The 512,745-nt window shown below is 38.6% G+C and overlaps 2 protein-coding genes and 2 pseudogenes across 6 annotated transcripts; 1 reads left to right on the top strand and 3 right to left on the bottom strand.

Moving 5' to 3' along the window:
- Positions 1–34,550: 34,550 nt before the first annotated feature.
- On the bottom strand, positions 34,551–61,952 carry STK17B (serine/threonine kinase 17b). Its single transcript, XM_057746710.1, has 8 exons — positions 61,701–61,952; positions 52,223–52,388; positions 46,500–46,712; positions 43,569–43,713; positions 42,324–42,450; positions 40,758–40,806; positions 39,396–39,575; positions 34,551–37,940 (listed from the first exon to the last, which is right to left on the bottom strand). The coding sequence occupies exons 2-8, from the start codon at positions 52,342–52,344 to the stop codon at positions 37,658–37,660; spliced, it is 1,119 nt and encodes a 372-aa protein (XP_057602693.1). The 5' UTR covers positions 52,345–52,388; positions 61,701–61,952; the 3' UTR covers positions 34,551–37,657.
- A 19,366-nt stretch (positions 61,953–81,318) lies between these two features.
- Positions 81,319–468,971, bottom strand: HECW2 (HECT, C2 and WW domain containing E3 ubiquitin protein ligase 2). 5 transcript variants are annotated; one of them, XM_057746089.1, is made up of 29 exons: positions 468,721–468,971; positions 319,017–319,343; positions 229,304–229,411; positions 220,861–220,955; positions 215,938–216,013; positions 211,631–211,800; positions 209,172–209,314; positions 204,201–204,301; positions 202,260–203,621; positions 200,965–201,060; positions 192,432–192,582; positions 191,657–191,760; positions 191,015–191,139; positions 178,959–179,144; positions 163,106–163,240; positions 159,708–159,810; positions 157,655–157,751; positions 144,609–144,692; positions 138,990–139,099; positions 129,484–129,604; positions 127,863–127,976; positions 116,120–116,272; positions 114,242–114,340; positions 110,752–110,881; positions 109,571–109,717; positions 108,758–108,872; positions 105,872–105,957; positions 104,736–104,848; positions 81,319–87,887 (listed from the first exon to the last, which is right to left on the bottom strand). In XM_057746089.1, the coding sequence occupies exons 2-29, from the start codon at positions 319,306–319,308 to the stop codon at positions 87,776–87,778; spliced, it is 4,728 nt and encodes a 1,575-aa protein (XP_057602072.1). In that variant the 5' UTR covers positions 319,309–319,343; positions 468,721–468,971; the 3' UTR covers positions 81,319–87,775. The 5 variants fall into 5 exon arrangements, with proteins under 5 accessions (XP_057602072.1, XP_057602073.1, XP_057602074.1 ...); XM_057746090.1 differs by lacking the exon at positions 468,721–468,971 and adding an exon at positions 468,567–468,629; XM_057746091.1 differs by lacking the exon at positions 127,863–127,976.
- On the top strand, positions 129,996–130,151 carry LOC130859762 (U2 spliceosomal RNA; annotated as a pseudogene).
- LOC130858928 (10 kDa heat shock protein, mitochondrial-like) lies at positions 142,846–143,154 on the bottom strand (annotated as a pseudogene).
- Positions 468,972–512,745: the final 43,774 nt, after the last annotated feature.

Raw genomic sequence — 512,745 nt, 5'->3', positions numbered from 1 at the left:
GCCTTGAGGAGTAAGTACCCTTTGATTACTGACCGTCACTTCTGCACCCTCCTAACTTAGCTGGGTGCTAAGGGTTCCTGCCCTAACTCCTATTCTCCTATTTAACTTTATCTGTGTCTAGAAGGTCTCAGAGGACTAGTGAAATGAAATGATTGCAGATTTCAATGCTGATGTGGGCAAGTTGAATTAGGAGAACAAAGCATGAGAAACCTGGAACCAGTAAACACCTTTCTTCTAATTTTCCATGGGTTTCCAACTCCTGTTCTTTTCTTGATTTTTCCCACACACTAGGAAACTATCCTTTGGAAGAATACCAGAAAAAGAAGCTTCAAGAATTCATTTAAATCAGCATTCCTGGAAGGTTTACTGCATGAAATGTGCTGTGCTACGTGCTAGGTCTACACGTGCCCAAGGGGCCATCCCTTCAGCACAGGCTAAGGGAGTATTTAAATAAGCAGTTAAAATGTGGTGCAGACGACATGATAATGCGACCCCTCAGGCAGAACACAAATCAGGAACTTTTTAATTTCTCCTGGAAGATGAGTAAGGGATGTGAGAGCTGAAGGAAGAAGACATGGCCAGACAAACAGTTGAAAGATAGAAAGCAGATTATGTTATATACATAATGGATGGCTGTTGGGAGAATTAAAAGTAGTTCCGAAAGTTTTAAGAGTAGATTTGGGCAAAGAGAGTTAAAGAAAATCTAGAGATGAAGCTGAGGGGACATGCATGCACTATATCTTAAAGGACAATTGAAAACATGGTGTAGTAGGGAAGAACAAATCTGATTCTGTATTGGATCTGTTTCATTTACTTTAACCTTTGTATTCTGTTGTTTTCAGTACAAGTTAAGGATGTTGCCTATTGCCTGAAATATATAGGATACCCCATCCTCAAGGCTCTGACCTTTAAAGGTATAACACTTTTCCATTCATACAGAGATTAAAAAGTTGCAGAACAGAGAATAACATTTTTCAGAGGTTTATGGGGAACGTCATGTCCTGACCTACCTGGACAGCTGCAAGAACAAAGGATTATGACACCAAAAGTTTGTAATAACCAGCAACACCCCCTCCCCTTTTAGTAGAAAGAAGCCTGAATTCTAACTTGGGTAAGGTGGTTCTTTGGAACACTAGCGCACCATCTTCTCGTCTGTTGGCTTTCCAAATAAACTCGCTATTCCTTGCCCCAACAACTCGTCTGTTGTTGGCTTGTTGTGTGGCGAGCAGTATAAGCTAGGACTCAGTGACAGTGGTATGGAGTTTAGACTCCAAGGCAAAATGATCTCCACTGAAAAGTGTTTTGTTCAGAAATAAGATCATATGGAATTTCAAGAACCTGAAAGAGGCAAAACACTCTTGAAAAAGAACAAAGTTGAAGGACTCACAATTCCTGATTTCAAAACTTAATACAAAGCTACAGAATTATAAACAGTGTCTTTTCAACAAACGGAGCTGGGAAAACTGGATATCCACATGTAAAAGAATGAAACTGGCCTAACACCATACACAAAAATTAACTAAAAATGGATCAAAGCCCTAAATGTAAGAGCTAAAGCTATGAAACTTTTAGAAGAAAACATAGGGGGAAAGCTTCATGACATTGCATTTGGCAATTATTTCTTGGCTATGACACCAGTTACATAAGCAACAAAAGAAAAAATAGACAAATTGGACTTCATCAAAATGTAAAACCTTTGTTGATCATGTTAGGCAGGAAGTTAGCCATGAGCAGCAGAGGCTAATCCCACCAAGCTATTTTTGCCAACCCTGCCCCAAACACACCCCCAGTGTTCCAAAATGGTCAGGGAACTGGAAAAATCCCGCACTGGCCAACTGGAGGGACTTTCCCCTCTATGACACAGGCACACACCTCACACGAGCATGTCCAAAGGTAACCTTTGGCAACCATTAGTCACATTAAATGTTCATATATATTCTATGACTACATACAGCTGATTATAACAGACTGAATTATGGGAAAGACATGCGCAGTAAAGCCTCTTGTTATATAACATGCAGCTGTCAATCAAGACTGTCAATCAATGACCTTGCCTTAAAAACTCTGCACCCCAGCTCTGCCGGGCCATTGCCTCCCTTGGCCTGGCCGACCTCTCTCTTGAGGTATTTTCTCTGTTTTCTCTTTATCTTCAATAAACTCTTTTGCAACAGGTAAGACCTCAGATTCTTCTTTGCGTCCTTACCAAAAACCGAGGCCCGTGGGAGGAGGGATCTCTGTGCTCTCCTCCACTAACAATCAAAGGACAATATCAATAGAGTGAAAAGGTAGCCCACAGAATGGGAGCAAATATTTGCAAATCACATATCTGATAGGGATTAATATCCAGAATATATAGAGAATTCCTGAAACTCAACAAAAACAACAATCTGATTTTTAAAAATGACAAAGAACTCAATAAGACACTTTCCCAAAAAGGACATACAAATGGCCTATAAGCATATGAAAAGGTGCTCTACATCACTGATCATCGGGGAAATGCAAATCAAAACCACAATGAGATACCACTTCACATCCATAAGGGTGGTTATTATTAAAAGGAGAGGCAATAAAAAGTGAGGATGAGGATATGGAAAAATTGGAACCCTCATACACTACTGATAGGAATGCAAAGTGGTGCAGCCCTTATGGAAAACAGTATTGCAGTTCCTTAAAAAATTAAAAACAGAGTTACCATATGATCCAGCAATTCTGCTGTTGGTATTTGCCCAAAAGAACTAAAAGTAGGAACATAAACATTTGTGTATCCATGTTTATAGCAGCTTTATGCACAACAACCAAAAGGTGGAAAACCAAGTGTCCATCTAAGGATGAATGGATAGATAAAATGCAGTACTGCAATGGAAATTGTTTTCATAGTGTGCCTACTGGTATTTATTTTTAGAAGTTATACAGGCATATGAAAAATGCTCAAAATAGAACAAAATTTTACAAGAAATAAGTCTCCCACACCTGACCCATTTTTCACCTCCCCAGAGACTACCAGTGTTACTAGTTTCTTTGGCAGACTTTAGAAATTTCTATACATAAATAGACATATATAGCTCTTTTGCTTATACAAGTGTTTGCATACGTCACAATCTATTCAGTAATTTGCTTTTCCTATTCCCAGGATATCTCAGAGATGGATCCATATCATGCACTCATTCTTTTCGACACTGCACAGTGTTCCCCTGCAGACTCTCCACAATTTCTTAACCAGTCCGTTATTGATGGATACAATGGGAATATTATTCAGCCTTAAAAAGAAAGGGAATTCTGACACGTGCTACACTATGGATGAACCGTAAAAGTATTATGCTAACTAAAATTAGTCACAAAAGACATACACTGTATGATTCTACTCACATAAAGTATGTAGAGTGGTGGTTGTCTGGGGGTATGGGTAGTGGGGAATGAGATATTACTTTTCAAAGGGTACAGAGTTTCAGTTTTGCAAGATGAAAAAAGTTCCAAAGATGAATGGCAGAGAAAGGTGCACAACAGTGTTAACATACTTAATGCCACTGAACTGTACACTTAAAGTGGTTACAATTGTAAATTTTATGTTATGTATATTTTATAGTTAAAATTTTTTTAATTCTTTTTTAAAAAAGGAAAACTGAAGCCAAATAAGGAAGAGGAAGAGGAGGAATGACAGGATTATATTTCCTTTTTTTAATGATGCTTTATTAAACAATTAGTTTGACAGAAATATTTGTTATATTAACTTAAATACTGAGAGGTTTCTTTTCTTTTTTTCTTTTTTCTTTTTTTTTTTTTTCTGTCTATGCCGCATGGCATGTGGGAATAATATTCAACTAGGGATCAAACCCATGCTCCCTGCAGTGGAAGCACAGAGTCCTAACCACGGGACCATCAGGGAACTCCCCATATTTCCTTTTTTGAAAGAGAAGCCTAGCTTTATTATAGTGGAGAAAGAAAGGTAAGACAAAGGCAAGAGAGTCCTGCTAAGAAGACTAATGTGAGAATTCCGCAAGAGATGATGGTGGCTGAAACTGGGCTAATGAGGAAGGTAATAGAGAGAATAGGACAGATTCAAGAGATATTTGGGAGGTGGTTTCATTAGAATGTAGATGTTTAAAATGGATAAATAAGGTTGAGGGTCATTATACTGCTTTGGATACCTGTATGGATGTTGAGGTAGAGAAAAGAGGAAGAGGAGAGAGAGGGCTTTAAAGAGAAAGCAATGAGTCCGGTGTGGGGCATGGCGACTGTGAGATACCTGCAAAACATGTACGTGCATATATGGCCAGTAGGTATTATACATAGTAGTCAAAGCTCAGAAGATAATTTCTGAGCTAAGGACATGGATTTGAGACTCTAAAATATACGTGACATTCAATCCATAAGCTTAGATGAGATGGCTCAGGGAGTATGTAGAACAAGAACAGAAGAGAATCTAGCATAAAAAACAAACAATATGTAAAAGCTAGACAGAAGGAAACCCTGGAAGGAGAACTGAGAAGTGGCCAGAGATGATTGGGAACTGCACGTATAGACCCATGGAAACCAAAGAAAACAATATTTCAAGAAGGAGAATTTGGTCAACACTGTCAAATGCCCTGGAACAGAGATTCAAAAGTATCCACGGGATAGAGCCATAAGGAAGTCATTGGTGAATGTGGAAAGGGGATTTCAGTACAATGAGGTAGGAGGATGTGGGCCCAGATACCAGAAGTTGGAGAATGAGGGGAAGGAGACTTCCTCTCCTGAACTTGGAATGTGGAAGAATTGAAAATCCCACATAGAAACAGACCCTTCAGGGAGAGAAAAACTGCAGTCAAAACCTGGAGGTAGGGGTAAGGTTCAGAATCTGGGGGGTGGGATGTAGAGTGCTTTCAGAGCCCCAAGGCACAGTGAAAAGATCTGAAAGCCAGTAGAGTACTGGAAGGTTAAGTCAACCAAGGAGAAGCGAAAAAGCACTTAGAAAGTAAGAATACGAGAAGCAAAAAATAACCTTTAAGGGCTCACACCACTGGCAATAACCAAGAGATATAAAGATGTGATTAGTTTAGTGACTGTCCTACATGTGGCCAAAAGAACTAGTCCCAACAACCCCCAGGTGTTCAGAAAGAATTAGGGTTCTTAGTAGAAACCCAGCACCAACAGGATTGCTCCATGGAAGGCACTTGTCCACATGAGCAAGCCAGTGAGAGACAGAAGGAGTCACAGCAATGCTCTAGACAGAGATGAGCCTGAAAAAGTCAGCACGTTCCCCTTTTCCCATCTGCAAACTTGCCTTCTTCAATCCTCTGCTGTGTCACTGTCGGTTCACCTCAACCTCATAAGCCATAATTGAAATAAACAAGCATTAGGGTATTCTGACTTTCTACCTTGCCTCTATTTCTAGCTCCCCTAGAGGTCAATTTCCCATTCGCAGAATCCTGTTTCTAAATTTGTCTTCTGTAGTGCTCCTTGCCAGAATTATGGAAGGAAAAATAATTTTATAAAAAATTGGCAAAGACAGTTCTTTTGTATCTGTCAGTTATTGTGATCCCTGCCAAGCAAGAGGAATGTAGCTCCTGGGACTGAATTCCCATTGTAATTCTCCCAGCCGTCAGTAATGTCACCAACTAGACTGCAGTTGAGATATAATCCTTTTCCTCACCTCTCAGGTGAAGTCAGGCTCAAAAAGTTGACAAGGATCAATATACATCAAAAAATATTAGGAATGAATTTTTGATTAGACATATCGGACCATTGGATCCCTCAAGTTACAGAAAGGCATTTTATCACTCCTGCTATTTGTCCCCTTGAAAGACTGCATCATGAAATTACTTAGCATAATTTGGGTAGTGTTATCTATATGCTTTGGATTTACTAATCTACAAATATGGAAGTCCATTTTAAGAAAAGGCATCAGGGAACAGAAACTGGTTACCTCAGTTAACCAAATATGAAAGACCACATGGAGACCAGAAATTGACTTGCTGACATTTTGGTTCCCTGAGTGTCAAGGTCAGTTGCACTCATGATCTTGTGTTTTCTTTGATGGTGCTGGTGTTTTTTGCTAAAATTTATTTTATCAGACATGAACCAAATGCTTGCTTAAGGATTTTATGCCCAAATTTGTGCTGATTCTAAGGGAATCTTCTATGAGAATATATTTTATTTTCCTTTAAAATATATAGAAGCTTATGCTGCTGAGTTTGTTGTTATTTGTACTACTTATTTTTTTTACCTTTGGCTTTTGAAACTGCAACATGTGTGAAAGGAGGGAGTGTGAATTACACATGCTCCTTTCGAGGTGGTGTGGCAGCTTTTTATGATTGTGGGGCATGGTATGAGGCTGAGAAAATCAAGTGTACAACTTAAAGAGTCCAGGATACCGTGTTCTTTTCTCTGCCCGTGCCTTTCTCTCTTCGTGAACCTTACTCATCCTCATCTCCCTCATCTTGCTCAGTCAACAAGTATTTCTTGAACACCAGCTGTGGGCCAGGCACTGTTCTAGGCATGGGAGAGAGGAAGCAGCCAAGACCTCAGCTCTTGTTCTAGTGAAGAAAAATAGAAAACTAGCAAGAAAAAAATAAGTATATCAATTACTGAAGTTCAGATGGTAAAAGTGCAAGAAGAAAATGAAACAGGGTAACAGGAGAGACAGCAGTCAAGGAAATTCTCTCTGAAGAGGGGACATTTGAGCTGAGACTTGAATGACAAAAAGGATCCAGCCTTTCAAAGATGTCAGGAACGAGTTTCCCAGGAAATGGGTGAGGCTGAATGTGAGAATGAACTCGACACATTCAAGGGCCTGAAGAAGGCCAGGAACACAGTGAGGAAGGATCTTATTTTAACCAGGTGGAGAAACTATGAATTGAAATGGGCAGGAAGGCCAATTAGGAGCCTCTTGGAGTAGGTCAGGGAAGTAACAATGGTGGCTTGAACTTGGGGAAAGTAATGGAGATGGAGAGAAGGGGACAAATCAGGGATACATTTTGGAGAAAAACCTGATAGGACTTGCTGATGGACTAAATGTAAGGAATGAGAATAGGGTAAAATGACTGTTAGGGGTTTTTGTCTAAGCTACTTGGTAGATGGTAGTACCTTTAACTGAAACAGGGAAAGCAGGAGTTGGGGGAACATGCTGGAAGATGCAAGAAAATAAAAAAATTTGTCTTTCAAACACGTTAAGTTTGAGATGCCTATTAGATGTCCAAGTGTGATGCTGAAGAGACTGAAAGCTTTACAACCCTGGGTATAGCTCTGGTCAAGGAACAGATTTAGAAGTTCAGCCATAGATGCTAACTGAAGCCATGAGATTAGACAAAATCAAGTAAGAGACAGTAAGTAGAAACAAAAAGAAAGGTGGTCCAAGGATCAAGCCCCAAGGTTCTCATATTCTCTTTCTGGAAACTAGAAATTTTTAAAAATTACATACCTTGTCAACCCTTTAACAGAGAGTTATGCAGTGCAGAGTTAACAATAGATATCTTAGATACAAAAGAATCCTATGACATTTGGTTGACAATTCATGCATGTGGTATTTGTTTGTCAAAATAGTGAGCTATATATGAACCAATTCCCATAAACACAAATAATAATGCTGCTTTATTACCACACATTGACTTCGTTCAACTAATCACAACCAGATCTGGAAAAACACAAGATAGCACTTTGTTTCTTTGAACACTAGAGGGAGATATATACACCTGTAAATCAGAGAGAGAAGAAAAAACTCCTTTTCCTATACAATTACTCTTTTACCATAGAATCATAGAATATTTAAATTTTTGATATTCTTGCAATCATCAAGAAATTAGTCATGTGCTAATGCTAAAATAAATTACACATGTTTGGAAAGTAACCTAATTTCTTTGTTAAATCAGGTTTTACTAAAAGGCTATTTCGTATATGCTTATGATCTGCTATATTTTCAAGTGACATCTCAGTCACTTTTCTCTTGGGCAATGTGAAGCAATAACATAAAAGTCAGTCAGTTTTTATTTGGAGAAACTTCAGTTCTTCCTCCCCAGGAATTCTGGTAATATGCTCATTGTAAGCCAAAGTGTCAAAAGTTTTGACTCTTGACCTTATGTCTGTGGATGCTGGGAATGTGCTGTAATTCATCACGTTCAGTGTTTTTCAGGTGGCTTAAAGGTCATTGGCACTGACTTAATTCTAGGCTTTTTATTTGCTCAATAAAATGCTCTTCGACTTTGCTAGGTAATCGCATAGATATGTAGTGTTTTCATGATTGCTTGGGGCAGCTAGAAAACTTTCTCTTTATTTACTTTGGTAATCTTTCCAAGGAACATACTGTAAAGGGTCCTCTTTTCCTGATCAAAGGTTGAACATGAGCCTGATCCAACAACTCTTAGCCTACCAAATACTTTCTTTGACCTTGTAACTAATTTGAGTCCTCTTTTCTGTAACTTCAACACTGAAATGCTTCTGGTAATTGAAGGGGGAAAAATGTCTTTTCTAATCATAGGGAAGGAGTATATGTAGAAAAAGAAGCTATTTTCTGGAATCAAAACTGGTATGAATCCTGACTTTGGATGGATGTTAGCTAAACATATTACGGTGATCATTTCACAATGTATACATATAGCAAATCATTATGTTGTACAACTTAAACTCATACAATGTTATGTGACAATTATATCTCAATAAAACAATCCTAGGTTTGTCTCTACTGGTTGGTGAAGGCAAACAAGTTACTTTGCATTTCGGAACTATTATTTTCTTTTCTCTAAATTGGAATCACCATCTTTTAGAATTGTTGTGGGGACTGATTCAGATACTGTAGGAAAAGCATCTAGCTGAGCTCCTAGTAAAAAGTAGGCATTCCACGTTCCCTGGGCCTTCCTCTTTTCCTTCCATGTGAAATGCTTTGGAAAATAACTCTACAAATCATATGTTCATAGATTATGTGCTGTGAACTGTTTGTCAAGTGCTGATGTTATGTACAGAATGTGACCTGGGCCAGATCACAGCTGCATTGCCCTGTGCTCTACAGGACAAGGACAGATAAAGGATCTTTCCAAGTGATCAACCACTTGTAAATATGGGCTTGTGAGTGGGGAGAGGGGAGGCGTGGCACTGAAGTCAGGTGAGCACTGTTATCACTGAAAAGAATGACTTCCCCTTTCCTTCCACAAATGTAATTTCCACCTCCCCACCTCCAGAAAGTTCCAATTAGAATCCTCCTTTTTCTGAGATGTTCTCAGCCTAAATGAACTCACCTCTCAAAACACCTGTAACATTTATCCAGTTAAATAATTTGCCAATTCACATCTGGCATTCCTACATAACCATGTCATTTACATGTGTCTCCCCAACCAAGTAGGTTCTTATAAGGCACGGTTGCTACTATGTCACATTTTGTAGTGCTTCACTTCAACACATATCACAGTGCTCTACATGAGGCAGGCTGTATTTGGATGTATTTCCGTGTCAGGTTTCCTTCAACTCACTTTGTGGCGGGCAGTTTGACAATGGAACTCATCCAGAGTAACTGCGTAGGTACAGTTTAGATCATTCTGCTGACAGCATCTGAAAGTTCTCTTTTCTTTAAACTACAGGTTCTTAAAAAGAAAGAACCAAAAAGTATAACCTATTAGGCTTACATTTGTGCCATTTACTCTGTTATCTCTGCCATGATTTTTGATGAGTATTCGCTTTCAGTTGGAACAGCTCAGTTTCCATGATGTAATGATCACCACTCACAGATAAAACCGCAGAGAGTGTGTGATAAACGTTTTCATCACCAGCAAGCCATTTCTTTTCTTTTTAAACCTCTTGGTCAGATCTTATTATTGGTCATAAAATGTATGAATGGTCATGTGACACCTGTAAAACTCTGAGCGTTTGCATTCATGACTCCAGTTTTATATATAAAGAATGGAAACAGACAATGAAATTTTATCATTGTTTATTATGCAAACTGCAGAATAAAAGGGTGCTAAAGCTGGAATTGGGATGTTCTTCAAGGTCATGATGGATCAAGACTCACCCATGAAGCGAATCACCTCTTTCCCAAGTGTCAAACCCTAACACAGGAAAGTCATAATCCTAAGTCTTTACTTAGCAGCTCTGTGATGTGACCCTCTCGCAGTACGACTCTGCTTTAGGCTGGCCCCACTTTCCTCTAGAGCACACCTAGACATATTTCCATGTTCTTCAAGAAAACCATACAGGAACATACCTGCAAATACTAATAATTATAACTGAAGCCATACTATTTTCAAAACAGTTGTATGAAAATGTATTTTTTTAAAGACTATTCAGGTAACGGCAACAGTTTTTTAAAAATAGATGCAGAAAAAAATATGGAAATGGACTCCTTCCCTTCTACTTTTAATCATTCACAAATCTCTCAGCTGCTAAATTAAATATTTAATTGACATTATCTTCTAAATTTTATACCATTTCTCCTTCCTTTCATATCCTAAATCCTTAAATTGGTTGTCTTTACCCACTTAATCCATTTTCCAATTCTTGCCACTTGATCTCTTTGAAAATTAGCCTCTATACTCTGGCTTCTATTTCCTCAGTCCATTGAACTAGCCTAATATCACTAATGACCTTGACCCACGTCTCATTTTTCTTAACTACTATTCAGCATTTAATGTTGCTATTACTTCCTGCTTAAAATGATCTCCTTTCTGGTCTTGTGTGACTGCCCATCCTCATTCTAGTTCTCTCACACATTTTTGGCTCTTCCTTGCCTCTCCATCCATTTGTATATATTCCTTAAAGCTCAGCAGGTGCCCTCTCCCCTCAGTTCTCATGCCAATGGCTCACCTACTTTTAAAGCTTCTTTTATCACCTTGGTGCTTATGGCTCCCGAGTCTGTGTCCCCTGCTATGTTCTCTCACTTGAATACCTATCTCCTTGTCCAATGACCCGCATGAAGTTTCCCTTTAATTCCCTTTCAGTGTAATTTTGTCCAGAAAGACAGAGCCAAAACTGATGGTCTCTTCCCAAATTTTTCATTTTACCTGCAGTCTGAGCTCAATGTCTTGAGTTCATCTTGGGTTTCTCCTTGTCCTCCAAATCCACATCCAGTCAGCTTCTGTTATTACTTTTTCATAGAAAGTCTTACAGATCATCTCTTCCTTCTAATCTACTGCCGCTTTTAAAATCTAGGTTCTGAACACCTAGATGACTGTATGGGTCTTTAAATTGGGTCCTCTTTTTTTGTTTGGTTGGTTGGTTTTCTTATGTTTTGTTGGTTTGGGTTTTGGTCCCCAGTCTATCAAATATACACACTTAAAGGCAAAAAACATTAAAATAATGCAGAATGACTCCATCTTGGGCTTGGTGTCATCAAATTCTTTTTCAGAGGACTATCACTCAATTCCTTTCCCCTTAGCAACCTAGCCTTATCTCCCACCACTGTCTTCCCCATGCAGTCTCTATATCGTGCAATGCAGAACTTCTACTCAGATTGTGGTCCTCCACATTTTGATTGAGTTTTCTTCTGTATCTTTCTTTATCTAACTTTATTCCAACCAAACTCAAGGCACTCTATCAATTAAGCTTTTGCTGAAATATCCAAAATGGTCTATTCTTTTTTAAAACAAGAATTCACATTGTATCGTCTTTCAATTTATTAACCATTATTGTTTGCATGAATGCTATTCTCTCTTCTTTACCATGTTTAAGTCCCAGTTCAAAGATCACTTCCTCTACAGTCTTCCCTGACCCTCCCAGGCCTGGTGTCCCCCAAATATAACTGGCATAGTTTTAGACATGTAATTGAACAGATGCAAAAATTTTCCAGTTGTTCTATATTTTGGAGAAGAATGACCTCAATGAAATTAATTGCCTTCTGAGACCCAAAGGATGCATTTATAAATTAACAGGGAAAGAGGATATTTTTCTAGGTTAAGACTGGTATTATTAGTAGAAGTAATACAAAGAAATGAACTCTCAGAGTTACTCTACTTTCAGTGAAATTAAGCAACAGTTTTTCACTACAGTCTATGAAATACTTATCACTGTAGTGTATATAATAATCATTATTTTATAACCTTTTCTCTAATTACAAAAATAGCAAATTGATACCATAATGGTGAATATATGTAAGTATGCATTTGTCATAGAATGCACAACACAAAGAGTAAACCCTATGTGTGTTCACTGACTGTTTGATCTGTTCCACAGGCCCCTGAGGCTCCATCCACTTCCCCCTCCCCAGTTTTTGCTCTCTGTGTTTCACTTTTGGTAGTTCCTATGCCCTGCCTTCAAATCTTTTTTTCTTTTCTCCTGCTCTTATTCTTTCTAACTTATCCCTGAAAAACTTCCTTGAAGACGCTTTCATTGACCACCCTCCTATACTTCTGCCAAATAACACACCGTGACCAGCCTCTGAGGGCCTCTTAGAGCAAAGCTTTTTGCTCTTCTCTCTCCCCCTCCACTTCCTTCCTTTAGGGTCAGTGGGGAATTGTCCCTTCTTAAAGGATTTCAACAATAACTCTGCCCCATGAACTGAAGTCATACTTGGTGAGTCTCTAGCCTCATTTTTTTTTCCTATTTTTCAATCCTCATTGGCCAGGAGCCCTTCTAGAAATCAACACATCATGACTCTGTTCTGTAACATGTACCTTCCAGGTGACCTTCATGTGGAACAAACTCGGGGAATTGCAGGCTCATGTCAGTAATGTGGCATTGACCAAGCTATCCATTTCTGTCCCCTTGGAGGGTTTATTTAGTGACTCTCCTCTGTCACGGAAATCTTCCATCTGTAATCTGAAAAAGAGAGTTTCCACTAGTCATATACGTGCCAAGACTTTGTCCCATCATGCCTTTCCACTGCTCCAGCGCGACACACACACACACACAAACACGCACACGCACACACAGTATATACTAATTCTAGCACCCACTGTAGTCACTGCTTCCACACTCTCAGCTACAAAATCCTTTTCTGTTACAGGATGGTGATCATTTTGACACAAAATCATTATCTCCATAGTTTGGTTTTTTTGATTTTTAGCAATAATCTTACATGGAGATGTACTTAAATAGGATACAGTACCTAGCCAAAGATATCCAGAAGATTTGCTCAAAAACATTTCTTGTTGGGTCAGCCTTTATTAAATCCTCCCCAGGAGCTGATATTTTGGGAACAAAATATTACTGGTAAAGAGAAGCATGTGAAGTTTCCAAAAGCAAAAGAGTATGTAACCAATAAAAGGATAAAATTTCAAGGCCTGTACAGTAAAGCAGCTGTTAGATGATTTACTGGAAAATTCCTCCAAAACATAACAGAGGCTTCCTACTACAAAGGAAATATTTTCCTTCAAGTCCATAATATTAAAGTTCAATATGTTATGTACTCAAAAGACTTCTCTAATAGTATCTGGGATTTTCACGATAACCTCCACCTTAGGGACTTGACTCTCATTCCATCCTGCTGAACAGCCAGGGCGCCACTCTTGTGAGGTTCACGATGTGTGTTCTGAACTTCAGAGATTCATTCCTTTTGTGCAGTTTTCAGTGTCAATAACAGGCTAGGACTTCACTTCTCGGGCACGCCAGTGACTCATGCTCAACTAAGCAAAGCAGATAACCTCTCACTTTCAATTAGAGAAATTATCTTAGACCTGCCTGCAGGGCACTGTATGAATTTACAAGGCAGCCAGGACAAGTGCAAAGCAATACTTGTAGGGTGAGGGGAAGGGTTTGGGAGAGAAAAATAGACTGTCTTGGTACCTCCCTTTGCATTCTACATGGGTGACCAACACTCAGGAAAACTTTCTCAGATGCTCCAGCACCTCAGCGTTTCGGCCAAGTCCTGGTGGAAGCCTGTGAAAGTAACCAGAGAGTGAAGGCGGCTCCACCAAGCGGTGATTATGTGGGCACCCCTGCAACCAAATGGGCCAAAAAGCTCTTCATAATTCCCCAAACCCAAACTTCTCCATCAAACCTCATCCTTGACTCTGCTGACCTACAAGACCATTTATTAGGAGGTATCAGAAACCTCTTGGACTCCTAAGGCCATATTTACACATAAAACACCCTCTGACTCAAACTTCAAGGAGGACCCCACCTGTACAAAGGGCACTATTGAGCTTGCTGAGGGGTAATCACTCCCGGGACTTTGATCCACAGGAGAAAAGCTGAAATGGCAGTGGAGTAAGAGACACAGTGATGTGAGCTGATGTCAGAATCAGAGGTGGGCCCTACCACTTGCCTCCTTTCATATTTTGAGTGTGCCAACCAGCTCCAGCCTGCTTGTCCCTGGATGTGCCAGAGGTATGGGCTAGGCCATTGCAGCAGGATAAGTCCTCTCCAGCAGATAACCCTTTACCTGGTCACTGATTAACGGCAAGGTGGCTGCTCTTAGCCTTGTTTGGATGTTCAGACAGTCAGAAAGGACACGGCTTCAATATGTGTATCTAGTTGATTGAACCTCCAGGCTAAACAATTGTACTTTTCTTAAGAAATGAACATGGAAGGGGTCCAATGGCAACAGGAACACTGATGCAGGAATGATTTGTTCAATAACTATGACACCCATCTGTGACACATGAGTCAAACATCCGGAGTTGGATTCTGACTGGAGCCGAAGCTGTGGGAGCAGGAGGACTGAGCTATCTGAGTACAGGCTCTGGCTCAGCCTCCTGAAGCCACAGGCAGTGAAGCTTTGAGTCCCTGTGTCGGTGACTCAGCTCTGCCTCTGCTCTCAGAGATAAATTAGGTGCCACGTGCTTTACTCTTGGTGAAATAGGTTATTTGGGGGAAAATGTAGAAAGACTTCAAAAAAATTCCAGTCGATATGAAAGGTCCCCTCTCAGAAAAGGTGCATATTTGGGCCATGACAAGAACTGCTTCCTTCCTTGTGAAAAAATATTCTCTTCAAAGTTGTTGAGAACTGTTTACCGCACGGACCCTTTGAGTTGTGCTGATAAGGAGGGAGGCAAACACCACCTCCAACGATACTCTGAGGGCTGTGGAGACTGCATGCCCCCTGCGCCGTGTGCTGCCTCCCCGGTGCCAGCCAAGCAGCAGCTATGGCATCTGTTCTCATCGCAGCAGTGGACAGTCCCAAGGCCTATTACTTCCACGTGGCAGGAGACACCCTGGGATCAGTTGCAGAGTTGTCATATGTGTGTTGGACAGCTTCCCTTCTGCACACTCTAGGGGTGCGTGTCCCAGGAGGCAGGCCTCCCTGGCTCCCTCTCAGCCACCTGTGCGGACAGAGCTGTGGCCTCATGCAGGGCTCAGGCAGCAATGTGCTCAGGGCAGCTAGGCTCAGGCCCAGGGATGACTCAGGACTGGCCATTCCCCTTGGCCAGTGACGGGTATAGGGATCAAGTCAAAGAAAAGAAACATGGTTTAGAGGCTTTGGGAAAGGCTTTCCTCCTAATAAAAGGAAACTTGACATGGCTGAGCAGCTGAATTAACCCCTCCTGCAACCCTACCTCTGAACTTCTTGTTTAAGGAGAGGATATACTTCATATTGTTTAAACCCTATTGGAGATGGTGAAAATTGCAATGAAAAAGTATCCTTACTGGCCTTACTGCTTCTCAGTGGTAGGAACCTGAATTTATTTCCATCTCTGGAAGAGTGCTACAAACCATAGGCTATCAGCTCCTACATAAGCAGAGAAAATGGGCACTCACACATGTAAGCTGCATGAATCCAGGCAATTGCAGCTGAATTTACTCATCTGTAAAATGGGTTTAGCAGTAGTAACAGCTTCAGAGGTCTGTGATGATTAATTTAGTTAGTACAGATCAAGTTCTTAAAATAGAGGCTCAATTTAAATGTCAAATGTTATTATTATGGAGATGAGGCAAGAAGGATTGATCATCCTGGGCTAAATTAGGGCTACCAACTAGAAACCAAGAAAAGGTTACGGCGGAGACTGGTAGTATAAAGGAGACAATAATTGCAGTTTAACAATGTCTTCATCAGGCTCGTTCTCTCCATAAGAGTACATGGGTGACAGGGCTGTGACAGCAGCTCTCATCCCTTTCATCTCCAGGGTTGGTTCAGTTTCCCTGAAGTGGTAGGTTGAAAGATGTCCCCAAAGATGCCCATGCCCTGATCCCTGGAACCTGTGACTGTGTTACCTTACATGACAAAAAGGACTTTGCAGCTATGATTAAGAAAGGCGTGTGGAGATGGGGAGGTTACCCTGGACTAGCCAGGGAGGCCCAATGCCCTTATAAGAGGGCAGAGGAGACCAGAGTCAGCAGTGGGAGGGTGCTGATGGAAGCTAGAGCCTGCAGTGATGGGAGGAAGGGGCCACAGCCAAGGAATACAGGCAGTCTTTAGAAGCTGGAAAAGGCAAGGAATCTGATTCTCTCCTAAACTTCCAGAAGGAACTCAGCCCTGCCAGCAGCTTGGGTTTAGACTTCTGAACTCCAGAATTGTAAGAGAAAAATTTGCGTTGTTTTAAAGCCAGAGTTCATGGAAATTTGTTACATCCGCAATAAGAAACTAATATTTCTGGCTAACCAGGTGAGACATGCCCCCTATTTTCCTGTCTTCGTTTGAATGTTTCTGCTGAAAGTAACAGAAGCCTCAACTCAAAATGGCTTAAGGGATCCATTATCTTACATGTTAAAAACAGAGTAACAGAGCCAAGGTGTTATAGGTTGGCTACTTCAGCAGCTCAATGACATCATTAGAGATCAAGTGTTTTGTTTTGTTTTGTTTTTCCCAATTCCTGCTCTGTCATCTTCAGTGTGAAGGTTTATCTCTTCAGGTTGGTCCACTCATAGTCAGAAAATGTTGTTTGTGGTTCAAATCACTATATCCTTACACATTAATGTCCAAAAGTTGGAAGGTAAAAATCACTCCTTTCATGTGTCCCCATTTAGATACCAGGAATAATTTTCCAGAAGTTCCCAAGTAAACATTGCCTCATGAGGCATTAGCAAGAATTCAATGATTCATCTATTTCTAAATCAGTCACTAAGGAGAATGGAGTTAACATTCAGCTCTAGGACAGCAAAGAGGCCAGCCCCTCCTGAAGAACTTGGCAGGCTGCTTTCTAGGTTGTATTAGTAAGGAGAAGAGGGATGGTAGGTGGTGTGTGTAGCAAACACACACATCCTACATTCCCTCCTCGGGGAAGCCTTGAGCAAACAACGGCATCAGAGAGAGAACCCTTCCAAAAGAGAGGAGGGCTGTCCTTTCGGTGAAGTACAAATGTCTGTAACCCTCACTCCTTTTGCTCAAAATCTTCTGACCTGGAAGTACATTCATTTATTTAATATTTTTCTTTGCTTAGACTAACTCCTAAATAAATGTCTACTGAATCAAGGGTCAGTAATTGTTATTTTGTGCCTCCAATGGTATTATTTTCTGATTGTTTCTCAACAGTCAGGTAGGTGTTCAGAATCTATTGGAGATTTCATTGGCATAGATATTTGTATCAGGTTGAATAAAAATAAAAATACTAACTCCCATGTAACATTTTCTCTGAGCCTGTCATTACACTAGGGACTTTATGGAACTCATTTAACCTTAGCTATATGAAGTGGTACTGTTTTTAATATCTCCATTTTATAGATGAAGATATTCAGGCACAGAGAGGAAAACCATTGCTAATCCATACATTCCTCCTTGGAAAAGTTTAAGCGATGGCAAAGACTGGTGGTCTAATGATATTTTAAAAGGAAATAAAAATAATTTAGGAAAAATGACCTGATCCATGATACAAACTACAGGGGAATTTTACATTATACTTCAAAAACATTCTTTTGTTTGTTTGTTTATATCAGCTTTATTTATAATAGCCAAAAATTGGAAGCAACAAGATGTCCTTCAATGGGTGACTACATAAACAAACTGTGGTACATTCAGACAGTGGAATACTATTCAGTGTTAAAATGAAATGAGCTATCAAGCCATGAAAAGACATGGAGGAACTGGGACTTCCCTAGTGGTCCAGTGTTTGACTCCATGCTTCCACTGCAGGGGGTGCGGATTCAATCCCTGGTCAGGTTCTGTCCCACATACCATGCAGTGAGGCCAAAACAAAACAAAACATGGAGGAAACTTAAATTCACATTCCTAACTGAAAGAAGACGGTTTGAATAGGCTACATACTGTATGATTGCAACTTTATAACATTCGGGAAAAGGCAAAACTACTGAGACAATAAAAGATCAGTGGTTGCTGGGAGGACAGGGAGAGGGGCAGGGAGAGGGGAAGGGAGAAAAGTGACTCGGTGGAGCACAGGGCAATTTCAGGGCCACTCTTCTGTATGGTACTGTCATGGTGGATGCAGGACATTATGCATTGGCAAAAACATTCTTTTTCGATATAAAATTAAACAACACAAGCAGCATTCAAACCTGAACCAAGGGGTGGGATGAGAACACAGGACAAAATGAAAAGGGTGTCTGTGGATAAGATACCAAGAGAAAAAATAAAAACTTTATAAATCCAACAGTCATGAATAGTGCAAAAGAAACTTGGGATTTCAAAGAGTTGATTGGAAGCAAGATCATTTGGCTTTCCCTAGCTGGAGACCAATATTCTGAATGGCTGTCATCTGTTTATGGAATTATTTTGACTTTTCTCTGAACTAACATCTTATAAAAACATGTACGGGACACTGTGCTACAATCATTCTAGACAAAAAGGGCCTAATATTATGTTTTGGCTATTGGGCTTTTCTAATCACTATTTACCCACTTGGTTGTTATTGATTTGGGATATAATGAAACAAAATGATTTCATCAGTTCTTGCATACAGATAGAGACAGTAATAAATTTCATGTGAAATCTGTTATGATTCCTTTCAGGAGAACGATGCCTGCAAATTCTGGCACCTCCACTATGCTTTGTTGGTTGCCAGTGCAATGGAGATTGAGATCTTTTTCAATAATCTATAGAACAGTAGCAATTTCTACACCAAGGAAACAAAAATTTCCTCATCTGAATCCTTTTAAAGGTGACAAGGGTTTCAGTGAAGTTAGGTAGTTATTTAGATTTCATGATGCAGAGTAAACCAAAGAATGCCATCAAGAACACAAAATCCTGAAATACATAAAGGGAAGTAAGTAGGAGGCTAATTTATGGTAAATGCAAAGCGTGAAACTCAAAAATTCCCAAAACAAAACAGTTTGGATTGTGGTAGTGTGTTGATTTAATTCTGGCTCTACTTAAACAGATCAAGTGTCCAGAAAGAAGAATAGAAAATGCTGTTCCTTTATCTGGTTGATTCTAAATAGTTATATATTTGACATAATGGAGCTAAAAAAGTAATGATCTAGGTTTTCTTGTTTTAATACTTGATATCTAAAATTGTTATTTCAACATTTCCAAAAAGGAGTCAATGAAAAGACTTCATTGATGATTGTAAGTGTATTTCTTTTTTGTGTTTAGTTTTCCCAGACCAATTTATTGTTGCCAAGCATGTCTTGATAGGCTATTACCTCTGAATACCTGGATTTTAATTTGTTATTTCTGTGGCACTCTGAATCATTGCTGGTAGAGTTTTAATTAGTCCAATGCATTGGAAACTAATTTGGTAGTATATACAACGGTCCTACAGTGTTTGGGTATTTTGACTCAGTGGTTCTGCTTCTGGAAATCATTTCAGGAAATAACATATTTATATCCAGTAATATTTGTTCATATGGTAATAACGTTAGCCAAGATGAGATACAACCTAAATGCCTGATAATAGCAAGATGGGTAAGTAAATTATGATCTATCCACTGAAGGAGATGTTATTGTCTCTAAAATTTATAATAAAATGGGAAAGTTGTTAAATGTAATGACAAGTGCAGAGGTGGGCAGAAGGCGGAAGCAAAATTGTGTTCGGCATTTGATCATAACAATATTAAAAAACATATATATTTTTTAAAGACTGAAAGAAATATATCTCCTAACGTTTATTAACAAAAGAAAGGATAAATGAATTGTGGTATAGGCACATGACAAAATATTATAAGATTTTTAAATGAGTGGACTTTAGTCATCTTAGCCAGCATGGATGAATCTTAATAAATATATCAAAACAAGCTAAACAAAACATTACATTGTTTAGGCACAGGTATGTATACCTGTGCGTGTGTGTGTATATGTGTGTGGATGACGAAACTAAGAAAAGGAGTGGTGATAAATGCAAAAATGTGGGACAGTAGTTCTCTCTGGCAGGGAGGCACAGGGTTAGGAGGAACAGGGGAAAAACAAGTAGATAGAGGTCAGTTACTGGTAGCATTCTACTTCCTGACAGAGCCCAGGTCTTTCGCTCCTCATTACATTATATAGTGATGAACAAAGAAAATAGAAGAGGTCCATGCCTGACAGCTTTTGTCGACAGTGTGCCACAACCGAGAATTATGATTTATTCAATTCTCATCTTTGTTAGAAGATGAGATTATAAATGACTTTTTCCCCTTTATACATTTCTATAATTTCTAACTTCCATAATTAACATTATACCTTAAAATTTTAAACACAATAAACAAATCTAGAAAGCTTGTAGACATAAAATTTCAAAAGGCAAATTATACCTGAATCTGGATGAGCTAGAATTACCAAATTTGTCAGACAATTGAATCAAAAGCTTGGGTGTAATTAACACTAGGCTGCAAACAGTTAGTGGTTAAATTACCTAGGCCTGATTTTTATTTTCTTAATCCTAATGATTCTGATTCTTCTCTGAGAAAATGACCATTCTGGGGCCTAACTGTAAATAACTAAAAGTGTTATATTTTCTTATAATTAATTATAATAGCTAATATCAATTATTACTATGTGCCAAGTACTGTGTTAAGTGCTTTTAATCCACAGTCAGATTTAATGCTCACACTAAACTTATGATAAACATATGATACTTACTAACATTGTCAAAATTCAACAGATGAGGAAACTGAGGCACAAAGAAGGTAGGTGCCTTGCCCAAGATCACACAACCAGTAAATAAGTGAGCTCAAAATTTGAGCATAGACTTGCTACAGATCAAGCCTCCTCCTGAGAACTAAAAAAAAAAAAAGTCATATCAATTGCTGATCTCAATAAATATGTATATATCAAAGTGGAAGTGTAATAAGTCTGAGAGAGGGGCCTAGAGTTTGGTTCTCAGAACCACATGTGAGGGTAGATGTAGGGGCCTGGCTTCCCAGGGCAAGGATCTGGAGATAGAAGTCAAAGTACAGACCCCAAGGATACTTAGAAGATGGGCTAGCACGATGCCTTGAGCAGGGCTCTGAAGGCCACAACTACTTGGGTTTATAGCCAGGCTTCACCACCTATTAGCTTTGTGAAATGACAAAGTTACTGGAATTCTCTGTGCTTCATTTCCTACGATTGTCAAATTGTAAAACAGGCGTAACTACCTCACAGAGTCATTGTTTGTATTAAATGAATTTATCTATGTAAAGCACTTAGGACAACGCATGGCACATAGTACTCACGCAATGTTAGCTATTGTAATGCTGGTGTATATTTTCCCAGTACATAATCTTTTCTCTCTCTCTCATTGTACATTCATCGGTTGCTCTGAATTATCTGGGAAATGAGAGAAGGTATAAATACAGAATGGAAAAATAACCTTTATAATATTAATAAATCCACTTTTATGATACTGAATAGAGGCTTAAAAGTGCATAAGCTGGTTTTCTTTTGCAGTTGAAAGAATATAATTCTAGGACAAGGAGATGTGAGTTCAGGCCTGGGCTCTGTCAGCAACTGCACAACCTTGGATACGTCTCCACTCTATCAGCCTCCATCTTCTCATCTGACAGTGGAGGTGATGATGCCAGGATCGCCTCCCTGAATGCTTTATTCTGGCGTGATTTGGCAGGTGAGTGCTTCCATTCCATGATCCACATTTGGTGAGCAGCTGCTCTGTACCAGACTCAGTGTTGGAAGTGAGACATGCAAAGTTTGGTACCTTGAGGAATTCAAGGCAGAGGAACAGCAGTCCTGACCAAAGAGTGTGCGTCTGCATGAGCCTGCAGGGCTGGGGAAGGACTGAAGCAGATATTCCAATTCAAATGATGATATTCAAATTCTAGAAAGTACACCAACCACACAAAGGGGAATAATAGCCGGCATTATCTTGGCCATTCAGAAAAAGGTCCTTTTTTTTTCTTTTTTAACCTGAAACATATGCACGTTTCCATGGGACTTTCTACCTATAATTGCCACCATCTGAAATACTTTGTTTCGCTTTGTTTTTGGATCCTTTAAGATTCCACAAAACTAACTCACTTTCTCAGGACAGAACATTTGTATTTCTCTGGCAGAAATTTTCCCACTGTTCATTTCCAATTATTAAGTTGGTTAGATAGAAAATAATGATATTCTACTCTTTCATGCTTATCACCCTCGACATTTTCCAAATGGAAACTTTGTTCATTGGCTGAAATCCTGTTTAATACTATCCAACGTCAAAGACAGATTTGGTACACCAATCTCCTTGGAGAGAAGGATGTGGGTCTCTAATTCAGTTACAGATGGAACTGAATTTGATAGCCCCAGACTATTTGCCAATAATATTTTTGTAGCCACAGATAACCTGGCAACTCAGCATTTTAGTTTTAAGTCAGGTCAGGAAACGTCTACTTTGGGTCTGATTAGTCATTCGTTAGCACATTTTTTCCGATATTCATGTAGTGCCCATGTACACGTCCATCCAGAGCAGAAAAGCCTACCAAGCCGACCAAAGCCACAGCTAGGTGTCAAATTTTAAGGTTTGACCCCCTCCACCCCCAAATTCTATGCCTGTGGCATCTACATAAAGGAAGTAGACTCCAAAAAAAATAATAATCTAAAGCTTTTTTGTTAACCTATCATCACAATATTTGATGTTGCTCAGACTGAATGAAATTTATTTTTAATCTTGCTTCTCAAAATGTAATAAAAAGAGAAGTACAAATGGCTGATAAACCATGCAAAGATGCCTGGCTTCATAATGACAAAAGAAATGAAAAATAAAATATAATATTTCTCCTATAAAATTGGTAATCTCTTGAGAATTGATAATACCCAATGTTGGCAAAGATGGAGTAACAGGCACTCTCACTTAGATATTGGGCCTTAAAATATTAGTACAATTTTTCTAGAAGGAAAAAACCCTAATATTTTATGTATCCTTTAACCTTGAAATTCTACTTTTAAGAAATTATCTTCAAAGTAAATAATTATGAATGTACACAAAGATTTGCCTTGAAGGATAATTGCTATATTGTTTTCAATAATGAACAGTTAAAAACATTAAATGTCCAAAAATAGGGGATTGGTGAAATAAAAGATGCTATATCCATACAATGATATAGTATGCAATCATTAAATATATTGTAGTATTTTGTGGCAAGAATATATTTACAATATAGTAAGTAAAACAATCATTATCACATAGCAGTGGTTATCCCTAAAAAAGAGATCTAAGCTGATCTGTAAATTTTTTTTTCATTTTTTGTTTTCCTGTATTTTCTATAGTGAATGCATCTACCACTTTAATAAAAATTATAAACTATAATTTTAATTAAAAATGTATAAACTATAATGTAATGCTTCTTAAGCTTGTATAAAATTCTAAATGCTATTAAAGCAAAGAGATATTAGCACTCACCTTATAATCTCTGTGAGAGTAACTTTATTAAAATTTATAGTTTACTAGTTTTTATCCATTTAATTTCAAGTAATATAGAATGTAATATCTGTTGAAGACACTGTAAACACACAGATATTTTGTATAATATAGTGGTTGTGCACTATTTCAGTGGCGAGCTGAGATTTGCAAACTTGCACTCCTGTCTGTGGAAATAATAGGAAGAGCTGACAGATGTAGGTACTTTTGTAGTCGAGTCCAAAATAATAGGAGTAGAAAGCCAACACTCATTGGTATCCAGGGTGGCCTGCACTAAATTCCTGCCGCTGCCCCTCATAGGCTGTGTAACCTTGGCCAACTCACTTAACTCCAGCAAAACAAGGATAACAATAATATGCAATATCTACCGCTTCCAGGGGTTGTGAGGTTAAAATAAGAAAAGAAGTGCTAAAAGTAGAATTTGCATCACACATGGCAAATAAGTACTGAATAAACGTTAGCTATGATTCCCACCCATAGGTTCATCATGTGATTGGTACATCTGAAGCCATCTGCTCAGTCCCTTGTGGCCGAACCAGAGGAGGGATGCCACACAGCCAAATCAGTCAACCACCATCCATGTTCCTCCACGCTGCTCATGTTCCCCAGGGAATAAAAAGTGCAGTCCTTGGAAAGGAATTGAGCTTGGAAATGTCCTTGCATTCCTACTTTCTCTGTGTGTGTGTATGTGTGTGTGTGTGTGTGTGTGTGTGTGTGTGTGTGTGTGTTTGCCTTCATGGAATCCTTTTGTTAAAAATAATAATAATAAAGTAAAATAAAAAGCAGTGGAAGAAGAGGCCCAGTTCACCGTGGTTAATATTGCCAAGCCTTGGGGAGTAATACACTCACTGCTTTGTGACCCAGAGCCCAGCAGGAGTTAGGCTTGAAGGGGTCCTCTTTGAATTTCATGATTCTTTTCTCTTCTTTAAGGTTGTTTAAATGTTACCAAACTCTTAAGTCCCCGGATGGATGAAAGCCACTGAGTAAATTGGTCACTGTTGCTGAAGGCAGGAGATGAGTGTCCCAACACAAGGAAGGGCCTGTTTTATTCAGAGTCTGAGCGTGAGGAACAGTGACTGCTTTATGTGGTAAAATAATTAACCCGCTAAAACAATGATCACTTATAGCAAAAATGTGAGAAAAGTTGACTTAAACCAGGAAAACGTTGGTAAACTCCCTGTTGCGTTCATGCCGAATCAGTCATGGAAAACTCCAGCTCCAGTTCCTAAAGTAAAACCCCTCAGTCCTGAGCAGGGCAGGGAAAAAAAAAAAAGTTTGCTTCCTGAAAAACACAAAAGCTTATTTTTTCAGATCTTAAAAAGAGATATAATTTAGAGAAGGGATAATCACAAGCAACACTTTCTGCTGAGAACAAAAACCAAAGCAAAAAAATATTTATGGACATTCCCAAGAAACCGCTATGGCAAATCTCACTGGAACTTTAATTCATGCGGAGGCTTTGAAACATCAGCACACAGCAGGAAATGAAAGGGCATTTGAAAAATAGAGGACGACTCCAGCTTCTGCTCTATCCATACCTCTATAAATTGCAAAGAAAGTCCTTATTTTTAGCAAAATTGCTATCACATTGACAAACAGCAGTTCTGGACATGTGTCCACAGCTTGGTGCCAACATGGCTCTATCGCTGCAGATCCAAACCGACCAGAACATTTTGTTTTTCAAAAGTAGTTTTGCCTTAAAATACATTCACGTGGAGAGCAGGGAATAAGAACTGTCGTGGATAATGAGAAGTGGGGGCCCGAGAACAAGAGAAATCTGCTGGAGAGCTCAAGGAATATACAGTGAAGAAAAGTTCTTTTTTAGTTCCCAGTGAATTCCTCAGCAATTAGTGGTTTGTCTTGAAATGACAGCAGTTGCAAGAACTGTGGCCAGAGATCCAAGGACTGCCTACATCATGGGAACATCCCTGGCCTCTGAGACAAAAGAAGCTGCATGGAGTTATGGTGGCACAAATTATGTTTTTCAAAGCTTCATGGGCCTGTCTTTCAACAATATACGAAGCAAACAAAAAATAAGCAAAGAACAGTTGTCCTTGATCAGGATTTAACAGACATTTCAAAATGGAGGAATATGTTAGTACTGTATTGTTTATGAACAAGGAAATATGTTACAGCATGCCAAGCTACCCTCCAAGAAGTATCTCAAACTCTTGGAGGAACAAAGTCCAAGATAAATGGTTGTGGGATTTTGTAGGTAAGATGACTCTAACTTCCTGGCATTACTCAGAAAGATATATAGTAAAGTGCCATAAAAAAGTGCCATGAAGAACTTCCAAAATCATCAGAATTTGTTAAAGACAGTATATTATTTTAGTTTTCCATTTTGTGCATTACTGCTAAAGCAGCTTTGCCCCCTCCCCCACCAATTGCCTGACTGTAAAAGAAAGGAGTGCTTGTTGTAGATAACTGGAAAGCATGAGGAAATATCACCTATCATTCCCCTGCCCACATGCTGATATGATTAGTATACTGGCATATTTTTTCTTGACTTTTTCCTACATATATTTTTTTAAACTAGTTGAGATTACACTGTCTGTGTGCGTATGCGTGAGCAGGTGTTTTCACATAGTGTATCATGAAATTACCCAAGGTCACGGAGAACACAATTGTCATTTTGCTTAACTGTTTCCTGTTATTGTACATTTTACACATTCTTTTGTACATTTGTACACTCTTTGAGTGTTTTGTTATTTCAAGTAATGAAGAGCTTTTCTTGCTAAAACATGAAAGAATTGTACCTTATATATATTTGTATATATATATGTGTATCTCAGCTTTGGGTGCTGCCACAAAATATTTTGATTTATCTTATATTTATTTTCTTTGATGCAGTTCCTCAAAACATAAAGAGATCCATTTGTATCTAGATTATGTAAAGGACTCCTAAAAATCCATAATAAAAGATAAATAACCCAATTTTTAAATGGGCAAAAGATTTGAATAGACATTTCATCAAAGAAAATATACCAATGGCCAGTAAGCACGTGACAAGATGCTCAACATCATTAGTCATCAGGGAAGTGCAAATCAAAACCAAAAAGAGGTTTAACTTTATACCCACTAGAATGGCAATGATCAAAAAGACAATAACAAGTATAGGGGAGGATGTGGAAAAACTGGGACCCACATACCATCAGTGGGAATGTAAATTGATGTAGTCACTTTGGAAAACATGGTGGTTCCTCAATGGTTAAACACAGACTTACCATATGACCCAGCAATTCTACTCCTAGTTATATACTCAAGAGAAATGAAAACGTATATCAACACAAAAACTTGTACAATATTCTTAACAGCCAAAAAGTAAAAACAACCTAAATGTTCTATAACTGATGAATGGGTAAACAGAATGTGGTATATCTACACAGCAGAATATTATTCAGGAATAAAAAGGAATGCAGTGTTGATATATACAACTATATAGATGAACCTTGAAAACATGATGCTAAATGAGAGAAGCTGCCCACAAAAGATTGTCTACTTTATGATTCCCTTTATATGAAATGTATAGACTAGGCAAAGCCATAGCGACACAAGTAGTTTAGTGATTGCCTGGAGCTGAGAAGTCTGGGTTTTCTTTGTGGGGAGATGAAAATGTTCTGGAATTAGACAGTGGTGATGGTTGTACAATTCTGTAAATATATTAAAAACCATTGAATTGTACACTTTAAATAGGTGAACCATTTGGTATGAAAATTATGTTTCAATAAAGCTGTTATTTAAAAAGAGTACTCAGCACATTGCGGGAAATAGTCAGACCTTGGCTCATTGTTCATAGTTTAAATGTACCAATAAGGACCCACCATATTCTTGGCAAGAGAGTTTTCCTGGCTGCAAAGCAGTTTGGTATCAAATTTCTTTAAATGTGTTTGAGAGGTTCTTATAGTGACGGGAGACAATTACTAAAGTTTCTAGTCAGGTTTCAGATGGTTGACTCCTAAATGCTTGCCTTTTTAAGAACAGGGTCCAGACTATGCATCCCGAGTGCAAGCGAAGAATTATTTTTGAGAGAAATTAATCTAATTCACACAGGTTTTACTCTAAGTATAAAGTAAATGTGAATTTTCTGTATCCAGAAACTAGAATGAGATTTATTGACATTTGCTATCATTTTGACAGAAACTCTCTATACATCTCACATACAATGAGGTTACTTCCATTTCTAACCGTTCTAAGAATAAATGCAGTCTGGCTAGTTTCATTTCGATGGCGTGTGTGTGTTTGATTTTCACAGGCTTTTTGGACAGCCCACAAATGATACCGAGCTGTGCAGTCACACAGTGGGGATGCCGTAGAGGAGGGGCCCGCTTGTGGAGGAACAGGAAGGATCATAAATATTTCTGTGGTTATTTTCCAGAAAATATATTCTGCTACTAGGGATGACTTTTAAAGCTCATATTAGTCATTCTCACTTTTGCATGAATATATTTCAAATCCTTTCTGAAATGAGGTTTTCAGAAGAGGGAGAGAACCAGAGGACAGAGCCTTAAAGGAACTGGGAAGGGGGCATAGAGGAAAGAAGGAAATGCGGTGCTTACAGAAGTAGAGACAGGTTTTACCTACCACGACTCTGGCAGGACAGCCCGTAAATATGTAAGTGCTCTACCCTCCACACCATTTTAACTAATTGTTCCTCTCTGTGGATGGGAATGGTGGGTATGCTATAAAAAACATTCTGAATGCCTTGCATTCTTCATCCAATCACTTCTCTCCATCCTATTTTACCTCTCTCCTTCTCCCAAACCAAGTCCTACTGAAGACTTGGCTTCAGAGCAGGTTAACATGACTCTAACGTGGAGATGTGCACTGTGGAAGGCACTAAAGGGCATTGCTCAGTTTCACTGGCCCCCTCCAAGTTAGCTTCCTCATTCAATCAGCTATGCAATGACAGCATCGCAAATGTAGCTTTGTGGCCAGCCACACCATTGAGCCAAATCCACCTAGCCAAAAATCAGCATCACAGGCAACACATTCCAAAGCCGAACTCATCTTCCTCTCAAACGTGCTCCTCCTCCGCTGTTCCCTATATGACTAAATTGACAACCATTGAAATGGTTACGCAAAAGAAAACCTTGAGAATCATCCTTTATATGCTCCATCATCTTACACACCCAAGTAAGTAGGGAACTCCATCAGTTCTAACTCGCAAGTCTCACTTGAATCTGTTCATTTCTCTCAGCTCCCTCAGCCACCACAATCTCTTGCTAGGACAACTGAAATAATCTTCCTAAGTGGGTCTCTGCCTTCAGATTTACCCCCTTTCAATAGTCTCCACACAGTGCCCAAACAACGAAAAACACAAATTAAGATTATGTGAAACTCTCATTTAAGGTTCTTCACTGGCATCCCATGGCCTTAAAGTAAAAGCCAAACTGTTTGACACGGCCACTGCCCACCTTTCCAGCCCCTTGTCTCACTTCTCTCCGGAGATCTTTTGTTTCCTTCAATGAGTCAGACATTTTCTGCCTCAGAGCCCATTCTGCCTGAAGAAGGTCTTCTTATGAAGGCTATTTAACAAGAGGTTTCTCAGATGTTACAGATAAAGAATTATGAAATTTTATACCAATTTCTGTTCCACATATAACAAATTGTGAAAACAGGTATTCTCTGTACAATACCTATTTGTATGGTACAAATGGTTAAGTAGGAAACTAGTGAATTATTCATATCTGTTTCCTATTTAGCAAACACTACATTCTGTAATGCCATAAATATTGCGATTTAGATGATTCAATCCTAACTTTAATTGACTTTATGATACATTTTTAGTTTTTAATCAAGCATGTATAAATTTAAAATGTAACCCAAATGTTTTCTTAAATGATACAGATGCTAATCACTTTTTCCTATTTTTTAAAATTTAATCCTGGAAATTTTAATTCAAATCTGGTGTGATAGAAAGGGCAAAGAAGGCATTTGAAACCAGGTGAACTTGAGCTCAAATCCCCACACATGGTAATTAGGTAACTGAAAAATTGCTTAACCTTTTTTTTTTCTTTTGGCCCTGCTTGCAGCATGTGGGAACTTAGTTTCCCACCAGGGATTGAACCCGCGCCCCCTGCACTGGAAGTGCAGAGTCTTAACCACTGGACCGCCAGGGAAGGCCCTGCTTAGCATTTTGAGACTCAGTTTCCTCACCTACGAAATGAAGATGTTACAGTCATTCCTCAGTATCCATGAAGAATTGGTTCCAGGACCCCTGAGGATAGCAAAACCTGCAGATGGCTGAATCCCTAAGAAAAAAGTTTACATTTGCATATAACCTATGCACAGCCTCCAGTGTACTTTAAATCATCTCTAGATTACTTGTAGTACCTAATACAATTGTCACAACACAAATTCCAATTCTGCTTTATGGAAATTTCTGGAATTTTTTTTTAATATTTTCCACCTGTTATTGGTTGAACCCATGGATGCAGAACTGGTGGATACAGAGGGTTGACTGTATTCAATTTGCAGAGTTGTTGTGAAGATTCAATGAAACAGCATGAATAAAAGAGTCAAACATAATTCCTGATTCATTGTGGGCCCTTAATAAACTGTATTCTTCCTCTTTTAATTTATATCTTATATATCTCTGAATAGACATACCCACAGGCGATATTTTTTATATAGACACACAAACACCCATTTTATAAACACATACCATAAAGACTTTTCAAAATTAAACAGGTACTTAGATACAATGTTGTGGGACTACATGTGCATGTTGTTTAGGACACGGGAGCAAAGCCAAAGTAATTAAATCTCTTACAAATTTAATGATATGAATGGTCCCAGCTATTGGCCATTGAAATCATTCTATTTCTGGGAAGAAAGGAGACAGGTTTATTTGCAGTATCCCATGCTTAATCATTAGTATTAAATGCATTAGGACCAGAACTAATCAAAGAAGCAAACAGCTGATTACTACTGTTTTGTGAAAGAAAGAAGTAATTGATGTTCACGCCTAGGTTAAAGCGGCCAAAAAGGCCTCTAAATAAATGGCACAGCTCTTTTTCTCTCTTTATAACTTGTTTTCAATGGTCCTTAGTCTGTGATTACTTAAATATTCATTTATTTCAGAAGCCTTTTTGTGCAAATCCCAATTAAAAAACCAATCACGTTCTTAATAAATTGGGCTAACAACATCTTTCAAAGGAAGAAACAAATAAATCTCAATGTTTCATCCTAAAACTTAATTTCATATGACTCCATAGGCCGTTAATTCAGTTGTAATCAGGAAAGTCTCATGAATTTATTCTTGATAATTAATCTATAGGGGAAGACAGGTCTGTGATATGCCTTCCGTGACATGGAGAATTTATTGTTTTCTTTGTTCATATTACTATCTTAGAATTTTCTCCACATATATTTTGCACTCATTTGTTTACTATTCAGTATAACTAGAGTGACTCTACAACTCACAATTGTATCTGTAATTGGTGACCCACTTGCATTTTACCATCTGGCTAGAAATATTGGTGTAATTAGCACATATCTTTTTTTTGGCCTTTCAAAGGGGTATTACAATCACTAAATTTAAATTCCAGTGGTGAACCACAGAGGGCGGAATCCTTCCGACTAATTATAAAACAATCCCTTTTTTTGCTTATTCTGAAAGTTGACCACAGCATAGAGTTGGGATCGGATCTAAATGTGAGAGATTATTCATTTGATGCTGACTACACTTTCACCCACCCTTGTACATTAGAGAGATTGTTGAACAGTTTCCTTAGTAATATATTTAATATATTTAATCTATTTCAATCTATTTCAATAAGCTAGAAGAACTATTTGCTTTCTACAAGTAAAACATTTACTTTTCTACATAAGAAGATATAAAGTGTGTGTGTGTGTGTGTGTGTGTGTGTATAGTGAGGAAACCACATATATGGGAAAATGTTGGAACTTTTCTATTCTTGTAGGAAGACTGATGTATAAGGAAGAAGTCAGAAGAAAGACCCATGGTGGTTAATTTCATGTGTCAACTTGATACGGCTAAAGGTATGACCAGATAGCTGGTAAAATACTATTTCTGGGTGTGTCTATGAGGATGTTTCTGCAAGAGATTTGCATTTGAATTGGTAGATTGAGTAAAAATCACCCTTACCAGTGTGGGTGAGCATCATCTAATCAGTCGAGGGCTTGAATAAAACAAAAAAGCAAAGGAAGGGATAGTTTGCTCTCTCTGCTTGAGCTGGGACATCCATCTTCTCCTGCTCCCAACATTGACCCTCCTGGTTTTCCAGGCTTCAGACTTGGACTGGAATTTATACTATCAGCTCCCCTGGTTTGCAGGCCTTTAGATGTGGACTGGAATTACACCATGATCTTTCCTAGTTCTTCAGCTTGCAAAAGCAGATGGCGGAGTTTCTCAGTATCCAAAATCACATGAGCCATTTTCTGTAATAAATCTCCATATATATACATATATATATACACATATATGTATAGGTACATATATATGTGTGTGTATATATATATATATATATCCTACTGATTCTGTTTCTGGGGAGATAGCTAATAAAGGTCTTTGCTTTAGGTGTGGAATATGTTACAAATGAGTTAAATTAGTAGAGATGAAGGAGCAGTGATCATTCAGCCTGCTGTTTCTGGAAGCCAAGCAAGACATGGCCAGGCTGAGAGTCCCCAGCAGAAAGCCATACTAATGACTTCCAATCAAGAAAACATCTTCAAGGTGTTGCCAAATCAAACTTGGGTCCACTGGCCCAATGCACAGCAATACCAATCTACTGACACCAGGTTGTGGTGAAGGAATGTACAGTGTTTATTGCAAGATACTAAGCAAGGAGTACAGGTGGCTAACACTCAAAAGATCCAAACTCTTCAATGGCTTTTGAGGAAGCGTTTTTAAAGACAAAGTGAGGGAGAGGGTTGTGGGGAATGTGATCAGCTCCTGTACAATTTTCTGATTGGTGCATGGTAAGATAACCAGGTGATGTCACAGGAGTTAACGTTATCAATCTTCAGGCTCAAGCCAATCAGGGGGCTACATGCTTATCACCAATCTCTGTTGGTTCAGGTATGGTTTCAGCAGAAAAACTGACTGCATTAGACTTTATTTTTGCCTTTGAGAGAGAATTGGGAGTTCTCGGGGCTCATTTATTAAGTTATGGTTATTTCTCTGCCTAACTGCCCTATCTTTGTTTCTACACTCCTTAACTTTTCCAATCATCAACTGCTAGGGCTTGTTTCTTTCTCTACTCATGGATGGCCTAGGAGGCCACAGTGTATTGCCACAGTTTTGTTTTTTGTTTTCTCTAATCACCAGTAAACAAGGACCACACTGGGGGTTCTGCCACCAGGAAGCCCTCTACATAGGTCTACCTGGTTTCAAAGATACTGAGAATCAGAGTGCGTTCTATCAGAACCTAATCATAATTTCTAATAAAGGTATGAAGCTTACAGTGCTAAAAAGAGGGCTACTGAAAATGGTCTTACTTGGATCAAGAATTAGGAGGCTGCCCTTTCAAATTCCTTCTCCAATATAAGAGCTGGTTCTCATAAAATAACTTGAATTCTATTCCTTGATAAGCCAGATCTTTAAAGATCTTTGGACTATATTGCTTTGGCATCTAGTACAGTGTTGTCCAAGAAAGTGTCCATGGATACTATCCAGAGAGATGTTAGCTTGGTCAAAGTAGTTATAAAACATGATACGCATTAGGTCCCTTTCTTGGAGGTTTCCAGTCTAAATTAAAGCCTCCAAGGAATCCTGCCATAAAAATGTATGTCTAATACTGTTGAACACAGTGTTTCTAAGACATAAATAGGTATACATGCTTTCTTTCTTTGCCACACACTTCGTAACACTATGAGAAACGTGAGTTTGGAAAACATTGATGATTGTGTCAATTAAGATGCTTTTAGCTGCCAATAACAGAAAACCCAAAAGAGAGTGGATTAAACAAATACGACATTTTAAAAAATCACATACTGAAAAGTCAAGGAGATGACTGCTGCCATTGCTTCAGTGGCTTCAGTGGGACGCTAATGTCAGGGCCAGCACTTCCAGGATTCCCTTGTCCGTTCCTTCATAGTTATAAGATGGTGGAAACAGCACCCATTCCTTTGCATATTTCATACTCCAAGAGCAGAATTAAGTAGTTGACAAGGCATTGTCTGGCCTGCAAAGCTTAAAATATTTAATGACTGGCCCTTTATAGAAATAGTTTGCTGACACTTTTCTGGATGATCTAGACAATCTAGATCTAAATGAAAGAATGTGTACCAATAAGAATTGAGAGGAAATGACTGTAAAATATGTAAAAAATATCACTGATAGAAATTAATAATTAATAGAAAGAGGTACAGTAAGGAAACAAACTTTTTAGGATGACACTCAAGAGATTTCCAGTTTGATGTATGGGTAAATAGTGCTGTGTTAACTAAGGGAGATAACATGAATTGAGGAAGTTTGGGTGGTGAGGTAATACAGAAAGGGAGAATATGATCATCATTCTACTTAGAGCTGTTTTACATTTGCGAATACATATATGCAAATAAATACACATAATTTCCCTGTCTAGGAGGAAAACAGGCTAAAGAGAAAAGTTAGGGAGTGCCTATGTGCCAGAAAAATACGATATGAACCTGAAAGAAAAGTGCTCACAATTGAAAAAGTTCTCACTTTTTATCAACATCTTCTTCCTGCAAATTCAATTATCAAGTCTGCACACCATTTCTCTCTCATCACATTTCATACTTCTTACATGGTGATTTGATTCATCTTTATGCAACACACAGTGCACTGCCATGCACTGACATTTTCTAAAAGTATCCATTATTGCTTATAAGAAATGAACAGACCTTCTTGTCAAATTTATGTTTTTTCCACCAGATAGGATCTAATAAATATACTGTATTGGAAAGGGAGTTCAAAGATGATGTGGGTCAAAGGTTAGAGAGCCTCCAGGCAAGGAGGTTTGCTTTTAAAAATAACAAATTTAGAAATACTTTAAAGCAAAAGACAACCACAAATGTAAAAAAGTGCTTTTTAATTTTTAACCAAAAAGATCATTAAGTTGATGTAATTTTTTTTTTACTGGAGTATTCATAACAGTGTACGTCAGTATGACTTAGGCAACATGATTATTGAATAAAAGTTAAGATGGACGGCAGTTGTAATTTGTGTGAAATTTATAATTGAGTTTAAAGTTCTTTAAACTTTTATAAAATTATAAACTGATAATAATTCCCCAAATGGAAGTCAGATAATTTTAATACAATTTGAAATTAAAGTACAATTGTTTACACAACAGTGAATAAGGACAAGTTTCCAAGTCAGATATCAAACTGAAAATTCAAAAATAAACAGGAAATGTAAACAGTTATAAACTATCAACAGTTATAAACCTTGCTTATAGTAAGGGTATTCAAAGTATGGTCTATGAATGATTTGTGACTCATCCAAAATAAAAGAAAGAACTTGTGCCAGAATGAAAATCTATTATGTCACTAATCAGCTCACTTTTTTTTTTTTTTATAACAAGACTTTCTTGATAAAGGAAGCAAAGTGTTGATTTATATTCTGGCACAGGTGCCTTATCTCATTACAGACTGGAAGACAGGCACTGCTTACTTCTTTAAAGTGCCATTATAATTTTACTGCTCAGTTAGGTTAACTTTACCAGGAGGAGAAAAAGTTAAAATGACACTTATGATTGTCATCTATACCTCATCTATTTTTAATCCTATTTATCCAGGGATTCTATCCAAAAAGAAAATTAAACTTTATAAACTCATCACAATTTATCATTCATCTTCAGATATGTTACTGACATCTATTCACCTCTGAGCAGCTCTCTATATTTCCACTTTAGTGACATACATAATTGCTTTTGATAGACACTCGTTTTCAATCTTGGGAGGAAAAAAATAAGAATTATTTGTTAATAAGCTCTAAAAATTGGTTTAATTTATTTCCATATTTTAGTCAGAGAAAATATTTAAATTCACCTTTATGAAAAAACTGAATTTTTATACTGTTTGTGTAACTACTAGTTGTTTTCTTACAATAAAAATTGGTAGGAAAAAAGATATGGAAATTTACAACCCTGTGTATTCTATTAACTAAGGGGAAGCAGATAAACTATTTTAAGATTCCTCAGAATAAAAGAAAACTGGTATAAAATATTTTTTTAAGAAACAGTTTATAATTCAAAATTCAAACATTTCTTGATTTTTGTTTTGTAGTATGGCATAATTCCTCCGGAAACTTAAAAGTATAACATGGTCTTTTGTAAAAATAATAATTTCCTCTTTCTCCAATGACTAAGTTTTACCTGCATTAGCTTAATACTGAAGGCAAATAAATGGGCAACAACAATTTAGAAAAAACTCATCAATTTAGATATACAAAAGCTCAATTTAGCTTCTGCAATGACTAGTTTATTGAACCGGTAAACTACTTCTTAAAGAAGTTAAATGTATATTTACATGTCTTAAGATGACAGCTCCTTTGGCACCTGAGTTGAATACAATATACTAGAGGGAAGAATCTCTAAGAGAAAGTTGTCTAAGGGCTGTATTTCATCTATCTATACATATATACATACTCCTATACAAATACATATACACATATGCACACATACACACACAAGCAGAAATAATTTTTCCTTTAAGAAATGCTGAGGATGTAAAAGGAATTCATTTATCCAAATAAAGTGATTATTAAATAAAGTGGTTATTAAAAACAGTTTTGAGTTATTTGGAGTCTTACCAAATTTCAAGATGTTTTAGAGTAATATATAATTCAAAGAGGAAAAACTCAAGGATTTCTTCTGACAAAACAATTTCTTTTGATATGGTAACATGGTCATGAAGTTACAATGATCTTAACATAAAAACAGTTTTTAATAGTCTCCAGGTGGAAAGTCATCAAAGATCACCCAAAAAGGAGTCAATGCCCCTGCCAGTTAGGATTGAACATAGTCACCAGCCACATATCACACATTCTGCTGTCCCTAGACTATTACTTGAGCTGGCCCCAGCACAAGATCATTAAGTGCCTGCTGAGCCTTGTCACTCACCAGGAATTGCACACAAGAGCTTTAGAAGAGCTTGATGCCATCCTGCTTTATGATCATACCCACCTTGCTACTGCTGACTCTGGCATTGTGTTAATAGTCCTACTGGTGCCACGATATTTTTCATGCATACTTTTAGAACTCTGAATGACTGGCTTGTATCCTAAGACTTAGAAGATACCTAAAATTCTGTAAGTTGTGTAAGTCTGTCAGCACTTTCTTCTACATCCAATTAATAAATATGCTTGGTTGACTGAAAACAGAGCATATTCAGTCTTACCTAAGTATCTTCTACTCTAGAGATTCTGGAGGATGAAAATCCTCTACACTTGTATACCCTCTATTCTCCATCTTTTAGACCTTGTTAAACCTGAAGTACGTTGAGAGTGGGCAAAAGACATCTGAGTTAAAAATGATGCCATGCTGCTCTTTTCTCTACTTCAACTTGTATAGAATATCCCTAATCCAGTTTCTAGCCCCCTCTCTGCTCTGGTTAAAGGACCTGTCTCATATAGCAGACTATATGTAATGGAAATCTTACGTAGTTTCAAAATATCCATGATTGAAAAACATTTTCAAGTGTAAAACCTCTCTTGATCATCTATAAAACAAGATACATTCTTATTTAAACTTGACACTGTTATCCTAAACAAAATTTTGTCAATAGAGGCATGGTGTAGGACTTACCTTGGAGGATCTATTAAATTCAAATGCCTTCATTCTGTTCAGTTTACATCAACCATAACATAACCCAAATCACCTTTCCTGATATGTAAAACGTTTTAATACATCCATTTGAACTTGAATTCTTTCATTAACATGTGAACTCACATGTATAATTTTTTTGTCATATAATTAAATATATTCTTTGAGAGTTGATATCCCAGTATAGAAAATGAAATTATGCTAGGAACTAGTAATTTAGCATCAAAACACTTCCCTAAATTCTTCTATGCAAAAGTGCATTTACAATATAAACATGCCATATATGAAGCTACAAATCATAATCTCACACTGAAGTGGATTTCGAATTTCAAATTCAGTTCAAATGAGTCAAAGAGAAAAGTGCTAACAGAGCAAATCTGAAACAAGTTCATGGGGACTGGGCAATGAGTCATCAAAGCGGAATCTTTTGGACACCATGCTGCTATCCTCCGGGATATTCTCTTTGTCTTCTCGGTCACTGCAGGTTCCATTACAAGAGGGTTTAGAAGTCTTGTCTTCAGAGGACCTGATCATATGATCCTGACTTTGAGAGGAACTGGAAGTTTCTTCAGGGTGAAACAAATTTCCAAAGTCCCACTGCTGTAGCCAAGAATGAGAAAGGCAGATTTCGGCTGTTGGTCTTTTCCTTTGAACGAAAGCACCAAGGGAAAATTGAGAACTAAAAATCAGGTTGGAAATGTCAGCATTTTGATATATTATAGACTTATTTTTTATTTATTATGAAAATAACACATACTCATAGTACAGTAGGGAATAATAATAGGAAAAGTGGAGTACCTAGCGTTTCTTTAATTTTGACATGTGCTGAAAATTCAATTTATCATGGAGCTTACAGATGAGACTATCTAGTCAAAAAACTGGGAACATATTTTAGCCTCACAAATAAAAATCAATAAAATTATAAAGATTCTGGGTTTACAAACCCTCTGAAGGAAAATATATGTAATTTATAATCTCTATTTTTTGTTCTTAAAAAGCAGTAACTGTTAAATCTTGAAAACAAAGACTACTCTTCAATGATGTTTATCCAACATTTTCAGCTTTTAAATTTTGTTTTGCTTGTGAAAGCAATATGGTCAAATATCGCAATATTTCAAAAGGAAGGAAAACACCTAACTATACTCAACTCCAACCTTAACACAACCACCGTTACCATTAGAATGTAGGTTTCCTTTGTTTTTATGTTGATATTTTCCTGATAATAAAAATTAAGGTGCTCATTATAGAAATTTTAGAATCTATGTGAAAAAATATTTAAGAAAATAAAAACTGTTTATAACCAGAAACAAATAGTATTATTACTATTTCTAATAAATAACCATTCATGTTCAAAATAGAGCCAGTGAGAGTTTGTTCAGACTTGCATTAAGCCAACAAAATAATTAACAAACTTCTGTGGGTTTTTTTCTTAAACAGATAAGGAAACTGAGTCCTCTAGGAGGTTAAGTAATTGTCGGGGATAAAAGACCCGACAAACAACAAAACCAGGATTCCAGCCCAAGGCCCTATATCACAGCTTCTGCATTGTGTACAGTCAGGCCCCATAAAGTACATAGGGCTGATCCAGGTAAAGAAAAGGGACATCAGCTTTTTCTTTTCCTGCTTTGAAGTTGCCAGTGAATGATGTAAGAGTCTTAAGACACAGTTTCAAGTCTCTTCTTTAGCAGGCAGTCAGAGAGCATCTGCTCCTTAAAAATTTGACAATCAGAAATTTGGACTTGTTACATAACTATAGTTATTTAACTACAATCATTCATAACAAAGTCTTATCATGACCAGCCATATGTATTGTAAACTTTATACTTCTAATTATTTTAGGGAATTTCAGGGATTAGTAGCAGGTTGCAAGAGAAATAACCCAAATCTCTTCAGTTCAAGATTTCCTGCTACATCTTTTGTATTTTCTATGTTTGATCTTATGATTGTTATTTAATGTTCCCTCACACCACCTCTCTCCCATTTTACCTGAAACTTGAGCACATTCACCTAATAATTTCATACTGTTAGAACGTATCTTTCTTAACAGTCACATATAATTTACTTTATAACAGTATTTAAACAAATTAATGTTATTACTTACTCTGGATTTTTTACTAAAAGACACTGGATGAAGTCTGTGGCCAGCTGTGAAACTGATGAAAAAGTTTCTTCTGAATAATCTACATTAACTTGAGAAATATTGAGGTATGTTTCTTGATTATCTTCTCCCACAAATGGGGATGTATGAGTTAACAACATATATGCTATTATACCAACGTTCCTAAAAAACAAATAAGGGAGAAGGTGGGAACTTAAAATGTATGCTAATCTTAAAACATTTATATAAAGTAAAATTGATTCTCAACATATCCCTGTCCTCAAAACTTGTACAGTTAAACTACAGATTTTAAATTGCTTTTCAAAGTTCTTACAGTATACTACTAAAACTGAAATAATTATGTTATCTCAAAGTTTACCTCACAGAAAAAGAATACAAAGAAATGCACGTGTTATATAACTACAAACATAGTGTATTAAATATATATCATTATAACTCTAGTCTGCCCTTCACACAGATATCTGCTATTGAATACACAAAGCTGCCCTGAGCAGCATTTCCCAAACGGTGTCCAACGACACAGTAATGATCTGTGAGACCTAAACAGGATACCATGCAAACAGAGTCTGCAGGTTTGGTAAAGCACAATATTGAGCAGGCAGATTTTTTTTTAATTGCAAAACTTGTAGAACCATAAATATGTTAATGACAACTCCTGTGTTCACGAAGCAGAAAAAGACAATACAGATAGTACCTATTTCACCCACTTATTTAGCCACAGGACCCTTTTTTCTTGGCAAATCCACTTCCGTCCCATCCATGGAACACAGGGAATAGGTGTAAAATCTTCCACTTGGCCTTATGGAGTCACTCCTCCACTGCGGTCCCAACAAAAGTTCCAGTATCAATGCCAGTTCTATTCTATGATAGTCTCTCTGTGTTAGCCACACTAACTCACCATACCCTAGAAATAAACTCTCACAAAACTAAACTTTTGCATGGATCTGACCTCATTTTTCTGCTGAGCAAATACCTTCATAGTTCTCCTAGACCTAGATCAGATGTCTCCCATCTGGTACTTGTCTGCTGCTTCCTCCATGCTTATTAAATAGCATTTTATCTTTATTACAGAACACGTTAACACACTACTGTGACTATTTTGTTCTTTTACCAGAAGGAGTCTTCCCCGAGGAAAGGGATTTTCCTATTTATTCCTGTACCTTTGGCTCACAGCCAAAGTGTTGTTAAGAATGAACAGGTAAATCTTTTCCTGTGGCATAATAATGATAGTTGAATAAAATCTTTTAAAGAAAGCCTTGTTATTTATATTTGTAACCAAAGAACCCTAGAATACATACCAAATAGCTTTTAATAAAGGCATTCAAGTAATTAACAAAATCTTACCACATATCTGTTGCTGTGGTAATAGGATCATAGTTCAGGATTTCTGGAGCTGAAAGAGAAAATAGAATTCAAATTCAATATTGACAAATTTAAAACCATGAAAATTACTTTATATTAGACTTGATTTAATTTTAAAGAACTACCAATATGATCAACAGAAATTTAGCATAGTATTAATTATCCTGTGATTAGACATTTAAACATATCTAATGTTCAGATAATTATATAACCAGACGGTTCAAAAGCATAAATTACATTCTTGGAGTAACCAGTAGCTATGTAGTATTTTTTTTAACCATTAAGATTAATCTCAGAAAAAACAATTATGAAGAAGTAAAATGTTAGAAGCTGGACTCTTTTTACAATTTTAGTTTTATTACTCTGTTAGAATTAGTTTGAGTTATTTTATTAGACTGAATTAAGTTTTTCTTCTCAGGGTAAATAGAATCATATGCTTTTACAATGACACTATGAGCAAATTAAGCTTCCTGGAAGTGCTTTAGATTTTCAAGTAGATTAAATATCTCCCTTAAACAATTGAAAGCCTAGTTTCCTAAGAATTAATTTTCCACTGTCTCCTCCCCTGCCAAAAAAAAATTTTTAAAGCTGCAACATAAATTCTCTATACTTTCTAAACATTACCATAAATTTCGAATTAGTAGAGTCCAAATAGGATCTATGCTTGAATAATAATTTTTTTGTTTCACAGTATGGTTTTGTAATTTCTCCAAAGAGAGACTGTTTCCTAAAGCTTAACAGTTTTGTTAAAGCCTTTGAGTCATATACTGTCAGCCTCCACTGTACCACCTACCACCTTTTCACATACGTCTGTGAGTTGTATTATCTACAATTGCAATCATTATTCTAAGACACTGTAGCCTCTATTAGCATTAAACGTTAGTAATTTGCTTTGTTTTTCATTTTGGGAAAGTCAGCTGCCTAGCTGAGTAGCACTTGTTCTGTTCCTTGTGTCTTTGCAGTGCCTACAGGGGGATAGCAATATGAGCACCAACAAAAAAGTGTATGAAGACTGTTACTATCAATTAAAATACTTTAAATTTATGTACTGCTTCATACAACTTAAAAAACCTTTCATCTGCATGATCTAATTTGTTGAGTTAGTACAATATTCCTAAATTATCTAATTATATGTTCTTTTTGACACCCTTCTTTCTCAAAATTCTTTTACAACCCTAGGCAAAACCTCACCAGGACAGAAGTAAAAGTAACATCTATCAAACAGGCTTCAAATGGAGTAACATTTGATCCTGTTTTCTTCTTTCTCCATTTTTTTCCTGCTCCCTAACTTCCTTTTTACCTACTTTATGTACAAAGCTTTTACATACAAACATTAAATTTTAACTTGTGTGTCCAATGTCCTGTAAATCGTTCTGAATGTCTCAACTCACTACAGTTCATTTAAATGTGTCATAATCAAATTTCAATATGCTAAAATACCTGAACCAAATATATGCTGGAATTACATGCCCTAAAATATAGTTCTATAGAGATATCATTTAGTTAATAAATTTCAAAATGGTATAGAAAGCAAAAGGAAATTCTTACCCAAGTATTCTGGTGTTCCCATGATTTCCCGAAGTTCACATGCATTCCCTATTTTTCGAGACATTCCAAAATCTACAATTTTTATGTCCCCAAGAGGGTATATGCTGCTGAGTAATATATTCTGTGGCTAATAAAGCATAACAAAAATGATAAGTAATACAATGAAAGAACACTAGTCTCAGATCAGAAGTAAATAAGTGGAACTTATTGTTTAGCTATTAAACATTTTAATGAGTCATCTATAGAACATTTACCAAACTACTATTTAGGAGGAGCTATATATGCAACAATAAACAAAGTAAAAATATACTCCAAGAGGCTTCTTGGTTTGAATAAAAAAGATGGATACATAGATAAATTGATTATGAGATATAAAATACTCAGTAGTAAAGACTACTTAATTCTGCCCATTAAAAAGTCCAAGAAGCCTTTGCAGTAGAGCTGATGCTTAAGTTGAACCTTAAAGGATAAACAGAAGTATGCCAGTTAGAAAAGTGCTCTGGGGAATAGCATGAAAGAAGGCATGAAGGAATAAAACTGCATATATTTCCAGAAACATACGGTTCAGTACACTGTGATGATTCTGGGTCTGACCATTCCCAGGTTTGTACCTGAGATAGAAAGAGGCATGGTGGGGTATATGAAAGGGAGATGGTCCAGGAAGAGAGGAATCCAATGTTCAAACAATAAGAGACAGTTTGATTCAGATTTTAAGATCCTTGTATGCCTGCAGAGGAAGGATAAGGAGAAAGGATAGTAACATGAGAGGCTGAAGTGGTATCTCAGGGATTGGGAAGGGGCCTGAATGGTCTTGGCGGGAGGCAGGGAAGAAGCCAAAAGACTGAAAGCCTCAAGATAAAGATGAATGAATATAACGGGAGCAAAGGAATGAGGACTAGTACGTTATCTTCGAGATGGAGACCAGAATTAAGTATTTTAGAGATAGACAGTTTTATAAGACAGAAGATCCAGGATGTGGCAGTAAGATTAGGATGAAGTGACATGATGGTAGGATTAGAACATATACTAATGATGGTTTCTAAGAGCCCAGTGATTAATTTGGGCTGCTCACACATGCAGTCTTCTCTCTGCCAATACAGAATTAAGTTCAGGTAGCACATGTGCAGTCTAGACAAGCATGACCTGACTATTGTTTCCTCTCAATACCAGCTTGCAGTTAATCGTGCAAAGCAAGAATAGAGAAGGAACAGAGCTGTAGTGTTACTTAAAATCACATTACATTACCTTTAAATCAAGGTGTACAATGTTATTCTGATGTAGATAAGAAACTCCTTCAAGTATTTGTTTAATGAGTCTGATAATGTCATTTTCAGAGACCATTTCAGCCAACTCAGGTAAACACAGATTGAAAATTTCTCCACCTGCAGCACTGAAATAAAATTCAAATAATAGTAACTTGAAAAATCATTGACCTAAAAATGACAACTTTAAATACCATATACCTTTAAGTAAAAGACTCAGCCATCTAAACTTTATTCTCTCTATATATACACACATTTAATGAGGGGGTAGTCCTTGGAGGGGGGGGGATCTTTAAGGAATTAAATGACAAGAACACTTCAAATTCTGGGCTAGTACTTATTTATGAGCTCAGCTCTACTCTATGTTACTCATTTTTTTCATTACATATAAATATACTTATCTATATATAGATATAGATATTTTGATCCTTATGACAATCAAGTAAGGTAGATGATTATCATTTCCACTTTACTGATAAAGAAATAAGTACAGGGGCTTCCTAGGTGGCGCAGCAGTTAAGCATCTGCCTGCCAATACAGGGGACACGGGTTCGATCCCTGCTCCAGGAAGATCCCACATGCCGCGGAGCCACTAAGCCTGTGCATCACAACTATTGAGCCTGCGCTCTAGAGCCTGTGAGCCACAACTATTGAGCCCATGTGCTGCAACTACGGAAGCCCACGCACCTAGAGCCCCATGCTCCGCAACAAGAGACGTCACAATAATGAGGAGCCCACACACCACAACGAAGAGTAGCCCCCACTCACTGCAACTAAAGAAAGCCCATGCACAGCAAAAAAGACCCAACACAACCAATAAAATAAATAAATTAATTAATTAATTTTTAAAAAATGGCCACAAGACCCTTTATGGAAGAGCGTATTTAAATGCCCAATAAAAAAAAATAAGCACAAAGAGGTTAAGCTACTTGTACAAGATCACATAGTAAATGGGGGGGTGGGGAGCAGAATCTGAATAATATGGATGAGAATCTGCATTCTTAACCAATATCCTATAATGCAGCTTCACAGAGAATACTTGGGGCCAGAACGCATATCTCTTTTTATTTTTTTTTTAAGAACTGAAAATCTAAAGACTGTTGACAAAAGCATAATGAAAAATTCCTAGGTTTGGAATCAAGCGATTTAAACTTAAATCCTAAACCTTCTATTTATCAGCAATAAAATTTGGGGTCAATCACTTATGCAAGCTTCCCCATCTGTAAAACAGAGATATTACTGAACTCAACAGATATTTTTTGAGGACTAAACCTAAATAAATGTGATAAAACTCGTCAGAATAATTTGCAAAAAAATCTAGATGGTTATTAATCAAATTTATAAAGTATGTTAGGGAATATCTCAAATAAAGTCTATTCTATGTGATAAAACAGAAATTCATTTATTTCACAAAACACTATTTTCCCCCCTTTGGTTCACTGCTGTATCCACAGCAACAAGAACAGGTCTGACATGTAGAAGGTACTCAATAAGTGTTTGCTGGATGAATGAATAATGGAACAGGCGGTCATTCTTCAGAGCAGCTGAAACTGAAATTCAGAAGTCTTGGTGATCATCAAGAGGAAGAAGCATGTCATATGTACCAGGACTCACGAGAAGGAAAAATAATCAATAGTGGTCACAAACTTGAGTCTCACATTGAAAGTCATAGGACTGGCCCTTCACATTTGCAAATGTAACCTGCCATCAAGTCATCTGTACAGGGCATAGGGATTTGCTGCTTTACACTTTATGATATTCCACAGAAAGCTGTGGGAGAGCTGGTAAGGCACACATGTGAAAGCTCCAGTCATGTATACTTCACACTTCAACTACCTCCAGCCCCCAAACTCCCAGAAAATTCACGAGAAATTAACTTTAACACATTTGACTCAAGGTATCATAGTAAAGACCATCTAAGTATGAAATATTTACTTTGTCATAAAATTTGTAGTAGTGAACTCCAAAGTAAGGTATCAGAAGACAATATTAGAAATTCACATTCATCTGAAAAAGAAACTAACCTTTAGGAATAGTTCATATTCAGACTACCCCCGTTTACACATCAGATGTTTACTTGTCATAACCCTGCTCAAGGTCTCCTGAGGGAAGAGGGACTCTACAGGCCAAGCTACCAATGACACCACATTTCTTCCCTCTCTGGTTACGTTATTTAGCTTTAATGAAGTGAAGTCTCTCAAAATAGAAAGTGTTCAAAATATATTCCCGCAAAGACACTGAAGATAATGTTACCAATACAATTGTTAGCAAACAAGAAAATGAAGAGAAGATATTTTAGATTCTCTTAGAATGAGTTCTTTGCTAGGCCCTTTGTAAGATATATCTGGTAAGGAATCAGACCAATTAATTTGAAATTATTAAAAAACTGTATAAAATATGGGCTTATATCCACTATTAAGATATGGAAAGCATTAAAAAAAATATGGAAAATACCAGAAAGATCTGAATTCTTCAGTATCTGGCAGTATATGGCAGCATAAATTGCTTAGGTGAGAAATTCATTCTTGAACACTTTATAATTATTTATATACCAACAATTACATTACACTTATTAAAGTTAATTCAGTAGACAGAACACTCCATTAATTCTAAAATTCAAAATAAAATACAAGAAAACCACCTGAGAAAACATATCTAAAGCACTCCCCAGTGCCTACACATAAGAAGACAGCAGGTTGCTTACAGAAGAGCCTGCTGAAATCAAGACTGCCTGGCTTCCACTCTGACTCTGCCACTAATTAGCTACCTGAACTGACTAATGTTCCTCTAATATTTTATCAACAGGAATCTTTACAAGTTCTTGTCATACTCGTTCTTGACATTTCAAGCAACATTATCCAACAATTAAAATAGGTATATAAATTTACTTCAATTTTTAAAAGTGTATGCTTACTATTCCAGTATCAAAATGATTTCACTTGTATTTTCATAGACTTCATGAAGATTAATCACATGGGGACAGGACTTTGCCAGTTCAAGTACTGCAATCTCATGTAGAATCTCTCCTCGACAATCCTGTCCTCTTCTTCTCTTTTTCAGAAATTTTGCAGCATATTCTTGACCAGTAGATTTTGATATACATTGTCTAACCACAGCAAATTTTCCTCTGGGGGAAAAAATGAGGACAATCAATTTTAACTTTTCTATAGAGAACAATATTAGTATAACACAGATAATGTTATACCTCCAACTCTGTCAATCCTTTTTTTTTTTTTAAGCTCTTTATTGGAGTATAATTGCTTTACACTGTTGTGCCAGTTTCTGCTGTACAACACAGTGAATCAGCTGTATTTATACATATATCCCCATATCCCCTCCGTCCCATGACTCCTTCCCACCCTCCCTATCCCAGCCCTCTAAGTCATCACCCATCATCGAGTTGATCTCCCTGTGTTATGCAGCAGCTTCCCAGTAGTTATCTATTTTACATTTGGTAGTGTATATATGTCAGTGCTACCCTCTTACTTCATTCCAGCTTCCCCTTTGCACCCCACCCCATGTCCACAAGTCCGTTCTCTACATCTGCATCAATCCTTTCAAAGATTCATGCCATCAGGAATTTATCTTTGTTCTCTTAACCTAACCAAATACTGCATGAACTTTTATAAAATTTATAGTACTATCACATGAAAATATAAATGGCAAATGTAATAACAAGATGAGACAATTATATTTATTCTTCACTATCATATCATTAATATGATACATTACCATTGTAGGGGGAGATCTCATTTGCCTACCAACTCTGTGCCATACTCTTGATATATACTACTGTGTTTAAGTATCACAACAATCCTATATAGTAAATATTATTCTGTTTGGCAGACTCCAAAGATATATATCTTGGTCTATTTCCAAAGGTTGTACCCTTAATAGAGTTTCACATTAAGCCTCTAAGAAAAATTTTAGCTTTCCTTCAAAGGAAAAAAATTAAATGCAAAAATGGATATTTGACTTATTAACTTTTATTAGTGTAATCATGTTGCCTTTCAACATCGCTTTTAACAAGCTTTGAAGCTTTCTATTACAATTTGTCAGTCGTTCTGCCAGAGTATCTCTTAGTATTGCTCAGTAATCCACGAAGCTTGCAACAAATACCAAAGGTATATATGTCTTATGGACAGTATCCAAAGACACTTCATGATCAACTATGAAAATTCACGGTTATCAACACCTATGTACAAACACACCATTAAGGCCATGTTTATCATTTTAGGAAGAAACATGTTTTAGCGCTCTCCAATAACAGTGCTCAACATTTCAGCCAAAATTTTAAAAGACTCTGGCAAATGTATGTATTCTAAACCTACAGTCAACCAAAATCTACTTTCCAAAGACCTAAGCTATTTTAAGAAGCTAATAAAAGCTATTGACCACCTACCCAGAAAAATGTAAACATGACCTTAAATAGAAACTTTTACATATAATTCCAGAGGGTTTTCAGATTTCGAAGACCATCATAAACTTCCTAAGCCTGGTACAGGGGATCCAAAATTAAGAACTTCTATCCCAAGGCTCAAATGACTCACTGGATACTAATGAACCGGGTATAAATAAAAACCTATTTTTAATACACTTGGGATTTGAGGTGGGATTCGGGGACAGAATAAATTGCTTGATTGTATTTTTATTTGCTGTTCTCAAGGGGCAAGATGATAAAGATCCCTACTCTTTATATCCCAAATTTCCTCAAAATCAGTGCCAATGAAAAGTGCTGGAAACCTAGCTAAAAAGGTATAGTTACTAATGCAAAAAATGACTTTTTAAAAAAGTGGCCAAGTTATAATTTGATTCTCTTACATTTATCCAAATAAATATCAACTCAGAAAATTTGCATGCACAAACGATTTTTTGATAGAACTTTTAAGATTTGAGACCGTTTAAACTATATTTTCTTACTGTATGCAAAAGGAATATAAATCAAAACATTTCGATGAGCACACACAAAAAAGTCAATTAGTCCCTTTGTTTTATATTCAAACTGCCCATGTTTTATAGATTTTATACTGGATAAACTGATTCAGACTAAGATTAAATGACATATGGAAATGGAACGCAACGACTTAAATTGTGGAATGTGAAATGCTAGCTTTCTGTTCTGACCACAACAAAACAATTCCTCCCTTTAAGATCATTGTTTTTAAAGAAGTAAACTCACTTCTGCCAACTCTTATTCAGATTTAGAAGTGAAAATTTGTCTAAAACAAAAAGGAAATGTTGAGTTTATGAGGGTCACCTTTTAAAACTTAGAAAACAGAAACTAGTTAGCCAAGAAATCTGTCCATCTGAAAAGTTTATAGTACCAATTGTGACAATTAAGTTCTGCTGTAATTTTACAGTTATTTCTACAAGCCAGAATTTTCTCAGGAACAAAGAGCAAAATTAAATAACAACACTTTAATTTTTTCAGGTATTCTCATGAGGCTTACAAGTATAGTACTCATTAATACAGAGCAAAGATGACCAAATGATATTGGTAATTATTTATCTGCCAGTGTTCAACACTAAGCAAAAGCCCCTTGAGGGCAGAAACCCTATCTGTCCTAATTACTTTAGTAATTACAAAATCTACACTAACTAACACATAATAGGAACTGAAATATCGGTTGAATAAATGCAAGAGTCATGCACCTACTACAGTACCATACATTGTGCTATTTTGTATATTGTACTTAAAACATTTACATTTTTAAAGCTTATGAGAATCAAATATAATTTTACATACATATTAATTTATATACTGTTAAATAATGTACACATTTTTACCATAATTATCAGATGACTTAGGGAAAAAAGCAAGTATTCGTTTTCCATTCTAAAATGCTAATTGTCATTTAGAAGAATCAAAAATAAAATTAAATCATAATGTTCCTGTATCCAATTTAACAGAAACATTTAAGAAAATTTAAAACCCTTAACAATAGTACTTAATTCATACCCTAAAACGGCAAGGCCGACTAGATTTCCCAGAAGCTAAAAGGTTTGCTAGTTACCCTTCTACATTCTAGAATAGACAATAAAATGTGAAAGGAGGGGGGAGGGTAAGCCACAAAGGAAGCTGACGTTTATTTCTGCATCTGCCTCACCCTTCTAACCACAAGAAGTCCTATGAAACCTTGATTCAGTTGGGGGAGGGGTGGAAAAAACTTACCCAACATGTTAAAAAACAGGAACAATGCAAAGTTTTTTGAGAACAGTCAAAAATGAACTGTTAACTTTTATACATTTTCTTCTAATTTGCTAAAGAAAATAAATTCTAAAACACTAATATCTTAAAATCATTTAAAAAACTGATTTATAAAGATACTTTTGGAATTGCCACATGCTAGAATTGTATGTTTGTATGCTTCAACATGTACAAGTTTCAGAAGAAACAAGATTACCATCCTGATTTTCACTTTGCGAAAGTATGGGATAATATCAAAATTGGTAAAATATTGAAAGAATTTAAAGCAAGTTCATGGTAGATGAAAGGTCATGACTTCCAATTTATCAAGGTTTACTAATTAGACATATCAATATTTACCATGTGACTCATTAGCCCATGTCAATTAAATGAAAAAAGTTAGAACTCTTTCATGAAGATATTAAAAGATGAAACATTAGCCATCTGAATTTGTTTTTATCAGATTCTATGATGAGCTTTTGCTCTAACAGGTTGTACACCGAGTCAAGTTTACGACTGTGATTTATGATGGCACTCCACTTACAAAACAATTTAGAATTATTAATATTGTTCTCAAAGTTTAAGTTCTCCAAAACCCTCAAAGAAAAACGAATTTATCTTTCTAGCTTCCACACAGGTTATGTCCATAAAGTTTTGTTGTAATCTAGATGATAAGATACTAACATTACTGTGTCCACTCTACACTTTCTCGTATTAGGACTGAAGATGAAAAAAATACAGAGTGGTCCAGAAGAGGATAACTGGGTCAAGGAAGGCTGCCTGGGAACCAGGTCATAAGATGAGCATTTAAGGCAACTGGCAACATTAAGCTATACTCAAATCTGTGAGGATTTCTATAGGGACATTACATGCAGCTACAAAAGGAGAACTATGTATATTGGGTAGAGGTTAGCAGAATAGAAAACAGAATTCTGTGCCTAAGAGGTGCCCACAAAATGGAACAGATGCATTCTGAGGTAGCCAGTTCCCCATCATTGCAGCATTCAAAATTGAGGCTGGGTAAAAAACCTGCCAAGAAAATTATAGGAAAGATTGCTGCACTGCATAAACAAATTATATTAGAAGGCCACTGACCACTGAAGTCCTTCCAATGCAAAGATTCTATGACTATTTAATGAATAGTGAGATATAGGCAACTAAAAGAACACTAACTCTTTCCTGTATGATGCAAAGAGAAATAATTATAGATTTAGAACTAAACTACTTCTTGAAAACATTCTGAAAGGTTTTTAAAACTATATCTCATAAAAAATAAACCATTAAAAGATCTGAATATTTTACACACAAAATTAAATAAGTAAATATTCCAGGAATTATGAAATATGCTTTCACATTTAGTTCTTAGTCTGATTAGGTTGATATTATCACCCTTACTTTGCAAAAAAAAGATTGCATCCAATATCTCACAAGTAAAAAAGCCAGGACTTGCCTTCATCCTTGACATAAAAGACCACCAAGAACAGAATTACTTCCCATGGTTCAATTTTTGTTTTCACATTGAGATTTTCAAAGATAAAAAATCATTCATGCTATTTTACTCTGCATCTATCGATACAAACACGGACTTTTACCATTTTAATGTAAAAATCAAACTGAAGACAGAAAATGATCACCATCCTCCATCCCTTTAAGTGTTTTTAATTTAAAGCGCAAGATGCTAAATATATAACAAATTATTTGGTTTATCTTTTGTAATTTTCATATATATTAAAATGGCAGCACTAAATGGTCTCATATCTCAGGTCACTCCTTTTGGTCTTAAGGAATTTACACCTTAGTTAAACCAAAACAGATTAGTATCAGTGTAAACACAGGTTTTTCTTACAGAACATGCATTGTTTGAATTATACTATCAAATTAAGTTAATTCATTTTTGTTCAGAAAAGAGAAGGAGGAGAATCTCCATATTTACTTTTTTTAGCGCAGAACAATATCCTAAGAATTAAATTTTTTTTATTTAACAAAAACTTATACAGCATTCTACTAAATACAAATATTAACTAGTTTAATCCTTACAACAACCATATAGAACAGACACAATTATCTTCATCCCCACCTCTCAGATGAGGAAACTACAGAACTAAGAGGTATAGTAATTTAACTGAGGTCAAACAGTAAATGGTGGAGCCCAAATTTGGATGTGGCAGTCCACTGTGCTAAGCTGCCTCTTCCCATGCACAGCCTCAAATGAGAACCCTGACTTCCTACTACGGGCTCTGAAGCGAAGTGGGATGTATCATACATGCTCACTAACCCTCCACAGATTTGATTTCCAAGTCACTTAAGACTAGACCCTGTATGATATCAGCAGAGATGAGGACTTTTCTTTCTAATCATTGCTAAATAATGATCAAGTGAGTTTTATAAAAGTATAGACACAGAAATCCTAAATGTGAATTTAAACACATACACATCAAAGGTTTCCTTACCTTCCTAGCTCTTTAGATGTAAGTGTATAAAAATTATTAAAGTTTTCTATTTTAATTGGAGTTTGAGGAGCTGTAGTTAGCAAGCCTGAAATACTTCGGCAATCAAATCTTCTTCTCGACATGTTAGATGACTCCCAGGTAAACTTCTTCAGTCACTTATTTTTACCTATTTTAAAAAAGAGAAGACACAGGATATAACTTAAATGCCATTAAGAAAAAAAAAAGATGTTATCTCAGACAGGATGTAGGTTGCACTGCAGAACTCCAAATATAGCTATAAGATACAACCAAAAAAAAAAAAAAAAAAAAAAGACAGGAGAAGATTTAAGAGCATATTCTACCCAGAAGGAAGAAAAACGAAAAGCATACACATATATTGGTACCACCTCTATGGTACCTGAACTAAGTTATGGACCTCATTTCAGAATAAAACTACTGAAGAATCCTGCATGACCTCCCAAACTCTTAAAAAATAGTTAAAATTGTAATACAATCATTCAATTTCATTTTTAAACTCTTATTCTTTAAAGTTATATCTTCACATAAGATAATTTAACATAGCAAAGTAATGATTATTCATTTTAAATTTAATTTCATATGGCCAAAGAAATCTGGTGGTAAAGTCACATGTTGTGAATTATATTACTGACATCTGAATGACTACAAGAAACAGACTTGTTTCATAGGTCTGAGAGGCAGAACCTACCACAGAGCCTGCTAGGTATAAAGAGCTCTATAATTTTGTTGGATGAGTGAGTGACCACACATAAAGCCTTACTCTGGAGTTATAATCTGTACCTGAAGACCATATTTATGGAATTTTATGATATTTAAGAGCATTCAGTTTTAACTTTAAAACCACTATTTCATATTAATTGAATTCACATATCAATAATAACAGCAGACTATTTTAAGATACTTCTGATTTTCTGCTATGCCTATCTAATAAAAGACCCAGAATTATACTTCTAGCACCCTCTTATAAGAACTCCCTGAGCTTTTGTTCCTTCTCTGCCACATTTTTCCTCCCTTTATTTCCTACTTGATATATTCTGTTCTTTATCTCCCTAAATTCAATTGCCACTTATATTCAACTTAGCAAGTAAGCAATGTGATTAGAAGGGAGTGTTTTCAGTTTCTAAATTTTCTTGGTTTTATTCTTAAGTTGGCAAATTTTTTTTCTCTAAATCCCTTGGCCTTTGGAAAAACAAAGCCCTAACTAATTTCGAGGTACATCTCTAGTATTCCAAAAGTAGTAGTGTAGAATTCTGAAAATAACATTTGGACTGAATCACATCTGGGTCTGAATTCCATTTATCCATCATACCAGCTCTGAGACATTTAACTTTGCTACTGTTATGGGGTGAATTATGTCCCTCCCCTCAAAATTCATATCTTGAAGTCCTAACCCCCACTACCTCAGAAAGTAACTGTATTTGGAGAAAGAGCCTTCAAATGGGTAATTAAATTAAAATCAGATCATTAGGGTGGGCCCTAATCCAATAGGACAGATATCCTTACAAAAAAAATGAGATTAGGATACAGAAACACATAGAGGGAAGATCATGTGAAGACACAGGGAGAAGGCCATCCACATGCCAAAGAGAAAGGCCTCAGAAGCAGCCAACCCTGCTGACACCTTGATCTCAAAATTCTACTCTCCAGAACTGTAAGAAAATGAATTTCTGTTGCTTAAGTCACCCAATCTACAGTACTTTGTTGTGGCAGCCTAGCAAAGTAATACAGCTGCTTTAAAAGAGAAAAAAAGAAATATTTCAAATTTATAGGAAGGGATACAAATATAACAAACATTTGGGGTTTTCAATCTTATTACTTTGCCATATTTTGTTTAAATTAAAAATAAGACATCACAGACACAGAGTTGGTCCCTTCTTTCCATTCCAATAGCACTGGGTAGGAGAGCTTATCATTTCCTTGCCAACATTTGCCCCATTCAGACAATTTTGTCATTTACTCTGCATTTCTCTGATTACTAGTGAGGACAGCTTCAATTCTGCTGCCCCTAAACTATGGATGAATTATAGAATCTATCTTGCGATGCTCTAAATATTAAAAATTAAAATATGATCAGCTTATGTAGAGTGACACTGGTACAGTGCTAGTCATGAAAGTACATCATGATTGCCCAGTAAATAGATACTGCTAATATTCTACTAAAAGATACTCTCCACACAGTCCTCTGCCATTATTGAATAGCTGTGCCCTATTTCTATACACAAAACTCTCACCTCAACTTAGCTTAAATTCGATTCTTAAGTTCTATCTTTTTTATTCTGTTTTGATGAACTATTTGTATATTTTTGTTCTGATGTCACTCAGTTTCACTGGTCACATATTCCTCTGAAAAATCAATACAGTTACCAATTTCTATGCTCAACCTTTTTTTCTCCCGGTCATCTTTGGGCTTTTAGATTTTTTTCCCCAAATTTAAAAGTCTATGAATTTGCATGCTTATGATCACATCTATATTATTAGCATATATACAGAAAGAAGGGATAAACCTGTATCATAGATACAAATTGGGCTACATTCCCAACACTGTTCCAAATCGGGGCCTTAGTAAACATGAGCACAAGAACATGTCAAATTCACTCATAAAAAGTATAGATTCTTGATTCTACAATGTTCACCTCATCTAGATTCTAGAATCTAAGATTTTTATCTCATGCTGTAATATAGCAGCTAAAAAGTGATCTATTCATAAGAATCTAGTAGAACGGAGATACATATATTAAATAATTACTTTCTGCTCTCAAGTTTCAAAAGAATCAATATGGATCTTAGATATAATCAAAAGACTTATGTCTAATGAAGCATGATTTATAATAGTGAAAAAAATAATAAGCTTGTAGAATGAATGACTCCCAAAGTCCAACAATAGGGAAATGGTTAAATATACCTAAATAATAGGATATTATATACCTAATAATAATTGTGCTTTCTAAGAATATTTTAACTCATATATTAAATGAAAAACGGAAGACAAAACTTTACATACAGTATAATTTTGTTATATAAAGTATATGTATTTGCTATATATAATTTTCGATATGCTACATAATTTTGTTAAATCTAAAAGCAAATAGAGGAAAATACTGGAAAACTATGGCAACATATTAACAGTGGTTATCTTTGGGTGGTGAGATTATGGCAGTATTTATACTTTCCTGAGTTTAAGTTATCTACACCAAAGCAGGTATAGACAAAAACTAATAAATGTTTTCGGGTAAAAAAGATGGCTGTGAATATATATGACTAGACTCCAGAAACTTACCCATTTGTAACAACAAAACATATCTCTTTACACCTTAAGAGTTTACTTGGCTGGAAGTTTATGAGCCATTATTGCTCAGGTTTTTTAAGGTCTCAACGCTTTCTCTGCATTTATTTAGAGCAGATGGTGTTCATTATCCAAGTAACAGGTCTGTTCTTATGTGAGGGCCATATAAGCATTTAGGGTAAATACTAAGCCAGAATTAATAGCTCGTTTAATACTGCATAGAAAAAACAATTTTATAAATTTTGAATTAATATTATAGTTATAATTCTATATAATGAATAATAATTTATAACCTTAAGACATATACCTTTATTATGATATCACTTGTGAAAATCCAGATTCATTTTGGGATCCCTCCAAAAGAGAAAAATCCAAACTGTGATATCCAAAATATAATACTAACAGGTATTAAGGTTTGTAATACCTATTCATTTATATTAGAAGGAAAGAAACATCTTTTTTTTTAAAAAAGGACTGAAATAGTGACAATATCAACAGGGCCTATTAATCGAGCTACTTAATAGCATTTCCTAATACTAGACATTGGCATGTGTTTAAATTTTTACGCTAACAAATTTTCCTCCCCTCACATGTACTGTTGGTCATCATAATGAATGAAGGTACCATAGGTATTTATATGTGTATGACTAAATGCAGATGAAAACAGCATTGGGCAATTAGCAGTTTTTAAAATACATGTTAGTACAAAAATCATTTTTTGAATTGTGATATATTTCACTCTGGCTCTGAATATGCTGGAAACACAAGCCATGTCTCAGAAAAAAAAGGAAAAGCACATTTCTGAAGACTGAACTTGAAACTTATCTACTTTTTGCTAATATACCTATATTACACACTGCTTTTGGGATGCATATAGCATCCCTCAAGCGTATCTTCCTTCTATTTATTGCACTTGCATCAGTTGCCACAGCCTAGATATTTTTTCCATTTCCTCTCCTTTGGCCAATTTTGCATACAGCGGAGCAAAAATGTCACCTTTGTCCACCAATCCCTCCACAAACACCTTGCTGTCTTTCACGTAAGATTTAATCACTGGGTACATGAAGGTTATCAGTCAAGTATCTGTCTTTCCTTGCATCTTCCTAAATTTCCCACCAAATTCTCAGACCTTTTCTTGTTTCTACCATAATTCATAGACCTATAACTGATTCTAAATTATCAATATGTCTCACTCTATTTGAAATTCATCTCATAACACTTTATTAGGCTATACTAATGAGAAATCTCAAGGGACTTAGGTAAATTTGTGTGTATATGTGTGTATGCGAGCAGGTACACAATTATAGACACAATCAGGCACTGAAAACAGTAAGAGGATAATAGAAGAAGGCAAAATACAACTAAGCTTCCAATTACACAGTACTACTAGGAATAATGGCACCTTAAGTTTATTTGCAAAGTTTTTTTTTTCTTTAACTCCCATTACAATAATTACAATAAGAATTCAGATATAGATCTGTGAAGGAAGGAAGAAAGGAAATGTTAGGCTTGATCTGGGCCTTAATTCACTCAAAGAGAGAAAGTAAATGTGATGTGATCAAAAGTAAGACAAACGAATAATCCCTATAAACCTCTAAATAGCTCTATTTAAAAATATTCATCATGACATTCATTTCAAAGTTATCATATAAAAATGTTTTATAAAATAGAATACATCACATAACAATAAATAAGAACATCTAGAAATTTAAATTATCTGCTTTGATCCCTGCATTAGCTCCCCAGTACCTACAAGTTCAAGTCCTTATACCAGGACACACCAAAGCCTTTGAGGCCAGGTACACATCAGCTTCATTTCCTGCCACACTCATATTTTGCCCCCACATCTCTGTTGTACTCTTCTGTTTGAACATCCTTACTACCTTTCCTTAAATGCAAAAACTCTTCTTATGTATCCTTCCTACCTCAACAAAGAATGTCATCTCCTCCAGGAAGCTTTGCCTAAAACCCACAGGTTGCCTTTAATGTCTGTCCTTTATGCTTCAAATAGGAGGACCCTTGACACACTTCTTTACCTCAATATGTAACATGTTAGACTGCAATTATATTTAGTGTCTGAAGGGTAGCAACCACTTGCTTTTGTGCCTAAACTCCCAGCATGGTGTCTGGCACCTGGCAGGAATTTTTTTTTTTTAATGTCTGATGAACTGAATTGTTAAGAATTATGAAATATAGCAAGAAGAATTTTTATCTACATCTCATAACGGTTTAGCAGAACTTGAGATCCACCGTGAAATTATAATATTGGAGCTTCAAATGCAGCTAATCTCTGCTTAATTCAGTATTTGGCTAAATAAAATAAAAATATTTTAAATTGCTATCAGAGAACTTCAATTCCAAACAGGATAGCCACAAAGTTTGGAAACATGGATAAAATTATTATATCACATATTGTAGTATAATACCAACAGACCATTTATTTTGTATTTACCTATCTTTCCAGACTAGGTGGCCACATGTTATTATACCTACTTCAGCTAAGAACATCAATCTTTGAAGAGCTACCTCAATCAGGAAAGCCAGATATGTGTCCTGCCAAGGACTGCTAAATCAAGATCTTCATGAAGTAAATTTGAAAGGCAATGGAAAGCAAAGTGAGGCACAAGATTACAGGGAAAACACTTTTTCTTTCTACATTAGCATTTATAGCTACCAAGTTTTCCCTAGGAAACAGAGGAACTGGAGATTTATTTATCCAGAATCCATTAATATAAGGGAAGAACATTCTGCGAGTGTGGCAGAAGGATCCATTTTTAATTAGTCATTGAGTAGAAGCAAAATTGGTGTAGGGAAAGGGATGATGATAATTTTCAATTTCAAGGAAGTGACTGTTCCTTATACGTATTTTACTAACAGGTTTGTTGGTTTGTTTGTTTGTTTATGATTGAATAGAAAGTATAATTCAAGAATTTAATCCTTTGAAAACCACAATAGGAAGCCAGCTAACTGACTCTAGTCTAACCAGTCTAGTATATACTATCCAAGGGCTAAAGTTCCAGGTAATGACCCAAGGCCTGATTCTGTGCCACAACAGTAAGGCCAGGTGCTGTCTCTTCTACCTTCAGAAGGAGAATTAAACGCTGTTATTGTGGACCAGGATGGAAAGATGTTGAAAATGGAAGTATAGTGGGCCAACAAACATACAGCGCTTGTCATTCATCAGATGGAAAATTAAGTTTCTGTTGTAAAATAAAGTACTGTTTACTTATAGCATCTCTGAAGTGCTGTTTATTCAGTATTACAATGCAAAATGGAATATGATCCTCGGATTAAAGATGAAACTATCATCTCACTGTTAACATTGGAATTTTCAAATGCTTAAAGTATAACTATTCCCACTTTTGAAGTAGTTGCAAAGGGTCCAGGGTGCAGCAACATGTTGCGTATAAATAATAAAAGAAACTGACTAGTTTAGATATTTAAAGTGGCACTGAAGTTCAAGGTTAAATGTATTGGGTGGAAAAAGGATAAATAAGTGAAAGAAAAAAACATGTCTTGAAAATTACAATTGTCATGACATCTTTATATAAAAATATGTAACAATTTATAAGTACATTTGTTAATCGAAATATTCAAAGAAATATCCTTTGATAATAGGCTATCATAGAATATAAAATATTTGAAAATAAAATCATTGAGGGACCTCCCTGGTGGTCCAGTGGTTAAGACTTCACCTTTCAATGCAGGGGGTGCGGGTTCCATTCCTGGACTGGGAGCTAAGTTCCCACATGCCTCACGGCCAAAAAAAAAACCCCCAAAAACATAAAACAGAAGCAATATTGTAACAAATTCAATAAAGACTTTAAAAATGGTCCACATAAAAAGAAGTCTTTAAAAAAACACTGAATTTTGTCATCAATATTGTGGAAAACTAAACTAAAACATTTAAAGTTTTCACAAGTGGAAAGTAAGTACATAAATGACTGCTGTTTTTGACCACAATCAATACCCACAGAACACAAAGAATTCTTCAAAAAAAGGAATCAATCAAAATCCTTTAAAAGCAGTACCTCTAGAAGCACTGTCCTACTTAGCTGCCAAAATTTTTTTTACAGGAAATATGCACTGCAATATAATATACATGCAACTGTAAGAAAATTTTAGGATTAAGTGAAAGTGTCAGCAATCGATTTCCTTGATTCCTGGGTTTTAAATTGGGTCTCCAAGAAAAAACAGGGAAATTCTGATAAGGAAATTCTCTTATAATTATCAGCTCCAAAAACAAAGTTTTAAAAACATATTTAAATGTTTACTTAACACCAGTAAAATATTGTTAGTGCATGCTGAAAGATAAAATTGTTTGATTGGAAACATGCCATAAAATGCGCGTACCTTCTTCAGCTTTACTATTAACATGCTGACAGTGATCAATTAGTTAAGTCTCAACATTTCTAAAAACTGATTCTATCTTAACCAAATTGTAATTCCCTATTTAATGAGCCCAAGAGAAACTACAATCAATTTGCCCACACACAAAAAATGAAAGGCCATCAGTAACACAATTTTAACTTTTAAAACTTGAATATATTGCCATGTAAATGTATTCCACTTCAATTTCAGATCCATAATTTAGAAAAATAATGTAAAATGTATGATATGTACCTCAAAAATAAAGCAGCTATTAATAACTTCAGCTATTAAAATATTAGAAAATTTTTTAAAAACGTAACATCTGCTCAGAGGAGGATGAAGGGGAAAGAGGAGAGTTCTTAAACTAGGACACTGCTTCTGTGGACTAGCTTTTCCAAAAACACACAATTTTATGGGTATGTGGTTTAATATTTATAAAACAAACATTTTGGAAGTTGTTGAAAACTACTTCTGGGCAATTTACTGTAAAACTATAAAATGGTGAATCAATGACAAAGTAAGTTTATCATCTTTTCCTTTAATAAAATTGTGCTCCGGGGCTCAAAATGCCCGGTTACATATGTTGCCACTTGCCCAGTCATCTCAGTAGACAATGCCGTCTCAGGGCACACATTCTCAAAGACTTGAGAACCTCAAGGGGCAATACCATATCAAACATCACTGCATATCATCGGTACCAGGAATGTAAACATTACGTTGGCAAAACAATCAGTGAGTGTGACACACAGACCTAATATAATCGAAATCTGATCAGTACGTGGCTTTAAAATGTTTCTTTTCCTTAATTTCAATTTGCAAATTGATTTTGGAGGGCCTCTAGTTCCATCACAGACAGAGGAAGAATTAACATTAGCCACCAGCTGCCCATAAGGTCTCTTTCAACTGCGTCTCTACTTATCCCTCTAAGGGAATTCAAATGAAGCGCTTTTCCCTACCCTAAAACAAAGAGCTGGGTAAATGTCAGAACCGTAGCCGTCACGCAGCTGTGTAGTTTGAGGATGGGTCGTGTACACTTTGCGGTTTACATGGCGTCAAAATAGAACCAGATCGCTGGAAATCACGGAAACAAATGCAAGTCAGCTTCTCTGTTCACTGACTTTGAAAAACTGTTCACAAGTAGTAACTGAAAATGCCCCACAAGATGAGCCCAAACTTTCTCCGGACGAAAGGCAGCTGTGAGCAGGACGTGGCCATGAGCCCAGATGTGAACACCTCCTGTGCCCACACTACAGCTGTGACCTCGGGAGGGACCCGAAGGGACCACGTCGACGCGACGTGGAAGGGACGCGATCTAACCGGTCGCGAAAGGGGCCCCTGAGGGACGCGACTCGGGGAGAGACCGGGCCGGCCAGGCGACGGCGCACACACGCACAGAGACAGACAGACAGACAGACAGACAGAAACACACACACTCCGCCCGCCCCCCCCCCCCACCCCCACACACACACTCCCCGGGCTGAGAAGGGTACTGGGAGCACCAGCCACCGCCCCCAGCGCCGAACCTGAAGGGAACCAGGGAAGCAGGATCCCAGCCGAATGCGGCGAGGGGTCCGCGGCGGCCGGGCCCCCTGGGGGCGGCGATGTCTGAGCCCGTCTTACCCAGGCCGGGGGTCCGAGGGGACCCCGGATTCGCCCACCCCGCCTGGTCCCTCCTCGGGACCCTTCTCACGTTCTGGGTCTCGGTTCCGCGGGTAAAGGCGGCTGGTTCAGGGGTCTGGAGTCGCAACCCCGAGCCCACCCGCCAGCCCGGCAGGACCGCGGACGCGCGAGGCGGAGGACACTGACCGCTCAGGCAGCAGCGGCTTCTCTCGGGGCTGCCCCCTCCAAGGGGGCTCCAGTCCCGCCCCACGCAGGTGGCCACGACAGGACGCGATCTCCAGCTCTAGCCCCGTAAGGTGCCGGGTAGCTCCTAGCGTGGCAGGACCCACTTTTCCTCTTCCGGACAACGGCCAACAGTTGTGACCTGACCTCCCGGTGAGGTGGCTCCCGGCTACGGCAGCGAAGACGGTGACGGGAGCTTACAGTTGAGGTTTGAAAACTGCAGCCCGGTTGCGGGGCAGGGCTGTAGGTTAGGACCCACCCCCTCGGTCGCGAGAGCCAATCCGATTGCACGTGGAGGGCTGGGTTGTCACGTGACTGGAGGGCGGGGCGCCGGTCAGAGGCGCGTGCTGCGGGGCGGGGCTCAGCGGTGAGGGGGTGTGGCCGGCCCCCGGAGGTCAGAGGCTGGGCGGAGCTGCAGAGCAGGTGGGGTGCCCTTGTAATTGCTGCGAGTGAGCAGTGAGGAGGGCGCTAGCCTGACCGTGCGCAGGGCTGTAACTCCAACCAAGTGCATCCGGCCTTCAGAGTGGTCAGTCCACGAGGTGTGACTATCTGCAGACTGGGGAAAGGGAAAAAGCAAAGTTAGTCGCTGCTTCTGACTCATTCCCAAACTTCTGTGCCTGTTTTCTGACTCTTCTGGGTCATCTTCCTTATCATCGGAACACACTGGGCCAGTGGAAAGTCCGGTTTGCTATAACTTCGCAAAAAGCATCAACATCGCTTGGGGATTTATGGGCCCCATTGCTAAAGACCGCTCCAGCGAATTGAATCCTTCTTAGTCATGGCTGAAGGCAGTGTAAGGGGAGTCCAAATAAGATGAATTGCTGTTTTTGCATATAGGGTGCTAAGGGGAAAGATGAAAGCCCCTCCAGCAAGCTACTCAGGATGTTATCTCTTCAAGAGAATAAAAAATTTGAAAGACACAATTAAGGGTTTTGTTGTTGTTTTTTGTTTGTTTTATGTAATCTAGGGTTGGTTGCAAAGTATATTTACAGTAATTTTAGAAGACTATTGGGAAAATATATTGGGAGAGGAATCGTTCTCTTTCACCAAACTTCAACACTCAGTCAGCATTTAGAGGAGATTTTCTTGTTCTGTCTCAGTAAGCTGGGCAAATTCCCATCAAGCCATCCATGTCCATTTGCTCTTCTATACTGTATGTTTCCCAAGATAAGTGCACAAAAATGCCTCATAGTCATTTACTCAAGCCTCCTTGTTGTTACTTAATTGACTCATCCCAGTTTAACGTGTCTATTCCCTAAACCTTGTCACTTGGAGAATATTGCTTCCATCTATCTAGTTTCTTGTTGTTAACAACTGGACTGACAAGAGAAGCCTAAAGTTAAGATAGAGAAAAAAGAAATAAAGAAGGCTGCATGCTGAAATAGACTTTTCAGCTATCATTATCTAAGAATCAAGAAACAGTGAGACTGTCCCCATCTTTTCTTTTATGAACACAGGGGTGGTTCCTAGAAGTCTCAGCATCAGCACTGGAACCAGTAATCTCCAGAAATCTCATGACTGCAGCATGGCAGTCATTTCTGTTTTGCCTGTGCATGTGTGTGTGTGTGTTTAAATCTGGACCTCCTCAGTGTCAACATTTGATCAACAGCCAGCTCTTAGCAATCTCTTCACACTCAGCCTATCTTCCCTTCTGTCAATAATCCCATCTAATCACATCACTTCGCACCTAAATGCAGACCTTTCTCTTTGCCATCCCTGCTTTAAACCAACCCTCCTTGTGGTCACAGGCCCTCTATTCTAACCAATCAGCCTGCTAGGCTGATTGGTCTTTTCATGTCTTGTTTTTCCCGCCTCTGCCTAGGCTCCAGCTTTTCACCCTCCTCATCAGCACCTGTTCATCAATTTCCAATCTGAAGAAGTTACCCTGTCCAGAAATCACAAATCTTTGCTGATTTCTACTTTCCACTCCCAGCCTGATCATCTCTTTCCCCTCTGTCCTTAGATGCAGGGCTTGTACTTGTTCCTTGTGTTTCTTTTATGCCTCTAAATAGATTGTTAACCCTTGTGCCTGATGTCAGATTTGCCTGCTAGGATTAAGCACACTATACCAGGGACATTCAGCTACACTTACTTGGTTTCAGGCACTGTGGTTCAAGTAACAAGAAATTCCTGGTGCTGAGAAACAGACTGCACCATCTGTGACCTTGCAGTAAAATTCAGGAGTCAACACATCCCTCCATCCTACCTCATTTACCTAAAGTCATTCATAACCATGTCAAAGGTGCATGTTCTTGCTCTCATTCCCTTGAGTGGGGAAACCCCATGGGACCTAATGGTCATTCTGTGGTCATTGCCTCTGACCACACAGTACATTAAGGTGATCCTTGAATGCCACATACTAACCAGAGATGGTGGTTGTTATGGGATGAATGTGTTTTCATCAAACTGATACATTGAGGTCCTAATCGCCAGTACCTCAGAATGTGACTGTATTTCGAGACAGGGCCTTTAAAGAGATAATTCAGGTAAAATAAGATTATATAGGTGGGCCCTAATCAGAGATGAAAAGATTACACTATCAGCAAAATTAAAAGGCAATCTACTGGCTAGGGGAAAATGTTTTCAAATCACATAATTGATAAGGGGTTAACATCCAAAATATATAAAGAACTCATACAACTCAATAAAAAAAACTCAATCTGATTTTAAAAATGGGCAGAAGATCTGAAAAGACATTTTTCCAAAGAAGATATACAGAGGGCCAACAGGTACTTGAAAAGATACTCAACATCACTCATCATCAGGGAAATGCAGATCAAAACCGTAATGAGATATCACCTCACACTTGTCAGAATGCCTATCATCAAAAAGGTAAGAAATTACAAGTGTCCACAAGAATGTGGAGAAAAGGGAACACTTGTGCACTGTTGGTGGAAATGTAAATTGGTGTAGCGACTGTGGAAAACAGTATAGAGGCGCCTCAAAAAACTAAAAATAGAACTACCATGTGGTCCAGCAATTCCACTCCTGGGTATATATATGAAGAAAACAAAAACATTAACTCGAAAATATATATGCGCCCTCATGTTCATCGCAGCATTATTTTCAATAGCCAGGGTATGGAAACAAATTAAATGTCCATCGATGCATGAATAGATAAAGAAAATGTTGTATATATATGCAATGGAATATGATTCAGCCATAAAAAGGAATGAAATCTTGCCATTTACACAACCTGGGTGGTCCTCAAGGTCATTATGCTAAGTGAAATGTCAGACAGATAAAGACAAATACTGTATCATCTCACATGTACATGGAATTAAATACAAAGCAAAACACACACACAGGCGGGTGCACACAAACCAAGCTCATAGATACAGTGAACGGATTGATCGTTGCCAGAGGCAGGGGGTGGAGAATGGGAGAAATGGGTGAAGGGGGTCAAAAGGTACAAACTTCTAGTTATAAAATAAGTCACGGGGATGTAATGTATGGCAAGGTGACTATAGTTAATAATACTGTATTGCACATAGTAGATCTTAAAAGTTCCCATCACTAGGAAAAAATATTTTTTCTAATTATATAAAAGTGATAGATGTTAACTACACTTATTGTGGTGATCACTTTGTAATATATACAAATATCAAATCTCATGTTGTACACCTGAAACTAATATAATGTTATATGTCTATTATACCTCAATTTTAAGAATCACTTTAAAAAAGGGATTATGACACAAACAACACAGACTAAAGGATGACCATGTGAGGACACAGTGAGAAACTGGTCATCTGCAAGACAAGGGGAGAAGCCGCAGAAGAAACTAAAACTGCTGACACCTTGATCTTGGACTTCTAGCCTCCAGAACTGTGAGAAATTAAATTTTTGTTGTTTAAGCCGCCCAGTCTGTGGTATTTGTTCTGGCAGCCCTAGCAAACCAATACAGTGGTGCTCCTCAGTCACTCCAAGTGAATCCCCATATGTGACAGGGATTCTGGGCTTTTCTGATCATGCCACCATACTCACCACATTCTTTCCAGGGAAAGTGAACCTCCCAATCACGCAGGTCAGTCACCACATGCTGACCATGACCACGCACTGACCAGAGAAGGTGACCCTCCCTGATTGTATATTTACTCCCTACAGATGCAGAGAAGGAGGTTAGAATTTTAAAGAGAGGAGAAGATCCCAAATTCAAAAATCCTGCTATTGACGCATGTGCCTTCTGAAAAAAGCCTTACCAGTTATTTTGTGTTAAGATCCTACAATTCAGTCCATGTGGAAAGAGCAAAACAAGCACTGCTATCTCCAGGTAGCACTATCTCCGACTGAATAAACCAGAAATTTGTGGCAGCTAGACTTGGGATGGCCAGGGTCGGGGGGCAGTGCCAGCAGGAATAGCCTCTGAAGGCACTTGTTTCAAACCTCCACCCAACAGGGGTACTCATGTTGAATGGAGACAGGCTAGTCCTCAAAGATCCCCTTTCTGGAGGTAGGAGTGCCGGGTATACTCAGACAGATAAGTCATGATACATTTATCCATGATGCCCACAGCATCCCAGTGTTGGAAGCATTGGGGACCACAGAGACCTCACATCCCCTGGCTCTCTTCAAACACACCCTATCAGCAAAGGTAATTAGGGCAAGTCTTTCATGACAAGAGTAATGATTCAGACTGTTACAAATGTCTTCCTCAAAAGGTCACACTGTTTTCTCCAAAGCACCCATGATTGACTAGGATCTAGATTGCCAATCAAGTCACCCACCATGATTTATAAACTTTGAAAACCCTCCAAAAGAAATATCATGTGGACTTCCCTGGCAGTCTAGTGGTTAAGACTCTGCGCTCCCAATGCGGGGGTCACAGGTTCCCTCCCTGGTCCAGGAACTAAGATCCCACACGCAACACAGCGCTGCCAGAAAAAAAAAGAAAGAAATATCATGCAAGCTACATATGTCATTTTATTTTTTATATTGGCCATGCCACATGGCATTTGGGATCTTAGTTCCTTGACCATGATCTGACCCATGCCCCCTGCAGTAGAAGCACGGAGTCAACCACTGGACTGCCTGGGAAGTCCACCACATATGTCCTTTTTTAAAAAAATAAATTTATTTATTGGCTGCGTTGGGTCTTCATTGCTGCACACAGGCGTTCTCTAGTTGTGGTGAGTGGGGGCTACGTGTCACTGTGGTGTGCAGGCTTCTCATTGTGGTGGCTTTTCCTGTTGCGGAGCACAGGCTCTAAGCCCACGGGCTTCAGTAGTTGCGGCACATGGGCTCAATAGTTGTGGCTCATGGGCTCTAGAGCACAGGCTCAGTAGTTGTGGCACGCGGGCTTAGTTGCTCCACAGCATGTGAGATCTTCCTGGAGCAGGGATCAAACCAGTGTCCCCTGCATTGGCAGGTGGATTCTTAACCACTGCGCCACCTAGGAAGTCCCCACATATGTCATTTTAAATGTTCTCATAATCACATTAAAAAAGTAAAAACAGGTGAAATTAATTTTAATAATATTTTACTTAACCCTATATATCTAAAACATTGTCATTTCAACATGTAATCAATAAGAAATTATTAATGAGATATTTTACATCCTGTTTTTTATATTGTCGTCAATCTGGTATATTTTACATGTACAACACATCCCAATTCAGATGCTAAGTCTTCATTGGAAACACTTGATCTGTATTTAGATTGTACAAAATTTGTTGAAAAAAGATTCATATCCCTACATTGTTTCAAACATAAAGGTTTTCAATAACTGAATACAGTATTAGTTTCTGAATTCAAATTTAATTAAAATGACATAAAATTATAGGTCAGTCACACTACATTTCAAGTGCTCCACAGCCACATGTGGCTGGTGGCTACTGTACTGAACAGCACAGGTCCAAAGGGCTAGAAATATGCCTTCTAATCACCTCTAAACCTTAAATCGTTTAATGCACTACTAGACACGGTGTAGGTTCTTGGTAAATCATGGCATCAGAGCAGTTTGGAACTTCAAAAATAGCTAAGGTTTAGTAGCCCAACTCCCTTATATTAGAAGCAGGAAAGCCTAGAATGGGAGAAGTTAAGGGACTTGTAGAAAATCACACAAATGAACTACTGGTGTACATCTGGACAAGAATTTAGGTCTCCTGATTTTTAACCCTGAGGTCTTTCCACCTCATTATGTCAGACACACAAGAAAAAAAATGATTTTTAAATTTATTTGAATAATCACTTGAATGATACAGGCAAAGAAAAACATACTTATATCCTAGTTGCATTTGCATTACCTGATAAAGACAATGTGTTCTGGAATATTTAAGGCCTCCTTCCACTGTGGTCTGGGGTCCAGGTGGTCTAATCTGTCAGTCCCTCATACCTCCGCCTGTTACTGCTTCCTCTCCTTGAAGCTGCCTCACTGCACATCCATCCCGCCCGCCCCCAGAGCATCCGGCCACATTTTTCTGTCTGCAGCTGTCCTCTCCCAGCTGTCTACCACAATTTGGTTAAAGTTGTGCTTCACAGAATCCTTTATATTTGCAAATCAAAGTATTCAGTAGAAACTGCAGCAAAGTTGAAGAGCTACTCTCCTCCAGCCACAAATATACCAAGTTCTGAGGTCCTGCTTCCTGAGCGGGGTGTGGGGGGCGGGGAGAAGGTGAGGGGAAGGATAGATGTGTGGTTAAGTGTATAACATCAGACAGACCTGCACTCGAGTCCCAGTTCCACCCATTCCTGGTTGTGTGGCTTTGGGCAATCCTCAGTTTCCTCCTCTGTAGAATGGGGATAATAATAATACCTACCTCTGTGAGATTTCAGTGTGATAGTGCATACAGAGCCCAGTGTCTGACAAGAGTGAGCTCTCGGTTCCTATGAGCTGATGTTATTTTCCAGTGGTCTGCAGGCTCCCTGAGGAGGAGGACTATGTATATCAGGCTTAACACTGTACCTCGTGACTAGCAAAATCCCTGAGACATAGAGGTCCTAAATGAATATTTCTCAAAGGACTTTATAAGATGCTTATGATTTCCCTCAAATCTTATAATTGATGCTAAGAGAGAAAACTGGGAGGGGGGAAGGGTGATAAGAAAAGGGGACAGGGAGGTGGCTGCTTCCCCCTTCAGAATCTACCTGGCAGTGTTACCCAGGCTCTAAATGAAACTGTAAGTTCAACAAATAGTGATGCCCAGGGCTATGTATGATAAAAGAATTAGAGTCATAGTGTTTAAAGGGGAGTAGATAGAGAGTGGAGCAAATAAATAAATACAGGGTGTAAAACTGTCATTTATTTTATTTGAGTAGGTAAATGTCTACTAGTTCTCCCCATCAAATCTCCTCCCTTTTCATTTCTAAGACACTTCCTCTACCAACTGCAAATTCCATGAATCATGACCTGGTGTCACATTCCCCAGGGCACATGGCAGGTAAGAAATAGTAACGCTTCCAGGAACCTTTCACTAAGTGAGTCTTCTTACAACAAGCAGTCACAGGTATAGATAAGGCAGAGATAACTTTTAACTCCCTTCTTGGGTGACCTTTGCCTCAAGTGGCTTAAGGTGACAGCATGCGCATTGAGAAGGCCAGTCTAGCGCACTAGCTGCGTCCTTTCATGGCATGAAAATCTTGGTAATGTGGGAAATGAGGATGAGGACCACTGCATGTGTAACAAGTTTATAACAAATGCGAGAGGAAGGAGCTAGAATCATCCATGTAGCAGTGGATTCAAGTTAGAGACACTGAGACTATTCAAAGCATCCTCGAGTCTTTCCAGTAGTTAGCCTTCCCTTTAGATTTATAGAGTAGCAATTTACAGCTTCATTTAACAAAAAGAGATACAAGTATAGAGCTGTTCAAAAACCCTGTAAAGGGCATCGTGTATGAGAGAGTGGGTCTGTAATTTACTAGCTGTGAGACTTTGAGCAGGTTATAGTATCTCTTTGCCTCTGTTTTTTCATCTGTAAAATATAAATCACATCCTTACTCCGTAGGGTACATAGGAACAATAGGTCATAAGTACTGATTCTGGGCCTGTTCTAAATTTGTTGTTTGTGTTAACATTTAATCCTCACACTCCTGTGAGTAAAGTGCTGTATTTGCCTGCTTCGAAGATAAGAAAACTAAGAGACAGGGAGGTTATATACTTCCCCACTGTAATGTGAGTGACTAGTGTACTAGTAACAAGGTTCAAGCTTACTCACGGTAATGTCTTTTACTGTGGATGTTGAATATCTGTAGCTATGAACAATAGAGTTCAGGCTCTTGGCTATTTAATTCACCTTAGTCGCTGAAGTTCCTGCGCTTTTCATCCTTTTGTTTCCTCTCATACCTAGCATCCCAAAATTTCTTCACTGTTAAAATAACTTTACAAATATATAACAAACGCAAGAGGAGGAGAGTAGAATGATCCATGTGGCAACCAGAGTTGAGACGTTGGTGTGAACTAATGTTTAGCTGAATATAGATGCAGATGTTTACATATAGATTTATTTATAGATATCTGTGTGTACGTGGCTTAATATACACACATATCTCCTTGTTCTGTCAGCTGACAGCACGTAAAAACAATGACATCCCAAGAGCTATAAGCACACCTATCACTCAGGTCTTGTTTCTAATATTCTCCAACGAAAGGAAACAAAGCTCCTTAGAGAAACTGATGTTTCTAGGACTGGAGCAGGAAACAGGCAGATGAGCCTGGAACATTATGTAGTAGCAGAAAGAAGGAAGTGCAAACAAACAAAACCACCATATGATGACGGGGGCATGTCAAAGGGATTTAGGAGCCAACTGAAAAAGCCCTCAATGGCCAAAGCTGGGACAATTTGAGCTACATAATATATAAAGTACTATTGCATTATATCACAAAGTATAAAATAAATATCCATGAGTACATGCAGAGAAGTATAAATCATTGAATAAATCAATGGGGAAGAATAGACAATTCTCCCATGCAGAAGAAAACTAGGCATAATTCATGCAGCCACTCCACCCTCAAGTTCGTGGAGCCTAACTCCCCACTTCTTAAGTGTGGGCTGTGCATAGTGACTTTCTTCCAAAGAGTACACTATGGAAACGGAGAAAAAAAGGGTAACTTTACAGTGAAGACTCTGACATATAGTACGCCAAGCCAGGTGATCAAAGTGAACAGCAAGAGTCATAAGTCATTTCGATCATATGTACCCATAATATGATGTAATGAGAATGACACTTTGCCTCTATGGTCTTTCTCCCAAAAACGATAACCCCAGTTCAACCTTGAGAAAAACATCAGACAGATCCCAGCTGAGAGATATCCTACGAAATACCTGACCTGTACTTATCAAAACTGTCAAGATCATCAAAAATGAGGGAAGTCTGAGAAACTGTCACAACCGAATGGAACCTAAGATGACAGGGTGACTAAACATAATGTGGTGTCCTGGATGGGATCCTGGAACAGAAAAATGACATTAAACAAGAGCTAAGGGTAAAATATGAATAAACAATGAACTTTAGTTAACAATAATGAATTAATATCAATTACTAATTATGACAAAGTTACCCTACTAGTATAAGACACTAATAGGGAAGACTGGTTGTGGGGTACTCTATGAACTATTATTGCAATGATTCTGTAAATCTAAACCGGTTCTAAAATAACAAGGTTGTTTAAAAAAAGTAAGAGTCTGTCATTGATTACAATATCCAAATTTAGGGAGGTACAGAATCAGATGTTAGAGCCGGAAATAACCTTTGAGATCAAAGGAGAGGACAAAACTCCATAAAATAACCAAAATACAATCCTGCTATTATTTTTGCAGTCTATTCAAAATATCATTATAATAGTAATTTGATATAGGTTCAATCCTGTCAATCTCCAAGCAAACTTTCCAAGTCTTGGATAAAAATATATGTGACTAGATATAGAAGGCGATCCAGAGAGTTGTGTGTTTCAATATAATATATATCATCTAATTACAACCGTAAAGTAAATCTTTCCTCTAGCAATTCTCAATCTGTGGTAGGGAGACCCCAATACCTTTTTAGGAAGGCTCCAAAGTCGAAAGTATTTTCATAGTAATACTAAGATGACATTTACCCTTTCACTCCTATTCTCTCACGAGTGTATGATTCAGTTTTCCAGAGATTACAGAATGTGTGATATTACAAAAGATTAATGTAGAAGCAGATGTGAGAATCCAACTGCTTTCTATTAGGCCAGAAATTAGACAGATTGCAAACATGTGAAAAATACCACCCTTATTATTTTCTTTTGTTTTGGATAGTATAGCTATTTTTCATAAAACATGTCATTTATGTTAACATGTAACTTGTTAACATGTAATTATTATTTTAAACAAACCAATAAATATTTTTTAAATTCCTCTTTTAATATCTAATATGGTAAATATTGAGATATAACCTATACAAGCAAAAACTCTTTGAGGTCCTACTTAGTAATTTTTGAGTGTAGAAAGTTTGAGAACTGGGAAGATTGAGTACTGCTGTACTAACCATAGCGACCCCTTTGCTCTTTCAGCTTTGAGACAATTGTCACACTATGGTTACCTTGTATCTTAACCCCTCCAGTGTTTTGAGAATTCCTCACCTTTTGAGTCTATGGATGTGAATGTGCCAAATACTCATGTTCCCAGCCTCCCTTGCGGCTAGGGCAGGAGCAGTTACCTTAGGTCCTATCAACCACCTGAACGCACTTGAGTCTTACAACCTGGAGGAAGTGAGACTGGGGCCAGGAAGAGCTTTATGATGGAAGCAGAAGTGACAAGGAGATCGGGTCCTATAAGCAGTAGCTCTAATGGCACCTTGTTTGTCCACTGTTAGTTGTGTCGACAGCACAAATTGCAGTGTAGAGTCCTGTGTTTTGGCAGCGGTGGTGTCATCACCTGAACAATCCACACGTGTGAATCTGGCTGTTATTCCTGGTTATTTTGTCCTGACCCTGGATCTCCAGCCCAGATCTCTGTTCTATGAGCTGCACAATATCCTTTAAATAATGTTCCTTTTCAGCTTCCATCCTGGATGCTTAATTGCTTGCAATTAATAACTCTGACTATCCTACCAAAAATTGACCTCTTAGTTAACTTCTGTAGTTATATATCTTGACCTCTTTTAACATCAGCCTTTCTGAAACTCCGCAAATCAACCAAGGTTAATTAAAGGAAAGAAAAAGCAAAATAAACTTACCCTTTCCTTTATCTACTATAGAAAACAAGTAACTATATAAATAAATTAAAATGTTTAACATTTCGAAAGATGAAAAAAATGGGGGCCTTCTACTCTAGTTTAAACGTTTACCTACGTTTTGGAATTGCGATCCAACTTTCAACCAGCAGAGTGTAAGATTTTCATGTGTTACTTCCCAGTTATGCAACTTCTATAAAACAGGCAAGAGGCTCTGAAGAGAATGACTTATGACGCCATGCCATGTGCTTAGTTCATTATAAGTCACTTCAAGGATCTCCAGCCATTCTGAGCCAATCAAAATAGAAATGTTCTAACACATTTGAGAGTATCTTGTTTTATAGAGCGCTTAAGAAAGGCAAGAAAAGCACACTAGATTTCAAGTGTACCAAATGATCCAGAAAGGATTTTTGGAACTGGTTCCTATTAGGTTACTTTTCATTGTTGTTTAATGTGATATATAAAATATAATGCCTTTCTATTTGAGGTCCTAGGGCCTGGAATGGTTCTGCCTTTTACAATTTTGCAAGCGAATTTTAAAATGTTTTTATGCTGCTCACTTTCTTGCTAGATTTCAAAAGTGAAAAGTGTAGGGACACGTTAGGCCCTACAGATCTTCCCAATTTCATGCTAACTCAGATTATGAGGGGCTTAAATTAATTTTGACTAGAAAAAGCATCTTCTTCTACAATTGAAATACCACCTCAGATTAAGGATCCTTTGAAGTAGTGTCTCAAAATAATTTAGGGAAAACATGCTAGGGGAGTAACCCATTGCTTTTTCCCTCTCATGCCCTTTGATTGTTTAGGTTTGAGTTTAGGGGTTCTTAGATCTGGATATTTTCACATTAAGCTTCTCAGAGGAAAGGTCTGTTTACAGGAGAAGTCAACAGAAAAGCATAGCTCAGCACACCCCACCCTGAGAACAGGTTGAGAAATTGAAACACAGCCTCATGTTATGGCCAATGATAACCTACTTGTTGCACGCCTCATTTGGGGGTGCAGCTTTTAAAATAGGAGGTTTCTGAGCACTTTGCAGATGATTATCTTGGTGTATTTGAGAGAAGCTGCATAGACATAAACTCAAAATGTCTTTCTTTCTTCCTGTCTCTCACCCCGGGTGTCTTTTTCTCCACTTGCTAAGAACAGGAAATTGCAGAAAATAAAGATTTGATCAGTTCCCATTACTTCAATGAGACTTGCTCACTTTAACTTAGACCAACAGCACCTTTATATTTGCCCAAATAAATTACACAATGTATCAGAATAGACTGGTTTTGTATAGTTTTTAATTATCTTTTAATCTTCCAAGCCTTGAGTTCCTCTCACTATTAAAAGCCTATCTCAAGAAGATTGCTCTTTTAAAGTAAAAATAAGCAGTACCTTTGAGACACTTTCCATTACTTGTTGACCTAAAAAAATCCCCTTCTAGCGGCTCAGTCCTGAGCAGGTGTAAGAAACTTCTTGGCCAGTCATGCATGTGAATGGGGCACAGGATAGACTAATATTAATAGCACCTGAAGTCTGGACAGCATTTTAGCGTGAATATAGGGCCTTCATATGCAATATTTTGTCTGAGCTTCAACAATCCTGCATTTACTGTAAGCAAGGCTAGAATTGTCCCATGTTACAAATGAGAAAAGACTCAGAGTGACTTTCTTAATGGAGGTGAGGGCTCAGTCTAGAACTGCAGACTATAGACACTTCTGGGCCACCCCTAAGAGACAGGACTATTCAGAGAGCAAAATCATCTGACTATTTTCCTCTCCCCTCACACCCCCACCCTTTTCTGAAACATTATAGGAAGCCCTACGATGAAGCAACCATGGACGATGGGGAAGAAAGCAGGACCCAAAGGCCAGATGGCAAGGCAGGCAGAGGCCCTCGAGGAGCTTACCTGTGGCCACGCGAAGCACCAGGAGCCCTAACATCACTCCAAAACTTAGTGCTCACTTCTCCCCAGCTGGCCAGGCCATGCTCCTTCCCTGGATTGCCTGGGGCCATTTTGGGTGAGAACTAAGAAAGTCAGGAATGATTTTACCACCTGAAGTAATAAGATTTAGCACAGAACTAAGAATTCCAAATCAATAGCCAAGGTTTGACAAAGAAATTTAAGAGAAAGGAATGTACCTGCTTTTAGAGGTTGACATTTCTGTAGTGAGACTACATAAGTAGAAATGATTTAAGTTTATTAGCGAAATGACAGAAATGTTCTTAATAAAGCATAGCAATACACTTTCGTGCATGATGCTCAGTGTATGTCAATTCATTTAATTCTTGCAACCTGCTTTGAGGTCGCCATTATTATTCTTGTTTCTCACATGAGGAAACTCAGGCTCAGAGAAGGTGAATGATCGGCTTGAAGTCTTATAGCTAGAATTGGAGAGAAAATTTGAACTCAGATGACAAATCCCATGTCCTTCTCAGTATACTGCACTACATCCTAAATAGTAGGTTACTTGTTTTCATGTTTTAATTTCCCTTTGTGTTCCATCTCCATAACTCCTTATACAAATGAGTTTTTTTAATATTTTAATTTTATTTTTCCTCATTTGTTTATTAGCTGGAATAACTTTTATAAAGAGACATTCACAATCATCTATTCTTTGGTTTCCTGGAAGTACAAAAGAGTTCATTAGGAAAAGTCAGAATAAATAATTCTATGGTATAACAGCTTACAAAACAATGTTTGTATTACTATAGCAAAAAGCTACTTACCTCGCAAGTCTAACTTCTAAGGAACAGGAAGTATGCAAAAAACTCTCCTGAGAAGCAGAATAGGTGTTACAACAAGCGTTCATATATGAGAATATTCTCTCTGGTGGTGATTATGTCTTTTATGTATACTCTGTAATTATTTGGGATGTTATAAGACTTCAATGATAGGACGCTGCCAGAGCTTTCCCTCTGATCTTCCAGTGACTGGCTGCTCTTCCACCTCCAGTTCTCACCTGTCCATCGCTCTGCCCTGTTCTTTATAGCACTTTTTATCATAATTAATAACTATGGATTTATTATTTGCTTACTACCTTTTTTCCCCATTAGACTGTAAACCCTCCACAGACAGGAATCATGCCTGCTTTATCCAGCAGTGTTTCCCCAGCACCTATCATGGTGCCTGGCACATAGTAGCAATTCAATAAAAGTTGATTGGAAGGATGGATGATGGATGGATGAATGGATGGACAGACAAGTGAATCATTCTCAGAAGAGCTTCCAAAGATCTGAGGAATAGGGGAGTTGGTAATCTGATCCAGAGAAGACTGGATAACTTTCGGGTCTGGAGTTGGTCATTCTTTCCCTTCAAATAGGCCTGAGAACTGGTGGCTTCCCAAGGACAATATATAGGAACTGTAAGGCCAGTCCACCAGGACACAGAGGAAAGGGAAATCAACATACTAAGCACTTACCAAGTGCAAAGCAATGTGCTAGATACACATTATCTCATCTAACATAAAAGCACTGCACGAAAAAGGAATTGTTTCTATTTTACAAATGAAAGAGTGAGCCTCAGATTGGTGAGGTTGCCTAAGGCCATGGAACAAATAAATGGCAGAGCCAGAATACGGAGGTAGATTTGTCATATGTCAAAGACCATACTTTTTTTAAGCAAATTCACGTTCTTTAAAACATTTATTTTTTTATTGGCCTATACAATACAAGAATTTTATTGGCCTTACATACAAGAATTGATGCTATTTTTAGGGTACCGTTTGATAAAATCTAACTATGTATACATCCTGAAACCACCATCCAGATAAAGAAATAGGACATTTTTAGCCCACCAGAGGGTCCCCTGCACTTCATCTCTGTCAATATTCCCAATGCTACCATTATTTTGACTTCAGTCACAACAGGCTCCTGTTGCCTGTTTTTAAACTTTATATTGATGGAATCTTACGCTATGTCCTCTTACATGTCAGCCTTCTGTCTACAAGATTCATCCATGTTGTTGCTTGCAGCAATAATTATTTTTCATCAGTGAGTTATATTCCAATGACTTGATATAATCACAATTTATTTATCCTACTGTTGATGCCCAATTGCATTATTTCCAGTGTTATTAATAAAGTGCTATGAACATTCTTGATTGGTGGGATGTACATACTCATTTCTGTTGGCTATCCACTCTGAAGTGAATCACATAGCTATTACACATGCTTCTGCTTCTTGGATGAAGCTGACGTGATTCTATTGCTAAGTCTTTAGTATCTCAGGAAGATGGGGCTCTCATGTCTGGACAGATAGTGGGTGAAGTAGAATCTCCTCAAAGGATAAAAGAGATTCTAACAACTGGCTCATGAATGTGATTGAGACAAATGGACCCACTGAGAGAGAAGTGGGTCACAGCAAAGAGGAAAACGTTTCCCCTTTGGTCAGAGCCACAGACACCTCCAGCAAAGGGGCTACTAACGTCTCATCAAAGCCAGTCCATGTTTTGAATACCAGTGCAGGACTCTTTCATGTAAGGAAGTGCCCACCTCATGTAGCAGGTCAAACACCAGACAGTCACCACCACAGTTCGCAAATTCTGAGCACTTTCTATATGCCAGATATAGTACTTCATACTTTGTAGAATGCAGCAGTTAGGACTGTTGAGTTGTTAATAACAGAATCCAACCTGATTATTAATAAAGATTGATTAAATATTTGTTCTTCATTCTGAGACTGCCCTTCTCTTCACATGGGTGTTAAAATTTATTACATTCTATATAATAATGATAAGAGTGGATGATAATTACTAATTCTTATTAGTAGATGTTCCTTTCAACCACATGTAAACTTCATAACACTAAACTATTCCCCTGCTCCCACCAACCAAGGTTTTTTCTTTGGGGTTGTATATGGGGCTGAATTTTATTGCCACATGACACCCAGGTGGAAAAGCCACTGCTTCATACCATTCTCTAAAACCTGGGCATTTTCACTCTTTTACCCAAGAATAACCCTAAGGTTCTCATCAACATCCTACTTATTAATGTAGCAAGAATGTTAGGTGAGTTTATATGATAATGTACATTATTATTAACTAAAGTCCATGCTTTATTCAGATTTCCTTAGTATTTACAGAATGTCCTTTTTCCATTCCAGGATCCTATCCAGGATGCCATCGTGTCTCATTAAGCTCCTCTTGGCTGTGACTGTTTCTCTGTTCCTCAGGGTTTTCTTGGTTTTGATAACCTCGATAGTTTTGAGAAGTACAGGTCGGCTGTTTTTTAGAATGCTCCCATATTGGAATTTGTCTGATGTTTTCCTCATGGTAGAACAGGGGTTATGGGTTTGGGGAAGACCACAGAGGAAGTGTCATTTTTATCACATCATAGCAAGGCAACATACGATCCACATGATGTATGACTGTTGATATTGGCCTTGATCACCTGGCTGAGGTAGTGTTTGCCCGTGTCTTCACTGTAAAGTTTCTCTTTTCCCCTCCCTCATTCTGTGCTGTGCTCTGTGGAAGGAAGTCATAATGCACATCTGACATTTAAGGGTGGGGTGTCTACCTACATTACTTGGAATTCTTCTGCATGGAAGACTGGTATCTTCTTCATTTATTAATTATTCAAGTATTTATTTCTCAATATCGATTTATGGATATTTATTTTATATGGATATTTATATCAGCATGGATATTTATTTTATATTTTATATGGATTTTATTTTATATGTATTAGAATTCAATATGACTTTATTTATTTTTGCTCAAATTTTTCCAGCTTTGGCCATTTGTAGCCATTTTAGTTGGCTCCTTTACCCCTTTGACATACTCCCATTGTTGGTGCTTTTTTTAAAAAGTATTTCTTTATTTTGCAGCACTACAAGATGCTCTAGGTTCATCCTGTATGTTTCCCAGAACCAGTCATTTCTCCAAGGAGCAGGGCTAATTTTTGAAATGTGATTTTATATATGTTTTATATCTTAACTAAGGACCTTAGCTCAGGACAGGTCAAAGTCAGCTAGGAAACATTAGTTTACTAGTGTGTACGTGAACAACCATCACCACACCCAAATGTGTGCCTGGTTAGAAAAGATCTATACATACACTTCCACCACAAAACTATTGGCATTCCTGCTTGGTTCCAAGATTCAGACAGCCTGTTATCTTCATTCCTCCTTAAACATCGTTATGAGTGTTATAACAGACAGGTTAATTGCAGAGGAGAGAAAACCAACCCAAACATTTTAGCTCCAAATCATCAGCAGTACTATATGAGGAAGAGATTCTGATGATATAGACATTTCTTTTCAAACCAATGACTGCACACCCCAAGGTACCCAGTGTCTGGCCAAGGAACAGACAAAATCAAAGTGGTATCTTACTGGGTCATCACATTTCTTTTATATCGGGGGCAGCAGGCAGGCAGTTGTTACTAAAGCTATGGGAAAAAATGGCTATTTTCAAATTAAAACCAAGTTTGATGATATATGAAAGTTTTACTTGAAGGAAATGAAGCATACATATGATTTTTGTATTGGTAGGGCTAACTTCAAGCTACATTTCCATATTTGGAGGGTCCTTTATCACTACTCGTGATTTGATGCAACATTTAAGAAATGTTGACATGGTTTCCTGATTGAAACTGGAACGACAGTAAATCTTCACCAGTTGGTGAACAGCTCTTTAGCCGACAGTTAAAAATGGTTTGTTTTGTTGTTTTCTTCTGGGAGAGACAAGGAAAGGGATATGTTGGCAATGTCATGACAAGTTTCAAGAATTTGGATTTGGGTTCCATATTCTAATGCTAACTAAATACCAACTAGACATGAATTATTATACTATCCAAGTATTTCGTGTTGCAAGAGGTAGTGTTTTATAAAGATATTATTAACTGTCAAAGAAATATACATTTGACAATGATTTATGGCTTGGAAACTGCTGGTTTTTCCTTTCTAAAGGAACAATCAGTTCATTAAACTAGATATCAACTAAACATCTTTTGAGATGACCTATAATGATGGGACAAATAAAGTATGTGAAATTCTTTTCTATCAATATATACATTATATCTTTATCAGATATTCTCATTTCAATTTATTATTGTTACTCCAAAGTTTACCTTGGTTGACAAATGGAATACTAGTCAACCTAGTATCAATTTAGAAGAAAGCATCTATTTAGAAGGAAAAAAAGTCATTAATAAAGTTTTTTGATCAAGAAAAAGAGAAAAGTGTGAAGAAAAGCTCTTTTCCATTCCTTGATAAAGGGGTTAAATGCTTTCAGGATGGTGAGAATTATGCATTGCTAAAATATTCACTAAGTAGGTTTCAGGTTTATTAAAACACTATAATGAAGGTAGATAAATTTATCATAATGAAAGCACTTGAGGCCAAAGGTTATAGAGGGAACACTATGACACAATAACCAGGAAGTCAGTGTCATAGATTAACCTCTTGCTCTTCTCTTTCAACAACAATGTCAAACCTTTATCAGTTACAGAGGATGAGTCTTTGTTTTAACTGTTCTCACGAGATACAGGAAATTCATTTCTAGTTTAAAATACAGAATACAGTTTAATGGCACATCTGTTTCATGAAATCTTGACATGGATCTTAAATTTACATGAATTAACACAAAATGGTTTTTTAAAAGATACTGGTAAGCACGGATCATTTTCAAGTACATCAAGTGATTATCTGTCCTTACAGTGTATATTTAACTTTTTCCTTTCCCCATCTCTCCCTATTAACTGCCATGTCTCAGTAATATTTTATCTATTTGGTTAGTTCATTTACATTACCAATCAAGTGTAAAGTAACATTACTGAGTAAATCAAGGGTTTCAAACTGGGGGACCTGCAAGGCAAATTCAACCTATAGACACATTGGCTTTGACCCACCCAGTATTAAAGCGATCTAGAAATGCCACATAGAAATTTAGATTTCTGGGTTTCTCTTGATAAATCAACACTGACCTGAACCTTTCAACACTGACCCAGTCTTTCAATTCTGACCTGAACTTCATGTGAGTAGACTCTGCTGGAGCAAAATACTAGACTATCCCCTTTAGGTAAACCCCACCACACTCTGGTGCTTATACCCAGCCAGTTTCATTCATTAAATACCTACTTGGCCCCTGTGGGCCTGTGAGTATGTGACACCTTATGAGACTGATGTGGGTGGTAGTGGTGGTGGTGGTGTGCATATGTGGTTGTGAAATAAGCATTCAACCAAGATGGTTTAACAAATAGTCTCAACCCATGTGAGTTAAAAGATTATGATTTGTGTTAATTCATTTCTTTAAGATTAATTTATGGACTATCAAACAATAAAGTAATCCTTTAGGGATAAACAAAATAGATTCCTAATTATAAATATTATGAAAAGAGAACTTCTTATATCCACCATGCTGCATACTAATCCCATGAGACCTTTATCCCTACTTTGTTCTCTTCCCTCTTGAGTTTTTTCCCTCCCCAAATGTACCACAGAAAAATCTAATCTATTTTTTTAAAGAAGATTTATTTTGGATTAAGTGATTTCATGATGCAACATGGTTTTAAACAAAAATAGAGATCAGTATGAAAATAAAACAAATTGTACACATTAAAATATCTTTCCCTCAAAGCATTTCAGAATCATAAAAAAATACAACACAAAAGTCAGGGGTTCAGGTGAGGATAAGAATACAGACTTTCCAGAAAACAAACAAGTCTACATTTCAGTGTCCCAGGCTCCACTTGATACCACCCACAATTCATTTCTAGGATGTCAACACTCTGCATTATTCGCTTGGAAAAAAAAAGATGAAATTTAAATATAAGGTGAAATGAGAGCTGTATAATCTCAATGTCAGTAGCAAATACTTCCCATTATTATTCTCTATTAAGTCACACTGAATAAATATGAAGCTTAAATCAACTCAACAAAAATAGAAACATAGCTATTAACTGTGGCATAGTATAACAGACACAATGGGTGGAGCTGGTGAAAAGAAATTGGAAGGCTTAAAAAAATACACAACCTGTGCTGTACTGAAATCTTAGAAATAAATGTGTTTTTTTTTTTACAGAACCTTAATATTAAAAAGTAAGCATTATTATAAAATTAGATTAATACTTTCAGTAAGAGGCAAGAGAGATGCATGTATTTTTATTTATTTATTTTGGAATGCCTGCATCCCTATTATAAAAACATGTAATCTTATGCACTTTCCAACATATTAACAGCCTCAAATTTTACTTATGATATCGTATAAAGAAAAATAGCTTGTAAGAACATCTTTTAGAGCATTAGGGTCCTAAAAGAACATTCAGTTTTGTGTGTGTCCTGGTTAGTCCTTCCAAGGTATTTCTTGAACATTATCCATCCTCTTTTATAGAAGGTGATAGTAACCAGAAGTTTACCAATGGTTCCTTACCTGCATCAATAACAGCTGAATCAGTTTGAATCATACACCACACCTATCAACATTCCTCAGGGCTGTAATATCTTAAAACAAAATTGGATAGAAAGATATCACCTGCCCAAGGGCACTAGATGTAAAAATCACACATAGAAATTTAATTTTCCTGTGTTCCCCAGAAACCATACAGCTAGGCCCTTCCAATTCTGCTGAACTGTTCGATCATGAAAGCCAAGTAAACTACCTTACTGATTAAATCTAAACAAATGTATTTCAGTCTTGATTAATTTCTTGAAAAACTGGAAACACTGATTAGGTCTCCATTTGCGATTCAGTAACCTCATGCTTAGGTTTTTGCTTTCTAGATAAACAGGGAACCTTTAAGTTGCCATACAGAAACCATGAAAAATGTCTCAAAAGCGATTGTAATGTCAAAGAATGTCTGCTAAAAAACAAATTAAGCAAAATAAATGTATCAAGCAACACCCTCTCTTTTTCCAAAATTCAATGATAGTAACAATAATTAAGTTAAAAATAATCCACAACATAATTTAATGCTAAATTGTTGAATCTTCTGAGTAACCTATGGTTAGCTTTAATACTTTGGGGCTAAATTCTGTTTTGCAATACAGAAAATGTTATCAACTTACTGTAGTTACAGAATAAGGGTATTTCCCACCAGGTAGATTATCAGCATGGCATTCTTTTTCTCAGTCAGAAACCAAAGTATATGTTCCCACTCCCACCAGCAAGCTCTAAGATGATCCTTCCATCCTTGTTCTCACTTTCCCTCTGCTACAGTCCTGTTGACTGCTCTGAAATGGGTAGCACACACACACATTCTGTATATCCTATGTGCCAGCTCCTTGGAATGCAGTGACCACTCCTGAATCTTGACAGTTGGTCAATAATCAGCATTACATTCTCGGCAGGGGTGAGGGAGGGAGGGAGGGGAGGCACCGCTGCTGGGCTCCTATTTTCTAATTTTTGTTTCTATCATCCTTCTTGTGGGCAGTAAGTGGTTGGCCTTTAGCCACAATTTAGAAAGCCTGACGTCTGACATTTCTTTGCTTCCATATTAGAAAAGCAAATCTATCTAGAAAACACAATTGAACTAGAAAGGTAATAGGTTTTGCAAAATTAGAATCTAACTGAAAGTGATATTATCATTAATTTAAGCTCAAATTTTATAGAAGGCGTCTAAGATTTAGAGTGTTTTCACTCATCAATTAAATCAGAAAGCAGGTAAGAGAGCACAAAAGGGCCTGAAAGTCAGATTCAGTTTAAGGATGAGGCCACGTTCTTTATTTGTGTTTTTACTATGCAGGGTGACAGGTATCATGTAATGATGGTAGAGCATCATTTCATCCTCAGTGTGAATTTCCTGAATTGGACTGGATTGGAAAAAAGACTTTTAGACTCTTCATTACTATATGTTTGCCTTAGAAGTAGTCAAGTCATAAACACAATTTGTGCAGAAAAAAAAAAAAAGTTAGATGAATGTGAGGAGGACAGAGAGGAAAAGAGAATCTGTAGTGGTTCCTTCATCACATCACTGGAACTCAGCCACTGGGGTTTTCTAGGTCCATTCTTGTTCAAAGTTAAAAAATAAAATCAGGCTTCTAGTGAGAGTGTTTTTTCATTATCTTGCTTCCAAATAACATTTGAGAAAACTAAACTTACTATACTATATAAATCCACCAAAAGCAATCAAATTTTGCAGTTTGTTTTTAATTTCTTGTAACATGTAGTAAAATGGAACATTAAGAATATGGGGAGTTTTTCCATGAATATGCTAATTTCTTCATGGACTTTTCCGAAGGTGTCACATTTTAAGAGTATTTGAAAAAAATGAAAGTTTCTGTAGACAAGCAGCTTGTAAACTTCACTGAAATTGGAATAGGCTGGTAGAAGCATTAGTCTCCACATTTCTCAAGATGAAACCTAGAACTGTAGCTGTAAAGTACTGAAATTGATCTCACAAACCACACGTGAAAATCAGCCTCAACCCAAATGGGGGGACACACCTTCTACCCCCCAGAGTATGTGAGGATCAAGAGATACTAAGTACCTGAAAGCACTAAGAAACTCTAAAGCGCTCTTCAAACATATTCTACTATTACTGTTAATCATCTGAAAGCAGTGTTTTTAAACTTCTGATTGTTATGCAAGTACAACAAATTTCCCTTCATTTATTACAGAATTTCTACTTAATTATAAACACAACATATACTAGAAAATTGTGACCACACTTCTCTGACCAAGATCCATTCAATTTTGTGCACAAGAAAAATGTTTTGACCCCAGAGGTGGATGGGCTCAAGGATTGGAATTTTTCACACTGAAAACCAAAGGTACATTGTAATGCAGATGAAAAGAAAGAGAGGGAAACTACTGAACTCAATTCTGGCATTTTTTGGATAATTTGGAGATCCTTGAATTGGTCCTTCACAGTTCAGCTCCCCAACTGCACACTTTGAACCCTGTGTGTAAACGCACTCTCGGTTTCCACACTTGACCAGGATCATTACACTTTTATAGGCCATTAGTTACCAACAGAAAGAGCATTTATATGATTTCTTTAAAGCCACAGTATCTCCCATGTATGAAGCCTTCACTGGAACTCTCGGATGGAGAAAGCTGTTCTCTCCTCAATCCCTGACTGTAAAACATACCAAATTTTATTTAAAATACTTTTTTGGAACCTTGGTGTCTACTCCACTAGACTGTGAGCTTCTCGAGGACAGATTTTTGAATCTTGTATCTCCATCATAAAACACAGTGGCTGGCACAGAGTGAATGCCAACACTGGGTCTCTTTTCTCATGTAAGAGAAGTTCTGTGTATGTATTTGATGTATTGTGACTGTCTTTTATAGTATAAGACGGTATAGTATAAGCATCACTTATGAGTTTCTTAAAGAAAACAAGATCAGACAGTCAAATTGTCTAGGTTCACAGTCCAGAAGAAAGTATTTACGGATATTTCTATTCGTAGATATATTAAAGTCTAATTTATTCTGTGGAAATGTTATTTAATATTTTAAATAGTTATTATTGGACTCTTTTGTTTTACTAATGAAGAATAACAGATCAGTTATCATGGTGTTCTGAGGTGATAGGTACATCTTGGGTAATTCCCAATTCTGAGAACAGTAGCAACTAGAGGATTATACTGGTATTTGGAAAGAAGCTGGATGCCTTAACAAAGAAATATATTTGTTAAAAATGATTAAAGAGAGATACTTTATTTCAAATCTCTTTTACCTAATAATGTGGAATACGGAAACAAAGTGTCACAAACCAAAATGCAAGTTAACATGGTCTATGAAAGTATTTTTGAAAGAAATGCAACCTTCTATATCAGCTGCTTAGAGAATGCCAGCTCTGAAACATCTTCTATACCATCAAAAATGTGGTTTTTTCTTTTAAAAAAAGTATGTGATACTATTTTTCCTTATAATGAAAAAAATACAAACAAGTAAAAATTGTTTGCAAAATTAAATATATACTTATATTCATGATAATTAAGTACAAACTAACATTTCCAGTTAAAATATTTTTCTTTCCTTTCTTTCTGATACAATTACAGTACACAGATAAATCCTTCCTTCTTATTTCTGGATTTCTGTAACCTTTTCCCCAGAACGCTTCTCCACACTGCAGTACTTGCCTTTAGTGCAGGAATGCAGTGTGAGTGGTATTCCTCCTGAGGGTCCCAATAGTAAACGTAGCTTAACCAACAAAGCAATCAGTTCTTATAAACCACCTATGAAAACCATGCATTTGACCTCCATAAAACCTAAGATTGCCAACACCCCATAACAGGAATTCCATGGCTACTTATAAATATAGTTCTCAAAGAAGTGTTTGGGCAATGCCTGTAATACCACAGGCTGGCAAACCAAATGTTTAATCCAATGGTTTTATTACCCTCAATTTAACTTCACTCTATTGAACACCTGATTAGTTATGGCCATAAATCAAGAAATAAACAATGATGTGGAGTAACCCCAAAGCAATAAAAATGAAGAACACCCTCTGATAAACTAAGCAGAAATAACATTAGTGATGTCATGCAGTCTCTGAGATATCATAGAAAAATTGTTTCTTAATATTGATAAGAAAATTATGCATCAGTGAAAATGCAGGCTTAGAAATATAGTACTGAGAGTTTCCATTTGTGATGTCTTCACTGATGAGGGAAAATGGAATTCTTATTACTAAAGAGAGCTGATCTCTTGGGTGTTGCTGATGGCCCCTTAACTGAGCTTAGTGTTCAGTGATGCTGTACAAATAAAAAGCAGTGGGGGAAATACGAAATATCTGTATTAAATGCCATCCTGTAAAGTATCTGATGGATGGAAAAGAGTCTAATGCATTTTAAATAAATGCATATCATACTATCACATATAGTGAGTCTTAAAAAATTATTACTTAGATGCACAGTCCTTGTAGTGGTAGACATGGCACTGTGAAGAAAGTCTGATTTAGAAGCTATTTTCTATTATACTTGTCAAGTGATGGAGTTGCTGTTAGTCATATTGTAATGTCCCTTCAACTTTGGTACATTCAGTGCAAAATATTTCGGGGAATTTTTTTGTACCTTTATAAAAATAAAAGGCCCTTTTGTTCCCTTGAGAGTGCTTAAAAGGATACATACTAGCATGATGCCCGAGTAAGCATGGAACATGGAAATGGAACAGATGATACGTACGCTAGTATGATAGGTAGGTTCTTATATACATCTTAGAGAACATAAATATAATGAACCTATAAAAAATAAACAGAACTCACTGTGTACTTTTTCCTGATATGCTGTGATTAATTGCTAGTTATTTTAAAATTGTTTTCATGCATTATAAAGCATAAAATCTGTCATTAGTAATTCATTGTTTAACAGTTTGTCTTCAGCCATAATTACACACATACCACTTTGCATATACATTGCCACAGACCACCTTATTGCAAATCTTGAAGGTTATCTCCTATTGACTTGGTTTCATTTTCACTTGTGTCCCATGAAAGATGAAACCTATGGTGCACACCATGCAGGCACTCATAAGCAAGAAAAGGAATATTCTGTTACAACTTAGGGCTTAAATGAATATATTCTCAGGAAATATATTTGTTTTTATTGTATTATTTAACTTGCACTAATTTGGAGATTGGGCCAAGTGCTGCCAGTTTGGCTTGAACCACGTTCAAAGGTAAGTTTCAAGATTCTCCTGAGTCTCTAAAAGTTACCATGGAGCTGATCATGTACAGGTTCATCTTTGTCTTGGAACATAACAAATGGAAAAAAGTTTGGCAGTCAAGAACTGTTGATTGAAAGACTGTTGGGTGGTTCCCTGGGCATCAAGCTCACCCAAATCCTTCCAAGAGGACTCATCACCACTATCCAGTCCCCAAATGTGACACAGCATGTGTTCTTGGAAAATAACAGCATTCGGCTTTACTCTAATGGAAGTGTACTCTTGAAACTTCCAATGTTCAGCCATTCTTCTAGAGGGCAGCTTCTGGAATTGCCTGTCCACATGGAGCGGGGCATTGTGCCTCCAGGTCACTCAAGTCCAAAGGTACTGGTCTCTTCAACTGCTGTCAAGAGTTTTTCATAAAGCATGGAGAAGGATGGGTACGGAGGGAGATCCAGTCGGTTAAAACAAGTGTGAGCTCTGCAAACAGAAGAAGCAGTAGAGTTCAGAACGCTTTGAGTGAAACGAGATTGTTTCCCTGTGTGTCTGCATGTGCTTGTCTTTACATTCAAACTGGTGTGTTGCCAATTTTCACACTCCTTTTGGAAACACTCTGAAAACATTTTGACTTGAAAAATTCAGAACTGAATTTCTTTAAGGGAAACAGGATCTTTAAAAACTATTTTCTTTACATTTTCACAACCATCTAAAATCTATATTACTACATATTACTATTTGTTTAGTTGTCTAAGAGTTACAAAGACAAGTTTGAATTTTTGTTTCTCTTTTGATGTTAGCTTCTTTTTTCCCTAAAAGACACGAATATAAGCTCTTGCAAAGCAATTCATTTTCAGAGTTGGCATATTTGCCTGAATGTCTCTCAAAAAACCTACAGTTTTGCATTTTTTTTTTTTTTTTTTCATTTTGTTGGTCAGGGAAGAGCACTAAATGTCTCTGAAGATCTGCAGACCCGCCTCATGGCTTAGAGTCTTGGGAAATTCCCGGGCTGGACTTTCCTGTCAAAGTCAGTAGACCATTGTTACTTCTTTGACTCCAGTGCTATAATCTGTTTTCACCTAATTCACAATGCAAAATAATGGCCATTTAAATCATTACATTACATTCTTTTTTAGAAATACCTCCCCTTTTGCCAAGATAGAAAAAAATATGCTTTCCTGTTATTTGCACCTGAATCACAATAAAAAATAGACAGTCTCCAAATAGTACGTCTTATCAGGAAGCAAATCTGCACTTTTGACATGAAATAGGAAGCATTTTATTTGGAATGTGCAACAGTTTGTTTGTGGGAGCTAAACAACTTTGACTTAAAAAAAATGCTTCTGAATTAACATGGAATTTTAGGAGCTATGATTATTGACAAGCTATTTTTACAAAGTTTAAGTTTTTATTCTTATAAATCATTTTAATAGTTATAAAATAAATATAGTTATACTCCTAGATGCAATGTAGTGTCATGGGAAGATCAGAGGTTTGCAGTTGGATAGACCTGGGTTTGAATTTCAGCTCTACCAACCAGTTGTGTGATTTGCAGTGAATTATTAAAAATCTACCACTCAATTTTCTCATCTATAGGACTGATATCATTTGTTTCAAAAGGATATGAGGATTAAATGAAATCATAGAAACATGCTTAATACAACGCCTGGCTCACAGTGTTTGACCAATTAATAAGAGGCATATTGTTAGCTACATTTCATTACCATCAGAAAGATTTATTCTAATTGCCTTCATTAAACTGCCAAAAGATAACCATAACTTGTGGAAACTATGAGATAACAAACAGATGATAAAGCAGGTGTGTGGCCACATGGCTTATTAGAAATAGTAATGTGAAGGGGCTCTGTTATATTAGAAAAATACAGATCTTCTTCAATTTACAATGGGGTTACATCCTGATAAACCCCTCAGAAATTGAAAATATCATTAAGTCAAAAATGCATTTAATGAAGCAACTGACAAAGGATTAATCTCCAAAATACACAAGCAGTTCATGCAGCTCAGTATCAAAAAAACAAACAACCCAATCCAAAAATGGGCGGAAGACCAAAAGAGACATTTCTCCAAGGAAGAGGTACAGATGGCCAACAGACACATGGAAAGATGCTCAACATCACTAATTATTAAAGAAATGCAAATCAAAGCCACAATGAGGTATCACCTCACACCAGTCAGAATGGCCATCATCAAAACATCTAGAAACAATAAATGCTGGAGAGGGTGTGGAGAAAAGGGAACCCTCCTGTACTGCTGGTGGGAATGTAAATTGATACAGCCACTATGGAAAACAGTATGGAGGTTCTTTAAAAAACTAAAAATGGAACTACCATATGACCCAGCAATCTCACTACTGGGCATATACCTAGAGAGAACCATGGTGCAAAAGGATACATGTACCACAATGTTCATTGCAGCATTATTTACAATAGCCAGGGCATGGAAGCAACCTAAATGTCCATCAACAGATGAATGGATAAAGAAGATGTGGCACATATATACAATGGAATATTACTCAGCCATAAAAAGGGATGAAATTGAGCTGTTCATAGTGAGGTGGATGGACCTAGAGTCTGTCATATAGAGTGAAGTAAGCCAGAAAGAGAAAAACAAATACTGTATGCTAACACATATTTATGGAATCTAGAAAAATGGTACTGATGAACCTAGTGGCACGGTAGGAATAGAGATGCAGGTGTAGAGAATGGACTTGAGGACACCGTGGGAAGGAGAAGCTGGGACGCAGTGAGAGAGTAGCATCGACATATGCACACTGTTAAGTGTAAAACAGATAGCTAGTGGGAGGCTAATACACAGCACAGGGAGACCAGCTTGACGCTCTGTGAAGACTTGAAGGGGTAGGATGGGGAGGTTGGGAGGGGGGCTCGGGAGGGAGGGAATATGGGGATATATGTATATATGTGGCCCTTTTGCTTTGTTGTAAGGTGGAGACTGACATAATAGTGTAAAGCAATTATACTCCAATAAAGATTAAAAAAAAAAAAGCTACACACAAAAACAAAAACAAAAAAAACTACAATAAGGTATCACCTCACACTGGTTAGATTGGGCATCATCAGAAAATCTACAAATAATAAATGCTGGAGAGGGTGTGGAGAAAAGGGAATACTCTTGCACCATTGGTGGGAATGTAAACTGGTACAGCCACTATGGAGAACAGTATGGAGGTTCCTTGAAAAACTAAAAGTAGAGTTACCATATGACCCAGCAATCCCACTACTGGGCATACACCCAGAGAACACCATAATTCAAAAAGACACATGCACGCCAATGTTCATTGCAGCACTGTTTACAATAGCCAGGTCATGGAAGCAACCTAAATGTCCATCAACAGATGAATGGATAAAGAAGATGTGGTACATATATACAATGGAATATTACTCAGCCATAAAAAGGAATGAAGTTGGGACATTTGTAGAGACATGGATGGACCTAGAGACTGTCATACAGAGTGAAGCAAGTCAGAAATTGAAAAACAAATATCGTGTATTAACACACACATGCAGAATCTAGAAAAATGGTACAGATCAACCAGTTTGCAAGGCAGAAAGAGACACATATGTAGAGAACAAACATATGGACACCAAGGGGGGAAAGCGGGAGGGATTGGGGTGGGATGAATTGGGAGATTGGGATTGCCATATATACATTACTGATAAGAAAAAAAAATCAAATTGTACACTTTAAATATATGCAGTTTATTGTATGTCAATTGTATCTCAATAAAAGTTCTTAACGAAAAAAAATAAAACTGGTTTGAACAACAACAAAAAATGCACTTAATACACCTACCCTACCTAACATCATAGCTTAGCCCAGACTACCTTACACATGCTCAGAACACTTACATTAGCCTACAGTTGGACAACATAATCTAACACAGAGCCTCTTTTATAATAAAGAGTTGAATATCGCATGTAATTTATTGAATATTGTACTGAAAGTGAAAAACAGCATGTTTGTACGGGTGCAGAATGGTTGTATGTGTATCGTTTTTTTACCCTCGTGATCACGTGGCTGACTGAGAGCTGAGGCTCACTGACACTGCCCAGCATCATGAGAGAGTATGGCACTGAATATTGCTAGCCTGGGAAAAGATCAGGATTCAAAATTGGAAATATGATTTCAAATGAAAGTGTATCACTTTCACACCACTGTAAAGTCGAAAAATTGTAAGTCAGACCCTCATAAGTCTGGGACTGCCTGTATCAGCTTTAGGACAGAGAGACAGAACTGGCTCAGAGTTTACAATTCTTGTCATTACAAACTCTAGAATATATTTGGGGAAAATCATCTAATCAATCTTTGCAAGCAGATACTTTTTTGGACATAATAAACTATTTCAGAATTGCATTTAACATAATCCATAATCCACCTTCCTTACACCAGAGCCCCAACTTGGGTCTCAAGAAAAACGTTTTACTTTTTAAAAAACTGAACTAGTATACTGAAAATCTTAGGAATGGTTTACATATCTAACTTATGTAAAACACTCCTATAAAAATATTAACTGAAGACTTTAATCAGTTAGGGAAAGGGGAGGAAGAAGCAGAGAAGTAAAGTATGTTTTGAATGTAATTATCATCCAGACTTCATATGTTAGACACATAACATTCATTATCCCATGAGACTAAGGATGGCACTTCTTTTAGATGAAATTTAAACATGTTCATTTCTTTGGTTACCAACAAGGCCAAGAATCTTTCCCAAGGCAGCCTGTTTGTAACATTTCCAGTTTTGTGATCTACACATTCATCTCCTTTGTGATCTATATGTTCATCTCCTTTGCCCATTTATCTCTTCTTTAAAAATTGTTTTTATTGTGATAAGACACACAGCACATAAAATGTATCATCTTAACCCCTACCAAGTGCACGGTTCTGTAGCATTAAGTACATTCACATTGTTCGGCAACCACCAGCACCATCCATCTCTAGAATTTTTTCCTCTTTCCAAACTGAAACTCTGTACCCACTGAACACTAAATCCTCTTCTCTTCTGCCCCTGCAACCACCATTCTATTTCCTGTCTCTATGAACTGGACAACTCTAAGTACTTCATATAAGTGGAATCATACAGTATTCATCCTTTGTGACTGGCTTATTTCACTTAGCATTTTCCAGGTCCATGCTGCTGTAGCATGGGTTGGAATTTCCTTGCTTTTTAAAGCTGAATAATATCCCATTGTATGTATATACTACATTTTGTTAATCCATTCACCCACTGATGGACATTTGAGTTGTTTCCATCTTTTGACTATTATAAAAAAAGTGTTGTTATGAACACAGGTTCCAATTTTTCTACATACTCACCAACACTTGTTTTTGTTTGCTTGTTTTTGATAATAGCCATTCTACTGAATGTGACGTCAACTTATCATTTAAAGTTTTAGGATTTCTTATTGATTTGTAAGAAATACTACAAAATGAAGAGATTAATTGTTTATCTCTTGCTAATCTCTTCCATCCTGTTCACCTTTTTATTTAGTTATGCATTTTATTTACAGAGTAATATTAATCTGGTTACTTGTTATCCATTTTTGATACATTGTCTTCAGCGTGTTGCTGTGATAAGCAATGTTGAAAAGATGATCTCTAATGTTTACACCTAACAGAAAGTCTTCATTGTTTATTTTATTCTTTTGGTAGTGCTGGTGTATCAAAGCGTGTGATAGATCAACTTTTGGGACAACTCTTAAAAGAGTAACTCATTTTATATAGAGTTACTGTAATCTGGAATAGATATGTGTGAATTCATTTTTCTGAACTGAATCATATTAGGTAATCTAGGAAATAAAATAATTCAAGCAAACCCTTTCTCTAGGTAAGCAATAATCCATAATTAGTGTTTTATTTGCTTAGGACAGGACTGTAGGTGTAGTATACCTATCACATGGTAGTGAAGTCTGCTCCGTCCCCCTTGATAACCAAATGCTTCCCCTTAACTGATGTTAACTGAAGGTTAATTTTCCCTAATCAAGAATGAACAAAATGGTCACATACATGAGGATGAGAATTCATGAACAGTAATGTCTGAATCCCCCAATTAACTTCTTACACACACTTAGAGCGAATGATGAATTTTAATTCACTGTGGCCTTGTGGTAGGCAGAATTCTGAGATGACCTGCCATGACCCATGCCTTTGTATAATCCTCATCTTTTGAGTGACTGGGGACCTGTAATTTGTAACCAATGAAATATGGCAAAGCTGAAGGTATGTTGAAGATGTAATTAAAGTCTCTCATCATTTTGATTTGAAATTAGTCGAAAGGGTGATGATCCTGAATGGGCCTGACCTAATTAGGGAGACTTAAAAGAGCATCTAGAGATCAGAGACTCTTACTGTTGCTAGATTTGAAGAAGCAGGCTGCCACGAATTCTATAGCTACAGGCAATGAATTCTACCAACAATTTAAGGGAGTTTGGAAGCAGGTCCTTCCCTAGTTGAGCCTCCAGATAAGAATGCAGTCCAGCTGACATCTTGATTTCAGGCTGTGAGATGCTGAGCAGAAGACCTGGCTAAGTCGTGCTTGGACTCCTGATTCACAGAAACAGTGACATAGTAATCGTGTGTTGTTTCAAGCTGCTGTTTGTAGTAATTTGTTACGCAGCATTGCAAAACCACTACAGGTCTCAATGTAGTAAAACAGTCTAAGAAAAGGTAGTATGTGTGAGAAATGTGATATAGTAGCATCACCCCTATCAAGGGCAGGCAGTGGGGCCAAGCTGGGAGTCAGCAGCAGTCCTTTCATTTTCCCAGGCTGCTGAGTAAAGAAACAGGATCTCTGTATGTCTCTGCTGTTCGGTAACTTATCTAGTAAATCCATAAGCCTGGGTACTCTTGTTTCGATAGATTCAGTTCTCAACACAAAAGGAAAGACTGAACAACTCTTTTTGGATCCTCTTCAGTCACACGACATAATGACTATCACTGATCCATAACCTAGGACTATCACAGCTTCCTAAATTACATCTGGTTGCATAATATATGGTTACCATAACAGAACTTTCCTTCCGAATAAACCGAACAGCTCCCCTGGAAAATGTTTCATGAGGTTGGAGAAAGTATGTATTGTTGAGGGGGAAATTGTGCAGAAAGGTTAAATGGTTTTCCCAAGGTCAAATCAAGAATAGGACCACAAGCCTGGGTTCCTAGGGGAAGTCCAACATGAAACCGAAAGTAGAGAGACTAATGCTCTCTTCTTTCACTTTTGGAAGCCTGCGTGTCAATTTCATCCCACCCCTGACTTTAAACTGCTAGCCCTCAACACTTTACCAGATTACATACATTTTGAGGATAGGAATTAGCAAAATAAAGCTTCAAATATTTTTTAAATGAATGACTCAATCAAAATATAGAGGAGCTCTAGGGAAAATGGTCCAGATTGGGTCAGTCTGGAAAACTCTGGGAGATACCAGGGGATTTTTAGGTGCTCAAACCATCTAGTTCTATCTCAGGCTCACCAGAAAGCAAAGATATTCAGAGATACGGTAGAGTTCATCAGAATCACCCGAGAAGCTTGTTTACAAGGGAGATTTCTGGCTGTACCTCCTGAGATTCTACTTGAGAAGCTTTGGGCTGGGCCTAGGGATCTGCATTTTAACTATCACCCCAAATGAGTCTGATGGAGACAGGCTCCACTAGTGGAGAGACGTCAACTGGATTAGAAATAAGATAGCTACACTGGCTATTCGCAGCACTGTTTTGTGTGCCTGCAAAAATTTCAAAACTCCTTATAAACAAGACGGCATTGCTAATAAGGAAATTGAGGAACAGTGTGGTTAAATCAATTGCCCAATATTTACCATCAACTTGCTGTATGAGCCAAGAACGGGGGGAGAAAAAAGCAAAGCAAAACACAATCCTCTGAGGCTTTTCACACCCGCTCTCCCACCCCATTCCATGTCCTAAGAAAACTCTAGCAGAAAATAACAGAAGGGCCCTTGGACTATGTTGATATTGGCAGCAAAAGCACATCCAGTTATTCAGTCTCAATAAAAGAACATTTTTCAAATCTTTCAAAGCCAGCACACTACGGCTATAATGAGTTTACCTCATTTTCATCTATGCAGCCAGAACCACTCAAGGAGGGCAGGTCTGAACTGGTCTTTGGGAAATCATGCTGGCATCAATATAAAGAAGATTTAAAAGCCCTCCAGACATCTGGTCTGACTTAATAGATCTCTTGGTGCTTTCTGGATTCTTTAAATGTTAACCAGGAGGTCACATGCTTAACCCTCTTTTCTTTCCTATAGACAGACGTCAACTATCCAAATCCAATGAGCCCAAAGTATCACAGTTACATCTAAAGTTCCATAGATCAATTACTTAATGTATTTCTGTGTGTGTGTGTATATTTATTAATTTATTCTCCATTTTCCCAGAAGTGATTTTTGGCAGCTTAAAAGGACTCAAAATATGAGGCAAAGAAGAAATTATAATCAGGATTTGAGAGACAGAGAGAGAGAGAAGAGAAAACTATGGGCCTCATTTTATCTAGTAGATATAGTCCTAGAAACAAAATGTATGTAAATCTAATAAATCCTTTTTATTTGCATTATCATTTAGAATGTGTTTTATCAGTATTCTCCTTTTTTTCGACTGGCAATGGTGTCTAATCCTTATTTGTTTCCTTACTCTAATTCCTATCTTTTCATCAAGTAATTAATAAATCAAAAAAAAAATACTTAAAAGAATTCTGGAAAATTCCTAAGGGATATTAGAACTTATCACTTTTTAATGTCATGATATCTTTAGAAATGTGAGCATTTCTGACCGAGTTTACCTGTCAAGTCCAAATTTTCCCTACCTAAGACAGCGCCCACAGGCTTCCCCACAGGGGAATCAGGTGTGCCTGCAGTTCTGTTGGCAGGGCAGGCTGGAAGGAGGAGCAGAACTGGCCTGGAGCTGGGCTGTGACGTAGGCAAAGGAGGGCTCCCTTGGGCTTTCCAGGGCCCCCTAATTCAGGGCCCACTGAGTGTTCAGGCAGCACCCAAGCACTTTCACCTACAGACCCTCTTTTATTTTGTCCCCACATGAAGACCCCATATTTTGAAAGCTTGTCATTTCTATACAAAGTGCTCTGGTGAATAGAAATTAATTTTTCAACTTCCATTTCATTTATTCCTTCATTCATGGAACAAATACCTACTGAGGGCATACTGCATGCCAGGCATTGAGCTGTCCCCTGGTAGATAAGGATGAATAGTCTGCTCTCTGCCCACGAGAAGTATAACTCTGACAGCACAACATGCAGGCGAATGGGACCCGCTCAATGTTATGCAGCCTATGCTCTGTACTAGGGCATCTGGCTGGGGCCAGTGGACACTGAAGTCCAGCCTACTTCGGCTCTGCTCACCAACCCATAATCCCCAGCTCAGGGGATTATAGTTTCTTCTGGATTTCTCCAGAAAACCAGAAGAAACCTTTGTCTAATCCAGAAGATTCATCTGGATTATTAGTTGCCCTGCACACAATGAGTTACAAGTCTGCTCTGCAGAGTCAGGAAAGGTTTTATAGAGGACACTATCTGTGCCAAGCCTTGAAGGATTTGTAGGTGTGTAGGGTTTTTCTGGATCAACAACAAGGAGAAGGATGTTCCCAGCAGACTGTCCGGAAGTGTGAGGAAGCATTGCATCATCAGGAAACCTGAGAACTACAAGTGTCTGAGTGACAGGAGCCAAGGCTGGATGTGAAGCCAGATAGGGAGGCAGGGTACACCAGAAAGTGAGGTGCGTTTGTGCAGAGCCCTTTCCCATTTATTCCACGCACTAAAGGGAGCCAGTGACTGGAGTGGAGCGTGAGATGGCACAGCTGCCATTAAACTCCATTGGGAATAGAGGAAACGGGCAGGGCGCAGGTGATGGATTCAGAGCTTGTCATCAGCATGAGAAGCCCAAAGCTACCAACCACACAGAGCGACAAATTCAACGAAAGTAATCCAGTGATTGTTCTGTTAGCCTAGACAGATTTATTAACACAAATAAAGGTATAACTTTTGTTATGATTTTTCAAAACATTCATAATTTTTTTATTATCCCAATTAATACTTTCTTAGACCATGAGATTTAGAGCAAGAATTCTCACTAAGACTAGTTCACAAATATTTGTGCAACCCATGGCGGCATAGCACCTCCACGACCCTCAAAGGCATTCAGTAAACGTGAATCGATGGCAAGGAATTCTATGACACTTACTACACCCACTACTCATGTGTCATATACCATTTAGTGGCAATGATGTTGGTTTTCCGTTCATGTAACATTACTTCCTTCTCTCTGTTTTAAAGTCCACACGGACAGAGATCAATTTATATCTCCCACAAAGTTTTGCATATAATAGATGCATAATGAGGACCTAAAGGCTTGTTAGAGGAATTAGATTTACTAATTATGCATAATATCTTATTCTAAAGTCTCATTAGGTTGCCTTAGTGAAAATGCACCTGGATCTATAAATACAGTGTGGAATGTTCCCACAGTGGGAATTCCTGCATGGGGGATAATTAACAGAAGAAACTTCCAACTATGCCTGGTAAGCAGGTCACTTCCCACCTGTGGATGCCCCCTGGGAAGAGATGAAAAGCACATACTTTTCAAATGTTACAATTTAAACCCAACAGAAGAAAATCCAGTAAGGAACAGTTTCAGAATGAGAACTCTTGGAAGCCCAAACAAAATCTAAGTACCCTGGGTAGATGGAGCACATTTCTTGAACACCTAAAGACTGTAAAATGCCATGCCACCTTTGAAAGCTAGGGATTAGGAACAATAGTCAAAATAGTTGAATTCATTGAATGATGTGTTAGGCATCATTTTGAGCACTTTGACCATGTTATCTCACTTAATTTTCAAAACAACTCTGTAATGTAATGACTAGTACCTATTCCAACTGTTCAGACAAGAGTATAAAGGTACAAAAGTGATTTTGGCATATCTTGTCTGGAGTGGTCCAGAGTCATACCTGAAACTTAAGAATTCACTAAAAATACTGAGTACCGATTACGTGCTACGACTCAGGATGAGGGGCACGGTCACTTTCAATTCAAACAAGGTCCTTGTTTTCATGGGGTTAGATCCTAGAGGGGAAGATAGATAGTCAACAAGTAAACCAATAACTAAACACAGTGACTGAACTGAAGTAAGTCCTCTAAACGAATTAAGGTAGATATAACAGGGTGACAGATACACTGCGGGCAGAAGCCTGGAGGGCCTTTCTGAGCACTGAGCTGAGTCCTTAGGGATGAGAAAGCCAGCCACTTGCAGAACCAGCAGAAAAGAGTGTGGGCAGCATGTTCCAGAGTCTTGAGGCAGAGTTAAGTTTGGCACATTTGAGGAACTGCAAGAAGGAGGCTGGTGGCTGTAGCAGGTTGGGGGAGAGGTTAGAGCGGTAGGCCAGACCAGGCCACCCACCCGGTAGTCCTTGGCGAGGAGTATGGATTTTACTCTAAGCCACTGGAGGGGAGAAGCAGGGGAGGTGATCTGGAGGTTTCAGAGGCTCACTCTGGTTGCTGAGCGCAGGATGAACTATAGGATATACGAACAGAAGCAGGCGTGCTGCGGCAGTAGCCCCGGGGAGAGGGGCTAGTGTAGTGGACTAGGGTGGTGGAAAGAGATGAGCCCGAACTAGTTTTTGGTCTTGAAGCCAAAGAGAAGGGGATAATGATTCCTTAACAGCTATAATGTCTGTCACTCACAAACACACACTTTATGATTTATACTTGTTGTGACTTGGACGACTCGACTCTGTTGACAGCAGCAATGAAAACTACTTTCATTCCATTCAGTAATTACAAATTATTTCAGTAGTAGTTTACATTAATTACTAGAGTCTTTTTTTAAGACAAAGTATGTTTTATGATCATCTTACCCACTTCCCAAAGTAAAGACCAATCCAAAAGTTATAGCATATTTAAGGATTTTTTAAATAAGGTAATACTCCTAGTTACCACTGGTATATTTTTGTTAGCACATGATGATTCAATGGTAGGATAAAGTAAAACCTTAAAATATTATTATTAGGTAGTATAAATTGAGTAAGAGCGAAAAAAGAGAAAGGGTGGAAGAGGGCCTTATATCAGAGATTAAATGATGGAGCAGACTACTGTAAGAGAGTCTTCTGCCAACTCCCTGTCAGCCAAGGCACCTCAGCTGCCCAGCAGGTGCTGGGGAATTGGGAGACCAAGGAGGGATGCCCCAAGACAAGTACAAAAAAGAGGTGGCACCAAGGGGTCCTTCCAGTGTCCATCTCTTGTTCTGAATTTTTTTTTAATTAAAGAAAGTAATACCAGCTCCTCACTTTCCCATTTCCTAACTGATAACTCACTTTGACAGTAGATAATGCTCTCTGTACTAAAGGAGGAAAAGCTGAATTATTGATGAGATTGTAAAGCAATATTTAATGACATGGAAAGATGTTCATGATTAGTGATATTTGATAAACAAAAAGCAGGTCATAAACAGTACATACACTATGAATGTATTTTATTTTTAGATGTGTGTCACATGTGTGTTATGTTTGTAGAAATGAGTGGAAGCTTGTTTAGAGATTATCACAGTAGTGGACTTTATATATATACACACATGTATATTTGTATTATACACACATATTATCATATCATATATTATATCATATACACATTATATACACATATATTATTAATTTTTAGCTTGGCATTTTTTTGTGATAATTTTGTTTATATAAGAATAAAAAGCAGAGTTTTAAAAATGAAAAAATCTGTCTAGCAATACAGGGGTAGGGGAGTAAGAGGAACAAACTATTATGTTTAAAATAAGTTACAAGGATATATTGTACAACATGGGGAATATAGCCAATATTTTATAATAACTATAAATGGAGTACAACCTTTAAAAATTGTGAACATATTGTACAGCTGTAACTTATATAACATTGTACATCAATGACAATCCAATTAAAAAAAATTTTAATGAAAAAAATGTCTCATCTTTAAAAAGTAATTTGATCTTAGTTCTATTCCACTGGAAAAGCTGTCTCCCTGAAACATTTCATAATTAACTCTTGGTTCTTATGTTTTAATTTTGGTCAGCATTTCAGTCATAACAATCTCCAGACGCAGCCATTTTCAAAAATGAATGTTTCCCCCCTTCGGCTAAAGCAACATTCCCCCATATTCGGCTAAAGCAACATTCCCCCATCATGACTGCAGCTCTCCAACTCCTCTGTCCCATCATTCTAGTTGGCAAGAACCTCCGAGATGAACACAGAACATCTATACCACCCTGGGAGAGAGGATTTGATCTGCATTTTCCTGCTGGCACGTTAGCAGCCTGTTGTTCAGAATGTTTAAGAGCAATAGCCGTAAAGTGAATTTACTGTCTCCTAAGTCCATCAGAGCACGAGGGACAGGAAATCTACAGAAAAGCAAAACACAAAGCTAACTACCAACCACGAAGCAGAGGAAGTACAGTTATGTGTTCAGGCTAGAAGCCTCCACAGAGACACCCATCTGCCTCCATCATTACTTATCATCTGGTCTCTAGTTACTTTATTACCACAAGATAGAAAAACAAGAGCCATGGATTCAACTTGTACTGGCTTCAGAGACAACCCTATATACTTTAATACACTTCTTGGCCCACACTGTGAGCAGCGCTATTCACTGCTACCGCAGTGTGGGACTAAGAAATCCAGGAAAAGAATGAGACACATTTGTTTGCTTGAGAGGTTGAAGGGCCCTGAATCATCCATGTCTAGAGAGACTGAGATGCCCTCCCTTCTGTGGGGACGGCCTGCCCCCATCCTTTATAGCCACTTCCAAGTCTCCAGGGTACAGCCTCCCATGCCTGACACGAGATGATGCCAGACCTCTTGGGGAACAATACGCTTTTTAAGTAAGAAGAACATCCATCCATTTTGTCTACAGTGTGTACAATGTCACACTTCAAATGTTAAACATCATCCACTAATAAGAAAAAGAAATACATTGGGGTTGACCAGCTTGAGACAGACCAATTCTTTAGTTCTACAACTTAAACCTAGCAGGAACTAACAGGAAAGATGGCTTCATTGTATCTGTTCTGATGGTGAGAAAAAATGGACTCAGTCATATAAAACCAACTCTTTAGACCACAGCCAATCTTACAGATCTTTTTCACACTTACGTAACAGCCCACATTTCATAAAAGGGGACGACAACATTATCAGTGAAGAAATCACTTATGATAAAACTATGTGGCTATGCGTTGAAGTTCTCCTTTTATGTTTTTCCTCCAAATGCACTTTTTTTGTGGAGCACATTTTAATAGTTTCAGCAGTATGGTGGCTCACAGAAGATTCATGATAAAAGATTTAAAAGAACAAAGAAAACATACAATCCCTAAGAACCTTCATACACAGTATCTCACTCGTCATAAATCCTCTTCGAGCATGGCACTGTTATTCTTACTCCTCAGAGATGGATCCAGGCTCTTAGGATCACATTGCTAGTGTATCACAGGGCTTAGATCTGCACTCATGCCTCCTAGCAAGGATCTATAGAGTGATGAACTGTGAAGCAGAACAGCCAAGGAGCTCCTTCCTCCTGCTGGACCTAAAAAGTTACGGTTTCTTACAGACAAGGTAAGAAAATGGTCTGCTTTCCTGATGTGCCTCATATCATCTTTATGTATGGCTATTTTATAATCTGGGTAGAACTAGGAATCTAGAACCTAGAGCCTTAGGTCATAACGAAGAAAGGAAAAAACAACAATGCCTGTTGCCCAACTGTATGTATGCAACAATACGAAGAACCCCACCATTTATGATGAGTCAGTGCGTGAACTTCCTGGGGCTCCTGGGGGAAGTAGACAAGTGAATACGGCCCGACCCCCACGATTCTTCAGCAACCTGTTGGTGCTACTTATTGCTCAACTAAACCTAATATACCACCCCTTCCCTGGCCATCTAAAGACAGAGAAACGAAGGCCCAGAAATTAAGTGATCTTCTAGGTCCCAGAGTTCGCTGGTGGCAGAGGTGGGCAAGAACCCAGGTCTTCTAACTCCCAACCCTGTGTTCTTTCCAATATGCTACAGATATTACATATATTACAGATGATGGTGACAGAAATCATAATGGCAGCCACCATCGACTGGATGATTACTCAGGGCCAGGGTCAGGAGTAAATGTTTTACATGAATGATTTCATTTAATCTTCAGAATTACTAACCTACAAGGTAAACGAGGAAACAGAGGCTCAGAACGATTAAGCAACTTCTCCAAGACCCCACTGTGTGCAAGTAATAGACCTGGGATAGAGCCCAGTCTCTCTGAAGCTAAAGTTTGTTGTTTATACCAAATTGCCTTCCTCTGCTCACCAGGTTTGGGGAAATTTTCAGTGATTAAATATGAACAGCTGATATATCTGCCTATTGTTACAGTTTATTCCATCTACTTTACAAAAGTAAGTTTTTACAAAAACAGATTTCAAGAGAAAGAACACAATTCATCTGTCCTTTTCTGCGTCTTTAATGCTAATCCTTGAGTTTCTCAGAAAGGTGAAAGGCCCTACTCAGATAGTGTAAATCTGCTTTTGAGATGCAAATGTGGTTTCAGGGGAAAAAAGTGTGATTGAGACCTAAATAAAATAAGATACTTCTTTAAACAAGGAAATTAAATCTCTTACATTTAGAACACCAGGTAAGCCAGCTAATACCTAGGTGTCTGGATGCAGTGCCTCTGTTCACAGACTGAGGTGCACCCAAGGTGACTGAGGCGCTTCAGGCCCGCCCTGAGCGTGTTCTGTTCTTTGCTCTCTCTATCTGTATTTTCAGCACTGCTTTTTTTCACATGTTGATCCTTAGAACTTTATTCTTAAGAACCAGTGTCTTGCAATTGCTAAGAAGACAGTCTTGTTAACAGGTTTCTCAAAGTCACTTGTACAGTTGTCCCTGGGTATCTAGGGGATTGGTTCCAGGATGCCCTCAGGGATACCAAGATGCCAGATGATCAAATATAAAATGGCATATTATATGCATATAATTTATGCACATCCCCTTGATACTTTAAATAATCTCTAGATTGCTTGAAATACCTAATACAATGTAAATGCTATGTAAATAGTTGCCTTCACATAGCAAATTCAAGATTTGCTTTTTGGAACTCTGCAAATTTTTTTAAAAGATATTTTTGATCTGCAATTGATTGAATCTGTGGTTGGTTGAATCCATGGATAACAGAGGGCTGACTGTACTAAGAAACTCAGGATAACATCACAGGGAAACTAACATCACTTGGACAGATTTAACCTCCGCAGATTGCAATTTCATTAGTAAAAGGAGAGGCAATCTGAAATCCTTTTTACCTCAAAAATTCAATATATTACTGCTGACTGGATAAAGGAGTTCTGAAACCAATTCTTCCTCTTTTGTTCATTTTTTCCCTCCTTTTCTTTTGCTTCAGCTCCAGTTTGCTTCATTCCCCCCAAACACTTTTTTTTACCCACAAATACTGCTTTACTAGTCTCTTACATTTATCAGTAGAAGCAGAAAAGCAAATTTTTCCGCTCCAAGGAAATATATCATCTTATTCCGAATCAGAGTACGATGCAGAGAGCATTCACATGGAGTTAGGGCATGTATGACAGAGAGTGAAGTAGTACAGAGCACATTTACATGATTTAATATTCCCTAGAAACCACAATGGTCATTTTTAGTGAAGGGATTCTAAATAGTTACCAATGATAAACTTAAAACCAGAGCTTCTGGAAACATAAACACAGCCACAGTCGTAAGAAGCCACAAGTATGATGACCAACGTTGCTTTTCCTATTGCTAACAAATGCTTTGGTTCTGCTGCATTTTGTATTTTAAGATATGTATGTATGTATATACACTATTGATACTCTGCATAAAATAGATAACTGATGAGAACCTACTCTATAGCACAGGGAACGCTACTCAAGGCTCTGTGGTGACCTACATGGGAAAGAAATCCAAATAAGAGGGGATATATGTATATTCATATGTATATGAATAGCTGATTCATTTTGCTGTACAGTACAAACTAACACAATATTGTAAAGAAAATATATTCCAATACAAATAAAAAAAAAAAGATATGTATGTATGTATGTATGTATGTATTTCGAGTATGGCCAGGAAGATCTTTTTTTTTCCTTCATTTAAAAAGGTAATCAGAGATAAATTTATTTAAAAAGTTTTCTCCACTCTCCCAAACTTTCAACATAAAAACAGTAATAAATCAATATATACATAAGCTAAAGGTCCCCCACAGAACACTGTAGTGACAGTAAAGAAATATTTTCTACTTTACCTGGGAAGAGCGGTGATTTTCCCCCATTTCTCCACACAGAATCTTCTTGGGCCATTACTCCCTCGGAGAGAAGCAAATCCTTCATAGGGAATGCTGGATGTGCCTGTAACAAACTATCAACCCAAGAAAACAGAAGGGGAAGATGAAGCTGAGAGACCAGCCTCCAGGAAAGGCTGGCATCTTTCATGTGCAGAGGTCCTGGGGAAGGGCAGTGTGCTGCTCACTGATGGAAAAGCTCAAAAAGAAAACTTTACAGACACAGAATAACTATAACATGAGAATTCTGACAAAGAGCTGGAGAATACCAAGGAAGGACAGTGCATTATAAAGAGAAAGGGGATGTGGAGGGATTGTAGAAGATACAGCATCCTGTACAGCTGACCAGCTTAGAAGCTTAAACCATGTATACTTCCCATTAGAGGTTAATAAAGTGGGTGTATCAATGAATATAAGTCTACTTAGCATCAGTCCCTGATTAACTTGAGGTGAATGAAAAGCAAAAAGAAGTTCTAGTCCTGCAAATTTGAGACCCAGATCTGTGACCCAAAGGAGCCAAGATCAAGCCTACTTGCAAGGCTTTGCCTGAGCAACCAAAAGGCTTCCTCATGTCTGATATTTCTTTAGCTGCAACCAACCAGCAATTGCCCTGTATAACTATCAACACCACAAGAAAATGATGAGTTGGTTTTCCCAGTATTCCTAAACTTCAATATTATCTCAAATTTGTGGAACATTAGATGGAAGAAAAGAAAGAACTCTTTAATCAAGGAACTGGGTCACTTCTTAAGGGACTGAAGATTATCTCTTTCAGTTGCCAGGGATGCTGGTCTCTGCAGAGTATCCGGGGACCTCTTGCTGAAGGGATCAAACTGCCCTGAAGGCAGATGTCTTTCCTGGGATTCTCGGATGGGAGTTGGTACTTCCTCACAACTTTAATGACATGCTTGGACTAGGCTGGGGATGTTCTGCATACTGGTGGAACCACAGAAGAGTCTGAAAACAGTGTATTCCAAATATGCAGATAAACATGGGACGTAGGGATGTATTTTTTGAATGCACTTAGCAGTTATTAAAAACATGCAATTCCAACAATAACTATATTAATGCATTAGAAAGATCAACTAACGGCATCTTACCTGTAACAACCTCAGTCGTTGTTCATTGTTGAATCTTTCCACTGCAGCCCAGAACCACCGAATTACAATATGATTGTCATGATATCCTATCAAACCAATCAGGAAAGCCTGTATTACTTTGAGTTTCCTATCTTAAGTCACCATGACATGGCACCTCGACAAAAGACCCCCAGACATTAATCATTGTCTTGGATTCATTACAGGTTATTTATAATTTAAGACCAAGGAATAACACTGTAAATGTGATCACATGAGTGTCAAAAGTCAAACAAAACACTAAATGTAACCAAGAAATCTCTGTTTCCATTTAGTGGTCACTAAATGAAACTAGCGGAGAGAAGAACAACAAATGAGTTATTTTAACCATATCATTTCTGAAAAACATAATTGCTGTTACTGGAAATGCTTAACCCTTTTGGTCATTCATTTAAGAAATAATTTTCTAGTACCACTATGCCAAGCACTGTACTAAGTCTGGGGGTACAATGGCAAAGAAAAGAGACCCTCACAGGGCTTCTGGTAAAGAAGAGAGACATAAATCGAATAATCATAAAAATAAATATGTAATTGCAAACTATTTTAAAACTACATGTAGTGTTCATATTTTAAAGTCAAATTACTTTTATTAATAAAAAGGGAAAATAATTTTATCACTTTAATTCAACTAATAAACCCCAAATAATCATCAACTTAAATGTTACTTTTATTCCATACTTTTAGCAGAATTTAATAAAATGTCAAAAGTATCATCCCAGAAGTGGATTAAGGCAGTAGCTATGGATTGTAAAACCTACAACGGAGAAAAATTAAGTTCAGAGAGATTGACAAGGATTAAGGTGCAGTTAGTGATTCAAACCAATTAACTGACATTCAATGTGCAGAGAGCTACTCTAATTCTGAGTCAGTAGCAGTAAGGCCTAATAGAAGGTGGGTAGAAACCATTTTCATTCAAATTTTTCCCCACATGTTTCAGTGGTTGTAGGATTTGGGGAGAATCCTGCCTTACTGTGTACCATTTGATCAATGATGCCGTTTGAGAAGAAAGGGACCCAAGTGAAGGGTAACTACAACTAGATTACACGGAGATGCATAGGCTCCCTGTCCTGCCTTTGGCAAAGAGTAGCTGTTTGGTGCTGAGCAAATAGTTTTCTCATCTATAAAATAAGTGCATTGGCTCTTTATAGCTTTAAAGTTGTCTGACCCTTTGAATCGGCCCTTTTAAGCCTCTTCTTTGCTGTCTGTGCCAAATCGTTTGGAAAAGGAGGAGGAGTGAAAGCCTCTCATCCTATTCTCTATAAACAGCTGCGCCGTGAACATATGGCAAATGGCAGCAGAGCCGCCCCTTCACTCAGTGCCAACTAGCTGGGTTACCAAGCTTGGCAGCTGGGCTTCTCGCCCTTTTCCTGCCCCTCCCCCAGCCCTCTCCTCCCAAGGATTTCATTTGATAAGACTGACAATAACCATAGAAATAGGTGCTCGATTAGTCACGCACAGTGAATAAAAGTCTATACTGTGTAAATACAAAACTGGCTGACTTGATAAATGGCATTGCTCTTAGAATCTTCTGGGGGTTGGGGGTGGAGAGGGAAGGAATGAGCTAATAGTAGTTATGGTAAGTTTTGCAGCATGTTGGAGAAATTGTGTTCTAGTTAGTGAAAAGAGTTTAGTTAACAAAGTTATAGTAGCCAAGGTCATATCTGGATTATACATGGGACCAATTGGAAAAGAGTTATGACAGCAACTGGACTTCAGAAATAGCAGCAATGGACACTGCAGTTTAATACTGCCTTTCAGAGAAAATGGACGGGCAAGGCTAGCCCAGGTCAACAGTGATGGGCTGAAAGAGCCAAGCAGAGGCCAAAACAAAAGCAACTGAGACAATGCTGAGGTATTTTTTTACTCCAAACTTTTTAGATTTTTTTTTTTACATCTCTGTTTCAATTTACAGATAACTGGAGAACTGCTCAGCTCTCATTTTAGTCTGCTAAGTGATTAATTCAGTGACTTAAAGTTTGTATTCTTCACTCTCCAAGTGCAGAACCATTGCTAACCTCTTACATTCTGAGTTTAAAAACCAAAACCAAAACCAACCGTCATTTGTCATGACTCTCAGAAGACTTTATAACACTACAATAAATGTCAGAAAATGTATTCTTTCTTTGTTTAAAAGTATTGGATAAAACTTTAACTCTGGGTTAGCATCAGGTCCCTTACCAAGTGTATCAAATTTCAATGGCTTCGATGCCAACTACTAATTGAAAATGTGTATTGATCTACAGAAATGCCAATCCTAAAGCTTCCCCTTTGGTGACGTGTGCAGCTTTTAACTAATCTTACAGCAGTTTCCTTTTCAGTTGAACTTACTGCTTGAATTTTAGAAGGGCTTGTTCAAGAAACTTGAAATCTGAGAACCCTATCTTATTCCATTCGTGTGTTTCATTGTGAATTACAACTGGCAGGTAGTTCAAGTGAAATGTAGAAAGACTACCTTTGCTCATTAAGAAGCTCAGAGGGTGTGCCTCTTCAAGTTTGAGGATGAAGGCAGAATAGGTGGAGTTTGACCAGCTGGATAAGAGCTCCCTGATGCTTCACTAACACCACCATAAAGCAATTAATTCGTGTTCCTATGGTCACATTTCTTCACCAACAATTTAGAGTTATGACATCCTTAGACGGTGTGTAAACAGTCCTCCTTCCAGTTGACACATGAGGTAGCTAGGGAAAGAAGGGCATGTACCCTGCCCAAGGTCTCAAAGGAGACTGCACCAGACCTATGGTCAGAGGGCAAGTGCCTCTGCCTGCCCTGCATCCAGGCCCGTGTGCCAAACCACTCACCGCCCTTTAACCTGAAACTTAAAATCCAGCCATCTGTAAGTCAAATTTCACCTCCTCTATATTCTGTGTTGTTTCTCCAATCACTTAGGTCTATTTCAGCTGTGCCTGCGATGACCAATTCTAGTTCTCTTGCATCGAAAACAGATACCAGCCTGGCATCCACCACCTGTGGAATAGAAAGAATACAGAAAGTGGCTTAAAAACCTGGTGAAGCCTCAGCTGTGATTAAGCCTCATCAGAAAAGGACGGCACCGCGAGTGTTGGGAATACTATGGATGTATTCTGTGGAGGCACTTTAAAAGCTGTAAAGCTCTCTACAGATATATTTTAGTGCAAGGCTGATGAGATTTTCAACAGAATTTTTGTTTTAGAATTGGTCACTGATTAATCCAGTTGTTTTTTGTTTTGTTTTCTTTTCTCTTTTGGAGAAGATCTAGTGCTCCAGTCACTTTCATAGTTCATTTTTATTTTAGCTATGGCTTTTCACAGAAGTCATATGCAATGCTTGTAACAACTCATTCTGACCCTCAGATACAATCGTTTCACGTATCACACATGAGATCTGATTACCCATATCTAAGCATGAGTAAGATGCATGACTTGAATGTTATTAGTGGTCATTAAATCATCAAATGCTATTTGAATGCAGGTCACTTTACTCAATGATTTCTTGTAACAGGGCAATAAGCTTTTTTGTGTTCTTGAAACACATAGGAAAAAATATTGAAGTGTTTGAATTGAAATAGCAACAGTAAATACAGCAAAAGAGAAATGAGAATATTGCATGCATGTGAGGTAGAGGGAGATGGACCAAGGCATCGCTGACATCAGACTGTGAACCCCACTCCTGCTGATTGCCTTTACCTCATAGAAGCCACGCACTAAGCTCTCTGTCTGCTGCACAACACCCCTCTCAATCCTCCATTTCACCATCCTCTCGATGTACTCCTTCTTGTTCTTCTCTGTGACTGGGATGTTGGCACCCCCTGGTTTTAATTCTCGTTCGGTAATCTGGGATTAAAAAACAAAAGGCCTGACCATAAGGCAATACTCTTGATGTTATAAGACCACTTGCTACCAGTGAGCTGGAATCAGCCAGCTACCAGTCCCTGCCCTGGCCTGGGTGCATCCCATGAAAAGAAGGTGCAGCACCAGCACAGAGCCCGGGCACACACCGATGTTCAGGGAAAACTAGGCAATGAGCTGATGTCGGAGAGTCTCAGCGGTTAAAAATACACGTGTTGCAAGTGCTGAAGGTTAAGTTTTAAATCCTGATTAAACAAATAAGTCTTTTAAATGGAAACAAATTGGTTCCAGATTCTGTCCCACTGCTATTTGAGTGTTTGACAAAGAGACATGTCACAAATGCCTTTAGGGTTCAGAAACAACTACATATAGAAAGCCAATATTTAAGTAAAGATTTAATTTAAGGAGGCAGAATTACATTAAGTGAATGTTACATTGAGAACTTCTTTTCCAAAATACAAAATTTAGGAGACCAGCCAAGTATTAATGTCTAACTAAGAATATTACTTATGAACTAGTATATAATTTCTGAAAGAAATCTTTTAATCAATGCTTCTACTAACTTTAAAAAAAAACGTTTTCAAACCTTCACAAAAATATTGTTTACTTTCCCTCAGCTTCAAAACAATCCATTTCAGTTCTTAAATATGAATGAGAGTTAAGTACAAGGGCCAATTAAATAATTTAACATTCAACTCTGGGGTAGCATGGATATTTAAAAACTGTATTTTATACAAGACATTCTAATATCTTAGGAGGATATTTTAGTTGGAAATAAAAAGATTGTTTACAACACACAAAAAGTTATCAAAATCTATAAATTAGAAAATCTTAATCTGAAGTTGGCATTAGAGTAAGCTTTGTAACCAAGATTATTGTAACTGTACATAAACCTGGGTTTAAACTACCTAACCAGCCACAAATAAATAAGCATCTGATCTTAGCCACTGAATTAATTCTTCACCAACCAACGGCCTTCAATCATCACACTTAGTCACCAGTTATTCACACACACATACCTGCCCAAAAACTTCTTCATTCACAGTGAAAGTGAGGTCCAGGATGTCGTGGATGTCATTGTCCTTCATCCACTGCAGGCTCTGGTGGAACTCTTCATCAAGGTATTCTAGATCACTCAGGTCACAGAGACTAAGATGACAAACAAATATGTAGGCATGGCTATTAGCAAAAACCCAGAGTCGTGAGGAAATAAACTAAGAATTAATGACAAGAACAAGATCAACTAAAATAGGCAGTGATTTCTGGAATGTTCTTCATCAAAGTCAGTAACCAAACCAGTGAAACAATTCAGAAATTTGATATAAAATTGAAAAATCCTGATACACAAAATGCCTCAGGAGTCAGTTTGTTTTGTGTTTTAAGACACAGAATTGGAGGTTCAAACAGTGGCTGCCATTTGCAGTCAGCCACGATTAATGCCAGCGCTGGAAACGGAACTCGGGTTGACAACTTGGGCTCAGTATTCTTTGGCTGTGTTCTACTATTTTAAATTATTCTCCTAATTAGACAGTCTTTGTATGTTTCTATAGTGTACATTAACTTAGTTTTTTTTTTCCCCCAGAGACTAGATTCTGTGATCCACATTCACATACATCCCTTTTTCTTCCTGGTTCTTACTCTTTCCATGATTCTGAAAGCTGAAAGCCACAGAATCGCTCTACAATTATACTGGTTTTCTATATTTCTCTCTTCCTTTTTCATTGCTGAGAGAAGATCTACATGAGGCAGAGTTACTATTATATCACCCTGTAGCAAGGTGGTAGCAATGGATTTGCTTTAGCTGTTTTGAAATTTCCTCCCATCAGTACAATTTCAAAGACCATTTTGTTTAGTTCAGTCTACAAATGTGTTAGGCACCAAGTATGTGCCAAACATCTAAAGAGCTACTTGATAAACAGTTACTGCCCTCAAGGAGCTAATGGTCTAGTTGGAGAGACAGGAACACAAATAGATAAGTTAATATAAGGTGATAAGTGACAGCCTAGGGTGGGTAACACATTATCTGTGCACTTTTTTAATATGCATGCTACACTTAAGTAAAAAAAAAACCAAAAACCAAAAACATAAGGTAGATATAGGGACCTCCGACAGCAAACATGCAGGACATTTACTTTGACTTCGAGATTTAGAAGAGGCTTTTTGGAGTAGATTATACCTATATTAAAGTTTGCAGGATGTTTCAAGCTAGAGAGGTAAAGGGGAATGGATGAAAATGAGAAGAGGGAAGAGAGAGACGGGAGAAGAAGACAACCTGAACAAAGCACAAAGGGGTGGAGCTTATAGATATTCCAAACAACTGGCAACACCAGAGTGTTAAGCACAAGACAGAATGTCCAGAGGATGAGGCTGGAAAGGCAGCTGGAAGCAGGTCTGAACGCTATTCTAAGGAGCTTGGTGATTCAGAACTACTGAAAGATTTTAAAACAGGGAATGACATGATCAGATGTAAGGTGTGACTTTAAGTTGTTTTTCTGCAAGTGGCAGTGTACAGGATTACTTAAAATGGGGGAAGGGTATCATTGGGTAGAAACCAATTAATAGATCACTACAGTAATCTGGCAAAAATAACAAAGGATTTTCATTAAGGCACAGCTATAGAGTAGAGAAGACTAATTTAAGAATTATTTAGGAGGTGAATGTAGAAATTAGTAAATGGTTTTATTGGGTGGTATAAAGAAGCGTATCTAAAATAGGGATGGCAAATGAACTCAAGTTACAAGACAACTCTGATTCATTGCCAGTCTTGAGGGCCGTAAGTTGAAAAAATTCCTGAGGCCGCAACGAGTTCAGCAGGAAAAAAGTACCTAAATGATTTGTGACGTGTACCATGGGAATGGGCTGGGAGGTGGGGAAGAGAAGAAACTGTGCTGTGGATTTATCATCCCTGTTTGAGGGTGACTCCCAATTTCTGACCAGAGTGACTTGAGAACGTTGGCCCTGTGAACTCTGGGCACATGCGAGAAGGTACATTTTTAGGTCATAAGATGAGTCTAGTTTTCAGCATGTTGATTCTGAGGTGCCTGTGACACATACAAGAGGAGATGTTCAGTGGAATATTGACCGCCCGAGCCTACGACTCCAGGGAGATCATGTCTGAGGGTGCGGATTGGAGAGTCAGTAGATGAGAAAGGTGACGAGATTTCCCACGAGAGCACGTGGAGAGAGGAAAGCAGTTCAGGAACAGTGAGGAAGCTTCAGGAACAGTGAGGTTTAAGGGCAAGTCAGGACACCCACAAAGGAGGCATAACAGTAAAAGGAGAAGCAGGAGAGCACGGTGTCACGTAGGCCAGTGAAGGAAGGACTCAAGAGAAATGAGTGGGGGTGGGGGGGTCAACAGCATCAAAAGCAGCAGAATGGTCTATGAAGATAAAGACTAAAAAAACATTCTTTAAAAGCTTCCATAGGTTATTGGTGGGAAAAAAGTCAGGCTAAAGTGTGTTGAGGGTGTGTCAACAGTTAGGATAGACTACTCCTTCAGGAAGCTTAAATGGGAAGATGAGAGAGAAGGCAATGAAATGGAAAGATGCAAATGGGCCAGGAGAACCAGAGAGGCAGAAGGCCAGTGCCCAGGTGCCCAAGGCTTCATGGGCCCCCATACCAGAAGCGAGGATGGCAAAAGTCTTCCTACTGATTCATGGGAAATACTTTGCTTTCAACTGAGGTCTAGGCTTCCATTTTTACACAAAGCAGATACCTGGCCTTGGTTAGGGAATGAGCTGGTCAGAACCATGCAATCATTCTGCACTTTCTCATTGCAAGTTTGAGCTACTACCCTTACAGACAGTTGCCTTCTCCCGTTCAGCCTTGTAAATGACTACTGATTACAGGACAGACGCTGTTTGCTCTACATTTTACAATCACTGCAATCTTTCATTGTGATAACGAGGAAAAAGTTCTGTGAATTCTAAATTTTCACCTGCCATCATGAATTACTGTCTTGCATATAGAGAGATCTCAAGAAAAATAAGGGACTTTAAAAATGTGGCCCACCTCAAACAAATTAAAAAAGAAAAGCAACAACAAAGAAGAATGAAAATCTGAACCAAGAACAAGCAGTTGAAAGTTTGCATAAAGCAAAATGTAAAATGCATCTTGTGAAAGAGGTGCGCTGTGAGTCACCAAGACTAAGCCAGAACTATTCTATTAATAATCGGCATTAATACCATAGGAATTCCAGTACTGTATTTGAAGTACAATTGTTTTGAAGAAACATGTGTAGCAACAAATGAGGATGAATTATTCAGAGCAGAGCAAAACTAAGCCTTTGGGAGCAAGACAGGAATAAAGGATCAGAAGCCGGAAAAATCCAGTAACCATATCTGAAATTACATTAGTTGATTAGTTTCAGAAATCTAAACCACTGTTAAGTAAATAATAATAGATCTGAGATAGTCAGCCGATAAATGACACTGACAAAAGACCCTTTTTGATAAAGGAAATGTTACATTCTTTACATGCTAATTACATGAGCAATAAAAACACTCTTACATTCTGAGAAGAGCCTTATAAAAGGGCCGTGTGAAGAAGGCATCCAACAAATACTGGTGAATTAGTGCAAGACCAAGGATCCTACCACTGAACCGGAACCTGTGAAGGAAAAGCAAGAGATGGTTTACACGTCATGGATCAGTTTCTAAACGGTTCTATTTGCTCCCAAGAATGTCTTTCAGTTCTAACTGTCTAAGTTTGTCCAAGATGAATTGCCTACGAGGTCCCTGAGAGTTTGTGTGCACGGTAGGCTGTCTTCATTAGGCTGATATTCACATCTATGTGTAGAAGAAATCTGTTTCGCTCTGATGTTCAGAGAGATACTGCTCCACTTTCACCCCATGTCAGTAACGTCCACCATGTAGCAGCCTACAGGGCCAACACGAACTTTCTGTTAGCATGGCAGTGAAATTTCCCTAAACCACTTCTAAGAAATGTTGACAGAATGAGACCAGTGGTGGTGGGGAAAATGCTGTCCCCTTGTAATTTGCTTGCAGGATTTCTCTAATGCAAACCTAGTAGCAATTCTCTTTTCAGGAAAAGCCCAATCTCAGAGTGGGCTTTTTCTGTTCTCTCTCAAACCACTTTCTTGATGATAACGGTCACCATCCAAGAATTATGCATGTGTACATTTGAGGGAGTTTCCTCATGGGACATTCTGTTCATTAAAATTTCAATGCTCAAGTCTATTCTGAATCACTTCGGAAAATTTATTAAATATATCTGCCATGACTGGATTTGCTGAGATGTACATGTATTTTCTTTTTCAGAACTGTTCAAGTTTCTAGCTCTTTGAAAGCCTGATGCCTTTCTGAAAGTGTAGATCCACACTGAGGTTCACACTGTCCATTTGTAATTTTAGTGCTGGGCAATCATTTTAAGATGAATGTCCTGCAGCTTTGTTTTTCTTTATTTCCACTTATGTTAGCACAATTGCAATAGCTACTCTTAGGAGGACTCCAAATTGTAGCTAAACGGAAGTTAATTTGAAAAGTCCTAAAACTTAATGCCCTCCACCCATCAATATTAACCTCATGACTCAAAGAAATGTTTTCCATGAGTCCTACTCACGTTCTTTTTTCTGTTACTATAGTGAAAATGAACAGGAACAAGCAAACAGGGGTTATAAAGATACTTCAAGTCTATAAATGCAGACGTTAAAAAAAAAGTCATGGCAAGAGTGCAATTTGAGATTTTCAGAATAAATAATTCCCAGATGGGAATCCTACACCAGTTTTCCTTGATTTTGTGTGAGAAATTAGGAAAGGGGCAATTTCTGGCTACAAACTTGAAACAGTAACTAGGGTAAGTGGCCACTGCTGTGACTCCACACTCCTGCCTGCCTGCCTGCCAGCCAGCGTTCTCTTCCACCATCAGTTCCTCCAGGTCATGCCATCCTCCTGCCCTCCCTGCCACTAGAACAGCAACACCAAGAGCCCAGCTGCTCTGCCCCGCCCCAGACTAGCCAATTCCCCAAGGGCTGCTCCAGAAGCTGCCTGACTTCTGGGTCAGGACCTTCCCCTACTCCCCCCCACTTGCCCCCTGTCAGAATTCAGAGCTGCCCAAAGCTGCAGAGAGGGATTTAGGGTCTTGCTGGGAACCTAACATATCTGCAACTTTCTTTCAATGGAAAAAACCATTTGAATTCTACCCAGCTCACTTAGAATTGGTCTTATGGGACATAAGCTATTCCTAGCTTGGAGACTGCCTGTATATTAAATTTGACAACACAAACAAGAGTCAAATGAGATATTTAACTGAAAATATGACTGCTCCAAGGAAAAAAAATGTTCTAAAAAAAAAAAAGCATGGGTTCATATAAAAACTAATATCACAGAAAATCAGCTGAAGAAAAGTGTTAGAGAAAAAAACACTTACCATTCATGGTGATTGTCTACAAAAGCAGACATGGGACTTATCTGTACTGTGTATGTGTCATTGGCTGAATATTCAAATAAGCCATAATATGGGTTAAAGAGTTCTCTGGATACCAGGAAGAAAAACTCTCTGGAAGGTCCACTGTAATCCAGCCTTTACAAAATTCACAAAAAGAACAACCAGTTATTATTTTTTCCTATTTATTAGGCACATTTTCTACAGCACTCAACTTTCTAAAGAACACGCATTACAAGTCTAATTATCCACATACCAGGATTGTCCAAAACATTGGACACCAAATGATCACGATTCCTCATCTCAAACATGTTTTGACCCAAGAGAGCGTAATGGACATTCATATGGAGCGCATCTAAAACTAAAGCTACACATCAGATAATGGATGAGACAGGCAATATGCTAATAATGTGTCTGTATAAATATGCATAAAAAGGTAAATAATTTAAATGCCCAGAGCCAGGTTACAGTGGGAGAGAGAGTACAGTGGGAATGCTTTATTTAAGCAGGTTAAACGCAAGCGCACCAGCTACATACATCCATGGGACATGACATCCTCGTGGTTTTCTGAAACACTTATAAATGGGGGAGGAAAGAGACTTTAGTGAATCGGTGAGAGGTATGACAGATACAAGGCCTCCTAGGGAGATCAGAGGCAGAAGATGGAATGATAGGGTTCAGGTGAAAACTTTAAATTATAAAACACCAAGGAAAATTATAGACAAGAGAAGTGAGGGTGGCTAAAGCTTCCTCAGGAAGATATTTGGAGAAGAGGCTGAAACTCTACTACCTGAACTACAGTGTAAATTCCATTTTACTTACAAAGGCAATAGGGTCAAAGTAAAGTCTGAGAAATGATTGTGTGAGGTTTGAGGAATGACAAGGGGCCAACAATGCTGAGAGCAAAAAACACAGCAAAGAGGAGTTTGCAATAAAGCAATTTGATATGCTCAATTTAAAATGAAAAATGTAAAGTACATCTACCCTATGATAAAAAGTTTACACAAGGGTTCAAAGACAGGAAGGAATTCTGAAGGGGGAATGAAAGTAACGGAAAAGTTGGGGTGGTGGGATTTTATAAGACTTCCTTTGTTCACTCCATTTTTTTTTTCCTCTTATGGAATTTCCTCCAGTGGGCATTATTGTATATTTTTTTTATGATAAAGAAATCACCCGAGTCTTGTGCAGTGATGGGACTGTATGAGAGAGAAAAGGATCCTATTATAGGTAGAAGAGGGACTTGGAATACTAGTAAGAAAAATGAAATGGCTTTTATATGTCTTAGTCAAGAGTTTAACAGAATTTACTTAGAACAGACCTCAGCTATCCACATACTATTTTCTCAATTTTTGCCATATCTAAATATATATGCACTGCCATTTACTTAATATTTCCAGCTTCATTTGCTTTTCCAATGTAGCCTTGTCTTATACAATATTGATGGAATTATAACATGCTAGGTTTATTCCTTTTTTAATACACATTAAAAAAACATATAAATATTAAAATAAAAAATGTCAGTTTATGTAATAGCTGCAGTCATCTCGCACATCACCAGTCCACACTGCACTCTGGGAGACAGGAGTGTAGACTGACAAGAAACCTAGGTGTACAGAAAAATGCAAACACAGCAGACGCTCAGGGCCAGAGAGGCCGTAAGGTGACACGACAGAACTGCCTTCTGTGGCGGCTGAATATAACGTGGCTACCAGGGGGCCACGAGGAACAGTGGGACTATGCTCAGATTACCCTGGGGACTCCCAAAGCAGCCTCCTGGCGCCGAGACCAAGGCAGCATCCAGTAGCTTCCTTCCACTGTCCTAGCTGTGCTCTCTGATGCCACCAAGAACAAGCAGAATACTTCTTCCACCTGCACGTTCTTCACATACCTGTAGGCTTTCTTTCAACAAATACTTGAGTGTCTATTATGTTTTGGGTATTAATCTAGATGCTAAAGATGTACCTTTTTTTTCCACGTCATTTTCTATAAGAATTCTAAGTTCAGCAGTTTTCATATCCCTGGTGCCTGTCCCCTCCTGTCCCTTCCTCACTCATGAACATGGACACTTTCTTTCAACCCCCTCTCAATGCAGGGTAGGGAATTCCCTCACCACACTGGTTCTCTGCTCTGGACACTCTCCAGGTGTCAAAGTCTGACCTAAGGGGTGGTGTCTATGCTGATTACAACATTCAAGGCGTGGTCTCATCAGCAAAAACTTAAAAAGGGCTCTTGACCTCTTTTCCTGGACACTTTTCTCCACTAATGCAGCTTACTGTCACCCTGCCTCGTGGGGCAGTCACTTTACTTTGTTGACTCATCGTGAGCTAGTCATCAGTTCAAACCTTTCACCTACGCTGCTTTAACCTAGGACTCTCCAATCCTGTCTGCACGTCACTGTACCTTTTTAAAACCTAAGTACTAGACATTATACTTTCCCTACTAAATTTTACTTTGTGAGACTGAGTCCATGATTCCAGTCTACCTGGATCCCTGTGGATGCTAAACATCTCTCTAAATTTCCTATCTATGGTGAATTTCAGACCCCTGTGTCTTTTCAGAAACAGAGGTCTCCAGTCAAAGGCATCTTAGCAGTCATTTTGTCCATCCCCTCACTTCATTGAGAGGACTGGGGCTGAAGGAAATCACTGACTTGTACTGAATGAAAGCTGCAGTGGAGGATCCAAGCCTTGACACTGGTTTCCTGATGCCAAGTGTAATGTTTATTACTCCTTGCAGCCCACCCTTCAACAAATTTTACACGTTCATCGGGACTAAAAACAACATTGCTTATAGAGCAGAGGTCGGCAAACTATGGCCTAGGGGCCAAATCTGGCCCACCCCCTGGCTTTGTAAATAAAGTTTTATTGGAACATAGCTATGCCCATTTGTTTGTGTGTCTGGGGCTGCTTTTCTATTATGAAGGCAAAGTTGAGTAGGTGCAACAGGGAATGTATGGCCTGTAAAGCCTAAAATACTTACTATCTGGCCCTTTACAGAAGTTTCCCCTGTTACAAAAGAAAGGAGGAGGAAAATGCTACTTTATTGAAAAACCTAACTTACTCTAAGCCCCCTTCTTCAGTGAGGATCACTTCAAGGAAAGGTAAGATTATGACGATATCCTAGGCCTGTATGCAACCTCCAGGACTGGTTGCAGCTACCAAGCATGAGACCGTGAGTGAGCCCTGGTCTGCAAGGTCCCTGCTCTGCAGAAGCCTTCAGACACAATCAAGGCACACGATGCTAAGGGTCACAGACAGCTGAAACACGAGCCAAACACTTCATGAGTCAGTTTTTTTTTTACAAAGAGACAACTGGTATAAGTAAAATGGGTTTTTAGCTGTTTAAAATTAAACAGTGGCATTCAGTTAGAAATAGGTTTCCATTGAGTTCAACTCTTAGTGTTCTAATAATACTGCACTTAGCAGAGTATCTCGTAACTGTCTGTCTATGTGTCTGCCTCTCCCCAGACACACATCTAAACTGTAACCCTACTGAGGGCAGGGACTATGTCTTTCTCACTTTTGGATCCCAAGTACTTAGTCTGATACATAGTTTATATTGTTGAATCACTGAGTGGAGCTGTCTGCTGCTCTCTAAAGGAACTCAATATAATTTACATTGTTATTTGACATCTAGCAGAGTGAACAGTTTTGTACAAGTCTGCTTTATATTCAGTGCATTAATAGGTAATGCCAGTCCTTAACAGAAAACTCAATTAGCAAACACTGTCAGAAATCGGTCAAGTGAATTATGCTTAGAAAGCCTGCTCCTTGCCTTTTCCAAGTCTAATATCTTCTAATATGGTAAAGTTTATTAAAACAACAAAGGTGGACCTACTGATTGGTTCCTTTTTCATGATAATAACTAAATCTGGGTAAAGATACAATGAATATTCCCTGAGGCATCAAGTTGAAAAGTAAAACTCCTTATTTCCCAAGAGAGAACAAAGCCAGCAGCTCCTCTAGGAGGAAAATGTATCTTCCTCAATCCCTCAGGCTTTTATCTGCTGTTTTTTAACTCCAGCAGCACTGATAGAGTCACTCTAAAGCCAAGACAGTTTTTAAAGTTTGATTTGATTATAATCTGAAATTTAGAATCACATATCTGAGAGCAGGTTGTTGATTACAAATTACATATGTCTACCTAATTCAATAAGACGTGTCCCAGCAGGATACCTTATGCATGCACTTCCTGTAATGTCTCAGCAACCTCTTTCATATAAATAGTTAATATGACTCATATCACAGGGATCATTTGTTACATTCCTGTTTTGCCAGTTAGGTTGGTTCCACAGCTAAAGACTTGGCACGGAAATACAGAAACTCCGGACAACGGGTGTGTAGCCACACAACAGCTGCATCTGTGGCCATTTCGGAACAAGCACAGATGTCTTTAGGGTGGCAATGTCGCTTTGAGCCCCCATGAAGTGCTGATAAGGCATTTTAAACACCATCACGTTGCCGGACTAACACCACCCGAGTTGTTAGTGGCGTCCAGTATTTGTTAAAATAAATAGTTTTATTCTCCTGTTCTTTATTTTCAACTAAAATTTACCAAAAACAAAGTATTCCAAAGGAAGTAGACTACAAAATGAAAGAGGATGGTGGCATTGGAAAGTCTCACTATCATATCCTACAAGTTTTCTGGAAGATAGAATGCTTTGCTTTCTTACAAGTTGGTTCAGGCACACGTGGCCTGCACACCTGATTCACCCTCAGATATTTATAGCAGCAAGGCATTCGTTCTTGAGCCACTTGAGAAAGCGGGATGGATGAGTAAGGAATTTTGTGAGCAATTACTATGACAAAGTTTTACCTGGTGATACCAAGCTGAAGTCTAGATACAGAAGCACCCTTCTTCAGCATGGTTTGGATCAGCTACGTTATCCTGCAAATGTCTTTTTTTTAGAAGAAAACAAGCAGCACCATAAAGTCTCACTTGAAGCTTTACAAATTTCTGAGGAATAAATAGTCAAGCACAGGACCCCAAACAACGTCTAGAGCAGTCAGATATAAGAGCTGCTGGTTATCTTATAAGCAGGGACCCAAGAAAACCTTTCGGATCTCATCCTCCCTAGTTGTTTCATTTGTCTAAGTAGAGATATCACAGGAAGAGCTCACCTGTTCTTAAATCCCCAAACTAAAACTGTTTGCACGCATCCCCTCCCTGGTCCAAGTGTGGCTTTGCAAGACAGATGGCTAATGTCATATAGATGGCACCTTACATATAATGAACTCATTCTTTCTTAAAGAAAGGTGACTTTTATAGAGTTGGCCATGGAGAAAAAAAGAGGTGAGGCAATCGCAGTGTAAACATCCTCTCTTTATCCAGGCCATCATTTCCTCACTTGTTTTGGGTACTAAGAAGTGAACGTACACCTGAAACTAACACAATACTGTAAGTCAACTATACTTCAATAAAAATAAATAAATAAAAAGAAGTGAATGGCCCAAAATGTCCTATCAGAACACGATAATCTACCTAGCTAACTTTTGACGCCACACGAGCTTTAGTTGCTAGGACTATTTTCAGAAGAAAATAGCACACTGGAGAACATGCAGTACTCTAATGGCTCCCTTCCTAAAGAAGCAGCTTCTAAGCAGAAAGAAGCACAGCAGAAAGAGGCAGCCAGTGCATGCAATCTCCCACCACATTCAGTCAAGATGACCCAGTTTCTAAGCCATTCCACCACTGCTGTCTTCTCCCCTTCGCCACTTTGCAAGAGCAGATAACCAAATTAAGCTGGGTGGAAATTTTCATGACTAGAACAAAACCTCCAGCTCTGACCAAATGCAATCACAGTGGTTTGCTTAGAAACGGTCTGCTTTTCATACAAAAGCCAAGTATAACATGAAGCATTTTTTTTTAAAGTCCATGAGTTTATTTAAAAACAAACAAACAAACAAAACCTTATTGGTCATCTTTTCCTTTAGTGATCTGCTAGGACACAAACTCTTTATTCTAAACCAGGGGTTGGCAATCTTCCTGTAAAAGACCACGTAATCAATGTTTTAGAATTTGGGGTCCACATCCAGTCTGTTTCTTCTCCCCTTCCTACTCCTTCTCCTCCTTCCCTTCCCTCTCCTTCTTTTTCAGTAAGTCTACATAATGTGTCTGTTGCATGTTCTTCTTTATTCTTATTAATGCCCAGTGAAAAATGTAAAAAACAAGTTTAGCTTATGGGCTGTACAAAAAGAGGCATGGGCCACATACAGTGCATAGGCTATAGTTAGCCAAAACCACTTCTAATATAAGTTAAGGTAAATACGACAAATTTAGTCAGGATTTCTTGCAGAAACTGTACTTTACAGTAACCAAATAGCTGATGAGGAAAATTTCTTTACAGAAGTCTAGCTAATAAGTGCAGAAATAATGACAGCATTTTAAAAAGCCATCATTTGTATACCATAATGAAATAATAGATCTAAGCAATGATCGGTATGTTAAATGGAATTAAATAAATAGATGGATTAGGTTATCATCATTTAATCAAGTGGTTCCCAAACTTTGTCACATATTAGCATCACTTGGGGAATTTTAAAAACTACTGAGGCCTTACTCTCAGCCCATTCAGATTTAATTGGTACGGCTTCCACCTGGGTCTCAGATAGTTTCACAACTCCTCTGATCAGTCTTAACATCATTAAAAGTGGAAAACCTGATATTATATGCTAACATGAAGCATTATTTTAGTGAGATATAATAATTAGCTGTCAACTAGTATACTTACGTTAATAGGCTCTAGAATTATTTTTGTAGTTTTAATTGAATACAGGCACCTCTAATATTCTGGGATAAATTCTACCTCACAGGGAATTTGCAGTCGTCCTGTAAACTTATGACTATAACAGTTCCCCTCATTTCTCTTGCCTCAGCTCTTCCATTTCAAGATCCACCTATATGTCACCTGTCAAGACGTATGCAAAAAAAAACATTTTAAAGCAGAGCTAACATCTCTGAGTGAATCTGCTAGTTCACAGCTTTTTGGAGAGCAGGCAGATAGATGCATTATTCTTAAAAATAAATCCCTTTCTCTTTATGCCCTCACTAATCTATTGTAAATAAAGACCCTGATTATGACAGGTACAAAATACAATCAGCGAGATGGTATCAATTAGAATTGCAAAGTACTATTCCCGCACAGATAACAAAGTTTACTTTAGCAACACAAAGCAATACTCTATACATACCAAAACCTCTACTAATTCCTTCCACAGAATTAACTGTATCTATATACTTATTACTTTCTTGACCTCAAGTGCAAAAGGAACTATACACATACCAAAAATTACCCTGGTGGCAATCGCTCACCAGACAACAAAGAAATAAGAAAAGCTGTTCAGGGAAACAACTTCTAAATCTCCCCAAATCCTGACTCTATGCTTTCTTTTAATAAATGTTCTATTTTAGAATAGTTTTTGATTTACAGAAAAGTTGCAAAGATAGTAGGAAGAATTCTTATATACCTCACACCCAGCTTCCCTCTTACCAATATCTTACATAAGTACAGTACATTTGTTACAATTAATGAACCGATATGGATATATTATTAACTAAAACCCATGCTTTATTCAGATTTCTTTTGTTTTTGCCTAATGTCCCTTTTCTGGTCCAGGATCCCATTCAGGATACCGCATTACATTTAACTGCCATGTTTCCTTTGGCTCATCTTGGCTGCAACAGTTTCTTAGATGCTTTTGGTTTTTGATGACCTTGACAGTTTTCAGGGGCACTGGTAAGGTAATCTTGTAGAATGTCCCTCAATTTGGATTCATCTGATGTTTTTCTCCTGATGAGACTGGTGTTACATGTTTTTTGGAGGAAGACAGTAAAGTGTCATTCTCATCATGTCGTACCAAGGGTACATACTATCAACAGGATATATCATGTCGATTTTAGATTTTAGCCTTGATCACCTTGCTGTGTGTGTGTCAGGCTTCTCCACTGCAGACTTATTTCTTTCCCCCCCCCTTTGCATGCTGTACTATTTGGAAGAAAGTCACTATGTGCAACTTATAATTAAGGAGCAGGGAATTATGCACAATTATTTGGAAATCTTCTGTATAGGAGATTTGTCCATTCTCCTTTATTTATTTATGTATTTATATCAGTATACTGGGTTTTTCAAAGATCTTATGGAAAAACCCAAATGAACTTTTTGGCCAACCCAAAAGCTATTCATTTTATACTCTGGGATTCTAATCCAATGCTACTTTATCTTGTTGCTCAAACTATTCCAGCTTTGACCACTGGGAGCTCTTTCAGTTGGTTCTTGTGTTCCTTTGACATCACTGTGAGCTGTCTGAGCTCCTCTATACTTTCTGGCACAAGATGCTTCCGGCGCTGTCTTGTATATTTCCTGCCCCAGTCCTAGAATCAGCCATCTCTCCAAGGAGCCCTAGTCCCTGTTACTGAAGAATGACATTACAAGCCAACATCTGGGCACTAAGCGTATACATTTTTAATACCTATTACCAGAGCTAGACATGAAGAACTTACAAAATGACACATTTTGAGGGCATTAAAATTAATGAAGGAAAAATCACAGAGAACTTTCAGCTCCATTTTAGAATTCCACAGAAAAACCTAGGTAGCCTTTCTCTTTAGGTATTTATTATAATCCAGAAAGAAGTGTTATGATCTTTAATTTTAATGTATTAAGATGACAAAGGCTTAAATAACTTCTTAATTTTATGTTGTTTTGAGGTTTCAAGTTTTTAGCAAGCATACTATTGTTCATCTTTCAAAACATTATTACGTATTCCCAATGCCTTAATAGCAAAATAAAGTCTATATCTAATAATCTGTATGCATGATACTGACATGATAAAGCCATGAGACCAGAAATTATATGGCCCCATTCCAGCTTCAATAAGCCATATGCAGAGGGACCTGTTTAAGAGATTGTCCCTGAGGGCTGAGGTCACACCTCAAAGTATCCTCCCCTTTATTTTCCTTCTGGGGTTACAGGAAGAAGACAGGTAATGGAGGCAGGAAACATTTGGACATCAGTGGCAATTAAATAAAGAGGCTTCAAGCCCCACTCTGCCTGGGCCTCCTCTTAGGAATGGACGTCAGTCCAGATCACAGGGAGACAGCTTTAGGATGATCAAGCATGATAAGCATCTATTCTATTCAAACCTAAGTACCAGGGCTTCCAAAGACTCTTGCCTACATCTCTGAGACCTCAATATACTGTGGTCCAACAATGAGGGAAGGCAGCCAGAGTTCTGGGGGAGGAAAAGTATTCTCATCCAAACCAGACTAGCTATGTAAGGAAATACCCGGAATCCCATGCATACCTGTGATTAAGCTAAAAACATTTGCCTTCATTTCCAATTGTGCACCTGCATCTTTAAGGCAGCTAACCAAAGCTGGAAGTCCATTAAGGCTCTTCAGCAACGAAAGGCCCAAGTCTCAGGCAAGCTTCTCAAACTCTGTCACATTATACTGTTTTCCCAATGTAGCATTTTACTTTAATCTAGTCATATCTGGGAGACTATACAACACTAGATGTGACAAGAGAAATTATCAGTCACTAGCGGGAAGAGTGAAAAGACCCATGGGTAGGGAAAAATTCAGACAGATCAGAGTTCAGGATTTTTGCCTAAATCTCAGTGTTGGTCTAAGAACCCTGGATGGAGGACAAGAAGCCTAATTTTGAATATCATTTTTGCTATTATCTAGCTCTTCTAGCACATGCACGTTATTTTATACTTTCACAGCTCCATTTCATCAAACATATACCAAATGGCTGATTTGTGGAATATTATCACTGTCATTCCATAAACTAATATACTTTATTCCTGGGCAAGACTGAGAGGGGTAGCCTTAAAATGATCCAAATCAACAGGAGTTAAAGAGTTAAAGAGAAGACAACCGGAATTCAGGCAATCATGCAGTATTCTTAAAATTCACTCTGGTGATGTCTACAAAGAAGGTGCTGAGACTCCAGACCTAAACCTGAAATGAGGAAACAGGAAGGGATATAGAAGAGGTGAGAGCTGTCATCTTCTGAAGAGTTATAAAACCACTGTTATGCCTATTTGAATGCAATAAACATTGTGTAGGAGTCTTCACTCGCTCATTTCCTAACCCTTATCTCCATGAGCACACTCATGGAAGAGTCATAGAAGACTGGACTCTGTTTACGGCAGGTAGTTATTTTGGTAGGTGTGCCAAAGAAAGAGAAAAAGTTGGGACAGAGAAATAAGAACCAAGGCCCAAGAGTTACTGCTGGGGAGGTTTCCAGGTAGAATAGAAGGATTCTTTTTTTTTTTCTCCTTTTTCTATCTTTTTTAAATTGAAGTATAGTTGACATATAACATCATATTAGTTTCAGGTGTACAACACAGTGATTCCATATTTTTATACATTGTGAGATGACCACCACTGTAAGTCTAGCTACCATCTTGTCAGCATACAAAGTTATCAAAATGTTATGGACCATATTCCCTGTGCTGTATATTACATCCTGTGACTTATTTATTTTACAGCTGGAAGTTTGCACCTCTTAATCGCCTTCACCTATCTCACTCATCCCACATCCCCCCACGCCCCCTACCCTCTAGTGAACACTAGTTTCTAATTTTTGATTCTGAACCTGAGCTTATTTAACAGGTGAAGTACAATTTACTTAGCATTCCTATGCACATAATAAGATCACAGATGTTAAAATGCAATTCCTTGTTTTTTTCTCTCAAAGCCCATGTTTTGAACCCTCTTACACTATTGGTGGGGATGTAAGTTGGTACAGCCACTAGGGAAAACAGTATGAAGCTTCCTCAAAAAACTAAAAATAGAGTTGTCATATGATTCAGCAATCCCACTCCTGGGCATATACCCACACAAAACCCTAATTCAAAAAGATACATGCACCCCTATGTTCACGGCAGCACTGTGCACAATAGCCAAGATGTGGAAACCACCTAAATGTCCATCGACAGATGAATGAAGAAAGAAGATGTGGTATACATACACAACGGAATACTACTCAGCCATAAAAAAGAATTGAAATGATGTCATTTGCAGCAACATGAATGGACCTAGAGATTATCATACTAAGTGAAGTAAGTCAGAAAGAGAAAGACAAATACCATATGATATCACTTATATGTGGAATCTAAAAGATGACACAAATGAACTTATCTGCAAAACAGAAACAGACTCACAGACATAGAGAACAGACTGCGGTTCCCAAGGAGGGGTGGGGGAGGGATGGAGTGGGAGTTTGGGGCTAGCAGATGCAAACTGTTATATACAGAATGCATAAACAACAAAATCCTAGTGTGGAACAGGGGACGATGGTCAATATCCTGTGATAAACCACAATGGAAAAGAATTTTAAAAAGAATGTACATATATGTATAACGGAATCACTTGGCTGTACAGTAGAAATTAACACAACATTTTAAATCAACTACAATTGAAAAAAAAGACATGTTTTCCCTTTCAGAGAAAGAGTTACAGAGAGAAGAAACGAAACTAAGACTCTGCTCTCAAAAATGATCTATAGTTAACGAGTTTTTACCAAAGAATTTCTATGTCAAATGATTTAAAAACCAAGGGAAGCTTTAAAAAGAAAAAAGCTGAAAGGTTTAAGTGTATGAGAACAGCATTTCCTGCCAGAGGGATTTCCTGTTTCAGGCAACCACAGGGGACAGTGTGGGGAAACATCCGCCTGCAGCCGCAGCCTGTGCCTCGCAGGCCACTTCTCTGTGCTACTCACCCTTCCTCCCCGACAAATGTGACGTACAGCTTATTTCTCTGCAGGTCTTTTCTGGAATAGCCCATAATCTGATTAAAAGCATCTTCGAGCAAGTGATCTCTTCTGATAATTAACCTGTCCATAAAGAGACAATTTGAAAAATACAGATTATTCCCTAGTCTTTATCTTTCTGGAACTGGGCACTTGCCACTTAATTTCCATTTACCACAATTAACTAGGTGAAAAGTGGAGTGACTTACTATCATCACTGTCTGCAATAAAGCTCACATCTGTCTTTAACTCTTAATAGCATTAACAAAAGTTACATCAGAGAATCACTGGTAAATAGAGCACCCCACTCCCTCCCCCAAAGACCTGTAAAAACAATGCAGGAGTTCAATCAATCAAATCCACTGATTTGGATGGACAAATCAGTTTAGTCCAGAAGGAAAATGATTATAAACACACACACACACACACACAAAACTTTTGTTTAGGAAAGGAAGAGCAACCCTAGGAGGTAATGTTTTAAGCCTGAATTCACCTGTACCAGGAATTCAATTCCTAAGTACCTAGAAAGATGACAGTGAGAACAACAAGGACAAACAAATGCTCAGTGTCCTCCAAAGCAGAGGAGTTTACTGTCATGCTTAGTTTAACGGAAAAATTAAGCAAATCTTGAGATTCCCTAAGTGACAGACACACAGGAATGATACTGGTGGCTGATTAATCTACTTGTGACAATGACAATTTAAGTTATCCTTAAACAGGTGTCCATTTGCCCTGAATGCAAATAGTAACGGAAAGGGAGAAGATCAGGAGGCTGAAGGCATGAAAGCTTGATCAGCAAGACCTTGATAAGCAGAGCTCAGAGAGGCACGGTGTTTGGGGCAGGCTGATGTTTTTTGAGGGTAATGAGAGGCGAACCTGTGAGTTCAGTTGAGCAAGCCCTGCATGGGGGGCAGTGAGCCGTGCAGTCACTGGGCTGGGCGCTTCTTTTGCACACCCAGGTCCTGACAGTGCTACAGTCAGACCCTCCCTCCTCTGTCCTCTCTCAAGTGGCATAGTGATCTCTAGTGGGGACAGGGCAGGGGGTGGGGCTGAAGGGAGTATGGGTAAGTAGGAAATTCAGATAATTCTAGCCCAAACAACATGCTGATGTTTCAATTTCTCCATTCAAAGGGAGGTGGATAAAGACAGGCAGAAACGACATTCATAACATATTATGTTAGACAAGTAAAGCTTACTTCATAGAAGGAAACAGAACTGAGCAATAGTCCTACACTCAGCTCAGGAGACAGTGATGTGTAATACAGGACACTGTGAAAGTCTTTAATGAATATGCGATGAGTCAATAAGGAGGTGCTTTTCAGGAGGACAAAATAAATCAGCTTTTAATTTTGCCTTTTTTTTACCTGAAACATGGTCATCTCTTTCCTGTCTGTTTTAAAACCTTAAGTTTAATTGTGCTTAATTCAAGAACTATGTTTTAGATGATCCTGTAATTTACACATGCCAAAATAATTATGCTGACTAAAACAAAGGTTGGTCATCCCAAATCACAAACCGTTTCCTACACTCCCAACTGCATCCCATCCTTTCACCATCTACAAATCCTGGGGGTTGTATTATTCTGACTTACTTTAATTTCCCTGGGCCTTGTCCATATCCTTTAGTCTCTAGCTTCCTGTAAAAGTTCCTTAGTTTGGCTTCAAAGTCTCGCTTGTAAGGGGCTGGAGCACGGGCATTGGCACGCTGAGTACCTACAGAAAACCACAAAGAGACAAGGGTGGGGATTTGTACGACGTCCTGACATTCATCACATCACCATGAAAAAATATTACCATGGGGCTGAGACCACAGTTAACAAGTTAAAGGAGGCAATACTTTTAGGTGCCTGCACTTTTCACCTCTCCAAGTCAAAAGCTATCACAGAGCTTAAGATGTCTTCTTTGTGGCCTTTTGGTTGAGAATAACAATCCTGTTTGAAGAGTTACAGTGGTGCCCATGTGTTAGTCAAATATGTTCCTCTTTTCAGTTCAAACTAATATGAGTCAAACAGTTACTCATGTCTAATGGCAACCGTTCAGGGTGGACTATCTCTGCTTGCTGCTGAGATGATATCACAGCAATCAGACAGGAAGTTACAGTGTGATCGCTTCTCGGCCTTTTGGCTAAGATCAAGTGTAGGAAGTTACAGCGTGAAAGTATGTGGTACACAAAGCAAGAATAGTGAGTTTCCATATTTGATGAAAAACCTACAAAAATTTCTTTTAGATATGCACTAAAACTAAGAAATATTGTAGACACATAATTACATACATTTCATATCACAGGGTAGAATAATCTTGATTTGAAAACAGAATTCAGCCATAACTGTAGAAAGCACACGTCTCCTGGTTGTGCAGAGTAAATAATACTATGATTTGCTGCATTCTTAATATGTTCCAAGTACTGAGATTATCTACAGATTATCTAAAGATGTTATACATGTCAGTCCATGGCAAGCATCATTAATAAAATATACAAGCAACACAATTTGTTCCTCTTTCCATAGAAAAATCTGGTTTTGTGTCAAATGGTGACTAACCAACAAGCCAGGATACAAAACTGATGATGGATGTGGGAATCAGCCGCCATGACAAAAACACTGGATATTTCCACTAAATACTTCACAACACAATAAAAGAAACCAGAAAACAAAAATCGTGATGTCTCAGGCATCACATATCAGGTAAGCTCCTTAAATATATCTTTATGCATGAATCAACTAAGTGATGATTATTTTTTGCTAACACTGTGTTACTTTCAGCAACAGTTGCTCAAAATGAAGGTCGGGTTGCTGGAGTGGATATCTTGGTTGGGAAGACAGTAATGGAACATATCAAATAACTAGAGAACAACTAAATCCTAAACTTGGTGGTATGCAAACTCTAAAGCAGAAGGAACAAAACTATAGCCCTGGGCCTGCACCCAGCCTTATAGATCTATTTTGTTTTTCACACAATGTTCTAAAGATTTTAAATTAACTGCCAACATTTAAAAATTAGGAGATTTCAAGTAAAAAAAAAAAAATCCTGATTTCGTTTGAAAATTATTTGGAAACTCTTGTAACAACTAGCTTGCATTTCCCTAAGGCTACAGAGGGCAGGTGCCCCATTAGCTGAAACATGTGCTCTCCACTGTGCCACAGCCACTCAGTGACAATGCATTTGAGGTCAATGTTACAGAAAAGTAACAGTATATGAGGATAAGTAGAGATCAAAATGCAAAAGACTTTAGGGAGGAGATGTTATTGGAACCAGGCCTTTTAAACACGGGAGACCCTCTAGTCTATACTGGGGCAGGGCAGCAAGAGCTGGAATAAAGCACTGCCTGCGTGTTCAGAAGACACAGAGGACACCGCATGGACCTAGAGCAGAGGGGGAGTGCTGGGGCATAAGTAGGAAATGAAATTGATTAGATGTTTGGTATGAAATTATGAGAGGAATTTTTAAAAACCTAGCTGAGAAGTGTGAGCGTGACGCAGTAAGCAATGGGAAGCCTTTACAGGTTCCTGCGCAAGGGAATAACATACAAGTGGTGTTTTATTTCAGAAATGATTTTGAGAGTGTATTGAGTGGATTAAGGGTGGGAAGGGGGAAAGACGAGGGAGGAGACCCAGTTAGGAGCAGCTGCAGCAATGGAGGCCTGAGTAGATGAGGACTAGCCTGGAAGATGGTGACTCAGAGGAAGTTTTACAATGTGAAATAAGAATTGGTAACAGTAGATACGTCAGGAAGAGAAACAGGAAGCTCTCGTGGTAACGTAAAGCTTTTTAAACAGTAACAACAGCTGTCATTTGTTGTGTCTGCTATGTACTAGGGACCATCCACTTCATGGAGAGGATCTTGGGGAATCCTCCCAAGTCTAAGAAGCAGGCGTTCTTATTATAACTGTCATCACTACTCTGTAACTAAGGAAACTGAAGTCATATGCGAGTGAATGGTAGATTTAGGATCTGAGCCAGGTCTGTCTGATGCTAAAGCAGCATGGGAAATGATGCTGTTGGACAGGGGCATGTGAGGCTTTCTCTATACGAAGCTGTTCAGGTCGATATACCCTGTAGACACTAGAAAACGTTGCACTGGAGTTCCAGAGCAAGATCCGGGCCACACCTGTGGATGAAATGAGTTACTGTATGTGTGGTACGGCACTTCGTGCAGTGCCTGCTGCATAAGCAGCCCCGTGTAAATGTTAGCTGTTACTGCAATTACCTGCACAGCTGTGAATACTAAACACAAGGGGAAACACTGGGGTTTGGGGAATGGAATTTAATAAAATTGGCTTAATCAATAATATGTCCAGAATTCTGCTGGCATAGTTATGCATCTTTTACCCAAAGAGCTAAGAGCTATGCCATAAAGAAAACAAACAAACTTGACCTTAAAAGGTCTGGGATGCAGAAGACTCCTAGGCAGTGGTTCTCAATCTTGATGGCACACTAGAATCACTCAGGAAGCTTTTAAAAATTCCAATGTCCAGGCCACAACCAGGGACACATTACATCAGAATCAGTGGGGGTGAGACCCAAACATAAGTGTGTCACGCAGCTCTCCAGATGATTCCAACGTGCAGCCAAGGCTGAAAAGTATTATCTCCCACAAGAAGGTCAAAAGTAACCAATGAAACACTTGGGCATCATCCAGGGACCAACACAGGGGGAATACTTCCCGTATTTGAAAGGCATCATTTGCAACGTGAAGGTACACGATGGGCATGAACTCTGGGCTCCTCTCTTGGATGGCTGAGGGACACAGCCGGGCAGCACACGTCCAGTCAGACTGGCAGAATAAAGCTGTTACTGCTGCCGTCTGAGTAACTGCAGACTAGTAAACCCAGACAGCTCAGAAAGCAGCCATAATGAATCAGCTTTCACGAGCTCGACATTGATAGGGAAGAGGAAAAAGAGGAACAAAAGACTGAAAAGCTTTCAGGACTCAAAAGAAACAATTCTTTAAGAGTTGATTACTTTTAAAAAACAGCACATATACTATTGCTGTATAATTTGAGACGCTTAAAAGGATGTGGGAAATGCCATAATGCATTCCATCAATATCAATACAGACACGTAATAAAAATTAGCCCTGACTCCATTTAAGCTCTTGGTAAAGGAATTCAATTATGGAGACTCTGGAGACAGAAACTGTTAAATGCAAAATTCTTTTGCTAATAATTCTATTATGAAAAAATCATTTATACATTACATCATGGTTTAAACATTACAGTAAATTATGCTGTTGGCCCTTGTCAAATTCGTAATGCAAGTCAGGTGCAACTGCCAAGAAAATCCAGGGCAGAAACAATATTTCTTCCACTTTGGAAATAAAAAATTATCTTGGACATTGGGCTCACAGAACTGAATAAGAACCAAGACTACAAGTGAAATTCTAGGATATAATTCTCTTACAGAGACAGTAATGTCATAGTCTTTATGGTCTTAAAAAAGGACGTCAGATACAAAAAGGTCAATGTTACATATAGGAAGTGATCCGATGAAAGGCCGATTTTATGAATAGTTGGTATTACATTAATTATTTGTAGGAAAAAATTTCAGTAACAGGTATTAGACCTTTTTTTTAAATCACTGCTGTGCCGGCCTAAAGTACTTCCATATAGTGTTACACTATTTCCATATACTGTTACAAAACTGCACAATCATATACAAACTAGAGAATTCTTTTCTAGGTGATACTAGAAAAATCTTGGCATTAAACTGCTGACAAGCCTGGGTCTTTTTTGATGCTGGGTGTGCCACCCAGAACCCAGACTGCTCTGATGACTGGCTCTCAGTCTGCAGTCGGCGGGCGGGGGGGGGGGGGGGGGGGGGGGGATGAAGCTCAGCCTGATCCCACCTGGTGCCAGGCCTCTGCACTGGGATGGCTCAGACCAGTGTTTCTTTTCTGTTCACTTAAAAAAATAAATAAAGCCTATGACATTAAAAAAAACAAACAATTCCCTATTAGTGAATGAGAACAAACTATCAAGCATTATAATTTCTGGAAAGCTCTATCTTCTGGAACATAGATCAACAATGGAAATTAAGAAAAAAAAACCCCAAAAAACAAACAAATTAAGAAAAACCCTGAAAAACAGCTGGCACAAAGTACAAGCAAGGAATTCCTGGCATTTTTGCTTTATTCTCTAAGAGTAATAAAAGGCCCTCAGGTCATTGTTTTGACCCTGTTGATGCTTCTATTTACATACCATTTATTTAAAAAAAAACTTGATGCTCTGATTTTTCAAACGTTGGCAATTTAAAAGCAGTTTACTAAAAGGGGAAAGCTGGAGGGCATGCCAGTGACAGGCATCTTCAGAGAGCATTAGGGGTGAGAAGCCAGGGAGAGTAACAACAACAAAAACACAAAAATAAAACACCTGTATATTCTGACAGAGACACTATTTGGTTTTCCTTCAGTCTCTGGGATCATAACTCCTCCATCCCCGCCTACCCAGAGAGCATCCTTCACTTGTACTGTTTGGTTCCTAGATCATCTCTGTGGTGCTTAGCAAAGAGAAGGGACAGAACACCTTTTCTAAAAACAAGTATGAAGCTACTTCAGAGACTGCGGGAAAGGGGAGGGAAGGGAGAGGGAGAAATGAGGGTGGCAGGAAGCCAAAGAAGGAGGGAGGGCGAAGAGAGAGAGAGAGAGAGAAAGGGAGGGAGGGGGGAGGGGGAGACAGAGAGACGGAGGGACAGGGAGGGAGCGGGAGAGAGAAGGAGGAGGAAAGGAAGGCGAGGGGAGGGAAAGGAGGAGAGAATATTTGTGAAAAGAGCAGAGGAGAGAAGCAGCATCTGGGATGCTAAGACGTTGGAGGGAAAGAGAGGAAAAGAAGGTCCTTAAGGAGGTGCACTGTGTGTTGAGAGAAATAACCGCCCTTATTAAGACAGCCTTTGGCAAAGACAGTGCTGTTTTACCTCCCTTGAGTGTGACCTGGTGCTCTACTGGCTTCCAGAGTGTCCAGTTCTAGTCAAGTGTGCTGATCCCCAAACCATAAAATGTCCTCAAGGCACTGTGTACGGGGAAGCAGGGAGAAGTATAATGTATTTATGAAAGAGTCTCACGGTGGGTTAAACAAATTCTCTGATGTTTAATGTCACAGTTTTGGTCACGTGGAAAATTCACATAAATAAGCACATCTCCAACAATATTAGTCAAATCAGGTGTTCTTGCACTTAAATTCCTAGAAATGGGCAGCTACAAAAAGTCCTTAAATAAACTTCTGGGTCCTATATTTGGCATAATAAATCATATGGTAATTGGAAAGATCTTTTCTTTCTGGCATAGCTAAGGTTGGGACTGGCATAATGGTCCTTGAAAAACAAACCTTCACATTCCATAATTTTGACAAATTTTAGGTGAGCACTCTAACAGCTGCAAAAAGCTGTGAGTCAAAGTTTCCAAAGCCCCTCTCTCTCCTGCACTTGAAAAGACATGTAAATGTGCTTGGAATGAGGAAAAGTGTGGAAAGTTTAGCAAGTTTCTAGGTGTTCTGAAAGAAGATCATTAAAATTTATGATTATCGTAATTTTCACAATATTATTCTCATACCACTAAAAGGGATGAAATTCTAGTCGCAAGAAGGAAGATCAGACAACTTTAAAAAATCTGTTTGAAATGTTCTTGAAAATTCTATGAAAATAAGAACTTTAGGACTACTGGTTGGAAGAGGCTATTTTACTCAAAGAAACAGAAGATTCCTCCACAGAGTAAATGAGGCTAGTCTTACCCTTGTTTCATGTGGAATTAGTTACAGTTAATCCCGTTGATATTCCAATTTCACGATCAAATAAAGCCCACTGAAACAGAGTAGGCCAAAAATATGGAGAGGATTCTTCCTGAAAATTAAAACCACCACAAACACTGCTAGCAATTTAGATATAGGCGGGTTAGACATGTCTGTGGAAAACATTTAACTCTAAATCTGCTTCCAGAATGTATTAATTACCACCATAGGTTGCTTACGTCCATTTGTGATGCTACATGAAAAGAAGAAACTTAGTCGCCATTTAGAATGTTCATAGAGTCTCCAAAGTGTCCAGCCTGTCACTGAGAGCACATGGCTTTGTAGGGCTCAGCAAGGACAGAATCTGGTGATCTACCTTTTTCTCTGGGAGAAAGGGCCGCAGAAAAGGTCTGGAAAGGAGAGCTTCAACTGGAATGAGCTCTATTCCACAGAGCTTCATTCCTGTAACCATAAAGCATGATGTGAAGGGACAACCCACTTAAAGGCCCTTGTAGGGTCTAGCTAAGGGTAAGGCCAGTCAGAATGATTAAACCTCTAGGCAGCCAGTTCAGCAAATCTGAAACAGATTCTTATATACCAGTTATCAGTGGTTCAAATATTGACAAATTATACTTCTCAGATTTCCAGAAAGAAAGAAAAAGGGATAAACTAACACTTATTGGATGTTTGTCACGTTCTAGGTGCCAGGTGAGGTGTTCTCCTCCAAATAACCATGGGAGGTGATTACTACTATTCCCATTTTAAGGAAAAAGAAATTCAAATTCAGAAAAGGAAGTAAATTACCCAAAGTCACACACAGTTGGTAAACGACCGAGGCCAGCTGTGAATTCCATTAATTCTTCCCCTACACCTTTAAACTTACCTGTAGAGCCATATACTTATTTGTTTTCATCCTGTAACTTCAAAATAGGTGTCCCTACTTTGTTCCAAAGTTGACCAGTGCTTTTGCCTCTAGCGTCCTGCCTTCGCACGGGCCTGTGCTGTGCTGGCTGCTGCTTCTTTGCCCCATTCAACAAACCACCTTCCTTCCACCCACACTATGTGGGTGTGTGACCGCACACACATGCTCAACCTCCCCATCCTAAAATCCCATCCTTAATTTTTCTTCTCCTAAGTACAGCCTTATTTTGCTTTCTTTTCACTTCCATGTTTCATGAAAAGAATATTTTTCGTGCCCGTTTTCTACTTTACACCTTCTATCATCCTGTAACTGGTAATATTCCAATTTATGACCTATTAATTCATGGAAACTGCTTGGCAAAGGCCATATATAACTTCATGATTTTCAAATCTAATGGCCTCTTCTCAGGCCGCATCTTTCTTGACTCCTTTGAGCATCTGGCCCTGTTAGCCACTCCTTCCTCCTTGAAACCTGGCTTCCCTGAAAAGACTTTTCTAATTCTCTTCCAAAATCCACTGCCCCTCTCACTTTCACTTGCACCCTCAGCCCTTCCTTAAGTATTGGAGATGCTCATGTCACCATCCCCTATTTTCTCTTCTTATTACTGATCTGTCCTTCCTAGTTCCTCTAATCTACCCTATGGGCTTCAACTGCCACCAGCATACCTGTATTCCTAGCTGCTAACCTCTCCTGAGCTCCAAGACAGTGTTTCCAGTTGTCTTTGGGTTTCCACTTCCAGGTGGATGGGCCAAAGATTCTTCAATAAACCATGTCCCAAACCAGCGTCCTTTCACCCCTCCCCTCCAGTATAATCTTTTTCCTTTCTTGGTAAATGGTGTTACCATCTGTCTAGCAGTCTATGTGGTGAGAACCTTAGAATCCGCCTTGACTCTTCCCCATCTGGACCTAAAGTTCTAGAATCTCTACATCCAACACAGCCTTTGAATTAACTCCCTTTTCTCCATCACCATTAGTCCAGCTCTTCATCACGCCACCTAGGATAATGCCACAGCCTCCCAGATGGCTTCTCTAACTTTAGTCTCTCATCTTCTAATGCACCTCCACATGGCCACCAAAGTGAACTCTGTAAAACAGGATATTCCTCTGTTTGTAAATTCAGTGGCTCCACATGGAGTACAAAGTATGGCTTCACTGACCAACCAACTCTAACCTATCTTTCCAACCTGAGCTTTGAGAACTTGCCTTTACTTGTATCTGTTAATTTGTCCTAAACTACTCTCGTGCTGCTGTGGCTTAGCTCACGGCCCTCCTTAGAATGTCCTCGTTCCTTTGGTCCACCTGGTAAAATCCTAGTCATCATCCTTCAAGGCTTCCCTTCACACCTGTTGTCTTCACCTTTCCCCAACATCCCACCCCCATCCTGAAGGGAGACTTGTTCCCACATTCGTGTTCCCACACATCTCTTCATTACAGGACTAAACACAGAGCTTTCGGAGTCACTTGTTGACTCACTGCCCCACCGTGAATTTTCAAAGGCAGAGACTGTCTTATTCATCTTTGCAGCACCAGGGTCTCATTCAGTGCCTGGATCATAGCTGGATGCTCAATAAACCTCTGTTAAGTGAACAAATTAATAGATCTTTTCCTGTTTGCGGTATTCAGCTAGGCTGTAGCTTCATTATGATACCAATATATAAAAACAGGTGTTATGTATCAAAGAACATAGAGCAGCCTTTAGTGACACATATGGAGTTTGGACTTCTATTAAAATAGTTTTAAATTCTGGTAGCTGCCTCAGTGTGAACAGTATATAGCCTATAATAAGGATAAATACAGCTGATGTTTTGTCAACGTCATGACTACCTTCCTTTAAAAAAACTAATTTGCTAAGCTGCACTATCTATTCATTCACCCACTCATTCCTCCATTCACACCACACCTCTTTCAAAAAGAATTTAAACTTAAAAATTTAAGTTTATTTCCTCTATCAACACATTCTACCTGCCCATGCATCTCTGGTCTTCCTGTCTAATGTAATTAGTGACTACTGAAGGGAAAAAAAATTATCCAAGACCATTAAACTGACTATATTATTCTATATTACTTCTCGAAAATAGAGATTTCTTTTCATCATTCATTGAATCAATCTCCTAACTAGAACTTTTTAAATCCCAAAAGCTAACATAGTATTTTGTGCCCTGATATTTTCCAAGATATTTTAGGCACTACATAACATAATGAAGAGTAAATTCTATACCTGAGTATTTCATACTGCTAACATTTATCCTTCTGTTTTGGAACGTCATTATTTTCCTGTCAAAATGAATCCCCATGGAAACAAGCCAGTTTTAAGAGACAGGAAATGCCACAGAATATGTACCTGTGCTAACACTACAGATGTACCCAAAGCGTTCCCTTACTGTCCTTTGCAAGGAGAGGACATTTGACTTCCGGGCTCACTCCTCAGAGAATTCACTGCGCGCAGCAGGTGGACTCACCTGGCGAGTTCTGGGGAGAGGACACAGGGGAACCACGTGGGGACTGACAGTAGCTGGGATGGAGTAAGGCATGTGGTGGCACATATGACATTATCTCTTCTTCAAATAAACTGGAGAAAGACAAGAAACAAAATGCATACTTTAGCCAAAGAGGTGGGTAAACGCCTTGTTTCTGCAATCAGTAAGTCGATCTCTCGCTTTGACCAATTCCATCCTACGTCCAGTTCATCCTACGTCCAGTTCACATCCCAAAGAAAGCACCTGTACCCTTTCTCCTGCAGGTAATTCTTGGGACAAAAAACAGCTGGCTTTTGCAGCTTTTCTGAAACCTATGGTTATTTGCCTGTTTTCCTACCATCTTTGTACAGCATGATTTCTATTCTGTCACTTTAATAAGTGAGTTTCAGTTTGCATGTTCATTTGAAAATAGCCTGGGTTTTTACATTTAGGAATAAGATTCAAACATGAGACAATGTATATTGAGGACTCATAATAAATATACAAAGTCTGTTTATATCTTCATTCCAAGACATATACAACAGGGTCTCAGCCTTCAAAGAGCTGAGGATTTCACTGGAGAATTAAAAGCAAAATAAAACAAAACACCTTCTAAATAATTACAACTACTAAATAACCAGCTTCCTCATTTACTCTGGCTTTATAACGTTTTTCAAATGTGAGGATTTTGATCGTATTCAGTCTAGTGTTTTCTTTCTCCTCCATACTGAAATTTCTGTTTCTAATACTCTCCTAAAAGATAGTAACCAGGGATCTGAGATCTTGGAATCCTAGACTTTTCATTAACTGTTATGATAAAGGAATGTACTAACTGATTATCAAATATACAAACACTTGACAATAGAATCAACAGTACAAGTAAGAGTACCTGTGTTTTTTAATTAAGAGTAGAAGTAGCTTTTCCTCAAACTTGGTCAAATCTAGAAATCTATTACTTGTTTTCAAAAAACATTGAGAAAAGGTGGCAACAGTTTAGCTCTGCAGAGATTTAAGGAAAGAACTCCTAAGGCTTATGGCACTGGTTTCCAGCTCAGGCAATGCTGCCCTTCCCCACACTCTACGGGGACATCGCACAATGTCTCAGGATGTCTTTGGTTGTCGTAACTGGGAAAAGGGGTGCTTTTGGCATCTAACGGGTAGAGGCCAGGATGCTGATAAACATCTTACAATGCATAGAATAGCTCCCTGCAACAAAGACATATCCAGCCCAAAATGTCAATACTTTTAAGGCTGAGAGACCCTGGGTTATAGCAATACAATAACAACTTGATAACTCTTTCTCTGGTTCTTCACTCACCTGCACACGTCTGCTAAACCACAATAAACCACTATCGCAAAAGGGTTTTTAGACACCATATTTTTTTAAGCCATCTTTCCACTTTGAAACTATAAAAGTCAAACAATTTAGAAACAGAAGCAATAAGTAATTGTATTTGTAATACCAAATTAAGCCCTGAAACAGTCAATTCTCTTTCTCAATAAATCAGTAACCATCGGAATAATGTGAATTTTAAGTTGATTGCTAAGAAAAAATGCCATATAAACAATTGATACCATAAAGGTATAGAAACTCATAGCTAAATTAATTGAAGAGTAGGAATTAGCACCCTCTCCTCAAACATCTATACCTGCGTCCCTTTGCCCCATGACACTTATTTCTTTTAAATACAGCCAATGTACAGAAATCTTCCATATCAAGAGATTTTTTTTTACTTGAAAAATTTAATATAGGAGAGATAGAGAATATAAAAACACTCACTACATATCATCCAAGATTAATATACGTTAACCATTCTACTTATGCTTCAGACAAACACACATGCATACTTAGAGATGAATATATATCTCTATATAGATGTATCTATATATCTGTGTATGCATGTGTGTATATGAAGTCCCTTTTGAGGTCCTCTATCATGAATTTAACATATCCTTCCATAGTCGGATATTTTGCAACATATGTATAGATGAACAATATACAGTTTTGCCTTATGCATTGCTAAAAAATTATATAAATGCTTTATAAGTATATTGCATTCTTGAACTTTTTTTATTCAACAACATATTTCTGGTATCTGTCTGTGTTGATATATATAAGGGTCTAGTTTACTACTTTTACCTGCTATGTAGTATTCCATCCTATTAACGTATCAGTTTATTTATCCATACCTTTCTTGACAAATATTGACTTTTTTCCCAACTGTGTACTCTTATCAATAATGATGCAATGAATATCCTGTACGTAGCATCTTGTATACACGTAATAGTGTTTCTTAGTGTAAATATGGTATATATCTAAAAGCAGAATTGCTCAGTCATAGTGTATACATCTTTTTAACTGTACAAGACATAGTCAAATTGTCCTCCCAACAGGTTGTAGAAATTGCAATCCCACCAGTCCAGGCAATATGGAGTTCCTATTTCTGGCTTGGTATTACCAGACTTTTTGATTTTTTCAAATTTAATAGCATGAAATAGTATCTCATTATTTGAAATTGTATTTTATGATTACTAGCATCTTTCCATGAATATATTGGCTATGCATGCTTCACTTCTTTTGAAATGCCTTTTTATATTCTTTATCCATTTTTCTTTGGGGTTATTTTCTTTCAAATTGATTTAAAGGCATGCTTTATGTATTCATGATATCTTTGTTTTATGTGCTGTGAATATATTCTTCTAGTTTGTTGCCTTTTTATGCCTTGATATGTGGTGTTTTCCATTACACAAAATTGAAGAATTCTAATGTAGCCAAATTTATCATTTCCTATATAAGCTCTGTTAAAGGTACACTTTTTACATTAGTTGAATTAGAGACAGAATATATGAAACAGAATAACTAATAACAATTACAACAAAGTTATTTTAAAATTCTTGAGTTTTATAACAGCTATATTGGAAAATAACCTTACATGTGTTTATTTTAAAATGAATAATTTCATAGAGCCCTATCATCTCTACATTGCAGCTTGCTGATATTCAAGTCCATTTGTACCAGGAGTGACTTTCCTTTTTAAGAAACAGACAATTTATATAGGCAAAAAAAAAAAAATAAGGCACAAGGATATAATGCACAGCACAGGAAATATAGCCAATTTTTTATAATAACTTTAAGTGGAATATAATCTATAAAAACATTGAATCATGATGTACACTTAAAACAAATATAACACTGTAAATCAATTGTACTTTAATAAAAATATTTTTATTAAAATGTAACTCATATACTATGAAATTCACCCAAGAAAATAAATATTTTTAAGTAGGAAAAAGAAAGAAATGGACAAAATATAAAAACAGAAACAGAGACTCCATCTACGTATCCAACAAGTCCACTGCCTGAGTTTATAGTTGCTGATTCATATGACTCAAAATCCAAAGTAAAATAAAAAATAAAGAACTGAGACTATTCCAAAATGTCTCAATAATCATTAAATATTATTTATTAAGCATTCACATGTAATATATTGCCACAGTGCACCACTATTTATTTGCTCACCCAAATGAAACAGAAGTCTAGAATTAAATACCATCATGTCATTTGTATGTAATAATTATAAAGGTATTATATATAAGTAAACTTCTCACACTTCTCCAAAGGTTCATTAACTTCAGAAAGCATGCTTATTTTCCCCAAAGGGGAAAATGTAGCCTTGCTCTTTACTTACTTACTTACTTACTTATTTATTTATTTATTTATTTATTTATTTATTTATTTATAGTTTGGATATCAGTTTATTATAAAAGAGAAACATGGAAATTATTGACATGATGAAAGATTTCAGAACTTCAGTGGAATGGGCAGCTTCACGGGATGCCATTTCAAAAGCAACATATTTCAGTCGACATATTTTCCAAGAATGTCACCATCTCTAAATAAGAAATAATCCTTGTCGTCTAGAACTACTTTGGTGCCTACATATTCTGGGAGAAGAACTTAATCTCCAACTTTCACGCTAATTGCTTGAATCTCTCCGCCCTTTCCTTTAGAGCCCGATCCAACTGCCACTACCGTTGCTTGCAATACTTTTCCTTGTGATTTTTCTGGAAGCATAATGCCTCCTTTGGTTACAGTTTCAGCTGCACTTCTCTCAACTAATATTCGGCCAAAGAGGGGAAGAAACTTTCTACATGCCTGTCCTGCCATGACTCTGGCTGCCACAGTTCATACTCTGCTCTCACGCTGCCGCTGCACAGAGACTTGCTCTTTATATATAAATCAGTTTTCAAATATTTTAAAATTTAACCACATAACACATAGAAACTCATGCAAACTGTGGTGTTTACCAAAGTACAAATATTATAAACTATATTGTAGCTCAAATTATTTAGGACTATACCACCTAAAGATTACTTAACTAAGGACAGGTGAACAATAATCATGATTTGTTTTGTAATCATTTTTGTTTTTACTAATTCCCAAAGTAGAATTCTTTAGTTTAAATAAAAAAACAGACTTCTAGAAGGAACCAAAAGAGGCCTATCCCAGCCAGAATTTTGTCATGACACTTACTATTTTATCAACAACCAAACCATGGTAGAAACATCACACTCCATATTAATGACCAAGAATCTTCAGGAGTATCCAGCATGCTACATCCCGCTTTCAGAACTGTGAATACCACAGTTGAGAGTTACCGCCTAGACTGAGACGTGACCCCCACCCACCAGTACGTCTTGTTCAGGATAAAATGCGGTGAAATATCTATGGAAAGTGATTATATCCCTTTGACTTACGCTCCAACTGCAGAGTAAAAGAAAACAACTTCTTGGCTTTAGTTTTACAAATACGGCAACTATGAAGCATGCAGTGAAAATGAGACTATCAGCACTCTGGGACAGATAAAACATTGCTTGACATGGCCAAGCATGACTTCCCTTTACGTCTGTGCAGATTACTGTAGTGGGTACCCCAGTCACTAGGCAGAGCAAAGCACTATTTTACTCTAGTCGCCTACATTTGAGAGAGAATATCAAAAATGAAAAAGTCTCTTGAAAACTTGCCAGTTTCCATTCTAAGTTACTCTAATGTTCAAAACCAAAGCTCATCTAACCATCAGAAAAGAAAATACAATTGGTCAGTTTTAGGAAGGTCTATCAAGTTGGCAGTGAGTACCAGTGATCAAATTTCAACTTTCTTATCTGAATTCCCAAACTTAAATTCCCAGAACCATAAAGTAAATAAACACTGTCAAATCAGCAAAAGGGGGGAAAACATTCTGAGAAAAAAATTTGGGGTGAAAATATAAACACGACCTCTCTTCTACTCTGATGAGGCAAGTATAACCTCCAGGTATAACCTCCTGCTCCATTCTGTGAAGGGACATTCTACTCATTGGCCTCTACAAACTTTCCCTTCTGCAATACCATCTCCTTTGCCAGCAGGGTGAAAACAAAATCAAACTGATTCCAGTGACAAGAAATGAAATCTGAAATGAATTATTATTAAATCAGCATCCTGTATCTTCAACACGAGTATCCCACGAGTCTTTAAGAATAAAGGAGGCATTTATAGGTTGCCAATATTGGCACATTATCTTCTAAACTGTTCCACAATGCCTGATGATAGGAGACGTCCCACTTCAAGAAGGGGTTACGTACCTCAGCAACATAACAAGGTCTGCATCACTTGAAAGACGCACCAATCCTGGGGTTCCTTCAGTTCGGATAAATTGGATCTTCTCCCTATTCAAGCAAAGAAACAGCTCAAATATGTGCAGTAAACTTTTGGGATAACTCAGTACTTTAAGCACCATTTTTTTAAACAATGGTCACAACATTTTTTGGTACCTATTATGTGGCAGCTACTGTGCCCTAGGAATACAAATCCAAGAAAAACGTGGTCCTTGCCTTCGAGGAGGACCTCCTGAGCATTGACACCACCCAGTTCTAACGCTGCCAAAAGAATTATGTTATTGCATTCACCTTTTGCTGCCCAAATACCACTGTAGGTAGCAGCACCATCCAACCAACAAAACTCAGTCTCTGCTTTAAGTTAAAGCCTTGTTGTGGGCTTCAATCTAAGCATCAGTCGGGACCATTCAGGCTGATTCTCTGTTATTCCAAAAAGGGAGTGTGTAGGGATATTCATTTATTTTCCTGAGGATATACCTCTACATTATGTGTGACAAGTACATTCCTACTTGGAAGCAGGTAGCATCTATACATTATATATTCAATATAAAAGCATGTGTCTTTCAAATAACTGAAACCTAAATCATTTTCAGTTACCACAGCTGGTGAAATAGATTGTGCATATACTTGTGCAAATATATATGTACTTATACATACACACACCAAACACAACAGTGTGAGTTATCTGGACCACTATTTGATTATAGATATATGTGATAACACCAGTTTTTGTTTGTTTATTTGCTTGTTTGATGTGTCATCATTTTGCTAGTTTCAATTCTTCATATGAATATAAATTCAGTAAAATTTTGCTTCCCTTCATTTACAACATGCCATTTCAAAGCACCCCACATCAATTTTGATAAGATGAGGACAAAAAATAAGAACATAAACTATGGTACTGAAAGCATTACCCTGGATAGGAACATAGGGGTCAACACAAGTATACAATTTTAGTCTGTCTTAATGACAATATATTCTGATTCCTGTACTATGAAATAAAATATAGATCTCTGATGCAAGTATTTACTTAGATTTAGTTCTTTTGAATAGAGCATCTTGTTTTCCTATTTGATATTTATACAAAGTTCTAATGCATTTTGTATTCCCAAATTTCAAATTCCAATTCAATTGTATACAGGCTTGAAAGCAATGAGGTGAAAGGCAAGGTTTAATTGTTGAGATGAAAAATTCCCTAATATGCAGAAAAATCAACTGATATGCTCTTAGCCACATAGCTTACTGGGAATTATAAACAGAGTTTAGTCCTAGGCTTCTTCTGCCTAGATCCATTTTACATAAATTGCTTGCATATGAAGCATCTAATCTTTGATATTATCAAACTTTTCTTTTGTTCTTTATTGTCAGTAGCAATATTATATGTTTTATATAATTTTACATTATGAAATTTTATATTATAGCTATATATTATATATACTATATATAGTAGCTAGCTACTGGCAATATAGATACAGATACAGGTATAGATCTACATATAGATGAACGGCAGACATATATGTAAAGAAACTATTCAGTGGAGAAAGGCCAGCCTCTCTTCTCTGTTTAAGGTTATTTTAGTCTGAAGGCTTAAACCAAGCAGAACACTTTCCTTCAAGTGTTACAATCATATGTTTGAAGCACATGATGGAAAGTAAGGCCCATTGTCTGGTAAATGGTTTTTTGATAAGAGATATAAAAGTTAGTTTAAGGAAAGCTAAATTACAAAAAAGTTATCGTGGAGAAAAAAAGAACTTGACCAAAGAAGTACTATTATAAGGGTCAGTAACAATATGCTTTGATCTTGAAGAATCAAAAGTCATCTCCTGTAAAAACACAGTTTATCTCCTTAGTCTATCACCACAACGAACCAGGCAAACCGAACAAAACCAGAAAACAAACAGGCTGAGCGCTCTCCTCCACTCCTGTAACTGGAACCACACAAAACGGGCTGAATGATGAAAAAGATAGCACGCTGCGGACTGTGGCTTGTATGTATCCTGTGATATCCTGTGAATAAGGAACAGATCATAGCTTCCTGAGTCAGAAGGATGACAGGGCGAGGGAAGGGAAGGGAAAGATATCACAGGAAATATGCCAATTGGGAAACTTTTCATCATTTTCCAGATATTACCTAATGAAGTAGTGAAGGCAACTGGTCTGATTCTTTGGACCAGAACATACCAGAAGCAGGCTGATTCTAATTCTCTATGGGGTCAGCTAATTTATCACAAAGACAAACAATGGGTCATATGCTTCTGGGAACAAGACACTGGAGCATGTTATCTGATGTACCTCTCACCACTAAGGACTTTATTATATTAATATTTGTTCATTCAGCAAACATTTTCTGAATGCCTACTATGTGCTGGGCATGGTACCACACACTGGGAATCCAACTGGGTGTAAGACACAGCCCCTTTCTCAAAGAGTTCATGGAGCAGGGGAGGAGAGAGAGTCCATGGGCAATTCCAGGATGATATAAGAATATTTCAATTATTCCATTCACTTAACCGAACTCCATTTAGGCCTTATATCCACTCCTCTTTTATTAAATCCTTCATAAAGTTATTTCACATAAAAACAAAGAAGGCATTATTTATTGACTATCAAGAAAGCAGATCAAGGCTGAGGAGGAAAAAGAAGTCAGTGGATATCCTCAGAAATGTCACCAATCTCTCCTGAGGAGAAAAAAAAGGGAACTACTCCTCAGTTATCAGGTATTTGCCCAATAGTCTATAGGCCAGTATTTCTTAAACTGGCATCATTTGCCTACTAGAAATCTACAGACATAATCTTCAGTGCTGGGAGAATTTTTAAATGCTGTGTTTTCACTCTGATGATCAAAACTGCTAACATGAGGTAAGCATATTTTGGACAATCTAGATGACATATGTGACTGAACATTACTAAGTGACTTCAGCTCCCATGCTTGCATTTACAAAACACTTGTTGCCAAGTGAGGTGAACTTTCAGAGTGTTGATGAGCAGGGCCTTGATGTTAAATATGATAACAGCCCCTGCCTGCTCCTCACACGCAATTCTTTCACCACTTTAAAAAGACAAAAGTTTTCTTTTGCAATATTAATTTGCACATTTTTTAAATTTCAATTTGCAAATGTAATGATCATGATCAAAGTGAGGCAAGATAATGTATAACATAAATTGTCACAGGCTAAAGAGAAAACAAAATAAATGGACTTAAAAAGTGAATTATGCATTTATGCTAAGTAAAGCATAAAAGATGTTATGGTGTGTTCTAAGAACAGAAGCTTTAAAGTAGTTTGCAAGTAGAAAAGTGCTGGTAGAATCATCACAGGGTGCGTGTAATGACATATTTTTCTTCAGTACTGCACTTGGGGGTGCACTATTAAATGAACTGGCTCATCACATAGATAAAAATAAGCTATTTGTTATGAAAGAAAAATGATGACCACAATGATGCCACAGATGCAAGTGATAGACTATTAGAGGCAAAATCAAAAGAACTGAGTCATAACACAAATGAGACAAAAAGCACAAACGTGTCTTTCCACGGACACTGGTCTCAACATTGGTGATCCGGCTTCTGAGAAAGAAAGTCTTCTCACAATAACATTAATTCAAAGGTTATTTTTTTAGTTTTTACTTAATTTATATTTCTTTTGGCTTTATAGCTTATAAAAGCTGTAAGGATAAGAAGTTTACGCATATTTTATATTTGCACACATTTACGTTTCATAAAAATAAAATCACCATTGTAGATCTGCAAAGTTTCTTTTTCTTTTAAGATGGAAAATAACAGATTTGGCTCCTAAAAAATTTCCATGAGTCCACCCAGTGTCTGAAACAAACAGAACAAGTTTGAGAAATACTGTTGATGATTCATATGACTTTGATTAGAGGGACATTTGAAAGTTACATTAATATATTTATTCACATTTATTTTATAAATTTATAGAGTTAGAAGGAATCTGCAGCAGTCCTCTAATTTCTTTCTTTATTGGCTTCACTTTAATGAAGAAATTCTATTCAATTTTAGTGGTTTATAATAAGAACTAAGATTATATTCAAATAACAGTTTATCATTTGACCCTCTCTGCATAGGCATGTTTCTCACTGTGCCCTTTACGACACATTCAGCACTGCCCCCACTGCACTGTCTCACACGGCCACTCAGCTATAACTTCACTTCCTTCTGAATCGTGCGATTCTGGAGGGCAAAAGCCCTTCCTCCTTTATCTGTGTGCCTCCAATTACCTAGCAGTATGCTGTGCACACAAGAGGTGCTCAGTAAAGTCAAACCAGGCATGGTCAGTTAATACCAAAAGAGACTTAACTCCTAACAAAAAATTTCCCTGTGTCCACTCAGTATTTGGAATAAACTTTATAGCATTTTTTGTCGTGGTGGAGAAAAGAGAATCAGAAAGCCAACATTAGACTGTTTACTAAAACAGGACCCACTACAGGAAGTGCAAAGACAAGTAAAGGCAACCTCTTAATAAGAAAACACAGCTGTTATAACTAAGAGTTTTATACAGATACTAGACTGTATGCATAGTGACAACCTCAGGAAAAAGTCACTGGCTACTGCTGTCTCAGATGCCCACAGCCTTCAGACCTTGGTAACCACTTCCTCCAACGCACAGAATCACCCCAGAAGATCAGCTCAAGCAGAAGATCATTTGAGGACAAGGAACATAGTCTCAAGACCGGAATTCCCACAGAAAATACCCTCATTGAAACCAACATTTTGGTGAAGTTAAAGTATGGCACGTGATCAAAAACAATCAGAAGCAGCAATGGCTCTAAACCACAACACTCTCTGGATTGCAGACTCTGCACACACACGGTTCCTGTAGATGCAGTTTAGTAAACCTTAAAAAAAAAAATATATATGTTGTTAAAACTGCCTCAGGGCAATTTTAGAGAAATCCCCAAGACTTCTCTGAGGGTGTAAAGTCAAGAAAGAAAACCAGTACTATCATTCAGACTTCTGATTACAGTCACAGGGCATGGGCTGACTTGAAGGGTAAGAGTCAAGCATTAGAAAGGTCAACTTCTCTTTCTATTTCTCATTATACAGCTTAGGTTTGGAAATACAGGTCCGTTATTATCTCATGATTCTTATGGACACACAGAAGTGACATCGATTAGCCATATATTTGTAAATGGATATAAATCAGCTCTGTGCTAAGAATTCAGAGTTACTTAACTCTCTCTGCTTGTTTCCTCATCTTTAAATAAGTACAGTTATAGTATCTGCTTCATAGGTTGGTGGAAAGGACTTAATGAATGAATGCAAATAAAATGCTTATTTAGCACAGAACTATATACAGTAGCGCTCAATAATTTTAAAATATTGAGTATATTATTAGATAGGCCTCCTAATTATTACTTTTTCAAGAGACAGAATTATCTATTGAAAATAGAGTAAAATTAGATGTCTGGTCATATACTCCTTTTTTCTGTTTCTGTTGTTGGCAAGTTATTTTAACCATGCTATTTACCTTGGTTAATTCCACAAATATCTATTGAGTATTTCTGTGACATGCAGTAGACAAGACCCTGGCCTCTCCAGAAAACTGAAATAATGCTGTGAGCACCAACGAGATAATATAAATGAAGAGTTTACATTCAGTGGATAATGGGAAACATTATTCTCAGTAAAGCAAAATTCTATATAAAGCAAAACCATTTTGGACTCTAAAAAAGGAGTTTAGTTATTGTACACAAAAACATGTGGTTATAAGACACCATACCTAAGGCATTCTAACACCTTGCGCCCTACACCCATCATTATTTTGAAGAATTAATATCTAGGATATACTAGAATACATAACTAGAGGTTTCTATTTTCTTGTAACTTATATTTATTATATATTTCATAACAAGTGTTTTAACTGAAAATATATTCAGGAATTGAAACTATGTTATATAGGCATATATTTTATTTTAAAATCTATCTATCTACCTAACAAAAAAACCCAAATTGGTTACAATATAAGACATTAGAATGGACAGGTCAGTTAAAGAGCAGGTAAAGGGACAGACAAGGATAAGGCAGTGTTTTTTAAACAGTGATACAAAATGTCAAGGTAAGGGAAAAAAGAACTTGAGGCACCAATTTTTGGAAAACAGTACTACAAAAAGTAGTATTTTTCTAGATTTGGCAGTCATTATTTAGAAAACTAAAAACAAAAAAGTCCACCCACAACAGAAACAAAAACATAAAATACTTTGGGAATACCTAGACAAGAAACATTCAGTTCTGGAATAAATAAATAAGAAAATTTTATTGTAAGAAATGAAATGGTTGAATACATGAAAAAATATATAGTTGTAGAAGAAAAAATGGAAAACTATAAATATTTTAATTGTATCCAAAGTTAACTTAAAAATTTTAAAAACAATCCCCATCAAAATCCCAATGTAATTTTAAAGGTTGAGAACATTATTCAAAACTTCATCTCAATACTCAAAATAATGCTATGTACTAGAGAATTTTAGCCAAGACTTCAAAATAAAGAATTGTTATGCTATCATTTCTTGAGATCTAAAATTAATATATCGAAATATACAAAGATATATAAATTGTTGTATTAAAAAGATTCTATTTCTTTACATATGTGATTTTGTGTACTGGAAATGTAGCTACTTGCCCTTTGGGATTATCATTTAGTCCCAAATATACTGCTATGAAATTGATTAATTTACCAAATATTTCTCAAACACCCACTTTATTCAATATAAGATGTGAGGTCCTACGAGGATTAAAAAGATGAGTAAGATATAGACCTTGACTTCATGTAGCTCATACTTGATTTGGAATATGTGTGTAAGAAAATATATGGTAGAAAAAAATAAGATGTTTTTAAACATTTTAAGCACAGATAGGAACATCATGCCATTTCTATTGCAAACAATGAAATTCAGACACACAGGATACCTGACTTCTGGTATAAAGGCACCCTAATGGGTCTGCAAGAATGTTTTCTGTAAAATGTACTCTCAAGGAACAGAGAATAATAACTTATTCAATGGGATATACCCATTTGTATGTAGCACAATGTGTATGAAATAAAGAAATTTTAATTTTATCCAAGTTAATTTTTCTGAAGATAGTTTCCATAACTATTTAAATCCACTGAGAAAGGCCAAAAAGGAAAAAAAATACATTATTAACATAAAGGGGATATGTATTTTGTTTGCTTTGTAAGAAATGCTTCTGATTCACTAATAACTTAGCAATTTAAATGTATACGTAAAAATCAGATTTCATTAAAAAACCATTTTGTGCTATCACAACAGGTAATGCATTGTTCTTCATGATTTTAGAAATGGCTTATTATTCTCCTGAGTTTGGGGAAAGCATTGAGCCTGGAATCCATACTGATATTTTTCTTTGGTCCCCACAGTGTCCACATCTGATGAGCTACTGAAGAAGGATGACATTTTGCTGACCTCTTGATAAACGCAACAGAATATAGCAAAAATCAACAGTGGAACAGACACACCTAAAACATGGTTATTCTTCATGTAAGAAAATGGTTTGAAAACCCTGACTGAATCATTTGTTAGCCAGAAAATACAATGCTTTGGATAAATATCTAGTGGATGAACATATCTGTAATTTGGGAAACCTTTCAAAGTTCTATCAAGGAACTTTATTTATACAAAAATGATAACAAATACCTGGGTGTAATACTTTAAGAGAATCTAAACTAATCTTGGCTATGAGTGTTTTTCTTTTAGGCCTTTTTTATCTTAAGTGACTGACTGTATAGTTATTTTTAAATTAATAGTTATGAGATTCCACGCATGGAAAATGTGAGAGCTAGACTTTTACAGGATGTACATGTCAAAAGCCTATACACTACTACAAATTGGCATATCCAATCACATAAAACATAAGTAGCAATTATTTCTTCTGCAGAAGCTGTGGAATAGATACCAGGGACTAAAAATCTGTGTTCCATACTGTGCTAGGTAGCAATACCTCAAACTTCTCATTAGATCTACAAGAAGATTATTGCCTGAGAAGACGTTTTAATTCACCTTTGGATGGCTTCTAAAATGTTATGTCAGTGATGTTTGGTCCTCAATAATTTGTACTGAACCTTAAGTCAGAAGGCTCAGTCCTCTGTGCAGGCATGCAGCAGTGAAGGCTGGTTTCATCACATGCATGTAAAAAGTTTTAGAACAAAGCTTCCTATAAGACAAAGGTTAAGCACAACACTAGAAAACCTTCCTACACAGAAGTTAATCATGGAACTCAGGATACCCTTCCTGTATTTTAACTATGTCCAGAGAATCACACGATGCCATCTCTACATATGATCAGCCTTAGGGATAGTGGTTTTGAGAAATCAGTAAATTTAGGGGTAAATTACTTTAAACTCCTTGTGATACAATGAAAAAGTGAAAGACAGACTATTAATATAATATTACTTTAAATTTGTTGTATGTTTTCTATTGCTTATGGAGTACCAGGGGCTGTAAATACATTATCTCATTTAATCTTCAAAAGGACACTGCAAGTTAGAAATTCCTATCTCCATTTTACAGAAGAGGAAACTATGACTTGGAGGCATTAAATGTCTCATTCAAAGTCTGGTGAGTGAACTGCAAAGCCAGAATTCAAACCAGGTTGTTTTGACCCCAAACCTGAACTCTTAAGATCTATATTCTACTACTTTCTAAGTGTCATTATTAACGCTGGTCTCCCAGTTGGGAGACGGACCGGGACTCTCCAATAACACTATGTGGTGTCAACAAGTTATTTTAATCACGTGTTTTAAAAAATTCAATAATTATGCCTATGTAAATTTTTCATAAGAAAATAATAGTTTCAAAGCAGTTTTTCTGTTACATAAATTTGGTACAACAAAGACCAGAAGTTTGTTATGTTGGTTCCAGGCATCTGAGAGAACAGTAAACAAATTAGGAGAAGACGACGAGAGAGAGCTAGGCAGGTCATAATAGGAAAATGCACAAGGATTGGCAAAGGGAAATTTCTGCTATTTTGACCAAGTAGATCAGATGTTAACTGAGATTAATATTTCCAGCCCAATATTAAATTCAGAAAAACTCATCTGTTAGAAAACTGGACAAGAAATTGGTTAGAAATTTGAACATTGGGGTTTGTTTTATGAAAGCCAGCTTTTGGAAACATTAACTTTTTATTTCATAAAATTCTGTATTGTTTGATAATTTCACAATGGCATGTACTATTTTTAAAATGAAAACAAAATTAAGAGTATAATTTGAGTAACAACAAAATTCTAGGGCTCTTAAAATAGGATTATGGGAAGAGACAGAAGGTCAGAGTCTGCGTTTGCTTCTATTCTGGTGAACCTTGGGACACGAATTCATTGGCCTTTTGTAGCTCAGAATTTCTTGACTTCCAAGTTATTGATTTACCAGTGACATAAAATAGGAAATGGCCCAATTTATACTGAACAGAAAAAAAGTATCATAGACCACATCCTCATGGGAAGGAAATTTTTTTAGGAAGCACTCAAGGAGGAACTGACCTAGAGCCCAAAATAGTTATCATTGATGTCTGAGGAAAGCTGGACTAGTAGGGAATAGACTTACTGGTTGAATCCAATAACCACACAAAAGGGGAAATTCTCAACTTTTAATTCAGTTTTATGGTACTTAGCTCCTTATTCATAATACAATGTTCTACAAGTACCAGCGCCAAGAAGTTGATTGAATTTGTATGCATTACCTTCATCTATAAAATATTCTGAAAAGGTTGTGTTTTTTAAATGAATAGATTTGTCTTTGGATAAAATATTAGAACATTTTATATCAGCCTTTATTTTAATGTTATAAAGTGTTTTGTAGGATTACTGTCTTTCACTGAGAACCAATGGTAGGATACAGTAATCCAATGGGACATGATCCATTTGAGGAGGTGGTACTGACCCCTGGATGTAGTTTTCTGAGCAAACAAACCTTTTCTGAGATTTAAAAAAAAAAAAAGGACAACTTGGTAGCGCGCGCATTTGCTTAACAGATGAAGTTAGAGGAAGTGATTTAAAAACAGCAGTTGAAAGCAAAAGCCACATCCCAGTGCATGAAAAACTCTAGCCATTTTCTACAGGAAAAGATACACAAGCGGGGGTCTCAAGGAAGAGAAAGCTGTATATGGATACAAACGAAACAAACTGCTTGCTATCATCTCGACAGCAAAGAATCGCAAGCAAAATAAGAAAATCACAAAGCACATAGGTATAACTCTCTGAATCTCCCATGGGCTGATGCTTATTTCCTCATTATGTTATGGAGAAAATAAGAAGGGATATTTCTTTTAAGTGGCTGTGCCACGGATGAGGAACAAGTACACAGAGCTCAGGATAGGAATACAGGTCCACAGTTACCTTTGACATACAATTACTCGGTGGGTCCCCTCCATACATAAATCTCTGATCAAATGTACCACTGAACTGTGAGATGAAAGAACCTCAGTTAGTTTCCTGCCCCTTCATTTGTGGGAATGCTCCTTATAATGCAGTTTTTAACTACATGAAACAGAGTGTTCCTTTAGCTGTACAAACTTCCCCATTATGTTGTTATGATAAGCAAAATGCTTAACTACCAACAGCTTTTCAGACTAAAAGCTACTGTGACACACACTCTATGTAAGAGGAAAAGCATTATCTCATTGACTTAAGTTCCTGCTTCTTTCTACTTGTCATGACTGCTCATGCTTCCTATAGTCAAATTCTATAGTTATAGAAAGTGTAAACAGAAATTTATAAATAAGTTTTGAAATAAGATGGAAACTTATTTTAAAATCTATCAAATAATATTTTTGCAATAGATTACCACATGAGGTTGGGCTTAACTGAGGACCCCGGGTGTCATTAAAAAATAAAAATCTTCACCAATCTTTAGGAGATCAAAGACTGTTAAGACTCTAAAAAGCAGAAAGAAAAACAAAAACAAAACTGGAAGCTACCAACGGGGCCTGCAGATTTTTCCTCTTTAGGATCTGTTAAGGTTCTGTTAAGTCATTAAGAAATAATGATAATGTTAGATGTCTTGTTCAGGTAGATTATATCATTTTATTTCTCTGATGATAGAGATCTGAAGATATGTTAAATTAATAATAATGTGGCACTGCAGAGCAAAAGTAGAAAACTTCTTGAGTTTCCTCTTTCTTGTTCTTTTTTGTTGGGGCGGGGTTCTTTCAGATGAACAGATATTGACTAGAAGTGGGGAGTGGAAGGGGTTGGGGCTGAAGTTGGTAAAAAAGAGATTAAATAGAGTTCTCCTTATTTTGTGATTTACAAAAGAGAAGGTATTTTGTTTGTATGTTTGTTTGTTTTTCTTTGCAGCCCACAACCTCTAAGATCTTTCATTAGAGAACTAAGGGGCTCATTTCTGCAATTGTTATTTTTACACAAGACTCTCTAGAGGGCCATGGGTTGCTAAGTAGATGCTATAATATATGAGTATACAAAATGACAGCTTGTATAATTTTTATAATTTTTCCTGACTGAGAACAGCAGGCTTGTCAAATTAGAAAAAACAATGAAACCTGAGTTAGATGTTAACTATGTGAAACCAGGATTTCTGTATAAGTAATGTTTGTAGTATCATACTTGAAATTATGTGTAGTTTTAGCCTTTATAAACTTTAGAAAGTAACGATGACTTTAAAGATATGAGAGACTAAGAGATATTTGGTAATTTATCTTCATATCAACATATAGCTACACTCGCTATATATGCAAAGTGCTATTCTAGATACTTCAGCAGTAAGGAAGAAGAAAAAATGATGAGTTGGATAAGATCCCTGTTTGTAAGGAGCTTATAATCTAATTGGAAAATAAAGCATAAGGACTTGAAAAGTCAAATTAAAGCACAAAAGTCACATAACCAAAACAGTAGAAGGGACAACTTGATACATGACATAATTAATGATCAAATTAGTGTCTAGACCAGAAGTTATTACACCTGGAAGTGCCACTGGAATTATATGGAGAGGTTTTAAGAAATTAAATACTTGAGCTCTACCCTAGTCCTACTGAATTAAATTTCTGGGCAGGGCATGGGAGGATAGAGGGTGTAAATTCAGAGAAGGGAGGAGTTGGGGGAAGCAAGACCTGGCATTTTGTACTTTATAAAACTCCCCAGTGGTGCTAATAATAACAGTTCCACAAACTTAGTGGAGCAGTATTTGAGAACTGCTGCCATGGGCCAGGATGGCACCACTGGGCAAACATGTTGCTGCCAGTAAAGGTGGCATGCAGACCAAATGGGCTTTGAGTTATGCAGGATTTCCAGCAGAAACTCCCACTTCTTTCCATCTCCACCTCTCTGATGCCTAGCACACTGAAGCTGAGAAATACTAGACTAGATCACAAGCGTAAGAGTACACAGTAGAGCCAAAAGGTTTCAAGGAGGGGTATCTCCATTGAATTTAAAAAGAAAAATCTTGCCAAAAATAGAAGAGAAGAGCTTGCCAGGGAAAAGGAACAGCATGTATTCAGGAAAGGAAAACTGGGCTTGAAGTGTGATACACTGAAGAATTGTTTAGAAGACAGGGTTCATGCAGGGGAATGCTGGACACTGGAGAGGCTCAGATTTCTTCCTTGGGTTCCACTGTGTTTTTGTTATGGAAAAATGTGAACACTAAGTCTAGGATTTTATAAATCTCAACTCAATAAACTCTATGTTACTTCTGTTTACTCAAGTTATATTTCAAATAGTGTCTTATTATTTTCACTGTAATCTGCACATGTAGGATGCATTCTTGGCTGTGAAATTTTGTTCCTTTTCCATATTTTTTCTTTAAAGATGGTTCTAGGTTCTTTAGTCAATTTCATTCAATTCTCATACGTAATAGAAAAAAGCTAGAACTATACTGACCTGATATTGATGAAAAAGTATTTGTGTACAAGATGCCTTTATTCAAAATGCCAGAAAACAAGAGTGAATTTCCAAGACGATTATCAGTGTTACTAAAGATTTAATGGTTGGGCTTATGCAACTTGAATTAAATACCAATACTATGGTTACCTGAGTGAGTGATTCCTGGTAAGATCAGGCTGACGCTCCTGAAGAATTTCAAAGATGTTGGGCTGGCGCAGAAATGCAACAATCTTGTCATTGTAAGCTGAAAAACAAACAAACAAAATACACACACACACACGTAACAATATTTTAAAATATGTTATTAGTTTTATGAACATAAATCTAGATTTTATAAATTTTGTTTTTCTGGTTAATATTGCTTGTATTCAAATTCATAGTTTAGAGCCACTATGGATATTTAAATTCCAGTTTGCGTCTATCTTGTTATATGAGTGTTGGACTTAGATCTGTTAGGTATGATTGACTTAAGTACTCATTAAACTCATTTTATGAGCTGTATTTATTACCAAATTGCAAGATGAGATCACCAACAAGATTCTAGACACTGATAGTAATACTGATTCTAGATACTGATATTGATTGCTACTGCTTACCAAAATCAACCTCATATGCAATTGTTAGAAATGGAAAACCATTTTCTGATTAAATGTCAGCCATCCACAGAGGTAAAGAGGCAGAGCAAGAGCTGCTAAAATACAATAGTTGCCCACAGCAACTACCGAAATGCAGAGTAAACCATGGCCAAATTCTATGTGGAAATAAATGCCATTTAGCCACAGGGTAGCTCTTTACAAAACCAACTACACTAGCAGCTACAATACAACCAGCATCACCAATTATGTACATAATATTTTAAAAGGAAAATCTATATCTTAGTCAAGGCTGGCTAATGTCTACAGACATTTTAAATTTAATGAATGTTTATTAAAGGCTCTGCTAATACTCTTTTGTCAAGAAAACTAATTTGCTTACTTAAGATGATTCATCTTGATTACATTTATTAATAATCAGAAATAGATATATTTAAACTATAGAACTGAGTGTCTGAGTTCTCAAACATTGGAGATCCTAGTTCACCCAATACTCCACTGTTCATATGATCAAGAAACATTCCTTACTTTAGCAAAATGTCAATCAAAAGACATATAATTCTCTAGACATTTGCCACTTCAAATTTTAACTACATCATGCTAATTTTAGTTAAATGTGAATGAAATTTTTAAAAAATACTATCTGCTAACATGGAATCCCACTGTCAAACTCAAAGTGTCCCTAACTGCACATTTCACCATATATAATAAAAACATTTCTATAATTGAAATTTTGTCAATTCATCTAAGATCAGAGACCAGATAACTTTTTAAACCACAATTTTATAGTACTTTAAAATTCTATGTTCAGTATTTAATATCATATTAGTAGTGACATAATAAAACATAGACTATTTGATTTCTACCCAAGATTTCTTCTTATTCAGTGGTTGTCAAACTTCTTTAGGACACAGGTACTGCATTATAATATTTCATGGTAAAGTCTTTCTTAAAAAAGTAAAAATTTAAAAGTAAAACGAGACAAATGAAGAGCTCCTCAAATTGAAGATGGAGCAGGGAGCCCATGTGGCCTCCTGCCAGCCTGTCTACTCCACCTGCCTTAGGGGCTCCAGGTTTGAAAACTGATCTACTTCAACCTCATCATTTTACTAACAACTCAAGTTGTTCTTTAAGCCTATTTGCCTACATTCATTTATTTTTATTTTACAACTTTGGAGACTTTTGCTGTCTTGCATTTGCTACAAAGCCCCTTAAGAATGTGCCATCACTGCCACTAGGCTCACACGCCATTTACACTCTGTCTCAAGCATTAGATGTATCCTATCAATACATAAATGCCTGTCCAGATGCCAATTTAAAATGGCCATACAATATAGTGGCCTTAACAACCTATTTTTCCTTAACTTCAAGAATCTAATATTATAGCTCCAATCAGAAAAGGTAGAGTAGTGTAAAAAATTCTCATCCTATAGGATTTTATAGACATAAGTGTTTTAAGACTCAAATCAATTTCTTAGGGATAATGCAACAGTTTCTCAGCACAGGGCAAACGTAGCAGGCTGACATTAGGGGATGTCATGAGAGAACGCATGGTACACACTGACACGAAAAGCAAAGATAAAGATTTCTGGAAAGGGATGACGTACCCACTGGAACCATGTCTTGGTACTGTGGCCTACTGACTGTATTGAACGTGCTCGATGGCCTGGGAAGAACTGGTGGTCCTGCATGTCGAGAATCTTCTCCCACCTGCAAACACAAGCAGTGTTTATGTTCTGCACCAAATTCTAGAGCACTTTACATCAGTACCCCAAGCCAAGTTGCTCAGGATACATGACAATGAGCACTGTTAAGGACCCACGGATCAGAAGAGAGGCCAGCTGAGGAGCCGACACAGGACTCTCAAAAGCTCTGCTTCAGTTGCTGAATTGAGGGGAGGGGCTGGAATATCCATGCCCTTGAGGGGGGCCAGGGCAGTAACTAGTGACCAAGGGGTATAGGAGCAGCTCAATATGCCTACAACTATTGGTGATGTAGATGCTGAATACCTGTTCCTCAGGATTAACTTCTACCTGCCAGAACACAAACCTGCAACAATACAGTCAGAGAGGACACTTGGGCGGTACAGAATTCATTGGGGCAGTGCCAGGATATACCTTCTTTTGGCCAAGGCAGGTCAGGGAATTCCCTGCCTCAGCAGAGGAGGGGCTGAAGAGAAGCAGTCTTGTGTGGGTTTCTGAGCTGGGTATTCGCCCCTCGGAAGCGATTTCACGTGCCTATTAGAGCACCCAGTACAACAGCTCTTTCTGCTCTGAACAGCTCCCACACTAGCGAGCTATTCATAGCAGGTGTGGAGGAGCTAAATAGGGTTGCCCCAACCTGAATTAGTTATTGTACCAATTATAGACTTAGAAATTCATACGTACAAAAAGATAAACAAAAATGCCCACTAACAGTCTTACCAGAAAACTCTAACCCTGCTTTAGCTTCTGTTTTAGCATGTCCCCCCCACACTACAGAAGTCTTTTAAGACAACAGCAGAACAGTCGTATAAGAGAGTAAGAGAACAAGAGGCAAAATAACCTCCTGGGTTTATAAATTGGCACTTTTAAAATACAATTTCCAGTCCCAGTCATTCAAACCCTCACAACCATTTTATCATATTGCATCCGTTAGGTGCTTGGGGAGAGTTCTTCTAAAGGCCCTAAAGCTGGAAATATTGTCCCCACCCTCCACTGCTTGTTTATCCTTCAAAAATGTTCTCACTCATTCTTCAAAGTGTAGTTCAAACAGCCCCTCCTCAATGAAGCCTTCCCTTCCCTTCAAGCTGACTTTAAATGTTACCTTCTCTGAGCTCGCACAGCACTTGAGGTACATTTCTAAAGCAGCTGCTGTTACTAACAGTCTATAAAGCATTTTTTGCTTGTATTGTTATTTGCCTGGATTATGGTTAGTTTTATATATTCTCTCCTTAATAAGAACACAGGAAATGTTATGTTATTTATTCGTATGCCTCACGCCACATTTCTACACTACAGGTGTTTAGTAAGTATTCATTTGTTGCATGGAAGAGATACCAAAATTTCTGCTACCTGGAATATTTGCTAAATGAGCCTAAGAGAATGGCTGGGAAGACTTGAGAATGTAACTAGAAATTTCCCACTCTGCTTCTCTTGAGTTACTGGCTTTGAGAAATAAAACCAGCCCCTCTTCGGGGAGATTCAATCCTTAACTACACCTTGTCAGTCACCAAACTTATCGTTTCGATCTACCAACATATAACTTCCCTCCTGTCAGTAAGTTGCCTTGTATCATCATTTCCCAGAACAGCCAAAGGTCTTCTCCTCGACACCCTGCTTCTTCAGACCAGACTTTCAGACAGTGGGCAAGCCATGATGAATGTGCGTATTACTGCAGGATGTGCGTGCTTCCGACAGCTGGGCCGTTCCCCTCAAAGGTTTAACGATGCTGCGGCTGAATGCTGAGTCTACATGGGGGCATCTCTGTTCCACTGCCCAGTCTCCATCAATAAGAAGAGAAATCTTCATTCAAATTTTTATACCTTAGTATCCCTACTACTAGACCCTGAAAATAATTCAAGTCCTGAGGCAGCGGAGTTGAAAGAAAATGTAAGCATAACTACTAATCTCATGCACACACTACTAATCTCATGTCCTGATCAGATGGAACAGTCAGCGTCATATTGTGAAGTCGAGATAAGGCAAGCGTCTAAAGTGCACTGGTCGTCTGATAAAACCAGGCAGGGCCCTAGTATGCTACATATCACGCACAAGGTCCAAAGGTGAGAGGTCTGTTCTGCTTTTTAGATGAATGCTATTAGCATCATCCAGTTCACCACTGATGGTTTATGTGACAGCCAGGTAGAGATTTATTAGCTGCTCATAAAACATGAATATTTTTGTGCATACCTCATCCTGCAATAGATTTATATATCATTTTTATATGAGCTTCTCATGTGTACTCTTCTATGTCTGCACTTACAACCAGCAAACACATGATCACAAGAGCCAGTATGTAAATCAAGAGGAGAAATTCCAAGAGTGGAATTTTAATGAATCAAATTCAGTTATTTATTACATTCATAATCTTTTCTCATAATAGAAGTTACAAAAACATTTGACATACAATATAATACTAAATATATGATATACACACAGATGTAACAGTGGAAAAGGCATGTAGGAGAAGAATCTTAATTCTATTTGTCAAAGGGAATTTTTAGAAACAATGTATATCAAGTGATGACATATGACATTCAAAGCATAAGTCTGTACTAAGGAGAAAATATTTGACCTAAAACATTCCTCTTTTATTTATTTAACCTACTACAGAAAAAGGGAAACAGGAAGAGATTATTTCTTTTCTCTTTTCTTTTTTTTTTTCTTTTCTATTTTTTTCTTTTTGGTTAGGTTATTAGAGAGCTCTCTTGTGGTTACCATGGGTCACTGCAAGCTTACAAAGTACAGTAGAGTACAGTAGAGCTTAAATCCACCCATTTTCTCTGAGCACTAGAGTACACAAATGAACTCTCATATATATCCTGACTTTAAAGAATATTAGTGAAGATACCACAACCCCATAGCCTTGGCCGAAGATTTTAATCTAATCCAGCAATCCTCACTTAGAAACTTCCCTGTCTTTAACCTAATTTAACCCCCTAAAAAGTTACATTCCTTTCTCCCTATGAAGCTCCTCTTAGGCATGCAAAAGGGCTCATCATCCTCCTCTCTTGAACACTGTATTGCATTATGAATTCTCTCTCACCACCTGCTGAATTTTTTTTCTTTAAATCTCTAATTTCTTCAACCTTTCCTTACATGTCCTACTTTTTAAACTTGTAATTTAGGCTCTGTGAGTTTGCAAAGAAGCCTCATCCACATTCCAACACTTTCGGCCTCCAAATGATAGTCTCTAAATCAAACTAGAAAAACAAAACAATAAGAAAGAGCCAGCACAATTCTATAAACCCCACATCCCGTGCTTCCATCAACCGACAGGCTGGTCGCTAAGGCTGGGGACTCACCTCTCCTGCGCTGTGGCTGCGCTGCCTGGTCAGGTGCTGTCGATGCACCAGCGCGCTCGTGGGTCTGCTGCTCTGAAGCGGGAGCCGGGGATCGATGAAAGTGGTGGTACGGGAGTTGTGGTCAACAAAAAATGCCTAGGAAGCAATCCGCTCAGTCAGCAGTCCATATGTGGCACATACGCGTTTTAGCGGTCCTATCATTTCACACATTCAGGGAAAGACCGCTTTGGAATAATGACCTTAGCTCCATTTTCTCGTAATTTCAAATCTTTGGGAGAATTTCTCCTTCCTCCCCCAGGACAGACCAGGACAGAGGAAGCAACGCTTAGACTGGATCCAGAATGAAGACAGCAGGAAGGAACACTGTTCCTGGCTTTAGGAAATACTCTAAGAGACAGTCATCAAAGATAGGATCTTAGAAAGAAGCCACCTGAATGGACACTTGAGCTTCTCTCAGCTGATGTTCTTTGCTCTTACTGCTACTGGTTATCATCAAGATCTTCCCCCAGACATCATTAACTTCTCTTCTCCTTCTATGCAATCGGCTACCAAGTCCTCCCCCATTTTCCCATTTTCCCGTTACAGTGTCTCCTCTGTTTGTTCCATCCCAGCCTGACTACAACTCATTCCACTATTTCAGGGCTTTCTCTTAAACATACAACCCTTCTTAGCTTCTCGGTTGTTCCACACCTCTACAACCTTATTCACTCAATGGCACCTCACTATCAGAATTTTTTTTTTTCTAAAAGCTTGACTATATCGCCACTCCAACCCAAAGCCTCTAATGGCCACCTGTTATCTATAGAAAAAACATTCCAACCCTTTGGTCAGTTTTCCAAGACTCTTTAAAATCTCCTCTCCCTTGCCTTTCCAGTTTAGTCACTGATCACACACCCAAATTCTATCACATATGACGACTATGGGCAAGCTACTGAAGTCCTCTGGACTATAGATTTCTTAAAAAAACATGTCTCCCTCATTCATAATAAACATTTCTCCTTCCTAAGGTGATAGGAGGGAGAAACCATGTCTGTCATGTTTACTGCAGAATCCTTTGTGTCATGAAATCATGAATGAGCATAAACCATTTCCCTCAGTTTTGGAGTAAGGATGGCATGCAATGTAGAAAGGTCTTTTAAAATTCTTTTTTGTTTAATTCTAACGCTCTACGCAAGTGCTACTTTTCATTATCATTAGGAACCAAATTGTATTAAGTTTGCAAAGTAAAATTCATTCAAGGCAATAATGAAGCCCATTAACTCAAGGACAATTAGAAAATGTAAGTTTTCCATGATCAGATAAAGTTAATGAGGTCATCAAAGATAAAAAGGACTATCAGAAGAGCCCAGAGACTCATTACCGATAAATCAAATGTCAGGACATGCGATATATGCCAGGTAACCTAAGCAAAAAAGAACTGACATCTCAAACTGATGGACCTCCGTTAACAAAGCATCTTAAAGACTAGAAATGACTGCATCTAGGCAAATCCCAGGGGCAGATGGTATATTTATGCCAATTAAAAAAATCACCTCTCCATTATGAAACAAAGTGTTTCTGTAGATACATAATCAGGAAATGGGTAGGTAGCTCCCAAATAGAAAAATGACTTCTTTAAAAAAATAACTTTAAGCAGAAAGTGCACTAGAAACAAAGCAGAGAAATGGCCAGAACAAGAATCCCTGTGTGTCCCTTCTCTCAATATCCAATTTCCAGGTACAGAGACCAGATTAAATGGAAGTTTTGTAGGAGATGGTGTCATCAACCTTACATCCCTGCGTAATGCTCCCTTTTTTCATAACCTATCAGATGGAATATCTTTCTTCTCTGATCTTGTAAAAAAAGTACACCAACGATAAAACCCCACACAGGCTTGTACTGGCAAGCTCTGGTCTCAAATGTGACACCAGTCCCCGTTTGATTTGAGCTTCTAATACACTTGGCTTATTATTTCTGCCATTATTTAAAATGTCATAAAATAGAAATTTAATTATTTTTACAAATAGACATTTCAAAATAACAGGTATTATAGTCAATCTCATATCCTCTTTATGTAAATTAAGATTAAGGTCTTATTACTACAATAATAATATGAGCCATGTTGTTTAAGAGAAAAATATAAAGAGTATGAAAATAGAATTGCCTGTTTACCTAATTTCTTAGGAATGTTCTGAAGGGACAGGTGGCCATTTGGAGGTAACAATGATGCACTTGTAATTATAAGGACAAATGGGTGTGTACATCTAGGTCAGTTGTGATTTACGTGGAGTGTCATAGTATAATTTGATGTTAAGAGGCTTGTCTAAAATCCATTTTCTAAAGAACTAGACTGTAAATGCCTTCAGGGCAGGGACTCTTTCTTACTCACCCTGTTCTCCCCAATAGCTTTTAGGGCTGCATCTGAGAAAAAGAGGGTGCTCAGTAAATAAACTGCCAAAAACTTGTATAGCAGACTCCTGGCCAAAGAAGACAACTGACAATGAACTAACCAAATACTAAAAGTCATGTTCTTTTACATAAGCATAGAAATACTGAAAGATTTGAGAAAAATAAATGAGAGAACTGTGTGTGTGTTGGGTGAAAAGTGTGCAGCGCTGAAGACTATAAAACCACAAATAGGAGAGATGGTTTTAAAACACCTCATGTGGACATGGATAAACTATCAAGCTACAACTTGAGAAGTCGGAGACAAAGTAGTGATGAAATGCTTGGGATCTAGCTTGGGTCTGAGCTCTAGCTCCACCAATTACTAATGACATAACATTGGGCAAACTACTTAACTTTTTCAAGCTACAATTTCTATTCTGTTAAATAGGTATAATAACACCTACATCGAAGAAAGAAAAAATGAGATGGTTCATATAAGTTTTTGAACATAGTGCCTATGACCCCTTAAATATGAGGTACTATTATTATTACTAATAATAACAGTATTAACTTCTGAGACATTTTTCTAAGGATTACAATATTTCTCCCTACAGCCCATACACAAAGCTAAAAAAAAAGAAAAAAAGGAAAACCAGTGAAACTACACTTTTCAGCCTCCTTGTAGGTATGTATGGCCTAGATTAAGCTCTGGTCAATGAGATGTAAACAGAGGGTCACGTGATACTTCTGGAAAACTCCCTTACAAGGAGATTTTTATAAGGTGAAACTCTCTTTCTATCCTTCATCCATTCTGCTCCCTAAAATGAAGATGTAATTGCAGGAACTCCAGCAGCCATACTGAGCCTTGAAGATGAAGGATGGCTGAGTAGAAGGCTGTAAGGAACCAAGGCTCTTACAACTTAAGAAACCACCTTAAGAGCCCTAGACTGCCTATCTCTGAACTTCATGTGAGGGAATGCAATCTTGTATATTAACTTTTCTATAGGTCTCTGTCACAATGCAGCCAAACCAAATCCTAACTGATGCACTAAAGTCTCAGCACAGAAGAACACATAAGCCAGCCACCACCATTAAAAATAAGAATTTCCATTATTCCATATTTAATGATTTCTCATTATTGTTCACCTTTAATACAGTTGGGTAACGGTCTGAGATTTAAGTGGAATGTAGAGCTGGGAAAGTATAAAGCTGAGATTTGAATCCATCTTTCTGACTCCAAAGCCCAGTGACCAGTGCCTCTTTCCCCCTCTCTCCTTTGCATAGTCTCCTCTTTTTTTTCCATTCTGCTTTCTGCCTCAGATTTTCCTTTTGATATTCTTCCTGCTCCCCTCACACCTCACACAGTACTTGATTTTAGAAGAGCATTTAAGTATTTATTGACGTAGGCTGACAGTAACAGTCACTCACAGAGCTGGGCCTCACCACTGTGTCAACGCTGCAAAGGCCGCTGCTGATGCTAGACCACGAACTGCACGTCCTCTGCACAGTCCCTATGGCTCCCAGCTGAGGCAGGGCTGTGGGTGGGGGACAGGTGCTAATTTGTATCCCACAAGGGGCTCCGTTTCACAGTAAATCGAATGTGTATAATGTTTACGTGTGCTTTTTAAGTCTGCCAAGGACTTGGGGGGAAAAGTCTCGATTAAGACCACTGTGGAAACCACACAGCTAGCACACTAGCACTAGCCTAGGACAGCACTGAGAAGCAATTCCTCGGCATGTGCTTTGGTCCTGCTCCGCTCACTGTGTGACCCTGGACAGGCTTCCTTGGTGCTTTGCTATATCCACATAAAGGAGATGACTCAAGTCACAGCTGAGTCGTGGACAATGTATTCTACTTTAAAACAAAGATCAAAGCATAGGAAAAAATACTGTGCAAATTTTAGGCTTGCCATTTCTATTTGTGATGCACAAATCAATTATGTCACAAAAGTAGATCACTTTCCCACAGGATATCCTAACTAGTTCAAGACAGTAAAGAAGCTGACCTATTCTTTTTTTTTTTTTAAATTTAATTTGGGTCATTTTTTATGTCACCATTCTTGAATAGCCTGCCTTTATTTATGAAATTGTCTACCATGTATTAATACAGTCTGAAAAAAACAGTATATTGAGAATGCAGACCATGAAAAAAAAAGCAATTGTATCAAAAAAGGAGTCTTTTCCAGATTAGCCACTAGCAAAGCAAATTTTGAACAACATAGATTCCTTACAGTTAAGTTTCATTAAGGAAATCCACTCAAGCTTCCCAGTGCTGGACCAAGTAGGACTCACAACATAATCAAAAACTGAAAGGAATGCAAATACCCACATTCAAATCTCATTTTAAAAACTTCTACCCTTTCACTGCTTCAGGGCACGATCAGAGTCAGAAAATATGGGCTAGTTGAAGCCAAGCGGTATTTCAGTGAGGCCAAACAAAATACACTTCTCTCTTTACACACTTCTTTTTTTAAGCTTCTATTATTTTAAGAAAAGAAAAAGCCATCGCTATTTGTGAAGAAATACCAACCTCAGCCTCAACAAATCTAAGTTACAGAAGTTTGAAATTGTTTCCATTTAACATGTTGCCAAACCAGGAATCCGTATTAAAAGACCGTGTAAACAAAATAAAACAAAAAGCATTTTGTAACTATGCTACAGAAAGACAGAACATCAGCTCTTCTTTCTTTCTCTAAAGAGCTATGGAAACAACGTAAGAACAATAATTTAGAAGTCAGAAGCATTGCATATTAAATCTGTTGTAACTTCTAGTTTCTCAACTCTATGAAGTCTTAAAATGCTCAAAAAGTTTATTGTAATCTACTTTAATTTTTATAAAGATTGTAATTTACTCACACATTCTCTCCCTTCCAAAATATAAATCTTTTCTCAGCTCCCGGTCCCCGCTCTAGTATTGCTCCAATTACAAGGAATAAACATGCTATTATTTTCTCTATACTACATCCCAGATAGAACTCTGTTACCAATAGTAGAGATGAAAAGGGCTGAATGATAGAGTTTATTATAAGTAAAAAACAGTCATGCTAACATTTTCTACCATTTGGTTCATTTGAAGGAGTGAGTGGTCCCAAATATCTCATTACATCTGTATCGATACAAAAAAGTTAAAAAGGTTATTTTGTTAAACTGCTATGATCAGAGATCTAAAGTTGCTAGGAGAGAAAACCAGGACACCTGGTACTGGGTTAGAGTTCTGGAAACAGTGATTGGTTAGTAGATGTGGATAAGTAAAACATCCCCAAACCTTCAGATGTAAAATGTTAGCTAAAGCTGGCGGGGGGTAGGGTGGGGTGTATTTTATGTGTTGGGAGGGGTGGTCTTTACGTGTTAGAAATATAATATAGGGGAGTCAGAGACATGCTGGGGATGGCTTGGACAAGCTCACAAGAGCTGATATTTCAAGGAATTCTGCGAACTGGTTGACAATGACGCTGGCAGCCTGAAATTGGCTATGGTGGGAGAATTTACACCGTGGAAAATAACAAATGCTACAGATCAGCCCTCTTTCCCCAACACCCCTGAGGAGCTGGTTGCTAAGCGTTTACCAGCACGTCCTGCAGAAGATCAAGAAATGGAGTTATCCCAATCAGCACATTTTAGGTAGAACAGAAGGGCATTGCCATGAAATTTTAAAACAGTACACTACATTTTTTAAAGATTCAATGCTGGTCAGAGAGAAACTGTTTAAAAATAAAAGGCAAAGGCCATCTTCACATTTGGGCAATTCCTTCAAGATTCCATGAGTCTAGCATTCTACTCAAAAATACATTCACAAAACCCACCCCTGCTCTACTCTCTCATTCAGAAAGGTACACTGCCCCAGAAGGATTCTTCACCTTTGCCTCTATGTGCGATGTGTGGGTTACTTTTTGATCTAACAAGTTTTGTAGCCCCTTAAAAATAAGCAAGAGATCCTCTAAAAACCATGTGTTATTTATAAATTTAGAATTTAAATTCCTCTCTACCTGGACTGCTGTGTAACCAGAGGTGATTAAACCAGATAACCACCACAAAGAGGTATTAGTCGTTTCAAAGCAATTAAAGAGATGTGCCACAAAAAATAACAAATATAGGGCTCGAATGGACAAAAAACATAGTTTTCAAAGCGTAGAACTTACTCTGCTGAGAGACTTTTGAAATTCATTTGAAACCTCCAAATATTAAGTTGCATTTTAGTCATTAAGATGAACCTGACCCAATAAACGGTTGCTATCAGCTTCATGTGGGATTGAAACTAGAGTCTATGTCATCACTGGGGCCACTTCTACAGCCACATAGGCTATTAGGGTCTGGTAAAACGAGAATCCTCAAGTAGGCTCGGACTGTGGTAACTTTCACTGTGCAAATATTTGCTCTCTTCTAAAAATCTATCCTTGTAACCATAACTGCTACTTGCCATGGTCATCAAAGTTGAGTATTTGGAGCATACTGATACTTAAACCCCTAATCTGACATCCAAAGTCACAAACCCCTGGAGTTACAAAGCCTGGCTTTAGAAAGCTTTGGGAAAAGACATTTCTCATTAAATAAGGAGAAGGTTACAGTTTTACATTTTTATTTAAAGAACACATGATGGGACTTCCCTTGTGGCGCAATGGTTAAGAATCCACCTGCCAATGCAGGGGACACAGGTTCGATCCCTGGGCTAGGAAGATCCCACATGCCATGGAGCAACTGAGCCCATGCGCCACAACTACTGAGCCTGCACTCTAGAGCCTATGAGCCACAACTACTGAAGCCCGTGTGCCTAGAGCCCATGCTCCGCAACAAGAGAAGCCACCGCAATGAGAAACCCACGCACTGCAACAAAGAGCAGCTCCCGCGAGCCACCACTAGAGAAAGCCTGAGCGCAGCAACGAAGACCCAATGCAGCCAATAAATAAATAAATAAATAAATAAATAAATAAATAAATAAATAAATTTATATATATATAAAAAGAACACATGATGTATATATCACTTTTAAAGTTCAAAGTTTCTTAGCATTTCAATTTAGGCTGAAGTGGAGTGATCTGGGGGAAGCACCCTGTGTTGATACTGTTTGAGAGTACAAAACAAAGTGCTCATTCCATATTTAACATCCAAATGGGGAGTCAAAAAATAAAGAATACTTTTTATAAAAATTAAACCGAATGATAAGTCCATTATGTAAACTTAAGAAATATCAAGCTTTGTTGTATTTTTCTAATTGTCCGTGTCATTTTGTGTCATTCTCTGCTCTCCTTAACCCTCTGCAATGGTGCTTCCACTGATTTTACTCCGTCGACATCCGCCTGTGATGGTTAATTTTATGTGTTGATTTAACTGGGCCACTGTGTGCCCAGACATTTGGCCAAACATTATTCTGGATGTGTCTGTGAGTATGTTTCTGGATGAGATTCACCTTCAATCAGCAGACTGAGTTAGGCAGACCACCCTCTCTAATGTGGGTTGGCCTCATCCATTCAACTGAAGGTCAAAAGGCTGAGTAAGAGGGAATTGCCTTGGCCTGACTGAATTGGGACATTGACGATTTCTCGGGTCTTGAGCCTGCTGGGTTTTGCATTGGCTCTTACACAATTAGCTCGTGTGTGTGTGTGTGTGTGTGTGTGTGTGTATCTATCACAGGGTCTCTCAAAATATTCCCATTACTTCTTCAAAGGAACCAAACATACCCACTCAGTTTATTCCTTTCTCCATGTCTTTACTTTGGTGTTTTCCTTCCTTTCCCACCCTCTATTTTCTCTCCTCCACAGCCTAATTTTATCACAACCCTACTCATCATTCAGGGTTCAGTTCAAATCCAATCTTTATTATGAAAACTCTCCAAGCATCCCATGTCAGAAATAAGTCATTCTTGCGCCTATACTAGTGCATGACGCACATTCTGTTCTTTTATAATCCAAATGAGAGGCATTAGGGGTAAAACGGTCTGCGGAATGGGGAGGGGTGCTTAGTGGCTTTACACAGGAAGTACACGATCCTGTGTAAGTGTGTGGATCTGATTTCAGTTCCAGTTCTAAGAAGAAAGTTACTTCTCTTGCTAAGGATGTTTTTAAAATGCTATCTTCACGACTATAGCTTACGGCAAATGTAACCACCAGAGTAGAAAGACCACTAACCCAGCAAAAGGACAAAGCTACCAGAGAGACCACAGTAACGGAGCACTCATAGCAGAGAAAAAGAGAACGCTCTGGGTCGTTATACAGGTTTCAGGCAGAAGCAAACACTCGGGGGCAGACCACCATGCAGTGGTCTGGAACAACATGGACAAAAAGAATAAGAACAACAAAAGGAACCCTACTGTGACACAATCATTCTGTTGGACCACCTCAGTTAAGGGAGATTGGCAGTTTGTTGAGAGGAGGGATGGGACACTGATGCTAATTCCACGGTGTACCTTTTATATGTCATTGTGTATTTCCCATTAGACTAAGAATTCAGCCATCAGTAGCAAATCTTTATCATTTTCATAAAAGTCTAAACTGATGCAACTCTTTAGTTATTGTTCTAGATACTGTAGATTCTTGCTTCTACCTAACCACGCAAATCAAGGTTTTGGAAAGCTGGGTAGGAATAACCAAGCGGGGAGCATTTCTGGTTTAGTGTGCTGTATGGTCTGTTTTATTCTGCAGGTGTTTGCCTAGTCCATATTGTGCTTTCCCCAAACTAAGTCATAAACCTCTAGAGGCTTGTAATTGTACTGCTTTTATCTTCTACACTATAGGTAATAACAGATTAATTACTGAATAAATTATTTACTTATAATCTTAATTATTTTTCTTCCATTTGTAATCCCATGATTATCTAACTGGATGCCAACCACAGCCCCAGGAGCTGGACAGGACAGATTACTAACACTCACTTTAGAGGAAACTGAGGTTTGTAGAAGTTAGGTCAGACAGTGATGGATCCAAGAAACCTGACCCACAACAGCATAATTTCCGCAAATCCTCCAAATTAAAAATGAGAAGGAAAGAAGGGAAGGGAAGGGAAAGGAAGGGAAGGGAAGAGAAGGGAAAGGAAGGGAAGGGAAGGGAAGGGGTAAAGAAAGCAAGGAGCAAAGGAGGAAAGAACTTTTAAAAAGGAAGAAAGAAAGAACACTCCTAGCTTAAGTAACATTTGGTTTTCCTTATTAAAACTCATATTCATCTACCAGATATATTATCCCCATGAGCACATACTAATGATCAAACCAAGCCAAGAACCAGAAGCATTTTAACCAAGCCACATTTTAATACTACTGATGCATATTTCTTGCATAAATATAAAAAATTTATATCAACACTGTAACTCAGATCCCAAATTACCCTTGATTTTTATAGTCCTGAGAGTGTACAAAAGTTTAAGAATTATTACAATAAGAAGCAAGAAGAGATTTTCTTTCTATACTGGCCTGCTTTCTTTGCTTATATGTTTTGTTTCAAATAAGGCAAGTCAAAATGTGTCCTGTATGTTAGCTGAAAAGCCTAGACATTAGGTCTAACAAATATGTATACACAGATGTTGATCACAGTCTCGTGAGGACTATCCTGCATAAAATAAAACTTGGATTAATTGCCAAAAATCAAAATAACTAAGGAAATCAAATAATAGAACAAAATACTGATTAAAACATAGTGTGGAATTCTGAACAAGGTACCTTTCCAAATGTAATTAAAAATAGAAAGAAAAGCATTACATATTTGAAGTCAAACCCAATTTGGAACTATATCATCTAATCTTTAAGACTGAAGAATCAAAGATCTATGTAATCTAGGAGCTAAAAAGGGAAACTCAGCCTTACTCTAATTCAACCTATTTATTTTTTAAACAGCTTTATTGAGATATAACTCAAATACTATACAATTCATCCAATTAAAGTATAAAACCCCCTGTTTTTAGTATATACACAGGATTGTGCAACTATCACCATAATATAATTTTACAACGTTCTCTCCTCCAAAAGAAACCCCATACTTGTTAGCATTCACTCCCCATCCCATCTCCAACCGAAGGAAACCAATCTACTTTCTATCTCTATAGATTTGCATATTCTGGACATTTCATATAAATGGAATCGTACAATATGTGATATTTCTGTGACTAGTCTCTTTCACTTAGCAAATATTTTCAAGGTTTACCATACTGTATCAGTACTTCACTCCTTTCTATTATTAAATAGTATTCCACTGCATGGATCTACCACATTCATTTATTGATTTATCAGTTAGACATTTGGGTTGTTGCCACCCTTCGGCTATTTTGAATAACACTACTGTTTTGTGTACAAGTTTTTGTTGGGAAGCAGATTTTCATTTCTCTTGGGTATATACCTAACTTGTGGAATTGGTGGCTCACGTGGCCACTCTTTGTATAAATGTCTTTCCAAAGAAGATATACAAAAGATCAATAAACACATCAAACGATGATCAAGCTATTCATTTGTAGACATGAGGAAACTCAGATGCAGGAAATTGAAATGATGTATCCCAAGTCAGTTAGATTGTTAGCAGCCAGTGAGGTCTAGCCTAACCTTGTACAGAAAAATTATTACAGGATTTGGATACAGAAGGACATGGATATGTATATGAAAGCTTACTTGTACACAACATCTTTGAGCATTAGTTTCTTCATCTATAGCAAAATCTACTCCCTAGGATTATTGTGAAATTTAAATGAGCTAATATAATATCCCTATCATAGAACCTGGCATCTAATAACCCATCAATATATGTGAATGTCATTTCTTTCCATTATTCTATGTGTCCCTAGCATAAGGACTCTATGGTATTTAAGCATGAAGTCATGTATGTGTTTCTGGTGAGGTGTCCTCCGCTACAATACCTATGATCTAATCAAAACCTCTATGTACGACTCAGCCTTGAAGGATGCCAGTGGTCCTAGCACCTCGCCTGGAACTCTTGCTCCTTGGAATAATGAAGTATCTCTCATTTCCAAAGACAATCCCTCCCAATAGAGCGTACTGGTTAGGAGTCATGCTCCTAGAGTTAGAATCCCGAATTCTTCACTTGTTTGCTAATACGCACATTATTTAACATCTCTAAATTTCAATAAAATGTGGGTAGTAATAATAATACCCACCTCAAAAACTCCCACAAGGTCTAAATAAGACAATCCACGAAAAAGTGCCCAGTACAGCGCTGGGTACGTGGTACAAGCTTAATAAATGCAGGCATCCTCATGATCACCGCTGGCACTGCCATCAGCATCACCATCTCACCTAGTGAGGCTGGATATCCTGTTCTTACTCTTTAATCCATAGTCAATTTTAAAAGAATATTTTACTTCTCTTCTTTTATGTAAGTCAAGGGCATTTTTCACTCTAGAACTCTCAACAAAAAAAAAAAAAGAAAGATCTAGAATCCTGTGAAATCTCACCCAATTTAAACCCTTGGCCTTCAGCAATTAGAAAAAAAAAGTCTCCTCCAAAACTGAAGACAGCTAAAGTGTAGTACAAGCATAATCACCACCTTGTTCAAACATGTAATGTGAAAAATCCAAGACAACGATGCATTAAGAGAGGTCAAATCAGGCAAATCTTTGGAGCTACTTCTGGTGAGAGTGCAGGAGGAGGAGTGAGTGGCAATGGGGAGAGAGCCTGGAAGCTTCCTCCTCTGTCCAAAGCAGAGATCACTGAATAACCAGGAAGCTACAGGTGACAAGTTTCATTCATTCATCAAACTCGTTTTGAGAATCTTCGATATGAATGGCACTGGGGTCGAAGAGGGGGTAATTAAAAAATAAACAGAAGAACTCTCAAGAAGGGGATCATCTGCTTGGGAAGATAAAATAAGTTAACAGCTAAACCTTGAGACAGATGGTGACAGCTGTCAGGAAACAGTGCAAGGGAGACTACGAGGGGATTCACTTATGCCTGGAGAGCCAAGAGCAATCCACCCAATATGCTGCCCTTCGATGATGTGTCTGAAAGCCCCCACCCCCTCAACTATGGTAGGAGACCCTACCACAGGCTCCCAGAGCACCTTTTATTACCTTCACTATAGTTGCTAGAAGATATGCATTCACCCTCTTCACTGGTGAGAGGCAGGGTGTAAGCACAGACTTTGCAGCTGGAAGGCCTGAGTCAAATCCAATTCTATCACATAATAATTATAGGACCTTGGTCAGTTCACTTAGCCATGTTATGCCTCAGTTTCCTCTTCTAGAAAATATGGATAAAAATCACAGTAAGGCACAAGGCTGCTGTGAGTATGACAGGAACTCATCTAAGAGCCTATAACATGTCTAACACATAGCCAATGCTACACAATGCTACACTGTTAGCTTGTACCACTGTTATCACAGTGGCATGTACAGAGTAGGCATTCAGAAATGTGTTGAATGACAAACAAAAACACGAGAGGAAGATGCTGCGCTTGAGCAGGGACGATGGAGCCAAATTTCAAAGCCTGAGCAGCTAAGTTTGAAAACGTTCCTCTTAAGAACTATTCCTTTTCACGCAGGTGAGGATTTGGTCATCCTGTGCCACGTCAATTCTAGAAATCAGTCTTCACTGTGGGAAAACAAACTCACAGTATTTAATAGCTTATGATGTCATATTAAGTGGGGAAAAAAAGTTTACTCCCTTTAAATGTTCTGGAGGGAAAGCAATTCATTAAAAAGGAGAGCTAAAATCTCAGGCTGGAAGAAAACCTACTAACTGCCTGGAGGATGGGAGCCATGGCCTTTAAAGTACAGTCAAAAGCAGCACAGCCAAATACAGACATGGCAGGAGCCTCTCCCAAATGTTCTTTTAAGCTATTTTAGTTCACTGGAAGTCAATCATTTGTAAAGGAAGGATGGGGGGAAGCACAGGGAGATATACCTGCTTTCGTTAAGGTAGCCAGCTTAGCTAAAAATCTTATTAAAGTCCAAATGCACAAAGCAGAGAAATCAGGCTAAAATGATCATCTTTCAGGCCTGTCTGATACTCCACAAGGCTGGGGGTCCTTCCACATCTTTCACTCCACACAACATTCAAATGCAGAGCCACCAACAGACTGTGAGGCCAGCTATCTACCAGCCCACATTCGGGGCTCTTTACAAAGCTTACAACTTTAAGCTGAAACCCCAAATGAGTCCAAACCCTCAGGGAATAGATGGATGGTCATGTTACCCACACAACTGAGATAATGTTTACCTCTGTTTAACCATCGAAACTTTTATAAAAGCTATGAGACAGAACTTGTTCTTAAGAATACATCATAACTCATCTTAAACAGTATCCTAAGTTTAACTTAAACTTTTCTCAAGGTTCAGGTGTTATTAATAAGAAGCTCTCTCCTGAAGCATGTCTGGCAAGTTGTAACTGGCAAGAAAGGAACCTTCCCTTCCACGTCCGCACAATAAATTCCCAACTCCCTTTAGCTAAGAACACAAAATGACTTAGCAAGGTAAGTCTCTACATGAGCAGAAATATATGCAGCATTATCTCCACTTGGGTTTCCCTGGACCTGTGGTTCTCTAATGAATACAGCTCCACATGACATCAGGTAAAATACTGTCAGAGTTGAGAACAGAGCTGAATTCCTCACCTACTAATGCTCTTTTATATGCAGGTATAATGACATCAGTATGCTCCAAAGTCCTTTCTTGGATCACCTATGCTCTTGCATTCAGTAGAATGTTTACAAACACTGGGCTCTCAGGCTGTTGACCCACTCGGCCACCAGCACAGCGACATCCTCTTCTGGAAGGAGAGAGCCCAGGAAGAGCCAAGTGTTCATGCTTGCAGGTTCCTACTGTCCTGGAAAGGCTTCCCTGCCATGCCCACCTGACTCTGATACAATGCCATTCTTCCTGTGGTCCTGGGACCTGATCACAAATCCATTCTCTTCCATCCATTCTAAACACGCTCGCCACTTCTAATCGTCTCTGGGCTGGGAATTAGAGGTTTACTAAAAAAATTTACAGAAATCAAGTCAATAGCTTCAGTTAAAGTCTGAGGGTTCCTCCCACGCATTAAAATACATACATGCAGTTTGTAACATCTATTTTGACTGCTTATAAGTTCTCAGATAAGATTGCTGGAAGCTGAGTTCAGGATGAGTAAGATGCTACTGTGGTGTTATTGCCAGAGGGTACTTTGGGAGAGAATAGCATTTATTGAGGACTTTCCGCATTCCATTTGTCTTGAACGCTCTTCCCTGATATGGTTTACTTCTCACTTTGTTCAAGTCTGTGTGCACACAGAGCCTTAGCTGTGAGGCCTTCCCCAGCCAGCCACCCTGTACAAAATAACCCTCCACTCCTGCCTTTCTCTAGACCCCATCTCCTGCTTTCCTTTAAATCACAGCTTTAATCAGCTCTTGGCATGCTCTGTATTTACTTATCTGTCCATTGTCCATCTCTTTCCATCAGAATGGCAGCTCCATGGCGTAGTTGGCTTATCTGTTTTGCACAGGTGCTCAATAAATACTTGTTGAATGATAAAGTCAAGCACAGTTATTGTAAATATCTTGTCAATTTAATCCTCCCCATCCTACAAGTCATGTATGCCAAGCCTTTTTACAAACAGGGAAACTGAGGTTGGTTACTCAATACTTAGCATAATGTGGTAGTTAAGAGCATGGACCCTTGAACCAGACTGTCTGGGTTAGAGCCCAGCTCAGACACTGCCCATCTCTGTGACACTGGGCAAGTCACTCAACCATTCTGGACCTGGGACTCTTTATATATAAATAGCAATAATAATAATAATAATAATAGTACTGCCTTACGGAGTTGTTGGGAAGAGCTTAAATATGTAAAGAGCTTAAACAGTTCATGGCTCATAGTAGGTGCTGAACTAGTTAAATAAATAAAATCTTAGCTGAGAAACACCTTACAAGAATTACTAACTTTCTCACTCTGATTTCATACTCATATAACAACCTCCTGATTATAACCCAACTTTCTGGTTCATCTAAGAAGGAAGTACAGATGTGGTTACCCAGCCTATGTGAGAGTTATGTATTTCTCATCATAAAGTAATCAATCCGTGAATCTTGTTTAACATGCTAATGAAACCAGAGTTCTGAACCAACAAGACTGAGGCCCAAACCCGGATGGTGTCACAGACACGCCTTGCGCTGTTGCTTAGCAACCTCCTAGACACCTTCTCCAAACAATGTCACAACTTGTATTCAACTACCCACAACACAAGCCGTACAGCTAGGAGAAGGAAGTGTCGTTGCCTAAGAAACCTCTTCTCTAATCAGTAGAAAATGGTGAGAGATTACAGTTCAAAGAACATCCAGGCAAAGTGAGTGTTTTGCCCAAGTGCCCTCACACCCATTCATTGCATACACGACTTCAGAAGAGCGTAGCAACTGTTTCTGGTAACAAACAACCTGCTTGTCCAGGTTTCCCTTGAACCAGGAGATGGAATCTTTCCCCTCACAAAGGGCTTTCAGCCCTCACTTGAAGGGTAGAGACAAGTGCCAAAGCCACAAGCAGCCCACAGTCACGCGGCCGCTTCCCCACGGCAACTTCCCCGAGTTACCTTGCCCTGATGATCGTGTTTCATTTCCCAGCCCCTCGGCAGCTCCAGTTGTTTGTTTGCAAACATGTTGAGGAATCCCACAAGGTCCCGGTTATGCTGGTAGCGTTCAAAGTGGTGGGTGTCCCTCCGGACTTTGGTGATCATGTGCTTCAAACACGTGTTGTTTGTAAACATGCGGTAGGCACTCTGGGGAGAAGGAGGGAGAACAGTGTCAATCTGCTTTGTGACATGCAAAAGCAAGGCATATACTCCCATGGCCATATTTACTCCTCAGATGGCATCCAGGCTTCCATATAACTCTAGACCCACACATGTAAACAGCAGACAGAGCAAAATAATTTTGATCAAAATTAAGTAGACTACAGAAAGTCAGGAAGTCTACACTAAGGATTCCAGTTTTCTAAAGAATGAGAATGCTGTCGAGTCTTATTCTACAGGCGATGTAAGATTCTAACGTTGGTTTTAGGCAAAACCCACACAGTCGAAATCACAGCATGCTAGAGACAAATACACCACCTGGCAGGGAGCCCCAATATAGCCAGTGCTTCCTCCAGCACAGGAACAGATCACTGGCTCTCTGGGTGACTGCCAGTGAAGCAGCTGGCATACATTTGGGAGCCAAGTTGTATGGAAAAATGCTTGGCCATATTATTTGAATATTAGAAGTACATGCAATGGGCTGAATTGTTCTGAGAGTCATATTCAACTGAGATCAGAGTAGACTGGAGTTTTTCATTCACTCCTGCTTGGAGGCATAATCTCAGTGAATGGAATGGCAGGCAGAACTACTTGGACTGTATACTTCAGTATTTTTTTTCTTTCTCCCTCTTTTTCCTGTGTCTGTGTACACACACACACACACACACACACACACAGAGACATACGTACATATATATGGCTAAATTTTTACATGATTGAAATACACATTTAATAAAATTCCATTATACTAGCACATATAAAAATGTGATTGTTTTGTGAAAGTATCCTGTGATACCTAAAGAGTCCAAACAAGGACCGTAAGCCATGGGCTGTCCGCATGTGAAGCAGTCAATAAATACTCAGTGCACAATACCACGTGCCAAGTAGCAGAAGAGAATAACTGTAGAGAACTATTTTCTTGAGTCATCAGAAGGAATGTGATATTCGTCAAATTGACCAGTCGTGAACCATCGCTCCTGGAATGCTATTCTTCTCAAGGAGATCCAAAGGGCTTTGGATTCCTCTTATCTTCAGTATCCCAGGGACACCAGACTAAGTCTGGAGGCCTTCAGGCTTTACTTCATGGGTTCTATTATTTATTTATTTCCTTTTAGCCAGAACAAGGCAAGCCCAAAAGAAACCAGAATCCCTGGAAGTCATTTCACTTTAATAAACATTTAGTGTGCTGGTTACTGAGGATAAAAGATGAAGGAGTATGAGGACAGTCAACAATGCGCCTGTCTTCCCAGGGACCCTCAGGATGCGTCCTGTCCAGGTCAAAGCATTTACTGCCGATGGGAGTCCCTCTAGAGCTTTCCTCCCTTTGGCACAGTGAGCACAGCAACTGGCCATGTCTGCAATGGCGGCTGCTTCCCCGTCTGGGTTCCTGGGTCTCTGAAGAACTACAAGGATCTGAGGACCCTGACAACCCAATTTGGGATGAGAAACAAACCTTTATTAGCTTAAGCCACTGAGATTTGTTGGTCACCATGATTGATGTATAACCTAAACGACATAAAGTAACTTTTCTACAATTATTCTGATTGATTTGCTGTCATTACATACTTTTTGCTTTGCATTATTTTTCCCCTATCAAAATGGAAGGAAGGAAGGACGGACGGACAGGAGGGAGGGAAGGCAGGCCTGCCACATTAAACTGTCCTCAAATACTAGTGTATTGGTTCCTTAGAACACCTGAGAAGAAAATATTTTGAGGTCACATTTCAACCTGACAGTGTAAATGAGAGGAGGTTTGAGGGCTGTGAGAAATGATGAGGTTCAGAGCACAGAGCACTGCCAAAGCAGGCAGAATAAGAGAGCATGAGAGAATAAGAAAGTGATACCATGAAAGCAGAGAAGGAGACGAATAAAAGAAGTTGGAGGTTGTCAGAGACAAATGTTAACTAACTAACAATTTAGCCTGTGGCTGACCCTTCCTTGGAGTCTTACGTACAATCAGCAAGGCATCTGTTTTCTGCATTTGGCTCTGTGTTGCTGATATATTTTCACATAAGCCATTGCAAGCATAGAGGCTGGAGACCACACTAGCTTCTGTGACGGTGATGGTAATGAACTTTCAAGTCATTCTCCCTAGTAAGTCTCTTTGGGGACAAATTATCGTGGCATAATTCTGTCAGAAAAATCATTTTATTAACTGTCTTCTAAATAGGTGTATGTCCTGTCACCCTCCCTTCTCCTTCCCCCCATAAAAATAAGTAAATAGGCCACATCCTGATTCTTTATCTAGAGCACCAGAAATGCTCCTCACGCTGCTAAAGAAAAGCAGCAGAACTTCATTAGGACAAGAAGTAGTGGTAATTAGGGGAAGGAACCCGTTCCAGCCTCAGGCACAAAGCAGTTCTCGGGGGTTGGACAGCTCTTTAAGCACAGGAGTCTTAAGCCTGGTCTTATAATTAATTATGTCCTTTCATCTTCCTCCTCTCCACTCAAAAGACTTGTAATACAGTGGCAAGTTCAACTGATCTTTGCAAAAAGCACCTACCAAAGTAAATTAAGTGTAAGAAAGATTTCTCTCACCATTAACTAGCAGCCAACCTTCAGAACCACAGCTTTTTCAAGTCTGAATAATATGCACAGGACTGTTAGGGTCTATATAAAGCACATGAGGCAAATAGAAATCCCTCTCGACTGCCACTTGTTTACAAATCAACTACATATATACTTATTTACATATATATTTACTTATATATGTTTATATGTATGTATGTGTAATATTTAAACATGTCTATGCTTATATACACATCTGTTTATTCCATTTTTGAATATATATTTTATATGTTTATTCAATACGTATAGGACTATTTAAATATATATTATATATATGTACATACATATATGTATATATGATCTGAAATATAAATACCCTTTCTGAGTAATTTTACTCAGAAAAGATATTTATACTCCAGTTCATACAGAACCACGATGAGGATGCTAGTCACAGCTCATGGACAGAGACAAAGGAAGTCATTTAATCTCTGTCTGAATTTGCTCACCCGTAAGATGGGATAATAGTAACTGCCCTGATTTCTTCATAGGCATGTGGGATTCAAATCCAGTGGAACAAAGGATGTAAAAGTGCCTTGAAGAGGTAAAAATCACTGTAAAGATAGAGAGTGGAGGCAAATACAAGAATATATAAGGCATTATACCTATCATAACTATGTTTTAACAGGTGAATGATAGTGAAACTGTTTTCTACTTTTAAGTCTTTGAAGATCTTGGGTGAGCGTCCCACTTTCTATTAAGGGAAGAAGGGTCTCATAACCTCTTATTAATTATGTGCTAAGCCCTGTGCCAAACCCTGAGGATACAGAGATGAGCACTGCCTTATCACTCAAAAGAATGGAGAAGGAAAATTATAGGGGGATGTGGGAGGAAGGGGTTCACTGGAGGCAGAAAGCAGAGCTTGGAAAACAGAGGCCACAGTAGCAGTGAAAATACTGAAACACACTGATAAAACTTGCAGAGCTCAGAATGAGAGTGTTCCAAAGAGCTGAGAAATATGAAATAGGTGGGATTAGGTTGAAAGAGCTTTGTCTTCATGGAAGCTGACATGGACAAAGCTGCGTGTTAACAGAAAAGAGGCATCTTTATTCTCCCTCTGGGGTTTAGTAGGTCTAACTGGAAAGGGATCCTTTTCTGTGTTTGAGTTGTTGTTTTGTTTGGTCTTACAGAAAAACTTTGCAGTAAAGGGATCTGATCTTCTACCTGAAACAAAAGTAGTTTAGAAAAAGGCAAATGGACCTATTTCATAGCAGTCTCAATGCACAGAATGATCTCACCTGGGAAGCTGCTCCATGCAGACTCACAAGCAGTAAGGCAAGTTGGCAACTGTTAATAGTAGACAGAGCCCCTTTAAATGATCCCTAAAGGGTGTAGTTTTCTTGTTCTTTGATGTGATTTAAAATGTCCATGTTGGTTATCCCTTCTCTAATCCAAACTTCCCTTTCCCAATCCCCTTGGTTGTTTCTTCTCTTACTTTCCTAGTAAAGAAATAAACACTCCATGGTTGAATGAATGATCAACTGAATATTAACTGAATTTCTTCACTGAATTGCGTTAAAATAACACTCCTTAGAGCTTAACATGTTTTGTTTGGTTAAATGTTTAAGGTGTTAGAAGTGAAAAATATTGAGAAGAGCCAAGGGGAACGTTATTGCCATTTGGCAACAGAATAAGAAAATTATATGTGAACACTCAGTTCTTATCAACCAACTTATCAATCAATTAATTGCAATCAATGCAAGTAATAATCAAACCTCTTTTTTTTGGGCAGTTTTTTAAAGTGTTAATGGTGATCATATGCCCAGGATTACCTGGCCCAGTCTTGATTTATTCTAAATCTGTTCTTTTCAATAACACAGGTAAGTATTGATACACTACTGCTAAATAAAATCTGTCTTTCATATTACAGAAATCCTTAATCAAAAATGGGTATTCTGATTTCACGCTTGGAAAATATCATCACTGCTTCCATAAGCAAATGTACACAAAGGCTCACAAGGGAGCAGATGTGAGCATCTGTATATATTATTCACAAAACAAAATTTATCATAAACAAAATCAAGTAACATTGTTTCCATAAGATATATGCTGGGATATGGTAACAGTCTTGTCTTATGCAGTTTGTCTTCACAATATTTTTAATCATAAGAGATTTTACATTTTTCTCATCTAGTTAAGGAGTAAAATGGAGGTAAAACTGAATTTATTGACAAAGCTAACTGTAAACTATCAACTCATCTACTTTGCAATAGCAGGAATTTCTGTCTTATAAGAATATATTTAAGTATTTTGGAACAAAGTTTTTCTTCTTTAAGTAGTAAGGAGTGTATAAGATGGAATTAATGTATTTCTAGAGAGTTTATTAAAAGCTGAAGTAATAATTATTTGGCATGTATGTTGGAAACATTATTCAGTTGCATATAATGAAATGTATTTATGTATGACAATTATTAGACAAACACAGTCACTATAAAAGACATAACACTAATAATTAAATCTTGAGTTATCAGGAGAAGTGATTTATCGAAGATTTTGGAAGCAATTTGATCACAACCAGCAGAGGGCAGTAGAATATATCTTAAAACAACTACCACACAAAACCAGAAAAAAACCCAATATTTTGTTCCTCAAGTTTTCCTTTAGAGCTATGACAACTATACATCTACTTAATTTTGTTCTTTTCAATAAAGATGATTAGATAACCACCAAAAAACTATTAGAAGTAATAAATGAATTTAGCAAAGTTGTATGTTACAAGATTAAATACAGAAATCTGTTACTTTTCTATACACTAATAGTGAACTAACAGAAAGAGAAAGCATAAAAAATTTTAAGATCATCTTAAAAAGAATAAAATACCTAGGAATAAACTTAACCAAGGAGGTGAAAGACTTATATTCTGAAAACTATAAAAGATTGATGAAGGAAACTGAAAATACATAGAAATGGAAAGATCTTCTGTATCCTTGGATTGAAAGAATTAATATTGTTAAAATGTCCATGTTACCCGAAGCAATCTACAGATTTAACGCAATCCCTACAAAAAACCCATAACATTTTTCATAGAACTAGAACAAAAAAAAATCCTAAAATTTATATGGAACCACAAAAGACCATGAATTGCCAAAGCAATCTTGAGAAAAAAGAACAAAGAGGTATCATGCTCCCTGACTTTAGACTATACACAAAGCTACACTAATCAAAACAGAGTGGTACTGGCACAAAAACAGACACATAGAGCAATGGAACAGAATAAATAGCCCAGAAATAAACCCATACACCTAGGGTCAATTAATCTATGACAAAGGAGGCAAGAATACACAATGGAAAAAAGTCTCTTTAATAAGTGGTGCTGGGAAAGTGGACAGCTGCATGTAAAAGAATGAGATTAGAACATTTCCTCATACTATATACAAAAATAAACTCAAAATGGATTAAAGACTTAAATGTAAGACCTGAAACCATAAAACTCCTAGAAGAGAACATAGGCAAAACACTCTCTGACATAAATCATAGTAACATATTTTTTTTGGATTCTGTCTCCTAAGGCAAAAGAAATTAAAGCAAAAATAAACAAATGGGAGCCAATGAAATGTAAAAGCTTTTGCACAGCAAAGGAAACCATCAACAAAACAAAAAGACAACTTACTAAATGGCAGGAAATATTTACAAATAATATGATTGACAAGGGGTTAAAATCCAAAATATATAAACAGCTTATATAATTCAATATCAAAAAAACAAACAACCCAATTAAAAATTGGGCAGAAGACTCAAATAGACATATTTCCAAAGAACACATACAGATAGCTCACAGGCACAAGAAAGGATGCTCAACATCACTAATCATCAGAGAAATGCAAGTCAAAAGCACAATGAGATATCACCTCACACCTGTCAGAGTGGCTATCATCAAAATGTCTACAAATAACAAATGTTGGTGAGGATGTTGAGAGAAGGGAACAGTTGTACTCTGTTGGTGGGAATGTAAATTGGTACACCCACTATGGAAAACAGTATGACAGTTCCTCAAAAAACTAAAAATAGAACTACCATATGATCCAGCAATTCTACTCCTGCGTATATATCCAAAAAAACCAGAAACACTAATTTGAAAAGATACATGCACTCCAATGTTCACAGCAACATTATTTATAATAGCCAAGATATGGAAGCAACCCAAGTGTCCATCAAGAGATGAATAAAGAGGACACAATGGAATATTACCCAGCTATAATACATAACGGAATTCTGCCATTTGCAACAATGTGGATGGAACTAGAAAATATCATGCTTAGTGAAATAAGTTGGAGAAACACAAATACTGTATGTTATCACTTACATGTGAAATCTAAAAAATAAAACAAATGAATGTATATAACAAAACAGAAATAGACTCACAGATATAGAAAACAAACTAGCAGCTACCAGTGGGGAGAAGGGAAGGGGGAGGGGCAAGATAAGAGTAAGGGAATAAGAGGTACAAACCACTATGTATAAAATAGATAACCAACAAGGATATATTATACAGCACAGGGAAATAGTCATTATTTTGTAATAACTTGAAATGGAGTATAATCTATAAAAACATTGAATCGCTATGCTGTACACCTGAAACTATTGTAATATTGTAAACCAACTATACTTCAACAAAAAGAAATCGCATATCACACACCGACAAAAGATGGTAGCTTGAAATTGGCCACAGTGGGGATATTAACACTACACAAATCAGAAAATGCAAATCATGCGTCGATATTGTTTTATGGGCTATCTAGACCAAGAGTGAGTAAACTATAGACTCATGGGCTAGCTGGCAGTGTTTGCAAAGTTCTATTGGAATACAACCACATCCCTTCATTTATACTTTGTCCTTCGACCAAAAGCTGAAAATACTCACATTCTGACCCTTTCCAGAAAAAGTCTTCTGCCTTTTTCTAAATATAAGTTCTAAACTTAAGAAATAGGTAAAATAAAATAAAATAAAATGCTAATAATACAGATCAAAGTTCAAATGGTGCTGTTATATTGCAAATAGTGTACACATACACACATAATGAAGAAAAGTTAAGTCCAATATTCAAACACTATTACCTGGCTAAACAAAGAAGGTGCTGGCATCACTGACAAAAGAGTGTGAAGAATGCCAGCTCTCCTTCCAAGATATATGCCACAGTCATCCACTCATCACCATTTCCACTGCTCCTGCACTAGTCCAAGTCCCTTCCATGTCTCACCACAGCACCTTTTCACTTGTTTCCCTGATGCCAATCTTGCCTTCTAAAACCCATTCTCAGCAGAGCAGGTAGAAGAAACTTTAAAAAATCAAAATTTAAAAAAAACAAAAAAATTCAAAACTACACCCCCATAAGAACTCCCTTTAGAACAAAGCCCATTTATAATGAAGCCCAAACTCCTTGCCAGATCACAAAAGCCCTACATTTTGAAACCCTGTTCACCTCTCTGGCCATACTATGTACCACATCAAACTCACTCCTGTCCTCAAGCCTTTGCTCTTCCTTGGCAAGGAAAGTTCTTCTCCAAGACCTGTGCCTTTCTGGCTTCTTGACATTTTACAACAGTTCGAATATGGCTCCTTGGAGTGGCCTTGCTATGCACCTGACCTAAACCAGCATCTCCAGTAGCTTGGCCCCAAGTCACCCTAGCCCAGTCACCTGTACTGTTTCAGTTGCCTCATGACACATTTCACTGTCTGAATTACCTTTTCTTGTTCATTAGCTGATCTTTATTCCACTCTGTCTTGTTTACCACTCTATCCTGAGAGTCCAGAACATACTAGGCAAATCATAGGCATTCAATAATTTTTTGTTAAATAAATGCATGAACAAATGAACAAAGGAAAACTCGTGTGACCTGCCTCCAAGTTTAAAGCTCTTCCCACCACAGCATGACACTGTTTTAGAGGGACAGCTCTAAATGTTACCCCGTTCTTCCTTGTATGAAAGCCTACGATCTCCTAGAATTGTTCCATACACAAATTTAGGTTCCTGTAACCTGGCTTCTGCCACCTTTTCAGGCTCAAATCTGACTTTCACTAGTGTTCTATGCTCTCCACATACCAGCAACACCAAACTGCTGTACTAATAATTCAGTTTCAGTACTTCTATAGTTATTAGTAAGACAGCCCTGCAACTTCATGAATCTTTCGTTTTATAAATACTGCTGCTTCTACCTAGAGAGCTCTGGCCCATCTCATTTCTAGGGCAGGTTCCTACTCAATCTTTAAAACCTGTCAGTCTTTAAAACCTATCCCAAATGCAAACCCAGCTATGGCTCCTCCCACATGCCTTCTCCCCAGAGTTAATCACGCACCCCAGCAGGATATCTTCTACAGCCTTCCATCACTGCACTCACAACTCTGCTCATTGCACTGGAGTGTGTTTTTAAGTCTGGGGCTCCAGAGCCCACAGCTGCTGTCTGTACCTCTAGGACTTAGTGCCTGGTATACAGCAGGGAATAAACAACTGTTGCTAAACTGAATGCCTCTTGCACGAAATCTGAGGACAGCAAGTATGCTATTCCTTGCTCAGTCTCCTTCCAAGTCTTCTCTGTTCCAAGATAGACCTATGAGTTAGTGATCAGTATATTAACTGATCAATAAATATGTGCATATTGATAATCTCAGCAGCAACTCCTGGTGACTGGGCTGTGCTGACTTCTACTTTTCCCTACAGTCTACTCTGTTTTTCCTAAGGCACATCATCTGTTTGGTTAAATTCAAAATGTTCTTATAGTCCCTTAACAAGCCTCTCATTCTAACTTTCCTCCTATTATTCACTAATTGTGCATTATTAATTATTTATGTATTATTATTAATAATAACACCCAGAGTCCTCTTCTTCAGTTCCTATTTCCCCACCGAATCTTGCCAACTCTCTGCCTGTGATTCTCTCATGCTGGATCCTTCTTCACTAGTCCCTTACCTCCTAGTCTAGGCTCTTATCATCTCATGCCATGATGAATGGACTATATACAGCTGGACTTCTATGGCCAGTGCCCGCCCCCCCAAATCTAAAGCATTCCAGGTGCAGCTAAGACAACCTTCCTGTAATTAAAGCCTTCAGGAAGCCACTCCCTCAGCCCTCAGAGACTTGTGGAACCATCCCCACTTGCTCACTGTTTTACATCCAAACACCTTCCAGAAACATAAAGCTCTTTCTTTGCATCTCCCTCACACCTAGTCAAGTTCTGAGCTGTTTACTCCCACATCAGCACCACGGATCCAACAAGATTAACTCTTTTGTCAAATCAAAGCCCTACAAGTATTTCATGTTTGTTCTCTTTTTCCCATCCCTAACAGCCAATTTTTCACCAAGTCTATCAACTCTGCTTCAAAGTATCCCTGGAGTCGATGTACTTCTCTCCACCTCCACGCCAACACCAGATTCCAGCCATCACTGTCTTTCCCCTGGACCATGAAGATCCTGCGTTCTCATCACCCTGCTTCCACCTTGCCCTTCTACAGTCTCCAAATCCAAGCATGTCACTCTAAGTGCAGGATGGCTTCCCACTGATCTCAGAATAGAATCTAAGTCCCTGCCATGTCCCCCAGGCAGATCTATGATCTGGATCTTGCTGACTTTCCAGCATAATAGCACACCACTCTCTCTTTCGATCGCTACACAACAGTCCCTCTGCCCTCTTCTGAGCCCTGGGGTCCCTGCACTTGCTCTTTCAATTGCTTCAAATGAGCTTCCCCTGGCTTTCCCCATGGCTGATGATTTCTCATCTTTCAGCTTCCAACTCAAAACTATTTCTTCAGAGAGGTATTCTAGAACCATCTTTCTAGGGTCACCTTCATTCTCTGTCCACTCTAGGGTAAGAACTTGATCTTATTCCCCACTGTGTCTGCAGCACCTACCATAATTTCTAGCATGTTTTCAGTAACATTTATTGGATTATGAAAATAACTCATTTTGCACAAAGGACATGTTTTTCCCGTCTATCTTTGCTTACGCACAGCCTCCACCTAGAAGGCCCTCCTACTCCTTTTATTTTAACCAGTGTCCATTATTTATTCTGTGAGACAACTTAAGATTTACATCACAAAGAAATGTTTTCTAACCAACTTTCCTATCACACTTTAAGTCTTTTCTTCACACACACACACACACACACACACACACACACACACACACAGATTTGGCTTAAAATATATATTTTCAAACACTTCTCTTTTCTTCTAGAAATGTTTTAGGCAAATACCACGCTCATGACCAGAAAACAGGTATGTAACATTTTCCACTGTCACCCCATGGACTTCATGGACCCTAGGTTAACACTTCCTGAGTAAAACTAAAACCTCCCATTCCAGACTATAATTCCAAAATACATGTGGGAAAGGGGCACATGAATAGAGCTGGAGAAACTGGCTGTCGTGAGGATTTAATGCGGTGGGGGGTGGGGGCTAGTGAGGGGTTTCTTGGTTAAGGAATCAAGATCAGGGAAAAGGTAGAATTCTGGTGAAAAGTCAAGACTGGAGGAAATGAAAGAGAACAAGTAAAGGAGAGAGTCAAAATGATTTCCATTTAAACAATGATTAAAAGGCTGACTTTTTTTTATAACCTTCTGGTTAGCAAAAGGTTTATATTTTTTAGCAGATACTAACATTTTTAGGCCTCTAGCGAAATTACAGAGGTAGGGCTTCCAAAGAATAGACATATTAGTAAAAGGAGGGGAATTTAAATCTACTTCATCCTAAACACATTACCATGCCTCCTCCTCCCACCCCCCCCCCAAAAAATCCTGATCTCCCATACAAACTTCATGTATCTTTAAAATAGTCCTCTATTTATTGATTTATTTTTTCAGATTATAGCAATGTATACATTTTACATTCGTTCTTTCTTTTGGAGAGCCCGTACCACGATCTCAAAGCCCAATCTGACCAATGCCTGTTGTCAACGCTCAGATATTTGTTTATACTTGTGCAGGCAAAACAAGGCGGTCATTAAGAGCACAGACCCTGGAGTCAGTATTTCTGGGATTTTAAAAATAGCCCAACAATTCCACTTAGGAGCTGTATAACCTTGAGCATGTTATTTAACCTCTCTGTGCCTCAGTTTCTTCATCTGGAAAAAGGGAACTTTTATCTAACTCATAGGTTTGTTTGGGCTAAATGGGTTAAGGCGTAGGTTTGTTTGGGCTAAATGGGTTAAGGCGTGGGAAGTGCTTCACACTGAGCTTGGAACACACGTGGTGCTCGGTAAACATCAGCTGGTTTCATTCTTACTGTTATTACTACGTAAACGAGGATAACTTCCTTTGGCCTGTTGCTCTTTTCCTCACATCCTCTCAGATTTGATACTCACAGGGTTAGAATGCAGCACGGTGAAGAACTCTGGGCTGATGAGGAACTTCACAGGGGGAGACTGTAACAGCAACGTGAGCCTGGATCTGGAGGTAGAGTGGGGCAGGACATTCTCCCGGCGGAAATCTACACGGAGCAGACCATAAAGGCTTTCAGGGAAATCTCTGCATGCGGTGGAAATGTATCTATTCACTTCCATCTGTATTTTAAAAGAACACCTATATCGTTTGCTATTATTTTAATCTCCAAAACGCTTTTTTCTTTTCTGGAAATTCATGCATAAAACCCAACTGCTCTGCATTACACTAAAATGGAATTCAATCATATTTCTAGTCACTTTTTACATTTTAATGCATCCTTAGATTTTTTTCAAGTAATCAGATTCCATCTTTTTCCATTATCCCACAGATCCGGAGATTAAAGTAATTTATATTCTATCTGGTTTTGTGAGTCTTTTCTTAGTACTAATATAAAGCCGAGGATTAGAATTGGTGTCTGGTGAAATCGACTTTTCAAGTTGCATTACCAGATCTTAATGAAGATCAAAAGTCCTTTTAAAGAAAGCTTCGTTTCTTGGCAATCCTTACTTACCTGTTTTCTATTTTTGTAAGATTACAAAACAAACCAACCCAAAGGCCCTTACCTGCGCTGGCTTGGTGAAAGTCGGCTTCCTCCCCTGCCCCATCAATCGCATTGCTATTTTCCTCAGGCCTCTCGTTAGTCATGGTTCTGCGGATGCTCTGGTATCTAAAATCAGGCGCCTAGAGTTACATCACAACAACCTCTAACACATGCGGCTCAACTGCTCCCCGAGAGCCCAGAAGTTTCATCATCTTTCCAGCCTTGAGCACTTCCTCCCCAGACCCCCATCCCCTGACCTTCTGGGCCATCTGTTAAGTAAATCCATTGGATTTAATTTCTTCTGTCCATAGTTTGTGGAACATTTTCCTAACAAATTAATAAAACTTTAAAAAAAAATTGTGGCCCTTAACCAAAGAAAACTAAATTCCTATATTGTTAAAGAAAAGAACAACTTTTGTTCCATAGCAATTAGTTTTTGAAAAAGGATAGATTTTAAAAGCTTAGGTAAATAATAAAGATGCATCACAAACGGAGGTTCTAGATATTTAAAATGCTATTTGGCTTCAAATGACAAATATATATGCTCTGTTTAAAAATCAATGCCTTGGGTTGACTAAAGAGGTCATCATTACTTATTTCCTCTCTAGTTTCCCAGCAAGCTGTGGATGTGTGCGCTTATTACTTTTTTAACCAAGAGACGTGCAAAGAAGTCTATGAGTCAAGAGAAGCAACAGCTCCACCTTAATGACAGGACACCCAGAGATGAAAGAGGCAACCGTGTTTTCCATTTTGCACCACGTAAAAATCAGCCCACCCAGAAAACTGTCCATCCTCACCGCCGGTTCAGCTGCTCCATCTGCTGTATGGAGTTGGACCTCTGCAGCACCTGCGGCGCGGGAGGAGCTGTGGGCCGCTGCCACGTCGTGGTTCTGTTTACGTGATCCACGTAGAAGATCCTGCCATGGCTGTCAATGCGCGCCTCCCAGTCTAAACAGCAGTAGCGCATGGAGAGGGATTAGGAGGAGCAGCTGAAGGCATTAATGTGGCTCATTAAGCAGCACATGTTTTCTCTCTGACATGCTCTAATTTGGGGCTAATAACATATACCTGGCTGCATAATCCAGCACTTCCCCCCACTCCACTCCAGAATCTGTTTGACCGGTTAGTAAACAGCTCCTGTGTGCATAACCAACCCCTTAAAGAACCCCTGAACGGAGGGGATCCTCCCAGACCCACCCACGATGCTCATCCTTCCCGTATGAGCGCCAGTGTTTAAAAATACTCGTTGGTATCATAATATTTTAGATATTCACATCAAAATTGGTACTATTATCCCCAAGAAATAGATTTTTCTGTTTTTTTCCAACTTAGATGAAAGACGCATAATTGGAAATTTCCACGTGCATATTTACACACCATTTTAGTAGATGTCATCTTCAGAAGAAAGTAATGCTAGTCTAGTCATCAAATAGTATCATTATCTACAAATTTGCACTTTCCCAAAGAGGAATACATTTTCAGAGTAAGGTTAATGACTTGTCTCCAACCTCAAATAAAGTGTTTTAATAGATTAATTTTATGTTTAAGCAATCTCATTACATGTGTTAATCTTTGTAAACAAATACATAAGTGCACGTTCAGTAAAAACAGCAAGCAGACTGGTCTTTAGGGCCAGGCATCCCACCTCTGTGAATTCTCTAAAAGGCCATTCCCCTATTAAAATAAGCAGAGCATGAGCTGATCTTCACAAAAGGCAACATTTTTAAACTGACTGCAGGTGGGAAGGGTGATTTATATAAGAACATATGAAAATAGCTGAGATCTATTCTTTAACCAGGCAAGTTTTTTATACATTGCTATTTTTATGACAAATATGGTTTGAAATTAATAAGCAACTTTCTCTTGAGCAGCTCTGCTAATTTCAAAATTTTCCATGTGACCACATAGCTATTGACAGAAACTATGGATCTAATCCTAGAGACCAGGAGGAAAGCATGTTTGCTCCTGACCAGCTATGGTATTTACTATGGAGGTGAACGGAACAAATATTCCACCAAAGTCCTTAGGACTGCAAAAACGTGCATGGTAGATCCCAGCCAGCCCCAGAAGACCATTGAAGGCTGCCTCAGCTGGGAGTGGAAAGATTTCTTTTCGTTGATTTCAGCCTATCATAATTTATGACACATGGCAAGGGAAAGAAAAATTGGGCTGAGGAAAAGCACCACACAGACAACAAACAACTCCACGTCACTCGTGCTCCAAGGTAACACGGACTCATGACGAAGCAGGCTGCCAAGTCTGAATGATTTGGGCACAGCTACAATTCCATCAGCAAGCCATTTCCAAAAGACCCCATGCTCAGCCCGCCATGGGCTGACAAACAGTAAGTACACAAAGGCGTTTTCAGGAACCATTTTTCAAAACCTTTGATCCATTCCATTGTTTCGCTCTGCTCCTCACATACTTTCCCATCTCAAAGACTCTGAGAACAAGTGTTCCCATTGCATTGCTCTCTCATTAGAGCCAGGATAATTCAAGGACATGCTATGTGTCAAATCAAATGCACATAGAAACAAATGACCATTCCTTCCCCCAAGAATGTTTACAGTAGCTTCCAATTTTTAAAAATATGTAGAATAGGTCAATTGGGAATAAAAACAGAACAGAAACCAACTAAAGGAAGCCGAGAGAGAGAGATTTGCCAAGCTCCCAAAATAAGGTTATAACTGAAATCTGGCTCTAAGTTTTCTGGCAGTTAAGGCAGAAAAGCAAATACATTGTTGCATACTTTCCATTTTCTGACAAAGGAAAATAAAAAATAGTTATCTTCAAAGATGGAACTTTCTCCTTGCAAAAACTACATAAGGATTTATGCCATGAAATGTGACCTGTATGAGGGCCATATGGGTAGCAAAATGGAGGGGACTGGGGGGGATATCTCCAAGTATGTTCATCACTGTGCCTTGCACATAGCATGTAATAAATGAAAAATAATTTAAATAACATAAAGCTACTTAAAAAATGATTCTTGTATTCACCTTCTACAAAGGCCAGGAATAACCTTAATTTGTATTTCAATAAATATATTTCTGTGCAATGGGAAGGATAAGAAAACAAGGTCCAAAAATTTGCTAAGAATATAGGATGTTGGATGCACATTGACTCTCCCTATCAGATATCATATCTTTAAATTGAGGTTGTTAACTTAAGTCTCCATAAAGAGAAATGTTATACTGCTGGTTTCAAGTGGACACATCTTGGCATTAAATTGGGAAAGACTGTTATGCTATGGGCTTATTTGTGAGCTACACATCTACTCTTACTCAAGTGGTCAATACCCTTCTATCCAGGCAAGACAGCAGGGGTACCTGTAGGAAGATCAGTCCTCTATCATTATCTATCAAAGCTACTTTGTGGGGGTGGGGGATATGGTTGCTTTAAGATATAAGTATTTACATGAGGCTTGATTTGTTCTTGGTTAAGAGAGCATATGAGAGCACATTGCCTAGCATCAGTTTCTTTCATAGATAATGCTAAAATCAGACAGGCAGGGTTAGAAGGCTGGGATCTTAGCATTTACTTCCCTGACTTGCCACATAGTAAACTGGGATATATAATCACTGTGCAGCAAGACAGAGAGCTGTGTGTGTGTGTGTGTGTGTGTGTGTGTGTGTGTGTGTGTGTGTGTGTGTGTGTGTGTGTGTATGTCATGTGTGTAGTGCACTAGGTTAGCAAGGAGAAGGCCTGTATCTGGCCATGGCTTTGTCATACCTTTACTACATGACCTTCAACAAATTACTACACCTCTATGGACCACAGTTTCTTTACCTAAAAAATTAGAGGACAGAAGTAAACACTGCTAAGGTCCCTTTCCGTTCTAAAATAACACGAATCTGCAAATGACACCCATTTTATCACATTCAGTTCAGTAAGGACCTAGAAACATCTTATGTCTAGGCTAGAATTTCCAAAATAGATTCTAAATTAATTATGCCTTTGGGGCCAGGGGCTTTGGGGTCAGGCTCTAGAATCACCCACCAACCCCACGTTAAACACTGCAGCTCCAATATTATCTGCTGTGCATATTTGTCTTCCACATAAGATTTCACTTCCATAAGGAGCTTCGTGGCAATAATAAAGTTTGAAAACTATTTTCTAGAGAAATGTTTCTCAAGGTGTGGGATTCTTACAGTATGTGTCAGAATTACTAAGATCAATAAAAATGCAGATTCCCAGGACACACTCCAGCTCTTCAGAATCAGACTATCTGAAGCCAGGACTCAGTTATCTACCTTTTTCACAAACTTCCCATGTGATTCTTAGGCACGTTAACATTTAAGGAACACTGACATAAATTAATAAGAACTTAAAACAGCACCTAATTTACTGGACAAACCCATGGAGCTCATGCTGGATTTCTCAGAGGTCATGAAGTGCGGGCTCACAAGAAACTAAATTTCAGCCTAAATATCCCAAACTGAAATCCAAAAGCAACTGGACACTTAAGATGCCCTGAGATTCAAATATAATAGCTCCCTTTAGATAGCTGGACAATAAGGGGAAGTCAGAGAGTTCGCATGCAAATCCCCGGCAAGCTGCTGTCACAGCATTAATCCCAGAGGCAGCGAGGCAGAGCCGCTAAGGTCTTAATAGATTTTCAACTTTTAGAATCAACGTATGTGGGCAGGGGGCAGGGCTGGTCCCTATGGCCCCTCTTCATCTCATCACTCTTCTTTCTCACTCCTTTCAAACTAGACCTTGGTCTCCACTGGACCACCCAGGTGATCAGATGAAGACATGAGCACAACTCAGTGAATGCTGAGACTGGGGAGAAAGTCAACGTCTAGACAGGATGAATCACATATCAGGTGAGGGCAGCACTGAACTGTCTGTGTGAATCAAAGCAGTGAGAAGACTATAAGTGGGGGACGGACTCGGTTATAATTGGGTTTAGAAAAATGAAGTACCTGAATGTTGTGAAGTAAATTTATAAACACACTGTAAAAGTTACAGTAACCATGGCACCCTCACCAAAATGGTGAGATGATGAAGTTATAATAAACTACAGGTACTTTTAAGGAAAAAATTAAGCTTTGTAATAGATGCTAGAAAGCAGTGTTTAATGGATTATTTTTGCCTTATTTAAACACTCAAAGAAGCATGAGACCACTTGTATAAAGTACAAAAGTAAGTTAAACCTGTCTATGCTTTGGGGAGTCAGGACAGTAGGTCCCTTTGCCCTTCAGGAGTGGGGGTTAGAGATTGCAAGGGGGCACAAGGGGCCTCCCAGGGACCAGCGATGTGGTGCTGGTTGCCCACAAGGACTCAGTTTGGGAGAATTCAGCAGGCTGAATTTGCTCTTTTCTGCATGTATATTATATTTGAATAAAAAGTTTCAAAAATCTCAAATAGCCGCATATTTTGAACCTTAATATTCAATTTTTAAGGAAGTAGCCTTTTAAATTAAAAGTGTGAATTTTTTTCTCAAAACTAACTTTTAGAATCTGGAGAATAAGAGCCCCTAGCTTTAAACAGAGTAGAAAATCTGTAAGATTAATTGTACTTTTCAGATTAATTGCTTTCTTTAAACCTTCATTTCAAAGGATGCTTTAACAACAAAAGTGCACAACCACAAAAAATGATAGTTCCCCTGAGTTTCTCCAGAACTACCCATTTGAACTCACCACATAAGTAATACACTAATCCTAAAAATATGGCAATAAGCCTGGGATCCTATAAGAGTCCATTATGGACTGTTCATCTGGAATCTATTCCTATTCCTACCCTTTTGGGAGAAAAACACCTTTCAACAGTTTCCTATTGTCTCCAGTGCAGCCATGGGTTAAGTCACAATTACACTGGAGCCAATAAGAAAAAAATAAAATAGTTTTTCAGAAGGGGCTGAGCGGGCCATTTTGTTTCACTTATCTTAATGTTAAAAAGACCAAGATTTGTCATGCTGATGACATTTTAGTGGGCTTCAGCCCTGAACAGCCTCTAGCTGCCAGCCTACCAATCATCTAAGAATAAGATACAGCAGATTCTTAAGGCACTCAGTACGTATTCGAATTTAAGCTGCTTCCCTGGAAGGATCTCAACAGTGCCATGCCACCTTTAAGAACCAGAGCTTTCTTATTTTGTATGGCTCATTAGAATGTCTCTCAACCAGTGGTTCGGGTTACATAGCCCACAAGGTCACAGTGCACGGTCCATGGCCTAAAGCAAGAGTAAGAGTTTGAAAACTAATTGACAGATCATCATTACAGGCGACTGGTCTTTGTACTAAAACCATGACCTGTTCCTTGATCCTGAGATAGGAGGAATAAGGCTGGAAGAAGCAGACAAAGAAGGAAAGCTGCTTTACATAAAAAGAGATCAAACAGATGTTCAGAGACTAAGTTATAACCCTGACACAGAGATGACCATGTGATCAGCTATAAGAGTGAAAAGGCATAGCAAGGACACCTCTAAAGCCCCTTAACTGAGTTTGCAAATCTTCAGAGAGAAGCAAGCTTTACTGGATGGTTTCCTCACTGTATGTTAGTACACGGGTATTTTTGAGGCAAATATAAGCTAAAATAACAGCAACAATAATAATAAAGAAAAAGACTCAAGAATGGGGGGAATCAGGCTTCAGTAGACTGTTGTGCAGGTGTGGGGACAGTGACCTACACAGAGAGGAAAAGGCGCTGCTGAGTCCGATACAGATGCTTAACAGAGCAAATCCACCTGGTCCAAAAGATGTCACTGTCACCACTTTTCTTATACTTGAGGGGCCTGCTGGGGAAGGGTCCTGCTAAGTAATCTTAACCTGGAAGGAGAAGAAAGCTGAGCACCTTTTCAGCCTTCCTAGGTCTGCCCTCAAAATACAATATAATAAAGTTTCAGAGAAGCCCCCAAACCCTCTAATTTCAGGTGTTGCTTGTGCCTAATACATAACATACCAAAACATGTCACCACTCTGCCACTAACCAAGCTTTCCGAATTTACATTCATCTACCTAACACAATATTTCCTACCATTCTATACTTAGATCATAGAGGAGAAACAAATGTTTGAGACTCTGTCTCAACTTTAACTAGCATGCAATCTTAAACAAGTTAATTTATCTGGACTTCAATTTCTCCATCTATAAAGTGAAAGAATCAGATGAGTTGATTTCTACACATCAGTCTATAAATTACAGACAAAACCTGCTTGACCTACTTCACAAAACTGTTACAAAGAATCTTTTTTTAAACCCTGTAAAATGTTTTGTAAATGGTAGAGCTCTATACAAGTTTGGGGTATTACAAAAAAATAATGTTAAAAGTATAATCCCTAGCCTTAAAATAACTCAGCCAGGTCATTTAAGAGATGGACCCATCTGTATACTCCACGTAAATGCCCCTTAGCTGAGCCTCCTGTGAGACAATACGTGAATGCAGAATGCCACAGCTCTAAGTTAGAGGCATGGCCAGAGACCGGAGCAGAGCTGCCCAGTGAGGAAAGGAAGGCAGAAACTGGCCAGGTGGGACACACAACTAGCAAGGCAGCTATGAGATTAAACAGACGGTCGAAAGATGCAACAGACTGGGAATAGGAGAGGGCAAAGCAGTGTGGGCACAGAGCTGAACAGTAACCAGGTACGCTCAGACCATAATCTCTAATCTATCCGTGATAATATAAATCCCCAAATTTGCAAGCTGCAAGTTGCATAAGAGGGAACAACTCTTAGGAACTTTCCCCCATTCATCAGTTACTCGTTAAATTGGATATACTACTAAGTGCTTTTTTTCCTTTTGGATATATTAACTTATTAAAATGAACTGACAACTGTTTTTTTTGGGGGGGGGTATGTTTTTGTTTATTTTTTTAAATCCTAAAATTTTAGTATCATATCTGTGTAATGCAAATACCAGTGTTTAAACAAATGCATGGAAATAACAGTGGTCATAATTTCAGCAGGAAAGTACCTGTCTTTATTAAATACAATCTAGAGACCAAAATTCTGAATCCAACAAAATTGAGAGCAACTGGATGTGTCCAGGAGGATGCCATTTATCCGCACACTGATGCAATGCTCTGCCTCCTGTCCAGGTGCCTGAAACTCTAATTGCTCGCTATGAATCCACACACGCATGGAAACAAGGCTCCCCCAGCATTCTCTCCTGGTGCTCCTAATTCATTTTTCTCCTATTATATCTAAGTATCACACAGCAATATTTTTCTATTCTACCCCTAATATTTTCTCCAAGGTAAACAATTAAGAAATTTTCCTCCCAGACTCTTTAAGGTAACACAATGGTTACTTAATCTTGGGTGATTTTTAAAAACTGCTTAAAATACGTTTCCTATGAGCAACCACCCTCAGTTATCCAAATATATGAACAAGGGGAGGATCTGTGCACAACAGTATTTCCAAATGATGAAGCCAATATTTGACAAACTGTGCACAGCACCATTTGGTTCTTTTGTCAGCACTCGCCAGACCTAACCACTCAGCATTTAAGCCCTTTTCATGCATAGTATCCTCCCCCCCTTTCTGTCCTACCAGTTTTAAAACAGAGGGCCACAGGCATCCGTTTCTTGCCATGATCACATATAAGATGGGTGAATAGAGAAGGTGAACAAGAAGGAAAAGCAATAAGGCAGAAAGATGTATTTTCCAATGTGTTCCTGAAAGCAGTATTTATCACTGTTCATCAAAATGCTTTGCTCTCACAGATTAATACTGCTTTAAGGGATTCTAGAAACTTAAATAGAGTTTAAATTACATCCAGGCTATGATTGGCCATGGGCATCACTCAGCTCTTTGAGCTCAGGTCACATAGCTTTCCCATAGCACTTTTTTTTAAGTGCTATGTGTTTCTTGAAAGTGAAAGAAATATTTTTCAAATCCCCAGATAATTGTCATGCTCCAAAAAACAGTAGGGTAATTTCTGAAATTGATAACACTTCTCTGGATATCCCCAAGAAAAAAAATGAGAACACTGTACTTAATGATTTAAAATGTTGTAAATGAATAAAAGGCAGTATATTACACAGAGCTAGGCTTTTCTAAGAGATTGTACCTATTTGTCTAATAACTGAAAATTCATACTTCCATTAGGCAAATTAAAAATTTTTCCTATTATACACCCAGTTGTCCAGAATATCTGGATCTCTTTCCCTTCAGAGTATTTACTTTCCCCCAGCTGCCCTTTCATTTGGTGGAACAGTGCCAGAGAGGAGTTATCAGCTAAGCACTTTCCAGACTGCATCTAAGTCAGGTGGCAGGTCCCAGCTGCCTTCTTCTGGGGGACTGGGCATCCACCCTTTAGATACCGTGGGTCCTGTCACCCTTGCACCCTTTGATCAAAGTGAGCCCTTTAGTTAGTAGGTCCTCACTTGGTGGGAGAGCCTCATCCACTCTCTGGTAACGGCTAACATCCTGGCGCACTGAAGGCAGCGATCGCAATGGCTGGTGGCCGTTGGCTTGAGAACCTAGGATTAAAGGTAAACAGTTAGCTGGGTATCGTTTTCCCCTTCAGTGGCAAAACAGCCTTTGTTTAAAAAAAAAATGCCTAACAAATTCCGGGGCCAGTCTCATTTCCCATATGAGGACCCAGAAACAACAGAAGAAAACAGGAGGTGGATGCTTAGTCATAAGTGGGTCTTCTAAGGAAAAGTCTGTCTGTGCCTATCCCTCCCCTTCCCCTTCCCCCATCTTTTCCCACCCTGACCTCTGTCCTGGTCATGCTCCCATGCTTTAGGGTCACACAATTACCGCAAGATAATGAAAGGAGAAAAAAATGGTGGAGGAAGAAAAGAAGGGGATAAGTAGAAAAATAAATTACAGAATAAGAAAACCATTTCTATTTCTGAGTCCATGCTATGTACGCCTATGAAATTATCCTTAGCCTTTTTGATGCATATATAAATAGGACAGTTTAAAGGGATCATTCTATCGAGCCACATTCGAGACATGAAACAAATTGCACGTGTAAATTTGCATCTTCAGACACTCAAGCAGCTTATTTTCAAGTGTCAGAATGCATCACTTAACTTAGTTGACATGTCTCATACTGCAGAAGGCAAAAATATTACATTTGCTGCAAAGCACCTATTAACCTGTTTTGAAGCTTCGTGCTGTAAGGAGCGACTTAAGATGTTCCTGAAAACTTTGCAGATAACATTAATGTAGATGCTGCCAGCCTGTTTGGTTTTGTATCTACAAATCCAGGCCCCGCCAGAGATTCATTACGCTTTTTCACATCGCCCCCCCACCCCCACCCCCGGACGAGAGGCCCGAGCCCCAGGTACACTGAAGGCGATGGGCGTGGGGCATGCACATGCGCATTCCCTCCTGCACCCCTGCCCTCAGGCTTCCCAGGCCGCCAGGCCGGTGTGGACCCAGGGGCGCCCCCACCCCCGAGGCCACCTTCCCACGGAGAGCATGTGCTCACATGTTTGCAAAACCTTGAGGTTCATTATTTAAGTTTAAAGACCGTTATTTGACAGGCCTCCCTCTTATTTCAGCAAAAGAAAATCTATTTAAAAAAAAAAAAGCCACTGAACCCCAAGGTGAAGAATTCAGCTAATAGTTGACCTGCAGGATACTCTACATCGAGGGACAAAACCACAAGACTTCTCTCTGAGCAGGTATGCCTGAGCCACGAGCCACGCTGCCCTCTCCACCCTACCTCCGGTTGCGCCCTCCTCCTGGGCAGGGGCCCCTTCACAGGCCCCTCGGGCGCCCCCAGCGTCAGCCACTTCTTGGGGCTGGCTCGCAGCAGCAGCAGCAGCAGCAGCAGCAGCTCCCTCCAGGCTCCCCCGCCGCTGCCAGACCTCCCCCACCTCCTCCTGGTCAGGTAAAGTGGCCGATTCTGCCCCTGGCCCTTCCTCCTCTCCGCGGGGCCCCTGTACCACAGGCAGAGAACCAGGAGTGCCTATGGACTCCTGCGACCCTTCGGCGGGGCCACGGCTGGTGGGCTCTGCTGCACAGGCTCCATCTTCCTCCTCCTGAGAAGAAAAGGCCGGCGTTTCGGGAAACCGTGCGCTCTCAAGAGATGAGCACCGCGTCTCCACCGAGGACAGCTGCATGGTAACGCTCTCATTGCAGGAGCTGTCGGCCCCTTCCAGGTCACTCTCTCCCTCGGGCCTGGTGCTGGCCTCGCTCACGCTCTCTGTCCTGGCAGGGTCACTGGGTTCTGTTTCCGAGGACACCTGGGAAGGCTCAGACCCCTGATCAAGGGACTCTGTCTCACTGACGGCTCTTCGGCTCCCTCCCGAAGTGTCAGAAGTGCCCGTGTCTGCCCCGTTTGTGGGCTGATCTACCTCTTGAGAGCCACACAATTCAGTGCTGCCCTGGTCCGCACTTGGTTGAGACTCTGGGCCATTCTCACTTTCATCTGGGACCGGGCCTGAGGGTAAGGAGCTCTCTACAAGCTCCGGAAGATTTTCAGGCTTATCCTCGAAGGAAGCGGCATCATTTGTGGAGGCTTCCTCAGTCTCCACCGGGTTGTCTTCTGGCTTTGTCTGAGATGTCAGGCTCCCATCATCAGTTCTTGATGCCCTGCTAAACATGATCAACCCTCCTTCCTCCTCCAAGGAGGATGGATAACCCAGGTCTTGCTGGAACTCGTGGTCTTCTTCATCCGAGTCAATATGAAGCATTGCATTGAGTCTTGTGTCGGTGGGAAAACTACTCCTTAGTTTCGGAGAGGCTCCCATGGACCTTTCTGAGCAAGTAGCTGCACCCGACCTGGAATGGCCATTGTGTTCAATAGCATCTAAATAATCATTGAGTGAATCCTGACGTCCTCTGGGAGGTGAGGTCCTTGAAGAAGTGGAGGTTAATTCTTCTGAGTCTATTTCCAGAGTAGAGCTAGTCCTGAAAGAATGCTTGGGGGTCCCATCAGCACTTTCCTCAGAAACTGGTCCATTGGAACAAACCGGGCTGTCGTGATGGCCCCCTGGCAAGTCCTCCTCATCAGAAGGGCTTCCTAGGTCTCCGTTCACAGTATTGACTCCAAGTATCGTGCCAACAGCTTCTGGAGAAGCATCTGAAGGGGAAAACAGCATTTATAAAAACAAAGCAGTAGGAACCATAGTCAATATTTTGTAATAATTTACAAGGGAAAAGAACCTGAAAAAGAATATATATATGTGTGTGTGTATATATGTATATACGAATCACTGTGCTGTACACCTGAAACTAACACAACATTGTAAATCAGCTATAGTTCAATTTAAAAAACTCAATAAACTAGTAATAACAAATGAACTTTTAATCAGTTCAAAGAATTCAGTCATCCCTTTGAGGGCTCTTTACCGTATCACCAACTTGCTAAGATTCACTATTCACTACTAAACGAGTGCATATATTGCTGGTCAGCTTGACATATGAGGTTTATATGTTCACTACTGCTGGAAATTTTACTGCCCAGTTTCCAAACACAGGTAAAAGCCTAAGAGAGATTTTTTGATAAACAGGCTTTCATATCTGCTTAGAAAACTTCAGCAGGTAATTATTTGATAGCTATTTTATGTTCAAAACAGAACACAAACAATTCTATTCAAACTGACAACAGAGTAAGATAACAAGTTCTTCCTACAGTGATTTATTTACACAGATATCTCACCTTCATGCACAGAAGACGTGACCTCCACTCTGAACTGGAGGTACCCACTCACATGGTCAGCTGGGAGCCTTCTGCCAAGGTTGTAGCTGAGCATCTGATCACTGCAAGAGGAGAAATGATTCTTTCATCCTTACTACTCTGGTGTCAGCCTTCATCTTCTTTCCACAGGCCACCCCACCCCCACAAAATCCCATATATTTCTCTTAAAACTTTTAGACTCATAAGAAAATAAAAGGTCAAAGGTATGTTAGAGTCAATGTAATATTATTCATTTGTACAAATGAATACTTATAAACCCAGGGATAAAAGGGAATCTTGTCACAGGAAAATTATCAGTAAAGGCAGAAAATGCAATACAATATTGCTATGACTTTTTTTTTCTTTAAGGAGTACTGATTTGCTCTCTCACTGCTAAGAGTGACCAGGAAAACGGCATTTTAAAAGCCATCGAGGAGCTGAGAAAGGCCTAAAATTTTGGCTTTCTGACTCAAGTGTAAACAATCGAGGGCCTGGTTCTTTAGCATTTAGCATGTTAGGAGTTAGGTTCTAAAAAGACAGGCACAGGGAATTTCCTGGTGGTCCGGTGGTCAGGACTCCACACTTCCACTGCAGGGGGCACGGGTTCTGTTCCTGGTCGTGGAACTAAGATCCCGCATCCCGCATGCTGCATGGCACAGCCAACCGGGAAGAAAAAAAAGACAGGCACAGGTAAGGGTCATCACGTGGAGGGCACAGTGCTGCTGTAACCTGAAGAACAGGAGCTGGGAGTTAGGAGACAGCAGCGTGAGAACAGACCAGGCTCTGACAGCTGCTCCAGCTGTGTGAGGGGCCGGGGGCTGCTGTACCTCCTCTTCCTCACCTGTAAAGTAAGGGACTCACTGTTGGTCCTCACTGTGTGTGCGTGTGTGTGTGGGGGGGGGGGGGGGGACGGTGCTATTACTGATTCTCTAGGCAGCTTGTGAGCCGTACTGATGGGAGAGTTGAAGAACCGGGCTGCACTGTCAGAGTCTTGTTGCCACACTTGGAGGTGGGCTGGAGGGGACCACAACTGGGCCCAGCTTCTGCCCCACCTTGGCCCTAGGCTCAGGCTACCAGCCTCCTCAAGGATGGAGTGGTCAATCTTTTCCAAATCTGTGTGTATTTTCAAAGTCAAATACAATTACATCATTTCTTTGTATGCTAGCAACTTTTGTTCTGAATCTGATTTATTCCTAATTAAGGAAAATTCTCAGAGGGATAGTATCAAATCACACCATCTCTGCTCTCACACTGCCCTCTAATGGCAACTTCGGGAGGAAAACACAAGGCCTCTCCCTAATGCTTACATCACTGTACACTTCAGGGCCTCTAGTCAGCTGCTCATTACTAATCTGTGTAACTATTTTGCTTGTTCTCCACTACCTCCTCGGTACAATTTTTTTAAATTTTTTAAAACATTTTTATTTGATATTTTTTTCTTATTAGTAATGTATATATGGCAATCCCAATCTCCCTACAATTTTAAATAGATGTTATCTGTTTAAAGGAACACATGCTAATGTAAAATCTCAGTTCAGTTCTTATGAATTTCTGTCTTCATAGCAAGAATTTCTTAAAACAATAACATCATTTCCTGTACTTTTTTCTTTTTCTTCCCTAGAACTGTTGTAATAACTTTTTGACTGATGCTTTTAAAATGCTTTGTTTCTCCCAGTTGAGTGCTTATACTCTGATAAGAGCTTTGCGTGTAGCATCTCCTTCAATCCTCCCTGTGAGGCAGATGGTGGCCCTGTTTTATAGGTGAGGAAACTAAGGCATAGAGAAGATAAGGAAACTGCCAAGGCCAGAAAACAATGACATGACAGAACCAGGATTAGAACACAGATGCATTTGACACAGAAGCCCCTGCTCTGCAGTCCCCAGATGGGATCTCACTTTATGCACTCTTTCAGTGATGCTCAGCTGCTTTCAGTAGCATGGATTTTAGTGATATTTACTCGTAGCTCATCCCCATGAAACTGCTATAGAATGTTTTGTCTACTTAAGCTGCACTTAAAATTTTTTTTTTTCCTGAAAAGGGATGTACTGGCATTTTTAACTCTTAGACATTACAGGTATGTTAAATGCTTTTGTATGCGAGTGTTCAAATAATTCTATAATGACTGTAACCTGCATGAGAGCAGGAATGTCTTTTTCTCTTACTGCTCTCTTGCAGCATTTAGACAGTGCCTGACACGCAGAGATGCTCCACCTTTGTCCACTAACGCATGAACCCAGCAGTAAACTACCCGGACCTGTTCTCAACATTGTGGTCCTCACTCACCTCTTTGGACATTCAGTCCTGGAATAATAAAATCTTCATTTCTTTGTTAAAAACACATTGACTCTCCTCCTCTTTGGGCAATAAAAGTAAAGGGTTGGTGTTGATGATGAAGACTTATAAAAGTGATGGATTTTAGCTAGGAAGTAAATGTTTAGTAGGGATTCTAAGAATGGCATCCACCCTTTTGCTCACTATCTTATCCCCAATACCCAACACAGTGTTCAACATTTAGTAGACACTATATGTATACATGCCCACATATTTGTTGAATAAAGTTAACAAATGAGACTCTTCACTTGGAAAAAGAATTTTAACAGGTGTTAGTGCTGTTTTTTACCCAAACTGACAAGATACTCAACTTGACTATTCAACCTATCAGGACAGGAAAGCCTCCCTATTTGGAGGTTCCACACACGGGGTTTCATCCTTGCTGAGTGCCTGTGTGGGGATTCACCTGCTTCTCGTTCTTACTCAGTGTCATCCGACTCTCCCTCCCTCTTGCTATGACAGATAATTGCGTGCCCTACATTATACATTATTATGGTATATAATTATAAAAAATAAGTGCCAAAGAACTCTCACTACTTGACTGAGACATTCTCTCACTAGTATAATTAGAGCAAATGACAAAGCATGGGAAAGTGGTGTGCTTTTTGGACAGAATGCAGGCCACTCTCTGAACAATGTCACATTCAAACCAATGCTCTCGGAAAAGGTAATTAGTAAGGAGTTCTAGCTCATGCTATAAAACCTCACCATATAAAACCTCAACTACTTCAGAGAGTTGCAGTCTACCAAACACGTAAGTAGAGAAAACTAGGTATTTTTCAAGATGTATCAATTACTCGATAGAAAGTAATAATCAAATCAAAAATATATTTAGATGCTAACAGCTGATATACTAATATGTAGTATCATATTTATTTAATAAAGCAAATCCTTAAGTATCAGGCAATGCTTTTAGTGCACTTATGTAAACACATTTCATAATTCTTGTATTTTATGAATTCATGCTGGAATTCCAGTACATATGCAATCTATGACAGGCAGTACTCTATGTGTCCAGTGCTTTAGAAGACTGAATGAAAAGCCAGCAAGTTAACAGCAGTTTCAAGCACTGATAAGGTTTTATTTTTCCTTGATAATTCTTACTAGTATACATAAATTGACACTTCTGCCAAGGGTGACAGATATCACATAAATTATATGATTATATAAACTAAATTATGGATATATTACATTTCCAATAGTTAATTCTCACTCTTTATAATTTTTCACTTTCTATCAATCCTAAAAACAATTTTTAAAAACTTCCCAAAGAACATTATGTCTACTAGAGGCAATAATTGCTATCTTTAAATATAATTGTGATTTCCTAGTTTCTAACAGATAAACCAGTCTGCTAGGATTTCAGCGTGGTATTTCTACTTCATGTGGTCTGGCTCAACCACAAACTCCATTGCCTCTGATGGCTAGAGGATTAGAATCCATTAGAATCTCTTAGTTTCAGATTTTGAAAGGGTCTTAGAGATCATCTGGTCTAGACACTTTAATTTTCAGGTGAGGAAACTAATGCCTGAAGAAACTGACTTGGCAACGTAGCTGCAGAATGAATATGAATGATCGACCTTCCTCAGTTAACTGGACTAGTATTCCATCACCGCCAGTCCTTAGTGTTGCAGAGAAGCCTGAATTCTGGAGCAGACTGATCTGCTCAAATCCCAGCTCTACCACCGGCTTGCGAGCCTCAGATTCCTCACCTCTGAAATAGGTACAATCACAGTATTCATCTCCCAGAGTTGCTGAGAAGATTACATGAGCTAATGAGTGTAATTTACTGAGCTCTTGACATAGAGTAGCGTCTCATCATCTTTTTGGTTTACTTTTGTTTACTGTTGCTGCTACCACTACTGCGACTACTGTTATTACTGATACTGCTGCTATTACCACTAATATTATCATATGCTCATAATGTCTTCCTAAAATGAAAACGATGTCCCCTAGTGCTATCTCAGAGCACCAGTGTTCTTGGGTTTGCTGGTACTTACCATGTGAAAATAGACACACCATGTATAATAAGGGATGGAGGCATATTACGATTTCTTTACTTGATTCACAGCTTACAAAAAGCACACAAAAGAAAACATGTCAAATCACATTTTAAAATTCTCTCAACGAGTAATTTCTAGTTGCCTGAATGAATGTGTATGTCTTAGAGCTCCACTATGACACCTTCTCAGAGTCTAGGCTTCATTTTAAATGACCCTAAAATAAGGTGATCGGTGTCTCAGGAATAACATCTTCTCTGGATGGGGTCAATCAGGATCAGGAGGTGTCAATCTGACACTAAGATCCTGCACTAGGGAGAGGTTTTTATAGCAAGATTTCAATATACTCAAAAACAACTGAGCACTATGACATTTAACACTGAAATGTTAATGGTAGGTACATCTTGGAAAAGATGGATAAATCAACACAGGTTTATCATGAAAATAAAGTGCTTTTCGCCCTGCACATTTCAATGAGTATAAAAGCACTTTCATTTTTTTAAAAAAAATTATGTTACCACTTCTTTTCAGTAAGGAATGTCCTAGGACTACAAAGTGTCATTTCAGTTGCTTCAGTAGGAATTGGTTGCAACAAAGTCGCTACGCGTGAGGGCTGATTACCCAATGGCTTGCCGCTCCAACAGCCTCTGGACTGGAATGGTCAGTTTCCCCAGAAAACGCTTGATGATGGGACGGCTCTTCGCAAATTTGTCTTTAATTTCAATTTCTAAGACATCAGTAAGGAGTGCAAAAAAGGAATATTTCTGAAAACAAAACATAACATATTGAGTCAAAAAAAGAGAGAAATATAGAATTAAGTATATCAGTTTATTATTATAGAAAATAGTATCTCTTAAATCCTAACAACATATAGAGTCTACATTGCTAGAAATATCTGCAGCTATTGTCAATTCTTTGTTCACTCAGAATCATTAACATTCACAAAGAGTAAAAAGCAGCAGTTAGGATCTGTATGACAAAGGAAGCCCCTTCAATCATCCAGCCCTTCCTGGTTCAACAGTTTTAGGAGATGCTATCAAACTCAAGCTATGCACAATACAATCTGAGTGCTCACTACAGTTACTGTATCTTAATTCTTTAATATTTAATATCTTATTATAGGGTGGCTGAGAATTAACCAATACATTTGATTAACAGCAATTTTAATTCCTGATCCCATGCTATTTTGAAGTTGCACATCATAGGTTAAAATATTCCTTCACTTAGTGGCTAAAGTAGGAACATCTAAGGGGTATTATGGTTTCTCTGGTTTATATTAAAATAAGACAGTGTTTAAATGGAAGTTTCTTAATTTAAAAGGCACACAGGGACATTTCTCTGGGACAGAAAAATATAAGTATGCGGTTAAGATAATCTTTGTTGTTTTAAGAATGTCATTAGAGGAAACTGGATTGGATATTAATAAGGATATAAAATAAAAATAAAGAGCTTTACTCATTTACAAAGACTTTCACATATATTTTCTTTTTAAGGAAAAGGATCTCAGGAAAAGTAAGTGATGGAGCCAGGAATCTAACCTGAACCATTTCTCTTCTCCCCTGGCAGTATCCAGGCAACAACAGTGATGTGAATAGTGCCAGTCAGCTTTACACTTAGGGGTCACTAAATTTATTTAGTCATAACAATTTAATGTCACCAAAGGCCCACAAAGTTTAGTAATCTTCTTAATGGAAAAAGCACTTGTTTAGAATAAGAGAGCAGAGTAAGCAATACTAGCCTCTGAATAGCTGGTTACATAAACATTTTAAGCTTCTGTTTCTTAATCGCAAAAGTGGAGAGGGTAATCTCATCCCTTACACTCCCCTTATCAGGCTTTCACTGGTAACATGATTAAGAACTTTGTAAATATTAAATATTAGGTAAATAAAGTTACTGTTAGTATCATTACTATATTCACGATGTGCCTTCTAAGTGCTCATCTTGAGATAAGTTTGATGTCTTCTAGGTTTCTAATGTGCTAAATTAAGTGGTATGCCTTTAAGAGTTATTCACTATTTGGAGACAGTAAGTAGTTTTTCAAACCAGGAATAAGAAAACATGTAATATTCATCCACTTAAATAACCATAAGAACTGCCCAGAGAAACATCCTCCTGTGCTGGCAAGTCTCAAATAGCCACATCTTTTCTCCAATTGGTTTTGGATCCCCTGTAGTATCTTCCTCTCCAATGAAATACTTGTTCAGCATTGTTAGAATATACTACTGTCATTAAACATTTAGGGGGTGACAATTAATTGTGTAATTCCTATGCCAGTATAGCTTTGTCTAGAAACACTCATTAATGCTAGTATGTGAAATGTGTCTTGCTTCCCTGAGAAATGGTGGGAGAGCTCATACTTTGCTCCCTAGAAGAAAAACAATGTCTCTGTTCATTCTTTGGCATTAAATAGTTCCAATGGGAAACCCTGGGCTTGCTTTCACTGATACGATCCACTATGGTGACTGGTAGCATATGGTAGCTGTGAGGAAGTCTGAAATACCATCAACACAATCTGCCTTCCCTCAGGATGACGACTCCTTGAATGGCTCATATAATTAACCAAAATCTAGAAATTCAAAAAACATTTGCCAAAGCCTGTAGGAAGAGAAATTCCTTTAATTTGTACTGACTATATGCTAGAACAAAATATCAAAATTTTAAATAAAAATGGGATCAGTATTATTGACTTTTCCTTCTGCTTTGGGCTCCCATATGGCTTGGCAAGGCACTGTTACTGGTGCTACCCTTACAAAATTTTGCTATTTTGTTCATCATGAATTTTTGCCTTGATTTTGATTTAAAAAAATATTGCATTGAAATATTAATTTTGGTCATTCAGTCTTTTGGATCCTATAAATCATGCACCTGAGGGAAGTACCTCACTTGCTTTACCCTAGACCCAGCCCTGGTTAGAAGGGAATACCTCATTTTCATTGTAACTTTTTCTAACAGAATCTCTAGACACCTCAACCATCTTGTCCATACCCATAAGCAGCTCAATGATACAGAGTTCAGTGGAAAGAGATGGAGTTGGCCAACTTCCTAACTGTCAAGTAGAAGGACACTGATGATCATCTTACCTCTCGGTGCCAAATTGGATTCGTGGTGTTACTGATAATAGTAGACCTCCTCTCCTGCCCATGGTGGGCACAGGTGGGGAAACTGCTCTTCTTCCCTGGCTGAATGGACATCTTAAGATAAGGGTCAGGATTGAAGAACATCCCTTTCTTTAGCCCAACTGCCCTAAGATCTTTAAAGAAAGAAAAAGAGGAGGAAGGAGGGAGGGAAAGAGAGCGAGAGGAAAGGGAGAGAAGGAGAAAAGATTCATACATCCTGATTAGAACAAGCAGCTCAATGACAATTTGCTCTTAAATAATCACACAGGAGGCTCTAAACAGAAACTATTTGGTAAACAACAACAAACTTACACTATGATTGCTTAGGTAAGTGGGGACAAGTGGGTTATGACTAATTCCAGGAGAGGGTCTCCTAACAGGCTGCAAAATGAAGCCACACTTTTACTACCACCTTATACACCTAAAATTACTTTTCCCGGGAACCACTTTGATTCTAACATGTGCATCTTCACCACCTTTTTCTATGTGGCTTGGTAACCACCATTTCACACAATGTCTTGAGAGAAATCCTTAGTAAATAGTGTATTAAAAAAAGAAAACCATTATTTTCCTTCATGAGAGAAAAGTGAATCTCCTATATACACAAATGAGACGCACTGACTTAAGTTTAACTGGGGATGAAATTTCAGAGCACACATTCAGTTGTGCCATACTTACAACGTCATACATATTCTACACATGAAATGAATGTTAGGGAAAAACAAAGGAGACCAGAAACATTTCTAAAATTTGAATGCTATTTGCTATGTTAAATAATTGTAAGGTTATTTTTTCAATAGCCTGTTAAGTAACTTAAATATTTGATGAATGTCCCATAACTCATCTTAGAGTCACTACTTGTTATTTCACACTCTGCGAGCTGCTAAAAGTTCTGGCTAAAGTCTGGTTAGTGAAGAGACTAAAACTTTTAAAAAGGATCAAGCTAAGGGATATAAAAATGTCAGCAAATAAAGCTGGCTTCACTGGATCCCCAACGCCTTACTGAGAATATCAGTTTGAATAAGGTTGGCCTGAGAGCCAAGCGATCTTGAAAGCTTCTGGGAGAAAAGACAGTTTCTAGGTAACTTTACACAGTTATGATCCGTGTAGGGAAGTCCTGACCACTGGTTCAGAAAAAAACTTCTGTGGATAGCCTCTGAATCCTCAAAGACCTTTGGATTCCCCTGATCAGCTGGGGAAGAGACCCTGTAGAGTAACCCCACATTTTAGGAGGTCACCAGGGTCATCCTACTCAAGCCCATTCCTGAAACACAAAGCTTTCCTTAGAAGGACAGAATTGGCCTGGGCTTGCCCATAGCACCATATTCTCTCGGGAATTCTCCCTGGAGGAGGCTCACCAGTGGCCATCAAGAACTCGTGGCCTAGGTAACATGTGATGAAAACAGACCAGGACTATCTCGTGACCCAAAACTGGCAGTAGAGGGAGGCAGTCTAATATGTCAGAAAAGATTGAAAAATTCAACCAAGAGGACCTTGTGTTATGAACACTACATGGAACATAGTGAGATCTTTGATCAGAAAGCCAGTGGGAGAAGGGAAAGACAAATAAAGAACTAGAGAGACACTTGAGAGAAGCTGCTGTAATCTCATTAGCCCCAATCCCTGGCACTTTCTAAACTATGCAGTCATTATTAATATAGCATTTGCATTTTATTGTCAATTTAATAATGTTACATGTTTTCACTTGGCTTTATTTAGCATAAAACAGCTTTGAGAGAAAGTACAATTTACATATTTATTTGCTTACCTTTCTTGATTGTGCTAGCCTCAGACTCAAAGACAAAAGAATGATATTCTTTAGATGTTAAATCTACTTCTCAAGAAGGGGTTTCTTTGCAGTAAATAAGGAGTAACATGTACAGAAATGGTTGCCACAAAGTCTGACAGAGCTAAATTATTCATGAAAAACATTCTTTTGAACAAAAAGCATCCACTAGAAGATTAAGCCACAGTGATGAAAGATGTCACTGTTAACCCTTTCCCACAAGGGACCCCGTACGAATAAATCTTCACTAATAAATACAGTAAGCTACCAATTATTTGTACTCTGGTTATTCAGTTTACTTTATCCATCTCTTGCCTCTCTCTTTATCTTTTATATATTTTCTTGCTCATAAATATCCATAGCACCTAATAGACTAAAGAAGGATTCAAAGTCCCAAAGGTATGACAGGTTAAATATCCTTGTTTAAATTCTTACTTGGAGAAGAGGTTTAAGATATTCATCAAAAAAAAGTTTCTGTTTTACCTGTAGAGTTCAATTATTGGTGTCCCTACTTATTTGCAGACAGACATTCTACAGTGCTCACATGCTCTCCACAAATATTATCATCTGTTGTCAATATGCTACAACCAGATGAATTTTTTTGAATTACTGTTTAAAATGGCTTTCATCTTCTATAATTTTTAGCCGTTTCTGTACATCATCTGCACACAGCTGGTCACATGGTAAGAAATAAAACAGATTTTAGGTAGTCAGCCTCCATGGGCATTGAGGTGGATGTTGGAAAAAGTTGTATACAAAGAAAAAGCATTTGGCTGTGCCCCAAAGCTTATTTCCTACTTTTTAGGAAAATGTCCTGAGATTTTCAATTTCAACCCACAGTGGGTTAATTAACATCCCCTGTGAGTCAAAATTAATCTGTGTGTGTCATATTTAGAGTGCTATTGATCACTTGAAAGCTTATGGCAATGCTTCTAAACAAAGAAAACCATTAAACTAAGTTTTCTGAGCCATGGAGGTTGGCCAATTGTTTATAAATCCTTTGTTTATAAATCCTTATCTATAAATGAAGGATTTCTGTTCCTGCAAACCCCGCCTCCCCCCCACCCCCGAACTGTGAAGGTGTAAAGCACAGGCAGCTAACTGCAGTGTTTGCAGGAGAGAGACAGATAAGGTGTGGGGAGCAGCATCACGGGCAGTGGTACCAAGTGCTCAGTATCACAGGCAGTGGTATTAAGTGCTTTTCTAAAAACTAGATATTTCTAAAACCCTGAGGGTTCCAACCAAAATATATTTATAGGCCAAATTTGAACCAGTTTACAGCCTCTGAGATTTTCCAGAGAACCAAAGCAAAAAGGCTTTCACGGTAAGTAACCTTATATGGCTGTGTGTGGGGGGGGGGGGGGGGGGAGGGAGGAAAAGGAACACGCTAGAACAGACATGGGTAGGCCGTGGGCCAGCAATGAACTAATGTGCACATTTCCATTATACATGATAATCAAGCATCATGGAGCTGTGTTTTCAAGACCAGCCTTCTAACTCTCACTCTTGAAAATTTCTATTTTCATTCAGAACAGTCTTTTGCAGCCAAGAAAAAGTGAATCTAATTTAAATTTCAGAAGCACTACAACAATGGAAAAATGAAAACAAAACATCTTACAGTGACAGACATCTGTTAGACTTGATTCTACACGTACAGTTGTCTGTTTTAAAAGTCCATTTCAAATACTGATTTTCTTAGAGTATTCTTGACCTTATGACTGCCAATTAATTTTTTTTAAATCAGTGGCTTTCAAACGTTTTTTGACAGTGATCTATGTATGAAATATATTTACCTTGAAACCCATTATACACAGACATAAGTGTATATATTTTTGTGTGTGAAATTTTCAGTTTGTATAAACTGGTGTTCTATGAAAAACATTTTCCTTTGGTGGTTAAACTCGATTTTTTTCTATCCTTTCTTTAATTGCTAGTTTCAACTAAATTAATCTTATAAATCACAAATGAGTTCCAACTCACAACCTCAAAAGCAGTCCTTTAGTTGTATGATAAATATACAAGTAATCAGAATATTTTACTAACCAGAAAATAAACAACAAAAAAATTGTCTTATCCTATTTTCAATTTTTATGTATATTCTTTCACAGAAATAGGAGTATCCCTTGGCTTTCTTTCCCTAGTCTCCAAATTTTTCCCTTCTCTAGATGAGGCAAGCACAAATTGTATTCAGTAATCAAAGCTCTGCAGTGGGTTTAGCACATGTTACATTACAGTTTTTATTTAAGTAAGTATACACAGTTATGGTATTTTTATCACCAGAAAACTTGCTAGAAGCTTTCCAAGTTTATATTAATAATTTAATTTTATCATGGTAAGAGATAAACTTGAATTTCTGGAAGTATTACCAAAACAAAACAAAAGTAGTTCAGATATCATATATGAGCGTCTGTAGAAAGACATGACTATTCATGCCTTTGAAATTACACACTTTCAAACTGGACATCATGTTTAAAGACACCCTTACCTGACAACGTAAAGCTAACGAGTTTCCGAGAATGCTGACTTCCTGAAGCACCGCCTTCTGTGCCATCTGCCCCCGTCTGCAGGGAAAAAACAGGTATCTGAAGTCTCACAGGAATATTGTGCTTCTAAACTTTCCTAGGGAACCACATATCTTTGCAAATATGATTTCTGTATCAACCATGTATTGTATATACCTTTTCATGTGCTACAAATCTTGGACTTAAGACACAAATGCAGATTCTCAGAGACAAGAGAAAGGGTCATACCTAAATTTAATCTTTTTCCCCAAATGTAACCAATATGAGCTGCTAAATTCCCTGGAATATGAATCAACCTATTTTATGTCCTTTTATTTCTTTGATAAGAATATAGTTGACACATAGCAAACGTACTTACATTAGACGTTAGGGGAACCACTGACCGAAACCGCCCGCCCTGGCCAGGCAAAGACAGTAACAATTTGCATGAGTTTTTTTACGACCGGAGATGCTGGTAAGGAACATGGAACTAATAAGCCACCACCAACCAGAAGAATACAGGAAAGGTCAAAAGGAGAGGGGAGATGCCAGCCCATATCTCCTACCAACCTCCCAGAATCCTCCTCGCTGGAGTCCACCTTGGCTGAGTGATGCTCACATCACCAGAAAGGACCCTGAATCAGAATCACTGGCCAGAGACAACCTGGAAACTAATCCCATCACCATAAAACCCGAGACTGTGAGCCACATGGCAGAGCAGTCCTCCTGGGCCCGGGCGCCCCTTCCCAATAAAGTCTCTTGCTTTGTCAGTACGTGTGCCTCTTCTGACAATTCATTGCCGGAGTGTTAGATGAGAGCCCACTCTCGGGCCCTGGGAGTGGTCCCCCTCCCTGCAACACTTATATTGCTATTATGGTATTAAAACATTACCTTAAGTTAAAAAACAAACATCAAATTTCTTCAGATTTATTAGGAAAACCTAGAACAAACTAAACAGGTGATTTACATCACACTCATCCATATATATATGTAGAATTATCTCCTCTTGCTAAATATTCGAGTGGCCAGTAAATGTCCCGTCGCCCTTGTAGGCTCCTATTTTATTGTGCTACTGGTACACGGCACATGCTATTATAATTAGCAATAATAAGAATTTGCAATCCTATTGTACTGATTATTGTATTGCAAACTTTTTCTGAAAGCTTCTGGGTAAATTATATCTCACTTGAAATGAGTCATTTATAGACCACAACAGATTAAGTCTCTCAATTTATGTACAATTAGTGCTCAATTTATGGTACACTAGGAAAAAAATGTCGTGGTCCTCTAAAAAAGAAGTCCACAACACTGTAAGGGACAAATCTGAAGGCAGAATATATTTTGAATAGTTAAGAAATAAAAACCACATTTTAATTCCAAAGTTTAGATTACACCCTTCCATCTTATCTTTGTGGCACTCCCCACCTTCTTTAAAACTCATACACCACCAAGAGATAAAACTTTCACTAATCCAAGCAAAGCTGAGGAACTTCAAAATAAATTCCACTGAAATTTTGAAATATAAATTTCCATTTCCTTCTCTACTTCTTGTACCTTAGTCAAAACTATTTTGTGTGACAATTAACTGCTTCCTGACTGTTTCACATGCATTTGCAATATACTAGGGTACCATCTAGGCATCTTTACTTTGTTCCATCCAAATGCAAATAGTCCTGTAAGAAGTAACTGAGAAACTCTACAGGGAAGGAAATGAGCTGCCATCCTAATCGCATGGTCTCTTGTCTCACATATCCTTTTGCAATGAATAAAGGATAAAAGAAATTGTCTTCTCTGTCATGCATACTTTGACGTCATTGTCATTCATCAGAGTACACACTGATATGTGTCACTTGGAACAGGAAATCTTTCGCTTCAGGGACAGATAAAGGCGACCATCACTCACTACCATGTATTGTTTCAACATGGGTTGACAGTGTTGTTTCTGAGTTTTCCTGTATTAAATCTAGGAAGACAGTTTATTTAAAGACCTCTTTCTAAACATTGAGTGCAGATGTGTTTATTATCACTGATGTTCCTATATCTGGTGGTCAGGTTTGGTCTTTCCTGGCTTTATTGTCATGAATGATAAAGTTGAATTCGCTGAGTATTAGTTCACATGAGTGTTTTACCATGTTGTTGTAGAGGACACTGTTTATCTGTGAATTATGTGAGAATTGTTTCACATTAGCCTTTTGCCAGACAAAGAATCACATTTTTAAAAGGAGAATTTGAGGGCATTTTCTTTAGTTTCTGTAATATCCTATATTTTAAGTAGGCTTTGAATGATGACAGACTATGAACCTTTTCAGAGTGTCACTGATCTCACTTGGCATGAAGAGAACATCATGTTTTCGGAGGGGGCACATCTACCTGGGCAGTGTGGTCCATCTGAGGGGGACAGGGTTTGTGAGATGCCTGGCACAGAAGGCACAGGTGTTGCTGAGTGTCTGTCCCAGTTGCAGTCTGTACTACCTCTCTATTTGCCACCTTATAGTCCGGGGGTGTGTGTGTGGTGAAAGCAGGATGAGGTAGAAACAGTGATGTTATCTGGCCAGTTGGGCACTGTCTCTGCTCTGTTTAACCTGGGGACAAGGAGTCAGAGGGGTACAGCACAATGTAATGAACTATATGTATTTGGTGAGAGTCAACCAACCCATGGTCATCAAGCATTAAAATGTGGTTTCTATTGCCCAACTATTCTTTGCATCTGGTCATGGAATAATCATACTAAACAAGCTTTGTGAATATCAATGCTGTCAGTCAGTCACAATACCTACACACAGGTCATATACCGAGGTGACCAGCACGCTGTCATAGAAACACAATGCTCAGCCTACAATGAAATGCCCACTGCCACAGCCTCTCAACAGTGGACACAGACCCAGCTGTCTCAAGTTTGGTCAGAAATCTATTGACCACCAATTCCATTAGTCAGGCTTTGAACCAAAATATTCTATTATGATTGCCAGTGCTGTATCTATGAGGCTTTTAAGGTGCTCTAAAACCTGTCTGAAGCAAATTAATTATCTCCAACTGCCCACAGGCTTTGACAGAATAACCTCAATGTAGAATCAATGGAACCAGGTCAATGCTCACCAGGCTGCAAGCTCCCGCTGCCGTCAATGATATCTGATCACGAAAATTGCTCAGGTCTGAGAAAATCTGACTCCAGAAAGTCATGTTTGGAAGCTATTATCTAATTTCACACACAGTTAATTTTTCAAAGGTTTTATGATAAGCAGCCCCACTTTTTCAGTTTTATAATTTTTCTTTTTAGAATATTAATTATAGCGTGTTCCAGTGCTTACTTACTCTGTGACATGGCAGATTTTGTCGTCAACAATTGTTATTATTCTCTTTGTGAACCATCAACGTCTTATATAGTCAATGTGAGTTTTTTTTTTAATATTCTATACTTTATTCACTATAATGGAAACTCAGATATAATTCGAATGTGAGCAGAGTACTTAGATGTTGACAATTTTGCACATACTGTTCCTTCTACCTAAAATGTTCTTTCCTCCTCCTCTTCACCTAAGTAACTTCTACTCATCCTTCAGATTGTCGTGAAAACATGCCTTCTTCAGGGACGCCTTCCAAGACCTCCCTGATCAGGATGAATCCTGCTAGTATATGCTCTCATAGCCCCATTTCACTGCCCCTCATAGGAATTATCACTGAAATAAATACAATTTAACTGACGTATCTCTCCCCCACCAGACCAGTGAGAGCAAGGGCTGTGTTTTGCTTATCAGTTCATTCCCAGCGGTGGGTATAATGCCTGGCACTTAGCAGACACCTGATGAGTATTTGTTTGAATGAATAAATGAAAGGAAAAGACTGCTTGATATAGCATTGGTGGGCCAGACAATTTCCAAATGCCATCTGCAGAGAATACTTTCTGAATTTCAGGGAGTCAACCTGTCCACTTGCTTATTTCCAAAAATGCATGCATCTATAAATGTGTATACACACACACACACACAATGTTATGAAGATTCTACATCATGAGAGTCAATATTATTCTTCTATACTTTCACAACCTGATTGTTGTTAATGACTTATAAGCACTGCAATGATTTATATAACTTGGACGCTAAGAATCATCTGAGTTCAACCACCCACGTACAATTGAGTGCATCTTGTGAAGCTGTTAGACTCTAAAGTTAGTTGGTGAAGTGAAAAATCATGAAATTGTGAAAAGTAATTCTTAAGAAAGTACCATGTTGGAAATGAACATACTTTCCTTCAAAAGTCCAACACAATCAGTTTCCTTCAAAGCTAAATTATATATCTGTTTCTTTAATTGAGGACCTGGTGAAGAGGTTGGCTTCCGTTGAGCGGCCATGTGATATCAAAAATCTTTGTGGTACCTTTAGGCACTGGAGCTCAACTCAGCATCAAGAGGGATCTGGCGCTAAGACCTCCTGAAGGAACAGCACATTCATAATCCCCATCTCACACTCACTTTGGGGTAAAAGCCTATTAAATTGACTGGCAGGTAGAATCACCTACTTACTTAAAATTTTTTTCTTTTACTCACTGAGTTGATGTAAATTAAATTCACATAAGACACAACACCGCCATTTCCTACCAACCGGCCACCCCAACAAAGTTTAAAAAAACCTTCCATGATGGGCACTCACTAACTTCCTTCATGAATGGGTTCCCTGGAGAGTTGACTATATACAGAATTATTATAAATCAAGCCATATTTCCCACTGGTTCGTATTATGGATTTAGTTAAGCCATCCTGTAAGTTATTTCCTCTCCCCAAACGGCGCCCACGCTGTTATGTGTTTCCTTTTTCATTGTTTCCCATAACCCTGCCAGAGCTGCACAGGCAAAAATAGAAACCAAAGCCTCTGGGACTGAGGCTTGAGGAAGCGGCACGAAGTGGCACTCACCATCACAGCAGGGTTCTTTACCGTGATGCAGGGGGTCGTGGCTCGCAGGGCTCCACTAATGCCGTGGTAGTATTTGAAGCAGATTTTTATCTCCGCTGCAAATTGATTGGAGAAAAACAAGAAGTTAAACGCTGAAACAAGTCCTTTAGGCATCACCTGAGGACATCCGCCTCGCCACCTCTCAGAAAATCCCACTGAGGACTCTTTGAGTGATCCCTTCCTTTCCAATCAGAGGCAACAGATTATACCAATATCTGCTTGATTTTATAGGCTTCTCTGAAAATTTCTAAGAACACCCCAAATATATTAGAAAAAGTGCACAAAAACAACACGCCAAAATATAAATAGTGCAGAGATAACAATGAGACTGGCTACCATTCACTGAGGAGCTGCCGATGGGCCAGACACAGGGCTACGTCTCTGCCCCCGTTTTTATTTACCCCTTACACCCACCTCGGGAGGAAGAAATCCCCGTAGTACAGAGGAAGTGTTGAGGTTTGCTGAGGGTCAAACAGGAAACAACAGAGTTAGGACTCAAACCCCACCTGCCCCATTCCAAAGCCTTCACTCCTATCCTCTACCATATAGACAGACTGCAGCTGTGAGTGGAAAGAGAAAAAGAGCAGCCTAACAGAGTATAAACGAATGCCGTAGGGACTTCCCTGGTGGTGCAGTGGTTAAGACTCTGAGGATCGATCCCTGGTCAGGGAACTAGATCCCCCGTGCAGGCTGGAACTAAGACCCAGCACAACCAAATAAATCAATAAATAATTTTAAAAAATAAACAAAAGCCATTAAAAAAAAAGAATGCTGTAGGAGACTCTGCAGTGACAGGGCTTGGGAACTTGTATGATTTTAATTTTCCAAATGACATACATGTAGCCACTAGACAGGGATCAAATTTTGTAACCATCAGTAAATATATACCTACATCTCCACAGGTGTGTACATGTGTATGTATATAAATTGGATATAACTACAGGTGTGTGTATGGTATATATATTTATATACTATATAAATTGAACTTGATAAAAAGCAATACAATTATTGTTTTCGGAAAGTACGATTACCATGAAGTCAACATGCATCAAAGATAAAACCTAGAGTCACAGAAATTTCTCTGTACATAGAGCATCTGAGTCACTGAAGTTTCACCGTGAGATGTCTTTTTCCCAAGGTGGCATTTAATATAGGCAATGATGCTGATGGGCGGGTCCCAGAGAAGAGTCCTAGCCTACAGGAGTGGAGTTCCTCTCTCAACTGAGTCACCTGGATTATTGAAGTGGGGCCACCTGATGTGACTCCCCAAGGAAATTAATCTTGTATTGACTGTCCTGACAGCACCAAATGGCCTCCTACAGAGTATCTGGTTTGCTTATTTTAAGAAAAAGATATGATTAAAGAAAAATCCTACTTTAAGAATTTATATAGAAATATTTAGGAATATTACATATAAAAATATAATATTTCCCATCAATGAAAAAATTCTAAATCTCAAAAAAGGTCTACCATGGGGTAAAATATTGAGCCTGTGCACTACATATGCTAATCACAATGCAGTGATTCACAACATAGTTGGCATCATCAAGCAAAAGCTTTTTACCATGCCAGCACTCTGCTGGACGGGGCAAGGCAATCAGAGGAAGGTTTCTGGTCTAGCAGGTGTTTTATGGTGCAGCTGTTAAGATGACAAAACCCAGAGAACAAGCACTGAAAAGGCAGAGTGCCAGGTAGAAGTGTGGAGATCGTGGCGAAGATTCGTGAGGGCACAGTGAAGGCAGGAAGGCCTCATGGGACATATAGAACTGAAACCTTCAGTTGAGAAAAATGGGGTTGGAGAGAGTCAGGAGTGAGGAGTGGCAGAAACAGGGCAGCAGGAATGAGCATGCTGGTTTGAGGACCAGCAAGACCACCTTGGCAGGAATTCTAGCTTTACTATGAATCCCCTGCAAACCCTACATAAGTGACGTGACTGAGCACTAACACGGGTTTTTGGTGATTATGTAATAACCTTATAGACCTGAGTAAACCACTCTCTCACTTGCTTTCCTCCAAGGCCAACAGCATGCATTCTGCAAGAACAAAGCTAAGTAACACACACAAGCCCTGTCAAAGCAGAACAAGCTTGGTGACTGGCGGGAAGACTGAATTCTGCGGGCACGAGCTCATTTTTATCACGTTCTACATGCCGGGAACCAGCAGTTTGTGAATCTGCCTGTAGCTGTGCCTCACAGACCCAATCAATGGCCAGTCAGTGAGCAGCTCATTTTTCAATAAAAAGAAGTGCATCTTTACAATACATCTTCCCCCGAACTGAACTCCCTCTCAAGTTAGGATGCCACCTCCTCTTTTCTAAAATTTTAATAGTCAGCTAGGTAAAAGACTAGTAAACAATCAGACCCAAAAAAGTGGCTGCTTATTTTTATATGTAGGATGTTACTAGCCAGATCAGCTTTGCTAGCTGACCCATTTTGAGTATTATTTTACTTCTTGCTAAAACAAAAATCTCCAACCCCCATGATAAACTAGAATCCCTGAAACTGTAAGATAAACTCATTCTGAACTATGCACAGCAGATTTTGTGGACATCATCACCAAAATTCGCAGAGCTGACAGCTTCACGATGCTTTAAGATTCCGGGTAGACCCAAGGGGACTTACACAGATCACCAGTTGCAAAACAAAATACATAGGCTGGTCGTCAGAGAGAAAAACCCAGTACCAGACAGAATTAGTTGTTTGCACCTGGACTGAAACTAGCCGACTCCTTCAGCAGGACACCCGTGAAGACTTCTGCCCCTAAAATAGAGGAATGTTCCATGCTGAGCGGGAGGTTTCATCTTCACATATTATTCAGTGTTTTAAGCAGTCACTCGAGATTTTTAAAAATGGTATAACTAAACAACATCCCCTTTGAGGAGGAGAGAGAAGAGACAGCAGCATTTTGATTAATGTCCCTGAACATTTTAATTATGATAAGGAACTGGGAAGAATACTCAAAGGGTATTTACTCAGCCATTAAAAAAAAAGAACGAAATAATGCCATTTGCAGCACATGGATGCAACTAGAGCTTATCACACTAAGTGAAGTTGAAGGAAGTCAGACAGAGAAAGACAAATACTACATAATATCACTTATATGTGGAATCTAAAATATGGCACAAATGAACCTATCTACAAAACAGAAACAGACTCACAGACACAGAGAACAGACTTCTGGTTGCCAAGGGGGAGGGGAGAAGGGAGAGGGAAGGACTGGGTGTTCGGGGTTGGTAGATGCAAACTACTACATTTAGAATGGATAAACAACAAGGTCCTACTGTATAGCACAGGGAACTATATTCAATATCCTGGGATAAACCATAATGGAACAGAATATAAAAAAAGAATGTATATACATGTATAACTGAGGCACTGCTGTACAGCAGAGATTGGTACAACATTGTAAATCAACTATACTTCAATTAAAAAAAAACCATGTTGCCTCAGAGGCAGTGAACAAGGAGAAGGGTGAGGCCTCCTCACGTTAACCTATAAGGACCTACAGTCTGGGCCAGCTCCCTCCTCAGAAGGAAGAAAGCATTGCTTGAGTGGCATCTGCTCTCTCTCAGGTCCCTTCTGAACAGCTGAAGCCAGTCACGAATCACAGAAATATATTTTGGGCCCTTTCAGTAATCTTCTGGACACTTCTGTATACAGAGTTACTAAAAGATTTAGCAGCCTCTGTTTAAATGCTGATAAGACATAGAAGCCCTTTTATTTTCAAAATTTCAACTTACCAGTTCCCATAAATACAAATGAAGACACTCCCCCAGAGCAAGAGCATGGCAGCTCCACGTCCCACAGATGGGAGGGTGATCACTGTCCGAAGATGTCACTTTGTACTTCTTGGGGGTGGTTGGGAAGGAAGAAAGAACTTAAACCTGTTCCCAAGTTACGGGGTTTCTGTACTTGTGTCATTCTGACATTGCATTTTAAGGCAATCATTCTACCATCCGTCTAAAGGAAGAAAATATTTCTGGGTTTGTATATGAACAAAGCATTTCTGGAAAGATCACATGAAAGGGGTAAAGCTGGTTGCCTTCAGGGAGGGGAAATTGGTGACTGGGGCATGAAGTTGGGGGGGATATTTACTTTCATTTTTTTGTGTCTTTTTAACATTATACTCTTTTCATCTATTATCTGTTCAAAATTTATTTTTTAAAAGCAATCTCAGCTGATTCACTGTTGTACAGCAGAAATTGGTACAACAGTGTAATGCAATTATACTCCAATAAAGAGCTTAAAAAATTAAAAAATAAAATAAAATAAAAAAATAAAAGCAATCTCAACTCAGCTACATTAACTCTAGGCACTGGTGTAAGATTCCAAGCCCTCTCTGAAAAAAGGTTCTACAAGCCACTCCCTGCAAGAAGTGGTTTTGTTTCAAAGACTGGGATCTTTGAAACACCACCCATTACCTTAAATAGCTACAAGATGCACTTAGGTAGCAGCTAATAGCTTGCTCCTATTTAGAAAATCTGGATTTTCCTCGAGTTTTATAAGTTGACTATTTTGAACCATGCAGGTGGATGCAATGGAAGCATCCTTCTTTCTTTAATCATTTCTATTTCATTAAAATAGAATAATTAACAAAAATCCAGCTAACTGCAATTTATTTTAAAATATTATTTTAATCACTGCCTTTGTGCCTGTATTATATTCTTAATATTATGATTCTTATTGATAGGCTCTTTTATTCAGAGGCCACAAGCTGTGAAAGAATAAGCATATTCTAATTCTCATGCTTTTGAGGAAATTTACCCACATTTCCAGGGACATGCTCACTTTACTTACATGTTGCCATAAGTTGTCTTCTCTTTAACGAGGGCCAAAGCAGCCTGAAAGGGCCAGGCCCTCCCCTGCTTAAGCTCAGAAAAACAATCTTGAAAATCAAAGACAGACAATATCTGTGTAATGTGGTAGAAGCTAATAGCATTAGAGAAGTAACTGGACCTAAAATGTAAAGTGTGCTGGCAGCAGAACGAAAAGCACCAAATCTCCATCTGAGGGGCAAAAACGCTCTTCTGATGTTGGGGGAGGGGGCTTAGGAATGGAGGTTAGAGCAGGGGCTCTGACAGTACAAATAAGAGGCTGAGGCCACCTTTTCCCTGCCACCCAGTAATAAATCACCCACAAAGGTTTTTGTTTTGGCAAGGCATCACATCTTGGAAAGCACACTAACCTGAGCACCAACCAGATGAGGCTCTCACTTACACAAGCCACGTGCATCTCTGCTATGCAGTTTCCTAATCCTGTCCACTTCCCAGGGCTGAGTCACATAAGATATGTGAAAACACTGTATAAGTTATACAAATAGTACTGTCCTGTCATTCTCATTAGTGATCACAAAGCAGCTCAGTACACAGCAATGAGGTTGACTGTTTCTAAGCCCATTCACTGATTCAGGATTCAGTGAGTTCTTGAATAGTGCCTGGGAGAAAGCTGGCACTTAGCTAAAGACTTCATGATGGCTGGGGACATAGACGGACAGATGACTAGAAGGAATGAAGAAAGGACAAAAAGCAGGTCTGAATGAATGAATGAATGAATGACCATAGTCTATGAAAGACTATGTAGATCCTAGCATGCTAAGACCATTTTTGAAACCTCTTACATTTCAAAACTCAAGAATATATATTGCACAGGTGACCCGTTCATTTTCTGCGAGCATAAGCTCATTTGAGGAATTGTGACAGTCCTGTGACAAGGAAATGCAGATGAAGCTGATCCTCCTCTCCAATGTCGAGGAAGGTCATTTACTCAAAATTAAACCTGTCTTTGTCCTTCAAATTCATTCCAGTAGGCCCTGTAATAATATGTCTGGGCCTCCTGACTTCTCTGGAGTTCATCCAGATAAACCAAAGCCATCTTTACTTTCAGAAACAGGTTAAATAGTGCTCAAATGCAGGTTTGCCCACGAACATAGGTCAATTTTCAGAGAATTTTACTTTGCTTGGACTTCTGATTAGCTAAAGATAAATTTTCTTTCTGAAGATGAAAGCAAAAGTTTTTAAATGTCATAAGTTTTCAACATTAGAGGTTGAAAACACAGACATTTTTAACCCCTGCCACCCCAATTTTTTTTTTGTTTCACACCATCATCTCCAGAGATTCAAGCAAAACATCTTTATGCTGAGAAGTCCCCTTAGGTCTATTCTAACCAGACATGAGGTTAAAAGAAAAGAAAAATTGATGTCTAAGAGATCTAAGACATATGGACTACACTTCTAAGCACTGATATAAACACCACCTGAGGTTTTCACACTGAATGGATTTTGAAAGGGTAGGGATGTGCCTTGGGGGAAGACCCCATTCTGATGAGTGAGCATAAACTCATTCTAAAGCCAAACCTTCCTGTAATTCCTATTCTCGGTCTTGCACTTGAACTTCCACAACTATCTCAGTCCTTAAAAATGCATTACTGAATATTTCCAGTTTTACAATCATCCTACACAATACCCCCAATTTTGTGTGTGAAGAATTAAGGTGGAAATGCTAAATTAGAGGAGAAAAACAAAAGCATTCCCAATTGCTAGCTTCGATGTCAAGCCTATTCCTATTAAATACTAAGAGTGAAATGTGAAGAAAAACATTCATCATGCCAGAGACGTTTACTATACCCTAATCAGCCAGGACATTATGAATCTCTAATTCATACTTCATGGAGAAAGAAAATCAATCATGGCAAGTGGGATACTCTGTAAATGGTATTTTTTTTTTTTTACACATAATGTTCCAAATTACAGTAGCATGCAGTACTGACTTCTTCCCAGGTGTTCACATGAGCCCCATGATGTGAATCTGCACACTCCATCAAGGGGCAATCATTGCTAGCAGTCTTCAGCATCTTAAAGCTAACAGGAAGGTTATTTTGCCTTTTCCCTGAAGTTCAGTTGGCAAAATTTCTCAGCTCAATCATCCTCTTAAACCCTGGGATCTTTTCAAAGGAGGAACTACACTGAGAGTAAACCCAGCTATTTCCCGTTCCATTTTTACCAGATTCTTCTAGCACTTATTTTTCTCATTACTTAGTAACGGCAGCTGGACCAATGTTGGAAAGTGAAGGGAAGTAGAAATAGGCAATAAAAACATATCACCCATAATCTCACCTCCCGGATACAACCCCTGTTCACACTTTGGCAAATCTCCTTCCAGACTTTTCCCTACACGGTATTAGCTGGGATTATGCTGTATGTATCTGCTTTCCATCCCCCTTCACTTATTGTTATATCATGAGCATTTTCCCTTAAAAACTACATTCCATGCAAGGTTTAAAGAGAGAATCTAGCCAGAAATTGAAGTATGGGAAAAAAAAATAAAAAAAGACAGCCCTTAGGGAGCAGAAGTAGGATTAGAGAAAGCTATGAAATGCTGACCTGCCAGCAAAGATGATCAAAAAGCAATGCTCTGGTGTCTTTACTGGCAATTCAAAATAATAGATGTTAATCTTTTTAAATGACTTTTTGCATTACAGAAGTTTTACATGCTTCAAAAAAGATATACTTACAGTAGGCTTCCATTTAATCAAATCCTACTTTATATTTTATGGTTTAATAACCACCATTCTTAAGTACCAGTATCCACACACTCTCCTTCTTACATTAAATCCCTTGCATATAGAAAACTTAACTCTTACACACAGCTAAACAGCTCAGAAAAATTTTAAAGAGCTCATTTTTTTCTACATTAAAGAAAAATGAATTCTGTAAATGTAGAAGTTAACCTGGACCACTAGTAAATCATTTATATATATATAATACTATACATAAATACTATATACAAACAAAAAAAAGAACAAAACAAAAACAAAAACAAAAAAATACTATATACAAGCAATTGTATTTATAAGTATCAATATAAATCAGATCAACAGGGTAATGGTTATTTGCAGCCAATTTCTGATTCCTAGTAAATGACCTCTACAGCAGTGTGCCCCAGCCTATTTCACCTACACTTGGAAAGACCAAGACCCAAATGCAAAACTTTTCTGCTGCTGGGAAAAATAACAGTGAAGTATTCTACAGGCAAATAAAATTCTTAAATTAACTGAAATCTTGAATTATTCTTTCTGCTCCTTGTAATTAATATAATATTAATTACAAATGAGGTCCTAGGGTATATAAAATGTATAAAGTATTAAAATAACCGTAGATAATTTATATATCATACATTCATCAGGTGTATGTTACACACACATACACACACACTTTTTTCAAATTATATTAACATTCGCTAATGAGTATTTTCCAAAATCATATATTTTCCAGTTTGGCGCAACATGACACACGTTTATAAATCAAAGCCAAACATTTTTACAATAAAATTCAGAAAAGACTCCACAGATTTCTGCATATTTCTGCAATGTTCAATAACAAACTTATATTTCACACTTAGCTACTTACGCTCCATGAAATAGGGCCCAGGCTCAATTCTCCATACAATTTGTCCTTTTTGTGTTCCAGTTACACCCCTGTTTTTAGAATCCCAGAAGTTGGCTGGAGAGTTCTCATCTGGAAAAACCAAAGAAATACTTTTTTAGCTTAATTGTAACCTCTTTGTCTTTCCTTAGCTCAAAGACTAATACAAGTTCCAAAATAAATGGGAAGAAAATAAAGGGGGAAATATTAATGAACACGTTAATGACTGACTGCCTCCCAGAAGATGACTACCCTGAATTTCTATACTTGCATTTATAAGGGAGAATTGGGGAGGAGGGTGCGAAGGTGGGAAGAAGATGGCACGTCCTGGCTTGGCCAGGTTGGTCACTGTTGCCAAAGACAAAACTGCAAAGAACAAAGAGTACAACTGTTCATCAACCAGCAATGAGATGATATATAAGAAAGGGGTTGGGTGAGCCACCATCTATAAGATCCTTTATAAAAAGGAAAGGAAGAACAAAGCTGGTAGAATATAATAGAATCAAGATGGGATGGGAAAAAAAGGACATTACGTTAGGAAAGTGAGTCAAGACACAGGTTTGCCACGGACCGTGTTCAGGAAACACCAACCAAGTCATCAGGTTGGCTAGGACAATTGCTTATAAAAGGTCAGCGGCAGTAGACCCTGAGCCAGTACAAGAAAAGGAAAGAAGGAGGATAGAAAGGACAGATCCAAAGCACAGGCCTAAACGCAGCATTCTCCCAGCTCTCTGATCTCGTGGCACTAAGGAAAGGGTAAGATTCGTAGGACACACTGGAGCACATGAAAGACACACTTAGAGTTTAAGATTACAGTCAGGGTGCGCTGGCTGCCCCAGGCTCTGCCCCACCCGGAAGCCAGAAGGGATTAATATTCTTTAACTTGCTCTCATCACACTAGTTTGAAGCTCTGTCCTAGGACCCTGGAATAGGAAATGAAACTAAAAACATGAAAAAGAGACCATTCAGAGTTTTACAGGTACACAAGAATGCGTGCAGAGACACTGGCTCTTAAAGTCAGAGGTACCTCATTTGTTTCCCCAATCCCTTTCCCAGGAGAGAAGATTAGGGATACACTTTGAGAGCTGGAATTAAGCTGACAGAGTGAAATAAGAGATCCACTAACACAGGAAAGATAGAGAAAAGGCTCCAAGCCCAAGGGAATAGTCCTGAGAAGAAAAACCTCACTTCTTATGAGCATAAAAGAAACAGAAAGCAGGCCAGGTGAGGGTTCGGATAACCCAGCTCTGAGGGATTTCTGTCTGTGGTCACCCTTGGGGCCCACTGGTTTCAGCACATCGAGAAGTCAGAGAAGTTTGGGGGGAACGGTCCTTTCCTGCTATCTGTAATCAGCACAGTATAAGTCAAAGATTCTTTATTGTGAAAGGCCAAGAAGCAGCCACTGTTCTTGTGAGAATGGAAAGACATAACCGACTCAGGGCATCACCTCCCCTCGCAGACAAATAACGCAAGGCAATCTGCTCCGTTCTATCACAGAAATATAACCACAACACTGACGTTTAGAAGGCACTCAGGCAATCGCCTGAAACTCGATTTGAAAGATGTCAAGTGGCTCCTCAGGGCAGATCCTGCTCACTGCCTATCCCTTGATCCTCTTCCTTGTCAACTGAACCCCAATTCTGTCCAAGGTAACAATGTGCCCAATTAAAAACAGCTGCCTCTCCAGAATCCCCTGCAGCTAAGGGTGGCATGTGGCCAGTGAGATGTAGGCAGGACTCTAGGGGGTGGAACTTCCGGGAAAGCTATTATTTTTCTGATTGATGAAAGGACAGACTCAATAATCCTTTTGTTCTCCCCCTCCCTTCTCCTTAGATGAGAGCCACGTGCTAAGGATGGCAGAGAAAGAAGCTAGAAGCATCCATGATGAGCCTTTCAGCCCTGAATGGCCTTCAGGCTTCTTGCTACAGATGCAAAACTAAATCCCTATTAACTTAAGTGCCTGTGGCTGGGTTTCTGTTACTTGCAGCTGAAAACAATTCCTAACAGACACAACAACCATCCTAAAAATCATTCGGTGATTTAGACACACCATGCCTGACCCAGAATTACTGAGACTGCATCACTTCTCCAGGTTAGACAACAAAGGTTGTTTCTTCCTTTATAAAACATTTGTTAACGGGCAGAGCTGCAGGCATAGGGACAGGGACTCTCATGTTTTCACAAACAAATGTATTATGTTAGCTGTTGGTCCCATGGAAAGCACAGGAAGCTGGACCCTGCAGGGAATATCACACAGGCATAGGGAGTAGAAGGTGCCCAGCTGTTCAAGATGCTTTAAAAACAGAAAGCAAAAAAAGCACGGCTACGCACGTGGGAAATTTTCTGAAAATACTGTCGTGTCAGTTTCCTCTTGAGGCCTCAGGAAAGACGAGGCAGCCTCACATTTCATCTTACGGAGCACACGTTAGGATCACAATGATAAAAAGCGACATGAATAGAACTGTACTTGTTAAAGTGTGACCTCACTGAAAGAGGGATTGCACTTCTGCTATCACTAAACTTTCTCTTCCCAAGCCATCAGTTAAGCCAAACCAAGTACACACTTCTGATGTAACGACCCTGGGAAGATGGAGCACTGAGGAGCAGAAACAGGAGGGGAGCGGGGGTAGCAGGGTGCGGAGATATCCTAAGAGGACGGAGCCCCACACAGAAGTGAGGCCTGAGGCGTGACACAGCCCCTTACACGTGCCTGCAGGAGAATTAGGACAGAGAGCCAGGGCTAGCCTCTCCTGTGCCAAGAAGCGTCCACTAATAACTTCTCCTTTGCCTATCAGATTCACTTCAAGGTAGAAATGCTGCATTGCACGAATATCCTCCCTTGGTGTCAGAAGTCGGAAACAAGGGAGAACGAGTTATGGCTGCTTCCTCCTCAGACCCTTTACCAAGAAAGAGACCTAGAGTTAAGTGTTCGATTCACTCACCAGCTCATGGCGTTGGGATAAACCACATATCTCTGACTTTAACTCCTATCTTTGGTTCACAGGCAATGTGGACAACTCCATTTGGTAAAATTTATATTTAAAGAAATAAAGGCCAGCCACTTGAAGCAAAATGTTGAAAATGTACCGTCAGTATTCAGGCTCATAGGGAACTCAGATGTGTCATATATGATGAGAAATGGGTCAGAATTAGGATGAACAGGTGCAGAGCAGAAGCTCAATGGGTCTGTTCTGATTTTTTTTTTAAGCCCAAATGCCACAGCAAGAAACAATTCTGTAAACCTTCATGGGGAAGGTCTTATTCCCCAATCAAGCATAGTGTCTGTCATTTAGAAGTTACCCAAGTTGGTTAATATTCTGTTCTCTGATGAGATTATATTTCTGATAATCCACCATCCCTGACAGATACTACCACTCTTGTCATTGAGTGGCAGCTACTCTTAACTGAAAATACAAAATCCCTAGAAATAAACCAGTGTAGGGGCACAGAGTTCAAATTATTTTGCGATGGCTCTTACAACCTCTGCCATGGCTCCAGCTCCTACTGCCACGAGCTGGCAGAGCTCTGGCCAGCCTTAGTGGCACCATTCTAGAAAATACCTAGAATGACTCATCCCTTGTCTTTGTTTCAAGAAGACCAACTTTAACTTGTCCTTCAGACTAAACCTTTTTTCTTTAAGTAGGTTAACACCTTCATTTAGGTGGCAATCCATTCTAGTCTAGCCAAAGAACATCTTCTCGGTGACTGTGTTTCTCTGCTCAGATCTACTTTTCATGCATATTTGAGGACAGAATATTTTTTCCCAGGTTGTATAAGTTGTTTTTCTTTACGCTCGTTTAACATCTATATTAGGTGATCCAGTCTTTTTAAAATGCCCCCACTCCAAATAAGAAAAATAACTAAGTATAAAATAGTACACCAAAGAAAGGGTTCTAAATTCCCTACCTGTATAATATAGACACAATTATAAATCTATTTCTTCCTTTAATTGAATAAAGATTCTGATAGATCAAAGAAATGTCATTGGTCTTTAAATCCAATTATCAATTGTTCCATTTATACGTGGCCACTTGCCTTCCCCATTTCTCTTAAGAACTATTCAAATATGTCCCACTGTCGTCACATTCTCTAATTTCCACCCTCTGACCTAGAGCATGGCATCCTATGGCATCTGGAACATGAAGGACATCAGGCCCCATCTTCCTGGTTTCCCCATCTCCTTACTGCCATCTTTTCTGTACCCATACCTGCTTCTTGCTTTCCTGCCCAAGGTTCTACCCCACATTACACTGGTGCCCTTGACCCAATCCCTTCCATTAGTCACCTTCTCTCACCTTGACCTTTACCTTCTTTCTCTCAACCTAGAAACATGTCAGCTTCCATGAGGCATATTTTTCTGCCTTTGCTCTTTAACCATTGCCTTCCTTGCCCCCTTTCCCATCCATATTCTTATTTCCCTTCCTACTAAGAATAAGGTGTCTGTTACAGTTACAATGGAATCTGTATTCTAGAAGTGTATATTCCAGATACTTAGGTAACCTTCTAGCTGGAATATAATTACAAAAAGAAACATTGGAGATGTTTAATTCATGTATCTAAATATCTTCTCTAAACCTAATTTTGTTTGGCAGGATTTATATAAAGCTTGTCCACTCATGTCTCTTACATATTCTTTTGTTCTCTTATAAATCTAGTTGGCAGTACATTTTCTCTAAAGAGAAAGGCAGAGCACACACCCAAAAAGCCCTAAAATCCTTCTAATATAATTTTCATTCCTGTTTGTGAATATTGTGGGAACATGATAAAGACAACTTTCGAAAATCTCTACACTTGCCTTATTTTAGCAATCCATGATATTTTCCCAAAATGATTTCATTTAGTGTTTTTAAAAATTACAATCAACAGGCACGTGAAAAGATGTTCAACATTGCTAATTATTAGAGAAATGCAAATCAAAACTACAATGAGATATCACCTCATACCAGTAAGAATGACCATCATCAAAAAGTCTACAAATAAATACTGGAGAGGATGTGGAGGGAAGGGAACCCGCCTACACTGTTGGTGGGAATGTAAATTGGTGCAGCCACTATGGAGAACAGTATGTAGGTTCCTCAAAAAACTAAAAATAGAGCTGCCCTATGATCCTGCAATCCCACTCCTGGGCATATATCCTGAGAAAAACAAGGTCTGAAAGGATACGTGTGCCCCAATGTTCACAGCAGCACTATTCACAAGAGCCAAGACATGGAAGCAACCTAAATGTCCATCAACAGAAGAATAAAGAAGATGTGGTACATATATACGATGGAATATTACTCAGCCATTAAAAAGAATGAAATAATGCCATTTGCAGCAACATGGATGGATCCAGAGATTGTCATACTGAGTGAAGTAAGTCAGACAGAGAAAGAAATATTGTATGATATTGCTTATAAGTGGAATCTAAAAAGAAATGATACAAATGAACTTATTGATAAAACAGAAAGACTCACAGACTTAGAGAAGGAACTTACAGTTACAAGGGGGAAGAGTGAAGGGAAGGGATAGTCAGGGAGTTTGGGATTGACAGGTACACACTGCTATACTTAAAACGGATAACCAGCAAGGACCTACTGTAAAGCACAGGGAACTCTGCTCAAATGTTATGTGGCAGCCTGGGTGGTAAGGGAGTTTGGCGGAGAATGGGTACATGCATATTTGTGGCTGAGTTGCTTTGCTGTGCACCTGAAACTATTACAATATTGTTAATCGGCTATACTCCAATATAAAATAAAAAGTTACAAAATGTTAAAAAATAAAAATTAATCGTTATTTTTAAAATAGAAAAATCCCACCCTCCCCCAAATAAAATAAAATTACAATTGAACAAAGGCAAGGGTTGAGGCACCGCCCCTCTCTGCAGTCAAAAATCCACGTACAACTCACAGTCAGCCCTCTGCATATGCAGCGGGCTTCCTCCTTATCCACAGGCAGTTTCACATCCATGGATTCAACCAACCATGGATCACATGGTATTGTAGTATTTGCTATTGAAAAAAAAAATCCCCCATAAGTGGACCTGAGCAGTTCAAACCTAACCTGTTCAAGGGTCAATTGTACTCTTTAGGGCTATTCCAATTAATTTTGTTATTAATACTGGAATTAAGTATTAATTAATTAATTAAGTCTGCTTCTCCTAGGAGAAACAAAGTGTTTGGACCCAGGAATAAAGAAGTAGGGATATAAGATTAGAGCACACAGAACTAACCCTATTTTACTAGCTGCAGAGGATAGTGGCTCAGAGAATTATCTCAGATTTGGTTAATTAGGTGAGAAACAGTCCCCTTTCCTTAATGAGAATCACATGATTTTACCTTAGAGTCTTAAGCAAAATCTCCATATGAGCAGATTTACCAACATCTCCTGCACATTCAGTAGGTCACGAATCATCACTGGCTACCTTCTCCTTCAGCTAACTGATCCTCTGGGGTAATGACTGCCCAGCTCCATTGCTCACAGTGAATATCCTGGGGGCGTCTTCAAAAATGCTGATTTCGATTCATTAGGTTTAAGTTGGGATGCAGGAATCTGAATTTTAGGAAGCACCCCCAACCAGGTGATTCTGATACAGGTACTACAAAACACCCCACGTGGAAAAAAATCTGTTCCATGGTAATTTCCAGAGAAACTGAGCAATCATATCAATGCTGTGGACCATGTACATCTCTTTGACTACTTTTCCTCTCATTTGTTCCTCCCTCCCCTTCCTTCCTTCCTTCCCTGCTTCCTTCCTTCTTTCTGTCCTTCCTTCCCTCCTTCATCTGAAAGGCATTTATTGACTGCCTACTATGAAGGTCAAGAACATGCATTTCCTTCTATAAGGAGTTGGCAGTGTAATAGGAGAAGACTGGCATATAAGGTACAATGCGATGTAGACAGTGATATGATAGAGGTGTGCATACTTTATAAAGTGTCAAAGGAGAACTGAGGAGGAATGATGAGCATTCCCTGTGACTGTGTATAATGACTATGGTTCTTGTGCTATCAAGTCTGAAGTGTCCTTGGGAGATGCATACGAAGATATCCTTACAGAGATCTACACTTTTAAGCCAGTCATTAAGGTGTACATTCATTCTTTTGCTTCACTATTCCCTAGACATATTGTTTTGTCTCCCAGGTTCATTTTTTGGTTCCATGAATGGTCTTCAGAAGCAACAAACAAGTGGCATATTTAGAGCTGAATTCAGTGGTAAAAGTTACTGTTGTTCCTTGGGTCCCATGACATTACCATGTTCTTCCTTGGAAAAGTAGGATTAATTATATTAACTTACAATATGACTGTAAATAGTAATTTTTAAAAATAAATGATTTTTTTAAATGCCACAAAAACCTAAAATAACGTAAGCATAAAGTCTTTTACGCATCAAACTCTCCCTTCCCCATAATATTTTACACACAGAGATCTGTTCGAAAACAATCTTTTAAAGATTTTTTTTTCTGTACATGATTTTTGGATTCCAGAAATGTCCTGTGAATCGGCTTTTAAGATATTAAAAAATATACAGGAAACATGACCAGACACATCAAATATATCCAAATCTAATTTGAATTTGGAAATGTTTCTATGTCTATATTAATAATTCCAAAACCTCTGTACAGTACTGGAGATAAAATAGGAACAAAAAAAGTATTTCACTGTGCCAGATGAAAAATGACGCTTACAAATGTTCTTTTGCTTTAAAGTAATTCCTCCCTACATTTTCTCAAAAGATGGCATAAATATCTAACTTGATTTTAAATTACTTTTTGGATATGAATTGAATATAACTATGTCCTGAGATTGGATCATAAAGAGGCCTGGCTGTCTTCCAGCTACATCAGAAGTGAGATGCCTTGCCTAGGATTTGGGATTTAGAGAGCAATCCTAAACTACAATTTGAATCAAAATGATCATTCTAGACCTGGGCAAAAACACACCTTCACAGGGGCTGTTTGACTGTTAAAACTTTGCAAATTTATCCTCATGTGCTAGGCAAGTGATGGAATCCCGCTAGGCAAGTTATGCGAGAGGAAAACTCTGGCAATGGCTGAGACATGAACTACGTTGCAGGGGAGGGGTGACTCTTTACCACTGATTGTACCAAATAGAGCACCAACCTTATTAAGTGCTATGAGAATTCACAAACTCCTCATGAACTGGCACACTTGGCATTTGTTTTTAACCCAATGTCCCTAGATGCCCAATTCCATACACTGACACCCTCTCTGGATGGGGAAAAAAAAGTGTATTAGACATATTCAGGGACTGCAATGACGGCACCATGCCACCAAATGACAATGTACCAACTGGTGACTATGGCTTTGGAGCCACCTGAATGGCATTTTTCTTATAGATGCCAGAAAGTTTTGCTCATTACAAATGCCAGAGATGAGAGACAAAGACACGGGCACATTTCAAGACAGAAAAAGCAAGAGAGGCTGGGAAGACCCACGGCAAGTCAGCAGGGTCTCACCTCGGGGATACCTGCGCCGAAGGGCGTATACCTCACTGAGAAGGGAGCACTGGCGCGGGGGTGGGGGCGGAGAGTGGAGTGGGGCACACACGCGGATTCAGGGCCACCTCCCCACCCCCCGGGGGGAGAGAGGTGTGTCACTGCTGTCTCCTCGACAGGAGGCCTCACCAGGGGTGGTGGAGCCCAATCTGAAGACTGTTCCATGTCTCAGTAGATCCATGCTGGGTCATGTAACTTACAGCCAAGTCCTAACCACACGCCTGAGGGGTCTTCCTCAACATTCAGGCCTCCAGACACGCTGGGCAGAGCAGAGGCAGGCGGCCCTGCGAAGCAACTTCCTGTATAAAATACCTGATCCTCAACTTGTCAATGAAACACTCATTTGGACAAGGGGGGGACCACCAACAGATCACTGAGAAGAAGAAACACTTGGTCTCATTTTAGCCAATACCTCCAAAGAGTTTCAGTCAGTGAGGGTTGATAGAAGAATTCACTTTAAACACAGGTAATGTTTACATATTAAAAATGTCTTACCTCTGTTCATTGGATCTCTGTTTCTTTTAGAGTAAAATTCAAAGTCTTTATGGAGGTTAATAGTGCCCTACGGGATCTGGCAGCCCCTTCCACCACCCCCAAAATTAGAGCTCTGATCTCTGACCACATCTTTCCCTACCCGCCCCATCCCCCCCCACTACAGCCACACCGGGCTCCTTGGTAATGAGGGGAATCGGAGTACACGCTTTGCCAAAGTATGCCACTTTGAGCTGAAAGCAGTTAGCCCGCTGCTCTCCCCCTTTACGTCTAAGCAAGACATAAACTGCCATCTGTAAAGGTGTCTCCCTCTCCCATACCAAGAAGAGTAAGATGACTCTTAATCACTACTCGTCAATGCAGAAGGAACCAGCTTCACTCTGCATAACAAACCTTCCTAAATAACCCTTATCTTCCATTACTTTCCCCCATATGTTTACCTTCCCACAATTTACCACCCGTAGAAGCCAAGCCCTCCTTCCTTTGTTTACTTACTTCTCCACAATTTATTGTCTTTTGTTAAAGTAGCATACAAGCTCCTGAGTTTAACCACTTCTTTGGGTCTTCATTTTATATGCAAGCAGGCTTCATGCAAGTAGAAATAAAATTTTTGACATCCATTAAAATTTGCATCCCCTTTTTCCTGTGAATCTGTCTTTTGTCAGTCTGATTTGCAGCCTCAGCAGCCAAACCTACGAGAACAGAGGAAAGCTTTTTTCCTCCTCTAAGATATCCTCAAAGTTCTGGTCAGCATGCTGCTTCAGGGTCCATTTGTCTGAAGCATTCCCCCCATATATCCTTGTGGAACAATCCTCTGCTTAAACTGTTTTTCTTTTTTGCTTGCATATCACTGTCTCTATGAAATCTCCAGACTGCCTCCAGCATTCCTGGACCTACTCTGCTCAATTCCTTTTCTATAACCCTACCACCATCTAACATACTATATAATCTACTTATACTTCTTGTATATTCTCTTTCTTTCTAGAATGTAAACTCCAAGAGGGCAAGGACTTTTGTCTCTTCTGTTCATTGATGTATCTTGAGTAACTGGAACAATATCTGGCACACAGTAGGTGCTCATATTTGGTTGAATAAAAGATGTCTTCATATCTTCTTTTCATTATGATGATATGGCATTAACTGAATATCAGGATTATATTATTAAAAAATACAAAGGAGGAAATGAAATTCTTACCAAGGAATGCATAAAGCCTTTTTAAAGAGATCGCTGTCTTGTTCAAAACAGAGAAGAATAAGGAAAATATTGCTGAGCTCTATTAGACTAACTTAACAAGATCAATTTATTTAAACTCAATCTTCATAACAAGAATTTCTTATTAATTTAATCACATCACTATGCTGAGTTGACATTCAACTTTATTTATATCTTATAGTCTGTCATACCAATGCACAAAAAGATGAATTAGCTTACGTAAGATCCCATGACCAGTTTCTGGTAAAAGCCTTTGAAACATCTTAAGTTTTTTCATGATGAAAAGTTTCAGAGTATTTCTAAATTAAGATTTCTCTTTTTCCTCTGCTGAATGTTTTCCTATATAGAATATAGGAAACTCAAATTCTTTGATAATACCTCAAATGGAAAAATTACTAAAAGTTTACTTATCTCAAACATTGTTTCTTATTTGGCTATTATAAAAATTTATAATAAATATTATTGCAAGAAAAATGTAATTTGTAATAATTTTGGCCAATTTCACATCAGAAATATCAGCAGCAATTAGGCACTCTTTGTAAAATTTGAGACAAAAGTTTCCAACGTCTCAATGAAGCACACATTGCTGTCAGTACATAATTTTCCCCATCACAGTCTGCATGGCTATATTTCCTCCAGCAATTACACTTTTACAGTGAGAATGTAAGCCTAAATTCTTTTAAAGGGTCAAGCATAGTCAGCACATGGTAGCTTGGTAAACACCTTGGCACAAGATCCACTATTAGGCCCTTTAGGAATATTCTGTAACAATGACACTAAAATGCCTCAATCCCCTTCCTGGTACCAAAGCTGACAGGTTAGAACAAAACTTGCTATTGCTAAAGAACTTTCATGAGAAAGAGGAGGTAAATGGTCTTTTTCTAAAGGTCCATAATTTGGGGCAAGGTGATGACAGGCTAACAAGAGTTAGAAGGAAGACTTTAAGGCCTAAAAACAGAAAGAAAACAACTACAGAAGTGATGAGGGAAATGAAAATCACTGAAAATTAATTCAACAAATATTTACTGAACATCCCATCTCTGCCAGGCCATATTCCAAGTGACAGGGATTCTAGGCGGAATAAGACAAAGTCCCTGTTCTTATGGAGATTTTGGTCCAGTGGGGAAAGTGATGAATAATCAGACACACAATAATGTATACGTCAGGTGGTATAGTAGATAAAATATAATGTCAGGTGGTGGTGACATGAGTTGAAGAAAGACAGCCAGGGAGCAGGAGGGGGAGGGAGGGTGGTGGGAGAGTACTATTTTACATAGGAGGTTGAGGGAAACATTTGAACGAGGCCTTGAAGGAAGTGAGAGTGTTTTCCACCAGGAGATTTGGGAAAAGGCAACAAACGAAAATGCAAGGACCCTGAAACAGGACAAGCCCACCATGTTCTGAGGGACAACAAAGTGATGCAGAGTGAAGGATGCGGCCAAGAATGGGAGAACATGAGATCAGAGAGACAGGCAGGGCCAGCTTGTAGGTGGCAAGAAACAGCAATAAGCACTAGAGAGCTTACTCTGCACCAGGCACTGTTCTACTGTGTTGCCTTTCTTAACTCATTGCAACCTCTAACAATCCTTTGAGGTATTATTATCAGATTTTTAATGATGGAGAAACAAAGGTAGAGAGGAGTTAAGAAATGTGCTCCAAATCCCAAAACTAGTACATGCAGAGTGAACTCAGGCTGTATTGCTCCGTAGGCCATGCTTCTCAACATTACACCACACCATCTATCTAGACCACGGTGAAGAGGCTGGATTCCACTCTGAGGATAATGGAAAGTCAGTGAAGTGACATGATCCGCATTTGAAAAAAATAATTCTGGCTGCAGTGTGCAGAGCAGACTATACAAGGACAGAGAGGACGGTGCACCACGATGCTTCATGCCTAGGTCCAGCACAAGCCTTGGAGCCATAACCTAAACGTGACCCTCCCCCCGTCTCCATCTTTCCTGTGCACACAGAGCCGAGGCAGCTATAAATATCCACCCTTAGTGCAAAAGGCTCTAAACCAATTCCAGGCTCTTCAGTCCAATGACCTGTGAGGTGACCGACCCTCCTCTCAACTCTCTCCAAGCCCAACAACCATCCTGCAATCTCACTTTCTAAGTCCACCATGTTCCTCCCTTCCCCCTCTTTATTCAAACAACTCCTGAAAATCCAGCTTCCCCCCACTCAACCTTAATAATCCAACACAGAAGTAACACAGATCTCCATCACTTAGTAATTCAATCAAACCCTTCATGCAACATATTTAATATATCACTAGCAGTCCACAAGGACCCTCTATTCACCAACAGAAGTATGCTTTTTGTTTTTAGGTACATATCACTTATTACAGGTGCAATGAAAGTAGTATACTGCTTGATAATGATGTTGCCAGGCTGTGGCTGCTGGGTGATGCTAAGATCCTAGAACTTCAAGAAACAGCAGGCCTGAGTTTAAATTCCATTTTTCCCATTTACTGGATTTATGACTTTGGGCAAGTCTTAAAACTGCAAAGACTCCATTTCTTTATTCTATAAAATGACAACAGCACTCTTAGAAAGCTGTGAGGAGGACATGGGTACAGGATGTGAACCTGGTATATTTTAAGAGATACATATGTAGGTTTTTAAATCCATTTCATCCTTTTTATTTATTTTTTTTTTTAAGTCTATTTCATCCTTTTTAAAGAGAGCTATGTTTTTAATACTCAAAAGCACAATTCCTCAACTTCTTTCTTTAGTTTTAACTTTTCAAATGTATTCCCTTTAAATAAATTATTTTATTCTGATCTTTCATAAGTATACTTAAATTAAAACAAAAGCATACTTATTTTTATGTTTTTGGAGACTCTGCATTCTTAAGCAACAGATCCCAAGTGACCAGGCAGCAAAAGAGCAGGCCGTATGTACAGTAATGGTACATTATGCCACGTACCGTACTATGCCATGTAGCACAGTCTCCTGCACAGAGTATCTGAATACTGTCCAGTTCTTGGACGGAGGGTCACTCAAAGCCAAAATTTCTGTGCATGAACTTTAAGCCTGACTTAATAAAGAGTCAGGCAGAGGTGCCCATCTCCTTACACAATAAATCAGAGACTTTAAATACAGTTTCAACTTGGGAATCTCTGTCACAGCACTTTGTGTATAAAAAGTTGCCAGGAATTACAATGTTTTGACTATATATCTTCCTTTCTTTCCTCTAATTATTTTTTTAAATACCATGCATACACTAAGCTCTCACTCACAGATAATTCCTTCTAATACTAAGTGAAGTTTAAAAGCAACCTCTAGATCCCCCAGGATGTTACTTTTACATTGCACGTGATAACTGAAGATTCTGAGAAATGTATGAGGGTGAGTCAAAAATTATCTGCACTCCAGTTATATTAAAACTTCTGTTGGCTGCACTGTCTTATCAGCATTTTCCATTGAAGGCTACTGTCTCCCCAGTCACTGCTGTGCAGGTATGAACGTGTTACATCAGTTCATTTGTAACAGCAGTGTGAGCAAAAATGGATGCCCCATTTTTGATTTGCATGAAAGAAGAGCAGCGTGCAGTGATTCATTTTTTGTGGTCTGAGGGTGTGCATGTCCACACACTTCTGCCCACACTGTCAACACTCTGCAAAAACTTTGTTTTGAGGTGTTAAAGCATCCTCCCTATAGTCCTGATCTTGCTCTATCGGACTTTCACCTGTTTGGTCCCCTGAAAGCAGCCCTACAAGGACAAAGATTGACTTCTGATGAAGAAGTGAAGAGAGCAGTGCATTCATGGCTTGCAGCTCAGCCTAAAACATTTTTTAACAAGGGAATATGAAAGCTTGTTGACAGCTGGACAAAGTGTATGGAAAAGCAAGGAGATTATATCAAAAGATGATATATTTGTCTTTTCTAGAAGTTAATTAAAATAAATTCTACAGCCAGAGTGTGGATAATTTTTGACTCACCCTCATACCATTATAAAATATAATGTTTAGTACCAAATCATCCTTTGGTTCAGGGTAAATTACTCCTTTGATCTCAGTGAGCTCATATAATAAGGACTGGAAACTATAATAGATAATTTTATCTAAAGAAGGAGTTTGACCTTATTGAAGTGAACCAGATACTTGCTGGACCTAATCCAAACTAGTTCTGAAAATATCAATTAGAATATGTGGGAGGAACCCTTCTGGAACCGTTATTGCTACTGATTCTAAAGAATAATTTTGCAGAAGTAGTTACTCCCTTGGGTCCTTCCCCAAAATGGCTTGATCAGAAGATGGATAACCTTCCCAGAGATTAGACTGCTCACCTGAATCTTTACTAAGTCATCAACTTCCTTTTCATTAAACTGAGCATGTATCAATGTTTTTCAATGAGGACACTCCTGGCATTCTAGCATGTAATCCTTGCAAGGGTCCGTCCAGTGCATTAAAGAAATGGTTAAGCATCCCCGGCTCTCAGGCACTAAACGCCAATTATATGCTTTATGACAATAGAAAATAACATCCCTACTCCCTTGAGAACCATTTTTGGCATATAGCCAAAAAATAAAATTTTTTATTGGAAAATACTAAGTTGAAAAAATTAAAATAGAACTGAAATTTTGCCTTGCACTCATCCCAGTTTTTAAACAATTAATTAAAGTAGACTTATAAGGTCTACAGAAAACTGAACCAGTCTGCCACAGCTGCCACAAGGAAATATTTTTTAAAAACATGGTTTTAATCCTGAGTTAAAGTTTTGTTGTAAGACTGTTGTTAAATCATTAGTCTCTAGAATGTGAATTCCTATGAATGAATACTTGTCCACAAAAATGTTACATTACAAACAAATCTGTTTTAACATCTCATTCCCTAAGAGAAGAGTTTTTAAATCCATCAGAAACATTATTATTCCAGAGGCAGAAAACCTGTCATGAAATCTATTTGGACTCAGTCTATTGCCATTTTCAAAAGCATTCTTGTAGGTAGAACCTGTACTTAACGTCACAGTAAAATAACTCATCTAAAACCAGTAAGACTCTAGAAGTTCACAGTGAGGGGACTGCATATTTATTTGTAAAAGTTTTACAAGAGCTTTAATCCCAGCACTGATCTCCTATGTCGAGATGTCAAATGACTAAATGTGATAAATGCGCAGCATAATTCGTTAATAATTGTCCCCAACCAAGCTGGGAGGGGACTGCACTAAGAATTTTTCAAAGCGAAAGGCAGAGAGAACTGTAAATCCCAAACAGTTGGATATGGAAATCAGATGAGAGCAGAATTCATTTCACAGAACTTTCTAATACCTTACCTCACAAAATCCCAAGAGTTCCTTTCTGCCTCCGCCAGGGCAGAATCCATCATTTCAAATCAGATTTAGGAATCAGCATGAAGAAACGTTTCAGTCTCTTTAAAACCATGTACCTGGGCTACCCACTTGGCAATTTCATTCATAGGAGTGGCCCAAACTGAAGTCAAAGACGGTCTGGAGTCCTAATGCGGCAGGGAGAGCTCTGCGGGTCCACTTCAGATGCTCCTGCTGCTCTTCCTTTTCCCCCAAAGTTCTAGCAATGAAGTACTGAGTGGGACTCTACAAACAACACTGAGAGCCGCCCCTGCCTTTCATCAAGACTTATCACCATTCAGGCATCCAAAGTGAAAAAAAATCATGTATCAGCATCCCGGCTGAGGCAGTTGTGGCCACGCCCCTGTAAAGCACAGGATGCAATCGCCCCATCCTCCCCTCAGCTTCCTTCCTTTGCTTTTCCATGGGAGAATTCCAAAGAATGAGTTATGTGTACACACACACACACACACACACACACACACACACACTCTCACACACACACTCACATAGTGGACCGAGGCCAACAAGCTGACTGTTATCACAGAGAGGGGGGCTTTCTGTTTGATTTACCCAGAATAGAGTGGCCACTATCTGGAAAACTCCAATTTACTGTTAGCATTAATCAGATACAGCCTTCATTTAAATTACTGAAATAGGCTTACAGTATCCTAGCCAATCCAGAATGGAGTTTGTGGACTTGTGATCTCAAAATGTAAGAAAGGACTAAAACTTTTTAATGTATCAAAAAGCTTTCATGAAAAATCCCCAAATGTGGTTATCAATCCAGAAGTTATTTTCAGACTCTACTTTTAATACAAAGATAGATACAATAGCCAATTTAGCTGGTGCTCCTGTCTTATTCTAGGAAGCAGTTGTGGTGGGAGACTCTCCAGGTCAGACGCATTGTTCTTCAATGGAAAGAGGAGCCGCATAAGCTGTGAGCCCACCCAGGGCAGGCACTGCAAGTTTTAAATACTGGTTGAACGCATGAGTGCAAGCAAAGGCTGCAAGACCATATCTTTCTAGCAAACTTCCAGGAAAGCAAGATGAGATGTCCTCAGTTGTCATGTGTTCTTGCTGTGAAGTGAGGCAGACTGGCTTTAAGCTCCATGCTACATTTGGTGGCTGCAATTTACTCTCCACTGCTTCCTTAACCCAGACACAGTTTGCCACGAAGTTTCCAGGGACCACAGAACTTTGGGCTGATTCTGGACTAGACTGAGTGAACACAACAAGCTTGGCACTCCAGAACCACCACCACCCTGTCCAGGCCTCTTCTGGATATGCAAACCCAGCCACATCTTAGGAGGAATCACTGTGGATTTCTGGATGTGTCCTAGCAAACGACAGTAATAGCAAGCATGCATGGAATACCTACAACGTACCAGGAACTGACAGTAAATGCTTAAAAAATAGTCTCTAATGAATGCCACCATGCTCTAAAGCTGAGGTCAGTAGTGTTATTAGGTCCATGTTACAGATGAGGAAACAGACTCACAAGAGAGGAAGTGATAACAGCCACGATTAAAGTCAAATCTGAATACACTCAAACACAAGCTCTTTTACAATACACCGCCTCCCTCAAATAACACTGTGAAAATCCCAGTGACCTCACCAATCAATAGATGGCCAACGAGCCCACAGCAGCTTCAGTCACCATTAGGAGATTAGAAAAAATAAGCTAGAAAGGATGAATTTATTTCCTATTATTGGCATGAAAGATGGCTACAGCCCATGACCAACAGACTTCTCAACAATGTCAGCATCTCTGTTTTCATCTCAAGTGTAAGAAAGTGTTTAACCCTTACCTCCACTCACTCCCAGGCAGCTGGACCCACTTGACGCTCCCATCACTCTGGCTCTCCAAGCCACAACTCTTTGCCTTCCAAATATTGTAGCATTTGCCAGATACGCCACTTCAGCTGAACTCTAGGTTCTGGTCCATCCATGTGTCACTGACATTCACATGTGACAAACAGGCTATTTTCCTATGTAAAGGAAATCTGCTTCCGCACAGCACAAGCCTTTGTCATAACAGAACAGAGATTTCCCCAAGTTGACCAAGGAAGAAAATTATAGAGTGGAGCAAGGGAGGTTAGATGAATGTTAGAGCTTAGGCTTAAGGTCATCACATACACGTACCCTTTCATGGGGATGCTGTTTCTTAAACACAAGTAGTTCAGCCAGTCCTCCTCACTCACAGTAAACTACTGTATTGAGGAGGTACAGCCAGAGGAGGATAGTGGCAGACCTCGAAATTTACATATGCCATTCTTTCCTCCAAACCACACCCTTGAAGAAAACACACACACACACACACACACACACACACACACAAACAAAAACACAAAATCCATAGGGACAAATAAAATGGTGAAGCACATTAATACCAACTCTGCATCCATATGACACCTTAGCATTTTCACCTACTGTGCTATCATCATATGGTGCTAGGCACTGGGAGACATGTGAACAAGACAAACATAGCCCCTGCTCTTTCTTGCAGAGCTTCTGTTCTAGAAAGAGAAAGAAACATTAAAGAACAAATATAAAGTGAATTCTTTAGTTACTATTATAATACATGCTACAAAGGAAAAAGAGAAGGGGGTAAGGAAATGGATGAGCTGGGGACATGAGCCAGGCCAGAGAATAAGAGAAAGCTCCCTCAAGGAGTCAGCGTGTGGACCAAGCTCTGAAGGCTGATTAGGAATTGGGAAGGAGGGGAGGGAAGAGGAGAGAGAGTTCATTCCAGATAGAAGAGCTGTGCGGAGGCCCTGCGATGGGAAGCAGCATGGCCCTTTCAGAGGCTGAAGGAAGACCAGTGTGACTAGAGCACAGAGGATGCGGGAAAGAAGAGGCCACAGAAGGAGAACAGACTAGAAAATTTAAGTGTCAGCATATAGGGAGAGAAAAGGGAGGTTAAAAATAAAGGAAGGGAAATTGTCCATTTCCCCATCTCCTTAAGCTCGCCTTCTGAAAGCCCAATTGATTATCACAGTTCTCAACATTCTAAGCTATTGATCAACAAGGATGCTTGTGGGTGGAACTGTGATTTGTGGCTGCTGAATGAATTAATCATGTAAATTAAAGACATCACTTAACTAAAGTAGCTTATTCCCCAAAGCTCACAGAATATTTATTAAGAGTAAAGTAGAGAAGAGCAAAACACAATTCTTAGATTGCAATACAAATTGACAATGGAAAAATCCAAGTGTCTCCTCCAGCTCTCTTTATGTTGGCACCAAAAACACAAAACAGAATCAAGGTTAGCATATCAGGAAGCAACAACCCTTTTCCTGAAAAGCCCATTATGAATTTCCTTTGTGTTTATGTATTTTGCATGCCTGTGAGTCTGACATCACTCATATGCATTACTAAAGTCTTGTAGCAAGTGTCTGCCTATCTGCTGAAATTTGTATTGCCTACTTTTTCTTCTGACATTGTGTTCATAAAGCAGCCAGATGAATGCTCATTTCATCATTGCTCTGTTTTCAGATTCCCAAAATCTTCCAATGGAAATACACTTTGGTTTATGTGTAAATCAGAAAGCTTTTGAAAACAAATTAGAAACTGAAACAGCTGCTAAAAGATCAAGGGGAGGACCCTCCAATTTAAACTCAAGTAGACACATGTATATGAAACGTGTTTTTTTTTTTTTAATTTAGCTTAGAAAGTGGTAGGCAAATTCAATAAAAATAATAATGACTATCATCTGATATCTATGGACCTAGAGTCTGTCATCCAGAGCAAAGTAAGCCAGAAAGAGAAAAACAAACACCGTACGCTAACTCAGATACATGGAATCTAGAAAAATGGTACAGATGAACCCAGTGACAGGGCAAGAATAAAGATGCAGATGTAGAGAACGGACTTGAGAACAAGGGGCAGAGCAGGGGTGGGTGGCGAAGGGGAAGCAAGGACAAACTGAGAGAGCAGCACTGACATCTATACACTACCAAATGTAAAACAGATAGACAGTGGGAAGCTGCTGCATAACACAGGGAAATCAACTTGATGATGGGTGATGACTCAGAGGGCTGGGACAGGGTTAGGGAGGGTGGGAGGGAGTCACGGGAGGGAGGGGATATGGGGATATAAGTATAAATACAGCTGATTCACTTTGGTGTACAGCAAAAACTGGCACAACAGTGTAAAGTAATTATATTCCAATAGAGATTAAAAGAAAACAGACCCTTCTACGTGCCAGGCACACACTCCCTCATTACAGAATAACCTTCTGGAATCATCACTACTATCCCCATTTCACAAATTAAGATAAGTGGGGGATAGATGGATTGAATTACTTGCTTACTTGCTCACACAAGATTACACAGCAAGAAACCAGCTGAATTTCAAGTCTAGGGTTTGCATGACATCAAAGCTTATGCACACATTTCCCACTGCTATACAAATTTCCCAACAAGAATTAACTACCACTCACCAACACCAAGAACTGTGTTCAGTATTTCAGAATCATTAACGGATGGAGTTCTCCCAGCAATTCTGAGAGGTGTTGTTATCCTTAAGATGAGGAAACAGTTTGGAGAGGTTTAGTAACTTGATCAAGGGCACACAACGGCAAGGTTGAAAGGTCCAGAGGAAGATTTTCCAGTAGCCTACACAGTTTCAAACCAGCACATTCCTGTGGTACTCTGAGTTCAGTACATGTAAGTATGGATCTGTTACTTTCTTAGGGTTTTGCAGCGTTACCTGGGAAATTATTGATATCATTAGGCTTAGGAAGAGAGTGAAATCCCCAAAGAACTGATTCTATTACCTTAGGTGAATAAGGAAACCCTTTTATCAATGTCCATTCAAGACAAAATATCAGGATTATGATTCACTGCTTTCATAAATAAGAATAAATGACCCTCACTTTTCTAACAGACAAATACATACATGAAATACAATGTGTCAAAAACTCTGAAAGGCATACACAAATTAAGGATAAATGTGGTTCTTCACTCTTCAACATAAATCACAGCAAGATCTTTTTTGATCCACCCCCTAGAATAATGGAAATAAAAACAAAAATAAATAAGTGGGACCTAATGAAACTTCAGAGCTCCTGCACAGCAAAGGAAACTGTAAGCAAGACAAAAAGACAACCCTCAGAATGGGAGAAAATATTTGCAAACAAATCAACAGACAAAGGATTAATCTCCAAAATATATAAACAGTTCATCCAGCTCAATATCAAAAAAACAAACAACCCAATCAAAAAATGGGCAGAAGACCTAAACAGGCATTTCTCCAAAGAAGACATACGGATGGCCAAGAGGCACGTGAAAAGCTGCTCAACATCACTAATTATTAGAGAAATGCCAATCAAAGCTACAATGAGGTATCACCTCACACCGGTTAGAATGGGCATCATCAGAAAACCTACAAACAGTAAATGCTGGAGAGGGTGTAGAGAAAAGGGAACGCTCTTGCACTGCTGGTGGGAATGTAAATTGATACAGCAGCTATGGAGAACAGTATGGAGGTTCCTTGAAAAACTAAAAATAGAACTACCATATGACCCAGCAAATCCACTACTGGGCATATACCCAGAGAACACCATAACTCAAAAAGACACATGCACTCCAATGTTCATTGCAGCACTATTTACAATAGCCAGGACAGGGAAGCGACCTAAATGTCCATCAACAGATGAATGGATAAAGAAGATGTGGTACATATACACAATGGAATATTACTCAGCTGTAAAAAGCAATGCAACTGGGACATTTGTAGAGACATGGATGGACTTGGAGACTGTCATACAGAGTGAAGTGAGTCAGAAAGAGAAAAACAAATATTGTATATTAACACATTTATGTGAACTATAGAAAAATGGTACAAATCAACTGGTTTGCAAGGCAGAAATAGAGACACAGATGTAGAGAACAAACATATGGACACCAAGTGGGGAAAGCGGGGAGGGTTGGGGGGGATTGAATTGGGAGATTGGGATACCAAATAGCACACTCTAAATATATGCAGTTTATTGTAAAAAAAAAAAAATTACTCTGACAAATTTCTGTAAAAGTTTCTAAAGGCTCATGCTCAAGTTCTATGCTTTTCTCAGGTTATTAACAGCCAGCTTATGGCCTACTGCTGGGCCATGGCCAGTATTTTGAGGAGCACTATTCTAGATTTAAATATAGACAAAAACTTTGTTTCTCGTGTTAGTGTCCCTCCCTGTCTCTTCATATTTCCTGTGCTTGCTTGTCTTCTTATTAGTTTTCCTCTTTTCTTAAGATGGATTGGAAATAAGCAACATGAGAATTGTTAGGGCAGGGAATACTGCAAAGTTCCAAAGATGCGTGTCTCTTTTTTGAGTTTTCTACTAAAATAAATTTGCAAACATTCACATACACACATACCGTAATATATGGTCTATTAGATTTTGAGACTCCAGGACAGTGACTCTTAAAGTGTGGTTTAAGGACCACCTATAAGGACTTCCCTGATGGTCCAGTGGTTAGGGCTGCATCTTCCAATGCAGGGGGTGTGGATTCAATCCTTGGTTGGGGAGGTAAGGCCAAAAAATCAAAACATAAAGCAGAAGCAATATTGTAACAAATTCAATAACGACTTTAAAAATGTTCCACATCAAAAAAAAAAAAAAAAAAAACTTTTGAAAAAAAAAGGACTATCTATATCAGAGATAGCTCAGGTAATGGTTAAAAATGAAGACTCCAAAGACCCATCTTACACCCACTGAATCAGAATTTCTCTGGCTTGCTCTATGAAATTTAGTCTGAATTTTAAACATGAGCCTCACCAGGTGATTCTAATACACAATAGAATTTGAGTTCTACTCTTTCAGGGTTTGGGACTCTGTGTGGTTATTTGATTCTGTATCATACACTATCTTGGTATGTCATAAATGCCAATTCTGAAATGCCCACTAATGTGAATATATCAGAGTCTCTATATATGTGCTTTCAGCAGAGAATCTCCAGGATCTTATTGGGTTCTTTGCTATCTCAGACATATACAAAACCTTATTAGAAAAAGGTATGTTCTCATCTTACAGACAAAAACAAAGAACACATATACACAAATAAAATAATTGTACATCTTTCTTTATTGTAATGATTTTACAGACTTTATTTTACTTTCAAAGCTTTACATGCCTAAAATCTGTTCTTAAATTCACCTTACTTTATAGTAATATAATTTTATTTGGAATAAAAAAATAGCATAGCTACGGAATCCATTAACCATGTTTAATAACAGTTGTTATGAATTGAATGAGGCCTGTGGGAATGTGTATAAACCTTGTTAATATTTCATTTAAAAACACATGTCTTTACGTTAATCTGGGGTTAATACAGAATTTGTTGATAAGGAAAAATATTACATTCTTAGGTGTTAATACCAAATTCACACATAAGGAAAAATAATATATCCTTAGAGCTTCAATATACATGTCAGTCAAATAAAGGAGACTCCGCTATAGCTGGATTTTTAGTTCAGTAGTGGAAATTACTAAAAGAAAGAAAAGAAAAGAACCACATTTATTCTTTTTTTAATTTATTTTATTTATTTATTTATTTATTTATTATTTTTTACAATAAACTGGATATATTTATAGTGTACTATTTGGTATCCCAATCTCCCAATTCATTCCCCCCCAACCCTCCCCGCTTTCCCCACTTGGTGTCCATATGTTTGTTCTCTACATCTGTGTCTCTATTTCTGCCTTGCAAACCAGTTGATTTGTACCATTTTTCTATAGTTCACATAAATGTGTTAATATACAATATTTGTTTTTCTCTTTCTGACTCACTTCACTCTGTATGACAGTCTCCAAGTCCATCCATGTCTCTACAAATGTCCCAGTTGCATTGCTTTTTACAGCTGAGTAATATTCCATTGTGTATATGTACCACATCTTCTTTATCCATTCATCTGTTGATGGACATTTAGGTCGCTTCCCTGTCCTGGCTATTGTAAATAGTGCTGCAATGAACATTGGAGTGCATGTGTCTTTTTGAGTTATGGTGTTCTCTGGGTATATGCCCAGTAGTGGATTTGCTGGGTCATATGGTAGTTCTATTTTTAGTTTTTCAAGGAACCTCCATACTGTTCTCCAAAGTTGCTGTATCAATTTACATTCCCACCAGCAGTGCAAGAGCGTTCCCTTTTCTCCACACCCTCTCCAGCATTTACTGTTTGTAGGTTTTCTGATGATGCCCATTCTAACCGGTGTGAGGTGATACCTCATTGTAGCTTTGATTGGCATTTCTCTAATAATTAGTGATGTTGAGCAGCTTTTCACGTGCCTCTTGGCCATCCGTATGTCTTCTTTGGAGAAATGCCTGTTTAGGTCTTCTGCCCATTTTTTGATTGGGTTGTTTGTTTTTTTGATATTGAGCTGGATGAACTGTTTATATATTTTGGAGATTAATCCTTTGTCTGTTGATTTGTTTGCAAATATTTTCTCCCATTCTGAGGGTTGTCTTTTTGTCTTGCTTACAGTTTCCTTTGCTGTGCAGGAGCTCTGAAGTTTCATTAGGTCCCACTTATTTATTTTTGTTTTTATTTCCATTATTCTAGGGGGTGGATCAGAAAAGATCTTGCTGTTATTTACGTCGAAGAGTGTTCTTCCTATGTTTTCCTCTAGGAGTTTTATAGTGTCTGGCCTTACATTTAGGTCTTTAATCCATTTTGAGTTTATTTTTGTGTATGGTATTAAGAAGTGTTCTAATTTCCTTCTTTGACATGTAGCTGTCCAGTTTTCCCAGCACCACTTATTGAAGAGGCTGCCTTTTCTCCATTGTATATCCTTGCCTCCTTTGTCACAGATTAGTTGACTGTTGTCAGAGTAATTTTAAGTCTGTTCAATCTAATAATAAAAATGTGGGCTTATATTTTGCAGATCTTGTTTTTTACTCCATTTCATTCTTTTAATAGTTTATTTTTATTCTGACTTACAAAAGATCAGTGTCTGTGATGAATCTGAACAGCCACAGGTAATCTGAGGAACTCCGGTATACTCTAGAAGAATGAGCCACGCTTGGTCAGACCAGGGAGGCTCCTAGCCCAGGGTTTGATACAAAAGTGGCTTTCTCTTATATCATTTCCAAAGGTTAGGGGGCAGAAATGATTTACTGAATGAATGTCTGAACTAACATCTTTAACTTCTCATAATAAGTCACTCTAAATCTGTCAGCAATACACCAATATACGTGTTATGTGTATCAACTAACTTTTGTTTAGCTTGTACCACCTCTTAGAACAACACTTTAGTAAAATTTCCTAAAATTTTTCTTTCAACAGCAAAAAGCAGCCCTTGTTTTCCCTATTATAAGTGTGCATCTTTCAACTTGCAAAGAAACCCTTGAGTTTTAATATTTGAGAATTCAATGATAAACTTTATCACTTCAGGATATAGATATTATATCTATGCAATATCTATATCCTATCCGTGAATCTTTGTTGACATGAAACTATAGCTTCAGGCTGTTCTCAAAAAGCAGCCTGGTCATCTTATCACTGGGCCCTATCAGCTACCTAATGATTTTCATGATTTTCGCCAATGACAACAGTAATAAGAAGCACAAAGTATCAGTACATTATTTCAGTCATAAGTACATAGACACAGGTCTCTTTTTGCAGTTTTCCTGCCTCCTAGTAAACCTTAAATAATAATTCTTTCTCTTGCTGAAGACCTGCATTCTAAACAGAACTGAAGTTAAATGTTAGACATATTCCTACAATTCCTGCTTCAGGAATTGTATATCCCTTCATGCCCCCCTGCAGTTGCTACTTTTGCTCTACCAGTGTTGCCAAAAATAACTTTTTCCTCTTCCAAGTTAAACATGGTGTTTATAAAAGGTGGGGATGGAGAATCTGGGAGCATGAACCTGTACACACAACAAGCTCACAATAAAAGCAACTGCGTTCATAGCTGCCAAGATTGCTAGGCAGGAAGAAGGAAAAAATGAGGGTTTTTTTTTTCTCCTAAATAATTATGCCATCTTTTTAAAAGAGAATAAAGCCAATCTTTAAATATCCAAGTTTGTTCTGTGATGCTTAAAAGTTAATGTCACACGCTAAGTTTTTTCATTATGTTTTCTTAACACTTTTTAATCCAATTTAAGACATTTTCTCATTTAGCCTGTTTGTATGACTAAGAACTCTCTGACAGCTTGAAGGCAGCACAGAATAGTGCTGGTTCTGCAGCCGAAATGGATACCTATCAGCAGTGTGACACTGGCCAAAGGACTAACTTCCCTAGCTCACTCATTTATAAAATGCGGATGGTAACGATGTAGAAATCAGCACAGCTTTGCGAGGATTGTAAAGCTACATAAAGCAAGAAGACAGGGTGCCTGCACAGAGCATTCACTCACTATCAGTAAACTCTCAGACTCTAGTGTTGTCTTCATTCTCAACAGAGACGATGTAAATCGCTGGACTATTTGGAGAAGTTTCCAGAATTTTATTTCTGTGACAAATATGAATACTAAGTAGATTAATGACAGTCCACCAGGAAGGCAGCTGGCTAGATGCACTGACCTCAGAAGTCTCTTGGATCTAGGTTATCTAACACAATTCAACCAGGCTTCAATTCAGTACTCTTATTAAAATTCAACTACCATTGCTGGAGAAAAAGAATTGCCTTTAACTAAAGGAATTAAAATTATGTTAATTCCTTCTATTGTACTACATATATGTGCCTCAGCAATTACTTTGGGAAAAGTTAAGTGGAGGAGATAAAACTAAAATCACAAGCCATCTTTGTAAAAGTAGATGGCATTCATCCAAAATGCCTTTCCTGGAACAAACTGTAACAACTTGATTCACCACCGCCCTTCCCTACCAAGCTATATTTAAGGATCTGTAAGCATTTCCATTATAAACTGCTATCATCAGGATTTATAATTTTACCTTCTAATCTGTTTTAGAGTTTATGTATAAACATCTCAATCAATCTTTTTAAAAAAAGCTATTGTTTTTTAAATTTAAAAACTTCCTTCAGCAAAGAATAGTAGTACAAGGTGCGGGGGAATCACCAGAAAAGTAAGGATTGTTTTACACATGAGAAAAAGGGTTTAATAAGCAAAATAAGATTCATGTTCAAGAAATATGTGCTACCAAAGATAACATAAATTTAGGGGTCGTGTCATGATCTATAATAATTAGAAACTAGATAAGTGTCTAAAAATGTGAATAGGTAAATTATGACACAGCCATATTACAGAATATTATGTAGTCATTATATTATGTTCCCATATAATTTTTATTAACATGGGAAATGTTCATGATATAATGTGGAAATATGTACTGCAGAATTATATGTATAATATGAGCTGAACTGACCTTAAACATATGTATAATATTTATAAAAAATAAAGTTGTAAAAGGAATACACCAAAATGTTCAGAGTAATGATTGCTTGGCAGGAAGACTTAAGTGTTCCTTATATTCTTCCATATTTCCTAACTTTTCTATAATGAGCTTGCATTACTTTAATAATCAGAAAAGAGAGGCTTCAATATCATTTAGTGTGACAGATAAATAAAGAAACAGTAATAAATTAAAAAATGAAGTTTCCCTTGCAAACCTATTTATCCTGACACTTGAAAATATTACTTAAAGTGTGGATTTATTAAGTACTCATTCAAAAGGAGTTGTTATTTATCAAGTGGAGTTGGCCTAAAAAGTGAACTTGTAGCTAACCACATATTATCAATAACCCATGTCTCAGGATACTAAAAAACACAAGTATCATCCATCATAAGGGCACCTCCAGGGGACAAAACACAAATTCAAGATATATTTGGTAAAGGAATTGTAAAAAAAAAAAAAAAGAAAAGAAATTGAAGTGAAAGATGTCATTCAAACTAGTTTGAATCTGAGTTTAAATTTGTATTCAGAACTTCAAGTACTGAATAGTCATCAACTTAAAGAGACCTGCTCCAAATGGAATTATGACATCAATTTAAATCAAACACAAATACCCAAAGAATTCAGATTCTCAGGCTATTTTAGGGTCTCTAACTTCCACTGTAAACACAAGCGCGTGAGCACATGTGCGCGTGCACACACACACACCCCACCCCAGAAAAATCACAGTACAGTCAACCATTGTAAACATGCATAACCATAAATATCACTTCCAGTTTCTCTTTAAAGAAACTTGAATAAATTCTACCAGAAAAACAAGTCTTACTTTTTCATCAAGATAACATTTTTTAAACTTATCTGTCCATTATGTATCAGCTACTATGCAAAGTATTTTCACATAAGCTTTTTTTCTCATCTTGTCCTCTTACACCAATGTTAGAAAATCTGGTCCACATGGATACACTGTTATATCCAATCCCCTCTATCAGTCTGTGTTATTTGAGATAAGAACACAGAAGATACTTTCTTAATCTTCATATTCCAACAATTATCCAATGCTGGGAAACATCCAATACATGTTTTTAATTAAATGAATAAGAACTGACTATTATCTTAGTTTTTATTTCCCTCAGACTTTGCTTTTAACATCCTAAGTGTGAAGCACATTATAACTTACTGGTCTCCAAATGTATGTATTTAGCAACCATTAAAATTTAAATTTAAAGAGATACTAAGAGTGGAACAGACACAAAGCCACATCTAAATAATCTCCTTATACTGACAAGTAAATAAGAAGAATCTGACAAAAAAACATAAATTCACATAGTTTTTCATTCTTTAGGGGAAAGAAAACCTAAAAGTACAAACTCTATATAAACTACTCTTTGAAGATGCTCAAATTTCATAAGTGGGCCAAGGAAATTTTAATAACATCATTCTCTGAATCAAATGGAAACCAAGTTGGTCAAAGCTACACACTTAGTTTGTGCCAAGTAGTAGTAGCTTGGACATCCAGTGATAAAACAATGAATAAATTCTTAGAACCTTGTTGGACATTCAGTGATAAAACAATAAATAAATTCTTAAAACCCTGAAGAGAGAGAAGGAGAGTCTCAAATATAACTTAAGAGGAAACTTACATTATGGCCACTTTTAATTCTTTATGTGCTTAAGTTGATAAACTTGGAAGAATTGCATTCCTGATCTAAGGTGGTAAAAATTATCTTGGTGTAGATTCTTGTAAATGGCATCAGAATAGTTAATTCACAAACAAGGCAAAGCTTCCATTTTACAAATTGATCATGCAATAACAATGGTAACATCTGAAAGGGCTTAGAATAAGCTTTTCTCCCCATTTCTTGCCAGCAGATTAAGCCAATACGGCTAAATCAAAAGTAGAAAATGTGGACCAAACACACAAAATACAAAAGAGAAAAAAGGAAAGAAAATGAAGAAGCATATTTTTTGTTGGCACAAGTCTATTCGGATGCATTGTCACGTAGCATTTTTACAATTCTTTGAAAACCAGTTTCCATTGCTAATTCTGTGTTCAGATGACTTTTCCACTCATTACTCTGAGAGGAGCAAATTCACACATTCCTCCTCCTTTGGGTTGTGGGTCAGTGAGACTGCCATAAGTATAGCAGAGCAGTTAAGAGCCCAAGGTCAGGAGTCAGATTGCTCCTGAGGAACAAGGAGAGAATACAGTGAAAGAAACCAGACAAAAATGAAATACTCTATATAACTGGTTTGTACAGTACAAAAAAAGGCAAAACCAACCTACAGTTTTAGAAGTCAAGCCCGAGGAGAATTATAACTGGAAGGGAACATGAGGACAACTTCAGGGGTGCTGAGAATGTTCTATATCTTGATCTAAGTGGTAGTTATAAGGGTGTGTACATATGTAAAAACTGATTATTCTGTATATTTAGAATTAAGGCAACTTAAGGACTTTCCTAAATATGTGCTATTTTTCAAAAAAACAATATATTGATAAAAGGTATGACTAATGTATGGTATCAGAAGTCAAGACTTTAAGTTGCCTTTAAGAAGGGATGTGATTGGGAAAGGCAGGAAAGGAACCTCCAGAGTGATGAAAATACTTGGTTTCTTGATCTGAGTGCTGTTGCCATAAAGTGTTCACTTTGAGACAATTAAGCTATAAACCTATGATTACTCTTTTCAGTATGTATGTTATTTTCCAATTTTATTTACTTATTTATTTTTTTAGATTTTTTGATGTGGACCATTTTTAAAGTCTATTGGTTTTGTTACAATATTGCTTCTGTTTTATATATTTTGGTTTTTTGGCCCCGAAGCATGTGGGATCTTAGCTCCCCGACCAGGGATCAAACCTGCACCCACTGCATTGGAAGGTGAAGTCTTAACCACTGGACCACCAGGGAAGTCCCTATTCTCCAATTATAAAAAAAAAGTGGAGAGGAGATACTACTCTATATTAAAAGTGGCATAATAAATAGTTTACTGAATTTTGTTTTAAGCAAACCAACTGATTTTTAAGAAACAGTGCAATTTTAATATTGGATAATTCTTGTGTATTAAAATAAAGACACTGTAGTTGTATAAGAAAATGTCTCTATTTATTAGAACTTTATAGGGGTGAAGCAGTTCTCATGGGTGGCCATTGAAGTCTATGCTAAGTCTGTCTAGTGGTCAGATAACAATTAGACAGAGATTTGCTTAAATGCCTTCAGCCAATAAGTCTCCCAGCCTTTGATAATGGGATCTCCGTGTATAATGGATCACACCGACACTATAGCAGCTCACAACACTGCAGCCGTACCTTTCCTGCTTGCACAAAGTCTCAAGGTCAGCGAGATGAGAGAAATAAGAGCCTTCTCAGGTCTTTGCTGGGCATAACACTGACCTGCATATGTGTGTCGCCTTCTAGAGTCCCTAGAATATACCAAAGTTTTTCAAAGTCCTGCATATTTTCCTTTGACATTTTTTTTGGCCAGCTTTTTGTGTGCCCCAAGCAGAACTGCCACCTCTGGCAGCTATGATGTTAAACAGTTGCCAGTGATGATTTTTGACAAATGTCCTGGAGATAGGGTGATTTGCACTGAGTAAGCTCTGAGCCAGGTCAAATAAAGAGAAATCCCCATGAATGGGGCTTTTTCAGGGAGCTGCCAGACACATCAAGTAATGACAATTCTCTAAGCATGACACTTTTCAGGGAGCCTGAAACCCATTTTGCCTGTGTGAGTGGCTAGTAAGCTGTTGATTTTCTAAGCTACCATGGTCACAAGGCTCTCGGTTTTCAAAGATACTGTGGAGCTGGGAAGAGGGAGATAGAAATAAGGTAAGTTAAAATACCGTAAAGCCAAAACCTGCTATTCTAATTGAGATTCAACTGTTTCTTGAATAAATGTTCCTCTTGCACTTAAAAGAACTCAGTTGATTTCCAGAATGCTGAAAAAGTTAATTTTGAAAAATTTCTCCAGTGTTCTCATTGCTTTTAAGAGGAGTAGACTTTTGAAGATCCTTACTCTACCCTACAGAACTGCTTCTCTTCACAAGGATGTCTTGAAGATTACATTAGGGGTTTTCCTATTGGACTTCCCAGTTCAACTAGCTGCCATTTTAAATAAGCATTTATGCTTAGAGCGTGACACTCAGGGAAGTCAAAAGTCCTTTATAGACACTGTTCTGTGACCACAAACGTCACTGATAACCCCACATAGTTATCACATCACTGATTCTAAAGATCAGTTCTGCACAAAGTCATCCTTCCTAATGGAAAAACAATTAAGTACAACATGCCCTTCTGGGCTATTACAGCAGTTTCTATTCAAGTTTTTTCTTCATTTTGTAATGCTTTTGCAACTTCGTTGTTAACTTATAAACCAGTATGGAAAAATAAAGTAAATGTCCATACACAGTTCTCACTAAAAATGAATCAACAATGGAATTTTCTAGGTGGTCACTGGTTTCTCATAGTGTAAGGGATAATAAAGGGACAGGTTCCGGTCTATTAATAGACAGAAAATGTTTCTTAAGTCAAAATAAGTAAATGCAGAGGAGAAGTTGTGGGAACTCAGGAAGCAGATACTTACCTCCTACCAGGAGGGCAAGAGTTTCCCAGAAACCAGACCCAGCTGGGGTTGGAAGGGTAATTAGTAAGGCAACACAGTCATGCTAAGGCTCTCTGTAAACCATGATTTGGAAGCTTAGTGTGATATAAAGAAGTAAGCTTTCCTAAACTGCCAGGAGTGTACCATCTAATACAGGGCATGGTTGACATTAGTTCTTTAAACATAATATTATACAAGACAAAACAATAAAGTTCCTTAAGAATTAAGATTAAAAAGAGGTAAATGAATGAACCACAACATTCCCCTTTATGGTTAAGATCAAACTTGCTTTAGAACCTTAAATAAGTTCTTTTTAACCTCAAATTCTTAGATCCTTAAAGATGGATTTTTGAAGATGCTAAAATCCATAAAACAGTAAGCAAACTTTATAGTACATATACATTTTATTTTTCCTATAAAAAGAGCCCACAGCATTCATCACACTCCCAAAGGATTAATTATAAGTGCCCTAACAGTATCACTAATTGCACCCAGCAGCATATTAAAAGGATTATACACTGTGGCCAAGTGGGATTATCTCAGGGATACAAGAGTGATTTAACACAAAAAATCAATCAATGCAATACACCACATTAACAGAAGGAAAAGGGGAAAAACATCTCAACTGATGCAGTAAAAAACATCTGAAAGAGTCTAACACCCTTATGATAAAAATACTTAACAAACTAGGAATAGAAGGTCATTTATGAAAAACGCACAATTAGCACCATATGCATTGGTGAAAGACTGAAAGCCTTCTCCTTAAGATTAGGAATAAGACAAGGATGTCTGATTTTGCCACTTCTGTTCAACACTGTACTGGAAATTCTAGCCAAAGCAATTAGGCAAGAAAGAGAAATAAATGGCATCCAAATTGAAAAAAGAAATAAAACTATCTCTATTCACAGATGATATGATCTTATATAGAAAATCCTAAAGAATCCACAAAAACTATTAGAGCTAATAAACAAATTCAGCAAAGTTTAAAGAATCCAAAAATTAGCTGTTTTTCTACACACTAGCAATAAATATGCAAAAAGGAAATTAGGAAATCAATTCCATTTACAATAGCATCCAGAAGAATAAAATACCTAGGAATAAATTTAACCAAGCAGGTGAAAGACTTGTACACTGAAATCTATACAACATTACTGAAAGAAATTAAAGAAGACCTACAGATTCAATGCAATGACTATCAAAATTCCAACTGCCTTTTCTTTTCTTTTTTTTTTTTTTTTGCCTTTTCTTAAAGAAATGAAAAGCCTGATTTCAAATTTATTTGGAATTGCAAGGGCCACAAAACAGCCAAAACAATCTTGGAAAAGAACAAAGTTGGAGGCCTTTTACTTCTTAATTGAAAATTTGCTACAAAGCTACAGTAATCAAAATAACATGGTACTGGCATAAGGATAGAAATACAGACCAATAGAACAGAAATAAATCCATACATTTATGGTCAATTGATTTTCAATAAGGATGGCAAGACTGTTTAATGGGGAAAGAACAGATTCTTCAACAAATGATTCTGAGATAAATGGATTTCCACATGCAAAAAAAATGAAATTGGACTCCTATCTCCCAGAGGTTGCAAGAAATGGATGAAGTTGGACCCTCTTTCTATTAGAACAAAACATAGGGGTATGATTTTGTAACCTTGGATTTGGCAAGGGAATCTTAGCAACAGCAACAAAAGGACAAGCAAGAAAATTAAAAACATAATTTGAACTTCATCAACATAATTTGAACTTCATCAAAATTAAAAACTTTTGTGCTTCAAAATGACCATCAAGAAAGTGAAAAGACACAGAATGGGAGAAATATCTGCAAATCATGTATCTGTTAAGATTCTAGTATCCAGAATATATAAAGAACTCTTACAACTCAACTACAAAAAAGATAAACAATCCAATTTTAAAATGGACAAAGGATTCGAATAGACATTTCTCCAAAGAAGATATACAATTGACCAAAAAGCATATGAAAAGATGTTCAACATCATTATTCATTAGGAAAACGCAATTCAAAACCACAATGAGACACTTCATACCTACTTGGAAGGCTATAATAATGATAAGTATTGGCGAGGATATGGAGAAATTGGAACCCTCATACACTACTGAGAATGCAAAATGGTATACCTGCTGTAGAAAAGCTTGGAGATTTCTCAAAAAGTTAAACACAGAAATACCATATAAGCTAGCAATTTCACTTGTAGGTATACATGGTCAAAGAATTGAAAGTAGGTATTCAAACAAATAATTGTACATGAATGTTCACAATAGCATTACTCACAGAAGCCAAAAGGTTGAAAGAATCCAAATATCCATCAACAAGTGAGTGAATAATGTGGTATGTACATAAAATATAATGGAATATTATTCATTCATGAAGAGAGATGAAGTACTGATAGATGCTGCAACATGGAGGAATCTCAAAAACATTATCCTAAGTGAATGAAGCCACTTTTAAAAGGTCATATATTGTATGATTCCATTTATATAAAAAATCCAGAATAGATTAATCCACACAGACAGAAAACAAATTGGTGGTTGCTAGGGGCTGGGTGTAGGGGTATTGGGAAATAACAGCTTAATGGCTGTGGAGTTTTCTCTTAGAGTGATGAAAATGTTTTGGAGCTTGATATATGTGCTGGTTGCATAAAATTATAAATTATTAAATGCCACTGAATTACTATACACTTTGAATGGTTAATCTATGATATGTGAGTTTTACTTTAATTGAAGAAAAGAATAATTGCATTAATTATACATATATATATAATTTTATATATTATATATGTATTCATCACAGCATTATTTATTTGTAACAGAAGAAAATTGGATAAAATTTAATCTCTATCAGGTGTGCCTGTTAATAAATTATGTTACATCTCAACAATAAAATAGTATGTAAATATATAAAATGGGACTCTTTCTATGTATTGACATGGAAAATTAGAAAAATACATTAAGTGAAACAATCTAGGTGTAGAAGAGTGTTATTTTGCTACTTTTATAACAATAGAGGGGGAATTTTTTTTAAAAATATATTTGCATTTGCTTATATATATGTATGTATGTATATGTGTGTATATGTATGTATACACACACACACACACAGTAGAATATATATCCACCCATATATAGTATATGGAAACTCTGAAAGGATACACCTGAAACTAATAAACATTGTTACCTGTTGAGAGGAAAGGAGAAATTAGGAAATGTAGGAGAGGTTAAAGGGAGACTTTTTCCTCTATATCTTTTCACATTTAAAGAAACTTTTGAGCATTGTGACAATCACTCACTTCAAAAAAGGCCTTTGTTACACAGTTATTCAAATATGGCAAAAGACTCTATAATAAAATATTTTAACACAACTATTTTAAATAAAATTAGAAACTATTTTCAAATTTTGCAAATCACTGTAGGCAAGAGAAAGTTGATGAAGCCCAAAAGGATGGAGCAAGAGTCTGTACACATGATGGGGGACTGTTCTCCATCTGGTAGCAGTAGATGCTTTGCCTTCATTTATAAGTAATCTGGCTTTAAAAAGAGATCTATAGTGGTTGCCTCATAGAGAAACTGTGCTCCCACCTTACTTCACAACAATGGTCCTAAACCAGTGTAGCTGACATGATCACGTTGTACTTTTAGAATGTAATTGGCTTCAATATTAAAGAATTATACTGCAGATGGTAGTGGGACTACAAGCAATTTTACTTTATATTTCCTGTATTTTCCACTTTTTTCACTGAGCTTAACCTTCATGATCAGGGATAAAACTATGTATTTTTATAGGACAGGTGACTCCAGAGGCAGTATGGAGGAGGAACTGCAGCAGGAAGAGACTGGCATGAAGAACATCAGTCACTGTGCTGGAAAGTAAGGGGGAAAATGACAAAGATATGAACAAAGGGAGAGGTAGTGAGGGTAGGACCAGGTAAGATGAAGAGGTGAACTGACCAGGCTAATTGAAAAAAGTAATGAAAGAAAATTTAAGAATAAGTCTCAAATTTCTGAGTTGAGTAACTGCCACCAGCAATATTAGAGAAAAGAAGAGGTGGGCTGGTTGCAGGACCAAGAATAGAGGCAAGTTCAGTTTGAGCTATAGTGAGTTTGAGGTAAAGATGTCAAATCAATACTGGAAATACAGTAAAGGCACTCAGAACCAGAAAGAGGATTGGTGATTTAAGTGTATGGATGTTAGCTGAAGCCATAAGAATGGATGAAACTGCTCAGAGTTCTAAGAGCAAAATTAGAAGAAAATGGGCCAGGATAAAAGCTGGGAGAATACCAGTATTTAAGGTGAAAAGAAGCAGTAAAGGAAAAAGTAGAAATAAAAGTAGGCAGATAACTAGAAAAGAATGGACTTATTTTCAAGAAAGAAAATGTAAGATCAACATCATCAAATCGTGCAAAGATTAAAGGATAGAGTCTGAAAAATGTCATTGCATTTGGCAATGACAAGGTCCCCAGTGAGTTTAGTGGGAACAGAAACAGTCCAATGTTGGAGCTGGGCGCGAAACTGATGTGTGTGGAGGAGTGAACTGGAAGGTGAGTATTCCAACCAATCAAACCTAATTCAATAGCGAACTTTCACACTGTATATACACCATTCATTCAAAGTCTTTAATAAGTGAGACTGGGAACTATATTCTCTTTTTATTTCATGGCCAAAGTTTAAGCAGTTTAGTACAATGGTTAAATTGTACTAAATATTCCCTGTGTTCAAGTCCTATTTCTATCACTTCTTGCTTGTGTGACTTTGAACAAATAATTTTACACCTCTGTGTTCCAAAATCCTCATCTGTAAAATGGGGATGGAAATTGTACAATGTCAAGAGATTGTTAAGTATTAGATGAGGTAACTCATGCATAGTAACTAGCTTAGCGTTTGCTCACTCAGGATTCAGATGTTATATTCCCTAATTCTTCTATCTATACAAAACAAAAATGAAACCAAATCTAGAGCTCCCCAACTGAAGATCTGGTTATTTAAAATAACAATGTCATTCAGGACTGCTCATTAAGCTTTCTCATTCACTGGACAATGAACATTATTGAGCCTCTTCCATGGGCCAAATATGTGCTGGATTCTGGGAAAAAAATGATTAAGGTTTGGTCCCAGCTGTCACAGGCCATAGGAGACAATGGCTACATTGAAAGAAAAATCATCAATATATATTTCTTTGTGTTAAAAAAAAAATCACAAGTTGGCAAGTAAAATAACAGAAGAATTTTTATAAGAGTTACTTATAAGGGTTGTGAAGAAGCAACAAAATAATACAAATTTATGAGTATTTACACAATGAAATGGTGAAAACAACACTTGAAATACCCCACCTTAGTACTTTTTATAGTCCTTCATTACAATGTCCTGAGCTAAGATTAAAAAAAAAAAACCAAAATGCTAAACTGCCAGTTGGTTAATTTCTTTTGCATGCTTTATAAAATATTAGTCACTTGTTCTAAATACCTGTGTTTAATCTGTTTTGTTCTTCTCTGCATTTCTCAATAACTTCCTGATATGAACAATAAAGCTCCTGAGTCACCTGTTGGTTGGTTTCTTTTCTGTATCTCATAAGCAATAAATCACATGTAATCTCATAAGATGCAAAAGCCTTCTCTGCCTTACAAACAACAGCTCGTTTACTTAATCAGAATATAAAAGCCATAGTTACTTAAGAAAGAGTATTCAATAAACCACTGAAAATGGGATTAAAACAAATTTTATCATATGATCTCAGTAGCGAGAAATAAATATTTCATCCTGTAAAACAGCTTCCTGAGATTCTGTATCATTAGTCACCCCTCTCCTCTAATAGCCTATAAGTTGATACTATAACCTGCTAGAAAAAGAGCACTTTATTCACCTGGGTAGAACTCTAAAGACCTAGGTTGCAGGTATTAGAAGATCACTTCTGTGATCTGGAGCTACTTTTTTTAACTTCTTTGGAACTTCTGTGAAGGAGGACTGAAAACACCTGCTCAGCCTAGACAAGGCTGTCAAAAAAAATACAAGAAAATTTTTACCCAAGTGCTCTTTAAATTATCAAGTGCAATACTAAAGTGAAGTATTTTATTGAAATGTAACTTACCTGGATTAAAATACCAGCTTTAGTAGATGAGTTTTGTTTTCTTAATTATTTATTTCAAATTAGTCCAAATGAAACTAACCTGATTGGAAGCCTATCTCTAAATAACTATTAAATATGTTTCATTTAAAATAAAATACCTCACTTAATGTGGAAAATATCAGGACAATGTAGAGCTGTGTATCCTGAACTTTTTCCCACTAATACATACAAATGTTCCACCTCCACCCCATCCTCGAAACTGGAAAGAAGAAACACAGGCTATACCTTATGAAGAATTGGAGTCAGGAGAAAGTAGAATGACAAAATTCATTCAACAGTTATTTACTGAGTGCCTACTGTGTGCCAAGAACAATTCTAAGCCCTTGGGATACATAAGTGAACTAAACAAATTTAAAAAAGCTCTTGTCCTCATGGAATTTACATTCTAGCTGGAGATGGAAGGGAGAGACAGACAATAAACAAAAAACATAAGGCACTGGAGACAGTTCAAGATGGTGGAGTAGAAGGATATGAGCTCACTCCTTCTTGAAAGAGTACTGGAATTACAACTAACTGCTGAACAATCATCGACAGAAAGACGTTAGAACTCACCAAAAAAGACACCCCACATACAGAGACAAAGAGGCCACAATGAGACAGTAGGAGGGGCACGATCGCGATAAAACCAAATCCCAAAACTGCTGGGTGGGCGACTCCCAAGCTGAAGAACAGTTATACCATAGAAGTCCACCCACTAGAGTGAGGGTTCTGAGCCCCATGTTAGGCTTCCCAATCTGGGGGTCCAAAAACAGGAGGAGGAATCCCCAGAAAACCAGACTTTGAAGGCCAGTGGGATTTGACTGCAGGACCTCCACAGGACTGGGGGAAACAGAGACTCCACTCTTGGAGGGCACACAAAAAGTAGTGTGTGCACCAGGACCCAGGGGGAAGGAGCAGTGACCCCATAGGAGACTGAACCAGACCTACCTGCTGGTGTTGGAGGGTTGCCTGCAGAGGTGGGGGGCAGCTGTGGCTCATCGAGGAGACAGGGACACTGGCAGCAGGGGTTCTGGGAAGTGCTCATTGGCGTGGGCCCTCCTGGAGTCCGCCATTAGCCCTGCTAAAGAGCCTGTAAGCTCCAGTGCTGGGTTGCCTCAGGCCAAACAACCAACAGGGTGGAAACGCAGCCCCACCCATTGGCAGACAAGTGGATTAAAGTTTTGCTGAGCTTCACTCACTAAAGGAACACCCAGCCCTACCCACCACCAGTCCCTCCCATCAAGAAGCTTGCACTAGCTGCTTAGATAACTTCCTCAACAAGAGGGCAGACAGCAGTATCAAGCAGTATCAGCAGTATTTCATTCTGTGGAACTGAAAATCACAGCCTCAGAAAGATAGAGACAATGAAAAGGCAGAGGACTTTGCACTAGATGAAGGGACAAGATAAAACCTAGGAAAAACAACTAAATGAAGAGGAGATAGGCACCCTTCCAGAAAAAGAATTCAGAATAATGATGGTGAAGATGATCCAGAACTTTGAAGAAAGACTGGATGCAAAGATCAAAAACATGCAAGAAAAGTTTACCAAAGACCTAGAAGAATTAAAGAGCAAACAAACAGAGATATGCAACACAATAACTGAAATGAAAAATACACTAGAAGGAACCAATAGCAGATTAACTGAGGCAGAAGGGCGAATAAGTGAACTGGAACAGAATGGTGAAAATCACTGATGTGGAAAAGAATAAAGAAAAGAAAATGAAAAGAACCAAAGACAGCCTAGGAGACTTCTGGGACAACGTTGAATGCACCAATATTTGCATTATAGGGGTCCCAGAAGGAAAAGAGAGAGAGAGAGGACCCGAGAAAATACTGGAAGAGATTATAGTTGAAAACTTTCCTAATATGGGAAAGGAAACAGCCACCCAAGTCCAGGAAGCACACAGAGCCCCAGGCAGGATAAACCCAAGGAGAAACACGCCAAGACATATAGTAGTCAAACTGACACAAATTAAAGACAGAGAAAAATTATTAAAAGCAACAAGGGAAAAACAACAAATAACATACAAGGGAACTCCCATAAGGGTAACAGCTGATTTCTCTGCAGAAACTCTGCAAGCCAGAATGGAGTGGCATGATATATTTCAAGTGATGAAAGGGAAGAACCTACAACCAAGAATACTCTACCCAGCAAGGATCTCATTCAGATTCAATGGAGAAATCAAAAGCTTTACAGACAAGCAAAAGCTAAGAGAATTGAGCACCACCAAACCAGCCCTACAACAAATGCTAAAGGAACTTCTGTAAGTGGGAAGCACAAGAAAAGAAAAGATTTGCAAAAACAAAAACAAAACAATTAAGAAAATGGTCATAGGAACATACATATCGATAATTACCTTGAATGTAAATGGACTAAATGCACCAACCAGAAGACACAGACTGTCTGAATGGATATAAAAAACAAGACCCATATATATGCTGTCTACAAGAGACCCACTTCAGACCTAGGGACACACAGAGACTGAAAAGTGAGGGGATGGAAAAAGATATTCCATGCAAATGGAAATAAAAAGAAAGCTGGAGTAGTGATACTCATATCAGATAAAACAGACTTTAAAATAAAAAATGTTACAAGAGACAAGAAAGGACACTACACAATGATCAAGGAATCAATCCAAGAAGAGGAGATAACAATTATAAATATATATGCACCCAATATAGGAGCACCTCAATATATGAGGCAAATGGTAACAACTATGAAAGAGGAAACTGACAGTAGCACAATAATAGTGGGGGACTTTAACACCCCACTTACACCAATGGACAGATCATCCACACAGAAAATTAATAAGGAAACACAAGCTTTAAATGACACAATAAACCAGCTAGATTTAATAGATATCTATAGGACATTATATCCAAAAACAGCAGACTACACGTTCTTCTCAAGTGCACACAGAACATTCTCCAGGATAGGTTACATTTTGGGTCACAAATCAAGCCTTGGTAAATTTAAGAAAATTGAAATTATATCAAGCATCTTTTCTGACCACAACGCTATGAGGTTAGAAATCAACTACAGGAAAAAAACTGTAAAAAAACACAAACACATGAGGCTAAACAATACACTACTAAATATCCAAAAGATCACTGAAGAAATCAAAGAGGAGATCAGAAAATACCTAGAGACAAATGACAATGAAAACACAACAATTCAAAACCTATGGGATATAGCAAAAGCAGTTCTAAGAGGGAAGTTTATAGCAATACAATCCTACCTCAAGAAACAAAAAAACCCTCAAATAAACAATCTAACCTTACACCTAAAGAAACTAGAGAAAGAAGAGCAAACAAAACCCACAGTTAGTAAAAGGAAAGAAATCATAAAGATCAGAGCAGAAATAAATGAAATAGAGACAAAGAAAACAGTAGCAAAAATCAATAAAACTAAAAGCTGGTTATTTGAGAAGATAAAATTGATAAATCTTTAGCAAGACTCATCAAGAAAAAGAGGGGAAAAAAGAAAAAAAGAAAAAGAGGGAGAGGACTCAAATCAATAAAATTAGAAATGAAACAGAAGAAGTTACAATGGACACCACAGAAATAAAAAACACCATAAGAGACTACTACAGGCAACTGTATGCCAATAAAATGGACAACCTGGAAGAAATGGACAGATTCTTAGAAAGGCATAAGCTTCCAAGACTGAATCAGGAAGACATAGAAAATATGAACAGACCAATCACAAGTAATGAAATTGAAACTGGGATTAAAAATCTCCCAACAAACAAAAGTCCAGGACCAGATGGATTCACAGGTGAATTCTAGCAAACATTTAGAGAAGAGCTAACACCCATCCTTCTCAAACTCTTCCCAAAAATTTCAGAGGAAGGAACAATCCCAAACTCATTCTATGAGGCCATGATCACTCTGATACCAAAACCAGACAAAGATACTACAAAAAAAGAAATTTAGAGACAAATATCACTGATGAATTTAGATACAAAAATCCTCAACAAAATACTAGCCAACAGAATCCAACAACACATTAAAAGGATCATACACCATGATCAAGTGGGGTTTATCCCTGGAATGCAAGGATTCTTCAATATATGCACATCAATCAATGTGATACACCATATTAACAAATTGAAGGATAAAAACCACATGATCATCTCAAAGAAAAAGCTTTTGACAAAATTCAACATACATTTATGATAAAAACTCTCCAGAAGGTGGGCATAGAGGGAACCTATCTCAACATAATAAAGGCCACATACAACAAACCCACAGCAAACATCATTCTCAATGGTGAAAAACTGAAAGCATTCCCTCTAAAATTAGGAACAAGACAAGGATGTCCACTCTCTCCAATACTATTCAACATAGTTTTGGAAGTCCTTGCCACAACAGTCAGAGATGAAAAAAAAATAAAAGGAATCCAAATTGGAAAAGAAGTAAAACTGTCACTGTCTGCAGATAACATGATACTATACATAGAAAATCCTAGAGATGCAACCAGAAAACCACTTGAACTAATCAATGAATTTGGTAAAGTTGCAGGATACAAAATTAACACACAGAAATCTCTTGCATTCCTGTACACTAACAATGAAAGATCAGAAAGAGAAACTAAGGAAACAATCCCATTCACCATTGCAACAAAAAGAATAAAAAAGCTAGGAATAAACCTAACTAAGGGGGTAAAAGACCTATACTCAGAAAACTGTAAGACACTGATGAAAGAAATCAAAGATGACACAAACAGATGGAGAGATATACCATGTTCTTGGCTTCTAAGAATCAATATTATGAAAATGACTATACTACCCATACCAATTTACAGATTCAATGCAATCCCTATCAAATTACCAGTGGCATTTTTTTACAGAACTAGAACAAAAAAATCCTAAAATTTGTATGGAGACACAAAAGACCCGGAATAGCCAAAGCAATCTTGAGGGGAAAAAATGGAGCTGGAGGAATCAGATTCCCTGACTTCAGACTATACTACAAAGCTACAGTAATCAAGACAATATGGTACTGGCACAAAAACAGAAATACAGATCAATGGAACAGGATAGAAAGCCCAGAGATAAACTATAGTCAACTAATCTATGACAAAGGAGGCAAGGATATACAATGGAGAAAAGGCAGCCTCTTCAATAAGTGGTGCTGGGAAAACTGGACAGGACAGCTACATGTAAGAGAATGAAATTAGAACACTCCCTAACACCATACACAAAAATAAACTCAAAATGGATTAAAGACCTAAATGTAAGGCCAAACACTATAAAACTCCCAGAGGAAAACATAGGAAGAACACTCTTCAACATAAATCACAGCAAGATCTTTTTTGACCCACCTCCTAGAGTAATGGAAAGAAAAACAAATATAAATAAGTGGGACCTAATGAAACTCAAAAGCTTCTGAATAGCAAAGGAAACTAAAAGCAAGACAAAAAGACAACCCTCAGAATGGGAGAAAATATTTGCAAACAAATCAACAGACAAAGGATTAATCTCCAAAATATATAAACAGTTCATCCAGCTCAATATCAAAAAAACAAACAACCCAATCAAAAAATGGGCAGAAGACTGAAATAGGCATTTCTCCAAAGAAGACATATGGATGGCCAAGAGGCACGTGAAAAGCTGCTCAACATCACTAATTATTAGAGAAATGCCAATCAAAGCTACAATGAGGTATCACCTCATACCAGTTAGAATGGGCATCATCAGAAAATCTACAAACAGTAAATGCTGGAGAGGGTATGGAGAAAAGGGAACGCTCTTGCACTGCTGGTGGGAATGTAAATTGATAACAGCCACTATGGAGAACAGTATGGAGGCTCCTTGAAAAGCTAAAAATAGAGTTACCATATGACCCAGCAAATCCACTACTGGGCATATACCCAGAGAACACCATAATTCAAAAAGACACATGCACGCCAATGTTCATTGTAGCACTATTTACAATATCCAGGTCATGGAAGCAACCTAAATGTCCATCAACAGATGAATGGATGAAGAAGATGTGGTACATATATACAATGGAAAATTACTCAGCCATAAAAAGGAATGAAATTGGGACATTTGTAGAGACATGGGATGAACCTAGAGACTGTCATACAGAGTGAAGTGAGAAAGAGAAAAACAAATATTGTATATTAACACATATATGTGGAATATAGAAAAATGGTACAGATCAACTGGTTTGCAAGGCAGAAATAGAGACACAGATGTAGAGAACAAACATGGACACCAAGTGGGGACAGTGGGAGGATGGGGTGGGGTTTGGGGTGGGATGAATTGGGAGATTGGGATTGTTCCCAATATATATACATTACTAATAAGAAACAAATATCAAATTGTACACTTTAAATATATGCAGTTTATTGTATGTCAATTATATCTCAATAAAAGTCCTAAAAAAAAAAAAAAAAGCATAAGGCAAGTAGAGAGTGTATTGGAAGGTGTAAAGTGTTTTGGAGAAATAGCAGAACAGGTTAGGGGCTCCAGAGGAGGAAAGCAGACTCCATTGGGAAGGTGACATTGGAGCAAAGAATGAGTAAGACTGGGGAGTTGGTCTCTGCGTTCTGAGCACAGAGAATGACTGTGCAAAGGCCCTACTGCAGGAGCTTGCCAGATAATGCTTGAGGAGCAGCAAGCAGATAAAAGGAAAAGTTGAAGATCTGAAAGGAACAGAGATATACAAAACAGAAACAGACCCACAGACATAGAAAACAAACTTACGGCTACCAAAGGGGAAAGTGAGGGAAGGGATACATTAGGAGTTTGGGATTAACATAGACACACTACTATATACAAAATAGACAACCAACAAGGACCTACAGTATAGTACAGGGAACTATACTCAATATCTTATAATAACCGATAAAGGAAAAGAACCTGAAAAAGAATGTGTGTGTGTGTGGGTGTGTGTGTATTAACTGAATATATATGACTGAATCACTTTGCTGTACACCTGAAACTAACACAACACTGTAAATCAAACATACTTTAATTTAAAAAAAAGAAAAGGAACATAGAAATTAAGAGCAATGTAAAGAAAGCGACCACCTGTGTGAATTAGCTTTTCCTGTAGTCACCATGTACACTGTTGATTTCTCTCAGTTGGTAGGCTGGGCTGCCCAGCAATGCAAGTTAGGAAAAAGGCAGGAAAATTCTCCTTGACCCTCTGTGTTCTGAATCTCTTTTCAAGCAAAATGAAGGCCTCAGGGCCAAGACAATCTCCTTCCTAGGCAGTGTTTTTCAAATGTGACTAATGAACAGATTCCTTATATAAAAAGAAAAAAAATTCTGGCATGATTCCTAGCATAGATAAGTTCTTTTTGTTATAATATTAAATATACACAAATGTATAACTAAATGCCAATAGTGCCAAACAAATTTATAAAACAAAAAAACGCATTAAATACAAGCAAAACTAGAAAACAAATACAATTCTAATTTAAAAAGCTCATTTACTGTTATTGATGATGGTGTTTGCTGGCATCATAATGAGATCATAACACTGATTACTAACAGCAAAGGTTATTTTGAGTTCATCATGAAAATAATGCATAATGCATAATGCTGGGTGATGACTCAGTTCTTCTCAATTTTCTTTATTAAAGCTACTGTGAAATCTTTGCTTTGGGCCCTTTCTTGGCACAAGCTCATCATCTACATATTAAACTTACCTTTTATCTTTCTCATAAACTAAGACAATTAAAGCAGCATTACGTGGTGACCGCAATATTATAAGCACAAATGCTATAAACTGATGATCCCAATGAGTCAGAATATGTTTAAATACTTTGGAGGGATGATTCCCAGGAACAAAAACATAAAACTTAAAATTCCTTGTAAAAAATGCACCCCTGAGAATACGCTTACCTGTCCCTAGGAATCGGGATCTTGTGGCCGTACTTTAGCCAATAGCAGAGAACAGACCACTAAGGTGTGTGACGCAGGTAAGGGAATAGCAGGCCAGATTAGAGCATCTGTCTTCCTTGCTGTGACTCTGGGGATATTATTTGGCAACTTCCTTATTTCACTGAAGAGTAGAAGCTGTCAATTTTTATCAAATTCGAAGCCCTCATTCATCTTAAATAGGGTTTATGAACACTGAATTATTAAGGAATATTCCTCATAATGCAGTTTTATTATTCTTATGGTACAAAAAGCTCATTTTCTAAAGACTGATTTTTTGCTTTTTCATGACTTTCCTTAGGTATATGGATTTAACACTTTAAATAGTGTATATTACCTGTCATCCATTGTTCAGGGTATTTTATAAATACAAATTAATTTAATCCTAACAGCAAACCTATGACTTAAATGCTATTATTACTCCCATATTATAGATGGTGAAACTGAGGCATAGAGGGATTATATAACATGCCCACAGGCACAAAGCTGATTAGCTAGCAGGGCCAGGATTCAATCCAGATGCCTGGCTTCACAGTACATTTGTTTCACTCCCATGTTATGCTATCTTATATTTACTTGTGGTCCTTAAACATATACCTGTTTGCTTTTTCCTTAATGTATTTTTTTTACAACAGTGTTAATTATATTTATCGTGTTGTACTTCTCTTTCTTATAACTGGAAGTTTGTACCTTTTTTTTAAGAACTTTTATTGAGATATAGTTGACATACAATAAACTGCAGATATTTAAAGTGTACAATTTGATTTTTTTTATTAGTACTGTGTATATGGCAACCCCAGTCTCCCAATTCATCCTCCTTAATGTATTTATAGCATCTAATTGTATGTATGATGGTCAACATATAAGAAACCTAGAAAAAGCTAATGAGGATTGAATTTTTTCAGGTACCAAAAACAAAATATTGTGGCAGTTTTGCAGAAGTGAAACTGTTGGGGTTACTGGAAGTGCTTACTTCTCAGACTCAAGAGCCACCATCCACAGAGCTGCTTTTTGATTATTACATATGTTCACTTTTGTTGGCAGGGAAGGCTAGCACTGGGGGCATGGCTACTGCCACGATGAAGAGCACCTCTGTGAAAAACTCAGCAGAAGTATAAGCCTCTCTACAGGATAACCTTTATAGGCATCAGGAAAACAACAGTTCCTAGAATTTGAAGCATAAATAGATTGGTACTTAATAAATTGTGACTGAAGTGCAATCTGTTGTGAATTAGTCACTTTATGGATCATTCAGGACAAATTTTTCACCTGTGTCTGATTTCTCTCTCCGTACGGCACAGCAACCTTATGCCATTAACTGAAGAATATTCCATGCATGAAATTAACTACCATATTGCAGAATTATCTGTTGCTGGCAAATGAATGTACTACCAAGAAGCCTTATTATAGAGAGATATTTCCTGAGTGTAGCATTTTCTAAGTGCATTTGGAGAAGCCTTAGTGCTTTAAGAAGTTACTAAGAAAGGCGGCTGCTCATCAAATAAGAGTAAAATATGATGGAATCTATACCTGCCTGTTAGAGGTTCACAACATGAATTAGCAAATATAAAGGGTCCCAGAAGCCTTCTGACATCCATGGCATCTTAAACTGTCTTGACCAGGGGACTTTTTATCACATATACCTACAAACAGCCTGGGGATTATAGTTTGAGAGACTGTGACTTGGTGAAATCCCCACCATTCCGGATCTTTCTCCTGGTTCTGCAAGAGGTTTGATCTTGTCAGACTCCTAGAAGTTAGTGAGAATCAGAAATGCAGATGAAGTTGACAAAGAAAGGTAACTTGATGGGAGTCTAATTCTTGCATCCTCTGGCCTTCTAGGAAAACTACACAGAAAGCCAAATTATCATTACAAGTTTACTTGGTAGCAAGAAATCATAAGTAGGTCTCTGGCTGATGCCATCTGACACATGCGCCCCTCTGGCCCTTGGGAACACACAAACTTCATCCTTGGGCCAGAACATCCTCTCTTTAGACAGTGACTGGGTGGACACTGCCAAGGACTACGCTGCTCACTCGAAGCTTCTGAGACTCCTGATTTTTCATAATCTCTTTGGATTTTTCAAAACCTTAGTTCTGTTATAGCCAGGCCTTGGAATAATAATACTTATTTACTACTTCCTCAGTGTCAGAGGTTTTATAAAGTACTTTTTATTCACTAGCTCTTCTAATTCTCCTTACAACTGCATGAGGTAGACCCTACCATGACACCCATTTTTTCATGAGATACCTGAGACTCAAAGAAGTTATGTAGCTTACCCAACATCACAGGGAAAAAGTGGCCAAGCAAAAATTTAAATCCAGCCCACCAGCTTTTGGAATCCATGCTCTTCACTAGCTACTTCAGTGATTTAAAGACCTGAGAACTTTGCGAGTTCTTTAAGATGACTTGAAAAAAGAAGAAAAAAAAAAGATGACTTGGCATGATCAATACATCAACTCTATAGTTTAATTCCCAGAGGGAATTACTTTTACTCGCTTGTCAGATCTCCTTGTACTCCCCCAAACTATCACATATCACGACTTCCCAGCAGTCACTGATCACCTCTCAAACTGAGCAGCAGAAGTCACTGCCTGGAATACTAGACACACTAGAAGTGACCCTGAGTGGATTACTAGTCTTTTCTGCGCCTTGATTTTCTCGTTTGCAAAAAAGAAATTACACTTCCATTAATTCATAACGTGGCAGGGAATGCATTTTCCTGTGAATGTATTTTCAGCCTTCTGGGGGAAATAATGCCATCTAAAAACCTTGTTTTTTATTAATACAACACTCTCATACTTAATGCCTGTTGAGTCCAATGCATTCACTGTTCTGGAAACAAATACACATTGCTATAAAACCTGTCACCATAAGAAACAAGACACTTGGAGATAAGTAGGTTAAGACTTCACAATAGGTGAGAATGTTGTTTTTATCTGTGATGAATGGGTCAAGTGTTTAGACAAGAAAATGTTCTGATTTGAACTTCGTATGTTGTCTAGGAAATTCTACATTGTGATATCCTTATATACGTTGGCATCGGTGCTGGATTATCTTCCATTTGCCCCACCCCCACCCCCATCCACTCTGCACCCCTTTCCACTCTCCTCTCTGCTCTGGGACACTGGCTTGTATTGACTGCATCATTGAGCTCCTTTGCTTTCAAGATTGCAATTGGATTTAGTCAACGAGTAGTACCAGCAAGAGACAGAAAGGAAGGAGAAGAGGAAAGTTGGGATATTAACCCCCCAGTTCTAAATATATAGCTCCCTAGCTCCCCTGCAGGTTATATAGCTCCTAACTGGTGACCCTCTCCACCTGGATCTCTCTGTCATCCAGGTTCTAGTAACAGTCCCCTCTTCTTGCATCTTCAGACCTAGGAGCGGTAATGGAACCCACTCCACTGTTATACTAGCCAGGTGCCATCCCTTGTGATTTCCCTATGCCCTACTCACACCCTTGTAAATAGTCTCTGCATTAATAGGTCCTCTAATTACCTAAACTGAGATGGCCATCTGCATTCTGCACAGACCCTGAGTGATACAGCACTCTATCAAGAACGTCCTTGTGCCATTTTTGTACTGAATCAATACTGCTCTTATTATAATATTTAATTCTTACGAATGTATGTTTTAGATTGTAGGATCTCACATTTGGAACCCAAAAATTTATCAAGTGTAATCCTACTATGTTTCCATTTTTTGAGGTTTAGTTCTTCTATGCTTTCTCTCTCATACTGCGCTTAACTTCTTGGGACCAGAATAAGGAGACATGTATTCTAGCCCCAGATATTATATTAGTTCCCTACAACGGCCATGACAAAGTATCACAAACTGAGTGGCTTAAAACAACAAAAACTTATTCTCTCAGAACTCTAGAGGCAAAAAGTCTGAAGTCAATTTGTTGAAAAGGTCATGCTCCCTTGCCTTTTCCCAGTTTATGATGGTTCCTGGCAATCCCTGGTGTTCCTTGGCTGTAGCCACACCATTTCAATTTCTGCCTCTTTTTCCACCTGGATTTCTCCTCCATGTCTTTGTTTGTCCTCTCTTCTTCTTTTAAGAACATCAGTCATTGAATTTAACACCCATCTTAATCCAATATGACTTTATGTCAATTAATTATATCTGCTAAGATCTAATTTCCAAATAAGGTCACAGTCTTGAGGTTTCAGGTAGACATGAATTTTGGAAGGACACTATCCAACCCACTACAGATATGGTATGGAAATTTGTTCAAATAATTTTCTGTTTTAGATTTAGTTTTTTATCTGCAAAACAGATCATATTAAGATTGGTAATAGAATAGAATAGAATAAATATTGTATTCCATCTTCTAGTCATGCTAATTGCTTATAAAACTCTTTCCAGAATGAAGCCTCAATCTTACTAAACATATACTCTATGTAGCTTCTACTATTCAATTCACATAGGCATGTAAGATGAAACCTATTTTCTGTGTCAGGATTATGTGCTCTTTAAAGATCCTTCTAGTTCTTTGATTTTAAGTTTGAAACTCATTAATTAAAATGCTGTGTACAGAAGCTTAGGAACTGTGTTACATAAAAGAAATTTATTCATTTAATAGTAAATGTTCAAGTCAAGGACTTGGGAAAGAAGATCTGCTTGTTAGTGTTTAGTCAGCAATGAAACCATATATTCCATCTTCTAAAACGTCAGAATAATAGTTTATAAATCTTAGAAGTAGGATAAGTTAATAGAAAAGAATGAATCATTCTCCTTAACAAAATATAAACGCCAAATGCCAACACTATGTTTCAGAAATATTGCTGGAAAACCTGAAAGAAATATAAACAAATAGAAATCAACACTGAAACAACAGTAAATAAATAGAGAAAATGAAGACATGAAAACATCACTGTTTGCACACAAACCTTTTATATACCTAGAAAATGATCCCAGAAAAAAAAATTACAGATAATAAGAATGACAATAATGCAGTATTTATTTTCTATTTCATCACCTAAGGTATAAGACAAATTAATTAAAGGGAGACTAAATTTTGCTGTACCTTAACTAAGAACAATACACTTTCCTCCATCCTTTGCCTAAGGTTTTGTAACTTTAGTGAGTCAATAAGCACCACCCCTCTAGCCCATGACAGAGTTCAGACCATCTAGAAGTATTTAGATACAGGAGCCAGACAGATGGATGATCCATCCAGTATTCTGGCTTAGAAAAATCAAATAACTTACCCCAGATCATACAGCTAGTTAGCAGGAGAGCTAGATCTAAGCTCAGATTTATATAATTCCAAAACCCAATATACCACAATGCCTCTCTAAGAGAAAGAAAAAAGGATTTCCAAGTATACCTTTTTAAAACGTTTGACACTCAATGGGGAAAACACAGTCTTATGAACAAATGGTGCTGGGAAAACTTCATATCCACATGTGAAAGGATGAATTTAGACTATTACCTTACATCCCATACAAAAATTAACTCAAAATCAAAGACACAAGCATAAAAGCTAAAAGTATAAAACTCTTAGAAGAAAACGTAGGGGGAAAGCTTCATGACATTGGATTTGGCAATGATTTCTTGGATACGATGTCAAAAACACAGGAAACAAAAGAAAAAATAAGTTGGATTTCATTGAAATTAAAAACTTTCATTTATCAAAGGACACTGTCAACAGAGTGAAAAGGCAACCCACAGAATGGGACGAAATATTTGCAATGTTAAGGGACTGATATCCAGAATATTTAAAGAACGCTTAAAACTCAACAACAACAAAAAAAAACAACCTGATGAAAAATGGGCAAAGGACTTGAGCAGATATTTTTCCAACAAAGAGATACAAATGCAATAAGCACATGAAGAGATGCTCAACATCACTAATCACTGGAGAAATGCAAATCAAAACCACAATGAGATACCACTTCACACCCATTAGGATGTATAGCATTAAAACAAAACAAAACAGAAATCAGAACTCTTAAGCATTGCTAGTGGAAATGAAAACTAGTATAGCCGCTATGGAAAACAATATAGCAATTCCTCAAAAAATTAAACATAGAATTACCACATGATCCAGCAATTCCACTTCTGGGTATGTGCCCTAAAGAAACGAAAAGACTTGAACAGCTATTTGTACATTCATGTTCATAACAGCATTATTCACAACAGCCAAAAGGTGGAAGCAGCCTGGTGCCCATCAGTGGATGAATGGATAAACAAAATCTGGCACACACAATGGAATATTATTCAGCCTTAAAAAGGAAAGGAAATTCGGGCATATGCTACAACATGCATTAACCTTGAAGACATTATGCTAAGCAAAATAAGCCAGCAGCAAACAGATAAATTTTGAATGACTCCACTTATATGAGGTACCTAGAGTGGTCAAATTCACAGAAACAAAAAGTAGAATGATGGTTGTTAGGGATTGGGGATGGGAAGTTTGCATGCCTAAGTGCAATAAAAAATATAGAAAGATAATCAATAGCATAAAAATAACTGAGAAACTTATAATTCAAACTATAGAAATGGTTTTTAGATAAACATATATGGGTCAATTCCCAGGGTCTCTTTACAAAGGGATGAGAGAAAAACTACACAGGATTAAAAATAGATAGTAAATTATCACATGGAGGAGAGTTCTGAAATGCCATTTTTTAAAGAGTTACTGAATATCTAGTAAAGGAAATAAAAATAAATGTGTAAAAACAGGCATTCTTATACATTTCTTGTTGCAATGTATAAGATTGTTTCAGACTTTTAATGAATAATTCTTGTGTGCAACATAAGCTATAAAAGTATCCCTATTGTTTTCTCCTTTTTGAGAAATATGTCCCAAATTAATACCCTTAGATACTTAGATTCGTGCCTACAGGCAATTTTTTATTAGTAACCAAGCTGAATGTTTACAGAGGTAAGGAGGAAACAAGCATGAGTAAACGTGGCCTGGTCAGGACTACAGCAATGTCCCTGAAGTTTCCTGCAAATAACTGTCTAGTAGATAACACACAAGGTTAAGTTTTTACATATTTCAATCCAAAAAACAAAAACTGCCTTTGTGAAGTCTTCTACATATGGAAGAATGGGAGCTATTTACAGTTTGATGTGACAGAGGAAAGACACCACACTGTGCGTTCTACTCCAGAAGAACGAATGAAGGCATCCGTAAGGTAGTGCTTAATGTGACTCAGGTACCAGAGAAATCTCACTTCTGAAAGTAGGCCTTCCACTCCCTTCCCCAAAAGCTTACTGACATTCAACTCCTGGGACCACTGTGTACCTACCCCACTTCGTAACAACTCAACGGCCTCCATCTATACATACAAACTTTTTCCGGTCAGCATCCAAGGCTCTGGATTTGTCAAATCTTAAATGCTTTTGGTGGAGAAGACAGTGAATTGTGAGGACAGAAGTTAGTTTGGTTTTTGTGGTTTCTTTCTATTATTTTTAAAAAACATATTCTGTTTATGCTTAACAGTTTTGCTAGCTCTCTGCACAACTTCACAGGTAATAATAATGACAGAACCCCCTTCACCTTCCACCAAAGAGCAGAGAGCATCATTAGTCATGAACACTCAAGGCACCTTTCCCATTTACTAAGGTGCTCAGCTGCCACCATCTGTTTTCCCTTGCAAGTAGTTAAATTCTTTAGGTTATGGGTCTCCACTGACTTGCTTAGCTACCATTTCCTTCCATGCACACCAAATGTTTCAAAAACTTCCGATGTAGAGTCCTTTAAGACTCAACAGAATGCCTCTACACCACTGCTTCCCCAAGATGTTCATGGAAGGGCTGTAAGAATAAGAACAAGGCCTCGTTTGCACAAAGCTCTGACAATCCTGCAGAAAGCATGCCCTTCCTAAGGTACATCAGCGGGAAGTGGAGTTTTCTTAAGAAGGGGTAGATGTTTTCAGGCAATCAAAGGGGAGGGAAGGAGACATAAAAGGGGGGGGGAGTGGAGATGGTGGGAGTGGGCAGCAGGGAGAGGAGAGGACTAAACAGCCTGGGAAGTCAGTATGTGTCCCTGTGAGAAATGAGGGAGGACACACTGTCCTGAAGGAACCCTGGCTACATGAAAAGGACTTCAAAGTTGACAATGAAGACTAAAGGTGAAGTTAAGGGTTTTGAAGACAAAACAATATGGTCACGTCCATGGGGAACAAAACATTTTGATTACGCATGCAGAGAAAAGAGACATCTAGCAAAATGTGGCCGCTTAAATAAACATGTTTAACAGCTTCAGTGAGGGGAAGATGTTATATAATTAACATAGGTTTTTGTAAAACAGATATATAATTACTATAGGTTTAATAAATTGGGTGTTTCAGGATAAGGTAGAAGACACAGCAGTTAAGGCTTAGAAACAGCTTGGTTACGAGAAGGGAAAAGAAGAAATACCCCTAAGGTGCCCTTTTCCCAACCAACGAAATCCCACCTATTCTTCCAACTCTAATCAAATCCTCTACGAACCTCTATGAAACCATCTCTGGCTTCCAGTCCAAAGTGGAATCTTTCTCTTTTAAACGTGTCATTTACTGTCCACGCCACTTATTTCTCATCTAATCCTATGCCCCTGTATGCAGCTAGGAATCTTTTGATACCTTGTATCCTCATATCTTGTCTCCCCAGTAAGAGTAGAAGGTTCATGGTATTCTATAGATGCAGGTGCCCAATAACTCCAAGAAGAAATAAATTTTAAAAATGTAGATAGAAGTATGGCTAGCAAATGAACATATGCTTGCAATCCAAAGTTATTACATTATTTTGTTCCAATTAGTGATGACATATTGACCAAACGATCCACTCTTAATCTCAAAATGACAACAGCATTCAGGCCTCAACAGTTCTAGAGTTCCTCTCAGGCAATGGTTGTTAAGTTGAGCACACATGTTCCAGAAGAATGCACAGGCGTGCCAGGGACACTCCCAGTCCCAATACAAACATGAAACATAAGTTTTTTCAAAGATCTGAAGAAGAAGGGGGAGGACTAAGTAACATAAAGTAATTTAATTAGTGATTTTTAAAAAGCGTTTCTATTGAAACCATACATTTCTATATGAAAACAAGACTTCAAATAATTCTATCCCTGTAGCAGACCACATCCAGCTATACTTTCAGAGGCCAATGTTACTTACCCACTGCTGTCTGCAGTAGGAATTTATCTGGTGAAAAAATTCTGGGAAGCACTATTTTAAGTTTCCACAAAACAGAGAATGAAGTGCCAACTATAAGAACAGCAACTCATTGGTGCAGCCACTATGGAAAACAGTGTGGAGGTTTCTCAGAAAACTAAAAATAGAATTACCACACGATCCAGCAATCCCACTCCCAGGCATATATCCGGACAAAACTGTTATTCAAAAAGATACACGCACCCCTATGTTCACAGTAGCACTATTCACAATACCCAAAACATGGAAACAACCTAAACGTCCATCAACAGATGGATGCATAAAGAAGATGTGGCACATATATCAATGGAATATTACTCAGCCATAAAAAGGAATGAAATAATGCCATTTGCCACAACATGGACGCAACTAGAGATTATCATACTAAGTGAAGTCAGAAAGAGAAAGACAAATAGCATACGATATCACTTATATGTGGAATCTAAAATATGGCACAAATGAACATATCTACAAAACAGAAACAGACTCACAGACATAGAGAACAGACTTCTGGTTGCCAAGGGGGAGGGGCTGGCAGAGGGAAGGACTGGGAGTTTGGGATTAGCTGATATAAACTACTATATATAGGATGGATAAACAACAAGGTCCTACGCTATAGCAGAGAGAACTATATTCAGTATCCTGTGATAAACCATAACGGCTAAGAATATTTTTAAAAAAGAACATCTATATGTGTATAACTGAATCACTTTGCTGTACAGCAGAGATTAGCACAACACTGTAAATAAACTATACTTCAATAAAAAATACAATTAAATTTAGAAAAAAGAATAGCAACTCAAGATCAAGCTCTTTCTCCAAGTTAGGTACAGTGCTATGCACTTTAAGAACTGATGAACCCAGTGGCAGGGCAAGAATAAAGATGTAGATATAGAGAACGGACTTGAGGACACCGAGGTGGGGGGAAGGGGCAGCTGGGGCGAAGTGAGAGAGTAGCATTGACATACATACACTACCAAGTGTAAATTAGATAGCTAGTGGGAAGCTGCTGCATAACACAGGGAGATCAACTCGATGATTGGTGATGACCTAGAGCGGTGGGGTAGGGAGAGTGGGAGGGAGGCTCAAGAGGGAGGGGATATGGGAATATATGTATAAATACAGCTGATTCACTTTGTTGTACAGCAGAAATTAGCATAACAGTGTAAAGCAATTATACTCCAATAAAGATCTGAAAAAAAATACACTTGTTGAATTATACATACAAAACAACTCACAAATGATAACTAAACAGACAGATAAGTTTTAATAAAGTGAGTGCATTTGTGTAAACAGCACACAGTTAAAAGAAGAGAATAACACTAGAGCCCCAGAAACTTCTTGATGCCTCTTATAACAAACAGTGGCCCCTTCAATGGCACCACTTCTTTGACTTCTAACAGCTTATACTAGTTTTACCTGTTTTTGAAGTTTATATAACGGAAACAGTTTTCTTTTGTGACCTGCTTCATGTTCTTTACATTTTCTATGCAAGATTCGTTTATGTCATATGTAGCAGTAACTTATTCATCTTCATTGATGAATTGTGTAAATAGACTACAATTAATTTATTCATTTCTATTACTCTTCTTACACTAGAAAAGACTGCTATAAGATAACAGTCTTTTGACATTCTGACAGTGGACATGTTTGTATCCTGTCTAATCCTTCTATATAATTCACAATTCACCATAAAGATGTTTATTTGGGGATTTTACAGACATTCTTTATCAAACTGACATTACCTCTATTCTTACTCTTCTAAAAAAAATTTTTATGAATGAATACTGACTGTTATCAACTGCTCTACTGCATCTACTGATCATATTAATCATTGACGATTTTCCTCTGTTTTACTGTGATGAACAGAAATGTGATGAATTTGATGGCTGTATACTTAAGAAATTCAGGAAAATAATAAGAAAGGCTTTTTCCTAAGTGAAAATAATTTATATCCAAAATATGCAATGGTAAAATTTAAACTCTGATAATGATTTAAGAAAAATGATTGTTTACATGGATTTTTCTGAAGAAGATCCACTGGAAAATTAACATGCTGATTAATAATCTTTATCTACAGATGGATGAAAGAATGGTTCCCAAGAAGCTATAGAATAGTTCTATGAAATTCAGTGTTTGTGACTTTGAAAAAAAGTTATAAAATCGTGGCTTCTATCAATAAACCAAAAGAATTGATATGGTTAAAAAAAAGAAATTTATCCATTTTTTTTCTCCAGTCCCATAACAGTTATGGTGCCCATTTGACAGACGATGAAACTATAATTTACATAATTTGCCCAAGTCCAAGGTGCTAGTGGGTGACAAAGATGGGATTCACACCCAGCCTATTAAGCATCAATGCTGATGTTCTAACCACATAGTCTCCTACGCAGGACTAACTGTTCTCAAAAGGATACTTCAAATTATAAGCAAATGCTAACACATCTTTGAACAAATGGATCAATAGCCTTTCATTGCCATGTCTATTGATATTTGCAAGGCAAGAGAATAGTGGCACTAGATGCTGCCAAGTTTTCTGTACAAGAAAAGATTCTCTGGATTTAAATAAACTCCTGGAGAAGGTCCTAATAGAGTAGGTACTCAATATTATATTATGAATAATTGAATTACAAGAGTAATTAATAACTGAGAACCTCTTAGAATAATAAAAAAAATGCTAGAATATGGAAATATGGAGAGTTTGTCTTGTAAGAAATTAACTGGCTCTCTCTCTCATACCAGTTTCTCAGGAACTTTTCCATAAATCTAAGAACCAAGTCTCAAATTTTCAGCAGTCTTTCTAATCATAGTAAATAGTGTTTGGTGCCTTTGTAACCTTCACTGTGGGAGTCTTGAGGCCTTTCCAAAAGGGATAGCCTAATTTTAACTGCCAAAATTACAGAGAAATTGCATCACTCCTGTTACATATATCAGCAAGGAAATGGGACAGACAGAGGAAGGATTTTCGTGTTGGGGGTAAGGAGAGTAGGGTATATGACTAATGCTTGTATACCTCTGAAACAGATATAGCATTTTTGCTGTTGAGTGAAAAGATAAGCTTGTGCATTGTATTAAAATCAAGCCCTTTGACTGAAACAGGATAGCCTAGAAATAGTTCAGAAGCACGGGATATTTGAAACTTGAAAATGGACTATCAAAGAGGCTATTTTTATAAGCCAAATATGCACAGGAAATTCTGTTATTCTACTTCTATTCCATAGCTTAAAGATCTGTATTGTCCTAGCACAAAGATTTTCTTGGACTCCATCCCAGTCACAGTTAGTTTACTTAAAAATCGTGAAAATCTGACTAAATACCATCTTGTTCCAGATAGCATCTTCCTGACAGATGCCCCTCCCTCACCTCTTTTTCCAGGACTGAATGGTGACTCTCTTGCCCTGTCTCTGAGCCACTAACCTGCATTCTCAGGAAATGCAAAATACAAAGTTTAAAATAATTTCCTATTTTTATATTCAACTTGTGTCTACTTAAAATACAATTCTAAAATTTCCATGAAACCTAAAAAGATACACAACTTTGTGATGTATGCCTTAATCATTCAGCAAACTTGTACTCACTATCATTTAAGCAATTTCTAATTTAATTTCATAGTTAATAATAGGCTTTAGTAAATTGATACAATGTTTCTGGAGGGATATTTTGCAGTATCCCTCAAATTAAATGTGCACATTCTTTGCCTCAGTAATTCCATGCCTAGAAATTAATTTTTTAGAAATACTGACACAAATGCTCAAAAATGTAAGTGTAAGAATATTTCCTGCAGCACTATTTTTAATACCAAATTTTGGCACCAATTCAAGTAACCCTCACTAGGGTAATAATTAAATTAATTATGGTACAAGCACATTAGGGAATATTACAAAGAGGTTAAAAACAATGAATACTGAGATTGATGGATGACCAAGATGCACTGCAAAGTGAAAACAAGAGGGGGCAGGGGGTGAAGGGGAAGCTGAGACGAAGTGAGAGAGTAGCACAGACATATATATACTACCAACTGTAAAATTGATAGTCAGTGGGAAGTTGATGTATAACAAAGGGAGTCCAACTCGAGGATGGAAGATGCCTTAGAGGACTGGGGCAGGGAGGGTGGGGGGGACTCGAGGAGGGGAGTCAAGGAAGGGAGGGAATACGGGGATATGTGTATAAAAACAGATGATTGAACTTGGTGTACCCCCCCCAAAAAAAAAAAAAAAGAATATGTCTAGCGTAATACATTTTTTGTTTAAAAGTTTATTTTTGCACGTATATGTACATGTGTTCATGTGTATTATTACACATAATCCATCATTAATACTTCTTACCTTTGGTGGAGAAGGGGAAACAATTTGTATTATTTGAAATTTTTACAAAAAATACAGTATTCTTGTAGTAATTTTTAAATAAAATTTTTCTTTAAAAACTCTGGCTTTAAAAATATGAATCATCCCCTCCTCTTCCCAAATATTTCAAAGTATCATGTCAGGTAACAATATACCTTTCACAGATGTTTTATATACACAGATGTGACTATAAATTCACAGATACTTTTAAATGAAATGAACATTTAGCTTTATTCATAATCTTACCAAAAAAATTATTTTATGGCAATACTTTATTCATCAATATGATTTCCAACGGAAAACAAAATTCCCCAGATAAGTTAAAATACTGAATCAAAGGATGGTTACCATTTATAGGATCATCAAATGGAGAGAGTACCAGCTACAATTAGGCATCCCAAGGAGAGAAACTTGCCACAAAAACCTTACATTACAAAAAAAAAAAAAAGAAAGAAAGAAAGAGAGAGAGAAAAAGAAAGAAAGAAAGAAAGAAAGAAAGAAAGAAAGAAAGAAAGAAAGGAAGGAAGGAAGGAAGGAAGGAAGGAAGGAAGGAAGGAAGGAAGGAAGGAAGGAAGAAAAAGAAAGAAAGAAAGGAAGGAAGAAAGAAAAAAGAAAGAAAGAAAGAAAGAAAGAAAGAAAGAAAGAAAGAAAGAAAGAAAGAAAGAAAGAAAGAAAGAAAGGAAGGAAGGAAGGAAGGAAGGAAGGAAGGAAGGAAGGGAGAAAGGAAGGAAGGAAGGAAGAAAAAGAAAGAAAGAAAGGAAGGAAGAAAGAGAAAGAAAAGAAAGAAAGAAAGAAAGAAAGAAAGAAAGAAAGAAAGAAGGAGAAAAAGAAAGAAAGAAAGAAAGAAAGAAAGAAAGAAAGAAAGAAAGAAAGAAAGAAAGAAAGAAAGAAAGAAAGAAAGAAAGAAAGAAAGAGAAAGAGAAAGAAAAGAAAGAAAGAAAGAAAGGGAAAGAAAAAGAAAAAGAAAAATGGCAAGCTGTCAGAAATTCAATAATTAAGTCGTTATACAGTACTTTACAATTTAACAGACATTGGATTTGGTTTTGGGAGGGATGATTTGCAAGTATTATATTTTTTTATTCTTAGTCAAAAGGAAACTTTGGAACTGTTGTCCAACATGAGAGTCCAAGTGAGAGACTTTTAGCCATAAATGTTGTTCACAGAGCACCTGCACAGCATAGATTACTGCAGCTACTTCTACTTTGAGTGCTCAGTCCCCCTGAGAGAGATTATGCCCCACAATGTTTCTCTGTCATTCATTTAATGGCTTTTTTTCAGAGTGAATAATGTAGCATATTGAGTGATATGTTTTTCATGGTACCTAATACAAATTACCACAGTGTACCTTTGACAATGGCCCGGAAACCGCCCCCCTCCCCCAAAAAAGCGAACTGTAAGAGAGCAAACACAATTTCTATGGCTGACAATTTAATTTGGGAGACCAAATGAGTACTTATGAAGGAAATTTAAATATTTGTAAACCAAATAAAGTAAGAATTAACCAACAAATAAATCTCTTTGCCTTGGGGTTTTTTATTCTTTTGTGGCTCTCCCCAACTAATAACCAGTTTTAACTGTGCAAGATAGGGTAGAACCACAGGCAGAGACAGCTAGTAAGTACAAGATAGCCACAGGCTACGAACATGACATTCAGCTAAATGCATTTTGATTCTTTTTTTGACGGTTAATGTAATGTGTAAGAAAGTGTTAAATAGATATGTTTTGTGGAACATTATCAGACTAATAAAGCAACAGATCACTAAATGTTTCTGTTTTCCACACACACTTGGGATTACATATAAACTATTAAAAAGACTTCTAGGGAAAGGCAGACTTAAAAATTAATCTCATCGAATGAAAGAGATTCTCTAAGTGCAAATCCTCAGATCTTCACGATGCCATAATTTTCTAAATGTCCTTTCCAAAAGACATTTATACTGTGCAGCTCATTTCTGCAAAATGTGACTTGATTACCAAGTCCTCAGCAACTTATGTGATTTATTTTAGCAGACTGAGTCATTTCCCTAAAGTTTTACAGCTATCTCTTGTCAGTGAAAAAATTCTAAACCTTAAAAGCGCTCAAAGAAATGAACCAAAACATTCTGGAAAATTCATTCTTTGCAGGGAAGATAACAGCTATAAGACCAAGAGGTATAAGGAAGTAACAGGAAAAAATAACAAAATGTAACAGGACCTCAGATCTGTTGAAGGAAACGAAAAAAATAGGAACAGGTCTGTCTCCCATCTTAATATATGCAGCCAGATTGCAAGCCAGACACTTTTTCATGTTTTCACAGGTTGTATATCAAGCACATTGTCCTACTTCAGCACCACACTGTCAATATTTTCTATAGCATCCAGTCTTTCTTTTAAAATTATGTTACATAAATATGGTTTAGACCTCATATTCACCTAAGATCAAAGTTTTAAGTGCCATTTGATTTTTTTATATAAATTTATTTATTTACTGGCTGTGTTGGGTCTTCATTGCGGTGCACGGGCTTTTCATTGCAGCTTCTCTTGTTGCAGAGCACGGGCTCTAGGAGCACTGGCTTCAGTAGTTGCGGCACGCAGGCTCAGCAGTTATGACACAGGGGCTTAGTTGCTCTGCAGCATGTGGGCTTCTTCCTGGACCAGGGCTCGAACCTGTGTTCCCTGCATTGGCAGGCAGATTCTTAACTATTTTGCCACCAGGGAAGTCCACCATTTGACTCCGATAATATACAATGGAACCACTTACTGGCTGTGGCTGGCTAACCATGTTATATTAAGTTTTTACTATATACAATTAAGTTCTAGGAGAAAGTTTTCTGTTTGCACCCATAAAATAAACAGCTTTCTTACAACTGGAGGGTCTGTACAAAATGCAGTATTCACATTGGATAACCTTGATTTTTGAAATCATTGTTGATAGGTGAGGAGGTACATGGTACTAGAGTTGGAGACTGGCTATGAGTCCCATTCTGTGAACTTCAATAGTCAAAAAGCGTAATTCTCCCTATGACTCTCCCCACGAATGTCTACATATCTGCCCAAAGCATTAGTCATGCTCCTTTCTGCCATGTCTGCTAGGATAATACAGGATTAGACAGTAGTCAAAGTCTCTTCCTAGATCTTTCAGTAGAAGAAAATGATGTTCTCATTTCCCAACACCGAGTAAACCTGGCCTGACCAGTCAGGAAAGTTTGGAGGGTCTTCTTCTTTTTTTTTTTTTTTTTAATAAATTTATTTATTTATTTTATTGGCTGTGTTGGGTCTTTTTTTGCTGTGCGCAGGCTTTCTTTTTAGTTGCGGTGAGTGGGGGCTACTTTTTTTTGTTGTGGTGAGCGGGCTCCTCATTGCTGTGGCTTCTTGTTGCAGAGCACGGGCTCTGGGCACATGGGCTCAATAGTTGTGGCTCACGGGCTCTAAAGCACAGGCTCAGTAGTTGTGGCACATGGGCTTAGTTGCTCCGTGGCATGTGGGATCTTCCTGGAGTGAGGATCGAACCTGTGTCCCCTGCATTGGCAGGCAGATTCTCAATCACTGTGCCACCTAGGAAGCCCTGGAGGGTCTTCTAATGCCTCTCCTAGTCAAAAGTTTTATCTTGGAAACTGTTTCGTGTCTTTGGGCATATTTCTGTACCCAAACACCCCCTGATCTTCTAGCTCACCAGCTCCAGTGCTCCCACTCCAGAAACCCTTCTGTCTCAAGACTTCCAATTCATTTTCTCTGTCAGTCACTCCCAAGTCAACAGTATGCTCCTCATCCTGCTAGATTCCTTGATCTATTCTTTTAATCACCATCTGAATTCACCTTCCTTCTCCCCTTCTGCAGTGCCCCACGGCAAAGCTTAACAGTAGTCAAACTTAGCTACCTACTTACACCATATCTGCAGCTCAGCTGGTGGAACAATGAAACAAAGCCAAACACAAGGATGTTCATCAGTCTTTTGACCACAAATCTTGCGTGGGACTCAATACTGCCATGCAGCCTTGCCACGCTGCTCTAATATATGTACTCTCTCATTTCCCTAGGTGACTATGTCACATGTTTACCTCTCTCCTCCACCTCCGTACCACATGCATAAAAAAGCATTCAAATGCATAAAAAACAGAAGTGAACAGACTCATCTTTTCATTGGAAGATCTAGTGCTGACCTGCTTCTAGACACACCTTCTCTCCATTGCCTTCTACTCATCTGGATGAAGTGCTTCTGCTCTTGTTGAAGTCTAATCCTCTGACTTGTGTTCTAAATCCCATCTGCTCTCATCTTCTCAAATATTTATCTCCTGCAATTACCCTCTCTCCTGCATCATCAATGTCATCTGGGCAATGTCTACTAGATCATATCCATTTTTAATGCAAAATATTAAAATGCCTTCACTTTTTCCTGAATGCCCCTCCAGGCACTACCTCCTTGCTTTAGCCTTCTTCACAGCAAGTTCCTCGAGGGAATGCTCTGCAGCCAAAATAGCCACTTTCTTGCCTTACATCTTCTCCCCAACTCACTTCATTCCAACTTCTATCCCCATCAATACTGTCAAGACAACAATGATCTCCCTTATGTTCCCAAGCCCAATGGTCAATTCTTGACTCTTGATAGTACTTGACTTCTCAGCTCTGTTGATTACTCCCTCCTACTTGACCATACCCTCCTTTCTTCTCATAACTTTCAGGACACATCATTCTCTTGGTTTTCTTTCCTGATCACTCTTTCTCAGGCTTCTGTGACTCCCCGCCTCTGCTCAGCCTCCACCGTAGATCTCCTTCTCTTCTCTATGTACACAATCTCTCGAGGTAACTGCCTCCAGCTCGGTCTGTTAATGATTCCTAGACTCCAGATTCATGGACCCCACTTTCTTCTTGCCATCTTTACCTGGATGGCAAACAGGCATGCAAAAATTGACATGGCCAAAGCAATTCTTGACTGCCTCTTCACTTCCTTCCCATTCCCTCCAATTAACTCCTCCCTCAGTCAACTGAACTACTCTGGTCAAAAATTAAGACTCCATCCCTGACATTCTTCTCTTTCCCACAACACCCCTTATCTGAGCCATGAGGATTCTGTTGATACCATCTTCAGTAATCCCCTATATACACTGTAATTCTATTAACTTCTCCGCTATAAACCTACATTCTCGCTCACCTTCACTGCCACAAGATTACAATCTACAATTCATTCTCCATCAGCTGCCAAAGTGATTTCCTAAAAACTCAAATTTGTTATTCTGCTGCTTAAAACTCTTCACTGGTCTCCCCTATACTTGGAATAAAACCCAAAATCCTTATGCTGGCTTACAAAGTTCTCTGTGATCTGACCTCTATTTGTTTCTCTGATTCCCATCATGTCTCATTTCCCCCTTATCCACTGTGTTCTAGCCACACTGGCCCTTTCTGTTCCTGAAACCTGCTAAGCTCATTCCTGCCGAGGAATTATGCTAGAACTATTCCCTCCACCTAGAAAGCTCCTATCGTTGACATAGCTTTTTCCTTCTCATCATTCAGCTTAAATGTCACTTTTCAGAGAGGCCTTTCCTGACCCCCAATATAAAGTCTACCCAATCATTCCTATCAGATTACTCTGTTTTTATTATCTGCATTGTACTTACTTGACAGTCCTGAAATTTTATTGCTTACTTGTTTATTTTCTGTCTTTCCTCTCTAAAATGTAAGCTGCACAAAAAGAGATCCACTCTGTTTTATTCACTGCTGTATCCCAAGATGGAGAAGGATGTCTAGCACCAAGTAGGTGTACAACAAATACTTGATAATGAATGCATATACAGAGAGCCTAGTCAAAGCATATGAGCTTTCTGGTTCAAAAAAAGGTTATGTTTCCAAAATGGTTACACTTGCATTTATGTGGTAGACAGTAGTTTCAAAACACTTTCATAGTCATTTGTTTAATCCTCCCAATAATCTTTTAGAAGTTCACCATGATTATTCCTTTCCCTAACACAGAGAGAAGATGCTAAGTGATTTATACCATCACACACTGTCAGGCAGTGCAGTGCGGGGACTAAAACCTAATCGCTGGACTCCTTGCTCAGTGTTCTTCCTACTAAGCCTAAGTTAACAAATGAAAACATATAATGAACTGGACCCTTCTGCCATCATGTGCTCTGTGCATGTGACGCACTTAGGAGATTATACTGAAGTTATTTGCTCACGTCTGCACTCCCATAGGCTATGTGTTCCTATGAAACAAAGCTGATGTTTTATTCATCGTGTGTATTTCCAGCGCCTAGCACACTGCCTGGCACATGGTAGGTATTTAAATGCTTGTTGACTTCAGCTGAATACTCACATCAGAGCCAAGTGTTCCTCTCAATGCAAAACAGATGGGTTATTCTTTATCTCAATACTGAAGATTTCACTCTGAATACATAAAAACCTTTTAATGATTCTTTTGAAAAGCTTCAAGTTTCACATCATCCAGCATCTTCTGAGTTCTTTCACTGACAATTCATGCACCACAAGTTGTAAGAGGTTAAAAGAGTCCTAGGTATTCCTCCAAATCAGTACTCCAATTCACTTTCCACTTCTTAATGTGAACAAAGAGCATGTAGAAAATCTAAGATTTATTCACTCTGAAGTCAGAGGCTAGTGACATAGGCTATATTTTTGTCCATGCTCTGAATGTGAGAAAAAGACAAAGAGTCATAACGGTGTAAAAGGAAGAACACTGAATGGGGTATCAAGAATCACAGGTTATAATACCAAACAATGACTCTCAATAGCTAAGTGGCTATTTACGTGCAGGTTTCCATCAGTCTCTCAGTTTCCTCATCTATAGTTTATGAATTTTCAATTATCTTTAGGGTCCTTCTGGTTCTAGAATCTGTTATTCTGTAAGCAGTCTTGATTATCATAACATTGCCCCAGTATCTTATCCCCCTCCTCAGTCTCTAAACTCAAAATAGCTAGATGAAGGAGTGCCATAATTAGATTTGGATGCAGTGGTAATAGTCAAATATAACTGACTAGGTGCACGGGAGATGTTCTGCACCCCTCTACTGGACTTTCTCTCAAGATGCAAAACCTTTATGAATAGCAAAGTCTAAGTATCACAGCATGACTGTTTCAAAACGCTGTAGAACCAAAAGAAATACCCCCTCTTAGCACCCAGTGTTTATTATCATACCTTAACTCAGGAAGACTACAGAGTAACATGAAGAGTAACATCCAAGGAATGCTGGACTCATCTTAACTGAGCTAATCAATAAAATCGGCCCTTGTCTTAGTCACACTGTTTTATCTCCCATCAGCTCAAGGGGCCTACCTATCTCACAAGGCACTGGTCACTGACAGGCCACCAATAATGCCAAAGAGAACAGGCAGAAGAATACAATCAGTGGTGTGTCAGAGCTGGTTGTTAACAGTTCCTGAAACGTGGAAAGCCTGTTGTTAGGTAGCTTGAAATTGGCCATGGTGAAGTCTTTATATGGTGAAGATCTATAAACACTACAAACCAGAGGGTATTTTTAAAAAAGAGCCAGTTAATCAACACACCACTGAACATGGTGCTTCGCTAGAAAGACTCTGGGAAAAACAGACAACGCAGGACCAACAGAGAACAGAAAGAAGATCTGAATTCTAGCCTTATATACCCACTGATTAGCCATGAAAACTGTAGCAAGCCTATGAACCTCTGGTTTGTTGACTAAAATGTAAGAGAAATGAAACAAAGATTCCCTTTAGAACCTAAAATTTAGGATTTTGAGGTTCTCTGTCTGGGTCATACCTACCCCAACTCCTAAGGTCTGCTTACAGGAAGTGCTCCATGAAACACAACCTGGGTAGCACCAAGACATTGATCAATCTTCCCTCCGTTGTGAGAGCACTACTTCAGTTTGATGCATTTGGTCAATCAACCATGTTCAAACCTAGCCAGAGTTCTAAAATTCCCAGGATCTCTTAATTACTGAGCTGCATCCAAAAAAAAAAAAAAAAAAAAAAAAGATTCCAGAAAGCCTACAGCTGATTCAAGGCTTTCCTTCAGACTTAGGCTAAAGGCTCAGAGAGGATTCCTGGCCATTTTGCCAAGCACATGCTACTTCTATACCCTTTCGCCGTGGTGAAGTGTGATAAGGAGCCCTCTGGCATGAGGACAGGAATGAAAGTGCCATGCTGCCAGAATAAGATGTAGAAGCAGCACATGTCCTAATACCAGAGCTTCTGCCTCGAATGTGAGCCACCATCCCAAGCCCAATAAACAGTAAGTCCCTTAAAGGCAGAGACTCTGTATTACCCACAAAATCTGGCACAAAAACCATGAAAGATCTGCTACAGTGAATTCCCTGGTTTGGTAGAATTTGAGGTTCATCAGCCTGAGGTTGGTGTATGGGCAACAAATTAGTTAAGTGTTTCTCCCAGAACAGCAAAGGACTCCGCAAAATAGCTGCTCCCTCCTTACAAGCCAGCAGACATTTATTCCACAATACATGATGGCAGTGTCATTGTGCACAACTTAATCATGAAAAGATATAAATACTCTTGTTGTGCTTCCAAGTATTCTCATTTCTGGATGCAAGGATTTGTAAATAATCATCATCATTCCATTGTCTTGCTCTTCAAAATAAAAATGCATATAACACATTTGGGGGGAAATATTTAATTGGTAAATACCAAAGCACAATTTGGACACAATCCTAAAAGTGATGAGAAATATAGTATCATCCAAGAGGACCAATTTGTCAATGTGCTGAGAGCCAAAATTTTTTTAACATTCAGTCACAAAGAACAGAACTTAAAAATAGGGTGGTTTAAACTTAGAATGGAATCTAGAAAATGATCATATATATCCAATGTAACTCATAGAAATAGATTTTTAAGAGATTATGGGAAAAGGCAGGGAATTAAGTCCATCTGCTATGTTTAGGTCACCAGATAAGTCCAGATAAGTACCTAAACCACTGAAAACAATCCCTAAAGATCCCTAGGAATACAGGAGCCAAAAAATCTTGGGAATCCAATCTAGGACTTAAAGCATTCTCTAAATCAAAAGCATTCTCTAATCTAAAGACTGGAAAATCATTTCAGGTGCAACATATCACTGAATTCAACTGTATGTCAAATTGAAATACAACTATAGGACACCAAATCTCAGTTTTCCTTTTAAAATGTTCATTGATTCAACAAACATACTGAATTTGAATTTGGTACTAGGAACTAGGGATCCAAACATGATTACGACATGGCCAGTCTACGAACTCACAGAAAAAAAGCAGAAGGCACCCCCCACAAATGGTAAAGATACAGGATGCTGAGAGCTGTGATAACAACAGCCCATCTGGATAAATACACACTTTGGAGCTTCAAATGCCCTACAAGGCAATAGCTCAGCTGCAGGCAGCAGCATCTTTTAATTAAGGACCAGGCTCTGTGGTGAATTCAAATAGTGCTCTTTCTTTTTAGTGGGTGCTACCACTTCTAAAGGTAACAATTTTTTTTTTTTTCTGGCCAAAAGAAGTTAAAAAAAAAAACCTACAAAGCAGTAGAAGTTTAAAAAAAGCAATCCAGTTTCAATACTAAGGCTTGTAGGAAGGAGGACAGCCCTTTAGCTGACACAGGGTGGCAGAGTCCAGACATCTAGGGGAACTTACATAAAAGGAGACACACCAGAGGGTGCCCAAGCTCAGGATATAGTGGTGCTGGAGCAGGGCTGGGGGGTGGGGGTGAGGGGTTGGGGGGCATTGCTGAAGCAGAAAGAGAGAGAAGCAGCAGACTGAGAAGGCCTTAAGGCTTTGAGGAGGTATTTTTAACTCAAAACTCATGAGCTTGATCAGAATTACAATGGAAGAAGATCACATTTTTAAGTTTAAGAATTCTTATTTAGTTACAGTCCCAGTATTTAAGCAAATACCTACCATATTCATTTCCTAGGGCTGCCATAACAAAGTGCCACAAACTGGGTATTTTAAACAGAAATTTATTGTCTCACAGTTTGGAGGCTAGATGTCTGAAATCAAGGTGTTGACAGAAGTATTTCCTGTCACTGTGAGGGAAGGACCCACTCCAGGCCTCTCTCCTGGGCTCGTAGACGGCTGTCTTCATATTTACATGGCATTCTCCCCGAAAGACATGTCGTCATCCAAATGTCTCCTTCTCATAAGGACAACAGTCATATTGGATTAAGGTCTATCCTAATGACCTCATTTTTGATTACCTCTGTAAAGACCAAATTAGGAAATTATAAGACAACTTTGATCAAATTTTGTTACCATCTATCTAACCTTGGGTAAGCAACTTAACATGCTGTTTCCTCATCTAGTTTCCACCATGAGGTGACATAGTTAATCAGGTGGTTGGCTGCTGTAACAATTACATGAAATGTTCTTGAAAGAACTCTCTAAATAGAAAAGCACTGTAAACATAGTATCATGGATAAATTGGAGGGAAGACCGAAATCTTAAAACCTTAATTCTGCCTTCTTTTCTGGTCTCTCATTTGGAGCTCTCCCTTTATCCTTTGAGGTTTACCATCCCTACGCTGACCGCCCACACCATCCCTTTCGTCTCTCGGCCTGTCAGTTCGTGCTGGTCTCTACAGGAACACTGAGGCCGTTCGGAGAGACAGGTGGCCTCATTTCAGTCACCCTGAGCTTCATGCCTCCAGGACTGAGGCAGACCCACCTCAGCTTTCTGTCTGTTGTTGCTGCAATGATCACTGCGCTGCGCTTCACCTCTGCACCCAGATGTATCCCCCCAATGTCATCAAAAGGACCGAGAACTCGGTCCCCTGATTTCTCTTCTTCTGCTGCTTTTGAGTGAAATGCTTTGCTCTTCCATAAATAGTTCAGAGCCTGATACCACACGCATATTTCTTCAAAAGTGGTTCTCTCCAGGGGACTGGAGCACAGCTGTCAGTCAGCTTGACTTAGAAGCAAGAGATCAGAGAAGGGCATTTTCCCCAACAGTACTGTTTTCTATCCCACTTTGCCTGGTCCCAGTCAGCTCAATTTCACCTCTACGACTAAGACCATGCCTGTAACATCCCTGTGACCTCCAGTCTTGTAACATCGCAATTTGCCACGTGAAAATCAAGCAAAATAAATCTCAACATGTCTTCTCCACCTCAAATTCCAAAGACCCTGTTTAAGCCCATATTTTTCCATATAAATTTTATAATTTGGTATTCTGCGAACTATGACATTGAGCAAGCAGGACTCATTGGGTACAATTTCACTCTATTCTTATACCCTGCTGCTTGTCCTAAGCTGCTCTGGGAGACTAGTTCATTGCCCACCATTGGATGGAATGAGAGCAGGCCCCTCCACTTTTCTGGTCATCCTGAGATAATGAAAAGTCCTCTGGTCACATCAAGTCATAAAAATGTTCACTTCTGCAAAGAAAATGTTCAATCCTGTGTCAGAGACAAAACTTTAAGCATCAGTTACAATGAAATCTTCTCTGTCTTTGCTCAGGCCTGCTTCAAGCAGAAAGCCCCCAGAGAGAAAAGGAGACGAGGCTAGATTCCATGTGGGTTCTCTCAGGGGAACAGTGAGGTGGAAGGAAGAGAGGTTAAGAGGGAGAGGAGGTCTGACTGAGCTGGCACTGCCACAATCTGGTGCCCATACTCTGCAAGCTTGGAGTATCTCTCTCTCAAGGGGACCTTCCTGGGTTCTGGAGAGATACCCCGTTTCTGGGGATTCTCACCTGCAATTTCCTTAATGTGGTCACATACAGCCCTCTTCCCCCAACGCTGGGACTCCAGGAGTGCCCTCAGTCTCTTTCTGCCAACGTCCTCTGTCCCGTCCCTTTGGGTGGCCCCTGTGAGACAGCAGCTCCTCCAGGTGGTCTTTTGAGCAGGTGTGACAATGACCCCCACACCAGCTCTGTCATGCGCAGACCCCACCCCTGGTCCACAAGAAACATGCGTTCTTGTGCCAACCACTTAGGCTGTGCAGGCCATAGCCAGCAAGCCCTCCTCACCTGGAGGTCCAGCCACCACTTATTACCTCTGGAACCCCCGGAGAGGGTCAGACTGTGACCCATCCACTGTGTCTCTCACACTACAGAGGACACTTATGAGCCTCTCAGAGCAGTTCCCCTGCAGTCTCTCTCACTTGATTTGAGGTAGAAGGAAGCACCTTACTTCTCTCTGACAAGTATGTGTTTGACAGAGCAAACAGGCTCCCCAGCACACGGACAATGCCCTCAAAGAAACCCTCCACCAAATCAACAACTCTAAGCATGTGGGTGGCAGGTAAGGGTCATGAGAATGATTCTGGACCACCTCCTTCCCAAGTGCCGCTTGGGTGGTCAAGCATCTCACTTTCGAATGTGGATGTGGCCATCATCGTTCACCTGAGGGCCTCAGCTGACTGATCCAGAATGATGTCCATATTAACATCCTTGCACACTAATGATGCTATTCATCAACTGACGTACAACTGCATCATCACATTTCCTACATATAGTGTTTAGTTTTCTTTTTTAACTCCATAAGTACTTTATCCAAAAGTAATGGGCTATACTTTGCAGTATAGCAAATGGAAACAGAAAACTGCGCTCTCTGCCCGGCTCAAATACGCAGTTACATCATCACCATCATAGCCGATACTTCTTACACACTTATTAAACCAAGTCCTGTGCCCAGCACTTTATAGGTACACAGAAAAATCCTACTAGAGATTTCATTATTTCCTACGAGATTGCTACTGTTATCAGAGATAGTAAGTAACCTGCTCAACATCACACAGGAAGCAAGTGGCAAAGCAGAGATTTAAACACAGGTCTACCCAACTTCGTACCCTAAACACTTGATCTCTAGCCTCTATTACATAAGTTGGGAGGTTTATGACAAAGGATAATAGAGCACAAGCTACAAGTCAGGAAAATTTCAATTCCTCCTTATCCTAATTGAAAACACCTTGAAAAATTTAATTAAATTCTCAGCCTATTACCTTGGCTGTAAAATGAGGATACTAATAACCGCCTAAATTAGACATCTGTTGCACTACACAGCATCCATCTCTCTCCCCATTTTCAGCAGTGTAGCTTGTGTAGTACCACCTCCACCTCTACCTCCAGGTGGAACCCTGGTTGGTTTGGAGGATAATGTGCACGTGCCATTCTCCTGGCCACAGTTACTGGTCCACAGTTATTGGTCCAGGGAAGGGCTAGGTTTGTTTGTTTCTTTTTAGTCACTGATACACTACTCCATAAGGTTGTTTTAAGAATTATATGAGATGAGATGTGTAAAGCATTTAGCTTAATGCCTGGCAAAAATAAACTTACGTTTATTAAATGTTTGGCAGTAATGTGGAACATGGATTGGACTAGAGAATGTCAGACTAAGGAGATTACTTACATAGCTAATAATAAAGACCTAAACAAAATGAGAATCAAGAGGTGACAGTGCCAGGAATCATTGCTAACTTAAAACTTACATCACTGAGTAGCAGATTAGATGTGCAGGTTGAGGGAGGGAGTAGAAGTCAACACCTTGGGCAAGGCCGTGGAGGCTGAGAAGTTTAAAAAATAGCATTTCCGAGAACAAAAACAGGGAAGTGAAGAAGAACTAGTGTGGCACGTCAATCAATTCGTTTTGAACAATCTGAGTTTGAGGAATGAGCAGGATATTCAGAGATCTTGAGGGAACTTCCCTGGCGGTCCAGTGGTTAAGACTCTGTGCTTCCAATGCAGGGGCTCTGGGGTTCAATCCCTGGTTGGGAAACTAAGATCCCACGTGCCGTGTGGCATGGCCAAAATTAAAAAAAAAGAAGAGGAAGAAAAGAAAGGAAATGATCTTGGGAGCTTTCGAGAAAGGTTGGGACTAGTTAGTGGTGCGATGGTAAACTAGCTCTGGGCGAGTGGGAGGAAACCCTGATTTGTAATGTAATTTGTAAACCCTGTCTGTGGTGTAAATGCTCTCAACACAGCTGCCCTCCTGCTACATACCTGAGGAACCAGGAAGAGGTGTGCAGAACTGGCTCTCGTGAGCCAGGAAGAGGTGGCTCCAGTCACCCTTGTAGGAAATGAAGCCTTCTACTCAGACTGGGAGTGAGTGAAATCCTTCAAGGCAAGAGACATTAAAGAAGAGAGTTCATAAGAAAGCCTGAAGAATATTTAGAGGATAAGGGAGAAAAGGGGGAGTTTCAGTAAAGAGGAAAAGAATGAATGGCCAGAAAACTAGGGGAGTTGGGACAGTGTCACAGCCAATGAAGAAACAGCCTTGAACATATAAGTGAGGGGGTGAGGACTGACAACACGCCTGGTGTCTGACTTTTAAGAGTTATTGTTGACTTGCAAGTGCACAGTTTTAGTAAACAGTAGGGGGAGAGAGACTCCACTGTAACCTCCTATAAATAAGAATTCTCCATATATGTCACTATTTCTTCCTATTCTTTTCTTAATAGAGATATCAAAGAAATTTTGTTGAACTATTTCAGCTCATGGACACTTTTGGGTGTTGGTCATATCTTCCTTTAGAAAACAATACAATTGCATCAGTTACAGTTAGAGAAAGATGAGTAGGTTTCAAATTTTATGGCAAAGTAATTTAATAGGATTTAAACAATCATATTAGATCCTCTCAGCCTTTCTCATGCCCAGAGCTTGTATCCACACTCGGCTCTGTGGACTTAAAATCCCAAGGAATGGGGTGCTTCACTGCAAAGGAAGCACAAAAAGTAACAGAACGATAAATATCTCTGTGTATCTGATAAGAGAAGTCACCTGAAAAACTGTGAGGGTTTAAAAGGAACTCTTTCAAGAACCATAAACAAATGTTAAACTCTAGTTTAAGATGCATACTATAGCATTTAGGGGTGAAGTGTACTGATGTTTGCAATTTACTTTGAAATGCATCCCAAAATAAGATAGATTGACCAATGGATAGATATGTGATAAAGTAAGTATAACAAGATGGTCATTGCATAATACGGGTAATGTGTATATGTGTGTGTTCATTGTACGATTCTTTCAAAATTTTCTCTATTTTTGATATTTTTCTAATAAAAATATTGGGGAAAATGCAAGTAAATAAATAATTAAAGGAACTCTTTCACTGAAGTACTGCTCAAAGTGACAACAAGTATTGGGTTGTGGGGGTATTTTCAACAGAGCTATAAAAACTAGTAAAAATAATTTATAAATCTCTATGAGCCTCCATTAAAGGAACTAACTCAGCATATGCTACAGAATGTTCAAAGATGAACTGATGTTCAAAGGAGGCACAGCGAACACCCATTTAACACATTCCAGCGTAACCAACAAGCTCACTCGGGACAAGCAGAGAGACTGAGAAGGAGAACAATCTAAGCAGCATGGGAACCATTCCAGACCCTGAGCACACGCCCCTGGGGGGAGCAGGAAACATGCAGTTCTTCCAAACATCCCACCAGGCTCAGTGGAATTGTAGTTTAAAATGATAGGTTTTTTGATATAAAAACAGCCCCTAAACACAAGCCAACTTCTTCTCTGGCACTCAAGCTAAGACAGGAGTCTGTTCCAACACTGGAGGAAAAGTTGGCTGTACTCAACTCACTGTGAAGTCGCATTGCCTTCCTATGGGATTTTTCAAGGGTATTGTGACTACACTCAAAAATCACCTTGAGGAATTGACTTTAGCACCTAACTTCCTTTAAAAAGCAACTGGGGGCAGGGGGCAGGGAGGAGCTGAAGGGTGATGGCAAAGGGGTTTGGGGTTTCTTTTTGGGTTAATGAAAATGTTCTAAAGTCGATGTGGTGATGATTGCATGACTCTGTGAATATACTAAAAACCAGTGAACTGTACACTTCTATGGGTAAACTGTATGGTATGTGAATTATATCTCAATAAAGCTGTTACCAAAAAAAGGAGGGGGGATAAAGTATCGATATCCGATACACACAACAAGGTATAGAATATAAAAACATTATATGACCAAAAGAAGCAGAACCCTAAAATGCAGAAAGTAAAATAAAAATAAAAAAAAAAGCAACTCCACTATGGAGGAAATTCCTATAGACGCTATTTTCTTCTGACTATTTTACTGAGTAACCATGGGTACATTATTTAATCCATCTGGACCCTCAGCTTCTCATTTGTAAAATGAGGCCAGTGAAGTAAATGATCACTAATTTCTGCTCTAAATCTAAAACCTCTATGACTCTATCTTTCAAAATAAACTTCAATAGATGAATAATATATTTTAATGATTCCAAATGACAAAGAAAAAACACAGTACTTCACTACCAGCATTCAATTTCCTTAAATAAGTAACAAGGTTTCCTTACATTTGAGTGAAACTTATGCAGAATGAGGGATTCCCGGGTTCCTTCCTTAGCATCCACGAATGTGAAGATGCTAAAGTGGTTGCTTATCTTAGCAATACTGCCATAGTTAGAAAGACTAACAAGTAATAATAATAATTTCTAAAAGAAATCTTGTTAGTTTTGTAGCACTCCATTCAGGCAAATGAATCACCACGGACCACAAAATTCTAAGTTAGCTGACATACGCTGACCTGTAACCTTGCTCAAATCAGCAGTTACAGTGGGTCATTTGCATAGCACAGTTCCTCTTGTTTATCCCTTTGACATGGCTCAGGAATGATGGGTTTTGGCAGTTAAAGTGAATAGAGAAAAAAAAAATGGCTGTTACACAGCCCCAACCTAAGAATGTAACCTCCTCCAGATGTTAACTGAATTCTTAAGGCTTTCCTTTTCACATGAAATGTTTTATCATGTCAAAAATATGCCACAGTCTTGCACTTAAAGAAAAAAATCTATTTGGATGCTTTAAAAAGATATGTACTAAATATTTAGAATCCTACTAGTTAATGTAAATCCTTAGTTGGAAATTTCAAGATGCTTTTAGGTTAGTCTTTCAGTAACGTATTTGCTTCTATATCACAGCTTAATGCTATAACTGTAGTCTAAAAAGTTGTTCTTATTTTTGTAGAGTAAAAGGATGATCATTCCTTGATCCATCAATAACCACATAACAGCACTTGTTCATACTAGAAGTATAGCAGTTACACAGTGAATACACAGGTACATATTTCTGAATGTCAAAAACACTACAGATATTCTTCATGTCACACTCACAGCCTTCAGAAAAACATCCAAGACTGCTTAAAGCAATAGATACATATTTTTGAAGACAAGAGACCAAGAAAGGCCAAAAAAGTGAGCGTTTAAAGTAACCACAGTGAGTCCAGGGAGTAAATTTATTTCTATTTAAACATACAGTGTTTTCCATGTTAAAGAAAGCATCCATGGTTTAAGGAAACAGGACTCTAAAGGCCAATATATCGTATAATAATTGGGAAAAAGCCTAGAATGACAGCACTTTATTATCTTAAATACAGATATTTAAAAAATTCTTTCAGCTGTCTGGTACATGGTAAACTCCTGATATTGCTGAATGAACAAAGGAATGAATGAATACCCAAAATAATCTTTTGAATAAAATCATTAAGATAAAACGACACAGATGGCCAACAGGCACATGAAAATGTGCTCAACATCACTAGTCATTAGAGAAATGCAAATCAAAACCACAATGAAATACCACCTACACACCTCACGTTTGTCAGAATGGCTATCATCAGAAAGAACAAGGATGTAGAGAAAAGGGAACCCCCCTACACTGTTGGTAGGAATGTAAACTGGTACAGCCGCTATGGAAAACAGTATGGAGGGTCCTCAAAAAACTAAAAATAAAATTACCCTATGATTCAGCAGTCCCACTTCTGAGTATATAAACACTAATTCAAAAGGAAACATGCACCCCAATGTTCATAGCAGCATTACTTACAATTGAGAAGATATGGAAGCAACCTAAATGTCCATCAACAGATGAATGGATAAAGAAGATGTGGTGGAATGCAATGGAATACTACTCAGCCATAAAAAGGAATGAAATTCTGCCATCTGCAACAAAATCGATGGACTTGGAGGATATTATGCTAAGCGAAATGTCAGACAGAGAAAGAAAAATACTGTATGATATCACTTATACGTAGAGTCCAAAAAATACAACAAACTAGGGAATATAACAAAAAAGCAGCAGATTCACACGTATAGAGAACAAACTAGTGGTTACCAGCAGGGAGAGGAAGGCGGGGAAGGGCAATACAGGGGTAGAGAATTAAGAGGTACAAACTATTATGTATAAAATAAGCTACAAGGATATATTGTACAGCACAGGGAATATAGCCAATATTTCATAATAACTATAAATGGACTATAATCTTTAAAAACTGAATCGCTATACTGTACAACTGTAACTTATGTAATATTAACATCAACTATAATTTAATACAAAAAGAGAAAACTACATAACATGAAATAATCTTCAATAAAAAAGTATTTATTTTTGTCATAATTGCTCTTGCCTAAAAGCAATCTTTAATGAAATTAATTGATCTTCATGAATAATGCAGCACTGAAAGCTGCTCAGGACACAACATGAACAGGACACAGTTAAAGAGTTAAGAGTGCAAGGAAGAGACAAATGTGGAAAAAGACAAATTATAACACAGTGCAATCAGCACTGAAACAGAGATGCAAAAAAAGTTTCTAAGGGAGCAGGAAAACAGACTGATTGCTTGACAGGGTTGGGGGGTGGGGTTCATATAGAGTGGGTGGCTTTCTTGTCTAAAAGGATACACAAAAGTCAGCCAGGAATAAAGGAGATGGGGACAGAGGTGCAACCTTCAAACAGTACATGCAAGCCCTTCATGGGAAAGACTGCATCTGCATGTCCAATTCCCGCCTCCTAGAATGACTTTTTCTCATATGAACACCAAAGAAAATCCCTGTTTCATGAGAAATCTAAATATCATCTTCTTGATGAAGCCCCTTCTATACCCTTCCCATCCCCAAATCCATCTCAAGCATTAAACTTCCCCTTCCACGCTCTCATGGCCTCTGTAACGTTGTTCTGAACATGCTGCATCAGTCACCCCACTAAACTCTGAGCTGATCCATGTTTGTATCCTATTGCCCAGTGGCAGACAAACAGGAGGCTCACCACAAATGTTTGAGGTTGGTGTGGCAGCTCCCTCCTATGAAGCAGTTACCCTTGTATACATATCACAAGTGTTATCTTGTTCCATCTTCCCTGCAGCTGTGTAAAGTTGGTATTGTTTCCAATTTGTATATGAAGAAACGGAGGCTCAGGATGGTTTAAAAACTCCCAAGTGCCAACTAAGTGACAGAGTCAGAGTCTAAATCTATGTCTGTCTCACACTCCAACTCCAAAACCACCCTCTTATCCACACTATTCCTGATGCTGAGTTGGTGGATCCACCAGACCTGACCCAGTTCAAGCTCTGTTCGTAATTAAGGCATTAGTGTGGATCTCATAATGATTTTATGAACTACAGTAAACTGAGCAAATGTGACCATCTATCATATTTACTTGTTTTATAAATTTTGATGTAGGAAAAGAAAAAACTAGGTTTTCTCAACTAGTATATATACACTAGGTGCTTGCAATTCATAATTGAAATAAAAAATACAAATACAAATCAGTTTTTCTCAATGAGCATGCATACACTGGGAGTTTGCAATTTATAACTGAAATTAAAAAAACACACAGAAAGTAAAACTACAAGAACTTAGAGGAAGAATTCTTTAATGTCACCATTAAAACTGTGTTTACAACACTCTGGCACTCACAACTTAAAACAGACTGAAAATCTGAGTTGCTCTACATAGTTTTTCTGAAGTCCCTATGAAGTACATGCTACTGTGAAGTGAATCTGTATTTATCCAAAAATCCAACAGTAATGACATCCAGACTGTAGGAAACAACTGATGGAAATTAATATAATGACTTTGATAGTTATCACAGCTTCACTACACCTCAAAGACTACAGTTAAAATAATGATACAAATGAATGGTGCAAAATGAAACAGAGATCATGTGACAGCCCATAAGGGGGAAAACTCACTGGAGAAAATGAAGAGAAGATTTCAGACATGCCTGACACCTTATATCATTACCTACATTAACCAGAAAAAAAGAATTAATTGATTTGGTAAATCAACAAGGATTTGAAGGTAAAATTTAAACTCCTCCTACTTCCGTTTATTTTAGAATACAATTTGGGTTGGTGGGGATGTGTGTGTGTGTGTGCGTGTGTGTGTGTGTGTTTGTGTGTGTGTTGGAAGAAAATCAAACCCCATGTACTCTAGTGCTGCTGATTCATATAAGTCTTTTTTTTTACCCTTAAATTATTTACATAATAAATTGTTTTTTAACACATTAAGTTTTGTGATGGTTTGTTGTGCAAAATATATAACCAGAACAATTCCTATCTATGAAAAAAACACAACAATATTAATGACAATGTGGAAGAAGGGGTTTAAAACAGGATGGAATTAAATGTCAACAATAGAAAAGAAGATGGGGAGGGAAGTAATGAATCTCTCCTAAGATCCCTGTACGGTTTGAGAGGTTCTTAAATATATTGATTCATTAAAACCTTTGTTAATTACGCATGACAAATATTTTAAGGATAACCACTAACAGACTAGAACTAGAATGTTTAACTTCCAAGCAAACAGACTGAAGAAGAAAGTGGGAGGTAGGGATGAGTTAGGAAAACTCATCATTTCAATTGAAGGCATAAAAGTAGAAGGAAAAAATACCTAAGAAAAGGCAGGCAATATAGAAAACAAAATAAGATGTGGAAATAAATCCAAATATATTAAAAACATACCAGCAAATGTAAAAACACTAAATGAAACAAGTTTAAAAGATGATCACACAGATTGGATAAAAATCATAAAGCTACAGATGATTTACAGCAGATCTACGTGAAGCAGTCAAAGAATGGCTGAAAATAAAATGGTGGGAAAAGATACATCGAGCGAAAACTAACCAAAAGGAAGCTGATAGGGCAATTGATAACAGACAAACTGACTTTAAGAGAAATGTCAGGATAAAAAGACAGTGTCATAAATGTTCTTTCTTTACTGATGTGTCCACTATTTAGTCCTTAGGAAAGTATGAAAAGCCAATTAAAACAAACATTACAAAATTAGCATATGTGGTAAGGATATTTAGTAGTGGGTTACATCAGAATGAAACATTTGTAAACCTCATGCCAACAGTATTTTCAAAAGAACATTTACAATTATTTAACATTTAATAATTATGGCACCTATACAAGCCTCCTTTACGGAAAAGTGACACAAATCAGCATGGGGGAAAAAGAACTCTCAAGTAGTATTTAGAGAATAACTGGATAGAAAACAACAACAGCAACAAAAGACCATGTCACTGAATGGACAGAAGAATGCCTGTTTCAGGTATTGCTTTCAACCAGTATGTTAGGGGATAAAGTATACTAAAGTGTCTTCAGTACACTGAGCTATACAATTTTTTGAAACCTACCTCACATCCAGGGAAGTGTTCCATTACCGTTTTGAACACATGGATTTCTCTGTGAACCAAATCTTCAACATGCATAAAAAAGGAAGATTCATGGTCATCTGAGATGCGAATGCAATGCTGTGAATTCAGATTCCACTAACTCCCACTGTGCATCCACAGTGTTAGGTATTATCCTTGGTCCTGCCCTAGGTGTATCCTCTCATTCAGTCTCCTGAACACCCTGCAAAGTGTATCCCAAAGTATGACACTTTCTAACCTCCAGCATCTATTCTTGCAGTGACTATGCAAGAATGTCTTAGACTTTGCAACAGACCAGAAGACCAGACATGTTATTAGTAAGACACATCTAACTATGGCAGAGATATTGACTGCTCATCAAATTGCCAGGGGCTTCTCCTCATTTCCCAGTCCCCTTGCAGTTAGGAAGATCATGAGACTAGTGCTGAACAATGGATTCTGAGCAGAGATGAAATGTGTCACTTTGGGGACAAAGCATTAAGAGGTGGTATAAAAGTCTCCAGCTCTTTCTTCCCTTGACCCCTGCCCAAAGAGGCCCTATGTTCCAGATGGTGTAATGACAAGATGGTTGAGATGTTAATAATCCAAAATGGCAAAAATCAAGAGGTATTAAGCCTGAGTCCCTAAATGACAGTAAAAAGCAAGCCCTCATGTTGGACACACAGCATTAGTAATAAGTCATCTTTTGTCTGTTAAACCACTAAGGATTCAGGGGTAGTTAATTACTGCAACATAATCTGACCTAGCCTAATAAAACAAGGTAACAAAAAGTAATTTAGAGTTAAATTGTTCAAAAAAACAATTTCATTTCCAAAGTTATTATTTTCTAAGAGAATTTTTTTTATTTAAAGACATGACCTAAAATAACACTTCTTTGGCAGTAATCATGGAAAAATACCCCCCAAAAGAGTTTAAGAACAAATGCTCTTAACTGTATTTGATAGCTATTCTGGAAACTAAATACCTAATACATAAATGATTTGTTCCACTTTATTGAATTTCAGATTACACTGCAGTTTTCCCATTATCTTGGAAAGCATACTGGTTTAGAACCTACATAATACTCAAATTAAAATACTGCATTATTTAGCATTCATACTTTAAGTGCTTTGCATAATTCCTAGAGCTCAATTTCAAAAGAATGGATTTTGTTTTCTGTAAGCAGAAGTAGCCCAGTATGTCACTTTAATCTGGAAATTCCTTCTCATGGACTCTCTCAGTGGGTAAATTCATGCTGCTGCTTAGACTACCAAGGAAATGATTTCATTATTATTAAGAGCAGCCAACATAATGATGACAGTTTACAATCCGCAGGCACTTACAATGAGCCCACGTACCTTGCTTAGAGCATTATATGCACTATCTCATTTAATTCTCATGATACTGGTACTTTCCTTAGCCTTTTTTTTCTTTAAGATGAGGAAGCTGAGGTTTAAAAAGATTACATAATTCTCCCAAGTTAGTAAGTAGATTTGAATTTACTAGTCTGTCTGACCACAGAGCCTGTGCTCTTAACCGCTGATAACCTAAAATTTCTCAAAGTGTGCTGCATGTGACAACCCTGGGTGGCCCACAAACTTATTTATTTACGGTTAATGCATGTTAGAAAGAAATAGAGCTAACACAGCAAACCTTTCCCAGACCTTACTGCTTAGAACAAGCTCAGGGTAGATAACCAGTTTGCTTTCTTTTAATCAGATGGTTTAAAGAAAAAGATTAATAGCACAAGTGACAATCCAATATTGCAAAAATCAAGGAAGTGCTGAGGAAATAACTAAAGGTTGAAAAACACCGGACTATATTTTTCAACACAAAGGGGGAAAAAATGAAGACTGGGACACAGGACGCTTCAGTCCCAGCCTTGACTGCCCTCAACTAACTATATGGTATCACCATGCTGGGAGTTAGATCTATAAAACATCAGCTTAAATTTGGAGGTCAAAAATACATGATCCTGGGCTTCCTAGGTGGCGCAGTGGTTGAGAATCCGCCTGCCAATGCAGGAGACACGGGTTTGAGCCCTGCTCCAGGAAGATCCCACATGCCGTGGAGCAACTAAGCCCGTGCGCCACAACTACTGAGCCCATGTGCTGCAACTACTGAAGACTACGCGCCTAGAGCCCATGCTCCGCAACGAGAGAAGCCACAGCAATGAGGAGCCCACGCACCACAACGAAGAGTAGCCCCCACTCATTGCAACTAAAAAAAAAAGCCCGCGCACAGCAAAAAAGACCCAACACAGCCAACAAAATAAATAAATTTATTAAAAAAAACAAATACATGATCCCATGATCCTCATGCCTTGGATAACGATTACAACTTTATTTTACCATCCAAAGGCAAAGAAATATGAAAAATGTCGTAATACATAAGCCATGATTTTTTTTAAGACAGGGTCAAAGTACAAGTGCTCTTCCATCTATCTTTGAAGATACAATCAGTGCATGGACACTGAGAGGTGTACTCAAACAGACAATGCTGTAAATTATTTATCTGTTATCAGTCCATGACAAGATAAGAAGCTTGATCGAGAATATGAAATACCCACATCAAATAGCCCATTATTTAATTTAGGTGATTTTTTAATAGCAAGACTTTCTCAATGAAGGAAGCTGTTACACTGATTTAGAAAGTCTGTTCTGTAGAAAGTCTCTTATGGGGTCACAATCAGGAGCAAACAGTTCACAGACCAGCACTGTGAGAAGCACTGGTGTACAGCACAGTATAAACTTCTAATTTTCATAATGTGCATTTTCCCAGTTCTGTTCAGGTACCTGAAGTAGCCTGCACATGAGAAATGGCAAATTAAGCCTCTTCAAGTGTTCTTCTTTTGAACGCCCAGAAAAACAAGCACAAGATTAAAGGTTAAGCAGAATTAGATAGTGAGCCTGAAACAAATTTAATATTTTCCACCTCCTCCTTAAAAAGGGTCCATTTGATTTTCCATGGAAAGCTGTTTGTGTTAAGTACCCTAAGTGTTCTTGCACAAGATAAGCATTTGGCTCTTTTTATTTAGAGAGCTTAGGAGGAGGCAATGAGTAGCACTATTAAATTTGTGAGGGGTCAATTCCAATTTTGGAGACCAACACTAAATTATAAATCTAGTGATTTCTGGAAACCAACTACAAAGCACTAATTGTTGTAATTTGGAGATTCGGGGCTATAAGTACATTGTGATCATCTCTGGACATCTCAGGGTGTATATGAGACTTTCTGGAGCGAGAAAATATAATTAGCTTCTGTTTTAAGAACGATGCTCATGCTCAAAGTTTCCCCAAATGATGTTTTGATATTTTCAACTTTTTTTCTTTGTATTCCCAAGAGGATCTCTACATTGCCTAAACTGCCTAAAGAAAGATTTATGTTTCTGATCCAAAAGAATATGTTTTCCCTCCAGATTAGTAGTGCTAAAAGTCATCTGGAGAAAGCTGTACAGTGCAAAGAGTTATTAGCACTTAGCTAAACAAAAACAAATCACACTTTTTGGTAGGAAGAAAACATAAGCCAAGAGAAACATGATCAACACACAGAGTGTGCCAATAAGCCACACCTCGCCAGGCTTATGTTCCACCCAAATCCTTCCCCATTGGGACTTACTTCTATAGAGACCATCTCTCAGTTCCACAAATAAAACTAGACGTTGCTAGGAAACAGTCCAGCTTCTCAGGACACAGCTGAAGAGGAGCAGCTGCTTCCTACTAAGAGGTATAGAAACCTGAAGCTATGCCCACTGTATGTGCTTTTATGAAACCTATTTCACAGAGCCAGAGAGAGAACTTATTATGCATATTCCTCTCTAGTCATAACAGTCTTAAATTTAGGATGTAATTTGGACTCCCATATTCTTTTCCCCATCCTAGCCCTGCATTTTCTCTTTTCTTTCAGGTCTTCTCCAAATACATCATCTCACCCATCTTCCCTTAATAGGGGCCAAGAAAACTGTTTTGCATATTTTCAAATCACTGACTACTCATTTGAAAGATTCTTCCCATCACATCACTGATTCTATCAAACTTCTGAAAATTTCCATATGGCTTGGAGTTACCATTTTCAAAAATTTTATGTCAAATTTTTGTTACTTCTTTTAAAAAAAATCGAGTGGTTTTTATCTATATTAAAGCAGCCCAAGCCCTCTCCCTGAAGCAGTAACTACAGAAGTAGCCCACTCATTCTTTGCCCTGCCTTTAAAAGCAGTTGTGGGACTTCCCTGGTGGCACAGTGGTTAAGAATCCACCTGCCAATGCAGAGGACATGGGTTCGATCCCAGGTCCGGGAAGATCCCACATGCATGGAGCAACTAAGCCCATGTGCCACAAGTGCTGAGCCTGTGCTCTAGAGCCCCTGAGCCACCACTACTGAGCCCACGTGCCACAGCTACTGAAGCCCACGTGCCTGGAGTCCGTGCTCCGCAACAAGAGAAGCCACTGAAATGAGAGGCCCACACACCACAATGAAGAGGGGCCTCTGTTCAGCGCAACTGGAGAAAGTCCGCATGCAGCAATGAAGACCCAATGCAGCCAATAAATAAACAAATAAATAAATAAATATATTTTAAAATAATAATTAAAAAAATAATTAAAGCAGTTGTGTTCCTCTTTTTCCCTTTCTCATCTTAACTGCCACCCCAGTGGCTCAGTTAGAAATGACTGCTGGTACAAAAAAGCCTCACTAATGATAACTTAAACAGAGGTGAAGATTATTTTCATATATAGCAAGAACTTCGGAGTGCCAGTCCAAGCTCTTTCTTTCTTCTCTAATCCTTGGCTGTTACTCGTCTTAATTGATAACTTATGGGTGCTACGTGGATGCAACAACTCAAAATATCACATCCTTTCACCAGAGTCCCAAGTACAAGAGAAAGGGAGGTTTAAAGACTCTCTTCATTAGGCTCTGACTTTTCATTGGAAGGGGAAATTCCCCTCAAATCTTTCCTTTACATATCACTGGCCAGAACCAGGTCACATGTGCACTCCTAGACTACTCACTAGTTGGATTACCACATCGGTTTAGATCCTTCCTGAGTCTGGAGAGGGACTACCTGCCCTGAGATCAAAAGCTTGCTCCACAACCACTGATCCCATAAGGAAGAAGGGATCAGGACGTGGCTGTCAGTTAAACACCACAGTGCTGTCCCCCCTCCCTCACCACGTGGGACGGCAAAGTCCCCACGGAAGTAAGGCTGTCTCCAGTCTCAGGGTCAGAACTGTCCATCCTAGCCCCAGGAGAGAAATGGCTAACTCTGCTTAAACCAAGGTTTCTGTCACTCACTTTGAGGTCCCAGATAAGCCAATTTTTCTTTTAAACACAGCTGTGGTTCTGCAACTATATAAATGAGCCATCCTTAATGTTCTAAATGTCAGGACCTGAGCCTTTAAAATCCATTCATTGTGGAAGGCCTGTTAAAACCAACAGTATGCCTGAAAACACCACGTACCTTATTCTAGCTACATGATATTTTTATTCCTGAATTCTAGTCTCTGTGTTCATCTCAGCCCCTTAAGAGGTCGGAGGGTGCCAATTCCTCACACCTCTTCCATGCTAGGGATCTGAAACTATTAGAAAATACACTAAGAAGGAGACAAACATATGGGACTCAAACTATAATTTATTATTTATTCAGAGTTCTCTGGAAATGGCGATATGGGGAAATTAAGTGAAACCTCTTACTGCCTACCTTAAATCAAAAGCAGGGGAGAAATTTCTGCTTCGGATCATATTGCAGTAACTAGTTTCAGACTTGCTTTCTTAATTACACAACTGTAAAACTAGGAGGCAGTGGTTTTCTGACACTGCTCAAAAGACTAAAATCCCAGAAAGAAGGGAAACCCATAAGGTGACTCCATGACCACCCAGATCCCATCCGGGGGACAATTTCTGAGTGCAGTGCAGGGAGCTAGAGTCCACGGCAGTTCGGATGAGCTGAGGAGGCAGCAATCAGAGTTTGGGTCACTGAAGTGGCTAGAATCTCCAGGCAAGGCACTGGAAAGGAAAGAGCTATGCGAGGATGAAGGCCAAAAATCCACATGGGGATCCCCCACAAGCCTTTGGCTAAGATCTGGGCTGCACATGTGCAGGGCGAGACTACCAAGGCTTTTCCAGAGAGCAGCTGCTACAGGGCTGAGAGTGCAGTGGAGTTAAAGAAGTCAAGCAGTGCTGGAGAACACTGGAGTTACAGCCCAGCCAGACAGAATGATTAACATTCCAGGCATGTAGCTATGACACCAGAAATGCCACTACTTAGGAATAAGCACAACGTGCTAGAGTAAAGCCTACTGTAGACCTACGTTAACAAAGCCCCAAACCAAGCCCTAACAAAATCTATAGAGGAGACCAAACTGGAAGGCTGAATGCCACCAAACTAGAAGTGCTGGATAACTATGTTGGCCTTTCCACAGATCCATTCTAACCAAGTGTTAAATCACACCTACTAAGCTCAATGAAATAAATCTGCCAACTAGAATAAAAATTAACATTAAAATAAAAAGTATGCCACAGAACTTAGGATCTCTACAATATAGAATCCTCAGAGTTCAGTGTAAAGTCAAAAATTGCTAGATACACAAAGAAATAGGAAAATGGGACTCATGGTCAAGAGAAAAACAGACAATAAAAATGGATCCTTAGACAGTCCTCCAGTTATCGGATTTAGCAGAGAATTTAAAGCAGCTGTATTTAAATCAATTCAAAGAACTGAACAAAGATATGGTCTGACCAAATTAAGACATACAGACTCTCATAAGAGAAATTAAAACTATAAAAAGAGAAAAGCATATTCTATCGATGAAAAGTCAAACGAAATTTTAAAATCCATTGGATGGGACTGACAGGAGAATGAAGATAAAAAAAAAAGAAAGGTTAGTGAACTTGAAAATAGGTAAATAGAAATGGTGGAATCTGAATACCACACAGATTAAAGAAAAATTAGCCAGAGCCTCAGGGCCTTGTAGAACAACATGAAACAATGTAACATATACGTAACTGAAATCACAGAAAAAGAAGAAAGTGAAAATAGATTTTTAAAATATCTGAAAAAAACAATGGCCAAAATGTTCACAATTTTCATTAAAAACATTCACTTAAAAAGCTCAAAGAATCCCAACCAGGATAAAAAAAAAAAAAAGAAAACCACACCTAGGTATATCACAGACAAACTGCTGAAAACCAAAATAAAGAAAAAAAAAATGTTGAAATTAGCCAAAATGGAAAAAAAAGACACATTACATATGGGGAAGCAAAAATACAATAAAGATATGTGAGAAAGATACAGAAATAGCTTGAAATGACCTGAAGAAGAATGGCACTTTTCAAAAGAGATTTATTTCCTAATTCTATTTTCCTAGCTATATCCTTGGACAAATTCCAGATTTAGATCTCTAACCTATCTATACTCTAGAAAGTGAAATATAAGAACACCAAGATTTTGTGACTTTGGTCACTTGGGAATAAGATAAACTTTGCTTTGGATGCCTTAGTTCCTTCTCAATTAAATACAGACAGGGAAATAAAACAAGTGGGATGGAGAAACAGAAAGGAAGATAGGAAAAAAGTATGAAATAATAGGAGTCATTGTCTTAAGTGATTCTAGCATCTTACAAATTAAGTTATTCACACACAAGAAAGAAATCATCCTATGTGAGAAAATAAAATTATGTCCTACAGAAATATCACATAAAAATCATCTAAGAAAACACAGACTGCTATTTGGAGCCTCATATTAAGCACCACAAAATCTAAAATGAGAAAAAAGGCAAAAAATTATGAAAAAATTGAAAAGAAAAAAGTTTTATGAAATCCAAAAGGGTAAAATTACATCAAAACCAAAAGAGTTACTTCTAAAGGTACATCAAAACTGTAAGATTCGAAAAACTTTACAGGGTACAGAAATAAAGACATCCTATTTCAAAAAAAAACAAAAAACAAAAAACTGTAAGATTCTTTTGTGAACATAATAAATATCAGATATAAAAATACAACTTTAAAATCATGAATCTTCCTCACTTTAAATATATATTTAAACACACCTGGGGAAAATGCTGAACTCTGAAGACTTTTCCTCCCTTTTTTTGTCATAAGAGGAAATAGAAAAATAAAAATTCATTGAATTTTTATGTTTCCATATCTTGCTATCTAGCATGATTAAACATTAAAAGTTACATAAGTAAATACAAATCAATTTTATTTTAGTCAACAGAAAATTCTCTGTCCAGAGAAACATAAAGTGAAATGGGTTTAACATTTTAATAAAATTTCAGCAAGGATATTACTTTGCCTCAACCAAGGTTTCTCAACAGTGGCACTACTGACATGTGGGGACAGATGTCTTCATAGTGAGGGGCTGGTCTGTGCATCGCAAGATGTTTAGCAGCATCACTGATCTGCCATTTCCCCTTTCCAGTTGTGCCAACCAAAAATTCCGCCAGACATCGCCAAATGTCTTGTAGAGGAAGTGGGCAAAATCACTCCTCATGGAGAAGCACTGCATAGACCAGTCTTTCCCCACTCCCCCCACCACCAATCGATGATAGAAAGAAAGAGAGAGAGAGAGGGAGAGAGAGAGGGAGAGAGAGAGAGAGAGAGAGAGGGAGAGAGAAAGAAAAGAGGGGCACGGCTTATAATCTACACTGAAAGCAATAATATCTTTCTGATAAAACATCTTTTGTTAAATTTTTAAAATAATTCCCTTCATCCAGTTTTGGGGAATGTTAGATTTTATTATCAGATTCTATTTAGATTTTCTTTATGATTGGTTAGTAAGTTTTGATTTTTGCTTTCAAATAAAGTAGATTTATGTTTTCTGGGATATGCTATTCATTATACACTCACCTATGGATAACAGATGCAAATCAGCTAAACAGAGCTGGGATACTTTTATTAAAACAAATAGCAACCTATTACTAAGTCATTTGTTAGGAGAATATGACACTCTTTACCTAATTGATCTAGGACACATCGAGGAATTCTGAAATAAAAAGATACTTTAGACTGCAAGTTGTTCTTAATGTAATTCAACCTTCCGAAAATACAGAACATTTTTTTATATCAGTTATCTAAATCTAAACATCCTTTTCATCGGTTTAAAAATACTAGCAAATGTTTATAGCCATCCCTTTCCAAAATGGGGCTATTGATCAAGGGCAAAGTGAAGTTTTAAAAAGAGAATACTATAAGTTGACATTTAATTAGGGTAGAGATATAACCACAGAATTCATATCAGCAAAGGTATTTATAACTTGATTCCCCCCACCCCCAAAGAAGAAGAAAAAATTCCTAGGATCTGGCTGTTTTAATTTACGTATGTGAATTTCTTCCCAGGAGAAAACACAGAATAGTATAATGTCAGAATGAAATGTACGCTCTAAGTCACAAGCAAGTCCAGCTCATTTGACTCACCTATGTGATAAAGTCCAATCCAATCACTGGGGTCCACCTCCTCTTTAATGTCCCAGAAGATGATGAGGTTCTGGGCTTGCCCCAGCGTGTACTCGTACATGCTGGCAGTCAGGCTGGAGCGGCTCTCGGAAGTCACCAGGTCTGTGTCGCTGTTGGCCCGCTGTAGGGTCATGTTCTCGGGCCTGGAGCTCTGGGCGGCCAGGCTCTGGAGGTTCTCTGGACTCAGTGTGTACCGCATCTGGGGATTTCGACGCCTCACAAAAAGCAGGTGCTCCCGGGCTGAGCTAGCCATCCTGTCTGCCTCTCTGAGGTTGGCTTCCTACAAAGCTGTGAGAAACAAAGAAGCACAAAGCATTAGTGCTACAACGTGAGGAATTAAGTGTAAGCTTCTCAGACGTAAAGACTTTATGAGTGTTTGCTAAAGCCTAACCACGCAATAATCTTCTGCTGTCAAAATAAAACCTATTATTCTACTGTCAACTGATGACGTCAGAAACAACTTCTATAGACTGAGGTCACATGATGGCAAAGGCCATCAAACACCTGTGGACTTGGATTTCGCTGGGCACAGCTTCCTCAGAGCAATTAAGAAGGGGATTTCCCTGCCATACCTTTCAACGTCTATCCTCTTTCCTTCAGAAATGGCATTCTCCTCTCCTTCACTCCACTCACATATTTATTTGCTGATGCAATTACATTTTAAAATAGCAAGACAGAACATTTTGACAGGTTAAAAAGAGTTGAAATATACCACTGAGGACAAGTTCAAGTTAACTTCACAAGCTCAATTTCCTTCTGCATAAGAATGAAACTCACTAAACCCCTTTTCAGGAGCTTGCTCAAATGTTACCTCCTCACTTAAATACAGTTGGCCAGCCTATTTAAAACTGCAACATCCAAGCATTTCTCCTGCCTCCTTCCTTGCTTTACTTTTTCTCAAAAGTAATTACTATGATCTGATGTACCACATAGTACCATACACTTATTTATTTGGTTATTGTGTACTTTCCCCCAAAGAATGTAAGCCTGGGGAAAGAATAGTCTCTTCAATAAAAGGTGATTGGAAAAATTGGGCAACTATGTCCAAAAGAATGAAACTGGACCACTGTCTTACACCATACACAAAAATCAACTAAAAATGGATTAAAAACTTGAACATAAGACCTGAAACCATAAAGCTTCTAGAAGAAAACACAGACCAAACATTCTTTGGTAGATATTATAAATCGTAGCAACATTTTTTGATTCTGTGTGTCTCCTACGGCAAAGGAGAGAAAAGCAAAAATAAACAAATGGGATCTAACTAAACTTAAAAGCTTTGGCACAGCAAAGGAAATCACTGATGAAATAAAAAGATAACCAACTGAATGAAAGAAAATACTTGTAAAATGATAAGACTGATATGAGGTTAATACCCAAAGTATATAAACACCTCATACAATTCAATATCAAAAAAAAATACCCAATTAAAACATGGGCTGAAGACCTAAATAGACAGTTTTCCAAAGAAGACATGCAGATGACCAACAGGCACATGAAAAAATGCTCAACATCCCTAAACATCAGGGAAATGCAAATCAAAACCACAATGAGATATCACATCACACCTGTCAGAATGGCTATTATCAAAAAGAAAACAAATAACAAATGTTGGTGAGGATGTGGAGAAAAGGCAACCCTCCTGCACTGCTGGTGGGAATGTAAATGAGTACAGCCACTATGGAAAACCATACAGAGTTTATTAAAACTTTGAAATATTAAAAATAGAACTACGATATGATACAGCAATTCCACTTCTGGGTATATATCCAAAAGAAATGAAAACAGGATGTCAAAGAGATATCTACACTCCCATGTTCATCACAGCATTATTCACAATAGCCAAAATATGTAAACAACCTAAGTGTCCATCAATGAATAAATGGATAAAGAAGATGCAGCCCACATACATACAATGGAATATTATCCAGCCGTGAGAAAGAAGGAAACCATGCTGTTTGCAACAACATGGGTGAACGCTGAAGCATCCTGCTAAGTGAAATAAGTCAGAGAAAGACACATACTGTATTATCTCACTCACATGTGGAATCTAAAAAAATGTCAAACGCTTAGAAACAGAGTGAAAGGCTACAAACTCTCAATTTTCAGATGAATAACGTCTGAAGAGCTAATGTAAAACACAAATGACTATAGTTGATAACACCATATTATATAATTGAAATTTGCTTAGAGAGTAGAATTTAAATGTTCTCATCAAAAAACAAAAGTGAGGAGATGGATGTGTTCATTAACTAGACTGTGGGAATCCTTTCACAATGTATATGTACATCAAATCACCATGATATAAACCTTAAATATCTTACAATAGTATTATCAATTATACCTCAAAAAGGGGGAAAGAAAAAAAAAAAGAAAGAATGTAAGCTTCACAAATGCATCTGTTTTGTTCACTACTTTATCCCGTTTCTAGCAGTGCCTGGTAAATAGTAGGTGTCGATAAATGTTGAATGAACAGATCAATGAACGGTGAGCATCCTTCTGCTAGATACTGCTTAAGCTCCTAGGAGATACTGCTTACTATCTCCTAGATACTCATGACTCACACCTTGAGTCCCTTTGCTGGGCCTGCCCTTCGTCGTCCCTATTTCTACCATCTAGACCCATAATAGGCTATTTCCTTTGGCTCCCACTTGGCCTCCATCTAAAGGAACAAAGCCTTTCCTGTTCAAACTTAGATCTAATCCCCTGTTGGTTCACTTTGAGTCTAGTCCTAAAATATCCATTTTCTTCTCCATTGCCAAACTCTGACAGAGATTCTTTCTAAGACCTCTGTACTTTATTTACTCTAGCACTTTTGAAGTTCCATCTGCCAGTGAATTTCCTTTCTGTCCACAGATTCACACTCCCTCACCCAGATCCCACAGGCTCTACACAGAATGAATCTGCCTCTCCACTACCCTCTTCAGGACTACATCATTCACTGATGGATTTATGGATTTAACATTTACTCTGCATCCCAAGTATGTGCTGGTCTCTTCCATATTCTACATCTTCTCAAAAGGCCACTCCTGCAAGGTGTCCTGGAATGCCAGCATGAACTTCAATGAAAAAGAAAAAAAAGCAACTAACCTCAGGCTGAATATTTACATTATAACTAATAATCTTGGCTACCAAGGTAGGAGGGAAGAAAAGAGGAGGGTTCCCTAATTTCTCCCATCACCTCATCCAATTCACAAACACTTGGGTGAAGGGGATATTCTAACATTGCTAAGGTCATAGTACTTGCAAATGTATCTATTCAGTTCCTTTCTGTCATAAAGTTGATCTCACTGGGATTGGTGGGCAAGATGTCCTGTGTAAAACAGGCAGAGATAAAATGAACAGAGAAACTAATACTCCATAAATTTAGCACTTGCTTTCTTATGTGGTATATGGTAATTCTGACATCATTTAACCCATAACTGTTAGACAACTTCAAATCCATGAAACCTAAAATTCAGGTCAACCTCTAATCCAAGGGTTTCATGAAATTTTCATTTTAGTAGATTTCAACAGGCCATTCTTTGTCTATAAGCCCAGAGTGAGCACAGTACCATGTCAGCTTCAGCAAGCACTATAAATAATTAACTCCTAACCTGTTGTAGTCAAATAGAAAATGCAGGCCTGACATAACTAAGCTACTTGCCTGAAAGAAACAGGCCAGAACCCTTACAGCCTTAAGCCACAGTGGAAGAACTACTGAAGATTAGTGTGCTCTAGAAAAAAATGGGGAAAACATGCATGTACACCAAAACTGTTTTTTTTTTAAATGACCTCTATTTAATCAGAGATATAGGTTCACACTGTGGATAAGAGAATAAGCTCCAAAGTCTGATTCTGGGTTTCAGTCATATCTCTATTATTAAGTTGCTCTGTGATCTTGGACAATTTATTTCAACTCTCTGTGCCTCCATCCTCCTATCTGTAAAGTAGGGACATAATAACACCTGGTTCATAGCATTTTGGAGAGTACTAAATGAATCAGTACAGGTACAGCATTCAGAGCAGTGCCTGGTATATAATAAGTGCTCAATTATGTTTAGCTATTAATATTATTATGTGTCTATATTCTACTTTAATTATATCAAGTAGAACTCATTTTAATTCTCCCTTGATCCCCCCACTTATTGGGAGAGTAGGCTGTCAGCATCCTCTATTATTCAAAGTACAGTCCCAAAAGCAGAAAAAGAGAGAGAGACTTGTAGGCACTGAGGAACAGCTATCCTGAAGTCCAAGGCTTAACCTCATAACAATGGCCTGACAAAGACCATTCTCTGGTCCTCAAGCCAGAGATAAAGGTCGGAATTTTACTTTCTCACCATTAGTTAGTTCATTCATTCACACATTCAACAAATTTTTATCAAGTAACTCCCATGTGAAAGGCATTAAGGATACAACAGAGCAAAATACTATGTCCCTACCCTGTGAAACTTTCATTTTTACAAGGAGAGACACACAATATACCAGTCAAAAAATGAAAAAGTAACATTTATTTTTAGTGGAAAAGCAAAAATAAGCTAGAAATGTGTGAATTTGCTAGTTTAATGGAACCTACAAATAAAATGTATGAAGCATCTATTAGGATATATCTGGCAAAAAGCTACAAAGTATACTAAACAGTAAACAGAGTAAGTTTTCTTTCAAATTCTTCCTTTTCTTTTCCTAAGATATATAACATGGCCCTTACTCTCCAGAAACTTTGACTTTTGCAGGAGAAGACCAAATACTCACATATGAAGGAATTCAATCTGGTATTGACACTTCATGTATATTTACAATTTGTCCCCACAGATATGTGATGGAGATAATAGATGCTCATATGGCATCAGGAAGTGATGGTAATATATTTATAAAGTGTTTTACATTTTCCAAAGCATTTTCACTCCTATATCAAGTGAGACCCCAGAATACTGTGAATTAAATTTGAGAGATGCCATCACCTCTGTTTTCAAATGGGAAAACTGAGGATCTGTGAGCAAAAAGGTTGGCTGAAGGAGATAAAAACATTTTGAAAGAGGTTATATATTCGAAGTAAGTGTTAAAGAATTAGAGGAAAAGAAGAAATGTATGAAGAGCATTCTAACTGGAAGGGTGGATATGGAGAAGCAACCAAGGAAGAGGATATGAGAGGGAAGAAACAAAATAAAACACAGAGGCTCTCCAGAACCCTGGGGAAATGATGGGGATCCTCCAAAGGAGCCAAGCAGAAGCCCAGGGAGAGAGGTGGGTCCTAACACCGCCATTGATGACATGTGGCGAGCCCAGACCTAACTCAAAGCATGCTGGTGCTCCATAACATTAAATCCACCCCAGGTCACAGACCTGGTGAGTGACAAGGGTAAAAGTCAAGGTAAAACAGGAGAGAGAGAAACAGACAGACAGATGAGAGACACAAACACACGCGAGAGAGACAGAGGCAGAGAGAGAGAAGAAGGAGAAGGAGAAGAAGAAGGAGAAGGGGAAGGAGAAGGAGGAGAAGGAGAGGAAGGGGGAAAGGGGAAAAGGGAGAAGGGGGCAGAGGGGGGAGGGGAGGGGAGAAAGGGAAGGAGAGGGAGGGAGAGGGAGAGAGACATTTCTTAAAAGTCAAGACAGAGAGACTCTGAGGGAGAGCATCAAATGTTGCAGCTAACGACTGAGAAGTTACCATAGCATCTGAAAACTAGGAGGAAATCCTCAGCCTTAGGAAAACAGTTTACATGGAGTGGCAAAAGTGGTAAAAGGCAGAGTGTTGAGGTTTGAGGAAGGAGGCTGGGAAGGTAAATGGAGGTAAAGAGCACAGACTCTTCTTCAAAAGGTTGGACTGTAAGAGCAAGGAGAGCACGTGGTAGAGGGTGATGTGTACTGAGACTGGGTTGAGTCTGTTTGCTTTTTGTTTTTTAGCCTGAGAAAGACTTTTGCATATTTATAATACTAGACAGTAATTAAGAGGTCAGGAAATATCTGTTGAATGAACAAATAAGTGAAAATTGAGAGAAAGAGCCAGTGAAGGGGAGAGGCCAAAGATGTAGGAAAGAGAGGAGATACACGATGGAGCAAGATGACGGAGGAAGAACAAAAGCTGGAATACACAGGACAGGAAGAGGATTAGTCAAAACCAGCACTGCCCAATAGAAATATGACGCAACCCACTTATATAATTTTAAACTTTCTAGGAGCCACATTAAAAACACAAAAGAAAACAGGTGGAAATTTTAATAACATATTTCATTTAACTCAATATATCCAAACTATTATTTCAACATTAATATAAACAATCATTAATGAAGTATTTTGCATTCTTTTTCTCTTATACTAGGTTTTTAAGGTCAACACGTATTTTATACTTAAACCACATTTCAGTTCAAACTAACCACATCTCAAGAGCTTGAAAGCACCATGTGGTGGCTCCTGGTCTGGACAGTACAGATCTAAACCATGGGAGTGCCCCCAGCTTCTAAGACAGTTTGCTTCCTTTCCACTTTATCCCATCAGAAAGGCCATCAAGGTAGCTAGGAGGAAAACATCATTGAACTAGCTGACAATGTGTGAATAACCAAGAAATCCTTAATCCTTCCCCAAGGATCCTTCTTTCCATGCATTTTAGCATGAAAATGTTTTTTATTCCACTATAGTTTATTACAAGATATTGAATATAGTTCCCTGTGCTATATGGCAAATCCCTGTTGTTTATTTATATATGGTAGTATGCATCTGTTAATCCTGTACCCCAATTTATCCCTCCCCCTACCTCCCCTTTGGTAACCTTAAGTTTGTTTTCTGTGAGTCTGCTTCTGTTTTGTAAATAAGTTCATTTGTACTCACTCCCTCTTGCAAGAGCACCAGAATTACAACTAACTGCTGAACAATCATCGACAGAAAGACACTGGAACTCACCAAAAAAAAAGACACCCCACATCCAGAGGCAAAGGAGAAGCCACAATGAGACAGTAGGAGGAGCGCAATCACGTTAAAATCAAATCCCATAAATGCTGGGTGGGTGACTCACAAACTGCAGAACAGTTATACTGCAGAAGTCCACCCGCTAAAGTGAGGGTTCCGAGCCCCACGTTAGGCTTCCCAACCTGGGAGTCCAGCAACGGGAAGAAGAATCCCCAGAGAATCAGACCCTGAAAGCCAGCGGGATTTGATTGCAGGACCTCCACAGGACTGGGGGAAACAGAGACTCCACTCTTGAAGGGCACACAAAAATATGTGCTCACCAGGATCCAGGGGGAAGGAGCAGCAACCCCATAGGAGACTGAACCAGACCCACCTGCTGGTGTTGGAGGGTTGCCTGCAGAGGTGGGGGGCAGCTGTGGCTCACCGAGGAGGCAGAGGCATTGGAAGCAGGGGTTTTGGGAAGTGCTTATTGGTGTGAGCCCTCCCAGAGTCCACCATTAGCCCCACCAAAGAGCCTGTGGGCTCCAGTGTTAGGTGGCTTCAGGCCAAACAACCAACAAGGTGTGAACACAGCCCTACCCATTAGCAGACAAGCAGATTAAAGTTTTACTGAGCTCTGCCCACCAAATCTGATTAAAGCTTTACTGACCTCTGCTCACCCAGCCCTACCCACCATCAGTCCCTCCCATCAGGAAGCACACAGGAGGCTCCCAGATAGCTTCCTCCACAAGAGGGCAGACAGCAGTATCAAGCAGTATCAGCAGTATTTTGTCTTGTGGAACTGAAAACCACAGCCACAGAAAGATAGAGAAAATGAAAAAGCAGAGGACTTTGCACCAGATGAAGGCACAGGATAAAAACCCAGAAAAACAACTAAATGAAGAGGAGATAGGCACCCTTCCAGAAAAAGAATTCAGAATAATGATAGTGGAGATGATCCAGGACTTTAAAAAAAGACTGGATGCAAAGATCGAAAAGTTTACCAAAGACCTAGAAGAATTAAAGAGCAAAACAAACAGAGATATGCAACACAATAACTGAAATGAAAAATACACTAGAAGGAACCAATAGCAGATTAACTGAGGCAGAATGGCGAATAAGTGACCTGGAAGACAGAATGGTGATAATCACTGATGCAGAAAAGAATAAAGAAAAAAGAATGAAAAGAACTGAAGACAGCCTAAGATAACCTTTGGGACAATGTTAAACACGCCAACATTAGCATTATAGGTGTCCCAGAAGGAGATGAGAGAAAGGACCTGAGAAAATACTGGAAGAGATTATAGTTGAAAACTTTCCTAACATGGGAAAGGAAATAGCTACCCAAGTCCAGGAAGCACAGAGAGTCCCAGGCAGGATAAATCCAAGGGGAAACACGCCAAGACATATAGTAGTCAAACTGACAAAAATTAAAGACAGAGAAAAGTTATTAAAAGCAACAAGGGAAAAACGACAGATAACATACAAGGGAACTCAGCTGATTTCTCAGCAGAAACTCTGCAAGCCAGAAGGGAGTGGCATGATATATTTCAAGTGATGAAAGGGAAGAACCTACAACCAAGAATACTCTACCCAGCAAGGATCTCATTCAGATTTGACAGAGAAATCAAAAGCTTTACAGACAAGCAACAGCTAAGAGAATTCAGCACCACCAAACCAGTCCTACAACAAATGCTAAAGGAACTTCTCTAAGTGGGAAACATAAGAGAAGAAGTGGGAAACATAAGAGAAGAGAAGGACCTACAAAAACAAAAACAAAACAATTAAGAAAATGGTCATAGGAACATACATATCAACAATTACCTTGAATGTAAATGGACTAAATGCACCAACCAGAAGACACAGACTGGCTGAATGGATACAAAAACAAGACCCATATATATGCTGTCTACAAGAGACCCACTTCAGACCTAGGCACACATACAGACTGAAAGTGAGGGGATGGAAAAAGATATTCCATGCAAATGAAAATCAAAAGAAAGCTGGAGTAGCAATACTCATATCAGATAAAATAGACTTTAAAATAAAAAATGTTACAAGAGACAAGAAAGGATATTACATAAAGATCAAGGGATCCATCCAAGAAGAGGAGATAACAATTATAAACATATATGAACCCAATATAGGAGCACCTCAATACATAAGGCAAATGCTAACAACTATGAAAGAGGAAATGCAAGGCAGAAATAGAGACACAGGTGTAGAGCACAAACACATGGACACCAAGTGGGGAAAGCGGGAAGGGTTGGGGGGGAATGAATTGGGAGATTGGGATACCAAGTTGTACACTCTAAATATATGCTGTTTATTGTCTGTTAACTGTATCTCAATAAAAGTTCTTAAAAAAAAAAAGTTCATTTGTACTACTTTTTAGATTCCACATATAAGTGGCATCATATAATATTTGTCTTTCAACTGTGATTTTAATAGACAATAATATAATTCTGAATTAATTAATGCCTTATTTAATTAATTAACGTCTGGGGTAGCGCTCCAGGCCTAAGAGTCTGGGCAGAGAAACACTAGGACTTGGAGGACAGTTAACAGAAATCAAATGCTAAAGACCACCTTTACACATGAAAAATCACTGTAAGCTCTGCCTAGTGCTGGATGACCCCATACTTAGGGAAGAAGGGGAAAACAGTCCATCCTTCCCCTTCCCCCCTATTCAACCTGGCTCCTGGCTCAAAGATCCCAGAAGTCAGCTACATTAGGATACACAGGCCTTTGAGTTATAGCTTAGGAACTCAACCACAGCTCTTAAAGAATTCTCTCCACATTAAAAAAAAAAAAAAATTAATTCCAACTTTCAAATCACCCATTTTAAAGGAACTTTTAGAGCCTACCACTCACAAGCCAGTCACTGCATGTAGTGACATGTGAGATTAGAGAGAAAAGAGAAGATTACGGAAAAAAACCTGGGCACAGAATGTGAAGTAATTCACTTGGAACCTCACCAATGAGCAGGGAGATATTCCAGGCTCTTGAGCAGAGGAGACAAAATATGAAATTTAAGCATGGGAAACAATCTGAAAGTTAATGTGGGGCTGATTGTAAGAGGAAGAATGCAGAGGTGGGGAAACCAGTTAGAAGCTAACTGATTAGTTAAGACATCCGGCACTGAGTGCTGCAGAATGGATTTAGTAACACAGGAAGGAAGTATATCAATCGGGAATATTTCAAAGAAAGAACCCGAAGACTTCGTGACATACTGAATATAGGGGATAAAAGTGAGGAAGAAATTAAGACTGAATTCTGGATTTTCAATCTAAGTGACAATAGAATCTCAGAAACATTAATTTTAGGCTGAGAAAATCAGTACTACTTTGGGTGAGCTTAAAATAAATGCAATATATCCAAGTAACTATGTCCCAAAGACTCTTGTGAAGGTTGGCCCCAATTGCTGCTTACTATAAGGCCAGGGATAAAACAAATACTCAAATGCAAGTTTCTGCTTACTAATGGTCTTAGAATTTATTAGTTAATATTGACAATGTCAATGCATCTCTAAAAGGCTCAGCTGAGTGTTTAAAAACCTCACTCTGATGTTTTACTTTACATAATGTAGATCAATGGAAAAGAAATAAAATCAGAATGCTGCGATTACAGTGAGGGACTATTACCAAACCTGTTTTGGAAAACGTCATTTTTTCCCTATAATAAAAGTAATATATTTTTTAAGAGTTCATGTTTCCATAATTAATAAGATCAAACACCATGCAAAAATGAATTTGCAAAGTTGCATAAAAATTTTAAAAATCAAACCACTCTATCTATAGTTAAAATTTTAGTTTATAATTACTTTATTCAATGCAATGTTCTCATATGTGAAAATTAGGGCTACTCAAACAACAGGGAATGACAGCTTCACATTTTCTACTGCCATCTAAGAATTCTTCATTGGTGTCTTGGTTTTATACCTATGCCTTCTGCAATAAGAAAGACATATTTTCTTCAGAATATTATCTATATTCTTTGGAAAAGCTTTAGTAGATAAAGCTGATGGTTAGGGAAACTGATTAGTACTCATCACATTTATTAAACAGAAAGCTGGACTGGGAGATTGGGATTGCCATATATACATTTCTAATAAGAAAAAATATATAAAATTGTACACTTTAAATATATGCAGTTTATTGTATGTCATTATATCTCAATACAAGTTTTTAAAAAAACAACAAGTCAAGCAAGCAAGCAAGCTGGTCCTTTAAAGCTCTTTAGACAATCCACCCCAAGGTGAGCCTCTGCTGAGGCCACATGTCCCATTCCCAAAGGATACAATTTAACATGATGTACCATTCCTTTAAGAAAAAAACCCTCCCTCTTCTTAATCATGATTAAGTCTATACTAGGCTGCTCTCTCAGGTAACAGACATCTGCTTAAACAACAACTGAAAATAAAATCACTTTTCTTGCAGAGGTCAAGAGATATAATTACTAAGCAAACTGCAAAATGCCTTAGTATACAACTTCATTTCCAAAAGCAGCAGATTTGGTTTAGAAGATACAGACAGGAGCAGATGACAAACACATTAAATAAATGTTTTTATTTAAAATATTTTTGCTAAAGAATCTGGAGGTGAATGTCAATTTACTAAACCTCACCTGAAGAGCAAGTACTGAAAGCATTCATTATGAAAAGATTTTACAGACTAGAAATGTACCCTCAAATTTTAATTTACAAGATTGGACAATGAAAAATAAAGCAAATAACAATAACTAATATCCTTGTTTAACCCCCTTTCAAATTCCCCCCAAAACACCACATGCATACACACACACATACACACCTTTTCATCTATATTCTACTTCAGACTCCATTTGTGTTTTACTATATAAACAAGGAAAACAAAGGGGGATTATATTTATGTCAAGAGACACTAAAGTAAACATAATGTGTCTGCAACAAGCAGAGATGTGAGAGGTCTGGGAAAAGAAAGCAGCAACCCACCAGACTCTGCAAGGCCAGCTGTCACCTGAAATGAAGAAAGTTATCACCAAATTCTCAACTAAGACCCCTTCCCACTGGCTTTTCACTGTGCCTGCTTGCTAAGAGAAAGCATACTCATCACTCAGTGTTTATCATACACATTCATAACCCAACACTTAGCTTCCTCGGCAAGAGTGTGCTAGTAAAATGATTAAGATCAGAAAAATCCCTCCTATACAACCTACCAATAAATGATTTCAGGGCCTTCAACAGAGAGCCTGCAGTGACTTAAGCTGCCCCTCACTTCCTTGTTCCAGGTGGAAAAGTATCAGAAAATGCAATTTTCCCTCCAGCCTGCTGCCCTTTAGGAAAGGGCTCTTCTCCCCACAATTTTATCAAATGATATGTTATGATCCACAACATAATAACAGCCCCCTGTAAATTTGGAAAAGGGACGGACACAAATAGAAAGAAATTATTTTAAGTTCCAAAAGTTGTTAATTTTAAAGACTGAGTCCAACAGAGCTTTCAAGCTGTTGATTTAGCATTAAGTCACTGAATATGCAGCCACATAAATAAGAGAAAACAATTAAGATTTGCTTTAACTCTTTTGAATTCTTTAAACTTGATAAGGCCTTTAATTCAATTATTCAATTAAACTTTTGCAGATGTGAATAGATAATTCACAAAAGAAAAATTTAAATCACTAATAATTACATATTAAAAATTAAAACAAAACTAATATATAATTTTTTTTGCATTAAAATATCAACTTTGAAAAATAACAGTACTCAGAAGTGAAGGTGCAGTGAGACAGAAACTCATGCCGCTGAGAGGATGGTTTTACAAAACTCACTGCGCGCGCCCTTGGAGAAGAAAAGGCATCTATATCAAAACTGAAGGCAGTGGGGGACAAGTAAGTCCTCAAAAGAAGCAAGTGAGCTGTTACTAGAAGAAGAGGAAATGAATACTGGACAAAAATAAAGGAAAAATAAAAAATGACAGACCCTTATATATGTAATGAGAGAAGAATCTAGGATAGAGAGTGTGCGAAGAATCAAGACATCTCTATCTCGACAGTGAAGGAGAGACTGTAATGGGCCCTCACTGGAATGATATTCATTGGCATAGGTACCAATTTTTTTTTAATTGACCTATACTTTTAAAATGCTATTAAATTAAGAGGAGCAAAACCATTTCAAGAATCATTTTTAAACATTATGCCAGATGTGGAAAATGGAAACCAAAACTTCGTATATTTTCAATACCTTTTTAAAATTCCAAGCTATTTCTCAGTAAATACACATGAAGTTCCATGGTCTATCCAAGGACTGATAAAAAGAAATGAAAAACTCTTTTATATCGAGCACTGTTGGTGGTTTCCCTGCCTAGTAACAAACAATGAAGGTGTGTGTGGGAGACGTAGAATCAATTCATCCTAGAGTCATCTCTTTTGAAAGATATTACACTTTTACCCCCTGTACAGACTTAGGGGGAAAGATGTCTTTTTTTCTCTTGCATAGAACACATTCCAGAACATTAACTTCAGCTAAAGCTGCAGATAATTACTAATTGTGGGCAAAAGGAATTCGGATATTTAAGAATTCTGCATTACTTTGAGGTGGTTGGAGCATGTTTGTATGGGAAAGTCTTCCTTGCAAAGCAAACCACATAAACTTCTAGCTGTGGACTGTCAAAAGCTGCTAGAAAAGAAAACTATCTGTATTTAAATACAATTGTTTATTCCATAAAACACCAGAAGTTATAACTACAAACACTACTAATTGTAGCACATACTCTATACCCCACAGAATACTTCTCTTTTCCATTCCACTTGCCACAACAACCCTAAGTCAAATTCACATCATATCATATCTAGGCCATCACTTCTTAAAAGGCCTCTCTGACCCTTGTATTTTCCCCCAGACAATCCATCTACTCTCTCCCTATAGCACTTTTTCAATAACAACACTCCCAATCAAGTAAAATACATAATTAAAGGGCCATGAGGGAGGTGAACAAAGGGGCAGGGGTGGGACCTGGTTTAGGCAGGGTGAGGAGGCAGGCCTCTCATAGGTAAACTGATTAAGCTGAGACTGGAAGTTAGCAGGTGATTGCATAGTCCAGGTGAAAGGTGAGGATGGCATGGGTTTGCGTGGTGGCTCTGGGGTCAGGGTGGAGAAGAGAGGGTGATTTTTTAGTGTTTTTCTTTTATACTTCCTTAAACAAACCCAAAGTTTGTTCAAACTTCCTTGACAGAAGTTTATCTGTTCCCCACGAAAACGCTTAGTGTGCCCAGCACTGCTCATGCCATTCTCTCCACCTCCTGTACCTACTCCACCTTCAAGGCCTAATGACCGCTCTCTTCTTCAAGAACACCCAGCCGGAAGGCAACATGCCCACTACTGAATTCCAGTGGCCTTTTTTATATCATTCACATCATGTGTACTTCACAATCTAATTAGAAAGATTCGTGTCTTCTCTTGCTAGATTATAAACTCTTTGAGAAAATTACTGTTTCTCTTACATGTTATATTGTCCATAAAATAGTAAGTTTTTGGTAAATATTTTTCAAATAAGTGAATAGACAGGGTTGACTCCAACTAATCAGAAAATAAGAATGTAAAAGGATCAAATCAACAGAATGAATACATGTTGCATTTTCTTTAGAATTAGTCACATTAACCATTCAAAAAGATTTACTGAGTAAAGTAACTACTTTGTGCTGAAAAGCATAAGTCCCTTGTTATAGCATAGAAAGAAATAGAAATCAACCTGAAGAAAGAAACAGAGAACAATTGTCTTCTATACTATAAGGCATAAGTACAAAAGTCACTAAGAGCTCACTGCAGGTAATGACCAGCAGGGGCTGGAGTGTTTAAGAAAAGCCTAATGAGAAAAATTGAGCTAGACCTTGAAAGATATGAAGAGGCCATAGAAATACAGCATGAATTCTAGGCCAAAGAATGTAATTAAAAGTAAGGAAAATAGAAAGAAAAAAAAAAGTCAGGAAAGATAGGAATTAGCTTCCACTACCTTCACTCTGGTCCAAGCCACTGTCATATGTCATCTGAATAAATACTCACCTCCATCCCTGCTTCCATCCTTGATTTCTCGCTGCCTGTTCTCAACATAGCAACCAGAGTGATTCTCTTCAAACATAAGTCAGAACATGTTGCTCTCTATCCAAAACCCTCCAGTGGCTCCCGTTTCAGTCAGAGTAAAAGCCAAAACCCTTACAATGGTCTGTAAGGCCCCACATAATCTGCTCTCTGTTGCTCTATGACCTCATCTACCACTATGGCCACCCATGCTCATGCGACCCAAGTCCCACTGCTGCTTCTAGAAGGCACCAGCCACACTACTACAGAGGCCTTTGCATCTGAGGTTTCCTCTGCCGAAGAAGCTCTTCTCACTTTGTTACCCCATCACATTCTTATGCAATGCCACCCTCTCAGTGGGACCTTCCCTGCTCACTCTGTGTAAAATTTCAACTACCCCAACACTATACCTATCCCCTTTCCCTGATTTATTTTTCCTCCATAGCCTTTTTACACATTCTAATATATGGTATAACTTATTACTGTCTCTCAAGTGTCTAGTATCTCCCCCCACTAGATTGTATGCTTTATGAAGAGCTGGAAATGACAGAGAGACGTCACATCTAAGTAGGTAACTGTGTTTAGATAGTTTTCTTAGCAGAGCACCTAGAACAACATCCATTCAATAAAATGACCAGTTATTGGTTTTAACTTTACAGGTGATTTGCCACCACAGTAAGATTTCTAGTTGAACTAATTTCACTGGTACAATGCAATGGTTGTGGGCAGAAGCTGGAAACATTCAGGTTAAATTTCAAAGTCCAAAATTAACAGCTGATGCTTACCATTATTATAGAGGTTAATAAAAGGTGCATGAAAACAGAAAAAGGGAGAAGGGATGTAACAAAACAATAAGGAATAATCATGTTAGAGAGGGGAGTCATATGTATGTCATAAACACAGAATGCTAAACCTTCCTGAATATTCATACAAATAAATTCAATGTCTACTATGTATGAGGTGTTGTTATAGCTCCAGGATATAACAAATGAAACAGACTCCATTCTCAAGGAACTTACAGTCCTGAGACCAGAAAATAAAAATCTAAAATAATAATAAATAAAGATCAGAAAGGAAATAATTAAAATAGAGACCAAAAAGAAAAAAAAGAGAAAAAAGGAAAAAAGATCAATGGAACCAAGAGCTGGTTTTTGGGGAAGATAAACAAAATTGATAAGTCTTTAGCCTGGCTCATTGAAAAAAAAAGAGAGAAGACCCAAATAAACAAAATAAGAGATGAAAGAGAAGAAATTACAACCAATATCACAGAAATACAAAAGATCATAAGAGAACAGTATGAACAGTTTTATGTTAACAAATTGGGCAACCTAGAAGAAACAGATACATTTCTAGAAACATACAATCTTCCAAGACTGAATCTGGAAAAAACAGACGATCTGAGCAGACTGACCATTAGTAATAAAAAACTCCTAGCAAACAAAAGTCCAGAACTGGACAGCTTCACAGGGGAATTCTACCAAACATATAAAGAAGAGCTAATACAAATCCTTCCCAAGCTATTCCAAAAAATTGAAGAGACAGGAATACTCCCAAATTCATTCTACGAAGCCAAAATTACCCTGACACCAAAACCAGAAAAGACACCACAAAAATATAGGCCAATATCTCTGATTAACATAGATGCAAAATCCTCAACAAAATATTAGCAAACCAAATTCAACAATATATTAAATGGATCACACACCATGATCAAAGTGGGATTTATTCCAGGGCTGCAAGGATGGTTCAATATCCATAAATCAATCAATGTGATACACTACACTAACAAAATGCAGGATAAAAATCACATGACCACCTCAACAGACACAGAAAAAGTTTCTGACAAAGTTAAACATCTATTCATGATAAAAACTCTCATCAAAGTGGGTATAGAGAGAACATATCTCAATATAATAAAGGCCATTTATGACAAACACATAGCTACCATCATACTCAATGGTGAAAAGCTGAAAGCTTTTCCTCTAAAACCAGAAACAAGGCAAGGTTACCCACTCTCAGCACCTCTATTTAACATAGTATTGAAAGTCCTAGCTACAGCCATCAGACAAGAAAAAGAAATAAAAGACATCCACATTGAAAGGGAATAAGTAAAATCATTATTTAGTGAGTTTATCAGAAATAAACTTATGCATATATAATCAATTTTACAACAAAGAAGCCAAGAACACTCAACAGAGAACAGAGACTCTCTTCAATAAACACTGTTGAGGAAACTGGACAGCCACTTGCAAAAGACTGAAACTGGACCACTATCTTATACCATACACAAACATTAACTAAAAATGGGTTAAAGACCAGAATGTAAGACCTAAAACCAACCTAAAACTCCTAGAAGAAAACATAGACAGAATACTCTTTGACATATATCATAGCAATATTTCTTTGGATCTGTCTCTTAAGGCAAAGAAAACAAAAAGCAAAAACAAATGGGACCTATTTAAGCTTAAGATCTTTTGCACAGCAAAGGAAACTATCAATAAAATGAAAAGAAAAGCTACTGAATAGGAGAAAATGTTTACAAATGATATGACTGATAAGCAATTAATATCCAAATTATATAAACAGCTCATACCACTCAATATAAAAAAACAAACAAATCAATTAAAAAATGGGCAGAAGACCTGAATAGACATTTTTCCAAAAAAGACATACAGAAGCACATGAAAAGATGCTCAATACTGCTAATAATCAGGGAAACACAAATTAAAACCACAGTGAGATATCACCTCACACCTGTCAGGATGACTATCATCAAAAACACCACAAATAACAAATGCTGGCAAGGATGTGAAGAAAACAGAACCCCTGTACACTGTTGGTGGGAATGCAAATTGGTGCACCCACTATGGAAAACAGTATGGAGGTTCCTAAAAAAACTAAAAACATAACTACCATATGATCCAGCAATTCCATTCCTGAGTATACATCCAAAGAAAAAGAAAACACTAATTCAAAAAAAAATACATGCACCCCAATGTTCACACCAGCATTATTTACAATAGGCAAGATATGGAAGTAATCTAAGTGTCCATCAACAGATGAATGGATAAAAAAAGTGATATATATTATATAAAATATTACTCATCCATAAAAAAGGATGAAATTTTGCCATTTGCAACAACATGGATGAACCTTGATGGTATTATGCTTAGTGAAATAAGTCAGGCAAAGAAAGACAAATACTATATAATATCACTTACATGTGGAATCTAAAAAGTGAAACAAATGAATGATTATAACAAAACAGAAACAGATTCACAGATACAGAGAACAAACTAGTGGTTATCAGTGGGGGAGGTAGGGGCAAGATAAGGGTAGGGGATGAAGAGATATAAACTACTATCTATAAAATAAATAAGCTACAAGGATATACTGCACAGCACAGGGAAATATAGCCATTATATTGTAGTAGCTTTAAATGGAGTATAATTTATAAAAATATTGCTCCACTATGTTATACACCTGCAACTAATATTGTAAATCATCTATACTTAAATTAAAAAATAAAGTAATAATTAATAAATCACCAATACCTGAGATTTCCACAGTATATAGAATGACCTGGTAAAACCAAAAAGTTAAATGAGTATCAATATGCAGCATGTGGATAAGCAAACAGTTCTGTGCAATATCATGACACTGCTTATTGATTTCAAGTTTAATCTTGATTCAAGTATTAGGATAAAAAAAGTTGTGAAACCTTTCCCCAATAGACTACCTACATTTTCATAGCACTACAGTCTTCAAAATTTTCCGACAAAGAAAAAAATCCTTTTAACCTAGGTATTCTTTATCCAGCTGCACTTTATTAAGGAACTGAAGAAAGCAAAAATTACACAAAATAGTGAACTGAAGACTTTTTACATGTCTCCATTCAACCGTTCCTCCCATGCGATGAGAGAGTTGATCCCTATCACTCATATCAATGTCTCTCAGTCAGTCACTCACTGAGTTTCAGATGTTCCAATAATAAATTGATGCAAAGAGAAACTGCATGAACTAATAAAAGACTCAGGATTTCATAAAAGTCAATGAAAGTGATTTTGAAGCACTACTTGAATCACACGCTAAACCACTGATTAATAATGAGGGTCTGATAAAGTTAGAACAGTTATAACTGAAGGAGAAAAAAATTAAGCACAATTTGAATGTCACAGGATTAAAAAGAGGCCATGGGAACCTGGCACAGTTTTTGTAATATGAATTTCAAAATTGGGATAGACAAATATCATGTTATGCTATTATATAATTTTTTTAAAAAATTAACTCCCCCAACTCTCTAAAAATGTCAACACTTCATTTGTTCTTTTTTCACTCTAATAATTAGGCCATATTTGTGATTAGAAACAACACTAAAGTGATTTCCATAATTTGAACTTTTGTTTGTTGAGATCCAACTCTTTTTTTCCCCTAATCACTATGAAATCTGACTTCCCGATGTAAATGGATTCACTTTAAGAAGCCTGCTTTTCTGGTGTCTCTTGTCTACGCGCTGCCCCCACACTCACCCCATGTTATCTCCACAACCACCTTATGATGGAGATGTAAACCCTAGACTCATTTCCAGATGAGGGCACCACGCTAGTGGGTGGCACAACTGAGACTCATGCATAGGTCTTTAAAGCCCGCTTCTCTTCCCATTTGTCCCAGCTCCTTGTGGCAACCATACCAAGCCCACATCATGCGGTACCTATGGTTACCCACAAAATTGCTTTGGAGGGGGATGAAATTATCTATTTACAGGATTTAAAATCAGCACCTTAAATGCAGTTGCCAAGCAGCCTCCTGCTGCCAAAGCAGAGCTCCTGAGCCAACCTGCCATGCTTCCTCCCTGCCTTCTCATTCTCATTTTTGGTCCACCTACCGTAAGCTTTGCAGATATAGAAATCATTATTTATTTTTTATGAGCCACAGATTTATTATAAGTCAACTCCATAAGCCCTTACTATTGTTGAGAAGCAGCAAGTTTCCTCTCTCAAGACAGTCTCCATGGACTCTGACAACTTTGTAATGTGAAGGCACAAAAAAGAGGCCCCAAGGAGTGGCTTTGCCGATGGGGGCCACTCCCAAATAGGAGTCATAAAAATCACATTTTTTTTGGCCCTTCTCCTCTTACCCACGCATTTCTGAAAATGAAAATGAATATGTATTAAGAGGGTTTCTTGAGCAAGCACATGCAAGTCTACACATAGAAATTCTGCAGCAAGCAGAGAAGTAAAGTTCTACCTCCCATGTCAACACTGGGGTTGGTTTTCACGGCATTTGAGTTATGTGTTAAAAGGAAGACAGGACTGGCCTCTTAGCCTAAACACACAGGGAGGAAGGAGGAAATGTGTGATGCCAAGTCTGGGAAGCTTGCCTGTCTACACTACCAGCTTCCTCCTGCCCAAATGCATTGATGCCTACAACTAATCCTCAGGGACCCTAACAGCTCTCCAGCCAACTTCCGAATGACATGTTGTAAGTTCTTACACAAAGCAACTTGGTCTTCTCCACCTCCTTCCCTTCCCACTAGTTCCACCAAGATGTCTAGTGCAGTAATAGTGACATGGAAACTATTCACTGAAAGTGGAACAAATATGGAATAAAACAAGGTTGAAGTTGGTGGAATGATTTCTACAGAATAGACAATTCTTACAAAATAATGATAGAACCATTTTAATTGGGTTATATATCAGATAACGTTCTATAACTTTAGGTAAAATTACCAACTTCTTTCTAAAGATGCTGGAAAAAATCATTAGTTTCAATGAGTCAAATTATTTTAACTTATTAAACTTATAGAAATTGGATTCCTGCTCCAAATTCAATATACTACAAGAAGTTGCATTTTAATTAATAGATTAAAACCTATTCAAAGAAAGAAATCCATTCAGTTTATAAATATTTACTTTTGCCTAGAATGCTACATGATTAAGTTTAGAAAAATACCATGGCCTTAATAGTTTCAAACAAATTAAAATCTCATTAAAATGTAAATCAATTATAACAGGCTGTGATTGAGGGAAAACCTCAAAACAGTATGCACTTATCCATTACCTTATTAATCCAATTCTCTTTTTAAAAAAGATCCCAGTGTAAACCAAAAACCCACTCTTTGTTATAGTCAGTCCTTCTGTCATGATGCATGAGTAACTGGGATAAAGAAGAGATTCTGAATCACAACTATTGGCACTTCTCTCTTCCTCTCTTTGAAGAGGAAAGTGCTCTCCTGCCTGCCTTCTGGGGGTAGAGAAACCTTGGTGATCAGCTGGGCTGAGAACCAGAGAGACAGCTGTGTGTGGCTCCAGCCCCAATCCACTGTGCCCGAGACAAGGCCCAATCCTGGTCTCTCCTGACACTTTTCTCTTTTTGGTTAAGCAAGTTGGGTTGGGTTTCTGTCACAGACGTAAAGAATCCTAGATAATACATTGGAGATGTCCCACTGTTTAGTTACAAAACCTAGGTAATGGAGGAAGCAGGGAGGGAAAAACTGAAAAATCCAAAGAATCTGAGTTGATCTATAAAACATTGTGCTTTGTCGCTTCGTCTGAGATGAAGCGAGAGAGTAGCACAGACATATATATACTACCAACTGTAAAACAGATAGCCAGTGGGAAGTTGTTGTATAACAAAGGGAGTTCAACTCAAGGATGGAAGATGCCTTAGAGGACTGGACGGGGGAGGATGGGGGGGACTCGAGGGAGGGTGGGGGGGGAGTCGAGGGAGGCAGAGAATACGGGGATATGTGTATAAAAACATATGATTGAACTTGGTGTACCCCCCAAAAATAATAAATAAATAAATAAAAATTTTTAAAAAAATAAAAAATAAAAAAAAAGGTCCAAAAAAAAAAAAAATATTGTGCTTTGCCAGAGAGGGGCAGGGAAAGAAAGATAAGAAAAAATGCGGTTGTGGGAGGGGAGATGTATGTACAAATTTCCAGATATAAGATAAACAGTTCTGGGGATCTAATGTACAGCACAGTAATTATAGTTAATAACACTGTATTATATACTTGAGACTTGGTAAGAGAGTAGATCTTAAATATTATCACCACAAAAAAAGAAATGGTAATTATATCACAGGACGGAAGTGTTAACTAACTATGGTGGTAATCATTTTGCTATATATAAATGTACCAAATCAACATGTTGTACACCTTAAACTTACACAGTGTTATATGTCAATTATATCACAATAAAGCTGGGGCTGGTGAAGGAGGAACCAAAAGGAAAAGAATGTGGGGATTACGTATGGAAAGCATTTTTTTCTGGGAGATTAGTTAGGAAGAAGGAAGATGGCAGAAGCAGCTACCAAGAGTATGACAATCACAGCATGTGTTAAACTACCATATTCTAGACCCCATCCCAAGTCTACTGATCCTAACCCAACCACGGGATGAGGCCCAGGCATCAGATTGTAAACATCTTCCCCAGTTGATGTTGATGAATGCTGAAATTTGAAAGCTTCCTGACCTAAGAAATCATCAGCTAATCTCTATATCTTCCCAAGTTAGACCAAAAAATAACTTAGATTTTCTCTCCCCAAGTATATCCAAGTTTATTAAACTAATTTTAAAAAGAACCAAAAGTCAACTGAGACTTCAGTCTTTCTAAAATTTAATTCTATTTCCCATAAAATTCATAGGGACAATTATTTAAATAACAAAAACTTAAATAACACAAAATCTTATTTATTCATCCCCGTTCTTATTCCAAAAATAATTTTTATAGCATGTTGCAGTATGACGCTCAACAAGCTGAAAAGAAGTCAGTGAAGAAAAGCCAGGGGAAGCAAGTCAGGGGTCAAGTTTACACCCAGAACAGGCCATTGACTTGTCTCTGAACTTCCTAGCATCCCAACCAAAGACTCACAAGGATCACAGGCCTAATTCACGTCTATAAGGTAAACACAAATGGTTTCCTGCTGATGAGCCCTGACTTTAAGTAAAATTATATGCCTTTAAGTAAAATAAGAATTTTCTGCTTATTAGTCTTTATGATATAGGAAGTATTGATCTGCATTCTTATATCTACATTAAGTATAACATTTGTAATTGTATTACCTTTTTTTTTTTGGACGTCTCATTGGCTTAATACAAATAATGCCAATTCTGGCACATTCGTACACAGCTCTATAATGGTCTACAATGCACTGTCCACTACAAGCTGTCAGCCACATGTGGCTACTGGGCACCTGAAATGTGGCTGGTCCAAACTGAGCAGGGCTTACCAGTGGGCCACAGTCCAATGATATAATCCTATGGTTTCAGTAAATCAATTCCAGGACTGGGAATATAAAAACAAAACTAAGCCCCATCCACAAAGACCAGTAAGAATCCATGATGAAATTGTGACCTCCAATAAAATGAGCTTATTTTCTGGTAAATTTGCTTTTAACAGTAATTAGTTATATTCTAAGCAATATGTTTACAGAAGTCAGCAAGACCTTTATATACATTCACTCTGCCTACAGAAACCATGTAAACAAATGAATCCACTCACACAAGAGAGGAGAGTGTAGACTGCATTCCTCTTTAAGAAAAGAGACTTTTGTGATTGAAAACACCTAATCACCAAGGTTCTTTTTTCTTTTTTTTTTCTTTTTCTTTTAATTAATTTATTTTTTTATTTATTATTTTTTGGGGGGTACACCAAGTTCAATCACCTGTTTTTATACACATATCCCCATATTCCCTCCCTCCCTCGAGTCCCCCCCACCCTCCCCATCCCAGTCCTCTAAGGCATCTTCCATCCTCGAGTTGGACTCCCTTTGTTATACAACAACTTCCCACTGGCTATCTGTTTAACAGCTGGTACTATATATACGTCTCTGTTACTCTCTCGCTTCATCTCAGCTTCCCCTTCAACCCCCGCCCCCCCCCAAACCTCTTTTTTCTATTACATCATAAAATTGTAGGGCATCCCACTGGGGTGATGCTAAAATCTGTTGAACAACGAATTACTTTGAAAGAAGACTTCGAAAGAGTACAGCCAACTAAATCAGTTTTAAGCACATATACCCAAAGTCTAAGTAAAAAATAAACTGCCCAAAAGCACAGCACTATCAGCCAAGTCTGAACCCAGTGTGGGGTCTGCAATCGAACACAATCTTTGGGATGTTTTTACATCAAACTAAGATGTAAGAAGAAAAGAACATTCTAATCAAGATCTGCATACATGATCACGAAAGAAAAATTTCTCACTGTTTGACAAAAGATTCCTGATTATTAATGACATTTGTTGACTTTAAATGCAGCTTGAAGATATCATCTGCTGTAATGTTCAGTGATAGCTTGTATTTAGTTATTTTAACAGAGTTCTATCTTTATATAAATTATGTTATGGAAAAGTCACGTTTAAATCTGGAAGCTCAAGCCAACTAGGGTGGGCTCTGCAGGTTAGAGCACATCCAGAGCTCATTAGCCCCACCTAATGACAGCACATTCTAGGCCTCTGGAGCAGTTTCAGGGTGAAGAATAAACAACCGTAGAAGTCTAAACTTTAAAAACAAAATCGTGACATGGAGCTTCATGAAAAGCTCACATAAAATACTGCCTCACATTCAGAAAGCATGACACCAAAGAAAAACCTGCCAACCTAATTTTAACACAAAAAAATAAGAGTTGAGGGAATAAGAAGAAATACTTTTTAGGGCTTTTCTCCAAATATAAAAATAACTCATGTTCACTACAAAATTTCAAAAAAGATAAAGAAGAAAACTATGATCCATAATGCCAGCCCCCAGAGATGCCAGCCCACTGCATTCTGCTCTATACATTCATGATAGCTATTTAAACATATAGATATGACGAGATCATACTACAGAGTACAAACTTTTGTAACCTGCTCTTTTCATGCCAACTGTAATGTGGACGTTCCTATTAATACATATAGCACTCTAACATCCTTTTTAATATCCACATAACATTCTTGTCATATGATGTTCCATAATTTTCTTAAACAATTCCCTTGAGGTGGTTCTTTTCATTATTGCTATAAACCATGTTGTAAACACACCTGCTCACATTCATTAATGTACACTTAACTGATTATTTCCTTAGGATATATTCTTAAAAGTGGAATTTTGGGATCTTAAGGTATTGAAGAGTGCTACCAGAATGCCTTTTCGAAAGAAGGCGCAATAAACATTCCTCACACCTGCAATGCAGGTGAGATGGCTATTTCCTTCCCAATACCAACACTGAATGGTATCAATCTTTGCGGGTAGTTAGTGAGTAAGGGAACAGGTTCTGGAAGTAGAATTCTATAGCTGGGTTCAAATCCTAGCTCTGCCATGGACTAGCTCTATGAGCTCTGGAAAGTTACTCAACATTTCTGCAGATTTCTGTGAAACAGAGATTGTATCATTATACCTACATAAAGGGTTATTTTTAAGGATTAAACGAGTTACTACAATACCTGATACACAATAAGGACTCAATAAATACTCACTCATTCTATTAGATAGTGCCCATCTGAAAGTAAAAACAAAGCTCATTTTGTTTACTTTGCATTTATTTGATTCTTACTGGGATTAAACATAGAACCTTTTATCGAACTTTAATAAACTATTTTCACTTTCTTGGCCTATTTTTTTTTAAAGCGGCCAATCATATCATTTACAAGTAATGGTGATTTCTGTGATCTTCCTGTTTTTATTTTTCTGGAATAATTGCTTTGGTTAGAAGTTCTAAAACAAAGTTAAATAAGAGTTGTGGTTCTCTATGTATATCTACATATCTATCTATATATCTATATCTATCTATATACATATATATATATCAGTCATGACTTTATGGTAACAAAAGCATTTTTAAAGTATTCCAAAATTCAAAATTATAAAAAAGTGATGGTATAGACAACTTTTTAAATACAGGATCTTATAAAATATCCTTTAAATATAAATTCTGCATTGTTTCTAAATTGTGGCATTTAATTGTGGCATTCTTTGGGGAAAAAAGTCTTCTCTGATATTTAAAAAAATCTTTATTAACTAAATTTGAATATACCTGAATACACTTTTAATAAAGACCATAGTAGTATTTAACACCAGAAATATGAAATATAGAATAAAAAACTGGTATATTACTGAAATTAGAGAAGCAAAGGAAATTCAAAAGACAATAATGTAGTTTGCCCAATGACCCCACATCAATTTTTTTGTTAAAGAAATACAAAAATAACACTGAAAACTTTAAACCACCATTTGTAATCAAAAATGTTGAGCCCAGGACTTCCCTAGTGGTACAGTAGTTGAGAATCCGCCTGCCAATGCAGGGGACATGGGCTTGATGCCTGGGCTGGGAAGATCCCACATGCCGAAGAGCAGCTAAGCCCGTGTGTCACAACTACTGAGCCTGTGCTCTAGAGCCCACCAGCCACAACTATTGAGCCTGCGTGCCACAACTATGAAGCCCGCACGCGTAGAGCCTGTGCTCAACAAAAGACGCCATTGCAATGAGAAGCCATTGCTATGAGAAGCCCTCACACCACAACAAAGAGTAGCCCCTGCTTGCCGCAACTAGAGAAAGCCCACGTGCAGCAACGAAGACCCAACACAGCCAAAAAATAAATAAACTAAAAAAAAAGAACTCTGCATTCCAGCATTTCTCAAACTGTTTTTTAAGTTTAAACAGCTGCATTAGACTTAGTATTTTTGACTCCTAGTGTTTTTTCATCCTAAAACAGCATATAAATTTCAAAATAAAGACTCCATTTCTCACAATTCACACATACTCCCACATTTTGAGGAGCCTGAATTATTTCGAGATATCAAAGCCTTCAGTACAAATTAAACCCCCTAATTGCTAACCCCCAATTTAGGGATACTAAAGTCACAGAACATGTTAGCTTCCTGTTTTAAAGTTAACAGAAAAGACACTGTACTAAAACTCTACACTACATCAAATATTCTAGAGGATCTTCCCCAGGTCATAACAAAATATACAGGCTTGCGTGCAGACTGCCTGAGAGCTACAAACCTAGAAGCGCATTAGGAAACAGAATAAAAGCATGTTTACTGAGCACTTAAAATGTGCCAGTCCCTATGCTATGCGCTTCTACTGTAGTCAGTATCTCCTTTACTCAACAAGGAAAATATCGCCACCCCACTGGCTTTGCATTGTCTTTGCCACAGACTTTTTCCAAAGCACCCTGTAAACAGACTGCAAATGGTTCTTCGGGAGAGTCACGACTGACCAGCTGTCCTCTCAGGAAAGACGAAGAAATAGCAGGGCCGCAGGCACTGCAGACAGACTTGGAGCTCAGGCTGGTGAGAGATTGATTACTCAAGACCAAGACAATCAGCAAGTGAGAGTAATCACATCCCTGGGGACAGCACAAGGTAAAATGACACCAAAGTGTGACCAGATGACCTTCCTATTTACCCTCCTAGGACACTATCCTTGAATAAGAGTGTTCCTTAGGGTGGCTAAGAAACACTGGATTTACTTTTCCACAGAATGTAAAATAAGGGAGGTTTATCAGGTAAAACACACTAATTCAATAAAATTAAGCCCCTGGGTCAACTACAGAGCTTTTCAATAAAAGATGATTCAAATTTAAACAACCTAAGTTTTCTTTATTCTTTAATACAACACCACACCTACCACGCATATGGACTGTTCCTTTGAAAGAGTCGAAAGGTTTCTAAATAGTAAGTTTATTGGTTCATTTGTATCCATTTGCAGTATTCCTATTCCTGCAATAAGCTCCAAGCAAGAAGAGAGATCCAAATTAAGCCTAAGAAATAGAAATCGTCTGGAAAAGCATCAATCCTGCCTAATGAATAGATATGGTATGGAACTAAGAAAAGAAATTCTAATGTTGAGCTGCTGACATGCTTGGTAACACACTAGATACACCAGTCTCTACTGTGATTTCATAAAGCTTTGATCATGTCAACTTCCATGTGTTTACCATTGCTTCATTTTTACACAGAATTTTAGAACTAAAAGGGCTCTCGGAATGAACCTCATCTAATTCTTTCATTTTTAAATAACACCAATAGATTTTCTGAGTGCTGTATGATTTTTGTTCCAAGGTCATAAAGCTTGTAATTAATAGACCCAGATTTCTCAACTACATGCCCCAATGCATGGTATTTCCACCTCTTAACTATGTTCTATTCAAGGTCACCTTGCAGAGCAGTTCAATATATTAGCATATGAAAGGATCTTTTGAAAGACTTTCTTTAAAAAAAAAACTACACTTTTTAAGAACATCTGAGTTTCTCAGATATCTATCTCCAGAATAATACTCTATAAACTGGGTCAGAGAATCAGAAATAATATAAATTGATTATCTCAACCTACTCTGTCCTATGCTGACTTCTACTAACTGCAACCTTATCTAAGTCACTTAACCACACTGGTCCTTGATTTTTTCACTTACAAAAATGAAAGAGTGATGTAGAGAACAAACATATGGACACCAAGTGGGGAAAGCAGGGAGGGTTGGGGGGAAATGAACTAGGAGATTGGGATTGCCATATATACACTACTAATAAGAAAAAAAATACCAAATTGTACATTCTAAATATATGCAGTTTATTGTATGTTAACTGTATCTCAATAAAAGTTCTTAAAAAAAAAATCCCTCTTTAAAAAAAAAAATGAAAGAGTGGGACTATATAATCTCCAAGACATTTCCTAACTCTATAAATTTATGCCTGTGACATTTATAAATCAGAATAACCATGTCTCCCACTTCTGTTTTCCTTTCCTTCACAACAAACTTTTAATAAGCACTACTATCAAAAAACCTGAAAAGGCCAAGTATAGAAGCAGTCTATACTTAAGAAACATGCCAGAATATGCCAAAGTATTTATCAATAAAGCATATGGTATTTAACCCAAAGAATCAAAAGCATATGGTATTTGACCCACAATTCTTTAAAGCCTTACCATACTAGGAACTGTTTCTCTTTTTGATGCCCTCTACCAGTTCTATTATATACCTGAGTTACCCAGTCTCTGCAGGAAAAAGTCTTTTAATGCTAGGAACATCTTTTATACTGCACCCTACCACCAATGGATGAAAATCTGTAACTTACATTGCTAGGTACTGAAATAAATGATAGAAGACTTTTAAAAGCTCCAGAATGAAAATTATGAAACCAGATGATGAAGACGATGAGAATGTAAACATGTTGACCTAATAACCATATATCCAGATGACTAAGTACTAGGTGTTCACTGGGCATTTATTTTATGTCCAGTATATCATGTTAGGCACTGTAGAATACACAGAAGAAAAAAAAAGCCTTGTGGGGAAGCAGGAGGGGTTGGGATGGGATGAATTGGGAGATTGGGACTGCCATATATACATTAATATGTATAAAATAGATGACTAATAAGAAAAAATATCAAATAGTACACTTTAAATATATGCAGTTTATTGTATGTCAATTATATTTCAATAAAATTCTTTTAAAAGGGGAAAAAAAAAGACGATTCATGTTTTCTAGAAGCTTACAATCCAGCTGGGGAGACAACATTAAAAAAACAACAAACAGCACAGGACTAGAAATTAAGTGATAAATTCTGCACATAAGTGATAGAGGAATTATTGATAATTAGAAATGATACGCAAAATAAATTGGCCCAAAGAAAGAACAGAATTAGGGAGACCAGACTTTTTCATAAACTTTGGATTCTACTCAACCCACCATATTTTTCTTCAGTGCAATTTCTATTATATGAATCAAGATGCCAATGGCATTTTTGGATCCATGAACAGTGCTTTCCAGATGGCCAATTCCTGGTTATGCTTTAATCAGGTCTTAGCTGAATAGAATCTTAAAACTTAGGATAATCACTACGTCCCAGAAATATAATGAAAATAGGTTTCTTTTTTATTAATAGGTCTTCCTTTAAGGCCATTTATTTATAAAATAGATGGTACTGAATTTTTTAGAAAATGATAAACTTATACATCTCCAAAGCAAGCCTTAACGACCACACAACCACAAAAAAAAAAAAAAAACAAAAACCACTGAACAAAATGAAATGTTCTTTCATCATGCTTAACAATCCTGAGCGTTACTGAAACTAAGTCAGGTCAAAACAGCTGTACTCTTTTTCTCAACAACATTAGAAATGTACAATCTAAGGAGACCCACAAGTGAATGAATGGAAAGACTAGGAAATAAAATGTAAGGGAGAGCTCTAAGGGAGTGGCCCAAGCAGGTGAAACAAGAGCGGCAGATGAGGGAAAGCAGCTCTCACCTGCTCTCTATCCCCTCTTCCAGGGAGACTTCCAAACAAGAGAGAGATGCCTCCCACTCCCACCAGCAGTGGAAGAAATTGCAAATTCTCCCATTCCCCAGTGGTACTAATGCCAAGGCTTCTGAGTCCTGGCAGACATTTAACTTGGACATTCTACATAGTGACCAAGTAGCAGATAGTCATGGGGGTATGTGATAACCCACTTCTGTCTTCCCCAGTGATCACCAGCAACAGCACCAATAGCTCTGTGGGTGCAGAAGGGGTGTCTCACCTCTTCTGTGAGATTAGAACATAAGAAAAGCAGCAGTGACATTTGTGAAAGGCATGTTTTCAATCAATTGTAACTGTTAGCATGGGTTACTGAGTGAGAGAGAAGTTCTCTGAAAGATAAGAGTGATGCCTTAATGCCTAGGATGTTTGGGAACAGACTGAAATGAATCCAAAGTAGATTCGTTGTGCAAGTCAGGCTGCACACACCCTGCTTCCCCCACCACCGCCATGCCCCCCCCCAAAAAAAATTCAACTACAAAGTAGGAATTTTAATAGAAATGAAAGTTCAAAACTATGAGGCTGGGCTTCTCCAGCATACTAATACAGACTGGCATCCTTCTCTATTATGACTATAACAGTAGTAATTGTAGAGAAATAGCTAACATTGTTTACCATATTTTTAAACTTGCTTATATAATGCTCTATTTTATATTATAAAGTGAAACCATTTCCAAGGTGACTTAATTGAACTACCTGATCGCTTTGTTCTCTGAATTCTATTAGACAAAATGGTTCTTTGCAACAGTCTTCCTCACCACGAGACGTACATTTTATACTGCTACAACCAGGCAGTAGTGCTTGTCCAGTCATCCTCCTCCCCTGAAAATCCATAGAAGCAGCTGAACCAACTACCAACATGCATTACCTGCACTTCATTTTGACCCAAGAAATAAAATCAAACTGTGTTGGAAGTTTCATGTAAAGGAACTGAGAGTAAGTACTATTTTAAGTTACTTCCCTATCCTCCCTCCTCCACCTATGAGAAGTCAGGTCCTTTTATTTTACCTTGAAATCTATCTCCCTTCCCCCTTCCTTCCACCTTCCCTCCCTTCCTCCCTCCCTTTTTCTTTTCTTTTTTTTTGGAAACTCTTTTACCAATACTTCATAAGAGGGATACCTTAAAATTGCCACCCACTTTGGGGACCTTTATCATCTCTGTTGCTTCCAATTTCATTTTGGATCTTTCAACGTGAAACATGAAGAAAATGGCACCCAAGAAAGCATACGCTGCCACGTTATCACCAGCTGTTATTGCCTCATCTTTAACTCCCATTTAAGACTTTTAAACATATTTCAAAAATCCCATGCATTATATAGAAGGGAAAAAATTTTAGTGTAGAACCAGGGCAAAATAGTATTGCTGGGAATTAGAACTACAGCATAAGTATCATCAGTGTTTTTTGGTGTGTTATATTTCGTTTAATTAACCATGAAGGCTCCACCGGAACTAAAGCAAACCCTACTTCCTTTCGAGATATCAAATGACAGGTTATTGACGACTAAGTTCACATATTCAATCCTCTTTCCATTACAAAACTACCAAACAATCAAGAAAGAGGAAAAGTCAAAGGAAAACCTGAAGTATTATTCCCAATATTTTACAAACAAGAGGCACTGAGTTTGTAATTATCTCATTGGCCATGCTCAAACCCATAAGAATTCTAAGAGGAAAAAAGGTTAGTGCCATGACAATTGTTTATGTGCAAGTTAGGCAAGAAGATGAGAAACCTCCAAATAAGACAAGATTACACATTTCTAAAACATTTGCTTAAAGGAGGAGATGGCGATGCACGTATTTGCCTGTAATCCTAACACCCTCCTGCAGAGGTGGTTCTACACACACCTCAATGGAGGGTGAAGGAGTTCACAGTTTTAAGAGTGAACATGTTTTATTTCTTACTAACAAATTAAAGTATTTGGCAGTAATTTTTTTAAGCAGATGGATTGGAATATTTTGGGAAATGCTAAGGGGCTGATTTTCTATTGCTTTTTAGAATCTCAAGTTATAAAATAAGATTTTGGCTACTCCAGTCTTCTTCCAAATTCAGCGATGTTTATTAAAGGCAACAAGCTTTAACTTTCTTATCTGGATTATCTGTGAAGCAGCAATTAGCTTTCATTAGGAATTCAAATTCAAATTCACATAGTCAAAATAATGCTGGATTTGGTGCCTTTATTCTTCCAAAATAGGGAGAGATTTAAAAATAACCATGTGCCCAGAACAACATGGGCCCAACTTCTACTGTGATTTTCAGGGTGCTCTTAAATTCACTATTTCTTCTTCTGCTTTTAAATCTAATTTTCCTTTCAGGAAACTGCCTTATCTTTTACTTCATCCACGATAAAGATTAGGACACTTTCTCTACAAATACCTATACTTACATTAAGCTCAAACTCATGTTTTCTATATCAGGCAAATCCTTGGCCATTCTGATTGACCACTGATCCAAGAGGACATTAAATAAAAATGAAGCTTTGCAAGTTCTTGCTTTATATTACTTTAGCCTTGTGCAATCCCACTGGATATACAAAGGAATTATTCCTCTTTCTTAGGCTCCTTCCTTAGATCAATCATCTGGCCAATATTTATTGAACATCTGCGATGCACACAGTTCTTCAAAGAATCACTTTCACAGGCTGTCCAAATAAACAGCCATAAATTTTGTTCAGTTCATCCCATAACGTCTCAACTGGCTCTCTAACATAGAAGCCTGTAAAAATATTTTTTAGGAACTAGACAATTAGTCTAAAGGCTAAGAATTCTCTTCATCACACCTACATACTAGAAGAATCCAACGAACAAGAACAAATAACCCCCTACCCCATCCATACATTGAACAGTGAGAGAAAGCATGTTATTCAAACCTGCTAATCTTTGGCTCCTGAGATCTGGGTAATGAGTTGGGAAGTGGGGGATTTAAGTTGTGTGCTGGATGGAGCTGGCTCTCACTGGCTCAGAAGCTGACTGTGTGCATCTCTTCCCAACCTCCAGAGACCTCATGCTGGCAGCCTGAGGTAACCAAGAGGAAAGTATTTATAGCCCAGTGACATTCCTCCAAATATTCCCCTCTCCAAAAAGTTATCCAAATCCGTTCTGCTCGTGGGTTCAGATGGCAGGGGTTTAGCTAGCAAGGGTTACCTTTTGCATTAAGAAACCATCACTTGTGAGAAACAAAGAAAGGTATAAGATCCTCAGTCCTCAAGGAATTTGAGGATTCAGAGGGACAAGCCATAGGCAATGCAGTGAGATGCTGGTGCACAAAATACTTCTGAAGTTGGCAAGAGGGATGAACGGGTATCCAAATCATCTGAAACTGTCAAGAAGAGCTCAGAGAGGAAAGGAAAGTGGGGTCTGAAGCAGCGCTTAATTGATGGTTATGATTTTGGTCAAGCTGGAGAGAGTGGAAACAGTCATCCCTGGGTGGGATTACTCAATGAGCAGAGGAAGAGAGGTAAAAAGAGTAAAATGAGCTAGAAATGAACTGTGGGCCTGTATGCAGAGACCTGGAAAGCTAGAGGCCAGGGGGAGCTACTGAAGTTCTGTGAAGAGAGTGATAAAGATGTATTTTAGGAACATTCTTTCCAATTTTGCTTAACTTCTTGTTTTTCTGGTCTTTAACTTCTTTCTGATCTCTGGCAACCCCAAATCCCTTGGTTTTCAGACTAGTTAGACTAGCCTTCACACTGAGCACAGCACACTAGTGTGTCACCTGGTGACCCTGAGCCTCCTGTTGGAACATAGCAAATGAGAGTCGATGCCAGCTGGACCTCATAAAGCCAGCCTGACTGCATAAAGCTCACATTAGGGGTTCCCGAGGAAATGGCCTAGGATAAATTTCAGCTTAGCCTTTGTCTTCAGCAAGTTGCAAATTATTGGGATTTAAATGAAGGTGATTCTCATCTTCAACGTTTAGAAAAACTATGCACATGTATTCTTTAAGCCAGTCACTTGCAGCCCCAAACATCTCTTTATGTCAAAAGTCACCTCCTCCTTATCTTTGCACCCTATTAATACTTCTACCACAACTACTATTCTTAGTACTAACCTCTATAAACTCTGGAATCAAACTGCCTGGGATGAGATGAATGGGAAGGAGGGATGTGGCATGGAAAGAAGGGGAGGAAGAGCTACTATTTATTGAGACCTTTCTCTGGGCCTTTTTGCAGATCCCATTAAATCCTCACAGAAATCAATCCTGTGAGATGGGAAGATACTGAGGCTCGGTTCAATACTTTTATTATTGCACTTCCTATGTTTGTTATAATTTTGGTTTCAATATCTGACTCTCTTCCTAGGTACTATGGGCTCTAAAGTGCAGGAATGGCTGCTGTGTGTGTATAACTCCAGTCTGCTGTATGTCCATAAGGGTACTCAATAGAAAACTGATGAGTACAAACAATGTCAGAAATGGTAATTAACTTTCAGGGTTAAACTTGAAAACTTAAAAATAATAATACTGGGTCTTGGCGATTCAAATTATTGCAACATAGAAGCAAGAAAAGGGAAGGTCATCCCCATTTCTGAGCAAAATCCTTGATGCTCCCTTTATCCCACCTATTTCCCTTCTTACTAAATAAACTTCACGCTTCCCTAGACTTCCCCTTACAGCCCCCTCCAAACCAGGTCTAGCCTATCCCCGTCTCTTCTCTGGCTAAAAAACTTCCATTTCCTTATAAAACAGCAGATAGCAACAAAAGTCAAATAATTATCAACCTACAAATGACTAGTAACCCCTCACTCTCCTAGTTGTTTCTTTAAAGAAGAATGATTAGATTAAGCAAATGAACTAAAATGAAACTCTCATTGGTAGAGCCTCAAGTTGTACAGCATATGCATGGTTTCATAATCACCCATCCACCCCCAGGGATTCAGTTACTTTGAAAGAAGACTGGGGAGGAGGGGTCCCTTCTGAGGCAGGTCAACCTTGACCAGGACTCTGTTTTTGAAAGCAAAACTTCTCAAATTTCACTTGTCAAAACACAGCCTCTGATTCAGTAAGATTGGAATGGAACCAGAACCCGCATTTCTAATAAACCACCAAGTGATGGAGAAGCTGCTGGCCGCAGACCACACCTAAAGCAGCACTGCTTGAAGATGTTCCACTTCTTCACTGCTTGTTCTGAATGCCTCCACTTCTACAGCTACAGACTTGCAAACTGTATAAAGGTAGAAAGTCTTTTTGCAAAATAACTCTCAGGAAGGCAAGATCTGTAACACCAGGAACTGGACTTGGGGAGGAAAGAAACAAGGGGCAGCATGATATGCATAAATCAATACACACATGTCTAAACCAAGCCTGCAGGTATTTAAGAGGATCACAGAAAGTCTGGATTGTTGGGTCTCCCTGCATTTATCTGCGTCATCTCCCTAGACATGAATTTGAATTTGTTGTTTCTTATTCCCATGCAACTGAAGACCAATGTTTGGGTCCCAAACAATGAGTTACTGTTTTGCATGTTTTAAATTTTATGCAGTACACACTTACAATATGTAGCATGTACATATTACAAGTCTCCCCATCCATACTGATTGCAGGTAACTAGTTCATTCACTCCCACAGCTATATAATATTTTAAAGTCTGAAAATGCCACAGATTTAGGTTGCCTAAAATGTCTTTTAGCAAGCTAATGACAGCTTACTTGCACTATAATGTTACCTTATAGAAGAAGCAATGACTTTTTTAAAGGGAAGGGGTCTGATTTGATACCAAACCATGGCCAGATGTGAGAGGAAAGACAAAGATCTTTTATTTTCTACTGAAGGTCACTGAATCACTGTGTGTGTGTGTGTGTGTGTGTGAGAGAGAGAGAGAGAGAGAGAGAGAGAGAGACTGAGAGAGAGAATACGAGACCAGCAGAGAAAACTCAGGAGGAAAAAAAATAGAAAACTGGACATAGTATATGAGTAAGCAATTTACAAAAATAAAACCTAAATAGCCAATAAACATATTATGAAAAGATAAATTACATGTAAGATCACATCCATCAAATTGGCAAAATTTCAATAGTCTAATGATACTAAGCGTTAACAAGGATGAGGAGTAAGGGGAACCCCATATACCCTGGCGGGGAGTATCATAAACATGAGGAGGTGCACACCCTGCACCACAGCAATTCCACTCCTGGGTACATCCTAGGAAATCAACTTGAGCCCGCGCGACACAACTGGAGAGCCCAAGTGCCGCAAACTACAGAGAATATGCGCTCTGGAACCCACGCACCACAACTAGAGGAGAGAAAACCCACACATCACTAGAGAGACGCCCCATGCACCACAACGAAAGATCCCGCATGCTGCAACGAAGATCCCATGTGCCACAACTAAGACCCAATGCAGCCAAAAAGAAAAACAAATAAAATAAGTATTTTAAAATAAATTAGGTAAATAAATCAGTGGTCTCCGAAGTGGGGTACATTGGGCTCCAGAAAAAAATTTTTTTTTCATAAAAATCCTTCTGATTTTTAGCTTTTGTCTGTTATGTAATATACACAACAGAAACAAGCATAAATCAATTTATATATGTGCTTGCACAGTGGTGAGTGCATGCCACTTATAAAATTTTTACTGATCAGGGTGCAAAATCAAAAAATTTAGAAACCACTGTTCAAGATGCCCACTGGCTTTAAAAACCACTCATCCAAGTAATCTATACCCAAACCCTGAAGGTTAAAAATAGAAATTTTGGAAGAGGACTAGATTTTTAACAAAGAGTTTATTAGTGAAAAATATCTTGAACCAGATGATTAAAACTGCAGCCTGAGAACAGACCATGTCTGCCAACTTTCTACAGATCAAATTTTACATCAGCCTTCAAAATAAAGGTTGGTATCAATGCCAACCAGTGCAGCATCAGGTCTGGATGTATTAGTGTTGAATATTTTGTTTAAAGAAGAAGGGAAAAGAAAAAGAAAGAACAGAAATCATTTGGAAAACCCACGCGGGAACAGGACACAATCTAGGAACTGAGCACCCCTCGTTAGCACAAGAGCTAAATTAACATTCTCCAACTGCCTCCAGCTACTGATATTCATTTTGGAACAGGCAGGACACATTTAGAAAATGGCACAACACCAGAAAGTGTGGGTGAGGGTGTGCAACTTTGCCTATTACTATGCAGCCAGAATCTTTCCAGAACCAACTTCAGGAGCCAGAGAAAAAAATTTGTTGCATAAACTCTTTAGATTGGAATGTAATCCTCCTACAAAATAAACTATATAAAATGGAGTAGTATCATCTTACTATAAATAGCCATTCAAAGAAGATGCATTTTAAAATGAACTTCTTGGCCTTTAAGCTAGGGATCTTGGTTATTGCCAACTGAATTTATAATTAAAAGGATATAGTTTCACTCAATGTATAATAATCTCCATATACTTCTCAATGAAAGTGAGATGACTATTTATTCACATGTATCATTTATCAATTTAACAATGAGCAGACAAACAGAAGAAAAGACACGTCACGTGGGCAGAAGCAGAAATAGAGGCGGGTGGATACTAAAAATATCATTAAGCCATAAACTGAGAGAAATTAATATCTTTACTAGGATTAGTGTGCATTTTACTCTAATAATACTGTTCTCATACCAAGCCAGACAAAGCCTTCGCAAAAAATCCTTCAGAAACATTTTTTTGGATACTAATTTGGAAAATCTCACTAAAGGTGAGAGGCCTTTAGTAGCACCAATCTATACTGACATCTATTCCGTGACTTGTAAAGGAGCTATACATCTCTTTAAAAGGTACAAAACTAATATAAGAAGCTATCTGTCATTTCATATCTGAGAATGGAAAGATTTATCAAACAATTCCCACCCTGCCTCCTATGCTGACTACTTGTTTAGAACTGATTCCTACAGGTACATTATAGGGTGAAATAGGTCATTCCAGGATACATAAGTCTTTGATGAAAGCATTTGCTAGGATTTCTAATTTCTGCCCTCAAGTGCATGAGACAAAGCAAAGCATTCACTCTAATATCCAGGCTTTCAAAGCAAAGGCCCTTTTATTAGAGTATGTTCAGTATAGAAAACATGGTCTGTATCATGCTCTCACCCCCTAGCCTCAACCCCGTGGGCCCAGGGAGGGGGTACTTATCATTGATGGGTCTCCACGGCTTAACAGAGCTCTCTGATGCACAACACCCACCGTGGGTCCACGGTCCCACGTCTCTGCCTCCCAGAGAGCCTCAATGACCAAAGTCTCTTCTCAATGGTTTTCTCTTGAGAGGCTCAGAAGACCCCAGGCAACATAGCCTCTACCCACCTAGTTTGGTACCCTTGATGCAGTTGAACAGTTCCTGCTTCACACCAGGGGCAAAAATGAGGGTCTGTTCAGGTTGGAGAATTCCTAAATGTATTTACCTTTTGTGCTAGAACTCTTTCAGCAGTAAGTAATGGGAGGGGAAGGGAGGAGAAGAGAAGGAAGAGGAAAGGAGAGGGCAGATGAGAGGGAAGGGGGAAGAAAGGAGGCTCACGTAACTGAAAACTCTAGGGGTGGACTGCTCATGCGTCATATCTTCAGACATAGCTGGATCCAGGAGACAGCCTCAGAGCTTGATCTCTTTTTCTCCATCTCTCACCTCTGCTTTTCTATGATCCTCATTTTCCAGCAGACATTACCTCAATGTCTGCTGGCTCCAGGCTTACATCTTTCAAGCCTTACTCTTTCTAAAGCATGCCGATAAAATTTCCAGAATGAACACTTATCAATTCTAATTGGCCTCAGGTGGGTTATCTGCCCATCCCTGAGCCAATCACTGTGGCCTGAGAGGTGCAAGGACTTCCGTGATTGGCCCAGCCCGGGTCATATGCCCACCCTGGCATCTGGAGGAAGGGCAGTTTCAGAAAGTAAACCCAGGTGCTGCGACAAAAGAAAGCATTTAGGTAATCCCACAGCTGATCTCAGAACCCTCCTCATTCTGCCCTTGTTTTCATACCCCATCCCACATTTTCCCAACCTGGGACCCTTTGTCCTTCACCCCGTTTGGCTAGCATAGGACCTCTCAACACGTTTTCCTAATACAGGAAACCTATGTGGTATAGTGACTCCAGAGTCAGAACAACCTGGCTTCAAATTCTGGCTCGATCACTTTAGCAAACTGCACAATCGCTCTGTGCCTCAGTTTCCTCATCAGAAAAAAAAAGACAGGTGACAATAGCACCTCTATCATTAGGTTGTTGGGACAAGTAAATAAGATGATACAGGCAAAACAGCTCCTGGCATAAAGTTATCTTTCAAAAAATGTTAGCTGTTAATATTCAATGATTGGTTAACATTTCACTAACACTGCCTCATTTCTGCTTATATTTGAGATGTCTTATAAATGTAATTTATAAAAAGATATCACTTAAGGACACATATAAGATAAGCAGGGGGCATATCTGAAGAGTGTTTCCTAAGATCATATTTCCTAATTTATCTTCTCACCATCAATGTATGAATGGGTGTATTTCACTGCATCCTTATACCAAACTGGGTGTTATTGTCTAATCCTTCTCACAGAGGCATTAAGAAAAATTCAGTTAACAACTATCAATTAGATCTGTTTTTAATCCACAGGATAGTATAAACAACTAAAAATCTAAAAATACAATAATTACATTTTATGCAAAGCTCTCACTGATTTCATATTGTGTCTATTATCTAATTTGGTTACTGATAAACTCAGAAAAGAAGGAAGCACAGCTTAAAATCTGAGTGCTTAGGAAAGTGGAATTCTGAACTGAAATAGACTGAGTTTTTTTCACCCTGAAGGAAATATTAAAAATCTAGTTAGAAATAATATCATGTCCTCAGCTCATTAAAAGCAAAAGCTAAATGGATATATGAAAAGGAGAAATTAGTCCACTTTTAATGTGTGGAGGAAAGTTGTAATGCATGTTTTTCCAGCAGGTATCTAATAAGCATTTTAGTCTATTCAACTTAGCAAATTGCTACCATTAAAAAAAAATCAAACCCAATTTAAATTTCCTTATTAAAGTTCAAAATTAATAGACCATTTATAGGACATCTTGTATGCCTTTTAAAATAAAGAAAACCCTTCTCCGCTTTCTCAGCTTTCAAGTATTTCAGGAGGAAAATTCTAAATGGGATGCAGAATGCATTCATCCTCAAAATTCCCTCAAATGTCCCAGAGGATTTCATTTTCAATAGTGCCATAATTTAAAACAAAGTCTATATAGGTGATTAATTGATTTTCCTTTAATTCTCTTCAAATGCTTGTCAAAAAATTGGAATGAATGTTTCACACTCCTTTAAAGTGAAATCTGAATAAAAACGACAGGAAGATGCTAAGCTCCCACCACATGCCTGGTAGTTCGGAAGTGAGAGAGGGCTCAAGACCACCCTTGTCTTGCAGGAGCTGAGTACTTCACAGAGTACACAAGTCCCACTCATGAAACAAGTCTCCAGTGATTCAGACACTGGTTTGTGAAAAACATAAAGAAATTTAAAGAGAGAAATCAGAGTTTCCTTGGTGACAGAAGTGGAGACATGACAAAGGGGAGACATGACCGAGGCTCTTGAAGAGTAGTTCAATTTAGACAGGCAGAATGGGGAGGATAGAACATCCCACTAAAATCCCTCTGCAACTCACAATGGCTCCTGTGAAAACAGAGACATTTCCAAAGACACCACTCCTGGCTGCTGGTATGTAATGCAACCATGTTTCCTACTGTTCAGTAATGTACAAAGGTCGTATATCGCCCAGTAGCTTGGCAGTCCCTGTGGTCTTACTGTAAAGTTCTTTAAAGTAAGATTGAACATTCTATTGCTTATACCTAAGAACCAGAATGGGTAAAAAAAGGTATGTTGAGGGGAAATAATTAGTGTTGTTATTATCACTCTTCCTTTTAACTTTACTCTCAACAGCTGCTTTTTACCTAATCCCCATAAACATTTTCATAAAGAGCAGTATCAGAAAACAATTATGCCAGAAGCACCAGAGGAAATACCAATTCATACCAGAAGAAGCAACCCAGCCCTGCAACGGGAACAGGGCAGGCTAAGACACTAGAAAACCTCCTTCGCTGCCACATTCTCAATTCTTGGGAAATTCTGTACTGATGTGTATCACCAAATAGAAACTTACTCACAGCATCCTGTAAGAATAAGCAGCAGCCCAGGCTAGGGCAAAGACAACCTCTAAACTGTAGTATATAGAAGGGGGGCCATCTTACAACAAACCTGATGGTTATTGGATTTCATCCCAAGAGCAAGGTGGGGTCAGGCAACACCCATTAGAGCACATGCTGGAACCCCCGCTGGTGAGAAGCAGCACAGAGAGTGTCAGGATCAAAATGAAGAGCACGTAATTCAGCCTCGAGTAATTGAGAATCGGTCACAATACAGCATAAACTCACTCCACGAGGATATTATTATTCAAGCGCAAAGCCGCCCTCTCCTTTTCTTATGTAATGAATAAAGAAGCAACAGTACAGAAAACTGACCACGGTGCACACATACAAGTTGGTGGTAGAATAAGGAGGCAAACCCAGGGCCTTTCATATCACTTCCAGCTCCATCTTAGCCACATGTCTTCCTCATCTCTCTCAAAAGGAAATTGGGAGTAAGATCCCCAAAGTACCTGCAGCCCTTGGCATACTAGTCACCATTCCATCACAGACACAAAAATTTAAGGAGGAAGAATTCGTGCTTGCCAACAGGACTGCATGCTCTTTGACTGCAATCCTCAGTAAGTTCTCAGTCGGAAGTGCAACTGACATCTGGGTGGAACAAGCTCTTCCTTGTGCAGGGATGTCTCAAGTGTCAGTTGCACAATCAAAATCAAAATTGCCCCCAAACCGCCCACATTTCCCAGACCGCCTCTGCCTGCACTGAGCCGTAGCCACTAACTCTGTCCTATTTGCTTGAGCCTCCACCCACTGCTTAACCAAGTGCATTACACTGTATTAATGCAGCACTCAATAGTTCCAAGGGCGAACTCAAGATCTCTATCCTCTTCCTCCACCAGCTCCCTCTCCAAACGACCTTATTTCTATAAATAGAAACTGCCTCAAGAGCTCTGAGTTATCTTTGACTCTTCCTCCCATCCATATTTTCTTTTCCACCTTGCTCTGCCTTTCCATTCCTGCTACCATCCTCTTTCCTAAAGGACTAAAATATTCTCTCAACTCATCTCCCTGCCACAGTGCAAACTGATCTCCTCCTAACCTGTGTTAACATAGCTCTATTTGTACATCACTCATGCTTAGAAATATTTCAAGGACTCCCTACTGCGTACTAAATACCTTGACCCAGCATTGAGATCTTTCATAGCATGACTCCAAAGGTTTTTGGAGGTCCCACTCCCGAAGCTTTGCCAACTTTCCCAACATAAGATTTCTTTCTCCTTTTGTCCTCCCCCCATACACAGTACTTTGTATTTTACTATCCTAATATACTTATTCTTGTACTCATCCACTGTAGTGAGAAAAAATGTTGTATTTGGATTATTCCACATGTGATAAATGCCTGATTTCTGTCTGGAGACCCACTGTCTCAATCCATTAGACTTGAATGAGGCCTCCTCTAAGGTCCCAAGGGTGGAGCAGAGGATTCCAGGTTGAGGCTGTCAGTGCAACCCATCCGCCAGCCACAGTGAGGAGTTCTGAGATATGCACATTATATAAGTCAGGCAACAGTGCTCGGTCAGAATCCAGCCCCTGGTTTTTCTGCAGGGGCAAGGAAAAGCCTTGAATAGGGAAGATGGAAAGCTGGATGGGACAGAACTGAAAGGTGAGAGACATTATGTGACACCTGCACTGCACCATGCAATGCCTAGTCCTACCCCTGAAGTTTTCAATTACATGAGTAAAAAGTATTTTTTTCTTGCTTAAGCAAGTTTGAGGTCCCTCACAACCATAACTCCTACCTAAAACATCCTTTCTACTGTCTGTTGGCTATGGAAGCAAAATACCTGACCTTTAGTCACGTTTCCCCTTCCATGCTGAGCTCAACCACCTCCCTGTACGTTATGCATGCACAAAGACAAATGTGCATTGTACTAATTTAGTACTTTTACTCAAGAAATGTTTTCCATACGGATTTGAGAGTAAACACTTTAATTAGAAGGAAATAAAGGATTTAATTTTAGCCCTTTGCAGCCTCTCCAGTCATCAAATTATCACCTGTAGTCAGTAGACACCAAAAAGCTTTCATTAACATGTTTCAGGAAGGTTTTGCATTCGTAATTGAACTCTTCTGTAAAAACCTATCCCTGCTTTCAGGATTACTTAAGCACTAGTGGCACATGCTAAAGCAGGTGTTTGGCAGCAAGTGTTTCTTAAAAGATCTTTTCAAGACCACAAACTGATTTCTCATTCTAAAATTAGGTAGAATATTACAATTTTAGCTTGGCTTCCCTGACCCTTTCAATTACATATTAATTTCATCCTATTGAGAAGCCACAGACATATTAGGTGCTGCCAAAAGAGGTGCAGTTATGCTGGTTCTGTTCAAGGCCTAAGTAAGCTTCACAGTTGTCATTTGTGCCCAGATCATAAATGCTTTGAAAACATAAGCACATATGTGCCCAACCACATTGGGATCTTGTGGACTCACTTGCAGTGGAAATCAGGAGACCATCTCCTAAGAGACATCCTAAGGTCTTGCTCCTTTCCAGGATTAACTGACCCTCGGTTTCAAGTTCCAGCCCTCAGGCTTGCAAACTCAAAAACCTGCATGTGGCACTCCACCAAGCTGGATGCATCTTCAAAGGTAGACTTTCATAAAACAAGCTTATGGACCAATACAGAAAATCGAAATGCCAATTAATTTGGTTTACAATAAAAGGTAACTGTCTTTATTAGGTATTAGAAAACTATTGGGTATTAGGTATTAAAAATTTTAAAGGTCACCTGATCACTCTACTCTCCCATAGCTAAGCTTACGGGAGACAAATCATAATCATAAGATTGCTTTCGTGAGCACTGAAATCAAAGAAAAGGGACTTATATGTCCTTACAAAACGTACCTCAGACAAGATGGCTAAGGAAACATCATCCCTATAAGAATCCAAGTCAGTTGGCCACACCCTCCCCGCTGAGAGAGCTAGCGGCACCATGACCAAGCTCCCCCTCATTCCACATGTCTTTAACCACCTTTTCTTCAGGGCCAGCTGCATAATTCGCAGGGCCCAACCCAAAATAAAAACGTGGAGCTCCTTGTTCAAAAAGTGGGATAAAAGTGCCATTAAGATTCTAAAATATAAAATTTTTCCTTTCTTCCATCCTTTCTCTTTATTCTCCCTCTCTCTTTCTCTCTCTCTCCTCCCCACCGCCCCGCACTCGCCTCGACCTGTCATGGTGTTTTTTAATTTGCCACTTAATATAAACTCCCTTGAGTACAGAGATACTCACTGGGCCAGTACAGACCCTCACAGGCACCCAAGGGCCCTGTTCCATAACTTGGCATAAGTGTGTGGCCCACCATCTAGTAGGCGCCCTCTGCCACCAGCTCCCTCCCTGGCTGGACTGACAGGGTCTGGGGCAGGGGCACTGAAGTCAAGCAGGCATCTCCCCTTGCAATGGGGCATGTGCCCAACCCACGGTGTGTCCATCCCAAAGAACTGCAACCCCCAAGTCAGGGCACACTCTGTACCTGAATTGGGAGTGGGCAAGGTGCTCATCCCACTGAGTCACCTGCTGAAAGTGCTATGGTGCTGCCAGCCCAGGGTGGGAATGACCACCGCCGTGTCTCATACCAAGACACCACGGAGTGTGCGTGTTGGACCCTAACCCCCCCTGAACCCAGACTCCCACCAGGGATAGTGGTTGTCTGATGGTCAAGACAGGAGGAGGCCAGGCTGGACCAGGGTACCAGGAGGTAACGGAGCAGAATGCCAAGCATCTGACCCAGGGAGGCTGGGCTCCATGCTCCTGGACATGCTCAGTTGTCCCACTGGACTTCACTTACAAGAACTACAAATAAAGGTAAAATTATCAAGGATTTCAAGACAATGACTACAGAGCACTTCACCCCAAGCATGAAGCCCTTCTCGTGGGACCTCCCTGGTGTGACTGCACTAGCTGTACACCCATAAAGCCAGCCTGCTTCTCTTGCTTTTTGTTTTCTTCTAAATGTCACTGGGTATGCCACAGCTTCAACAAGCAACAGTCTGATTTTGCCTACAGCTACAGGTTCATAGCTTACCTCAAGAAAATAAAGGTTCCTCTTCAATTAGCCAATTATTTTTTAGACTGGTATTTTAAAGGCTAAGCAACTTCCACAATGTGTATTGATTTCATCATCAAACTAAAAGAAGTATTCTTATTTTCCCCCATTTCCAAGCCCTACTATAGCCCCAAACACTGACAACATCAACAGTTAACCAAGCATAGCAATAATCACATTCTGAAACCTGCCTCAAGAATACGTTCATTTATTTATTCAATGGATTTAACAAACCTTATGTGCCTACAGGCCAGGCATTATGCTCTATGTTACTAAATTCAAGACTTGCACAGTCCGTTGAAGAATGTGCGTTGAAAGGGGGAAGACAGACACAGAAGTGGACAATTTAGTTTGATAAGTGCTATGGAAACTTCTACCATGGAAGCACAAAGGAATAACATTCAACCCGGCCTAGTGGGGTGGGATAAAGGTTTTCCAGACCTTTTCCATCAAGTAGTGGGAACATGTTCCCCAAGAAAACTGACAGCATGTCGGGGTTACATATTCCTTTTCCTACAGACTTTCAGAATGCATCATATGAGAACACACCACCTTCTCTGAAGTACCAAGTAGTCTTGCCAAAAAAAAAAAAAAACCAACCTAGATCTATTCAAGCCTCCAGAACCAACTACCAATTTACAAGAAATAAAGGGGACAGGGGACCCTATCAAACTAACCACGAGGAATGCAGTCAGCAAAATCCAGATGGTAAGAAACTCTAATAGGACAAATATCTTGATTTCTTCAAAAATTAAACTGCAAGAAAAAAAACAGGTAGAAGAGCACTCATTAGATTAAAAGAGATGTAAAGGACATACCTACCAACTGCAATCTGTGGGCCTTGTGTGGAAGGGTTTGAATCCTAGGGGGGAAAATTATTATAACTTTTATGAGACCAAAATATGTAATGAAGTTAAGGTCTGTTCATTTTCTAGATGTGATCATAGCATTACAGTTATGGTTAAAGAGGCAAGAAAGCATAATGGTTAAGAGTCCAAGCTTTGGGATCGTATTTCCTGGTTTCAGACATCTCTTCTGAGACTGGGCAACAAAACTTTGAGTAAGATCCAATGGCTGCATGTCCTCATCTCTAATAATAATGGCAGCTGCTTCATTAAGTTGTTGAGCACTATGAGATGCACCATGAAAAAGCATTCAGTATAGTGCCTGGATCACAATACTCATCCATTCCATTCGTATTATCTTCATTCCACCCCACTGAGGTGGTGAGGAACCTCTTTAACACCTTGCTATTGACTGCACTCAGCTCATTTACTCTGGACGAGATTACTTCTTCTGCCCAACCAAATGCCTGCAGGACATCACCTAATGGGAGCTCATGATTCACATCCAAGGTCCTCCCTATTCTATTCCTCTCCTCCCAGCTGCCAAATTCACAAATCCCTATTCCTTTCCTTTACTGCCCCATGGACTTGAAAAGTATAGTCCCAGGAATCAAGGATTCTCCTGAAAAGGGTTCTGGTTCATCTCCTAAGCATAATCTCTTTGGGTAAAACCTTTTTCAATTCATACATTCATGCCCTAATTCGCCCCAGCAGGACCCAGCCACTGCCCTCGCAACCCTGGCAACGATAAGCTCATGCTGCTTCTTCCACCCCAGGCTTGTGTTGTATGTCCTGGGATTCAACAAACAATTTCACTGTTTGCTGCTTCTCATTGCCTTCAGGCTATAGAACCACCTTCCAAGTCTGAAAGTTTTCACCCTGTGCTGCAATCTTGACCTTATCTCCACATCATGGTAGAGAAGGGCAAGGCTCCTAGTGAATCCTTAAGACCAGGGCTGCCTTACACCTAACCGATTCCTTACTTGGTGCTTTGCACATGTAGGCACTACAAAAATCCCTGCTGATTTTTTATACTACTTAGAAGCAGAGAGTAAAGCTGGTTTACATATCAGAGTCTGGAGAAAACAGCATACAAAAGACTGACTTTGGGAAACTAGAGTAGAGAAAATGAAAATATTCTCCCATCCCAAAAGTAAAAAGAAAAAAGAAAAAAATTATAATTATTCCTGACTTCTTGGGAGTAGACCTGAGCTGTCTGTCATTGTTCTGCTACTAATTAGCCATACAGGATTCCAGGTAGATGATTTAACCTCTCTAGGCACCAGCTTCCTCATCTGCAACATGAGGATGTTGGATTATAGAATCTCTGAAAACTCCTCTAGCTCTAAAGGTATGCCTTTAAATATTAGAAACAAAACTCCAAGATGTAGATCTCCATCCTGTGTAACCAGGTGAACCCATAGTCACTGATGCTATTTTCACAATAATCATTAACCAAAAATGCCTCATGACTACTAAAATGACTACTAATACCATTATAAATTCTATAATAGTATTAACATATATCAGTTGCCTTAAATTGCATGTACAAAAGTCATACAATATTAGTTTAACAGCCTGTGAAATGAGTCATAATATTAATATTAACAACTTATTAGCACAGGGCCCAGCATATTTTCAACTGTTAAGTATGATCATTTATTCTAGCATCGTAGTTTGTACATGGTAGCCAGTCCAATATCTGCTGAGTTCATTCACTGAATTAGGAATTCTGCCCTAGATAATGCTGTGTTCAGGCTTTAGAGACTGCGTTATGCTAAGGTGAGCCTGCCCTGGCTGAGCTACAATAATTCTTCAGCTCCTCTCCCTTGCTCCCCTTTGTTCTCTGGAATTTAGGTATCAAATTGAGTTATCAACCACTTCTGTTCAAGGCTGACCCACCTTAAACGACCATCTTGGAATGCAGCCAAGGCTATAAAAATACATCTAGAGACAGAAATGTTTCCAGGAAACTGAAAAAGACTGAAATAAATATTTGTAAATAAAATCACAGACTCACAGCCTACACAGAAGTAGGACTTCAGCTCAGCATCCTGCCAGCTGGAATCTGTTTGGGGCCTACATTTTTACCTGTCCTGGAAACTCCATTATGAGGACTCTAATGGCCATGGTACATAAAGGCCAGCGTTTGTTAGGAGCCCTAGCAAAAAGCTGCCCCAACTGTATTACAGGCAAAAGGGTGGTCTCAAAAGAAAATCAACCTAATCATGTCATCAGCGCTCCTCACTGGCTCAGCTGTAACTTAAAGAAGTAGCATTTTAGTGATGGGGATCAAATCATCATTTCAGTTTTTCTTAAAGTTCTAGGCATTGTGCTGATGAACGGCAACAGAGGACAGGAAATCTAGACACTTGGGTTCAAGACCCAGTCAAGCACTAAGAGGAGGATCAAAGTTGATCAAGTCACTGCCCCTATCTGGGCCTCAATTTCTTCAGCAGTGAAACAAGAAGACTGGACACTAACAATCTCTAAGGTCCATTTGGAATCCAACATTTATGAATTGAGACATTCATTCAAATATCTGGGTTGCCATTTCAACCCATTTTTCACCAATCCTACCTAGAAAAAACCTTCCTCTTTCACCTTGACTCCAATCTCTATATTGTGGTTGAAATGCCAACATGTTTATGGTAGACTCTACGCCACTCCCCTGTGGGGCCCCACCACTCCCCCACTCTCACTCCCCAAACATCCCAGTTTTACCCTTTTTCAGGCAGGCTAACACATCTGACTTCTTTCAAAACCAGAACACCTTCCTTCCTCAGGCATGTTTTCATGAGCTGACATACTATAAATAAAGCATGTCGAGGTCAACAGTCAACATCCAGATTCCCCACAGGCCTGTGCATTTTCAATCCAGTCTTGACAGTTAAGTTACCTCAGTTATCTCCTCGCCGCCTGTTTTTGTAAATGAAAGTTTCACTGATACACGGCTACGCGCATTCGTTTACATGTTGTTTATGGCTGCTTCCTCACTATAACAGCAGAGTTAATTAACTGCAACAGACCCAATATGGCCAACAAAGCCTAAAATAGTTACTATCTAGCCCTTTATAGAAGTCTGCTGAACCCTGAGCTAAATGGATGCATAGCAAGCCTAGCACTAATCTGCTCTTCCAAAGATCCTCTGGATAAAGGGAGTCCTGAAGGAAGGATAACGTTCATTAAGGATCTCCTACATACTGGGTACCACATTAACTTTTTACCTACTTTGTGCCTAAGCATGATACTGACTTAATACCACTAAACTGTACACTACTCCAGGACAGAAAGCAAGACTCTCTTTATAACCTCAGCTCCTAAAAAAAATGGCTATACACAGCATTCAATACATATCTGTTGAGCTGAATTACACAGGCTACCATATTTAAGGTCTCACAATAACCCACAAAGAAACTAAAGTTCAGGTAAATGGCAGGACAAGGTATGAACCCAGGCTGGTCTGACTCTCTCAGATGTTCCATAAGACCTGAAACAAGCCAGCAGTCTTCCTAGGAACTGAGTTATTGTCACAAGTCAGCAGTCTTCCTAGGAACTGAGTTACTGTCACAACCACCTGATAATGTGGAGCTGCTGCTGGCTTCCCAAATTTCTCTTCCACACCACAATTCTACCCCCAGCGGTCACGTGTAACTACCTACTATGCATCAAGCACTATTCTACGTGTTCTGTTGGTATTGACGCCTTTAATCTTTGCAGCCCCATGAGTGGTACCACTGATTGTCCCATTTTGTAGAAGACAAAACTGAGGCCCAAAGGGTTTAAGTAACTCATCTAAGGTCCCATAGCTGGTAAGGGGTGGAGACAAGATTTAAATCCAAGATATCAGACTCCAGAGCATCTACCCTTAACCACTACCCTAAACCATCTCACTTCTACCATAAAATTTTTCTACAACTCAGCTCAAGACATATATCCTCCATAGAGACTTTAAAATGAGAACGAACATTTAATTCCATATCTCCTCTTTACCCACCATATCATTCATTTACACTAAAAGTCAAGGCATTCATGTACTTTTTTATCTTCCTTTTTATGCCACAAGCACCTTTAAAGTAAAGACCATTTCTAAGGAGTTACAAGCCCAAATGTTTAAATAATAACAAACACTTATTCCATTCAGCATTTCCACACTTTAAAACAGAAACCTTTTTTTTCTAGATAAAACAAGGGAATTTATTGACTCATAAAACAAGCATGCAGAGAAGCTTTGAGTTGCAGGTATGGCTGTATCTAGGGGCTCAGCAGAATGTGATTTCTCATTTTCCATCTCTCATTTTATTCTTCTTTTGTGTCAATTTCAAGATGATACATTTTTTTAGTGAAGGCAATATGGGCTGCCTACAGTTCCAGGCTCACATTCCTCCAGCTATATGTCTAATGGATGGAAATTAAAGTTATTTTTCTTCCCTGAGCTTGAACATATCTGGGATGAAGAAAGAGTCAGCATCACAGTCCTGAGAGTGCTGCCTTTTGAAAGGCAAGTTTACAAGGTTGGCCCTTGGCTGGTATATTGAAACTTGGATTTTAGGAGGGCTCCCATCATTTCCTGACTAGAATGGCTCACTTTGTCAAAATTATTTATACAAATGATACTTCTTATGCTGACAGCCTGACTTCCTTCTGGGAGTCTGGGATTTTGGTAATGCCAAGCAGAGTATGCCCAGGTTACCAGCCCCTGATAAAAAAACCCTGGGCAATAAGTCCCTAATGACATTTCAGATGTGTTGTTACATGCTACTGGAGGAATTAAGTGCACCTTTTGTGACTCCACTGGGAGAAGATCCTGGAAGTTTGTACCAAGACAAAAAACTTTTTTTGGTGGCTTTCATTAGTTTAGTCTTCAGGTCTAATAAAGCACAACTGTGTGAACTAAGCTTTTCTGTTATTAAGCATTCATGTTATATGGCAGTATTTGGGACGCACACAGGCTTTCAAAGGTTGGTAGATCCTCTTGCCCAAGACATTTTAAAGTACATTTATTTTAATATAAAATAAAGCCTCATTATCATACAAGTTACCTTCTCTAAGTTAAATCCTATCTTGAAAATTTAGGAACTATTGATGTTATAGCACTGAGCACGCACATTAATGCAGCGACTACATCTATAACTCTACTCAGACTAAACCTAGGAACAATTTTCCTTATAAATATGCCATTTACTTTAGAAAAGTAGAACTAGCAGAAAGACCATGGGACTAAAAACAGGGAAATGGGAGTTCAGGTTCCAGTTTTATCAGTTACTAGCCAATGCACTTGAGCATATCATCATCTCAATGAGCATCAATTTCCCCATCTCTAAAGATAATATTCATTCTGCCTTCATTCTAGAGTTGTAAATTTAATATTTATGAATTACATCACAAAAATATGGCAATATTTTTACAAAATTGTGGTGTCTTACTCCCTAGCAATATCTTACATGGTATTTATATTAGATCTCTGATAAGTAAGTTGAGGATATAATGAGAACGCTAGGGATATTTGATTATCAGTTATATCAGCTGATTAAAGGAGGTTTTTGTTATTGTCTTTTAAGATGTGGCCAGAGTAAAATGTATAAGTAAATAAGCAGTTTATATATTACAACAATGGCATCACTTTTGACTCACACTCTATGTTTTCATGTTATTTTGACAGCAAGTACGGCTATTAGAAAGTATGAAAGATAGTCTTATGAGCACTGAGCTAAATTTGTTTCATTTTTAAAATATTTCACTGTAAGTATAGCACTACCTTGCATGTTCTTTATAAATCTCAATCCAGGTAAGCTTACAAGGTGTCTTTAGGTTGGTTGCTTAAACTTCCAAGTTTAAAGAACTTCATTTTTATCTTAACTTAAAATTATTCTGAGCATCTGTAATTATATAACACTTCTAAACTATTTCAGGCAACTTGGCTACTCTGTAGAATCTTTAAGAAGCAATTTACGAAGTGACTTACTTTGGCGACCCAAAAGTATTTTCACATCTGCCAACTGCCTCATTCACTCATTCAAGTGCACAGCAAGCACCTATTACATGGAAGGCATTTGGCAGAGTCAAGGGAAATCTGCAATTCCAACAGCACAACATCCTCACCATCAGGGAGCCCACAGGCCAGTGTATCGGCCACATGAGCACAGCAGATAAGTACCTAACATGGAGATGCTCCTGAGAGCAGAGGAAGACAGCACCGTCTCAGGGGCCATCACCAACTGGAAAGACATTCAGAACACGTCAGAAACCTGAGGACTTACAAAGCACTCTCACATCACTCTCATTTTTTGGAAATTAAGAGATACAACAAATTCATAAGCAAAGTCAGGAAATCAGTGCTTTCACATATTATTTTAAATGCCTGTCACCTCCTCTGTCTAGGTACCTACTTCACAGTTGCATTAATGTGTATTTTAAATGACCTAAGACGTAAGGCAATGCCTTTAGGAATAAAATTAATTCTCATTACACTAAAATTTAAGGTTTCCAAGTTGAAGCCACTGACCTTAGGAAAACAGATTCTTAATTAAAGCAGGCTAGTACCCAGAAGAAATTCAGGGAGGAAAAGAAGTACAGACATATCAATGAAACGTATATTGAACTTGAACAGATAGGAGGGTCTTTGAAGCACAAAGTTCAGCAACCTAAAGCCTATGTAAGGGGCCTTCAGTGAAGACAGCAGCTGTTTGTCTACAGCTTCCTAATTAGATCCCCACTTGTAAGGTTTATTTATGCTTTTCTAGAATAAGCCTCACCATATCGAAAAGTTTCATCAAGAAAATGTCACAATCCAGTTAAAGTCATTCAGCAACAATTATATTGATGATTTTAAAAGTCGGCAGACAATTGTTCAAAAGACAATCACTGATTCAACAAATGTTTATGACATACTGTATTAGTTTTCCACAACAAAGTGCCACAGACTAAGTGGCTTAAACATCAGAAATTCTTTTTCTCACAATTTTGAGGGGAAAAATCTGAAGTCAAGGTGAAATCAAGCGTTCACTCTTTCGAGGCCAATTTCCTTGGCTTGTAGATGGCCACCTTCTCCTTTGTCTTCACATGGTCCTTCCTTTGGGTGTGTCTGTGTCCTAATCTCCTATTATAAGGACACTAGTTATATGGGTCAGGGCCCACCTTAATGACCTCATTTTAACATAATTATCTCTTTAAAAACCCTGTCTCCAAATACAATCCATCCTGAGGTAATGGGGGTTAGGACTTCCAACATGTGAATTTTGAAGGGGGCATAATTCAGCCCGTAACACATACCTACACTGTGCCAGGCTCTAGGCTAGGAGCTTTACAAACAAGACAAGAACGGGATCAGTGCTTTAATCCATCTCCAGAGTACTTAATTCTCCATCAGTATCTTTCATGTGTTAGTTACACATATGTAGTAATTTAAGGAGAGAAAATTAATAGGCATCAAATCTAATGAACCATGGACTATAACTGATAAATCATGCAACCATATTGAAAGAAAGAGTAAGAAACAGGAATGAAATGAGAGGTAAAGGGGAAGGAATGAGCTACTTTCCCAGACAAGATCCTGGAGCTTCTGTACAACATGCAGAACGAGCGGCCTTCATTGCAGTCACAATGCCTACAAGTGCCCAGCTGCCCACCCAGAAGCTCACTTGCTTCAACAGCAATAATGCTGCTGAAAAACACTGAACACATGCAATTTAAATCAACCCAGGCAGGCTTCCCATACTTTATATCTACTATAAGATTGTGTTATTTCCCTTCTTAACCACTTGGTCCTGCAACTATCTTTTACTAAGTACAGATAGACTTCCAGGATCCAGGGAGAGTCACGTCAGTAATTCTCAAGCTGCCCAGATCGTAAGAATCATGTTCCCTCCCAGACCTGCAATCCAAAGTCTTGATTTTCTTCATTTCTTTGGTTCCTTCATTTTGGACCATGAATTGTGTTAATCGTAGGGTCAGAAGGGAAAAAATAAATTATTTCAGGCCAGAACTTATGACAGCAATGATTTAATTACTTTTAAAATATCAGTAACAGCAGGAATGAAGGGAAGAAAAACAGTACACCATTTCTGAAGGGGAATTTAGTAATATATGCCAAATTATTATTCACCTTAAAAATTACACATTTTTGACCTATAATTCCATGAATAGGAATTTTCCCCAAAGATATTCATAAAAATGTGAGTGCCTTTATATTCACTACATGATATATAACATCAAAATCTGGAAACAACCTTAACACTCAAAGGTTAAACAAATTATGGCACATTCAAACAAGAGAATCCCAAGTACCTGCTAAAAATATTTATGGATACGGAAAATGTTTAAACTATAATTAAGTTTAAAATGTTTAAAGTGTCCAAAACAGTACTACACCATGACCCTTGCATTTTCAACTATACCACATTTATTTGGGGTATGCCTTTTATTTATGCCCTGATTTTAGAATTCAACCTTTCTTAAGATCAAATTACACACAATAAATCTATTATACAAATGTAACAGAAGCTTGATATTAAAACAAAAATGAGTAAATCCTGGAGGTCAACTAGAACATTTCAGAATTCTCCACCTTGCTTTGGAGTTATCTTAAACCCTAGAGGAATGTACTGCCACTGCAAATACGTATCTCCTTTCATCTAGCTCAGTAGTTCTCCAACTTTATTTTTTTTTTTAAAGATTTATTTTATTATTTGTTTGTTTATTTGTTTGTTTGTTTGTTTTTGGCTGCATTACATCTTGGTTGCTGCACATGGGCTTTCCCTAGTTATGGCGAACGGGGGCTACTCTTCGTTGCGATACGAGGGTTTCTCATTGCAGTGGCTTCTCTTGTTGCCGAGCATGGGCTCTAGGCATGCGGCCTTCAGTAGTTGCGGCACGTGGACTCAGTAGTGGTGGCTCACAGGCTCTAGGGTGCAGGCTCAGTAGTTGTGGTACACAGGCTTAGTTGCTCCGCGGCATGTGGGATCTTCCTGGACCAGGGAATGAACCCGTGTCCCCTGCATTGGCAGGCGGATTCTTAACCACTGAGCCACCAGGGAAAACTTCCAACTTTAATGTGCATAAAAAGTTCTGTCCCACATAACACACAAAAAATCTTCTACACTTCCTTTTACGATTGATTCAAAGGATTTTTTTATGGGTGCTTTGACTTAACCTCCAGTGATTACTATATGTATATACATATGTATATATATATTTCTTTTAAAATGTATATTTTGTATACATCCATATGAAATGTACATATATGCTCCTTAAATATGTATTTTACATATTATGTAATATATACTTTAAATATAATATATGCATATATGTATATATTTCTGAAAATGCATATTTTATATACACACATATAAAATGTACATATATATTCCTAAATACATATTATTTAATATATATTTTATGTGTTTACATATGTATGTGTATGTATATTTAATGTATATTTTATACACATATTATATGTATATATTCCTAAAATATTTTTTTATATTTATTTTAATATACATAATATATATCTATATATGTGTATGTATACACTATCCTTTTAAATGTATATTTTATATACATATACATATATATGTGTATATATTATGTGTGTGTGTGTGTATGTGTGCAGTCCTTAAAAAAGGACTGTCTGGATACATACAAGTGGTAGAATGGTAGGTTAATTTATTCTCCTCTTGTGCTTTTCTATAACTAATAATTAATCTGCAATCAGAAGAAGATATTACTATTTTAATAAGACAGCAGACAAGGCTTTTTCTTTTCCTTTCCTGTACATCTGACCACATTACAAGGAAATGAGACAAACCAATACCTCTTTTATTTAGCATTTCCCAAGTTAATGATTCAGAACCACTCTACCTAAAATGTGATCCTTCAACTGCAGCCTGTGTAACACCCGTCTCTTCCAAGAGGCCTGCTCAGAATTGCTTCTCCATACATTAGATAACCTCAAACTGTTTTGTTTCTAGAATTCCTGCACTTTTTATTTTTCTGTGTCTGCTGCCTGTGAGGCTGTTTTCAGACAGCCAACCAGCCACTTCCCTTGCCAGTGTGTAGTTTCCATCTGCCACTCAGTGAGAAACTAGATAATTAGATATGCCATCACTGTGCCAAACTTAGAGGTGCCAACCAATCGGATCTAACATCACACCTATGACACTGATACGTGTTTTGATTTTAATGCACAAACTCTGGGACATACACTTTGGCTTCACAAAGGCCTTCTTTGTCCTCCACGTTCTCTAAAAGCTGAGTGTGCTGAGTGTGAACTGTGTGCCCAGCACTGCCCTAGTGCTCCCAACTACTAATGCCTTGCACCCTCGTGACAGCCCTAGGGGTGAGTAAAAGAACCCCCATTTTACAGCTAGTGGAGGTGGATCCAGGGTATGAGCCCAGCCACGCTGCTTCTCACAGATATGCTGTCAGACAGTTGGCCTCCGGGTAAGTGAGGTACCTTTAAAGGAAAGAATCTGCCCAATATCATTGTGCAAATAAAAATCCTGTATATTCACTAGGTCTCAACTTTCATAAAATCCTAGCTATTAAAGACCTTCAAAGCTATGTTAGTCAAAGGGTCAAAGCCTTTTTTTAATAATAGATTATTTCCACCTTTCACCTTATAAAAATTAACCACTTCCTTCACAAAGGAAAAGACCCAATGAGTTCACAATTGCTTCTCCATTCCCAAACTCAAGGCCTTCTTAACACAGGAATATATATTGAATTACAATCTGATATAGTGGTTTAAAACATGTGTTTTGAAGACTGGGAGCCCTAGTTTGAGGTCCAGCTCTACAGTTTATAAGCTATGTGACTCCAGGCAAAACCCTCAACCCCGCTGGGCCTCGGCTTTTTCACTGTACCCACACCACTGGGTCTTTGTAAGGATGAAAGAAAATAACACATGTGAAGTACTTAAGCACAGTACCTGCCACTTCGTAACAGCTAAATAGATGTTCTTTCCCTTTTCTTTCAGCGGGGGGCGGGCCACACGGCATGTGGGATCTTAGTTCCCCGACCAGGGACGGAACCAGCACCCTTTGCATTGGAAGCACGGAGTCTTAACCACTGGACCACCAGGGAAGTCCCCAGAAAGTCTTGACGTTTTTAAAGTCTCATGCCAGTCAGCATTCAGCCAGATGCTCATCTTCACAAAACAGGCCTTGTATGCAAATCAAGAATTCATTACAAAAAGCCCTTCAGTTACAAACCCCTTCATAATTACCTATTAGGGAACAAAATGGCAGAATGCTACTAATGACTCTTTTTTCCTTTTGATTGAGTTGATTTGATTTGATTTGATTTGATTTGATTTTTTAAAGCTCTTTACTGGAATATAATTGCTTTACGCTGCTGTGCCAAGTACACCAAAGTGAATCAGCTGTATTTATACATACATCCCCACCCTCCTGCAACTCCCTCCCACCCTCCCTGTCCTGGCTCTCTAAGTCATCACCCATCATCGAGTTTATCTCTTTATGTTATGCAGGAACTTCCCAAGAGCTATCTATTTTACATTTGGTAGTGTATATATGTCAGTGCTACTCTCTCACTTCGTCCCAGCTTCCCCTTTGCCCCCCCACCCCATGTCCTCAAGTCCATCCTCTACATGTACATCTTTATCCTTGCCCTGTCACTGGGTTCACCAGTACCATTTTTTTTTTTTTTTTAGATTCCATATATATGAGTTAGCATACGGTATTTGTTTTTCTCTTTCTGGCTTACTTCGCTCTATATGACAGACTCTAGAGCTATCCACCTCATTACATATAGCTCCATTTCATTCTTTTTTATGGCTGAGTAATATTCCATTGTATATATGTGCCACATCTTCTTTATCCATTCATCTGTTGATAGGCATTTAGGTTGCTTCCACATCTTGGCTATTGTAAACAGTGCTGCAATGAACTAATGACTCTTCTAAAACCAGTAAGTACTTAACTAGAAGATTGTAATCTGATATTTACTGCTATCCTAGTATTTTCCATTCACTACACTTTCGGTACCTGGCCTAGAGCTAACAAATTAAAACAGCATCTAGACCAGTGCCTCTCACACAGAAGGCACTCAAATACTTGTTGAATGAATGAACAAATGAAAAGATGCGTGACCTCAATTAATTTGGAGTTAGTGCAGTTAAGAAGCAAACAAGTACACAAATAACTACAGGACATAATGATAAATGTGATAGGAGCACCAAAGCACAGAATAACACTCAAAATGTTAGGTCACTTCCTCCAAAAGAGACGGTGCCTACTCTGAGTCTTAAAGGAGGACCACAAGACGACGGGCAGGTGAAGAAGCAAAGGAAGAGCAACCAGGAGGAGCAATGTGTCGCCAAAACCAAATCAACAAACAAAAAGAAAGGAATAAGAAAATGGCGTGTTCACGGAACGGCAGGCTTCATCTGCGAGGGACGGTAACTGAGAGTGTGTATCTGTGCATCTCCATGTGTGCACTGTGCACATAATGTGTGCATGTGTGACTGTGTATGGGGGACTGGAGAAGCGTGTGGTGGAACAGCAACTCAGGAAGCTGAAAAGACATGAGGAAGGCAAATCATAGAGGGCTTTGAATGTACCCTCAAGAGTTTCCACTTCATCTTGAAAACTACGGGAGTGACTGAGGGCTTCAGCATGAATGTTATATACTCAATGTGGTACACAGTCCTCTGGCTGTTGTTTGGGTGGGCAACAAGACTGCAAGCTGTGAGGAGTTCAATTTCAGGAGTCTGAGTCAAAAGTGATGTGAGTCTGACTCAAGCCAGCACGGGGGTGTGAGAGAGGGTAGAAGAGGACAGAGATCAGTTATTAAGGAGCAAGAGCCATTAGGGTGTGGTGAGTAACTGGGTGTCATTACCGCGAGGAGGAAGAGCCCAGACAGCTCCCAGTTTTCTGAAAAGCAAGATCACCAAAGAAAAAGCAGTTGAAAAAGAAAAAATGTTGAGTTCCACTGGGGATACGTGGAGTGTGAGGTATCTGTGAAGCACTGAAGGGGAGGGCTCCAGAAAGGGTGGCTTAGAGAAACTGAACCGGGAGCAGAGCACAGAGTTGAAGCAGGAGGAGAGAAGAGATGAGGCCGAGGACAGAGAGCAGAGAATATCAGCACGAAACAGGGAAATGAAGACGATGTGTCTGGGAAAGAGACTGGGAAGGGAAGTGGCCGGAGATGAGAGTAAGGAAAGGAAGGAGACGGCTTACTGTCAGAAAAGCCAAGGTTTTAAAAACTAAGTAAAAAATGAAAAAGGGAGCTTTAAGAAGAAAAAAGTGATCAAAAAATGTGACAGAGGCAGGACTTCCCTGATGGCGCTGTGGTTAAGAATCCGCCTGCCAATGCAGGAGACACAGGTTCAATCCCTGGTCCGGGAAGATCCCTCATGCCACAGAGCAACTAAGCCCGTGTGCCACAACTACTAAGCCTGCACTCTAGAGCCCACTAGCCACAACTATTGAACCCATGAGCCACAACTACTGAAGCTCATGCACCTAGAGCCTGTGCTCCACAACAAGAGAAGCCACTGCAATGAGAAGCCCATGAATGGCAACGAGGAGTAGCCCCCCCTCACTGCAACTAGAGAAAGCCTGCACACAGCAACAAAGACCCAATGCAGCCAATAAATAAATTATTATTTTTTAAGTGACAGAGGAAGATATTTAGAAAAATGAAGGAGAAAGTAAGAGACTACTAAAAGGAGTAAAAAGTAGAGACTCTCAAAACATAGGAAGACAAATCCCTGAATCACTTTAGAACTAGCTGTCTTCCACCATACCACTCTGTCCTATCTCTTACCAATACCAAACACAGCATCTATAATTGCCCCACCTGTATCACACAAAACATGGCAATTCTTGTAAATTTTATAGAAGGTGGGATGGTATCCCACATCCAGATTCTGGCACCACAGTCCCTGTTATGGGGGGGCAGAATCCAACCCAGACCTCAGTTACTGCAGCCTTTTGTTATTTCGTAATGGCAGGGGAAGAGGGGGGAGAAAAAGAGGGAAGAAAAGAAAGGGAAGGAAGGGAAGGAGGAGAGGGAGGGAGGAAGGAAGAGAAAAAGGAAGGAAGGAAGGGAGATAGAGAGAGAAAGAAAATAGAAAGAGGAGGGAGGAATGAGAGAGAGAAAGGAGAGAAAGAAAGAGAAAGAAACAACTTACAAGAAGGCAAAGAGCAGTTCAGAAAGTGAGAAAATGCTCTCAAAGCTCTGCCACGAGACCTCACGTGGGATCACACATTTCTGTATGCAAACTAAATGGTATTTTCATAGCTCTCCAGGGCCTCCAGCTGAGCTGCATGCCTGTTTCCCGACTTTAATGCTGGCCAGTGGGACTGAGTAGTCAGACAGAGCTTCTCATTATGTCAGAGTACAAGGAGGGTGGCCAAGCTTCACACCATCATATGCTGCAGATGCAATCCCCCTGGGCTCAGAGAGAAACCATGATTTTGTAAAAGCCTCAAGCCCATGCTCTCTGCCAGCATTACACACATGAGTGTTCCTAATAGGAAAATAAAATCAACAGCAACACTGAGCATACTCTCAGGGCCCAGGGTGTGGGTGGCAGCCTTCCCCGGAAGGGACAGAATTGGGAAGAAGACATGTGGAATGAAGCACCCTTCTTTATTAGTGTACACTCTGCCCTATTTTTAGAGAGATTTAATGAATGGAATGATATTTTAACCTGGTAACAAAGACTGGGACCCAGAATCCAAGGTAACTATTAAACAAGAACAGAAATGCTCGGTGTCCACCCATTATCCATGTGATTCCAATTATAAATTCAGAGAAATTTAACAGCTCCGCCTCATTTCCTCCCTAGGAAAGCAGGGGGCTAATATTAAATCCTCAAACAGAGGATTTAAATAAATCACTATTATTGCCAAAGTGGTGCTGTGAAAGATGGGTAACTATCATCACATCACCAGTCTCTGGGATAACACTCAGACCAGCTCATGAAGAAAGGCCCCCTGTATATTCCTGGAAAATGTTAACGCTATCCAGATTTTGCTTATTAATGTTCCAATATGCTGATGTTGCGATCTTAGCCCTGAAGTAGAATCACATGCCACTCTCCAGGGAAATAAACTGGCCTATTCCATCACAGCACCTGCTGAAGGGGTTGGCAGGCAACGCCTTGTCAGAGTATTTGACTTTGACATAGATTTGGCCTCTTCTAAGACAGAGGCCAAATACTGGATGAATTTAATCATCTCAAAACTATAGTATAACCATAAACGTACAGCTTAAGTATTTTGATATTGTTATAAAATTTTCACATGAAACTACAATTCTATTTGATTAGTGCATTTACTAGGTGGTATTCCCAAGGGTACAAATCAATAACACCTACCCAAAATGCAACAGCTGTAACACAAGTCCTTGGGTCTTCCAGGACACTTGTACTTTTATACTAGCAGGCTAGAGAAACGTGAACAAGCCTTAGTTTTTGTTTTTGTTTTTTTAAAAAGAGGTGTAGTCCTAGAACTACAAATTAACAAATGGGATCGTTTCAAAGACTATGATGTTTGTGAACCCCATGTACTATATTTTTGGTTTTAAAATGGGAAAGTGCATGTACACATTCTATGACTGGGAAATATTCTCTAAGACTACTGTTACCACATTGAGCAACAGAGCTACATGCATGAAAGTCAGTTTGCTCATATTCTCCAAGGAGTCTCCTACGATCCCATTTCTCAAGTGTGTATCATAAGGAACAGGATCAAATCCATTCTTACATTCAAAACAACAAAATACCCAATTTCCCTCTTAGAATAAACACCAGGAAGAGTTAAGGCATTTCAGATCATAATCCTGACAAGTATTTCCACTGACACGTAAACAGCTGTTTTAAAGAAGATCAAGACTAGAAAAAAGTCTCAAAGCATAGACACAAAACAGTGATTCTGTTTCTGCTTTATAATTCTGAATTGACAGACTGAATGACAGTGAGCTTTATTTCCTTTACAATAAGTAGGGGAAATTATTAAAATGATATTACAGAAGAATATGTAATGGCATGGGGAAATGTTCATTCCACCATACACTGTTAAAATAATAAAAAGCAGATTTCAAAACAACATCTATTATACATTAAGATCGTAAGTTTATTACAAAGAATACACACACACACACCACATAAAACACACCTGCACCCATATAAACCCAGGCGGGGAGAAGAGTAAAGCTAATTTCTCCAAATGTTGGACTGCTAATGAATTCTTTTCTCTTTACTTTTCAGGATTTTCCTGTTTTTCTACAATGGCCATGACATTTAAAGTAAAAATAGCATCTAACCTCTTTTGGATGTTGTAGAAATTAAATGAGACGATTCTTGGGTATAGCACAAAATTCAGTGACTACACATAGTAAGCATTCAATAAATATTAGCTTAAAAATTCAATGTTTAAAATGCAAACATACAAAAGTTTATTAAACAGCAAAGGGTAAAATATTACCTACACAGACTACATTGTATTAAAAACTATATTTTGACTAAAATAAATTTCAGAAATTTTTGAGTAATACAAATAAAGTTTGTATATTTCATTCCTGTAATCTTAAGTTCCTTTTTCTTAAAGTGTACTTGTACTGGGAGATGTTTTCAAGAAACATGGAATTTACAAAGACAGTGAGTCCCGAGTATTGTTTTGCTTTGTTAATCAGAAGACAGTATAATATTACAAGTTAGTAGGCTCCTAGAAGGGTATACTGAACAACCTTTTCAAAATGGTGCTTTGTTTTTATGCTTTGCTAGAAGCCGTAAGGTTTTTCAAGGGCTCAAAGAGGGAGATAGAACCACCCTATCATAACAAAGCTATCATTTTCCATAACAAAACACTGCTTTTCTTCTATGGTCCTCAAAGCTATTTATCCTCAAAGACACTGTTATAATTCAGTGGTGTTGGAGGGATACAGCTAAATTCAATAGGGACTAATGAGTGACCAGGAGAGAGACCAAAGAACCCACTTCATGGAATAACAAGGTAATGAAAGTCCCATAGAATCAACATCCTCAATCCAAATCCTTTCTGTCAAACCATTAAACTAAAAAATTCCGAAAGGAAACAGCCTTGGGATGTGAAGGAGACCACAAAGCCAGTGTCAAAGGCTAACGCCTCACACACTCAAGTTTGCCACTGCCATTTCAACAATCCAGGAGAGCCCATCCACTTGGCCCACAGCCTTGGGAAGTGGGTCTTGTTAACTAAGAAATAATCCAAAGAAACACTGGCGAGACGACACAGCAAAAGGTAAAGAATAGAAATGCACTGTCCCTTACTTTTTTTCTAGTCACTGGATGATACTTTAACCCCCATTATTATAACTGAGGCTCACCTGCAGAGAAGACTACAAAGAGGGAAGAGCTAGGCAACCCAGGGGAATAAGGTAGCTGAGAACCAGGAGAGCCGAAGGACGTACGTGGTAAGGGCAGATGTGGAGCCCTATACCAAAGTCACAAGACAAAATTCCCGAGTCATCTCGGCCCCCACAGCAATCTTTGACTCACGGCTTGGGATAGCCGATTAACCTGACCCGTATTAGGGAAAGTATTCACCATACAGGACCCCAGCCTGTCATCTAAAGACACCTTTCGCCTTATGGCGCACTGACCAATCGATTAACACCATTTTCTTAGCAGGAATTTTCCTTGTCTTGGAGTTATAAAAGTTGGCTGCGAGCCCACAAAAAGGGCCAGCTCTCCCTCGTCTGCCAGGAAGTCGTCCCACTGTCTTTACAGCGCCCCTCACTAAACCCTGCTCTCTGTTCTCAATAAACTCACTCTCTTCTCAAAAGCTTTGTGTCTGGAAATTCTTTTCCAACCTGCGCTCAGACCACGCAGCAGAGACACGTTTCACAACCAAGGCTGACTCCACACAGGAGCTCTTTCTCACATACTGTCCACTCCACTCTCCGCTACAACCACGGCAGAGCAGAAGTTATCAGCAGCCCCACTTTCCCACACTCAGCCCACTGAGGGAGATGCCAAAAACAAACAAACAAACAAACAAAAATACTTGGATTATCCAGCTATAAGACAAATCTAATTACCAGGGATGTAATGGCCAACATGATTAATATAATTAACACTGCGGTATGTTATATATGAAAGTTGTTAGAATAAATCCTGAGTTCTCATCACAAGGAAAAATATCTCTTCCTTTTTCTTTTCTTTTGTATCTATATCAGATGATGGATGTTCACTAAACTTATTGAACTTATTGTGGTAAACATTTCATGATGGATGTAAGTCATATAATTATGCTGTACATCTTAAACTTACACAGTGCTGTGTGTCAATTATATCTCAATAAAATGGGAGAAAGAAAAGACACACACACTTACACACACACAAGACAGAAGTGCCCAACTGCCTGGGACATCCCAGTTCACTCTCTGGGCTAAGCCCTCCTTGGAAAAGATTTCATGTAACTACTCATGATAAGCACTGACAATACTACAGCCAAAACCAAATTAAAAAACAAAAAAATTAAACAGTGGTTGTTCAAAAACAGAAGGAAGGGAGCACCCCCCTTTCCCTTTTTTTGCTCTTCCTTTCCTATTTCACAGTCCCCCACCTGTTGCCCAGCAATGGCAGGTGATATACTTGCCCACAGACTAAATTCATTCACAAATCTGCGCTCTCATTCAACGCAGAGAATGCCCCCGAAGCACTTTAGAAAGATTTATTTCAACAAGAACTTTCATACGCTGCTGGCAGGAATGCAAAATGGTGCAGCCACTTTGACGAAGAGTCAGACATTTCTTAAAAGTTTAAACATACATTTACCATATAACCCAGCAATCGCACGCCTAGCTGTCTACCCAAGAGAAATTAAAATACATGTCCACATAAAAGCTTGTGTATGAACGTTCATAGCAGGATGATTCATAACAGCCAAAAAGTAGAAAACAAGTCAAATATCCATCAACTGGTGAACGATTAAACAATATATGGCACTGCTGATTACTATTCAGCAATATAACGGAATGAAGTACAGATTCACGCTGCAAGAGGAATGAATCCCAAAAATATGCTAAGGGAAGAAAGCCAAAACCAAAGCAACACATACGTTATGATTCCATTTAAGTGAAACAGTCAGAAAAAGCAACTCTAGAAATACAGAAAGTAGATTAGTCGTTGCCTGGGGCTGAAGGTAGGGAAAAGGATCAACTATAAATGGACAGGAGGAATTTTATGGTGATGAAAATATTCTAAAACTGGATGGTGGTGATACCTACACAATTCTGTAAATTAACTAAAAACTACTGAATTATATAGATAAAATGATTGAGTTTTATGATAAACTATACCTCAATAAAGTTGTAAGAAAAGAAGTGCACAGTGCATAGACTACCAAAAACAAGGTTTATTTCACTCCTACTGCACTCCAAGCCTAGCTAAGTGCTGTGACATAGCCCCTATACTTAATGAATTTAAAATACAATGGAATGTTAACATTTAAAATAAAAAAACAGAGAAGCTTTAGGGAATTTCCCGGCTGTCCAGTGGTTAAGACTCGGTGCTTTCACTGCTGTGGGCCTGGGTTCAATCCCTGCCTGGGGAACTAAGATCCCACACACCATGCCGCAGGGGGTAAAAAAAGAGAGAGAGAAGCTTTAGCCTTTGGACTGATTTGTTTACTAACCAAGAACTCTGTGTCTATAATGCAAGCAAACCAACCACAATCAATCGAGACTAGTTTTCAAGATGTTATCAGATAGCTGATATAACTTAAAACAGTAAATCATCTAAATATCATTCGCAAATAGTCTCAATACCAAACTCTTTAGTATTCCAACTGTCCATATATTGGTATAATAATTAAAATAAATTTACTCCAAGTGTACAACTGGCTTCTAAGGTAAAGATAATAATTACAAGGAATAAATGCACTATGATTTCAGATTAGTTCTAAGATTTTACTTAAAGTTAATATAATACTAACAAAACTGAGAGAGAATTTCATGAAGATTTTTTTTTCAAATAGGTGAGTTAAATCTCTAAATCTGAGTGGAAATTTTGAATTTCAAGCCTAAATTAAAATCCTGATTTTAAAATAGTATACACTACTATTTAGTGCTTAAAATAAAAACATACAATCTCTTAAGAAAAACTAACAGTCAAAAATGTTGCAAAGTAAATAGAGAAAAACAAACGTTTATGTTTGAGAGTAACACTCAGTACAAAATGTGCAGATTAGCACAGAATGTACCAGAAACAGGTACACACTGGTCAGAAAGCCAGTGTCCCTTTGTTGCCTGACAGGCATTACATAGGCTGGCATCTTCCCAGACTACCTGTTCCCATGGTGCCAGGCCACTGGACAGAATTATGGCGACTTTCCTGCCCCTCACTAAAAAGCTCCAGTGTAAGTCAGTCACTCCCACAAAACACTGGGGAAGATGTCCAGTGCCATGGCCAAAACTGCAAGCAGTTTACAGAAGACTAAACAGAAAATAAAAGTAAATAGTCCATAAGGTGTCAAGCCTGTTAAAGACGAGATTATCAGACTGAAGTTATTAAAGCCTCAAGCAAATTCATCCTCAGTCAAGCCAAGGGATTGAGGGTAAAAGGTTGGGGGTAGGGGCTGAGGGAACTCAGAAAAAATACATTTTTCTTGCTGAGGTGCTAATTCAAGGCACCACTGTTATTACCAAAGTATTATCTTTCCTGAAATTGGAAAGAAAATTTGGGTGGAAAAATGCATTCAGAAGCAATTAACATCTATCTGTAGCAGCAGTTAAGTGCTGTCACACCTTTTGTGTCCTCGTCACTTTTCATCTTGCATTACTTACTTTTGAAGCTGCCAGAGAAACTGCCCTCTTGAACAAAAACTTCAGTTAAAAAATTCAACACATACATTTTATTGACAAAAACAACAAAGACTTTTCAAATTTGTAACGATAGAGAACAGAGATGTAATCTTAACTCTAAAAAAAAAAAAGAAGATGACCCTAGTGGCAGCGCAGGAACAGAGATGCAGATGTAGAGAACGACTTGAGGACAAAGCAGGGGAAGGGGAAGCTGGGACAAAGTGAGAGAGTAGCATTGACATATATACACTACCAAATGTAAAGCAGATGGCTAGTGGGAAGCTGCTGCATAGCACAGGGAGATCAACTCAATGATTGTTAATGACCTAGAGGGGTGGGATAGGGAGGGTGGGAGGCAGGCTCAAGAGGGAGGGGATATGGGGATATATGTAAACATATAGCTGATTCACTTTGTTGTACAGCAGAAACTAGCGCAATACTGTAAAGAAATTATATTCCAATAAAGATGAAAAAAATTTTTTAAAAAGACAGAAACTCTGCTGTAAAGTTGAGGGGGAAACAGAATAGAGATGGCTGATTAAAATAAGCACATTCGGGATATTTCAGAAAAATGTGCCTGAAAGTGTCTAATAAGATCAGAATTAGATAAGATAATAAACAAATTCAGTCATATCTTTGTTACTAATGGAAATACTTTTTTTTTTAACATTGAGTCTCTCAGTATCTGAATTCTCAATCTAATTATCTTTCAAAGAGTAAATTAGGGAAGTAAGTATATTAGGTATTGTCCATTCCTTGTTTAAAAACGTATGTTTCTTTTCTGTCAAAGGTCTAACTGGCCGTAATATAGACTGGAGATTGGAGGAAGAGTACTTCCCAGGTGTTCTGAATGCTTTTCAAAGAGCAGGTTTGGGGCTAGAAGTGAGTGAGATTACACGCAGATTTACACAATAGACAACATTAGCTCCTAAATGCAGGAAGGGTAAGGGAAAAGCCTGTTTATTATTCAGAATTGGTTTCCCTCTATAAGCATTTATGACTGTTCAATGGTTACACACCTGGCCCTAGACTACAAAGCTGCTCATAATCTAAGAGAGGAAACAGACGCATAAGCAAAATTACAATTTGACTCTAAGTAAGAATTGAGCTGGAAACAGAGGAGGGCATGACTAACCACCACCACCCCTGTCCCCCCCACCCCTCCCTGCCCCAGCTTCAGTGATGTCTCACAGAAGTCATGGCCTTTGAGTTCAGTTCTTAGGGACGCCTAGGAACTCATCAGGTAGGGAGACACATTCCAAGCTCACAGTCACAAACATCCGAGAGCAAGACTTGTCCTGGAAAATGACCTGTTGCCAAGAAGGTAGAGGTGGGAGCTGAGGCTAGACAGAGAGTTGGAATCCGGATCATAAAAAGACACACGTGCCATGTTGACACGTCGGGAGCAGGGGGCTACCAAAAAAGGAATTTTCCACTAGTGAGATGATCAGATTTCCATGTGAGAAATCAAATTCTAGTACAACTGTGGAGGATAGTATTGAGAGAAGAAAACCTGAAGGCAATCATGATGACCCCAAATGACAGGGAGGATGGTACAAATTCAAGAGACATTTAAAAGGTAGAATTTCTAGGATCCAATATTCCATTAGATGGGGGAGAGAAGGCAGGCAGTTACAGAAAGAACAAGTTTAGGAGCATTCCCAGATGTCCTGGGCCAACTGGGTAGACAGTGCTGTCATTTACGAAAACAGAGCACACAAGGGAAGGGCATACCAGTTGAGGAGTGGGTAGGAGTGAATCCAAGATCGTCTTGGACACCCAAGATTGACCAGTACAGAACTGAATATATGAAATCCAAAAGTTTAAGACTACTACAACATCCCACTGTATTTTTTTATATGCAAAACTCTTTAGGTGACAATTAAGATGGTTCATGTTTATTCATTCCATCGATTCTATTGTATATTTTTTAGATGCAAGGCCCTCCACTGAGGATTCCATGAGGCTTCTGTTCATGGAGGAAATAGCTCTAGATTTAAAATCAAAACTCAGATTTCAAATACTGGCTTTGCACCTGCTCTGCAATCTCCAGTGCTTGCCTACTTTGATCTTCTGTAAAATGCAGATGATTTCTGCCCCCAGCACTGCTAGGAGGGTTAAATATGGTAAGCACATAGAAAGGCACAGCTAGATAATAAATAAAATTGGTAGAACATAACATATATCATTCTTTATACTCTGAAAGCTTGTGAGCTGGTGGGAAGATGCTGATGTGTATCATGAAAATAATACAATGTAAAGGATGATGTATGCCTCTAAAGAGAAAAAATGATAGCTGGTCAAAGGAGGGAGAGGCCATTTATAGAAAAGATTTAAGGGGACTTCCCTGGTGGCGCAGTGGTTAAGAATCCACCTGCCAATGCAGGGAACACAGGTTCGAGTCCTGGTCCGGGAAGATCCCACATGCCCTGGAGCAACTAAGCCTGTGCACCACAACTACTGAGCCTGTGCTCTACAGCCCGTGAGCCACAATTACTGAGCCCATGCGCTGCAACTATTGAAGCCCGTGCTCCTAGAGCCTGCATACCACAACAAAGAGTAGCCCCAGCTCGCCAAAATTAGAGAAAGCCTACATGCAGCAACGAAGACCCAATGCAGCCAAAAATTAATTAATTAATTAAACTAAAAAAAAAAAAGATTTAGGGAAGAACTTTCATACAAACTGGGCTTGAGGAAAGGGTGGGTTTTAGACATGAAAGACAGAGACAAAAGGGCAATCCAGGTGCTGAGAAGGGGCAGGGTGGCACCATCACAGGCATCTGGTCATAGAACCCGACTTTATATTAAGGCTTTGACACTCACTAGCTGTGTGACTTTAGACAAAATAGTCAACCTAAATGAGGATAATAGCAACTATCTTTCAGTCACCATTAGGATTGTATAAGATAAAATATGGAAGTCTCTTAGTGCAGGGCACATGGCGGCTGGCATCACATTTAGCAGAAACATAGGGGTGGGAGGCCAATTTGGCTACAGTGTACAGTTCATGACGCTGAATAGTTTGTATAAAGTAGAATACAGACTATAGAGGTCGAGAGAGAGAGGATCTGAGGCTTTATTCTGCAGGCAAGAAATGCCACCGAAGGTTTTAGAGGAGGAAAGTAAGATGTACGTCCTCTATCTTTCCCAATATCAGACTTTTTATTTACACCATAAGGAAACTTTAATTATAAAATGATCTGCCTTCCACCTCCCATGCTTGACTGCACACAAGCAGTTTTCAATGACAAACTTAGAGGTTGAAAAGACTGACTCTAGACCTACTTTTAAGAAAAAAAGCTGACAAATTCCTATAGCCCAGCTTGCACATATTTTTTTACTTTAATTATGTGTGAGTATGTATCACTAAGAAAATATAAAACTCTTGGCCCATGGTGGCCTCAGAAAGTAGTACAGTTTTTGTTTGTTTGTTTGTTTGTTTGTTTGTTTTGGCGCACAGGCTTAGTTGCTCCGCGGCATGTGGGATCTTCCTGGAGCAGGGATTGAACTCATGTCCTCTACGTTGGCAGGCATATTCCCAAGCACTGCACCACCTAGGAAGCCCAGTAGTACAGTTTTGAAACGTAAGACTCAGAGAATATTTACTGATGTTTTCAACAATTTTTGTTTATATCAATCACAACTGTAATACACTGGTGCTGATATGAGAAACGTTAATTAACTTCTTCCATATATATATACATAGACTATATATATACACACATATATTTATAAATGCACATGTACATATATAGTAATTCTCATATGTTTATATTCTGTCACTATGACTAATCTCAAGCATCTTTTATAATTATCACACTCATTTCTTTTTACAGCATGTTTTCCTCCAAATCTTAAGCCTTTTTTCACTTTTCATTTGCCACTGAACTCCCACTGGAGTTAAAAATAATCAAATTTCCAATTCAGATATGCATAGCACTTTTCTTCCAAGGAGTTTATGTTGCTTTATAAATAGTCTCAAATTTATTAAGTCCTTGTAAGATACCAATAGTAGGTATGAAATACTATATAACCTCACTGGCCTGTAAAAGAGAGCAGATATTCTTCCTAAAAGGTCACCCCTGAAGAGTGATGGCACTGAGGAAGCCATGGGTTTTGTATGTCACTCAAATATTCACCTGGTTTTTCTTCATCCATCTATTCCGTATCACACTGGTTGTTAACTATACGTAAATCAGTAATTCATTTTTTTTCCAAGCATTTATTGAGTACCTACCATTTGCCACACATTGTGAAAGGCTGAAGGGAAGTGGACTAAAAGGTGAGTAAGTCTTGGTACCTGCCTTTTAGGGATTGTCCGTTAAGTGGGGAAGACAGACCCATCCCAGCTGACAGCACGGACTAATGCAAACCAGCCTGGCTGAAGGTCTTTAGGAGCCTAAAGGAGGGAGGAATGTGGACACAACATTAAAAAGTATCTCAAATCTAACTCCCAAATCTCAATTCTAGGATCTACAGATTGCCCCCAAAACATGTATGCTGAAATTGTCCAGACCATACGGCCCCCGTAAGATTTCCTAAGGTAAGTTGGATTTCCTGGCTGCTTTTAGGCTGTGCTTTGGTTTGTCCCACCTTGAATCCTAAAGCAAACAAAGCCTTCCACCCAGGAAAGAAATCCAGGTGGTGAGATTTAACCGGAATTCCATTGCTTACTAGTAAACACTTATAAGTGAATATCAAGTTTGCATTCAGATACTGGAGACTTTAGGCTCTTCATTTTTGTATCTCAGGGCCTAGCTTAATATGTCGCAGAGTAAATGGGAAATGAGTGGTTGTTGACTTGACTGAGTGAGTCACAAAGGCACTATTCGGCAATGATAGTGTATCAACTCATCAGGAAAGTAAAGGCATACTTACTGGAATTTCAAGAGCTACTGCCACTCCCTAATAACTGGAAGTTGTATAAATCTTACAACTTGTTGTTGTTGTTTTTTTTCTCCTCTTAACATTGCAGCATAAGTGTTTTCTTTTCTCATTTAATTCAAATGTTTCAGCATGTGTCAGTTTAGAAGCTATACAAATACATTATTGCAAGACTACATAATTTTTCTAACTATTCCCATTTATTGGAAATAGCCCAAAGGTCCTCTCTTTGTTCATTTTTATGAATAATATTATGGTGAACATCTTTGTGCATAAAGCTTGTATGTAGTTCTGATTATTTCTTAGAACAGGAACCCAGAAGTAGAATTAAAAGGTCACATTTCAAGTTCTTATGCTGTACTGACAAACTGCTTTCAGAAAAAGCTTGAATTCATTCTGACTGCAGGATATAAAAGTACTAACTTCACTGGACCTTTGCCAGTATTAAGCATTCTTAATTTTTTAAATCAGTGCTAGTTTGCTAACTTATTATTTTGTCTAATTAAACACATTAGACAAATAAATGAAAATAATGCTATCTACATTTAACAGTTTCAAAGCAAGAGACCCTGAAAAGACTTGGAAATGCAGAATAAAATAAGCTATTTAGATAGAGGTTTAACTTGGAAAATGATGCTGGGTTTATTATTAGAATCCACAGAGAGTTTCAGACATCTTTTATCTTTACTGGTAATCTTCTCAAAGTCAAATTTAGAGTCCTTCACTCTATAACTTTCCATATCACATTGAAGTCTAGGGCTTGCTTCTCACTCCTGGACTCAACAACATATTAAAATGCATGCATTCTTTTATTTTACTTTATTTTGTTTTTATCATTGGTTTGGTGTTTTTTTGTTTGTTTGTCTGTTGCATGGCATTTGGAATCTTACTTCCCTGACCAGGGATCAAACCCGTGCCCCCTGCACTGGGCCACCAGGGAACTCCCCATGCACTCTTTTAAATGGACAAAAATTAAATTTTACAAAGTCCTTAATATACACTAAACATCAATGTTGACAAAATGCCCAACACCTCTCTAAAGAACTCAAGGAATTCCAGAAAGTTCTTTTCCTCAAAGGTTTTATTTCTTTTAACTACATTATTCTTAATCATTCTGAGTTAAGGATTAAATTGCATGCCCTTTCAGAGAGACCTGACATTGTTACAACAAAATTCACCTGTATATTCATTTCTACTCTTTTCTATAAGCATATGACAAAAGATGGGATAATGAGTCTGAGATTTCATTTTATTTCAAGTTCTACTACGTATTTTGTTCTAACCTTAAGCATCCTTAAAAATACTCCTCCTCGATCAACTCGATAACGGGTGATGCCTTAGAGGGCCAGGACAGAGAGAGTGGGAGGGAGTCGCGGGAGGGAGGGGATATGGGGATATGTGTATAAATACAGCTGATTCACTTTGGTGTACCTCAAAAGCTGGTACAAGAGTGTAAAGCAATTATATTCCAATAAAGAGCTTTAAAAAAATCCCTCCTCAAAAACAAAACAAAAAAAAGATACAGTAAACTTGCTCATAACTGAAATTCTCAAATGAATAATGCTATCTCTATGACTCCAAGCAGTGAGAATTAAATGAGATAGAACATGTAAAAACACTCTAAAGAACTATAAAACCCTCAAGTTTTCTGACTAAGATCCAGCACTCTAAATGATCAACTTTTAGAAAAAAGAAAGAACAGCATATAATTTGATATAACTCAAGATAAAGCAAACTGAAAGCCCAATTCCCCATCCCATGACCTAAAGACAACACAGGCATTAGCAGTAAGCTCAACCTCCTTCACACACAGATACATAAAACACATACATACAAACACATATACATACATAAAATACTCAAATTAATTACAAGATGTGAGCATTTCAAATAATTTTCACAGAAACAATTCTCACTGCTAAGGGAGAAGACCAAACACTAATAAAATAATTGTTGCTGCCACTAAAAGAGTGAAGACTCTGGGTTTCACAAAACAATAAAATTCCGAAAACATTCCGCAGACTGACAGAGAGTACCTCTACATTTTGTCAAACAAAGATATTTAAGGGAAAAAAAAAACTAGCACAATTAACAGCATTTTACCACTTTACCTTTTAATTTCTTAAATAACCTCAGTTTTAATTAAAAAAAAAAAACCACTCAGAACACTGTCCATGTTTTCCTAAACCCACAAAAGGGGTATCTCAGAACAGCATTGGGAATGACTCACCTAGACTATACTCAACTGAAGGACATAGCTGCTCCCTCCACATTTCCATTTCTTATCCACATTCCCTGCTGCTACTTTTTTTTTGTCCTCCACCCTTTCTCTGTCAACAGGGTAGTCACCTATCCCAGACTCAACACTTCAGAAACCAAGGTCAAGGCACACTTGGCTTGAGGGACACAGTGCCTACAGATGGAGGGCAAATTTCCAATAGCAAGGACACTCTTAATTTTCCTGCCCTAATTGCCTGGGTTAAACCATTTCCTAAAGTAAAGATTTTTCTCTTTGAAATATAAATGTAGAAAGGGATAAGGAAGAAAGATAAAATGAGTGCAAAAATAACAACATAATGAAACCACCTATTTATTTTGATATCCTTGTTCAGAAAGTGGTCATTAAAGTAATAATATGCAGAATTTTCATATAATAAAAAATAATCTAGCAGCAGCAGAAACACATTTTCTTTATCTCTTTCAAGAAAACCCTAAATTAAAAAAAAAGAAACCCTAAAATAGCAGAATAGCTTTTTAAAATTACAAGTTATAAAAGGTGACTAATTTTTTTTGTTTTCATCACTGTGAAACTGTCCTTCCAAATTTTGCATGGTATTAAAGAGATAGTTGGAAGGGATGACACAATTACAGAAAAAATAATTTTTTTAGGAACAAACTACCAATTCTCAAATTAGCACTAGTAGTCTAAGTCCTCTATGTGTTTTGCACTTATATTCATGAGAGCACAGTTTCTCCTGCTTTAGATTTTTTTTAAATTTTATTTATTTATTGCTTTAGATTTTTTGAATGCTCTTTTAAAATGTAAAAGATTCTCAATATCTAAACCCATAAGTATGATCATAGATCAGAATATTAAGTGACTTATACTTCTAATTCAATATAAAAGGAAAATATCTTCTGGTTTGGAAATACGAACGCTACACTTCTCTTGAGCATTAGACAGAAAGAGTTGTCGCATAATTTTCTGAAGCCAGAAACAAGATCAGTATATACCCTTTTACTAAGTTTCAGCTACTGTATGTTCCTCAAAAAAGGACCACTACAAGGGACGAACCCCACTTCATGTTCTCTTCTGCACTCCCCACCCCTGGCCCCCACAAATGATTTAAATTACAAGTGAACTTAATCACTCCAGTTACCTTGAGTTAAGCGTTCTTTATGATGAAAACCTTAAGTTTCCTTGAATCTAACTCCCATAGATGGTTTTATTTATTTTGAAAATGCTTTCAAAATAGTGTGAGGACATACATGTAAAAGGAATCATAAAATATAATATTCCCATTTTGCTTTAAAATTTAGTCTCAATGATCAATAATAAACACAACAGTTTTATAACACATTTCCTATTTATTTGTCTTCATTTAACCAACTCTGACAGTCTGGGAGGGGTGTTTATGTTTGTTTTGCCCCTTTCTTCCTTCCTTCCTCCCTTCCTTCCTTCCTTCCATCCTTCCCTCCTTCCAACTTAGTTGCACTACATACCATCCTGTAATCGATATTTCTGGTAAAAACGTGAATCAGGACATTACTGTGAAGTTTCCTTCCCTCAGAAAGAAAATATGCTGCAGATACAAAGTCAAACAAGAATATATTATCAAATCTACATAACTGAGGGTCCCTAAATGATACAAAAATTTTCAAACTTTGTACGATCCGAGAGGAAAATGGACACCGCAGAGCGTCCTGGAGCAGCTGACTCTCCATCTGTTGCACATGGCCTCACCCTGATGATGAAGGGAACTTCCTTCTCTTCCCTTCCGCTGCTGAACAAGTCCCTCCCTTCCACTGCGGCTCAGATCTCATGACTATTCCGTCTCTCATTCAACAAGTATGTGCCAGGCATTGTTCTAAGGAACAATGGAGAGCTGGAGCAGTGATGGTCGCTGCCCGATGGCGCTTATGTTGGGTGGAGGCGGCATGCGCTTCACCCGGCCCTGACCCTCCCCAAACCAACAGGCAGTGGAGTGTGGGCTGGCGCCACGCTCTCACGCAGGTCCGCTGCTAACAGCAGAAGGTTCAGGGCAAAAGTATTACAAATGGAGGCTCACCTCCTTCCAAATGTCTAAATACTGAACAGCTATACATTAACCTAACAAATATGTTCTATTCTCCTACCGGGACCCTCACAATGACTTGAAAGGCCAGGTCTGCATTGAGAATTCTAACCAGAATCTGAGGTGCCCAAGGGGCCAGGTGCCCTTCCGTCTCTAACCCCAGGTCTGTCCCACATAAGGGGCTTCACTCCTGCATACTTGTGGGCACCGAGCCAACTCATCAAGCTCTAGTCACATCTTCTGCAAACAGCTGCCTCCCAGACACCCCTTGGGCCTAAGGGTGTGCACAGTGGCTTCCCTGTCTGTCCTTAATAGGAACTCCCATGAAGAGGCCAAGCAGGCCCTAGAAGCAGGCTCCGGGCTTTGGGGCAGGGAAATCTGGTACCCGGAGTGCCCAGAGGGTGTTCCAGAAGGCAGGGCAAATCTAGGCACAGGCTCCAGGTGGATACATTGCCTGGTCCTGTGGACGCCTAGCCCCGTGGGGAGGAAGGGCCTCTTGCCCACTTCTAAGGGCACAAGCATGTTCTCGAAGTACAGAGGCAGGAGATTAGACCGTTCAGTGTCAGTCTTCAGTATTATTTAAGAGCAGCAAGAGAGAAAGGGGCGCAGAGGAGTCAGGGGCAAGGGAAAAAACCTACTACCCTGATGCCACCAAGTGATCCCACCACTCCCCACCATCGTGTTCCTCCACCCAGACGGCCAAGAGCAGTACAAGGAAGGGGAAGGGGAAAGGAGAGGGCAGTACTCTGCTCCTGCAGAAGGCTGTCTGCCTGTTAACAGCGGACTTGAGAGCACAGCCCAGAAAAACTGGGTGCAAACAAAGGAAACAAGAAGGTAGGTGAAAGGGAACTGATGTTTACCAAGCCTCTGCTCAAGGCCAGTTCTGCCCATCTCACAGGGACAGAGAGACAAACACAAAAACCCACATCATAAGCAGTGCCTGATGAGTTGTTTATTAAATTATACCCAAAAATGTAAAGTACTTTTCCCACCACAGGCTTTGCTCTGCTCTTCGTGAGCCTTCCACAGCAAAGCCAACCCAATGACTCCCACCATCCAATCAATCCCAGATGTTTCTAATCTGGCAGTGGCCCATACTTGCCTGACTCAAAAAAGGCAGAGGCCATGCAATGCCTGGCTAAGCGGTGGTGCCAGGACTCTGGTACAGCCAACCCCCAATCACAGAGATGCAGCCCACACTTTCCTGGGCTCACCTGCTGGATGCTTCTACCTGACTCATTCTCCACTCAGTCCCTCCAAGCCAGAGACAGCTGGCAGCGAGGTTGTCTCATGATCATCACAGCAGTTAATTCTCCTTCCTCTTCCTCTGTCTGCCCACCAGGCAAATGCACAGGCTTCAGGGGAATGCTTACAGACCCATGCCAGCCCACGGGTCCACAAATCTCTACGCCATGTTACATTCTGTATTATGTTACCCTTCCATCTAGAGCAGAATTCTCCCCTTCTTCCTCCACACCAGCCCTCACCCTCATAAGAATTCAAGCTCACTCCCTTTTTCCCTCACATATCTCTTTTATTTGGCTTGAATTATTTGTTTCTTTGTGAGTTCTTTGCGAAGGAGTGTATCATCAAAGCGTAAGTATCATGTACTCAAATACCAGAGAAGCAGGTTTTGAACATGCCTTCTACATTTAGGAACCATGCTTCTTACATATGTTTTCTCACTCTCCACACAATTTCACAACCATTATTACTATCCACAGTTTTATCCACTGAGCTCAGAGAGATTAGGCAAGTTACTTAAGATGACAAAGCTAGAATAAGGGTGAACACAGAAGAGCTCCACCCGTACCTGTGAAAGTCCAGTGACTCTCCTTCCACTGTGCTGGTTTCCTGCCTGATGAGCGGCTGCTGGCTCCAGTTTTACGTATGAGTGTTTGGCTGTGCTGTGCCTTAAAATAGCCTGTTAAAGGCCGATCCACAATAACGAGAATAAAATATTATATTAACAAGACTTTATAGTGTATAAAGAACTTTAAAAATAATTTTTAAACACCAAGATAGCAGAAAGAATTAGGACAAAACAGTATTAAAGAAAGAAAAAACAAAGAAACTAACTTGATTAATAAAGCAAAAGATGATACTCTGAAAAGACCAATAAAGCACACAAATGACAGGTCAGCCTGATTTTTAAAAAGAAAAACAGAAATAAGCAACACTAAAAGTGAGAAAGAGAACACAACTGCTAATTCAGTATTAAGACTTCAGATTTACACCAATAAATTTGAAACTCTAACCCAAGTGGACAATTTTCTAGGAAAATATAAATATATTAATCATTCAACAAATATTTACAGAGGACCTTCTATACGTCAAGCACGGGGCCTATCACAGTCAACAGAACAGATGAAGTCTGAGCTTTCCTGGGGCAGAGGGAGGGGGGATGTTGAGGGACAGAGAGAAATAAATATGCAGCATGTCATATGGTGATAAGTACCACAAAGAAAAATAAAGATGGCTAGTAGGGAGATACAAGGGAGGGAGTTCACCTTTTAATGAAGTGGTCAAGAAAAGACAGAGCCATGTGGGTCAAAGGGGAAAAAAACTGGAACTACTTGACTTGCTCAAGTTCTGTGAGGAGAACAAAGAGGTAACATGATCTGACGTCACTTTAAAAGAAGCATTCAGAAAGAAAGAAAGGAAGGAAGGAAGGAAGGAAGGAAGGAAGGAAGAGAAGCATTCTAGGTCAAGAAGGTCCCCAAAGAAGTGAAAATACTGCACAGACCAACAACTCTGGCAGGAATTAGAAAAGTCATTAAAAAAAAAAACACTACCTCTAAAAAAAGGGGCACCCAACTGCCTTTATAAATGAATTCTATCAAGTCTTTGAAGAACAGAGAACCCCTATATGCAAAGCTTCTGAACATTTAGGAGGTTCACAGAACCTGCAAAACAAAGCAGACCAGGATACATGTGAAGCTTTCCCCCCCCATCCCCACCCTCTTCTCTAGCACCCCCACATACCTACACACACTACTTTACAGACCAATGTTTCTCAAACCTCAATCACTCCGGTACCGTCTTCACAATTTTTAGCAGATCCAGATACCACCTATAGTACATTTAAATAGTATGTAATGTTCATTTAAACAGATTGGCTACTCTAAAAGAGAAATTTCTACCACTATCATAAATGGAAAACCAGTATCATTTGTCAAAATTAATTAAAATAATTGCATGCCTATTACAACTTTTAAAATATTCACCTGCATACTACCTAAGAGCAGGTCACGTTCTGCCAGTACTGGAGCTAGCACGTGGACCATATTTTGAGAAACACTGCTGTAGGCAAACTCCCTTATAATTCTTGGTATGAAACATTTTAAATATAATATTAGAAAATCTAATACAGAAATGGTTTTAAAGATCAATGTATCATGATTAATAAGTTTTATTCCAGAAATGAAAGAATAGCTCAACACTGAGAAATCTATTTAGGTATGCACACATTAAATTTAACATATGACGTATATACACACAGAGACACGTGTGGATAGACTACAAAGCACATTCAAAACCACTCATTATCTCTCTTGAAATAATTCACACCCAACTTAGAGAAAAAAACAGGCTAAGGGGTGTTATATAATCTAACCAAGCTCTAGCTCACGCATTTAGAGCAGTGGTTCTCAACCCGGGATGATTTTGCCCCCCAGGGAACACTTGGCATTGTCTGGAAACATTTTTGATTGTCATGACTGGGGTGACTGATACTAACATCCAGTGGGTGAGGCCAGGGATGCTGCTAAACATTCAACAATGAACACACAGGACAACCCCCACAACGAATAATTAACCAGCCCCAAATGTCAATAGTGGCAGGTTGAGAACCCCTGGCTTAGAGGAAATGCAGCATCTAACTCCAAAACTGGACTGCAGGTCCAGGACTCTTTCCACTGCATTGCACTGCAGTTCTATCACTGAATTAAAATATTATTTCTAAGGAAAAATACATTTTGAATTCCAAATAACCAACTCTAAAACTTACCTAAACATTATACATAACTGAAGAGTCACAATTAAAAGAAAGGACAGCTCACTCCACAAGGAGTCTTCTTCCCCCACTGTGCAAGTAAGAAAAGTTAACGCATTCCTTCCACCACCAGGCAATGGTCAGATGGTTTAAGAGCAGTCAACCAAAATGTTTGTCCAGCTACTTTTCTCCTATGACATTAACATTCTTCTTGGACTCCAACATGCTCTGGAAACCTGGGTCCATCATTTTAAACCGTCCTGTGAGATTTTATAATAGGCCACTGCCATTCAAATACTGTTTGCTTACACCATTTATACAATTTATGTATTAGGGAGAAAAAAAAATGCACTACTTTAAACAAGCAGGTATTTTTATCCCTCTGCAACTCTCTCTGAAAGATAGTGCTTTCTGAAAAATAGAAGGAGACATAAATATGTTACTTTACTTTTCTTCCGTTTAATCTCCTGACCTGCTTTTTCTAACCTGCTTTCGATTCTTTTACTACAAGTGCAGAGGGGAGAAAAGAACAGTTAATGAGCCACCCCGTGTCAAATACAGAAGCCTGCATCCATCAGTCTCTCAGGATATTCAAGACAAACAAGCTAAATATTTCCACCCTTCCCTTGTGGTGCAGCTAAAATACAAATTATAAAACTAAACCAGTAAACATTTTCTACGAGATCACAATTGAAGAGCTTGCAAAACAAAGCTACTGGATTCTCACTGCAGCTGATGAGTGTGAAGTGTTTGACTTTCAAAATTCATGGGTTATAAAAAGCATCAGTATGTGTGGCGGGTTATGTGTAGGATGAGTAAGTGGGGTTATAATAAGAAAGAACAGTATTTTGGTTCTTTAGCAGATTTAATTCCTTCACCCCGGCCTCCCACTGCTATTTCTGAGAATATGCAAATTACCCCAGAAGGCGCCTCTCCAGCTTTCCTCTTTCTGCCTTTTGCCTTCCAACCCCTGGGCCCTCAAAGACATCTCATTAGGGAATGAGCACTATGTTTCTTTCATTTCTCCTCCATTTTCTCCACCCTTGAAGAGAACTCTGTGATTTCCTATAGGATTTCTTCTTATGAATATTTTCATCTTGAGATTTCAAAGAATCACAATTATTACTCTGTAAAAAAAATATTTCTCCTAAAATCGGGACAAAAAATAAATTATTAAACATTTAAATAAGCTTCTGACTCAAATGCAGAAAAATTTAAAGAGTTTAATAGAATGGAAATATTTTCTTTAAAAAGATTCCCTTGTTATGCTTCATAATATTAAAAAAAAAAAAAAACTTTCCAGCCCTCAACACTAAAAACTTTTAAAGACTTTTTTTAAAGTGGGATTTTAGTAGTATTTTCCAGAAATAATGGTGATTTATTTTTTATATAAGTATTTTTTAATGGTGTGATCAAAAACCCAGAAGAAATCATAGGAAAGCAGTTCTAGTTATGATATAGCCCTACAGTTTTAATGGTGACTTATTTTCCCCCTCAGAATTGTAACCACAAGCAATTAGTAGTAAGGACTTCTCCCCTATCCTCTTGTAAATCTCTAAAAATTAGACTTTGTCATCTGTGATAATACAGGCACAATAAATTATTTTTAGAGTTTTAAAGTACTACATTCCCAAATGTGAAATCACAAGCACCAAAACTGTAATTAATAAACATCAAAACATCAGTCAATGTTTCCATTCATTCTCTGAAATAATCCAAATAGAAATGGGCTTTAAAAGATTGACTGCCGTACCACACACTGCAGAGGTGCAAACTAATTCCACAACCCACCCTCAAGCCTACTGTGCCAATACCTTCGTTTCATTCACCCAACAAATGTGTGAGTGCCTGATATATGCCACACAGAATAGCAGGGGTTGAGAATTCAGTGATGAACAAGCAGTGAGGGCCCATCACAGAGCTTACAGCTTGGTATTAAATAAGTAAGCACATAAATAAGTATATGATTACAAAGTACGATAGGTGCAACTGAAGAAACAAATAGTGCTATGAAAGAATATGCCAGGACAAGGAAGACAAAGTATGGTAAGGTTAGCATTGCATGAGAAACTGTGTAATTCAAAGAACAAAGCTATGAGAGGATGATACAGGAAGGTTTCTAGAAAGGCCAGGAGAGGAGCAGGGGTGGAGGAGGGTGGAAGGCAGGGTAAAGACAACAGCAACCGTTCGGAGCAGGCCCTGAGAACCAGGGTAACAGGAGCTATGACATCACTAGCAGGCAAGCGGAAAGATTCTCCTTAAGTGGGTGTCCCTCACCACAGCCTGCTCACTAGACAGTCTGTGATCCAAGAGAGGTTTCGACTCATTACTCTGTTCCAAGGGTCACAAACTCCAGTGCCCCCAGCGGTCAAGCAGGTAAGGAAAATTAACAGCCAGCTCTAAACACACCCTGTGTGAAAGATGGGGACTGTGGAGACACAGGAGGGGACCTAGAAAACAGGCAGGGAGCAACTGCCACTTTTACCCATGGCGCCAAACAGAGTTTTTTAAAGAGATGCTGAAATCTGGATGTTTCTTCATGTGACATATTCCATTTTTTTTTAAACAATATGGGCCTAATAAAGCAAGTTTGAGGACTACCATTTTGCAACCTTCCTGCAACATTTTATATCACTTACTTCGGATGCAAAAGACTTTCCCTAAATCTTCCACTGGTTTTACTTTTGAATCTACCACTAACACAGTATCTCCAACCAAGAAAACAAATTAAAACCTATAAGACAATCCATTTCACTATTATTGTCCTTTATTCTTTTTTTTTAATTAAAGCATAATGACAAATAACATTATATTAGTTTTAGGGGTAAACATAATGATTCGAGATTTGTATATATTGCAAAATGATCACAATACATCTACTTAACATCCATCACCACACATAGTTGCAACTCTTTTCTTGGGACGAGAAGTTTTCAGATCTACTCTCTTAGCAACTTCCAAATACACACTACGGTATTATTAACTGTAGTCACCATGCTGCACATCATATCCCCAAGACTTCTTTATTTTACAACTGCAACCTTTTGTTCCCTGTCACCCATTCTACCTTTAGTCTTTAAGCCTAAACAATTCATATGTATTTTAAGCGTAGATAACACTGAAGATACAATAGAACATTTCATCATATTCCATACTTTATATGTAAACTTCGCTGTCTTTAAATGTAAGTCTACCACAATGGTGGTCTTTGTTTTACCTATTGCAGCAATCCACCTAAAGAGTATACAATAAGCACTTTCAGCACAGTGCTAAATCTCCATCCTCAGAGAGCTTGTAATGTTGTTGGTGAGAAAACAGTCACATAAACAATTAGAAGACAATGGAAATCAGTATACATGGACTTCCTAGGTGGCGCAGTGGTAAAGAATCCGCCTGCCAATGCAGGGGACACGGGTTCGAGCCCTGCCCTGGGAAGATTCCACATGCTACAGAACCACTAAGCCCGTGTGCCACAACTAATGAGCCTGTGCTCTAGAGCCCGTGAGCCATAACTATTGAGCCCATGTGCCGCAACTACTGAAGCCCATGCGCCTAGGGCCCGTGCTCCACAACAAGAGAAGCCACTACAATGAGGAGTCTGTGCTCCACAATGAAGAGTAGCCCCCACTCTCAGCAACTAGAGAAAGCCCGTGTGCAGCAACGAAGACCCAACGCAGCCAATAAATAAAATAAATAAATTTATGAAAAAAAAAAAGACTTTGTAAAAAAAAAAAGAAAATCAGTATACAATTAAATCTAAATGTAGAGGACAAATGAACATAGTAAGAAATCACAAAAATGAGATTCTGAGAGGCTGGTTTAATGGAGGAGGATTTGGATAGCTATAGCAGAGGAGAAAAAAGTAAATCATACATAGAGAGTGAGAGTAGGTAAAAGGGATCATCTGTACCAGTGCTACTCAAAGAGTGGGCCACAGACCAGTGCCCATTGGCCGATGGTCTGCTCCCGGTCTGTGAAAGGACTACAGAACTGGAAAGTAAGCAGTTAGAAACTTTTCTAGCATTTTGGCATTGCCCTGACATCCAAGCTTGTGGTCAGGGCACTTCACTCACTAAACAAGTCATAGACCAGTTAGGGTACTATCAAACGCGTGGGGTGGGACATGCATGGCACAAACCGCATGCCAGGAATGTACAACAGGTCTGTGTCACAACATACAACGCTCACTTTCGTTGTCAGCTATAACCCAACACTGTATAAAATCCAGAAATCATTTCTTTCTTGAAGAGGCAAGCTATTTACTGCAAAATTGTTGAAATTGGTTACTGATAACGAATGGAAGATTAATTTGAAAATAATAGCATTACTTGCTTCACTTTGGATAAAAGCTTTAGATGAATATCCTGAGTTTGCTGAAATTGCTTTAAAAATCTATTCTTCCCTTCCTGTCAACACAACCTTTGCAGGACTGATTTCTCTACTATCTGAGTGCTATCAAATCAAAACCTAAAACATTTTTGGTAGACATTATGCCTGGTGAGTAGCATGTCATCAGCCCTATAATTTTTGCAATTGTCTTCCTTTTTCCTATGTTACGTCTGCCCTTGTTTATTGGAATGCCATTTCGTCTGTTGAATCTAATAATAAAAAGTTTGGGATTATATTTTATATGTATAATTCCCGTTTTATTTTTCTAGTAATTCATAGTGTCAGCCCATGATGCATTGAAAATTAAAAATTTTTAAAAAGAAAAACTGGCCCTTCTCCAAAGAAAATTTGAGAAATATTGATCTAGCCCCAGACTGCTGGAAAACAAGCCAGATTTATGCAAACATAGCTTTCATGAGGGCTATCTTTTCCAAAATTCAGGATTTGCTGCTTGGTAATAGACTAGGCATTAAATCACATTGAACCAGAAAGTAAGAAATTTTCTGCAAGCTGACCTGTTGGGAAAAGGTCTGGTCTTTTAATCAGTTAAGGTAGGTACAAGCTATATATCCTAGTCCTCACAAGCTTGCTGCCAGGGTGTATATTACAAAATTGTCATAGACTAAATTCAGCCAAACATACACTTACTATTAAGCAGGCACCAAACCTGTTTTGTAACTCAAGGAAGTCCCACTTTCTTCCTCTGGTACTTCCTACTACCACCTCAGACAAAGACACTCAGAAAGACACCAGGGTGTCTTGATGGCAGGACAAGCCAATGTCCCAGGATCCTGCCCCAGTGATGACTCCCAGGCTTCCACAACTCGGTCGTATAAATGGCATTCATTTCACGGATGAAAAATTATTCCTGACATCCCTTAAGGTAATGAAATCCTCTGGAATAGATTCCTATAACAACACGACGTTCTAAATATCCAATATTAAGGTGTTCATTCGTTATGAGGGTACCTGAAATAATAGCGTCTGAAAAGAAAATTAGGCAGGGATCATGGTGTTTATTCTGAAGCATTTTTGGACTAAATTGACACACATTATTCCAATAGTTCTACTGAAATAAAGTCTCTCTGATGACAGGATGCTGTGAATAAATCTTCAACACGCTAATCTCCCATTTTAACAAAGAGAAGAAATTTGGCTGAGAGACTTTGGCAAGTATCAGTATCAGACCAAGTTAATTACATTGTTTTGTTTTCATTGTAATGACTGCTACAGTTACCTTCTCTTAATCATGCAATAATGATATAGAGCTACCTTTTAAAATAAATTTCCTTAAGTTAAGTTAAAAGTGAGTAAATAGAAAATATTAGGTAATCAATAGTAGAGGCACATAAGGTGAAAATTTGTGAAAATGGTTGCGTCTTAAGCTATGGACACTTCCAACCACCCCAAACCCCACTTCCCCACAGTTTCAGGACACAGTAGCTCCCCAGTGACTGGGGAGGGAAACCATTGCTAAAAAGGTCTATAGCTCATGATTTTCCATAGCATCACTCAGGCAAACCCCATGGGGTAATCCCTCCTTATTGCAACCCTTTTTCCTTCAACACCCCACAGAGAACACGTGGCTTACAATTCAGCTTCTCTAATGTTTATGTTAATCAAATTTTAGCAGTATAAAATAGGATGGAAAAGAAGAGAGTTTTTATACACATCTAGGATAAGATGAAGAAAGACAGAAATGTCCTGCACTAACACAGCTATGGAACTGTGGACTGTTTGGGGTTTGGGGGGGAGGGGGTGGTTTTTTTTTTTTTATTCTTTTCTCTGTTTTTCCACATTTTCTATAATGTTGTTATAGGTCTCTTATAAACTAAAAGTGTGTTAAGAAAAAGTAAAATAAATGAAAAAAAAATGCAGAGGCATCTGAGCCTGATGCTATGGGAAACGCAACCCAAAACCAAATCTATAAGACCTAAATGGTGACAGCTTACTTTCCAAAAGGCTTCTGTGCATCACCTCAGAGAGCTCCCTTAGAGAGCTCCCATTCAGAGGCTGGGTGGATCCTTAACTCCTCTGTTCCATGCCTCCCCCACCCCCAGTAATGTCAAACCCAGCCTTAGCGAGGTGCCTGCTGCCTTTTTGTCCACCTGGCTGTCCTCTGTATCTCTGCCTCTCCCAGGCAGGCCTCTCTGGTTCTTTACCAGTCTTCCCACCATGCCAGTCCCACAGTGTCCCACGGTGTTGGCATATGTCTCCACTACTACATTCAGCACCTTGAGAACCAGGACATGTCATTTCTCTGTGTCCCTAGTGCCATGCCCAGATCTTAGGCACACAGAGGGAGCCCAACAGATGTCTGCCTCAGGACTGGAACTGATTCAATCTACAACCATTAAAAAGAAACAGATGACACTTTAAGTATCACTAATAGCCACCACTTACGTAAGTGCTTTACACACATAATCCCAGTTACTGCAGCCTTCAGCCCTCTGAGGTATTTATCATTATTCCTGTGCCACAGGTGAGGAAACAAGGTGGGGAGAGGCTACGGAGCACAACCCTATCTAATCTTAAACCCTCAGAAGGTGGTGAAGCCAGGATCAAAACTCCAGCCTCACCTGAAACTGACCTTCCTCTGCCACCCAGTTTCACTTTCACAGGTTCAACAGTACAGCAGACATGCAAAAACACTGTCGACAAGTTCTCCCAGAACTATATATCAGTAACTCAACAACTGTACCTCCCCCTCAAAAAAATCAAAATAAACAAGAAAATAAACAGAAAAGAGCATTGGCAGCTTGCCTCAGCTGTGACATCAGCATCTTAGTCTATATTCTGAAGAACATTTGCACACTTTCTTATTTCTTGAAACATAAGTGTAAAATCCAATAATTAAACTCTGTTTAAACAAAAGTAATAACTTATGCTAGGAAGCATTTTGTCTCATTGCTCCTCAGTTCTTGAGATCAGTCCAGTCCACTCCTGATGGCAAAAAGGCAAAAACGTCCCCAAAACACTTAGAGAAAGATGGATGCAGATTCAGGTTGCACATATTTCTGACATTTTCCTTGTTTCTAGGGGTCACAGGGGTAATTAGATTTAAGAGAAAATTTAAAGTTTAAGCCAAGAAAATCAGAATGATAAGAATTATATGAATTAGGCATATGTACTTTTTTATGCTTTTCTGTATTTTCTATATGTCTTACAAGCAAACAAAAGTACTACTTTTTACAATTAGGGTGGAAAATGTTATAATTTTTTTAAAGAACTAAAGATTTCCTCTCCCAATAATCTATAGCACATAGTAACCTAAACCAAACTTGAACATATTAGCTAAGTGTTATATTACCTGGAATTCACCTTAAAATACTACAGCAGAGCAATACGAAATATATGTGTGTATTAGTTTTAATCTCCATCTTAATTGAGACAGTACACTCCAAAGGCAGTCAAATGACACGGACTCAAAAGAACCATGCTACTTTGTCTCCAATCAACACTGGTGTTTTGATCATAGGTCTTGGAGACATTAGAGGCAAGTTTTCACTGGTAAAATTTCACCGGTGTTGAAGATGTAGGAACTGATCTCTTTCATGAACCTGGTTCAAAAAGTTGATGATTAAATACAATGTGGTATTCTGGACTGGAATCGAGAACTGAAATAGGATATCAGTGGGGAAAAGTCTGGAGTATAGTTAACACTAACGTGCCAGTGTTTATTTCTCAGTTTTGACAAATAGAACATGGTAATGTGGAAGGTTAACGAAAAGGGAAATCAGATAAGGGGAATATGAAAAGTCCATTATTTTTGCAGTTTTCCTGTATTTACAAATTATTACCAAAACATAAAACTCTATGAGCATGCAGACCATGACATTAAGACTAGCAAGTATGATTCTTCAAGGCCCTCTGGATAGTCTCTGTTCCGGTGGATTGCTGTCCACCTGACACTAGGGAGCTAACAAAGTATTCCTGCTGGCATATTACTGCAATTGCCCCAGGAAAACCTATCATGCAATGCGCAACTTTTAGTGCTTTTTAAACACCAAAAACGGTCAGATTTCTGGGAATTCATAGAGCTTACAAACATCTTTATGTGCAATGGAATAAAGTCTGAAACTTGCTTTCATTATAACCTGGTAAGAAAGCTACTCCTAAGTGTTGGAGGTTAGTGATGTTTACCAACACAAATAAGTGTAACCATTGTGCATAACCGGAATGGCTTAAATTGGGTTGTAACACAATACTCAAAACAGTTTTTCAACTGTAGCTTTTAATGCTGGACGTGCATCAATGTTCCACGAGTAAGCAAAATAGAGACAAGGAGACAAGGCACGTGTGGGGAATTCAATCCGCTCTCGCAGGAGGAAATATATGAGTAATACATGAGTAATAATTCACCATAAATAAGAAAAAGTTAGTTATTAGGTCAGAAAAAAATACACTGTGAACAGCAGAAGGCTAGCTAAAACATAGAACAGTATGGTTTTCATATCTACAGAAGCGAGCATACAATTAAATCAAGTTTCCCAACCACTCCTTAACATGGCTCACATCCCTGCCAAAACCCAGTGGCTGTGGGGCGTCTGAACACACTGGGAAGGGTAAGCACAAGGAGAAGAGCATGATTTCATTTCACCTTCCCAACAATCTAATGTAGTAGACACTAACATTCCATTTTACATGTGAGGGCTCGACCTTCTCTAGCAGGTAACATATTAACTGGCCCAAGCTCACAAAGCTAGAAAGTGGTGGGACCAGGATGAGACCCAAGTCTGTCACTTCTAAACACGTTCTCCAGTCCTGCACAGTCTCCCTTTTATTTCACCACTGCCATGAAAAGTGAGCACCAAAAAGAAAAACCCACCATTAGTGGCCCACTCACAACTGCTTTTACATGGAAAACATCTAACAGAGATAATTATAAAATATTCTCTTTACAACAACGTTTCAGAAACTTATACATGAATATTAGTAAATCATTTCAACCCTTTCATTTTAACCCAGGCACCATCCACGACATGAAGCTGTACTTGCCAAATCTGGAAGCTCACACTCAGGGTTTGAGGCAGTGCTAAAAACACTGCAAGTGCCAGGAAAACCTTCCCAGAGTGTCAAAGTTTACCTAATATGGAATAATTTAAAACAGTATTTCTACGTTAAAACAAGAGATATGTAAAAAACAGAATGCTACATCTGCATGAATATTAAAAACAACGCATTTCAGAGAAACTTCAAACTTGCAGCACAACACTTTGAACTGTACTTCAAGCCCCTGGGGGTTTACAGTTCTAGTAGTATTTAAGTGAACATTTTTAAGAAACATTAAGTGATTTTTATGTCTTGGTTAAAATTTCACAAGCAGTCATGTAAATTAATGCTTAAAGAAAGCTCACGGACATGAAAACTCTCAGGCTTCCATTTTTCGGTATTTCAACATTTAAAAAATATCATGATAAAGATTCCTCAATTTTTTGTTTACAGAGACCATAGAAGGTTGAGTGAGTTACTTTCCTCTCAAAGCCTCATTTTCCTCTTTTAGAAAATGAGTCCCACAGCAAGGGCTCAACAGATGTTGATGATGAAAGTGACAGTGATCATACTGATGATGGTATCTTTGATTAATGTTCACCTACATCTCCAGGAGATCATTTAAGCTGTTACTTAATATGCCAAATTCTTCCCTCAATAAAAATGACATAGACTTTTAAATAAATATCTTTAAATGATCCAATGCATTACCAAGCAATTAATTAAATACTAAGGTAACACTGGTGCCTACAAGACTGGAAATTGACTAATTAATGGAAAAGTCAAACGTACTTTTTTAATTACATAGATTAAATTACATAAAAGCAACATTATCACCATCCTGTCCTCTATATGGGAGGTAGAACACACTCAGCCTCCCCCATTTAAAAATGATCTGTTGCCTGAAGCAACTGAAAGCTAATAGATTTCTAAAGTCAGTGCTGAGAGTCAGCAGCAGAAACAGCAGGACTAGAACCCTGGTATCCTGGCATCTGTGTCCAACCAGGACACGATGCTCCTTCCAAAAGCAAAACAAAACAAAACAAAAAAGGCTTTTCTATTGTGCACATCCAAGCCATTGTCAACACATCACTGCTTCATTGTTCTGTCCATTCTTCATCAGAGCAGTCACAATTACGTGGTCATGCCTGGTTCTTTTCCTAATTCTAATAAAAGCCAGAGGAGAGAGAATTCCACATCCCTACAATTTTTCATTCTCTAGAACTCCAAATTCACTATTTAAATGTCTCATTCAATGACTTGAGTAAAAATGAAAGAGGGCAGTCAAGTTTCTGAAATCTCTGTTGTTTTCTCTGATCTGTATTAGTGAAATGTCCCAAAACTGTGGAATGAGATTTCACTTATCTGTGCAGGGAGTTATGGTTACCCAGAACTAGAAGACTGATTTGATGAGATCAGTTCTAGCCAAGACACTAGCGTTTTCTCAGAAACAGAAATTGAATGAGGTTGAGGGTTATAACCACATGCAGAAACCACACCATGAGGAATCAATGTTCCTGCACATAATTAAACTCTAACGTTTAAGACAAATGAATTTTCTCGTACTGCCAAAGTAAAACTATCCTACTAAGCACTCAGAGAACTGTTGGCTTCTGTGGATTCCCCTCATTTGATGCCAGGAGTGATCAAGAACGGTAATCTGGAAAGGGAATAGGAGAACACATCCAGGAGGAAAGATACATGTTGCCATCTCTTATCACACTTTGATAAGTGACTAAATCTTGTTTAGTAACAGGGACTCAAATAAGTTGAGTTTTATTTTAAATATTATAAATACATTTAAAAGGCATATTATTATTATTAAAACTGAGCCAAGATACATTCTAGTCCTGCCACTAATTCTCTTTATGATCTTGGGCAAGTCACAACCTACTTGAACCTCATTTTTATATCTGTCAAATAAGAATAATAACTCATCATGCCAGGCTTAAAAGTCTAAAAGGATTTAAAAAATCAATAGGGAATTATGCTGGGAAAAAAACATACAAACACTAGGTTGTTATGAATACAAAGCCAGAGCCTTAAGGCAATAAGCATGCTCTCTTTCTCTCTTTATGGGAACTGGAATCCAGACGTGATGACCCAACTTTAATCTTGCAGATAAAAAACACTACACTCGGGGATGGTGGAACAACAATTAGGGAAAAACCTGAATGACCATGAAGAGCAAAGACATCTGGCCACCTGTCTATTCACACTGGAACTGTCAAATAAGAAACAAAAATCTCTGTTCTTTTGGCCACTATATTATTGGATTTCTTTGTTACAGCAGCCTACCCTAACTAATACAGTTATTAAGACCTAAGCACGAAAATGAATCTGTGCAAACCAAATCCCACTTACAGACCAGTTTTACTTGGCCCTTACAGCATTGGTCTACACAGCACTTTGTATGATTATTTGATTTTTTCTTAGATGCCAACATTTAACAATCAGATGATTTCATATAACAATCCAAGAGTTTTTAGAAAAATGGAAAAAATCAGAAGATCTGGCAACAATGAATTTTTATTTACAAATGGCAACACTTGGAACTGAATAGACTTATCCCCTTTAGAGAGAGCATGTGCTATCCAGTTCCCCATAACCTCCCACCATTACAACAGGCCTGCTTTATTTATTTAGTTTTCCTATTCTCAAGCCCTAGTAACTACTGGACTTCGCAACCCCCTCATTAAATAAACTGGTGGACATTTAAAATTCTTGGGATTCATACAATGTTATGAATTTCAGGCCTGGATAGCAACAGATTAAAGTAGTTAATTTCTGCCAAACTCTGCTCCATTATGTCCTGCCTATTAACTATATTATGTCTAATAGATATCCATCCCTACAGAGTCCATATCACGACATCCTTTCTCACTTGGATTACAGCAATAGCCTACTGGCCTCCCAGCCTTCCATCTTGCCCAAGCATTCATTTAGAGCATTAAAACCAGAATCACCTTTCTAAATTGTAAACTTAATTCCCTTCTTTCCAGTGGTTTCAGATCTACCTTTGGATAAACCCTAAACTCCTTAACATAGTTTGTGGAGCTGTCCTGTAATTTGCTTTAAAATATAGCGAGATGATGAGATATATAGCTAATGGTTCAAGTTCCCTAATCAAGAATTCACTCCTCTTAGCATTGCCAAGACCCTGTTTGGGTGTCCACCCTCCTCTAGAAGCTGCTGTACCAAACCCTCACTGCTCTATAGGAGGGATATAAAGTTCAGCCTAACTAAAAGGCAACCCTCAGAATGGGAAAAAATAATTGCCTATGAAACAACGGACAAAGGATTAACCTCCAAAATATACAAGCAGCTCATGCAGCTTCATACCAAAAAAGCAAATAACCCAATCCACAAATGGGCAGAAGACCTAAATAGACATTTCTCCAAAGAAGACATACAGATGGCCAACAAACACATGAAAAGATGCTCAACATCACTCATCATCAGAGAAATGCAAGTCAAAGCCACAATGAGGTATCACCTCACACCAATCAGAATGGCCATCATCACAAAGTCTGGAAACCACAAATGTTGGAGAGGGTGTGGAGAAAAGGGAACTCTCCTGCACTGTTGGTGGGACTGTAAGTTGGTACAGCCACTATGGAAAACAATTTGGAGATTCCTTAAAAAACTACAAATAGAACTACCATATGATCCAGTCATCCCACTCCTGGGCATATACCCAAAGAAAACCATAATCCCAAAAGAAACTTGTACCATAATGTTTATTGCAGCACTCTTTACAATAGCCAGGACATGGAAGCAACCGAAATGCCCATCAACAAATGAATGGATACAGAAGATATGGCATATATATACAATGGAATATTATTCTGCTATAAAAAGGGATGAGATGGAGCTATATGTAATGAGGTGGATAGAACTACAATCTGTCATACAGAGTGAAGTAAGTCAGAAAGAGAAAGACAAATATTGTATGCTAACTCACATATACGGAATCTAAAAATGGTACTGATGAACTCAGTGACAAGAACAGGGAAGCAGATACAGGGAATGGACTGGAGAACTCGAGGTATGGGAGGGGGCAGGGGGTGAAGGGGAAACTGAGAAGAAGCGGGAGAGTAGTACAGACATATATATACTACCAACTGTAAAATAGTCAGTGGGAAGTTGTTGTATAACAAAGGGAGACCAACTCGAGGATGGAAGATGCCTTAGAGGACTGGGGCAGGGAGGGTGGGGGGGAATCGAGGGGGGGGCGTCAAGGAAGGGAGGGAATATGGGGATATGTGTATAAAAACAGTTGATTGAACCTGGTGTACCCCCCAAAAAAAAAATAAAATAAAATAATAATATAAAATCATAAAAAAAAAAAAAAAATGCTTGAGCTAAAAATAAAAAATATTTTATCTAGGGAAAAAAAAAAAAAAAAAAAAAAAAAAAAAAAAAAAGTTCAGCCTTGCTTGAGCTATTATCATTTGCGGCCTCTTTGTTGCAGCACCTGAAATTTTACGCTAACACTATAGCCAGTGTTTTTCACTTCCTTAAATATACCATATTCCCTCTTCCCATGTTCTCCCCTCTGCATGGAATTTTCCCACCTTCTAACCTTCATCCGGCCAACTACTACTTCAGTTCTCACTTCCTTTGAGAGATTATCCCTAACCTTAAGACCGGTTTCCATTCCCCTTGACATGCATTCCAGTAGCAGACTCCTTTCTGACTTTCAGAAACTTTATGCACCAGTGGTTCACTAATTAGTAGATGGGACATTAGAAATAGTTTTTCACTGATGAAGTGAGTGATCAAGAAAAAAGAACCTGAGTTCCAGAATGACCTTTCAGAGCAGAGCTGCTTATTCACCTTGGCTTGTTGACCAATTCCAGACAATTTCATGGGAGAAATTAAGTTTCCACCTTGTTTGAGCTACTGTAATTTGGGGTGACTTTGTTACAGCAACTTAGCTTGTACCTTAAAGTGCACTTACCATATTTAATGTTTTTCAGGTCTATGAAGAGAACACGTTCTCTTTCACTTCTGAGTCTTTACACATGCTGCTCCTTATTCCTGGAATACTCTACTAATGCCTAACGGTATCCAAGCTAACTATTAGTCTCCAGGTAGCAGCTTAAAGATCATCTTTTCTGAAGAAATCCTCCCTAACCTATGGGTCCATTATATCCAACAGAAGACTCTGCAGCCCTCTCATAATTGCTTCTTATTTACTTCCCTCTGTTTTGTAATATCCTCTTTCCTTAGACGCACCATAAGCTCCCTGTGGAGGGGCCACTTCTGACCTAATCACCGCTGCACTGGCAGCACCTGGTACTGTGTCTGGCACCTAACATCATGACCCAGGGCACATCCCTCCATCCTGGTCACAATGCCATCTAGAGGGATCTTGTCATTGATCTTGCTATAATCCAGACATATCTCTGTACTATATTTTACTTACATAACACTAATAAAGAGAATAAAAGGGAGGAGAAGGAATAAAGGGAAGAACAAAGGAGGCGAGGGAGGAAGAAGGAGAGAATAGTTTCGTAAATTTGGCATGGCTTAGTGAACCCTCCTGACTCTTCCCCAAAAAAACTTGTTTAAAAAATATATTCAAAATATGTGGAGGTTGTAAAGTTTATTGCAGCACTATTTACAATAGCCAGGACATGGAAGCAACCTAAATGCCCATCAACAAAGGAATGGATAAAGAAGATGTGGCATATATATACAATGGAATATTACTCAGCTATAAAAAGGAATGAGATGGAGCTATATGTCATGAGGTGGATAGACCTAGAGTCTGTCATACAGAGTGAAGTAAGTCAGAAAGAGAAAGACAAATATTGTTTGCTAACTCATATATACAGAATCTAAAAATGGTACTGATGAATTCAGTGACAAGACAAGAACAAGTACGCAGATACAGAGAATGGACTGGAGAACTCGAGGTTTGGGGGGCGGGGGGGTGAAGGGGAAGCTGGGACGAAGTGAGAGAGTAGCATAGGCATAAATATACTACCAACTGTAAAACAGATAGCCAGTGGGAAGTTGCTGTATAACAAAGGGAGTTCAACTCGAGGATGGATGATGCCTTAAAGGACTGGGACGGGGAGGGTGGGGGGGAGTCAAGGGAGGGAGGGAATACGGGGATATGTGTATAAATACAGATGATTGAACTTGGTGTACCTCAAAAAAAAATTTTTTTAATTTTAAAAAAATGTTAAAAAAAATATGTGGAGGTTGAAAAAGATAACTTGTATTTTCTTTAGCTATAATGCATTTGAGGCTACTCCCCAAAACAACTTATTTAAAAAATACATTCAAAATATGTGGAAACTGAAAAAAATTACACAATTTGTATTTTCTTTAGCTATAAGTTTTTTCAGGTCTTGAGCATACAATTTATCTTATGTGGAGACCAGCTGGGTGCCCTCTTACTACATCTTACCTTGGATAGAACTTTAATTGCATCTTAACCTTGTTAGTTTGAAGACTAAGGACATGATGCTTCACTAGTATGTTTTAATTCTTCCTGGAAACCAGGAATTGGGAGGCTGCTCAATCTTCTAGTAAACAAATAAACTGTAATGTTTTGGAAATGTCCAAACTGAGGTCACCTTATCCCACGCAGAGAAACTGTGAAAAAGATCCCTACACCGGTTCAGAATTAGCAATCAATGACCTCTATTTACTTCCAAAACACTACGTTTCCAGCACGCTAATGTCTATCACTGACACGGCCCTTCTATAGCATGAAGCAGCCTCAACAACCACAGATGAACTTTGCCTTTTAAATTATTTTGAATCACAGCAGCCAAGAGATAATTTGTCTCTTTTTTTTTTTTTTTTTTCTTACCTTTTATCTCACTTCTCTTTCCACCCTCCTGCCTTTCCCTTCAATTTTCAGGTTATGAGACAGAAAGGCTCCTATTCCTTAATCTCAGCAAAATCATATGTATCCTTGTCCACAGCACTGGAAAAGGAATATATAGATGTAATTTCATCCCTGATCTTCCATTAGTAATGCGTTTAATTACGCAAATAGCTCTGTTCCTGTCACCTTAAACTAGGCTGCCTTGTTTCTGGCTCAGCTTACCTTACTATAAAACAGTATGAGGTTAATATTAGATTCCAGAATTTAATGAAATGCCTCAGATGAAAGCGTCACAATCTCTTCCATTCTTGCTTTGCATCAAGAACAAGAAACAAAATTTTGCTTGAGGCTAAGATACAATACTAGCCTTGCGGAAAAATGATTATTGTATATAATTTATGTCCTCATTCCCGTGAACTATCTAACCCAGTACATCTGCTATTTTGATATTGTTCATGAGCTATCAGCTCAGCTAATTCCTGCTCCTTGATTTACTGTTGCACACTATTCCCAGAATCCTGATTTTATTTGCTTTCACTGATAACGCGAATCTGCTAAAAAGTCCCAACTTTGTGTCCTAAATGAAATGGGATCAGACAATTGGAAAGTAATATGTATAAATTTTGATATCCAGCTATTTATTGTCCTACTTCCCAGATGTATTTCCTGACCACAGGAAAGGTTCAGTCTGGCTACAAATGAGTCTCCAGTGCGTGTCAGGGTCCCCTGTCCTTGTGCCATAAGAAATCCCTACTCTGCTTTGTTCGTAAATTATTCAGCTCTTCCCTGCCACACACACCAAGCCACTCATATGTCAGCATTAATAAACAGGAATAAATTATTAGTGGCAACATGTTTTGAGATCTCAGTTCATTGAGTGTGAAACATCATGAGGGAATTTGTTACTTTTTTTCCTCCTTAAATAACACACTTAAGGACCATGGAAGAATCTCTCCAGCCTTAGAAATAAGAACGGGGGTTGAAATGACGGCGAAATCCTCGTCTATTCTCTTATGCCTCACTCCACCTCCCATAAATATCAGAAGAGAGGCTGCATATTCGGGGGAATGTAGGCCAGCTGCTGTGACGCAGGAGGGAGATTTGAGGCTCGGAGACATAAATTTTTCAAAGAGCTAAAAGTAGCTCCCAAGAGCCTGCTAACACAACCCCCTGCCTCAGCCTCAGACAGCATTTCCATCGTCAGTCTCTACTTTGAAAAAAGATGGTGCTCTTTTAGCTTCCTCCAGTGGCTCTACCTGGCTAGGTGGGTTTAACTACGATGAACAGGTTACTTTTTGTGCTTTTCTTGCCTCAAATCATATTAGGAGAAAACCATCTTGCTACAAGCCTGAGATACCAAAATCAAATTCTATTTCAACTGTCACAAAGCTCCTCACATCTAAATGGGGAAATTTTTGAGATGGTAAGCACTTAATTAACAAAGCCACTAACTCCCTGAGTAGTGTAGTCTCCTTCAGTCTGTATGGATTCGTACAATGAAATGACTAAAAAGAAAACAAATTGTCAATATAACTAAAAAACACTCTTCCTCAACTGCTAAACAAGCTAGCCTCTAAAAAGCTGTATTTTAGGCTTCATTTTTCGCAGCACTCCCATGACAGGGAAAATAGATGTCCCAGTTTGTAAAACTCAGGGCTGCTTCCAGAACGCTGGTAAGGATTCCAATTGAAGAAAAACAAAATCAGGATCAGTACTAAAATAAATGCGGGTTGGTCTTTATCACCACTGTGAGAAACAGACTGTTTACCATGCTGGTTTTGTTAATTTTCTAAGTGCTGCTTCCAACATAGTGCATAGGAAAGGACAAGTTTTCAAATATATCGATGTTTAGAAATTTTATACTGTTTGACATCAAATTTACCTGCCACTGGCAGAGGTCAGCTGAGTTTGGTGTAATGCCTTGTGTGACATACCGAAAGATAAAGAGACTGGCTAAAGGCAAATTACAGGGCAGTTTCATTAAAGTCTCAACCACACTGCACTTGCAGCCTATATGTGAGAACACTGCACATCCCCTTACCATATACCTTTCTAGGACTAATGTCTGTAGCAAAGTCAACCCTAAATGTGGCTATTCTTCCCCTCCCCCACCTCACCTATCCCTAACTAGTCGTCACTTTGGAAATGCAGAGATGGTATAAGTTCAAAAGTAGCAGAAGAAAAATTCAGGAAAGCAGAAATAGCTTGGAAGATTAGACCTTAAGGACAAACTGTTATAAATTACCTTATGTTGTCACTTCACTTCTATCCAGAATGTCTGAAATTGCTCATTTCATTATGATACACTGCCTCAGACGTCATCAATTAGAGATTTGAGTTAACAAGCATTGCTTGTTAAAAAAAAAAAATCTACCTACCTCCAGGGGAATCCCTAGACTGCGAAGAATTTAATCAGATTGCTTTCCACTCTACCACCTACCAGAGAACAATTTCAGAGGGAAAAAAATGGATGATTGAGGCATCATAATTTGGGAACACTTTAGAACAATCTGGAAAGGTAACATGAGCCCTTAGGAACTATATGACATCCTAAAAGCTCAAGCTCTATTTTTCTAAATGGCTAAGGTTGGATACAGAGGACACACTGAGTAAGGCAGTGATTAACGGATCTCATGGAAGAGTAACCTGATATAAGACCACTGTGACGCTCCTATAAAATGTATGCAAAGCCTCTGGTTTGGTACAATTCTGAACCCATTAGTTTTCTTGGTTCACCTAGTTGCATGGTTTGCCACTCTGAACTGCGACAGCTGTGGCAGCACTCTGAATAAGGGACTACTGTTGGGGTCACAGGACCACATGAGAGAGCTAGACTAGAAAGATCAGAAACGTCACTGGCACTTGCTTTCCAGGGAATGTGCCTAAACCCACAAATTTTAACAGCTGGCATCCTCAGCCTCACGAAACCCCTCCTACCTATGTACCTATGCCCCCATCGATTTCCAGAATTCCTCTATTGATAAGCAAGAAGAGGAGCCATGAGAAAAAATAATTTCTTGATAACCATTAGAGTTTGCCATTTGATGCCTACACTCCCACCCAGGACTCACTTCCAGCTTGAAGGGGAAAAGGAGATTATACAACTTGAAAAGTTAAATAGCAAATGACTTCCAGGAGGCACAAAATCCAATTTTCTGGACTAGGAACTGAGAGCTACAAACCAGTCTACCTCCAATATTAATCTGCCAAGTGGCTACTCTGCTACATGAATAAACTGAGCATTGATCAAACCAAGTTAGAAGCCACTGCGACTCACTGGGCCTTTGACGGTTGCATCAGCGGTGGTGTTGGGTGGAAGGCAGCAGCAGCTGTAACTGAACAGGCCCAGAGCTCCCCACACATCATCCACTTCACGTGTGTGGGACAGACATCACCAATGTCATAGCTCCATCACCCAACTCCAAACAAGGAAGCCAAGAAAGGCAGAACTAGTGAAAAGAAAGGAGAGGACAAAAACCAACTACTATTTAATTTTGCCTAAAGTCATTCCAGTCGAGGAAGAAGGAAGAAAATTATTCCTCCCTCCCTATCCTAGGCCTCCTGCTCCTAGAAAGCAACAACTCAGTTACCATATAACATGAATCAGCTTCAGTGGAAGAACCTGAACACCTTACACCATAATAGAATTTCCAGGAAAATGTGCTCCTAGACATAAACAAAAACAAAAAGCAAAGAAGGATACTGAGAAAACCTGCTGGGAATGTAAGAGTGTGCTGCGTATTTACGGGGACAGGGTCAGATGTGGAAAGATTGAAAGGCTGTGGGTGGAAGGCAACAGATTCAAGAGAAATTCAAACATCCAACCTAGAGACAGCTTGCTCAATCCAAAGATTTAAAATTCGATGTCAATTATATCTCAATAAAAGTTCTTAAAAAAAAACAACAACAAAGATTTAAAATTCGATGGAAGCTGGGATCAGGAGGTGGCAGAGTCCTTGGCCTGCCAAACGGACCAAGAGGGACACAGATGATTGTAATCATGAAAAAGCTTCTCATAAAACCAGGGACAGCCTGAACCAGGGTGGAGAACAGCCAGGCCTGAGGTGTGGCTGAACGGCACTCAGGAGAAAGACTAAGGAGGCTGACAGACACGGTCAAGAGCGTCAGTTGTTTCTCTACCTTATAGAGATCCTTCCCTAGCATTCTCCCCACACCCTTCCACGAAGTGACCTGTCTGAGTGCATCTCAACTGCTCGTGATAATGACAAACAAGGGAGATGGGAAAGGGGGGAGTGGCTGTCAAATTTTAGAATACCTATGAATACCTGGGGAGCTCATTAAAAATTAAGAATCCCAGGCCCCACCCCCAAGAGATTCTGATACAGGCAGTTCTAAGCAGTTCTAGTTATAGGCAATTTAAAAAAGCCAGCACAGCAGCCTCACATTCATTCTGGCAACGTAAAAGGTACCCACACACTCAATAATCCTTGGAAAGGTTACTGCAAAATTCTGCAGAATGACCCACATTACCTTTAGGGGAGACTTATGGCTCCAACTTGCATCACTCTTCTATTAGGCAATCACTGGTTAATCACAGAATTAGTCAGTACCCCTCCACCCTCAACCTTGAGCATTAAAAATAAAAAGGAAAGAAAAGAAAAAGACTTGTTGAAAACTGAATTTGTAAAACTATACAAAGGCATCATGAGCTAACATGTTCTGTCACTTTTGTTTTAACTTGTATAAGTTCTACTCCCAGGTCCCTTTGTTTTTATATGAAGAACAACTCTGGTAATAAGAGAGAACAGAGGCCAGCTTGCCAGCCTCTCATCAAAGCTTACCAGAAAGAAAAGCTTAGTAACTTGCCTGGGTACCAGCTGTTGCCTCTGTACCAAGTCAGCCCACTGCCATGCAGTTTCCTTGGAGCTGAAATACTCTTTGAAAGTGAGAAAAATATCTCTGAACAAAGAAACCAAGTCCTTACAACAGTGAGAAGTACTAGTCTGAAAAGGAAGAGCCTATTCAATTTTTTAGTCCTAAAAGCAAGGAACTATTGCCCAACGGCATGAATATCAGCAAAAGTCCAGAAGTACCCTATCTTCTGCAGCTGAGACTAAGTAGAAAAACTCTGAACACTCCTAAGCTCTTGTCTGAGGAGCTCAACCACTGTAGGACCTTGAGTGAATCACTGAACCTCTGAGGCTCATTCTACAAATGTGGAAAGTGGGGGTAACATTCCCTGCCATCCCTCCTCATGAGAAGTGGTGTGGCCTGAATGACAGAAACCACGCAAGAGCTTTCTGTAAAATGTCAATCAACAAATATTTTTAACATATTTTTATCACTATGATTGTTATTCCTTTAAGACTTTTAAAAATCAAAAAAACAACTATTTGCTCTACCCATTAATGACCTACTCATTAATCTTTAAGTTATGATGCTAATTTGTAAGCATCAAGGAAACTGCTCATTACATAGTAATCAAGTATAGGAGAGGGGGAATATTTGTGCCTAAGGTACCTATATCTCAAATGCCATCTTCTTTTATCATACATTTTCCTGAAACAAAGAATAGAAATAAATATGAGGAAGTACAGTATTTTTATTACATTTTCTCCGTGGAATGATCACACAAAAAAATGACTGATCACCCTAGTTACATGACAGAAGGTATCAGGAACCAGAAAGAAAAAAACAAAACAAAACAAAACTTGGAAATTAAGCATTGTAGCAAGAAACTATACATACAATTATCCTGAGCTCATCTGTGCCCTTCCATCCATCATATTAAAACTCTCTTACCAACCTCCTCTAACCCAGCCTTCACTTAACCAAGCACCTCAAATAGCCAATGCTCTTCATTCCCTCCATAAAACCACTGAGTGATGGATCCTCTTGGACCTCCTGGGGGGCTGCCCTCCAGGCTGCCTGTGTGCCTCTGTTCTGACCATTTGAGCTGTGCACCCCCCAAAGCCAACTGTGTTTGTTCCCTACCTGTTTATGCCAGTTCTACTTGTCACTATAATTATATAATTTAAATATTAGGTAAACCACAGAAATTCAAGACCCAAAAGAAAGACTGATTGTATCTATGGAAACCAAGTTAAACGCCTTAGAAAGATCTGGTAAAGGCAAGTAACTAAAAATATTTCTGTCAAATTAAGAATGAGCAAAGGATTGGGGGAAATCTTAAAATTCTAGAGTTCCTCACTCAGATTGCTTCACAAGAGTCTTTAAGTACTTTCTCCAGCGAAGAAACTGGAATTGGAAAGCGTGGAGGAATCGTGGGTGCAGCTTAGGTAAGAAAACCTGTGAGGAACCGCAATATACTAGACGGTGGCATTTCAGCGATTTTTATCTTCTCTTTGTACCTTTCCATATTTTCCAAATTCTAGTAATCAAAGATTGCTATAGTCAGAAACTATTTTAGACATTAATACAAATTTACAAGTGAAGAGTGCTACAAATTAAGATGCACATAACTTCCCAGAATTAAAAAAAAAAAAAAAGATTTCCTACATAGAATATTCAAGATACATTTTAATGATTAACCCAAAAAGATAAATCTAGAAACATTGTAATACATTGTAAGTGCATGTATAAATGTGCATAAAAAGAAGTTGCATACCCAACATAAAATGCTCTACGCAAAGGTAAACTGCTAATATTATTTCTGACAGCACAGGTGGTGACAGAAATTGAACTTTTATGTTGCTCTCCTTCTCAGTATTTAATTGACCTTCATATTCTAAGACACTGTTAGTGGTGTTTCTTCAGAAAGACAGGCAAATTGGTAATAAAATAGCTAGAGAGCCTTCGGCAGACCTTACCATGGCATTCAGTTCATCTACCACGCAGGCAGCCCCGTGCCCCCCGATTTCAGGACTCTGCTAGGTGAAGGGGCGCCAAAGATGAAGGCGGCAAAGCAACTGCCTCAAACAGCTCTCCAAGCAGGCACCAGAGACACTGCAGCCAGCTTGAAAGGAGGGACTGGTTTTCCTCAAAAGAACCGGCACAGCTCCATCAAAGCAAGACCCGAAGCACAGCCCTGCTCCTTACCCAAACCCTGACATAGGGCAGCCCTCCAGCCAGGTCCCTAGAAGGATGAATTACCCAACTAGAGCTGGCCTCCCTCCTGAGCCTCATGGGACCTTGAAAGACCAGATGCAAATGTTTACCATCTGGGGCAGGCAAGAGTGGTTAGCGAAGTCCCATCTGCCCTTGAGCTGAGAAGCAGGAGTTCTTCACTGTTAGAGGGAGAGGAAGGGGAGAAACAGGCGATGCTAGGCCTGGACAGCACTGCCCCCTTCTCTCCCGGCTTACACACCCACTTCCCCCTCCTCTGCTCTGACAGCTCCAACTGCGGGCCCCCCAGAAAGTCTCAGCCCACTGATGCATGATTCCCTCACGATTTCACAGGTACCATTTCTGGAAATGATTTCCATCCAGAGTCATATTTGCACAGCATGAAGTAGGAACAGCAAAAATAATAGTGCTGCTTCTCAAAGAGCAAGTCAAATCAGGGGTCTCTGGAGAGTATTTATATGAAACACAAAGTCAGCTGGATGACAGGTCTGATCTGTTGTGGCAATTCCTATCTTTCTGTTGCCGTGCCCTTTTTTAAAACTGGCATACCACACACAAAATGTGGTAAACAGTGTAGATATTCAAAAGGAAAAAGCAAGGGGGAACTGCAAGGGAAAGGAGACCGCCATGGGATCTCACACCTGAGACTTTGCCCACGTCCAGACTTTGCATCTCAGTCTGGAAGGCTTTTGAGCCTGATTACCTGCTGGCCACATTCAGAGTAGACCCCTCTCTCCGGAGCAAATTCACCTGATTGTAACTCGTAAGATCCATATGTGTGTATGTGTGGGTGTATGTGTGTAAACACATATATACAGAGAATGCCAGTGTGTTAATTTACAGGGAAAACTCTGTCAAGGAGCCTGGAAACAACATGGAGGCAAGTGTATTTTCCTCCTACAGGCACATCACATGGAAATCAAATAACAGAACAACAGAAGAAAACTGCCATCTCTGCCTATCCAAATCCATTCCTCTTCGCTCCAATACAAAATTTTACTTCTGAGAACGACTCGCCCTTCGTTAAGAGAATCTACTGTTTAAGACTCACAGACTTAGAGAACGAACTTATGGTTACCAGAGGGAAAGGATGCGGGGAAGGGACAGTCAGGGAGTTTTGGACTGACATGTACACACTGCTATATTTAAAATGGATAACCAACAAGGACCTACTGTATAGCACAGGGAACACTGCTCAATGTTGTGTGGCAGCCTGGATGGGAGGGGAGTTTCGGGAGAATGGATACATGTATATGTGTGGCTGAGTCTCTTTTCTGTGCACCTGAAACAATCACAGCATTCTTAATTAGCTATACTCTAATATAAAATGAAACATTTTTTTTAAAAGATAGAGAATCTATGGTTTAGATGTTTGGGTGGGCATGTGTCCCATGTCTGGCCAGTCATGGGCTGAAACTGCCCCAGTAATTTGTGGGTTTGCTAAACCATGAGGATATGAGCTGGGAGATGCAGAGAGCCATTCAAGGACAGCACGGACTGAAGATGAAGCCAAACAGGTGAGCAGCACAAAGAGATGAAGAGAGACATCGCCTGACAATATGGTTAAATACACCTGAGAGCAGGATCCTCCTGGAACTTTTCATTTATGGCAAACAGTGAATTCCCTCCTTTGCTTGAGTCTTTTTGAGGTGGATTTCTCTCTCTCACAAACAAAAAGTCCTGATTAATACATAAGAGTTTTGACAGATAAAATGGAACTGGACTAAGGAGAGTTTATAATATGACTTAAATATTTAATCAGCATTCATTTAAAGTAGTTTGCTGCATCTGTGTCTACATTAGGGGAGGCCAGGGCTCATCTCTGGGCATCCTCCTGTCCTCTGACACCTGACCAATCCCATTTGCACTGACACATTCTCTCTTAAGCCATGCTCATATGGCCAATCTGCCTGCAGTCATTCTGTCCCTGCTCCACTTAACTCTCAGAGGGCAATCATACATCCCTTGTTCCCAAGTCCTTAACGGGATGCACCACTGGATCCCAAGAACTGAGAGCAATAGAAAACCACTTAATAGACTGTTAAATTCTATGGCACCCAAGAGAACTCAGAAATCCTCCAGGTTAAGTGACATGGATTCCTTCCAGTGAATTCTAGCATCAAAAGATCATTTACTGTAGCAAAACTACACAGTCAACAGTTTCCAACTATCGGGATACATTAATGATATCTTCAATTAAGGGGAACACATAGTTCTTATACTTTAAGGTGGATTCTTTAAATCCACATTATTTTAATAACAAGGAGTTGTTTATGCTTAATTCTATAAGAAGTTCACAGGACAAGACAGAATTGTGTATCTTTGTAAGTTTAGCTCCTATTACAGATATTTTTTCTTTATAACTTCCTTGCTTTTTTATTTTTATAATTTTATTTATTTATTTACTTATTGGCCACACATGGGGTACGTGGGATCTTAGTTCCACAACCAGAGATCAAATCCGTGCCCCCTGCATTGGAAGCACAGAATCTTAACCATTGGACTGCATTTTGAATTTTATTTATTTAGTTATTTAGTTATTGGCCTCACCCAGCGACTTGTGGAATATTAGTTCCCTGACCAGAGATTGAACCTGGGCCCTTGGCAGTGGGCACGTAGAGCCCTAACTACTTGACAATCAGGGAATTCCTGATTTTTTATGCAAATAAAGGCTGCAGTATATTACCTCCTCCACTCAGACACAAATCCTGTCTGTGGTTAGATTCTTCGAGGGCCTCCCCCTAGAGCCACTTCCCAGTTCCTTGTCCTAATTAACCAGTGCCTTGGAGAGAAGCAAACAGTTGTTTTCTCCTCAAGCTGTTGTCATCATCTGTTTACATGTCTCCCCCACTAAATTCAGCTCTTTGGATGACTTCCTGACGAGTCTAGCACTGTGTCTAGCAGATGCTCTATAAACATTAGTTGAGTGGATTTAATTAACAACACGTCAGATTTTTACCAGAATATCTGGTTTGTGACCTTTATGACAGTGTTCAGTTTCAAGCATCAAGGAAAGTATTGGAGAAGAGTCTTAGAAGCTTGGTGTCTGCCCTCCCTTCAAGAACAAGGTCCAGATGCAGTTGCTTGTGCATAAGCTTTCAACCTTTGTAAAATTCATCCTGCAACCCTGGCTACAACTATCTGGACCAGGGTTTGGTGCCTAACGTAAAGGCGTCAGCTCCAGACCAGACATGAGAAAGGCCATTGGCCTTCAAGATGGCCGGCCATGAAAGCTCAACCCCAGGAGGGATAAAATGTACTGAACAGTGATCAAGCAACTCAATAAGATCCTTTCTCAGGGTATTTGAATGCAAATTATACAATGAAAGTTGTCATATAATAGAAAGACGCACACACAAATCTAGAGAAAATAAAAACAAACTCTAAAACAGGAGAAGCCAAGAATAATCAAATGCTATGAGGACTCCAGGGAGAAGAAAGTATCTAGGACTGCAGAGAGAGAGACCAGAAGACAGCGCAGCAAGAAGCTGAGATAAGTATCAGGAAAGTACAACAGCCACTGTTATGTGGTCTGAAATTTCCTTTACAATAGAGTATGAAGAGCCAGTTAATCAAAAGGCCACATTAAAAGACAGCTACTGTAAGTTTTCCAACCATCTTTACCTCTACTCAAGAGCTGAGGTTGTCTGCTATCAAAATGGACATTAGAGGTCAGTTTTTATTGTTGAAATTGGGGATGTTCAAGACTTGTGACTTGGCTAGAAACACTTCAGGGGCACCCCACAATTCCATGAAGGGGTATAACCCAGCACATGCACAAGGCTGGACTCAGAAACCCAGCCCCAGCCTGGATTCTGCACAGGCACAGTTTATTTGGAAGATTTCAGTCGCCCAATGCCAACTCTAACTGAATCCTGCCTCTACGACACTATATTTTCCTCAAGTGAACTTCTTAAGCAAAGGGAGGGACCCCAAAAAAGGCAGACATATAGACTTTATTAAACTTACAAAATAGGTTGTAGGTGTATTTTTATGCCCTCTTACAAATTAACATTTGCTTCCATATCTGGGAGCAGGGGCACTGGTGGGATACCTATAGCCCTCACCTACCTCTAACAACTGGAGTGTATTAGTTGGGGGTAGAGAGTCAGGTTGTTATCACACAGAAACTGAGAAGGAGAGTGGCTTGAACAAGAGCCATATTTATGTCTTAACATTGAACGAGTTAAGAGGTAACTAGGCGAGGCATGAAGAGTGTCCACTTCTAATGCAAGATGGCTATTTCAAGTCTTAGCATATCCCAGTCAGCAGGAAGGAGAAAAAGAAAGGAAGGTACACCCTTAGCCCTCTGGCCAGATCCTGTCACATGATCATGCCTAGCTTTAAGGGTAGCAAAGAAACTAATCTCTGCACCAGCAACTGAGAGGCAACTGAGTGGAATTATACTGTCGTACATCATGTTGTACACCATTTGGGGGTCTCCTTCCCTGTGCAGCTCCCACCACCTGATGGAACTTGAGTGAGGTCTGTTCTTCATGGTAGGAATGCGTTTAATATAAGAACATAACTCATTGTTTAAATAACACCAATAGTCACTCCACTATGAAGTCATTACAGAAAACAGACAGATGTTTACAAAAAAGAGAAAAGACAAAAAGTAGTCAATGCTCTGACAGATAATTAGATAACTATTATATTAAACAAAAGCTGGATGACCTGAGACTAAAACCCATCTCTCTTCCCAGCCTTCTTCAGTCACTTTAATTAGAGATTCCTGAGTCACATGGGAAAAGTAGCTGTCCCTGTTCTACTTTGAAAGGCCCTAAAACAGGTCACTGTGATAAGTAAAGCTGCCGATTAAAAGATAAAGTCCTTATTAGCCTTCCAAACTATATTTGTATTTGTTAGGGCTGTTGTAATAAATACCACAAAGTGGGTGTCTTAAAACCACAGAAACGTCATGTCTCACAGTGCTGGAGGCCAAAAGTCCACAGTCAAGGTGAGGGGTTGGCAGGGTCGATTCCTCCTGAGGCCCGTGAGGGAGAATCTGTCCCTGGCCTCGCTCCTTGGCTTGTAGTTGGCTGCCTTCCTCTTATGTCTTTTCACATCTTCCCTCCACGTATGTCTCTGTGTTGACATTTCCTCTTCTTATAAGGACACCACCCAGACTGGACTAAGGCCCACCTTAATTACCTCATTTTAACTTGATTACCTCTGTGAAGACCCTATTTGCAAAGAAGGTCACATTCCAAGTACTAGGGGGTTAGGACTTCAAAATACGCATTTAAGGCAGGGGACATGATTCAACCCAAGATACAAACTTAAAAGCCCTTTAAATCTGAGACCATACTTATTACAGCAGCCATTACATCCTTTTTAAAGTCTTGATATTGAAAACTATAACAGATATAGAAAATGCATAAGACATAAATATGCAGTATAACAAATAATTACAAAGCAAGCACCTGTGTAATTGCCATTTGGGTCAAAAACAGAGCACCGTCTGTAGCCAGGAGCTCCTTCCTGGTCACAAGTCTCTCCTTCTTCCAGGAACTATCACTATCTTTACTTTTAGGAAAATGACTTCCTTCTTCCCTTCACAGTTGCATACTTCCGAATACCTCCCCAAAACATACAGCTTGGTTTTTACCTGCTATATGTTGGAATCTTTTATCCCTTAACATATTTGTAATATTTATCTTTATATGTACATTTTTAATGTTTGCAAAGAATATTTGGTTAACCTAAATTCAGTTTTGCTGGTCAAAACTATATTTGCTGATTTTTACCATTTTCACTCATTTTTAACATCCCCACATCTTTCAATGTCTACATCAAAGTCATACCTATACATAGAAACTACTCTGACTAAAACTTACTTTCATAGTTTTTTTTCCTTACAAAAAACACTTTTTGGTTAAAGCTTCTATCTATGCAGGCAGACTATAACACAAGCGATTTTCTTAAGTGTTGCTTCTACAGACATTTTCCCAGAAAAACTGAACAAGAAGTGATAAGCAAAGTATATTTACCAAACAATCTGCTTTGTTTCAGGCAATGCTATAATTAGGTTAAACTGGCCCATGGGCCATTTCTCACAGGTAAAGGAAAAACAGGCATGATTCAGCAGTTTGAGGGGACAGTCATTTGTCAGGCTCTAGTTGACAGGCTTCACTGAGGAGCAAAGGACCTTAAAGGAAAGATGACAATGAAACCTGCTGGGCTACACTGACCTCTGAGGCTTGCCCAATTCTTGGGTTTTCAACAGTCAGAGATTTGTTTCTTCATCAGTTCTATTTGAGATGTGCAGTACTCTGACCTCGCCTCCCTGCTTTTTCTTAACTGTCTCCCAGTCTGTAACCTCGGGCTGGAATCTGACACTAGCCTGATTAACTCATCTACTGGTTAGTGCCCTGGCCATGCAGAGGTAGACAGACTGGCTTAGATCCTAACTCTTGCTTAGTAGTCTCCATCCAGACTTCATTTCCTGGTGCTGATACTCAGTTTTATTTTCCGATCCCAACTTAAATTCAAGTTCTAACGGTGACATAACTCCTCTATAAACCGAATCACAACGGGGAAGCTGTTTTCTGTCACTCTAGATGTATCTCTATGAAGTAGAAATGAGCTAAATAGAAAAGGAAATTAAACAACTACAGACATGAAGTTTTCACTTTAAGTTCCTTAAATAATAAAATAGCTTTTCCTTTCAAATTTATTATTAACCTTTAGTCTCTATAAATGTTATTAGCGGACAAGCCACGCTGTTTCTAGCACTTGGAGCTGATCACTAATGTTTTGGCATATATCCTTCCAGATTGTTCTTGTCTATTCATAAATACACAGATACACAGACATAAAAATGAGATCATTATATAATTTATACTACTATTTTGTGACTATCTTTATTGCTTTAAAAATATATTGTAGAGACCATTTTGTGGCAATATTTTTTTTCACAGCATGATTTTTAATGGCAAAATAAAATTCCATTGTAAGAATGTACCATAATTTATTAGGCATCTATTTAAACAATCTTTTTCATGAAGGTGTATGTTTGATCAATGAGAACATCCAATTCTTATCTTCTGCCTTGATAATTAGTTACGGCTTAAGACCAAATACCGTCCACTATAACGAGATGCTAAAGGAACTTTATTTACACCCAAGAAGATTAGTGACTAAAAAGAATTTCTAATAAAATCAATAAAGATTTTAAATCTTTCATGTCTTATTGCTTGCACGTAAGCAAGACAGTACTAAACACTTAAACTTCCAGTTAGGATAAAATCTAACTATTGGTCTTTTTGCCCAGTAAAAAGTGCATTGTCTGCAAGGGCAACTAGGAAATTCAATAAAATCTAAACATTCTTCTCATCTCCCTCACAGCAGACCAGCTAAATAGCTCTATCTGATGAATAAGTTAAGAAAGAGCCAAAGAAATACAATATCACAGGGACCAAAAAATAAGTCTCACATTGAAAACAACCAAGAGACACACCCACTTCATTTTATTAGGAAGAAACATGATAACTCTTATAGCCAAGGACAGGGGCAGGAAGTTAAGTGAAAAGAAACAGTAATTGGATGCTATTTTTCACAAACATTTATATGAGATCTTAAAAGATGAAAAATATTCAAGCTATCGTTAAAAAGTAACAGACTAGTGACTTCCTAGGTGGCGCAGTGGGTAAGAATCCACCTGCCAATGCAGGGGACACGGGTTTAATCCCTGCCCCAGGAAGACACCACAAGCCGCGGAGCAACTAAGCCCGTGTGCCACAACTATTGAGCCTGCGCTCTAGAGCCTGTGAGCCACAACTATTGAGCCCATGTGCTGCAACTACTGAAGTCCACCAGCCTGGAGCCCGTGCTCCGCAACAAGAGAGGCCACCACAATGAGAAGCCTGCGTACCACAAGGAAGAGTAGCCCCCACTTGCCACAACTAGAGAAAGCCCGTGTACAGCAACGAAGACCCAATACAGCCAATAAAATTAAAAAAAAAAAAAAAAAGTAACAGACTATACAAAACACAACTATCTTGAATCATGCCACTCTAGGAAGTAGAAAGACTAATATTCGTAGACATCACCTAACAGAAGCTGGCTTGTGTTTATTGCTCAAATTCTATTCCAGATGATGAATCAGAATACACAAATGCTTGAATTCAATATGCTTCTTTATATATGTGTAATTTTTCCTCACACTACATAAAGATTTATATCTCTGCAGTACTGTATGATTTCAAGTCATCTAAATACAGTATCCACAGATGGCCAACAAACATATGAAAAGATGCTCAACATCACTAATCATTAGAGAAATGCAAGTCAAAGCCACAATGAGGCATCACCTCACACCGGTCAGAATGGCCATCATCAAAAAATCTAGAAACAATAAATGTTGGAGAGGGTGTGGAGAAAAGGAAATTCTCCTGCACTGCTGGTGGGAATGTAAGTTAGTACAGCCACTATGGAAAACAGTTTGGAGGTTCCTTAAAAAACTACAAATAGAACTACCATATGATCCAGTAATCCCACTACTGGGCATATACCCAGAGAAAACCAAAATCCAAAAAGAAACATGTACCATAATGTTCATTGCAGCACTATTTACAATAGCCAGGACATGGAAGCAACCGAAATGCCCATCAACAGATGAATGGATAAAGAAGATGCGGCATATATATACAATGGAATATTACTCAGCCATAAAAAGGAATGAAATGGAGCTATACATAATGAGGTGGATAGACCTAGAGACTGTCATACAGAGTGAAGTAAGCCAGAAAGAGAAAAACAAATACCGTATGCTAACTCATATATATGGAATCTAAAAAAAAAAATGGTACTGATGAACCCAGTGACAGGGCAAGAATAAGGATGCAGATGCAGAGAATGGACTGGAGGACATGGGGTTGGGGAGGGGCGAAGAGGAAGCTGGGATGAAGTGAGAGAGTAGCAAAGACATATACACACAACCAACTGTAAAATAGAGAGCTAGTGGGAAGTTGCTGTATAACAAAGGGAGACCAACTCAATGATGGGTGATGCCTTAGGGGGCCAGGACAGGGAGGGTGGGAGGAGTTGCAGGAGGGAGGGGATATGGGGATATATGTATAAATACAGCTGATTCACTTTGGTGTAAATCAAAAACTGGTACAAGAGTGTAAAGCAATTATATTCCAATAAAGAGCTATAAATAAATAAATAAATAAATAAATAAATAAATAAATAAATACAGTATCCAGTAATTTTGTTTAAATGGTAAATGTGATTATAAATTTCTTTTAAACTTAGATGTATAACAATTACTCCCTGATTTGGAAGAGAATCATCGTGAATAGAAAATTACACTAAATTCTGAGGAAATATAAGTTAATATAGTCATGCATTCCTTTCATAAACTTCTGTAATCTGACTTCAGGATTCCAATCTTGCCTGAAACGCTCCTCCCCATGGTCATCAGTGACCTCCTTCACTTTATAAGCAATACTTCTTATTCTTGAATTTCTTCTCCTAGCATTTCCTACTGTTGACTATCACTCCTTCTTGACACTCTCTCCTGATAAAATTAATTCATATATTGGAACCCACAACATGGAGACCACCCCAGTGGTCCAGCCCACATCACAAATCTAAACCTAAGTCAGCCTGCACTTATGGGATACATCTGTCAAGGAATCCTAACATACACCAATTGCAATCCTCCAACTTAGCTTTAAGCAGCTTCCATCAACCTAGAAAACAGGACCTGCTAGCCTTATAAGGAAATCCCCAACCTCCTAGCCAGTCATGCCTTCCTTCCCTGTTGCCTCCTCCAGCTCTCTACAAAACCCCCTCTTGCCCCAAATCCCTCCATTGCTTGTGGGTCACTGAACTCCCCCAATCCATGGATTATTCCCCTTGAATAAAGGACATAAAACTCATTACTAAACTGTATTATTTTTGTCACTTGGCATTATTCTCCAGCTTTCATAACCATACACCATCCTGAATTATTCTTACCCTTCTCTTTCCTATCTCGGTTAATTCGATTGCCCAGAGCCTCATGAGATGGGCATAGATAAGAGTCCTATAGACAAAGAGGGAATATGGCATGCCCTGTCTTTAAGGAGAGATATGCGGGAAACTAATATTTCAGCCCAAAATGATAGGAATCATAAGATATGGCCAGATTGATGGAAGAGTACCAGGAAGAGACATTTAAGTCATAAATCAGACCTGAGGATTTACGGTCAAAGAAGCCTTCTTGGAGGATGTGATACTGACAAACCAGGTTTGTACCAGACACATCTGTATTCCCCAAAGTAGCCCTCAGGCCCTCAGCTGCCTGGAAATCTGTCTAAGTTTTCCGTAGGCAGCTCTCTGGTCCACTTCCATGACAACTATTTCTTATTTTCTTCACTCTCCTCAAAATATCCAGAGCCTCTGTTTCCCTCACAGAAGACAATCTAACCTTCAACTTTAAAGAAAACAGAAATACAGCCCATTAGCTGAGAAGTCTTACTATTAAAAGATGAAGCACAGAGCACAGACGATGGTACAGAAAGTTATTTTATTGTTCCCTAAATCACCATTTCCAGACATGACCACTTTGAGAGGCACAGAGAAGTCCTTCCACTCTTCTGCTTCCCTTTGGTTCCTTAAGTGTCCTCACCCCTAGCCCAGACTCCCTCTTACCCTCCTCTGCTCCTGGGCCAGAGTCTCCACCATTCGATTCCACTGGATTTTCCTTCAGTGGAGCAGGGTGGAGGCCAAAATGGCAGTGAAGGGGAAGATCTTTCCACTTTAGAGAATCAGGAAAAAGGAATTTCCAGATCCTGCCTGAGACTGAAGTCTCTGGGACTCTTTCAATATAACCCTAGACCCTAAAACAACTCCAAATCTCCAATCCCACTTTACCAAAACTGTTCCCGTTAACCTAGCTTGGTCAAGTCCCCAGAAGGGAGATGCCTGTGCACCAAGCTCCAGGAAGGCTGAGTGTGGTGGGGCCAAGGGGAAGAAAATCCCATCCTTTCTCACGGGCTTTGACATTTTACTACAGCTGCTTTCTAGAAATCAAGTTTAGATAAGCTAGAAGCTAACAACTATTTCTGCAAGTCATTAGAAAATGTATTTCACATGCAAATAATGGTTTTTCCCAGCAATGTTATTTTGTACAAATTCTGGTCAAAGGTATGGATTACATGCAGTAATTCTACTATAGCAGAAAGAGTTTTGAAATCCAATTAATTGAAGTTGTGAGTTAGCCAACAAAAGTCAAAAACTGAAGTTTATAACTCCCCTACAACCTGAAGGTACTAGGACTCTTTCAAGTTCTTCATTCATTCAGCAAATACATATGAAGCATCTGTCTCATGTTTGATACTACACCAGGCTTCTGCACACAATGGAGAATAAAATGGATATGTCCATTGCTTAAAGACTATTGAGGAGATGGGTTAAAAAACAAGCAAGTAGAGCATTACAAATGGTAATAGATGTTTGTACTACACCCTGTAACAATATTATACTCCCAGGCACCACCCAATTGCCATGAGGCTCCTTAGCAGGATGAAGCAGTGACCAAGAAAACACAGTAGAAAATTGCTCCAAATTGTTGGCCTAGAAGACATCTGCATTTAACTCTGATTTGCAAAACAACAGTCTGGAAAAGTCTACAGGCTGATGACTCACTAGACCAAAGGGGAGTCTTACAGAGCTTAATATTCAAATTGGTGCCCCACACACTACATGAGTGTTTAACCAAAAGCACCATTAACTTGAGCCACCAACAATATCCAACCCACACACGTCTCAGAACACATTGACACAACAGTTGTCATTTCCACATAACCAATAAAATCTCTTCAGTCCGTAACCTCAACATCATACTCAAATGACCCAGCCCCAACTAGACAGACGCCACAGAGTTGTTCACCAGGAAGGGTACCTCACAGACATCCCAGAGCGAGGCGGGAGGATTCTTTTCTTCAAAGATTTCTTAATTACAATGGCAGAAAATAAGCAACTCCTGATCTACACTCCTTGGCTCCCTGTCTTCTCAGTGGCATTTTTATGGTCCTGGAAGCTCCACGAATGGGTCAATGGCCTATCAAAAAACTACAGAAACAACTCCCAACTAACCCCATTTGATTTGAGATCTAAACTGAAGAAGGAGGGAGTAGTCAGTATTTCATCCCAAAATATGTGTGACCCCCCCCACCCCCACCCCCAATCTGGGCTTTGCACACAAAGGGAAGCAAACTACTCTTTCATACTGCTTTCTAACGCAACTGGGAGCTACTCTCCTACACCAATACTTCTTTTCTTGTACCAATTCCACTTTAATGCTCAAAAACCACACTTTCCAGCAGGCAGTGAGGCTGAGAGGAACTCCGATCCACAAAAATGAAGTCAATCATTGGAGAAGTTCAGCCTAGAAGAACAATAAGTGGTAGGTTCTGTGCTGTACAAAACTGCTGGCTTGGAAATTACTTGCAGTGTTTTCACATCATCCAAGAATAAAATCTCACCCTTATAAGAAGATTACAAGGACAAGAGATCAGAAAATCCCTGCTTTGGACAACAGATCCACAAACAATAAAGACCACAGTAACACAGTACATAGCACTCAGCCTTTTAGCTTAAAGGCCAAAAGGAGATTATAAAACCTAAAAGGTAAACTCAGAATAAGGACACCAAGAATCAAGATAAATATGACCTACATCAAGAATGAACAGATTTCCCCTCATGTAAGACTAAGTAAGGGAGGAAAATCAATATGGGTCCTACCAAAACATCTCACTGCATAAAAGGCACAAGTTGTATATAAAATTTTATTATAGGATAGAGTGCACTTCAGATCAATGGGAAAAGGAAGAACTGGATAATAAAATAACAATAATAATAACAAAAAGCACAGAGACTATGCTTAACTACCTGGAAAGAAAATTCATGGGCCCCATAAAAATACAGGCATACCTTGCTTTACTGCACTTAGGAGATATTGCATCTTTTACAAAATGAAGGTTTGTGGCAATCCTGCCTCAAGCAAGTCTATCGGTGCCATTTTTCCAACAGCATTTGCTCACTTTGTGTCTCTGTGTCACATTTTAGTAATTCTCACAATTTTTCAAACTTTTTATTATTATACTTGTCACGGTGATCTGTGGTCTGTGATCTTCGAGGTTACTATTGTCATTGTTTTGGGGAACCATGAACTACATGCATATAAGACAGCAAACGTAATCAATAAATGTGGGTGTGTCCTGACTGCCCCACTGCCCAGCCAGCCACTCCTCTGTCTCGCTCCCTCTCCTCAGGCTTCCCTCTTCCCTGAGACACAATAATATTGAAATTAGGCCAATTAACAACACTTCAGTGGTCTCTAAGTATTCAAGTGAAAGTAAGAGCTGGGTGTCTTTCACTTTAAATCAAAAGATAGAAATGATTAAACAGTGAGGAAGGCGTGTTGAAAGCTGAGACAGACCAAAAGCTAGGCCTCTTGTGCCAAAAGCTAGCCAAGTTGTGAATGCAAAGGCAAAGTTCTTAAAGGAGATTGTAAGTGCTACTCCAGTGAACATAAAAATGATAAGAAAGCAAAACAGACTTATTGCTGATATGGAGAAAGTTTGAGTGGTCTGGATAGAGGATCAAACTAGCCACAGCATTCCTTTAAACCAAAGCCTAATCCAGAGCAAGGCCATAACTCTCTTCAATTCTGAGAAGGATGAGAGAGGTGAGAAAGCTTCAGCAGAAGAGCAGAAGCTAGCAGAGGTTGGTTCATGAAATTTAAGTGCATCTCTATAACATAAAAGTGCAAAGTGAAGCAGCAAGTGGTGATGTAGAACCTGCAGCAAGTTATCCAGAAGATCTAGCTAAGATAATGAATGAAAATGGCTACAATAAACAACAGATTTACAATATAGATGAAACAGTCTTACACAGGAAGAAGATGCCATCTAGGACTTCCATAGCTAAAGAGGAGAAGTCGATGCCTGGCTTCAAAGCTTCAATACAAAGGCTAACTTTCTCATTAGAGGTGAACACAGCCGGTGACTTTAAGTTGAAGCCAATGCTCATTTACCATTCTGAAAATCCTATAGCCCTTGAGAATTATGCTAAATCTACTCTGCCTGTGCTCTACAAATGAAACAAGAAAGCCTACATGACAGCACATCTGTTCACAACATGGTTTACTGAGTATTTTAAGCCTACTGTTGAGACCTACTACTCAGAAAAAGAAGATTCCTTTCAAGATATTACTGGTTATTGACAATGAACCCGGTCATCCAAGAGCTCTGATGGATATGTACAGTGAAATCAAATGTTCTTTTCATGTCTGCTAATGCAACAATCATTCTGCAGCCAATGGAGCAAGGAGTAATTTTGACTTTCCAATCTTATTACCTAAGAAATACATTTCATAAGGCTTTAGCTGCCATAGATGGTGCTGTTTCTCTGATAGATCAAGGCAAAGTAAATTTAAAATCACTGGAATGGATTCATCATTCCAGGTGCCATTAAGAACATTTGTGATTCATGCGAAGAGGTCAAAATATCAACACTAACAGGAGTTTAGAAGAAGTTGATTCCAGCCCTTATAGATGACCTTGAGGGATTCAAGACTTCAGGGGAGGAAGTAACTACAGACACAGTGGGAAACAGCAAGAGAGCTAGAATTAGAAGCGGAGACTGAAGATGGGACTGAATTGCTGCAATCTCATGAAAAAAACTTGTAATGGATGAGGAGTTGCTTCTTATGGAGAAGCAAAGAGAATAGTTTCTTGAGATAGAATCTACTCCTGGTGAAGATGCTGAAGATTGGTGAAGACTGTTGAAATTACAGCGAAGGATTTAGAATATTACAAAAACTTAGTTGATAAAAGAACAGCAGAGTTTGAGGATTGACTCCAATTTCGAAAGAAGTTCTACTGTGGGTAAAATGCTGTCAAACGGCATTGCATGCCACAGAGAAATTGTTTGTGAAAGGAAGGGTCAGTCAATATGGCAAATTTCACTGTTGTCTTATTTTAAGAAATGCCACAGCCACTCAAACCTTCAGCAATCATCACCCTGATCAGTCAGCAGCCATCAACATCAAGGCAAGACCCTCCACCAGCAAAGAGATCACAATTGGCTTAAGGCTCAGATGATGGTTAGCATTTTTATCAATGAAGTATTTTTTAGTTAAGGTATGTGCACTACTCTTTTAGACATAATGCTATTGCACACTTAACAGACTACAAACGAGTGTAAACATAACTTTTATATGCACTGGGAAACCAAAAAATTCATGTGACTTGCTTATTGAAATATTCAATTTACTCTGGTGTTGCAAAGCTAACATGTAGTATCTCCAAGGTATGCCTGTAAACTCTAAAAGGATTCAAAAGTTAAATTTTCAAAAAAGAGAGAAAGAAATCATCATGTCATCTACTTTAAACATCTGTTTAAATTGTATTAGTGGCTTTCCATTGCTCTTCCAATAAAAGACCAAAATCTACAACAGGATATAGAAGCCCATGCATGGTGTGGCTTCAGAATTCCTCTCCAGCCATAAACTTGACAAAATCACACTTCATCTTGATCTCTGTGTGTCAGCAACAATGGCCTCAGCCAGGGCCTGAAATGGCCTCCTCCACTACCTCCTTATTGTGATTTAACTATAATCTTATTTCAGAGTTTAGTTCAAGGTCACTTCCTGAGAAAAGCCATCCTGGACCTTCCCACACAGGTCAGGTACCTTCATCAGACATTTCTACATTACCACTTACCTCTCCTTCATAAACTAAGGTCTATTTTCTACTAAATTGAAAACACTGAAAGGGTAAGGATTATTCGTTTTCACACAATTGACTTAGCACCACCATGTAAAAGGCACTCAGTAAAGATCTGTGAAATTAGTGTGAGTGAAGAACTGAACTAAAACATAGATGATCATATAATCTTGGAGTGGAGACAGACATCCTTAGCATAACACAGAGGCAGAAACCATAAAGGAAAACAATGATCAACTTAACTAACAACAAAAAAATGAAACTCTCTATCAAAAACATTTTGAACAAACTTAAAAGTCAAATTAAAAACTGGGGAAAATATGTGCAATATCACTGATTAAAAGCCTCAAAAAATAAAAAGGCTTTTACAAATCAATAACCCCCCAAAAATGTACAAAGGACACAGACAAGTAGTCTCAGAATAATACAGTTTCTAAACATAAAAAAATTTCAGTATCAATAGAAAAATTGTTTTAATTTTATACGGAAATGATTTTTTATCTACCAAACTGACAATGTTTTTAAATTACAATTTTCATTGTTAGAAGAAATGAAAACCAAATTTCATATATTCTAAGTGGGAATATAGATTTGTAGAACTTCCCTGGAGGTCAGTTTTGCAATAGGTACAAAACTGAATATAGCCTTTGATGCAGCAATTCCTCTTTCAAGGACTTAGCCCAAGGAAAAACAAAATCACTAGATAATTATTTATAAATAATGAAAGACTACAATAATGAGATACCACTACACACCTATTAGAATGGCCAAAATCCAGAACACCGACAATACTGAATGCTGTGAGGATGTGGAGCAACAAAAACTCTCATTCACTGCTGGTGGCAATGTAAAATGGTTCAGTCACTTTAGAAACAGTTTGGGGGTTTCTTACAAAACTAAACAGCTCTTAATATATATGACTGAGCAATCATGGCTCCTTGGTATTTACCCAAAGGAGTTGAGAACTTGTGTCCACATAAAAACCTGCACACGGATGTTTAGAGCAGCTTTATTCATGATTGCCCAAACTTGGAAGCCACCAAGATGTGCTTCAGCGGGTGAACAGATACACTGTGGCACATCCAGACAATGGAATATTATTTAGTGCTAAAAGGAAATGAGCCAGCAAGCCATGAAAAGTCATGGAGGAACCCTCGATGCATATTATGACATGAAAGAAACCAATCTAAGAAGACCAAGTACGGAATGATTTCAACTATACGACATTCTGGAAAAGGCACGTCCAAGGAGACAAAAAGACCAGTGGTTGGGGTGGGGAGCCAGATGAATGGATATACGTCATTACACATTTGTCCTGACACACTGAACGCACAACACCAAGAGCAACGTTGATAATGGAGAAAGAAGCCCGAGTGCGTGTGAGAGCAGGGGCTAGAAGACAAATCTCTGTGCTTTCCTCTCAATTTTGTTGTATCTAAAAACTGCTCTAAAATAATTGTCTTAAAAAATGAAAAACTGAAAACAATAGAAGAAACAAATTTTAGGACATAAAATGCCAATGAAATCATGTAAAAGAAGAATAATCAATGACATGGAAAAATGTTACTCATATAATAAGTAAGAAAGGTGGGTTTCAAACAAGATTCTACTGTAGAGCACAGGGAATTATAGTCAATATCCTGTGATAAACCATAATGGAAAAGAATATGAAAAAGAATGGATATATATGTACAACTGAATCACTGTGCCATCCATTAGAAATTAACACAAGATTATAAATCAACTATACTTCAATAAAATAAATTTTTTTAAAAAAAGGTGGGTTTCAAACCAATGTAATTTTGGTTTCCTTTTGTAAAACACATATATAGGGAAAAAGAAAGAAGACTGGAAAGATATACTAAAATGTTAACATTCGTTATCATTAGGCAGAGAATTTATGGTGACTTTCATTTTATTTTACATTTTACACAAAGAACGTTTCTGTTCTGTAATCAGAGAGAAACTAATAGCAAAAATTAATAATAACTAACACTATTATAAAATGTGCTTACTGTGTGCCAAGTACTATTCTAAGCACTTTACATATATTACCCCATTTATCCTAAGAGGAAGGTATGAAGTAGGTACTATTCTTATCCCCATTTTAAAGAAGAACAAATGTAATTTAAACGAGACAAGAACTATTCTTCATTTGCTAATTTTCTTAAATCCGATTAAGAAAACTAACATTTTCCAAACAGCAGCCACTTAAAAATAATCAAGGCACTACATCTATATTAAAATCAGGGGCTCCAAGCTCAGACTTGGACCATGGGCTCAGATTCAGGGAGAAAGAAGGGAGAGAAGAAAGAGGATATAATCAGTCACAGCGAGATAACAGATAAATTAGGGATTTTGTGCCACACTTCCTAGTTCCCCAATGTATGCAGAGTTCTGAATTCAGCTATAGAGCTTTATATTGACACCCTATATCCTTTCTAAACTGTAAAGAAAATTTCCCTTTCCAGGGCTTACTTTTTGAAACCAAGTGTCACATTTCATAGCATTCTCATGAAAAAGAACTCCACATACTGCAACTATCCAAAAATGATTAATTCACCAAAGCCCTTTTCATCACAACTCAATGTTATCACTTTACACATATCCTCTTTTTCCTGACTTTGACTACACACTGGCATGTCCCCTGTGTAAAATGGAAGATTCTCAGCTTTCTGGGCATGTAATCCCTGCCAGCTATGATCCAGCTGATGAACCTGCCAGGCTGAAAACACTATGCCTTTGAAGGCCAACGTCTGCCATGGTGGTAATAACAAAAGGCGATGCTTACTTGGCAAAGAATCACTTGGAAATATATTTCATGGACAAAACTACCAGAAGCTACTTAAATCCCTACTCAGTTTAGCTAAGCCAAGCATGGAAAAAAAAAACTGGTAAGTAATTATTTACTATATCAGATGTATAAGTAATGCATACTTACCATTCAATGACACCTGCTCTACACCAGGCACAGTATTAGGCTCTTAATATATTTCCTCATTAGGGCCTCACAACATCCTTGGGATGTATGAACCAACCCTACTTTTACAAGTATGGAATTCAAAAATTAGAGATTAAGTAACTAGTACTAGGTCATAAAACTAATAAGCAAGAGAGTTGGGATTCAAATCCACATCCACCTAATTCCAAGCCCAATGCTCTTTTCACTGCACCTTACTGCCGCCCTCTGTCTAGCAGTTCCCAGTGGACCTCCCATCTGAGGGAGCCAGTAAGATGTATCTCCAGTCTGCCACTGGTTTAAGGTATTTGCTTCAACAGCACATATATTAGCTTATCAGAGTCACATCTGACTCATCCATCCCTCAGAAATATCTAGGGATGTGTGGGAATCTCATATGAGTGAGGAGGGTCAAGTCCTTCACCGTCACCCCAGATACAGTAAAAGATCTGGAAAGCTAAGAAAATTATACAAAAATATTTATATCAAGCTGTCATCAATATTACTAAAGCTAATGCTGGGCTAAGGTGAGTTATCCACATCTAGAGTTCAGCTGATTACTTCTCGCAGCGGTTGTGCAGTAAGTGGGCCCCTGCACCCCAACCCTCCAGCGTCATGGAACAAACAGGCCATTCTACTGTGCTTAGGGAGCCCCAGGACAGTCAGGATGCAAACAATGGAGGCATCCTAAAGCTTTTCTTCGTAGAGCTTTCCCTTCACATTGACACATGACTTTCAAAAATTTAACTACCTGATATCACAATACAAAGAATATACAAAGCAAGAAAAGGGAGGAAAGTATTTAAGCACCCAAGCCTATGACTAACAAAATGACTTTAAAAAGTCACTTTTTAAAAATAATTTTCTTGGTCTTTGGGAAGCATCTCTTTCAGTCTTCCCAGAAGGAACAGTGTGGGAAGGTTAATATCTAACAACTGTACTGACCCAAGAGTTCACAATGAATATCTGAAATGCTTCCACTCTAAGAGGATTTTCCTAAATATGCTATTTAGTATCTGCAGGTACTTCACAACATGAGCCTTTATCACCCAACCATTTAATGTGCAGAGAAAGACAGTCTCACAAATATGATTTCCAGTGCTTCCCAAACCTAATTTGTGTACAAACCACTTGAAGACAGTGTCCGAATGCAGATTCTGAGCCAACAGCACCAGAACAGAGCCTAAGGTTCTGCAGTTCTATCCAGCATCCAGGTGGGACTGATGTGCAGGACCACCCTGTAGTAGCACAGGTCTCAGCTACTGCTTCTTCAATGAGATCCACATATGCCTGTGTTCCCCACCACTGCCCTGGCGAACTGAGCTTTACAGAAAATCTTTTGTGGGTTCATTTTCTTTTCTTTATAACCTAAAAAAATATGTTTTACTCATTCAATGCCAAGACTTCTCTTTTGCGGAAATAATTAAAGGTATTTCGAGAAAATTAGTTTTCTTAAGTCAGTTTTTCTCAACACAGAGTATACAGACATCTTCTTGGTGGGTCCTCAAGAATAATTTTCCATAAAAGAGGCCCAAGCAATGTCTTCGTCATCATAGTTTTACCCTACTCAGCAGCACTGCCAACATCCAGTTGCAGAAAAAGGACCGCTGCCTGGGAAGGGACAAAGGTTGGGAGGAAGGGTAATTCTGAATGTCAGAGCTTGACTTCCTTCCCTGCAAACCCCTGAAATGGATTACTGAATAAGCGATCTGTGAGGAATTACGGGCAGTAAAAAGAGGTATTCACTGGAAAACAGCATGGTTTTGCTAAGAATTAGTTATGCCAAACACGCTCCTTTTTGACAGGCTTTCTAAGAATGGGGGCTATGACAATGCTTTCGACAGCATATCTGGATTTCAGCAAGGCATTTCAGTCTCCTAAAACAGTTTGTGGCCAAGAAGAGGGAAATCCGGCCTAAATAATAATGCACTGCATAGACTCACAGGTGCTTAAATAGAACCTGCAGACAACGGATTGCTGGAATAATGGCAGCCCGGTAAGGGATCCCTTCACAGCTCCTTCCCTTCTCCCCTCCAACCCCTCCCAACTCCCAAATGAATTAGAAACAACATCACAAGTGACACAGACTGAAACTGAAACTCTCACGTGTACTTTAAATATGTATAGAAGTAAAGCCACTTATATAAGAACTTTAAAAAAGGATTCAATTTCACTATACTTTGAAGCAACCACTCTTGATAAAGCCCCAGTACTTAACATTTAATGAGATTTTATTTATTTCAACTGTTTTCCATGGCAATTTCAGTGGTCATGTGTAAAGAGAAGTTGGAAATAGAAAACGGAGGTAAACTGGATGGCACAGAAGCAGTAGAGGTTTCTCCAATTAAAACGTGGGAAAGATAATGGAAAATGGGCAACAGCAAACAGTGTATTTCCAAAGTGTATGGGGGTGGGGGGAGGGTGTGAAAGAGCAGATATCGGCCGTCCCACCTTAAGTATCCACACTATTGTGCATCTACCGAACCACACAGGGTCTCAGGAGATTTTATTCTGAATCATCATTCAGAAAAGGACCAGTTTTGCAAAACACACCAAAAACTTGCTTCTTGATATGCTTATAATCTTCAGTAAATCAAAGTTATACACACATCACTAAACTACAGGAAAGGAGAACCTGCCATCAAACAATTTATGAGAGAAGGAAATTAATTTAATTGTTTAAAATGTCTAGGATATCGTTATTTACTGTATTATAAAATAAATAGTATTAACTTTGTTTTATTCACTTAAAAATATTTATTCCCAAAAGCAGAGAAGTGCTCAAATACTACAGGAGTCACGTGTGAAGAATACAGAAGCTGGCTTGCAGGGGCACCAGATTTAGGACAACTGGTGCATCATCTACAGGTATAATAGTGGTAATCAATTATAATACATTTAATTTTACAAACCCATAAATACATATCGGGGGGGGGGCAGGATCGTGAGAGAAGTTCTTCTTGAAGAATGTCAGCCACTAAATGAATAAGAACAACAGAATTAGAAAATAATCCCTTTGCAAACTCCAGTGTAATTGATTCAAGCAAGAATGACCTGTGAATGCTAAAAGCACTTGGGGGAAAATTATTAAGAAACAGGATATTCACATGATCTCAAGCATGATCTCACAGATTACCTACTAATCATAAAAGGACAAATGTACTCATATATGAAAAGCTACGGTGGATACCACTTAACCAAGTGACTCCATTCCACAATAACCAACAGCAGAATAACCAGACCTCATGTGCCTCCTGCTAAGATGCAGTAAGTGGTATCACCTCAGCTGTCTTCTTACCAAAAATGCCTAAATTGAATCTAAAAATTGGGAAACCAGCGGACAAATCCAGAATGCGGAAAGCCTAAAACTGGTATAAACTCTTCAAAAATCAAGTCATAAAATAAAACAAAAGGAAGGGACATGACAATCAAATGTAATGCATGAAACTTTATTGCATCCTGGATTTTTCTTAAGTTGCAGGGTCATTTCAACATTAAATGTATATAAGATGATATTATTGGATTATGGTTAATTTTCTTAGGTAAGACGATGATAACAGTAATAATATTGAAGGCGGTAGGAGAATGTCTTTACTCTTAGGAAACATGGAAGTATTTGGGGTGATGTGTAATGGTATTTACAAGTTTCTTTTTAAAATTTCTGAAAAATATATACAAATGTAGAGAGAGAACAGAATGTGATAGGATGTTAACAATTGATGATAAAGTGTATATGAGTGTCTTGCTTTTTATTTCAACTTTTTTACAGTTAGTTATTTTTGAAAAGTTAAAGGTTGAGGGAAAAAGAAAAAATGTTTTTAATTTAAACAACTGTTAATGTTTTTTTTTATTTCCCCTAAGTCTTATTTTCTCCATAAAAGCTTATGTTCCTCAACCTCTTCATGCCCCTTACTGTAGAAATTTCCAGTATAAACTTCTCCTTGGAGACTGGTAGTAATTACATTTATATCTGAACTATGCATTCAATATTCCAAATATATATAGGTCATAATAAAAAGTGTATTTAAAAATAAAATTTAGCATCAAAAGTTTAATGAAGAGGGTCATCCAGTAGATAATACACTAAAAGCTGAGTGTTAATTTCTGTTTCTGAGCTTTCAATTTTTTTCAAGGCAAACACTTCTACTACCTCTTCAGAGAAGGTTAGAGAAGCTCTGCGGTAAAATTCAAAGCTGCCTTTAGTCCAGTACTTCCCAACAAGTTAACAACAAAGTCCAACCTAAGTGATTACAAGACTGATAGCTGTGTAACCCCATGCATCTTACTACAGGTAAAGATCACCTTAAACTCACCCACAAAATAAGCCAGCAGCTACTCCAAACATCGAGAAAAAGAAGTACCAAAAGCTGCAGGTTAAATCAGTGAGAACTCAACCTAAATTGGGGGAATTGAATACAAAATTGATGATGACAAAGCAGATGGCACACATATTCTCTTCTGGCACTTTGGCCAAGAAATAGCAAACCATGGAATAATTCTTACGCAACAAATGAACACATTTTAGAGATGCTAAATCAGTAAACAAAACAAAACCTGTTCTTCACTTTTTCATTTCTTATGTGCTTATCATCAAAGAAAGTAGGGGATTAATGAGCAAACAGATTTAAAGGTCAGCTTTTTCAACTTTAAAACACATTTCCAATGGAAATAGACACTGCTTTAACCGAATTAACATATGATTTCACAAAACTAATGAAAATCCCTGAATAAGCATGTCACTTTTTATCTTCATTTTCTGACCAAAACCTGGTTTCTGCCAAGAACTGCTTCAAACACGTTACTGAATGAACCTTACCAACTGACAGGATAAAATGAATCACTAAGGAAACCAAAACCCAAAATAAAGTTAACTTAATTCAAAAATAATAACAATTGCTGTGAACAATTAAAGATAATAATTTGTTACAGATTTAAATGTTTCTTTTGAGCTACCAAGGGCAAATAATATATAGTACATTCCAATAGTTATAATACTACTATACTATGAAATGTAGGGATTACATTCCCTACTTCCAAAATTAGGCAGTTTAAAAAGTATTTTTGTATATGTTTCAAAATATCAATAGTAAAGAAGTTTTGTTTTTCTTTAAATTACTAAGAGGTCTTATAGTTTATTCACCCTAGCAAATATCAGGAAAACAGGTTTTAAAATTACAGAGGCATTTTAGAATTCTCACTTCTGCAGCAAATCCATATGCTAAGAATAGCTTGCCAAATAAATGAATTGCTTCTAGCGATGACCCATTTTAAAAGAAAAATCTAACTAAAATTTGTGCAAGTGAAATTATATGGACTCTAATGGACTACTTACCTCAAAACCTACTTATGTGTTATCTACATCGAAGCCATTCTAAGACATAGCATGAAATACTGTTCCATAAATATTTTTTTCAAATATGCTAAAACAAAAAACCTAGATGTCATATTTCTATAATATCTGTGGTCTTCATCTATTTAGCTCAGTATCTTTTATTGTTTCAAATACAATAGTGTAATTTCCTCAGGTAAAATAAGCATTGCTTAAGAGTTCTGTAGGCATTAAAAAACAAGCAACAGTTGGTCTTGTTATTTGAAAATATCTTCATAATTAACATTTACTGAGCATATTTTATATGCCAGAAACTGAATAAATAATTTACATGTATTACCTTACCTAACCCTAAGACAACCCTCTGAGGTAGATACGATTACTATCACCATTTCAGAGATGAGAAAACTAAGATTCAAAGAAGTTAAGTAACTGTGGCAGATCACTCGGCATTGCCCCAAATCTAATCTCTCCTCTCCTAGTAACAGAGGTGTAGCTGGGCACATGGCCATTCAGCTCCCATTCAGCTCCCATTCAGCTCCCATTCAGCTCGGTGTGGTCATGGACCAAGTTCTCACCAATGGTTCTCACTGGTGAACTAAGTTCCCTGGTAAGTAGAGGTGGTAAGCACCTTCCATGTCATGTGCTTCTCTCCCTTCTCACAGGCTGGAATACAAGTGTAGAACTCAGGCAGCTTCAACCATGTAGATGATGACAATGCCCTAAGGCATGAGAGAGCACAAAATAAAAGAAACAAGAGGTGCTCCAAGTATCGATCCATCCGGACTACCATCTACCTGTGAAATAATAGAAAGAAAAAAAAAATACACACACACACACACACACACACACACACACACACACACACACACAGTGGTCTCTGGTCCTGGTTCCTGACACAGGGTTCCTGAAACCTTTATAATTTCCAGGTGATAGGAGTTCCAATGAGGTGACTTTGGGTGAGCTCCTGGATGAGGGCTGGTCACCAGAAAGAACAAACCATGATTAGAAGCTTAGAATTTTCAGCCCCACCTCCCATTCTCTTGATAAGGGAAAAGGGCTGAAAATAGAGTTAATGATGTATTATGCCTGCATGATAAAGCCTGCATGAAAAATCCCAATTATATGGGGATCAGAGAGCTTCCAGGTGGGTGCGCACATCCACGTACTGGGAGCATAACGCACCCCAACGCACAGGGAAAGAAGCACCTGCACTCGGGACCCTCCCAGACCTGAGAGGGTCCTTCCTGTTTCTCTTATCTGACTGTTCATCTGTATCTTTTACTACATCTTTCAATAAGTTGGTAAACAAAAGTAAATGCTTCCTTGAGTTCTGTGAGCTTCCGCAGCAAATTAATCTGATCCAATGTGAGAGGAGGTCACGGGCTCTGATTTGTAGCCAAGTTGGACAGAAGACGTGGGTGACCTAGGGACCTACTTCTTGCTCTTGGCACATGAATTGGGGGGAGGGGCAGAGTCATGGGACTGAGCCCTTAACCTGTGGGATCTGATGCTATCTCCAGGTAGTTAGCATTAGAACTGACTTAAACTGTGGGACACCCAGCTGGTGTCCAAGAGGATTGCTTGTTGGGGGAAAACCTCCAAGTATTTGGTGACTATAGCTGTCAGAGTGTTCTGTGTGAAAGAAAAGGAGACACACCGGGGGAACGAATGAAGATTTTCCAAAACACTACCTCAGGTAAAAATAAGAGAGAAATATTAGAGGAAACGTTAGCAAGCAACATTCTTTAGAATGAGCTTCTATCTTTAAAGCCACTGTTTTGGGGAAGTGTCAAGTACACCTGCTTAGCTCATACTCAAACAATCTTAAAAACTGGTAACAGAAGTGGGGTGCTGATACTCTATAAATATAAAATATGAGGCACTGGCTTAGCAACTGGGTGCTAGGTAACAAGAAAGAAGATACTGCTAACTGAAAAAGTTTATAACCTAGTGACCCTTGTTTGTCACAGTAAAATAGTTGGTGAATCTGTCACCTCAGACAACCTGCAAGGCAGCTGAACAACATGCCTGTAGAACCTACTGCTCTAAGGAAAGCAGATGGAAAATGCAGGAATGGTATATTTCTGTAATTCCAGGTATTCAACTAGAATTAATTGTCTAACATTGATAGGGCTATTGTCACAAAGCACTCCTGGAAGTACTGCATACATTCTTTAGCAAACTGCATACATTCTTTAGCACTCCTGGAAGTAACTGCATACATTCTTTAGCAAATTGTCTAACATTGATAGGGCTATTGTCACTAAGCACTCCTGGAAGTAACTGCATACATTCTTTCTTACCTTATACAATGAAAATATCAGTGTTAAGATGCCTTAATAAGTCTGTTTCTAAATAAGTTTCATCCCTCCCTCAATGAGAATTGAATAGAAAGCACTAAATAAAACCTTCTCATATTTTGGAAACTGATAAATGGAATATTTTATTTTCCCCCAAATTTGTGAGAGAACAAATTTTTAATCTTATGTACCTTAGTCAGCCAGTAAATCTGTTTCACATTAATATTACACATCTAAAAATAAAACAGTTAGTAATATATATCATTTCAAACACATTTCCTTTAGAAATGTTTAATTATTTTAATTGAAGATTTTGTATATTTTGCTTCAGTGGTTCTCTCTCTCTTATTATCTTTTCATTTCCAATTTAGCTAAGGATTTGTTAGAATTTCATTCAAGGTCAAGTTGTGTGTTTCTTTAAAAAACAGTGAAGTCATAATTCTCATATATATATCTAAATAAAAGTTCAGTGTTATGTTAGTTATTACATGAAACTTTGGTTCCTAAAAGTGCTGCCAATTTAAAGACTCACAGTACTTAGTTTCACCCACCCCCACCTACTGCAAAATGGAGACTAGACGTATGAATAAAATTAAGTGGAAGAAAATAAAGCCTAAAAAAGCACTAGTCAAAAAATTAAGAAAAATTATAGAAATAAAACCTTGTCTCAAATGTCAACTTCTTGATAAACACCAAAATTTATCCAAGAAACTTCTGCTACTTTCTATCCTTAAATATATTTTCCCAGGCTTCCCTGGTGGCGCAGTGGTTAAGAATCCACCTGCCAATGCAGGGGACATGGGTTCGAGCCCTGGTCCAGAAAGATCCCACATGCCGAAAAGCAACTAAGCCCATGTGCCACAACTACTGAGCCTGTGCTCTACAGCCTGCAAGCCACAACTACTGAGACCATGTGCCACAACTACTGAAGCCCAAGCACCTAGAGCCCGTGCTTGGCAAGAAGAGAAGCCACTAAAATAAGAAGCCTGCGCACTGCAATGAAAAGTAGCCCCCGCTCTCCACAACTAGAGAAAGCCCACGTGCAGCAATGAAGACCCAACACAGCCAATAAAAATAAATAAATAAATAAATAAATAAATAAATAAATAAATAAATAAATAAAAATTTTAAAAACATATATTTTTTCCCCAATGGCCTACTTATTTACCAGTGAAATTTAGACCATAATGCTGTGTTGGCTGCTTATTCAAAAGAACTACAATGCTACATGTAAAAGAATGAAATTAGAATACTCCCTAACACCATATACAAAAATAAGCTCAAAATGGATTAAAGACCTAAATGTAAGACCAGACACTATAAAGCTCTTAGAGGAAAACACAGGCAGAGTACCCTTTGATATAAATCACAGCAAAATCTTTTTTGACCCACCTCCTACAGAAATGAAAATAAAAACAAAAATAAGCAAATGGGACCTAATGAAACTTAAAAGCTTTTGCACAGCAAAGGAAACCATAAACAAGATGAAAAGACAACCCTCAGAATGGGAGAAAATATTCGCCAGTGAAACAACTGACAAGGGAGTAATCTTCAAAATATACAAATAGCTCAAGCAGTTCAATAACAAAAAAACAGACAACCCAATCAAAAAATGGTCAGAAGACCTAAATAGACATTTTTCCAAAGAAGACATACAGATGGCAAAAAAAAAAAAAAAATGCATGAAAAGATGTACAACATCACTAATTATTAGAGAAATGCAAACCAAAACTACAATAAGGTATCACCTCACACTGGTCAGAATGGCCATCAAAAAATCTACAAACAATAAATGCTGGAGAGGGTGTGAAGGAAATGGAACCCTCTTACATTGCTAGTGGGAATGTAAATTGATAGCCACTATGGAAAACAGTATGGAGGTTCCTTAAAAAACTAAAAATAGAACTACCATATGACCCAGCAATCCCACTCCTAGGCATATACCCTGAGAAAACCATAATTCAAAAAGATACATGCACCCCAGTGTTCACTGCAGCACTATTTACAATAGCCAGGACATGGAACTAACCTAAATGTCCATCAACAGATGAATGGATAAAGAAGGTGTGGTACATATATACAATGGAATATTACTCAGTCTTAAAAAGGAACAAAATTGGGTCATGTGTAGAGATGTGGATGGACCTAGAGGCTGTCATACAGAGTGAAGTAAGTCAGAAAGAGAAAAACAAATCGTATATTAATGCATATATGTGGAATCTAGAAAAGTTGTATAGATGAACTTATCTGCAAAGCAGAAATAGAGACACAGACACAGAGAAGAAATGTATGGATATGGGGCAGGGGGTGGGAGATGGATTGGAAGACTGGAATTGACATATATACACTACTATGTATAAAATAGATAACTAATGAGAACAGACCATATAGCACAGGGAACTCTACTCAGTACTCTGTGGTGACCTAAATGGGAAGGAAATCCAAGGAAGAGGGGATACATGTATATATGTGGCTGATTCACTTTGCTGTACAATAGAAACTGACACAACATTGTAAAGCAACTATACTCCAATTTTAAAAAGGTGGGACTTCCTAGGTGGCGCAGTGGTAAAGAATCCGCCTGCCAATGCAGGGGACACAGGTTCGAGCCCTGTCCTGGGAAGATTCCACATGCCATGGAGCAACTAAGCCCATGCACCACAACTGTTGAGCCTGTGCTCTAGAGCCCATGAGCCACAACTACTGAGCCCATGTGCCACAACTATTGAAGCCCATGCACCTAGAGCCCGTGCCCCACAACAAGAGAAACCACTACAATGAGGAGCCTGCGCACCACAATGAAGAGTAGCCCCTGCTCGCAGCAACTAGAGAAAGCCCATGTGCATCAATGAAGACCCAAGGCAGCCAATAAATTAAATAAATAAATAAATAAATAAATAAATAAATTTTTAAAAAATAAAATAAAAAGGTGAATCAAAAAAATTAAAATTAAAAAACAAATTTAACTCCAAAAAAAAAGAACTACAATGATTCTTATCCCCACATTCTTCTTTTTCTTTAGACACATAACAAATAACAAAACACAGAAATTTTAGGTTTCAACTAGGAATCAGAAGTTAGATTCCATTTAAGTTTGTAATTTACTCATTTTCTAACCCCTGACATGGCTTCAAGTCATTTAAAATTTTTTAAATTTTAGCAACTTAAAAATAGAAGAACAAGTGAGATGATGTCTATGTCTGAGTAGAATCAGAAAAGAATACTTAGTTGTGCTTAACGAAAACGTATTACATAGCAAACGTATTATATAGCAAACATATTATATAGCAAAATTTGAGACAGTCATTAAAAGAAAAAACTATCAAGTTGGATATTTCTACAGACGCTTCCACTCAAAAGAAAATAAACAACTATATACTCAAAAGAATTGAAGCCAGGATCTCAAAGAGATATTTGTACACCTACATTCACAGCAGCATTACTCACAATAGCAAAAAGGTGGAAGCAACCCAAGTGTTTATTGATGGAGCAATGTACAAACAAAATATGATATATCCATACAAAAGAATATTATTCAGCCTTAGAAAGTAAGGAAATTCTGACACATGTTCCAACATGGATAAACCTTGAGGACATTATGCTAGATGAAAAAACCCAATCACAAAAAGACAAATACTATATGACTCCACTTATATAAGATACCTGGAATAGTCAAATTCATATAGATAGAAAATAGAATGGTATTTGTCAGGAGCTGGAGTGGGGTGGGGAGAGATGTGGAGCTTTGTTTAACAGGTACAGACTTCCAGTTTTTCAAAATAAAGAGAGTTCTGGAGATTGCCTGCATAACAATGTCAATGTACTTAGCATTACTGAGTTTTACATTTAAGCATGGTTAATTAAGATGGAAAATTTTTATGTTATGTGTATTTTACCTCAATTAACTTCTTTAATCTAAACATGGATTTTTTTTTAAAAAGCATGTACTTGTGGAAGGGGTGAACAAAATGGAGATAATAAAGATGAAAAAAGATAATAAAAATTATGTTTCAAAATCTTGAAAGCAAGCAAGCAAGAAAGAAAGAAGCCATCAAATGTAACACCACAAGAGCAGCCAGAACTTGTAAAATTCAGTAGGAGGGGGAAGCACTTACAGAATGGCCAAATAAGGACCTCCAAAAATCTGATCCTCCATAAAAGCAATGAGAACACTGGCAAAAACTGTCAAAATCGAGTTTTTCACAATTCTGAAAATCAAAGAAAGGCTTACTCCATTATGAGAATGATTAAGTTACCAAAAAAATGGTTGCATCACAATAAAAACAGTGACCTTAGTGGCATTTCCATTTCCCTTATTTCTATCACTCCCTCCCCAGCATCACAGTATCCTTAAAAACCAGCATCCTTGCAGCCACAGTAACTGAAAAAAAAAAGTATTCTAGCAGCCAATGGAGAGGGCAAAATGGGTCAGAGTTCCCCAAAATGGCTCTACCCCAGTGAATTGTCATTATTTGACCTGGCAGTTCTTTAGAAAAGCCCTAATCCAAGGGCTTGTGTTTATTGGACCTAACTCAGAGCTCACTCAATGGAAAAAAGCTCTAGCCCCACAGCATTTGTTGAAAACAATCAGCTGCAATTGTTTAACAATACAGATGTCTATGGCAGCAATACCAGCTTGAGCGAAAAAGAGGCTGGCTTAAAAACTGAAAAGAGAGAGCTGGAGAATCAAATGTCCATAGAAGGATTTGAAAGGCTCTGACATACTCCTTATGATTGAAAAAGCCACATTCATGTGCAGCACTATGCACACACGGAAGAAATATCTGAGAAGACCCCATTCTTTCACCTTTGAGGCTCTGCCCACACATGAAGTGAAGGCTAAGGCAGAGTGCCACTTGTTGAAGGTGTGCCCCAACATGCACATAAAGCCTCTCAGCAAAGACTGAGATACTTATTGGTTCCAGGCATGTAAGGAAATCTCTGTCTAATCATTAACCTACCACTAAGGGAACATAATAAAAGTTTCAGTAGCCACATGTGACAAAGAATGTAGACACTACAGAATTTATTCAGGAAAGTCAGTAAACAAACGAATAACAGCAACAAAGAGCAAAAACATCAAACCTTGGGGAGGGAAGGAACACTTGATTTTCAGAGTTGGTATGTGATATTATTTGAAATGCCCATTTTTCAATAACAACTTAAAACATACACAAATAAACAGGAAAGTGTGGCCCGTACACATGAAATAAACAAAATATGTCCCTGAGAAGCTCAGATTTAGGGCATTCTAGACAAAGATTTAAAACTACTAAAAATATGTTCAAATAACTAAAGGAAACCTGTCTAAAGAATTAAAGGATAATTTAAAAACAATATTTCACCAAAGACTATCAATATAGAGATAAAAATCATTTTTAAAAAGAACCAGATTAAAATTCTGGTGTTTAAAAATACCTGAAATGGAAAATTCACTAGAGGGGTTCAACAGCAGATTTTAATAGGCAGAAGAAAGGATCAGTGCACTTGAAGATATGCTAAGATTATCCAGGCTTAAGAACAGAAAAAAAATGAAGAAAAATTAACAGCGCCTCAGAGACCTGTGAAACTACAGATGTCATATCAATCCATGCATGCTGGGAATCCCAGAAGGAAAGGAAAGAAACAGAAAGAATATCTGAAGAAATAATGGCCAAAAACTTCCCAAATTTGATGAAAACATTAATCTATATATCCAAACAGTTCAATAAACTCAAAGTAGGATAACTAAAAAGAATCTACACCAAGACACATCATAGTCAAAATGTCAAAAGACAGAGAGAAACTTGAACACAGAAAAAAACAAATAAACAAAAATCAGTCTCATCACAAGCAAAGGATTCTCAATAAGATTAACAGCTGATTTTTCACCAGACACTATGAGGGCCAGAGGGCACTAAAATAACATATTCAAAGCAGTGAAATTTTTAAAAGTTAACCAAAATTTCTATACCCAGCAAAATTATCCTTCAAAAATGAAGAGGAAATTAAGACATTCCCATACAAGCAAATCCTGAGAGAATCTGTCACTATCAAATCTATCCTACAAGAAATACTAAAGGGAGTTCTTGAGGCTGAAATGAAAAATCACTAAATATTAACTCAAATCCGCATGAAGACATAAAGAGAACTGGTAAAGCTAACTACATAGTTAAATGCAAAATACAGTATAAATGTATCTTTGTTTATAACTCTTTTCTATTTAAAAACAACTGTGTAAGACAATAATTACAAAAGTGTTAATGATGGGCTTACAATGTATAAAGTAAGGAATTAAGCCACATTGAAGTAAAGTTTTTGTATACTTTCAAAATTAGTTGAAATTGACCTGAACTAGATTGTTTTAAATTAAGAATTTCACTGTAATCCCCAGGCAACAACTAAGGAAATAACTCAAAAATAATCATAACTGTCATCAGGAATGACAGAATAAAGGCCTATGAAAATTACCTTCTCCAGAAAAGCAACAACAAGAAAATTTAAATGGCATACTAGAAAACATATATATTTAACCCAAGACAAGTAATGGAGGAATCAAGGAACAAAAAAGACATAAGACACACAAAAAAACAACAGCAAACAAGGCATATATATCCATCTAATAAACAGTAATTACATTAAATGTAAATAAACACTCCAGTCAAACATTCTAGTTAAACAGTCACTAAAAGGCAGAGATTAGCAGAATATATTTTTAAATGATTCAACAATATGCTGTCTAAAAGAGAAAATTTAGATTCAGAGACACAAATAGGTAAAAGTAAAAGGATGGGAAAAGATAAATCATGGAAACAGTAACTCAAAAAAGAGGTGGCATAACAATGCTAATAACAGACAAAATACACTTTAAGACAAAAATGGTAACTAGAGAGAAAGAATGATATTTTATAATGATAAATGAGTCAATTCAAAAGGAATACATAATGATTACAAACATATATGTTATAAGGGGCTGTAAAATACACGAGTAGAAACTGACAAGAGTTGAAGGGAGAAATAGACAATTTAACAACAAATAGTTGAAGATGTCAATACTCCATTTTCCATATTGGATTGAATAATTAGGAAATCAACAAGGATAGATATGCACCAAAAGCACAAGAAAGAAAAAAAAAAAAGATAATTAGGCTTTATCAAAATTACAAAATTTTGTGCTTCAAATGACACTAGCAAGACAGTGAAAAGACAATCTCCAAAATAGAAAAAATATTTTCAAGTCATATATCTCAAAAGGGTCTAGAATCCAGAATGTTAAAAAAAAAAGTCTATGACACAAAAATCTTAAAATAAATAACCTTATTTTTAAATTAGCAAAGGATGTGAATAGACACTTCTCCAAAGAATATACACAAATGGCCAATAACCACACAAAAAGATGCTCAACATCCTGAGTCATTACAGAAAAGCAAAACAAAGCCATAATGAAATACCACTTCATACCCACCAGAATGGCTAAAATCAAAATGAAAAACAATAACAAGTGTTTGTGAGAATATGAAGAAATTGGAACCCTCAGACATTGCTGATTAAAATGTAAAATGCTGCACTCAATTTGGAAAACTGTTTGGCAGATCTTCAAAATGATAAACGTAGAGTTACCAATGACCCAACAATTCCACTCCTAGGTGTATACTCAAGAGAACTGAAAACATATAGCCACACAAAAACTTTTACACAAATACTCATAGCAGAATTATTCATAAGAGCTAAAAATTGACAACATCTCAAATGTTCATCAACTGATGAAAGGATAAACAAAATGTGGTATATCCACACAATACAATTTTATTTGGCTATACAAAAGAATGGTGTGCTAACACATGCTACAATATGGATAAACTTTGGAAACCTTATGCTAAGTGAAAGATACTAGTCACAAAAGGCTACATATTATATAACTCCACTTTTATGAAATGCCTACAAGAGGCAAATCTATAGAGACAGAAACTGGAGTGATGGTTGCCAGGGGCTGGAGACAGGGGAGATGAGGAGTAACTATTAGGGTACTGGACTTCTTTTGAGGGCGATAAAAAAGTTCTGAAATTACAAGGTGGTGATGGTTGCACAACTCTGTAAATATACTAAAGCCCACTACACTGTACACTTTAAAATGACAAATTCCATGGTATGTGAATTATATCTCAACAAAGCCATTATGCTTTTCAAGTCAGTGAGGAAAATGAATACCACCAAGATAGAAAATAAACTATATTTTGTTTTATAATCGGTACAGATCACTGACCCAGACTGCACTGGATATAAAGATGATAATAATGTAAAGATAAATAGTAAACAGTACTAATCCTTAAGGAATTTAATTTTTAACAAGAAGTATAATCAATAATAAATCTTGGGAAAGAATTTTGATTCCTTCACCTAGTTTTCATTCTCATAATATATAAAATGCTAATTTTACCATGACAAACTTTAATCGAAAACTCGATTTCAGCAAGCTTTAAATATTAGCCACCACCCAAAGTCAAGAACCAGACGCTAAAGATAAATTAACTCGAATTCTACCTCCGGTCACACTTCTCTCTAAGCACGATGAAGTTCCAAGCTGTGGTCTAGCCTCCCAGCTCTGTTGCACTGTGTGATCCTAGCTTGGGGGGTGCCAAGAAATTTCCATGATCTCATTTCCTCACCCTCGTCCCAACTCCATGCCTACTTCCCCTTCAGATTTTACAGGACCTAAGTTTTATGCCTTCAGGCGTCTCTTTCCTTCAAACACCATTAGTTACCAAGGTTCTTAAGACATATATTTTAAATCAGGTCATCAAAGCAAGTGCAGCTCCCTTCTTTTATGTTTTTTTATTTCTTTTACTCAGTGAAGATCCAAAATGGTCCTTACCAGGACCAAAATGCCTCTACCTGTGTTTGGTGCCCTACACTAAAAAAGCCAGGTATTCACACCACCACGTATGTTTTGTTGCTCCAGAACAGGGGTTACAAAACAGATGCAGGCAGCATATGAATTTTGTTTGGCCTGAGCCATTCTAAAAACATTTTAATTACCAACATACTACACTCAAGAGATGTTTTATACACACACTTACATTTTTAGCTTCGTTTGAAAAATCTGACGATTCGGCCATGCTGGACCCAAGTTCTCATGTGGCAACAGCTGGGTGAGTGGAGTGTGACACCGCCTTCCTCTCTGATGAAGAGTGCCTCTCCACAATCCTCATCACTCCACGAGGTTTCCGTGCACAGCACTTTAAGCTGGTTATATTTGTGACCTGCTGGCTCTGGAGGGGTTGGAGTTTGAGAACTGAGTCCTAGTCCAGAGAGTTAGAAGTTGTTTCTAATCATAAAGGGAAGACCTCGTCCCTTATCTTTGGTTTCAGGTTGCATAGGCGCGCTCCTCTATCTTTGCTAAGATCTCCTAGTTTCTCACTCCAAACTACTTCAAGTTCCTGTAATTACCATCACATCTAACATCTAAGTACCACTCACTTACTTAAATTAACCTGGGGCACTCCTACAGAGGCACCTTCTGGCCTGGCAAGAAGCAGTGTAATTCCAGGCCACACGAAAGAAAGCACTGAGGATTTCATCCAGAGACCAATGAAATCTTCATTTCCAGACTCACTTCTCTTTAAAGATGAAAGCTCCTCTTAAATTTCTGAACTTTGTGTTAAAAATAAAACGCTTCTCAAACTTTACTGTACACAGAACACACCTGAGGATCTTATTAAAATGCAGATTCTGACTCAGTAGGCTGGCTTCCAGGTGATGCTGATACCACTGGTCTGTAGACTACATTTTGAACAGCAGGGAGTTAGAGGGCTTACAAAGGAAGAAGGAGGTTTCCGAGATGGGAACGATCTCAATGAATCAGACCTCCAAGACCTGACTTCCTGCCATTTTAAAACTACAAAAATGTTCATCTTTTAGCATCTGTGCCAACTTAATATCAGATTTATATAAATAATAGCCTTTCATAATGGTCCATGAAAAAGAAACACGTGGTTCCTTCAGCCATTAAGCACTGATTATTGTACATGCATTCACTTTATGATCAATACCGGGCACTCTACAGAGGTAGCAGCCAAGCTTCCACATCTTCAGAGTACTTAAAATCTGGTTGGCAAAAAGCCTAATAACAGCAAACGGAATAAGTCGTGCACCACCTAAAGCAGCAGAGGATTAAGGTCTTAATTGCTGTAAGATCGTGATTCCCAAGAGTGGGGCGTATCAGCATGTGGGGGGAAGATATCAAACTGAACACACTGCCCTCAATCCCTTCCCAGAGCAGGACACTCACTCTACCCCCAATCGTACTGCCAATCACGACAACGGAAGCCACATTTACTTCCAGAAATGCCACATTCTTCATAAGGGTAAGATGAGGGGAGGATTATAAAAACCACCATTTTTAAAGGACACACAGAAAGCGGGTAGAATTGGCAGGCATTCCAGGTGGGGAGTGCTTCTTGTGGTAAAAGTACTGAGGTGGAGATGCGTCTGGCGTATTTATGGAATGGAAAGACGACCTGCCTGACACTCAGTAAACCAAAGCGCTCCACTCGCCACCACCCCGTTCTAGGTGGAGGAAGCATGGAAACAACCTCCTAAGAATTTGATGACCACCTGTTAACAACATTAAAAAGATATTTCTTCATAAGAAGCCTGGACAAGTTTGCCTATCAAGTCCTTTCCAATTTTACCTCAACGGCAGAACAAAATTTCAATTTCCCTCTCACATGTAATTGTAACCTGAATCATGTGCCTTGCCTGATGACCATGAGAAATGAGCAAAGAGAATGTGGATGTGTAAACGTGGATGCGTATAAACTGAAGAAACAGAGCCTAAGTCACTGCATCGGGTTAAATTCCATGGCTACTCTACATCCCTGGTTCTTTGAGAGTACTCTCATAGGTCTTATTTTCCACTCTGTTGTCAGTCATCTTTGTGACGCTTCTCTGAGCTCTGTCCAAATCATCCTCATCCCTCCCACATAGGTGAGTGATGACTTACACTCCTCTTCTCTGACCACCCGATGTAAAGGAAGTCTCAGTTAAACTTCCTTCTCTGTCAAGGTCCTCCTCTACAAAGCACTTACCACACTTCCAACTATGTTTTTTTCACTTTTTACCCACTAAATATTTCAAAAATACATTCAGAAGGTCATACAGCTCAGAAGTTAATATAAAAGTAGCTCAATACCACCACCATAATGTAAAAATGTTTATATTTACATTTCTGCCGTTTGCTTTGCAATTACATATTTACTCGTTTACTCATATTTTTGTTGCTGTTGCCTATTTCCTAATCCGATTCTCTGTTTTATCTGGTCAGGGCCATGTCTGAATACTGACCTCTTTTATACCTATCACTCAGCACAGAGCCTGGCACATATAAGGCTCTCAATGTTTGTTCAATGAATAATGCATGAATGACTTCTGTCCTAGAATGAAATAATGGCCATCACTATAGAAGAGTTATTAGACAAAAGACAATGACTCCATCTTTATTAAAGTCCCCTCCCCCCCCCCCAAAAAAAGAGAAATTGATCTTTTTTTTTTTTCCTTTTGGCCTTGCCCTGCAGGCTTGGGGATCTCAGTTCTCCAACCAGGGACTGAACCCAGGCCACAGTAGTGAAAGCCCAGAATCCAAACCACTAGGCCACCAGGGAACTCCCCGAGAAATGGATCTTTATTGAAGGATGAGGGTTCAAATTTAAATGTGTGCTATAACAGGATATTCCATACTAAAGTGGGTTAGCTGAACAAGGAACAGAACTTGCCTAGAGGCCCTTACCCCTCTTGCCCTGGATAGCACATATATCTGCCAAAAGACATGGACACAGAGGAGACAAGCTCTCAAAGCATCTTCTAGTTTAAAGATGCCAACTCAAAAGCTTAAAGAGGGAAAGAGCAAAAGAAGAGAGGGAGGCAAGGAGGGGAGAAGAGAGGAAGAGACAAAGGGAGGGAAGGGAAGGGGGAGGGAGAGAGGGAGGAGAGAAGGAAGGAGGGGAGTCCCATGCAAAGAATCCTAGACCACTAGAGAACATTTATTTTTTTCTAAGTTAGGTCGGGGGCAATACAGATCATGTTCTGAAAACCTCAGAGTACCAAGTCCATTTGTCTGAAATGAAGCCAAGCTTAAGGCAAAAGTATAAGAAAGGTCACATCCAACTGCCAGACTTCTCCACCTCCCTTCACCTGTACTCCCAGCCACCCAGTATCTTAACACAAAATCCTAAAAGCCTACGTTCCTCCCACTGTGTTTCTCTACATGCTCTCGAATACCAAGTACCGTATACACTTGTACTCTCTCTCCATCAACTTTATTGGATCTAAGTAATATTTCTTTGTGCTCTTATTCTTCCAATAGGTCACTGAGAGTTAACATGCTTCTGATTTAAAGGACTGTCCATTACTGAAAATATTACCTCCTCAACTCTTTATGGCCAATATGGACCTCTAAATCTCTCTAACAAAAAAAATGTCTTAGTCCTATGATTGTGGCAGATTGTTTTGTTAACAATTCTTCCTTCCCTCCCTGTCCTTGACATGGTTCCCTGTGGGCAGAGTAGAGAAGTGAGGCAAGCCATTTGATACAAGAGAAATCATTCCTAATTGGTGTCATAAAGAAACATTTTTCTTCCTCCGCAGATATCTTACATCACAGATAAAATATCACATGTGCACCTTTCCCCTAAACGGCCAGGGTACATCAGTGCAGAGAATCAGCCTTGTACTCCCTGCCCATCACTTTGCACAGAACACGCAGGTACTCAGAGGCCGCAATTTGGCTGTACCAAGTTTTCACTTTCTTTCAGTATTTCCTCAAGATCAGAAGGTGCTACACTTTTGCTGTGAATGGAAGCAACAGTGTGTGGATTGGCTTCTAGGTAAACTTCTTTTCTTCACGAAGCCATCACCTTCTTATCTGTAAATAAAACTTATGCTCTGTCAGTCCTGCCTCCTGAGGACTTTTCCAGTCTCATATATAATGGTTATCCAAAGGAAAAATCTCTTCCTCTATAGCACAAATTTTGAATGATAAATGAACAAAGCATCACCAAGTGCTCCTCCCTGAACAAATGCCAAAAGCTGATTCATTCTCTGCATGACATCGGTGGTTTCAGCCAATCATAAAGTGAAATATCTGCTAGCGTGCACTTGATAGTAAACACTCTTCCACACTCTACTCCACTGATATTATGCAACAGCCAACCGTGTCATTTGACAAAGGAATACTGTCAATAACTTCTGATTTTTCTCTAAGGATAATGTTTGTCTTTAACCTTCCAGCTGATTTTCCAAGTGTCTCTTCAACAAAATGACTTATAGTTACTTTTGTTACAAGGATCCTTTAATGATGCTACTAGAATTTTAATCTCTTACCTACCGCTAGCAGTATAATACATTAATTTTGTAACAGAAAGCATTATTGGGTACTTGTCCTGGGAAACTTCAATAGTATAACAAGGAAGCCACTGTGCATTGTTTGAAAGTGACACCAAAACATCCATGGCTTCACAGACAAAGTTTCATAACAGGCAATGACTGGGGACTAGGAGCGAATGGATGGCAAGCCCAATAAAAAGCAGTTTTGAGATAGTCAACATCATACTTCAGTATGCACTTTTCAATTTCAGCTACTGTTTCGGAATCATCACTCTCACAAACTCCTTTGCTTTTACACGTATAGATACAAATTTTATGTTTGGAATGGGATTCAGTTCTGTAAGTATGTTTATGACACTCTGAACTGCAGCACTTACATTACTATTCTCATCACTATTTTCACACTGCAATGAACCACTTTTGAGCCACTGATCTATTTTTTGTGAAATGGAGATACAATTTAAGACCAGCAGCAATAAACTATGCTATTTGAACAAATAAACAATAAGCAAGTGACATAAAAAGTATATTAAGCAAGATGAAGTGCTTATGAAATGTAAGCTTTATTGACCAGTGCAGTCTTCATATCGCAAACACAATTTTTAATACCCTAATCCCATAATAACTTTTAAGAACATTTGGGATTTCTGCTGAAATTATCCTTACTCTCATATCTCAGGGTCCCACATGCTCTGCCACTCCTACACCATCTTTCTGATTCATATTTCTGACTCCCCTCCATCCCCCCGCCTCCCTTGCTTTGGTCTCCTTGCTCACTTTTGAACACATCCAAACACATCCTCTCCTTTAGGCCTTGGCACTGGCTGTTCCCTCTGCCTGGAACCCTCGCCCTCAGGTATTTGCATGGGTAACTTCTTTCACTTCCTTTAAGTCTTTGCTGAAGGTCTCTTTCTTCATGAAGGCTACCCAGCTACATTTATCCTGTTCTACTTTCTTTCTTCCGAAGCACTGATGTCCTCCAACCACGCTGTATAATTTACTGATCTGGTTTATCGTGCATCTCGCACTCCCAGCCCTCCACTTCCAATGGAATGAAAACTTCACAAGGGCAGGGATCTCTGTTTTATTCATTCAGCACCTAGAGTCATGGAAGGTGCTCAATAAATAGTAGCTGAATGAATGAATGAATAAGTGAAATTTTTTCATAGCTTTTCCTTTTTAACCACCAATGTGTCTGTGGATCTTACCTTGAGAATTAAACAGAAAATGGAGAACCATCAAATGATTTAAACACAAGGTCAGAAGATGATTTAAAGTTTGGAGAGGCTGGGCTTTTTTTTTAGTTTAAAAGTCAATCCATGAAAAAAAAAAATGATGAAAGTCACAACCTTCCAAATGACTAGGTCTTCTTAAGTAGTTAATTTCAACCTCACCATACACATATCTATAGATATATGATCAGTGTTTGGGTATATACACATACACATCTATGCATGCACACATTCAAACATGTTGAACAAATCTAGAAGAAGCTAAGAACATTCTTCTATCACACGGGTATTCTTCACATAAAAGCTAATGACTTAGGTAACAGTTCAGACAACCATCCATCACAGTTCTCCTGGGAGAGCCCAGTTTACACTGTCTGATCTGGTGCCCCTTCCAGTTGGTATCCCCTTTCACAATTAAAAGTGTCCCTCGGGGGGTGAAGGGGAAGCTGAGACGAAGCGAGAGAGTAGCACAGACATATATGTACTACCAACTGTAAAGTAGTCAGTGGGAAGTTGTATAACAAAGGGAGTCCAACTCGAGGATGGAAGATACCTTAGAGGACTGGGGCAGGGAGGGTGGGGGGGACTCGAGGGGGGGGAGTCAAGGAAGGGAGGGAATACGGGGATATGTGTATAAAAACAGATGATTGAACCTGGTGTACCCCCCCCAAAAAAAATAAATAAATAAAAATAAAAAAAGAAGAAAAAAAAAAGCGTCCTTGTCTGGGCAAAATTAACTACACAGTCATCCTACTTACAGAGAAGATACATTCACTTCTTATTCAAGCATGCTGACCAAGCTTTTGAGGATTTTAGTGGAGTAGGTATGGAAAAAGTGACAATCATAATTAATTGGAACATCTACTGGCCAGCACTGCAAGTGAACTATTTCAAACAGGCAATTCTTTAGCAAAGGAGCACAGCCATTGTTGTAGAAGTACATGCCACAAGCTTCATATATTTAGCTTCAGAACTCAAATCCCCACCAGGTCACCTGCACAAACTCCAACCCCTATGAGAATGTTCACATGGTGAGTGGGCCTTCCATGTCCTCTTCTGCAAGCCCTTTGTCTGAAAAGCTGAGACCCAAACCCAAGATTCTAGTCAGAAGAGAGAGCAGAAAACAAAGGCTCTTCTATTATCCTCATGGCCCAGAGGGCTTAGAAACTAGGAGAATGTGGAGTCAAGTCTTCACAACAACACATGTGTTTTGGTCTTTCAGTAAATTCCAAGAACTTGACCAAACACTAGATCTTGAAACTTGCATTCACATTTGCAAAAGCCATCAGGTCTGCAAACAGATCTTGTTTAAGCTGCTCTCCCAAATCATAGGAGTCGTCCCAATTCATGTCAGCCCTTCATGCTCGAAGAAAATAATAACATGGTCTTAGAGCCAGAGTAGACACAAATCTCAAGGATAAGACTATTTTATTTCTTCTATGTGTAAATAGATGACAAGTAACCAATTATCTCATTGTTTTGTCTTCCTTGCTATTTCTTTTTTCCTTATGCATTTTTTGGTTTAAATTTTTTACCTTTCTTACCTTTGCATTTAACAAATTAAAGACTGAAATAAAGCCAGACTCAAAATCTGAAGTCAGGAGAGGGTGGTGAAGAAAATAGTGGAGACTCCTTAATATCTAGGTGACCATATAATATCTAGGTGACCATATAATTTATCATCCAAACCAGGACACTTTTAAATGTGAAAGGGGATGCATTTGATAATTCAGATAGGTCAACAGGAACAAACCAGGACTATTGCAGGCAAACCAGGAGGTGTAGTCACCCTTCTAATCCCTAGTCATTTTCCCACACAAGAGGCATCCTGAGTGTAAAAAAGCAATTCTGCCTCTGCTACATCAACCAAACTTCAAATACAGTCCTCTCTCTTTCAGGCCAGTCCTGGCTTTCCACAATGGAGCTGGAAAGGTTTTCACTCCACTCTGCCATTCCCTATTCATGCAAAACTGGTTCCATTTTTTACTCAGGAAAGCAGGCAGCAACACGCTAGAATGTGAATGCAGGGCCAGATGCCCGGCAAGTGCCAGGCCTAGTGCTTCGTGTTTCTCATAAAGGAACACTTCACAAGGAAGCCACCTGGTGGGAAGGTACACAGATACCGGCCGCCGACTTAACAATCTGAATTTGAATATTAAATCCTTTTGTTGATGCCAAGCACATGCTGAAACTGGACAGAACCCAAAAGCCATCTCTCCAGCAACACACCTTCATCCAGAAGAAAAGGCTCTGGCATCTGTCCTCAGCTACAGGTAACAACCTTAGTTGCTTTGCCTTTTGCTGAGATCAGTGCTGTGGAAGGATTTGAAAAAAGTAAGAAAATATGGGTTTTTCCTCCAAGATCACAGTTCCCAAGTTAAACAGAGCCAATGCTTACTTTTACCCCATTCTTCCTGTTCAGAGGGGTCAAACATTGCTCATGTCCTTCACTGAATTTAGTCCTGTGGCTAGTGACTATTAATTTACTGGAATATTTTTCCCTCACATCATACAGAGGGAAGACCAACTTTGTAACCTAGCTGGAATCTACATCACATAAAGAATCTACAGTGGTGGCAGGAGCAGAAAAGTGCCAGCTGGCTTATCTCAAATGTTCAAAATGACTTTGATTTCTTCATGACTCCACAGTCATTTAAAAAGATTCACTGCCCAAGGCTGTTCAGTGCTGTGATGGAGGCATTGCTGAAGCAAACGTCTTAGGCTGTTAAGCCTTATAAAAGTAGAGTACTACCTATAGCTGAGAGTCTGAAGACAAATGTTGGGAGTCAGGGAATCACCTGTCCTGCAGATGGTAGAAGGAACTCCTTTTGAATTCATGCAGACTGGACTAAAGTCCTTCCAGCTAGGAAACATGATGAGTCCAAGGGGCCATCTGTATACAAGAACTACTGTTTTCCCAATGGTATGATACTCTTACATTCAAAGACATTATCGTTACTATAACTGTTTAAACTGCTTCACATAACCACAATTGAGGCCAAAATGTGCCAACGGAATAATCAAAACAAATAGCTCAATAATGACTTTTTAAATGTGCAAAGAAAGAAGAAACTAACTTGTTAGGCTGCTGGATGATAAGATTATAATGCCTCCTTTGGGAGATGAAAATTCTGTCTTCCGCACCCAACCCCATCTCCCAACAGTGAAGTGGATAATTTCTGAAGAATACAATGACCCTTTATGCTGGGCTTCTCTTGTCTGCTAGGGATGCCATCTGTCTTCCACACTATATAAACAATCCCCCTGCAGGAATCTTCTGATGCCCAAACAGATTAGCAAACTCCAGATTTTCACACCATTAATAATATCTCCATCCAGATTAGGCTTCTTGCTTTAATAACTCCAAAGATAAGCCTAATAACTGATCCTTTTTGTTTATAGGTAATGTGAGTGTCATTTTAAAGATAACCTCTCAGAACACACAGCCATCTGTTGAGAGGAGAGGTGGGGGGTGGGGGCGGAGCTCTCTCTAGGCAACAGAAGAAATGAGCCCTTGAGGGAATAGGAGAAATAGAAAAATGAAAATCATACTTATGAGACACACGAAAACATGAAATTTCACCAGGTCTAATAGAAGACTCTAATAATTATGTTAAAATCTTTTTCTTCCAAATGACAAACTATAGAAAAACTATTCAAGAAAAGACAAGTTTCACACTTTGACAAAGGAAAACGTACAATGAGAATTCAAAGTTTGCTTGACTCTAGGGCAGTGAACGCAGAAACCATACTGGGAAGGCTAAAAGGCCCCGGGGAAGTTTGGTCTACCTACACGATTGCCCACGCTTGCCTCCTTCAAGTTTAACATCGATTGATCCCCTGTAACTCTGTGAGCTCTCTGCATTGTCTCCAAAGACTCCCAACTCTAAAATAAGTGCGCGTGTAAAGATGTTCCTAAATTAATAATAATAAGCAAGGAAAGACACCTGAGCTCTGCTAAAGCGGAAAACACAAGGCATGGAAGAGCCAGACCTCTGCAGTTGCACGTCCTCGGAAACGTCTACGTCTAAATCTGCAGCCCCAGTTTCCTCCAGGCCCCAAGCCCCGGCAGAGGATGTTCACAACACATTCCAAACCAAAAAGCAAACGAAGCCTCCGCTCCCTCAAGTGATGCTCAGATGGACCCCGAAGTCTCAGCTCCCTGGGAGAACCAAACCTTGAAACACGTCCCCGTGCCTCTCACCCGCGTCTCTGGGCAGCGGAAGCCGAAATGTCAAATGAATGACCGCGCCAGCGCGCGAGGGAGGAAAACAAAGCCACCTCCCGCGGTCCGGTACCTGCGGCGCGAGGGCCGGGCCGGGGCCGCGCACTCACCTGGGGCTTGGCGCCCGCCGCCGCCGACTGCGGGTGGGGACCGGGGCCGCCCGGCGGCAGGGCGCCCCCGCAGTCGCCCGCCCCCGCGGCCCCCGGCGCTCTCCGGCCAGCCCGCGCGCGCCGCGGGGAAAGCAGGCGGCCGGGGGCGCCGCCGCGCGTCGCATGCAGCTCCCGGCTGCGGCGGCCGCTGCCCCGGGGCCGAGGGACGCTGCGCGACCGTCTCCGACCCGGCGACCCGAGGCAGCGGCAGGAGACGCAGCGCGGAGCCGAGCGCGCCCGGCGCGCCCCTCAGCGGCTCTTCCCGCCGCCCTCCGCTGCGGTCCGGGTCTCAGCTCGCCTTTGTGCTGGCATCCTCCTTCGCTCCCAACGACTCCCGGAGCTCCCCGGGCGGCTCCGCGCCGCCGCCCACCCCGGGTTACGCCGCGCCCCCCGCGCGGCCCGCCGATTCTGTCGAGTCAGCAGCAGCGGCGGCGGCGGCGGCGGGGACGCGCGAAGCCATGTCTCCCGCCCGCGCGCGGGAGGGCGCCGGGGCTCCGGGCGTCCCGAGGAGCTTCACGGCCGAGCTCTGCGGCCCGGGCGCGGCGCGTCCCCAGGCAGCCCCGCAGCGCCGGGCTCCCCGCCGCTCCCTCTCCAGGCGTCGCCCCAGAGCCGCGCGCCGGCCCGCCCGCGTCGCCCCCTCTCGCCGCTCCCCGCGGGCTCGCCCGGCCTCCCTCGCGCCGCCGCCTTCCTCGGGCCCGGCGTGTCCGGTGCCCGCCCCGGCCCTCGGGGGACGCAGGGTGCTGGCCGCTCACCTCCGGCGGCGTCGGCGCCCCTCCCGCCGGACGCCCGGGAGGCATCTGCCGGCACCTCCCTGCGGGGCGCTGGGCTGGGGGCTTCCTGTACGTCGGGGACCAGGGGGAGGGAGGCGGGAGGGGTGAGGGGAGAGGACGGCAGGGACTGCCAGACCTTGGCCAGCTGGACCTTCCCGGGGAAGGTGCGGGAGAGCGGGGCGGGCGCAGCTGGGCGAAGGACGAATCCCGAGGCTGCGGCGGAGCCTGAGCTGCTCTCCTTCTGCGACGCCGAAGGACATGAGGGTTCCGAGAGGCGCCGCGGACGAAGAAGGAGACCCTCTGAGGTCAGGCAGGCTGGACTCTTCCTAAATCCCCCCAGGAAGACTGAATGGAGGAGTGTCATGCCTCGGTTTCCCCAGCTGCAAGGGCGAGACGGTAATACTCATGTCACCTACACGGGGTGTGGTCACGAATAAAAATGGAAAACGCTCCCAGCTACTTTGCCTAAAGAGGGCACTCAAATTAAAAATTACCGTATTAATACTTTTAGCTTTCTGTTTACTTCTTTTGTAGCATCTTCATTGACTCAGTCCCACTTAGGGGAAGGAGTAAAAACGCTGAAAAATAAGACTGTTACCCCCTATGCTTGATATCTATCCAGATAAGGGAAAGATAACTCGATTTTACAGTTTAACTACAACCATATGGAGGAAGTCCCAAAACACTGTTTTCCCCAAATAATAGATATCCTTATTTAGGGATTTTTGAGTATGTACTTTCAGTATTATCCATTTCTTTGATAACTGTGATTCATTTTTCCTTTGGGAACTACCCCTCTCCCCGCCCCGCCGATGAGTTTTTGTGGTTCCAGGATACTGACACCTCCCACCCTCTCTCCCCAGAACTGGGCAGTCGTCATATTCCAGACCACAGTGATTGGTTCTGGGATGGGCATAGTGGTTAAGGAATTCAATCTGGGGTTTTTGCTGAATCAGTTCAGAAAAAGAAGCCCTTCAAACTGGAATAACTTATTTGGAAGGATATAAGCCAATGATAAGTACCACCAATGCATGTGAATGAAGTCAACTTTAAGGGAAGAAAAGCTGAGGGAGAGGAAATATCTTTTGAGGCCTAGGAGACACATATGTCTGAAGTACCCCCAAAGGCAATAAATCCCCCTCCTCTCTATTTCTTCAAGACAGTTTCAGTTGTGTTCTGTCCCATGTCACAAAAAGCCCTGACTCATTATTCCTCTGCATCTATCCATCCCAGGCATCATTGCTAGCCTACTGTAATGAACTGATGAACCCCACGCCCACACCACAAAAAAAAGGGGTCCTATTCTTGTACTCATTGGAAGAACAGGGATCCGGAAAGATCCCACATGCTGTTCTCTTTCTACAACTTGCTCTAGACCTAGCAAACCAATACCTGAAACCCTTAACCTCCTGTATTGATTAACCGCTATCTTACAATCTAATTTCAAACAACAAAAAAAGCATAAAAATAAATAGAGCTAAAATGGATCATTCTTGCTGCCCTTAGGTTTAAAATACAAAACAAAACAAAAACAAAAAAACCTTTTTCTCTCACCTTAAAAGCAGTCCCATCTATCTTTAAAACTGTATATATCAGGCATTAAACATGAGGCTGAGGCTTCAAATAGGATTAACAGCAGAGTCATCTTAAAATCTCAGACTTGCAAAAGTGTGTAAAGGTTAAGTTCTTTCATACCACACTCCCCATCCCTGCCACCACGACTCCCCAAACTGGGGTTTGCCCTTCACAGGATCGCTGACTGGTAAGGATTTAGCCTCTTCTTGAGCTGTTCCCATGAAGAAAACTCAGTATTTCAAAAGCTGGTCAATTCTATGTTGAAACTGGCCTAACATTAGATAGTGATTCCTTATATTGAGTTGAAATACTACTTTCACCTCACAGAACCACAAGGACTAAAGACAGACTTGGGAAGCACTTGAATTTTCTCTTCCAAGATCTCTGCATGGCCCTTAGCTGCTTGTCATAAGGCAGAGCATCCTTCATCACCCTCGGTTACCTCCTTTCTATGAATGTGCTCACCTTTGAGCACTCCTCCTGAAGTACAGCATTCAAAGCTAAACCCAAAGGCAGATTCCAGGAAACTTAAAATTCAAGCCTCTTCCAGCACCACAAGAAGGGTCCTAGAAGTACATTCACGTTGTATTATGTTCCTGTAAAAGTTTCAAAAGTAAAATATTTTCATCTCAAAAATTGCTGTCTCTGTTTACTCTAACTTCCCTTCGGTCATAATTTCCCTTGTGTCCAGAAGCACTGAAGTGATTTCGGGCATTTGGGGCATCTGGCTAAAGGGGAAGTTGAATTAGTTAAATGGAATAAATTTATGTGGTTCCTGGGCGTTACAGCCCATTGTAACAGTAGCATCTATTCTGGCTGCTTGGAGGCCTACTGTCACTTGAGTCACTTGGTATTGTGACATGAAGGTGGATGGCCAGAGACCAATCAGTAAAAATGAAAGCTTTGGGACCCAGCACAGAAGTATGTAGGTAATGGGGCAGATAATGTTTGAAAAGTATGGATCCAGAACTAGAATTGGAAAATCCTCCCACATCTTACACTGTATATGTAGAAGAAACTTGGTAGAGATTTTCCCAAATTTGACCACCATCTTAAAAATGTATATGATTTTCCCAATAATGAATTGTAGACTGGAAAGAAACTCTTCTAAGCCAATAAGAAAAATAAATTTCAATCAACTCTGCTAGTGGAGAGACTGAGTTCAGTCTATTAACTCTAAAGAACATAATGTGAAAAATCATTTTCATATGAAGAAGAAATCAAAGAGTATGCAGTCAAAATATGTAGGAAAAGTATTGTAAAGGTATACTAGGTAGTTAATTTAAAACATCATGATAGATCGATAGGATTAAGATGGCAGAGTAGGAGGACGTGCGCTCACTCCCTCTTGCAAGAGCACCAGAATTACAACTAAATGCTGAGCAATCATCGACAGAAAGACACTGGAACTCACCAAAAAAGACACCCCACATCCAGAGACAAAGGAGAAGCCGCAATGAGACAGTAGGAGGAGTGCAATCACGTTAAAATCAAATCCCATAAATGCTGGGTGGGTGACTCACAAACTGGAGAACAGTTATACTGCAGAAGTCCACCCACTAAAGTGAGGGTTCTGAGCCCCACGTTAGGCTTCCCAACCTGGGAGTCCAGCAACGGGAGGAGGAATCCCCAGAGAATCAGACTTTGAAAGCCAGAGGGATTTGATTGCAGGACCTCCACAGGACTGGGGAAAATGGAGACTCCACTCTTGGAGGGCACACAAAAATGTGTGCTCACCAGGACCCAGGGGGAAGGAGCAGTGACTCCATAGAAGACTGAAACAGACCTACCTGCTGGTGTTGGAGGGTTCCCTGCACAGGTGGGGGGCAGCTGTGGCTCATGGAGGAGACAGGGGCACTGGCAGCAGGGGTTCTGGGAAGTGCTCAGTGGTGTGAACCCTCCCAGAATCCACCATTAGCTCCACCAAAGAGCCTGTAAGCTCCAGTGCTAAGCAGCCTCAGGCCAAACAACCAACAAGGTGTGAACACAGCCCTACCCATTAGCAGTCAAACAGATTAAAGTTTTACTGAGCTCTGCCCACCAAATCAGATTAAAGTCTTACTGACCTCCGCCCACCCAGCCCTATCCACCATCAGTCCCTCCCATCAGGAAGCACACAGGAGCCTCCTAGATAGCTTCCTCCACAAGAGGGCAGACAGCAGTATCAAGCAGTATCAGCAGTATTTCATCTTGTGGAACTGAAAACCACAGCCACAGAAAGATAGAGAAAATGAAAAAGCAGAGGACCTTGTACCAGATGAAGGGACAGGATAAAAACCCAGAAAAACAACTAAATGAAGAGGAGATAGGCACCCTTCCAGAAAAAGAATTCAGAATAATGATGGTGAAGATGATCCAGGACTTTGAAAAAAGACTGGATGCAAAGATTGAAAAGTTTACCAAAGACCTAGAAGAATTAAAGAGCAAACAAACAGAGATATGCAACACAATAACTGAAAAGAAAAATACACTAGAAGGAACCAATAGCAGATTAACTGAGGCAGAAGGGCGAATAAGTGACCTGGAAGACAGAATGGTGAAAATCACTGATGTGGAAAAGAATAAGGAAAAAAGACTGAAAAGAACTGAAGACAGCCTAAGAGACCTCTGGGACAACATTAAATGCAGCAACATTCACATTATAGGGGTCCCAGAAGGAGAAGAGAGAGAGAAAGGACATGAGAAAATACTGGAAGAGATTATAGTTGAAAATTTCCCTAACATGGGAAAGGAAATAGCTACCCAAGTCCAGGAAGCACAGAGAGTCCCAGGCACGATAAACCCAAAGAGAAACATGCCAAGACATATAGTAGTCAAACTGACAAAAATTAAAGACAGAGAAAAGTTATTAAAAGCAACAAGGGAAAAACAACAAATAACATACAAGGGAACTCCCATAAGGGTAACAGCTGATTTCTCAGCAGAAACTCTGCAAGCCAGAAGGGAGTGGCATGATATATTTCAAGTGATGAAAGGGAAGAACCTACAACCAAGAATACTCTACCCAGCAAGGATCTCATTCAGATTTGACAGAGAAATCAAAAGCTTTACAGACAAGCAACAGCTAAGAGAATTCAGCACCACCAAACCAGCCCTACAACAAATGCTAAAGGAACTTCTCTAAGCGGGAAACATAAGAGAACAAAAGGACCTACAAAAACATAAACAAAACAATTAAGAAAATGGTACTAGGAACATACATATCGATAATTACCTTGAATGTAAATGGACTAAATGCACCAACCAAAAGACACAGACTGGCTGAATGGATACAAAAACAAGACCCACATATATGCTGTCTACAAGAGACCCACTTCAGACCTAGGCACACATACAGACTGAAAGTGAGGGGATGGAAAAAGATATTCCATGCAAATAAAAATCAAAAGAAAGCTGGAGTAGCAATAATTATATCAGATAAAATAGACTTTAAAGTAAAAAATGTTACAAGAGACAAGAAAGGACATTCCATAAAGATCAAGGGATCCATCCAAGAAGAGGAGATAACAATTATAAATATATATGCACCCAATATAGGAGAACCTCCTTACATAAGGCAAATGCTAACAACTATGAAAGAGGAAATACAAGGCAGAAATAGAGACACAGATGTAGAGAACAAACACACGGACACCAAGTGGGGAAAACGGGGAGGGTTGGAGGGGGATGAATTGGGAGATTGGGATACCAAACTGTACACTCGAAATATATGCTGTTTATTGTCTGTTAAAAAAATTTACAAAAAGATACAGTCATCAAAAAGGTTTTGACTTTAAAAAGACCCCAATGGAAGCCTTGCTGTTTTTAAAAAATTAATTAACATTATTTTCATTCAGTGATGTTGGATGCGTATGAATTATCAATACTTAGTGAGTAATCCCAAAAAATTTTGTGCTATGGCCTTTAAAAAAATTTATGATATTTTTCTGAATTTGGTGATGTCTGGTTCTTGTGAATTTTTTAATTTGTAATTTGTGGTGATTTTTATTCTAAATATTTTTTGTACCTTCTTTTATACTTGTGGGGTTTTGTCTTAAAGAAGCCTCTGTATTGTGTAATCTTCGGATGCCGCAAAACGTGGGTCTATCCCATATTGAACCTGATACTCTGAATGTAATCTAATCAGTGTAGCATTCAGAAGTGGGAGCTTCCAATGGAAGTAACAACTACTTAAGCACAGTAATAGTTGATACATCCATTACAGTCCTATTTCATCTATCAAACATCATAGAAGAATGAATGACTACTTACAACTAGGGAATTTAGGGCATGACTGAAGAATGTCCATTTGAATGCAAAAAAATTTTTTCTTAAATGTATTACAACTTTTCTGCCTTTCTAAAGAAAGTATACCAAACCTAATTGACTCATCATTTTCATAGTGGCTGTGATTGATTTACTATGCTATGATTCAGTGATACCCTTAGGACCTATGTAGGCATAAATGTTTTTGCCTCTACACTAAATGGCCTCAAGCTACTACAGTTTTTGTTGTTGTTGTATGTTAAAAGTAACTTTTTCCTTTGAACTCTATATTTTTCCTGTCCCCTTTTCTTTTCTTGATAATCTTCCTTATCTCTCTTTAAGTTCCTGTTTAAAGTCTGGTATGGAATTAATCAACTATATAAACATTCTCATTAGAACGTTGTCTAAAATGGCTTGTGGGAGGAAGGACGTTCAGTGAATAATATACATGAACTTTAGTGCATATGTTTCATGGTATCTATTTTGGTTGCTTGAAATCCTTTCTTATTTTCTTCCAATTTCTCACTCACTAGTAATGGTAAGCAGCCCTGGATTCTCCTTTTCACATATGCTATAAGTAAATATTTAATAACCATTTACTATGAGCCAGGCATTCTTCTAAGCGTTAAGGATATAGAAGTGAAAGGAACAGAAAAAAAAATATCCCTGCCCTTGTGAATCTTTTATTCTGATGGAATAGGGAAGGAGAAGTCAAATAATAAGATATGGCAGAAAATGTTAGTGTTTACAATATCCATATGTCCCATATCCATATGTTCTGTTTTCCGTTCTCCTTTGCATTTGGGATAGCTGTGTGACTACTTCTGGTAAAGAGAATTTAAGCAGCAATGATGGGTATCACTTCTAGCAGTGGAGTTAAAAATCCAATGAGACTTCTTTCCTTCTCTTCACTTTCACTGGATACCACAGAGGCCACATGTTGAAATGGTGTCATCTCAAGATGGAAGGAGCCTGCATCCCTGAACCATCACTTGGAGGAAAGCTAACCATTATAAGACACTGATGAGAGCAAGAAATAATGTGTTAAGCTACTTGTTTGTTACAGCAGCCAGTATTAGTGATCCTGACTACGATGGAAATTAATTCCTTGAAATAGGGTATTGCTATAATTAAAACCTAAAATATGTGGCATTTACTTAGGAGTTCAGCAGCAAGCAGCAAAAAAACTAATATTGGAAGCTAGAAAGATGGTGATAATAGTATGCAGTGGCAAAACAATTAGTAAAATGTTACCACATAAATTATCTCGTGCCACTGAGTCAGCAGCAGTAAGATAAGTGATTGGAAAGAATCAATTAGTAAGTGATAGAGACTACTGGTTGCATATAGCAAAGTATCACCAAAAAAAGATACGAGTTCAGGAAAGAAGTAACCAGTTTTCAAAAGTAAATGAGAGGGTGGACCTAGAGACTGTCATACAGAGTGAAGTGAGTCAGAAAGAGAAAAACAAATATCGTATATTAACACATATGCGGAATATGGAAAAATGGTACAAATCAACTGGTTTGCAAGGCAGAAATAGAGATACAGATGTAGAGAACAAACATATGGACACCAAGTGGGGAAAGCGGGGAGGGTTGGGGGGGAATGAATTGGGAGATTGGGATCGCCATATATACATTACTAATAAGAAAAAAAATACCAAATTGTACACTCTAAATATATACAGTTTATTGTCTGTTAACTGTATCTCAATAAAAGTTCTTAAAAAAAAAAAAAAAGTAAATGAGAGGGGCTTCCCTGGTGGCACAGTGGTTAAGAATCTGCCTGCCAATGCAGGGGACATGGGTTCAAACCCTGGTCTGCGAAGATCCCACATGCCGTGGAGCAACTAAGCCTGTGCATCACAACTACTAAGCCTGTGCTCTAGAGCCTGCGAGCCACAACTATTGAGCCTACGTGCCACAACTACTGAAGCCCGTGCACGCCTAGAGCCTGTGCTCTGCAACAAGAGAAGCCACTGCAAAGAGAAGCCTAAGCAATGCAATGAAGATTAGCCCCCGCTCTCCGCAACTAGATAAAGCCCGTGTGCAGCAATGAAGACCCAACACAGTCAATAAATAAATAAATATTTTTTAAAAAATAAAATAAACAAATGAGAGATTACAGAAAGTCTAGAAATTTCGGTCTTTACAGAGGTGGAAAAGCTGACTGCTTTCATATTCCAAACAGTAAAAGATGGGAATTTATAAAAGCTTTAAGAGACAAAATTCAGCCAGGGGAAAGATAAAATTTGATAACTTCATGGTGACCATTAAATTGAGAAAGGTTTAAACTTAGAAAAACACTGGGTATGTTTACTGGCACATGTAATTGACTGGAAGTAAAAAGATCAGAAACCTATTTACTTTAGAAGAAATTATATTACCAGAGAAACTATTAGCCCAGATCAAAAGGTTATTTATCAGTTTAAGTTTTAGAACAATTCTCCATGTGACGAAGCAGGTTCTGAATGCTCTACATCCCCTCCAGGGAGAGCCCTCATTTTATGTGTGGCCAGGGAGAGTAATGGGAAAGAGAGAACCTCAGCGGAGAAAAAGCAAAGGGTGGAGGTAGAGGGAACAGTGTACAAGGGAGATCCTCCCTGAGGGCAGAACCAGAATTTAATCATGAAACTTCCCAAACTGCCACGGCAGGTGGGGGTATATATCACAATGCTTACGCATGGGATTTTGGAATTACTCTGGACAAGAGACTGCTGGGTGTCTTCCATTCTTCTTTTTTCCAAATGTGAGTATCTATTGTGGGTGTCCATTATATACTGGATTTCACAGGAAGCAGATCTCTTGTCCTTTTGGACTATGGGTTGCTATGTACCCTAAGTGACTATACAGTAAGTCATCACATCTGGACTTGATGGAGAGAACTGCACATCACCCAAAAATCTAGGGAAAATGACTGTATTTTCTTCCTTAGTGAGAAAATGAATGTTTTTTTTTATTTTTTTAAACAGATTGTACCTTCACACTGTTGTTTTTTTATATATGTAAATAGCTTTTTCTTTCTTATTTTTTGGCTGCATCGGGTCTTAGTTGTGGCGTGCAGGCTTCTCTCTAGTTGTGGTGCTCAGGTTTTTCTCTTTCTAGTTGTAGCACACAGGCTTCAGAGCACTTGGGCTCTGCAGTTTGCAGCACACAGGCTCTCTAGTTGAGGTGTGTGGGCTCAATATTTGTGGCGTGTGGGCTTAGTTGCCCTGCAGTATGTGGGATCTTAGTTCCCTGACCAGGGATTGAACCTGCATCCCCTGCATTGGAAGGCGGATTCTTTACCACTGGAACACCAGAGAAGTCCTTGAATGTTTTTTAAATACAGAAATGTATTGTTTTTATTGTTGCATAACAAATTACCACAAACTTAGTGGCTTAACACAGCACACATTTATTATCTCACAGTTTCTGTGGGTTGAAAATCTGGGCACAGCTTAATTTGAATGTCTGCTCATGGTCTCACAAGATGTCTGCTGGGTTACCTTCTCATCTGAAGGCTTGACTGCAGAAAAATCTACTCACTCAATGTGTTGGCAGAATTCATTTCCTTATGGTTCTAGAACTAATGGCACCTTGTTTCTTCAAAGCTAGCAGGAGAATCTATCTTTCCAGTCCTCTAAGATAGAATCTTATACAATATACCTTAATCAATGGAGTAATATTCTATCATTTTTGCCATATTCTGTTGGTTAAGAGCAAGCCACAGATCTCACCCACATTCAAGGAAAGGTATTTTACAAGGGGACTTAGCTCATTGTCTGCCACAGGGAAAAGGGGGCACAAATAGATATTTGGTGACCAGAAGGCAAATATATTGATTTTTACCAATCGCTATGTGCTCACATATCTTCCAGGGTGCCTTATGATTAAGTGGCCATGTAACTAGTTCTATCCAATGAAATGAGAGCAGAACCAATGTTGGTCATTTCTAGACTGAGATGGTTAATTGTACAATGTACCTTCCTTATCTCCTCTTCCCCCTTCCTAGACCACGAAGGCCACTTGTTGAAAGACGGCAGCATTACAACATACAAGAAGTCTGGCTTTCTGAGCAGTGCTTGGAGCCAAGCCACCCAGGAGAATAGCAACTGTGCCCAGACCAAGACAGGAGTAAGAAATAAACACTTCTCATGTTAAGCCACTCATATTTGGGAGTTATTTGTACGGAAGGTTTGAAGGGGGCAGAATATTAAATAGGGGAGGAAGACAGCCTCTCTGAGGAAGTGACTTAAATAAGGACCTGAGAGGAATAAAGGATCAGCCACTCAGGCATTTGGGGGCAGAGCATCCAGGAAGAAGGAACAGTAAGTATAGAGGTGCTGAGATGGGAGATGGATAAATAGTATCTTATTGTATCAGAGGCTATGTCGATAATCACCTTGGTTTTAAGATATTTTAGAATAGTGTTTCCCCAGCTCAAAATTATTTTGCTTAATATATTATTTTTAGGATGGAAGATGCCTTAGAGGACTGGGGCCGGGAGGGTAGGGAGGACTCGAGGGGGGGGAGTCAAGGAAGGGAGGGAATATGGGGATATGTGTATAAAAACAGATGATTGAACTTGGTGTACCCCCCAAAAAATAATAAATAAATAAATAAAATTTAAAAATATATATTATTTTTATAAGCTTCACTCATTCATTCAAAAAGAATTAAGTGTTTCAGGGACTAACATAAAATGTGAGTGTAAAATGTGAGTAAATTTGTGATTCCATTGCAAAGATATTAATATCATTAATACTTCTATATTTCTTTATTTTGTCTTTGATTTGATATTTTCTTCTTGGCAACAAAAATCTTGTTTTGGATTTAAGAAAGAAAGCCTACCTAGTAAAATTAGTCTGATAGGTTCAAAGAGTCTCTTTAGATTCTTTCTGTCTCTTTAACTTAAAAAAGCTCAGTTTTCCAGACGTTTCCCCCACCCCCAGGATAGTGCCTGGGAAAAGAGGCGGCAGTGGAGGCTTGTGTGATCGTGTGGCAGCCTCTGGGGAGCTGTATCCACATGTCCACATGGCATCCTCTGGATCTATGCTGGCCTCTCAGGGAGAGTGGCCATCTGGACTGCCTGGGCTGTGGAAAGTCAGCTGGTCCCACCTCTGGGTATTCAGCTGATAGAGTCTGCTGAGGCCTGTGGCTACTGTGACTCATCATCCGATTTCTCAGCTTCTTCTGGGCCCAGCATTGCTGCCTGGCTGATTGGGCCTCCTCCCCATTGCTGCTGCTGCTACAGACACCTCTAAATGTCTGTCATATGTGCTATCTACTCCATGGCCTAGGCCATGCCTCCCTTGGGCTCTACCATGGAATCACCTCCTCTTTCATCAACACTGGCCCTATGAGAGTCACTCTATTCTCAGTGCAGCTGCTTTCATGTTCCTCATCCGCATGTGGTTAGTTCTGAGGCCTATCCACAACAAGGAAACTGAGGTAGACTCAGTAAAGTTAAACTTAGGGTTTCCCTCTAACTACACTGTACCCCTGAATTTACTTTGATTCAGCTACCCTAAGGCTGGTGCCAAGGCAACCTATGCAGCCATCTCCTTACTGAAACTTAAATATAAACTGAAGAAGATTCTGGGAAGATAGTGGAGTAGGAGGCACCAGGAATCTGTCTCCCCACCTAGACAATGTTTGCGCTATCAGAATCTGTCTGATGTAACTATTTTAGAGCACTGGAGTCTGTTGAAGGCTTGCAACCTCCAGGGGAAGACTTGAATGGTAAATTGTGGTTAATTTGGGTCAATTTCAGCTCCTAGCACAGTAGCAGCTACTCAACTCCCACACCCAGCCATGGCAGCTATATAGTGTTCCTGGAGCAGCTTGCACACAGCTTACAGGAGACAGGGTGGTCAAAAAGGACCCTGTCCTCCAAATATCAGGGATCTGTACTCTGCTGCTTCTGATCACAGAGGTACAGACAAAGAGGTGGGTAGCCACTGTTGCTGTACCTACCCTGTCCCTGATGCAAGCCCCTCCCCCTCCAGCTGAAGTGATTTCCAGGGGATTTAAAGAGCTGGTACCCTTCCCCACATTCATTTTTCATATATTTTCCCTTTTAGGAGGCAGACATTAAAGGCTAGGGCATTCAAAAACTACTGCCTATATGGAGAAAATTAGAAGCTGACTGTGCATTCCCATGGAAAGGCTCAGAAAAGACCTGAAAAGATCTTAAGTTTATACTTTAGGCTGATCCTTGGCACAGAGACAGCCTGCAACAATATAAATATAAATATAAATGTAAATATAAATGTAAACATAAATATAACAGATCCTGGAAAGGGAGAAAATCTGATTTCCAGAGTTAACACATTATTAGATTCAAATGTTCAAGGTTAAATAAAAAACCACAAGGCATACAAAGAAACAGGAATGTATAGTCCATTCAAAAGAAAAAATATATCAACAAAAACTGTTCCTGTAAAAGACTTAATGGCAGATATACTGGACAAAGTTTTTAAAACAACTGTCTTAAAGATGCTCAAAGAATTAAAGGAAGATGTACAGAAAGTCAAGAAAATGACTTGTGAACAAAATGGAAATATCAATATCAATAAGGAAATAGAAAAGCCGAGGAAAAAAGAAATCCTGGAGCTGAAAAGTGTAATAGCTGAAGTGAAAAATTGACTAGAGGGATTCAAAGGCAGATTGGAGCAGGCAGAAGAAAGAATTAGCAAACTTGGAAATAGGACAATGTAAATTATTGAGTCTGAGGAACAGAAAGAAAAAAGATTGAAGAAACATGAACAGAGCCTAAAGAACCGATAGGATACCATCAAACAGTGCTACATATGTGATGTGGGAGTCCCAGAAGAAGAAGAGGGAGAAAAGGGGGCAGAGCAAATATCTGAAAAAATAATGGCTGAAAACTCCCAAATATGATAAAATACATGAATATAAACATTCAAGAAGCCCAACAAACTCCAAGCAAGATAAACTCAAAGAGACCTACACCAAGATACATTACAATCAAATTATCAAAAATCAAAGAGAAAAGCTTGAAGCAGCAAGACAGAAGCAAATCATCACATACAAGGTATTCTCAGATTAATCCTAAGGTTATCAGCAGATTTCTCACCAGAAATTTTGGAGACCAGTAGACAATGGGCTGATATATTCAAGATGCTAAAAGAGAAAAACCTGTCAGCGAAGAAGTCTATATCTAGCAAAACTGTCCCTCAAAAGTGAGGGAAAAATTAAGACATTCTCAAATAAACAAAAGTTGAGGGAGTCTGTGACCACTAGACTCATCCTGCAAGAAATGCTCAAGAGAGTCCTGCAAAGTGAAATGAAAGAACACTAAACAGTAACTTGAAGCCATATGGAGAAATAAATCTCAATAAAGGTAAATCTGTGAGTAATTATAAAAGCTAGTATCATCATAACAGTAGTTTGTGACTGAACTTTTTGTTTTCTACATGATTTAAGAGACTAATACATTTAAAGAAAAAAATTTAATGTAATAGGTAGTATTACTGTAACTGTTTTCCATTTAATTTGAGACTAATGCACTTAACTTTTATTTTCTATATTATTTAAGAAGTCATTTTCTATATAATTTAAGAAGCTAATGCATTTAAAAGAACTATCAGTTTCTGTTTTGGAGCACATAGTGTATAAAGATGTAATTCTATGACATAAATAACCTAATGTGGTGGGAACAGAATCACAAAGGAGCAGCGTTTCTGTTATGTTACTAAAGTTTTAAATTTTTGTGCATCAAAATATCCTATAGAGTAAAAAGGCAACATATAGAATGGGAGAAAATATTTGCGTGTCATATCTATGATAAGATATAGAGAATACCCAGAATATAGAGAGAACTCCTAAAACTCAACAACAAAAACAAAAACAAATTCAAAAATGGGCAAAAGATTTGAATATACATTTCTCCAAAGAAGATATCTGAATGGCCATCAGCACATGAAAAGATGCTCAACATCACTAAATATTAGGGAAATGAAAATAAAAACTATAATGAGATACCTCACAATCATTATGATGCTGTCTATTTAAAAACAAACAAACAAACAAACAGAAAACAACAATTGTTGATGAGGATGTGGAGATATTGGAACACTTGTGCACTGTTGGTGGGAATCTTAAATGATACAGCCACTGTGGTTCCTCAAAAAATTAAAAATAGAATTCCCATATGATCCAGTAATTTCACTTCTGGATATATTCCCAAAAGAATTAAAAGTGGGGTCTCAAAGAAATATTTGTACGCCCATGTTCATAACAGCATTAATCACAAGAGCTAAAACGTGGAAGCAACCTATGTCTCATCGGCAGATAAATGGATACGCAAAATGTGCGATATACATGCAATGAAATATTATTCAGCCTTAAGAGGAAAGGAAATTCTACAATATGCTACAACACGGATGAACCTACAGGACATTATGCTAAGTGAAATAAGCTAGTCACAAAAAGTCAATTATATGCTTTCACTTACTGGAGGTACTTAGAGTAGTCAAAGTCATAAAGACAGAAAGGAGAATGGTGGTTGCCAGGGGCTGAAGGGAGAGGAGAATGAGGAGTTATTGTTTAATGGGTATAGAATTTCGGTTTACAGGATGAAAAGAGTTATAGGGACAGGTGATGGTGATGGTTGTACAACAGTGTAAATGCATTTAATACACAAAATGGTTAAAATGGTAAATTTTATGCTATGTGTCTTTTACCCCAATAAAAATAAATGAATAAATAAAATAAATCAAAGCAAGAGTCCCTGCCCTAACATATCCACCCCCTTGAGGCCAGAGCCTGGAGGGGGCATATATCTTGAGACACACATCTGTCACACTTTGAGTTGCTCCTATCTGTCTGCCTGCTTTTCCTAAGACCCTGCTGGCACTGGAAGAGACGTTTTCCTTTTACTTCTGCTTCCTTGTTTCTTATTTTCTTATTGTTTTCATCATTTCAGCATCTTCCTTAATATCACCACTCTTTATAGCATTTTTAATAATATTTATATAGGAAGAGCCCTAATTTGCATGTTGAATGAATATATATCTTCACAATTTCTTGAGATAAGAAGCCAAAATAAACCTAATGATACAGAAAGAGATCTATTCCCTAGAAGGATAATATTTTGCTTATGTAAGAAATATAATACAATGAATGCTTTAAAAATCCAAAATGTATACTATAGTGTGCGTATATTTCTTGTTGATGAGCAAATATGTTGGATAAATCCAGCATGTCCGCTTGGGTCAAAATTCCAACCCAAAACATGATTCTGTTGGGATAGAAGTCTATGAGTGATGCTATAGCTTTTGGCCAAAGAAAATATATCTTTCCCAGAAGCTGTATCATTATTGAAATTTGTGCCAAGGAGTTTATGTTGTGATTTAGTTCAAGGTCATTCAGAGGTAGCAGGTGATGCAGCAATTAATCTAAGACTTAAAGTGAAACAGAAGCATAGAAAATACATTGTGAAATTAAAATTAAGGGTGAGGTCCCAAAAAAATAATATAAATTTTATAAAAAGTTTGATTATTGTCTTTTTTAGTATTATTCTTGCCCCATGTCCTGGAGTCAACGATATACCACATACAGCTTATCCTTTTATACTGGTTTTCTTTGTATGCCAAGCCACTTCCTCTGGAGACCCATGCCCCACCCTTCTCCACCCCACTTTGTGTCTGGGAAGACTGACCCATATGGACTGCACAACAAGCTCCCTTGCTCCCTGGCACTGGAGCAGATTGGAGGACAACATAGGGCTTGGAGTGTTTTCTCCCCAACTCCCTCCTGGACTTGGTGATCCAGTTCCAGAGTCCCCCATTAGGCAGGCCCCCTCTACTACTCCAGCCCTCACTGGACTACAGAACATGGTTGCCCTTTCTGCCTACGGACAAGAGCAGCTTCCCGCTGTTGCTGGTCCCCAGCTGCCTCAACATTCCTGTTAGTTTTCTTAACTCTGCCCAAGCCTCTGGGAACAGATTTTTTGTGACATTCTGTACTACAGTCCAACTCAGCATGCGTTCTATTTTCTGCTGGGCTCTCAACTGGCATTCTTTTCCAGGATATTTACACTTTGAGAAATGATAGATTTAGACATGATTAGAAGTACATTTAAAGTAGACAGCCTTTGCAGTTCAGATCAATAGGGTTCAGGTCAATAGAGCTCAGATCAATTGCCATCAGGTAATTTCAGACCTAGATTCATTGAGAGTTTATATCTTAGTTTTGAAGGTTCAGAAACTTCAGTTTTATCAACTCACCTAGAGACGACAGAACCATAGGGAATCTCTTCATGCCAAACAAACTCATAGGACACCGAGTTCTATTTCTAGACTTCTGTTTATTAACTTACAGAAGGGAATCTCTGGCGCCAGAACTGTTAGACCATCAGCTCAGGGTTCTCCTTTTAGGTGAATAATATCATGGAGGGTCTCAAATTACAAATTGGAGGTTTGCATCTTGGTGAGCACAGAGTTAGAATTAGAGGCATTGGATATTTTTAAGGTCTTTTCCCAGGTATTTACATCAACACAATGAATTGCTCTTATACACTTCAGGTAATTGCCTACATGAACACAACAAAACACAAACAGTATTCACGTGGAATACTATAAAGTAATGAGAATGAACAAGTTACAACCATGTAACAATATGGGTGAATCTCACAAACATAAAGTTGAGTGAAAGAAGGCAGACACAAAAGAGCATAAATTGTATAACACATTAATTAATCATTAATTAATACCATTTAGAAGTCAGGATAGTGATTACCTTGGGGTGGGTGGGAGGTTATGACTGGAAGAGAGCCACAATGGGGATTCTGGGAAGCTGGTGATGTCCTCCTTTTTAATCTGGGCACTAGTTACATAAGGGGATCAATTTGTGAAAATTTATCAAGCTATACATTTATAATAGGGGTGCACTTTTTTGTATTTGTATTATACTTCAGTAAAGTTTTTCAAAATTACCAGTACCACTCCTAGAAATGGAAGTTGCTCTCTACTGGACAATACTGTAGATCTACTGAACAACTACCACCAATTTTGCTTATCTGATGGGGTAGCCATTGTCAGTACTAAAGCTTCTATCATGACATTATCTCAAATAATAATGTCCAACATCACAACTATTTTACATTAGCATCTCACACCTTTTGGAAGTCTTCCAGAAGAAACATAATGATAACACTCTTGTTTCATTCACAAAAAATTCTTAGAATTAATTTCTTAGATTAGGCTATTTCTGGAGAGAGTTCCATTGACCTCCTTTAAAACTTTAATCTCAGTTTTTATGTGCCTTCTCGATACATCAGAGCAGTGATCTGTAATCCGATGTATGCCTTGGAATCTCACCCCACATCTATTGAGTGAAAGCCTCTACAGTCTCCCACTTTCTTGTCATACATATTTTGAAAATGGGTCCTGGATGAATCAGATGCACTTCTCTATTTAAAAACCACTCTCTTATTTGAAAAGATATTGGCTACATCAATGTTCATAGCTACATTATTCACAATAGCCAAAAGGCATAAACAACAAATTTATGTGAATAGATGATTAGATAAAATCTGGTATATACAAGCCATAGAATATTATTAAGACTTAAAAAGGAATGAAATTCTGGCACATGCTACAACGTGAATGAACCCTGAGGACATTATGCTAAGTCAGAAACCAAAGGACAAATCTTGTATCATTCCACGTATATGAGGTACTGAGAGTAGTCAAATTCATAGAAACCCAAAGTGGGATGGTGATTTCCAGGAGAGGGGAGTGGGGAGAGGGGGAGAGGACAGTTAGTATTTAATGGGTACAGAGTTTCAGTCTGGGAAGATGAAAAAGTTCTGGAGATGAATGGTGGTGTTGGTTGCACAACATTGTGAATATATTCAATGCAACTTAAATATGGTTAATATAGTAAATTTTATGTTACATATATTTTACTACACAAATAAAACCACTCTCCTGGAGACTTCTTTAGCTTATTTTATGCTAAAACAAGCTAAAGGTTCACACTACTGGAGGAAGATAATAAAACCAAACTCAGGGGCCATCTAGTAGCACCAGCAGCCCCCTTCTTGAAGGCCAGAGTGCCCTCAGCTTTGCATGTAGACAGAGCTTTCTATGGTGCCATTTTGGTTCTTGCTTATTTGATCTGGATGTTGACTAGTGGGAGCATTATGTACTCAGCCTACAGACTACATATGGTTCCTCTGGCTTGTTGATTAAAAGCAGCCTCTTATCTCACTGAACTCCTTAGGAAGCTAAGCCCTACCTGGCAACAGTTGCCATGCCAGAGGGACTTTGTTTTAACAGCGTACAGAAATGTCACTAATGAGCATTAAAGAAACCCTGCAATAAAGAATCTCATTCCATTTTGCCTTGACTCTTCTAAAGAAAGTATCATTTTTTCTTTGAGTATTATCATATAATTGTTTCTAATAACAATAGTAGTTTATTATTTTAGGCATTTGATTGCTTTGGTTTAGTTTGTTTATAATGAGATTTATCTCACCCACCTAGCTGTCAAAAGAAACAGGATACTTTCATGGCCTTCATAAGAAGCCCCTGGTTCATGACAACCAGACTTCCAATGGTAGGTTTTCTAAACAATTATAAATGCTCTAATCCACTTTTTGAAATCCAGTTGCAAGTACGCTCTTTTTCCTTTGCTTAACAAAGCTGTTGCAAATATAGCTGCTATTACTCCCCCACCCCGTCTCCCACCGCCAAAAAAAACAAAAAAACAAAACCAAAGAAAACAAAACAAAACAGAAAACCTTACCTTTTACAAACTCAAGACTTGATGAAATGACAACGTGGGGACTTCTTTTCAGCCCATGATGGTTCCAAATTAAAATATTTTGACGAAGGCATTCTTTTTAGATGGACCTACATTCATGATTAGAAGAATGTAATGGTGATTATCTTGTAAACTGGCTGCACCCAAGCAGCAATAGGTTTGGGGAATGCACAACACTCCACACATTCACTACCTCTCATTCCAGCAGAAACTGATAGAGCACATTTCCTTGGTAATAGAACACTGACTTCATCTGGAGTAGTGTATTAGCTTCTTCTCATTGCCATAACAAATTACCACAAATTTAGTGGCTTAAAAAAATACAAATGTATTATTTTGCAGTTCTGGAGGTCAGAAGTCTGGAATCAGTTTCACTGGACTAAAAAGTCAGGGTATCATCAGGCCTACCTTCTAGAGGCTCTTGGGGAGAATCGACATCCTTGCCTCTTCCAGCTTCTAGAGGCTGCCTATACTCCCTGTTTTGTAACTCTCTCGTCCATCTTCAAGGCTTATCACTCCAACCTCTCCTTCCATTGTCCCATCTCCTTCTTCCACCTTGAACCCTCTTGCCTGCCCGAGGTTAACACTAGAAGTGGAATCCATGACTAGGACAGTGAAGAAAAAAGGTAGAGTAAGGCTGAGCCACCTGAGCCTTTGCAGGGTCACTGTACCAGCCTGAAATGCCAAACTCTGGACTTACTGTCCATGAAATAATAAACTCTTGGGTACGCAAGTCACTCTTTGCGTCTGTTACTATCATTCAAATAGAATTCTTGCCTCACTGATTGTGACTCCCTGTATAATTCAGCAAATCTACCTTGTCAGTTGATCAGAGGCTGTTTGTTGAGTCACAGTGCACTACGTGCCTCTGCATTAGCAGGGCTTTCAAACTACATTTTGAAGAAAGAAGGAAGGAAGGAAGAAAAGAAAGGGAGGAAGAAAGAAAAAGAAAGGGAGAAAGAAGGAAGGAAGAAAGGTGGAAGGAAGGAACAGGAAGGAACTGGAAGGAAAGAAAAACGTGTCAGCCCCCATAACTGAAACTTTGTTAGGGCTGGCACCAGGCACAGCCTGACTTTGAGCCAAAGTAGAACACTAGGACCCGCGCTGGCTTTGCCTCCTCAAGACTCCATCGTCAATCTGGTTCCTCTCCTGATGGCAAGATGGCTGCAGCAACCCATCGTCCTCATGTCCTTAATTCCCTAAACCCAGAGGAAGAGTGAAAGCCTCTCTGTCCTTGAAGTCACTTCAAGGTCTTATTAGGTCTCATTGCATGTGATTATGTTTAGATCCTGTGCATGTCCCTGAGCCAGTCGCAGAGGGGGCTGAGGATTGGGATAGTCTGGTTGAATTAGTTTACACCAATCAGGACCTGCCCTTGTGGATAGGAATGGGGTACATTCCCCCCAAACACCATGGCTGAGAACAAAGGAGGGTGTATGTTATGGAAACAATGAGTATTCCGAGGCAGTCTAGAGGACAGTGTGTCAGCCCACCAGTCTCATAAGAGACTTCTCCAGGGCCTTAGAAAGAGAATTTGAGCCATAGAATAATTAGCAAAAATGTCTCTAGCTTAGCGAGTGAGGATTTAATTCCTAGTCCCTGGCCATCCTCAGTCTTCCATTCTGCTTACACTATTGCTCATGGACTCTTTTCCTCACCAAACTAGAAGCTGCCAGGGCCCGTAAAGATTTCTCTTTATGGTAGCCTAAAGGTTAAATCTGTCCCAAGTTTATCTGTATATACATTTTGCAAGAGATTATGTGGCCCTGAGACACTGTTTCCATGAGAACTCTAAGATGGGTAATGTCATCACATCTCCTAGGAACAATAGGAACTTATCTTTGTTATTATGCGCATAGACTCAACTAATTTTTTGTGTACCATTCAACCAGTCTAGGACCTTAAATGTTCAGGCATTGTTTTCCCTTTCCTTAGTCCATGAACACAAATCTGCATTCATTTGTACATCCAACTTGTCATACAGAGAAGATTCTTTTACAAACAGGTTAAATTAAAAATAAGGTAAATTTTATTTCATTTTTTATTTTTCAAAAATACAGGGAAAAAAGTCCTAGTGTCCATGACTGAGATTAAACAAGTGTTAATTATTTGCCATATTTATTTTAGTTTTTTGTCCTTATTGTTATTATTTGCAGAACTAAGACAGTTTAGAAATAGCTATAAAAAGCAAACAAAAAAACAAAAACCGAACTCTCACTTTCCTCCTTCCCTCTCTTGCTCAGAAATAACCACTACCATGAAACTGATGTATATCATTCTCATTCTGTTTTGTTTTGAGAGGGTTGGTAACATTTTTCTCCCTGTGTATATGTCCAGATGTAAGATATGCTATGGTTAAATCAGTTAGGATCCCAGCAAGAAGGTGATGGCACATTCAAAGTGGTGATTAGAGAAAGGTAACAGAGGGTAGAAAGGGACTGTTTCTGGAGGGATAGGCAGTTTCAAAGAAAAGCAAGACATGGTGAAGCAACCAGGAAGTTAGTAAGGGTGGGAAGCCAGGACCACCTATGCACTTGAAAGGGCAAGGGGAGGGAGTCATGTTTCCAGAACCCGGGGTGAGCTGCAGCTTGGGACAGGGTTCTGATAAGGCTTTGATCTGCAGTAGAGGAATTAGGGGATCTCAGTTGTTGCCTAAACTAAGGCCTACTAGAGAAAATCAATATCAGACTCCTTTCCTCCCTCCTCTGATCTCTTGCCTGCACCTTCCATTGGCCACAACCAACTAAAAGCCAAGAGATCTTGTCTGATGCTCTCCATAAAGGTCCGTTTCTTGTGGCACAGAACAGGGAAGAGAAAGGTGAAAATGGGATCTGGAAAGTCAAACAGATAACACAGTAGTTCTATATTTTGGAAGTTAACATACAAACTATCATAAGGTACATACATCTAATTTTTAAATGATGTATAAACTACTTCCTTCAATCATAAGTTAAAAAAAATCAAGTCACTAAAATACAAGTTTTATCTTTGAGCATTACAGTTGTTCATCAATATGCATTTGGTATTCAAAAAAAGAAAGAGGACTTCCCTGGTGGCACAGTGGTTAAGAATCCGCCTGCCAATGCAGGGGACACGGGTTTGACCCTGGTCCAGGAAGATTCCACATGCCACGGAGCAACTAAGCCCGTGCGCCACAACTGCTGAGCCTGTGCTCTAGAATCCATGAGCCACTACTGAGCCCACATGCCACAACTACTGAAGCCCACCTGCCTAGAGCCCCTGCTCCTCAACAGGAGAAGCCACTACAATGAGGAGCCTGCACACCACAATGAAGAGCAGCGCCCACTCTCAGCAACTAGAGAAAGCCTGTGTGCATCAACGAAGACCCAGTGCAGCCAATAAATAAATTAAATAAATAAATAAATTTTAAACAAAGAAAAAAAAGAGATTGAGGTGGGGGGAGAGATGAGAGGGAGGATGAGTGTGGGGTTGGGGTGGGGTGTGGTGGGGCACAGAGAGGTTGATTGATTCCAGAGTTCGTTGAAGAAAGGGGAAGATTTATTTTTTTCCTCTATGATGCCTTAGAGAAGCAGCAAGAGCACAGAAGTTTCTTATCTCCTGTCAATTGAGCATCTTCAGAATTACTACATGTTCCACCCTTCACCTTGAAGAATAGAGATATAGCAGCTGAAAAAATGCTGTTAGCAAATAAACACCATTGCCCCATCTTAAAACAAAAAACAAACTTTATTGAGCTACAAGACAAATGTATACAATTCACCCATTAAAAGTGTGCAATTCAATTATTTTTAGTATATTCATAGAGTTTGTGCATCCTTCATCACAATCAGTTTTAGGACATTTTCATTATCCTAAAAAGAAAGTCCACACCCCTTAGCCATCACCCCAATACGTTCTCTTTTTCAACTCTTTTGGTCACTTAACACTGCAAAAAGTAACATTGTTATCTAATGTATGCAATTCCCTAACTTACACAATCTACAATTTTCCTGTAAATTCTGACTCGAGAAATCTAAAGAACTAGACCAGATATATCATGGTAACCTATTGAATGTACCAGAAACACTGTTAACATTCTTCCCTTATTTATTACCCTTCAACACAGATGCCCAAATTAATTTATCAGACATGTCAATAACTATATGTTCCTTCTTACTCTTTTAAATTACTATTAGTTACACTCTGAGGTTTTTAATTACTTTGAGGAGATTTCAATTATTTTTTGCTTCTTTCAATATTGTCTTTGGTAAGTGAAATACCTTTTAGGATACAATAAATTATTAAAAAGTTTTAAATTACATGAATGGGGACAAAAATGATATTGAAATTTCCTGGAGGTAGTTCTGCCTTGTCGGGGATTAATCACAATCTTTATTAATGCATTGCCTCTTATTTTAGTTCCTTCATTTAAGCATAATGTACAAAAACAAGTGACTGTCCAGAGGGGAACAAAGGAAATAAAGGATTATGAAAGGGAGTAGTTATGGAGAAATTAGAAATGGGTGTTTGGCATTGTTTCACTCTGAAAACAAGGTTGAGGAACAACTTGGCTGTCCTTAAGTTTAAAGATGATATTAATTCATCTCCACCTCCACTGACACCTACATATACACTCTTCCTGCGCAACATTATCCACTGCCATCATTTCACCTGCTATTTATATTCAACATGGATTCTGGGTTTACAGCTCCAGCCCTAAGCTTCTCTTTTGGTTCCAGACTTACGTATCCCACCGGACATCTTTACTTGCATGTTACGTGAAACAACATGTCCAAACTGAACTCCTCTTTCCCCTCTGTGGTCCTTTATTGCAGCCTCATAGTGTTCACACCTTTGTGTAATCCTTTCCCCCTGACAGTGGGTGGGACCTGAGACTTGCTGCTAACCAGTATAATATGGCAAAGTTGACGGGATGGCACTCCTGTGACATTGTTATCCTAGATTCTGTCTTGCCAGCAGACTTCCCCTAGAGACTCTCCTTGCTGGCCAAAGTTAGTAGTCATGTTGGGAGCATCCAAGTGGCAAGCATCTGTGGCCAGCCTCTAGAAACTAGAATGCGGCCTCAAGGAGCTGAGGGCCACCTCCAGCTGGCACCATCAACAAGCTGGGGCCCTCAGTCCTACAATCACAGGACATGAATTTTGCCAACAATCTGAGTGAGCTTAGAAGCAGACACTTTCCCAGTTGAGCCTCCAGATGAGAATTCAAACTTGGCCAATACCTTGATTACAGCATTGTGAGACATTAAACAGAGGACACAGCTAAGTCATGCCCAGATTTCTGGCCCACAGAAACTGTGAGATAATGTGTTTTAAGCTACTAAGTTTGTGGAAATTTGTTACACAGCAAGCAATAACAAATACACCCCATAATCTCATCCACTTCCTCTTTTCTCTCTCTCCTTATGGCTATATAGTCTGCCCGGTTGACTAAGCCATGTGAATTCTTCCCGCTTCGCCTTTACGTTCAATCAGTGGACCACCGTTTCTGCCTCCTGAATAGCTTCCTAGTTTAACAATTCCAAAACTCGATGCCATGGACTGTAGATATTGCACACACAAAAATTTTTCAATGGTAAATTAAGTGTGCCATATAAATTCAGATCTTCAGAATCGTTTGTCTGGATATTGCTACAGCCTTTAATCAGTTTCTCTATCTCTACCTTTCATGTTTCCAACCCATTCTCATTGAACTACCACGTTTTTTGTTAAGACATCATTTTATTATTTATTTATTTATTTATTTTATTGGCTGTGTTGGGTCTTCGTTGCTGCATGTGGGCTTTCTCTAGTTGTGGCCAGCAGGGGCTACTTTTTGCTGTGGTGTGCGGGCTCCTCGTTGCCGTGGCTTCTCTTGTGGAGCACGGGCTCTAGGCGCGTGGGCTTCAGTAGCTGTGACACATGGGCTCAATAGTTGTGGCTCATGGGCTTTAAAGCACAGGCTTAATAGTTGTGGCACATGGGCTTAGCTGCTCCGCAGCATGTGGGATCTTCCTGGAGCAGGGCTCGAACCTGTGTCCCCTGCATTGGCAGGCAGATTCTTAACCACTGCACCCACTAGGAAGCCCCCAAATCTGTTTCTAACGTGTAAATCTAACCATTTCACTCCCTAGGCAAATAACTTCTGAGATTTACTGACAAAATTCCTTAGTATAACTTTGATCCAACTACTCTTGTCTAGTTTTATTTCTCACCATTTCTGCTCTACTCACACTGTACTTTCAGTTCCCATGTGCATCTTGCTTTTCACCACAAACACACTTGTACAGGCTGTTCTTCATACCTGCAGTTCCCTTTCTGTCCTTAAGTCAATGGGACAACTCCTACTCATCTCTTTTTACTTAACCCTGACATCACTTCCTCCCAAAAATTTTCTCAGACCTCACTACCCAGATCCACGTGAGATGTCCATGTGAGATGCCTTTCCTGTGTGCTCTCTGAGCCTTATTAGGCTTGATCACAGCAGATGGGTTGTTTGCATTTGTCTCTTTTATAAGATAGTGATCCCCCGTCTTCTGGATTCTTATTAGTTTCTGTTCCCCCTGTAGCTAGCATCGTGTCTGACCCAAGCAATAAATGGTTGTTTAATTAATGAATCCATAAGCTTGCACTTTCAAGATACATGGAAGTTGGCAGAGAAGGCAGTTAACTGCTCAGTGAGAACATACTGATTCATGCAGCAAGATGTGAAAGAGAAAAGTAGCCTTTCCTTTGCCCTCAGCTCAAGGCTAAGCTCCCATTTCCAAGGCATGTGCTTCACAGGCACTTCATCTTTGCAGGCAGAGCTGGTGGGAGATTGAACATGGTTCTTTAAGCTTCAGTCTTGGCTCAGCACATTTCTAAGATCTTCGAAGTATTGATGGAAATAGTAGAAATTTGGGGATAGGGCAAAATGTCCTCTCAGAGCTGCAATCAATCTTTGAGTATTGGAAGATGTTGAGAACTGAATGCAGTTTTGATACAAGTTATTTTTTAATTTGAAAAAAACCCACCCAAATAGAACATTTAAATACTCAAAAGAAAACTGGAGCCCATATAAAACAGTGTAGAAATTGGAGTTCTGTGATTTTTAGTTCAGGTTTTCCCAATACCTGAAACTGAATCAGGACTTGGGTGCAGGTTGTTTATTTAGGAGGTGATCCTAGGAAGCTGAAAGAGAAGAGTGGAGAGAATGAAGCAGAGAAAGGAGAAGAGCCAACAAATAGCATCTCATTGACCTGTGGGCAATTAGGGTTTGATTCCCCTGGGAACCCTCTGATGAACCAGGTAGAACGTGCTCCAGAATCACTTTACTAAAGAACTGGAGGTGGGCTGGCTATTCCCCGAACTCCCCGCGTCATCAGTTGAAGGCTGCCCCCGGGGCTGTTTACTACCCCCTCCCCAACTTTCCAGCTGAGTCTGCTTGTTCTGAGTGGCCTTCTGTGGCTTCAGAGAAGACCCTGAGCTAGAAAGGCGGAGAGATTTCACTGCTTACATGGAGACTGCACTGTGCTTGCAGTTGTCCACCGCCTCTGGGCTGGAATTACGTGAGCAAACGGGATCCGGCGTGAGGCTCCCACGCATCTGTTCTGTGTTCTAAGGAGCTGAACTGCATTTGTGATTGTGGATTTGTTTCTTTGCTCTAGCCAGAACTGAATCTCTGCAGTCTGCGTCCTCTTGGGAGAAATGTCTACTGTAAGTGGATCTAAACTGCACTGTGCCTGTAGAATGTTGCTGAGTTTTGTTGAGATGGTTGTATTCCCACTTGAGCGTTTATCACAGATAAGACCCCATAATCCTAAGAACGGCAGGCAGCATGTACATACCTTTTCATCTCACACTGGCAAAGAGGTCATAAAAGGAACTAGGCTCGGTTTGACAAAGCTCATCTCAGACGGAGTTGCTGCTGTCCAATGTATATTATTTAAAAAGTACCAACACGGGGTTGAGAAATGTTTTTAAAAATCTGTCTCTCTGTTATTTGGAAGCGGGGTTGCAAATTAAGGTTGCAATCCTGCTGCTGTTGGGAGTGCATCTCCCTTATTGATATCAGATAATGTGTATTGAGGTGTCATGTCCGGGAGAGTATTTGATCTGTTACAAAGGGTGTGATTATTTTCACTGTCAATCATCTTAGGAAGATAAAGAGCTTAAATAGTGTGAGAAGGGAATCTCCCCCCTTCTCCAGGCCTGGGTTCCAAGTACTTGAAGCTATTCATAAGAGGTGAAGGAAACTGGCCTCTGCCACAGAAGCAATGTGGTAACAAGGCAGAAGAGCAGCTGTATGGATGAACCAGGGTTACAAAAACAGCCACACCAGGTATCCAGTAGTCTGTATGGGGTTTCCTTTCCATCTCCTCTGAGACTTCAGTCAAGTTTTGTTTGTTGTTTGTTTATTTGTTTTTTTACAGCATAGAGCCTAGCTTCAAGCTCAGCTTTGAGGACTGAAGGTTGTGCTTGATTTGGAGGGCTCTATTCTAAAACTCAAGTGAAGAGAGTATGTCCAAAAGGATAAGGGTGATAATGGTGTCATATCTGCAGAGAGGTCAGGAGGAATGGAGGCAAATAAAAGCCACTGGGATTCTGCACAATGGAGGTCAGCAGTGCCATTTCAGATGGCCATTACAGGAAAGTATTGAAGCTACTCATCCAATTACAACACCTAAAGAGAGAGAAGAGAAATGGGAAAAAAAAATTAGTTCAGAACATTCTTTCCATTCCAAACTAAGAGAAGTAACGGAGTTTTTTAGTTGAAAATCATTTTAACTGTCACACCCTTAAATTCAAACTCAGTCTTAGATTATGACTTCCCAAAGTCACAAACCTAGAAAGTTGTTCTCCCTCAAACTCAATTATTTCCCACTAGCTTTCAGGAAATAAGCCTGTGGCTTGAGAACCAGGCTATGTGACTATATTCTGATCAATTGGATGTGTTTAACTTCCAGGGAATATCTTTAGGAAGGAGATGTGCTCCTCTTTATTTCTTCTTTTCTGCTTTCTGGAGTACAAAAATGATGGCAAGAACCTGAGGAGCCATCTTGGACCATAAGGTGGAAGTCCCTTCTAAGGATGGTAGACAAGAGAGGAAATCTCTAGAACCCTGGCACCAAGGAGCATCTGCCAGCCCTGAACTTGTCCACCTCTCGATTTCACTTACATAACAGAGAAACAATGCCCCCCAACGCCATCTCATTTTAGCCATTATTATTTTCAGTTTGCTGTCACTTAAAGCAAAATCTAATATCAACTGAGCATCTGGTAAAGTGGGTGAGTGAGTGCAGCCATACTGAGGGAAAAGGAGGGGGACTGTGGTCCTGGTTGGTAATCTCGTGGAAACTCAGGTTTATGTATTGACATGATCCTTGCTGTGGCTGTGCTTCTAGTGGGACTACCATTTCATCAACTTCCACATAGTGGGGGGGGGGGGGGTCTGCAGGTGACAGGTAGATCTGCCTTATCATTATGCCCTCTTCCATTTATTGTGATCATTGGTTCAATGGTTGGGTGCTTGACCCAAGCCAAGCCGAACCAATTAAAGTCCTTCTCTGAGATTGTTCTAAATGGCTCTAGGGGGTAAAGTTCCGTTCGACTCTGAAGACACAGGGCTAGAAAGAGATGAAGCTGGTGCTGCTTACAGCCCTGTTCCTCACCACGTGGGAAAAGCCTGTATCTGCAATAGAAATGAGGTCAAGTAGAGATAAACAGAAGCAAGAGTCAGTTGGTGGAAGTGTGGGGGGGGGGGGGGGAAGAGGGAGAGAGAGGGAGAGAGGAGTTGGGCCCTAGCTTTGTTGACATAATTTAAGTCAATGGATCCATTTTGTGGCAGAGCAAAAGTGTACTGGTTTCCTATTGCTGCCACAACAAACTGTCACATATTTAGTGGCTTAAAACAATATATTACCTTACAGTTCTGGAGGTCAGAAATCCAAAATCTGGGCTAAAGTCAAGTTATTGACAGGACTTATTCCTTCTGCAGACTCTAGAGGAGAATCCGGTTCCCTGCTTTTTCCAGATTATGGAGTTTACCTAAATTCTTTGGCTCATGGCCCTTTCCTCCCATCTTCAAAGCTGTCTCTCTCTCTCTCTCTCTGACCCCTGCTTCCATTATGTAATCTTCTATAATTCTGACATTCCTGCCTTCCTCTTTCCCTTATAAAGTCCTTTGTGATTACATTGGACTCAGATAATTCAGGAGAATCTCTCCATGACAAGATCTTCATCTGCAAAGTCCCTTTTGCCATGTAAGGTAACATATCCACAGGTGCTGGGGATTAGGATGTAGATATCTTTGCGGGGCCATTAGTCTTTCTACCACACTAATTCCACCCCTGGACTTGTAAAAAATTATTTTCTATTTCTCTTCTTCTTGTCACTTGCAAATAAGTCCTGGCCTCCCTGACTGACCATGCAACTCCTCATATTAAATCTTACAGAAAAAATAGTTTGAGTCCAGTTAGGTTTATCATGGTCTGTAAACCTCTTCACCCAGGTCAATGAGAATTCATCTTGGGAATTCATTCACCTGTTACATTCTACTATAAATTCTCAGGATTCTTGAGGATTGATGGTTTTCGGTAAATCAAACATATTGCCTTTTGCATACTCTGAATTCCAAGAAGTCGAAGATTTTAGAGCAAAATTATTACCAAATAGTTGTATATGGATTATTAAGATATTGCTTAGGACGTGTTTATGCCCTGGAAATCTCAACCCCTTAATTCTATGCAGGAGCTAACACCATATACAAGTAAAAAACATGGGCAGTATATGAACAGCAACTACCTAAGGACTTCAGGGAGAAAAATGACAGGTGGACCATGGAGAAGACTCACAACTTGAAGAATGGCCTGTGCAGGGGTTAATTTCCCTTTTTTTTCTTCTTTTTCTCTTTTATCTGCTCGTGTTGACCCAAGGAAAACTGCAGTTGTGTGTAACTGTGCAGTAGCATGGGCAATTATAACTCTGAGAGAAATGCCATCTTTCTAGCCAGAAGACTGGGAAAAGAGGCCCTCGAAAATTGGAGAGAATGATAGAAATATCAGAAAGCAAAGAGCTATAGGAGATCCTTTGATTCTGTGTATAAACCAACATAAGTCACAGGCTCACCACCAAGCTGTGCACACAAGGAGTAGATGTAAAGAAGCACAGCAAAGCCTCGGAAGATTGAAATGATATTGGAGCCTCTTCCCACACAAGTTGAGACAGAGCTTAAGGTGTGAATCTAACTAGGTTGATTTCTGTTAAAACAAAAATGAATCAATATTCTCCAGAGGGCTTTAACAGATCCCAGAGTCTCACTACATATTATCCAGAATGTCCAGAATACAATCCAAAATTACTCATCATACAAAAAACTAGGAACATGTGACCAATTTTTAATGGAAAAGACAATCAACAGATACAAAGCCTGAGATAACCCAGATCAGGAGCAAACTTTTAGGTAAACAGCCAAATGGAAGGAATATTTTTGGTTATTTGGGCCATGTGGTCTGTGTCACACGACTCAACTCTGTCATTGTAGTACAAAAGCAGTCACATACAATATGGAGATGAATAAGCATGGCTGTGTTCCAATAAATTTGTATTTATGGAAAGTGAAATTTTAATTTCATATAATTTTCACATCACAAAATATTAGCTTTTTGATTTTTTCCCAACTATTTAAAAGTTTAGCTTTGGTTAAAACTCATGAGCCAAACAAAACTAGACAGCAGGTTGGTTTTGGTATATAGACTTTAGCTTGCTGGCTCTTGATATAGATGTTGGAAATATCAAAGATTCTAGAGTAGTATTATAACAATACTCCATGAGGTAAAGGTAAACACTTGAAATGGATGAAAAGATAGAGATCTTCTCAAATGAGAAATAGAAGCTATAGTAGTAATAACAACCAAATGGGAATTTAAAAACAGAAAAATTACATAGCTGAAATAAATGTCAAGAAACTCAGAAAATCCTCAAATATTATTAGGAATTCTCTGCTCTACTGAGACACCCAATAGGATTAAAATGTATCATATAATTCTAAGGGTGATTATGTGGAATGCAGAATCATTTCTAAAGCAGAATGAAGTTTTGTAGGGGCATGATCTAAGACCTAAATCTTTGAGATACTTATTTTATTTTTATGTATACTGGGGAAAGGGAATGGAAAATGAGTCATCAACTAAAAAATACCTGGAAGATAAAAACATTTTTGTCATTTTCTTTTAGTATTTTTTGTCTTATCTTTATCAGGTTTTTTTATACAAAAATAATACATATTTTTATAAATCAGTTTTTCCAACAATACAAAAGTACATAAAGTACGAAGTGGAAGGAATTTATCCCTCATCTCCTAATTCCAATCCTTAAGATATATACTAACAGTTTGTGTATCTATTCAAGCTCTTTACTGTCCATATAAAATAAATACATGTATTCAAAGGTTTCTCTTTTAAATAAAAATAGGATCGTATGCATATCTTAGTTTGTTCTTTTCAGTCAGTAATGTATTGTGTACATTTTCCATTTTAGAACATTCAAATTTACTCATCCTTTTTGATGGCTCCTTAGTATGAATATACTGTATTTAGTTAACCGCTTTCCTACTGATGTTCATGGTAGAGTGAACTGCGGATTCCAATTCTTCACTCTTCTACAGTATATCGAACATCCTTATCATTGCTTTGTGGTGAGCTTGGTATAATTTCCCATGTCTTGACTTTGGGCTTGGCTGTGTTAATTGCTTTGACCATTAGGATATTATCAGACGTGACACAATCAGAGGCTTGAAATGTACTTGTGCAATTGGGCTTGCCCTCCTGTTCTTCTATCATTCCCAGGAAGGGTATGCCCCAGGTAGTCATGCCCCTTTTTGCCTGAGCCCCAGAAGAGGACACATGGAGAAGAGCTTTCCCAGCCAACCTGTAGATATCATGGGTGTAAAAAATAAATGCTTGGCATATGGCACCAAGTTTTCAAGTGGCTTTGTTTGATGGTATTACTGTGGTGATACATTTTTATAGGCTGGTCATTTAGGTTTATTCCAATTTTTATTATTAAAAAATTTACAATTAGCATCTAGCACGCTATACATATCTCACAACTTTCAGCCTGACAAATTCCCAGAAGTATAATTGCTAGGCCAAATCTTAGTATTTTTGATGCTAAATAATGCTGATGGTGATAAATATTAATATTTGTTGAACATTTTCTGCATTCCAAGTCTGTCACATGTGTCAAAAACTATAAAGGGTCTCAGATTTTACCCTACTTTCAAGCTAACAACTTATCCTGCCACAGTTTTATGGATGCTAACAGAGACATGAGACTCCTGGGTAAGAGACAAAGGACTTTGTTACTCGGGACACAGCAAGCAGCATAAGGATCAGCATGTTTGCATTAGTTCTCTTTTCCTCAAATTACCAGAGGGGCCTCATTGCACATGAAGTGGATTGTGTTACAGAAGGGGATCTGAGCTTAGGGAATCCAAATCTTTTATAGTGGATGGTAAGTAAGCCTGCCCTTTGCTCCAGAGGCAGACTCTATCTCTATTTTCCCTATAAAAATGTTCTTGATAAGACAGTCCAGAGAAAGGGCAGTCAGTGCCTTTCCTCACAAGTCATAGAGAAACAGGAGAGACCTATGGACAATGGTCTCCTGGTGGTATTATTAACTTACTTAATCCTCTCTACTTTACAAATATGGAAACAAAAGCGCAGAGAGTCTAGTAACTTTCCCAAGATCATACAGCTAAAGAGTCAGGCATATTGGTTAATATTTCTGGAACGAAGATAGATTTCTGTTTAAGAAAAATCTTTAGTACTGTAATTTTAGAATAAGGAATATATGAACTCAATTTCTTCATTATTGTATTAAATACTTGTCCTTTTGACTTTGTTAAGCTGCTGAGGTTATATAAGGCAAAAAAATTATATCTTCATAACACTGTATCTAGAGAGAATGTTTTCCATGAACAGTTATTTTAAGAAGCCAGGATGCTTTCCAGGAAGAGAATACACAGGGGTAGAAAATGAAACCAGCCAAGCTGTCAAAAGTTTCAAGAGACAGTATGCACTTTAGAGCTAATGTAGAAGCTTGATTTTATCATCAATATGTTTGATCGAATTTACTATCTTTGTGCGTCTTCAGTACTGATTGTTATGGAGGAAACAACAAAGAAAGCAATGTGAATATGGATTTTTCTATTTGTTGAGCGCCAGAGGGGAAACAGTTCTGCTCTGTCACACAATCTTATTAAATAACGTTTTATGAAGTGTTAGCCTTTTACCATTTGATCATGGTTTCACCAAGACAGCCAAGTAATACCTTGATCTCGATTTGAATGTTTTTAGTTTAATACATATATTTATATTCTGTAGGGGTTACCACTATTGTAACAAGTTACCATCTCTGTCCAAATATAATTATGAGGGGTCTATAAAGGCATCATAAACCTTAGCAAAAATGGAGCAGATTCTGAGAAATAAGATCTATAAATTGGTTGTTTAGAATTCAGTGTCTGGGTGAAACATTATTTTGATTTCCACTTTTTTCACCCACCTGAAATTTCCTACATTTTAGATGAGACACATTACTGTTGTAATACTGACCTGTAGCTTATTCCAGAGCCTTGTGTTTTGAAGGGCACATTACTAAAAATAGGAGCATTCTTATTATTTACAGGAACACTTACCTGAATTCATTACTTACCTTTAACTTATCAAATCAGTTCTTTAAGAGGCTTTGTTCATTCTATAAGTAAAAATTTTATTCTATTCATGTGATTTATTGACTCATGGAACTCAAGGGTGTACTGAATATACAATAATACAGCTAAATTTCAGAAACAACTGAACTAATGTCCTCACTGCAGTTATAACATTTTACCCATTGAATTCTAAACAACCACTTTATAAATTTTATTTCTCATCAGTTTTCCCATTACTGTGTAGTTTCTCTTGGCCAACAATTGTGTGGAAAAGACTCTGGCTGTGCTGGAGATATATATACAGAACCATGTATGAAAACAGAAATCCCCACAGTAATCATGGAGATGAGGCAAAGGTTTTGAGGGAAAGGAACAGCACTGAGGAAACCTTCAATGATGCCCTCTTACAGGACCTCAATGATATCCTCAAAGATGTCCCTTTCTTTTTTCCCGATTTTCTACAGCAAGTTGTAGTTTACTCTTTCTTCATATGTAAGATGCTTCAAATAAATAAACAGGTGGAGAAAGATATAAATAATAAGAACAATATAACCAAGTCTGAGATAATAATGTACATGTCACCAAACCTACAGGTTAGGAATATAGAGCAAACTAATCATTCAATTCTGATACACATGTTGTAGACTTTCAGAGTTGGATGTATAATGATTACCCCATTTTCTCCAATGAAACTTAGGTAATCACCAATGCTAACTAATCAACTCATTCATTCGTTTATTCAACAGCATACACTGAGACCTTACTATATGCCAGGAATTATGCCAGATATTTAAAGAAGTACATTTATTCTATTTTTTTAATGTTATACATTCAAATGATTTAAAATGAAAATAATACTAAAAGGACTACACTGTAAAGTTTTATTCCCATAGAAGTTCCCATCTATCTTTTTCCCCATCCTACATATCCTATATGTAGGGTGACCATACATCCTGGTTTGCCTGTAACATTTCCAGTTTGTACTTTTTGTCTTGGTTTAATTATTAATAGTGTCTCCTTTTATTCCTGAAAGCATTCTGGTTTACATAATAAACATGAGAGAAAAAAAATCAATAAATTTGAAAACAGAAAATCAACAGAGAAAATCAATAAAACCAAAAGCTAGTTCTTCGAAAAAAAAAAAAAGTCAATAAAACGGATAGACCTCTAGCCATACGGACCAAGAAAACAAAAAGAAAAGACAAAAACTGCCAATATTAGGGATGAAAAAGAAACTACCACAACAGATCCCATAGAGAATAAAAGGATAATAAGAGAGGACTACAAACAACTCTATGCCCACAAATCAACAACTTAGATAAAAAAGACCAATCATTAAAAGACAAAAAGTACTTAAACTCACTAAAAACACACTGCAGTATCAAAAAAAAAAAAAAAAGTAGTCTTGTAACTATTAAAGAAACTGAATTTGTAGTTCAAAACCTTTCAACAAAGAAAACTCCAAGGCCAGATGTTCCACTGGCAAATTCTAAAAAACACTTAAGAAATAATATCAATTCTAAATAATCTTTTTCAGAAAATATAAGAGGAAACACTTCTCATGTATTTTATGCTGTTAAGATTATCCTAATATAACCAAACACATTATAATAAAATGAAAATAAATACCAGTATCCCCCATAAATACAGACACAAAAATCCTCAATAAACTATTAGCAATAAAATATTAGTACATATATAAATGGAATATTACTCAGCCATAAAAAATAATGAAATAATGCCATTTGCAGCAACATGGATGGACCTAGAGATTATCATACTAAGAGAAGTATGTCAGACAGGAAAGACAAATGTCATATGATATCACTTACACGTGAAATCTAAAAAGATGATACAAATGAACTTATTTACACAACAAAAACAGACTCACAGACTCACAGACTTAGAAAACAAACTTATGGTTACCAAAGGGGAAAGGTGGAGGGAAGGGATAAATTAGGAATTTGAGATTAACATATACACACTACTATATACAAAATAGATAATCAACAAGGACCTACTGTACAGCACAGGGAACTCTATTCAATATTCTGTAATAACCTATATGGGAAATGAATCTGAAAAAGAATAGATATATGTATAACTGAATCACTTTGCTGTACACCTGAAACTAACACAACACTGTAAATCAACTTTAAAAATTAAAATTAAAAGAAAAACAAAATACAAATAAAATAAAAATTAAAAGAAAAACTACTAGCAAATCAAATCCAGGCATATATCACAAGAATAATACAGAATGACCAAGTTGGGCTTATCCTAGGAATGCAAGGTTGGTTCAACTTTTGAAAACTCAGTGTAATTCACCAGATTACCAGATTAAAAAAGAAAAAAATAAATAAAACAAAACATGATTATCTCAGTAGCATTTGACAAAATTCAACATCTCACAATAAAAACTCTCAACCAACTATAAATGGAAGGAAAATTCCTTAATCTGATAAAGGATAACCATAAAAAACCTGCAAATAATATCAAACTTAATGAGAACAAGGCAAAGATAATCTCCTTTCAGCACTCCTACTCAACATTACAGTGGAAGTCCTTGCCAGTGCAACACAGTGAGAAAAATAAAGTCATTTCAGATTGTAAGCAGGGAAAATACTCTATTTGCAGATGACAGGATTTTTACATAGAAAGTCCCAAAGAATATAGCAAAAACAGTTCCTAAAACTAATAATTGAATTTCTCAAAGTCATAGGATAAGAGCTCAGAATACAAAAGTCAATTACATTTCTATAAACTAACTTGGATTTAAAATTTTTAAAAACAATACTTATAATAGCACCAAAAAAAAAAAAAAACATAGATATGAATCTAACAAACTATGAATAGGATCTTTATGCTGAAAACTACAAAATACTGATAAAATAAATCAAAGAAAACCTAAATAAGTAGAGAAATATGCCATGTTTATGGACTGATAGACTCAATTAATGTTAATACTAAATTCTCCCCAATTTGATATACAGATTCAGCATAGTCCCAATCAAAATCTTAGCAGAATTTTTTTAGGTATCAACAAGTTGATTTTTAAATTTCTAGGGAAAGGCAAAAGAATTAGCATAGTCAAAATAAATTTGAAAAAGAAGAACAAAGTTGGAGGACTACCCTTTCTGATTTCAAGAAATACTATAAACTACACTAACCAAAGACAGTGTAGCACTAGAAGAAAGGATGGATAATCTTTCCAACAATAGGGCTAGAATAATTGGATGTCCATAAGAAAAACAAAACAGAACACTTAAAACCCCACAACTTATATTTCATACCTTATTTTAAAAATAACTCTAAATAGATCATAGACCTAAAGGTAAAACACAAAATGATACCACTTCTAGAAGAAATCCTAAGAAAAAATCTGCATGACCTAGGGTTAGGTAAGAAATTTTTTAGGTACAACACCTAAAGAGCAATACATAAAAGAAAAAAAAACTGATAAGTTGGTTCTATTAAAATTAAAAACTATTGCTCCACAAAACACTGTTCAGAGAATGGAAAGACAAGCCACAGACTAGAAGAAAATCACATTTTGATAAAGGACTTGTACTTCAAAAAATTTATCAGGAAAAAAACCACCTCATTCTAAAAATGGGCAAAAGGTATGAACAGACACATTAAAGACACATTCATGTCAAATAAGCATATGAAAATAGGTTCAACATCATTAGCCACTGAGGAAATGTGAATTAAGCCACAAGAAAACACTACACACTTACTGGAATGGCTAAAGAAAAAAAAAAAATACTGACACTACCAAGTGCGCACAAGGATGGGAAGCAGCTAGGAATGCCGTATATTGCTGATGTGTACGCAAGATGGTAGGGCCACTGCGGGAAGCAATCTGGCAGTTTCTTACAAATTTAAACAGGTACCTACTATCCAGCAATCCCACTCCTATGCATTTATCCAAGAGAAATGAAAAATTTACTTTTACACAAAAAATTCTATGCAAATATTTACAGTAGCGTTATTAACAACACCCCCTCCCCCCAAAAACAAACAAACACACTGGAAACAGCTGAGATGTCCTTCAACCAGTGAATGAATAAGCAAACTGTGGAATGCTAGTCAGCTATAAAAATAGAGTATTGATTCAGGCAACAACATGGATGAGTCTTAAATGCATTTGCTAAATGAAAGAGGTCGGACCAACAGGGTAAGACTACATTAAATATGACATTTTGGAAAAACAAAGTTATGGGTATGGAAAACATATCAGTAGTTCCCAGAGGCTGGGAGTTGGGGGAAGGGATTGACTCTAAAGGGGTAGCATGATGGAATTTTGAGGGTAAGGAAACTTCTGTATACAACTGTAGTAGGAGATAGAAAACTCTAAAAATTTGTCAAAACTCATTGAACTGTATACCACAAAGAGTACATTTTACCATATGTAAATTAAATAAAATCAACCAGGATTTGGACAGAACACAAGTTGGAATGCTGACTGGGACACATAAATGTAACTGTATCACAGATAAATCAAACAGCCACCCTGAAGCAGGTGGAGAAGAAAGGAGTGACCCAAGTAACTTCAGAAAATGGTGTTTGGACTGGGTGCTATAAGGCTAAAGACAGAAAGAACTGTGCCCAAGCAACATGCTCTAGCTTTACATGTGTTTCTTATGCAGTATGGATTAGTAATTTTTAAAACTGCTTTATATGTGTGCTAGGGTTGAACAAACAAGTAGATATACTGTAGATAATGAGAGCCAGGTTTCCTACAGTCACAGAAAGAAGTTAAAAGGGCAAAAGTCAGAATAAACTGTGGTGCTGGATTTGAGTGGGAATATCAGTATGAACTCATGTTTTGTTTACATATCCACACATTTATATACATGTAAAACATATATACACAGATACAGAAATAAAGATATATTAATGTATATGCATGGGGTGGTATTTATACATATATTTCCTATCTCTGTCTTCTGAGAGGAACTAGAAGCAGTGATAGCCTAGCATTCAGATTTTAAATACCATTCTTTAATAAAAAGAAACAGGGCTCCTTGGAGAAATGGTTGAATCTAGGGCCAGGCCAGGAAAATACAAGGTGAGCCTGGAAATCTTGCAATGATAGAAAGTAGGAAAGTGCTTAAAGAAAAAAAAAAAAAAAAAATGAGACACAGTAGCTCGTTAATGGTCTCTGAATGGCCAAAGCTGGAACAATTTCAGCAATAAAAGAATGGTAGTATTGAATTATAACCCAAATAATAAAATATCCATAAGCTCATACTGATATAAATAACTGGATAAATAAATGGGAGAAAACATACAACTCCTCTCTATAAAAGAACTCCAACTAGTAAATGAGGAAAACAAAAAGCCATCATTAGCACACCATAACAGCTGCTAGCAAGAAAAGCTAAATTTAGTGGGTGAAAGTTTAAGGATAAACGGGATATTTGCACAGCCTCAAAGTATCTCTCCCCAAATGCTTATTAGTTACAGAGAGGAACACAGTATCACCTTAAGCAAGTGATGAACATTAACTTAGTAATAAGACAAACATATCAGGTACCGCCAAATATGAGGCACCAAGTGTACAATATCACCTCTGTGGTATTCTTTCCAAATTGCATAACCTCGATCTAGTCATAAGAGATCATCACAAGCCCAAATTGAGGGATTTTTTACAAAATAACTGACCAGTAGTCTTCAAAAATCCAAAGGTCATGAAAGACAAAGACTGAGGAAGGAGACAGGACAAGTAAATGCAATGTAGGATCCTGGGCTTGTATCCTGAAACAGAAAAAAGACATTAGTGGGCAAAACTGATGGAATCCAAATGAAGTTTGTCGTTTCATTAATTGTATCGTACCAGTATTAATTTCTTAGTTTTGATCATTGTACCATGATTATATAAGATATTAATATCAGTGGAAGCTGGGTGAAGGGTATACAGGAACTCTTTGTACTGCTTTTGCAACTCTTCTGTGAATCTAAAATCATATGATAACAAAAAGTTTGTAAAAGTTATCTTGGTTAGGATGAAAAATTATACAGTCACCCTTTTACTTTTATTGGTTCCTTATGTATCCTCCCAATGCTTATTTATACAAATATAAAATTCCTATCCCCTCTGTTTTCCCACACCACCTTACTTTTTTTCACTTAATATATACCCTGGAGACTTTCCATATAAGTACATAGATATTTTCTTTTCCAGTTTTTTATTATGAAAAACAGATTTAAACATACAGAAAGCTGGTAAGAATGGCATAAACACTCACATACCACCACCTGTATTTCCTCATTTTCTTTTATAAACATACGGTATTCCATTGTGTGTGGTTAACTCATGTATTTCTCATCTCATAGTTAGATGCTGAAATTTCTGTCTTGACCCACTGTGCTCAGAATGGAATAGAAAATGGGTAGGAGATGGAATCAAATTGAAAAGCACGGGCTTTGAAGCTAGATAAACCCAAGTCCAAATAACCATTCCGTCACTTACTGGCTGTATGGCCCTAGGCAAGTTACTTCCTCAAATCTCAGTTGCCTCATCATTAAAATGGGAACATAACTACTACATCTTAAAGTTACAGTCAGAATCATGTGAGGCAATATACAGTTGGCCCTCCATATCCATAAGTTCCACATCCACGGATTCAACCAACCTCAGACAGAAAATATTTGAAAAAAAAATTTCAATAAGTTCCAAAGAGCAAAACTTGAATTTGCTGCAGTGGGTAGCTATTTACATAACATTTACATTGTATTAGGTATTATAAGTAATCAGATGATTTAAAGTATTAGGGAGGATGTGCATAGTTTATATGCAAATATTATGCTATTTTATATAAGGGACTTGAGCATCCTTGGATTTTGGTATCCTGGTGGGTGGAGGAGTCCTGAGAATAATCCCCTGCAGATGGGGAAGGATGACTGTATATAAAACATCCAATTCAAAAGATGGATTCCATAGATAATATTGATAATTTTTCAGAAATAGCTGGCAGCTGATTTGTGTAAGCCAACTTAATACCCACGTTCCTTCCTTTTGCTGATTAGGTGTCATCCCAGTAAAACCAAAAGAGCACACTTATCTTAGGAAATGTAAAACAGAGCTCCAGCAACATCGCCATAACCTTGACCTCATTCTTAAGTTTGATCTACAGAACAATGTGAAAATCTACTTGATCACACAATTTATCAATAGTTGGTAAAGCTAAGTGACAGAGACCTTGTAAGAAGCGCTGTTACCCTAGACTGATTCAACTAACAGATTTATCTCTTCAGCCCTGGGCTGATTCATCAGTTCATTAAAAAGTCAGAGACTCCTCCAAATTTTAATCTCTATACCCAGAGCCAATACTTTACCAAAAGGTCTGGGCTGCCCACATAAGGTGAGGAACCAGTTAGTGAATTTGCCATTCTCATTCCTCCATTGTATCAACAATATAGAAAACCTTTGATTTTTTTGTGTGGGTTTGCATTTCTTTATCCACAGAATACATTTCCACCTCCAAGGGGAAGTGGTTGCAGGTAACTTTGCTGTCATTTGTATAATTGCAATGTCAAATCATTCCCAGCTGTGGAAGAAAGCAGATACCTTTTCCTGGCCTACAAATAGAATATATAAATAGTCAGGAGAATGAAACATAGCCTCTGTAGAAGCATTCAAAATTTATTCATTAATGCATTCACTAAACAAGGACTTACCAAGCCTCTACTGTCTGCCAGGTATTGTGCTTGCTGTTGAAAGTTCAAAAATCAAAATAAAGAGAACAAAAGTCTTGTCCTCAAGTAGCTTACAGCCTAATCAGGGGCGATAAGGCACTGACAATTACAACGTGGTACAATAAATATTTTGGGAGGGAACAGAATGGCTTTACAGAAGAGGTTACATTTCCTTTGAGTTCACCACACTCATAAGAGGGAGGGCATACCTGGCAAGAGGGTGCAGAGCTGCAAGAACAAAAACATACCTATAGGCTTGAATTCAAAGTTCCCTTGCGGGACCAGGTGCAGATGAGGCTGGTGGATTAGGCTGAAGCCATTAGATATTTGGGCTTCATACTGCTCAATGGAAAACTAAAGGTTCAAGTGGGGAACTATCAAATGTTTTTAAGCAAAGGACGAAGAAAATCAGATTTACTTTCTCAAAAGATCATTTTAGTAGCCATATGAAGGATGCTTTGGGAAGAGTGATGGGAAAACCAGTTAGAAAGCTATCATAGCACTGTGATGAGAAAGGACAGTGGTTGGTCCTCATGGAATCCCTAGGATTCCATGGCTGAAAAGACCTCGTTTTTGAATGGGGTCAACAAGCATGAAAGCTATTTATCAACTGAAAATCAAGAGGGAAAGTAGAAAAAAAAAATCAATACATTCAGGCACTTAGAATAAAAAGACTTTTAATGTAGTAAAGTCTCAGGTGTCCAGAAACCGGTTCTCTAACAAATGAATTATTTTATTGACGACTTCAGATTCTTTACCCTAACTCTGTAATTGCTTAAGTTCTAACATGGTATGCCAGAGGGTAGACAGAGGAAAATAAATTAAAAACACTAAATTTAATCAGTTTGGCTCCCTGGCTGCTGCTTAATATGGAGATTCAAGGAGAAGGTGAAAACTCTCATTGTAGATTATCTATGGAGTGCATACACATATCCCTCATCTCCACCCATAAATGAGAGGGCACTGCAAGAGAAAACGTACCAGTAACCAGCTCTTTGTATTGACGCTCTAAAATACTCTCCCACTTTTCATATTAAAAGCTTTATTTGGCTCCTTCTTCTGAACAATGTACGCGGTGCTCATTTCTCTTTCACGAGATGGGCTTACATTTTGATGAATACGTCTTACAGCTGTGGTTTGATGGACGTTCCCTCCATCTCACGTGAAGCTCGGCTATCGGAATAAGATATTTTCAGTGCTATTTGTAATTATAATATTCAGTCCGTGAGAATGGTGAAAAGATGTTTGAACTCTAAAAGAAAATATTGTATTCTTTTTTTAAGGGCTTCTTATCGAGATGTAATTGACATACAATAAACTGCATGTATTTAAAGTGTAAAAAAAAAAAAAAGAGAATAGCCAGATCAATTCAGCCAGCCACTCGCTAAGCAAATGAGGACTCATCTCGGATCTGACTGCATTTATTTGAGGGCTAAAGTTATTCTCAGCTGCAGCCCCAGGGAGACGAGAGAATGCATTAATTGCCCTACTGCTGGTAAAAGGTGTTCCGTCCAGCTACCTAAAGCAAAGCCGTGTTGCCTTTTCACCGTAGAAGACTTCTCGTTAAGTGTGAATTCCTACTCTCACAGCAAAACGCAGAAACGACTGCAGTTTTATTCTCAGTGCTCTCTCTCATTTCTTGGCTACTTACAAATCGAGAAATACCCACTCAGCTGTAGACAAGGCAAGAAATAAATTATGCTGAAGAGACAAAAGTCAAGGGAGCAGATTCCGTGTGCCTTACTCTGGGTCTGGCCATCCTGAACGAGGGTGATGAGGGGCTTGTTTTTTTCTTTAACGAGAAGAGTGTTTGAGCTCGGTATTTTTACCATTGTTTATGCTCATTAACGAAATCTTATTTTCCTATCGTTCAGGAGTTACTTGATACTTTCGTCTCTCTAAAACGAAAACAAATCATTTTCTCCTCTTGGACTCTAGCCTGCTGCAGGGTTTTCGTCTCTCAAAAGACAACGCCGCACGCTCCCGGGGAAAGGATGGGTAACTCCGCAAAGCGGACGCCGCAGGGCCCCGGGGAGATGAGTGGGCGGAAACTACTTATCCCGGCGTGCCCCGCTCGCGAGCACAATGGAGCCCCCGCGTCATCCGGGCCACGGGGCTGCGCGTTCCGGGCGCGCCGCCGGATTGCGGCCTGGGTCCCGCCCCGGGGCGGAGGGCCCTCCAGGGCCGGAGGGACTGCGATTCCCAGCATGCCCTGCCACGGGTGCGCCTGCGTACGGCAGCTGCCGGGCTGGGAAGCGGGTAGGTTTAAAGCGCTGTCTTAATTCCATGGAAACCAGCGCACCTGCTGCCGGACGAAGCCCCAGGCGGACAGCTGGACAGTGGGGTGAGGCTGCGCGGCGCGGAGTCCGCGACGGCGGGTCGGCGGCTCAGATGAGGTCCCCGTCGTCTCTCCCTGCCGCCCTCTCCCCTCGCTGGCGGAGTTTAGTGTCGCCCTCTGGGCCTCGGGACCCTGATTTATGGCGCTTCTGCACTGGCTGCGGGTGAAAACCGTTTAGGAGCGACGTTTGCAGCGACCTGGCTCCAGCGGGGGAAAGATAGCCACCAAAGAGGGCCGCAGATAAGCCGCAGTCCAGCTTTTCTTTATTTATATGTTAGGTTGGCGTTATAGGTTCCTGGGAAAGCCATTTCGACGTTAATTATTTTTTAGTTTTGCCACCAGTTATCTTCCCTGGCCCGCATGTTAGAATGCAGGTGTCAGGAATTCACATTTGTTCATTGCTGTTTCCCCAGCTCCTATCAATTATGCTGGAACACCGTCAAATTTTTGTTGAACTGTCCCCGTTTGTTTGCCACCCGCAATGTCCGATGGACTGTCCGGGCTCTGAAGATAGATAATGATTAAGAATCTGACCTTACTGAGGTGAAGCTCGGGTTAGTCTGGCCTGAACGCTCCACGCTGATCTTGGAGCACCCAGGACTAGGTCCTTGAATCCTCTCTGTTCTCTGTTACTGTCTCCACGGCTTGAAAAGCCATATATATATTGACAGCTTCAGAATTTATATCCCCAGTCCACCTTGCTCCCCTGACTCAAGATCTACAAGTTCAGTCATATATTGGGCATCTTTCCTATTTTAAATTTAACATTTCCAAAACAACTCTTGATCTTTCCCCCTGAAATGTGTTCTTCCTAATAGGCTTGCATTATCTCAATTAATGGCAACACCATCCTTCCAATGCTTCCTTT

Source organism: Hippopotamus amphibius, chromosome 8, assembly GCF_030028045.1.
Source record: "Hippopotamus amphibius kiboko isolate mHipAmp2 chromosome 8, mHipAmp2.hap2, whole genome shotgun sequence".
NCBI classification, from domain to species: domain Eukaryota; kingdom Metazoa; phylum Chordata; class Mammalia; order Artiodactyla; family Hippopotamidae; genus Hippopotamus; species Hippopotamus amphibius.
The sequence above is the reverse complement of the archived record's forward strand: the minus strand, read 5'-3'. Positions and strand labels throughout refer to the sequence as shown.

Bases quoted from the DNA above. Each gene is read 5' to 3' on its own strand.
- STK17B (XM_057746710.1), bottom strand. From the start codon at position 52,344: ATGTCGAGAAGAAGATTTGATTGCCGAAGTATTTCAGGCTTGCTAACT. The intron at 39,576-40,757 runs GTAAGATTTTGT...TTTGTTTTTTAG, and splicing joins ACCACAGCAACAGATATGTG to GAACGTTGGTATAATAGCAT. The intron at 37,941-39,395 runs GTAAGTAATAAC...TTTCGTTCAAAG, and splicing joins CTTTTAGTAAAAAATCCAGA to GAAAAGACCAACAGCCGAAA.
- HECW2 (XM_057746089.1), bottom strand. From the start codon at position 319,308: ATGGCTAGCTCAGCCCGGGAGCACCTGCTTTTTGTGAGGCGTCGAAAT. The intron at 220,956-229,303 runs GTAAGTAGCTAA...ATCAATTTGCAG, and splicing joins TGGGCCCTATTTCATGGAGC to CGGAGATAAAAATCTGCTTC. The intron at 127,977-129,483 runs GTAAGTCAGAAT...CTTTATGGACAG, and splicing joins CAAGGCCCAGGGAAATTAAA to GTTAATTATCAGAAGAGATC.